Source organism: Pelobates fuscus, chromosome 5 (assembly GCF_036172605.1).
Source record: "Pelobates fuscus isolate aPelFus1 chromosome 5, aPelFus1.pri, whole genome shotgun sequence".
In the NCBI taxonomy this organism is placed as follows: Eukaryota; Metazoa; Chordata; class Amphibia; order Anura; family Pelobatidae; genus Pelobates; species Pelobates fuscus.
Window position 1 is genome coordinate 295,386,183 of NC_086321.1, and position 541,197 is coordinate 295,927,379.

At 43.0% G+C, this 541,197-nt stretch overlaps 5 protein-coding genes across 6 annotated transcripts; 1 reads left to right on the forward strand and 4 right to left on the reverse strand.

Moving 5' to 3' along the window:
- The first annotated feature begins 8,787 nt into the window (after positions 1 to 8,787).
- On the forward strand, positions 8,788 to 257,696 carry LOC134612874 (N-acetyllactosaminide beta-1,3-N-acetylglucosaminyltransferase 3-like). Its single transcript, XM_063457328.1, has 2 exons — positions 8,788 to 8,855; positions 256,440 to 257,696. Exon 2 carries the CDS (start codon positions 256,447 to 256,449, stop codon positions 257,569 to 257,571), a length of 1,125 nt encoding a protein of 374 aa, XP_063313398.1. The 5' UTR covers positions 8,788 to 8,855; positions 256,440 to 256,446; the 3' UTR covers positions 257,572 to 257,696.
- A 76,982-nt stretch (positions 257,697 to 334,678) lies between these two features.
- Positions 334,679 to 361,989, reverse strand: MAP1S (microtubule associated protein 1S). Its single transcript, XM_063455464.1, has 7 exons — positions 361,857 to 361,989; positions 360,139 to 360,240; positions 347,364 to 347,446; positions 342,340 to 342,483; positions 339,185 to 342,239; positions 338,316 to 338,554; positions 334,679 to 336,952 (listed from the first exon to the last, which is right to left on the reverse strand). The coding sequence occupies exons 1-7, from the start codon at positions 361,969 to 361,971 to the stop codon at positions 336,797 to 336,799; spliced, it is 3,894 nt and encodes a 1,297-aa protein (XP_063311534.1). The 5' UTR covers positions 361,972 to 361,989; the 3' UTR covers positions 334,679 to 336,796.
- A 41,029-nt stretch (positions 361,990 to 403,018) lies between these two features.
- Positions 403,019 to 409,227, reverse strand: LOC134611522 (cocaine- and amphetamine-regulated transcript protein-like). The gene is made up of 3 exons (XM_063455468.1): positions 409,087 to 409,227; positions 407,663 to 407,746; positions 403,019 to 403,407 (listed from the first exon to the last, which is right to left on the reverse strand). The coding sequence occupies exons 1-3, from the start codon at positions 409,216 to 409,218 to the stop codon at positions 403,300 to 403,302; spliced, it is 324 nt and encodes a 107-aa protein (XP_063311538.1). The 5' UTR covers positions 409,219 to 409,227; the 3' UTR covers positions 403,019 to 403,299.
- A 32,848-nt stretch (positions 409,228 to 442,075) lies between these two features.
- On the reverse strand, positions 442,076 to 509,809 carry LOC134612875 (survival motor neuron protein-like). 2 transcript variants are annotated; one of them, XM_063457329.1, is made up of 9 exons: positions 509,660 to 509,809; positions 453,015 to 453,086; positions 452,725 to 452,934; positions 450,981 to 451,175; positions 450,529 to 450,723; positions 449,907 to 450,089; positions 449,156 to 449,224; positions 448,920 to 449,069; positions 442,076 to 442,390 (listed from the first exon to the last, which is right to left on the reverse strand). In XM_063457329.1, exons 1-9 carry the CDS (start codon positions 509,705 to 509,707, stop codon positions 442,325 to 442,327), a joined length of 1,188 nt encoding a protein of 395 aa, XP_063313399.1. In that variant the 5' UTR covers positions 509,708 to 509,809; the 3' UTR covers positions 442,076 to 442,324. The 2 variants fall into 2 exon arrangements, with proteins under 2 accessions (XP_063313399.1, XP_063313400.1); XM_063457330.1 differs by lacking the exon at positions 450,529 to 450,723 and adding an exon at positions 454,670 to 454,785 and having other exon boundaries at positions 509,660 to 509,766.
- A 338-nt stretch (positions 509,810 to 510,147) lies between these two features.
- On the reverse strand, positions 510,148 to 530,268 carry MICOS13 (mitochondrial contact site and cristae organizing system subunit 13). The gene is made up of 4 exons (XM_063457331.1): positions 530,169 to 530,268; positions 529,639 to 529,795; positions 522,212 to 522,263; positions 510,148 to 510,291 (listed from the first exon to the last, which is right to left on the reverse strand). The coding sequence occupies exons 1-4, from the start codon at positions 530,195 to 530,197 to the stop codon at positions 510,194 to 510,196; spliced, it is 336 nt and encodes a 111-aa protein (XP_063313401.1). The 5' UTR covers positions 530,198 to 530,268; the 3' UTR covers positions 510,148 to 510,193.
- Between the last annotated feature and the right edge of the window lie 10,929 nt (positions 530,269 to 541,197).

Here is a 541,197-nt window from a genome sequence, read left to right on the forward strand (position 1 = left end):
TTAAAAACTGCTACCATCTACACTAAGCTTGACCTTCGCGGGGCATATAACCTCATCAGAATAAAGGCTAACGATGAATGGAAAACTGCTTTCCGAACAAGATATGGCCTCTACGAGTATCTGGTGATGCCTTTTGGCCTCTGCAACGCCCCTGCAACTTTTCAACATTTTATAAATGACATCTTTAGAGATCTATTGGACGTCTGTGTTATCATTTATTTAGATGACATTCTCATATACTCCAACACTCCTGATGAACACAGAAAACATGTCAGATGGGTGTTATCCAGACTCAGAACTCACAAACTATTCGCTAAACCCGAAAAATGTATTTTTCACGTCAATTAAATAACCTTTTTAGGTTACGTTATTTCCCCTCATTCAATAAGCATGGATAATTCAAAAATCGACTGTATCATCAATTGGCCTGTTCCCTCTACAGTAAAAGAATTGCAGCGGTTTCTAGGGTTCGCCAACTTCTACAGAAAATGTATTAAAAACTACTCAGAGGTAGCTCACCCACTCAATCAACTTAACAGTAAAAAACATCCCTTCAATTGGAACGAGAAGGTTCAATCTGCCTTCAATGACTTAAAGAGAAAGTTTACAACAGCTCCTGTTCTTCAACTTCCAAACCCCTCATATCTTTATGTCCTTGAAACGGATGCTTCGGAAACTGCAATTGGAGCTGTCCTCTCTCAACATAAAACTCCTCAAGAACCTCTTCATCCAGTCGCCTTCTTCTCACGCTCATTATCTCCTGCCGAAAAGAATTATCCTATAGGGGAAAAATAATTATTAAGTATCAAAGTAGCTTTAGAAACTTGGAGACACCTTCTTGAGGGTGCTCAAACCCCTTTAATTGTGTATACTGACCATAAAAACCTTGAATATCTTCACTCCAACAAGACTCTTTCTGCTCGACAAGTAAGATGGAATCTCTTCTTTTCCCGGTTCAATTTCCAAATCGTCTTTAGACCTGGGTCTAGAAACAAAAAGGCAGATGCCCTTTCCAGGATCCATAAAGACATTGAATTGGAACCTCCTCCACATACAGTCGTTGGAATCTTATCTTCCCTTATGGACGACATTAAAGACCTCAGTGAAGATACTCTTGAACTTCCTAAATCAGTTAAATTATCTAAGAAAGACGGTCTCTACTATTTTAATGACCGGATTTACGTACCTCCCTCTTTCAGAACTAAAATACTCGAATTTATTCATGATTCTCCTCTGGCCGGTCATCCAGGTATAAAAAAGACCCTTGAATTGTCTAAGAGATACTATTGGTGGCCTCGCCAAGACAAAACCATTGAATCTTATGTCAAATCTTGTTCTACCTGCCAAAGATCCAAACATGAACATCATCACCCATTCGGTCAATTATTGAATCTACCGATTCCTGAAAGGCCTTGGCAATCCATTTCTATGGACTTCTTGGTGGAACTACCCCTTTCTCAACATCATACCACCATTTTAGTGGTAGTGGACCGCTTCACGAAAATGTCTCATTATATTCCTTTAAAGAAGTTACCCTCATCCTCTGAACTCTCAAAAATATTCCTCGACAATATAGTGAAACTTCATGGACTGCCAGACGAAATTATTTCAGACCGAGGAACTCAGTTTACCTCCAAATTTTGGAACGCATTACAGGGAGTGCAGAATTATTAGGCAAGTTGTATTTTTGAGGATTAATTTTATTATTGAACAACAACCATGTTCTCAATGAACCCAAAAAACTCATTAATATCAAAGCTGAATATTTTTGGAAGTAGTTTTTAGTTTGTTTTTAGTTATAGCTATTTTAGGGGGATATCTGTGTGTGCAGGTGACTATTACTGTGCATAATTATTAGGCAACTTAACAAAAAACAAATATATACCCATTTCAATTATTTATTTTTACCAGTGAAACCAATATAACATCTCAACATTCACAAATATACATTTCTGACATTCAAAAACATAACAAAAACAAATCAGTGACCAATATAGCCACCTTTCTTTGCAAGGACACTCAAAAGCCTGCCATCCATGGATTCTGTCAGTGTTTTGATCTGTTCACCATCAACATTGCGTGCAGCAGCAACCACAGCCTCCCAGACACTGTTCAGAGAGGTGTACTGTTTTCCCTCCTTGTAAATCTCACATTTGATGATGGACCACAGGTTCTCAATGGGGTTCAGATCAGGTGAACAAGGAGGCCATGTCATTATATTTTCTTCTTTTATACCCTTTCTTGCCAGCCACGCTGTGGAGTACTTGGACGCGTGTGATGGAGCATTGTCCTGCATGAAAATCATGTTTTTCTTGAAGGATGCAGACTTCTTCCTGTACCACTGCTTGAAGAAGGTGTCTTCCAGAAACTGGGAGTTGAGCTTGACTCCATCCTCAACCCGAAAAGGCCCCACAAGCTCATCTTTGATGATACCAGCCCAAACCAGTACTCCACCTCCACCTTGCTGGCGCCTGAGTCGGACTTGAGCTCTCTGCCCTTTACCAATCCATCCATCTGGCCCATCAAGACTCACTCTCATTTCATCAGTCCATAAAACCTTAGAAAAATCAGTCTTGAGATATTTCTTGGCCCAGTCTTGACGTTTCAGCTTGTGTGTCTTGTTCAGTGGTGGTCGTCTTTCAGCCTTTCTTACCTTGGCCATGTCTCTGAGTATTGCACACCTTGTGCTTTCGGGCACTCCAGTGATGTTGCAGCTCTGAAATATGGCCAAACTGGTGGCAAATGGCATCTTGGCAGCTGCACGCTTGACTTTTCTCAGTTCATGGGCAGTTATTTTGCGCCTTGGTTTCTCCACACGCTTCTTGCGACCCTGTTGACTATTTTGAATGAAACGCTTGATTGTTCGATGATCACGCTTCAGAAGCTTTGCAATTTTAAGAGTGCTGCATCCCTCTGCAAGATATCTCACTATTTTTAACTTTTCTGAGCCTGTCAAGTCCTTCTTTTGACCCATTTTGCCAAAGGAAAGGAGGTTGCCTAATAATTATGCACACCTGATATAGGGTGTTGATGTCATTAGACCACACCCCTTCTCATTACAGAGATGCACATCACCTAATATGCTTAATTGGTAGTAGGCTTTCAAGCCTATACAGCTTGGAGTAAGACAACATGCATAAAGAGGATGATGTGGTCAAAATACTCATTTGCCTAATAATTCTGCACGCAGTGTATGTGTTTCTCTTCATATCCAACGTAAACTGTCATCCGCATACCATCCTCAAACTGATGGACAAACTGAAAGAGTTAACCAATGCTTAGAGCAATATCTACGATGTTATTGTTCTCACTTACAAGATGATTGGATAACATGGTTACCCATGGCAGAATTTGCATACAACAACTCTTTTCATACCAGTAGCAAAATGACTCAATTTTTTTCCAATTATGGATTTCATCCCTCCTCATTTCCTGCTCAGACAGTTTCTTCATCTAACCCCTCCGTTTCGAATCAAATCTCTCACATGTCCTCTTTATTCAAGAAATTACATGAAAATCTAGAATTGGCGTCATCCAAGCAAAAGAAGTTTTTTGATACAAAAAGACAACTTCCTCCCGCTTATGTAATTGGTGATCTTGTCTGGCTTTCCTCAAAAAACATTTCCACAACCCGTCCATCAAAGAAGTTAAGCTCCCTTTTTCTTGGTCCTTTTCCAATAATATCGATTATCAACCGTAATGTTGTAAAATTGAAGCTTCCACCTACTTTGAAACTTCATCCTGTTTTCCATGTGTCCTTGCTTAAACCTCATCATTCTGACCCTTTCCATAGAGATGTCACTACTTCTCCTGATCCTGTATTAGTCCAGGGTGAAGAAGAATACGAAATTCAAAAAATTCTGGATTCAAGGATTCATCGTGGCTCTTTACAATACCTCATTAGATGGAAAGGATATGGAATTGATGAAGATACTTGGGAAAACTCCTCTGTCATTCATGCTTACAAATTAATTTCCGCTTTCCACAAACGATACCCTTCTAAACCATGTTAATAGCACCCAGAGGTTGCTCATTACGGAGAGGGTACTGTCATGCCTTAATTCTGGTATCCTCTTACTTCCGGGTTCCACAGAGCTTAGCCACACCCCCTTATGACACGGTCTCCTTACTTAATGCGACCGCACCAGCTGATAGACGCTGGATTATTGAACTACATACCGCACTCACGAACCGGCTACAGACTTCTCTGTGAAAGCCATCTGTTACCGGACCGGACTGGAAGACTACTCACGTCCCCTTCACCTCTCCTCATCCTCGACTAAAGCCTGAACTCTCTACACACATATCATTGGATATAACCGCCTCTGAGGAGAACTTGGGAACCTGTTTTCTCTTTACCGGAAGCTAAGTAACATTAAACCTCTGTGATAAGAGTTACATATCTAAAGCCTTTATTGCCTGTTACCAAAGTCTTATTATCAACCAAACCAGCTACAGCTATCTTCAACCTATCCACTATTCAAGTTAGCTGCACCTGTCTTGCTTCAGATAAATGCTAATGGAACAAACTATTGTAATTGCTTATCACCTAACTTGTTAACTCAACTAACAGACTCTAAATGATTCAGAACCTGCTAATTGCAACCGTTTATTATTTAAAGCTACAGTGCCTGTAATTCTGGACTTAAGCAACCGTTTATTATTTAAAGCTACAGTGCCTGTAATTCTGGACTTAAGCAACCGTTTATTATTTAAAGCTACAGTGCCTGTAATTCTGGACTTAAAGTCACAATATCTTCTAATTGTTCTAATAAATATTCAAGCTCTAAGAAATCTGCAGTTGTGTTCCTTCATAACAAATGTTAAACGTGACAACTACATCCTTACATAAACACACACTCTGGCGTCACTACACAAACACACACACTCTACAGTTGCTACACACACTACATCCTTACACAAAGACGCACTCTTCAGTCACTACACACACTACTTCCTAACACAAACACACATTCTGCAGTACCTACACAAACACACACACACATACACTTTGCAGTCACTACACACACTACATCTACTACACACACACAGTCTGCAGTCATTATACACATATTAAATACGTACACAAACACACACTATGTAGTCACTATACACACACACTACATCGACTACACAAAGACACACTCTGCATCCACACACTGTATTCACTAAACACTACATCCACTACACACACACTATATCCACTACACAAACACACACTCTGCATTCACTATACACATCGCATTTAATACACACACACACTACATCCACTACACAAACACACATACACACTCTGCATTCACTATAAACACACATTTCATCCACTACACAAACACACACTCTGCATCTAATATACACCTCAAACATTACACAAATGTACAATCTGCATCCACTATACACACTGCATCCGTTAATCCGTTAAACACACATCGCATCCACTTAACACACAAACTCTGCATCCACTACACACATTCTACATCCACTATACACACACCAAAATCAGTACAGACACTGCATCCCTGTGGGCGGACTCGGGGGGGCAGCACTTTGGGCGGACCCGGGTGCAGGCACCGGGGGGCCCAGACCTTGAGCTGTGTCAGGGGCCCCAAAATTTCTGATGGCAGCCCTGGGTTCTACTATTGGGTTAACTTTAGCAGTAAGGGGGCAAAATGAAAGATCTATTTACTAAATCTAAGGCTGTCAAGTTGTCAATATCTTCAAATCCTCATCTTCTGCTCCCCTCCCCCAAAAAGTAAAGTGCGAAAAGACTAAAAAAAATAAATAAACTTGCACTTTATACTTTCTAAAAGAAAGGACACCACTAAATGACTTAGAAATCACTGTATCCCTGATTGTGTATCCCTGTATCCCTGATAGTGATGTTTCATGGCTGGAACTTGGCTTGAAGAGCAAGCTAATTAGAAGACACTTATTATAGAGTACCAGAAACTTCAACTAAATGTTTTTTTTTTATCTGTTTATTAATTTGGTTCGTCAACTTTGAGACACTTTTCACATTTCACTTTATAGTTCTCCTTCATGTGTTTGCTGATACTTCTGTGCTCTCTTCCTTTTTTTTTTTTTTTTTTTTTACAGGTAATGCCGGTAAACTCGAAAAACTGTTATTTCTCCCGTTTCACTTGTAATAATTTCTAGTCATGTTCTGACAGTTTTTAGCTGATCATATCTATTTTGTTATGTAAATAGGGTTATTTTTTATATAAGATCATCTATTATCTGGACAAGTAGTACCAATTAGTTTAATCAATAGGTATATAAGTCTTTGTTCAATGCTCAGAGCTTAATCTTCCATACTAATGTCTGGTATTACTTTGTTTATTGCAATATTAATAAACAGAACAGCCCTTAAAAGGTTAACCGTTGTTTTCAATACTTGGTCTGGGTTCTTTTTTATTGTCCTCCTGAAACAAACCTACTGTAGTTGGATTGACACCACACAATTATTGGGTTTCAGAAATAATTTGCATGCTTCATGACCTAAATTCGATTAAGTTGTGTCATTATCACCTCATGCGAAAAACAAACATTATATTGTTAGCCCTTAGAACTTTAATTTTTATTTTTAATCAGGAAATAATTCACATTGCAGACTCCAGTGGTTTGTATTTGTTTAACAAAGAAGTGCCATATCAATCCTGCATTTGATGTTCACCTCATTCATTGAGTTTAAGTGGCTATGTATCCCCCCCAAATGAGTAGTCATGAAGATAAAATCTTCATGAAATGCTCATAAAGTCTGTGTTGGAATAACACTGAAATTCCAACCCATTCAAAAGATATCATAAAACAAATTAGGGTGTACTTTTCCTACACTTGACAAACTCGACAAAATCTATTACTGTCAAGCTTTTTCAAGTCCTCAGCTGTCACAATGATGTGTCTATGAAGACCCTTTCAGTCCCGCAGGATCTTCCTTAGACATCAGGGTTATACTCTTGTACATGCATGAGAGTACAGCGCTTATGTCGGCTCTGGGCAGATGAAGCTCCAGAAGTTGAAGAGGATCCCGTGGATGAAGATAGCTGCAGACGAGAGGGACAGGTTCTGTTCACTAAAACGTACCTTTCCCTGCAAGCGACAAGATCACCATCTGGAGTCTTTGCAATATATGCAAAGAACCCAGAATATGACAATGACACTTTAAATCAGCCCATAAGAGTGATGATTTTCATAGATATTTGTATATTTATTTTAACAAAATACTTAATTTAATAAGCTTTCCAAATGATTCGATACTTTAGACAAAGTAAATAATTTTAAAAGTTCCAACAGTATTTAATCATTTGGAAAGCTTATTAAATTGAGAGCAAATACACAAATCAATCAATTTAGGTTTAAAGGGATCCTATAGTGCCAGGAAAACAAACCCGTTTTCCTGGCACTATAGGTTTAAAAGATGCCCCCTGCCTCGCGCCCCCCCTTAAAACCCCTTCAGTCACTTACTTGAATCTAGCGCTGATGTCCCTTGGCACTGGGTCAGCCTGATTAAGTGGTTTTATCAGAGTCTATACAGATGTTCACTGGGAATGGGACACTGCACCCAGACCACTTCAATGAGCTGAAGTGGTCTGGGTGCCTATAGTGCCCCAGACACATGCTGGCAGATACACACTGACAGTCACACACACACACACACACAATGACAAACACAGACGTCACTGACAGACGCTGACTTGACACACACATATTCCCCAATAGACGCACACTGGCAGATATGCACCGACAGTCACACAGTCAATGACAAACACACATATGTCACTGACAGACAGACTCACTGATCTGACACACACTCATTCTTTAACAGACACATACATGCACACTGGCAGACACACACTGACAGACACACAAACACTGACAGTCACACACAGACTCAATGACAAACAGACTCTCGCTGCTTTGACAGACACTCACAAACACACACACACACACCCATACACTCACAGTTCACACACACACAAGTCACATACACTCTCACACACACACACACACGCACATACACTCATACTCATACTCATATACACTCATACACTCACATGCACACACACACTCAGAGACACACACACAGTCACACACACTCACACACTCACACTCATATATACTCATACACTCACATGCACAATCATTCACAGACACACTCCTACACACATACACTCACAAACACACACTAATTATTAATAGTATATATGAATGAGTGGAGACTGCGTGAGCATCTAACGGAGGAGGAAAGTGAGTTTTACAGGAACGGTGCAGTCCTCGAGAAGTCTTGAAGTGTACTTCCAAAATACGTTTCAACCGTATCTGAAGATTGTGAAAAGTACAAATTTAAAATGAGAACAATTGACTAAAAAATATTAGTAACAAAAATTAACAAAAAATATACATATTGTCACGTTTTAGTAGATAGAGCCCAATATCCAGTTAGAGACTTTGGTTGTTCAAAATTAAAAACAGACAAGGATAAGGCAGACCTGAAGTCAGACAGGCGAAAGGTCGGTTCAGGCAGCGCAGGATCATAAACATAGAACAAGTCAGATGTCAGATATCAGATAAGCAGACAGGAGCAGGGAACAACTTTTAAGAGTCTGGAGCACAGACTACTGAGCATACATGGAAGGTCTTTATAGGAGAGTGGGTGGAGCACATTTCACAGGTGTCCTACGACGTCCTTTGATCTCCTTTGGGAAAACACCTACTTCCCCTTTAAGAAGCTTCTGTTCTTGCGCATGCGTGCCTAGAACATCCAGTCAGAGAGCTGACCCGGCTTATACAGCTCGGAAGCTGCGGTCTCCATCGGTGCAGCATGTTCCTGTGCAGCATGGAGAGGAGTGGAGGAGGTAAATGTCTGATCGGGTGGGGGTTCCGTGGTCTGGCCAGTCTGGGGGCTGATAGTACCTCAGCTGAAGACGCCGCCACAAGAGGCAAAAACGACAAGGCTCGACAGGATGCATGAGATAAAATCTACGAAGGAGGCGAGAGGCATGAACATTACCAGCAGATTCCCAAGATCTGTCTTCAGGACCATAACCTTTCCAATGTATGAAATACTCAAGGGTGCCTCTCTGACGACGGAAATCAAGGATGCTGTGTACCTTATATTCAGTACAAATATCTTGCCATGTGACCAGGGGAATACATCGGGAGAAACAGAAGAAGCTGCTTTTTGAATATCTTGTAGCTAACTGGCTGTAATTCCCACAAAATTATGGTCTTGTAAAATGGTCATGGATTAAATGTAACATGGAAAGCAAACCGGGAGAAGAACAAGGCCAATCTTGCTTGCCAAGGGTTTAATCGTTTGGCTGTGTGGATGTATTCCAGGTTTTGTGATCCGTGTACCCTCCAAGAGATATCTCCATTCATCAAATGCTCTCTTGATGGCCAAGAGTTCTCTATCCCCTATGTTGTAATTCAATTCAGTTTTAGTTGACTTATGGGAATAGAAGGCTACAGGGTGAAGTATTCCTGTACTATCGTTGCGATAGTTTGGCTCCAGTAGCGATATCAGATGCATCAACCTCAAGGAAAAAACTTTTCTTTGAGTTATCTGATTTAAGCCTCTGTAGTCGACAAATGGATGTAGGCTGCCATCCTTTTTCTCCACAAAAAAAGATGCTAGCTCCAGCAGGAGTAGTCAAAGGTCGAATAAAACCTTTATTCATATTCTCCTGGATATATTCTTTTAGGATACAAAGCTCTTTTTCTGCCAGGGGGTATATTCTTCCATAAGGAATAGGTGTAACTGGTAGTAGATCAATAGGACAATTGTATTCCCTTCTAGGAGGCAGAACGTCTACTCCTCTTTTATCAAAAAATTCATTGTATTCTGTATTGGTTTCAGGAAGGAGAATAGCTTTGCCTTTTGTCATGTTCTCTTCCAATATGAAGCAAGCGATACCTTGAGCCATGGTTTTCTTTAGAAATCGCGAGTTGCAGAGAGTGGATGAGAAAAAATAATTCACACAAAGTAATAAAATTATAAAAGCTTCTTGGTATATGTTTTAGGTTGTTTACAAAAAGATATGTATGGTAAGAAATTAGTATGTTTATTAGTACTATTAGTTCTGTTGTTTTCCTCCATTTAAACACTACATTTGAATGATATGCCTATATACAAAGACTTTTAATTATGCAGTTACTAGGAGACTCAGGACTAATAGACTTTCATTTCACAAAGTTCACGCCCAGAGAGGCCGGCATAAAAACTAACAGGACAGCATGATCCAGTACGTGATCTGAGGAAGCCCATTTGGCGAAATGCGTCATCACGCACGACGTCACCACGTGATTGCTCCAAAACCCGGAAGTATCTACTTGCGGTGGCTTAATCCATTAGCCGGCGGATTTCAACTTTACTCATTGCAACCGCTTTGTATGGAGAATCTTCTGGACGGGTGACAAGAAGCTTTTATCATTTTATCACTTTGTGTGAATTCTTTTATATTACTTACAAATAAAGTGCTTCAGAAGGATCTAGCTGCTGTCCTGATTCTAAAAGGTCTCTAAGTCCTGAGACAAGAGGACTTCTGCTATTACAGTTAGAGCAGACTTTTACTGCTCTACCTTTGTGAGTGAGATTTATTCCCCTTATTTTAATCTTATGCAATTTTAAAGTCATATTATCCTATGATCTTTTTCTTGTGTTTGTTTTACATATTAATGTTACTTAAAATTGTGAGTGTGGATTTCTCCCTTTTTTGGATTTTTCACGTGTTGCACATTGCACATGCACTTTATAATATATTATTGAGAATAGTATTCTATATTTGACACTTATTAGTTATTTAAAGTTATAGCGCACCTTATTTCTTTGAACTGTATACTTAGTGGTGGTTTGAGCTATTTTACACTCTAAGGTGCAGCTTTCATATTACTTCACTTGTAAATAGAAAAAAGTTTTGTGTTCATTGTCACTGAGTATATAGCGCCTTCTGTTTGCTTGTAGATATTTCTTTTATATTGTAAAAAAGAACCATCAACTACTTGAATGTTCAACGGTTTCTCTTTATTGATTATAGGAACAGTGAGAGCATAAGCAACTTTAGGATCCATAAAGCAGGCACTGGGACCAGTGTCTCTCAGTTCTTGGCATTCATAAACATTCCTGTTCCACTGTAACAGAAGAGAAACAGATAAAAGAGGTGTCATATTGACTGTGACTGATATTCATATCGTATGTGAGGTCCACCTACCCCATTGATTTTTTTTTGCCTTTTCAGCACAGGTCTTTACAGTATGATTAGCTTTACCACAATACAGAAATAGGTTTTCTCTGCATCTCCTTTGCAACTCAGCAGGAGGTAGATGTGCCTGAATGAGACCTATCTGCATGGGTTCTTCTCCAGTAGGATTAATAGTGATGGTTTGAGGAATGGTAGCAGGAAACTGAGTAGCCACCATGTAGGAATTGGCTGTTTCTATACGTCAGATGGCGATCCAATTGAATGGCTTGTTGCATAAAAGTCTTTAAAATATCGGGAACTCCGAAGTGAGCAAAATCATCTTTTAAAGAATCAAACAGACCAATACGGAACTAGTTTATTAGGCTGATTTCATTACAAGAGGTGTCTGTAGCATACCGTTTGAAGTCTGTAATGTATTCTTCCACGGTTCTGTGGCCTTGTTTTAAGGCCTGGGTAGCAATATGCGCGGTGTATTGCCTGTTGGGATCATCATACATGGCGGACATCATGCTGATGAATGCTTCCCAGGACTGAATGGCTGGATCATTTGTGCGTAATAGATCATGAGCCCATTCTTGGGGTGAGCCAGATAGGAGAGAAACAATAGAACAGATTCTGATAGACTCTGAAGGATAAGTACGAGATTTCAGATCAAATATGAGCTCACATGACATGATGAAGGTTCTGTACTTGGTATGATCCCCAGAAAGTCTTTTGGGTAATAATACCTGTGGTTCATGAGAGGCGACTGCAGCATCAAGAAGTGGAAAAAGATGAGCAGCAGTTTGGACTTGTTGTGTGGACATTTGGGGTGCAGATGCCTGGGCCTGAAGTTCTTGGACCGCTTGCGTGAGCTGGGTTACCTGTCTTGTTGGAGCAGATAACAATGTGGTCAGATCTGTGGGCTCTATATTTGGGCTCAGTATTTCTGTCACAGTTTAGTAGATAGAGCCCAATATGCAGTTACAGACTTTGGCTGTTCAAAACAAAGTACAGACAAGTATAAGGCAGAGACGAAGTGAGACAGTCAAAAGGTCAGTACAGGCAGTGCAGGATAATAAACATAGAACAAGCCAGAGGTATGAGGATATCAGATAAGCAGACAGGAACAGGGCTTGGTAGATTGAAGGTGACTATGTCCTAGTAGTTCTCTAAGAGTCTTCGGCCTTCGTGCTGTGAGTGATGGACGCAAAGAATCTTTTGATTTAGGACTCTGAAGCTAAATCTGCCAATATTTTTTAAATATCTCAGACATTTTGGTCCAACCTGCGTCTCAGTTTAGGAAATTCCTTTGAGGGCTTGCTTTGTTGTAGATTAAACGCCTTATTGATTTTGATTGCTCTTTGAAAGGCCTTTTTTAGGATTCAATTTGGATAGCCCAAAGCTTTAAAACTGAATCTCAAAGTTTGACATTCTTGGAGAAATGTAGACTCTTGTGAGCAGTTCCTCCTGGCCTGTAAATACAGGCCATAAAATATGGATGCTTTTAGATGGATGCATTAGAAACTTGTTTGGCAGATTGAAGGTGACTATGTACTAGTAGTTCTCTAAGATTCTTCGGCTTTCATGCTGTGAGTGATGGACGCAAAGGTAAAGAATCTTTCAATTTAGGACTCTGAAGCTAAACCGGCCAATATTTTGTAAATATCTCAGACATTTTGGTCCAACCTGCGTCTCAGTTTAGGAAATTCCTTTGAGGGCTTGTTTTGTGGTTGATTAAACACCTTATTGATTTTGCTTGCTCTTTGAAAGGCCTTTTTTAGGACTCAATTTGGATAGCCCAAAGCTTTAAAACTGAATCTCAAAGTTTGACATTCTTGGAGAAATGTAGACTCTTGTGAGCAGTTCCTCCTGGCCTGTAAATACTGCCCATAAAGGATGGATGCTTTTAGTCTGTGCGGATGATGGCTGTCCCAATAGACAAGTCTGTTAGTGGTGGTGGATATCCAAAAAAGTTGGGTCTGTACAGATCCATCCTCAGATAATAAGTTCTTACGATCAATAAAGACCAACTCTCGTTCATCAATAACGTGAGTTCCTTTTAAATTTATGTCATTATTATTTAAGGTGGTGACAAACTGTTCAAAACTAGATCTATGACCTGCCCACAGGAGCAGTATATCATCTATGTACCGATACCATTTTTGAATATATTTTTGGTATTCACTATAAGTAGGAGATTTGATGACACACTTCTCCCAATGTCCCAAAAATAGGTTTGCATAGCTAGGGGCAAAAGCCCTGCCCATTGCTGTACCAGTGACTTGTAAGAATTATGTGTCATCAAAGATAAAGTTATTGTAGGTAAGCTCAAACCTCAAGATGGATACAGCAAAATCCCTTTGAGGTTGATCAAAAGTTGACTTTTTAAGAAAGTAATTTCAAGCTGATATGCCCTTATCATGAGGTATGTTCGAATAAAGATTCACAACATCTAAACTGACCAGGAAGGTATAAGGGGGAACTTCCAATTCTTACAATTTTTCTTAAACCAGTAAGCCAGTAAGGTGTCTTAAGTGTCTTGTAGATGTGGGAACAAGTCCTTAACCATAGGGTTCAATGTTATATCTATTAAACTACTGGCTCTTTCTGTTAAACACCTATTGTCTGATATTATTGGCCTACCAGGAGGCTCATGAATGTTCTTATAAACCTTCGGTAGGCAATAAAAGGTTGCGATAGTTGTATTTTGATGTGGCAACAGGTATTTATATTTATTTTGGTTGATGATTCCTTTTTGGAGAGCTGTAGATAGTAAATTGTCCAGTTCCGCTTAAAAAAACGTGTAACCCAACTTGGAGGTCTAAGATTAGTTAGAGGTTTGTTTGATTCTTATTCAGAAAGAAGATCCACTAGAATTTGAGTGTGTCTTTACTCTTGTAAGGATAAACCTAAGTCATTAGAAATTTTTCAATCTTGGTAAGAGTGTATAACAACAAGAGTGAGTTTGCGTCCAAATAAATGTATATCTTTAGACCAGTTGACTTTATTTATTTATTTATGGGGGGTGAAATAAAGGATAAACATTTTTCCCACAAGGTCACATGTCAAGATATTTAGAGAACAAACTCAATGAGTTGCCTGCACTGTAACTTTAAAGAAGGGTCTCAAATAAGATGTCTTGAAGTTCCTACAGGGCACATTTCATGGGCTGTCATCAAATTATATATCCCTAGGAAAACATTCAGAGTAATTTAGTAAAGCGAGAATACAAGCTTGAATTTAAAATTTCAGGTTAAAATAGCCAAACTGGAAAAAAGTTTGCCATAGTTTGAGTTCAGGTACTGTGACCCTTACATTTTAAATTTACTTAGAATTCTTACGTTAGTAAATAAAATCCTGGTTGTGTATCTAATTTTTTTTCTTACTCAGAAACAGAAACAGATAACAAAAGTGAACCATTCATCTTACATTTAACCCCTTAACACCGTTACGGCGTTCTATGCCGTCCCCATTATAATGGGCTTTAAAGCCGTTGCGGCGGCATAGAACGCTGTAACGGCTGAAGCCCCCAGGAGGTGAGATTTACTTACTTCCACCGCAATCCTCTTCGGCAAGACTGCCTAACAGCCCAGGCAGCCCTTCCCGGCAAATGAGGCCCCCGAGGGCCATGTGATCGCTCTCAAAGAGCGATCACATGGCTCCCTATAGCTGGCTGTGGATCTGCCAGCAGGGGGACTGTCCCCCTGCTGGTGGGAAGTGTTAAAAAAAAAATATTAAACATGTTTTAAAATAAATTAAATGTATTTCTATATATATATATATATATATATATATATATATATATAATATATATGTATATATATATATATATATATATTATATATATAATATATATATATGTTATATATATGTAACGTCATAGTGTAGTTTAGTATTAAAATACACTTAGAATGACGTTACATATATATAAGATATATATATATATATATTATATATTATATATATATAATACATATATGTATTTTATATTTATATGTACATGTATAATTACAATAATAAATAAATAAAATAATAAAATAAATAAATAAAATATTTTAAAAAATTAAAATAAATTATATATACATATGTAATTTCATTCTAACTGTATTTTGTTATTAATATATATATATATATTGGTAACAAAATACACTTAGAATGACATTCTATATATCTATATATAAAATACAAATAACCGCAAATATATATATATACAGATAAATATATATAATTACATAAATAACTACATAAGTGTACGCGTAGACTTTAAATACATATATATGTATATATATTAAAATTCTACGTGTATATTTAAGTCATATTTTAACATAATTATGTGATTTAATTAGTTAAAATTTGATTGACATGCCTGACAACCCAGGCAAAAAGTGCAGAGAATTTGAAATCCAAGCACTATATTTAACCCTGTAACTTTCCGCGACACCATAAAACCTGTACATGGGGGGTACCGTTTTACTCGGGAGATTTCGCTGAACACAAATATTAGTGTTTCAAAATGGTAACTTGTATTACAACAATGATATGGTTAGTAAAAGTGAAGTTTTTTGCATTTTTCACACACGAACTGCACTTTTACTGACGATATTATTGTTGTAATATGTTTTACTGTTTTAAAACACTTATTTTTGTGTTCAGTTAAGTCTCCCAAGTATAACAGTACCCCCCATGTACAGTTTTTATGGTGTTTTGGAAAGTTAGAGAGTCAAATATAAGGCTTGCATTTCATTTTTTTCACATTGAAATTTGCCAGATTGGTTATGTTGCCTTTGAGACCGTATGGTAGGCTAGGAATAAGAATTACCCCCATGATGGCATACCATTTGCAAAAGTAGACAACCCAAGGTATTGCAAATGGGGTATGTCCAGGCATTTTTAGTAGCCACTTAGTCACAAACACTGGCCAAATATTAGTTTTTTGCTTTTTTCACACAAAAACAAATATGAATGCTAACTTTGGCCAGTGTTTGTGACTAAGTGGCTACTACAAAAGACTGAACATACCCCACTTGCAATACCTTGGGTAGTCTACTTTTGCAAATGGTATGCCATCTCATTCCTGGGCTACCACACGGTCTCAAAGGTAACATTACGAATCTGGAAAATTAAAATGTGAAAAAACTGAAAAATGGAATGGGCTATATTTGACCCTTTAAATTTCCAAAACACCGTACAAATTGTTAATGGGGGCTACTGTTGTACTCATGAGACTTTGCTAAATCCAAATATATGCTTTTTTGCAGTAAAAGCTAGCAGTATTATGACATTTACAGCTAAAATGTGAAGCGGAAGTTCAGATTTGTTTAAAAAAAAAAATTCTCACAGTTTTTTTTATTTTATTCATAATACATTATCTTTCGTATACAAATATTTGATATTAAATGAAAGCCCTGTTTCTCCTGAACAAACTGATATCTAATACGTGTGGGTGCATATAATATGAAAGAGGTGAACTATGGGTGAAGAGACATATAGCGCAAATTCCAGTTTTTGTTTACATTTTGTTTTGATCAGAACGTGTACTATTGACTCCGTCCTGAAGGAGTTAAAGGCTTTGAAAAGGGATTTGAGATTGTAGGTTAACAACTTACATGTCATGCCTGGCTTAATACTTCCAAAGTTCTTGGCTTGTGTAAAAAGTCCCAACGTATGTCAACATAATTAAATTCAGAATTATATGTATTTAAGCAGCTGTTAAACTAAATGCAGTAGGCAGATGCCATTTTTTATAAACAATAAAATTAGATAAGAGCTTTCTTGCACATTTGTATTCATTACTTTGCATTTGATCCTGTTCTGGTCTAAACAGAACAGGATATGTTCTGGTCTAAACAGAATTATGGAGTGGCGACTGTTGGTGAGCTAGATGATATCTGTGTATACCAATATCGGATAGTGATTATTGAGGACAAAAATATTTTTTAACCTCCTTCATTACACATGCTAGGAATATCATGATCTCATAAGATTAGTCTATTTTATAATAAAAATATTAACTTGATGTTTCCTTTATTCTGATGTCTCTACCATGTCACAGGTAGACAGAACCATATTTCTACTTTAATTACACCAATATCTCTCAAGGAACATCCACTGGTGCTTTGGGGTACACTCAAATGTGAGTTTTCACAGCTATACCCTTGGCTTTAGTGGGGTTCAGTTAGGAAATCCAAAGCCTCCTAAGTAAATGTGGCATTTCCCCTAGGGGGACAGACTGGTAGGCCTCTTATCCAAATATTGCAGTGCCAGTTCTGGTCTTCCTTATAAGCTAATTTTATCTCATAAAAGTAGTGTTACTGTTGTAATTGGGCTAAAGCATTAGCCATATCTTGCTGTCTGTGGACAATGCTTTAATGTCATAGAGAAGAACTATAAGCTACCTTACTGGTTGGCAGGCTTTTGTCCTCTGACCATGCCCCCGGTCTAGCATCCATCGAGGCCTGGAAATCATCCCTACACAGACCCAGATAGTATAGAGGGACAATAGCCTCGGTAGAGCTCAATTAGGGATGTAAAAATCGATTTTTAAAAATATTCTGTTTGGTTGTTAGTTCTGCCCCCAAAATATAGTTTAGAACAAGAACAATGTATCTTATTTGCAGACTGACTGATTTCTAAACACATGTATTCTAGTTTAACCCCTTCCCGACCTCTGACGTACCTGGTATGTCTGCGCCAAATGATTCACTTACCTGATTGCTGCTGACCTCCCACTAGCAATCACGATCCTGGGGTCTGCTTGGGAGCCCTGGCAGATCCCCATTAACCGATCCGCCCCTTCTGGGCCATGTGATCACGTCCGCGGCAAATAGGAGCCCTGGACTTACCTGGACTGGTGATCCATGGCGATCCTGGTTGGTGGGGACTGCCCGAGACTCCAGCAGTCCCCCTGCAGCAGCTCCAGCCACCCCGGCCCTTCAGGGCCATGTGGACGCAATAGAAGTCTATGGAACTGCCAGCAGGGGGACTCTCTGAGCTGTCAGGCAGTCCCCCAGGCTGCTAAAAATAAAATAAAATTAATATATAATATATATGATTTCATTATAAGTGTCTTTTGAGATATAGACACATATATCTCAAAATACACTTATAAAATGAAATCATATACATGCATTTTATATGTATATTATAAAATGCTTTAATTATTTTCTAATCTATTATACATATATAGTATATAAAAGTGTGTTTGTGTGTGTGTGTATATTATATATATATATATATATATATATGTATATACATACACATATATATATATATATATATATATATATATATATATATATATATATTTGTAGTCGGGGCAATATAGCCGTATACAGAAATCTAGCATATAATAACCATAACATCAATGAGTTGGAACCAGTCGGTTGTGGTGTGCCGGAACCGACAAAGCAGTAGGCCTGTAATAAAAGTGGGCCTACCTTAGAGGGTGTTTATGAATAGAGGGAGTGGTGGGTGGGGTGACTCGCCAGACCAGTAACAGTAAGGTGGGAGTGGATTGGCAGCCATTTTAAAGGGAATTCAAGCCCCTCCCACAACTACAGGCCAAGCCTTCAAATTTGTAGTCGGGGCAATATAGCCGTATACAGAAATCTAGCATATAATAACCATAACATCAATGAGTTGGAACCAGTCGGTTGTGGTGTGCCGGAACCGACAAAGCAGTAGGCCTGTAATAAAAGTGGGCAAAAATTAAAATACCATAAGACGTAATACGGTAACCAACTTCCTCTTTAGTTAGATAAGTCACAGAAAGCTTGTCTTAATTCTTTAACGGGATTAGGTATGTAGAGTGTGTAAGCTGAGAATTCCCAGCGTCCGACTATCTTGATAATGTGCGGCGGTATGTGATTAGCAGATGCTGTAGATGCTGCCCCGATTCGTAAAGAATGACCTGAGAAATTATTGAGGTTTAGGCCAAGCCTAGTTAATAGTAGACGTACATAAAGCATAAACTTTGTTGTAGTCAGAATGTTACCATGCAGTTCGAGCAAAGGTTGTAAAGGTTGTTGTGGAGTGCTGGTTTTTGATTGTTTTAAAATTAGTGGTAACGGTCGTTATGTTTGCAAGACCATAGTTCTTAGGTAGTCGGGGGTTGTAATGATCTTAGCCGTGAATTCGTTGGGTCGGAGGAACCCATGAAGGCTAAATATATAGCCGTCTACTTACCATATTAGTTATGGGCTTAAAAGGAGAAGAATCTAATAAATGATTAGTGAATGGAATATGTTGTTGTCTATGGGTAGTCTTTGTGAGGGGACATGTGCGTCCCATTTTAATGTCTTTAAGTATTGATATGAGGACAGGAAACCTGTAGCGTTGGGTTGTTGGATAAGCATGTGATGTTGAATACCAGTAAGGTACAGTTTTATCGTGTTAAATGATAGTTTAAGGTTAATGTGCCAAAAATAAGTGAAACTCAATATGGATTCTAACGTGAACATGTCGCGGATGTGGAATTCAGTGATGAATTCTTGAATAATGGTATGAACAATGATGGCATACTGTCATGAAAACTCCTCGGAGGGTATGAGGGAGTTTGAGACTTGGGGTAGCCGAGACGTGAGGTGCAGAGAAGTCTATGATTAGTTACAGTGTGAGGGAAGATTCCCTGTGACAATCCCCAATGGGATTGCGCCATTCTGTAAATGGTGTAGATCGGAGAGGCTCCGGCCGGTAGAAATCTTTCTGCCATTTCTTGGGCCATGAGTGTAATGCCCGCAGTTGGATGCTGCTGTGATGACTGCAAGTTATGGCATTCTAGATTCCCCCAAAAGTATATGGCAATACCTGTACGGAAGGCCTTTAAAATCGGAGGTTAGGAAAATGACTAAATGTCTGGAAGGGTGATGAGTTAGACAGTACTGGAAATGCATTATGTTTACATACGTGAAATAAGGTTCCGGGTACATTTATTGGGACACATGGTTTGCATGTGCCCTGACATATTGAGAACATATCTGCAACAGTCTGCATGCACTGAAACTACATGTGCCAACATGGAAATTGTTGCAAATCTGGGATGTTGTCATGAGACAACCCAATTTGTTTCTGGTAGTTCTCTACGTACTACCAGAGGTGTTAGAGCCTGAAACGTGATCGTCCGCTGTGTTGGGACAAAATTGTCGTGTGGGACTAGCAACATCTTCTCCAAGTGAAAGTGTGTTGACTCTAGCTGGAGTGTTAGGTAGAGAGAAATCCTTACCACCTGCTTGATACATACTAAAACATGAAGATAGCCATTATTATATGAGCACACAGTGTGCTAGTACTGGCTTGCTAGCTAAAGCCGTATGGCGAAAGAATTAATCCTTTGTTTGGTGACAGGTGAGGCCCTGCTAGTTGCCAAGTGGCATGAGAGGCTCTATCTATGCAGTGGTGCGAGGGGATTTTTTTTTTTTCAATGTTTCGTTTTTATTGAAATTTTGTTGCATTCAAATGTAAGGGGGTACAGAATGAAGAAAGGGGATGGGGACATGAATATGCAAAGTCGTATTATCTCATTTCACAGTACATATTAAACATTGATCTGAATTAAACAAAGGAGACGACAGGTGTTGATTCATTCAGGTGGTACATGCAAAATACATACAGAATGCATACATATTACACATCGTCTATTAAGTACCATTCTCCAAGTTGTTTTCCTTCTGTAATTTTTGTGCCTATACTTGCATATAGTGCTGACTAATGTCCGCCCTGTGGACTGTGTGTGTTCGCCAGATTATATGCATATTCATAGGGTGGGGTATAGGGGGGGGAGTGGTGTTAGATAAAGTAAACAAGGGGGTAACTTAGTAACCAGTGTTTATACATTACGATACGAGAGTCTTGTACTAGTTCCATGTAGTGTTCAATTTGTGTTACTTGTCTGAGCTATGCGGTATACCTTAAATGCGTAAATTTGTAAATTTGTAAATTTGTAAATTCCCAGGTGCTAGCCTGTGGGGCGTTGGCTTTGAAGTCATGAAGTGTGTTAAATGATAGTGGTGTGAGTTTTCACTATTGCAATATTTCCTTGCGTGCCGTGTGCCAATTTTCCCAGTGTGTGGAGTAGGATTCGGCACGACCCTGCAGTTTGTATGCCATGCGTTCGTACATAGCGATATTGTCTAGTCTACCCCATACCTCTAGCGGTGTTGGGGCGCTCCTTTTCTTCCAGTGACATGCTATGCTGGTTTTAGCTGCGGTTAAAATGTGCAGGAGGACATGTTTAGTTTTGTCATTTAACAATTCTGGAGACAGGTGGAGGAGGAAGCATTCTGGTGTGAATGGGAGTCTGCGAGGTGTAATCAGTTTGATGGCTTTCCCTATTTGTTTCCAAAAGTCGGTCACTGCAGGGCATGTCCAAAAAATGTGTAACATATCTCCCCTGGGGGCATCGCATCTCCAGCAGTTAGGTGGTGTGGTCTTATATATGAGAGCCAGCCTGACTGGTACCATATACCACCTCATAAGTATTTTACAGTAAGCCTCCCAGTGCGCTAGGCTGTTAAACGTTTTTCTAGTTGTCTGAATGGCTTGTAGCCATAGTGGCATCGGGATGTTTACTTCGAGCTCGCGTTCCCACAGGCGCATGTAGGTGTGCTTGTGGAGCGGATCTCTATCGTTGAGAGCTGTATAGCACATGGATAATGATTTTGATTGCGTGGGTCGTTTTATGCAGTGTCGGCCGAAGTGTGTTAGTTGTGTTTCCTCACAGTAATGTGCGTTTAAATTTTGTAAGATGTGTTTTATCCTGATGTATTTGAAAATGTCCCTGGGGGGAAGGTTGAACTCCAGTTGGAGCACTGGAAACGGTTTCAGGCCTGCTTCTGTGTACAGTTGGGCTATCGAGTGTATGCCACTCGTAGTCCATGTTATCATAGTGATATTTTCAGCTAAGTCTGAGATTGTTTGTATAGGTGCGAAGTATAGGAGATTAGTCGCACCTGTGAGTGTGCCTGCCCACTTCTTCCAGCTTTTTAGTAGATGGTTTGTGCTCTGTAAGGGGTTGTTCGCGGGCGTCTTCCCGAGTACACCTGCCCGCAGTGCGGCTTGCACGGTGAGTGGCTTAATGCAGGCGTTTTCTAGGGAAACCCAAATGGGAGTGTGTTGGCGTGTGAGTATTTCCAGGCCTTGTGCCAGGATTGCTGCTCTATAGTACATCCTGATATTGGGGATGCCCAGCCCCCCTTTATTCGGGGAAAGCCAGGTTAGGCGCCTAGCTAGTCTTGGTGGCTTTTTTTTCCAAATGTAGGCATTGAAGATACTTTGGAATTTGTGTAGTAGTTTGTCATTAAGTGGTATGGGAATAGTGCGGAATAGGTATAGGATATGTGGCAGTGCCATCATTTTGATGGTGTTCACCCTACCCAACCATGATATTTCCAGATCTTGCCAGCCATCTAGTAGCGATTGCAGTTTATGGGCCACCTTGGTGTGATTCTCTTTAGGAAGATGTTGGGCTGATTTGGTCAGATTAATACCTAAGTATTTTATGGATACCTTCCTCCAGTCAAATGGATGTGAGTCCATGAGGGACTGCACGGTGCGCTGGGGGAGGTTTATGGGCAGGGCTTGTGTCTTTTTGAGGTTATTCCTATAGTATGAAACTCTTCCATACTCTTGGAGAAGAGTCATTAAATTTGGGATGGATCGTTCTGGTTCGGAAACGTATACCAACACGTCATCTGCGAATAAGGCTAGTTTTTGGGTCCCTGCTGGAGTGTCTAAGCCTGTTATCAGGGGGTCATGTTTGATGCGTTGTATAAGTGGTTCTAAACATAAGATGAAAAGTAGCGGGGACAACGGGCATCCTTGGCGTGTGCCGTTGCTTATGTGGAATGTGTTTGACAGGAAGCCGGAGTTGAAGATCTTGGCTGATGGCATTTGGTACAATGCCTTAATACCTCTCAGGGATTGGCTAGTGAAGCCCATTTTGGATAGGGTGGCCTCCATGTATAGCCAGTTCAGGCGGTCGAACGCTTTTTCAGCGTCAAGCGCCAGAACTGCTCCTGATTTCTTATATTTGTTAGCCCAGTTGATCATATTGATGAAGTGTCTAGTATTATCACCCGCTTGTCTACATGGGACAAATCCCGCTTGTTCGGCCGAGACTAGGTCGGGGAGGTTACGTTTCAATCTTGTTGCCCAAAGTTTTGCATACAGTTTAATGTCTGCGTTCAGTAAGGAGATAGGTCGAAGATTTTCGCTTTGAGTGGGTGGCTTGCCTGGTTTGGGCAGGGTAACAATGTGTGCCTCCAGCATCTCCGCCGGGAGAGTGCCTGTTTGTTTAATGGTGTTGAATAGGTCTGTGAGGTGGGGTGTCAATGTCTGTGCTAATTTGTGGTAATAATAATTAGAGAGCCCGTCGGGGCCAGGTGCCTTGTGTTTGGGCAGGGACTTAATAGTGTTGAGCACCTCTTCTTCCGTGAATGGTTCGTCCAATTGCCTACAGGCTATTGGGGAGAGTCGCGGTAGTGATGTTTTGTTTAGAAAGGCCTCTATTGTCTCAAGTGTGGGTTGGGGTGTCGATGGGTCTTTTTCCAAGTTGTAAAGCGTGTCGTAGTAATGTGCCAGTTCGTTTACGATATCTAAGGGGTTATATAATCTGCCTCTTGTGGGGGAGTCAATGTAAGGGATTTTGGTTTGTAGTTGTTTGTGTTTGAGTTTCCTGGCCAGTATTTTCCCTGCTTTGTTCCCTTGCGTGTAATAGTTGAGTTTGAGAGACCTCATCCATCTTTCGGTGGATAAGAGGTCTAGTTCGTGTAGTTCCCTTTGTATTTCGGAGATTTGTTTTGTTATGGCTTTTGTTGGATTAGCTTTGTTTTTTGTCTCAAGGGGTGTCAGTTCTAGTCGCAGGAGGGCACGTTTGTCTTTAGTTATCTTTTTAAGTTTGGACCCTTCCCTTATGAGTACTCCCCGTAAAACTGCCTTGTGAGCAACCCAGATGGTTGGGGCTTGGATGTCATCTGATGAGTTGATATGGAAGTATTCCGTTGCTTCTTTGACTACTGTGTCAAGTATGTGTGGGTTATCTAGTAAGCTCTCGTTGAGTCTCCACTTTCCCCTACCTCTCGCCGAGTGTAGAGATCTAAAAGTGATTGATAGCGGGGCGTGGTCTGACCACGTCCTCAGTCCTATGTGTATGTCCTCTATATTATTTAAGGTCACCTTGTCTACCAGACAGTAGTCTATCCTTGAATACGTTCTGTGTACCTGTGAAAAGAACGTATAGTCTCTTTTGGTAGGGTATATAGAGCGCCATGTGTCATAAAGCTCATTGTGGGAAATTGTTTTGCTTAAGTCAGCGCTTATCGCTCTTGACTGAGCGGTGGGGTTTTTTTGGCCTTCTCGCTGTATATCAAGATCAGGGTTCAGGGTACAATTAAGGTCACCACATATTATCGTGTGGCCTTGTTTGATTTTAGCGAGGTGCAGCAAAGACTTACGAATAAACTTATTCTGGGCTTCATTTGGGGCGTATAGTGTTGCTATAGTCATCATCATGCCATTTAGGTTACCCACCAGAACCAGCAGTCGCCCTTCTTTGTCAGTATATCTGTTTGTTTCTTGAAAGACCCAATCCTTGTGAAAGAGAATAGCGACCCCTTTGGATTTGGTAGGTGAGAGCGCGTGGAACACCTGGGGGTAGTGAGGGGAGTGAATGCGTGGGGTTTTGCGGACACAGAGATGTGTCTCCTGGAGGCATATAACTGCCGCTTTAGATTTCTGCATTTCTTGCACCAGGAGGCGCCTCTTATGCGGGCTATTCAGGCCTTTGACATTTAGCGAATAGATTTTAAACGTAGGCAGCGTCATGGTTGTGTGTGGGGATGCAGAGCTTTAGCGCCTGGGACCAGTAGGGCCTGGCGGCCAACCTGGGGAGTGTTGCGTGCGGTCAAGGGTAGGCAAACGCACAGACATTGCGTATTTAGGTCAGTTACACACATTATGAGTGGTGGAATACTGGTACCTTGCATAGCATCTAGGAACATTTTTATACATGTTAACAAATATCGTACAAACACATTTAAACCTTGGGATGGGGTGTAGGGGGGAGAACAAGGGGATACCTGTGTCCAGCACAGGGATGTAGATCGCCTCAGGTGAGAGTTTGGCATCTCTCGAGTGTGGGCGATGGGGGGTGTGGACAGACGGCTCCACCGAAGCCGAGCCTATTAAAATTCTGCCTTGAGGAGCCAAATGGAATGAGATAGGTACCCATTAGAATATGGTGTTGGGGGCCCGAATCTAAAGCATACTAAAACATAACTGTCGGTAGCCCAATTTAGGCGATATATGTCCTAATGGTGTCGGATCTGGGGTGTACACCATACCGGCTCCCCCAACATGTACCGACCACGCCTGTTAGGTAGGCTAAGGGTTTTACTTGTGGCGTTGAGAGACATTACTTCGCTATGGGGATCCGCCTCATGGGCCAGTTGGGAGGTCAACAGTTATTACTTTGCGTGGTTTCCTATAGGCAAGAGTCACCCTGTTGGTTTATGTAAACCTTATGCTGGATTGCAATAGTTTCGTTTACAGGGTGCTGGGTAGGCAAGTTGCTAAACTACTATATTATAAACATAACACAAAACAGCTACGATCAGTTGCAATTAAAAACCGAACATTAAACAAAACCGTTATGTCCACTGATGTGGCTTAACCGGAAACCCTGAATACATGTATATAAGTAATTTAGTAAATCAAAAGCATATTGCAGAAAGTGATACTTAAGTGAGTGAGCCGGCAAGGCCTAGGCCCTGGATGTTCTGCTTCAAAGTTCTTAAGGTGCTGCCGCTTTCGAAGTCGATCCCGCCATCATCCAGTCAGCTGTCAGCTTCCTTGGTTGCGTGTGCGTGGGAGAGTTGCGGCCCATGTTATGGTGTAGGCCCCAGTCTTTAAGTTTCGCCATTCCGGCCTCCGGATCTAATACTACTTCAGTTTTGCCTTTGTGCCAAATTAGCAGTTTAGTAGGGTAACCCCATCTGTACGGGATCTGTCGATTGCGTAGGGTTTTCGTAATATTAATAAACTCACGTCGTCTTGCCATGGTAGCTGCTGAGAGATCGGCAAAAATGCTGAGTCCTTGGTACGGTTCAGGTAGCGTTTCCAGTTTCCTCGACGCAGACAAGACTGCTTCTTTTGAGCTGTAGTAGTGGAAGCGTGCTATAACATCTCTCGGCGTGTCTGCCGTTAGCCTGGCCGGTCTCGGCAACCTGTGCGCTCTGTCCAGCGTCCAGGCCTCAGCCCCGAGCTGTGGTACTATTGCTGAGCATAGGGTTTGTAGAAATTTTGGGAGGGCCTCATTCGGGATTGTATCAGCTATGCCCCTGAAGCGTAGATTATTTCTACGGACCCTGTCCTCCATATCGGCCATTTTAAGCTTTAGAGTTGCTTGATCTTCCTCCAAGCGGTGTATGTGGTCCACCAACTCGTTGTGGGCTGTGCACATATCATCCGTTTTAGTTTCCAGGCGGTCAGTGCGGTCTCCTAGCTCTTGAATATCGTCGCGCAGTTCTTTGGTAATCTGCTTGAAATCGGTCCTAAGAGACTCTTTTAGGTCCTGCAGCATTAAACGAAGGCTGTGGTTAGTTACCAGGGAGTCCCCGTGGGGGGTCTGATCTGCATCTTCGATGGATAATGCAGCGGCATCTGCAAAATCAGAGGCTTCTGGAGTTCCGCCGTCGCCATCTTGTTTTTGCCGCGGGCGGTCTTTTTTGGCATTCCGGACCGGGTCCGTCAATTTCAGCTGTCTTGATGGTGCCATGCTGTATTAGGATGTTGGGGCGACTGGATGGGTGAGTTTTGCGGTATGTCTGGCTCGTTTTAGACGGCTTTTAGGCTCGGTGGCTGCGGAGCTCCGTTACAGTGCGACTACTCCATGCGGTCGCAGGACACGCCCCCCGCGAGGGGATTTTTTGTGGCCACCAAACGTAGTGGCAGGATGTTGGCCTCTCGGTGACTGTAACCAGAAAAAGGGTGAAGGGAGTGACAGGTGAGGCCCTCTCTATATATCATGCGAGGCGGCTATCTCACGAGTGGCCAGATGGGTGTTTGCCTCCGAGCGTTGATGCGGGGTGTTGGCCTCGCGGGACCACTATACGACAGGCGTAGATGCCAAGAAAGGAGAATACCTATTGGAAACCTATAGTCCCTAATTGCCAGTACGCTAAGGATATACCCAGGGGGAAATAGAAAATGTATGTATATACCACATGAGCAGGTGTATGTACCTGGTAGTATGATTAACGTAAGGGTTATTAATACCTGTATTCCGGACGGGTAAAACAATGTATGAAAATTTAATATAGACATTTAAAAGTCTATACCCATATGAGTGTTATGCAAGTTTAATAGAGCAAAGTGCTCTGTCCCAATGTTTATTGTATGCTTGTAATGCCCCTGTTTGAAGGCAATTAACTTGTCGGGAGTGTTATATCAGGTGTGATATGGAATACCAACTGTACCCCGAAACATGAGTGTAGTGAACCATGACTGGCAGCTGAATAACCTAATATGTGAAAATACGTAATTGGAAGGACTTATATTTAAGCGTGCAACCATGCAAATATTCCGTATTAGACTCTGGAATCCTGCATAGTGCTTTAAATAGTATGTGCATTCTTGGGTAAATGTATGCGTATTGTCAGTAAATGTAACTAAATGCCTATGTAGGCAGGTATTCCGGAATGATTATATCATAGCAAGCATGAGTTGTAAGGAAGTGTTTTTGTGTAATTATAATTATAGTGGGACTGTTATGAGGGGAATAACCATATGTCTGAAAAACCTGTAGTATACCGTTTGACAGATAGGAGTCAGTATAAAAGTGAAAATGCTGTAGTTAGTTTGTTTGCTTATGAGATGAAATAAAGCCTGAGAAGCCTGTAGTATGCCTATTGACCAGTAGGGGTCAGCATGTGGGCAAAAATGCTGTGGTTCGTTGGTTTGTACATGAATTGCAATAATGTCTGAGAAACCTGTAGTACACCGAATGACCGGTAGGGGTCAGCATGTAGGCGAAAATGCAGTGGTTCGTTGGTTTGTACATGAATTGCAATAATGTCTGAGAAGCCTGTAGTACACCGAATGACCGGTAGGGGTCAGTGTGTAGGCGCAAATGCAGTGGTTCGTTGGTTTATACATGAAATGCAATAATGTCTGAGATGCCTGTAGTACACTGAATGACCGGTAGGGGTCACTGTGTAGGTGATAATGCAGTGGTTTATTGGTTTGTACATGAAAAGCAAAACGTCTAAGAAGCCTGTAGTACACCGAATGACCGGTAGGGGTCAGTGTGTAGGCGCAAATGCAGTGGTTCGTTGGTTTATACATGAAATGCAATAATGTCTGAGATGCCTGTAGTACACTGAATGACCGGTAGAGGTCACTGTGTAGGTGAAAATGCAGTGGTTTATTGGTTTGTACATGAAAAGCAAAACGTCTAAGAAGCCTGTAGTATACCGAATGATCGATAGGGGTCAGTGTTTAGGTGAAAAATGCTGTGGTTTGTTGGTTTGTACATGAAATGAAATAGGTGGGTACTGGTGGGCTAGCTAAATACCAAGTGGTGAAACAATTATGCTTTTGAGTGTGACAGATGAGTCCCTGCTAGTTGCCAAGCGGCTTGAGAGGCGCTATCTATGCGTGGGCCCGAGGGGAAGTTTGAGGCCACCGAACGTTGTGGCGGGGTGTTGGCCTGTCGGTGTCAATTAAAGCATAAGAAAGAATGGGAGTGACAGGTTCCCTCTCTTTGCATTGTTGCAAGGCGGCTATCTATGATTTGGCCCGAGGGGCGTAGTACCTCCGAGTATGAGGATGAGGATGTTGGCCTTGCGGGACCACTAGCCTATGGATTAAGACCAGAAGAATGTACTTAATTGGGACACATAACCTAGGACCAGTACCCCTTAAAACATAGAAAGTAATGGGTTCTGGCGTAGTACCTGATATGTGAGTCAGGCCGAGTTGTTTCAGTAGAGGTAACCAGTGACTGAAAAAGTATTAGGATGTTTACCTCTGAATATGAGATTGATATGTAGACGTCTGACTGTAATGTAGTAGTTTTGGCCAGATCGTGGGCCCTAAAACAAGAACCTACCCGATACTCTGCAGAGGGTAGTTTTTAATGAGAAAGAAGATGACGGCTTCAGTGCTTGTAAAAGCTGCCGTCCTGCGTATAATAAGCTAAAAGAGTAAATTTACACATTTACCTATTTTTAATGTGTATTGTTTAGTTTTTAAAATTGAAACCTAATAAATTCCAACCAACCTATAAGGTGAATATAATTAACACAGGTGTGAGAAATCACTATTCCTAGTACGAACCCCTGGTAAGAACCTGTGAAAAAAGGTCAGGAAAATCAGGACATATCATCCATGTATAACCATTTATATTAGTAGAAATTTATAAGTGACTGTAATAATGTTTGTAACCAGTAGGGGCAAAATCCCTTGGAGTACCGTTTGAAATTCGTGCTTATTCGTGAGTTGTATGTCATCCCTGAAAGGACTAGATAAGAGTATTGAAACATATGAATGGATACATCCTAAGTGTAAATCGTAAACCGAATTGGCAATTTCATATATATATATAACCGAATAATATCGTTCGTTAGATTTAAGAAGTGTGAATCATGCGAGTAAATACAAGATTTTAGCCGAACTGTATATTTATGAGAAAACGAAAAAGAACCGAGCGTTGGTTTAAACGAACGGGGCTCCGCCGTGTAAAGCTAAGAAGTTTTGTGGCGGTTGCTTTACGGCAGGCCTGACTTACGGTTTTCCCGCGGTTGTGATTAACGAAACAGGCTGTGCAGACGCCGGTGACGGGGGGAGACCCATGAAAGCGCCGGACCAGGAGACCTCGAGGAAACAGGTTAGGAAAATCCAAGATGGCGGTCTGAACCAGAAGTAAAACGTTTCAGACTCGCCAGACCAGTAACAGTAAGGTGGGAGTGGATTGGCAGCCCTTTTAAAGGGAATTCAAGCCCCTCCCACAACTACAGGCCAAGCCTTCAAATATATATATATATATATATATATACTGCATAAAGATAGCACTCTCAGGACTTGAAATATTTAAAGTAAAACAACTATGTCCATAGTGTACTGCCTGGGTTTGCGTATAGGTCTACGGTGTATCTATTGCAAATCTAGGGATGTCGTTCCTTCCACTCAGTGATGTTAAAAACCTCTTGGACATTGTACTTTCTCAAAATTATTTTAGATTCAAGACATCTTGGTATCATCAAATTTCAGGTACATCTATGGGTGCAGCGATGGCACCCATGTACGCCAATGGGTACATGTACCAATTTGAGAAAATGCATATTCTGGAACCATACAAAGACAAGATTTTGGCGTATACATGTTACATTGACAATATTTTTATGGTGATTAACGGTACTACCATGGATGTAGAACAAATGATCATAAACATAAATAGGGCCACCAAGAATATTGAACTCACAATGACCATGGATCCCCAACAAGTCGACTTCTTGGACGTACGAGTCTACAAAGAAGGCTGTACATTAGCTCACACTCTCTTTTCCAAGCCCACTGATAGGAACACCTTATTGCATGCAACCAGTTTCCATCCAAGGGAACTTAGGGAGTCCCTTCCCTACTCACAGTTTTTACGTGTGTTTAGGAACAATTCTAATCAAGATAACGCACTGGCACAAATCGACAAGATGTGGGATAAATTCATACAAAGGGGGTATAAGGAAAACATACTCCTTAAATCCCTACAGAGATGTCAAAATGAATCAGCAGATAAAGTACCCGTCCAACCACATGGGCTTAATGAGAAATATTCGCTGTCTATATTTCTATGACTTAATTGACATTTTGTTTGAGTCGTCCCTTGGTGTTCCAATTTTGTAACATGGTTTTAGGTGAGAGTTGGCAAACCGTAAGGGATGAACATCTCTTGCTATTAATTCTGTGGACTGATTGGATAGGGACAATTACTCATTTATTTCCGACTTATGGTTTATGTATGGATATATGACACCCTGGTCACCCTTTGAGAGTGCTCACCTTGGGGGATAGGCATCTCTGTCTTGGGCTCTATGTTGCTAACAGCTGTTGTTGGCGGTTTATTTTTGATCCTTTATATTGCTATTTGCCTCCACCACATTGGATGGTTATGTCTGTTTTGGTTGCAGTATAATGTGCGATCTAGTGTTGCCGGAGACATATGTGATTATCTTGGTGATTTGAGTCTATCTAGCCTCCTGTGGTATGTGATTCTCCCTATACCACAATTATTCCAGGTACGTTGGTCTTTTATTACAGAATATTGAATTTTACATTGGCTGGCTCAGTCCAATGTATAGTCACAGTAATTGTCTATGGTGCCACTCTGAAGTACACACAGGCACACTCCAGACTCTTATCTGGGTAGCTAGGACTGTAGCTAGGAATTGCACAGTATGCATCATCTGTGATCATAACAGTCAGTTTTGCATCTAGCCTCTTGGGTGAGGGTATTGCAGTTTTTGGATATGAGTCTGTTTTCACGGCAATGCAACAATCCCCCACATGGAGATATGCCATTCTGGACCGTTAACCCCTTAAGGACCAAACTTCTGGAATAAAAGGGAATCATGACGTGTCAGACATGTCATGTGTCCTTAAGGGGTTAATTAGTTTCTGTAAGTCGAACCCCAACTTAAGATTGTTAGCGTGCTGTGCAGGGTTTGTCAGTATGGCAATTCACGTTGTGATATTGGGACTAGTGAACTATACAATGCACGACAGGGTCAGTATTTACATTTATTTTTCATACTAGGTAATTCAAACTCCTCACTCTGGTTGGTTACTACCCTATTAAGCATTGACAGTGTTTTGATCGAGGTCAGGTGATACTTGAAGATACTTATTACGAATTCAGCAACTGGAGCAGGACTCTGCACTTACAGTACTTAGCTGCACTCTATGGGTCTTTCTATTCTCCTTGCATGCCCTCCCCGTGTTTTCTATGTTAATAGCTCTAGATATCACTTTCCTAAATGTGTGGAAGTAGTGGTATTTGGCTGCTCGGCTAGACAATTATGTAGAGTAAATCTTTTTGGTTTCCTAGTAGCCCCTGAGAGGACTGGATACTTAATGTATTTTTGGGAATGACATGCAACTCCTTGTCAATACAGTTTGCAGCATTCAGCAGATTTTCCCCACTGTCTATGATTTATTAAGGATGGTTTAGCCCCCAGCTTTTTGTATGTTTTTATTGGTTTTATCATTATATTTTAGCTTTTGGTGCCTCTGTGATAGCAAGCCGCTTAGATTTCAGCTTATGAGTAAAGAGACGATTATTTCGTTATACAGCTCGTTACTTTGTAGCTTTGTGATGTAATTCCAGTAAAATACAAGTTTAGCAGGCTAAGATTGCCACAAGGCATATGTATGTATATGTGTTTGTAGTATCAGTTAGTTAATAACACGTAGCTAAGATACTGTCATCACTGTACTGACCAGGTGCAGGAATGTAAGAACTGGAATTACGCGTCCCTCTCCTTTGTATCAGATGAGCCACGTGGTTAGACCGGATGGATGAGTTTAGACTCTATTCATTAAATAGGTTAAGGGTATGTGTGGGTGTAGTTAATTGTGGGAGGAGCTACAGTGCTATATAAGGAATGTACTCTATGTATTCAGTACTCAGACTTTGCTGTATTTTGGTGACGCTAGTCCCTCTGAGTCCCGATCGGTGATCCAATAAAGAATCTCTTCCTTCCTGAAGAAACCTGTGTCCATCTCTCTGTGCTTGGCTTCCGTCAGTTTCTCCGGTATCATTTGGTGCATTGGCCGGGAAGCTCATCGTTCAACGGTAGCTGAGAGGCAGAGGCGTGAGACGGTCTATCTTTGCCCACGTTCTCTACGGCTGCACCCCTGAACTTCTGCGTGGACCTCCCTTCGTCTCGGCGCCACTGGTCTGTTGTCCAGGAGATCATCGGCCTCTACGTGAGAAGTGCTGGGGTGTCCCCGTCGATGAGTGTGAACTCAGGTTCAGGAACGAGGAGGTAAGACAACTGCTGTTTTAGACGGCAGGACCCACTAGGGGTATACCGATTGTGCGGTAGGCCCAAAGGGGTTTTGAATCTGTGTATCTGCCCCCTCTGTCGGAGGGAAGGAGCGAAGGCGCACCGCTCGATCGAACGCTCTTTAGTCAGACCGTTTGATTTGGTTAGTCAGGCGGGGTCCAGGTGTAAGATAGCCCTAGCCGGACACCGGTGTCTTGTCTAGACTAGCGTTCTAGGGTGTATATTACGTTCGCTAGGTCGGAGGGACCGGGAGACTAAGCGGCGCCTGTGTAAATTCGGTTCGCTAGTTCTCATCCTATCTGGGCTAAGTGGGAAGGCGTGTAAATTTGGAACCCACTAGACTTTTGATAGTACGACTAAGAGGCGCCTGTGTAAATTCGGATCTCTAGCTCGTTGTATAGTGCGACTAAGAGGCGCCTGTGTAAATTCGGTTCTCTAGCTCGCTATGTATATGTGGTGATTGGGCAGTGTGGCTAACCAAAACGGGTGTATATAGTTTTAGGTAGTCCATTCAAGGTACTGGCCAATAGTTTAGTTGGGAATTGTAAATGTGTTAACGATTGTTTTAGTAAAGTGTATATCTTGTTAGATAGCGCGAGCTCAGCCGTCTAGCGAGAGTGTTAATAGTGTGTTGCTGTATTATAGTGCACGGTACCATAACCCTGTATATTTACTGACATTATATAATAAGTACTAATCATTGTCGTCCATTGCATGTTTAACACCATAACCACTAATAATTGTATTGTGACCTTAACTTGTGCTTTGACCTATGCTAACCGTACTGTAACCGCTATTTGTAAAAGACGATGTTACTGGGGTGTGTTATAGACGGGTAATTCGTATATAGAGAATTATAGCGTGGGTGACTGTGTAGTTACGCCAAAGGGCATAATATTGATTATATAGTGACTGGTGTAGCAGCTGTGTGTGTACGGGAATTCCCTGAGTGTTTATTGTTATTGTGTACGTTTCACTTGGTAACCGTACCACGTGGTGCTGTTGCCAGAGGAAACGGGTGTGACTGTTGAATAGTACGCGTGTATAGTATTCGTTGTCGACGACGTTCCATTGTTAAGTATGGGTGCGTCGCAGTCAACGATTCCGGATCCCTTAGGATGTATGGTTAAGAATTTTAAAAAGGGATTCAAAGTTTGTGATTTTGGGGTAAAGATGTCTCCTGTACGTTTGGTCACTTTGTGTACTAGGGAGTGGCCTACTTTGGTTGCGGCATGGCCGCCACGTGGCAGTTTGGATCCAACTCTGGTACAGCGCTTACACGTGGCTGTATCAGGTAGGCCTGAACTTTACGGCCAGTTTCCTTATATTGACTGTTGGAGACAGGCCGTAAATGACTCGCCAAAATGGCTCCAGACATGCCACGAGGAACAGTGTCGCCTCATGGTAGCTAGGACTTGTTCGTCCACTAGGGCTGGTGTTAGGCCCATTTTGGACACGCCCCCTGAGTCCGAGATCCCTTTGCCGCCCCCTTACTTTCCGTTAAGAAGAAGTGACGCAAACGCAGGAAGTCCTGCACCCCTCCCCTCATTACCCTCATCCACTTCCGCTTCCTCCTCCAGTACAGGATCCACCCCCCCTCGTACTAAATCTCCCCTTCCGGAACCAGAATCCACCCCCATTAGAAACGAATATCCTGATTTGGCGCCACTTCAGACTTCCGGTCAAGCTTCATCTAGCTCGGCTCGAAGTGTTTTATTTACGACCTTTTCCCAAAACCGACCTCCCACATCCCCATACCCTATCTCTCCCCGACCGGAACCCATGACTGACGCCTCTCTACGTAGCCCCATCCAAACCCGACAGTTGACTGGTGCCCAACAATTAAAGCACTATCAGATGCCTCTTCGTCTGAATCCCGGGTCAGCTTATATCGATGCCGCAGGTCAAATGGCACACGCTGACCCAGTCTTCGTATATGTCCCATTTACCACAACCGATCTTTTAAACTGGAAGACCCATAATTCCTCGTATACTGAGAAACCACAAGCTATGACTGATCTGTTCACCTCAATAGTACAGACGCATAATCCGACATGGGCTGATTGCCAGCAGTTACTAATGACTTTATTTAACAATGAGGAAAGGACAAGAATAAATCAAGCAGCCATTAAAGCATTAGAGGATAGAGCCCGTGCTTTGAACCAAGCCAATCCAGCAGCATGGGCCGCGACACACTATCCCAACACCGATCCCGATTGGAACGTAAATGGTGCTGATATGGTTCAACTCAGAGCCTATAGAGACGCTATAATTGCTGGCATGAAAGCCGGAGGAAAGAAAGCCATTAACATGTCGAAGACAGTTGAGGTGATCCAGAAAAGCGATGAAGCGCCCAGTGTCTTTTATGACCGATTATTGGAGGCATACCGCTTGTATACCCCCTTTAATCCGGAAGACGCAGACAATTCCCGAATGGTTAACTCCGCCTTTGTCAGCCAAGCATACGGAGATATTAAGCGCAAGCTACAAAAGTTAGAAGGGTTTGCAGGTATGTCCATCACCCAACTAATGGAGGTAGCAAATAAGGTCTATATGAACAGGGATACAGAAAGTAAGAAAGAGGAAGAGCGCAAGATGCGTAAAAAGGCTGATATGCTAGCGGTAGCGATCGCAGGCGTAGATAAACGGGGCCCAGATAGAGGCAATAATAGATGGAGTAGGGAGCCTTTGAGTAGGGATCAGTGTGCGTATTGCAAGGAAGAAGGGCATTGGAGGAACGAATGTCCGCAAAGAGAGCAGTACGAGAGAGACCAACCCAGGGCAGGCTACGGAAACTTTAGAGGTAGAGCGAGAGGTAGAGGAGGCCCCGGAGGGAGTAATGGTTATAGAGGGAGTAATGGGAACAGAGGAAGTGTTAGGGAAGATAGGTATATTCCAGCAGCGCAAAGGTCCCGCGATAGAGAAGGTAGGGACTTCGTAGGATTGGCTGACACGGTCATGGAGGACTATTGATACCGACCGGGCTCCATCCCCCTTGGTCGAGCGGAGCCTATGGTCGATGTATCAATAGGGGGAAAGAGGAGTGCGTTCATGATCGACACTGGTGCTGAACATTCAGTGGTGACTAATCTAGTTGCTCCTCCATCTGGAAGGACTATTACTGTGATAGGAGCAACTGGAAGAAGTGCTGAAAAACCGGTTCTTAAAAGTCGACTCTGTACATTGGGAGGCCACGTAGTAAAACACCAATTCCTTTATATGCCTGAATGTCCAGTCCAATTGCTGGGACGTGATATGCTATCAAAATTACAAGCGCAGATTACGTTCCTACCAAATGGAACAACATCCTTAAAGTTTAATGGACCTTCAGGTATTATGACTTTATCCGTACCAAAGGAAGAAGAGTGGCGACTTTATACAGTGTTGACTAGCCAAAACCCTAGGAGTGATGAGACATTGTTTAACATACCAGGAGTTTGGGCAGAGAACAACCCACCAGGACTGGCCCGCAATATTCCACCAATAAAAATTGAACTGAAACATGGGGTTTATCCAGTGAGCCTAAGACAATATCACATTCCGCAGAAGGCTAAGAAGAACATCCAATCCTATCTGGATAAGTTCATACGGTATGGTATCCTAAAATTCTATACTTCCCCCTGGAACACCCCATTGCTGCCTGTTCAAAAGCCCGGTACAGATGAGTATCGACCTGTGCAGGACTTAAGAGCAGTCAATGATGCGGTTGTTAGTATACATCCAGTTGTACCCAATCCATATAACCTGCTTGCTTTAATTCCGGGCGGGGCTACTTACTTCACAGTCTTAGATCTCAAAGATGCCTTCTTTTGCCTCCGAATTGCCGCAGAAAGTCAATGTATTTTCGCTTTCCAGTGGGAGAACGCTGTAACGGGCTCAAAACGCCAAATGACTTGGACAAGACTGCCCCAAGGGTTTAAAAATTCACCTACCCTATTTGGTTCAGCCCTAAGTCAAGATCTATTGGATTTCGAGTCCATCCCAGGAGAGTGTGTATTGTTACAGTATGTAGATGACTTGTTGATAGCAGCAGTTACAAAAGAAATCTGTCAGCAAGCAACGCACGATCTACTACACATTCTCTGGAAGGCAGGATACAAGGTGTCTAGAAAGAAGGCTCAGTTGTGTTTGCCAACTGTCAAGTATCTAGGATTCCATATCTCTGAAGGTCAAAGAATTATGGGGCCAGAGAGAAAAGAAGCTGTCTGCCAAATACCAATACCCAAGAATAGAAGACAAGTGCGAGAATTCTTGGGGGCAGCAGGCTTCTGTAGGATATGGATTCCCAGTTATGCGATACTAGCAAAACCTCTGTACGCAGCTATCAAAGGTACAGAGCACGACCCCTTCTTATGGACCCAAGAACAGCAAACGGCATTTGAAGATGTGAAGAAGGCTTTGATGAGTGCCCCAGCATTAGGTCTACCTGATCACACACGACCATTCTACCTGTATGTACACGAGCAAAGAAGAATGGCTGTGGGAGTATTGACACAGTACTTGGGATCATGGCAAAGACCTGTTGCCTACATGTCTAAGCAACTGGATGCAGTGGCCAGCGGACTTCCACCTTGTCTAAGAGCCGTAGCTGCAGCCGCCCTGCTAGTAGCTGAAGCCGATAAACTCACTCTGGGTCAAGAACTTTATGTACGAGTCCCACATGCAGTACAGACGTTGTTGGATTACAAAGGAAATCATTGGTTTAGTAACAGCCGTATGACCAAGTATCAAGCAATGTTGTGTGAAAACCCAAGAGTGCATTTAGAGACTGTAAACACCTTAAATCCAGCTACCCTTTTGCCGCAACCTACTGAAAGTCAACATGATTGTTTGGAAGTAATGGATGAAGTATTTTCAAGTAGACCAGATCTTCGTGATTTTCCCATCCAGAACCCCGATGTTCAATATTACACCGACGGCAGTAGTTATGTGAAAGAAGGGATCCGCTATGCAGGATATGCAGTGACAACAATAGACAAGGTGATAGAAGCTCGGCCACTGGCGAAAGGAACATCAGCACAAAAGGCAGAATTAATAGCACTAACACGAGCGTTACAATTGGCTGAAGGTTTAAGAGTAAATATCTATACGGACTCTAAGTATGCGTTTTTAACCACTCATGCCCACGGAGCTTTGTATAAAGAAAGAGGACTACTGAATTCAGAAGGCAAAGAAATCAAGTACGCAGCCGAAATCCTACAACTATTGGAAGCAGTGTGGGAGCCGAAAGAAGTCGGTATCATACATTGTCGAGCGCATCTGAGAGGAGATGGTGATGTAACCAAAGGAAATCGGATGGCAGATAGTGCAGCTAAGCGTGCTGCTGAATCAGGAAGACAGGAGTATGTAGGGCATATAGCTGCTCTTATACCAACTCCACTGTCCCAATGGACTCCAGTTTATACAGCTCAAGAAGAGGAGTGGTTAAAGACTGAACCGGGAAAGTATCTGGAGAACAAGTGGTATCAGCTAGAAGATGGAAGAATAGTTATACCAGCATCACTAGCAGTAGAAATTGTCCAAAACTATCACAACGGGACACATTCTGGGAGAGACAGTACTGAAGAATCTCTCAGGAAACATTTCTACATACCAAGATTGTCCAACTTGACTCAGGCCATTGTACGCAGATGTGTAACGTGTGCTAAGAATAATGCAAGACAAGGACCAGTAAAGCCACCAGGAGTCCAGTTTATGGGGGGACTCCCCATGTCCGATCTACAAATAGACTTTACAGTGATGCCTAAATCGGGTGGACATCGTTACCTGCTGGTAATTGTGTGCACCTATTCAGGCTGGGTAGAAGCATGTCCTACTCGTACAGAGAAAGCAGGAGAAGTTGTGAGATTCCTGCTACGAGAAATAATACCCCGATATGGACTACCCTGTTCTATAGGATCGGACAATGGTCCAGCTTTTGTTCACCAGTGCCTACAACAACTGACTCATATGCTTGGTATAAAGTGGAGGCTTCATACTGCATATAGACCCCAGAGTTCTGGTAAGGTAGAGAGAATGAATAGAACTATAAAGAACCAGTTGGCTAAAATGTGTCAGGAAACCCAACTTAAGTGGAACGTTCTCTTACCCATAGCTTTATTGCGAATCCGCAGTACCCCTACCAGAAGGATGGGCCTCTCTCCTTTTGAAATCATGTATGGGCGACCACCTCCCGTACTTGGTAACTTAAGGGGGGACTTGAGTCAGTTGGGAGAAGGAATTACTCGGCAGCAGGTTGTAGAGTTGGGTAAGACTATGGAGGAGGTACAGAAATGGGTACAAGATAGATTACCGGTGAATATTTATCCCCCTGTTCATAGTTATCATCCAGGAGATCAAGTGTGGATTAAAGAGTGGAATAATGTACCGTTAGGGCCCAAGTGGAGAGGTCCTTATGTTGTTCTTTTGTCTACCCCTACAGCGATAAAAGTAGCAGAAGTGACTCCGTGGATACATCACTCCAGGGTTAAACCAGCAGCAGTCGATTCTTGGCAAGTTACAGCAGATCCAGAGAATCCCTGCAAGATCCGGTTAAAACGCACTACTCAGTCGGAGTAACGAGGAATTATTGTGGATTACAAATTTTATTGTTACAGGTGTGAGTGAGAAGGCCATAATAAAGCCTGTCCGCTTACCATCACATAGTGTATAAGCCAGGAAAGTCTCGAAGGGACACCTGTGAAGATGAGCAGAACTCCATTCCCTGCAGCCCTCACATCCTGGAAGCTGAGGTTCCATCGCACGGACGAAGACTGAGGATGACGGCGAAAGATGTGCTTTTGATTGTGTTTATTTATATGTGTTTTTATATTCAGGAAGGTAGAGGTACCGACACTCCTAGCTGTGAGGTATGCATTAAGACTACGAGAACAGGTAACCATATTTCCCAAACCCTAATTTGGCATTCACAATACGAATGTAAAGGAGATGTATCGAGATGTAGATACTTAAATATAGATTATAGTGTGTGCCATTTAAGAGTAGGAGAACCTAAGTGCTTCAGTCCAGAGTATCAACCTCGTACAATTTGGTTGACTCTCAGGAATGGAGATCCTCAGGGGACCCTAATTAATAAGACGGTGTTAGAATCCGTACATTCTTCGGGTGTTCTGCTATTTGATGCATGTAAGGCGATATCAAGTGGTAGAAAACCGTGGAATGTATGTGGGGATCTTAGATGGGAGAGGACGTATGGGTCTAATGATAAATATATTTGTCCCAGTAGTAAAAATAAATATGTGAGTCCTAGATGCCCAAATAAAGACTATAACTTTTGTCCATATTGGTCTTGTGTGGGGTGGGCGACTTGGGGACAGACAGTAGATAAAGACATGATAGTGACTAAGTTGCCGACTAGCCCTTATTGTAAGTCTATGGAATGCAACCCAGTCCATATACTCATTAATAACCCCGACAAGTTCTTAGATAAGTATGGAAATTTATTTGGGTTTCAAATATACGGGACGGGTTTAGATCCTGGGACATTATTGTTTATAGGAATAGAGACTGATACGGTATCCTCCCAGACTCATCAAGTATACCATTCCTTTTACGAAGAGATGAGTATAGATAATAAGATCCCCCATAATGCTAAAAACCTGTTCATCGATTTAGCTGAAAGTATTGCCGGTAGTCTTAATGTTACCAACTGCTATGTGTGTGGAGGTACTAACATGGGAGACCAATGGCCTTGGGAAGCAAAGGAGGTAATGTCCGGTTCTGAGGCAGTTGACCAACTAATATCTACACAAGCCGATTATCATTTGAGTGTTAGAGGTAAATCTGAGTGGAGATTAAAGACCTCCATCATAGGTTATGTTTGCATAGCAAGGAAAGGAATAATGTATAATACTTCTGTAGGAGAATTAACTTGTCTAGGGCAAAAAGCTTATGATGATGATACTAAAAATACAACTTGGTGGTCGGCTTCAAATGTCTCAGAACCATCTAACCCGTTTGCTAGATATGCCAGTTTAAAGGATGTGTGGTTTGATTTATCCATCACATCTACCTGGAGAGCCCCAGCAAATTTGTACTGGATCTGTGGTAAGAAAGCCTATTCGGAGTTGCCACAGGACTGGGAAGGGGCATGTGTGTTGGGTATGCTCAAACCATCCTTCTTCTTGTTACCGATTGAAACAGGTGAGACTTTAGGTGTTAAAGTGTATGATGTGAATCATAGGAAGAAAAGGGGACCCATAGAGATAGGCGCCTGGGAAGATGATGAATGGCCTCCCCAGCGTATTATAGATTACTATGGGCCAGCCACGTGGGCTGAGGATGGTACCTTTGGTTATAGAACCCCTATTTATATGCTCAACCGTATTATAAGATTACAGGCGGTGGTTGAGATTATCACAAATGAGACATCACAAGCGCTCAATCTTCTAGCGAAGCATAACACCAGGATGAGGACAGCAGTCTACCAAAATAGATTAGCCTTGGATTACCTTTTGGCAGTAGAGGGAGGTGTATGTGGGAAGTTTAACCTAAGTAATTGCTGTCTTCAAATAGATGACGAAGGGCAAGCAATAGCTGAGCTTACTAGCCATATGGTTAAACTAGCGCATGTGCCTACTCAGGTATGGAAAGGGTACAATCCAAGTAGTTGGTTTGGTAGCTGGTATGAGTGGTTTGGAGGGCTTAAGGCAGTGGTAGGTGGAGTCCTACTGATTTTACTGTTGTGTCTACTCCTACCGTGTCTTATACCCTTAGTAGTTAGGTCTGTGCAAAGCCTGATAGGAAGTATAGCAGAGAGGAAGGCTGCTGCACAGATAATGGCGATATATAAGTATAAGGCTCTAGATCAGGGAGAACCAATGCAAGAAGATGAATGTTGAAGATTCACATCATAAGATAAGTCTGGTCTGGTTCATGGTAACCTGAGGTATATGCAAACCAAGGTTAAGTGATGCCTCAAGTAATTGTGAAATATCAGAGGCATCAAAGGGGGGAATGTGATGTAATTCCAGTAAAATACAAGTTTAGCAGGCTAAGATTGCCACAAGGCATATGTATGTATATGTGTTTGTAGTATCAGTTAGTTAATAACACGTAGCTAAGATACTGTCATCACTGTACTGACCAGGTGCAGGAATGTAAGAACTGGAATTACGCGTCCCTCTCCTTTGTATCAGATGAGCCACGTGGTTAGACCGGATGGATGAGTTTAGACTCTATTCATTAAATAGGTTAAGGGTATGTGTGGGTGTAGTTAATTGTGGGAGGAGCTACAGTGCTATATAAGGAATGTACTCTATGTATTCAGTACTCAGACTTTGCTGTATTTTGGTGACGCTAGTCCCTCTGAGTCCCGATCGGTGATCCAATAAAGAATCTCTTCCTTCCTGAAGAAACCTGTGTCCATCTCTCTGTGCTTGGCTTCCGTCAGTTTCTCCGGTATCAGCTTGAGCTCTCTGTGCTGGGGTAATACCAGCACGGACACGGCGTCTGGTTACTATGGTGATGACCCGAGTGATGTCATGACACTGCACGTGGTGACGTCATCAGGGTCATACAGTAACCCGTGCAGGCTCCAGGAATGGCGGTCACAACGAGCACCTTCTGTGTTATTGGGTAAGTGTAAAGTGGTGATGGGTATATAAGATTGTTTTGTAAGATGCTATGTTATCCTGATGAAAGTTTGGGTTACAAACTGATCTCTTAACTATGGACATTAAAAGTTAAGTTTTACTTTAAATATTTCGAGTCCTGAGAGTGCTATCTTTACGATGTTTGTACATTTTTTGCAGATAAGCATCGGGCAACGACACTAGTGAGTTGGAGTGCACTTCTATTTTTTCTATATTTTCTCTCTCTCTCTATATATATATATATATGCACAGACACACACACACGCGTATTATATACACACGTATTATATGTATATGTGTGTGTATATAAATATATATATACACACACACGTATTATATATATATATATATATATATATATATATATATATATATATATATATATATATAAAAGAAAAAAGCCTTGCACTCCAACTCACATATTTGTAGACCCGGTGCTCGATTGCACTAATAGACATAGGAAAGAAAAAATCAGCACTCCCAGGATTTATCCAAAAAAGAATACTTATTAGTAATAGAATTATTTGTTGTTTGCATTTTTTTTTAAACAAAAGCTGCACTTCTACTGGGGATATAAAACACTCATATTTGTGTTCAGCAAAGTCTCCCGAGTATAACAATAACCCCCATGTAAAGGTTTTATGGTGTTTTGGAAAGTTATGAGGTTAAATATAGGGTTTGGAAATTTAAATCTTTGGACTGTCTGACTGGGTTGTCAGACAGGCCTCTTAAATTATAAAAAATAAATCAAATAATTATGTAGTTAATTGTTTTTTTTTATTTATTATATATATATATATATATATATATATATATATATATATATATATATATATATATATATATATATATATATATATATATATATATATATATGAAAGGAAAAATCAGCACTCCCAGGATTTATCCAAAAAAGAATACTAGGTCTTTATTCCAACAGCCAACGTTTCAGTTCTACTAGGGAACTTTCATCAGGACAGAATACAGATACACATACAAACAATCTGGTTAAATAAGAATAGCAATCATATTAACTCACAGTTCAGATGTGCAGGAGATCAATCAACCTATCCACCGAGCGTCTGGGCAGGTGCAGGATGCTTCCGTCTTTCTAAACGCGCGCTCTGTTTACTTCCTGATTGCCCGCGTCCTCCATTGCTATGGAGACGTCGGGCGCATGCGCGGTTGCTTATGGAGTCATTTCTGCATCAGCCCCTCGCTCGGCGGCAGGGTTTAACTAAAAAAAAATCGGAATCTTCACGGAAATATATTATATACATCAGAAAAGAACAAATTACAGTTCCTCTAAAGTGAATTTATAGCTGACTATTTTAAATAAAAAATATATAATAAAGTATAAGTAGCCATGCAAGGAAAATTGGTTAATATGCTAAATGTGAAAACACCATATTGAACTCTGTGAACCTCTAATCATTCTCATATTGTTAAGTGACCTTAATGAAATGTTCATCATATGAATAATATAATTTGAAAAGGGTGATCTGCAACCCCTAATGGGAGAGTCACTGTAAATTTTTAATATAGTGTATAACATTAATAAAATGCTATGTCAATCCTAGTGTTGTTTGCTCTATTGGCCCTGTGTAAGGTAGTCAAGTGTGAAAAAAAATCCAAAAATTTATATATAGTGTGAAGAAAAAATACAAAATGTGAGAAAAGTGCAAATGCGTCCTCATATAAAGTGCTACTGCATCCTATCTTGAAGTGGTATACAATATTCAAAACTACTAATATATGTGTTCTCATGCAACACTACTATAAACTCCTATATATAGGCAAAAATTGTGAATAATGCCAACCCTATTTAAAAGAAGAAAAAAAACTAAACTTATTTAAAAAAATATAAATTCTCATCAATTGCCTTCTCTAAATGCCCTTCATCCATACTTTGGGGAGCAAAAATAGAGGAGATTCTCAATTTCTCCTACATATTAACCGGAGCCCTAAAGATTGCTATAATGATGTATAATTGATATAAACAATATACCAAAAATTAAAAAAAATTTGGGAAATAATCCAAAAAAAAACTTACGTTAAATTTTTTTTTTTAGAAACGGTAGCCTGGTTATTCAAAGATATCCTATCATATAGTGACACTAGTGATATTGTGAACCTCACTGTTCCTTAATCCAACATGTTACTATACCTATCATGCCTCAATTAGGGCCTCATTGGCAAGTAATCTATCAAAGAAAGGAAGTGTAAGAAAGTTTCTCATTTAGGCCATTTGGAGCCAATGTCCCCAGTCTCTGGATCCACCATGTCTCTTTTTGTAATAATTGTTCCTGTCTGTTGCCGTCTCTTCTTGAGATTGGAAGGTGATCGATCGCTATACATTTCAAAGAAGATAAAGGATGATTTTTCTCCAAAAAGTGTCGTGCAACTGGTTTGTCCGATTTCTTGTCCCTATAGGCCAATCTGATGCTAGATCTGTGTCCTCTTATTCTTTCGCACAAAGCCGTTTCCGTCTTACCGACGTAATTTAGTCCGCAGGGACATGATAATTTATAGATCACATGATCTGTACGGCAACTTATCCTATGTTGTATTCTGAACAGTTGACCTGTGTGCGGATGGTTAAAGCTTTTGCAAGATATGAGGTATCCACAGGTCACGCAGCCTAGGCATCTTACACATCCATAGTTTGCCACATTTTTTGTTGTTAACGTATAGCTTTTAATCGGATCTGTGTGGACCAGTAGATCCCTTAGGTTCTTGTTATTTCTATAAGAGAACATCGGTCTATTGTGTAAGCTATTTGGAAGACTCCTATCATTTTCCATAATGTGCCAGTTCTTCAAAACTACAATAATAGGTCGCGCTGGATACAAATGGATGTGAAATAACAATGTAAAATAAATAAATAAAAATATAAAATATAATCAGATCAGAAAGACAAAATGAATAGTAATAAAATTATTAATATTAATATCACTTGCATACACTCTTACAGTAAGGAACGGAACAGTTATAATGAATAGTCCCAATACTTAATAGTCTGCTTGTATATTCCAATAAATAAGTGGAAGGCTTGGTATGTAGGAATTTCCAATGAAGAGAATGAGTCTTCTAATTCATGGGGTGTCTTGACTCCGTGGTATACATGGAAAGACAAAATAAAGAAAATCCAATAGTGCAAACTGAGGACCAATAAGAGCAGGGTGAATATAGGAGAGTTATATTACTCACCTATTATTGAGCATAAACTAGCTCAAGTATAATAAGCATTCAGTGGCGTCTGCCCCCCACTGGCGGGATAAGGTGAAGGTAATTCCTCGGTATAAAAAGAGGGGAAAAAAAAAACAACCAAATATAGTGCTCACTGTAGATATGATAAAAATGAGTATAAATAGTAGAAATGCAGGTACTCACATTTGGATGAGCAGGATATACTGCTCAATCTATTCGTTTGGGTGGTATAGTCCCCACCTAGGATTCTTTAGCAGGTATCAGCTTCACAGTAGTATATGACCAGGTAAAATAAATAAATAAATAAATAAAGGATATATGGCAAAGTAATTCTAGGTAAAACCAATATTCCTTTAATAAGATAATAAATATATAAAAACAGCCAAAACGCGTTTCGCCACACAGGGCTTTATCAACTGGCAATAAATATGCCAGTTATATGTTTTATTGCCAGTTGATAAAGCCCTGTGTGGCGAAACGCGTTTTGGCTGTTTTTATATATTTATTATCTTATTAAAGGAATATTGGTTTTACCTAGAATTACTTTGCCATATATCCTTTATTTATTTATTTATTTATTTTACCTGGTCATATACTACTGTGAAGCTGATACCTGCTAAAGAATCCTAGGTGGGGACTATACCACCCAAACGAATAGATTGAGCAGTATATCCTGCTCATCCAAATGTGAGTACCTGCATTTCTACTATTTATACTCATTTTTATCATATCTACAGTGAGCACTATATTTGGTTGTTTTTTTTTTCCCCTCTTTTTATACCGAGGAATTACCTTCACCTTATCCCGCCAGTGGGGGGCAGACGCCACTGAATGCTTATTATACTTGAGCTAGTTTATGCTCAATAATAGGTGAGTAATATAACTCTCCTATATTCACCCTGCTCTTATTGGTCCTCAGTTTGCACTATTGGATTTTCTTTATTTTGTCTTTCCATGTATACCACGGAGTCAAGACACCCCATGAATTAGAAGACTCATTCTCTTCATTGGAAATTCCTACATACCAAGCCTTCCACTTATTTATTGGAATATACAAGCAGACTATTAAGTATTGGGACTATTCATTATAACTGTTCCGTTCCTTACTGTAAGAGTGTATGCAAGTGATATTAATATTAATAATTTTATTACTATTCATTTTGTCTTTCTGATCTGATTATATTTTATATTTTTATTTATTTATTTTACATTGTTATTTCACATCCATTTGTATCCAGCGCGACCTATTATTGTGTTTTTGCCATTTTTCCTTTGAGGCTATTAGAGGGAACCTCATACCCATAGGTTGCAGCTTTCGATTTGTTCACAGTCCTATTAGATCACTCAGCGCTGATCCAATACCTATCTTCAGTTCTTCAAAACTGTCTGGCAAACTTTAGTTGTTGCTGTGTTGTAGGTCATTGGAAATGGAATCCTGTAGCTCTTCTCATGAGATTTCTTTTCCGTCTCTCCTCTTCAATCTCTTGCTTTGATTAGAGCCCTGTCCAACACCTTCTTAGAATAACCTCTTTGTGAGAATTTGTTATACATTTCCTGTAATTGTTTCTCACACTGAGATTCCCTGGAGTTGTTTCTTATGACTCTCAAAAATTGCGAAAGAGGCAAAGAGTTCTTCACATGGTTGGGATGTGCACTCTCATAATGAAGTAAAGTATTCCGATCTGTGGGTTTTGTATAGAGTTGATACTCTATGTTTCCTTGATCATAGAATATTTCTAAATCCAGAAATTGAATAGTATGGTTGCTGATGTTTGAAGTCACTCTTATTGGGGTAGGGGATTTGTTTAAATCTTCAATAAATTCCATTGCTTGTTGGGTGCTCCCTTTCCACAAGATCAGAATATCATCGATGTATCGAAAATATTTAATTATATTATCGTGATATTTGCTGAGAATTTACAGTGACTCTCCCATTAGGGGTTGCAGATCACCCTTTTCAAATTATATTATTCATATGATGAACATTTCATTAAGGTCACTTAACAATATGAGAATGATTAGAGGTTCACAGAGTTCAATATGGTGTTTTCACATTTAGCATATTAACCAATTTTCCTCGCATGGCTACTTATACTTTATTATATATTTTTTATTTAAAATAGTCAGCTATAAATTCACTTTAGAGGAACTGTAATTTGTTCTTTTCTGATGTATATAATATATTTCCGTGAAGATTCCGATTTTTTTTCGTTAAACCCTGCCGCCGAGTGAGGGGCTGATGCAGAAATGACTCCATAAGCAACCGCGCATGTGCCCGACGTCTCCATAGCAATGGAGGACGCGGGCAATCAGGAAGTAAACAGAGCGCGCGTTTAGAAAGACGGAAGCATCCTGCACCCGCCCAGACGCTCGGTGGATAGGTTGATTGATCTCCTGCACATCTGAACTGTGAGTTAATATGATTGCTATTCTTATTTAACCAGATTGTTTGTATGTGTATCTGTATTCTGTCCTGATGAAAGTTCCCTAGTAGAACTGAAACGTTGGCTGTTGGAATAAAGACCTAGTATTCTTTTTTGGATAAATCCTGGGAGTGCTGATTTTTCCTTTCATATATATATATATATATATATATATATATATATATATATATATATATATATATATAATAAATAAAAAAAAACAATTAACTACATAATTATTTGATTTATTTTTTATAATTTAAGAGGCCTGTCTGACAACCCAGTCAGACAGTCCAAAGATTTAAATTTCCAAACCCTATATTTAACCTCATAACTTTCCAAAACACCATAAAACCTTTACATGGGGGTTATTGTTATACTCGGGAGACTTTGCTGAACACAAATATGAGTGTTTTATATCCCCAGTAGAAGTGCAGCTTTTGTTTAAAAAAAAATGCAAACAACAAATAAAAAAGCTAACTTTGGCCACCGTTTGTGACTAAGTGGCTACTACAAAAGGCTGCAAATACCCCATTTTGAATACCCTGGGCTGTCTACATTTGAAAATGGTATGCCATGATGAGGTTAATTCACAATCCTGGGCTACCATATGGTTTCAAAAAACAACATAGACCCAGCAAACCAATCTGGCCAACTGAGTTTAGCAAGCCCTATATTACATAGTTACATAGTTACATAGTTAGATAGCTGAAAAGAGACTTGCGTCCATCAAGTTCAGCCTTCCTCACACCTGTTTTTTGCTGTTGATCCAAAAGGCAAAAAAATAAAAAAAACCCAGTTTGAAGCACAATTTTGCAACAAGCTAGGACAAAAAAATCCTTCTTGACCCCAGAATGGCAGTCAGATTTATCCTTGAATCAAGCAGTTATTACCCTACATTGAAAGATTATATCCTTGAATATTCTGTCTTTGCAAGTATGCATCTAGTAGCTGTTTGAACATCTGTATGGACTCTGATAAAACCACTTCTTCAGGCAGAGAATTCCACATCCTGATTATTCTTACAGTAAAAAAACCTTTCCTTTGCCTTAGACAAAATCTTCTTTCTTCCAGTCTAAACGCATGGCCTCGTGTCCTATGTAAAGTCCGGTTTGTGAATAGATTTCCACACAATGGTTTGTATTGGCCCCGAATATATTTGTATAATGTTATCATATCCCCTCTCAGGCGATGTTTTTCTAAACTAAATAGGTTTAAATTTGTTAACCTTTGACCCTGTAACTTTCCAAAACACCATAAAACCTGTACATGGGGGGTATTGTTATACTTGGGAGACTTCACTGAACACAAATATGAGTGTTTACCAGTAAAACGTATCAGGATGATGAAATCCCCAGTAAAATCCACAGAAGGGTTAATGCTGAGCAGCAATTATGCAAATGGGAACCTGGTAACTGTCTTTGGGGTCAAATGCTGGTTACAGCCTATTAGGCCCAGTTCTCATACTGCTCAGTGCCCTGTCATGGTTTCCCTTGTGGTTGTCCGAGACCGCGTTCCTGATTCAAGTTTCTTCTGGTTTTTGACTTTGGCTTTGAGTTTGACTTCCCTGTATTCTGTATCCCTGACTTCTGGCTTTCTCTGATCGTTGTGTCTCTTTCTGTCTCCCCTGACCTCGGCAAGTATCCTGACTATTCTTTGGTACCTTAGTCCGGCCTTTCTAAGGCCCGGTAATACGTTACCTATTAGTCATCTGTGTGACACGGTTCTACGTGCTGGATCAACTAGTAATCCTGACAAAATGGCAGTTTATGTGTGAAAAATGCAAAAAAACTGATATAAACGCTAAGTGGCTACTAAAAAAGACTGGACATACCCCATTTTGAATACCGTGGGTTGTCTACTTTTACAAATGGTATGCCATGATGAGGTTAATTTTAATGCATGGGCTTCCATACGGACTCAAAGGCAACATAGGCCAAGCAAACCAATCTGGCAAATTTCAATGTGCAAACATGGAAAAGTGATAAGCCCTACATTTGAACCCTGTAAGTTTGCAAAAACCCATAAAACCTGTACATTGGGGATACTTTTGTACCCAGGAGATGTTGCTGATCAACATATTGGGGTGTTCTTTGTCAGTAACACATAACAGGAACTGAGAATGTGAGAGAAAAAAATTTTCCTTAAAAAAATGACTACCCAAAAGTTTGACAAAGACTGGTGGTAGAATTAGTGTATGGAAAGTGTTAAAATACCACCATTTGAAATACCCTAGGGTGCCTACTTTTCAAAAATATATGGTTATATGGGGTAAATTACACTGGCCAGCTACTTGTATGTATTGCCCTATAACTTGCACAAAAAAGAAGCTAAGAACATGTTAACATTGGGTATTTATTTAGAACTATTTAGCACGGGTGTTTTTTGGCAGTTGTAGATGCGTAACAGATTTTGGGGTCAAAGTTAAAAAAAAGTGTGATTTTTTACATGTTTTCATCAAATGTTATCATTTTTTTATAGTAAATTATATGATATGATGAAAATAATGGTATCTTTAGGAAGACCATTTAATGGCAAGAAAAACGGTATATAATATGGGTGGGTACAGTAAATGAGTAAGAGGAAAATTACAGCTAAACACAAACACCGCAGAAATGTAAAAACAGCCTTTGTCCTTAACGGTAAGAAAATTGAAAAACAGTCTGGTCACTAAGGGGTTGAAGCAGTGTTAATTTGATGGCAAATTTCAATTAGTTTTAGTCATAGTCTTTTGACTAAAAAGCCATTTTAGTTTTAGCCGTATTTTAGTCATCTGAATTGTTTTAGTTTTAGTCTAGTTTTAGTCGACTAAATCTCAAAAATTGTTAGTCTGCAAAATTAACACTGGTTTAAAGACTATGAGTTCTATTACTGTTATTCACTTAGACACAGCAACAATGTGGAGCTCTGAAAAAAAAGAGAGACAGTAGCATAAAAAACAGGAACAGAGGGATTTGGGTTTAAATAGGGAATACCCTTCCTAATTAGGGACATTTGGGGGGTATGATAACATGGAAAAAATGGAATCTGAATCTTAAGAATATTTTACTAATGTTAGTCTTTGTCTTTTGACCAGGGATGGTCAGGGTTTGTCAGACTGCCATGTTTTTGCAAGACACATATACTTTAAGGTGGTGCAAGATTAACACTCCTAGCATGTATATAGCATGTATATGATGCATTTTAATTTGTGAATTTTGCTGTGACTTTTATTACTATAATTTCTGTGCATATGAATGTTGCATGTTGATAGCAGTAAGTTTTATCCGTGGTACAAAGCATTTACGTATAGCAAAAAAAATGAGGAGGATTGCTAGCTAATTCAAACGTTTATGACTTAGGTAGTTATGATAAAAAACAAAATGAACTGAATGGTCACCTTGGCTTGTTAAAAAAAGGTTATATCTGTTTTACAGAAAAGTTGTAAAACATAAAATGCATGCTTAACTGTTTTAAATCACGTAGTATGTAAGGCTTGATATAATTCATTTTTACACATTTTGCCTCCATCTAAGTTCATGTGCCCTGGTTAAAATCACCAAACAGATTTCAATATTATTACTAATTTTATGGTACCTAGATGCAAATTTTACATTACTTTTTAAATATTTGCTAAAGATGGCATAATGTATTTCCTGTAATGCTTCTATGTAAACTTCTGTAGTTTAGTGCCCAACAAAACCAGCTTTGAAGGTGTTAAATTGTTGGAAGCTAGATGCTAGACATGTGCATTCTGATCCAATCACAATTCGGCCAAATTTGGGGTGATCAGTGCTACATTAGACATTTCAAAAGCAGGAACACAACACAGACATATCACAATCAAACAAAACAGCAATAGACAAGCCATTTCATTTGTTTGGAGTTCTATCGCTGGTTACAAAAGAAGTGAGAGGGAATAGAGAAGAAGATGATTTTTGGGCGAGGCGGCAAATAAATAACTTATATTGCCATGGTTACATAGCTGAAAAGAGACTTGCGTCCATCAAGTTCAGCCTTTCTCATTTTTGCTGTTGATCCTAAAGAAGGCGAAAAACCCAGTCTGAAGCGCATCCAATTTTGCAACAAACAAGGAAAAAATTCCTTCTTGACTCCAAAATGGCAGTCAGATATCTCCTTGGATCAAGCAGCTATTACCCCACTAATTAGAAATTATATCCCTGTATGTTATGTTTTTGCAAGTATTACCCAATTGCTATATACATAAAAACATACATACGCGGCGGGAATCTCAAACCAGCTGTTCGAACAGCTGGGAACAGTCAGGAATCAAGTCTTCAAGTATATAAGAAGCCTTCGTGAAGGAACGATTTATCCCTGATGAAGTCTAACAAGACGAAACAGATTTACGGACTTCTATATTTATTGATTTTATTTTATTTTGTATATTTTATTTGCATTTGTTGCTGCTATAATCTTCCCCCACTGTTGCACCTTCGGCTTTTTGGATATTTTTTGGAGATCCTTGGGCCCACAGAGAGTGGTGATATGCAATTATTGTTTGGAAATCTTGTAAGTGCAATCTACTATTAAATTATTGAAGATATACTGTGGTGCACTATTTTCTCTTATTTTGTTTATAGACAACTAGACATCTACTGAACCAAGGACATCTTTTCTACAGTTATTCCCCTTCTGGAGAGATGAGCCTTAATCTAAGTCCCCCCCCCCCCCCCCCCCTCCTTTATTAAAACCACATAGTTACATAGTTACATAGTTACATAGCTGAAAAGAGACTTGCGTCCATCAAGTTCAGCCTTCCTCACAAATGTTTTTTTGCTGTTGATCCAAAAGAAGGCAAAAAAAAACCAGTTTGAAGCGCTTCCAATTTTGCAACAAGCTAGGAAAAAAATTCCTTCTTGACCCCAGAATGGCAGTCAGATTTATCCTTGGATTAAGCAGTTATTACCCTACATTGAAAGATTATATCCTTGAATATTCTGTTTTTGCAAGTATGCATCTAGTAGCTGTTTGAACATCTGTATGGACTCTGATAAAACCACTTATTCAGGCAGAGAATTCCACATCCTGATTGTTCTTACAGTAAAAAAACCTTTCCTTTGCCTTAGACGAAATCTTCTTTCTTCTAGTCTAAACGCATGACCTCGTGTTCTATGTAAAGTCCGGTTTGTGAATAGATTTCTACTCAAGGGCTTGTATTGGCCTCGAATGTATTTGTATAATGTTATCATATCCCCTCTCAGGCGATGTTTTTCTAAACTAAAAACTAAAAGGTGCTGGTCACCAAGGTGTTGCTAGATACACCCCCAATAAAAAGTACAGATTTACACCCTACTGGATTTTTAAGCAAACAAAAGGTGCTGTTACTTCCTGGCTTGGTTAACTCATTGGAGCTAAATTTAAGAGGTAGCAATTGCTCAAGGCACCTTCCTTGCAAAGACTTCTCATTAAGCTGCATTAGGGAGTCTGTGATTGGACAACCACAGAAAGTCTGGGCTGGGTTTGAAGAGGAGGGCTTGCACAGGCAGCAGACAAGAGAACTTTAAGTTTTGCAAGCTGGTTTATATATATATATATCTATCCCCAATGAAAAATTGTGTAATTTCATTTGGGGTATATCTACTAAAGAGCAATTTTTATTTCTTTTGCATTTGGGAAGTGGAGTGTGCCTTTAAATGCATGCATGTTTTCATTGGGAATATATATTTTAAACAGTTATTTAAATTTTATTTTGTTTTGTAGTAGGTCAGTGGAGTGTCCCTTCAAAGTGTCCTTCTGTGACCATTTGCAATATTGTGAGGAATGCTTACACATATGTCAAAAACTTTTTTGATTGATATGAGCAAACCATAATAAACACTTACGCATATTACATAGTTACATAGTTACATAGCTGAAAAGAGACTTGCGTCCATCAAGTTCAGCCTTCCTCACATATGTTGTTGCTGTTGATCCACAGTTGAAGGCATATGAGCCCAAAAGAACATTGTACATGTCCAATATACCCTCACTGTGGGGTATCACAATGTATAGACTTCTAACATCAAAAAGTGTTTCCACTAACTCATCTTCATATATAATAAAAATGTTGTGAAAGGAACACTATAGGGTCAGGAACACAAACATGTATTCCTAACTCTAAAGTGTTAAAACCACCATTTAGCCCTTCTGGCTCCCCCTTGCCTCCCTAATTATATTAAGAAATGTACTTGCATTTAAGTTTGCAGGTGCTGCCTCTGCCCATGATCTGCCTGCTTCTGCTGACATTATCAGAAGTGTTGTTCTAAGCCAATCGCAATGCTTTTCTATAGGATTGTCTGAGACTGTCAAGGAGGCAGATTGGGGCTGAGCCAGCACAAGCCAAACACAACCCTGGCCAATCAGCATCTCATCATATAGATACATTGAATCAATGCACTCTATGAGGAACATTCAGTGTCTGCATGCAGAGGGTGGAGAAACTGAATTACAGTTCTTCACAGTGTGCAGCACTGCCAAAGGATGCGCCTCTGGTAGCCATCTGAGGTGTGGCCAGTGGAGTTATCACTTGGCTGTATTTTGTTCTCTGAAAATACAGTGTTTAATGCAAAAAGGCTGAAGGGAATGATTCTACTCACCAGAACAAATACAATAAGCTGTAGTTGATTTGTTGACTATAGTGTCCCTTTAATGAATATTAGTCATATTTTATCTGAATGAGATGTTTGTAAATTAATTTCATTTGTGCAAAGCTCAAAAACTTATATTGCTAATTGTGGTAAACTTTGTTGCGATGTGTTCCACGATTTTTAAAGCATCAAATGCGCTCAAACACATAAACTATATAGGGATTTGCTATCTCAATATATTTAACCTGTATACATTGCACCTCAGCCTCTATAGCAGGGCTGCCCAACAGGTAAATCCCCAGATGTTGTAGAACTACAACTCCCATGATGCTTGGCATGCCTTTAGAATGCATTTAGAATGACAAAGCATCATAAGAGTTGTTGTTCTACAACATCTGGGGATCTACCTGTTGGGCATTGTTTAGTATACATTCCCCTATAAATGAGGTTATACATGTGATGTGAATAGTAAAATTGTGTTAAAAAACATATATATGTTTTAATTGTATGGTTTCTGAGGGTAAATATAACATTGATTCAAAAATGATACCTAGCCTGTCATGTGGACTTGATTAGTTAACATTAGTCTACGTAGTTTTTATATTTTTTTTTTCTCAAGATATCAAGTCAGAAAAATATGAAAAATAAAATTCCTCTCTATCTTCCATAAAAATCAGACACGATGTTGAAGAAAATGTTAATGTTGTAAGGCACTTCCACACCCAAAATAAAGTAAAAGGTAGGTGAGGTGCAGTGAAAGGAATAAGTGCAGGCAAGCCTCTGTGAGGAGGTCACTCCAACCCCAAATATGTACCAAAAAACAAAGAAGCACAGGGCGCCACAGTCACTGTATAAATAATGGATAAGGGGTTAAAGAAGGAAGAAATTCGATCAAAAGAAAAAATAAAGTAGACAAGAATTTATTACATAAAAACTCCACAGTATGCAGCACAAAACATGTGCAATTAAAATATATATATAAAGGCCACAATGGGCCAGAGACCCATAGGTATAGCAGCTTAACACAATAAATACTGGACTAAATACATAAAGTGCAAATGCAAAAGTGCAAATAGAGATAAAGTGCACAAATTGAACCACTTGAAAATGCACTTGCAAATGTAAGAGCCTACTAGGAGACCCTGCGATTTGGTATCAGCAGTTTTATTTTCATATGTGCTGGCTTTATTTTTTTGTGCAATACTGTGTCTGTATGTGGACCATTAAGTGCTAATCTTATCATCTGAGCTTTCTTTCAATTGTGCAATATTGTATGTGTACTTGGATTACCAAATTTGTGCACTTTATCTCTATTTGCACTTTTGCATTTGCACTTTATGTATTTAGTCCAGTATTTATTGTGTTAAGCTGCTATACCTATGGGTCTCTGGCCCATTGTGGGCTTTATATATATGTTTTAATTGCACATGTTTTGTGCTGTATACTGTGGAGTTTTTATGTAATAAATTCTTGTCTACTTTATTTTTTCTTTTGATCTAATTTCTTCCTTCTTTAACCCCTTATCCATTATTTATATAGTGACTGTGGCGCCCTGTGCTTCTTTGTTTTTTGGTACTTCCACACCCAAACCTCTGTAACATTTAAAAAAAACACTGTACTTTAGTTTATATGGCCATATAAAAAAGGTTGTAGTTAGGATTGAAAAAATAAAAAGTGTATTCAAAAACACATCATACAATTTTAATAGGATGGTTTCCCAGGGAGATCATAACATTCCCACATAAACTATTCATATGCCTTGCTTATCAAAATAAATAGTTTAGTTGCACTGCTGATTAAAAAGAAGTATTTTTTTGTGATAGTAATTGCTTTACTAAATAAACACCTGTTAATACCTAACTTGCGTGCAATACTCATGCAATCCTACATATAACTTTTAATTGGAAAACAAGTGTTCATATTAATTCACATCCGTGATCCGGCAAGATTATCAATGAAAAAGCCTGTGTAAATAGCAGATAAAATGTAATTATGCTTACTTGCAATTTAGGTAAAAAAAACAACAACTCTTAATATTGATCTCATTGGATATTTTATAATAAAGTCTGCCTTTGCAAAATTAAATAAACCATGGTGGTATTTAGGAACCTTCAACTTATTTCATATGATATGAAATATGATATGATATAAAAAAAAAATAAGATAGGAAGACAGTCACAGAAAGTATTTTTGAGGGTCAAATTAAATTAATACTCAACAGGGTGTGGCCTGATTGCGGCTGATCAGTAGACGTCGTCTGTTGTTGTATGTTGACACTTTATCTCTACAATATTTGTTTCAAATTTTAAAAAGTGTCTTTCACTATAAAATACTATATAATGGGGGCATGGCCTGACTGCTGAAGGGAATGGATGCTTGAGTGCCTGGCTCTTCACGAGGATATAATAAATAAGCATTTACTGTAGCAGAGCCCGAAAAAACACAACGCAAATCAACATAAATAATCATCCAGAGAGATGACACAGCGAGCAGTAAAGAAACCGAAGCTTAAACAAACCTCACTGCAGATTGCGGCCTTATCCCCTTCACAGTGCAGCAGTCAAGATGGCGCCAATAGGCCCGTATCATCGGCCTCCATTACAGAGAGCAGCGACATCACCTCTGTCTCCACCAAACCATCACCTACAGCGACGGATGCATCCATCCATGCTAAAGGAGATGCAATCCTCCATACAACAGGATTTTGCCACCTGGCAAAGAAAACACGCTCCGACATTCAAGAACTGGGTGAGTGCACAGCCCACCTAGAAAATAAAACAGAGGAGGTCACATTGGCCCATAACACCCTGGAGGAGGCCTATGAATCCATAGAATTAAAATTAACAGCTATTACCAATAAACTCGCGGATCATGAAGACAGAGATCGGCGAACAACGTACCCATACGCGGCTTCCCTGAAGAAGTAAAAATGCAAGAACTGCAGGATTATGCCACAGACCTGTTTACAGCCCTAATACTGGGCCTTTCACCCTCAGCTCTACACCTCGACAGGATCAACAGATTACCACAACCTAAGCACCTGCCTACCACCATCCCACGTGATGTAATCACCAGGGTTCATCACTTAACCACTAAGGATCTCATCATGAGAGCTTCAAGAACAGCTTCAAGAACAGCTACAACACTCCCAGAGCGATTTAAAGATATACAAATCTACACTGATCTATCGGCAACCACACTTGCTAAAAGGAAGGCATTCGCCCAAGTCACCAGATCCCTGCACAACGCTGGCATCATTTACAAATGGGGCTACCCAGCCAAGCTCATCGTCCGACAAAATGGCGCAGACTGCTTCCTACTTACACCTGACGATGGAGAGAAGACACTGAAGGAATGGAGAGCAGTAGCGAACACACAAACAAAGTCGCCCAACAGATGGGATCCAGCAACTTCGCTGAAAAAAACTAAATCCAGATTGTAAGACTACAGCGACAGCCAAGTGACTCTAACCTAGAAACACCTATTACGAGCCAGAGGTCTTTGCAATTTTCTTTACTTTATCACACTGTTCCATAGTCCCAGATCTATATGGACATTACATGTATTTGCTTGTTCTAGTTTATATATTACGTTAACTACAAGTAGGTCTCCATTAGACATACTCCTCTTAAAGGAAAACCATGACCACTCGTTATAGATATAAGGGCAGCCGTCCGACAGGGCACATACCCTGACGGAAGCGACTGCTTCTTGCTTACATCATGTAAAATGATTGATAATTATACATCAGGTTTAGCAGGCTCTAAAACAATGTAAACCCAAACCCTACCCCCCAAGGGCTGCTAAGCCTAGTACCACCTCATACTGACCAGGTATATTATAGCTACATATATATATTATTATTATTATTATTTCATTCTAAGTGTATTTTGATATAAATATATATATATATATATATTAATATCAAAATACAGTTGGAATAAAATTTTATATATATATATATATATAATTTTTTTTATTTTTTTTATTTTTACGTTTTTTATTTATTTTAATTTACTTAATATTTGTATTTTATAATATATATATATATATATATATATATACAATATATACAATTATATATATATATATTATATATATATATACATGTGTAATTTAATTATAAGTGTATTTTTATATTAATATATGTATATATAAATATAAAAATACACTTAGTATGACATTATATATATATATATATATATATATATATACACGATATATAGACATATATTATATAAATATAATATATGTCTATATATCATATATTTATATATACACATATATAATTATATTTTACTAACTTTTTTTTAATTAAAGGGACACTATAGTCACCTGAACAACTACAGCTTAATGTAGTTGTTCAGGTATGATCTATAGCTCCCTGCAGGCAATCTAATGTAAACACTGTATTTTCAGAGAAAATACAGTGTTTACATTGATTGATAGGAATACCTCCAGTGGCCGTCCAGAGGGACTTCCTATCATGCAGGGCCCTAAAGACGTGCGCGCCTTCTCTCTCCAGCCTGTCAGCAGAGGAGGGGGATGGGCAAAGACCACGAGCTGAGCTGTCAGTCAGCTCAGCTCGCGGCTGCGAACATCGCGCGCATGCGCGGTAGTGCGCTCAGGACTTCAGAGGGCGGTATGTTACACCACCTTTATGTTAGGGCCCTGCATGATAGGAAGTCCCTCTGGACGGCCACTGGAGGTATTCCTATCAATCAATGTAAACACTGTATTTTCTCTGAAAATACAGTGTTTACATTAGATTGCCTGCAGGGAGCTATAGATCATACCTGAACAACTACATTAAGCTGTAGTTGTTCAGGTGACTATAGTGTCCCTTTAATTAAAAAAAAGTTCGTAAAATATAATTATATATGTGTATATATAAATATATGATATATAGACATATATTATATTTATATAATATATGTCTATATATCGTATATATATATATATATATATATATATATATAATGTCATACTAAGTGTATTTTTATATACATATATTAATATAAAAATACACTTATAATTAAATTACACATGTATATATATATATAATATATATATATATATAATAACTGTATATATTGTATATATATATATATATATATATATATATATATATATATTATAAAATACAAATATTAAGTAAATTAAAATAAATAAAAAACGTAAAAATAAAAAAAATTATATATATATATATATATATATATATATAAAATTTTATTCCAACTGTATTTTGATATTAATATATATATATTTATATCAAAATACACTTAGAATGAAATAATAATAATAATAATATATATATATATATATATATATATATATATATATATAAAGCAAAATAACACAATATATATATGTATTAAGGCCGTTTGGCCTGTATTTGTGGGAGGGGCTTAAATTAATTCACTCCCCTATACCTGACTCATATAACTTGAGGTCAGCATCAGAATGACCCTCCCACCCACTCCTCATTTCAACACTTTCTCTTTTCTTTCCATTTACTTTACTTTCTTACTCCTTGGTGGGCCCTCTTTATTTACAGGCCTACCGTATCGTCGGTCTCGGCACACCACAACCGACTTGCTCCCTTTATACTATCCTAAGCTTATGCTGGATCCTTACTCCATATATTTGCCCCTTACACAAATATATATATATACCCATATACAAAATTACATAAATAATTTCATAAATATACACGTAGACTTCAAATATATAAATATGCATATATATTTAAATTCTATGTACGTATTTATGTAATATTTTTACATAATTAAGTAATTTTTTTATTGCAATTTGACGGATATTGATATTGTCAGGGAAAGTGATTTTTTTTGCATTTTTAACACACAAACGGCACTTTCACTGATATAATTGTTGATACGTTTTACTGTTTTGAAACACTAATATTTGTGTTCAGCAAAGTCTCCAGAGTATAACAGTACCTCCCATGTACAGGTTTTATAGCGTTTTTGGAAGTTACAGGGTCAAATATAAGAGTCAAACATTTTTACATTGAAAATTGCAAGGTTGGTTATGTTGCCTTTGAGAACGTATGGTAGCCCAGGAATGAGAATTACCCCCATGATGGCATACCATTTGCAAAAGAACACAACCCAAGGTATTGCAAATGGGGTATGTCCAGTCTTTTTTAGTAGCAAACACTGGCCAAAATTAACGTTCAATTTAGTTTTTTACTTTTTTCACACACAAACAAATATGTATGGTAACTTTGACCAGTGTTTGTGAATAAGTGGCTACTAAAAAGACTGGGCATAACCTATATTGAAGGGGTTGTTTACTTTAAAAACTATGTACATGTGGGGTGTGATTCAGAGATTTATGACAGATAACAGTGTTACAATGTCACAATTGATACATTTTAAAAATATATATTTTGAAACAGCAATTTCCTATTTGTACTTATAGCCCTATAACTTAAGCACATAAACACTGGGTGTTTTTAAACTCAGGACAACATTTTGAATCTATTTAGCAGTTTTTTTCATTAGCTTTCGTAGGTAAGTAAAAAAAAATTCAAGCAACAGTCAAAAAACTTTTTTTTCAATTTTTCACCATATTTTAATTTTTTTTTTTAAGTAAATTATATGACATGATACAAATAATGGGTGTTTTGGGTCATTGTCATGCTGAAATACCCATCCACGACCCATTTTCCATGCCCTGGCTGAGGGATGAGGTTTTCACCCAAGATTTGAGGGTGCATGGTTCCGTCCATCGTCCATTTGATGCGGTCAGTTGTCCTGTGCCCTTAGCAGCAAAACACCACCAAAACATAAGGTTTCCACCTCCATGTTTTACGGTGGGGATGGTGTTCTTGGGGCCATAGGACGCATTCCTCCTCATTCAAACACGGCGAGTTGAGTTGATGCCAAAGAGCTTGATTTTGGTCTTATCTGACCAGGGCCGGATTAAGAGCACACTGGGCCTGGTGCTGACAATTATGATGGGCCTAATTACGGAATCTTATTGACCAAAAACACTAAAACAGTCATACCTCCCAAGCGTCATGTATCTGGTAGAGATGGTGCTGGAGGGAAACTCATAGGATGCGGCTATAAGAAAACACATACTCTATTCGAATCTCTCTCTAATTTTTGCTTTCATCTGCCAGGCTGCCCGCCAATCCTGCAGGCTGTCCAACTAAGGGCATACTATGCAGGCAGCACCCTAAGCTTGACATAAATGCGTCTAATGTTGCGCTCACTCCATGCTTTCTAAGGACTGTCCCCTAGCACTCACATGTCCACTTTTCTCATTATTGTCTTATTAGCAGGCAGAAGTCCCTGGTATATAGTCTGAGACAGAGAAAAGGTGTATGTAGTGAGTGTAGAAGAAAGGGGACATGCCACAGTGTTAGAGAGACCAACGTCTGCATTACCTAAACTAATTTTATTGTCAGCCAGTCCACACAAGTTTTGTTCCCATACATCCCTCTTAAGCTTTCAAACTTAAAGGAACACTATAGTCACCATAACAACTACAGCTTATTGTATTTGTTCTGGTAAGTAGAATCATTCCATTCAGGCCTTTTGCAGTAAACACTGTCTTTTCAGAGAAAATAACTCCACTGGCCACTCCTTAGATGGCTGCTAGAGGTGCTTCCTGGGGCAGTACTGCCTAGTGTGCAGCACTGCCATGCAGTGTCTCCACCCTCTGCATGCAGACACTGAACTTTCCTCATACAGATGCATTGATTCAATTTATCTTTATGCGGAGACGCTGATTGGAATTGTGCTGGCTCTGCCCCTGATCTGCCTAGTTGACAGTCTCAGCCAATCCTATGTGGAAGTATTGTAATTTACTCAGACCACCACTTCTGATGATGTCAGCAGACAGTCAGTTCAGAGGCAGAGCCAGCAGCTGCAGACTTGAATACAAGTTATATTTTACTATACTTAAGGAGGCAAGAAGGGGCCAACGTGGTGGTTTTAACATAATAGGGTCAGAAATACATGATTGTGTTCCTGACCCTATAGTGCTCCTTTAAGCAAGAGTATGTGAAGAGTAGTTAGGGTTGCCACCTTTCTTGGAAAAAAATACCAGTCTTAATCATTTGTTTAATCACAAGGAGTGACATCAGAGAAAATTCTGTAAAATCACCAACAAACTACTCACCGTTTGATTCTGCTGTATAGATGGATTGCTCCCAGTGTCTCAGTCTCGCAAGTCACCCAGTGTCTCAGTGTCCCTATGTATAACAGTGTCAGTGTCCCCATGTCGCCCAGTCCCCTAGTCTCTCAGTGTCCCCATTTCTCCTAGTCTCCCAATGTCTCAGTGTGTCCCCATGTCACTAGGATACTGGGGACACTCAGAGACATGGGGACACTGAGAGACATGGGGACACTGAGAGACCAGGGGACACAGAGACATGGGGACACTGAAACATTTAGGGAAACTGGGAGAAATGGGGACACTGAGACACTAGGGACACAGACACTGAGACATTGGGACACTGAAACATTTGGGGACACTAAGACACTAGGGACACAGAGACATGGGAACACAGACACTGGGAGACTAGGGGACACTGGGAGACTAGGGGACACTGGGGACACTGGGACATATAGGGACACTGGGAGACATGGGGACACTAGGCACACTGAGACACTAGGAACACAGACACTGGGAGACATGGGGACACTGAAACATTTAGGGACACTAAGACACTAGGGACAAAGTGACATAGGGACACTGGGAGACTATGGGACACTGGGAGACTAGGGGGACACTGGCTGGGAGACAGACACTTGGGGACACTGGGAGACATGGGGACAGTTGTGGACATAGACATGGGGACACTGGGACATAAAGGGACACTGGGACACATGGGGACACTAGGTACACTGAGAGACATGGGACACTGGATCGGGGACATGGGGACACTGGGAGAAATGGGGACATAGTGTCTCCGTGTCCCAATGTCTCAGTGTCTCCCAATGTCCCTATGTTTCACAGCATCCCCATGTGTCCCCTAGTGTCTCAGTGTCCCCATGTTTTCCAGTGTCCCCAAGTGTCTCAGTGTGTGCCGGTCTGTGTCCCCATGTGTCCTAGTGTCAGTGTCCCCTAGTGTCTGTGTCCCTATTTGTCCCCTAGTGTCTGTGTCCCCTAGTGTCTCAGTGTCCATATATGTCCCCTAGTGTCTCAGTGTCCCATAGTGTATCAGTGTCCCCATGTGTCCCTGCTGCCTTTCCCCCATCCCTCTCTTACCTGAGCTGTAGAGCTGCTGTCTGGACTCTGCTGTGTTGCTGCTCCCTCACGGATCAGTAAGTAGTAGAGAGAGGCAGGGATATGCTGTAACTTCCTATCCCTGCCTCTCTCCACACACAGTGACCCCTACTTGCCGGTGCTGGTATTGCAGAGTAATCTCTCATTTATTCTGAGAAAAATACCTGCATTTGTATTGCCGGTATTACTGCAATACTGGCACAGCCAGGCAGCCTCATATACCAGTCAGGTGGCAAACCAGTAAAATACCAGTCAGGTGGCAAACCTAAGAGTAGTGTGTGTAAAAAAAAAAAAAAAAAAAAAGTTTTTTAAAATGGGCCTATTCCATGGGCCTGGAGCTGCAGCTCCATCAGCCCCTATGTTAATCCGGCCCTGCATCTGACCACAACACTTTCATCCAGTTCTCCTCTGAATCATTCAGATGTTCATTGGCAAACTTTAGACGGGCCTGTACATGTGCTTTCTTGAGCAGTGAGACCTTGTGGGAGCTGCAGAATTTCAGTCCTTCATGGTGTAGTGTGACTATGGTCCCAGCTGTTTTGAGATCATTAACAAGATCCTCCCGTGTAGTTCTGTGCTTATTCCTCACCGTTCTCATGATCATTGAAACTCCTTGAGGTGAGATCTTGCATGCAGCACCAGACCAGGGAGACTGACAGTCATTTTGTGTTTATTCCATTTGGGAATTATCGCACCAACTGTTGTCACCTTCTCACCAAGCTGCTTGGCGATGGTTTTGTAGCCCATTCCATCCTTGTGTAGGTCTACAATCTTGTCCCTGACATCTACACAACAATGGCACTGTTCAGTGGAATCGCTTGTCTGTATAAGGGGAACAAGCTCCAGGGTAAGACCATTGACTACGTTTGGTAGTTTGTTTGGTTTTTAAACTACCGAACTACACCGACCACAAGCCCTTATTCTCTGGAACTGTTTTGCACAGGAGTCTCATGTGCGGTCGGTCAAATTATGACTTCCACGGAAATCCTGAACCCCTGATCCGATCTGGGTGATTCTTCGATATGTTGGTCCCCCAGATCAGGGCTATCAGGGTATACGACTTTTGGGTTTTCCATGTGTTTTGGGGGTAATTTGGGGGTATTGAAAAATTTATGTCTTCGGTGCTTGGAGACAATTGAGTTTAGTATAGTTCCTGACTTAATTATTTCCCAGGCACAGGGGAGGGATTATCTTATTTTGTGTGGGAGTGTCCTCTACCTGAGAGCCAATGTAATCATGTGTATGTTTTTGCTGTAGTCTACTCTCTCAGGTCCAGTGGGGAATGCCCCTGGAATATGTAACCCCTTGCATGGGGACTTGCATATAAGGCCAGTTGTTGCTTCCATTAAAGGAGTTCAACTTCACCCTCAACACAGAGCCTCATCTTGTCTATACCAGTTATATCACTCGCTCTTGTGAGAGCTATCCTGCTATACTCTCTGGAGGAGGAGATGTCTACCCATTGGAAGCTGGATCCCTGACTTGGGTCCAGGGTGAGTGGAGGACACGTGCGGCGGTTAAAGGTCTACAGTGCTGATGGTGTTGGGTGCGGTGCTTATGGTACTCAAGGCTTACTAGGAAGCAGTGATTGGCGGAGGCACCCAGTCAGGGTGCCAGGCAGTCCATCACAATAGATATATAAGATGTCAAAATACCAGCGTATTGCAGTATGCAATGTGTAAGAAGTGCCCTTCGCCACTTGTGCCTGGAGAGGACTAATTGCCAGCCTCCTGCCATGTGACTATGGCCTCTGGGATAAATTGCCTGTTAAAAACAATTTTAGCAGATTGGATTTTAAAAGACTCTTTTTGCCCCTTTAAATTGTATTGGAGCAGTTCTGCAACTTTAAATTGGCACTTCGGATACAGCCGAAGTGCCGAAGTAGTCAAAGTGGCCGGCATTCGACAAACGAACACGTGGCGGTGGCCATTTTAATTCAGCCGAACGTGGTGAGCTGTGATTTGCCGTCGAGCTCATGGAACTAAAATCGGCTACTCGACGGCATGAACACCGCTGAATTTTACCTTCTTTTGGAACTTGCACATTCGAATGGAGTCGAACAGTGCTTGACTATTCAAACGACACATTGACATTGCTATTTGCACGAATGGCAGCCGTTCGTGCATTCGAATGACATTTGAACTGTGCTGAATAGACCGGCTGCACAGCCCAAATCTATGGAACTGTTTTGGGCATGAAAATGTGCGTGCGGTCGGTCAAAAAGTGACTTCCAGCTAACTCCCGAACAGCTGGACGGATTCAAATGATTTTTGTATATGTGTGTCCCCTAAGTATGCTGGTTCAGAAAATTTTACTTTTATTAATATTGGAGGTATAGTTTTAAAGTTATAAGAATTGTGTAAAAAACTTATATTTTCCTGCCTTTGATAATTACGTTAGCCCATTGTGTTCAGTAAGTATATCACAGGCAGGGAGGCTGATTTTGCTGTAATGAATGGGGGTGTTTAACTGTGTGTCTGTTTATGACTAGTGATGTCGCGAACACAAAATTTTCGGTTTGCGAACGGCGGATGCGAACTTCTGCAAACGTTCGCGAACCGGCGAACTGGGCGAACCACCATTGACTTCAATGGGCAGGCAAATTTTAAAACCCACAGGGACTCTTTCTGGCCACAATAGTGATGGAAAAGTTGTTTCAAGGGGACTAACACCTGGACTGTGGCATGCCGGAGGGGTATCCACGGCAAAACTCCCATGGAAAATTACACAGTTGAGGCAGAGTCTTGTTTTAATCCATAAAGGGCATAAATCACCTAACATTCCTATATCACAATGGATATGGATTGACACCTGACATATGACATATTGACACCTTGACATATGGATAGACACCTGTCCTCAGAGACCCTGATACACACTGACACAGAGCAGAATAGGGACTGTTCCCCCTACATACGGTCACTTGGCAGATATGGATTGACACTTATCCGAAGGATCCCTGATACACACTGAGACAGAGCAGAATAGGGACTGTAGGGTGTACATGGTTGGATACCAAGCTAGCCATGTCCGTTCCTTGTCCTCACTGATGTCATTGAAGGTCTCTTCCTCCACCCAGCCACATACAACACCAAGGGTCCTCGAAAGTATGCTAATAAACTGAAAAAAGAAAAAATCTCCCAAGAAGGAGATCTAAAACTGGCATAGGAAAAGGTTAGACAATTATAATAAAGTGATACCTACAAATCCTAGTGAGCAACAACCTTTTGCAGCCCTCTAGCCCTTTCCAGGAGTTTTTTAGAGCCATTTTGTGCCCAAAAGTTCGGGTCCCCATTTACTTCAATGGGGTTCGGGCTCGAACATGACCCCGAACCCCATTGAAGTAAATGGAGACCCGAACTTTTGGGCACAAAAATGGCTCTAAACTCCTGGAAAGGTCTAGAGGGCTGCAGCAAAAGGTTGTTGTACCCATCCTAAAAAAACATCCATAGACCCGTCTTCCCCTTCCAACTATCGTCCCATATCCCTGCTTCCTTTTTCTTCAAAACTTCTAGAAAGACTTTGTGGCGGAACCAACCTCGCCACTGTGAATTGGAGAAGCCTGGTTGCTAGCCTCCTGCCCTGCGACCATGGCCCCTGGGAGATATTGCCCTTTAAGGGACTGAGTTGGGACTCATGGACTACTATTATACTGTGCTGACCCTTTAAGAACTGCATTTGGGCTTATGGACTTTTATTGTACAGTGCTGTCCCTTTTAAAAAAACAGTGTACGGACACATGGAAACTTTTTGGACATCTTTTCTTCCCCTTTGAATCCCTGGGAAGGTGAGGCTCTTCCCCTCCCCCAGCTCCATTGTTCTCCAGCAGGGCGTTGTCCCAGGGACACTGCCAGACCAGGTAAAGCCATGCTGGCAAGGGACAATAAAGGGACCTCACCTAACTTTTTAACCCCTGGACGGATTCATGTGATTTTTACATATGTTGCTCCCCAAGTTATGCTGATCACAGAAATATAATATTTATCCGTATGTGATGTAAGATCAGGGAGTTATTAAAATTTATAAAAAGTGTAACTTTTCAGCTTGGAGATAATTGAGTAGATACAGTAATTGACTCAATTATCTCCTAAGCAGAGGGGAGGAATATGCTGGGTGTGTTTCTATTGTCCCATTGTGTCTGATTGGCCGCTGTACTTGCATTGTATGAGTTGTAATGTGTTTATTGGTTGTTCTGCAAAACCCTGTGGGCTGTAATGTGTTTGGGGATTGGGAATAAAATAGGCTGTATGGGCCAGTACAGGGAGTTCCTGTTTAACCCTCAAAGTGAAGTGTCGTCTCATTATTGGGGGAGGATTTATTGCATGCTGTTCCAGTTTGACTGCTAGGAGTGCAAACCTATTCGTATGGTTCCTATTCCACTGTCTACAGCATTCAGAAGCTTAAAAGGATTCATATGCTTCTCCGATACCGTGATTGTGGTGTCTGCCAGAGTGCTTGGAGTCCTCAGGAAACGCTAGGAGCATCCTTTAACGGAGGTACCCAGTCGGGGTGCCAAGCTATCCGTTACAGACTTGTCTTTACTCGTTTGACTCACTTCCTAAATTCCAACTCACTTCTCGATCCTGTTCAATCTGGCTTTCGCCTGCTCCACTCTACTGAGACTGCTCTTATTAAAGTTACAAATGACCTAATCACAGCTAAATTCAAAAGCCACTACTCCATACTAATTCTTCTTGACTTCTCTGCTGCCTTTGACACTGTTGATCATGTCCTCCTTCTCCAAACTCCTCAGTACCACGGTCTCTGTGGCACTGTCCTCTTGTGGTTCTCCTTCTATTTCTCCCAACATTCGTTCAGTGTCTCCTTTTGCAAAGACACCTCCTCCTCTCGCCTTGTCTTGGTTGAAGTCCCCCAAGGATCTGTTCTTGGTCCCCTTTTGTTCTCTCTTTATACTGCCTCTCTTGTCAAACTCATTAACTCCTTTGGATTCTGCTACCATCTGTATACCGACAACACCCAGATATATCTCTCCTCCCCTAATCTTTCCCCTGTGGTCCTGCAACGTGTCACTGCTTGCCTTTCTTCAATCTCTGATTGGATGTCCTCATGCTTTCTGAAACTCAATCTCTCTAAAACTGAGCTTCTTATTTTTCCCTCTCATAATGCTGATCCTCCTCGTTTGCTTTCCCTGCAAGTCGATGGTACTTGTATCAGTCCATCCTTGCAAGCTCATTGTCTTGGTGTTATCTTTGATCCTAGTCTCATCTTCCAGTATGTTTCTAAAACCTGTCGATTCCACCTTAAAAACATTGCGCGCAAGATGCTGCCAAAGCCAAATAACAATAATAATATTTAAAGCACTGCCAATCAGCGTCTCCACCCTCTGCATGCAGACACTGAACTTTCCTCATAGAGATCCATTGATTGGCCAGGGCTGTATTTGGCATGTGCTGCATCTCCCGCTCTCTTCACGGAGGTGACGCGCCAATGTGGGCCATACCTGTTCAGCGCAGCAGGTATCCTGCCTTCAAGTAGCGCTGCATCCCATTCATGGCCCGGAGGCTGTGTGAGTCAGATGCTGGGGAGTTGTTGCAAGTGAATGGATAGAGTAGAGGATATCAGATCAATGGAGGCTATGGCTGCTTCTCTGTATGAGGGGCATAGCAAGTCAGCATGTGGGCTAATCGGAATGGTATGGCTTGCTGTTGCATATCCATTTCCAATCACTTACCTTACCTTGCGCCCCCCCAGGTCTCTCTAAATTTAACACTGCAGCTGAAAACATAGCAGAGAGAGAGAGAGAGAGAGATAGTCTAGAGATAGTCTAACTAGACCAATTCTCTGGAACTGTTTTGGGCATGGGACCATGCGTGCGGCCGGTCAAATTATGACTTCCAGGAAATTCCAGAACCCCTGAACTGATCTGGATGATTTTTTGATTTGTTGGTCACCCAGATCAGGGCTATCAGGGTAACTTTTGCGGGGTTTTATGTATTTTTAAGGTACTTTTGGGGTGTTTGGGAAATGTGCGCTTTATTGTGCTTAGAGATAATTGAGTTTAATACAGTGCTTAACTCAATTATCTCCCAGGCACAGGGGAGGGATTGTCTTGCTTTGTATGGGAGTGTACTGGACCTGAGAGCCAATTGTGTGTATGTTTTTACTGTATTCTACTCTCAGGTCCGGGGGGGGGGGTGCCCCTTGTATGGGGACCTGCATATAAGGCCAGTTGTGGCTGCCAATAAACGTATTCCAGCTTGTGCTCCCAGAACTATGTGTCGTCTGGTTACTGGGAGGGGAAAGGGCTATTCTTTAATCACTGTTTCAGTGTGGAGGATTCAACGGGGAAAGTCCTTATAAGGACTAGAGCTCCCAGGACTGAGTGTCGTCCAGTGCCTGGGGGTGTCTAGAGCGAATTCCCTATTCGGCTCCAGGAGGGAGCGGTTCAAGGACCCCAGCCAAACCACGACGACTGAGGGCTAGAGTGCTGAGGTTTGTCCCCTGTTCCAGCTAGGAGTGGTCCTTGGTGGAAATAACCAGCCAGGGGTACAGGGAGCTCCGTTACAATCTCTAGCGAATGGTGAATGGTGAAATTTCTCCAAGAAGGAATCGACAACAATGTGTTAAATAAAAACGAATATTCTTTCCTGAAAGTAGAACACCCACGAATTCCGGTAATCTATGTTCTACCCAAAATTCACAAAAGCCTGGAAAACCCACCTGGAAGACCCATAGTCTCAGGGATAGACTCGGTTCTAACCCAATTATCCCAATACATAGATTATTTTTTGCAACCATTGGTTAAGTCTTGTCCAGCTTATTTAAAGGACTCTATGAGTCTTTTGGGAATTCTAAACGATTTTGAGTGGAAAGAGGAATACTTTTTAGTCACATGCGACGTAACAAGCTTATATACGATCATTGAGCACCAAAAAGGACTGGAAGCGGTAGAATTTTATCTTAGAAAATCAAAAGAATTCTCAGAAACACAAATTGCCTTTTTAACTCAGGGGATATTTATGATTTTAACCAATAACTACTTCTGGTTTCAAAATGATTTTTTTCTTCAAACACGTGGCACAGCTATGGGGACCAAGTTTGCCCCAAGTTACGCCAATTTATTCATGTCCTTTTGGGAGAATACGTTTGTGTACCAGGGACATGAATTTGGGGCAAACTTGGTCCTCTACAAGAGATATATAGATGATGTTTTTATGATATGGAAGGGTACAGAGAGGGATTTTACTATTTTTTTTGACTACCTCAATCTAAACAATTGGGGGATCAGACTAACTAAGAATATTAGCTCGACTTCTATAGACTTTTTAGACCTTAATATTTTTATTCTGAACAACCAAGTTAAAACCAAAACTTTTTTTAAACAGGTCGATATTAACAGTTTTATTGATATTAAGAGTTGCCATTATGACCCCTGGCTACAGAACATACCAAAAGGACAATTTTTACGCCTGAAACGCAATTGTACGGAACAAAAGGATTTTAATGAACAATCTCAATTTTTAAAAAAACAGTTCCTGCAAAAGGGTTATAAGGAAGAGATACTTGAGAAAAACCTTAGAAGTATAGATACTGTTGATAGGACTGACTTGTTGAAATATAAAGAAAAGAAAGAGGTGATAAAATCAAATCAAATTCCCTTCATTTTTAATTATTCCAGCAATATTGGCCTTTTAAAAAAGACTATTGGCAAAAACTGGCACATTCTTAATCAAGAGCACGATATTAAGGAATTTTTAGGAGAGAAACCAAAATTCATTTTCAGAGGTGCCAGAAATTTAAAGCAAATTTTAACATCTAGTTTTATCAAAAGTGAAGAAAAGCAAACATTTATAGAGGACTGGTCTAAAAAACAAAAAGGCTTTTTCCATTGTGGAAACTGCAACGCCTGTAAAAATACTAAAGTCAGCAAAAGAAAAAAAGAGACGTTTTTATCAAACATAACAAAAAAACAATATTCTGTACGTTCCTTCATCTCCTGTGAATCCAAAAATGTTATTTATTTATTACAATGTCCCTGTGGTTTGCAATATATAGGGAAAACCTCCAGATTATTAAAAATTCGTATAAACGAACATATCAGAAATATAAAAAAAGGCTTTCCCAACCACAGCGTGTCAAAACATTTTTTAGAAGCCCATCAATCAAATCCAAAAGATCTAGAATTTATGGCTATTCAAAAAGTTTTAACAAATTGGAGAGGGGGTAATGTTGCTTTAAATCTTAGCAGAAAAGAAAGCTCCTGGATTTTTGATATGCAAACCTTACACCCAAGAGGTTTGAATTTAGATTTTGATATAGGTCCGATTTTATAAAACTGTTGCCTGTTTTAGTAAGAAGTAATTTTAAAGGTTTTTTAGATATTATATCTTTTTATGTATATTTTATTTTGAATATATGTAATAACATCTTAATTCCTTTATTTCTCTTTCTCCCACCTTTTATTGAGCTAAAACTGATACTTTGTACTGGACTTTGGACTTTCTTGAAATATCTCCTGTATGTTGCACATTTCCCTACCCTTGTACGTTTTTTTGCCCACACGAAAATGACGTTTTGAATACACTATATTAAATACCCGAAAACGGAAGTGACGTATCGGCATGAGCCGGCGGATGTGACGTATCGGCAATAAGACTGGTAATCACGTGAGCGGATACGAGCCTGTGGAACGCACGGCCATGATGAGAAGGTCGATTCTCATTGACTGAAGCCGGATGTAACGCCATATTGGATGGGAACAAGCACCGGATTCTCCTTATATGGACATGGAGGGTGGGAATTTTATTGTATACACATATGTTCGCAATATTTTAATTAGGTATGTATCATATAAGCAGAAACTGTTGATGCAACAGTATTGCACCTGAGGAAGACCAAGAGAGTGGTCGAAACGCGTTGTGCTTATTTATTTATTGTTTTAACTGTTAATAAACATTTGATTACCAACTTTTCCTGGTTCCTGATTATATCCAGACGAAATTTGCTGTCCGTTTCTGGTGGGACCTACCTGCACAAATCACTTTACAGATCACCTGATGTGCCTTTAAAGTAGAGAGCCGACTGATATGGCTCTCTAAAGTGTGAGTGCTTCTATTTATTTTCTCTAAGAAATATTGGGATTTTATATATTGCCCTATGTAAGCTGTTTATCTTGCAGAGTACATCAAACATCCGAATATCCAAAGTGTGCGCAAAAACCCCTTTTCTATTGCCAGGGAGCTACCGTTCGGTTCTATTCACTTGAAGGGAAAGTTCTGAACCAGGGGCACCCAGGGAAAGCTACTTATAGCAGCTGGGTAGGGTACCTCCCGAACAGGGCAGGAGGTCAGCTTGCACACTCCTCCAGGAGTTTGTGGCAAACGTCCGAGGAAAAGAGCGTTTGTCACAAGAATCCCCCCACTCATACAAATAATACAAAGAGCCCACAGACAAACACAACACACAGTCACCACAAATACAACACCACTGACAATCCACATAGACACACACAACCCCACAAGCAGCCTCTTACATGCAATACCATAAGCAGAGATGTTTCCTGGTGGGCTGCCTGTCCCTGTCTGGGGCTGCAGCGCTGGACGAGACACCCCCAACGTCGGGTCAATCCTCAAGGTGCCTAAAGGTGGGGGCATAGAGAAGATCTCTGTAACAGGGGGATAGGAGGTGACCATCTGGCCACCCCAGGGCACCCCCGATGCAGTGCTAGGTAAGGAAGATCAGGCACCTGTTCACCTTGATGGCAGGTGCTTGCTCTGCCAACAAATGCCAGTGACCTGAGGAGAGGGGGACGGAGAAGGCAGGCAGCGAGGGTGCTGTTCTTGCAGCCTCTCACTCCTCCCTCGAGCACTCTCTATGATGCCGGGAGCCGGAATAGGACGTCATTCCAACCCCAGCATACTAAACAGTGCACTGGAGGAGTAAGGAGCTGGCCCACACTGGACCCAAGAGAATTGTGTGAGTCTGTGTGTCAGTGAGTGTGTGAGTGTCTGTCTGTGAGTGAGTGTATGTATGTCAGTAAGTGTCTGTGTGTGTGTGTGTGTGTGTGTTTGTATGTCAGTGTGTGTATGTCTGTCAGTGAGTGAGTGTATGTCTGTTAGCGAGTTTCTGTGTGTGTGTGTGTCAGTGAGTGAGTGTATGTCTGTCAGTGAGTCGGTGTGTGTGTGTGTGTGTGTCAGTGTGTGTGTGTCAGTGAGTGAGTGTATGTCTGTCAGTGAGTCTCTGTGTGTGTGTGTGTCAGTGAGTGAGTGTATGTCTGTCAGTGAGTCTCTGTGTGTGTGTGTATGTGTGTGTGTGTATCTGTCTGTCATTAAGTGTATGTCTGTCAGTGAGTGTCTGTCTGTGTGTGTCTCTGTCTGTCAGTGAGTGTATGTCTGTCAGTGAGTGTCTGTGTGTGTGCGTGGGTCTGTGTCTGTCAGTGAGTGAATATATGTCTGACAGTGAGTGTTTGTTTGTGTGTCTGACAGTGTGTGTTTGTGTGTCTGATAGTGAGTGTGTGTTTGTGTGTCTGTCAGTGAGTTTCTGTGTGTGTGTGTCAGTCAGTGAGTGTATGTCTGTCAGTGTGTGTGTGTGTGTGTGTGTGTGTGTATCTGTGTGTCTGTCAGTGAGTGTGTGTATCTGCCGGTGTGTAAGTGAGTGAGTGACATGAGGGGGCGGATCTTCGGGTCTCGGTTTCGGTTCATTGTCCTGCTGGAAGGTGAAACTCTGTTCTAGCCTCAAATCACGCTCAGAATGGTACAGGTTTTGCTCAAGAATATCCCTGTATTTAGCACCATCCATCTTTCCCTCAACTCTGACCAGTTTCCCAATCATGGCTGCCGAGAGACATCCCTACAGCATGATGCTGCCACCACCATTGTGGGGATGGTGTTCTTTGGGTGATGTGATGTGTTGGGTTTGCGCCAGACGTGTTTTCTTTGATGGCCGAAAAGTTCAATTTTAGTCTCATCAGACCAGAGCACCTTCCTCCATACATTTTACGAGTCTCCCACATGCCTTTTCGCAAACTCAAAACGTGCCATTTTGTTTTTTGTTAAAAGTAATGGCTTTCTTCTGGCCACTCTGCCATAAAGCCCAACTCTATGGAGCGTGCGGCTTATTGTCATCCTATGTACAGATACTCCAATCTCTGCTGTGGAACACTTCAGCTCCTCCAGGGTTACCTTAGGTCTCTGTGCTGCCTCTCTGATTAATGCCCTCCTTGACCGGACCGTGAGTTTTGGCGGGCGGCCGTCTCTTGGCAGGTTTTTTAACCCTCAAAGTGAAGTGTCGTCTCATTATTGGGGGAGGATTTATTGCATGCTGTTCCAGTTTGACTGCTAGGAGTGCAAACCTATTCGTATGGTTCCTATTCCACTGTCTACAGCATTCAGAAGCTTAAAAGGATTCATATGCTTCTCCGATACCGTGATTGTGGTGTCTGCCAGAGTGCTTGGAGTCCTCAGGAAACGCTAGGAGCATCCTTTAACGGAGGTACCCAGTCGGGGTGCCAAGCTATCCGTTACAGACTTGTCTTTACTCGTTTGACTCACTTCCTAAATTCCAACTCACTTCTCGATCCTGTTCAATCTGGCTTTCGCCTGCTCCACTCTACTGAGACTGCTCTTATTAAAGTTACAAATGACCTAATCACAGCTAAATTCAAAAGCCACTACTCCATACTAATTCTTCTTGACTTCTCTGCTGCCTTTGACACTGTTGATCATGTCCTCCTTCTCCAAACTCCTCAGTACCACGGTCTCTGTGGCACTGTCCTCTTGTGGTTCTCCTTCTATTTCTCCCAACATTCGTTCAGTGTCTCCTTTTGCAAAGACACCTCCTCCTCTCGCCTTGTCTTGGTTGAAGTCCCCCAAGGATCTGTTCTTGGTCCCCTTTTGTTCTCTCTTTATACTGCCTCTCTTGTCAAACTCATTAACTCCTTTGGATTCTGCTACCATCTGTATACCGACAACACCCAGATATATCTCTCCTCCCCTAATCTTTCCCCTGTGGTCCTGCAACGTGTCACTGCTTGCCTTTCTTCAATCTCTGATTGGATGTCCTCATGCTTTCTGAAACTCAATCTCTCTAAAACTGAGCTTCTTATTTTTCCCTCTCATAATGCTGATCCTCCTCGTTTGCTTTCCCTGCAAGTCGATGGTACTTGTATCAGTCCATCCTTGCAAGCTCATTGTCTTGGTGTTATCTTTGATCCTAGTCTCATCTTCCAGTATGTTTCTAAAACCTGTCGATTCCACCTTAAAAACATTGCGCGCAAGATGCTGCCAAAGCCAAATAACAATAATAATATTTAAAGCACTGCCAATCAGCGTCTCCACCCTCTGCATGCAGACACTGAACTTTCCTCATAGAGATCCATTGATTGGCCAGGGCTGTATTTGGCATGTGCTGCATCTCCCGCTCTCTTCACGGAGGTGACGCGCCAATGTGGGCCATACCTGTTCAGCGCAGCAGGTATCCTGCCTTCAAGTAGCGCTGCATCCCATTCATGGCCCGGAGGCTGTGTGAGTCAGATGCTGGGGAGTTGTTGCAAGTGAATGGATAGAGTAGAGGATATCAGATCAATGGAGGCTATGGCTGCTTCTCTGTATGAGGGGCATAGCAAGTCAGCATGTGGGCTAATCGGAATGGTATGGCTTGCTGTTGCATATCCATTTCCAATCACTTACCTTACCTTGCGCCCCCCCAGGTCTCTCTAAATTTAACACTGCAGCTGAAAACATAGCAGAGAGAGAGAGAGAGAGAGATAGTCTAGAGATAGTCTAACTAGACCAATTCTCTGGAACTGTTTTGGGCATGGGACCATGCGTGCGGCCGGTCAAATTATGACTTCCAGGAAATTCCAGAACCCCTGAACTGATCTGGATGATTTTTTGATTTGTTGGTCACCCAGATCAGGGCTATCAGGGTAACTTTTGCGGGGTTTTATGTATTTTTAAGGTACTTTTGGGGTGTTTGGGAAATGTGCGCTTTATTGTGCTTAGAGATAATTGAGTTTAATACAGTGCTTAACTCAATTATCTCCCAGGCACAGGGGAGGGATTGTCTTGCTTTGTATGGGAGTGTACTGGACCTGAGAGCCAATTGTGTGTATGTTTTTACTGTATTCTACTCTCAGGTCCGGGGGGGGGGGTGCCCCTTGTATGGGGACCTGCATATAAGGCCAGTTGTGGCTGCCAATAAACGTATTCCAGCTTGTGCTCCCAGAACTATGTGTCGTCTGGTTACTGGGAGGGGAAAGGGCTATTCTTTAATCACTGTTTCAGTGTGGAGGATTCAACGGGGAAAGTCCTTATAAGGACTAGAGCTCCCAGGACTGAGTGTCGTCCAGTGCCTGGGGGTGTCTAGAGCGAATTCCCTATTCGGCTCCAGGAGGGAGCGGTTCAAGGACCCCAGCCAAACCACGACGACTGAGGGCTAGAGTGCTGAGGTTTGTCCCCTGTTCCAGCTAGGAGTGGTCCTTGGTGGAAATAACCAGCCAGGGGTACAGGGAGCTCCGTTACAATCTCTAGCGAATGGTGAATGGCCGCCAGGGAGCTACCGTTCGGTTCTATTCACTTGAAGGGAAAGTTCTGAACCAGGGGCACCCAGGGAAAGCTACTTATAGCAGCTGGGTAGGGTACCTCCCGAACAGGGCAGGAGGTCAGCTTGCACACTCCTCCAGGAGTTTGTGGCAAACGTCCGAGGAAAAGAGCGTTTGTCACAAGAATCCCCCCACTCATACAAATAATACAAAGAGCCCACAGACAAACACAACACACAGTCACCACAAATACAACACCACTGACAATCCACATAGACACACACAACCCCACAAGCAGCCTCTTACATGCAATACCATAAGCAGAGATGTTTCCTGGTGGGCTGCCTGTCCCTGTCTGGGGCTGCAGCGCTGGACGAGACACCCCCAACGTCGGGTCAATCCTCAAGGTGCCTAAAGGTGGGGGCATAGAGAAGATCTCTGTAACAGGGGGATAGGAGGTGACCATCTGGCCACCCCAGGGCACCCCCGATGCAGTGCTAGGTAAGGAAGATCAGGCACCTGTTCACCTTGATGGCAGGTGCTTGCTCTGCCAACAAATGCCAGTGACCTGAGGAGAGGGGGACGGAGAAGGCAGGCAGCGAGGGTGCTGTTCTTGCAGCCTCTCACTCCTCCCTCGAGCACTCTCTATGATGCCGGGAGCCGGAATAGGACGTCATTCCAACCCCAGCATACTAAACAGTGCACTGGAGGAGTAAGGAGCTGGCCCACACTGGACCCAAGAGAATTGTGTGAGTCTGTGTGTCAGTGAGTGTGTGAGTGTCTGTCTGTGAGTGAGTGTATGTATGTCAGTAAGTGTCTGTGTGTGTGTGTGTTTGTATGTCAGTGTGTGTATGTCTGTCAGTGAGTGAGTGTATGTCTGTTAGCGAGTTTCTGTGTGTGTGTGTGTCAGTGAGTGAGTGTATGTCTGTCAGTGAGTCGGTGTGTGTGTGTGTGTGTGTCAGTGTGTGTGTGTCAGTGAGTGAGTGTATGTCTGTCAGTGAGTCTCTGTGTGTGTGTGTGTCAGTGAGTGAGTGTATGTCTGTCAGTGAGTCTCTGTGTGTGTGTGTATGTGTGTGTGTGTATCTGTCTGTCATTAAGTGTATGTCTGTCAGTGAGTGTCTGTCTGTGTGTGTCTCTGTCTGTCAGTGAGTGTATGTCTGTCAGTGAGTGTCTGTGTGTGTGCGTGGGTCTGTGTCTGTCAGTGAGTGAATATATGTCTGACAGTGAGTGTTTGTTTGTGTGTCTGACAGTGTGTGTTTGTGTGTCTGATAGTGAGTGTGTGTTTGTGTGTCTGTCAGTGAGTTTCTGTGTGTGTGTGTCAGTCAGTGAGTGTATGTCTGTCAGTGTGTGTGTGTGTGTGTGTGTGTATCTGTGTGTCTGTCAGTGAGTGTGTGTATCTGCCGGTGTGTAAGTGAGTGAGTGACATGAGGGGGCGGATCTTCGGGTCTCGGTTTCGGTTCATTGTCCTGCTGGAAGGTGAAACTCTGTTCTAGCCTCAAATCACGCTCAGAATGGTACAGGTTTTGCTCAAGAATATCCCTGTATTTAGCACCATCCATCTTTCCCTCAACTCTGACCAGTTTCCCAATCATGGCTGCCGAGAGACATCCCTACAGCATGATGCTGCCACCACCATTGTGGGGATGGTGTTCTTTGGGTGATGTGATGTGTTGGGTTTGCGCCAGACGTGTTTTCTTTGATGGCCGAAAAGTTCAATTTTAGTCTCATCAGACCAGAGCACCTTCCTCCATACATTTTACGAGTCTCCCACATGCCTTTTCGCAAACTCAAAACGTGCCATTTTGTTTTTTGTTAAAAGTAATGGCTTTCTTCTGGCCACTCTGCCATAAAGCCCAACTCTATGGAGCGTGCGGCTTATTGTCATCCTATGTACAGATACTCCAATCTCTGCTGTGGAACACTTCAGCTCCTCCAGGGTTACCTTAGGTCTCTGTGCTGCCTCTCTGATTAATGCCCTCCTTGACCGGACCGTGAGTTTTGGCGGGCGGCCGTCTCTTGGCAGGTTTGCTGTTGTGCCATGTTCTTTCCATTTGGTTATGATAGATTTGATGGTGCTCCTGGGGATCATCAAAGATTTGGATAATTTTTATAACCTAATCCTGACTTGTACTTCTCAACAACATTGTCCCTTACTTGTTTGGAGAGTTCCTTTTGCTTATGTGTTGCAGCCTCTGGGGCCTTTCAAAAAAGGTGTGTATATGTAATGACAGACCATGTGACACTTAGATTGCACACTGGTGGACATAATTTCACTAAGTATGTGACTTCTGAAGGTAATTGGTTGCACCTGAGTTTTTTATGGGCTTCATACCAAAGGGGGTGAATACATACACACATGCCAATTTTCTGTTTTCTATTTCTAAAAAATAGTTTTATGTATATATTTTTCTAATTTCACTTCACCAACTTAGACTATTGTGGTCTGATCCATCACATAAAATTCAGAATAATAAAACATTGAATTTAAGGCTGTAATGTAACAAAATAGGTAACAAGTCAAGGCAGGTGAATACTTTTGCAAGGCACTGTATTCATAAATGACTGACTGTAAAATGTGAAGGACATGGTCAGAATTTATTGCTATAATTATTTCTCTTTTCCTCAATAAAAGTGTTTGAATCTAAATCTAAAGATAAGATATCTGATCTGAACATCTTTAAAATCTTGTAAACAGCTAAAGGTTAATAGGTAATGTGTTAGATGAATATAGTAGTATATTTTGAGTTAAAATGCCCCAAACCAAATTTGTAATAGATATATGCAAAATGAGGATACAGCTGTAGATCTACAAAGAATAAAATAAAACAATAGTGCAACACTGTATGATAAAATATGAGTGCGCAAAGTAGAATAGAACTCACAAGATTGATGAATGGTTTGTGCCCAAGGGTGCCTCCCCTGATATCATTGGGGGGCGTGAACACTGCTCCTGCTCCAAGGAAGGTGAAGTACGACTCAGGAACTGGAGTAAAAAAGTATTTCTTCTTTATTTAAAAAGATTAAAAGTGGTGAGGCGGGGCCTGACCGCCGAGCTGACTGGTCGCAGCAAACCAGAGCTCCGTGCGAGAACCGGCAAACAAACAACATATCCATAAAACTACCACACCGAACTTACCAAGACGACATAGCGGAGTAGCGGTGTGACCCCTGAGGCTCAATTAGCCGGATCGCCAGACTCGGAGAGGCGACCTGAAGCAGACACAGGGTTGCGGCCTACCAACGGGTGCAGGTGCGGGAGAGGCGGCCGACCTCCCCGACGGCGGCTCAGCGGGAAAACGCTGCAATCCTTAAGACCCCATTCACCCCCCACCCGGCCGGTGAGGGATATCCCGGCACAAACAAGCGACTGATGCAATCAACACCTATCTGATCCAAGCCCACTAAAACTGTGAGCGACCTGTCCCGACCACACAACTCGCAATCACACGAAGCACTTGAGGCCCAGCCAAAATGGCCGCCCAGCAAGGACCAAGGAAAATGACAGAGGTCAGCCATACCCCATCCCATCCCCTGAAGGCCCTAGACCAGCTGTGCCTGAACTTCTGCACAACACTGTTGGACAGGGGGGTGACTTACCAGCGAGCAACACAACTAGTGGCCTTGTGGATTAGGCCAACCACCCGCCGACGCCACTATGAGCATTCATCTCTGGCCTTCCAGGCGGCCACGCAGACATCAAATGCCGGCAGGGCAGGCCACGCGAACTGGGCGCACACACCCGCCTCCGCCCACATTGGAGCGAGACAACCAGGCAGGCCGCCCTGAGACCCAGCATAAATCCCCACACCAGCAAGACCCCAAGCGCCACAACGACAAGCCACATCGATACCCAGAAAATGTTCCCACAGAACTGGGCCGGGGCTGGATCGGGGCCCAGAAACCCACGACACTCGGGCATAAGTGAAGGCCCACATACACACAAGAGAGCACTTACCAAACCAAGGCCACACGCAAACAATCCACCTGAACCGTACATCCGAGCCCAATGCAGCCCAGAGCCACACCATCGAGTAGCAGCGGTCAGCCAGGGGGCCACACGGGTGCAAGCACCGGAAAAAGTCTGCAGAACAGAACCCCGGCCCACAAGCCCAGCATACAGAGCCGGCATCGGCTGATTAAAACGAAATGCACCAAAGACCTGCCACTCTCCTGAACACCCATGGGCAGACAGGACATTACTCTAACCTGGCTAAATAAAAGCAGGGCCGGACTGGGAATTAAAAGCAGCCCTGGAAAAAAAATATTTACCAGCCCCATAATGCGTTGCGCCAGCATAGTGTGCAGATACAGAGTTAGAAAAGATAACTTAAAATTAAAAATTATTACTCCAACGTGGAAAAAAGCACATATAGGCTTAAAAAAAAAAAAAAACAAGAGTGCAGACTTATTTTAAGCAGACGTGCCTTTGCATGTAATCAATGTTTCAGTCCAACTACCATGACATATTAAGGGAAGCTTGGTAATGGGACTGAAATGGTGAATGTATGTAGGGCACAACTGTGAAAAATTGACGTTCTCTTGTTTATTTTGAAGTCCTGTGGGTGCGCTCTTCACTTTAACCCCTTAAGGACACATGACATGTGTGACATGTCATGATTCCCTTTTATTCCAGAAGTTTGGTCCTTAAGGGGTTAAATATGTTATTGTGCTGGAGTATGCACCTAGCAACAAGACTCGGCCAATATCTGCTCATTACATATGGTACATATTAATGACATTTCTCTGTGTATTATGCATATATAAATGTACATTAATATATGTGTAAATATTAAAGGCATAATTATTTATATATATATATATATATATATATATATATATATATCTTTCTCTCTCTCTCTCTCTCGTGTCTCTTTCTCTCTCTCTCGTGTCTCTTTCTCTCTCTCTCTCGTGTCTCTCTCTCTCTCTCGTGTCTATTTATCTTTCTCTTGTGTCTCTCTCTCTCGTGTCTCTCTCTCGCGTCTTTCTCTCTTTCTGTGTCTCTTTCTCTCTCTCTTTCTGTGTCTCTCTCTTTCTGTGTCTCTTTCTCTCTCTCTTTCTGTGTCTCTTTCTCTCTTTCTGTGTCTCTCTCTTTCTGTGTCTCTCTCTTTCTGTGTCTCTCTCTTTCTGTGTGTCTCTCTTTCTGTGTGTCTTTCTCTCTCTCTTTCTGTGTGTCTTTCTCTCTCTCTCTGTGTCTCTTTCTCTCTCTCTCTGTGTCTCTTTCTCTGTCTCTGTCTCTGTCTCTTTCTGTGTCTCTTTCTGTGTCTCTTTCTCTCTCTTTCTGACCTTTCTCCTACCTCCCCCACCCCCCCACCCCCCAATTTACCTGAGAGGAGTCAGGGGACCGGCCGTGTTCCACGCTGGAGCTGCCAGGCTGCAGCCTCGCCGGTCCGGCGGCACTCTTAATGCTGAGGACTGAAGGAGGAGGGAGCATGTCTCGCTACCATGCTCCCTCGCGGTTCCCACAATTCACAGCAGCTGCTGTGAATTGTGGGAACCGCGAGGGAGCATGGTAGCGAGACATGCTCCCTCCTCCTTCAGTCCTCAGCATTAGGAGTGCTGGCGAGGCTGCGGCCAGGCTGCTCCAGCGTGGAACACAGCCGGCGGCCGGCCCCCTCTAAGTGTGCCACCGGACCGGCCACCCGGTGGCACATACCTGCGCAGCCCCCAGATGCTGCAGCCCACCGGGAAATTTCCCGGTATCCCGGTGGGCCAGTCCGGCCCTGAATAAAAGTAATTTGCGTGCTACCTTTCCTTTTATGGTTTCTCTTATTGTTTCTTTTAACATACTGCTGCTTGGAATGTATTGTGTACTTAATACCCCACAATATACGCAACCTTTAGCGATGTTTTCTACTACCCAACGTAATCTAACCTTTACACACGCAGTATGACCCGTTTATGCACCACATACTAACTAGTTACTACTGGTAAGCTAAACATGTCACTACATAAGTACACACCAGTCACTCTACTGCTATTACCGACACTTTGCTCCAACATGTGTACCTCTTTTTATAGTTGATTTAACTACCGTTAGCCTGTTATATCTCATAATTATAAAATGTGAAACTGTTTAAGCAGAGCATAATCTGTTAACACAGTGCTTAAACCTATCAGCGTATTATATCGTCTAACATATATATAGGCTTGCTTTTACTTATTTAACTCTTTGTGTACTTGGATAGACATGTAATTTTCTGAAAGATTGGTGTTATCTGTTTATATATTCTCTCATGTGGGATATGTTTTTTAGCTTACCAGGGGGCCCCCTGGGGGCTCTATCACACTTACAGTCACTGAATGAGCCAGCGACTTTTCATTTACAGTATACACCCTGCTTGACAACCTATAGTGATTAACCTTAAGCATTGCTAGCGAAGGCTCTGGTCTTACATGGGCACATAGGATAGATGTCAACTTGATAGTTAATATAAAACGTGGACCACCCAAAACTAGGATGCCCTCTATAACAATAAGTTACAATTACTACTTGTTTTAAAAAAAAAAACAGAGGCTCCAGGGTAATTCAGACGCACATGACCACGGTTCAATGGCGTGACCTACCAAAGCGGCTCGTGCGACCCTCACTAGACATCCCACCCGGGGGAAGCCTGTCTATCCCTCTCTCCCTCACTGACTTAAGCATGAGTCCCCCCTCAGCTAAGGTCCTTATACTAAGATTTATGAGGCTATATACATCGGTGGTCATATTAACATATACAATGGCATTACTTTAGCATCTTAAGTTAATTATACATACGCTAGTTGCACCCATTTACTTTCACATTTACCTAAAGCAAGTCTATTAACATAATATACCATTTTGAGAAAAAGCCTTGCTCTCCTGACGTACACCCACGCGATTATATTGCTTTAATCTCTTATCAAACAGGTATACTTTCAGTACATTTGCAACGAATTGCACACCGTCTGACAGCCTGGATATAAAATGAATGCTTGTGTTGATGCTTACCAATGTTACCTTTTACCTATATATTTAAAATGTGCAGTAATATCTAATGCCACTGTTATACTAAATGTGTTTATGCTCTTGCTCCTGCTGTTATGGCAGCGTAAGACTGATTGTTATTTAAGCACAACAAAAATAAAGAATTAAAAAAAAAAGATTAAAAGTATAAGTATACAAAATAAGCTGTTATAGTACCAGGTCCTATGCGTTTCGTCCAAATGGACTTCCTCAGGGACCTCCTGTTATATAGATAGGTAACAGCAATAAAACAAATACAAATGAACAATAAAACCCTCCCCCCTGAGTCCTTTCTTTTATACTGAAGGTTATTCCTCTTCATTGGTGCTTCACTGGGCGTCTGTGCTCTGATGCCGCTGTCTGTAGTTGAATTTCCTGGCTTTCATTAATTGTGTGATGTCACTTCCGGTTTTCGGCAGTTGCACAACGTCACTTCCGGTTTTCGGCAAGGGCGCGACATCACTTCCAGTTCGGCAATCTTTTTCTTATGATCAAAGTAGAGGTATGTGTTTCACTACAGGGTAACATGTGTACCACCTGTAGCTTCCTGTGTTGGAAAGATTAAGGATGGGAGCCCTTAGGGCTCAAAAAGTAAAAGAAATAAAAAATGCAAGAAAATGAAAAAATTAAACAATTATTTACAAAATGCAGGGTCTTTCTGCAGACCAAAAGAAACATATGTAGAGATCTACTTGTTGAGGTCTATAAGTATACATGGAAGGTTGAATGTTTTGCCTGTATGGCTAATTTATCCGTAGTTGTAATTTTTTAGGCACCTAAATAATTGGTGGCAATATTGCTGTGTGTTGGGTGCTATGTGTTGGGTGGAGGGATTATTGCTGGGATATCCCTGGAGGAAGCTGTCACCTCTGTCTACTAAGATAAGTGTTGTATATTCATCTTTTTGTTTTAAGGGCAAAAAGTGATTGTTCTTTTGTATTATATACATACTTTTGTATCCCAGACTCACAATTTGGGTGATTAGTTATTTTAATTGCTACTCATTTTGTTATATAGGTTTGTGTACATTACAGACATCTCTAACATAGTAGTATAATACAAACATGGCACACTATCTACCTAACATCCATAAAGAAAGACAAAAAAAATTTGAAGCCTTCTTTAGTGTATTAGAAAAACAAGAACCCATTAAAGGGCTAGATGAGTTTTTTTGTTTAAAAGAAAAATTACTAAATGCAGAGACCAAAAAATGGTGGGAGGTCTCATTCCTAGAAAGCTATTTAAAAGAAGGTCTTATTCCCAGAGGTTTGAGGATAGAAAAAATCCCAGCTTTTGGATGTGATAACGATTCCTTTATGAACAAATGGGATGAGATTCTCTATAATTGCTCCCTACAATTAATTAAATTAATTATTCAACATGCAAAAGAGACCAAAGGGGGGGTGGAGCTTGCAACTCAACATGAACGGACGCCATATCTAACAGCTCCCAGACCACACAAACAAAATCCACAAAAATCCCCACTTTCCTGTAATCATCCAGCCACAAAATACACCTAGACGGCTACAGCACAAAACACTGCACCTCTCAATGCCGTTCTTTCAACCGCAGAAGCTACAGAAGCGGAAACACAAGATCGGGGCCTACCACGCACCATCAAGCCTAGGCCTCGAGGAAATCCTACGCGGACATCTGGTGAAACACACAGACCAGACGAACCTGCTGGACATCCCAGACATACCGGACCACACCCCGGCCATTGGACGCCGCTCCCAAAGGCACCAAGGTACCAGAGACGGGGATATAGGGGCCATGTTCCAAAAGTCCCGCCCAAACCCGGCCGGTACCTACGGCCGCACTGCCGGAGCATATCCAGGCGCCCGCCCACACCCTGCAGTGCCCAGACCGACCGGGGAGCCCCCACATGAACCAACCAGGTATGGCACCCATGGCAGCAGGGCAGGGACACAACCTCCAGGGGCACTCCTCAATGCAGCAGTATGAACAGCCACGCACTATGGCACCACAGAGCCAAGACACACTGGGGTACCCTCATGCAACACAGCAGGATAGGGCACAATCCCTAACACAGCCCAGACCTGCCTCACCCAGAAACCTACAAACAATGCAGTCACCATTAGTGGAGACGGAGGATGATTCAGCCCCAACTACTAAAAGGGACCTGAAAATCCTGTTGGCAGACATCCACAAACTCCTGGCAGCAGATTCAGCTGTCCTCAAGACAGAATTAAACAAGGTCACGGAAAGGGTGAGCTCCACAGAGAAAGAGGTGGTGTCGGTCCACACTCACATGAACAAGATGGGAGAAGCTATTAAACAACTACAACAACAGCAAACTTACCTATCAATCAAAACGTCCACCGTGGAAGACCGACAACGCCGCTCACACATCAAAATACGGGGCATCCCCCATGACAATATCAACCGAAGAACTGCCGCAATATATCAGGCGCCTGCTTAACACGGTGCTCCCACACACAGTGGTAAAGAAAATAAACATAGATGGTATATACCGCTTGCCGGGACCCCCCCCACCTGAAGAACAAAGCAGCCAGAGACGTCATCCTTAGATGCGTCACAGTGCAAGATAAGCTTCACATAATGGCAAGCCTGAAAGACAAGACACCACTGAAGTTTGAAGACTCTTCACTAACGTTTTTTCAGGACCTCTCGAAAGCCCACCCTCTTATGGTGCAAAACCTACGGGCCACTTACCACACGACTCCGATCAGCTGGTATCGCCTACAGATGGGGCGCCAACGGGACTCTAGAAGTACCCCATGAGGGAACTACCCATGTATTGACCTCAATGGAGGAAGCATCTCGCCTTACATTCATTTGATTCATTCATTTGATTTACCTTTAAATTTATGCATTTTTTGGGGAAGGGTCATGAGTAGTGTCATCTATTAGTGAAAAAGTTTTGTGGTTGGAAATTTTAGTAAGTGTCTTTTAATTGTTAATTTTCTAATAAACTTTTGTAGGATCGATGTATAACTCAAAATCATTAGATTTACAATTGGCTGCGAATTTTAAACCTGGTTGTAATATATTCACCTCTGAATCTGTTAATTCGATATCTGTTAGGTTGAAAATACCCTTTTCAATCAGTTTTTGAGATAAATATTGTTTTTTCTTACAATGTTCTAATCTGTCTCTGTTCTCATTCTTTTCTGTGGTGAATCCACCTGTAGTGGCAGGGCCGGACTGGCCCACCGGGATACCGGGAAATTTCCCGGTGGGCCGCGGCACCTGGGGGGCTGGAGGGAGAGATGGAGCCCTGCTGCACAAGAATATCGCGGCCGCCGGCCGCATGTCAGTGCCGCCGGGTGGCCGGTCCGGCTGCACACTCTGAGGTGATTACTCACCTTGCGGCCGGCGGCCCCATCTCCTGTGCTGACTGCTATGATGCTATCAGTATCAGCGAGTGTGCCGGGCGGCCGCCTAAGCGATGCAGCAGCACACTCACTGATACTGACAGCATCATAGCTGTCAGCACAGGAGGACTGAGGAAGGGGGCGGAGCTAACTACCAAGCTCCCTTGCGGTTCCCATAATTCCCAGCATCTACACATCATAGAGTAGGGATTACTCTATGATGTGTAGATGCTGGGAATTATGGGAACCGCGAGGGAGCTTGGTAGTTAGCTCCGCCCCCTCCCTCAGTCCTCCTGTAAAAAGGTCAGAAGGGGAAGGGGGGGGGGACACAAATAGAGAGGAGGGGGGGCAAATAGAGAGGAGGGGGGCAAATAGAGGGGAATGGGGGGGACAAAGAGGGGAAAGGGGGAGGCAAATAGAGGGGAGGGGGAGGCAAATAGAGGGGAGGGGGGAGGCAAATAGAGAGGAAGGGGGGAGGCAAATAGAGGGGAAGGGGGGGCAAATAGAGGAGAGGGGGGCAGATAGGGGGGGGAAGTCAAATAGAGGGGAAGGGGGAGAGGCAAATAGAGGGGAAGGGGGGCAAATAGAGGGGAAGGGGGGGCAAATAGAGAGGAGGGGGACAAATAGAGAGGAGGGGGACAAATAGAGAGGAGGGGGACAAATAGAGAGGAGGTGGACAAATAGAGAGGAGGGGGGGCAAATAGAGGGGAATGGGGGGACAAAGAGGGGAAGGGGGGAGGCAAATAGAGGGGAAGGGGGGGCAAATAGAGGGGAAGGAGGGGGACAAATAGAGGGGAAGGAGGGGGACAAATAGAGGGGAAGGGGGGAGAGAAATAGAGGGGAAGGAGGGGGACAAATAGAGGGGAAGGAGGGGGACAAATAGAGGGGAAGGAGGGGGACAAATAGAGGGGAAGGGGGGGCAAATAGAGGGCAAGGGGGAGGCAAATAGAGGGGATGGGGGATACAAATAGAGGGGTAGGGGGGGCAAATAGAGGGGAAGGGGGGGATAAATAGAGGGGAAGGGGGATAAATAGAGGGAAAACAACTAGAGGGGAAGGGGAGAGACAAATAGAGGGGTAATAGAAACACAGGGGAAGGGGGCAAATAGAGGGGAGGGGGGGCAAATAGAGGGGCGGGGGGAGACAAATAGAGGGGAAGGGGGAGAGACAAATAGAGGGGAAGGGGGGCAAATAGAGGGGAAGGGGGGCAAATAGAGGGGAAGGGGGAGGCAAATAGAGGGGAAGGGGGAGGCGAATAGAGGGGAAGGGGGAGGCGAATAGAGGGGGAAGGGGGAGGAAAATAGAGGGGAATGGGGAGGCAAATAGAGGGGAAGGGGGAGGCAAATAGAGGGGAAGGGGGGGAGACAAATAGAGGGGATGGGGGAGACAAATAGAGGGGAAGGGGGAGAGAAATAGAGGGGAAGGGGGGAGAGAAATAGAGGGGAGGGGGGGCAAATAGCGGGGAAGGGGAGAGACAAATAGAGGGGTAATAGAAACACAGGGGAAGGGGGGACACAGAGACTGAGGGGTAATAGAAAGACATCAGGTTGGGGGACGACGACAAAGAGACAGAGGGGTAATAGAGAGACAGGGGATGGGGGGACAAAGAGGGGTAATAGAGACAGAGGGGTAATAGAGAGACATAGGGGTTGGGGGGACAAAGAGAGGGGTATTAGAGAGACACAGGAGAAGGGGGGACACAGAGACATATGGGGTAATAGAGAGACACAGGGAGGAGATGGGGAAGAGAGACACAGGGAGGAGATGGGGAAGAGAGACACACTGAAGGTTTGTTGGGGGGACAAAGAGACATACAGTAGGGAAGGGGAACAAAGTGACACAAGATTTGTGGGAGGCAACGCTGGGCTGGGGAAAAAGAGACAGAGAGTGGCTGGGAGAAGAGAAAGAGGCACACAGAGTCTGGCGTTAGAAAGAGACACACAGATGAGATTTGGAAGGGGAGAAAGAGACAAAGTGGCTGGGGCTAAGAACAACACAAAAGGGGCTGGGGGAAAGAGAAATACAGAGGCTGGAGAAGGGTAAAAAGAAACAAACAGGGACTGGGATGAAGTAAAAGATGCACAAGGGTTGCTGTAAGAGGAAAAAAAAGGAGACAATTGGAGACAAGATACACTAAACAAGGTAAAGGTAATAGACGTAAATTGATGTGATCCTGACAGTAATACACACACACATATATATATATATATATATATATATATGCATGTATATTGATGTGTGTATTAGTAACATATAATTAAGCCTATAATATTTACACATATAGTAATATACATTTATATATGCATAATACACACATAAATGTCATATATGTGTGTATGTGTATAATGAGCACGTATTGGCCCTGTCTTGTTGCTAGATGCATACTCATGCACAATAACATATTCAAAGTGAAGAACGCACCCATAGAACTTCAAAATTAACCAGATCACTTCTTTTTTTTTAGTTGTGCAACTGCAGACATTCAGCATTTCAGTATCATTACTAAAATGTCCTTAATAGGCCAAAGTAGTTGTACTGAAACATTGATTACATGCAAATGTACGTCTACTTAAAATAAAGGCGCTCTTTTGTTTATTTTGAAGCCCTATATGCGTTCCTTCGTTGGAGTAAGAGTTTTCAATTTTAAGTTATTTTTTCACCCTCTATATCAGCACACTATGCTGGCGCGACGCATTATTGGGCTGGTATAGAATTTTTTTCCAGGGCTGATTTTAGTTCCCAGTCCGGCCCTGTGTAGTGGTGCAAACCGATTGGTATGTTCCCAATCGTTTCTCCGAGGTTGAAAGTAACTTGTTATAGGTTTGTTTTTTTGTCTGTGTTCTTGTTCAAAAAAATGAGTGTGATCCGGTGATTTATTGGATCTCTGGTTAAATTGATTAATTTGCTGGTCTTTTGGACAACAATCCCCGTTTCTATCTGGAGAATATTCCGAAGAATTGTATCTTGTATTTTTCCTTTGAGGTGAATCCCTATTTCTATATGAATTGGGAAGATGGTTTCTTTCAGTGGAAGTATGGTTTATATGGGACTTTGTTTTTCTTGCTCCCCCCTCTAAAGGTTTAGTAGAACCCATATCATAATTTTTTCTCCTTGTGTTCGTATATATTTTCGGAGTGTTTTTAATATACATTGTTCCACTGTAATTTGTCCTATCTGGGTTGTCGAATTTACCTCTAGGGATATATGTCTTTTCTCCACTGTAGTTTTTTCGTAAAGTTATACGTTGTAATCTATTTTTTTAATTTTGTCGTCTTTATCTCTTTTATACTTTTTATTTTTAGTATCAGAATTTTTTTGGTCTAGGATTTGTAATCTCTGGCACATCTCTTCATTTTTAACTTTATATTCTTTATTATTACTGTCTATGGGGAGTTCTTCATCCAATTTTATAATATATTTTTCTAATTGTTCTTTGGTCTCTTTTGCATGTTGAATAATTAATTTAATTAAGTGTAGGGAGCAATTATAGAGAATCTCATCCCATTTGTTCATAAAGGAATCGTTATCACATCCAAAAGCTGGGATTTTTTCTATCCTCAAACCTCTGGGAATAAGACCTTCTTTTAAATAGCTTTCTAGGAATGAGACCTCCCACCATTTTTTGGTCTCTGCATTTAGTAATTTTTCTTTTAAACAAAAAAACTCATCTAGCCCTTTAATGGGTTCTTGTTTTTCTAATACACTAAAGAAGGCTTCAAATTTTTTTTGTCTTTCTTTATGGATGTTAGGTAGATAGTGTGCCATGTTTGTATTATACTACTATGTTAGAGATGTCTGTAATGTACACAAACCTATATAACAAAATGAGTAGCAATTAAAATAACTAATCACCCAAATTGTGAGTCTGGGATACAAAAGTATGTATATAATACAAAAGAACAATCACTTTTTGCCCTTAAAACAAAAAGATGAATATACAACACTTATCTTAGTAGACAGAGGTGACAGCTTCCTCCAGGGATATCCCAGCAATAATCCCTCCACCCAACACATAGCACCCAACACACAGCAATATTGCCACTAATTATTTAGGTGCCTAAAAAATTACAACTACGGATAAATTAGCCATACAGGCAAAACATTCAACCTTCCATGTATACTTATAGACCTCAACAAGTAGATCTCTACATATGTTTTTTTTGGTCTGCAGAAAGACCCTGCATTTTGTAAATAATTGTTTAATTTTTTCATTTTCTTGCATTTTTTATTTCTTTTACTTTTTGAGCCCTAAGGGCTCCCATCCTTAATCTTTCCAACACAGGAAGCTACAGGTGGTACACATGTTACCCTGTAGTGAAACACATACCTCTACTTTGATCATAAGAAAAAGATTGCCGAACTGGAAGTGATGTCGCGCCCTTGCCGAAAACCGGAAGTGACGTTGTGCAACTGCCGAAAACCGGAAGTGACATCACACAATTAATGAAACCCGGGAAATTCAACTACAGACAGCGGCATCAGAGCACAGACGCCCAGTGAAGCACCAATGAAGAGGAATAACCTTCAGTATAAAAGAAAGGACTCAGGGGGGAGGGTTTTATTGTTCATTTGTATTTGTTTTATTGCTGTTACCTATCTATATACCAGGAGGTCCCTGAGGAAGTCCATTTGGACGAAACGCATAGGACCTGGTACTATAACAGCTTATTTTGTATACTTGTACTTTTAACCTTTTTAAATAAAGAAGAAATACTATTAATACTCCACTTCCTGAGTCATACTTCACCTTCCTTGGAGCAGGAGCAGTGTTCACGCCCCCCAATGATATCAGGGGAGGCACCCTTGGGCGCAAACCATTCATCAATCTTGTGAGTTCTGTTCTACTTAGCGCACTCATATTTTATCACACAGTGTTGCACTATTGTTTTATTTTATTCTTTGTAGATCTACAGCTGTATCCTCATTTTGCAGATATCTATTCTATATTAGAGGGATTATTGCTGGGATATCCCTGGAGGAAGCTGTCACCTCTGTCTACTAAGATAAGTGTTGTATATTCATCTTTTAGTTTTAAGGGCAAAAAGTGATTGTTCTTTTGTGTTATATACAAATTTAAAATAGGCATGTGCATGGGGAAAATTTTCGGTTCGGTTTGGTTCGTTATTCCGAAATTCGGGATTTTCGCAATTCGGCACTTCAAGACTTTCGGAACTTTGGCAACTTCGGAACTTCTGCACTTCGGAAATTCGGCAGTTTCGGGAACTTCGGAACTTTGGTACTTCAGCACTTCGGAACTTCGGCACTTCGGAAATTCGGCAACTTCGGCACTTCTGCATTTTGGAATTTCGGGACTTCGGCACCTCGGGACTTCTCTTGCAGCCGCTTGGTAGATAACTCACTAATTCCTATTGTAGCGGAGAGCCGATCTTGCACAGCTATTCTCCACTAGAGATTCCAGTGAGGCTCAGGAACAAGGTGATGTTAAGTCCATAGGCAAGGTTTCCAGCAGGTAAAGTAATACAGCAGTATCCCCATCGCAATCCCAATAACTGGACGACACACAGTTTCAGGAGTAGACTGACTAGCTTTATTCCACAGTTCCTTATAAAGCCCTCTCCCATGCAAGGGAGGAGGTTCTAACACTTAAGACATTATCCAATCTCTAAGTAGTAACCTCCCACAGATCTCCTCCCCTCCTCTAGCATCATAACCCCCTTATTGTGTACACAGTTTTCCCCGAGTTTTGGATGTACCCTAAATACTTGGGGTACATCCACAAATCCAACATCCCCAGATAGCCCTATTCTGGGGGACCAACATACTTAAAAATTAGCCCATTCGGATGAATGGTTCGTGAGATATGGGGTTCCAAAGATTTGACCGACCGCATGGGTAAAGTATCCGAAAACAGTTCCATGCATTTTGGCCCTGCGGTCGGTCACAAACAAGGGAATGAAAACAGGCGAATTGCCTGTGTTATAGAGCCTGGAGAGGGTTTGAATGAATTCCCTTGTTTATGGGGCTCTTTCTACCGAACGGCGGGTCATTCGGTAGTTTCCATACGAATTTCTGGAAGTATGGAGGTCTCAGCGGTGTTTGCCTAGTCAAGTGTCCGATTTTAGTTCCAGACACTCGACGGCAAAACACCGCTGTTCGGTAGTTTAAGATGGCCGCCGCCACGTGTTTGTTTCCCGAATGGCGGCCACCCAGAGGACAAAGACCACACTGCACTGATTGCCAATTACCTGTTTGCAACATTGTTGCAAACGGTAATTGGAGGCACACTCATTCCTGGGTGGTCTGGTTGTTCGGTAGTTTCATTCCCTTGTTTTATTTGAATGATTCTACCGAACAACTAGAGGAATACAATTCTTTACATACATTTAACTGTCATTATACCCGGATACCATGCTTTCTATACATGTACATACACATTAAACCAGCCATATGACCAAATACACTTATTCTCATACATGTCGTGGGACAGCCCGGTACCAATCCGCTACACTGCTCCCCCTTGCCCACAAGCCGGCATACACAGTCTGATCCAACACGGATCGGCTTGGGGATGTCCGGGGGCTCACGGATCATTTCTCTAAGTCAGTTTGTCTTGACAACCCGTCAGCATTTCCATTCTGCTTACCCGGCCGGTACTGGATATTAAAGTCAAAAGGCTGTAGCGCCAAACTCCAGCGCAGCAGTCTGGCGTTGTCTCCAGCCACCCGGTTCAGCCAGACTAACGGGTTGTGATCCGTGAGCAAGGAAAAGGGCTGTCCATATAAATAGGGTTGTAGCTTCTTTAGGGCCCACACCACAGCCAGGCATTCCTTTTCGATGGCGGCGTAGCTTACTTCTCGAGGTAACAGTTTGCGACTGATGTAAGCCACTGGATGTTCCCCGCCATCGGCCCCGACTTGACTCAGTACTGCCCCCAATCCAAACATAGAAGCGTCTGTGTGAACAAGAAAACGTTTAGTTGGATTGGGAGCTGCCAAGACAGGGGCATTTATCAGTGCATTTTTCAATTGTTGGAATGCCTGCTCACACTCCGGGGTCCAGTTTACTTGGCGGGGAAGGTTCTTACGGGTCAGGTCAGTGAGGGGTTTGGCCAGGGCGCTATAATTGGGAACAAACTTCCGGTAATACCCTGCTGTCCCTAGAAACGCTAAAACCTGGGTCTTAGTCCTAGGGGTGGGCCACTGGGCTACAGCCTCTACTTTGGCGGGTTCGGGTTTTTGTTTACCGCACCCTACTCTATGTCCCAGGTATTGTACCTCAGCCATGCCGATACTACACTTGGCCGGCTTCAAGGTCAGACCTGCTTCCCTTATCCTATCTAGTACAGCTCCGATGTGAGCTAAGTGTTCCTGCCACGTATTGCTAAAAATAGCAATATCGTCCAGGTAGGCACATGTATAGTCCTGGAATCCATCTAGGAGTCGATCCACCATCCTTTGGAAGGTGGCTGGGGCGTTTTTCATCCCAAATGGCATGACCTTAAACTGGTACAAGCCAAATGGGGTGACAAAGGCCGACTTCGGGATGGCGTCTGGGGCCAGGGGGATTTGCCAATACCCTTTACACAAGTCAATAGTGGTGAGGTATTGGCCCCTGGCCATTCTGTCCAGTAACTCGTCTATCCGGGGCATCGGATAGGCGTCAGATACAGTCTTCTCGTTCAATCTCCTATAGTCCACGCAGAAGCGGGTCGTACCATCTCGCTTTGGTACGAGGACTACAGGAGATGCCCAAGGACTGTCTGAGGGTTCAATCACCCCCAGTTGGAGCATTTCGTCGATCTCCTTACGCATGTTTGCCCGTACCGCTTCTGGAATGCGGTATGGCGTCTGGCGCATGGGTAGTTGCCCTGGGGTCTCGACCCGGTGAGTTGCCAGAGGCGTGTATCCAGGTACATTAGAGAACGTGTCGCGTTTCTCTTCCAATAGTTGCTGTACCTCGATCCGCTCCTGTGGGCTCAGCCGATCTCCCAGCGTAACCTCCCCTAAATCTCCGGACAGCTGCCCATCCCCCAGCAAATCGGGGAGGGGTAAGCTGTCAAACTCTTCCGTGTTAGGGGCACAGATGGCGGTTACCTCCTCAGTACGCTCGTGGTAGGGCTTCAGCATGTTCACATGGAGCATGCGTCGCCCCCCAGTCCCTGTGCAGGGGCCGATAATATAGGTGGTATCGCATCTTTGCTCCACCACCTTATATGGGCCCTGCCAGGCGGCCTGTAACTTATCATGTCGGACAGGTTTTAAAATTAGTACCTTCTGCCCGACCTGAAAGCTACGGTCCCTGGCTCCCCGATCATACCATGTACGCTGGCGGGTCTGGGCCTCCTGAAGGTTTTCCCGTACCGTCTTGGTCAACGCTTCTAGGCGGTCCCGAAAGGCCAACACATATGGTAGGATGGGAGTGCCATCTGTGCTCCGGTCTCCCTCCCAATGCTCTCTAATAAGATCCAATGGGCCTCGGACCCTCCTTCCAAACAAAAATTCAAACGGGGAGAACCCTGTGGATTCCTGCGGCACCTCCCGGTATGCAAATAGGAGGTGCGGCAGGAATCGTTCCCAGTCCTTGTGGGTCTCTGCGAAGGTTCGGAGCATCTGCTTCAAGGTACCATTGAATCGTTCGCAGAGCCCGTTCGTCTGGGGGTGGTAAGGGCCGCTGATAATAGGCTTAATGCCACAGATCCTCCAGAGGTGTTGGGTGAATTCTGCGGTAAACTGGGTACCCTGATCCGAGATAATCTCCCTGGGTAATCCCATCCGGGAGAATATCCGCATGAGGGCATCCGCGACCGTCTCAGCGTGGATGTTGGTCAGAGCCACTGCTTCTGGATACCTGGTGGCATAATCTACGACCGTTAAAATATACCGTTTTCCTGACGGGCTAACTTTATTGAGGGGGCCTATCAGATCCACCGCTATTCGGCTAAAAGGTTCCTCTATTATGGGTAAGGGGTGAAGTTTAGCCTTCCTGCGATCCCCCCTTTTTCCCACTCTCTGGCAGGTATCGCAAGTCGTGCAATATCTGCGTACTTCCTGGCTAATCCCTGGCCAGAAGAAACTCTGGGTTAGTCTGTACCTGGTGCGACTAACCCCTAGATGTCCGGATAGCGGAATATCATGCGCTATCCGGAGTAATTCAGCCCGGTACCGCTGTGGTACCACTAATTGTCTCCTCGCTATCGGGTCTAACCCCGTAATCTGTTTGGTTGTTTCCCTGTATAAAAGTTGTTTATCCCAGTTAAACTTCTCTCCCTCCGCCCCGGGGGAACCCGTGCCAACCTTGTCCCTATACACCTGAAGCGTGGGGTCTGTTGCGACTTCAGCTACAAATTCATTAGGTGGAGCCCAGGGGACACATTCTAGAGGGGGGGTAGGGTTGCTTACCTGGACCTCCGGCAGTGTGTTGTGGTCCTGGCTGCGGGCCTGTTGTCGGGTGACTACAGGGTTGACCTCTCCTGTGGTGGGTGACTGGGGCTCAAAAGCAGAAGTGAGCCTCCCCAGATCGTTCCCCAATAAAACCTCCACCGGTAAATGTGGCATCAACCCCACCTCCACTTCCCCTGCCCCCGCTCCCCAATGTAAATGTACCCTTGCTGTAGGTAGCCGGTACACTGCTCCCCCAGCTACCCGGACGGCAACAGTTTTGTTCAGTTTTGCCTGATCTGAAATCAGGTGGCTCTGTACCAAAGTGATGGTGGCTCCCGAATCTCGTAATCCCCGGACTGCTGTACCATTCAGATATACCGTCTGTCGATGGTGCCGTAGATTATCCACATTGGCCTGGACCGGATCTGCCTCGTGCAGTACCTCCCATTGTTCCACAGTAGTAATGGGGACTGCGGAACCATATGGGGTGGTGACTAGGTCCTGGTAGTGGTGGGCTGCGGCCGCCCTGGGTGGAGGTGGGCCTGGACGAATCCAGGTGGAACGGTCCCGTAGCTGTGGGCATTCCCTTTTATAATGTCCCCACTTCTGGCAGTGATGACAGGGGCCAGCGGTGGGTTGTCGGAACCGGGGCTGTGCAGCGGGTGGTGGAGGTGGTGGTAGCAGTCTCGGTGGAGCTGGGGTGTAGTTGTTTCCCCCGAATGTTTTAAAGGTTGCTTTTGGAGCTGCAGGTTTTTGTGACCTGCGTGCATCCAGGTAGTCATCCGCTTTCCCAGCCGCCTCGGTAAGGGAAGTAGGGTTTCTGTCCCTTACCCATTCCTGGACCTCATTGTTTACTCCCTCATAGAGCTGCTCCATCAGCAACATTTGTATTACATCCTCCATAGAACGTGCCTTGCTAGCTTGCACCCACCCGAGCGCTGCCCCCTGTAATCGGCATGCCCACTCTGCGTGCGAGTCCTTCTCTGTTTTCTTTAGATCCCGGAACCTCCGCCGGTATGCCTCGGGTGTTATAGCATACCTGGCGAGTATAATTTCTTTCACTTTACTGTAATTCCTTATTTCGTCATTAGGTACAGTCCGATATGCCTCTGCTGCCCTCCCGGTTAACCTTCCGGCCAAAATAGGTACCCAGTCCTCTGCGTTAATTTTATGCAGTGCACACAGTCTTTCAAAGTCTTGCAGGAAAGCGTCTATATCTTCCTCTGCCTCCACATATGTTTTAAAAGCCTGGTATGGTATTTTAGGCTTACCTTCCTGTGGCACATTAATTGCAGAGCTTTGTTCTGGTGCCTGTGTCCTTAGGATGAATTCTTGTACCTCGGCCATTGTCCTGGTAACAATTTCTGTTGGGGGGTTTTCCCCATAAAAGGATAGCCTGAACTGAACCTGCCTCTGGAATTCCGATCCTTGTGGTGTTCCTCCCGGCTCCCTCTGTGCCGGAACTGAATCGCCCTCCATTCTGTACTCTGCCATGAGTTCTGTAACAAGTACTGCTTTCTTCTTATTGCTGGTTTGTATACCCCTTGCCTCTAGGAGGTCCTTTAGCGTGGAGCGTTTTAGCGCAGAAAAATCAATCTCCATCCGTACTCCATTTACGCTTGTTCCTCTGTGAGTTTGGATCCCAGCGCTGCCAACCAATGTAGCGGAGAGCCGATCTTGCACAGCTATTCTCCACTAGAGATTCCAGTGAGGCTCAGGAATAAGGTGATGTTAAGTCCATAGGCAAGGTTTCCAGCAGGTAAAGTAATACAGCAGTATCCCCATCGCAATCCCAATAACTGGACGACACACAGTTTCAGGAGTAGACTGACTAGCTTTATTCCACAGTTCCTTATAAAGCCCTCTCCCATGCAAGGGAGGAGGTTCTAACACTTAAGACATTATCCAATCTCTAAGTAGTAACCTCCCACAGATCTCCTCCCCTCCTCTAGCATCATAATCCCCTTATTGTGTACACAGTTTTCCCCGAGTTTTGGATGTACCCTAAATACTTGGGGTACATCCACAAATCCAACATCCCCAGATAGCTCTATTCTGGGGGACCAACATACTTAAAAATTAGCCCATTCGGATGAATGGTTCGTGAGATATGGGGTTCCAAAGATTTGACCGACCGCATGGGTAAAGTATCCGAAAACAGTTCCATGCATTTTGGCCCTGCGGTCGGTCACAAACAAGGGAATGAAAACAGGCGAATTGCCTGTGTTATAGAGCCTGGAGAGGGTTTGAATGAATTCCCTTGTTTATGGGGCTCTTTCTACCGAACGGCGGGTCATTCGGTAGTTTCCATACGAATTTCTGGAAGTATGGAGGTCACAGCGGTGTTTGCCTAGTCAAGTGTCCGATTTTAGTTCCAGACACTCGACGGCAAAACACCGCTGTTCGGTAGTTTAAGATGGCCGCCGCCACGTGTTTGTTTCCCGAATGGCGGCCACCCAGAGGACAAAGACCACACTGCACTGATTGCCAATTACCTGTTTGCAACATTGTTGCAAACGGTAATTGGAGGCACACTCATTCCTGGGTGGTCTGGTTGTTCGGTAGTTTCATTCCCTTGTTTTATTTGAATGATTCTACCGAACAACTAGAGGAATACAATTCTTTACATACATTTAACTGTCATTATACCCGGAAACCATGCTTTCTATACATGTACATACACATTAAACCAGCCATATGACCAAATACACTTATTCTCATACATGTCGTGGGACAGCCCGGTACCAATCCGCTACACCTATGGTATTAGGGAGTTAACTACCAAAAGGCTGAAAGACCTAAATTGGTCTTTCAGACAAATTTACTAATACTAAGTAAAAATTACTTAGTATTAGTAAATTTTGCCCCTACTTGCCATGCTGCGAGAAGGGGCATGTCTAGTAAACAGTGAGCAGTCTGTGACTGCTAGGTCCCCACCCCTGAGCGGCGGGTGGGGGCCCTAAAGTAAAATGATCCTCCCCCTGGCCCTTACTCCTGAGCAGCGGATGGGGGCCCTAAATACTAATAAGGGGGGGACCTAATGTCCTCCTCCCTGGCCACCACCCCTGAGTGGTGGGTGGGGGCCCTAAACAAGAATAAGGGGGGAGACCTAATGTCCTCCCCCTGGCCCCCTACCCTGAGAGGTGGGTGGGGGCCCTAAACTAGAATAAGGGGGGACCTTTTGTCCTTCCCCCTGGCCCCCACCCCTGAGCGGTGGGTGGGGGCCATAAACAAGAGTAAGGGGGGGGGGACCTAGTGTCCTCCCCCCTGGCCCCACCCCTCAGTGGTGGGTGGGGGCCATAAATACTAATAAAGGGGGGACCTAAGGTCCCCCCTGGCCCCCACCCCTGGGCGGCGGGTGGGGGCCCTAAATACTAATAAGGGGGTGCCTAAATTGTAATAAGGGGGTGGACCTACTGTCCTCCCCCTGGCCCCCACCCCTCAGCGGCAGGTGGGGGCCCTAAATACTAAAAAGAGGTGGACCTAAGGTCCTACCCCCTGGCCCCCACCCCTGAGCGGCAGGTGGGGGCCCTAAAAGGTGACTAGGGGTCCCCAAACCCTTAGTCACCCCCTCCCCACAATAAAAAGTATCCCCCTACCTACCATTCAATGTTTTCTTTCTTCTAAAATCTTATTTTTTCTTCCCCAAAAAAGGGCAAATAAAAAACCATAATAACCGACGCAATTATAAAAAAAAAAAAAAAAACGAGCGCTAAAAAATAATAATCCTTTTTCACCCATGGAGGGCTCCGCGCAGACTGAGCTCTGCAGGGCGGGGGAAGGCTTATAAAGCCTTGCCCCGTTCTTGAATTAGGCTCAGAGCACTCTGATTGGTGGGTTTAAGCCATCCAATCAGAGTGCTCTGACAGGTAAATTAAAAGACTGACAGGTAAGTCTCTACATTTACCTGTCACAGCACTCTGATTGGTTGGTTTGAAATCCACCAATAAGAGTGCTCTGTGTCATTGTACATAGCGTGGGAAAGTTCTTTGGAATTTTCCCACACTGTGTAATTTGACTCATAACTCTCTGGTGGATTAAGTAACCAATCAGAGAGTTATGAGTCAAATTACACAGCATGGGAAAATGACACAGAGCACTCTGATTGGTGGATTTCAAACCAACCAATCAGAGTGCTGTGACAGGTAAATGTAGAGACTTGCCTGTCAGTCTCTTCATTTACCTGTCAGAGCACTCTGATTGGATGGCTTAAACCCACCAATCAGAGGGCTCTGAACCTAATTGCAGGGCAGGGCAAGGCTTTATAAGCCTTCCCCCGCCCTGCAGAGCTCAGTCTGCGCGGAGCCCTCCATGCGCTCTTTTTTTTTTTTTATAATTGCGTCGGTTCTTATGGTTTTTTATTTGTCCTTTTTTGGGGGCTTAAAAAAAGAATATTTTAGAAGAAAGAAAACATTGAATGGTAAGTTTTTTTTTTTTTTTTACAGGTACTTAGTTTAAGGTCCCCCCTCATTATTTTTAGGGTGATGGGGGTAGGTAGGGGGATCATTTTTATTGGGGGGGAGATGTGACTAGGGGTTTGGGGACCCCTAGTCACCTGGGGGGGCATTGTTTTTAGGGCCCCCACCTGCCGCTCAGGGGTGGGGGCCAGGGGGGAGGACCTAAGTCCCCCCCTTATTAGTATTTAGGGCCCCCACCGGTCACTGAGGGGTGGGGGCCAGGGGGGAGGACACTAGGTCCCCCCTTATTCCAATTTAGGGCACCCACCTGCCGCTCAGGGGTGAGGGCCAGGGGGGAGGACATTAGGTGTCCCCCCTTATTCCAATATAGGGCCCCCACCTGCCGCTCAGTGGTGGGGGCCAAGGGGGGAGTACATTAGGTCCCCCACCCTTATTTTACTGTAGGGCCACCACCCACTGCTCAGGGGTGGGGGCCAGGGGGAAGGACATTAGGTCCCCCCCTTATTAGTATTTAAGGCCCCCACCCACCGCTCAGGGGTGGGGGGCCAGGGGGGAGGACATTTGGTCCTCCTCATTACTTTACATTAGGGCCCTCACCCGCCGCTCAGGGGTGGGGGCCAGGGCGAGGACATTAGGTCCCCCCCCTTATTCTGATTTAGGGCCCCCACCCGCCACTCAGGGGTGGGGGCCCGGGGGGAGGACAATAGGTCCCCCCCCCCCATTATTTTACATTAGCTTTTTTTTTTTATATAGTGATACAAAAACAGGCACAAAGCATAAATAATAAACAATAATAGTTTACCAAAATTCTCACAAGCCTAACAGGGCAGAAACAGGAATCAAAATAACCCCCCAATGTTTCATAAACGCCCTTGATAAAGGCAACCAGGAGGTGCTGAAACGTTGGGGGGTTATTTTGATTCCTGTTTCTTCCCTGTTAAGCTTGTGAGAATTTTGGTAAACTATTATTGTTTATTATTTATGCTTTGTGCCTGTTTTTGTATCACTTTATATATTACTGTTATTTTGTGCTTCAACCTAGTATTGGTTTATTAAACCAGGTTGATTTTTTTTCTGTGATTTCTGGTGTGCAGTCTCTTTCTTGTTTGTGTATGTATATATATATATATATATATACATATGTGTGTGTGTGTGTGTGTGTGTGTGTGTATATATATATATATATATATATACATAAATGTGTGTGTATGTGTGTGTTTTTGTTTGGGGGGGAGTGGTTGGAGGGCATGATTGCATGCCATGTGGGGGGTAGAATCCACTGGGCCCAAGCAAACGCTTGCCCAGGGACCAATCACTACTAAAGACGGCCCTGCTGTCATTGAGTGGGTGTTTGTTAGTGTGTGTCAAATCAGCAAGTGTGTGTGCCTGTCAGTGAGTGTGTCTGTTTAGGTATCTGCCCCCCCTTTCAATCACATGGGAAAGGTGTTTTTACTCTCCTTTTTTTTCCGCGCCATTCCGGGCTCACTGTGGCTGTTCCCACCTCCATGGCTGAAATCATTAGTCTTGATCTCAGCCAATCCAATGCTTGCCCTTAGGAAAGCAATTGAAGACTATTACGCATGTGCGGCAATACAAAATGCTGCACCAATCAGCATCTCCTCATGAAGATGCAAAATATAAATGCATCTCTATGGGTAGAATTAAGAGTCATGTTGAATGTAGCTGGTGTACACTGTCCCAGGAACCACCTTTAGAGGCCATCTGAGTGACTGTCACTAGAGGTGTTACTAGGCAGCAATGTATATACTGCCTTTTCTCTGAAAAGTCAGTGTTAACATTGAAAAGGGTGCAGGGAATATAGTGTCCCTTTAGAAAAGTATTTTTACTTTTTTAGCTGGCTTCTAGATTCCAATTAAATTTGTCAAGCCCTGGTGACAGTGTATGGGATGGTAATGCCATCGATGTATACAAAACGTGCTCGATACATGGACCACACCTATATCCGTTATAAAACCAGGAAAAGGTGGGCATGGATGGTGAGCTGATTCGGTGGTGCAATTGGCCACTTGACTGGATTTACCCCCCAGGCCTAAGGCTGCCAGCCCTCCCCTGGAGCGAACCCAATCTACTTGTATACTTAACTATATTGCAGTACAACTTCATTAACGTTAAGGTTGTATAGAGCCTGTCTAGCAAGTTTAATAAGTCTATTGTTACACGTTTATGTATATTACACAAACATACATTAACCACGGCAGGGGTATACTCGGATACCCCAGCCCCACCAGGTTCTGAGCCACCGACAGGACTCGAAATCTACCAACCACAATTTTCCATTTTCCATAACGTTCCTCAAGGGGAGCCTATTTCCTCTCCTTCCGCTCCTTATCCCGCCGCTGGGACAAATGGGATAACCCCACTGAACCAGAACCCCAGGGAGGGTGGGTGGGACAAACTCAGCCAGATAGGAGATTCAAAGTAACTCATTCCAAGATGGCTACCTATTTAAATAGCCAAACCCTTTACCCACAAAACTCCAATCCCTGCTTGTTTCCTCCTATGCCCGCCTCCTAACCCCTGTCAAGGCCCTTTTCCGCTAAGCTGCGCTTTGACTACATAGGGCTACAATATAATTAGCACACCTCTGACACTGAAAGGGTTAACGCAAAAAAGTGTAGAGTTGCACCGTTAAATTACACTATTTAAATTATGCTAATATGAACTTATTAACATTGTCAGCATAGACAAATCCAATATTTAAAATAGTAGACAAGGATACAAGACATGACAGCAATGGAACTGTATTTGAAAACATGTGATTGTTTGGCAGCATGTGAGACACACAGTACTGTTATTGGGAAACACATTTTCAGCAGACAGCAGACACTGGGCATCGGCTGAAGGCGCCTTCATAGAACAAACCATGGACAGCCTTCATCCATCTCCAAGCCGGGGCATGGGCTGATGCTGGACTTTCTAATCAAAACCAACCTCCACATGCCTGATAATGCGGTTTCATTCTTTGTGTTTTCCTTCCTTTTTTTAAGTCCTCTCTTTCTTTTCATGTGGACTCTAACGATATTGCCGCTAGGGGTAAGGTACCATACAGCTTAGACTCAGGGAGTGTGGACTTAGAGGTGAACTGCAATAATCATGCAGCCTAGTTAGCTAATCTACTTAATCAATAATCTTCATGTCTGCTGCTTCCTAAAACCGACGCACCTGCCTGGTTTCCCCAGCGGGCCTGTAAGTCCTACCACGCAATCCCCTGCAGCAGTATATAGCAGAGCAAACCCGATCTACTTGTAAACTATATTGCAGTACAACTTCGTTAACGTTAAGCTTGTATAGAGCCTGTCTAGCAAGTTTAAACTATAAGTCTATTGTTACACGTTTATGTATATTACACAAGCACAACGAGCCTAGCATTTGTTGTACACTCATGCACATACATCCAACCCTACAATCCGTTAAAGCTATTATACAAGAAGCTACTTGGACACCACAGATAGACTCCACGTGTTACAAGCCTGATCCACTTAACTTGCATTACTTACAACATTTCGCTAGTACACCATACACAGGTCTCACTAATCCAACTACATAGGCTACTCAAGCATCAGACATATCAGACATATCAGACAAGATAAATATGTGTTTATAAAAATAAAATGTGCAATTTTACCGTGCCACTGTTTAATGTACCAATGTTTATATATACCTGTACGCTGTTGTGGTGTTTGTATTTACTTATACCCACCTGCACAAAAAAAAAAAAAAACATTTGTTTACAATTTTGAGTGTCAGAGGTATGATCGGCACATGGTAAAAAATGACCAGTGTATAGTCGCCATATGGGCAGTCGGAACCTTGGACAACCACCCCACATATCTATCCCAATAAAACACTGACACTAGGGTATATGGGTCAAATTGTCCACAGCTTTTATTAAACAAGGTTTATATATACCTGTACGCTGTTGTGGCGTTTGTATTTACTTGTACCCACCTGCACAACAAAAAAAACAAAAACATTTGTTTAAAATTTTGAGTGTCAGAGGTATGATCGGCACATGGTAAAAAATGACCAGTGTATAGTCGCCATATGGGCAGTTGGAACCTTGGACAACCACCCCACATACCTATCCCAATAAAAGACTGACACTAGGGTATATGGGTCAAATTGTCCACAGCTTTTATTAAACAATCTTAATATAATACTACTAATAATAATAACTTAACATAGAAAAACATGGGTCATTGCCCCCATACTCCGCCCTCACATGCGTATCCTTCTATTAATATAAAAGGCAATGACCCCAGTATAAATAACACACACACATATATATATATATATATATATATATATACACATACCGTATATACTCGAGTATAAGCCAACCTGAATATAAGCCGAGGCCCCTAATTTTACCCCAAAAAACTGGGAAAACGTATTGACTCGAGTATAGTATATAGCATGAACAGATTTCCACACTGAATATATTTGTATAATGCTATCATAACCCCTCTGAGGTGCAGTTCTTCCAAACTAAAGAGATTTAAAAGTGTTAACCTTTCTTCATAACTAAAATGCTCCTTTTATCATATATTTTGTAGCCCGTCTCTGTACTTTTTATTGTGCCATAATATCCTTCCATAGAACAGGTGCCCAAACTTGCACAGCAAATTTATGGTGTGATCTTACCATTGATTTTTTAATAGAGTTGAGTGAACCCGGACTATAATGAACGTTTTTTGGACCGCGGACCTGAACACGGACACATCACTGTATGTTCTGGTTGGAGTTTGGTGTTCGGAGATTTAATGGCGCGTTTTGAAAGGCTGCAGGCAGCCAATCAACAAGCATTTGACTTGTGTGCCCTTAGAAGCCATCACAGCCATGCCTACTAATGGCATGGCTATGATTGGCCAGTGCAGCATGTGACCCAGCCTCTATATATAAGCTGGAGTCGCGTAGCGCCGCACGCACAAGAGGTCTTACTAGTGTAGGGAGAGGATGCTGCCGCTGTGAGGGACAGCTTAGGAAAGAATTCTGCAAACTAGTACATTAGTGGGGTGCACTTCATATCTGAGAGTCAAATAGAAGCGTCAAATACTGCGGTTATATCAGAGTTTTAAAATGTAATTTTTTTTGGTGCTAAATAGTACATTAGTGGGGTGCACTTCACATCTGAGAGTCAAATAGAAGCGTCAAATACTGCTGTCACATTGCAGTTTTAAAACTTGACATTTTTGGGGTGCTAAAAAGTACATTAGTAGGGTGCACTTCATATCTGAGAGTCAAACAGAAGTGTCAAATACTGCTGTCACATTGCAGTTTTAAAACATACACATTTTTGGGTGCTAAAAAGTACATTAGTGGGGAGCACTTCATATCTGAGAGTCAAATAGAAGCGTCAAATAGTGCGCTTACTGCGCAGTTGTAAAAATTCTAATTGTTTTGCTGCTTATCTGCTAAATAGTACATTTTGGGGGTGCATTTCATATCTGAGAGTCAAATAGAATCGTCAAATAGCGTGCTGACTGTGCAGTTGTAAAAATGCTAATGGTTTTGCTGCTGAACTGCTAAATGGTACATTTTGGGCATGCTCTTCATCTCTGAGAGTCAAATAGAAACGTCAAATAGTGCGCTTACAGCGCAGTAGTAAAAATTCTTATGTTCCGGGTGCTAATTTGCTAAATAGTACATTTTGGGGCCTGCTCTTCATATCTGAGAGTCAAATAGAAGCGTCTAATAGTGTGCTTACAGCGCAGTTGTAAAAAAAATTATTTTATGGGTGCTAATCTGCTAAATAGTACATTTTGGGCATGCTCTTCATATCTGAGAGTCAAATAGAAGCGTCAAATAGTGCGCTTACTGCGCAGTTGTAAAAATTGGAATTGTTTTGCTGCTAATCTGCTAAATAGTACTTTTTGGTGGTGCACTTTATATCTGAGAGTCATATAGAAGCGTCTAATAGTGCGCTTACTGCGCAGTTGTAAAAATTCTAATTTTTCTGCTGCTAAAGTGTTAAATAGTACATTTTCGACCTGCACTTCATATCTGAAAGTCAAATAGAAGCGTCTAATAGTGCGCTTACAGCGCAGTTGTAAACATTCTGATTGTTTTGTTGCTAAACTGCTAAATAGTACATTTTGGGGCCGGCTCTTCATATCTGAGAGTCAAATAGAAGCGTCTAATAGTGCGCTTACTGCGCAGTTGTAAACATTCTAATTGTTTTGCTGCTAAAGTGCTAAATAGTACATTTTCAGCATGCACTTCATATTTGAGAGTCAAATAGAAGCGTCTAATAGTGCGCTTACAGCACAGTTGTAAAAATTCTTATTTTCTGGGTGCTAATCTACTAAATAGTAAATTTTGGGAGAGGACTTCATATCTGAGAGTCAAATAGAAGCGTCAAATAGTGCACTTACTGCGCAGTTGTAAACATTCTAATTGTTTTGCTGCTAAAGTGCTAAATCGTACATTTTCGGCATGCACTTCATATTTGAGAGTCAAATAGGAGCATCAATTAGTGCGCTTTCAGCGCAGTTGTAAACATTCTGATTGTTTTGGTGCTAATCTGCTAAATATTACATTTTGGGTGTGCTCTTCATATCTGAGAGTCATATAGAAGCGTCAAATAGTGCGCTTACTGCGCAGTTGTAAGAATTCTAATTGTTTTGCTGCTAAAGTGCTAAATAGTACATTTTCGGCCTGCACTTCATATATGAGAGTCAAATAGAAGCGTCTAATAGTGCGCTTACAGCGCAGTTGTATATTTTCTGATTGTTTTGGTGCTAAACTGCTAAATAGTACATTTTGGGGCCTGCTCTTCATATCTGAGAGTCAAACAGAAGCATCTAATAGTGCGCTTACAGCGCAGTTGTAAAAATTCTTATTTTCTGGGTGCTAATCTGCTAAATAGTACATTTTGGGGGTGCACTTCATATCTGAGAGTCAAATAGAAGTGTCAAATAGTGCGCTTACTGCGCAGTTGTAAACATTCTAGTTGTTTTGCTGATAATCTGCTAAATAGTACATTTTGAGGGGTGGACTTCATATCTGAGAGTTAAATAGAATCGTCAAGTAGTTTGCTTACTGCACAGTTGTAAAAATTCTAATTGTTTTGCTGCTAAACTGCTAAATAGTACATTTTGGGCGTGCTCTTCATATCTGAAAGTCAAACAGAAGCGTCAAATAGTGCATTTACAGCACAGTTGTAAACATTCTTATTTTCTGGGTGCTATTCTGCTAAATAGTACATTATGGGGCCTGCTCTTCATATCTGAGAGTTGAATAGAAGCGTCTCATAGTGCGCTTACTGCGCAGTTGTAAAAATTCTTCTTTTCTGGGTGCTAATCTGCTAAATAGTACATTTTGGGCGTGCTCTTCATATCTGAGAGTAAAATAGAAGCGTCAAATAGTGCGCTTACTGCGCAGTTATAAACATTCTAATTGTTTTGCTGCTTAAGTGCTAAATAGTACATTTTCGGCCTGCACTTCATATCTGAGAGTCAAATAGAATCGTCAAATGGTGCGCTTACTGAACAGTTGTAAAAATTCTAATTGTTTTGCTGCTAATCTGCTAAATAGTACATTTTGGGGGTGCATTTCATATCTGAGAGTCAAATAGAATCGTCACATGGTGCGCTTACTGAACAGTTGTAAAATGTATAATTGTTTTGCTGCTAAACTGCCAAATAGTATATTTTCGGCCTGCATTTCATATCTGAGAGTTAAATAGAAGCGTTTAATAGTGCGCTTACAGCGCAGTTGTAAATATTCTGATTGTTTTGGTGCTAAACTGCTAAATAGTACATTTTGGGGCCTGCTCTTCATATCTGAAAGTAAAATAGAAGTGTCAAATAGTGCGCTTACTGCGCAGTTATAAACGTTCTAATTGTTTTGCTGCTTAATTGCTAAATAGTACATTTTCGGCCTGCACTTCATATCTGAGAGTCAAATAGAATCGTCAAATAGTGCGCTTACTTAACAGTTGTAAAATGTATAATTGTTTTGCTGCTAAACTGCCAAATAGTACATTTTCGGCCTGCATTTCATATCTGAGAGTTAAATAGAAGCGTCAAATAGTGCGCTTACTGCGCAGTTGTAAAAATTCTAATTGTTTGCTGCTAAACTGCTAAATAGTACATTTTGGGCGTGCTCTTCATATCTGACAGTAAAATAGAAGTTTCAAATAGTGCGCTTACTGCGCAGTTATAAACGTTCTAATTGTTTTGCTGCTAAAGTGCTAAATAGGACATTTTGGGCATGCTCTTCATATCTGAGAGTCAAACACAAGCTTCAAATATTGCGCTTACTGCGCAGTTGTAAAAATTCTAATTGATTTCCTGCTAAACTGCTAAATAGTACATTTTGGGGGTGCACTTCATTTCTGAGAGTCAAATAGAAGTGTCTAATAGTGCGCTTACAGCGCAGTTGTAAATATTCTGATTGTTTTGGTGCTAAACTACTAAATAGTACATTTTGGTGCCTGCTCTTCATATCTGAGAGTCAAATAGAAGCGTCAAATAGTGCGCTTACTGCGCAGTTGTAAAAATTCTAATTGTTTGCTGCTAAAGTGCTAAATAGTACATTTTCGACCTGCATTTCATATCTGAGAGTTAAATAGAAGCGTCTAATAGTGCGCTTACAGCGCAGTTGTAAATATTCTGATTGTTTTGGTACTAAACTGCTAAATAGTAAATTTTGGGGCCTGCTCTTCATATCTGAGAGTCAAATAGAAGCGTCTAATAGTGCGCTTACTGCGCAGTTGTAAACATTCTTATTGTCTGGGTGCTAATCTGCTAAATAGTACATTTTCGGCCTGCACTTCATATCTGAGAGTCAAATAGAAGCGTCAAATAGTGCGCTTACTGCGCAGTTGTAAACATTCTAGTTGTTTTGCTGATAATCTGCTAAATAGTAAATTTTGAGGGGTGGACTTCATATCTGAGAGTTAAATAGAATCGTCAAGTAGTTTGCTTACTGCACAGTTGTAAATATTCTAATAGTTTTGCTGCTAAACTGCTAAATAGTAAATTTTGGGCATGCTCTTCATATCTGAAAGTCAAACAGAAGCGTCAAATAGTGCACTTACAGCACAGTTGTAAACATTCTCATTTTCTGGGTGCTATTCTGCTAAATAGTACATTATGGGGCCCACTCTTCATATCTGAGAGTTGAATGGAAGCGTCTCATAGTGCGCTTACTGCGCAGTTGTAAAAATTCTTATTTTCTGGTTGCTAATCTACTAAATAGTAAATTTTAAGGGTGCTCTTCATATCTGAGAGTCAAATAAAAGCATTGAATAGTGCGCTTACTGCACAGTTGTAAATATTCTAATTGTTTCGCTGCTAAAGTGCTAAATAGTATATTTTCGGCATACACTTGATATCTGAGAGTCACATATAAGCGTCAAATAGTGCGCTTACTGCGCAGTTGTAAAAATTCTAATTGTTTTGCTGCTAATCTGCTAAATAGTACATTTTGGGGGTGCACTTCATTTCTGAGAGTCAAATAGAAGTGTCTAATAGTGCGCTTACAGCGCAGTTATAAAAATTCTTATTTTCTGGGTGCTAATCTGCTAAATAGTACATTTTGGGCGTGCTCTTCATATCTGAGAGTAAAATAGCAGCGTCAAATAGTGTGCTTACTGCGCAGTTATAAACATTCTAAATGTTTTGCTGCTTAAGTGCTAAATAGTACATTTTCGTCCTGCACTTCATATCTGAGAGTCAAATAGAAGTGTCAAATAGTGCGCTTACTGCGCAGTTGTAAAAATTCTAATTGTTTTGCTGCTAATCTGCTAAATAGTACATTTTGGGGGTGCATTTCATATCTGAGAGTCAAATAGAATCGTCAAATAGTGCGCTTACTGAACAGTTGTAAAATGTATAATTGTTTTGCTGCTAAACTGCCAAATAGTACATTTTCGGCCTGCATTTCATATCTGAGAGTTAAATAGAAGCGTTTAATAGTGCGCTTACAGCGCAGTTGTAAATATTCTGATTGTTTTGGGGCTAAACTGCTAAATAGTACATTTTGGGGCCTGCTCTTCATATCTGAGAGTCAAATAGAAGCGTCTAATAGTGCGTTTACAGCGCAGTTGTAAAATCTCTTATTTTCTGGGTGCTAATCTGCTAAATAGTACATTTTGGGGGTGCACTTCATAACTGAGAGTCAAATAGAAGCGTCAAATAGTGCGCTTACTGCGCAGTTGTAAACATTCTAATTATTTTGCTGATAATCTGCTAAATAGTAGCGTTTGGGGTGGACTTCATATCTGAGAGTTAAATAGAATCGTCAAATAGTTTGCTTACTGCGCAGTTGTAAAAATTCTAATTGTTTTGCTGCTAAACTGCTAAATAGTACATTTTGGGCGTGCTCTTCATATCTGAAAGTCAAATAGAAGCGTCAAATAGTGCGCTTACTGCACAGTTGTAAACATTCTAATTGTTTCGCTGCTAAAGTGCTAAATAGTACATTTTGGGGCCTGCTCTTCATAACTGAGAGTCGCAGAGAAGCGTCTCATAGTGCGCTTACAGCACAGTTGTAAAAATTCTTATTTTCTGGGTGCTAATCTGCAAAATAGTACATTTGGGGTGTGCACTTCATATCTGAGAGTCAAACAGAAGCATCAAATAGTGAGCTTACTACGCAGTTGTAAAAATTCTTATTTTCTGGTTGGTAATCTGCTAAATAGTACATTTTGGGCGTGCTCTTCATATCTGAAAGTCAAATAGAAGCGTTGAATAGTGCGCTTACTGAACAGTTGTAAACATTCTAATTGTTTCGCTGCTAAAGTGCTAAATAGTACATTTTGGGGCCTGCTCTTCATAACTGAGAGTCGCAGAGAAGCGTCTCATAGTGCGCTTACAGCACAGTTGTAAAAATTCTTATTTTCTGGCTGCTAATCTGCAAAATAGTACATTTGGGGTGTGCACTTCATATCTGAGAGTCAAACAGAAGCATCAAATAGTGAGCTTACTACGCAGTTGTAAAAATTCTTATTTTCTGGTTGGTAATCTGCTAAATAGTACATTTTTTGGTGTGCTCTTCATATCAGAGAGTCAAATAGAATCGTCAAATATTGCGCTTACTGCGCAGTTGTAAAAATTCTAATAGTTTTTGCTGCTAATCTGCTAAATAGTACATTTTGGGCGTGCACTTCATATGTGAGAGTCAAACAAAAGTGTCAAATATTGAGCTTACTGCGCAGTTGTAAAAATTCTAATTGTCTGGGTGCTAATCTGCTAAATAGTACATTTTGGGGGTGCACTTCATATCTGAGAGTCAAATAGAATCGTCAAATATCGGCTTACTGCGCAGTTGTAAAAATTCTAATTGATTTCCTGCTAAACTGCTAAATAGTAAATTTTGGGCATGCTCTTCATATCTGACAGTAAAATAGAAGCGTCAAATAGTGCGCTTACTGCGCAGTTGTAAAAATTCCAATTGTTTGCTGCTAAACTGCTAAATAGTACATTTTGGGCGTGATCTTCATATCTGACAGTAAAATAGAAGCGGCAAATAGTGCGCTTACTGCGCAGTTGCAAACATTCTGATTGTTTTGCTGCTAAAGTGCTAAATAGTAAATTTTCGGCCTGCACTTCATATCTGAGAGTCAAATAGAAGCGTCTAATAGTGTGCTTACAGCGCAGTTGTAAATATTCTGATTGTTTTGGTGCTAAACTGCTAAATAGTACATTTTGGGGCCTGCTCTTCATATCTGAGAGTCAAATAGAACCGTCTAATAGTGCGCTTACTGCGCAGTTGTAAAGATTCTTATTCTCTGGGTGCTAATCTGCTAAATAGTAAATTTTGGGGGTGCACTTCATATCTGAGAGTCGAATAGAAGCATCAAATAGTGTGCTTACTGTGCAGTTGTAAACATTCTAATTGTTTTGCTGCTAAAGTGCTAAATAGTACATTTTGGGCGTGCTCTTCATATCTGACAGTAAAATAGAAGCGTCAAATAGTGCGCTTACTGCGCAGTTGTAAACATTCTAATTGTTTTGCTGCTAAAGTGCTAAATAGTACATTTTCGGCATGCACTTTATATTTCACAGTCAAAAAGAAGCATCAAATAGTGCGCTTACTGTGCAGTTGTAAAAATTATAATTGTTTTGCTGCTAAACTGCTAAATAGTACATTTTGGGCATCCTCTTCATATCGGAGAGTCAACTAGAAGCATCAAATAGTGCACTTACTGAACAGTTGTAAACATTCTAATTGTTTGGCTGCTAAAGTGATAAATAGTACATTTTCGGCCTGCACTTCATATCTGAGATTCAAACAGATGCGTCAAATAGTGCGCTTACTGCTCAGTTATAAAAATTCTAATTGTTTTGCTGATAATCTGCTAAATAGTACATTTTGGGGGTGGATTTCATATCTGAGAGTCAAATAGAATCGTCAAATAGTTTTCTTACTACACAGTTGTAAAAATTCTAATTGTTTTGCTGCTAAACTGCTAAATAGTACATTTTGGGCATGCTCTTCATATCTGAAAGTCAAATAGAAGCGTCAAATAGTGCGCTTACTGCACAGTTGTAAACATTCTAATTGTTTTGCTGCTAAAGTGCTAAATAGTATATTTTCGGCATACACTTGATATCTGAGAGTCACATAGAAGCGTCAAATAGTGCGCTTACTGCGCAGTTGTAAAAATTCTAATTGTTTTGCTGCTAATCTGCTAAATAGTACATTTTCGGGGCGCACTTTATTTCTGAGAGTCAAATAGAAGTGTCTAATTGTGCGCTTACAGCGCAGTTGTAAAAAAATCCTATTTTCTGGGTGCTAATCTGCTAAATAGTACATTTTGGGTGTGCTCTTCATATCTGAGAGTCAAATAGAAGCGTCAAATAGTGCGCTTACTGCGCAGTTGTAAAAATTTGAATAGTTTTTGCTGCTAATCTGCTAAATTGTACATTTTGAGCGTGCTCTTCATATCTGACAGTAAAATAGAAGCGTCAAATAGTGCGCTTACTGCGCAGTTATAAACGTTCTAATTGTTTTGCTGCTTAATTGCTAAATAGTACATTTTCGGTCTGCACTTCATATCTGAGAGTCAAATAGAAGTGTCAAATAGTGCCCTTACTGCGCAGTTGTAAAAATTCTAATTGTTTTGCTGATAATTTGCTAAATAGTACATTTTGGGGGTGCACTTCATATCTGAGAGTCAAATAGAATCGTCAAATAGTGCGCTTACTGAACAGTTGTAAAATTTCTAATTGTTTTGCTGCTAAACTGCTAAATAGTAAATTTTGGGCATGCTCTTCATTTCTGAGAGTCAAATAGAAGCGTCAAATAGTGCGCTTACAGCACACTTGAAAATATTCTTATTTTCTGGTTGGTAATCTGCTAAATAGTACATTTTGGGTGTGCTCTTCATATCTGAGAGTCAAATAGAATCGTCAAATATTGCGCTTACTGCGCAGTTGTAAAAATTTGAATAGTTTTTGCTGCTAATCTGCTAAATAGTACATTTTGGGCGTGCACTTCATATGTGAGAGTCAAACAAAAGCGTCAAATAGTGAGCTTACTGCGCAGTTGTAAAAATTCTAATTGTTTTGCTGCTAAAGTGCTAAATAGTACATTTTGGGCATGCTCTTCATATCTGAGAGTCAAATAGAAGCGTCAAATAGTGCGATTACAGCGCAGTTGTAAAAATTCTTATTTTCTGGCTGCTAATCTGCTAAATAGTACATTTTGGGTGTGCTCTTCATATCTGACTGTAAAATAGAAGCGTCAAATAGTGTGCTTACTGCGCAGTTGTAAAAATTCCAATAGTTTGCTGCTAAAGTGCTAAATAGTATATTTTCGGCATACACTTGATATCTGAGAGTCACATAGAAGCGTCAAATAGTGCGCTTACTGCGCAGTTGTAAAAATTCTAATTGTTTTGCTGCTAATCTGCTAAATAGTAAATTTTGGGGGCGCACTTTATTTCTGAGAGTCAAATAGAAGTGTCTAATTGTGCGCTTACAGCGCAGTTGTAAAAAAATCCTATTTTCTGGGTGTTAATCTGCTAAATAGTACATTTTGGGTGTGCTCTTCATATCTGAGAGTCAAATAGAAGCGTCAAATAGTGCGCTTACTGCGCAGTTGTAAAAATTTGAATAGTTTTTGCTGCTAATCTGCTAAATTGTACATTTTGAGCGTGCTCTTCATATCTGACAGTAAAATAGAAGCGTCAAATAGTGCGCTTACTGCGCAGTTATAAACGTTCTAATTGTTTTGCTGCTTAATTGCTAAATAGTACATTTTCGGTCTGCACTTCATATCTGAGAGTCAAATAGAAGTGTCAAATAGTGCCCTTACTGCGCAGTTGTAAAAATTCTAATTGTTTTGCTGATAATTTGCTAAATAGTACATTTTGGGGGTGCACTTCATATCTGAGAGTCAAATAGAATCGTCAAATAGTGCGCTTACTGAACAGTTGTAAAATTTCTAATTGTTTTGCTGCTAAACTGCTAAATAGTAAATTTTGGGCATGCTCTTCATTTCTGAGAGTCAAATAGAAGCGTCAAATAGTGCGCTTACAGCACACTTGAAAATATTCTTATTTTCTGGTTGGTAATCTGCTAAATAGTACATTTTGGGTGTGCTCTTCATATCTGAGAGTCAAATAGAATCGTCAAATATTGCGCTTACTGCGCAGTTGTAAAAATTTGAATAGTTTTTGCTGCTAATCTGCTAAATAGTACATTTTGGGCGTGCACTTCATATGTGAGAGTCAAACAAAAGCGTCAAATAGTGAGCTTACTGCGCAGTTGTAAAAATTCTAATTGTTTTGCTGCTAAAGTGCTAAATAGTACATTTTGGGCATGCTCTTCATATCTGAGAGTCAAATAGAAGCGTCAAATAGTGCGATTACAGCGCAGTTGTAAAAATTCTTATTTTCTGGCTGCTAATCTGCTAAATAGTACATTTTGGGTGTGCTCTTCATATCTGACTGTAAAATAGAAGCGTCAAATAGTGTGCTTACTGCGCAGTTGTAAAAATTCCAATAGTTTGCTGCTAAAGTGCTAAATAGTATATTTTCGGCATACACTTGATATCTGAGAGTCACATAGAAGCGTCAAATAGTGCGCTTACTGCGCAGTTGTAAAAATTCTAATTGTTTTGCTGCTAATCTGCTAAATAGTAAATTTTGGGGGCGCACTTTATTTCTGAGAGTCAAATAGAAGTGTCTAATTGTGCGCTTACAGCGCAGTTGTAAAAAAATCCTATTTTCTGGGTGTTAATCTGCTAAATAGTACATTTTGGGTGTGCTCTTCATATCTGAGAGTCAAATAGAAGCGTCAAATAGTGCGCTTACTGCGCAGTTGTAAAAATTTGAATAGTTTTTGCTGCTAATCTGCTAAATTGTACATTTTGAGCGTGCTCTTCATATCTGACAGTAAAATAGAAGCGTCAAATAGTGCGCTTACTGCGCAGTTATAAACGTTCTAATTGTTTTGCTGCTTAATTGCTAAATAGTACATTTTCGGTCTGCACTTCATATCTGAGAGTCAAATAGAAGTGTCAAATAGTGCCCTTACTGCGCAGTTGTAAAAATTCTAATTGTTTTGCTGATAATTTGCTAAATAGTACATTTTGGGGGTGCACTTCATATCTGAGAGTCAAATAGAATCGTCAAATAGTGCGCTTACTGAACAGTTGTAAAATTTCTAATTGTTTTGCTGCTAAACTGCTAAATAGTAAATTTTGGGCATGCTCTTCATTTCTGAGAGTCAAATAGAAGCGTCAAATAGTGCGCTTACAGCACACTTGAAAATATTCTTATTTTCTGGTTGGTAATCTGCTAAATAGTACATTTTGGGTGTGCTCTTCATATCTGAGAGTCAAATAGAATCGTCAAATATTGCGCTTACTGCGCAGTTGTAAAAATTTGAATAGTTTTTGCTGCTAATCTGCTAAATAGTACATTTTGGGCGTGCACTTCATATGTGAGAGTCAAACAAAAGCGTCAAATAGTGAGCTTACTGCGCAGTTGTAAAAATTCTAATTGTTTTGCTGCTAAAGTGCTAAATAGTACATTTTGGGCATGCTCTTCATATCTGAGAGTCAAATAGAAGCGTCAAATAGTGCGATTACAGCGCAGTTGTAAAAATTCTTATTTTCTGGCTGTTAATCTGCTAAATAGTACATTTTGGGTGTGCTCTTCATATCTGACTGTAAAATAGAAGCGTCAAATAGTGTGCTTACTGCGCAGTTGTAAAAATTCCAATAGTTTGCTGCTAAACTGCTAAATAGTACATTTTGGGCGTGATCTTCATATCTGACAGTAAAATAGAAGCGTCAAATAGTGCGCTTACTGCGCAGTGGCAAACATTCTAATTGTTTTGCTGCTAAAGTGCTAAATAGTACATTTTGGCCGCCTGCACTTCATATCTGAGAGTCAAATAGAAGCGTCTAATAGTGTGCTTACAGCGCAGTTGTAAATATTCTGATTGTTTTGGTGCTAAACTGCTAAATAGTACATTTTGGGGCCTGCTCTTCAGATCTGAGAGTCAAATAGAAGTGTCAAATAGTGCCCTTACTGCGCAGTTGTAAAAATTCTAATTGTTTTGCTGATAATTTGCTAAATAGTACATTTTGGGGGTGCACTTCATATCTGAGAGTCAAATAGAATCGTCAAATAGTGCGCTTACTGAACAGTTGTAAAATTTCTAATTGTTTTGCTGCTAAACTGCTAAATAGTAAATTTTGGGCATGCTCTTCATTTCTGAGAGTCAAATAGAAGGGTCAAATAGTGCGCTTACAGCACACTTGAAAATATTCGTATTTTCTGGTTGGTAATCTGCTAAATAGTACATTTTGGGTGTGCTCTTCATATCTGAGAGTCAAATAGAATCGTCAAATATTGCGCTTACTGCGCAGTTGTAAAAATTTGAATAGTTTTTGCTGCTAATCTGCTAAATAGTACATTTTGGGCGTGCACTTCATATGTGAGAGTCAAACAAAAGCGTCAAATAGTGAGCTTACTGCGCAGTTGTAAAAATTCTAATTGTTTTGCTGCTAAAGTGCTAAATAGTACATTTTGGGCATGCTCTTCATATCTGAGAGTCAAATAGAAGCGTCAAATAGTGCGATTACAGCGCAGTTGTAAAAATTCTTATTTTCTGGCTGCTAATCTGCTAAATAGTACATTTTGGGTGTGCTCTTCATATCTGACTGTAAAATAGAAGCGTCAAATAGTGTGCTTACTGCGCAGTTGTAAAAATTCCAATAGTTTGCTGCTAAACTGCTAAATAGTACATTTTGGGCGTGATCTTCATATCTGACAGTAAAATAGAAGCGTCAAATAGTGCGCTTACTGCGCAGTGGCAAACATTCTAATTGTTTTGCTGCTAAAGTGCTAAATAGTACATTTTGGCCGCCTGCACTTCATATCTGAGAGTCAAATAGAAGCGTCTAATAGTGTGCTTACAGCGCAGTTGTAAATATTCTGATTGTTTTGGTGCTAAACTGCTAAATAGTACATTTTGGGGCCTGCTCTTCATATCTGAGAGTCAAATAGAACCGTCTAATAGTGCGCTTACTGCACAGTTGTAAAGATTCTTATTCTCTGGGTGCTAATCTGCTAAATAGTAAATTTTGGGGGTGCACTTCATATCTGAGAGTCGAATAGAAGCATCAAATAGTGTGCTTACTGCGCAGTTGTAAACATTCTAATTGCTTTGCTGCTAAAGTGCTAAATAGTACATTTTGGGCGTGCTCTTCATATCTGACAGTAAAATAGAAGCGTCAAATAGTGCGCTTACTGCGCAGTTGTAAACATTCTAATTGTTTTGCTGCTAAAGTGCTAAATAGTACATTTTCGGCATGCACTTTATATTTCACAGTCAAAAAGAAGCATCAAATAGTGCGCTTACTGCGCAGTTGTAAAAATTATAATTGTTTTGCTGCTAAACTGATAAATAGTACATTTTGGGCATCCTCTTCATATCGTAGAGTCAACTAGAAGCATCAAATAGTGCACTTACTGAACAGTTGTAAACATTCTAATTGTTTGGCTGCTAAAGTGATAAATAGTACATTTTCGGCCTGCACTTCATATCTGAGATTCAAACAGATGCGTCAAATAGTGCGCTTACTGCTCAGTTATAAAAATTCTAATTGTTTTGCTGATAATCTGCTAAATAGTACATTTTGGGGGTGGATTTCATATCTGAGAGTCAAATAGAATCGTCCAATAGTTTTCTTACTACACAGTTGTAAAAATTCTAATTGTTTTGCTGCTAAACTGCTAAATAGTAAATTTTGGGCATGCTCTTCATATCTGAAAGTCAAATAGAAGCGTCAAATAGTGCGCTTACTGCACAGTTGTAAACATTCTAATTGTTTTGCTGCTAAAGTGCTAAATAGTATATTTTCGGCATACACTTGATATCTGAGAGTCACATAGAAGCGTCAAATAGTGCGCTTACTGCGCAGTTGTAAAAATTCTAATTGTTTTGCTGCTAATCTGCTAAATAGTACATTTTGGGGGCGCACTTTATTTCTGAGAGTCAAATAGAAGTGTCTAATTGTGCGCTTACAGCGCAGTTGTAAAAAATCCTATTTTCTGGGTGCTAATCTGCTAAATAGTACATTTTGGGTGTGCTCTTCATATCTGAGAGTCAAATAGAATCGTCAAATATTGCGCTTACTGCGCAGTTGTAAAAATTTGAATAGTTTTTGCTGCTAATCTGCTAAATAGTACATTTTGAGCGTGCTCTTCATATCTGACAGTAAAATAGAAGCGTCAAATAGTGCGCTTACTGCGCAGTTATAAACGTTCTAATTGTTTTGCAGCTTAATTGCTAAATAGTACATTTTTGGTCTGCACTTCATATCTGAGAGTCAAATAGAAGTGTCAAATAGTGCCCTTACTGCGCAGTTGTAAAAATTCTAATTGTTTTGCTGATAATTTGCTAAATAGTACATTTTGGGGGTGCACTTCATATCTGAGAGTCAAATAGAATCGTCAAATAGTGCGCTTACTGAACAGTTGTAAAATGTATAATTGTTTTGCTGCTAAACTGCTAAATAGTAAATTTTGGGCATGCTCTTCATTTCTGAGAGTCAAATAGAAGCGTCAAATAGTGCGCTTACAGCACACTTGAAAATATTCTTATTTTCTGGTTGGTAATCTGCTAAATAGTACATTTTGGGTGTGCTCTTCATATCTGAGAGTCAAATAGAATCGTCAAATATTGCGCTTACTGCGCAGTTGTAAAAATTTGAATAGTTTTTGCTGCTAATCTGCTAAATAGTACATTTTGGGCGTGCACTTCATATGTGAGAGTCAAACAAAAGCGTCAAATAGTGAGCTTACTGCGCAGTTGTAAAAATTCTAATTGTTTTGCTGCTAAAGTGCTAAATAGTACATTTTGGGCATGCTCTTCATATCTGAGAGTCAAATAGAAGCGTCAAATAGTGCGATTACAGCGCAGTTGTAAAAATTCTTATTTTCTGGCTGCTAATCTGCTAAATAGTACATTTTGGGTGTGCTCTTCATATCTGACTGTAAAATAGAAGCGTCAAATAGTGTGCTTACTGCGCAGTTGTAAAAATTCCAATAGTTTGCTGCTAAACTGCTAAATAGTAAATTTTGGGCGTGATCTTCATATCTGACAGTAAAATAGAAGCGTCAAATAGTGCGCTTACTGCGCAGTTGCAAACATTCTAATTGTTTTGCTGCTAAAGTGCTAAATAGTACATTTTGGCCGCCTGCACTTCATATCTGAGAGTCAAATAGAAGCGTCTAATAGTGTGCTTACAGCGCAGTTGTAAATATTCTGATTGTTTTGGTGCTAAACTGCTAAATAGTACATTTTGGGGCCTGCTCTTCATATCTGAGAGTCAAATAGAACCGTCTAATAGTGCGCTTACTGCGCAGTTGTAAAAATTCTTATTTTCTGGGTGCTAATCTGCTAAATAGTAAATTTTGGGGGTGCACTTCATATCTGAGAGTCAAATAGAAGCGTCAAATAGTGCGCTTACTGCGCAGTTGTAAAAATTCTAATTGTTTTGCTGCTAATCTGCTAAATAGTACATTTTGGGCGTGCACTTCATATCTGAGAGTCAAACAAAAGCGTCAAATAGTGAGCTTACTGCGCAGTTGTAAACCTTCTAATTGTTTTGCTGCTAAAGTGCTATATATTACATTTTGGGCATGCTCTTCATATCTGAGAGTCAAATAGAAGCGTCAAATAGTGCGATTACAGCGCAGTTGTAAAAATTCGTATTTTCTGGCTGCTAATCTGCTAAATAGTACATTTTGGGGCCTGCTCTTCATATCTTAGAGTCAAATAGAAGCGTCTAATAGTGCGCTTACAGCGCAGTTTTAAAAAAAAAATTTTATTAGGTGCTAATCTGCTAAATAGTACATTTTGGGCATGCTCTTCATATCTGAGAGTCATACAGAAGCGTCAAATATTGCGCTTACTGCGCAGTTGTAAAAATTCTAATTGTTTTGCTTCTAATCTGCTAAATAGTACATTTTGGGGGTGCACTTTATATCTGAGATTCAAATAGAATCTTCAAATAGTGCGCTTACTGCGCAGTTGTAAAAATTCTAATTGATTTCCTGCTAAACTGCTAAATAGTAAATTTTGGGCATGCTCTTCATATCTGACAGTAAAATAGAAGCGTCAAATAGTGCGCTTACTGCGCAGTTGTAAAAATTCCAATTGTTTGCTCCTAAACTGCTAAATAGTACATTTTGGGCGTGATCTTCATATCTGACAGTAAAATAGAAGCGGCAAATAGTGTGCTTACTGCGCAGTTGCAAACATTCTGATTGTTTTGCTGCTAAAGTGCTAAATAGTACATTTTCGGGCCTGCACTTCATATCTGAGAGTCAAATAGAAGCGTCTAATAGTGTGCTTACAGCGCAGTTGTAAATATTCTGATTGTTTTGGTGCTAAACTGCTAACTAGTACGTTTTGGGGCCTGCTCTTCATATCTGAGAGTCAAATAGAATCGTCAAATATTGCGCTTACTGCGCAGTTGTAAAAATTTGAATAGTTTTTGCTGCTAATCTGCTAAATAGTACATTTTGAGCGTGCTCTTCATATCTGACAGTAAAATAGAAGCGTCAAATAGTGCGCTTACTGCGCAGTTATAAACGTTCTAATTGTTTTGCAGCTTAATTGCTAAATAGTACATTTTCGGTCTGCACTTCATATCTGAGAGTCAAATAGAAGTGTCAAATAGTGCCCTTACTGCGCAGTTGTAAAAATTTGAATAGTTTTTGCTGCTAATCTGCTAAATAGTACATTTTGGGCGTGCACTTCATATGTGAGAGTCAAACAAAAGCGTCAAATAGTGCGCTTACTGAACAGTTGTAAAATTTCTAATTGTTTTGCTGCTAAACTGCTAAATAGTAAATTTTGGGCATGCTCTTCATTTCTGAGAGTCAAATAGAAGCGTCAAATAGTGCGCTTACAGCACACTTGAAAATATTCTTATTTTCTGGTTGGTAATCTGCTAAATAGTACATTTTGGGTGTGCTCTTCATATCTGAGAGTCAAATAGAATCGTCAAATATTGCGCTTACTGCGCAGTTGTAAAAATTTGAATAGTTTTTGCTGCTAATCTGCTAAATAGTACATTTTGGGCGTGCACTTCATATGTGAGAGTCAAACAAAAGCGTCAAATAGTGAGCTTACTGCGCAGTTGTAAAAATTCTAATTGTTTTGCTGCTAAAGTGCTAAATAGTACATTTTGGGCATGCTCTTCATATCTGAGAGTCAAATAGAAGCGTCAAATAGTGCGCTTACTGCGCAGTTGTAAAAATTCCAATTGTTTGCTGCTAAACTGCTAAATAGTACATTTTGGGCGTGATCTTCATATCTGACAGTAAAATAGAAGCGGCAAATAGTGTGCTTACTGCGCAGTTGCAAACATTCTGATTGTTTTGCTGCTAAAGTGCTAAATAGTACATTTTCGGCCTGCACTTCATATCTGAGAGTCAAATAGAAGCGTCTAATAGTGTGCTTACAGCGCAGTTGTAAATATTCTGATTGTTTTGGTGCTAAACTGCTAACTAGTACGTTTTGGGGCCTGCTCTTCATATCTGAGAGTCAAATAGAACCGTCTAATAGTGCGCTTACTGCGCAGTTGTAAAAATTCTTATTGTCTGGGTGCTAATCTGCTAAATAGTAAATTTTGGGGGTGCACTTCATATCTGAGAGTCGAATAGAAGCATCAAATAGTGCGCTTACTGCGCAGTTGTAAAAATTCTAATTGTTTTGCTGCTAATCTGCTAAATAGTACATTTTGGGGGTGCACTTCATTTCTGAGAGTCAAATAGAAGTGTCTAATAGTGCGCTTACAGCGCAGTTGTAAAAATTCTTATTGTCTGGGTGCTAATCTGCTAAATAGTAAATTTTGGGGGTGCACTTCATATCTGAGAGTCGAATAGAACCGTCAAATAGTGCGCTTACTGCGCAGTTGTAAAAATTCTAATTGTTTTGCTGCTAATCTGCTAAATAGTAAATTTTGGGGGTGCACTTCATTTCTGAGAGTCAAATAGAAGTGTCTAATAGTGCGCTTACAGCGCAGTTGTAAAAATTCTTATTTTCTGGGTGCTAATCTGCTAAATAGTACATTTTGGGCGTGCTCTTCATATCTGAGAGTAAAATAGAAGCGTCAAATAGTGCGCTTACTGCGCAGTTATAAACATTCTAATTGTTTTGCTGCTTAAGTGCTAAATAGTACATTTTCGTCCTGCACTTCATATCTGAGAGTCAAATAGAAGTGTCAAATAGTGCGCTTACTGCGCAGTTGTAAAAATTCTAATTGTTTTGCTGCTAATCTGCTAAATAGTACATTTTGGGGGTGCATTTCATATCTGAGAGTCAAATAGAATCGTCAAATAGTGCGCTTACTGAACAGTTGTAAAATGTATAATTGTTTTGCTGCTAAACTGCCAAATAGTACATTTTCGGCCTGCATTTCATATCTGAGAGTTAAATAGAAGCGTTTAATAGTGCGCTTACAGCGCAGTTGTAAATATTCTGATTGTTTTGGGGCTAAACTGCTAAATAGTACATTTTGGGGCCTGCTCTTCATATCTGAGAGTCAAATAGAAGCGTCTAATAGTGCGTTTACAGCGCAGTTGTAAACATTCTAATTGTTTTGCTGATAATCTGCTAAATAGTAGAGTTTGGGGGTGGACTTCATATATGAGAGTTAAATAGAATCGTCAAATAGTTTGCTTACTGCGCAGTTGTAAAAATTCTAATTGTTTTGCTGCTAAACTGCTAAATAGTACATTTTGGGCGTGCTCTTCATATCTGAAAGTCAAATAGAAGCGTCAAATAGTGCGCTTACAGCGCAGTTGTAATAATTCTTATTTTCTGGGTGCTAATCTGCTAAATAGTACATTTTGGGCGTGCTCTTCATATCTGAGAGTCAAATAGAAGCGTCAAATAGTGCGATTACAGCGCAGTTGTAAAAATTCTTATTTTCTGGCTGCTAATCTGCTAAATTGTACATTTTGGGTGTGCTCTTCATATCTGACTGTAAAATAGAAGCGTCAAATAGTGTGCTTACTGCGCAGTTGTAAAAATTCCAATAGTTTGCTGCTAAACTGCTAAATAGTACATTTTGGGCGTGATCTTCATATCTGACAGTAAAATAGAAGCGTCAAATAGTGCGCTTACTGCGCAGTTTCAAACATTCTAATTGTTTTGCTGCTAAAGTGCTAAATAGTACATTTTGGCCGCCTGCACTTCATATCTGAGAGTCAAATAGAAGCGTCTAATAGTGTGCTTACAGCGCAGTTGTAAATATTCTGATTGTTTTGGTGCTAAACTGCTAAATAGTACATTTTGGGGCCTGCTCTTCATATCTGAGAGTCAAATAGAACCGTCTAATAGTGCGCTTACTGCGCAGTTGTAAAAATTCTTATTTTCTGGGTGCTAATCTGCTAAATAGTAAATTTTGGGGGTGCACTTCATATCTGAGAGTCAAACAAAAGCGTCAAATAGTGAGCTTACTGCGCAGTTGTAAACATTCTAATTGTTTTGCTGCTAAAGTGCTAAATATTACATTTTGGGCATGCTCTTCATATCTGAGAGTCAAATAGAAGCGTCAAATAGTGCGATTACAGCGCAGTTGTAAAAATTCGTATTTTCTGGCTGCTAATCTGCTAAATAGTACATTTTGGGGCCTGCTCTTCATATCTTAGAGTCAAATAGAAGCGTCTAATAGTGCGCTTACAGCGCAGTTGTAAAAAATATTTTTTACTAGGTGCTAATCTGCTAAATAGTACATTTTGGGCGTGCCCTTCATATCTGAGAGTCAAATAGAAGCGTCAAATAGTGCGATTACAGCGCAGTTGTAAAAATTCTTATTTTCTGGCTGCTAATCTGCTAAATTGTACATTTTGGGTGTGCTCTTCATATCTGACTGTAAAATAGAAGCGTCAAATAGTGTGCTTACTGCGCAGTTGTAAAAATTCCAATAGTTTGCTGCTAAACTGCTAAATAGTACATTTTGGGCGTGATCTTCATATCTGACAGTAAAATAGAAGCGTCAAATAGTGCGCTTACTGCGCAGTTGCAAACATTCTAATTGTTTTGCTGCTAAAGTGCTAAATAGTACATTTTGGCCGCCTGCACTTCATATCTGAGAGTCAAATAGAAGCGTCTAATAGTGTGCTTACAGCGCAGTTGTAAATATTCTGATTGTTTTGGTGCTAAACTGCTAAATAGTACATTTTGGGGCCTGCTCTTCATATCTGAGAGTCAAATAGAACCGTCTAATAGTGCACTTACTGCGCAGTTGTAAAAATTCTTATTTTCTGGGTGCTAATCTGCTAAATAGTACATTTTGGGCGTGCACTTCATATCTGAGAGTCAAACAAAAGCGTCAAATAGTGAGCTTACTGCGCAGTTGTAAACATTCTAATTGTTTTGCTGCTAAAGTGCTAAATATTACATTTTGGGCATGCTCTTCATATCTGAGAGTCAAATAGAAGCGTCAAATAGTGCGATTACAGCGCAGTTGTAAAAATTCGTATTTTCTGGCTGCTAATCTGCTAAATAGTACATTTTGGGGCCTGCTCTTCATATCTTAGAGTCAAATAGAAGCGTCTAATAGTGCGCTTACAGCGCAGTTGTAAAAAATATTTTTTAATAGGTGCTAATCTGCTAAATAGTACATTTTGGGCATGCTCTTCATACCTGAGAGTCATACAGAAGCGTCAAATATTGCGCTTACTGCGCAGTTGTAAAAATTCTAATTGTTTTGCTTCTAATCTGCTAAATAGTACATTTTGGGGGTGCACTTTATATCTGAGATTCAAATAGAATCTTCAAATAGTGCGCTTACTGCGCAGTTGTAAAAATTCTAATTGATTTCCTGCTAAACTGCTAAATAGTAAATTTTGGGCATGCTTTTCATATCTGACAGTAAAATAGAAGCGTCAAATAGTGCGCTTACTGCGCAGTTGTAAAAATTCCAATTGTTTGCTGCTAAACTGCTAAATAGTACATTTTGGGCGTGATCTTCATATCTGACAGTAAAACAGAAGCGGCAAATAGTGCGCTTACTGCGCAGTTGCAAACATTCTGATTGTTTTGCTGCTAAAGTGCTAAATAGTACATTTTCGGCCTGCACTTCATATCTGAGAGTCAAATAGAAGCGTCTAATAGTGTGCTTACAGCGCAGTTGTAAATATTCTGATTGTTTTGGTGCTAAACTGCTAAATAGTATGTTTTGGGGCCTGCTCTTCATATCTGAGAGTCAAATAGAACCGTCTAATAGTGTGCTTACTGCGCAGTTGTAAAAATTCTTATTGTCTGGGTGCTAATCTGCTAAATATTAAATTTTGGGGGTGCACTTCATATCTGAGAGTCGAATAGAAGCGTCAAATAGTGCGCTTACTGCGCAGTTGTAAACATTCTAATTGTTTTGCTGCTAAAGTGCTAAATAGTACATTTTGGGCGTGCTCTTCATATCTGACAGTAAAATAGAAGCGTCAAATAGTGCGCTTACTGCGCAGTTGTAAACATTCTAATTGTTTTGCTGCTAAAGTGCTAAATAGTACATTTTCGGCATGCACTTTATATTTCACAGTCAAAAAGAAGCATCAAATAGTGCGCTTACTGCGCAGTTGTAAAAATTCTAATTGTTTTGCTGCTAAACTGCTAAATAGTACATTTTGGGCATCCTCTTCATATCGGAGAGTCAACTAGAAGCATCAAATAGTGCACTTACTGAACAGTTGTAAACATTCTAATTGTTTGGCTGCTAAACTGATAAATAGTAAATTTTTGGCCTGCACTTCATATCTGAGATTCAAACAGATGCGTCAAATAGTGCGCTTACTGCTCAGTTATAAAAATTCTAATTGTTTTGCTGATAATCTGCTAAATAGTACATTTTGGGGGTGGATTTCATATCTGAGAGTCAAATAGAATCGTCAAATAGTTAGCTTACTGCGCAGTTGTAAAAATTCTTATTGTCTGGGTGCTAATCTGCTAAATAGTAAATTTTGGGGGTGCACTTCATATCTGAGAGTCGAATAGAAGTGTCAAATAGTGCGCTTACTGCGCAGTTGTAAAAATTCTAATTGTTTTGCTGCTAATCTGCTAAATAGTAAATTTTGGGGGTGCACTTCATTTCTGAGAGTCAAATAGAAGTGTCTAATAGTGCGCTTACAGCGCAGTTGTAAAAATTCTTATTTTCTGGGTGCTAATCTGCTAAATAGTACATTTTGGGCGTGCTCTTCATATCTGAGAGTAAAATAGAAGCGTCAAATAGTGCGCTTACTGCGCAGTTATAAACATTCTAATTGTTTTGCTGCTTAAGTGCTAAATAGTACATTTTCGTCCTGCACTTCATATCTGAGAGTCAAATAGAAGTGTCAAATAGTGCGCTTACTGCGCAGTTGTAAAAATTCTAATTGTTTTGCTGCTAATCTGCTAAATAGTACATTTTGGGGGTGCATTTCATATCTGAGAGTCAAATAGAATCGTCAAATAGTGCGCTTACTGAACAGTTGTAAAATGTATAATTGTTTTGCTGCTAAACTGCCAAATAGTACATTTTCGGCCTGCATTTCATATCTGAGAGTTAAATAGAAGCGTTTAATAGTGCGCTTACAGCGCAGTTGTAAATATTCTGATTGTTTTGGGGCTAAACTGCTAAATAGTCCATTTTGGGGCCTGCTCTTCATATCTGAGAGTCAAATAGAAGCGTCTAATAGTGCGTTTACAGCGCAGTTGTAAAATCTCTTATTTTCTGGGTGCTAATCTGCTAAATAGTACATTTTGGGGGTGCACTTCATATCTGAGAGTCAAATAGAAGCGTCAAATAGTGCGCTTACTGCGCAGTTGTAAACATTCTTATTGTTTTGCTGATAATCTGCTAAATAGTAGAGTTTGGGGGTGGACTTCATATATGAGAGTTAAATAGAATCGTCAAATAGTTTGCTTACTGTGCAGTTGTAAAAATTCTAATTGTTTTGCTGCTAAACTGCTAAATAGTACATTTTGGGCGTGCTCTTCATATCTGACTGTAAAATAGAAGCGTCAAATAGTGTGCTTACTGCGCAGTTGTAAAAATTCCAATAGTTTGCTGCTAAACTGCTAAATAGTACATTTTGGGCGTGATCTTCATATCTGACAGTAAAATAGAAGCGTCAAATAGTGCGCTTACTGCGCAGTTTCAAACATTCTAATTGTTTTGCTGCTAAAGTGCTAAATAGTACATTTTGGCCGCCTGCACTTCATATCTGAGAGTCAAATAGAAGCGTCTAATAGTGTGCTTACAGCGCAGTTGTAAATATTCTGATTGTTTTGGTGCTAAACTGCTAAATAGTACATTTTGGGGCCTGCTCTTCATATCTGAGAGTCAAATAGAACCGTCTAATAGTGCGCTTACTGCGCAGTTGTAAAAATTCTTATTTTCTGGGTGCTAATCTGCTAAATAGTAAATTTTGGGGGTGCACTTCATATCTGAGAGTCAAACAAAAGCGTCAAATAGTGAGCTTACTGCGCAGTTGTAAACATTCTAATTGTTTTGCTGCTAAAGTGCTAAATATTACATTTTGGGCATGCTCTTCATATCTGAGAGTCAAATAGAAGCGTCAAATAGTGCGATTACAGCGCAGTTGTAAAAATTCGTATTTTCTGGCTGCTAATCTGCTAAATAGTACATTTTGGGGCCTGCTCTTCATATCTTAGAGTCAAATAGAAGCGTCTAATAGTGCGCTTACAGCGCAGTTGTAAAAAATATTTTTTACTAGGTGCTAATCTGCTAAATAGTACATTTTGGGCGTGCCCTTCATATCTGAGAGTCAAATAGAAGCGTCAAATAGTGCGATTACAGCGCAGTTGTAAAAATTCTTATTTTCTGGCTGCTAATCTGCTAAATTGTACATTTTGGGTGTGCTCTTCATATCTGACTGTAAAATAGAAGCGTCAAATAGTGTGCTTACTGCGCAGTTGTAAAAATTCCAATAGTTTGCTGCTAAACTGCTAAATAGTACATTTTGGGCGTGATCTTCATATCTGACAGTAAAATAGAAGCGTCAAATAGTGCGCTTACTGCGCAGTTGCAAACATTCTAATTGTTTTGCTGCTAAAGTGCTAAATAGTACATTTTGGCCGCCTGCACTTCATATCTGAGAGTCAAATACAAGCGTCTAATAGTGTGCTTACAGCGCAGTTGTAAATATTCTGATTGTTTTGGTGCTAAACTGCTAAATAGTACATTTTGGGGCCTACTCTTCATATCTGAGAGTCAAATAGAACCGTCTAATAGTGCACTTACTGCGCAGTTGTAAAAATTCTTATTTTCTGGGTGCTAATCTGCTAAATAGTACATTTTGGGCGTGCACTTCATATCTGAGAGTCAAACAAAAGCGTCAAATAGTGAGCTTACTGCGCAGTTGTAAACATTCTAATTGTTTTGCTGCTAAAGTGCTAAATATTACATTTTGGGCATGCTCTTCATATCTGAGAGTCAAATAGGAGCGTCAAATAGTGCGATTACAGCGCAGTTGTAAAAATTCGTATTTTCTGGCTGCTAATCTGCTAAATAGTACATTTTGGGGCCTGCTCTTCATATCTTAGAGTCAAATAGAAGCGTCTAATAGTGCGCTTACAGCGCAGTTGTAAAAAATATTTTTTACTAGGTGCTAATCTGCTAAATAGTACATTTTGGGCATGCTCTTCATACCTGAGAGTCATACAGAAGCGTCAAATATTGCGCTTACTGCGCAGTTGTAAAAATTCTAATTGTTTTGCTTCTAATCTGCTAAATAGTACATTTTGGGGGTGCACTTTATATCTGAGATTCAAATAGAATCTTCAAATAGTGCGCTTACTGCGCAGTTGTAAAAATTCTAATTGATTTCCTGCTAAACTGCTAAATAGTAAATTTTGGGCATGCTTTTCATATCTGACAGTAAAATAGAAGCGTCAAATAGTGCGCTTACTGCGCAGTTGTAAAAATTCCAATTGTTTGCTGCTAAACTGCTAAATAGTACATTTTGGGCGTGATCTTCATATCTGACAGTAAAACAGAAGCGGCAAATAGTGCGCTTACTGCGCAGTTGCAAACATTCTGATTGTTTTGCTGCTAAAGTGCTAAATAGTACATTTTCGGCCTGCACTTCATATCTGAGAGTCAAATAGAAGCGTCTAATAGTGTGCTTACAGCGCAGTTGTAAATATTCTGATTGTTTTGGTGCTAAACTGCTAAATAGTATGTTTTGGGGCCTGCTCTTCATATCTGAGAGTCAAATAGAACCGTCTAATAGTGTGCTTACTGCGCAGTTGTAAAAATTCTTATTGTCTGGGTGCTAATCTGCTAAATATTAAATTTTGGGGGTGCACTTCATATCTGAGAGTCGAATAGAAGCGTCAAATAGTGCGCTTACTGCGCAGTTGTAAACATTCTAATTGTTTTGCTGCTAAAGTGCTAAATAGTACATTTTCGGCGTGCTCTTCATATCTGACAGTAAAATAGAAGCGTCAAATAGTGCGCTTACTGCGCAGTTGTAAACATTCTAATTGTTTTGCTGCTAAAGTGCTAAATAGTACATTTTCGGCATGCACTTTATATTTCACAGTCAAAAAGAAGCATCAAATAGTGCGCTTACTGCGCAGTTGTAAAAATTCTAATTGTTTTGCTGCTAAACTGCTAAATAGTACATTTTGGGCATCCTCTTCATATCGGAGAGTCAACTAGAAGCATCAAATAGTGCACTTACTGAACAGTTGTAAACATTCTAATTGTTTGGCTGCTAAACTGATAAATAGTAAATTTTTGGCCTGCACTTCATATCTGAGATTCAAACAGATGCGTCAAATAGTGCGCTTACTGCTCAGTTATAAAAATTCTAATTGTTTTGCTGATAATCTGCTAAATAGTACATTTTGGGGGTGGATTTCATATCTGAGAGTCAAATAGAATCGTCAAATAGTTAGCTTACTGCGCAGTTGTAAAAATTCTTATTGTCTGGGTGCTAATCTGCTAAATAGTAAATTTTGGGGGTGCACTTCATATCTGAGAGTCGAATAGAAGTGTCAAATAGTGCGCTTACTGCGCAGTTGTAAAAATTCTAATTGTTTTGCTGCTAATCTGCTAAATAGTAAATTTTGGGGGTGCACTTCATTTCTGAGAGTCAAATAGAAGTGTCTAATAGTGCGCTTACAGCGCAGTTGTAAAAATTCTTATTTTCTGGGTGCTAATCTGCTAAATAGTACATTTTGGGCGTGCTCTTCATATCTGAGAGTAAAATAGAAGCGTCAAATAGTGCGCTTACTGCGCAGTTATAAACATTCTAATTGTTTTGCTGCTTAAGTGCTAAATAGTACATTTTCGTCCTGCACTTCATATCTGAGAGTCAAATAGAAGTGTCAAATAGTGCGCTTACTGCGCAGTTGTAAAAATTCTAATTGTTTTGCTGCTAATCTGCTAAATAGTACATTTTGGGGGTGCATTTCATATCTGAGAGTCAAATAGAATCGTCAAATAGTGCGCTTACTGAACAGTTGTAAAATGTATAATTGTTTTGCTGCTAAACTGCCAAATAGTACATTTTCGGCCTGCATTTCATATCTGAGAGTTAAATAGAAGCGTTTAATAGTGCGCTTACAGCGCAGTTGTAAATATTCTGATTGTTTTGGGGCTAAACTGCTAAATAGTACATTTTGGGGCCTGCTCTTCATATCTGAGAGTCAAATAGAAGCGTCTAATAGTGCGTTTACAGCGCAGTTGTAAAATCTCTTATTTTCTGGGTGCTAATCTGCTAAATAGTACATTTTGGGGGTGCACTTCATATCTGAGAGTCAAATAGAAGCGTCAAATAGTGCGCTTACTGCGCAGTTGTAAACATTCTTATTGTTTTGCTGATAATCTGCTAAATAGTAGAGTTTGGGGGTGGACTTCATATATGAGAGTTAAATAGAATCGTCAAATAGTTTGCTTACTGTGCAGTTGTAAAAATTCTAATTGTTTTGCTGCTAAACTGCTAAATAGTACATTTTGGGCGTGCTCTTCATATCTGACTGTAAAATAGAAGCGTCAAATAGTGTGCTTACTGCGCAGTTGTAAAAATTCCAATAGTTTGCTGCTAAACTGCTAAATAGTACATTTTGGGCGTGATCTTCATATCTGACAGTAAAATAGAAGCGTCAAATAGTGCGCTTACTGCGCAGTTTCAAACATTCTAATTGTTTTGCTGCTAAAGTGCTAAATAGTACATTTTGGCCGCCTGCACTTCATATCTGAGAGTCAAATAGAAGCGTCTAATAGTGTGCTTACAGCGCAGTTGTAAATATTCTGATTGTTTTGGTGCTAAACTGCTAAATAGTACATTTTGGGGCCTGCTCTTCATATCTGAGAGTCAAATAGAACCGTCTAATAGTGCGCTTACTGCGCAGTTGTAAAAATTCTTATTTTCTGGGTGCTAATCTGCTAAATAGTAAATTTTGGGGGTGCACTTCATATCTGAGAGTCAAACAAAAGCGTCAAATAGTGAGCTTACTGCGCAGTTGTAAACATTCTAATTGTTTTGCTGCTAAAGTGCTAAATATTACATTTTGGGCATGCTCTTCATATCTGAGAGTCAAATAGAAGCGTCAAATAGTGCGATTACAGCGCAGTTGTAAAAATTCGTATTTTCTGGCTGCTAATCTGCTAAATAGTACATTTTGGGGCCTGCTCTTCATAACTTAGAGTCAAATAGAAGCGTCTAATAGTGCGCTTACAGCGCAGTTGTAAAAAATATTTTTTACTAGGTGCTAATCTGCTAAATAGTACATTTTGGGCGTGCCCTTCATATCTGAGAGTCAAATAGAAGCGTCAAATAGTGCGATTACAGCGCAGTTGTAAAAATTCTTATTTTCTGGCTGCTAATCTGCTAAATTGTACATTTTGGGTGTGCTCTTCATATCTGACTGTAAAATAGAAGCGTCAAATAGTGTGCTTACTGCGCAGTTGTAAAAATTCCAATAGTTTGCTGCTAAACTGCTAAATAGTACATTTTGGGCGTGATCTTCATATCTGACAGTAAAATAGAAGCGTCAAATAGTGCGCTTACTGCGCAGTTGCAAACATTCTAATTGTTTTGCTGCTAAAGTGCTAAATAGTACATTTTGGCCGCCTGCACTTCATATCTGAGAGTCAAATACAAGCGTCTAATAGTGTGCTTACAGCGCAGTTGTAAATATTCTGATTGTTTTGGTGCTAAACTGCTAAATAGTACATTTTGGGGCCTACTCTTCATATCTGAGAGTCAAATAGAACCGTCTAATAGTGCACTTACTGCGCAGTTGTAAAAATTCTTATTTTCTGGGTGCTAATCTGCTAAATAGTACATTTTGGGCGTGCACTTCATATCTGAGAGTCAAACAAAAGCGTCAAATAGTGAGCTTACTGCGCAGTTGTAAACATTCTAATTGTTTTGCTGCTAAAGTGCTAAATATTACATTTTGGGCATGCTCTTCATATCTGAGAGTCAAATAGGAGCGTCAAATAGTGCGATTACAGCGCAGTTGTAAAAATTCGTATTTTCTGGCTGCTAATCTGCTAAATAGTACATTTTGGGGCCTGCTCTTCATATCTTAGAGTCAAATAGAAGCGTCTAATAGTGCGCTTACAGCGCAGTTGTAAAAAATATTTTTTACTAGGTGCTAATCTGCTAAATAGTACATTTTGGGCATGCTCTTCATACCTGAGAGTCATACAGAAGCGTCAAATATTGCGCTTACTGCGCAGTTGTAAAAATTCTAATTGTTTTGCTTCTAATCTGCTAAATAGTACATTTTGGGGGTGCACTTTATATCTGAGATTCAAATAGAATCTTCAAATAGTGCGCTTACTGCGCAGTTGTAAAAATTCTAATTGATTTCCTGCTAAACTGCTAAATAGTAAATTTTGGGCATGCTTTTCATATCTGACAGTAAAATAGAAGCGTCAAATAGTGCGCTTACTGCGCAGTTGTAAAAATTCCAATTGTTTGCTGCTAAACTGCTAAATAGTACATTTTGGGCGTGATCTTCATATCTGACAGTAAAACAGAAGCGGCAAATAGTGCGCTTACTGCGCAGTTGCAAACATTCTGATTGTTTTGCTGCTAAAGTGCTAAATAGTACATTTTCGGCCTGCACTTCATATCTGAGAGTCAAATAGAAGCGTCTAATAGTGTGCTTACAGCGCAGTTGTAAATATTCTGATTGTTTTGGTGCTAAACTGCTAAATAGTATGTTTTGGGGCCTGCTCTTCATATCTGAGAGTCAAATAGAACCGTCTAATAGTGTGCTTACTGCGCAGTTGTAAAAATTCTTATTGTCTGGGTGCTAATCTGCTAAATATTAAATTTTGGGGGTGCTCTTCATATCTGACAGTAAAATAGAAGCGTCAAATAGTGCGCTTACTGCGCAGTTGTAAACATTCTAATTGTTTTGCTGCTAAAGTGCTAAATAGTACATTTTCGGCATGCACTTTATATTTCACAGTCAAAAAGAAGCATCAAATAGTGCGCTTACTGCGCAGTTGTAAAAATTCTAATTGTTTTGCTGCTAAACTGCTAAATAGTACATTTTGGGCATCCTCTTCATATCGGAGAGTCAACTAGAAGCATCAAATAGTGCACTTACTGAACAGTTGTAAACATTCTAATTGTTTGGCTGCTAAACTGATAAATAGTAAATTTTTGGCCTGCACTTCATATCTGAGATTCAAACAGATGCGTCAAATAGTGCGCTTACTGCTCAGTTATAAAAATTCTAATTGTTTTGCTGATAATCTGCTAAATAGTACATTTTGGGGGTGGATTTCATATCTGAGAGTCAAATAGAATCGTCAAATAGTTAGCTTACTGCGCAGTTGTAAAAATTCTTATTGTCTGGGTGCTAATCTGCTAAATAGTAAATTTTGGGGGTGCACTTCATATCTGAGAGTCGAATAGAAGCGTCAAATAGTGCGCTTACTGCGCAGTTGTAAAAATTCTAATTGTTTTGCTGCTAATCTGCTAAATAGTAAATTTTGGGGGTGCACTTCATTTCTGAGAGTCAAATAGAAGTGTCTAATAGTGCGCTTACAGCGCAGTTGTAAAAATTCTTATTTTCTGGGTGCTAATCTGCTAAATAGTACATTTTGGGCGTGCTCTTCATATCTGAGAGTAAAATAGAAGCGTCAAATAGTGCGCTTACTGCGCAGTTATAAACATTCTAATTGTTTTGCTGCTTAAGTGCTAAATAGTACATTTTCGTCCTGCACTTCATATCTGAGAGTCAAATAGAAGTGTCAAATAGTGCGCTTACTGCGCAGTTGTAAAAATTCTAATTGTTTTGCTGCTAATCTGCTAAATAGTACATTTTGGGGGTGCATTTCATATCTGAGAGTCAAATAGAATCGTCAAATAGTGCGCTTACTGAACAGTTGTAAAATGTATAATTGTTTTGCTGCTAAACTGCCAAATAGTACATTTTCGGCCTGCATTTCATATCTGAGAGTTAAATAGAAGCGTTTAATAGTGCGCTTACAGCGCAGTTGTAAATATTCTGATTGTTTTGGGGCTAAACTGCTAAATAGTACATTTTGGGGCCTGCTCTTCATATCTGAGAGTCAAATAGAAGCGTCTAATAGTGCGTTTACAGCGCAGTTGTAAAATCTCTTATTTTCTGGGTGCTAATCTGCTAAATAGTACATTTTGGGGGTGCACTTCATATCTGAGAGTCAAATAGAAGCGTCAAATAGTGCGCTTACTGCGCAGTTGTAAACATTCTTATTGTTTTGCTGATAATCTGCTAAATAGTAGAGTTTGGGGGTGGACTTCATATATGAGAGTTAAATAGAATCGTCAAATAGTTTGCTTACTGTGCAGTTGTAAAAATTCTAATTGTTTTGCTGCTAAACTGCTAAATAGTACATTTTGGCCGTGCTCTTCATATCTGAGAGTCAAATAGAAGCGTCAAATAGTGCGATTACAGTGCAGTTGTAAAAATTCTTATTTTCTGGCTGCTAATCTGCTAAATTGTACATTTTGGGTGTGCTCTTCATATCTGACTGTAAAATAGAAGCATCAAATAGTGTGCTTACTGCGCAGTTGTAAAAATTCCAATAGTTTGCTGCTAAACTGCTAAATAGTAAATTTTGGGCGTGATCTTCATATCTGACAGTAAAATAGAAGCGTCAAATAGTGCGCTTACTGCGCAGTTGCAAACATTCTAATTGTTTTGCTGCTAAAGTGCTAAATAGTACATTTTGGCCGCCTGCACTTCATATCTGAGAGTCAAATAGAAGCGTCTAATAGTGTGCTTACAGCGCAGTTGTAAATATTCTGATTGTTTTGGTGCTAAACTGCTAAATAGTACATTTTGTGGCCTGCTCTTCATATCTGAGAGTCAAATAGAACCGTCTAATAGTGCGCTTACTGCGCAGTTGTAAAAATTCTTATTTTCTGGTTGCTAATCTGCTAAATAGTACATTTTGGGTGTGCTCTTCATATCTGAGAGTCAAATAGAAGCGTCAAATATTGCGCTTACTGCGCAGTTGTAAAAATTCTAATTGTTTTGCTGCTAATCTGCTGAATTGTACATTTTGGGCGTGCACTTCATATCTGAGAGTCAAACAAAAGCGTCAAATAGTGAGCTTACTGCGCAGTTGTAAACATTCTAATTGTTTTGCTGCTAAAGTGCTAAATAGTACATTTTGGGCATGCTCTTCATATCTGAGAGTCAAATAGAAGTGTCAAATAGTGCGATTACAGCGCAGTTGTAAAAATTCGTATTTTCTGGGTGCTAATCTGCTAAATAGTACATTTTGGGGCCTGCTCTTCATATCTTAGAGTCAAATAGAATCGTCTAATAGTGCGCTTACAGCGCAGTTGTAAAAAATATTTTTTTCTAGGTGCTAATCTGCTAAATAGTACATTTTGGGCATGCTCTTCATATCTGAGAGTCAATCAGAAGCGTCAAATATTGCGCTTACTGCGCAGTTGTAAAAATTCTAATTGTTTTGCTTCTAATCTTCTAAATAGTACATTTTGGGGGTGCACTTTATGTCTGAGAGTCAAATAGAATCGTCAAATAGTGCGCTTACTGCGCAGTTGTAAAAATTCTAATTGATTTCCTGCTAAACTGCTAAATAGTAAATTTTGGGCATGCTCTTCATATCCGACAGTAAAATAGAAGCGTCAAATAGTGCGCTTACTGCGCAGTTGTAAAAATTCCAATTGTTTGCTGCTAAACTGCTAAATAGTACATTTTGGGCGTGCTCTTCATATCTGACAGTAAAATAGAAGCGTCAAATAGTGCGCTTACTGCGCAGTTATAAACGTTCTAATTGTTTTGCTGCTTAATTGCTAAATAGTACATTTTCGGCCTGCACTTCATATCTGAGAGTCAAATAGAAGTGTCAAATAGTGCCCTTACTGCGCAGTTGTAAAAATTCTAATTGTTTTGCTGATAATCGGCTAAATAGTACATTTTGGGGATGCACTTCATATCTGAGAGTCAAATAGAACCGTCTAATAGTGCGCTTACTGCGCAGTTGTAAAAATTCTTATTGTCTGGGTGCTAATCTGCTAAATAGTAAATTTTGGGGGTGCACTTCATATCTGAGAGTCGAATAGAAGCGTCAAATAGTGCGCTTACTGCGCAGTTGTAAACATTCTAATTGTTTTGCTGCTAAAGTGCTAAATAGTACATTTTCGGCATGCACTTTATATTTCACAGTCAAAAAGAAGCATCAAATAGTGCGCTTACTGCGCAGTTGTAAAAATTCTAATTGTTTTGCTGCTAATCTGCTAAATAGTACATTTTTGGCATCCTCTTCATATCGGAGAGTCAACTAGAAGCATCAAATAGTGCACTTACTGAACAGTTGTAAACATTCTAATTGTTTGGCTGCTAAAGTGATAAATAGTAAATTTTCGGCCTGCACTTCATATCTGAGATTCAAACAGATGCGTCAAATAGTGCGCTTACTGCTCAGTTATAAAAATTCTAATTGTTTTGCTAATAATCTGCTAAATAGTACATTTTGGGGGTGGATTTCATATCTGAGAGTCAAATAGAATCGTCAAATAGTTCGCTTACTACACAGTTGTAAAAATTCTAATTGTTTTGCTGCTAAACTGCTAAATAGTACATTTTGGGCGTGCTCTTCATATCTGAAAGACAAATAGAAGCGTCAAAGAGTGCGCTTACAGCGCAGTTGTAAAAATTCTTATTTTCTGATTGCTAATCTGCTAAATAGTACATTTTAAGCGTGCTCTTCATATCTGAGAGTCAAATAGAAGTGTCGAATAGTGCGCTTACTGCACAGTTGTAAACATTCTAATTGTTTTGCTGCTAAAGTGCTAAATAGTATATTTTCGGCATACACTTGATATCTGAGAGTCACATAGAAGCGTCAAATAGTGCGCTTACTGCGCAGTTGTAAAAATTCTAATTGTTTTGCTGCTAATCTGCTAAATAGTACATTTTGGGGGCGCACTTCATTTCTGAGAGTCAAATAGAAGTGTCTAATTTGTGCGCTTGCAGCGCAGTTGTAAAAATTCCTATTTTCTGGGTGCTAATCTGCTAAATAATACATTTTGGGGGTGCACTTTAGATCTTAGAGTCAAATAGAAGCGTCAAATAGTGCGCTTACTGCGCATTTGTAAAAATTCTAATTGTTTGCTGCTAAACTGCTAAATAGTACATTTTGGGCGTGCTCTTCATATCTGACAGTAAAATAGAAGCGTCAAATAGTGCGCTTACTGCACAGTTGTAAAAATTCTAATTGTTTTGCTGCTAAAGTGCTAAATAGTACATTTTGGCGGCCTGCACTTCATATCTGAGAGTCAAATAGAAGCGTCTAATAGTGCGCTTACTGCGCAGTAGTAAAAATTCTTATTTTCTGGGTGCTAATCTGCTAAATAGTACATTTTGGGGGTGCACTTCATATCTGAGAGTCAAACAGATGCGTCAAATAGTGCGCTTACTGCTCAGTTATAAAAATTCTAATTGTTTTGCTGATAATCTGCTAAATAGTACATTTTGGGGGTGGATTTCATATCTTAGAGTCAAATAGAATCGTCAAATAGTTCGCTTACTACACAGTTGTAAAAATTCTAATTGTTTTGCTGCTAAACTGCTAAATAGTACATTTTGGGCGTGCTCTTCATATCTGAAAGACAAATAGAAGCGTCAAAGAGTGCGCTTACAGCGCAGTTGTAAAAATTCTTATTTTCTGATTGCTAATCTGCTAAATAGTACATTTTAAGCGTGCTCTTCATATCTGAGAGTCAAATAGAAGTGTCGAATAGTGCGCTTACTGCACAGTTGTAAACATTCTAATTGTTTTGCTGCTAAAGTGCTAAATAGTATATTTTCGGCATACACTTGATATCTGAGAGTCACATAGAAGCATCAAATAGTGCGCTTACTGCGCAGTTGTAAAAATTCTAATTGTTTTGCTGCTAATCTGCTAAATAGTACATTTTGGGGGCGCACTTCATTTCTGAGAGTCAAATAGAAGTGTCTAATTTGTGCGCTTACAGCGCAGTTGTAAAAATTCCTATTTTCTGGGTGCTAATCTGCTAAATAGTACATTTTGGGGGTGCACTTTAGATCTTAGAGTCAAATAGAAGCGTCAAATAGTGCGCTTACTGCGCAGTTGTAAAAATTCTAATTGTTTGCTGCTAAACTGCTAAATAGTACATTTTGGGCGTGCTCTTCATATCTGACAGTAAAATAGAAGCGTCAAATAGTGCGCTTACTGCACAGTTGTAAAAATTCTAATTGTTTTGCTGCTAAAGTGCTAAATAGTACATTTTGGCGGCCTGCACTTCATAACTGAGAGTCAAATAGAAGCGTCAAATAGTGCGCTTACTGCGCAGTTATAAACGTTCTAATTGTTTTTTGCTGCTTAATTGCTAAATAGTACATTTTCGGCCTGCACTTCATATCTGAGAGTCAAATAGAAGTGTCAAATAGTGCCCTTACTGCGCAGTTGTAAAAATTCTAATTGTTTTGCTGATAATCTGCTAAATAGTAAATTTTGGGGGTGCTCTTCATTTCTGAGAGTCAAATAGAAGCGTCAAATAGTGCGCTTACAGCGCACTTGTAAAAATTCTTATTTTCTGGTTGCTAATCTGCTAAATAGTACATTTTTGGTGTGCCCTTCATATATGAGAGTCAAATAGAAGTGTCAAATATTGCGCTTACTGCGCAGTTGTAAAAAATTCTAATTGTTTTGCTGCTAATCTGCTAAATAGTAAATTTTGGGCGTGCACTTCATATCTGAGAGTCAAACAAAAGCGTCAAATAGTGAGCTTACTGCGCAGTTGTAAACATTCTAATTGTTTTGCTACTAAAGTGCTAAATATTACATTTTGGGCATGCTCTTCATATCTGAGAGTCAAATAGAAGCGTCAAATAGTGCGATTACAGCGCAGTTGTAAAAATTCGTATTTTCTGGCTGCTAATCTGCTAAATAGTACATTTTGGGGCCTGCTCTTCATATCTTAGAGTCAAATAGAAGCGTCTAATAGTGCGCTTACAGCGCAGTTGTAAAAAATATTTTTTACTAGGTGCTAATCTGCTAAATAGTACATTTTGGGCATGCTCTTCATACCTGAGAGTCATACAGAAGCGTCAAATATTGCGCTTACTGCGCAGTTGTAAAAATTCTAATTGTTTTGCTTCTAATCTGCTAAATAGTACATTTTGGGGGTGCACTTTATATCTGAGATTCAAATAGAATCTTCAAATAGTGCGCTTACTGCGCAGTTGTAAAAATTCTAATTGATTTCCTGCTAAACTGCTAAATAGTAAATTTTGGGCATGCTTTTCATATCTGACAGTAAAATAGAAGCGTCAAATAGTGCGCTTACTGCGCAGTTGTAAAAATTCCAATTGTTTGCTGCTAAACTGCTAAATAGTACATTTTGGGCGTGATCTTCATATCTGACAGTAAAACAGAAGCGGCAAATAGTGCGCTTACTGCGCAGTTGCAAACATTCTGATTGTTTTGCTGCTAAAGTGCTAAATAGTACATTTTCGGCCTGCACTTCATATCTGAGAGTCAAATAGAAGCGTCTAATAGTGTGCTTACAGCGCAGTTGTAAATATTCCTATTGTTTTGGTGCTAAACTGCTAAATAGTATGTTTTGGGGCCTGCTCTTCATATCTGAGAGTCAAATAGAACCGTCTAATAGTGTGCTTACTGCGCAGTTGTAAAAATTCTTATTGTCTGGGTGCTAATCTGCTAAATATTAAATTTTGGGGGTGCACTTCATATCTGAGAGTCGAATAGAAGCGTCAAATAGTGCGCTTACTGCGCAGTTGTAAACATTCTAATTGTTTTGCTGCTAAAGTGCTAAATAGTACATTTTGGGCGTGCTCTTCATATCTGACAGTAAAATAGAAGCGTCAAATAGTGCGCTTACTGCGCAGTTGTAAACATTCTAATTGTTTTGCTGCTAAAGTGCTAAATAGTACATTTTCGGCATGCACTTTATATTTCACAGTCAAAAAGAAGCATCAAATAGTGCGCTTACTGCGCAGTTGTAAAAATTCTAATTGTTTTGCTGCTAAACTGCTAAATAGTACACTTTGGGCATCCTCTTCATATCGGAGAGTCAACTAGAAGCATCAAATAGTGCACTTACTGAACAGTTGTAAACATTCTAATTGTTTGGCTGCTAAACTGATAAATAGTAAATTTTTGGCCTGCACTTCATATCTGAGATTCAAACAGATGCGTCAAATAGTGCGCTTACTGCTCAGTTATAAAAATTCTAATTGTTTTGCTGATAATCTGCTAAATAGTACATTTTGGGGGTGGATTTCATATCTGAGAGTCAAATAGAATCGTCAAATAGTTAGCTTACTGCGCAGTTGTAAAAATTCTTATTGTCTGGGTGCTAATCTGCTAAATAGTAAATTTTGGGGGTGCACTTCATATCTGAGAGTCGAATAGAAGCGTCAAATAGTGCGCTTACTGCGCAGTTGTAAAAATTCTAATTGTTTTGCTGCTAATCTGCTAAATAGTAAATTTTGGGGGTGCACTTCATTTCTGAGAGTCAAATAGAAGTGTCTAATAGTGCGCTTACAGCGCAGTTGTAAAAATTCTTATTTTCTGGGTGCTAATCTGCTAAATAGTACATTTTGGGCGTGCTCTTCATATCTGAGAGTAAAATAGAAGCGTCAAATAGTGCGCTTACTGCGCAGTTATAAACATTCTAATTGTTTTGCTGCTTAAGTGCTAAATAGTACATTTTCGTCCTGCACTTCATATCTGAGAGTCAAATAGAAGTGTCAAATAGTGCGCTTACTGCGCAGTTGTAAAAATTCTAATTGTTTTGCTGCTAATCTGCTAAATAGTACATTTTGGGGGTGCATTTCATATCTGAGAGTCAAATAGAATCGTCAAATAGTGCGCTTACTGAACAGTTGTAAAATGTATAATTGTTTTGCTGCTAAACTGCCAAATAGTACATTTTCGGCCTGCATTTCATATCTGAGAGTTAAATAGAAGCGTTTAATAGTGCGCTTACAGCGCAGTTGTAAATATTCTGATTGTTTTGGGGCTAAACTGCTAAATAGTACATTTTGGGGCCTGCTCTTCATATCTGAGAGTCAAATAGAAGCGTCTAATAGGGCGTTTACAGCGCAGTTGTAAAATCTCTTATTTTCTGGGTGCTAATCTGCTAAATAGTACATTTTGGGGGTGCACTTCATATCTGAGAGTCAAATAGAAGCGTCAAATAGTGCGCTTACTGCGCAGTTGTAAACATTCTTATTGTTTTGCTGATAATCTGCTAAATAGTAGAGTTTGGGGGTGGACTTCATATATGAGAGTTAAATAGAATCGTCAAATAGTTTGCTTACTGTGCAGTTGTAAAAATTCTAATTGTTTTGCTGCTAAACTGCTAAATAGTACATTTTGGGCGTGCTCTTCATATCTGACTGTAAAATAGAAGCGTCAAATAGTGTGCTTACTGCGCAGTTGTAAAAATTCCAATAGTTTGCTGCTAAACTGCTAAATAGTACATTTTGGGCGTGATCTTCATATCTGACAGTAAAATAGAAGCGTCAAATAGTGCGCTTACTGCGCAGTTTCAAACATTCTAATTGTTTTGCTGCTAAAGTGCTAAATAGTACATTTTGGCCGCCTGCACTTCATATCTGAGAGTCAAATAGAAGCGTCTAATAGTGTGCTTACAGCGCAGTTGTAAATATTCTGATTGTTTTGGTGCTAAACTGCTAAATAGTACATTTTGGGGCCTGCTCTTCATATCTGAGAGTCAAATAGAACCGTCTAATAGTGCGCTTACTGCGCAGTTGTAAAAATTCTTATTTTCTGGGTGCTAATCTGCTAAATAGTAAATTTTGGGGGTGCACTTCATATCTGAGAGTCAAACAAAAGCGTCAAATAGTGAGCTTACTGCGCAGTTGTAAACATTCTAATTGTTTTGCTGCTAAAGTGCTAAATATTACATTTTGGGCATGCTCTTCATATCTGAGAGTCAAATAGAAGCGTCAAATAGTGCGATTACAGCGCAGTTGTAAAAATTCGTATTTTCTGGCTGCTAATCTGCTAAATAGTACATTTTGGGGCCTGCTCTTCATATCTTAGAGTCAAATAGAAGCGTCTAATAGTGCGCTTACAGCGCAGTTGTAAAAAATATTTTTTACTAGGTGCTAATCTGCTAAATAGTACATTTTGGGCGTGCCCTTCATATCTGAGAGTCAAATAGAAGCGTCAAATAGTGCGATTACAGCGCAGTTGTAAAAATTCTTATTTTCTGGCTGCTAATCTGCTAAATTGTACATTTTGGGTGTGCTCTTCATATCTGACTGTAAAATAGAAGCGTCAAATAGTGTGCTTACTGCGCAGTTGTAAAAATTCCAATAGTTTGCTGCTAAACTGCTAAATAGTACATTTTGGGCGTGATCTTCATATCTGACAGTAAAATAGAAGCGTCAAATAGTGCGCTTACTGCGCAGTTGCAAACATTCTAATTGTTTTGCTGCTAAAGTGCTAAATAGTACATTTTGGCCGCCTGCACTTCATATCTGAGAGTCAAATACAAGCGTCTAATAGTGTGCTTACAGCGCAGTTGTAAATATTCTGATTGTTTTGGTGCTAAACTGCTAAATAGTACATTTTGGGGCCTACTCTTCATATCTGAGAGTCAAATAGAACCGTCTAATAGTGCACTTACTGCGCAGTTGTAAAAATTCTTATTTTCTGGGTGCTAATCTGCTAAATAGTACATTTTGGGCGTGCACTTCATATCTGAGAGTCAAACAAAAGCGTCAAATAGTGAGCTTACTGCGCAGTTGTAAACATTCTAATTGTTTTGCTGCTAAAGTGCTAAATATTACATTTTGGGCATGCTCTTCATATCTGAGAGTCAAATAGGAGCGTCAAATAGTGCGATTACAGCGCAGTTGTAAAAATTCGTATTTTCTGGCTGCTAATCTGCTAAATAGTACATTTTGGGGCCTGCTCTTCATATCTTAGAGTCAAATAGAAGCGTCTAATAGTGCGCTTACAGCGCAGTTGTAAAAAATATTTTTTACTAGGTGCTAATCTGCTAAATAGTACATTTTGGGCATGCTCTTCATACCTGAGAGTCATACAGAAGCGTCAAATATTGCGCTTACTGCGCAGTTGTAAAAATTCTAATTGTTTTGCTTCTAATCTGCTAAATAGTACATTTTGGGGGTGCACTTTATATCTGAGATTCAAATAGAATCTTCAAATAGTGCGCTTACTGCGCAGTTGTAAAAATTCTAATTGATTTCCTGCTAAACTGCTAAATAGTAAATTTTGGGCATGCTTTTCATATCTGACAGTAAAATAGAAGCGTCAAATAGTGCGCTTACTGCGCAGTTGTAAAAATTCCAATTGTTTGCTGCTAAACTGCTAAATAGTACATTTTGGGCGTGATCTTCATATCTGACAGTAAAACAGAAGCGGCAAATAGTGCGCTTACTGCGCAGTTGCAAACATTCTGATTGTTTTGCTGCTAAAGTGCTAAATAGTACATTTTCGGCCTGCACTTCATATCTGAGAGTCAAATAGAAGCGTCTAATAGTGTGCTTACAGCGCAGTTGTAAATATTCTGATTGTTTTGGTGCTAAACTGCTAAATAGTATGTTTTGGGGCCTGCTCTTCATATCTGAGAGTCAAATAGAACCGTCTAATAGTGTGCTTACTGCGCAGTTGTAAAAATTCTTATTGTCTGGGTGCTAATCTGCTAAATATTAAATTTTGGGGGTGCACTTCATATCTGAGAGTCGAATAGAAGCGTCAAATAGTGCGCTTACTGCGCAGTTGTAAACATTCTAATTGTTTTGCTGCTAAAGTGCTAAATAGTACATTTTGGGCGTGCTCTTCATATCTGACAGTAAAATAGAAGCGTCAAATAGTGCGCTTACTGCGCAGTTGTAAACATTCTAATTGTTTTGCTGCTAAAGTGCTAAATAGTACATTTTCGGCATGCACTTTATATTTCACAGTCAAAAAGAAGCATCAAATAGTGCGCTTACTGCGCAGTTGTAAAAATTCTAATTGTTTTGCTGCTAAACTGCTAAATAGTACATTTTGGGCATCCTCTTCATATCGGAGAGTCAACTAGAAGCATCAAATAGTGCACTTACTGAACAGTTGTAAACATTCTAATTGTTTGGCTGCTAAACTGATAAATAGTAAATTTTTGGCCTGCACTTCATATCTGAGATTCAAACAGATGCGTCAAATAGTGCGCTTACTGCTCAGTTATAAAAATTCTAATTGTTTTGCTGATAATCTGCTAAATAGTACATTTTGGGGGTGGATTTCATATCTGAGAGTCAAATAGAATCGTCAAATAGTTAGCTTACTGCGCAGTTGTAAAAATTCTTATTGTCTGGGTGCTAATCTGCTAAATAGTAAATTTTGGGGGTGCACTTCATATCTGAGAGTCGAATAGAAGCGTCAAATAGTGCGCTTACTGCGCAGTTGTAAAAATTCTAATTGTTTTGCGGCTAATCTGCTAAATAGTAAATTTTGGGGGTGCACTTCATTTCTGAGAGTCAAATAGAAGTGTCTAATAGTGCGCTTACAGCGCAGTTGTAAAAATTCTTATTTTCTGGGTGCTAATCTGCTAAATAGTACATTTTGGGCGTGCTCTTCATATCTGAGAGTAAAATAGAAGCGTCAAATAGTGCGCTTACTGCGCAGTTATAAACATTCTAATTGTTTTGCTGCTTAAGTGCTAAATAGTACATTTTCGTCCTGCACTTCATATCTGAGAGTCAAATAGAAGTGTCAAATAGTGCGCTTACTGCGCAGTTGTAAAAATTCTAATTGTTTTGCTGCTAATCTGCTAAATAGTACATTTTGGGGGTGCATTTCATATCTGAGAGTCAAATAGAATCGTCAAATAGTGCGCTTACTGAACAGTTGTAAAATGTATAATTGTTTTGCTGCTAAACTGCCAAATAGTACATTTTCGGCCTGCATTTCATATCTGAGAGTTAAATAGAAGCGTTTAATAGTGCGCTTACAGCGCAGTTGTAAATATTCTGATTGTTTTGGGGCTAAACTGCTAAATAGTACATTTTGGGGCCTGCTCTTCATATCTGAGAGTCAAATAGAAGCGTCTAATAGTGCGTTTACAGCGCAGTTGTAAAATCTCTTATTTTCTGGGTGCTAATCTGCTAAATAGTACATTTTGGGGGTGCACTTCATATCTGAGAGTCAAATAGAAGCGTCAAATAGTGCGCTTACTGCGCAGTTGTAAACATTCTTATTGTTTTGCTGATAATCTGCTAAATAGTAGAGTTTGGGGGTGGACTTCATATATGAGAGTTAAATAGAATCGTCAAATAGTTTGCTTACTGTGCAGTTGTAAAAATTCTAATTGTTTTGCTGCTAAACTGCTAAATAGTACATTTTGGGCGTGCTCTTCATATCTGACTGTAAAATAGAAGCGTCAAATAGTGTGCTTACTGCGCAGTTGTAAAAATTCCAATAGTTTGCTGCTAAACTGCTAAATAGTACATTTTGGGCGTGATCTTCATATCTGACAGTAAAATAGAAGCGTCAAATAGTGCGCTTACTGCGCAGTTGTAAAAATTCTTATTGTCTGGGTGCTAATCTGCTAAATATTAAATTTTGGGGGTGCACTTCATATCTGAGAGTCGAATAGAAGCGTCAAATAGTGCGCTTACTGCGCAGTTGTAAACATTCTAATTGTTTTGCTGCTAAAGTGCTAAATAGTACATTTTGGGCGTGCTCTTCATATCTGACAGTAAAATAGAAGCGTCAAATAGTGCGCTTACTGCGCAGTTGTAAACATTCTAATTGTTTTGCTGCTAAAGTGCTAAATAGTACATTTTCGGCATGCACTTTATATTTCACAGTCAAAAAGAAGCATCAAATAGTGCGCTTACTGCGCAGTTGTAAAAATTCTAATTGTTTTGCTGCTAAACTGCTAAATAGTACATTTTGGGCATCCTCTTCATATCGGAGAGTCAACTAGAAGCATCAAATAGTGCACTTACTGAACAGTTGTAAACATTCTAATTGTTTGGCTGCTAAACTGATAAATAGTAAATTTTTGGCCTGCACTTCATATCTGAGATTCAAACAGATGCGTCAAATAGTGCGCTTACTGCTCAGTTATAAAAATTCTAATTGTTTTGCTGATAATCTGCTAAATAGTACATTTTGGGGGTGGATTTCATATCTGAGAGTCAAATAGAATCGTCAAATAGTTAGCTTACTGCGCAGTTGTAAAAATTCTTATTGTCTGGGTGCTAATCTGCTAAATAGTAAATTTTGGGGGTGCACTTCATATCTGAGAGTCGAATAGAAGCGTCAAATAGTGCGCTTACTGCGCAGTTGTAAAAATTCTAATTGTTTTGCGGCTAATCTGCTAAATAGTAAATTTTGGGGGTGCACTTCATTTCTGAGAGTCAAATAGAAGTGTCTAATAGTGCGCTTACAGCGCAGTTGTAAAAATTCTTATTTTCTGGGTGCTAATCTGCTAAATAGTACATTTTGGGCGTGCTCTTCATATCTGAGAGTAAAATAGAAGCGTCAAATAGTGCGCTTACTGCGCAGTTATAAACATTCTAATTGTTTTGCTGCTTAAGTGCTAAATAGTACATTTTCGTCCTGCACTTCATATCTGAGAGTCAAATAGAAGTGTCAAATAGTGCGCTTACTGCGCAGTTGTAAAAATTCTAATTGTTTTGCTGCTAATCTGCTAAATAGTACATTTTGGGGGTGCATTTCATATCTGAGAGTCAAATAGAATCGTCAAATAGTGCGCTTACTGAACAGTTGTAAAATGTATAATTGTTTTGCTGCTAAACTGCCAAATAGTACATTTTCGGCCTGCATTTCATATCTGAGAGTTAAATAGAAGCGTTTAATAGTGCGCTTACAGCGCAGTTGTAAATATTCTGATTGTTTTGGGGCTAAACTGCTAAATAGTACATTTTGGGGCCTGCTCTTCATATCTGAGAGTCAAATAGAAGCGTCTAATAGTGCGTTTACAGCGCAGTTGTAAAATCTCTTATTTTCTGGGTGCTAATCTGCTAAATAGTACATTTTGGGGGTGCACTTCATATCTGAGAGTCAAATAGAAGCGTCAAATAGTGCGCTTACTGCGCAGTTGTAAACATTCTTATTGTTTTGCTGATAATCTGCTAAATAGTAGAGTTTGGGGGTGGACTTCATATATGAGAGTTAAATAGAATCGTCAAATAGTTTGCTTACTGTGCAGTTGTAAAAATTCTAATTGTTTTGCTGCTAAACTGCTAAATAGTACATTTTGGGCGTGCTCTTCATATCTGACTGTAAAATAGAAGCGTCAAATAGTGTGCTTACTGCGCAGTTGTAAAAATTCCAATAGTTTGCTGCTAAACTGCTAAATAGTACATTTTGGGCGTGATCTTCATATCTGACAGTAAAATAGAAGCGTCAAATAGTGCGCTTACTGCGCAGTTTCAAACATTCTAATTGTTTTGCTGCTAAAGTGCTAAATAGTACATTTTGGCCGCCTGCACTTCATATCTGAGAGTCAAATAGAAGCGTCTAATAGTGTGCTTACAGCGCAGTTGTAAATATTCTGATTGTTTTGGTGCTAAACTGCTAAATATTACATTTTGGGCATGCTCTTCATATCTGAGAGTCAAATAGAAGCGTCAAATAGTGCGATTACAGCGCAGTTGTAAAAATTCGTATTTTCTGGCTGCTAATCTGCTAAATAGTACATTTTGGGGCCTGCTCTTCATATCTTAGAGTCAAATAGAAGCGTCTAATAGTGCGCTTACAGCGCAGTTGTAAAAAATATTTTTTACTAGGTGCTAATCTGCTAAATAGTACATTTTGGGCGTGCCCTTCATATCTGAGAGTCAAATAGAAGCGTCAAATAGTGCGATTACAGCGCAGTTGTAAAAATTCTTATTTTCTGGCTGCTAATCTGCTAAATTGTACATTTTGGGTGTGCTCTTCATATCTGACTGTAAAATAGAAGCGTCAAATAGTGTGCTTACTGCGCAGTTGTAAAAATTCCAATAGTTTGCTGCTAAACTGCTAAATAGTACATTTTGGGCGTGATCTTCATATCTGACAGTAAAATAGAAGCGTCAAATAGTGCGCTTACTGCGCAGTTGCAAACATTCTAATTGTTTTGCTGCTAAAGTGCTAAATAGTACATTTTGGCCGCCTGCACTTCATATCTGAGAGTCAAATACAAGCGTCTAATAGTGTGCTTACAGCGCAGTTGTAAATATTCTGATTGTTTTGGTGCTAAACTGCTAAATAGTACATTTTGGGGCCTACTCTTCATATCTGAGAGTCAAATAGAACCGTCTAATAGTGCACTTACTGCGCAGTTGTAAAAATTCTTATTTTCTGGGTGCTAATCTGCTAAATAGTACATTTTGGGCGTGCACTTCATATCTGAGAGTCAAACAAAAGCGTCAAATAGTGAGCTTACTGCGCAGTTGTAAACATTCTAATTGTTTTGCTGCTAAAGTGCTAAATATTACATTTTGGGCATGCTCTTCATATCTGAGAGTCAAATAGGAGCGTCAAATAGTGCGATTACAGCGCAGTTGTAAAAATTCGTATTTTCTGGCTGCTAATCTGCTAAATAGTACATTTTGGGGCCTGCTCTTCATATCTTAGAGTCAAATAGAAGCGTCTAATAGTGCGCTTACAGCGCAGTTGTAAAAAATATTTTTTACTAGGTGCTAATCTGCTAAATAGTACATTTTGGGCATGCTCTTCATACCTGAGAGTCATACAGAAGCGTCAAATATTGCGCTTACTGCGCAGTTGTAAAAATTCTAATTGTTTTGCTTCTAATCTGCTAAATAGTACATTTTGGGGGTGCACTTTATATCTGAGATTCAAATAGAATCTTCAAATAGTGCGCTTACTGCGCAGTTGTAAAAATTCTAATTGATTTCCTGCTAAACTGCTAAATAGTAAATTTTGGGCATGCTTTTCATATCTGACAGTAAAATAGAAGCGTCAAATAGTGCGCTTACTGCGCAGTTGTAAAAATTCCAATTGTTTGCTGCTAAACTGCTAAATAGTACATTTTGGGCGTGATCTTCATATCTGACAGTAAAACAGAAGCGGCAAATAGTGCGCTTACTGCGCAGTTGCAAACATTCTGATTGTTTTGCTGCTAAAGTGCTAAATAGTACATTTTCGGCCTGCACTTCATATCTGAGAGTCAAATAGAAGCGTCTAATAGTGTGCTTACAGCGCAGTTGTAAATATTCTGATTGTTTTGGTGCTAAACTGCTAAATAGTATGTTTTGGGGCCTGCTCTTCATATCTGAGAGTCAAATAGAACCGTCTAATAGTGTGCTTACTGCGCAGTTGTAAAAATTCTTATTGTCTGGGTGCTAATCTGCTAAATATTAAATTTTGGGGGTGCACTTCATATCTGAGAGTCGAATAGAAGCGTCAAATAGTGCGCTTACTGCGCAGTTGTAAAAATTCTAATTGTTTTGCTTCTAATCTGCTAAATAGTACATTTTGGGGGTGCACTTTATATCTGAGATTCAAATAGAATCTTCAAATAGTGCGCTTACTGCGCAGTTGTAAAAATTCTAATTGATTTCCTGCTAAACTGCTAAATAGTAAATTTTGGGCATGCTTTTCATATCTGACAGTAAAATAGAAGCGTCAAATAGTGCGCTTACTGCGCAGTTGTAAAAATTCCAATTGTTTGCTGCTAAACTGCTAAATAGTACATTTTGGGCGTGATCTTCATATCTGACAGTAAAACAGAAGCGGCAAATAGTGCGCTTACTGCGCAGTTGCAAACATTCTGATTGTTTTGCTGCTAAAGTGCTAAATAGTACATTTTCGGCCTGCACTTCATATCTGAGAGTCAAATAGAAGCGTCTAATAGTGTGCTTACAGCGCAGTTGTAAATATTCTGATTGTTTTGGTGCTAAACTGCTAAATAGTATGTTTTGGGGCCTGCTCTTCATATCTGAGAGTCAAATAGAACCGTCTAATAGTGTGCTTACTGCGCAGTTGTAAAAATTCTTATTGTCTGGGTGCTAATCTGCTAAATATTAAATTTTGGGGGTGCACTTCATATCTGAGAGTCGAATAGAAGCGTCAAATAGTGCGCTTACTGCGCAGTTGTAAACATTCTAATTGTTTTGCTGCTAAAGTGCTAAATAGTACATTTTGGGCGTGCTCTTCATATCTGACAGTAAAATAGAAGCGTCAAATAGTGCGCTTACTGCGCAGTTGTAAACATTCTAATTGTTTTGCTGCTAAAGTGCTAAATAGTACATTTTCGGCATGCACTTTATATTTCACAGTCAAAAAGAAGCATCAAATAGTGCGCTTACTGCGCAGTTGTAAAAATTCTAATTGTTTTGCTGCTAAACTGCTAAATAGTACATTTTGGGCATCCTCTTCATATCGGAGAGTCAACTAGAAGCATCAAATAGTGCACTTACTGAACAGTTGTAAACATTCTAATTGTTTGGCTGCTAAACTGATAAATAGTAAATTTTTGGCCTGCACTTCATATCTGAGATTCAAACAGATGCGTCAAATAGTGCGCTTACTGCTCAGTTATAAAAATTCTAATTGTTTTGCTGATAATCTGCTAAATAGTACATTTTGGGGGTGGATTTCATATCTGAGAGTCAAATAGAATCGTCAAATAGTTAGCTTACTGCGCAGTTGTAAAAATTCTTATTGTCTGGGTGCTAATCTGCTAAATAGTAAATTTTGGGGGTGCACTTCATATCTGAGAGTCGAATAGAAGCGTCAAATAGTGCGCTTACTGCGCAGTTGTAAAAATTCTAATTGTTTTGCGGCTAATCTGCTAAATAGTAAATTTTGGGGGTGCACTTCATTTCTGAGAGTCAAATAGAAGTGTCTAATAGTGCGCTTACAGCGCAGTTGTAAAAATTCTTATTTTCTGGGTGCTAATCTGCTAAATAGTACATTTTGGGCGTGCTCTTCATATCTGAGAGTAAAATAGAAGCGTCAAATAGTGCGCTTACTGCGCAGTTATAAACATTCTAATTGTTTTGCTGCTTAAGTGCTAAATAGTACATTTTCGTCCTGCACTTCATATCTGAGAGTCAAATAGAAGTGTCAAATAGTGCGCTTACTGCGCAGTTGTAAAAATTCTAATTGTTTTGCTGCTAATCTGCTAAATAGTACATTTTGGGGGTGCATTTCATATCTGAGAGTCAAATAGAATCGTCAAATAGTGCGCTTACTGAACAGTTGTAAAATGTATAATTGTTTTGCTGCTAAACTGCCAAATAGTACATTTTCGGCCTGCATTTCATATCTGAGAGTTAAATAGAAGCGTTTAATAGTGCGCTTACAGCGCAGTTGTAAATATTCTGATTGTTTTGGGGCTAAACTGCTAAATAGTACATTTTGGGGCCTGCTCTTCATATCTGAGAGTCAAATAGAAGCGTCTAATAGTGCGTTTACAGCGCAGTTGTAAAATCTCTTATTTTCTGGGTGCTAATCTGCTAAATAGTACATTTTGGGGGTGCACTTCATATCTGAGAGTCAAATAGAAGCGTCAAATAGTGCGCTTACTGCGCAGTTGTAAACATTCTTATTGTTTTGCTGATAATCTGCTAAATAGTAGAGTTTGGGGGTGGACTTCATATATGAGAGTTAAATAGAATCGTCAAATAGTTTGCTTACTGTGCAGTTGTAAAAATTCTAATTGTTTTGCTGCTAAACTGCTAAATAGTACATTTTGGGCGTGCTCTTCATATCTGACTGTAAAATAGAAGCGTCAAATAGTGTGCTTACTGCGCAGTTGTAAAAATTCCAATAGTTTGCTGCTAAACTGCTAAATAGTACATTTTGGGCGTGATCTTCATATCTGACAGTAAAATAGAAGCGTCAAATAGTGCGCTTACTGCGCAGTTTCAAACATTCTAATTGTTTTGCTGCTAAAGTGCTAAATAGTACATTTTGGCCGCCTGCACTTCATATCTGAGAGTCAAATAGAAGCGTCTAATAGTGTGCTTACAGCGCAGTTGTAAATATTCTGATTGTTTTGGTGCTAAACTGCTAAATATTAAATTTTGGGCATGCTCTTCATATCTGAGAGTCAAATAGAAGCGTCAAATAGTGCGATTACAGCGCAGTTGTAAAAATTCGTATTTTCTGGCTGCTAATCTGCTAAATAGTACATTTTGGGGCCTGCTCTTCATATCTTAGAGTCAAATAGAAGCGTCTAATAGTGCGCTTACAGCGCAGTTGTAAAAAATATTTTTTACTAGGTGCTAATCTGCTAAATAGTACATTTTGGGCGTGCCCTTCATATCTGAGAGTCAAATAGAAGCGTCAAATAGTGCGATTACAGCGCAGTTGTAAAAATTCTTATTTTCTGGCTGCTAATCTGCTAAATTGTACATTTTGGGTGTGCTCTTCATATCTGACTGTAAAATAGAAGCGTCAAATAGTGTGCTTACTGCGCAGTTGTAAAAATTCCAATAGTTTGCTGCTAAACTGCTAAATAGTACATTTTGGGCGTGATCTTCATATCTGACAGTAAAATAGAAGCGTCAAATAGTGCGCTTACTGCGCAGTTGCAAACATTCTAATTGTTTTGCTGCTAAAGTGCTAAATAGTACATTTTGGCCGCCTGCACTTCATATCTGAGAGTCAAATACAAGCGTCTAATAGTGTGCTTACAGCGCAGTTGTAAATATTCTGATTGTTTTGGTGCTAAACTGCTAAATAGTACATTTTGGGGCCTACTCTTCATATCTGAGAGTCAAATAGAAGCGTCTAATAGTGCGCTTACTGCGCAGTTGTAAACATTCTTATTGTTTTGCTGCTAAACTGCCAAATAGTACATTTTCGGCCTGCATTTCATATCTGAGAGTTAAATAGAAGCGTTTAATAGTGCGCTTACAGCGCAGTTGTAAATATTCTGATTGTTTTGGGGCTAAACTGCTAAATAGTACATTTTGGGGCCTGCTCTTCATATCTGAGAGTCAAATAGAAGCGTCTAATAGTGCGTTTACAGCGCAGTTGTAAAATCTCTTATTTTCTGGGTGCTAATCTGCTAAATAGTACATTTTGGGGGTGCACTTCATATCTGAGAGTCAAATAGAAGCGTCAAATAGTGCGCTTACTGCGCAGTTGTAAACATTCTTATTGTTTTGCTGATAATCTGCTAAATAGTAGAGTTTGGGGGTGGACTTCATATATGAGAGTTAAATAGAATCGTCAAATAGTTTGCTTACTGTGCAGTTGTAAAAATTCTAATTGTTTTGCTGCTAAACTGCTAAATAGTACATTTTGGGCGTGCTCTTCATATCTGACTGTAAAATAGAAGCGTCAAATAGTGTGCTTACTGCGCAGTTGTAAAAATTCCAATAGTTTGCTGCTAAACTGCTAAATAGTACATTTTGGGCGTGATCTTCATATCTGACAGTAAAATAGAAGCGTCAAATAGTGCGCTTACTGCGCAGTTTCAAACATTCTAATTGTTTTGCTGCTAAAGTGCTAAATAGTACATTTTGGCCGCCTGCACTTCATATCTGAGAGTCAAATAGAAGCGTCTAATAGTGTGCTTACAGCGCAGTTGTAAATATTCTGATTGTTTTGGTGCTAAACTGCTAAATATTAAATTTTGGGCATGCTCTTCATATCTGAGAGTCAAATAGAAGCGTCAAATAGTGCGATTACAGCGCAGTTGTAAAAATTCGTATTTTCTGGCTGCTAATCTGCTAAATAGTACATTTTGGGGCCTGCTCTTCATATCTTAGAGTCAAATAGAAGCGTCTAATAGTGCGCTTACAGCGCAGTTGTAAAAAATATTTTTTACTAGGTGCTAATCTGCTAAATAGTACATTTTGGGCGTGCCCTTCATATCTGAGAGTCAAATAGAAGCGTCAAATAGTGCGATTACAGCGCAGTTGTAAAAATTCTTATTTTCTGGCTGCTAATCTGCTAAATTGTACATTTTGGGTGTGCTCTTCATATCTGACTGTAAAATAGAAGCGTCAAATAGTGTGCTTACTGCGCAGTTGTAAAAATTCCAATAGTTTGCTGCTAAACTGCTAAATAGTACATTTTGGGCGTGATCTTCATATCTGACAGTAAAATAGAAGCGTCAAATAGTGCGCTTACTGCGCAGTTGCAAACATTCTAATTGTTTTGCTGCTAAAGTGCTAAATAGTACATTTTGGCCGCCTGCACTTCATATCTGAGAGTCAAATACAAGCGTCTAATAGTGTGCTTACAGCGCAGTTGTAAATATTCTGATTGTTTTGGTGCTAAACTGCTAAATAGTACATTTTGGGGCCTACTCTTCATATCTGAGAGTCAAATAGAACCGTCTAATAGTGCACTTACTGCGCAGTTGTAAAAATTCTTATTTTCTGGGTGCTAATCTGCTAAATAGTACATTTTGGGCGTGCACTTCATATCTGAGAGTCAAACAAAAGCGTCAAATAGTGAGCTTACTGCGCAGTTGTAAACATTCTAATTGTTTTGCTGCTAAAGTGCTAAATATTACATTTTGGGCATGCTCTTCATATCTGAGAGTCAAATAGGAGCGTCAAATAGTGCGATTACAGCGCAGTTGTAAAAATTCGTATTTTCTGGCTGCTAATCTGCTAAATAGTACATTTTGGGGCCTGCTCTTCATATCTTAGAGTCAAATAGAAGCGTCTAATAGTGCGCTTACAGCGCAGTTGTAAAAAATATTTTTTACTAGGTGCTAATCTGCTAAATAGTACATTTTGGGCATGCTCTTCATACCTGAGAGTCATACAGAAGCGTCAAATATTGCGCTTACTGCGCAGTTGTAAAAATTCTAATTGTTTTGCTTCTAATCTGCTAAATAGTACATTTTGGGGGTGCACTTTATATCTGAGATTCAAATAGAATCTTCAAATAGTGCGCTTACTGCGCAGTTGTAAAAATTCTAATTGATTTCCTGCTAAACTGCTAAATAGTAAATTTTGGGCATGCTTTTCATATCTGACAGTAAAATAGAAGCGTCAAATAGTGCGCTTACTGCGCAGTTGTAAAAATTCCAATTGTTTGCTGCTAAACTGCTAAATAGTACATTTTGGGCGTGATCTTCATATCTGACAGTAAAACAGAAGCGGCAAATAGTGCGCTTACTGCGCAGTTGCAAACATTCTGATTGTTTTGCTGCTAAAGTGCTAAATAGTACATTTTCGGCCTGCACTTCATATCTGAGAGTCAAATAGAAGCGTCTAATAGTGTGCTTACAGCGCAGTTGTAAATATTCTGATTGTTTTGGTGCTAAACTGCTAAATAGTATGTTTTGGGGCCTGCTCTTCATATCTGAGAGTCAAATAGAACCGTCTAATAGTGTGCTTACTGCGCAGTTGTAAAAATTCTTATTGTCTGGGTGCTAATCTGCTAAATATTAAATTTTGGGGGTGCACTTCATATCTGAGAGTCGAATAGAAGCGTCAAATAGTGCGCTTACTGCGCAGTTGTAAACATTCTAATTGTTTTGCTGCTAAAGTGCTAAATAGTACATTTTGGGCGTGCTCTTCATATCTGACAGTAAAATAGAAGCGTCAAATAGTGCGCTTACTGCGCAGTTGTAAACATTCTAATTGTTTTGCTGCTAAAGTGCTAAATAGTACATTTTCGGCATGCACTTTATATTTCACAGTCAAAAAGAAGCATCAAATAGTGCGCTTACTGCGCAGTTGTAAAAATTCTAATTGTTTTGCTGCTAAACTGCTAAATAGTACATTTTGGGCATCCTCTTCATATCGGAGAGTCAACTAGAAGCATCAAATAGTGCACTTACTGAACAGTTGTAAACATTCTAATTGTTTGGCTGCTAAACTGATAAATAGTAAATTTTTGGCCTGCACTTCATATCTGAGATTCAAACAGATGCGTCAAATAGTGCGCTTACTGCTCAGTTATAAAAATTCTAATTGTTTTGCTGATAATCTGCTAAATAGTACATTTTGGGGGTGGATTTCATATCTGAGAGTCAAATAGAATCGTCAAATAGTTAGCTTACTGCGCAGTTGTAAAAATTCTTATTGTCTGGGTGCTAATCTGCTAAATAGTAAATTTTGGGGGTGCACTTCATATCTGAGAGTCGAATAGAAGCGTCAAATAGTGCGCTTACTGCGCAGTTGTAAAAATTCTAATTGTTTTGCTGCTAATCTGCTAAATAGTAAATTTTGGGGGTGCACTTCATTTCTGAGAGTCAAATAGAAGTGTCTAATAGTGCGCTTACAGCGCAGTTGTAAAAATTCTTATTTTCTGGGTGCTAATCTGCTAAATAGTACATTTTGGGCGTGCTCTTCATATCTGAGAGTAAAATAGAAGCGTCAAATAGTGCGCTTACTGCGCAGTTATAAACATTCTAATTGTTTTGCTGCTTAAGTGCTAAATAGTACATTTTCGTCCTGCACTTCATATCTGAGAGTCAAATAGAAGTGTCAAATAGTGCGCTTACTGCGCAGTTGTAAAAATTCTAATTGTTTTGCTGCTAATCTGCTAAATAGTACATTTTGGGGGTGCATTTCATATCTGAGAGTCAAATAGAATCGTCAAATAGTGCGCTTACTGAACAGTTGTAAAATGTATAATTGTTTTGCTGCTAAACTGCCAAATAGTACATTTTCGGCCTGCATTTCATATCTGAGAGTTAAATAGAAGCGTTTAATAGTGCGCTTACAGCGCAGTTGTAAATATTCTGATTGTTTTGGGGCTAAACTGCTAAATAGTACATTTTGGGGCCTGCTCTTCATATCTGAGAGTCAAATAGAAGCGTCTAATAGTGCGTTTACAGCGCAGTTGTAAAATCTCTTATTTTCTGGGTGCTAATCTGCTAAATAGTACATTTTGGGGGTGCACTTCATATCTGAGAGTCAAATAGAAGCGTCAAATAGTGCGCTTACTGCGCAGTTGTAAACATTCTTATTGTTTTGCTGATAATCTGCTAAATAGTAGAGTTTGGGGGTGGACTTCATATATGAGAGTTAAATAGAATCGTCAAATAGTTTGCTTACTGTGCAGTTGTAAAAATTCTAATTGTTTTGCTGCTAAACTGCTAAATAGTACATTTTGGGCGTGCTCTTCATATCTGAAAGTCAAATAGAAGCGTCAAATAGTGGGCTTACAGCGCAGTTGTAAAAATTCTTATTTTCTGGGTGCTAATCTGCTAAATAGTACATTTTGGGCGTGTTCTTCATATCTGAGAGTCAAATAGAAGCGTCAAATAGTGCGATTACAGTGCAGTTGTAAAAATTCTTATTTTCTGGCTGCTAATCTGCTAAATTGTACATTTTGGGTGTGCTCTTCATATCTGACTGTAAAATAGAAGCATCAAATAGTGTGCTTACTGCGCAGTTGTAAAAATTCCAATAGTTTGCTGCTAAACTGCTAAATAGTAAATTTTGGGCGTGATCTTCATATCTGACAGTAAAATAGAAGCGTCAAATAGTGCGCTTACTGCGCAGTTGCAAACATTCTAATTGTTTTGCTGCTAAAGTGCTAAATAGTACATTTTGGCCGCCTGCACTTCATATCTGAGAGTCAAATAGAAGCGTCTAATAGTGTGCTTACAGCGCAGTTGTAAATATTCTGATTGTTTTGGTGCTAAACTGCTAAATAGTACATTTTGTGGCCTGCTCTTCATATCTGAGAGTCAAATAGAACCGTCTAATAGTGCGCTTACTGCGCAGTTGTAAAAATTCTTATTTTCTGGTTGCTAATCTGCTAAATAGTACATTTTGGGTGTGCTCTTCATATCTGAGAGTCAAATAGAAGCGTCAAATATTGCGCTTACTGCGCAGTTGTAAAAATTCTAATTGTTTTGCTGCTAATCTGCTGAATTGTACATTTTGGGCGTGCACTTCATATCTGAGAGTCAAACAAAAGCGTCAAATAGTGAGCTTACTGCGCAGTTGTAAACATTCTAATTGTTTTGCTGCTAAAGTGCTAAATATTACATTTTGGGCATGCTCTTCATATCTGAGAGTCAAATAGAAGTGTCAAATAGTGCGATTACAGCGCAGTTGTAAAAATTCGTATTTTCTGGGTGCTAATCTGCTAAATAGTACATTTTGGGGCCTGCTCTTCATATCTTAGAGTCAAATAGAATCGTCTAATAGTGCGCTTACAGCGCAGTTGTAAAAAATATTTTTTTCTAGGTGCTAATCTGCTAAATAGTACATTTTGGGCATGCTCTTCATATCTGAGAGTCAATCAGAAGCGTCAAATATTGCGCTTACTGCGCAGTTGTAAAAATTCTAATTGTTTTGCTTCTAATCTTCTAAATAGTACATTTTGGGGGTGCACTTTATGTCTGAGAGTCAAATAGAATCGTCAAATAGTGCGCTTACTGCGCAGTTGTAAAAATTCTAATTGATTTCCTGCTAAACTGCTAAATAGTAAATTTTGGGCATGCTCTTCATATCCGACAGTAAAATAGAAGCGTCAAATAGTGCGCTTACTGCGCAGTTGTAAAAATTCCAATTGTTTGCTGCAAAACTGCTAAATAGTACATTTTGGGCGTGCTCTTCATATCTGACAGTAAAATAGAAGCGTCAAATAGTGCGCTTACTGCGCAGTTATAAACGTTCTAATTGTTTTGCTGCTTAATTGCTAAATAGTACATTTTCGGCCTGCACTTCATATCTGAGAGTCAAATAGAAGTGTCAAATAGTGCCCTTACTGCGCAGTTGTAAAAATTCTAATTGTTTTGCTGATAATCTGCTAAATAGTACATTTTGGGGATGCACTTCATATCTGAGAGTCAAATAGAACCGTCTAATAGTGCGCTTACTGCGCAGTTGTAAAAATTCTTATTGTCTGGGTGCTAATCTGCTAAATAGTAAATTTTGGGGGTGCACTTCATATCTGAGAGTCGAATAGAAGCGTCAAATAGTGCGCTTACTGCGCAGTTGTAAACATTCTAATTGTTTTGCTGCTAAAGTGCTAAATAGTACATTTTCGGCATGCACTTTATATTTCACAGTAAAAGAAGCATCAAATAGTGCGCTTACTGCGCAGTTGTAAAAATTCTAATTGTTTTGCTGCTAATCTGCTAAATAGTACATTTTTGGCATCCTCTTCATATCGGAGAGTCAACTAGAAGCATCAAATAGTGCACTTACTGAACAGTTGTAAACATTCTAATTGTTTGGCTGCTAAAGTGATAAATAGTAAATTTTCGGCCTGCACTTCATATCTGAGATTCAAACAGATGCGTCAAATAGTGCGCTTACTGCTCAGTTATAAAAATTCTAATTGTTTTGCTAATAATCTGCTAAATAGTACATTTTGGGGGTGGATTTCATATCTGAGAGTCAAATAGAATCGTCAAATAGTTCGCTTACTACACAGTTGTAAAAATTCTAATTGTTTTGCTGCTAAACTGCTAAATAGTACATTTTGGGCGTGCTCTTCATATCTGAAAGACAAATAGAAGCGTCAAAGAGTGCGCTTACAGCGCAGTTGTAAAAATTCTTATTTTCTGATTGCTAATCTGCTAAATAGTACATTTTAAGCGTGCTCTTCATATCTGAGAGTCAAATAGAAGTGTCGAATAGTGCGCTTACTGCACAGTTGTAAACATTCTAATTGTTTTGCTGCTAATCTGCTAAATAGTACATTTTGGGGGCGCACTTCATTTCTGAGAGTCAAATAGAAGTGTCTAATTTGTGCGCTTGCAGCGCAGTTGTAAAAATTCCTATTTTCTGGGTGCTAATCTGCTAAATAATACATTTTGGGGGTGCACTTTAGATCTTAGAGTCAAATAGAAGCGTCAAATAGTGCGCTTACTGCGCATTTGTAAAAATTCTAATTGTTTGCTGCTAAACTGCTAAATAGTACATTTTGGGCGTGCTCTTCATATCTGACAGTAAAATAGAAGCGTCAAATAGTGCGCTTACTGCACAGTTGTAAAAATTCTAATTGTTTTGCTGCTAAAGTGCTAAATAGTACATTTTGGCGGCCTGCACTTCATATCTGAGAGTCAAATAGAAGCGTCTAATAGTGCGCTTACTGCGCAGTAGTAAAAATTCTTATTTTCTGGGTGCTAATCTGCTAAATAGTACATTTTGGGGGTGCACTTCATATCTGAGAGTCAAACAGATGCGTCAAATAGTGCGCTTACTGCTCAGTTATAAAAATTCTAATTGTTTTGCTGATAATCTGCTAAATAGTACATTTTGGGGGTGGATTTCATATCTGAGAGTCAAATAGAATCGTCAAATAGTTCGCTTACTACACAGTTGTAAAAATTCTAATTGTTTTGCTGCTAAACTGCTAAATAGTACATTTTGGGCGTGCTCTTCATATCTGAAAGACAAATAGAAGCGTCAAAGAGTGCGCTTACAGCGCAGTTGTAAAAATTCTTATTTTCTGATTGCTAATCTGCTAAATAGTACATTTTAAGCGTGCTCTTCATATCTGAGAGTCAAATAGAAGTGTCGAATAGTGCGCTTACTGCACAGTTGTAAACATTCTAATTGTTTTGCTGCTAAAGTGCTAAATAGTATATTTTCGGCATACACTTGATATCTGAGAGTCACATAGAAGCATCAAATAGTGCGCTTACTGCGCAGTTGTAAAAATTCTAATTGTTTTGCTGCTAATCTGCTAAATAGTACATTTTGGGGGCGCACTTCATTTCTGAGAGTCAAATAGAAGTGTCTAATTTGTGCGCTTACAGCGCAGTTGTAAAAATTCCTATTTTCTGGGTGCTAATCTGCTAAATAGTACATTTTGGGGGTGCACTTTAGATCTTAGAGTCAAATAGAAGCGTCAAATAGTGCGCTTACTGCGCAGTTGTAAAAATTCTAATTGTTTGCTGCTAAACTGCTAAATAGTACATTTTGGGCGTGCTCTTCATATCTGACAGTAAAATAGAAGCGTCAAATAGTGCGCTTACTGCACAGTTGTAAAAATTCTAATTGTTTTGCTGCTAAAGTGCTAAATAGTACATTTTGGCGGCCTGCACTTCATAACTGAGAGTCAAATAGAAGCGTCAAATAGTGCGCTTACTGCGCAGTTATAAACGTTCTAATTGTTTTTTGCTGCTTAATTGCTAAATAGTACATTTTCGGCCTGCACTTCATATCTGAGAGTCAAATAGAAGTGTCAAATAGTGCCCTTACTGCGCAGTTGTAAAAATTCTAATTGTTTTGCTGATAATCTGCTAAATAGTAAATTTTGGGGGTGCTCTTCATTTCTGAGAGTCAAATAGAAGCGTCAAATAGTGCGCTTACAGCGCACTTGTAAAAATTCTTATTTTCTGGTTGCTAATCTGCTAAATAGTACATTTTTGGTGTGCCCTTCATATATGAGAGTCAAATAGAAGTGTCAAATATTGCGCTTACTGCGCAGTTGTAAAAAATTCTAATTGTTTTGCTGCTAATCTGCTAAATAGTACATTTTGGGCGTGCACTTCATATCTGAGAGTCAAACAAAAGCGTCAAATAGTGAGCTTACTGCGCAGTTGTAAACATTCTAATTGTTTTGCTACTAAAGTGCTAAATATTACATTTTGGGCATGCTCTTCATATCTGAGAGTCAAATAGAAGCGTCAAATAGTGCGATTACAGCGCAGTTGTAAAAATTCGTATTTTCTGGCTGCTAATCTGCTAAATAGTACATTTTGGGGCCTGCTCTTCATATCTTAGAGTCAAATAGAAGCGTCTAATAGTGCGCTTACAGCGCAGTTGTAAAAAATATTTTTTACTAGGTGCTAATCTGCTAAATAGTACATTTTGGGCATGCTCTTCATACCTGAGAGTCATACAGAAGCGTCAAATATTGCGCTTACTGCGCAGTTGTAAAAATTCTAATTGTTTTGCTTCTAATCTGCTAAATAGTACATTTTGGGGGTGCACTTTATATCTGAGATTCAAATAGAATCTTCAAATAGTGCGCTTACTGCGCAGTTGTAAAAATTCTAATTGATTTCCTGCTAAACTGCTAAATAGTAAATTTTGGGCATGCTTTTCATATCTGACAGTAAAATAGAAGCGTCAAATAGTGCGCTTACTGCGCAGTTGTAAAAATTCCAATTGTTTGCTGCTAAACTGCTAAATAGTACATTTTGGGCGTGATCTTCATATCTGACAGTAAAACAGAAGCGGCAAATAGTGCGCTTACTGCGCAGTTGCAAACATTCTGATTGTTTTGCTGCTAAAGTGCTAAATAGTACATTTTCGGCCTGCACTTCATATCTGAGAGTCAAATAGAAGCGTCTAATAGTGTGCTTACAGCGCAGTTGTAAATATTCTGATTGTTTTGGTGCTAAACTGCTAAATAGTATGTTTTGGGGCCTGCTCTTCATATCTGAGAGTCAAATAGAACCGTCTAATAGTGTGCTTACTGCGCAGTTGTAAAAATTCTTATTGTCTGGGTGCTAATCTGCTAAATATTAAATTTTGGGGGTGCACTTCATATCTGAGAGTCGAATAGAAGCGTCAAATAGTGCGCTTACTGCGCAGTTGTAAACATTCTAATTGTTTTGCTGCTAAAGTGCTAAATAGTACATTTTGGGCGTGCTCTTCATATCTGACAGTAAAATAGAAGCGTCAAATAGTGCGCTTACTGCGCAGTTGTAAACATTCTAATTGTTTTGCTGCTAAAGTGCTAAATAGTACATTTTGGGCGTGCTCTTCATATCTGACAGTAAAATAGAAGCGTCAAATAGTGCGCTTACTGCGCAGTTGTAAACATTCTAATTGTTTTGCTGCTAAACTGCTAAATAGTACATTTTGGGCATCCTCTTCATATCGGAGAGTCAACTAGAAGCATCAAATAGTGCACTTACTGAACAGTTGTAAACATTCTAATTGTTTGGCTGCTAAACTGATAAATAGTAAATTTTTGGCCTGCACTTCATATCTGAGATTCAAACAGATGCGTCAAATAGTGCGCTTACTGCTCAGTTATAAAAATTCTAATTGTTTTGCTGATAATCTGCTAAATAGTACATTTTGGGGGTGGATTTCATATCTGAGAGTCAAATAGAATCGTCAAATAGTTAGCTTACTGCGCAGTTGTAAAAATTCTTATTGTCTGGGTGCTAATCTGCTAAATAGTAAATTTTGGGGGTGCACTTCATATCTGAGAGTCGAATAGAAGCGTCAAATAGTGCGCTTACTGCGCAGTTGTAAAAATTCTAATTGTTTTGCTGCTAATCTGCTAAATAGTAAATTTTGGGGGTGCACTTCATTTCTGAGAGTCAAATAGAAGTGTCTAATAGTGCGCTTACAGCGCAGTTGTAAAAATTCTTATTTTCTGGGTGCTAATCTGCTAAATAGTACATTTTGGGCGTGCTCTTCATATCTGAGAGTAAAATAGAAGCGTCAAATAGTGCGCTTACTGCGCAGTTATAAACATTCTAATTGTTTTGCTGCTTAAGTGCTAAATAGTACATTTTCGTCCTGCACTTCATATCTGAGAGTCAAATAGAAGTGTCAAATAGTGCGCTAATAAACACAATGCCTGAATATAACTCCAGACTACAGGGCGCCACAACCACTAGAGTATATATAAATGCCAAACAATGAAGAAATGACCATGGGTGGAAATCCAAACAATCCACTTTATTTTGGAACAATAAATAAAATAGTAAAATATGCGCAAAATATGCAGGAAAAAACAATATAAAATATTAACAGCCAAATTGGCTAAGAACCCCTAAGGACAGCAGCTATGAACTCACAGAAGCCTTTAAGTATAATAAGGTGCCAAGTGCTAAAGTGCAAACAATGCAAAGTGCTTGATGTAACTTTGAAGAATGGACACCAATACTGGACAATAAAGTGCTTACAGGAGACAGAAAAGACTGCTGTGCCGAAAGTGCAGGGATCTTGTGGGTGCTCAACGCGTTTCGTCGTTCTCGACTTCCTCAGGAGCTTGCTGGGTGTGCACTGGTCCTCTTCTTCTTTTAAATCTGCCGGTCCGACCGCCATTCCCCGGTCGCGCATGCGCAGATCGCGCCGTACGTGCCATCATACGTAATGACGCACGGCCGGTCGATGTGCGCATGCGCAAACCAAGCTGGAACGCAAGAATAACTTTATGTATACTTTACACAGCCGCATGACGAGCAGCCCGAATTAATCGAGCGCTCAATGTGGATGCGGTCTGAATTTACAGACCTGCCTATCATGCAATCCTTCAAAGATACATAAGATTGGTAAATTAGAGCATGCAAATAGGACCATGGGCACTGGGATTTGGCTAATGGGGCAAAGATAAATTAAATTGATATGCAGGCACTCTGCAAATATATATAAAACTTAAAAAAGAAAGATAGTGAGTACTAAAAAAGGGACATATAAAAAGGACAATCAGGTTCATTTGCATTGCTAGAAACGCAATATACAGATTACATATGTATATGAATAAGGCTAACAGAGGAATCTAATATTAACCAGATGTAACTGACATTGAGATACTTCAATATGTCAGTATGGTGTGAAAAAGATACTGAGAATTTCAAAAGAAATACAAACTGTTCTAGACAAAGTTTTTTGGCATAATGCATACATACATAAAACGGTAAAAGATGAACACTGGGGCATCTCTTAAAAAATAGTAATGATAATGTGAGTATTTGGAGACAACATGTTTAATATTCCAAACTTTGAACCATAAAATTTAAGGATTCTAAAGCATTTCAAAAATTCCAAAAAGGAGGGAGAGATATAAATAAGGTGCACAATACATAGAGAAATAATAAAAAATAAAAATTAATAAAAATTAATAAAAAATGATGAAAATTGATAAAAAGACCCATATATGCTGGAAAGAGAGAACAGATAGACGATGATCTTATAGGGTCCCAAAGGTTTCCCAAACTTGATTAACATCTCGTCCTTCACTTCGACAACCGGGACCAAGTGGAAAAACAGAACACAGTGGGTTAATATAAACATAAACAACATGCCAATTTAATCAATAAAGACAAGTATATCGAGATCAGTGTTAAGGCCAGAGGGAACTGATGACTTCATTTTATAAATCCACTCAGTTTCCCTCATGGCTAGCATCTTCTCAGTATTTCCCCCTCTCCAATGTGGTATAACCAAATCGATCCCGATACAAATAAAATCTTCCCAATTAAAAACATCACAAGTGGTACAGTGTTTCGGGACACTATGTTTCATATTCTTATTGTTAATTCCATAAAAATGTTCCCGTATTCTGACATGTAGTGCCCTGATGGTCCGTCCTATGTACTGAATACCACATTTGCATTGCAATAAATATACAACATTCTTGCTTTGGCAATTGATAAAATGTTTGATCTTAAAAACCTCTTTTGTTACTGAGCTTCTAAATTCCGTGGTTTTACTTGTCTGAAATTTACAGGTGCTACACCTTCCACATTTAAAAAAGCCTTTAGGTTTTTTGGATAAAAAATGGTCGTTCCCTTTCCCCTCTTTAGGTAATATGCTAGGTGCTAAAATGTTTTTCAAACTATTATTTTTCTTGTACAGCACTTTTGGTCTTGATGGTAAAACCTTTCTTAAAAACTGATCTTGTAATAGGATGGGCCAATTTTTCCTGATGGAACGTTCTATTAAATTTGCCCTACCGTTATATTTAGTAAGGAAGGCGAATTCGAAATCATTCTTGTGACCTCTACTAGTCATATTACTTTTCCCATTTCTATTTTCATTTCTATCCTTATCTCGCAGGAGGTTATTTCTTTGGAGTCCTTCTACTTCCTGTTGTGTTCTAGATAAAAGGTCATCAGGATAATTTCTATCGTAAAATTTCTTATTTAAAATCTGTACTTGTTGTTTAAAATCATTTTGATCAGTACAGTTTTTAAAAATCCTCATATGTTGTCCTTTTGGAATGTTCGTTAACCAGTTACGGTTGTGACAACTAGAGAATTCAATGAACCCGTTCCCATCAGTGGGTTTAAAATAAGTCTTACTTTTGATTTTCCCATCTTTCACAAATAGAGTAAGATCTAAAAAATTAATATGAGTATCATGGATCTCTTCAGTGAATTTCAACCCATACTCATTAGAATTGATAAAAGATAAAAATTCATCTAAAACACCTCTCTCTCCTTTCCAAATAATTAAAACATCGTCTATATATCGTCTCCAATGTACCAGGTTCGCACCGAATGGATTGTTCTGCCAAATATTCTGGAGTTCCCAGTCTGCCACAAAAATATTGGCATAACTCGGTGCGAACCTGGTACCCATCGCTGTTCCACACGTTTGAAGGTAATAAGTCCCTTCAAACCAGAAAAAGTTGTGGAACAGGATGAATCGTATAAGGTCTAGAATAAAAACAGTTTGATCAGTGTTCATCTCGGGGTCTTTCATTAAAATTCTATGAATGGCATCTATACCCTTTTCATGATCTATAACTGTGTATAAAGATGCTACATCCACAGTCACCCAGAGATATTCATCATGCCACTTAAAATCCTCAAATTCTCTTATGATCTGTGTGGAATCTTTAACGTACGATTTTGTCTGTGTCACATATTTTTGGAGGAAAAAATCAATGTATTGAGAGACATTACTTGTCATTGAACCAATCCCACTGATGATGGGCCTCCCTGGTGGGGATATTTGGCATTTATGTACCTTTGGTAGGTAATAAAAAACGGCTGTTTTGGGGGATGTGATGTACAGGTAATCAAATTCACCCTTGTCAATAATCCCTTTATCATGACCCTTATATAAAATGTCATGCAGTTTCTTTTTAAAAGCACTTGTAGGGTTACTCTTCAGGACTTTATAGGTATTGGTATCTCCCAATATTCTCTGGGACTCCTTCATGTAATCGTCCCTGTTTAAAACTACAATACTCCCCCCTTTGTCCGCCTGTCTAATGACTAACTCTCGATTCTCTTTTAGTTGTTTCAGTGCCGATTTCTCCTTTCTTGTTAGATTCTCTTTTTTCTTTTTCGCCGGGATTTTCTCAAAATCTCGCATGATCATCTCGCTAAACACTGGGATATGATCCCCCTTCTCCCAAGTTGGAAAAAACTTTGATTTATGTTTAAGACCTGAATGAATGGTTTCTGGTATTATGTGTTCCGTGTCTGCCAATGTTAAATCCGTATAGGAATTATCTACAGTGATCCCAGGAATTGGTTCAGTTCCCTTCTTTTTTTCAAAAAATCTCTTAATTGTTAATTTCCTCAAAAATTTTTGAGTATCAATGAACAATTCAAAAAGGTTTGGTTCAACTTGTGGGGCAAATTTCAACCCTTTGTTTAAGACACTTAATTGTTCTGAACTTAGGGTCATTTTTGATAGGTTCAGGATGCCCTCGCCACTAGGTATTTGGATTAATCGGTCATTTCCCCCTCCTCTACATCCCCTAATCCTCCTGTGGCCCCCAATAGTTTCCTTTTCTTTGGGGGTGTCTGGATGGTCTGAAGGGGGGAAAACCTGTTTCTGTGGGACCAGGCATTCTGATTCCTTAAATAATGGTCTCTTGGTCGGTTTTCTAAAAAAACATCCTGTTGACTAGATCTGTCCCTTATTTTTTTATTGGTGGTATTCTCATGTGTTACTTTCCTTCTTACTACCCTCTCTGGATCCTCAAAGTTCCTACCTATCTTTGGTTTCATAGACATATTGTGTGTGTCATACCCTTTTCGGGCCACTGTGGGTTTTCCAGGGGTAATATTTGTTTCATACCTTCTCTTAACTCCCTGATTGAACTGCTGGGATCTATTTTCCCTTAGATTCCTACCATTGGAACCCATATACCTGTTATTTTTTCTCCACGTCCTTTGTATGCCTTTCTTGTAATCCTCCTTATCTCGACTCAATTTATTTTCTTTAGTATTTAAAATCCTCTCCTCTAGTTTCTCTACATTTTTATTTAGCAATTTGCTGTTATCTCTAATAGTCTCCTCATCAAATGCTTTATTGATCTCGGATTCCACCAAATGGATTTCCTCCTCAATCGTTTTCAAACAATCCTCCTGGTATTCCACCAGTATTCCCATTAGTTGATTTGAACATTTATCTAAGGCATTATTCCATTTTTCCATAAAACTTGGGCTATCATGACCAAAGGCCGGTTCTTTTTCAATTCTCAGTCCTCTTGGTATAATCCCCAGTTTTAGATATTGCTGGAGATATTTAATCTCCCACCATTTTTTAACCTCTTTCTCTGCCAGTCTCTCTAATTTCTGAAATGAAAAATTATTCACAGCCTTGCTCATAGTAGTTTCCTTTCTTGAGAAAAGGCTTTCAACACGCTTGTTCCTAGCATCCCTTATAGTGGTGGTCATAAGCCTACAATAGGCCATAGCCACTAGTCTAGGGCAAGCTTGACTGGATCAGAATAAAGTGCACAAACACCTCCTACACACCCTAAAAGAGTGAATTCAATACCTAAGAAGGTATAGTAAACAAGTACAATAAATGGGTGGGTGGTGGAGGTGATGATAAGTCACAAAGCTAGTGTAGGCAGGCCACTGTCACGAGGTCACTCTCCACCTCTAAACATAATAAACACAATGCCTGAATATAACTCCAGACTACAGGGCGCCACAACCACTAGAGTATATATAAATGCCAAACAATGAAGAAATGACCATGGGTGGAAATCCAAACAATCCACTTTATTTTGGAACAATAAATAAAATAGTAAAATATGCGCAAAATATGCAGGAAAAAACAATATAAAATATTAACAGCCAAATTGGCTAAGAACCCCTAAGGACAGCAGCTATGAACTCACAGAAGCCTTTAAGTATAATAAGGTGCCAAGTGCTAAAGTGCAAACAATGCAAAGTGCTTGATGTAACTTTGAAGAATGGACACCAATACTGGACAATAAAGTGCTTACAGGAGACAGAAAAGACTGCTGTGCCGAAAGTGCAGGGATCTTGTGGGTGCTCAACGCGTTTCGTCGTTCTCGACTTCCTCAGGAGCTTGCTGGGTGTGCACTGGTCCTCTTCTTCTTTTAAATCTGCCGGTCCGACCGCCATTCCCCGGTCGCGCATGCGCAGATCGCGCCGTACGTGCCATCATACGTAATGACGCACGGCCGCTTACTGCGCAGTTGTAAAAATTCTAATTGTTTTGCTGCTAATCTGCTAAATAAAATTGAAAAATAGGTTGGCCCATAACGTTGTCAAATGTGACCGGACAGGGAGGGGGTAACCCTCAAAATGTGAGGTGCAAAAAGAGAAAGAGAAACTGTCCTTATCGGGGGACCTGATAGAGGGAAGTTGGTATCAAAAGAAATTAGATAAAAAAAAAATTATAGAGCAAGTCAATTGTCTTGTCCCAAAGGTATAACAAGATCAAACTTTAATAAGGTAAATGGACGCCAGTTCTGAATGATAGTAGGTACTAGTTAACTCGTGGCTGGTAGTAAGACCTACTAGCCTACGACAGAGCCAGGCGTAGGGGTAAGGGGGTTGGTACTATGCAAGGTAACAATACTGCAGTCACATAATATCCAACACATATAGATTTACAAAGAGAGTAGACATATAGTAATAAAAATCACCCTGTCCTTGCCCATAGTATGACCCACAGTATTGGTCAGTGGCAGTAGGAGGGGGAGGGCGAGTAAGAAGTGGGGGGAGGGGGAGAGAGGGTGGATAAAACTAGGTAAAGCAGAAAATACAATGCCTAGAAGAGCAAACTTATTCTCATGTACTGATAGTGATTGCCCACTGGGGGTCGCTCCAGGGTCAGTAACTGGTTAACCCGCCAGGGTAACCCAAATTATATATTGGCTATGGAAATACATATATCGGTAGCGGCTCCGATCAGTGTCCGGCAAGCACAAGTGGAGTGCAACAAGTCTGTCACTCCGCTGTAGAGCCCTATGCTGTCTTAATTTCCAGTGCGTAATTAGTTACCACTGAGGGTGACCCCTAAGTGAGTATCAAGTCTAATGAGCCTACCTAATTGACTCAGTCGTATCCAGTATGAATGGATATATGGGTAACAGTTTAGACCAGTGTCGGACCGACCCAAGTGGAGCGTAACCCGTTTGGCACCGTGGCGTTAAGCCTTAAGCGGACTTAACATCCAACATGGGTAGCGAAAACATTCTGTGGTATACGCTTTTGGTAATGATTCGTATATCCTGTGAGTCCTGTGCAGCATCTAATAGTGCTAGTGATATAACAGGATATTTAGCAATAATGCTGTTCACAGGATTACTTAGTTGACACAGTGGTGTCCAAAATTGGTAAGTGTGCAGGTATGAGCATGAACTAATACCCAGCAGATTGCGGTGAAATGTAACAGATCTTACGCTTTTGAGTTCACTGTCAAGTTTAACATCCAACTATGCTTACACTTTGTCAAGATCCTAGCAATAGTTAGAGTAAGAAATCTAGTTAACATACTAAACAGTCTCTATTTGGAGAAACCCAAGAAAGGAATAGTGCCTTCAAGGGCACTGGTAATAGTAAAGACAGTGCCAGGGAGACGGCACGATAGTTGGTAGACAAAGAGAGTTATGTACATTGGTGAGAAAGTTTGCGTGAATATATACCCCAATCGGTATATGGTTTGCTTTCCGATTGATTAATATCAAAGTGTCAGATCCCCAGAGCTAGTGTGTCAATCGTGTCCTCTTGTTACCGAGCACGGTCAGTTCAGCTGTGTGTGCTGCCGTGCAATAGTAGAACCTGTTTGTAGTGTAACGGGTTCTTGGGACCGATCGTGCGGTCCTGCAGGTATCTGGAGGAGTGAAGACTTAGCTAGAGGGTGACGGAAAGCTAGTATCGGTCTGAGAGTTATGTCGGTATGAACCCGACGCGCGTTTCGCCGTGTTTAGCGGCTCGTCAGGGGGAGGGAGGGTTACGCTCCACTTGGGTCGGTCCGACACTGGTCTAAACTGTTACCCATATATCCATTCATACTGGATACGACTGAGTCAATTAGGTAGGCTCATTAGACTTGATACTCACTTAGGGGTCACCCTCAGTGGTAACTAATTACGCACTGGAAATTAAGACAGCATAGGGCTCTACAGCGGAGTGACAGACTTGTTGCACTCCACTTGTGCTTGCCGGACACTGATCGGAGCCGCTACCGATATATGTATTTCCATAGCCAATATATAATTTGGGTTACCCTGGCGGGTTAACCAGTTACTGACCCTGGAGCGACCCCCAGTGGGCAATCACTATCAGTACATGAGAATAAGTTTGCTCTTCTAGGCATTGTATTTTCTGCTTTACCTAGTTTTATCCACCCTCTCTCCCCCTCCCCCCACTTCTTACTCGCCCTCCCCCTCCTACTGCCACTGACCAATACTGTGGGTCATACTATGGGCAAGGACAGGGTGATTTTTATTACTATATGTCTACTCTCTTTGTAAATCTATATGTGTTGGATATTATGTGACTGCAGTATTGTTACCTTGCATAGTACCAACCCCCTTACCCCTACGCCTGGCTCTGTCGTAGGCTAGTAGGTCTTACTACCAGCCACGAGTTAACTAGTACCTACTATCATTCAGAACTGGCGTCCATTTACCTTATTAAAGTTTGATCTTGTTATACCTTTGGGACAAGACAATTGACTTGCTCTATAATTTTTTTTTTATCTAATTTCTTTTGATACCAACTTCCCTCTATCAGGTCCCCCGATAAGGACAGTTTCTCTTTCTCTTTTTAATCTGCTAAATAGTACATTTTGGGGGTGCATTTCATATCTGAGAGTCAAATAGAATTGTCAAATAGTGCGCTTACTGAACAGTTGTAAAATGTATAATTGTTTTGCTGCTAAACTGCCAAATAGTACATTTTCGGCCTGCATTTCATATCTGAGAGTTAAATAGAAGCGTTTAATAGTGCGCTTACAGCGCAGTTGTAAATATTCTGATTGTTTTGGGGCTAAACTGCTAAATAGTACATTTTGGGGCCTGCTCTTCATATCTGAGAGTCAAATAGAAGCGTCTAATAGTGCGTTTACAGCGCAGTTGTAAAATCTCTTATTTTCTGGGTGCTAATCTGCTAAATAGTACATTTTGGGGGTGCACTTCATATCTGAGAGTCAAATAGAAGCGTCAAATAGTGCGCTTACTGCGCAGTTGTAAACATTCTTATTGTTTTGCTGATAATCTGCTAAATAGTAGAGTTTGGGGGTGGACTTCATATATGAGAGTTAAATAGAATCGTCAAATAGTTTGCTTACTGTGCAGTTGTAAAAATTCTAATTGTTTTGCTGCTAAACTGCTAAATAGTACATTTTGGGCGTGCTCTTCATATCTGAAAGTCAAATAGAAGCGTCAAATAGTGGGCTTACAGCGCAGTTGTAAAAATTCTTATTTTCTGGGTGCTAATCTGCTAAATAGTACATTTTGGGCGTGCTCTTCATATCTGAGAGTCAAATAGAAGCGTCAAATAGTGCGATTACAGTGCAGTTGTAAAAATTCTTATTTTCTGGCTGCTAATCTGCTAAATTGTAAATTTTGGGTGTGCTCTTCATATCTGACTGTAAAATAGAAGCATCAAATAGTGTGCTTACTGCGCAGTTGTAAAAATTCCAATAGTTTGCTGCTAAACTGCTAAATAGTAAATTTTGGGCGTGATCTTCATATCTGACAGTAAAATAGAAGCGTCAAATAGTGCGCTTACTGCGCAGTTGCAAACATTCTAATTGTTTTGCTGCTAAAGTGCTAAATAGTACATTTTGGCCGCCTGCACTTCATATCTGAGAGTCAAATAGAAGCGTCTAATAGTGTGCTTACAGCGCAGTTGTAAATATTCTGATTGTTTTGGTGCTAAACTGCTAAATAGTACATTTTGTGGCCTGCTCTTCATATCTGAGAGTCAAATAGAACCGTCTAATAGTGCGCTTACTGCGCAGTTGTAAAAATTCTTATTTTCTGGTTGCTAATCTGCTAAATAGTACATTTTGGGTGTGCTCTTCATATCTGAGAGTCAAATAGAAGCGTCAAATATTGCGCTTACTGCGCAGTTGTAAAAATTCTAATTGTTTTGCTGCTAATCTGCTGAATTGTACATTTTGGGCGTGCACTTCATATCTGAGAGTCAAACAAAAGCGTCAAATAGTGAGCTTACTGCGCAGTTGTAAACATTCTAATTGTTTTGCTGCTAAAGTGCTAAATAGTACATTTTGGGCATGCTCTTCATATCTGAGAGTCAAATAGAAGTGTCAAATAGTGCGATTACAGCGCAGTTGTAAAAATTCGTATTTTCTGGCTGCTAATCTGCTAAATAGTACATTTTGGGGCCTGCTCTTCATATCTTAGAGTCAAATAGAATCGTCTAATAGTGCGCTTACAGCGCAGTTGTAAAAAATATTTTTTTCTAGGTGCTAATCTGCTAAATAGTACATTTTGGGCATGCTCTTCATATCTGAGAGTCAATCAGAAGCGTCAAATATTGCGCTTACTGCGCAGTTGTAAAAATTCTAATTGTTTTGCTTCTAATCTTCTAAATAGTACATTTTGGGGGTGCACTTTATGTCTGAGAGTCAAATAGAATCGTCAAATAGTGCGCTTACTGCGCAGTTGTAAAAATTCTAATTGATTTCCTGCTAAACTGCTAAATAGTAAATTTTGGGCATGCTCTTCATATCCGACAGTAAAATAGAAGCGTCAAATAGTGCGCTTACTGCGCAGTTGTAAAAATTCCAATTGTTTGCTGCTAAACTGCTAAATAGTACATTTTGGGCGTGCTCTTCATATCTGACAGTAAAATAGAAGCGTCAAATAGTGCGCTTACTGCGCAGTTATAAACGTTCTAATTGTTTTGCTGCTTAATTGCTAAATAGTACATTTTCGGCCTGCACTTCATATCTGAGAGTCAAATAGAAGTGTCAAATAGTGCCCTTACTGCGCAGTTGTAAAAATTCTAATTGTTTTGCTGATAATCTGCTAAATAGTACATTTTGGGGATGCACTTCATATCTGAGAGTCAAATAGAACCGTCTAATAGTGCGCTTACTGCGCAGTTGTAAAAATTCTTATTGTCTGGGTGCTAATCTGCTAAATAGTAAATTTTGGGGGTGCACTTCATATCTGAGAGTCGAATAGAAGCGTCAAATAGTGCGCTTACTGCGCAGTTGTAAACATTCTAATTGTTTTGCTGCTAAAGTGCTAAATAGTACATTTTCGGCATGCACTTTATATTTCACAGTCAAAAAGAAGCATCAAATAGTGCGCTTACTGCGCAGTTGTAAAAATTCTAATTGTTTTGCTGCTAATCTGCTAAATAGTACATTTTTGGCATCCTCTTCATATCGGAGAGTCAACTAGAAGCATCAAATAGTGCACTTACTGAACAGTTGTAAACATTCTAATTGTTTGGCTGCTAAAGTGATAAATAGTAAATTTTCGGCCTGCACTTCATATCTGAGATTCAAACAGATGCGTCAAATAGTGCGCTTACTGCTCAGTTATAAAAATTCTAATTGTTTTGCTAATAATCTGCTAAATAGTACATTTTGGGGGTGGATTTCATATCTGAGAGTCAAATAGAATCGTCAAATAGTTCGCTTACTACACAGTTGTAAAAATTCTAATTGTTTTGCTGCTAAACTGCTAAATAGTACATTTTGGGCGTGCTCTTCATATCTGAAAGACAAATAGAAGCGTCAAAGAGTGCGCTTACAGCGCAGTTGTAAAAATTCTTATTTTCTGATTGCTAATCTGCTAAATAGTACATTTTAAGCGTGCTCTTCATATCTGAGAGTCAAATAGAAGTGTCGAATAGTGCGCTTACTGCACAGTTGTAAACATTCTAATTGTTTTGCTGCTAAAGTGCTAAATAGTATATTTTCGGCATACACTTGATATCTGAGAGTCACATAGAAGCGTCAAATAGTGCGCTTACTGCGCAGTTGTAAAAATTCTAATTGTTTTGCTGCTAATCTGCTAAATAGTACATTTTGGGGGCGCACTTCATTTCTGAGAGTCAAATAGAAGTGTCTAATTTGTGCGCTTGCAGCGCAGTTGTAAAAATTCCTATTTTCTGGGTGCTAATCTGCTAAATAGTACATTTTGGGGGTGCACTTTAGATCTTAGAGTCAAATAGAAGCGTCAAATAGTGCGCTTACTGCGCATTTGTAAAAATTCTAATTGTTTGCTGCTAAACTGCTAAATAGTACATTTTGGGCGTGCTCTTCATATCTGACAGTAAAATAGAAGCGTCAAATAGTGCGCTTACTGCACAGTTGTAAAAATTCTAATTGTTTTGCTGCTAAAGTGCTAAATAGTACATTTTGGCGGCCTGCACTTCATATCTGAGAGTCAAATAGAAGTGTCTAATAGTGCGCTTACTGCGCAGTAGTAAAAATTCTTATTTTCTGGGTGCTAATCTGCTAAATAGTACATTTTGGGGGTGCACTTCATATCTGAGAGTCAAACAGATGCGTCAAATAGTGCGCTTACTGCTCAGTTATAAAAATTCTAATTGTTTTGCTGATAATCTGCTAAATAGTACATTTTGGGGGTGGATTTCATATCTGAGAGTCAAATAGAATCGTCAAATAGTTCGCTTACTACACAGTTGTAAAAATTCTAATTGTTTTGCTGCTAAACTGCTAAATAGTACATTTTGGGCGTGCTCTTCATATCTGAAAGACAAATAGAAGCGTCAAAGAGTGCGCTTACAGCGCAGTTGTAAAAATTCTTATTTTCTGATTGCTAATCTGCTAAATAGTACATTTTAAGCGTGCTCTTCATATCTGAGAGTCAAATAGAAGTGTCGAATAGTGCGCTTACTGCACAGTTGTAAACATTCTAATTGTTTTGCTGCTAAAGTGCTAAATAGTATATTTTCGGCATACACTTGATATCTGAGAGTCACATAGAAGCATCAAATAGTGCGCTTACTGCGCAGTTGTAAAAATTCTAATTGTTTTGCTGCTAATCTGCTAAATAGTACATTTTGGGGGCGCACTTCATTTCTGAGAGTCAAATAGAAGTGTCTAATTTGTGCGCTTACAGCGCAGTTGTAAAAATTCCTATTTTCTGGGTGCTAATCTGCTAAATAGTACATTTTGGGGGTGCACTTTAGATCTTAGAGTCAAATAGAAGCGTCAAATAGTGCGCTTACTGCGCAGTTGTAAAAATTCTAATTGTTTGCTGCTAAACTGCTAAATAGTACATTTTGGGCGTGCTCTTCATATCTGACAGTAAAATAGAAGCGTCAAATAGTGCGCTTACTGCACAGTTGTAAAAATTCTAATTGTTTTGCTGCTAAAGTGCTAAATAGTACATTTTGGCGGCCTGCACTTCATAACTGAGAGTCAAATAGAAGCGTCAAATAGTGCGCTTACTGCGCAGTTATAAACGTTCTAATTGTTTTTTGCTGCTTAATTGCTAAATAGTACATTTTCGGCCTGCACTTCATATCTGAGAGTCAAATAGAAGTGTCAAATAGTGCCCTTACTGCGCAGTTGTAAAAATTCTAATTGTTTTGCTGATAATCTGCTAAATAGTAAATTTTGGGGGTGCTCTTCATTTCTGAGAGTCAAATAGAAGCGTCAAATAGTGCGCTTACAGCGCACTTGTAAAAATTCTTATTTTCTGGTTGCTAATCTGCTAAATAGTACATTTTTGGTGTGCCCTTCATATATGAGAGTCAAATAGAAGTGTCAAATATTGCGCTTACTGCGCAGTTGTAAAAAATTCTAATTGTTTTGCTGCTAATCTGCTAAATAGTACATTTTGGGCGTGCACTTCATATCTGAGAGTCAAACAAAAGCGTCAAATAGTGAGCTTACTGCGCAGTTGTAAACATTCTAATTGTTTTGCTACTAAAGTGCTAAATATTACATTTTGGGCATGCTCTTCATATCTGAGAGTCAAATAGAAGCGTCAAATAGTGCGATTACAGCGCAGTTGTAAAAATTCGTATTTTCTGGCTGCTAATCTGCTAAATAGTACATTTTGGGGCCTGCTCTTCATATCTTAGAGTCAAATAGAAGCGTCTAATAGTGCGCTTACAGCGCAGTTGTAAAAAATATTTTTTACTAGGTGCTAATCTGCTAAATAGTACATTTTGGGCATGCTCTTCATACCTGAGAGTCATACAGAAGCGTCAAATATTGCGCTTACTGCGCAGTTGTAAAAATTCTAATTGTTTTGCTTCTAATCTGCTAAATAGTACATTTTGGGGGTGCACTTTATATCTGAGATTCAAATAGAATCTTCAAATAGTGCGCTTACTGCGCAGTTGTAAAAATTCCAATTGTTTGCTGCTAAACTGCTAAATAGTACATTTTGGGCGTGATCTTCATATCTGACAGTAAGACAGAAGCGGCAAATAGTGCGCTTACTGCGCAGTTGCAAACATTCTGATTGTTTTGCTGCTAAAGTGCTAAATAGTACATTTTCGGCCTGCACTTCATATCTGAGAGTCAAATAGAAGCGTCTAATAGTGTGCTTAAAGCGCAGTTGTAAATATTCTGATTGTTTTGGTGCTAAACTGCTAAATAGTACGTTTTGGGGCCTGCTCTTCATATCTGAGAGTCAAATAGAACCGTCTAATAGTGCGCTTACTGCGCAGTTGTAAAAATTCTTATTGTCTGGGTGCTAATCTGCTAAATATTAAATTTTGGGGGTGTACTTCATATCTGAGAGTTGAATAGAAGCGTCAAATAGTGCGCTTACTGCGCAGTTGTAAACATTCTAATTGTTTTGCTGCTAAAGTGCTAAATAGTACATTTTGGGCGTGCTCTTCATATCTGACAGTAAAATAGAAGCGTCAAATAGTGCGCTTACTGCGCAGTTGTAAACATTCTAATTGTTTTGCTGCTAAAGTGCTAAATAGTACATTTTCGGCATGCACTTTATATTTCACAGTCAAAAAGAAGCATCAAATAGTGCGCTTACTGCGCAGTTGTAAAAATTATAATTGTTTTGCTGCTAAACTGCTAAATAGTACATTTTGGGCATCCTCTTCATATCGGAGAGTCAACTAGAAGCATCAAATAGTGCACTTACTGAACAGTTGTAAACATTCTAATTGTTTGGCTGCTAAAGTGATAAATAGTAAATTTTTGGCCTGCACTTCATATCTGAGATTCAAACAGATGCGTCAAATAGTGCGCTTACTGCTCAGTTATAAAAATTCTAATTGTTTTGCTGATAATCTGCTAAATAGTACATTTTGGGGGTGAATTTCATATCTGAGAGTCAAATAGAATCGTCAAATAGTTCGCTTACTGCGCAGTTGTAAAAATTCTTATTGTCTGGGTGCTAATCTGCTAAATAGTAAATTTTGGGGGTGCACTTCATATCTGAGAGTCGAATAGAAGCGTCAAATAGTGCGCTTACTGCGCAGTTGCAAAAATTCTAATTGTTTTGCTGCTAATCTGCTAAATAGTACATTTTGGGGGTGCACTTCATTTCTGAGAGTCAAATAGAAGTGTCTAATAGTGCGCTTACAGCGCAGTTGTAAAAATTCTTATTTTCTGGGTGCTAATCTGCTAAATAGTACATTTTGGGCGTGCTCTTCATATCTGAGAGTAAAATAGAAGCGTCAAATAGTGCGCTTACTGCGCAGTTATAAACATTCTAATTATTTTGCTGCTTAAGTGCTAAATAGTACATTTTCGTCCTGCACTTCATATCTGAGAGTCAAATAGAAGTGTCAAATAGTGCGCTTACTGCGCAGTTGTAAAAATTCTAATTGTTTTGCTGCTAATCTGCTAAATAGTAAATTTTGGGGGTGCATTTCATATCTGAGAGTCAAATAGAATCGTCAAATAGTGCGCTTACTGAACAGTTGTAAAATGTATAATTGTTTTGCTGCTAAACTGCCAAATAGTACATTTTCGGCCTGCATTTCATATCTGAGAGTTAAATAGAAGCGTTTAATAGTGCGCTTACAGCGCAGTTGTAAATATTCTGATTGTTTTGGGGCTAAACTGCTAAATAGTACATTTTGGGGCCTGCTCTTCATATCTGAGAGTCAAATAGAAGCGTCTAATAGTGCGCTTACTGCGCAGTTGCAAACATTCTAATTGTTTTGCTGCTAAAGTGCTAAATAGTACATTTTGGGTGTGATCTTCATATCTGAGAGTCAAATAGAAGCGTCAAATATTGCGCTTACTGCGCAGTTGTAAAAATTCTTATTTTCTGCTTGCTAATCTGCTAAATAGTACATTTTGGGTGTGCTCTTCATATCTGAGAGTCAAATAGAAGCGTCAAATATTGCGCTTACTGCGCAGTTGTAAAAATTCTAATTGTTTTGCTGCTAATCTGCTGAATAATACATTTTGGGCGTGCACTTCATATCTGAGAGTCAAACAAAAGCGTCAAATAGTGAGCTTACTGCGCAGTTGTAAACATTCTAATTGTTTTGCTGCTAAAGTGCTAAATAGTACATTTTGGGCATGCTCTTCATATCTGAGAGTCAAATAGAAGTGTCAAATAGTGCGATTACAGCGCAGTTGTAAAAATTCGTATTTTCTGCCTGCTAATCTGCTAAATAGTACATTTTGGGGCCTGCTCTTCATATCTTAGAGTCAAATAGAAGCGTCTAATAGTGCGCTTACAGCGCAGTTGTAAAAAATATTTTTTTCTAGGTGCTAATCTGCTAAATAGTATATTTTGGGCATGCTCTTCATATCTGAGAGTCAAACAGAAGCGTCAAATATTGCGCTTACTGCGCAGTTGTAAAAATTCTAATTGTTTTGCTTCTAATCTGCTAAATAGTACATTTTAAGCGTGCTCTTTATATCTGAGAGTCAAATCGAATCGTCAAATAGTGCGCTTACTGCGCAGTTGTAAAAATTCTAATTGATTTCCTGCTAAACTGCTAAATAGTAAATTTTGGGCATGTTCTTCATATCCGACAGTAAAATAGAAGCGTCAAATAGTGCGCTTACTGCGCAGTTGTAAAAATTCTAATTGTTTTGCTGCTATTATGCTAAATAGTACATTTTGGGCGTGCTCTTCATATCTGACAGTAAAATAGAAGCGTCAAATAGTGCGCTTACTGCGCAGTTATAAACGTTCTAATTGTTTTTTGCTGCTTAATTGCTAAATAGTACATTTTCGGCCTGCACTTCATATCTGAGAGTCAAATAGAAGTGTCAAGTAGTGCCCTTACTGCGCAGTTGTAAAAATTCTAATTGTTTTGCTGATAATCTGCTAAATAGTACATTTTGGGGGTGCACTTAATATCTGAGAGTCAAATAGAATCGTCAAATAGTGCGCTTACTGAACAGTTGTAAAATTTCTAATTGTTTTGCTGCTAAACTGCTAAATAGTAAATTTGGGGGCGTGCTCTTCATTTCTGAGAGTCAAATAGAAGCGTCAAATAGTGCGCTTACAGCGCACTTGTAAAAATTCTTATTTTCTGGTTGCTAATCTGCTAAATAGTACATTTTGGGTGTGCTCTTCATATCTGAGAGTAAAATAGAAGCGTCAAATATTGCACTTACTGCGCAGTTGTAAAAATTCAAATTGTTTGCTGCTAATCTGCTAAATAGTACATTTTGGGCGTGCACTTCATATCTGAGAGTCAAACAAAAGCGTCAAATAGTGAGCTTACTGCGCAGTTGTAAACATTCTAATTGTTTTGCTGCTAAAGTGCTAAATAGTACATTTTGGGGCCTGCGCTTCATATCTGAGAGTCAAATAGAACCGTCTAATAGTGCGCTTACAGCGCAGTTGTAAAAATTCTTATTTTCTGGGTGCTAATCTGCTAAATAGTACATTTTAGGGGTGCACTTCATATCTGAGAGTCAAATAGAAGCGTCAAATAGTGCGCTTACTGCGCAGATGTAAAAATTCTAATTGTTTTGCTGCTAAACTGCTAAATAGTATATTTTCGGCCTGCACTTCATATCTGAGAGTCAAACAGATGCGTCAAATAGTGCGCTTACTGCTCAGTTATAAAAATTTGAATTGTTTTGCTGATAATCTGCTAAATAGTACATTTTGGGCACCCTCTTCATATCTGAGAGTCAACTAGAAGCATCAAATAGTGCACTTACTGAACAGTTGTAAACATTCTAATTGTTTGGCTGCTAAAGTGATAAATAGTAAATTTTCGACCTGCACTTCATATCTGAGAGTCAAACAGATGCGTCAAATAGTGTGCTTACTGCTCAGTTATAAAAATTCTAATTGTTTTGCTGATAATCTGCTAAATAGTACATTTTGGGGGCGGACTTCTTATCTGAGAGTCAAATAGAAGCGTCAAATAGTGCGCTTACTACACAGTTGTAAAAATTCTAATTGTTTTGCTGCTAAAGTGCTAAATAGTATATTTTCGGCATACACTTGATATCTGAGAGTCACATAGAAGCGTCAAATAGTGCGCTTACTGCGCAGTTGTAAAAATTCTAATTGTTTTGCTGCTAATCTGCAAAATAGTACATTTTGGGGGCGCACTTCATTTCTGAGAGTCAAATAGAAGTGTCTATTTGTGCGCTTACAGCGCAGTTGTAAAAATTCTTATTTTCTGGGTGCTAATCTGCCAAATAGTACATTTTGGGGGTGCACTTTATATCTTAGAGTCAAATAGAAGCGTCAAATAGTGCGCTTACTGCGCAGTTGTAAAAATTCTAATGGTTTGCTGCTAAACTGCTAAATAGTACATTTTGGGCGTGCTCTTCATATCTGACAGTAAAATAGAAGCGTCAAATAGTGCGCTTACAGCACAGTTATAAACGTTCTAATTATTTTGCTGCTTAATTGCTAAATAGTACATTTTCGGCCTGCACTTCATATCTGAGAGTCAAATAGAAGTGTCAAATAGTGCCCCTACTGCGCAGTTGTAAAAATTCTAATTGTTTTGCTGCTAAACTGCTAAATAGTAAATTTTGGGCATGCTCTTCATTTCTGAGAGTCAAATAGAAGCGTCAAATAGTGCGCTTACAGCGCACTTGTAAAAATTCTTATTTTCTGGTTGCTAATCTGCTAAATAGTAAATTTTTGGTGTGCCCTTCATATATGAGAGTCAAATAGAAGTGTCAAATATTGCGCTTACTGCGCAGTTGTAAAAAATTCTAATTGTTTTGCTGCTAGTCTGCTAAATAGTACATTTTGGGCGTGCACTTCATATCTGAGAGTCAAACAAAAGCGTCAAATAGTGAGCTTACTGCGCAGTTGTAAACATTCTAATTGTTTTGCTGCTAAAGTGCTAAATAGTACATTTTGGGCATGCTCTTCATATCTGAGTCAAATAGAAGCGTCAAATAGTGCAATTACAGCGCAGTTGTAAAAATTCTTATTTTCTGGCTGCTAATCTGCTAAATAGTACATTTTGGGGCCTGCTCTTCATATCTTAGAGTCAAATAGAAGCGTCTAATAGTGCGCTTACAGCGCAGTTGTAAAAAATATTTTTTTCTGGGTGCTAATCTACTAAATAGTACATTTTGGGCATGCTCTTCATATCTGAGAGTCAAACAGAAGCGTCAAATATTGCGCTTACTGCTCAGTTGTAAAAATTCTAATTGTTTTGCTGCTAAAGTGCTAAATAGTACATTTTGGGGGCGCACTTCATTTCTGAGAGTCAAAGAGAAGTGTCTATTTGTGCGCTTACAGCGCAGTTGTAAAAATTCTTATTTTCTGGGTGCTAATCTGCCAAATAGTACATTTTGGGGGTGCACTTTATATCTTAGAGTCAAATAGAAGCGTCAAATAGTTTGCTTACTGCGCAGTTGTAAAAATTCTTATTGTTTGCTGCTAAACTGCTAAATAGTACATTTTGGGCGTGCTCTTCATATCTGACAGTAAAATAGAAGCGTCAAATAGTGCGCTTACTGCACAGTTATAAACGTTCTAATTGTTTTGCTGCTTAATTGCTAAATAGTACATTTTCGGCCTGCACTTCATATCTGAGAGTCAAATAGAAGTGTCAAATAGTGCCCCTACTGCGCAGTTGTAAAAATTCTAATTGTTTTGCTGATAATCTGCTAAATAGTAAATTTTGGGGATGCACTTCATATCTGAGAGTCAAATAGAATCGTCAAATAGTGCGCTTACTGAACAGTTGTAAAATGTCTAATTGTTTTGCTGCTAAACTGCTAAATAGTAAATTTTGGGCATGCTCTTCATTTCTGAGAGTCAAATAGAAGCGTCAAATAGTGCGCTTACAGCGCACTTGTAAAAATTCTTATTTTCTGGTTGCTAATCTGCTAAATAGTACATTTTGGGTGTGCTCTTCATATATGAGAGTCAAATAGAAGCGTCAAATATTGCGCTTACTGCGCAGTTGTAAAAATTCTAATTGTTTTGCTGCTAATCTGCTAAATAGTACATTTTGGGTGTGCACTTTATATCTGAGAGTCAAATAGAATCGTCAAATAGTGCGCTTACTGCGCAGTTGTAAACATTCTAATTGATTTCCTGCTAAACTGCTAAATAGTAAATTTTGGGCATGCTCTTCATATCTGAGAGTCAAATAGAAGCGTCAAATAGTGCGATTACAGCGCAGTTGTAAAAATTCTTATTTCCTGGCTGCTAATCTGCTAAATAGTACATTTTGGGACCTGCTCTTCATATCTTAGAGTCAAATAGAAGCGTCTAATAGTGCGCTTATAGCGCAGTTGTAAAAAATATTTTTTTCTGGGTGCTAATGTGCTGAATAGTAAATTTTGGGCATGCTCTTCATATCCGAGAGTCAAACAGAAGCGTCAAATAGTGCGCTTATTGTGCAGTTGTAAAAATTCTAATTGTTTTGCTGCTAATCTGCTAAATAGTACATTTTGGGGGTGCACTTCATATCTGAGAGTCAAATAGAAGCGTCAAATAGTGCACTTACTCTGCAGTTGTAAAAATTCTAATTGTTTTGCTTCTAATCTGCTAAATAGTACATTTTGGGGGTGCACTTCAAATCTGAGAGTCAAATAGAATCATCAAATAGTGCGCTTACTGCGCAGTTGTAAAAATTCTAATTGATTTCCTGCTAGACTGCTAAATAGTAAATTTTGGGCATGCTCTTCTTATATGAACGTCAAATAGAAGCGTCAAATAGTGCGCTTACAGCGCAGTTGTAAAAATTCTTATTTTCTGGGTGCTAATCTGCTAAATAGTAAATTTTGGGCATGCTCTTCATTTCTGAGAGTCAAATAGAAGCGTCAAATAGTGCGCTTACAGCGCACTTGTAAAATATCTTATTGTTTTGCTGCTAATCTGCTAAATAGTACATTTTGGGCATGCTCTTCATATCTGAGAGTTAAACAAAAGCGTCAAATAGTGAGCTTACTGCGCAGTTGTAAACATTCTAATTGTTTTGCTGCTAAAGTGCTAAATAGTACATTTTGGGCATGCTCTTCATATCTGAGAGTCAAATAGAAGCGTCAAATAGTGCGATTACAGCGCAGTTGTAAAAATTCGTATTTTCTGGCTGCTAATCTGCTAAATAGTACATTTTGGGGCCTGCTCTTCATATCTTAGAGTCAAATAGAAGCGTCTAATAGTGCGCTTACAGCGCAGTTGTAAAAAAAAAAAAATTCTGGGTGCTAATCTGCTAAATAGTACATTTTGGGCATGCTCTTCATATCTGAGAGTCAAACAGAAGCGTCAAATATTGCGCTTACTGCACAGTTGTAAAAATTCTAATTGTTTGCTGCTAAACTGCTAAATAGTACATTTTGGGCGTGCTCTTCATATCTGACAGTAAAATAGAAGCGTCAAATAGTGCGCTTACTGCGCAGTTATAAACGTTCTAATTGTTTTGCTGCTTAATTGCTAAATAGTACATTTTCGGCCTGCACTTCATATCTGAGAGTCAAATAGAAGTGTCAAATAGTGCCCTTACTACGCAGTTGTAAAAATTCTAATTGTTTTGCTGATAATCTGCTAAATAGTAAATTTTGGGGGTGCACTTCATATCTGAGAGTAAAAAAGAATCATCAAATAGTGCGCTTACTGAACAGTTGTAAAATTTCTAATTGTTTTGCTGCTAAACTGCTAAATAGTAAATTTTGGGCATGCTCTTCATTTCTCAGAGTCAAATAGAAGCGTCAAATAGTGCGCTTATAGCGCACTTGTAAAAATTCTTATTTTCTGGGTGCTAATCTGCTAAATAGTACATTTTGGGTGTGCTATTCATATCTGAGAGTCAAATAGAAGCGTCAAATATTGTGCTTACTGCGCAGTTGTAAAAATTCTAATTGTTTTGCTTCTAATCTGCTAAATAGTACATTTTGGGGGTGCACTTCATTTCTGAGAGTCAAATAGAATCGTCAAATAGTGCGCTTACTGCGCAGTTGTAAAAATTCTAATTGATTTCCTGCTAAACTGCTAAATAGTAAATTTTGGACATGCTCTTCATATATGAAAGTCAAATAGAAGCGTCAAATAGTGCGCTTACAGCGCAGTTGTAAAAATTCTTATTTTCTGGGTGCTAATCTGCTAAATAGTACATTTTGGACATGCTCTTCATATCTTAGAGTGAAATAGAAGCGTCTAATAGTGCGCTTACAGCGCAGTTGTAAATATTCTGATTGTTTTGCTGCTAATCTGCTAAATAGTACATTTTGGGCATGCACTTCATATCTGAGAGTCAAATAGAAGCGTCAAATAGTGCGATTACAGCGCAGTTGTAAAAATTCTTATTTTCTGGCTGCTAATCTGCTAAATAGTACATTTTGGGCCTCCTCTTCATATCTTAGAGTCAAATAGAAGCGTCTAATAGTGCGCTTACAGCGCAGTTGTAAAAAATATTTTTTTCTGGGTGCTAATCTGCTAAATAGTACATTTTGGGCATGCTCTTCATATCTGAGAGTCAAACAGAAGCGTCAAATAGTGCGCTTATTGTGCAGTTGTAAAAATTCTAATTGTTTTGCTGCTAATCTGCTAAATAGTACATTTTGGGGGTGGACTTCATATCTGAGAGTCAAATAGAAGCGTCAAATAGTGCACTTACTCTGCAGTTGTAAAAATTCGAATTGTTTTGCTTCTAATCTGCTAAATAGTACATTTTGGGGGTGCACTTCATATCTGAGAGTCAAATAGAATCGTCAAATAGTGCGCTTACTGCGCAGTTGTAAAAATTCTAATTGATTTCCTGCTAAACTGCTAAATAGTAAATTTTGGACATGCTCTTCATATATGAAAGTCAAATAGAAGCGTCAAATAGTGCGCTTACAGCGCAGTTGTAAAAATTCTTTTTTTCTGGGTGCTAATCTGCTAAATAGTACATTTTGGACATGCTCTTCATATATGAAAGTCAAATAGAAGCGTCAAATAGTGCGCTTACAGCGCAGTTGTAAATATTCTGATTGTTTTGCTGCTAATCTGCTAAATAGTACATTTTGGGGGTGCACTTCATATCTGAGAGTCAAATAGAAGCGTCAAATAGTGCACTTACTGCGCAGTTGTAAAAATTCTAATTGTCTTGCTGCTAATCTTCTAAATCTTATTTTCTGGGTGCTAATCTGCTAAATAGTACATTTTGAGCATGCTCTTACATAGTTATATAGCTGAAAAGAGACTTGCGTCCATCAAGTTCAGCCTTCCTCACATTTGTTTTTTCACTGTTGATCCAAAAGAAGGCAAAAAAACCCAGTTTGAAGCACAATTTTGCACAATTTTGCAACAAGCTAGGAAAAAAAATCCTTCTTGACCGCAGAATGGCAGTCAGATTTATCCTTGGATCAAGCAGTTATTACCTTACATTGAAAGATTAAATCCTAATATTCTGTTTTTGCAAGTATGCATCTAGTAGATGTTTGAACATCTGTATGGACTCTGATAAAACCACTTCTTCAGGCAGAGAATCCCACATCCTGATTGTTCTTACAGTAAAAAAAACCTTTCCTTTGCCTTAGACGAAATGTTCTTTCTTCCAGTCTAAACGCATGGCCTCGTGTCCTATGTAAAGTCCGTTTTGTGTATAGATTTCCACACAATGGTTTGTATTGGCCCCGAATATATTTGTATAATGTTATCATATCCCCTCTCAGGCGACGTTTTTCTAAACTAAATAGGTTTAAATTTGTTAACCTTTCTTCATAGCTGATATGTTCCATTCCTTTTATTAATTTTGTAGCCCGCCTCTGCACTTTTTCTAGTGCCATAATATCGTTCTTTAGAACAGGTGCCCCAAATTGCACAGCATATTCAATATGTGGTCTTACCAGTGATTTATAAAGAGGCAAAATTATATTCTCGTCCCGAGAATGAATGCCCTTTTTAATGCATGAAAATACCTTACTGGCCTTGGCCACTGCTGATTGACATTGCAAATTGTTGCATAGTTTGTTGTCTATAACAATTCCCAAGTGTCAGGGTACCTGTGGTCTCTACCTCCGAAAGAGGTAGAGACTTAGCTGTTCCTCCATCCAGACGGTCTGATGGCTCCCTTCCCCGCGGTCTATCCGGTCATGCTAGGCCGGCCGCGAGGGAGTGACTGCCTTTTACAGCATCTAGGCAGGAAGTAGTCATCAGGACACTCCCCCGGAACGACCTGTCAGTCAATTCCTGCAGGACCAATCAGGACGCCTCGGAGGCGTGGTTACTGCTCTGAACAGGGTATTTAACAGAGCTTCTTTCATTAGCTCATTGCCCTGTCGTGGTTCTAGCTTGTTCTAGTCACTCAGTGCTTGTGTATTCTATTATCCCTTTTGGTTTTGACCCGGCTTGTTTACCTTACTCTGCTTATCTCTGTTACCCTTGATTCGGCTTGTCTCTCGCTTACCTGTCTTCTGTTACCCTCGACCTCGGCTTGTCTTTGACCATTCTATACTGTACTACTTACGTTAGTCCGGCCATTCTAAGGTCCGGTATACGTATCTGGCTACTGTTTGTACTCTGCGTGTTGGATCCCTGTCCCGATCCTGACATTACGACAGGGCCAATGGATCCTGCAAGTACAAACAGTAGCCTGGCTGCTCCTGATCCTAGGTTTGAAGCCATGGATCACAGAATGGATCAGATGGCGCTTGCGCTACAGGCTCTATTAGCTTGTGCCAATAACCCACCAGAGGAGATACGTAATACCCCTGTTTCTCCTGTCGGTTCAGGTCTAGAGGTAGCCACAGTGGGTGCTTCTTCTCACATTACCCCCCCGGTACGCTATGGTGGGGCTCCTGAGAAGTGTTGTGGTTTTAAACCAAATTAGTATCCACTTTGAATTGCAACCTCGCTCTTATCCTACAGATAGGGCAAAAGTAGGATTTATTATCACCCTACTCATTGAGAAAGCTCTGAGATGGGCCAACCCACTATGGGAGAACGATAACCCATTAGTTTATAACTATAACGCATTTGTAGCTGCTTTTAGAAGAACATTTGACCCTCCAGGTAGAAAGGTTAATGCAGCCAGATTACTGTTGCGCCTGAGACAGGAGAACCGAACACTGGTGGATTATGCACTAGAGTTCAGGTCTCTGGCGGCAGAAATCAAGTGGAATAAGCAGGCGTATATGGATGTATTTTTGAATGGCCTATCTGATGTAATCCTTGATGAGGTTGCTACCAGAGAACTCCCTGAGAATTTAGAGGATTTAATTTCGTTCATCTCTCGTATAGATGAACGTCTAAGAGAGAGACAGAACACTCGAGAGAGGAACCAGAGACCTTCTTTTAGGTTAGCTCCCGCTTTTCCAAGTCCTGACTCCACGATATCTTTGTTTACTGAACCTATGCAGATAGGGTATACCCGCCTCTCTGAGGAGGAAAGACAGCACAGGAGAAGAGAGGGTTTGTGTATGTATTGTGGAGCCAAGGGTCATTTACTCTCGAACTGTTCTAACCGCCCGGGAAACGCTCGCACCTAAGTCTCTCTAGAGGACAGGCCTTGGGTGTTTCTATTTTGTCCTCTACTCCTAATTATAAAGATCACAGGCTTCTGCTACCAGTTTCCTTAACTTGGGGGAAGGAAGTAGTAAGGGCTATGGCATTGATAGATTCCGGTGCTGCTGAGAATTTTATCGACCAAGCCTTTGCTAGTAAGAACAATTTCCCATCCCAGCTAACGGAGACACCTTTGGCCGTTGAGGCCATAGATGGTAGACCACTACTAGACCCTGTTATCTTTCGTGAGACCATACCCATTGATTTAAATGTTGATATCCTACACGTGGAGAAATTATCTCTTATGCTCATTTCGTCTCCTTCCGTTCCCATAGTTCTGGGGTACCCATGGTTGAAAAGACATAACCCTATTATCGATTGGGAGTTAGGAGAGATACTCTCGTGGGGCCAGGGCTGCCAGGATCGGTGTTTGTGTAAGGTTTCTCCATTAGCTAATATTAACATACCGGAGAATCCTACTCAGTCCACAGAAAGACAAATACCAGACCTTTACCTAGACTTAAGGGCAGTGTTTGACAAGAAGAATGCCGATTCTTTGCCTCCACACAGGTCATTTGACTGTAAGATTAAGCTTCTACCCGGCACTATGCCTCCGAGGGGTCATGTATATCCTTTGTCTGTTCAGGAAAACTCGGTTCTAGAAGAGTATATTCGGGAGAATTTAGAAAAGGGATTCATCAGGAGGTCTTCTTCTCCGGCCGGGGCTGGGTTCTTTTTCATTAAGAAGAAGGATGGCACGCTGAGACCTTGTATCGATTACCGAGGCTTGAATAAAATAACTGTCAGAAATGCCTATCCTATCCCACTAATTACCGAGTTATTTGATCGTCTTAAGGGCTCCAAAATCTTCACCAAGTTAGATCTCAGAGGGGCTTATAATTTGGTGCGAATCCAGCAAGGTCACGAGTGGATGACGGCATTCAATACCCGGTATGGCCATTACGAATACACTGTTATGCCATTTGGACTATGCAATGCTCCTGCAGTATTTCAAGATTTGATTAATGAGGTACTTAGGGAGTTTCAGCATGATTGTGTTATTGTTTACCTGGACGACATACTAATACACTCTAAGGAGATTGAGACTCACCATAGACAGGTCAGAAAGGTATTACACAAGCTGCTGCAACATGGTCTATATTGCAAATTGGAGAAGTGCAGTTTTGATCAGTCTCAGGTAGACTTTCTTGGATACGTGATTTCTGGGGAAGGTTTTAAAATGGATCCTGTCAAACTCCAATCCATTTTAGACTGGCCCTTGCCCAAAGGACTCAAGGCTATCCAAAGGTTTATTGGTTTTTCCAACTACTATAGGCGCTTCATTAAAGGATACTCCTCTATCATTGCGCCTATTACCAATATGACCAAACAAGGGGCTGATACTAAGTTCTGGTCTAAGGAAGCTCTTGGTGCTTTCAAGACTCTCAAGGAACTTTTTGCCTCGGCTCCCATTCTAGTCCATCCTGATACGACTCTGCCTTTCTTGCTTGAGGTCGATGCCTCTGAGACAGCAGTTGGGGCTGTTCTGTCTCAAAGGTTAGGGGTGGATAAACCGTCACACCCTTGTGGTTTCTTCTCTAAGAAATTTTCTGGGCCTGAGAGCAGATATGACATCGCGGAAAGGGAACTGTTAGCAGTCATTAAAGCCTTAAAGGAGTGGAGACATTTGTTGGAGGGGACCCTACACCCTATTACGATTTTGACGGACCACAAAAACTTGTCCTATATTGGGGAGGCTAAGCGCTTATCCTCTAGACAAGCTCGTTGGTCCTTATTCCTGACTCACTTCAATTATGTACTGACTTACAGACCTGGTTCTAAAAACTCTAAAGCCGATGCATTATCTCGCCAATATGAACCGTCTACTGTACCTGAACCAGTTCTTTCTTCTATAGTTCCGAAATGCAATATCATTGCTAATACGAATCTCAGGATTCATTCTCCATTACTGGCCGAGATCATTAAGTTGCAACATCTAGCACCTAAACAGACTCCTGCGGGCCGTCATTTCGTTCCTCCTGCTCTTCAACTGGAACTTTTACAGTGTTTACATAATAGCAAGATGGCGGGACATCCTGGTATTCGCAAAACTTACGCGTTGATCTCTAAGGACTTCTGGTGGCCTGCTTTACGGAGGGATATTGAGGAGTTCATCGCTGCATGTGAAGTTTGTACTAAAACCAAACAACCCCATACGCTTCCATGTGGATTCCTGCACCCCTTGGAGGTTCCAGAAAAACCATGGTCCTGTTTGGCCATGGACTTTATTGTCGATCTACCTATCTCTAAAAGACAGACTGTTATCCTCACCGTGGTTGACAGGTTTACTAAGATGGCACACTTCATTCCCCTGCCTAAACTCCCGTCTTCTCCCGAATTGGCAGAGATATTCGCTAAGGAGATTTTTCGCCTACATGGGATACCCTCTCAAATTGTATCAGACAGAGGCTCCCAATTTGTTTCCCGCTTTTGGAGGTCCTTCTGCTCTCAACTTGGTATTAAATTAAACTTTTCTTCTGCCTATCATCCTCAGTCTAACGGAGCTGCTGAACGTACCAACCAGAAAATTGAACAATATTTACGATGCTTTGTTTCTGAACACCAGGATGATTGGGTCGGTTTGATTCCTTGGGCGGAGTTTGCACACAACAATCTCGTTTGCGATTCTACTCATTCAAGCCCCTTCTTCATGAATTATGGTTTTCATCCGTCTATTCTTCCTTCGGATTCTCCTTCCCAGGGGGTGCCGTCGGTTGATGTTCATGTTGCCAATTTGAGGAAGTTGTGGGATCAAACTCGACAAATCCTTGTGCACAACTCTATGTTGGTCAAGAAACACGCTGATAAACGTAGAAGGGCGGCTCCGGTCTTTGTTCCAGGTGATAGGGTATGGCTGAGCACGAGGAACATCCATTTAAAAGTGCCCTCCATGAAGTTCGCTCCTCGTTATATTGGACCCTACAGGGTGCTGACCCGTATCAATCCAGTTGCGTATCGTTTAGCTCTTCCTAATACCTTACGCATCCCGAACTCGTTTCACGTTTCATTGCTGAAACCACTCATATGTAACAGATTTTCCTCCACAATAGCCCCTCCTCGCTCCGTTCAGGTGGAGGGTCAGGAGGAGTATGAGGTTAACTCTATTATTGATTCTCGAATCTCCCGGGGGAGAGTACAATATCTGGTTGATTGGAAGGGATATGGTCCTGAGGAGAGGAGTTGGGTACCTCAGGAGGATGTTCATGCTCCCCGTCTCCGCAGGGCGTATCACTCTCGCTTCCCATCTCGTCCCGGTTCATTCCGCCCGGTGGGCGTATCTGAGAGGGGGGGTACTGTCAGGGTACCTGTGGTCTCTACCTCCGAAAGAGGTAGAGACTTAGCTGTTACTCCATCCAGACGGTCTGATGGCTCCCTTCCCCGCGGTCTATCCGGTCATGCTAGGCCGGCCGCGAGGGAGTGACTGCCTTTTACAGCATCTAGGCAGGAAGTAGTCATCAGGACACTCCCCCGGAACGACCTGTCAGTCAATTCCTGCAGGACCAATCAGGACGCCTCGGAGGCGTGGTTACTGGTCTGAACAGGGTATTTAACAGAGCTTCTTTCATTAGCTCATTGCCCTGTCGTGGTTCTAGCTTGTTCTAGTCACTCAGTGCTTGTGTATTCTATTATCCCTTTTGGTTTTGACCCGGCTTGTTTACCTTACTCTGCTTATCTCTGTTACCCTTGATTCGGCTTGTCTCTCGCTTACCTGTCTTCTGTTACCCTCGACCTCGGCTTGTCTTTGACCATTCTATACTGTACTACTTACGTTAGTCCGGCCATTCTAAGGTCCGGTATATGTATCTGGCTACTGTTTGTACTCTGCGTGTTGGATCCCTGTCCCGATCCTGACACCAAGTCCTTTTCGTGTGTTGTTATCCCTAATTCGCTTCCATTAAGGGTATACGTTGCTTGTGTATTCTTTATGCCAAAGTGCATAACTTTGCATTTTTCATCATTAAATTTCATCTGCCATTTGAGTGCCCAGTCCTCCAGTCTATCTAAATCCCTCTGCAGCAAAGTAATATCTTGCTCACATTGTATTATTTTACAAAGTTTTGTGTCATCTACAAACACTGAAACATGACTTTCAATGCTGTCTTCAAGATCATTTATAAACATGTTAAATACAAGGGGTCCCAGAACAGACCCCTGAGGGACACCACTTGCCACCTCTGTCCAGCTTGAAAATTTACCATTAACGACAACTCTTTGTACTCTGTTTTTAAGCCAATGTTCTACCCAAGAACAAGCATTTTCATCTAGACCGATTTCCTTGAGTTTGAACACTAATCTATTGTGTGGAACTGTATCAAATGCCTTGGCAAAATCCAAATAGATCACATCCACTGCAACACCCTGATCTATACTTCTACTTACTTCTTTGTAGAACGCAATCAAGTTAGTTTGACATGACCTGTGCTTCATAAAACCGTGCTGATTTTTGCTGATCACCATGTTCTTCTCAAGGAATTCTTGAATATTATCCCTTAATAACCTTTCAAATATTTTACCAGCCACAGAAGTTAAGCTCACAGGTCTATAATGTCCAGGCAAGGATTTTGAACCCTTTTTGAATATAGGAACCACATCTGCCTTCCTCCAATCCTCCGGAACACTTCCTGAAAGAAAAGAATCTTGAAAGATTAAAAACAGAGGTTCACTTATTTCTACACTTAGTTCCTTAAGTACACGTGGATGGATACCGTCAGGCCCTGGAGATTTGTTTATATTAACTTTCTTTAGTTGCTGCAGCACCTTGTCTTGAGTTAACCAATTACAATTATTATGCTTAAGTTTTTAGTAGCAATCATTTGCACATCTATTGCCATGGGTTCTTCCTTAATATATATGGAGGAGAAATAGTTATTTCAAATTCCTGCCTTTTCCTGGTCTTCATTAACTAACACCCCTGTTTCAGTTTTTAGTGTACCTACACTTTCATTTTTGTTTTTTTTAGAATTTATTTACTTAAAAAATGCTTTGGGGTTGGTTTTGCCCTCTTCACCTATCATTTTTTCATTTTGAAGTTTAGCAAGTCTAATTGCCTTTTTGCATGCATTATTTGCTTCCTTATATCTTTTATAAGATGCATCTGATTTCTCAGATTTAAATGCTTTAAATGCCCTTTTCTTATTTTTAATCTCTTGTTTTACTTCTCTACTAAGCCACATTGGTTTTAATTTGTTTCTTTCATATTTATTTCCTAATGGTACATACTGAGAAATGTACCTTTCTAATATTTGTTGGAAGATGATCCATTTATCCTCAGTGTTTAGTGTTTAGTTTCACTAAAGAGTTTATGCCAGTCAATATATTGTAAAGCTTCCCTTAACTTATTGAAATTGGCCTTTTTAAAATTATATGTTTTAGTATACCCCATGTGCTTTTGTTTTTTTGAGTTTATTTCAAAGGACACTATATTGTGATCACTATTTCCCAAGTGCTCACCTACTTGAATGTTGGTAAAAAGATCAACGTTGCTTGTTAAAACCAGGTCCAGACAAGCGTCGATTCTAGTTGGTGCTTGTACAAGTTGTGACATGAAGGTGTCATTTAACAAGTTTAAAAACCTAATTCCCTTTGCTGAGCTACTAGTCCCTCTGTCCCAATTTATGTCCGGGTAATTAAAATCTCCAATAAGTAAAGTGTTACCCAGATTTGCAGCTTTCTCAATTTGCTCAAACAGCTGTTGTTCCTCGTCAATATTAACATTAGGTGGTTTATAACATATCCCAACCAATAGTTGGTTTCCCTTCTTTTCCCCCCTCTTCATTTCTGAGAGTCAAATAGAAGCGTCTAATAGTGCGCTTACAGCGCAGTAGTAAACATTCTTATTGTTTTGCAACTAAAGTGCTAAATAGTACATTTTCGGGGTGCACTTCATATCTGAGAGTCAAATAGAAGCATCAAATAGTGCGCTTACTGCGCAGTTGTAAAAATTCTAATTGTTTTGCTGCTAATCTGCTAAATAGTACTTTTGGTTGTGCACTTCATATCTGAGAGTCAAAAAAAAGCATCAATACCAATATAACAATATTGTAATTCGGGGGCAAGACCCTCACAAGTCAAACTGAGAGGTCAGTTTATAGGGAAAACTGTTGCCTGGATACAAGTCTAAAACAATTCCCATATTTCCTTTGCAGAGTTTACATGCTGTAAAAAGACAGGTGCCAACTGCTGTGGCTTTCTGCAGTGTGCAAACCGGCAAGGAGGGTGTGGTGACATTCTGTCATCAAACTAGCATGGTGACCAGGGGTCATGTGATCAAGTTCATGTAGATCTTTCTTACAGGGGGATAAGCTTTACTATTGATATGGTAATTTACAAGTCAGGAAAGAGATAACCACTCCCCCCACTATCCTCATTCCTCTCTGTTCCTTCTTGGCTGTGCTACTGAGCAGATGTGCAGACGCCATGTGCTATCTTGGTGAACTATGTTACACTCTGTTGCTTCCTTTTCTTCCTTGGTGGATGTGATGTTGGACTTGCAGCAGTGAGCCATTACTAGATGTGAAGGCCTAACCGTGGGTGAGATCAAACGTGTGGGGAAGGGGATTACTATATAGATAGATAGATTTAAAAGGGTTGTTGCTCCGTGGGTCTGGGCTGTGTATTTGTGATACATTTATAGTATTGTGTTGTTGCCTTCTAAATAAATACCTTTTAATGTAGACGAACCTTGTGTAAAATATATATATTAATTTGGTGATACACCACAGAGGGCAGGGTTGAGGAGTGGGTGGAAGATGATGTGGACAATGTTGAGGTCCTAGACCCCACATGGAATCAAGGTCATGCGAGTGACGTGTGCAGTTTGGATGAAGAGACGCTGGTCGAACAGAGGCACCAGCACAGCATAAGAGGGAGCAGGGTGCAAAAGCCGTCCCCTAGCGCTCATCAGCATGTATTAGCTCGAGAATTACCAGTTATCCAAGTAATAGATGTAGTGATCAAAGGATCCATAATAGAGTTGAGCAAACCCAAACTGCAAAGTTCGGGTTCGTACCAGATTTAACGATCCATTTGTAGTTTCACAGTCAGGTGGGCAGTCTGGTGACCGGGACCCAGACACTGTCTGGGCAGTGGTCAGACGACTGGGACCCAGTATGCCTGATGTTGAAGTTAGGAGTCACAGTGTGGAATGGTTTAGCAGGGTCTGGTGCAGGGTAACAACACGCCCCCTGGTGTTGAGCACCAGCGTTTGTGCGGCCACATACCAGAAGCCATCATCAGACTGATCCGCAACTTGGAACAGGGTGTGACATTCACTGTAGCGGCTGTGCGCACTTTTGGCGTTCTCACCCTGCTGCTGCTCGCCTGTCTGCGCTGCAGCGTAACTTTGGCCTTCCCATTCCCTGCCTCATATGCGACATGCCCACAAAGTGGAACTCCACATTGCACATGCTGGAGAGACTGTGCGAGCAGCAGCAGGTGATAGTGGGGTTTCAGCTGCAGCATGCACGGGTCAGTCGCTCTGCACCAGACTTGACCTACAATTGATCAGAGTTAAAGGATTTCAAGTGGACTCATTACAATTACAGGACCTCGAAAGAGTTCTGTATTGTTATTTGACATCACTACCTTCCTGCGTCGGGAGTGGGTCATTTGCGCGCCTGCTGCCTTCCTTGCATGTGGTAGCCGTTTCTCAGATTCCCTCTCCATAATCCAACCCTGATTCCCTGTTACCCGTGGTCACCATGGTAGGCGCAGAAACTGACATTGAAAGTTGATATGGATGACATCCGAATGCAAAGTCGCCGTCATGGGGATGTGCAATTGACCTGAGGTTCTCTAGAGTCAACAAAGTGCCTGCGCAACTATAATGTCAACAGCTACTCTGTGGAACAGAGTTGTCTTTTTTTTATATGTCCCAATATTTTGGGGGCTACCGCAATTAAAATATATATATATATATATATATATATATATATATATATATATATATATATATATATATATATAAAACAGTGTTTGCTACCTCCTCCTCCTCCACCGCTGCTTCTGTAGGAAATTGGCATTCCGTGAGATCTTTGTTTGTCACATACCAGTTTTCTTAACAAATCGAATCAAGTATCTTGCAGTTTAACGTATGTTTATTCAAACATACACATCATCCATCCGGTAATAACATGTCATTAACAGTCTTTGTCCAATACATAGCAGTGTTCCAGGTGTTATCCATTTTTGATGTTAAAGGTATTGGCCACGAATTCTAAACTACAATCAGTTTTATGGGTTTAAAATTCAGTTACAGAGGGGAGTATACATAAGATTGCCTTACTTTAAAATAAGTGGCTATCTTAGAAAAAGGGGTGTGACTTAGCATCATTTGAAATCTATGATTAAAGCCATACGTTATATTTTTGGCGGTAAGCTACACAAAGGAGTTATATATGCATGGTAAATGAATATATGCCTTTAGAAATATGAGCCATGGTAATACAGAGGGAGACTGGCTAGCAAAGCTTAGGTCAAAGGTTATTATAAACAGGCCCTTCAACATCACTCTTAAAGTGAACCAGATGTGGTCTCCATTCCTATACAATGAAAGTCTGTAATACTATATGCCTAGGTATGGCTTCTCAATTTCAGTGTTCTGGAAGCAATCTGAATAAAACTTATAATATTTATATCAACACATTAAATACATTTAAAGTACATAAAAATATATTTCAGCTTCCACCTACACCGCCACGGTTACCGCCTCCTCAACCTATGGGTCACTTAGTATAAACTATGTACACAATAGCAGAGGCTTGTGAAGGCCTTTTCTCCATGCATCAGGAGTTGAGCATTTCTCCATACATCAGGACTGCAAGAAAAATGTTTCTTTTTTTATATGTCCCAATATTTTGGGGCTGCCCCAATTAAAAAATATATATATATAAAAAACAATGTTGGCTACCTCCTCCTCCTCCACCGCCGCTTCCACCTACACCGCCACGGTCACCGCCTCTTCAACCTTATACAGTAGAGTAACAGGAAAAACGATGAAGCAGGACACAAAACCAGCCAGAGAATGTGGTAACTTGCTTTTGCTTCCCCGTAATTATTGTGTGAAGTAGAGGGTAAAGAGGAGACTACTGGACTTCAGGTCTAACAAAATTTAGTCAGCCAATGCCTACTGAGTCCAGCAACACATTGAGGTACACCTGGCCTCTGGCCATCCTGCTAAGTCGGAGTTCCCAGGATCTTTGTGGGGTCAGATCAGGGAAGCTTCCTGTGATCACCCCCGATGGTCCAAAGGGAGGGGGGGGACCTGCAGTCGATGTGCAGCTCCGGAGTTGGAGATCGGCCGCCTTTACCACCCGTTGCACACACGGCTGCATGCCTCTGTAAGTATAGCGATTGGGCTCCCAGCAAGTAACCAACCTCGGCAACATGTCCCAGCGAGGTCAGGAGTCTGATGAGCTGCCGGTCATTGCCCAGATAGTGCTGAATGGGGCTGTGAAATGCTTTTTTATTCCAAGATTGGTGAGGAGCTTAAGTGAAACACTTCTGATCTATACTTTTAATTATTTCTTCGTAGAATTAAATTACCGGTAGGTTAGACTGACATGGCCTTTGTTTCATAAAACCACCATGCTGACTTGCTGATGTTCTTCTCAATGAATTCCTAAAAAATATCCCATAACAACCCTTCAAATACTTTCCCTGCCACAAAGTTTGCTGGTCTATAATTTCCAAACAAAGATTCTTTTTTTTTTTTTTGTCAATCTTTGTTTTTATTGAGGCAAAAGTTGGATCGTTACAGAAAGTAAAACAAGGGGTTAATGCATGAAAAATACGAGTTATGCACAATTGGTGTATACAAAGATAGCATGTACTCCCGAGAGTAACGGCCTCTTTTTTTTTTTTTTTCTTGTTAATTAAGAGTTTCAACAATAGTGTTATATAGGTTAAACAAGCTTAGGCTGGCGAAACAACACATGAGTGATCATCAGTGTAGATCTCAATTATATAATATGTATTAGAAACAAGCTGGATCATATAATGCAGTATAATATCGACTTCAAGTGTATCATTAAGCTGCAAACAAGCTAGATCTATTCGTCGGTCTGGTAATAACAGGAGATAAACAGGCTTACATAGCTAGGCACCTACACAGGTTAGTGCGGTGCGGTAAATATATAGTAGCGACATGTGCAGGGTTCAGAGGCAAACTTCCGAGGGGAGCCAAACACCCATCACCAAACACATAAAAATTCAACATATATCTTAACGGATACCTACAGAGGTATCTAGCTTGAGTGTGAGAGGAGACATACGTTAAGTCGCCGAGGTATAAGACAGTGTGCATGGTAACTGCTTGGATTAACAATGTCCTGACTATTATTACATGTTGTCCAGTGGAATATGCCTGCTGTGCTCCGGTGTGTACAGGCTCTGCTCGCTGAACCATGAATCGTGTGTGGCCAGGCAGTCAGGCAGTCCAAAGCAGCCCACAGACTTGTATCCGCAGGCGGCATCAAGGTTGTGTGGCCCAAGACGTGGGTAAGCTTTTGGGAAGTCCATTGGTGGTGGTCGGTGTGTCTGGTCATATTGTCATTGCTCGTTCACATCTCCCGCCGTGTGTGCCGTAATGGCTCAGCTGCTTGGTCTTAGGAATTCCCGGCGTTGTGGCAGTGCCAGCACCATGGGTCACCAGCCTTCGGCCTGAGGCCTTCGCAGGCGCTCGCGCCCTTGCGCCATTGATCCCATCAACAGGATCGTGGGCCCCGGGTTCCGCCGGATTGCGGTCTGTCCCCAGGGAATATGGCAGGCTGTAGAGGGGGTCCTCTTGGTGAGCGCCCAGCCCAGAAGAGGGGTGTGTGTTCCCACGGGTAGCTCCGTCTACGGGAGTAGAGTGGTGTGTTTCGGTGTGTTACCAGATTGAGGTATTGCTGTACGGCATGGGTCACCACGTGTTTGCAGCCTTGTATTCCACGCCGGGTCCTGCCTGCAGTCTGCCTCGGGGTCTGCGGACTTTCCCCGTACACGTGGCCGCCGCCATCTTGACTGCGGGTCTCAGGCCTTCTTGATGGTCGAGTAGTGCCTCCGGGTGTAGTCGTGAGGCTTGGACCGGGATCACCCCCCGGTCCGGTGGGGGGGGAGCAGGACCGGGCCAGCCGATGTGCCATGCGCATGTTCGGCTCCGTCGGGCAGGATAGTGAGGTGGCGGCCGTCCACCTCACTCACCGCCAGGTCGGGTCCCGCTTGGTGCTGCAGGGATCCCGCCTCCGGGGGACTGGAACTCCAGGAGCGAGCCTCTCCCTGGCTTCGGTAGCCCGCATACGTTGCGGGTCAGGGTTGTTGGTCGCTGGGTGCCTTGTAAATCGCGGGTTATAGCGTACATGGAGCTTATTCTGCGGGAGCTGTTCTTCCCTGCGACCGCTCGGCTCGGCGGCCCGGCCCCGCCCCCCAAACAAAGATTCTGAACCCTTTTTGAAAATAGGAACATATTACATCGTTAGTTACATAGTTACATAGGCTGAAAAAAGACATGTATCCATCAAGCTCAGTCTTCCTCACATTTATATTTTTGCTGTTGATCCAAGACAAGTAAAAAATAACAGTTTGAAGCACTTCCAATTTTGCAACAAACTAGGAAACAAATTCCTTCTTGGCCCTAAAATAGCAGTCAGATGTCTCCTTGGTTTAAGCAGCTATTACCCCACTAATTAGAAATTATATCCCTGTATGTTATGTTTTTGCAAGTATTTATACAATTGCAGTTTAAACATCTGTAATGACTCTGGCAAAATCACCCCTTCAGGCAGATAATTCCATATCCTTAAAAAAAAAACTTTTCTTTGCCTTAGATGAAATCTCCTTTCTTCCAGCCTAAATGTGTGACCTTATGTATAGCCCTGTTTATGAATAGATTTCCAGATAAAGGTTTGTACTGGCCCCAAATATATTTGTATAATGTTATCATATCTCGTCTCATGTGCCGTTTTTCCAAACTAAACAGATTTAATTTTTTTTAACATTACTTCATAACTAAAATGCTCCATTCCTTTTATCAATTTTGTAGCTTGTCTCTGGACTTTTTCTAGTCCCACGATATATTTCTTTAGAACAGGCACCCAAAATTGCACAGCATATTCAAGGTGTGGTCTTACCGGCGATTTATAAAGAGGCAAAATTATATTTTCATCCCGAGAATTTACGCCCCTATTTATACATGACAAAACCTTACTGGCCTTAGCAACTGCAGATTGACGTTGCATATTGCTGCCTAATTTGTTGTCTATAACAATTCCCAAATCCTTCTCGTGTGTGGTTATCCCTAGTTCACTACCATTTAGGGTGTAAATTGCTTGTGCATTCTTAACCCCGAAGTGCATAACTTTAGATCAAGAAGCTATTACCCTACATTAAAAAATTATATCCTTGAATATTCTGTTTTTGCAAGTATGCATCTAGTTGCTGTTTAAAGATCTGTACGGACTCTGATAAAACCACTTCTTCAGGCGGAGAATTCCATATCCTTGTTGTTCTTACAGTTAAAAAAAAAACTTTCCTTTGCCTTACACTAAATCTTCTTTCTTCCAATCTAAACGCATGACCTCATGTCCTATGTAAAGTCCTGTTTGTGAATAGATTTAAACACAATGGTGTGTATTGGCCCCGGACATATATGTATAATGTTATCATATCCCCTCTGGGGCAAAGTTTTTCTAAACTAAAGAGGATTACATTTTTTAACCTTTCTTTATAGCTAAAATATTCCATTAGTTTTATTAATTCTGTGTGCTCAAAATTTCACAGCATATGTGGTCTTACCAGCGATTTATAAAGAGAAAAAATTAAATATGCTTTTCTCCAATTCTCTGGTACCAGAGGCAGCTCTAGACTTTATGAGGCCTTAGGCGAAACTCAAACATGATGCCCCACTAACAAAAAAGTGAAAAAAACCAGAGTTGCAAAAATGCAAACTGACACATATACACATTGATGCACATTTTACCTGTGTATGTGCCTGAGAGTGAGTCTGACAGAGAGTATACTTGTGTGTGTGAATGTATGTCTCTGTGAGCATGTTTGCATTTTTGTCTGGGACCGTATGTGTATGGGGTAGCTGCTTGAAATGTGTTGTCTGTATGGAGGTCTGCTTTTGTGCATTGTGTTTATGGCAAAGCTATGTTTCCTGACTCTGTGTGTATGATTAATGTCTTCAGCTGGTGACTGTGACAAAGGGGGTAAATGGACAGGGTGGGGGGGGTGGATTGTGAGAGAGAATGAGGGACAGGAAGTATAACATGGTTTATAGAGGTAGTGTGAGAGGGCGAGTGGAGGTGAGTGTGTCAGGGCAATTGTGGCATGGTAGGAGGGACGAATGTGACAGGATTAAGGGGGTTCATGTGACAGGGTGAGTGTGGCAGAGTGAGGGCAGGTGAGTTTGGAGGGGGTGAGATTAACAGAATTAGGAGTGGTTAATGTAAGTGTGGATGCATGAAGAGGCTGACACTGTGTGGGGGGGTGATGACAGTGTAGGGAGGGGTGACAATGTGTGGGGAGGTGACAGTGTGAGGGGATGCTAACAGTGTGTCTGGGGAGGCTGTGTGTGTGAGAGGATGATGTGATGGTGAGACGGAGGGAGAGGGGTAATAGTGAGAGGGAGAGGGGGTGATGGTGTGGGGGGTGATAGTGAGAGTGAGGGGGTGATGGTGAGAGGGAGGGGGTGATGGTGAGAGGGAGAGGGGGTGATGTAAGAGGGAAAGAGGGTGATGTGAGAGGGAGGGGATGATGTGAGAGGGAGAGGGGGTTGATGTGAGAGGAAGGGGTGATGTAGTGAGGGAGGAGGGTGATGAGAGGGAGAGTGGGGTGATGGTGAGAGGGATAGGGGGTGATGAGAGGGAGAGTGGGGTGATGGTGAAGGGGAGTGATATGAGAGGGAAAGGGGGTTGATGTGAGAGGGAAAGGGGGGTGATGTGAGAGGGAGGGGGTGATGTGAGAGGGAGGGGGGGTGATGGTGAGAGGGGGGGTGATGGTGTAAAGGAGAGGGGGTGATGGGGAGAGAGGGATACTAAATACCTTTTTTATTCCCCGGTGGTCAGTGTTTGCTGCCTGGTGGTCCAATGTGGGCATCCTGGTGGTCCGGTTGGCTCCCTGGTGGTTCGGTGGCCATTATATCCGGTCTGCAGCTTGACAGAGCTGCAGACAGGGCTGGACTGGCCCACCAGGATACCGGGAAATTTCCCGGTGGGCCGTCGGCACCTGGAGCCAAGCAGATGCCTGGGTCTGCTGGCGGCCGCTGAGGAGGTCTGCTGGCGGCCGCTGGGGAGGTCTGCTGGCGGCTGCTAGGGGAGCTGTTCTGTCTCTGCTCCCCAGCGCGCAGCTTAATGAGACCGGGGCCGGAATATGGCGTCATATTCCATCCCCGGTCTCATTTAGCGGCGCGCTGGGGAGCAGAGACAGAACAGCTCCCCCAGCGGCCGCCAGCAGACCTCCCCCAGCGGCCGCCAGCACTCCTCCCCCAGCGGCCGCCAGCAGACATCCCCCAGCAGACCTCCTCAGTGGCCGCCAGCAGACCTCCCTATGCAGCCATCAGAGCTCCCCCTGTGGCCACTAGCACACCCAGCCGGTCACTCACAGGTAATATGTGTCATTCTGTCAGTGTGAGTGTCTGTGTGTGTGTGTGTCTGTGTCATGGTGTGTGTGTCTGTGTCATGGTGTGTGTGTGTGTGTCTGTGTCATGGTATGTTTGTGTGTCTGTGTCATGGTGTGTGTGTCTGTGTTATGGTGTGTGTGCGAGTGAGTGTGTGTGTGTCTGTGTCATGGTATGTGTGTGTGTGTATGTGTCATGGTGTGTGTGTCATGGGGTGTGTGTGTGTATGTGTGTCTGTCATGGTGTATATGTGTGTCTGTGTCTGTCATGATGTATGTGTGTGTCTGTGTGTACTTAAAAAGTGTTTTTACTCACCTTTTTTTTCTCCCCACTCCGTGCTGGTATCCCCTCGACTGGCCCTGCCTCTCTGGCTGAGATCATCAAGCTTGATGATCTCAGCCAATCCAATGCTCTGCCACAGGATTGGCTGCAAAGGCCCTGAATGTAGGTGCTGCACATTGTGCAGCACTGACACAGGAAGCACCTCTAGTGACTGTCTGAGTGACTGTCACTAGAGGTGTCACTAGGAAGCAATGTAAACACTGCCATTTTTTCGGAAAAGTCAGTGTTTACATTGAAAAGCCTGCAGGGACAGGCTATAGACACCAGAACCACTACATTAAGCTGTGTATGTGTGTGTGTGTGCGCCTGCTAGTGAGTGAGCTTGTTTGCGTGTGTGCCTGCTAGTGAGTGAGTGAGTGAGTTTTTATGCCAATAAGCTTGTGTGTCAGTGAGATTGTCTGTGTCTGCATGTGAGTATGCTTACTGTATAATTACACGTTTTACTCTGAAAGGACCAATATTATATATTAGAAAATGCAATATATATTCGAGATATATATATATATATATAATTACTCAACCATCTAGGGGGGCAAGATATTGCCTTACATATTACATACGGCAATATATGGCACAATGACTTATGGGGCTGGCATAGATTTTTTTTCCAGGGCTGCTTTGTATCCCCAGTCCGGCCCTGGCTGCAGACCATGCATCTCACATGACCCGTCAGAGCGTTTGTGTGGTAACACACAGTAACGCTCTGATTGCCCAGTTCTCGCTAGACACATGGTCTGCAGCTCTGCACACTGCGGAGCTGCAGACCGGTGTCTGAAATTGCTGGCTGGGTAGACAGGAGGGGTCTTGCACCCGGCAGCATACTGAGCAAGTCACTGACCGAGGACCCAACACAGTCTGCCCTAAGGTGGTTTAGGCGGCCGCGAGGCCCCCGCCAGCGCGAGGCCTCAGGCGGCCGCCTAAACCACCTAATTAGAAAGCCGCCTCTGTCTGGTACTATTCATGAAAGAAAAGATCCTTATGCACTCATGGATAAAAACCATAAGGCCTTAACCTTCTTTAGCTGCTGTAGCACCTTGTCTTGAGTCATCCAATTACAATTCTTTTGAATGCTTTTTTTTTTTTTGCAGGAATCATTTGCAAATCATTTCCATAATTTCCTCCATAATATGTTTAAGGAAATTGTTATTTAAAATGTCTGCCTTTTCCTGGTCTTCATTTACTTAAAGTAACACTATAGTCCCAAAATAACTTTAGCTTAACAAAGCAGTTTTTGTGTATATCATGCCCCTGCAGTATCACTTTTCAATTCACTGCCATTGAGGAGTCAAATAACACCACCGCTTGCTATGACTGCATAAAAAAGAAATAGTTTCATTTTCAATCAGATGTCACTTCGATTTTATCTCCTGCTCTGTAAATTGAACTGTAATTACATACAAGAGATCCTTCAGGGTCTAGCATGCTATTAACAGAGCAGGAGATAAGAAATTCTACGTTGGACAGAATATGCAATAAAGGAACTGTAAACATTAGATGACTACTTATAGGAAGTATTTAGGAAGGCTGTGTGAGTCACATGTAGAGAGGTATGGCTAGGGCTGCATAAAAAAATTACTTAACTCCTAAATAGGAGAGAATTGAACAATGAGACTGCTGGGGCACAATCTATACACCAAAACTACTTAATTAAGCTAAAGTTGTTTTGTTGACTATAGTGTTCCTTTAATTTAATTAATTTTCTGTCTGTTGTTGTTTTATAGAATTTCTGTACTTAAACCTATACCTAAAACATGTGTTGGAGTTGGTTTTGCTCCTTTTGGCCATTATTTTCTCATTTTCTAGTTTAACCTATCTAATTGTCTTTTTGCATGCATTATTCCTTCCTTATATCTTGTGTAGGATGTCTCTGACTTGTCTAATTTAAATGCCCCTTTCTTATTTTTTAATTTCTTGGTTTACCTTCTCATAAAGCCATATTGATTTCAATTCCATTTTACATAGTTACATAGTTACAAGTGCCAACTAAAATAGATGCTTGTCTGGATCTTGTAATAACTAGTAATGTTGACTTATTTTCAAACATTCAAGTTAGGAAGCACTTGGGAAAAAGTGGCCATAATATAGTATTATTTGAATTAACAAAAAAAAATATATGGGCTGTACAAAAAAACACTTAATTTTAAAAGGGCTAAATTCAATAGGATAAGGGCATCTTTAAAACTAATTCGCTTCCAGGAAATTCAGTGCCAGAAGCACAGGGGATAAATGGGGAGGCAAGGTGGGACATGTTTTTTTTTTCTCATAACATGGTAACACGTTTATCCTGAGGAAAGTTCTGTGTCACACTACCTTTTGTTGCTCAGGCTGTTAAACAGCCTGGGGACGTCCAGATAGTGGAGAGGGACACTTCCCACAGTTCCTCTCCTCTCCTCAGAGGTCCCATTGCTGGCTGCTGAGGCCTTTTTATGATGCAGCACGCATATACGTCATCCTGAAAATGATGTCACAGCCTGTCAAAACTTTGAATTTGACTGTTTTCGGGTCGTGGCAATAGAATTAAAGCTATAAACTATAAAAATACACCATAGAGCAGGGGTAGGCAACCTACGGCACTAGTGCCATGCACGGCACTCGAGGTGTCTTTGCACGGCACTCGAGGCTGCTAGAACAAAACAGGCTCTGGCCTATCAGGAGTCCCAGTAAAACTTCAGATATCTGCTAATACGAAGAGGTGGTTAAGGACAATCCTCAATTTATGCATTGCAGCACATAGAGATCACTTCACAGCACATCTGAGATCACTTTCTCCCAGCACTTGTGAATGGGAATCCACACTGTAGTAGAGCAGCCCACAGCTGGTGTTGCAGCTCCTGTCTTTGACCTGTACCTGGCCAGCCTAGTCCCCACTGGAACCCAGGGAAGCCACCCACACTGCTAGATATACACAGAAATGCAGAATAACAGCCCACACACAAACATACACACAATCCCCACAAACACAACACCACAAACAATCCACACACATGCACAAAACTCCACATGCAGGCTCTCACATGCAATACCCCAAACAGCCCCCAGACACTACCAAACACACAATGTGACATATCCATCCACACACAATTCCACAAGCAGCCCTCATACACAGCCCACATTCATATGTATCATACACGATACCATAAACTACTAATGAACATATACAATATAATAGCTCACATATGCACAAATACCACGATACAAAGCAATTACAATAAAAATAACAAGCAGAATACGGCAGCATACACACCTCAATTTAAAAAAATAGGATCGGCACACTACAGGACATCACAATCCTATATCGGCACAGTGCTGCTAAAAGGTTGCCTACCCCTGCCATAGAGTATAAATCATTGCCCTGTTGTGGTTCTAGTTTATGGCTCCCAATAGTGCTTTACTGTCTGTGTATTTTTGGTATTTTCTCGGCTTTTCTGACTATTCTCCACTCTGTAATCCTGTGACTCGACTGTTGGTTTTCGCTTCCCTGATTTCTGGTTTCCCTGACTCGTCTTGTCTCTGACTATATTATATATAACAACATTTAGGCCCAGCCATTCTAAGGACTGGTATACGTTGTCATATCCATTATCATATACACACTGCATGTTGGGTCACTAGGTATCGTGACATTATGAATAGGAACAGAAAAGTCAACCAATGGCATTTTGATACAATAAAGATTTTTTTGGGGGGAATCCGAGAGTTCTGGTCTGATATTCATTTATGTATGCAAGTGTTACTAAGCACCGTATAGTAAGTGTTACATACTGTGACAGATTCCCTGTCCCTGGATTAAAAAGCTTTCTGTTTCATTCGCCTGTCTGTTCGGTAGATTGCATTCCCCTCCTTTTCTAACATTATCCCGTTCGACTATCGAACAACGTCACAAACCATAGACCACTGTTACGACACTCACCGCCTGGAGAGTGAAGCCGCCGTTTAGTCGATAATCCCCTTTCTCCAGAAATGCAATTCCAGTATAACCGATCATAAAACTCCCGAACGGAGCATACGAATGCGGTAACTCCCGATCAGCAATCCATCTGAAATCCTTCCACAGCTAGAAATAAACGAAAACGCTGTCCCAATAGTCAATCCCTCCACAAACGAGACAAAGCTCCGTTTTGAAGGTCAAGCAGAATGTGTTTAATGGGGGCTACCTGCCCAGTATTTATGCAGGTCTCCACCAGGTAGACACTCCCCTAGGGGACCTGGTGGAAGACTGAAAAATATATTAAACAGTAGCCAATCACAGTGGCTATAACACAAGCCCTTCCCATTTTACCCATAATACATCTCTTCCTATCCTGGAGATAATTAGGGAGAAACCTAATTAACTCCGAGGATAGGAACCATCGCCATTTTAAACCCAAACACAAAAAATGCAATAAAATACATAAAATCAGAAGTACCGAATATATAGTGTTCGTGCAACGTATCCCCAGATAGCCTGGATCTGAGGGCATATTCCTACCGAATAGCGCTCAGGTCCGATGTACACAGTCCAATCGCCATGGAGTCAAAGTCTCTCATAAGTCCTTCAGTATACGAATGACTCCATGGGACGGCTATCTGGGTAAGTTCATACGGATGAAAGAAACTCCCGAACGGAACAGTGTTCGTATTCCTCCAAGGGAATAGAAGGGGAGACGGCCGTCTCCAGCGGTGTTCGGTAGATAAAGAGTCCGTTTTTAGATCCATGGGTTTTGCACCGAACACCGCTGATTCGCCTCGTGTCCAAAATGGCCGCCGCCTTGTGTTCGGCATACGAACGACGACCACCCGTACGAAATGGAATGGAGAGGTGTTTGCGGTTAACCACAACGTTCTAATTTGTGGTCAAGGTGTTAATGAGCCGCACACTCCTCTCCTGGGTGGCCGATGTTCGGTCGTTTCAATCGGTACTTTAGAAAACGTACGAACAACAGCGTACGGACAGGAAATCCACGAATCCAATGAAAACAGACGAACCAGCAATACAGGTCTTATGCAGCAGGGTTCGTCACATGGCTCCCCCCTTGTGGAACACTCCGGCAGACCCGGCTTGGCCCTTTAGCGGGTCAACTTGGGGATGACCGGACTAGGAAGTAGCAAGGACGTCGGTTTGCCGTGATAACCCATCTGCATTCCCATTCTGCTTACCGGGTCGGTAGCTGATGGTGAAGTTATATGGTTGTAATGCTAAACTCCACCGCAGCAGTCTACCATTGTCTCCTGAGACCCGGTTAAGCCAAACAAGGGGATTGTGGTCCGTGATAAGGGAAAATTCCTGTCCATACAAATAGGGACTCAATTTTTTCAATGCCCAGACCAGGGCCAAACATTCTTTCTCCACTGCCGCATAACTCACTTCCCGGGGTAACAGCTTTCGACTGAGATATGCGACAGGGTGTTCTCCTCCATCCTCCCCGACCTGGCTTAGCACAGCCCCCAGTCCATACATGGAAGCATCTGTATGAACGAGAAAACGTTTGTTAGGAAGTGGGGCAGCCAGGACAGGGGCATTCACGAGAGCCTGCTTAAGTGCTTGAAACGCAGCTTCACAAGCTGGAGACCACAGGACCTGCTTAGGGAGGTTCTTCTTAGTCAGGTCTGTCAGGGGTTTAGCTATAGAGCTGTAGTCGGGGACAAAGCGTCTGTAATACCCTGCTGTCCCTAGGAAGGCCAATACCTGGGTCTTAGTGATAGGCGTGGGCCAGTTCGCTACTGCCTCTATCTTGGCCGTCTCTGGTCTCTGGCTCCCACACCCCACCCTGTGACCCAAGTATTGTACCTCAGCCATGCCTAGATGACACTTTTCTGGCTTCAACGTCAGGCCAGCGGCCCGAATTTTATCCAGTACTACCCCTACGTGCACCAGGTGTTCCTCCCAGGACTCACTGTAGATCGCAATATCATCCAGGTATGCACAAGCAAATTCCTGGAAGCCATCAAGGAGCCTGTCCACCATCCGTTGGAAGGTAGCTGGGGCATTCTTCATCCCAAATGGCATAACCTTAAATTGGTATAAGCCAAAGGGGGTGACGAAGGCCGACTTGGGGATAGCGTCCTTGGCCAGGGGAATCTGCCAGTAGCCCTTACACAGGTCTATGGTGGTCAGATAGCGTCCCCTGGCAATGCGGTCTAATAATTCGTCTACCCGTGGCATCGGGTAGGCGTCAGTGGTGGTCCGCTCGTTGAGCCTCCTGTAGTCCACACAGAACCGGGTGGTCCCATCTTTCTTAGGCACCAGGACTACAGGGGAGGCCCAAGGGCTATCGGAGTGCTCGATGACCCCAAGCTGGGTCATCTCCTCTATCTCCTTCCGCATTCCTTCTCGGACTGCTTCAGGGATACGGTAAGGGGGCTGTCTTAAGGGGTTCTGTCCAGGGGTCTCTACCTTATGTACAGCTAGGGTAGTGTAGCCGGGTTCTTGGGAGAACGTCGCCTGCTTCTCCCACAGAAGCTGTTTCGCCTGTTCCTTCTCTGCGGGGCTTAACCTGTCCCCTAGCTGTACGAGATCAGTCAGATCCGTCTGGGCACCCCTTGCTAATAGGTCGGGTAAGGGTAAGCTTTCGGTATCGTCTGCAGCGGGGGCACATACTGCAGCTACATCCTCAGGTCGTTCCTGATACTCCTTTAGCATGTTCACATGAAAGGATCGCTGGATCCTGTCATCTGAACAGCTGGCTATAAGGTAAGTAGTATCACACACCTGAGCTAATACTTTATACGGGCCCTGCCAAGATGCTTGCATCTTGTTCGCCTTCACAGGTTTGAGCACTAGTACCTTCTGCCCAACCTGGAATACTCGCTGTCGGGCACCCCGATCGTACCATTCCTTCTGTCTTCCCTGGGCCACCTGGAGGTTCTCTCTTGCCATCAGAGACAGTTTCTCCATGCGGTCCCGAAGTTCCAGAACATATGGCACTATGGGGGTCCCTTCCTGCTCTGTCTCCCCCTCCCAGTGGCCTCTAATGAGATCCAGAGGTCCGCGGACCCTTCTCCCATAAAGCAGCTCAAAGGGGGAGAACCCAGTAGATTCCTGGGGCACCTCTCTGTAGGCAAACAACAGATGAGGCAGGAATCGCTCCCAGTCCCGGCAAGTGTCAGAAAAGGTCCTCAGCATCTGTTTGAGGGTGCCATTAAATCGCTCGCAGAGACCGTTAGTCTGTGGATGGTATGGGGAACTAAGTATCGGTTTAATGCCGCATACCCTCCACAGCTGCTGGGTGAGCACAGCGGTAAATTGGGTTCCCTGGTCAGAGAGAATCTCTTGAGGGAACCCGACCCTGGTAAAAATCCTAACCAGGGCATCAGCAACTGTCTCTGCCTCTATATTAGACAGCGCTACTGCCTCTGGATAGCGAGTGGCATAGTCCACCACGGTGAGAATGTATTTCTTACCAGATGGACTAGCCCTGGCCAGTGGACCCACAATATCAACGGCTATGCGGGCAAAGGGCTCCCCAATAATAGGCATCGACATAAGCCTACCTTTTGGGTGGTCCCCCCGCTTCCCTACCCGTTGACAAGTGTCACACGTGCTACAATATATCCGCACAGCCTGGTTAATTCCTGGCCAAAAAAAATTCTGCATAATCCTATGGCCTGTGCGGCGGGACCCTAGATGTCCGGCTAGCGGGACATCATGCCCTATCCGCAGAATCTCCCGCCGGTATTTCGCGGGCACTACCAGCTGTCAATTCGGCGGAGGGGCAACACTTTTCTGGGACGGCTTAGGGATCCGATATAACCTGTCCCCCACCCACTCATACCGCTCCCCCTCTGCTCCTTCTTCTCCAGTGTCTGCTCTGCCCCTATACCTCTGGAGAGATGGGTCTGTCTGGGTTTCCCTCCCGAACTCCTCTGGGGAATCCCAACTAGCTAACGTCTGCCCTGGGGTGTCAGTCGGGGAATCGGTTCTTACCTGGGTCTCAGCAGCAGGTGGGCCGGTTCCAGCAGCACGGGTCTGAGCACGGGTAGTCACTGGATTGGCTTCACCAGGTCCCATAGTAGCATAGGCAGAAATCAGAGGGGCCAAATCATTTCCCAGCAAAACATCGGCAGGCAAGTCCTTCATAACCCTCACATTCACATGTCCAGCTCCCACTCCCCAGTCCAAATGAACCCGGGCAACAGGCAGGCGGAACACGGCGCCTCCTGCCACCCTTACTGCCACAGTATTCCCGGTGTGTTGGTGTTCCGAAACCAGGTTCTTTTGGAGCAAGGTCATAGTAGCTCCGGTGTCTCTTAGACCAGTGACCTCTTTCCCATTCAACTTAACGGTCTGCCTGTGGTGTTGGCGGTTGTCCTGCTGAGCTGCTTGGACTGGGTCTGCTTCGTGAAGGAAACCCCAAAACTCCTCCTGCTCAAGGCAGTGAGCAGACGGCTGAGGTGGCTGCTGGGCTCCGCCGGCTGGGTTTCTCCAGGACGGTGCTTGGTTGGCATGGTTTAAAGGGCATTCTGGTCTTTTATGTCCCATCTGCTTGCATCCATAGCACTGGACCTGGTTGGAGTAACCCCGTTTGTTGAATCGGGCTGACTGCCCATGGTTGGTTGCTGGCGGCATAGCGGGGGTACGTTGTGCTGGGGGGTGATATAGGTTGGTGGTTGGAGGTGCTGCCGGTTTGTATTCCACTCGGGCAGGGACCTTGGCTGCTGTCTGATCGAGCTTACGGGCATCAGTGTATTCGTCAGCCAGACGAGCAGCTTCATGGAAGGTAGCGGGTTTACGGTCCCTGACCCACTCACGAACTCCTGCAGGTAACTTGTCAAAGCAGTGTTCTAGCAGGAACACTTGCAGCACCTCTTCCCCAGTTACCGCTCGACACCCTGTCATCCAGTGGGCTGCCGTGCGGTGTACCCGGCCTGCCCATTCCACATAGGAATCACCAGCCTGTTTATTATTGTCTCGGAATCGCCTCCGGTACGCCTCAGGGGTAACAGCGTACCGGGTCAAAAGGGCATCTTTTACTGCCCGGTAGCTAGTGAGTTCCTCCTCTGGGATGGCCCGAAAAGCTTCACTGGCCCGGCCGGATAATTTCCCAGAGAGGATAGGAACCCATTCTTCTGCGGGCACCTGGTGTAAAGCACACTGTCGTTCAAAGTCCGCCAGGAACCCGTCTATCTCTCCTTCAGTCTCAATAAAATTTTTAAAAGCAGCAAATGGTACCTTTTTCTTCCCATTGTTATTATGGGGTACCTCTGCTGCTGCAGCTCCGCTTCTCTGGAGCGCCTGTTGTGCTGCCACTGCGGCTTGTACTTGCACCACAATATCCGCTGCAGGGTTGGGGCCAAAGTGTGCCAGCCTTATCTGAACTGCCCGGTTAAACGCTATCTCCTCGGGTGTTAAATCCAGCAGGCCAGGCACATTAGCTATCTCCCTTCCCTGTGCTGTATCCATCTATACCAATATAGCAATAATCTCTCTTTTCTTGAGATTGCTCGCTGATCGTCCTCTGCGCTCCAAAATGTCTTTAAGGGTAGCACACCTTAATTCCTCATATTGCATTTCCAATCCGGGGTGTGTAGCTGGCCTTCAGGGCGGTGGGATTCATCCCGTCGCTTGCCACCAATTGTTACGACACTCACCGCCTGGAGAGTGAAGCCGCCGTTTAGTCGATAATCCCCTTTCTCCAGAAATGCAATTCCAGTATAACCGATCATAAAACTCCCGAACGGAGCATACGAATGCGGTAACTCCCGATCAGCAATCCATCCGAAATCCTTCCACAGCTAGAAATAAACGAAAACGCTGTCCCAATAGTCAATCCCTCCACAAACGAGACAAAGCTCCGTTTTGAAGGTCAAGCAGAATGTGTTTAATGGGGGCTACCTGCCCAGTATTTATGCAGGTCTCCACCAGGTAGACACTCCCCTAGGGGACCTGGTGGAAGACTGAAAAATATATTAAACAGTAGCCAATCACAGTGGCTATAACACAAGCCCTTCCCATTTTACCCATAATACATCTCTTCCTATCCTGGAGATAATTAGGGAGAAACCTAATTAACTCCGAGGATAGGAACCATCGCCATTTTAAACCCAAACACAAAAAATGCAATAAAATACATAAAATTAGAAGTACCGAATATATAGTGTTCGTGCAACGTATCCCCAGATAGCCTGGATCTGAGGGCATATTCCTACCGAATAGCGCTCAGGTCCGATGTACACAGTCCAATCGCCTTGGAGTCAAAGTCTCTCATAAGTCCTTCGGTATACGAATGACTCCATGGGACGGCTATCTGGGTAAGTTCATACGGATGAAAGAAACTCCCGAACGGAACAGTGTTCGTATGCCTCCAAGGGAATAGAAGGGGAGACGGCCGTCTCCAGCGGTGTTCGGTAGATAAAGAGTCCGTTTTTAGATCCATGGGTTTTGCACCGAACACCGCTGATTCGCCTCGTGTCCAAAATGGCCGCCGCCTCGTGTTCGGCATACGAACGACGACCACCCGTACGAAATGGAATGGAGAGGTGTTTGCGGTTAACCACAACGTTCTAATTTGTGGTCAAGGTGTTAATGAGCCGCACACTCCTCTCCTGGGTGGCCGATGTTCGGTCGTTTCAATCGGTACTTTAGAAAACGTACGAACAACAGCGTACGGACAGGAAATCCACGAATCCAATGAAAACAGACGAACCAGCAATACAGGTCTTATGCAGCAGGGTTCGTCACAACCACCTGGGAGCTTGTTAACACCTATTAACACCTTGGAACGGTTCTCACTGCAGTGTTCTAATTGTTCGTGTGGGTGGCTGCAATTCCTATAGACAACCACGAGGTGGCGGTCATCTTGTTCGCATGAACACAGGCAGCGGTGTTTAGGAACAAATCACATGGAACTGAAATCGGATAAAGAAACACCCGAACACCGCCGGACTTCCATCATCGCCTGGTTCTACACAAAATACTGACACACACAGCCCGCGGACCAGGTATCCGAACAACCGGAAATACACATTCTTTTCCCAGGTACATCAAATATACTCAAGGATAGACTTTATATTACTAGCAAACAATTTTCTTACCCTGATAATAGACTGCCACATAGGAGACATACTGTGGACAAACCATGCCCCAGTAACCCTACATCTCCGAGACATATTTCTACACTGGGGCAGGGCTCCATGGTGCCTTGGTGACTACCTACTGAATGACCCAGAATTCCAAACCACACTGGGGGAGGAAATCCCCTCTTACTTTAAGACAAACACCACACCAGATGTCTCCCCCACTGCGGTATGGCAAGCCCATAACGCAGTCATGCGAGGCCAGGCCATTAGCCGAGCAGCGTACTTGAAACACGCCTCACAGCAGATATATATGACATTATTGAAAACGCTAAGAGACCAAACCAATTCACAGCTCATTAAACCTACACTGGCGGGCCAACTTGAGTTAGACCAAACCAACAAAAAAACAAAACTACACTGGTGCAACAGAAATTAAGAATCAAAACGTATAGCCAGGGAAACAGAGCAGGGAAAGCCCTAGCCTCACTCTTACTCTTACATAAACAAAGTCAGTCCAAAATCCCATATCTGATCTTATCAGATGGCTCTAAAGTGTTTAACCCACAGGCAATAAATGACACAATGGCAAAATTCTATGAATCACTATATAATCTGCACAAAGATAAAGGTGCACACCAGCCAACGGAACAGGGCATACAAGAATTACTCACACGGGCTCTGCTTACCTCACTTACCCCAACACAACACGAATCACTACAAGCACCAATTTCCCTGATGGAACTCACACACACCATCAAAACCCTTCCCCTGGGGAAATCCCCTGGCCCGACGGCTTCACAAACCAATATTATAAGACCTTCTCAGGTCTCCTAGCCCCTCACCTCTTAAAAACACTCAATCATATCGTGAGCATAGGGAAAATGCCACTGGAGATGCTTGTAGCCCCCATTGCTACCCTTCCAAAACTGGGGAAACCCCCGACAATACCCCAAAACCTGCAGCCCATATCACTACTGAACTCGAAAACAAAATCCTAGCTAAAATCTTTGCAAACAGGCTTTCACCCATACTACCAGCCGGGAAGAGGAAGTTCCTTGACCTTCTATATGGTGCTCGCAGCAGGAGTGAGCCCAGTGCATTCCTGACGTTGGACGCTGAGAAAGCCTTTGACCGGGTGCACTATTGCTTCTTCACAACTGTACTGGAGAGGTTCCACTTTTCCTTTAGTGTCAGCCAAAGTCATTTATAGTGGGTTCTTGTCCTCTGAATTCCACATCACGAATGGAACAAGGCAGGGCTGCCCCCTGTCACCTCTGCTTTACATCTTAACTTTAGAACCCCTGGCAAACCTCATACGGGCAGACCCTCACATACACGGAATCAAGGTGGACGACACCGAATATAAACTTACTTGCTGTCCTTTACAAACCCTGCTATATCCGTACCACACTTTAACGCCATCTTACAGACATACAGCGACTACTCATATTACAAATTAAACGTAACAAAAAGGCATGCACCTGCACCTGGGAGCAGCATCACTGAATAGGTTAAAAGCAGAATATGCGTATCAGTGGGGCAACAACAGGCTCACGTTCCTAGGCATTGAATTCCCCACCAAAACCCAGGCCCTATTCCAAGCAAATTATGTCTGTAGCAAACTCGCCCCTTTAAGGGAGTTTGCCATGAATTTTTGGAGGGGGCTGCTTGCCCGCCTCCTGCCCTGTGACTATGGTCCCTGGGATGTATTGCCTTTAAGAAGCTTATTTGGGCATAATGGATTTTTATTGTGCTGCTGCTAGGCCTTTAACTCCTAGGAAAAGGATCTGAACTTTTAAACTGCCACTTCAGATGCAGCCGAAGTGCCGAAGTAGTCGAAGTGGCCGCCATTCCAAAACCGAACACGTGGTCAGCTGTGTTTTGCCGTTGAGTTCATGAAACTAAAATCGGCTACTCGACGGCACAAACATCGCTGAAAGTTTACATCCCAACTCAGCGCACTGATCATGGCCCACCATCACCAAACGCAACAGGCCTGGCTTTAAATAGAAGCCACATATACCAAAGGGCAGGATCTTACCACGTTGGCATGGATCCCGAGACATCTTAGACAACAATACCAGCACATACTACCTACGACCGCGTTGACCCTTTCCATATGGAACAAACACCGACATACTTTACATGCCTCCCACACAGCCTCTCAGGCGATGCCACTGAAAGCACTTGCGATACTCATACCTAACGTTCAAGTATCGTTATGGTTTTCTTGCGGAATCACACACCTCCACCAAATGACACAGGCACAAGGCTTACACGTTTGCACTTCTCCAAACCCTTTATGATCTACCAGATTCAGCTAGAATCGCATATCTACAAATCAGATCCTGGTTTCACAAACATGTCACTCTCAAAAGTGAACCTGCGAATGGGCAACAGCTGTCGGGCTTAGAAAATCTTTGAATCCAACAGAACACCCCTACCATGGGCGTCCGCAGGAATTTTTCCGGGGGGGGGGGGGGGGGGAGCATAATTGTAATGACATCCATGCTTAGTCCCTTTTTGACAGTGTGATGAAGGGCAGGAGCATAGTCATTATCACATAAAGCCAGGGTGAACAGCATTTTCACAACTATGGTGTCAGGAATACATGTTTGTATTCCTGACACTATAGTGTTCCTTTAAGCAAATTAAAAGAACATTCTGGTCACCATAACAACTTCATCTAAATGAAAATGCTATGATGCCACGAAGCCCAAAGGCTTCCTCCAGCTCCAGATTTCCAGGTCGCTCAGTGGAGTGTCAGAAAGTGCAGATTGACGTCAGGCATGGGTGCTACAGATTGGCTAGAGTGGTCAGTTGACGCTCCAAGCCAATCGCTAGTTCCCGGTTCATAAAAATGTTTAACTTTTTTATGAATGGGGAGCTACTGATTGGCTTAGAGTGCCAGCTGACCGCTCTAGCCAATCAGCGACACCCCTCCCCAGCGGCCCTCTGTGCTTCCTGACACTCAGTAAATAAAAGTGAACACATTAAAACTGATATTTTTTTACCTGGGGAGATGAGAAGGTCCAAAGTTTCCCTGCCAGCCCCAGGTACCAAAGCCTTATGATGTGGTGTCCAGAATAAAGTCGAGGGTTCACTTCACTTGTCCTTCCTGCCCCAATCTCCTTTTCTTCTCCTTCATTTGACACAGTCTTCTTTTTCTTCTGACAATGTCTTCTCTCCTCCTTGGCTCCTTCTGCTGCTTTACCTTTCTGCTACTTTCTGCTTATTGTGCTCCCCCTTCTGTCTCCTCTCTCTCTCTGATCTTTCTGCTCCTTGCAGACCCTTTCTGCTCCTTCTCCTACTTTACCTCTGTGCTCCTTGCTGTCCATTTCTGCACCTTGCTACCCTTTTCTGCTCCTTCTCCTACTTTACCTTTGTGCTCCTTCTGATTCTTTCTGCTCCTTTACCTTTGTGCTCCTTCTGTCCCTTTCTGCTCTTTGCAGACCCTTCCTTCTCCTTGCAGACCCTTCCTACTCCTTGCTGCCCCTTGCAGACCCTTTCTTCTCCTGGCAGACCCTTCCTGCTCATTTCTGTTCCTTCGCCTACTTCACCTTTGTGCTCCTTCTGTCCCTTCCTCCTCCTTCTACTTTACCTTTGTGCTTCTTTACCTTCCAGTTCCTTGCTGACCCTTCCTGTTCATTGCTGACCCTTCCTGCTCCTTGCAGACCCTTCCTTCTCCTTGTTGACCCTTTGTGCTCCTTGCTGTCCCTTCCAGATACTTGCTGCCCCTTTCTTCTCATTTCTATTCCTTCTCCTTTCTGCTCCTTCCTTCTCCTTCTCTTACTTTACCTCCCCAATCCCTTACTTACCTGATTTATGGGCTGTCTCCCCCCCATCCCTCACTTACCTGATCTATGGGCTGCCCCCCCCCCCCATCCCTCACTTACCTGATCTATAGGCTGTCTCCCCCCATCCCTCACTTACCTGATCTATAGGCTATCTCTGCCCCCCCATCCCTCGCTTACCTGATCTATATGCTATCTCTGCCCCCCATATGCCTCACTTCACTGATCTCTATGCTATCTCTGCCCCTACCCATATGCCTAACTTCACTGATCTCTAGGCTATCTCTGCCCCCCCCGCCCCATATGCCTAACTTCACTGATTTTTTTAGGCTATCTCTGCCCCCCCCCATATGCCTCACTTCACTGATCTCTAGGCTATCTCTGCCCCCCCCCCCATATGTCTCACTTCACTGATCTCTAGGCTATCTCTGCCCCCCCATATGCCTCACGTCACTGATCTCTAGGCTATCTCTGCCCCCCCATATGCCTCACGTCACTGATCTCTAGGCTATCTCTGCCCCCCATATGCCTCACTTCACTGATCTGTAGGCTATCTCTGCCCCCCATGCCTCATTTCACTGATCTATAGGCTCTCTATGCCCCTTATGTCTCACTTACCTGATCTGTAGGCTATCGCTTCCCCCCTCCCCCCATATGCCTTACTTACCTGATCTGTAGGCTGTCTCTGCTGGCTGCATGTGTTCATCCCCTGCAGATTCAGTCAGAGAGAAGCAGGGATAAGATGCAGCTTTCTATCCCTGTTTCTCTCCATACACCTACTGTCCGGCGCCAGTATTGCACACAAATTAGCAGAACAAGCTGAAAAAGGCAGGGAGGGGGGAAGGGGGGGCACTTGTGGACGCCCATGACCCCTACCGAACTCATTTCCCTCCTCTACACAGCAGAAACCCAGAGACAAGGGAGTGGAAACCCCCCTTTGCTAAAGCCTGGGAGACAGATTTTAATAAAACCATAGACAAGGCACAATGGTCAAAAATCTTTCAGGCTAATAAAACGCTCACTCTTTGCACAGCGCACCTTGAACTGACCAGAAAGATACTTTACCCTTGGTACCTGGTACCTACAAAACTGAAACACACGAATCCAGGATCTTCAGGTCTCTGTTGGAGGTGCCGGCTAGAGCCTGGAAACATGCACCACAAATGATGGTCGTGCCATAAGCTCACACCATTTTGGGACAAGGTGACAAAGCTTGTTTTGACTATAGCACACATAGCCCTGCCAAAAAACCCAGAGGTATATTTACTACTGCTTCTCCCAGCAGATATCCCAAAACATAAACGAAACCTGATTTACCACATTCTCGTAGCAGCCTTGTTCACTATAAGCAAAGCCTGGTTGTCCACAGACACGCCTAGCATTAAAATATGCTCCCAAACAATCAACAAAACCAAACACTATGAAATCATGGCCACCAAAACCAGCCCTCCCCCCCCCCCCCCCCCCCCCCCCCCAACCGCTTCTGGGAGGAGGCTTGGGAGCTCTGGGAATCACACCACAATACATCTCTCACTGAATGCCCACATCCTGCCCAATGAGACAGGGCCGACACGCCCGTCATTTCCACAAAACCTATGGTCTGGGTCCGGCAGCTGTGCCCATGCCTAATTGCTCATGTGCCTAACAATTTCCATGTAAGTTTATCACGTATGTTTTGATATATGGATCTATGCCACAAGGGAATCTAAATACCTGCGTAGAGAAACAGTGGATACAGCGAGAACCGTGCAGGACTTCAAACACTAAGATACCATATTATTATTATGATCATTATTATTACCATATTAGATTTTCCTATAAGGTATGACACTTCACTATACTGCACTGACCAGGGACGCTCTCCCCCCTCTCCACCACCTCCTCTACCAACCCCCAGTTAACCCAGTTCCGTTATCCCCTATTTGGAAAACAGATGTAAACATACTGATATTTCAAAACGCACTCACAATGCTGTACTGAGTGATGTAACAATGTATTGTAATACTAACACATGCCAGCTAAGTATGTCATAACCTACATTGTACTGGATTTCTCACTGACGCCTAATTATCCTGTGAAGCATCACTGCTTGTGTGCTGAACATCTGAAAATTGTCAATAAAAAAAAAAAAAAGCCTGCAGTCACAGGTTATAGACACCAGAACCACTGCATTAAGCTGTTGTGCTTCTGGTGACTTTAATGTGAGGTTAATTTAGAGATTAGTGCCACTAATAATATATTGGATTGCCTACTTACCACTAGATGAGGACAAGAGGATGATGATGGGGTTAAGCTGCAGTCTGGCTTCACAGGTCTGGTGTAGAAGAGGCTCTCTAGAGACTGTTTGTAACAGCGCTCACAGCAATTAATGAACAGGAAGCAGCTCCATTTTTGGGACCCCTTACACAGCTCATGGTCTGGGCCCCCAGGGCCTGACAGTGAGTATGCCTACAAGACCCACCCATAAGTCCACCTACATGGCCCACCCATGAGTTCTCTCACAGGGATTGGAGTATATGTGTGTAGCGGATGTGTTATGCGTTATTGTAGAGGATGTAATGTCTGTGTTCTCATGGAATATAGTGTATAGGTATACCAATTTGTGTAAGGGATGTAGTGTGTGTATAGGGGATTCAGTGTCTGTGTGTAAGGAATGCATTGTAAGAGATGCAAGGTGTGTTTCTTTGTATGTATTTTAATGTAGTGTTTGTCTGTAAGGGGTGCATTGAGTTTGTGTAAGAGATGCATTTTGTTTCTCTGTGTATGTGTGTGTGTGTGCGTGTAAGGGATGCATTTTGTGTTTCGTGTGTCTGTATGTGAGTAGGGATGCATTGTATGTTTCTGTGTGTGTGTGTGTGTATAAGGGATGCAAGGTGTGTTCCTGTGTATGTATTTTAATGCAGTGTATGTCTGTAAGCATTTTGTTTCTGTGTGTGTAAGAGAAACAGTGTGTGTGTGTGTGTGTGAGTAGGAATGCATTGTATGTTTCTGTGTGTGTGTGTGTGTGTGTGTGTGTGTGCAGGGATGCATTGTATGTTTCTGTGTATGTGTAAGGATGCATTGTGTATGTGTGTAGTGTAAAAGAGAGGGTCCCTCAGTGTTCTCTCCTCCTGTCCCTTAGTGCTCTCTCCTCACCTCCTGTCAATTAGTGATCTCCCCTTCCCTCCTGTCCCTCAGTGTTCTCCCCTCCTATCCCTTAGTGCTCTCCCTTGGTCCTCTGTCCCTCTCCAGTCCCCCCTTGGTGGTCCTCTCACTCCCCCCATCTTCACCCTTAGTGGTCCTCCCTTCCCCCCCTTAGTGGTCCTCTCTCTTCCCCTCTCTTAGTGGTCCTCCTCCCCCAACCCCTTAGTGGTCCTCCCGTCCCCCCCTACACACACACTAGTGGTCCTCTCCAGTCTCCTCTCCCCCCTTAGGGGTTCTCCCCCCCTTTAGTGGTCCTCCCTCTCTCCACTCTCTTAGTGGTCCTCCCTCTCCCCTCTCTCCCCAACCCCTTAGTGGTCCTCTCACAACTACCTTTGGTGTCCTTTCCCCCCCTTAGTTGTCCTTCCCCTCCTCCCTCTCCCCACTTAGTGGTCCTTTCCCTTCACCCCCCCCCCTCCCCCCCACTTGGTGGTCCTCCCTCCCTGTTTAGCCTCCTACCTGTGTAGCATGGCAGGGCAGCACAGACCACGGTAAAGGAACTTCTGTTTCCTGTACCCACCCACTGGCGGACTTCAGGGAAGCGCTCACTCAGTGAGCACTTCCTGTCAGTCTGCCGGTGGCCGGATACAGGAAACAGAAGCTCCTTACTGCGGTCCACACCGCCCAGCCACGCTACATTGAGTGACCGGCCGGAGGGAGCGCTGTGCTTTTCCCTCCTGCCGGTCACTCAAATCTGGCGCCCCACCCGGGTCGCCTATAGTCAGCATGTAGTGCAGTGTGCAGTTTTGCCTGTACAAAACCATGTGACTTCTTGTATGTGTTCTATATCAGTAAAGGTAGGTTTAGATTTTGTTGCTAGATTTCTATCCCCTCCAAATTATTAGGAATAGCATTTTGTACCCACACCAATACTAGGTACATCTATATCTATAGCTGTGCATTAAGAGCATTAGCTTTATTAAACTGTGCTAAGGAAACAGTGACATCTTGTGGCTGAGAATTACAAAGCAGGTATGAAAACTATTTCAATTTAAAATATTGTTCCAGCATGCAATTGACAAACTGGCTGAATTTGTGTATATGTTACAGTTAAAGTGAGAAATCAGTTAATGTGCACATTACCTAGTTAATCTGCAGATTAGCTGATTTGCTCAGTTAAAGTGCAGAATCAAGAGTTTTCCGCACTTTACCTAGGTAATGTGCACATTAACTACTTCCGTCTAGTTAAAGTGCAAAATGTTTGTTTGTTCCCCTCGGTAAAAGAGGAATTATTTATTACAAAAAACAACGTCTTTGCAGAACCTGTTTCACCCTTTCAGTGCAAAATGTTTGTTTCTTTCCCTTGGTAAAAGAGGAAATTATTTATTACAAAAATGTCCACGCAGAACCTGTTTCACCATTTCAGTGCAGTCTCTGCAGAGTCGTTCACTTCTCGTCTGAAGGCAGAAAGATTCTTTGTGAACCTGTATCGATTTCTTTTTGTGAGCAAGTTCCTTTCAATGCCCTCCACCATCAAATTCTCAAAGCATAGACGCATGGCTTGTTGCTTCTCAGAGGGGGCTGGCTACTAACAATGCTGCTCCGTAAGTCCGAGAAATACTTCTCTCCTTGAGGAGAATGAGACCAAGGAGAGGTCTGTTCATGGACCACTGATTCCGACAGTCTTCAAATATATGATGATATTGAGAACAGTGGAGAGCATATGCTGGGATAATTTCAGGGTGTTGCTACATAATGTGCAGGAAGCACTCGCTCTCTTGTGGTGGTGGTGGCTCCTCGTTTCTTACCAGTTTGGGATAACTGTTTGAAGAGGTATGTGACTATGTGGTCTAGACAAGAACAGAACAGCAGCCTGTGCACACCATGGTGTCCTCCAGAGCTGTGAGCCCCTCAGAGAGATGGAGGACAGAATGTTTGTTTGCACTTTAACGAGTGCCTAGTAGGTAATGTGCAGTATATCTAGGTTTAACTGTATACACTGATCACCCACAACATTAAAAACCACTGACAGGTGAAGTGAATAACAATGATTTTATCACACGACAGGAGGCTTCATATTTTGCATAACATTCTTTACTTTATGCCTCCAGCAGCACAAGTCAATCAATAAGCTTTAAACCAATCAGTGACAGGTATCACATCCATATATAAAGCCCTGACAGACACATGACTTGCTCTTTCTTTGCTGCTTCCAGCCAAGGCACAGGTCAGAGTAATTTGCTCCAAGTTTTTTCATTGTTTAAGCTATTGATGTTGATTGCTTTTTCATATACTGGATACTTGTTTTTTTCCCTTGTTTACCCCTTATCACTTATTCTCTGTCACCTCAAAAGTGTTTATTTTCTACAATGGTGGTTCTTTCTCCCCTTATTGCTTATTTTTCTATAATGGTTATTCTCTCTCCCCTTATTACTTATACTCTGTCACTTTACTACTGTTTATTTATTTTCTAAAATGGTTGTTCTGACTCCCTTTATTACTTATACTTTGTTACTTTACAAGTGCTTATTTTTCCACAATGGTGGTTCTTTCTCCCCTTATTACTATTAATCTGTCACTTTAAAAGTGCTTAATTTTGTTTTATTATTGTGGTTCTTCCACCCCTTTCTCCCCTTGTTATTTATAATACTGTCACTTTGCAAGTGCTTATTTGCCATAATTATGGCTTCTTCCACCCCTTGCTCCCCTTGTTATTTATAATTCTGACACTTTGCAAGTGTTTTTTACTTGTATATTTTTTTGTGGGACATACTAAAAGGAATGACAGATTGGAATGCCCATAGACTTTAACAAGGCAGTGGAATGCCCATATACAATAATGGAAGTAAAAGGAATGCCCATAGAGAAAAATGGAGACAAAATATTTCAATGAGAGGCAAAACTATTAGACATATGAAATAAATCTTTTGCTAAAATACTCTCCAGATTCAGTGTAAATTTTTGAAATTGAGATTAGGTGGGATTATTAATTTCTTCTATGGAATGACAAGGGTGAATGACTAAAAACAATGCCCATAGAGTATACTGGGAAGTGAAATATAAACTCATTTGCCGGCAAATCTGTGTTATGTAGCAAATTAAGCTTTACCACAGCTGTAGATTATAACATTAAACATAACTGGGATTATAGCTCTTTTCTATGGAATGCTGCTAAATTATACAATGGAATGCCCATAGAGTATAATGGGAAGCAATATGTGACTTGGAATCTGAACCGTGAAACATATCAAGTAAATATTTTGCAGGCATACTCTCCATGTTCAGTGTAAACTTTTGAAATTGCCCGGGCCCCACGTGTATCGACGGAACTGCACGCTGATGGGGCCCATTGGGTGGCCCACTGAAGGGGGAGAGCCACACTGACTCCCATCCTCCTGCAAAGAAAAGGTAAGAAACATGAGGGTGGCTGAAAAATGAGCTGTGTTTGTCAGTATGTATATATGTATGTATGCCAGTATCAATGTATGTCTGTATGCATGTATGTATGTATGTATAAATGTAAGTATACCAGTATCAATGTATGTCTGTATGTCATTATGAATGTATGTCTGTGTGTATGTATGTATGTGTGTATGGATGTCAGTGTCATATCAATGTCTGTCTGTATGCATGTGTGTCTGTCAGTATGTATGTATGTATGCCAGTGACGGCACATAAGAACCATTCGGCCCATCTAGTCTGCCCAATATTTCAAAATACTTTTAATTAGTCCCTGGCCTTATCTTATAGTTAGGATAGCCTTATGCCTATTCCACACATGCTTAAACTCCCTCACTGTGTTAACCTCTACCACTTCAAGTGGAAGGCTATTCCTTGCATGCACTACCCTTTCAGTAAAGTAATACTTCCTGATATTATTTTTAAACCTTTGCCCCTCTAATTTAAGATGATGTCCTCTTGTTGTGGTAGTTTTTCTTCTTTTAAATATAGTCTCCTCCATTACTGTGTTGATTCCCTTTATGTATTTAAATGTTTCTATCTTTTGTGGAAACTATGCCAACTCTTTGGGCTCCCCAACTTCACCAGGTAGCATGTTACCCACTTACTACAGTGCCAGCTTTTCCACCAAAAAGCTTATCAGTGCTGGTTCCCAGTGCCATCTCTGTCCCCATACAACTACTCAGTGTCATCTGTGTCCCAAAATAGCTAATCAGTGCCATCTATGTGCTCAAATGGCTTATTAGTGCCAGCGGCATGCTCAAATAGCCTATTAGTGCTGGGGCAGATCCAGAACCTAATCTTGGAAGAGGCACTGCTAGTGGGCTGTAGTAGGGTGATAGGGGCTGTAGTGGGGGACAGGTGCTATAGTGGGGAGGTAGGAACTGTAGTAGGATGGTTAGAGGCTATAATGGGAAGGAAGGGGCTGTTATGGGCTGTTGTGGAAGATATGGGTTGTAATTGGGTGGGGTAGGATATCTATTGGGAAGATATAGACTGTGGTATGGGGTTAGGGGCTGAATTGAATTGGTGAATGGTTGGTGTGGGGGATATGAGCTGCAACTGGATAAGAGTGGCTTTAGTGGGGGGTATAGACTGTGGTAAGAGAATAGGGGTTGTAGTTGGAGGGATAGAGGCTGTAGTAGGGGAGTTATAGGCTGTAGTGGGGGATCTGGGCTACATTTGGGGGTAGGTACTGTAGTGTGGGATTGGTGCTGCAGTGGGGGTGGGGGTATGGGACTGTAGTAGGGTACTTAGGGCTGTAGTGGGGGATATGAGCTACTTTTGGGGATAGGGGTTGCAGTGGGAATAAGGAGCTGTAGGAGAGGGGTTTGGTGCTGTAGTTGGGTTAGGGGCTGCTGTTGGATTAAAAGGGCTTTAGTAGGGGGTTTGGGGCTGTAGTAGGGTATGGAGGCTGCAATTTTACAGTAAGGGGCTGTAGTTGGGGGTTAGGGGTTAAAGTAGAGTATAGGGGCTATAGTGGGGACTAAAGGGCTGTAGTAGGGTGTAGGGGCTATAGTAGGGGGTTAGGGGCTGTAGTAGGGTGTAGGAGCTGTAGTAGGGTGTAGGGGCTGCAATTGAGTGTTAGGGTCTGTAGTGTTATGGATGTAAATTAGTGATAGTAAAATGTATTTTTACTGTGTATACCTGTATTCAATATCTACTCAAAATGGCTGCTAGAGCACCTCCTCCCACCGACTAACTAGCTTGTGTAACAAAATGGCACCTACATCCAGAGTAAAATCCCAGGATGATGGTGACACCACGCCTCGTAGGATGTGCATTAGATAGACACTTAACACCTAACCAATTAAAGATATATTCTTTCTGTTATCTACATTTTTTGCAATTGAGGTATTTTGCCTTCATAAGGGGCTTGCCGCCCCCTGAGTAAACATTTAAAAGTTTTTCATTAACCTGATACCTGTGTCTCAGTGTGATTTACTTCAGAGCGTGCACGCATTTATTTGAACAATTTGGATGGAAGCAGATACTCAGATAAACAAACACTTGGTTTGATCCACAACAGTAGTAGTAGGCTAAGTGCTTTAGTCTAAGTTGTCTAAGGAGGGATGCCTGTTTAACTTGCTATGTGTTTCAGATTTCCTTACAAAAGAGTTGATATACACCAGGGGTAGGCAACCTTTTAGCAGCACTGTGCTGATATAGGATTTTGATGTCCCGTAGCATGCCGGTCCAATTTTTTTAAATTTAGGTGTGTATGCTGCCGTATTCTGCTTGTGTTATTTATACTGTAATTGCTTTGTATCGTTGTATTTGTGCGTATATGAGCTATTATATTGCATATGTTCATGAGTAGTTTGTGGTATCCTGTATGATACATATGACTGTGTCTGGGGGCTGCTTGTGGAATTGTGTGTGTGGATGGATATGTCACATTGTGTGTTTGGTAGTGTGGGATTTTAGGGCTGTTTGGGGTATTGTATGTGAGAGGCTGCACGTGGGGTTGTGTGCTTGTATGTGGATTGTTAGCGGGTTACGTTTGTGCGGATTGTATGTATGTTTGTTTGTGGGCTGTTCGTATTATTTGTATGATCTATAATCCCAGTTACGTTTAATTTTATAATCTACTGCTGTACTTGGGGAACATGTGTAGTAAAGCTTAATTTGCTACATAACACAGATTTGCCAGCAAATTAGTTTATATTTTACTTCCCATTATACTCTATGGGCATTGTCTTTAGTCATTCACCCTTGTCATTCCATAGAAAACATTGATAATCCCACCTAATCTTAATTTCAAAAATTGACACTGAATCTGGAGAGTATTTTAGCAAAAGATTTATTTCATATGTCTAATAGTTTTGTCTATAATTGAAATATTTTGTCTTCATTATTCTCTATGGCCATTCATTTTACTTCCATTATTGTCTATTGGCATTCCACTGCCTTGTTAAAGTCTATGGGCATTCCAAGCTGTCATTCCTTTTAGTATGTCCCGTTTTTTGTTTCCCCTTCCAGTCTCTTGCGCAAATAGCGGCTTTTTACCGCGATCGCGTTCGTTCTGGTCGGGTTCTGGGTTGGCTCACAAGGGTGCTGGGGTGTTGGGGGTGCAAGGGGGCACCTGCCTGTACCGGCGGGCCGCGATCATGGATCGCGATCACGGACCGCGTGGTATTTTTTGCACGCTAACGGCGGCCATCTTGGATCTCGCAATACCGGCGCCCATCTTGTTTTAACCAGTTCGTGATTCACATGAACTGTCTCTCTCTATAGTGCTTCTTTTTAATAACTTGTTTGATTACTACAGTAAGTCAGAGGGATTGCACACCAAAGAGTTTGCATTATGTATTTATAGACTTACTGCTTCACATATGTCATTGTCGCTGAAATGAGCAAATAGGCACTATATGTGTAAACGGGTTAATAACCCAATCACGAGAAAGAGTAATAGGGAATGGATATTACAATTTTCATTGGAATACCATATCAATATATATTTAACATGAAATGCAAAGGAAAGTACCAATTACCTGGGATAATGTATTTGTTCCCTTGCAGTGATATAACATGTGGACACAAGCTTTTTCTGTGCCATTTTCCTCTATGGATGTTCTTTCTCCACTCTTTATACAGTTTAACTCCCTCTCTGCCCAGACTTTACTGATTAAAGATAAAGGGCCTTAAAGGGCCGACATTGGTAATTACACCTAGGGGAATACCTCTAATGGTTATTATTACAGGGGTGACCCCCCTCCGCTATTATTACAGGGGTGACCCCCATACGTGTCTGGCACCAATCAGAGTGACAAACTGATATAGGGCCGACCCCCTACGCTGGGTAACCCCATGGAGTCTGCCCCAGTCCTAAGTGGCATACGTAATCAGGGGTGACCCCCTACACTTTATGCCCCGATCAGCCAAAGACCCACGGAAGGGCTTAGGAAACGGGCTTAAAGCGGTACAAGACTAACTACTGGATATGATTGACCCTGGCAGAAATACTCTAATTTGCAGACCTAGCCCTCGCCCAAGGCACACAGTTAAAGGCTCATGATGTGAGGGAATGGGTGCAACGGGCAATATGCATGTTGAGCAACACAAATGTGTCCAGGTGCGTGGAATGACGCAAAGCGGCCCAATTATAAAAAGGGTTCCCAGGATGCCTGGGTCCTCCAAACGATAAAGGGGTATGCGATAGGATTCACCAGTACTCCGGTGCAGGTTGAACGGTTACCCCACAGCGGGCACCGAAAGCCCACATATAATTCCAAGACAAGGAGATTCGACCACTGTTCACCAAGGGAGCTGTAGAGTTCGCTCCAGATGATCATGGTCAGACAGAAGAAAGGGGACTATCGTCCATTCATCTACTTACACCAACTCAATGGCTTTACGGTGTACCGATATTTCAAGATGGAAGGTACTCATCTCCTACGGGATCCAATCCTCGACCACCACTGGTTCACACGGTTGGATTTGACGAACCAGTCAGGACACAGCTTGAGAGCATGGGGTATCTGCGGTCTCATACCTGTACGACTTGTGGTTTTCTTGCGAGTCCAGTTCCAGACTAGTCACAAACGAGGTTTATATAATAAGATTATTGAAATGGTTGGGTTTTCGTAGTGAACAGAGAGAAGTAGGCTCTGTCCCTGTCTCGAGTGATTCAATTCCTCGGATTCGAAATGTACTCCAACACATGAGTCTTACGCCTCCCCGCAAAGATAGCAGTGATTCGGACGGAAATCCGACAGGTACTCCGGGAAGACACCCGAGGGTAGTCGGACTGTTCTCGTCTTCCATCTCAGTGACTTTTTCCGGGACCGCTTCATTACCATGCAAGGCTGAAGCCAATTACCAAAGAACAGGACACACGTACGACCATTGAGTAACAGTCTCCATATCATCTATCTGGTACTGATCGCAGGATCCTTTTGCAATCCGCAGTCTAGCCAAGAGCATGTCCAATTGCTGTATATCTCCGCGGTTCAATACATTAACAGCTTGGGCGGAGCCCGGTCACGCGTACTGACAGAGACAACAAGGGACACTTACCGGTTTGCCTTCCCGCAGCGTTACGATCAAGGCGGAATATCTACCGGGGATCAACAATCTCACGGTAGAACTGTTCTCCCATCACTGACGGGACGGCAGCGACTGGCGCCTGGTCACATTAGTATTCTCTTTGGTGAGAGCACACAGTACCGTTGGGGAGGAGCCCAGCATGGTTCCCGGACTTGTGACCCTCGCTCAGGATCACCCTCTGTTCCTCCCATCATTTCCCTGTCTTCTGACAGACCCGAAAGGGGAACCGCAGCCACTGATCCTACAGGAGCGTCTGGAGTTAGTGGCCTGGAGTCTTTCAGGGGCGCCTGGACCGTCGAGGGACTATCACAGCCATCTAGAGACCTATTATGGGACTCATGGGCACCAGGTACTCAACAGAGTCACATATCAGCATGGAATATTTGGAGCCGCTGGTGTATGAGAAGGGATTTTGATCCCTTTACAGTACCTATTACCACAGTGATGAATTTCTTATCTCACCTTTTCACGATGGCCGATCATTACGGTCCATTAACGTTACATGTTCTGCGATTTTCGTCCAAACTCACATTGCTTTTATGTCTAGTATCCTTTTCGACGAGTTTCGGACGTTCCGCGTTCAACGAGGACGGTTTCTCAATTCCACGGGAGGAGCGACCTTCATGGTGTCCCATAGAACTAAAACGGATTCTAAATCCGTGTTTTAGCCCTTTTTTTCCTACGGTACCCGTCTGTGCATAGTGATCGCGCTTACTCGATATGGGGAGGTCACTACAACCCTTAGTTTTTCACGATTCGGACAACTTATGGTCTCCTATTCATAACCTTGCATACCAGTTGCCACTACCACTCTGGCTAGATGGGTTTTGTTGATTTTTATCTCTAGTGGGGATGGAGACATGTTTCGGGACTCAGTTCGAAGAGACGCCGCTTTTCGGGCGCACTCGGATGGAGTTTTTTCTATCCGATATTATACGTTTGGCAGATAGGACATGCATCTTTTCGTTATTACCACAGCTTTAAAAATGCAAAATCTGAAGCCTTCTGTCATGTGATAAAATTGTAGATTATGCTAACGTAGTGTACCTATAATCTTAATTTTAATAATGACAGGAGGCGAGTATTTTCCCTCCCTCCCTTTTTCTATGGGAAGTTTTGTTCACTGTTCTCCAATTGCTCAGTTATATATTTTGTTTAGTTCATCTAATCTTGTGTATTCATGGGATGTTTTATGTGGTAATATTCGTCTATCATCAGTGTGTATATGTCATGATGTTAGAACTTTAGAAAGATGCGTATGTTATAATTTTATCACATGACAGGAGGCTTCGTATTTTGCATAATCTTTCTTTACTATCTCCATAGCAGCAAAGAAAAGAGTGACAAAACTTTGAACCAATCACAATGTAGTATAGGGTATAAGAGGTGTGACATATGACATAATTTTCTCTTTCTTTGCTGCTCCATCACAAGCTAAGTACAAATTTTGACTTCTTAATATTCAGCATATATTTTGTCAATATCCTAATTTAGTTCTATAACTGTGTCTTTGTATACTTACCCTAGTATTTCTCTTACCCCTATACCCTGGGACCTTGCCTCTGGCTGCCCAGGTGTCTTTCACGGCTCCCCCGCCGTCTGTACTCTCTCTCCATACCTCTGTCTTCTGTCAACGGCTTTTTCTGTGCGCTCGCGCACAACCGTTTTTCATTTTTTTCTACCGAACGCTTTCGTTCGGCAGTTTGTCGCGATCGCCTTTTTTAGGCGTTTGCAACCATTTTACTATATGCACCTTAGGCAGTTTTTAATTACACGAACGGCAGGCATCTAGTTTTGACGCCCAAACTGGGGGAGGTACTATCCTCCCCATACTAACGGCTGTCAGTCCGGCGGCCATCTTAAAGAGATAGACACTGTCTGTTTTCTGCTCCAGCTATTCCACTGCAAGCAACTGGAAATCCTCTTGCATCCTGCCTTTTTTCACTCAGTAGGACCAAGTCAGGTTAGTGCCTTGCACTTGGGGTTGGTTTTAGCCAGTTGGTCTGTACCTTATTCTGGCCGGGGTGAGCCCCCATTTTGTGCTGCTAAGCGGACCTGTTCATGCAGGATTCCGATTACCTGGGTGAGCCCCAGTGACACAGCCCTCTTCATCCTACTACGACCTACCGGTCTCTAGTCTCAGGTTATTCATTCCTGATACCATACTACCCCTGGTCCCCAGGCCTCTCCTCTAATTGTGCCTAAGTGCAATCACGCAATTTATTGGGTGAGCCCCGAATACCCATTCCATATCATGGAGGAATCACAAACCTCAGACCTCCAGGCCATGATAACAGCAGCTGTGGCTGCAGCTATGGAAAAGGCAGCTTCTAAGTCACTCCCAAAAGATTCTGAGGCCCCCAAGCCCATCTCTAAACGGGTTCACTATAGAGCGGACTCCGAAGACTCCGACTCCTCCAGAGAGTGCTCCCATCGGCCTAAACGCCATTGGAAGGGTGAAGCCACTGCGCCACGCAAATCTAAAGGGAAAGCCCCTGCTAAGCGCAGAAAAGCCACGGTTCGTGCTACCCACGACCTCGCACAACTTTCCTCAGGTGAGGAAGACGCAGAACCCACTCATGCACTAGCTGTGCTGGATGAATGGCAGGCGGCAGTCTCCGACCAGGAGGACTCCGACAGGGATTCCGCGGCCAACTCCGACCCTTACTTCATAAGGGAGCAGAGTCTGGGTGAGCCCCAGGACTCCATGGCTACATCCATGGATAACCCACAGGAGGGCACAGAGATTTTCTTTGACAATTCGGGCCTCCAAATGTTTGAACCGAGAATCATCTGTCATCCCCATTCGGAAGAATGGTCACCACCCGAGCATTTGGCAAGGTTTATGCACTTCTGGCTCAGGAAATCTCTGGACAAAGAAGTGAGGAAATGGATGAGATCCGAATGCCCTCGGCCTAGCCTACCAGACAAAGTGACGCACACCCCCAAATTTGACCTGCTCATGACTACGTTCATGTCCCAAGGGGGTCGGGACCCGCGCAAAGGCATAGAGCGCAGTTTTAAAGGAGCGCAGGACAAACTGCTAGACGCCATTGGGCCGCTAGCTAGAATCATGGATATGGCGGATGACGCCTATGAAAGGGCTGACACTTTTACCCCAGTGAGTGGGCACGAGATACCCGGGAATGGGCACAGAGGTGTTTCTGTTTCCTAGGGAACACCAACGTAGCCTTTCCCTTCGGAGAGGCGACGAGCAGCACTTTACCGTATCGATGAAAAACTGGTCGAACTGGGGGATAAAAAATTAGGACCCTTGGCACAGGGTAAATTGTTTGGAGAGGCCTTCCTTAAGGAATTAAACAAAAGGGTCAATATATTCACGTCCCTTAATAAGGCACAAACTTCGATGCAGAAAGACTTCCGCGGTTCTCACACCCGTGGTGTTTTTGTAAGGGCTGGATGGCAGAGGGGCAGTGCCGCCAGCCGTTTTTGGCCATCCGGCCCCCGTACAGCAAGGACTCAACCGTTCTACCCAGACTCATCTACCCGGCATAGATTCCACCAATTCAGGGGATCTGATCGTGGCCGAGGCAGCCGAGGACGCTCACGGGCAAGATTCTCCAATGGTAAGTCGAAATCATACTCTGCCTCTAACCTCCTGTCATATCGTAGGGCGTGTTTCTCTTTTTTTCCAGAACTGGGCAGAACTATCTTCAGACGCGTGGATACTCCAAACGGTTCCGCCCCCGCCGCAAATGTCATTTTTTTTTTTTTAATCCCGGCCGGCTGTGCGGCCTCACGTCGCCCCCTGCTCCATGGCGCCCTGTGCGGCCGCACAGCTCGCACACCCCTAAGGCCGGCCCTGGGTGGGGGCCCTAAAAAAAAACAAAAAAGGGGGGACCTACTGTCCTCCCCCCTGGCCCCCACCCCTGCGTGGTGGGTGGGGGCCATAAATCACAATGGGGGGGACCTACTCTCCTCCCCCCCACTCCACCCGTGAGCATTGGGTGGGGGCCATAAAAATAATGAGGGGGGACTTACTGTCCTTCCCCCCACCCCTGCACGGTGGGTGGGGGCCATCAAAATAATGAGGGGGGGACCTACTGTCCCCCCCTGGCCCCCACCCCTGAGCGGTGGGTGGGTTCCCTGAAAAAAACAATAAGGGGGGACCTACTGTCGTCCCACCGGCCCCCACCCCTGAGCGGTGGGTGGGGGCCCTAAAAAAAAACAATAAGGTGGGACCTATTGTGTCCCCCCTGGCTCCCACCCCTGAGCAGTGGGTAGGGGCCCTTAAAAAAACAATAAGGGGGGGACCTACCGGCCCCCCCGGTCCCCACCCCTGAGCAATGGGTGGGGGCCATAAAAATAATAAGGGTGGGGACCTACTGTCCCCCCCCCCCCCCGGTCCCCACCCCTGGGAAAACAATAAGGGGGGACCTACTGTCACGCTGTGTAAAATGACAAAGAGCACTGTGATTGGATGGATTTCAAGCCATCCAATCACTGTGCTCTGTGTCATTTTACACAGCGTGGGAAAGTTCTTTAGAATTTTCCCACACTGTGTAAAATGACAAAGAGCACTCTGATTGGCTTAAACCAGCCAATCAGAGTGTTCTTAGCCTAATTGCAGGGCGTGGCAAGGCTTTATAAGCCTTCCCCCGCCCTGCAGAGCTCAGTCTGCGCGGAACCCTCCATGGGTGAAGATGGATTATTATTTTTTTGCGCTCGTTTTTTTGTTTGTTTGTTTTTTTAATTGCGTCGGTTATTATGGTTTTTTATTTGGCCTTTTTTGGGGCTGAAAAAAGAAGATTTTAGAAGAAAGAAAACATCGAATGGTAAGTTGATTTTTTCAAAAAATTTTTTACAGGTTCTTAGTTAAAGTTCCCCCCCTCATTATTTTTAGGGTGAGGGGGGTAGGTAGGGGGACAATTTTTGTGGGGGGGGGAGGGGGTGACTAGGGTCCCCCCCATTTGTATTTAGGGCCCCCACCCACCACTCAGGGGTGGGGGACAGGGGGGAGGACATTAGGTCCCCCCCTTATTAGTATTTAGGGCCCCCACCCACCGCTCAGGGGTGGGGGCCGGGCGGGGACAGTAGGTCCCCCCCTTATTGTTTTTTTTAGGGCACCCACCCGCCGCACAGGGGTGGGGGCCGGAGAGGGGGAGGACAGTAGGTGAAGTGGAAATCAATCAATAAATTGATTATTTTGTGTATCTGCCCCTGGCCAAATTAAAGAAACAGTGCGTGCACGCTCCCTGAAGTAATTCACACCAGACACAAGTTTCAGGTTAATGAAGAACTTGAGGAATGTTTATTCAGAGGGGCAGGCGACCCCTTATAAAGCACAATTACATCATAAGCATTGTCAGAGAATTATAAATCAGTAATTGGTTAAGTGTTAAGTGGTTCATTCAAAGCAGGTCCTACTGGGTGTGCCATCTTATGGCATTACTGTCGTCATGAAGTTCTCCCCCGGATTCCAGCGCCATCTTGAAAATGAGAGTGTTTAGTCGATGGGTGGGGTACTCCTGAGTGACATCTAGTGGTAATTTTAGTAATTTATTGAATAATACTGATTATAACTAAATGGAGTAAATAGGCATTTTACTAACTAAAATTCGGGTAATATTTAATGTCCACAACAGTCCCCCCTTAAAATGACTATTTACTAAAAAGACAACTACAGTAAGCATTCACAAATCTAAAACAAGCCATAAAACAGACAAGGAGAGCAAGGAAAATGAACAATTAGAAGAGAGCCACGCCTATCTGGGTAAGAACCTTTTGCTAGCCATTCATGCATCAAACCATCTACCCCATGAATTAATGGTTCCTGAAATCCTTTTAATTCTTCAGAGGGACACCCTAGCTTCTCTATTGTCAAGGTTACGTTACCATATGAACCTGTGGTATCTGGAATGTAGGTACATGTCATGTCATAGTATCTGGGAGTATGTTACATACTGTCAGGGCTCCACGGGCAGCGGTGAGGGGAGGCTGCAATCCTCTCGCAGCACTCACCCTCGGTCCGTCGCTGCCCGCGGTCCCCCCTCCTCTTACCGGTCGGCGAGCGGCGTCCTCTCCTCCTCCTCCCCCCAGCGGCAGCATGTCTAACGCTGCACGCTGGGAGCCGGCACCTGTATCAGTATGCCGGGGTCGCTCACGTGACCCGGCATTAAAGCAACAGTGCAACAATCACAGTGGGGGGTATAGATACCCCCCACGTGTGTTTGTTAATTCTGATTGGAAGTTATCCAATCAGAATTAAGGCAAGGATATTTATACTTACCTTTCCTGTCTCTCAGTGCCCTGTTGTGGTCTTTGCTTTAGAGTATTGATACTGAACGTGTGCTTTCTGGTTACGTACTCCCTGGCTTGTTATACTGACTTTGTGACTTTCTCCTACCCTTTGACCTCAGCTTGTTTCTCGTTATTCTGTTTTCTGGTTCCCCTTACTCGGCTTGTCTCCTGACTATTCTGTGTGTGCTTAGCCCGGCCACTCTAAGGTCCGGTACTGCACACTTTCTGTGTGCGTGTCTGTGTGTGTGTTAGCGTGTTGGGGTCCCCGAATCGTGACACATACTCCTCCTTTCTTCGCCAAAATCGTGTCTAGGGCCATCTGGGATGTGTCTTGTAAGAGTTAAACCAGCTCTTGTAAGGCATCTCCAGTATAATTAACAAAGCGCTGTTGGATGTAATAAATATAGTAAATGCAAATCAAAATATAATTAGCAGTGATGGTTGGGGAAATGGACTCAAACCTCGTCTTTTACTGTGAAATCATCTGGTACCCCCCTTGGCACACCTATGGCATCAATATATATGTGTGGGTCAAACTTCCCTTTACAGGGGTGCTCCTTTTTGTCCTGAAGCCTGAATGTGGTATGTCAAGAGTACCTTGTTATGTATTATGTGTATGGACATAATAACCTTGGCTAGGGCACATTTACTTATTCATCATAGTATGAAACCTGTCCCATGCTATGTCAGTTTCTTTCTTCAGAAAGAGTAGGGCATCCACCAACTTCTTAATAGCCGTGCTATGCTTAACTGGCGTGCCAGTCGCTGTGTGAAATCTTCTTGTCTTCCAGATTGATCCAAAATCATGTGCCACACCCAGGGCATATCTTGAGTCAGTGTAGATATTAGCACGTCTTCCTTCAGACATTTTGCATGCCACTGAGAAGGCTGTCAATTCAGCGTCTTGAGCAGATGTGGGTGAGGAAAGTGAAGATGCTTGACGTACCTGATCTTCTGTAGCAACAGCAAATCCAGTATGGTACTTTCCCTTTTCATCCGCAAATCTAGAGCCATCCACAAACAGAGTGGAGTCAGGATCTGGCAAAGCTACTGCATGCACTGTTGAGATGTGTCTTGTTTCCTCTTTCATCTGTTCAAAGCAACCATGAGGAGCAGTAGGAGAGGTATCCTCACCTATTTCTGTGTGATAATGAGGGTATCTGTCTTTCCATTCACAGTTCTCTTGCTGACCCCCCTCTGTAGAGAGCTGATAATGATTTTTAGTGTTCCATGTTTTTTTTTCTAATGAGCCAAGTTCCTTTCATGAGATTTCTGGGGACTTAGTGAAGAAAACATGAGGAACAGCCACCTCCCAGTGATGATACATGTGTCTTACTTCCATGGGTATCTGGATCAGGACCGCACTATTTCCTTGAGAGTCCCCAAAACTGGTCTGTCATGATGAGGCGTACCTCCACCAGTCTGAATAATTATTTTTCGTAGTGTGGATCTGGACCTGAATTATTTTTCGTAGTGTGGATCTGGTCCTGGACATCAGGGTCTATGTCAAGACTGTACCAATAGTGTGGTATTCCCCCCTGGGAAGTGGCAGAAGAGTGGCCGGAGTAACATTTCTTTGAAATATGACGTTGTCAGGTAGAGGCAGAGTTGTCTGTGGGCGGAAATATGTTAGAGAGGTAAGGTGCTTTGGCTGGATACAATAGAGAATAGAATTAATATCATGAGGAGCAAGAATCATAAGCTTGTGTCCAAACATAAAGTTGTATTATTCAGGAGTTTGCATGCTGTAAAGATTATCTAATATAGCAGTCTTTATGGTCCCACTCACATGGGTTGGAGCCTGTTAATGGATAAACTGGCTTAGGGAGGAATTTCCACTGGAGTCCACAAAGCTGGAGCTTTATCCTCAGAATATGAGAGGAATAGAACAGGCAAAACACCAATTTAGAAATATAACAAGAGTATCATTTATTTAAAAAGCATATAAAATCTTACAGTCCAAATTCTGTAATGCCAGCATCGAGCACAACGCGTTTCGACGTCACAATACGTCTTCCTCCGGTGCAATATTATATCCAAGCTCCATATACATTTAAATAAGCAATTTGGCGCGGAAAACGGGTACATGGAACCCGCCCCCTTTGCCCATCAACCAATCACGTCAGTCTGTTTTCTCTGTAACTCCGGGCTCTGACGTTATTATTATCACTTCTGCGTTTTTGCGTTCCACCGCTGGTACTTCCGGGTTCGTATGCGTTCCACTTACGGCATTCATGCGTTCCATCTGTTATCAAGTCCGTTTTTCCTTGTTATCATTAGGATTAGTTATCAGCAAAGTTCAAGACATAATTCTAACATACAGAAGATAAAAATAGCTCAAGGAAAAAGGAAGAAAGGGAAAGCATACGAAATATAATCAGTATGAAATAACCCAATCAAGGGAACAATATATAAAAAGAAAACATATCTATGTAAACAATTACATATTCAATTACTAGAAGAAGGAAATATAAAAAATATAATAACGTCAGAGCCTGGAGTTACAGAGAAAACAGACTGACGTGATTGGTTGATGGGCAAAGGGGGCGGGTTCCATGTACCCGTTTTCCGCGCCAAATTGCTTATTTAAATGTATATGGAGCTTGGATATAATATTGCACCTGCGGAAGACGTATTGTGACGTTGAAACGCGTTGTGCTCGATGCTGGCATTACAGAATTTGGAATGTAAGATTTTATATGCTTTTTTTTTTTTTTTAATTCTTTATTTATGTCAAGGAAGAACATTACAATAATTGCATATCATGACAAGATGATACAGGATATTGTTACATTATATATGCATGGTTCACATCGTATTTGGAATGACCTTAAACTATCCCTCCTAGTAAACCTTCACTTCACCAACGTATCCTGGAATGCGACTATCTTGCAGTGCAATGCTTCTAACCAGTCCCTCCCAGTTTTTTATTTTTAAATTTTTTAAACTTATAACTTAGAAGAGAGAGAAGCAAAAGCAGTAATAAGACAAAAACCCAATAAAGCAGGTCAAACAGCACCATATATATCATACTAGTATGTTCGCATGTTAAGTATGTTTAGGACATGCCCTATTTTCCATCCTGTGCTTCTATGATAATCTAACAACTCGTTTGCTGTTTTATATTTTTGTCAATCTCTTTCAAAGTTCTATCCAATTGCTCCAATAAGCCCATGTCCTTATCCTTTCATGGTGCTAGTCATTTACAGTCTGCCTGGCTTTTGTGAAATAATTAAGAAGATCTCACAAGAAAGAAGGAAAGGAACAGAGAGATGAAAGTAGTTATCAGAGTTTGAAAGAAGGGAAAACTGGGGGAAAAAAAGGGGGGGGGGGTGACGTCAGGAGGATCCGGCCATCTCATGTCGTGTGAGCGAAACTTACGTATTGGCTGCGCTGGCCTCCCAAGGGCCCCACATTTTTTCAAACTTTTTCGTCGTACCCCTAACTCGAGCTGTGAGGTCATCCATGAGGTAATTATCTTTAATTTTCCTGATCACCATATCAATCCCTGGGGCCTCCTGTTTCAACCATCCCTGTGCCAGAGCTCTCCTAGCTGCCAGAGTCACCTTATTCAATAGGGTTAGTTGCGCTTTGGTCCAGTTATCTATAGATCTGGCTAATAAGAACACCCATGGGTCTAGTTTAACCTCCCTCTCAAATATGTCTCGTAGCAATTGCGCAATTTGTCGCCAAAACACTTGTGCTATTGGGCATTCCCACCACATGTGGACATATGTGCCCTTGAGACCACATCCTCGCCAGCATAGGTCTGTAGTAATTTGATTCATACGGCTCAACTTTACCGGTGTGGTATACCATCTAAATAGCGTCTTATAGGACTGTTCCTGCAGGGAGACACACATAGAAGCCTGCGCGGCCGCCTCCCACATCTCTTGCCACTCCACTCCCTCTAGTGTCTCTCCTAATTCCGCTTCCCATCGGGCTATGTATGTTAGTCCTCCCCATTCTGAAGTGTTGTGGCATAAATGTAAGTAGATAAGTGAAATCATTTTTCCTGGGAATCGTTCTTTTGCGCATATTCTTTCAAAGAACGTCATCTGTGCCTCTGCGGCTTGTTTAACCTGGATGCTACGGGCATAATCCCTGATCTGAAGGTACCTGAAAAAGTCAAAGGGTCGCAGAGATGTTTTATTTTGCAGATTGTCAAAAGTCACGATCGAGCCCCCCTCGTAGAGCTGAAATAACCTTTGCAGTCCTGCCCTTTCCATGCCTCTAAACTCCCGGGCCGACATCCCTGGTAAAAATGCTTTGTTCCTCAATAGAGGGGTCATCGGTGAAGGGGAGGACGCCAAGCCATACTTAGGTGCAGCTGTGTCCCATATTTTCAGCGAATTAGAGATCGCTGGACAAGTCACAATTATGTTCGGTCTGTGCTCCTTTGGGGTCCACATATAGAACTGAGGCATATCCATCCCCATAAGGGATGCTTCCAGGTCAACCCATCTCCTTTCCTCGGGCGGGGAGTGCCACAGCGCCACCTGTGCCAGTTGGGCTGCAATGTAATAAAAGTGCAAATGTGGAAGGCCAAGTCCTCCTCTGCCCTTAGCTCGATAAAGAATGTTGCGTGATACCCTGTGTTTCTTGTTTTGCCATATAAATTAGCCTATGGCTTGCTGTAGCGGTCCTAGGTCCGATCTGGATACCCTTATCGGAAGTGCCTGCAACAAAAACAATATTCTGGGTAGCACATTCATCTTTACGGAGTGAATCCTGCCGATCCAAGAAATTGCCTTTTCCATCCATTTCTCCATATCCGTCATCAAGGTCTTAATCAGCGGAATGTAATTCTGTTGGAATAATTTAGATGGATCCGCTGTCAATCGTAGGCCTAGATATTTTATGTGATCTCTCGATATTCTTAACTTGTAGGTTCTCCCTATATAGTCGGTGTCCAGCTCTGGCATCCCTATGGGTAACATACTGGATTTATCCATATTCACCTTGTATCCGGCCAATTCTCCAAATTCTCCCAAAACGTCTGACAGTGCCGCCATAGATCCCCTTGGTTCAGTTAGCGTCAGTAACACGTCGTCGGCAAATGCTGACACCACGTATCGCTTCCCTCCGACATCTACCCCTTTGATATCCGGGGCTGCGTGTATTGCCTGAAGGAGCGGCTCTAAGGACAGAGCGAATAATAAGGGCGACAATGGGCATCCTTGTCTCGTGCCGTTGCCAAGACCAAACGGTTTTATCTTTGCACCCGAAATGCGGATTTGGGCTCTGATGTTGGTATACATTGCTTGAACCGCAGTCGTGAACTGAACCGGGAATCCAAGGTGATCCAGCATTGTAAATAAGTAAGGCCATTTAACCCTGTCGAAAGCCTTTTCGGCATCCAACGATAGTAATATCGTCGGTATCTTCCTCGTGGTTTGTCTCCATATGAGGTCCACATTACGTCGAGTATTCTCGAATAGTTGTCTAGTCGGTATAAACCCCACCTGGTCAGGGTGAATAAGCCGAGGTAGGATCAGATTCATCCTGGTAGCCAGGATCTTCGCTAGTATTTTTGAGTCGTGATTGATAAGGGAAATCGGGCGAAAGTTTTCTGGGGTCGACAAATCTCTGCCTGGTTTCGGCAGTAAGACGATATCTGCTAGTGACATATCCCTATCAGGCGTTACTCCATCTAATAATTCATTGAGCCAATCAACCAGGTGTGGAACCAGTTCTTCCCTAAAGGTTTTATAATAAGAGCCATCGAATCCATCCGGTCCCGGAGCCTTATTACTTTTCAGTGTATAGATTGCCGCTTCTACTTCCCCCTCTGTAATCGGTTTCCCCAAGGACTCCACTTCCGTTCCATTTAGTTTTGGTAAATCCAGCCCGGCAAGGAAGACTCGTACCTTGTCTCTTTCGTCGCTAATTCCGGCGGGGTCTGTTGTGGAGTGGTTGTATAGTTTAGCGAAGAATTCCGTAAATACTGTAGCTATATCTGTGGGGTCTGTGCGGTATTGACCTAAGGCATCTTTGATTTTAGTAATGCGGGGTCGATGCTGCCGTGGCCGTAACGTTCTCGCCAGTAGGGTATCCATCTTGTTGCCCTTTTCAAAATAGGTCCGTTTAGATCTTACGATAGCCCGTGCTGTTTCGTCTATCATCGTTCCTTTAATCGAGGCTCTCAGTTCCCGCACCACCTGTAAGTTAGCAGGTGTAGCGTCGATCTTATGTTTCAGTTCGGCCTCACGCAAGGACTCCAACAGTTGGGTTTTGCGTTTTTTCTTCATTGTTGCTGCGCGAATCAAAACGCCCCCGATCACCGATTTATGAGCCGACCACACCGTCACCTTCGATAAATCCGTGTCAGTTTCTCTAGCGAAGTAGTCAAGCAATTCCTTCCTAACCTCCTCAACGATTGCCGGATCACGCAGCAAAGAAGTGTTCAATTTCCATGACCATGGGGACATCGCACTTAGTTTATCCAATGTTATGGAAATGTCAGCGTGATCAGACCAGGTTATGGATTCTACAGTCGATATCGATACTTTGGGCACTGAGTGAGTATTAACCAAAAACAAGTCAATTCTCGAGTAAGTATCATGGGGCGCAGAGTAGAATGTAAAATCGTTGTCGTCCGGGTGTTGCGCCCTCCAGATATCTACCAAGCCTGTGTCCTGCATGAAGACATGTAATAATTTGTCCTGTCCGCCCCTATTATGCGATCTAGGGATACCTTTACCTGATCCCCTATCTCTCGCCGGGCATGGCGCTGCATTGAAATCGCCTCCTACTATTATCATGCCATGTGGTAGAGTGTTAATCATCTGTGTCAATTCCGCCCAAAACTCCTTAGAGGGGTCATTGGGGCCATAAAGATTAATAATATGTATGCTATGGGAGTACAACGTTCCTGACAGGAGCACAAAGCGGCCCCCCGAGTCCGTATGTACCCTAGAAATATTAAGTGGGCATCTGTGGTGTACCAGGATTGCAACGCCATTCCTCTTATTAAGCACTCTCGACTCATACGTGGTTCGGTACGTACGGTCTCTAAGTGCGAATTTCGCCGAGGCCTGAATGTGTGTCTCCTGCAGGAAAGCTATATCGGGGTTCAAACGGTTGAGATCCCTAAACATGAGGCGCCTTTTTTTGGGTGCATTAAGACCTTTAACATTCATGGACAATATCTTCACCGGCATGGGTCTATCCCGTGTGAATCGCTATGATAAAACCCATTGTGAAGCCTGCGCACTAAATGTATTTCGTCTAACTTTCTCTCGGTAGGAATAGATAATCTTCGCCGGCGCAATCTAGCTTGCATAGTAAGCGCGGCTCCTGTCATTGTAGTCTTACCAGTTATGTTCCGGCCGTTCCTGAGGTGTATTCCCCCAACGTCACCCTCCAGGGTTGGGTAAGGGAAGGTATAAGAAGGGATAGAAAGGGGACGAAATAAAGAGGAAAAAAGAATAATAAGTAGAAAACATATTATGTACAGTAAATACCTGGTCTTATCTAAAGCCAGGCTCTTGTGGGGTATGAGTCCCTGTCCCTCCAGTGATCCTAAAAGGCTCCACAGGGCCAGGGACTCAGACCAACCTAAAAATAATTAAAACCGCAGCCGAATAGAAACGATTGGAGGCGATCATTACAAATACATTCGCCAAGGTAGGACGCCCCACCCCAGGCTCCCCTTGGGTATCGTACCCGTACTCCTTCTCGGGTATCCCTTGCAACTCAACTCTACTCTCGCCCTGTGATCCCCTCACTGCTCCCCGCATCCTAGGGGTGGAAAGAGCTTGCCTTGTGTGTTATTTAGATCAAATGGGAAGACATTTATATAGGCCCGACCGGAGTATCCAGGGTTTGTGCGACTAAATATGGGCTATAGCCCTAGGGATATCCCACAGCTAATGGAGCGTGAGCCGGAGGCGGGAAGAAATAAGGCCTAAACCGACGTCCCCCTCCCCCGTAAAGAACGAGGAGTATGCCCTTTGCATCAATTGTTGGGGGCCCCCCACATCCCTAGCTCCCCGAGTCAGCCGGAGTGGGGCATACAGGCGCCAAAAATCAATCTTGGTGGATTTCAACTATCCACCTCTATGCAGCCCAACATGTGGCCGCATCTAATACCTGGTTGTGGGTACTCGAGAGTTAAAGAGGAAGCATAAGTACATATAGGGGGGTACGAAGAAAAAAGAAACTTAAAACTGTTTAAACATGCCTATAACCGAACAATAGGTGTGCATAATACAAATACAAATAACCCCTCCGTCGGTGCCCACCCTACCGTCCACCCCGCTCCCGCCGGTCATAGTAAAAATCAGAGTCCAGACCCCATAACAATAGCTAAAACGTTAACCCATAAGCTGGCAACCACACCGTGCCTCGATTGTATGCTGGGCGCCGCCTTGCAAATGCGTCAGAATCATGTCCCCAATATGAGTATATAATCCCACACCTTTCCAAAAGGAGATATAAGCCCTGACCCTCCCCAAAACACAATGGAGCCCCCCCGGATATCAACCCCAGGCCGAGCAAAAATCACTCGCTCTTGACGGGTACAAAAACCTTTAAATCGAAATAGAAATAAGTGCCCGCAGTAAAAAGAAAAAAGACCCCCTCCCAAAAAAAACCAGGATGCAAAATACCCCCCACAAGCCATCCCCAAATGGGGAACTTCTTCAAGGGGCTGGCACCAGAAAAGGAACGTAAGGGAGCCCCCCGCGGACCTCACTCACCCGCTGTGTACCATTCTCGAGGGAGGGGATGTACCGTCGCTGTCGCAACTCCAGGTACCGCTATGTCGCCTGTGTCCCGTACCCCTAGGTCGTGCAGGAATGCCGCCGGATCGCCCCCAGGGTGTAGGATCTTAGAGCGCCCATCCTTAAAGGCCATCAGCCGGAACGGATGGCCCCACGCGTATTTAATAGAGTGCTGTTGGAGCAATTCAGTTATAGGCCTCCATTCCCTCCTCTGCCTCAGGGTGTCTGGTGTCAGGTCCTGAAATAGGGCCAATTCAGCTCCTCTGTACTTGATTTGGTTTTCCCTTCCATATCTCATCAAAGCTTCCTTTGTTTGGAAAAACTGAAATTTGATGATGATATCCCTGGGTCTGGTATCATTTGGCCGTCTGATTCTGAGAGCCCTATGAGCCCTCTCAATGTGCCAGAGGTTTTCCGGTATGTTTGGTAGCAGCGGTTTAAATATGGCGAGTACCACCTCAATCAGGGAGCCTTCCCCCTCTCGCTCTGGTAAACCCCGCAGTCTGATGTTGTTCCTACGCGAGCGGTTGCCCAAATCTTCTAGCGCATATTCAGCCACCGCTAACCTGGATGTTAACAGGTTAATTTGTGCAGCGGCTGCATTGTGAGCTTCCACTGTGGACTCCACTCTTTGCTCTAGCACTGTTGTTCTATTACCGAGTGCTTGTATCTCCGCCTTAACTTCGGCGGTATTTCTAGCTATCTCTGTCGCTAGGTAGGATCTTACCTCCGCCAAGGTAGCCAATATCTGTTTGGCGTCAGGCTCTTGGGATCCTGAAGTCCCGCTGGATGCCGGGCTGGAAGGAGATCGCGGCCCTCCAAGGCTTTCCCGTCCGCCATCTTAGGTGTTCCTCATGGCGCGGGAGGCCGCAAAGAGATCTGTCACCGTCGCTCCCTGTTCAGCCTGTTTTTTGGTCGGCTTCTTAGGGGCCCGCTTGTCCATCTCGGGTCTACCTTCAGTTTAATCCGCAATCGGTCACGGAATGCCGCTTTTATTAGCCGTTGATCCAGTGGTCCCGGCGGAGCTCACACGAACACGTCCAGCTCGCTCCCGCCTCAGATCACGCCCCCTTTATATGCTTTTTAAATAAATTATACTCTTGTTATATTTCTAAATTGGTGTTTTGCCTGTTCTATTCCTCTCATATTCTGAGGATCAAGCTCCAGCTATGTGGACTTCAGTGGAAATTCCTCCCTAAGCGATTATACCTGAGCCAGTTTATCCATTAACAGGCTCCAACCCATGTGAGTGGGGCCATAAAGACTGCTATATTAGATTGACTTTATATTGCAGTATTATGCTATGACTTTTTCTGTTTATTATGTATAGGATCTATGTTTATAGACACTTATTACATTAAGGTATTTATCCTCATTTCATACATATATCTTGGGATATACCACTAACATTTAATTTTGTGTATCTATCACAAGCGCTGCACACTTTCTTGTATTGCTGTGCTATGTTTATTGTGGGACTTTGGTGATTAAATCCCACTAGTGTGTTTCAGCAGCTGTTTCCTAGCGCCACAAACTACACCTTTTGTTTGTTAATTTATGCTGTAAAGATTGCCCACAGGCAGCAGGGGCCTCCTTGTGCCACAGGGTGCAGCTGGCAGGAGTAGAGTTATGCCAGAGGCATGATTCAGTCTGTCAGAGGCAAAAAGTTTAAAAGGTGTCTGGTAATTGAGGAGGCCCAGAGTAGGGGCTGTGGAGTTAACAAGTTGCAAAGCACAGTAGCCGTAATAGGCTTCATGGGACAAGGAAAAAGTTCAGTCTTTTGAATAAAGGTACAGTCTTTGGGATATTATACAGATAAAGTCCTTAGGTAACCAGGCACTTCAGTAGGAGATGAAGAGCACAAAGGCATGGAGGGCTTGTATAAAACTGTATAAATGATTGTGAATTCCCTCGCTCAGCTCTATGTGAGGTGAGGGTGCCATGGGAAAAACAACGTCCTAAGAAGACCACTAAGGGCCGGCACCATGGTAGTATCCTTATTCAACGAGGTTGTAGAGTGAGACAGGAGCATGTGGGCTTAAGTACAATAGAAATGTCCAGGACAGTAGCTTTATTAACAGTCTCATAATTTTATGAGTCATCTTTGCAGAATTCCGAATGACAGGGAACAGCTAGGTATAGCAGGGAGAAACACAGGGGCTCAGTGCACCAGTTGACACCAGAACAGGGCCTGTAGGTCTCAAAGCAATGCATATGCTTTTCCATGTGGAGCAGAGGGCTGAAGTATCAGCAACAGAGAGTGGTGCGGACTTTTCAATCTGGCCATTTGGCATAACGGTGATAGAGGCATGCAACCGGTTGAAAGGCATCTGCACCTAGTAAATTGGTTAAACAGGGAGAGGGGACCACAAAGCAAGGCTTAGTTAGCAGGTCACTCCAAAGAGTGTCATCTACAGGAGATAACAATATTAGGTAGAAATGAGGAGTCAGGTAGGATTCACTTCCGCTATGGAAACACAGAAACATAGAATGTGACGGCAGATAAGAACCATTCGGCCCATCTAGTCTGCCCAATTTTCTAAATACTTTCATTAGTCCCTGGCCTTATCTCAGAGCTAGGATAGCCTTATGCCTATCCCACGAATGCTTGAACTCCTTTACGGTGTTAACCTCTACCACTTCAGTAGCAAGGCTATTCCATGCATCCACTACCCTCTCAGTAAAGTAATACTTCCGGATATTATTTTTAAACTTTGTCCATCAAATTTAAGACTATGTCCTCTTGTTGTGGTAGTTTTTCTTCTTTTAAATATAGTCTCCTCCTTTACTGTGTTGATTCCCTTTATGTATTTAAATGTTTCTATCATATCCCCCCTGTCTCGTCTTCCCTCCAAGCTATACATGTTAAGATCCTTTAACCTTTACTGGTAAGTTTTGTCCTGCATTCCATGAACCAGTTTAGTAGCCCTTCTCTGAACTCTCTCTAAAGTATCAATATACTTCTGAAGATACGGTCTCCAGTACTGCGTACAATACTCCAAGTGAGGTCTCACCAGTGTTCTGTACAATGGCATGAGCACTTCCCTCTTTCTACTGCTAATACCTTTCCCTATACAACCAAGCATTCTGCTAGCATTTCCTGCTGCTCTATTACATTGTCTGCCTACCTTTAAGTCATCAGAAATAATCACCCCTAAATCCCTTTCCTCAGATTTTGAGGTTAGGACTCTAATATTCTGTACTCTGCCCTTGGGTTTTTACGTCCAAGGTGCATTATCTTGCACTTATCCACATTAAATGTCAGTTGTCACAACTCTGACCATTTTCCTAGTTTACCTAAATCATTAGCCATTTGGCTTATCCCTCCTGGAACATCAACCCTGTTAAATATCTTAGTATCATCAGCAAAAAGATATACCTTACCATCAAGACCTTCTGCAATATCACTAATAAAAAAATTAAAGAGAATGGGTCCAAGTACAGATCCCTGAGGTACCCCACTGGTGACAAGCCCAAGGTAATTTACGACAACTACTAACTGACCCTATGCTTTCCCTATAGAAAAATAATAAAAGGCTAACAAGCACATCTGTCTGAACAGGCCTCGAACGTTTCACTCCATGGGTATCCCGCAGTGGCTAACCCACTACATCTCCCACGACAGACTTTTGCCCGTAAGGACAGACGCTATCCCTGACTCTCTCCCTTTCTATCTTACTGACCTTAGCTTTTTTTGCACCCTGAACATGTCTATCATTATAAATAAAGTTTAATAGTAAGTGAAGTAAAGTTCCTGTATGTATTTGAATAAATCATTAACTATTGAGGTACTATCACTTATATGAATTAGACTATAACAATTATACCACCCTGTAACTTAATTGAATAACCAGTAGTGTCTGGGTTAATAAAACATGTCACAAATCCTTCTAAAGCTAAAACATTATTTAACATTAAGGATGTTACTGTAAACATACGATCTTTAACCAGCAAATGAAGATACAATGTTAAAATAAGATAAACTGGCCACTGCATAGATGTAATCTATGTGGTTGGAGTGAAAGAACTTGCATTATTTGGCTATTTCCCTTGTTGCAAGACACAGGGCTTAATGCATATTCATCTGGATAATCAGCTGTTATACTCTTATATTCATGTCCAACAGATATCATTTGTAGGTCACACCGCAGCTGTAAATGACATTTTAGTAATTTTTTCTATTTATTTTTTGTCACAGACACATTTCTGATACAGGGAAACAAATAGCATGATTGTTTTAGTAATTATAACTTTTCTGTTCATAATATGTAGAGTTTAAGGAAAACAGCATGTCTCAAAATAGGACGAGCATGATAGGGGTAGGCCTCATGATGGAGGCAGCCATGACAGGGGCGGGGAAGGAAATGATGGCAAGGGAGGAAGTGAGGGGGGTGATGACCATGATTTGTGTGGGAAAGGAAGAGACAGGAGGTGGGGGGGCATGGTAAGGGCGGAAGTGACCTTACTTTAGGAGCAAACGTGACTGTAGATAATGGTAATTGGGTGGAGGTCACGGGACTGGCAGGGCCAACCTCCTTCTGTACTAGGCACTATTCTTTAGGGAGGTGGTTGACATACTTTCAACATTACACTATATTATAACTAATAAAATAAGTCAGGTAAGCAACATTCTTTGCAAAATGAAATACTAAACTATAAATAAACCTGGCAGGTTAAATAAGACAGTCGAGAATATTATGCATTTAACAGCCCATAAAGCTGTCCATAGAAACATGTACTTTAAAATAACATGATGCAAAATAAACTCACGGAATTCAACCAATTTCTCTTATCATCCAACAACCATTAATCTCCTTCCTCTTCATATACTAACCTAGCTATTCTGTATATTCCCTCTATCCACATTGCTTAGTATTGCAACAAATCACACTTGCCTTTTACACTTAACATGTCCAAATATTCCTCTATTATTGTATCAGCGTCACCTTCCTAAACTCCGTAATCAACCCCTCTCTGCCTTATACACCAATCTCGGAGGAGATACTTTGCACCGCGAAAGAAAATACAGCGCCTCAGAAAGGTGGAATGCATTCTTGTGAGCGAGTCTCCCCCACAATCTTCACTGCCTTATCACAAAACACAATATGGAATAGCTGAGCAACCGTGATATTTCACTGAACACAGACTTGCCACATTCCTCACTGAAGGGGGGTAAAAGGAGGGGGATTGAGAGAGAGAAACGAGAAAAACTGCAGGCATGAAGTTTAACCATGTCAGCGCCGTAAAGTAACAAGACAGAAGGACAGTTACGTTACAATTATTGCGAGCAAAGAGACACAAAAACACAATATTTAGACAATACACCACACACAATATAACTACATCACATTTGAAAACCAGAAATCTAAGTTCTTCATTTTCAGCATAGCTTCTTCTCCTGCCCTCTCTTTAACAATATCACAAGCCAAATAACCTTTGAAGGTCTAGCATGTTCTTGGCCTATTTTAACCAAACAAAGAGCTCCACGTGATAGGGACAGAGGGAGAGAGAAGAAGAGTCTACAGTGCTCGACTGCCACGAGGACCTGAGTCCCGTGCGTCTTCCCTAAACGTAGACTAGTCACGGGGGTCCGCCCACCCGAGGTGATGGTCACGGACCGGAGCGGCTGAGCGTGGGTGACTAACACAGCTCTGGGCAGCAAGTACAGGAGAGGTAGGGAACAAGTGAAAAGATGAACGTGGAGAGGCTAATCAAACCATTTACAGAAATCACAGATATAGAGATGTGCACAGATTCCAGAATCAAGGACGAGCCACACAACGCACACACACACACCTAGGGTACCCACACAATAGCAACAATTGAACAGGATCCACAAAATAGCAGAAAGTAATATGGTCATGTACATATTAGAGCAATGTGCATAAAACAGTGAAACACAGCAAATAACCCCTGATCCAGTCAGGACAGTAGACGAACAATCCCAGCCTTTCTCTAGGCTGTAATCCAACCCTTCACCGGGTCGTCAATAATAACACAGTAATAATACAATAACCCCACCCTTTACCAGGTGGTCCCCAGCCTTCACCGGCTGTCACAAATACCCCAACCCTCTCACTAGGGTGGTCCCCAGCCTTTACCGGCTGTCGTGTTCCCTGCCCGCTAGGCAGTCAAGCTAAAATTATTAAAAAAGCAAAACACATACACCGGCGGTCACACACATGCATACAAGCACTCAAGAGGCAGATAGACAATCAACAGGTTCGTTTAAAGAGGCACCGGATAAGAGTTTACCTGTCTTGTAGCCTTCTGGAAGCTGGAAGTGGACACGGAGACAGACCGACACAAAACAGGAGAATACAGACAACAGCTGTATTTTGGAGGTGATCAGGCTCCGGTTGTCCCACTTTCTGGGGGTCTTCTCCGGTTCTTGGTTTCCGGCCGTCCAAACCGGCAAATCCGGTGCCTCACGTTGAGGCGCCAAATTAAGTGGAAATCAATCAATAAATTGATTATTTTGTGTATCTGCCCCTGGCCAAATTAAAGAACAGTGCGTGCACGCTCCCTGAAGTAGTTCACACCAGACACAAGTTTCAGGTTAATGAAGAACTTGAGGAATGTTTATTCAGAGGGGCCAGCGACCCCTTATAAAGCACAATTACATCATAAGCATTGTCAGAGATAACATAGAATTATAAATCAGTAATTGGTTAAGTGTTAAGTGGTTCATTCAAAGCACGTCCTACTGGGTGTCATTACTGTCGTCATGAAGTTCTCCCCCGGATTCCAGCGCCATCTTGAAAATGAGAGTGTTTAGTCGATAGGTGGGGTACTCCTGAGTGACATCTAGTGGTAATTGTAGTAATTTATTGAATAATACTGATTATAACTAAATGGCGTAAATAGGCATTTTACTAACTAAAATTAGGGTAATATTTCATGTCCACAACAGTAGGTTCCCCCCCCCATTATCTTTATGGCCCCCACCCGCCGCCCAGGGGTGGGGGCCGGGGGGGAGGACAGTAGGTCCCCCCCCTCATTATCATTATGGCCCCCACCCGCCGCCCAGGGGTGGGGGCCGGAGACAGTAGGTCCCCCCTCATTATCTTTATGGCCCCCACCCGCTGCCCAGGGGTGAAGGCCGGAGAGGGGGAGGACATTAGGTCCCCCCATTATCTTTATGGACCCCACCCGCCACCCAGGGGTGGGGGCCGGGGGGGAAGGAGAGTCGGTCTCTCCCCCCCCCTTCAATCACTATTGTGGCCAGAAAGAGTCCCTGTGGGTTTTAAAATTCGCCTGCCTATTGAAGTCTATGGCGGTTCGCCCGGTTCGCAAACATTTGCGGAAATTCGCGTTTGCGGTTCACGAACCGAAAATTTTATGTTCGCAACATCACTACACATGGTGCATTGCGGTTCCCTGCTTATAGGGATGCGTGACTGGTGAATGTACCCATGATGACCTCTGTCCACCACCAAAAGTGCCTTCAATCGGACATGAAACCATGGAGCAATAGAAGAAGTTTGCCTGGTCTGATGAAAGGTTAGGGTTGGGTTACGAGTAGGGTTAGGGTTAGGAGTAGAGTTAGGGCACGAGTAGAGTTAGGGCACGAGTAGAGTTAGGTTTAGTGTTGGGTTAGGAGTAGGGTTAGGAGTAGGGTTAAGGTTGGGTTAGGAGTAGGCTTAGGGTTGGGTTAGGAGTAGGGTTAGGGTTGAGTTAGGTGTAAGGTTAGGGTTAGGAGTAGGGTTAGGGCTATAGTTAGGGTAGGGTTAGGTTTAGGAGTAGGGTTAGGGTAAGGTTAGGAGTAGGGTTAGGGGTAGAGGTACTTACCTAACCATACCCTAACTCTAACCCTACTCCTAAGCCTACCATAACCCTTCTCCTAAGCCTACCTAACCCTACTCCTAACCCTATCCAACCCTAACCCTACTCCTAACCAAACCCTAAGCCTACTCCTAACCCTACTCCTAACCCAACCTTAAGCCTACTCCTAACCCTAAACCTACCCTACCCGTTTTGCCACTTTTCAGAAGTCTGAAGCACTTCGGCACTTCAGCAATCGGTTCAGGCACTTCGGAAATTTGGCACTTTGGAAATTCGGCACTTCAGCGGTTCAGTTCGGCACTTCCGAAATTCGGCCCTTCGGCACTTCCGAAATTCGGCACTTCGGACATTCTGAAGATTCGAATGTCCGAAATTTGTCCGAATTTCCATTCGGACCGAACTGAATTGCACATGTCTAGTAAATCTATGCATGTAGATTATAGAAATGAGCACTACAGAATTAGTCCAAATCCGACTTAATCAGCTTGATAATTTTCCTCACAAATTAAAATAGGAGCAGATTATAAATAGTACACACAGTCATGTATATGCATCGTACAGCAAGAGCGTAAAAGTGCGCCCTTTTAATTAGCTATTTTTCATTGTGCAACTGCAGTGACTGCTTTCCATATGGTTAGTTTGCATGTTAACAAATAAAAATTTTATTTTAACATTATATTCTAACAACTTATTTTATTTTTAGGGTCAGCATGAAGAGAAATTTCCACAAGTTTGTATTTGCAGTTTTGACTGGTACTGTCATTCTTCGCTTTGCCATCTTAAAATTTTCCAAGGATCCTATCTCTCCCAGTGAAAGAGAGAATGTATTAATGCAACCAGATGATTTGTTGACTACCACTGCACAGATGCCAATTATCTGCAAAGAAAATACTTCCATCAATACATTTCCAAAGTTTAGTGAACAACCTCAACACATGAAGGACTTTCTTACTTATCGTCATTGTAAGAGCTTCCCACAACTTCTTGACTCCCCTATGAAGTGTGGTGGCCCTGATAAGTCCAGTGAGATCTTCCTATTGCTAGCTATTAAGTCCTCACCAGTCAATTATGAACGTCGCGAGGCCATTAGGAAGACATGGGGGGGAGAAGATATTTATAAAAAATTTCAAGTTCGGAGATTATTTCTAATTGGAATTCCAAAGCCACAAAAGGAGGAGAAGAGAATCCACGAATTGCTGAAAATAGAGAGCCAGACATACAAAGACATCTTGCAATGGAACTTTTTTGATACCTTCTACAATCTAACACTCAAGCAGGTCTTGTTTCTCCAGTGGCTAGAAAATAGATGTCCTGGAGCAGAATTTGTTTTCAATGGAGATGATGATGTTTTTCTCAACACTATTAATACCTTTACATATTTGCATGGCTTAGGTAAGAGTGGACGGGACCATCACCTCTTTGTTGGGGCACTGAATATAGGGATGCCCCCTGTACGGGAGCCATATAGCAAGTACTATGTCTCAGAAGAACTGTTTGCTGGAGATTCATTTTTACCCTACTGTGGAGGTGGCGGAATTCTCATGTCTGGTTTCACATGCCGATCTATATTTAATGAATCTAAGCAAATCTCATTATTTCCTATTGATGATGCCTACTTTGGAATGTGCTTGGATCGAGCTGGACTAAAACCAGAAAATCATGAAGGAATCAGGACATTTGGGATTAATTTACCAGCTGCTGAGGACTCCTTTGACCCATGTTATTATCGTGACATGCTAGTGGTGCATCGGTTTGTGCCTTATGAAATGCTTGTTATGTGGAAAGCTCTACAGGTTACAAAGCTTAACTGTAGAAGAAATAAATTTGTCAAATAAGACAATTCAGAGAAAAAGTGAACCACGAAAGGGAAGGAGGGTAAATAAACAGTGGTTTCTGGTTTAGCAAACAGAAATGTTTTTTTTTATTCTATATCATAACATATTACAATGATTTTAACACTTTTGATTGATTTTTGGGGATGCCACCAGGAGTTGTAAGAGGTTATACTTTTTGTACTACAGGAAGCTTTGATAGATATGACCACATGCTGCAACTGACAGCATGCAACGCTATTGTGCAAGGTTCAGGACAGAAAGCCAAAAAGGGTTTGTGTATGTATGCATTTTTTAATATTATTTATAGGGAAATGTGCTGAATATATATCCTCAGTGGACACTTTTTATTTCAAACTTGCAGCTGCTCAGTGATTGAGGTTATTCATTCAACCAGGAATTGTAATTACATGACAAGGGAATTTTATTATTTAAGTCACACAAGCCAAGAGATTGAAAAAGAGCAGAGTTTGTTTAAAAGTTACAGTCCTGTAAATTATCAACATTTCACAGTTAGGAAAATAGCCCTTTAGTGATATATGTGGCTGCAACTTGCATGGAGACATGGTTAGGAGGTTGAGCCGCAACCATTAGAAAGGGGAGAAACAAAACCAAAGCAAACTTGACCATGGTATGATTCTTTGTGCCAGAAGGATAAATCAACATCTCAGAGTCAAATGAAGTGTAATTTTCAAGGCCGTGAAGTGTGAATAGTATATATATCAGGGGTGGGGAACCTTTGGCCCTCCAGATGTTTATGGACTACATCTCCCATAATGCTCTTACAGCCATAATGCTAGCAAAGCATCAAGGGAGATGTAGTCCACAACATTTGGAGGGCTGAAGGTTCCCAATCCCTGGTATAGATAGTCTTATAAGAATAGCTTGTTAATGAGAAATGTAAGTGTTGGCTTTAAAAAGTCTTGTTATTTTCCAAAGACCACAACAACTGCAGGTGATACCATAATCCCTTAAGGACTGTTGTGTCCATGACTTAAATATGAATATTAATCTTTTAATATATAATAATTAAGCAATAAGTAACAACATTAATATTTTTTATAGTTTGTGGTATTATGGTTGAATATGTGGATAGAAAATACACAAACATTGCAATATTAAATGTATATTTAATATAACTATAATACGTAAACAGATGCTAGCAGAATGTCAATTTACTACAATAATATTACAATACAAAACTACAACATATTACTTACAAAATGCTATGACAGTTGCTAAATGTTACAATGGATTCATGTTCCTTACAAGGACCCAGTCCTTTGGCTCGGGTTCAGTCAGGTAAAGCCATAGAGGCAGATTCCTTCTTCATCTGGTTTTTATTCAGTATATTCCTAAGTAGGCTGGCATGTGATGTCACTGCCAGAAGCACATGTCTTCCTACACACTGCCCCTAGTGGTGTCTCCAAAGCATTAAACTCACTATGCTTTCTTTATGATGTAAAGTCATTAATTAATAAATACAATTACAAGGACTGAGTCAAATGTACCCGTTTTGATCAAAATAAAACTTGGAATATGACTATATGTCTGTTCAACCATAATTCACCTCTTTAAATATTAAGTGTACCCACACTTATTATATATAATTGTATTCAGGAGAAATAGGGCTTTAATTTAACATGAAATATTTAGCTATGAAACATAATTTAAAATGAATAAAATATGAACAAAATTTGTATTCAGCGATGTCTCACGTGTAAAACAGTACCACCTATGTACAGGTTTGTTACGAAATCGCTACGGACAGTTTCAACATTGCTCTTTCCTATGTTTCACCCAGAACCTTGCTTCGGTACTATAATTTTGTACCCAACTCCCGAACTGATTGCCTGCTACTCATTCGTTATACGAACAACGGACCACCCGGCCCTTGGCGTGTGCCGCCACTTAACCCCGGTCACCTTTCTAGTAACCGAACGGCCGACCACCCTATGAGCGGAACGTGTCCCTAATTAATCACCCAGAGAGTTGCGGTCTGCGGATAACTGCAACCTAATTGACGGCCTATGGGCATTTACGTTCGTGCCCCATCTCCCGATACTCAAACTACCAAAAGGTTCACGAATAGTGATGTTGCGAACACGAAATTTCCGGTTCGCGAACGGTGAGCGGGAACTTCCGCAAATGTTCGCGAACCGGTGAACCGGGCGAACCGCCATTGACTTCAATGGGCAGGCGAATTTTAAAACCCACAGGGACTCAGGGGTGGGGGCCAGGGGGGAGGACAGTAGGTCCCCCCCTCATTATTTTTATGGCCCCCACCCACCGCGCAGGGATGGGGGCCGGGGGGAGCACAGTAGGTCCCCCCCTCATTATTTTTATGGCCCCCACCCACCGCGCAGGGGTGGGGGCCTGGGGGGAGGAGAGTAGGTCCCCCCCTCATTATTTTTATGGCCCCCACCCACCGCGCAGGGGTAGGGGCCAGGGGGAGGACAGTAGGCCCCCCTCATTATTTTTATGGCCCCCACCCACCACGCAGGGGAGGGGGCAGGGGGAGGACAGTAGGTCCTCCCCCCATTGTGAGTTATGGCCCCTACCCACCGCACAGGGGTGGGGGCCGGGGGGAGGACAGTAGGTCACCCCCTCATTATTTTTATGGCCCCCACCCACCGCGCAGGGATGGGGGCCGGGGGAAGCACAGTAGGTCCCCCCCTCATTATTTTTATGGCCCCCACCCACCGCGCAGGGGTGGGGGCCTGGGGGGAGGAGAGTAGGTCCCCCCCTCATTATTTTTATGGCCCCCACCCACCGCGCAGGGGTTGGGGCCAGGGGGAGGACAGTAGGTCCCCCTCATTATTTTTATGGCCCCCACCCACCACGCAGGGCAGGGGGCAGGGGGAGGACAGTAGGTCCTCCCCCCATTGTGAGTTATGGCCCCTACCCACCGCACAGGGGTGGGGGCCGGGGGGAGGACAGAAGGTCACCCCCTCATTATTTTTACGGCCCCCACTCACCACGCAGGGGTGGGGGCCGGGGGAGGACAGTAGGTCCCCCCCAGTGTGTATCAGGGTCCCTGAGGACAGGTGTCAATCCATATCTGCCAAGTGACCCTATGTAGGGGGAACAGTCCCTATTCTGCTCTGTGTCAGTGTGTATCAGGGATCCTTAGGATAGGTGCCAATCCATATCTGCCAAGTGACCCTATGTAGGGGGGAAAGTCCCTATTCTGCTCTGTGCCAGTGTGTATCAGGGATCCTTAGGATAGGTGTCAATCCATATCTGCCAAGTGACCCTATGTAGGGGGAACAGTCCCTATTCTGCTCTGTGTCAGTGTGTATCAGGGATCCTTAGGATAGGTGTCAATCCATATCTGCCAAGTGACCCTATGTAGGGGGAACAGTCCCTATTATGCTCTGTGTCACTGTCTGGGCGGAGTATCTGCAGTAATACAGAGTGTCTGGAGGGAGTATCTACAGTAACACAGGGTGTCTGGAGGGAGTATCTGCAGTAACACAGGGTGTCTGGAGGGAGTATCTGCAGTAACAGAGGGTGTCTGGAGGGAGTATCTGCAGTAAGACAGAGTGTCTGGAGGGAGTATCTGCAGTAATACAGAGTGTCTGGAGGGAGTATCTGCAGTAATACAGAGTGTCTGGAGGGAGTATGTGCAGTAACACAGAGTGTCTGGAGGGAGTATGTGCAGTAACACAGAGTGTCTGGAGGGAGTATCTGCAGTAATACAGAGTGTCTGGGGGGAGTATCTGCGTGTAACATTTATATGCACTGAAAAAAAAATAATAATAATAAATTGAAAAAATTAAATAAAATGGTTGCAGTTTCCGAATGAATCTAAAATGGATGCTGTCCAGTAGGTGGGAGGGTCTGCTAGGGAGGGTGCGCTGCTGATTGGCTGGAATGTGTCTGCTGACTGTGAGGTACAGGGTCAAAGTTTAGTCAATGATAAAGAATAGGGGGCGGACCGAACATCGCATGTGTTCACCCGCGGTGGCGGACGCGAACATGCTATGTTCACCAGGAACTATTCGCCGGCGAACCGTTCAGGACATCACTATTCACGAGCAAGGACCACCTACGGACTGGCGTTTGGCCTCAATTAGGACGTTGGTTTTTGCAGTTAACCGCAGGTTAAATACCCCTTCCCGGTGGTCTCCGTTCGTCTCCCGCACAGCTGGGACAACCAGCAACAGAGCGGGGATTCGTGCAAACCCCTAGCCGTTACTCGTTCCACAAGTTTGAGGTCGAGGTCCCGCTGCCTATTAACACACTTAAAAACATGGCCACCATCTCAAGCCTGGAACAAAAGACACGAACAGACTTTATAACGAGGAAACTAAGCGTACAGTTCGTGGGTTCTGAGCGCTCTTCGGTTAAATATTTCGCTCAGACCGGGGCTACATAATGAATGGTAGAATGCACAAATTGTAGATGAAACTGTTAAAATTATGTATTTTTATCCTGTTTTGTATGTTGCAAGAAAACGTGGTATTTTGGGCGCTTGGAGATAATTGTATTGTCATAACCGTTGGATTCATTATCTCCAAGCTGGGCGGTAACGATTTCAAAAGATACATTGTGTTCTTATTGGTTAACCACTAGTGTTGTCGCGAACCCAGAATTTTCGGTTCGCGAACGGCGAACGCGAACTTCCGCAAATGTTTGCGAACCGGCGAACCGCGCGAACCGCCATTGACTTCAATGGGCAGGCGAATTTTAAAAACAACAGGGACTCTTTCTAGCCACAATAGTGATGGAAAAGTTGTTTCAAGGGGACTAACACCTGGACTGTGGCATGCCAGAGGGGGATCCATGGCAAAATTCCCATGGAAAATTGCACAGTTGATGCAGAGTCTGCTTTTAATCCATAAAGGGCAGACATCACCTAACATTGACACGTGTCCTCAAAGCCCAGCCCTGATACACACTGACACAGAGCAGAATAGAGACTGTTCCCCCTACATAGGGTCACTTGGATGATATGGATTGACACCTGTCCTCAAAACCCCTGATACACACTGACACAGAGCAGAATAGAGACTGTTCCTTGTCCACAGAGGCCATGATACACACTGAGACAGAGCAGAATAGGGACTGTTCCCCCTACATAGGGTCACTTGGCAGATATGGATTGACACCTATCCTAATGATCCCTGATACACACTGACACAGAGCAGAATAGAGACTGTTCCCCCTACATAGGGTCACTTGGCAGATATGGATTGACACCTATCCTAATGATCCCTGATACACACTGACACAGAGCAGAATAGGGACTGTTCCTCCTACATAGGCTCACTTGGCAGATATGGATTGAAACCTATCCTAATGATCCCTGATACACACTGACACAGAGCAGAATAGAGACTGTTCCCCCTACATAGGGTCACTTGGCAGATATGGATTGACACCTATCCTAATGATCCCTGATACACACTGACACAGAGCAGAATAGGGACTGTTCCTCCTACATAGGGTCACTTGGCAGATATGGATTGACACCTGTCCTAATGATCCCTGATACACACTGACACAGAGCAGAATAGGTACTGTTCCTCCTACATAGGGTCACTTGGCAGATATGGATTGACACCTATCCTAATGATCCCTGATACACACTGACACAGAGCAGAATAGGGACTGTTCCTCCTACATAGGGTCACTTGGCAGATATGGATTGACACCTGTCCTAATGATCCATGATACACACTGACAAAGAGCAGAGTAGAGACTGTTCCCCCTACATAGGGTCACTTGGCAGATATGGATTGACACCTATCCTAATGATCCCTGATACACACTGACACAGAGCAGAATAGGGACTGTTCCTCCTACATAGGGTCACTTGGCAGATATGGATTGACACCTATCCTAATGATCCCTGATACACACTGACACAGAGCAGAATAGGGACTGTTCCTCCTACATAGGGTCACTTGGCAGATATGGATTGACACCTGTCCTAATGATCCCTGATACACACTGACACAGAGCAGAATAGGGACTGTTCCTCCTACATAGGGTCACTTGGCAGATATGGATTGACACCTATCCTAATGATCCCTGATACACACTGACACAGAGCAGAATAGAGACTGTTCCTCCTACATAGGGTCACTTGGCAGATATGGATTGACACCTGTCCTAATGATCCCTGATACACACTGACAAAGAGCAGAATAGGGACTGTTCCCCCTACATAGGGTCACTTGGCAGTTATGGATTGACACCTGTCCTCAGGGACCCTGATACACACTGACACAGAGCAGAATAGGGACTGTTCCTCCTACATAGGGTCACTTGGCAGATATGGATTGACACCTATCCTAATGATCCCTGATACACACTGACACAGAGCAGAATAGAGACTGTTCCCCCTACATAGGGTCACTTGGCAGATATGGATTGACACCTATCCTAATGATCCCTGATACACACTGACACAGAGCAGAATAGGGACTGTTCCTCCTACATAGGGTCACTTGGCAGATATGGATTGACACCTGTCCTAATGATCCCTGATACACACTGACACAGAGCAGAATAGAGACTGTTACCCCTACATAGGGTCACTTGGCAGATATGGATTGACACCTATCCTAATGATCCCTGATACACACTGACACAGAGCAGAATAGAGACTGTTCCCCCTACATAGGGTCACTTGGCAGATATGGATTGACACCTATCCTAATGATCCCTGATACACACTGACACAGAGCAGAATAGGGACTGTTCCTCCTACATAGGGTCACTTGGAAGATATGGATTGGCACCTATCCTAATGATCCCTGATACACACTGACACAGAGCAGAATAGAGACTGTTCCCCCTACATAGGGTCACTTGGCAGATATGGATTGACACCTATCCTAATGATCCCTGATACACACTGACACAGAGCAGAATAGGGACTGTTCCTCCTACATAGGGTCACTTGGCAGATATGGATTGACACCTGTCCTAATGATCCCTGATACACACTGACACAGAGCAGAATAGGGACTGTTCCTCCTACATAGGGTCACTTGGCAGATATGGATTGACACCTATCCTAATGATCCCTGATACACACTGACACAGAGCAGAATAGAGACTGTTCCTCCTACATAGGGTCACTTGGCAGATATGGATTGACACCTGTCCTAATGATCCCTGATACACACTGACACAGAGCAGAATAGAGACTGTTCCCCCTACATAGGGTCACTTGGCAGATATGGATTGACACCTGTCCTCAAAACCCCTGATACACACTGACACAGAGCAGAATAGAGACTGTTCCTTGTCCACAGAGACCATGATACACACTGACACAGAGCAGAATAGGGACTGTTCCCCCTACATAGGGTCACTTGGCAGATATGGATTGACAAATCCCTGACAAACAGCTACCACATGCAAGGAAGGCAGCAGGGGCGCAAATGACCCACTCCCGACGCGGGAAGGTAGTGACGACAAATAACAATACAGGACTCTTTAGAGGCCCTGTGATTGTAATCAGTCCACTTGAAATCCTTTAACTTTGATCAATTGGAGGAAAGTCTGGTGCAGAGCCACTGACCCATGCACAGGGCCAGCCTTAGGCCTTTGGGCGCCCTGTGCAAGAAATCTTCCCGACGCGGGAAGGTAGTGACGACAAATAACAATACAATACTCTTTAGAGGCCCTGTGATTGTAATCAGGCCACTTGAAATCCTTTAACTTTGATCAATTGGCGGGAAGTCTGGTGCAGAGCCACTGACCCATGCACAGGGCCAGCCTTAGGCCTTTGGGCGGCCTGTGCAAGAAATCTTCCCGACGCGGGAAGGTAGTGACGACAAATAACAATACAGGACTCTTTAGAGGCCCTGTGATTGTAATCAGTCCACTTGAAATCCTTTAACTTTGATCAATTGGAGGGAAGTCTGGTGCAGAGCCACTGACCCATGCACAGGGCCAGCCTTAGGCCTTTGGGCGCCCTGTGCAAGAAATCTTCCCGACGCGGGAAGGTAGTGACGACAAATAACAATACAGTACTCTTTAGAGGCCCTGTGATTGTAATCAGTCCACTTGAAATCCTTTAACTTTGATCAATTGGAGGGAAGTCTGGTGCAGAGCCACTGACCCATGCGCAGGGCCAGCCTTAGGCCTTTGGGCGCCCTGTGCAAGAAATCTTCCCGACGCGGGAAGGTAGTGACGACAAATAACAATACAGGACTCTTTAGAGGCCCTGTGATTGTAATCAGTCCACTTGAAATCCTTTAACTTTGATCAATTGGAGGGAAGTCTGGTGCAGAGCCACTGACCCATGCACAGGGCCTGCCTTAGGCCTTTGGGCGCCCTGTGCAAGAAATCTTCCCGACGCGGGAAGGTAGTGACGACAAATAACAATACAGGACTCTTTAGATTTTCCAGACCCTGGGGTTGACATTAGTCCAGATATACATCTTGTGATCCATGAGGATGTTCCAGGCACTACTTGTGAAATAAAGACAGATAATTAAGTGAATGATCCTTCTCCTTGGGACTTGCACCCTGTCGTTGAAGGTGGAGTAGGCAATGGCAAGAGCATGCTGTGGGTAGTCAGTGCAAACACTCTCTTCCCGGTGAATAATGAGGAGACTAACTATGATGACGTTATTTGCGTTGAAAGTAATGATGCCAGAGATCTTTTGAAACCATATGGAAGGAACGAATTGGTTAAAAGAAAGGCAAGAGACCACCTGCATATAGACAAGAATACGCATAAGAGAAAGAAGAGAACAGGTGAAAAAGAGAAGCTGCAGACTGCCTATCTGCAAATAGTTGAGTTATGTCCTGAAGATGTCCGTGTTACCACAGTGCAAACTCTGTTTGATACACTACTGAGGAGAGTCAGAGAAACAGCAGATCTTCACGTATTGGATGATCGGTGCGTGGAGTTGCAGAGAACGTATAACAAGAAATATTTAAACTTTTCCTGTGTACTGACAGCAGATATACATAGGGTCACTTGGCAGATATGGATTGACACCTGTCCTCAAAACCCCTGATACACACTGACACAGAGCAGAATAGAGACTGTTCCTTGTCCACAGAGACCATGATACACACTGACACAGAGCAGAATAGGGACTGTTACCCCTACATAGGGTCACTTGGCAGATATGGATTGACAAATCCCTGACAAACAGCTACCACATGCAAGGAAGGCAGCAGGGGCGCAAATGACCCACTCCCGACGCGGGAAGGTAGTGACGACAAATAACAATACAGGACTCTTTAGAGGCCCTGTAATTGTAATCAGTCCACTTGCACCAGTGGGCCTAAAAATTAGGCATGTACACATGCCTGAAAAATTTGGTATTGTTGCAGCCGCTGTTGTAGCAGCGTCCAGAAAAATTGATGTTTGTTTCACAGGCAGAAAGTGCCCTAAAACATGGCGGCTTGAACCCTAGTTGGTGGCGGATAAGTCACGCAAGTCAAACGTCATTCAGAGCTAAAATACAGCAGCGTGTGGACAATTTTTAGCCCAAGGCAGCTCATCTCATCAGGCCTTTTTTAATCGAATGTATCGTCCAGTGTCAGTCCCTTCGGGATCCATCCCTCATTCATCTTAATAAATGTGAGGTAATCTAGACTTTTTTGACCTAGGCGACTTCTCTTCTCAGTGACAATACCTCCTGCTGCACTGAAGGTCCTTTCTGACAGGACACTTGAAGCGGGGCAGGCCAGAAGTTCTATCGCAAATTGGAATAGCTCAGGCCACAGGTCAAGCCTGCACACCCAGTAGTCAAGGGGTTCATCGCTCCTCAGAGTGTCGATATCTGCAGTTAAGGCGAGGTAGTCTGCTACCTGTCGGTCGAGTTGCTCTCTGAGGGTGGATCCCGAAGGGCTGTGGCGATGCATAGGACTTAAAAAGGTCCGCATGTCCTCCATCAACAACACGTCTTTAAAGCGTCCTGTCCTTGCCGGCGTGGTCGTGGGAGGAGGAGGAGGAGGATGACTTCCACCTCTCCCCCTGTTAGATTCCCGTTGTGCTGTGACATCACCCTTATACGCTGTGTAAAGCATACTTTTTAATTTATTTTGCAAATGCTGCATCCTTTCCGACTTGTTGTAATTGGGTAACATTTCCGCCACTTTCTGCTTATACCGGGGGTCTAGTAGCGTGGACACCCAGTACAGGTCGTTCTCCTTCAGCCTTTTTATACGAGGGTCCCTCAACAGACACAACAACATGAAAGACCCCATTTGCACAAGGTTGGATGCCGAGCTACTCATTTCCCGTTCCTCCTCCTCACTGATGTCATTGAAGGTATGTTCTTCCCCCCAGCCACGTACAACACCACGGGTACCAGATAGGTGACAACGAGCACCCTGGGATGCCTGTTGTGTTTGGTCTTGCTCCTCCTCCTCCTCCTCAAAGCTACAATCCTCCTCTGACTCCTCTTCCTCACAATCCTCTTCCAGCGTTGCCGCAGGTCCAGCAAGCGATGCTGATAAGGCTGTTTCTGGTGGTGATGGTGACCACAACTCTTCCTCTTCCTCTTCACGCTCATCTACAGCCTGATCCAGCACTCTTCGCAGGGCACGCTCCATGAAGAAAACAAATGGTATGATGTCGCTGATGGTGCCTTCGGTGCGACTGACTAGGTTTGTCACCTCCTCAAAAGGACGCATGAGCCTACAGGCATTGCGCATGAGCGTCCAGTAACGTGGCAAAAAAATTCCCAGCTCCCCAGAGGCTGTCCTAGCACCCCGGTCATACAAATATTCATTAACAGCTTTTTCTTGTTGGAGCAGGCGGTCGAACATTAGGAGTGTTGAATTCCAACGTGTAGGGCTGTCGCAAATCAAGCGCCTCACTGGCATGCTGTTTCGCCGCTGGATATCGGCAAAGTGAGCCATGGCCGTGTAGGAACGCCTGAAATGGCCACACACCTTCCTGGCCTGCTTCAGGACGTCCTGTAAGCCTGTGTACTTATGCACAAAGCGTTGTACGATCAGATTACACACATGTGCCATGCACGGCACATGTGTCAACTTGCCCAACTTCAATGCCGCTATCAAATTTTTTCCATTGTCACACACCACTTTGCCGATATCCAGTTGCTGCGGAGTCAGACACTTTTCCACCTGTGCGTTCAGGGCGGACAGGAGTGCTCCGGTGTGACTCTCTGCTTTCAAGCAAGTCAAACCCAAGACGGCGTGACACTGCCGTATCCGGGATGTGGAATAGTACCTGGGGAGCTGGGGGGTGCCGTTGATGTGGAGCAAGAAGCAGCGGCACAAGAGGACTCAGCCGAGGAGGTTATGGAAGAGGATGGAGTAGGAGGAGTAGAGGAGGTGGCAGCAGGACTGCCTGCAATTCGTGGCGGTGTCACCAACTCCTCTGCAATGCCACGCATTCCTTGCTTGTCAGCCGTCAGCAGGTTTACCCAATGCGCAGTGTAGGTGATATACCTGCCCTGACCATGCTTTGCAGACCAGGTATCAGTGGTCAGATGGACCCTTGCCCCAACACTGTGTGCCAGACATGCCATGACTTCCTTTTGCACAATCGAGTACAAGTTGGGGATTGCCTTTTGTGAAAAGAAATTCCGGCCGGGTACCTTCCACTGCGGTGTCCCAATAGCTACAAATTTTTTGAACGCCTCAGACTCAACCAGATTGTATGGTAAAAGCTGGCGGGCTAATAGTTCAGATAGTTACGCTCAAACATGTCCTTGACAGACACATGACTGTGGGCAGATGAGCGGGAACTGCTCAAGGCGGGAGACGGAGTGGCGGATGGTTGAGAGGGGGCAAGAAGGACAGCAGTGGTTGACGTGGCTGAAGATGCTGGACCAGGAGGAGGATGGCGGCTTAGAGTAGGCGTGCTGCTTGTACTCATGTGTTGATCCCATAGGCGTTTGTGATGTGAGATCATGTGCCTACGCAAAGCAGTTCTACCTAGGTGGGTGTTGGACCTCCCACGACTCAGTTTCCTTTGGCACAGGTTGCAAATGGCATCGCTGTTGTCAGAGGCAGACACACAAAAAAAATGCCACACTGCTGAGCTCTGCAATGACGGCATTCTGGTGGTGGACACAGCATGCGTTGATTGGCGTGCTGTCGGGCTGACCCCGGGTGCCGATGCATGCTGTCTGACTGTGCCACTAGCTCCTTGCGACGACCCCCCCCTGCTTCCAACTGGTCTCCTCCTCCTCCTCTCTGTCTCCCCATCTGAACTTTCGCCCTGTTCTTCTTCTCTTCTAGCGGGTACCCACGTGACATCCATGGACGCATCGTCATCATCAACCGCTTCGCTTGTATCTGACAATTCAGAAAAGGAAGCAGCAGCGGGTACAACATCATCATCATCACACCGTACCTCCATGTGTTTAATGCTGCCTGCCTGAGACATATCCCTGTTATCTACATCCTCTAGCAATAATGGTTGCGCATCACTCATTTCTTCAAACGGGTGTGTGAATAACTCCTCTGACATACCAAGTAAAGCGGCTGTGGTGCTAGTTTTGGTGGTGGCGGCAGGCGGGTGAGTGCTATCTTGAGAGGTGCCTGAAGCTAAGCTGGAGGAGGATGGTGCGTCAAGGTTCCGAGCGGAGGCTGTACAAGATTGGGTGTCCTGTGTTAGCCAGTCAACTATGTCCTCAGAACTTTTCAAGTTCAGGGTACGTGGCTTCTGAAAACTGGGCATTATTCTAGGGCAAAAGGGAATCACAGCACCACGACCACGACGGCCCCTGCGGGGTGGCCTGCCTCTGCCTGTCATTTTTTGGGGGATTAGTTGTACTATGCGTGCAAGCTACTGTGAGACAGATATGATTGGCAATGTGAACTGTAACAGTTCTGCAGAGCACACACTGTAGGCCTGAGACACCCGCTTGAAGACAAGTAACTGCTATTCAATCTATAACAGTGAAAAACAAATGTTGGTTGTAAAAGCACGCTATAGAGACACAAGATATGAGTGGCAACTGTCAAAGCACACTGGCACAGGTCTGCAGAGCACACGCTGAAGTAGGCCTGAGACACCCGCTTGAAGACAAGTAACTGCTATTCAATCTATAACAGTGAAAAACAAATTTTGTTTTTAAAAGCACGCTATAGAGACACCAGATATGATTGGCAATGTGCACTGGAACAGTGCTGCAGAGCACACGCTGAAGTAGGCCTGAGACACCCGCTTGAAGACAAGTAACTGCTATTCAATCTATAACAGTGAAAAACAAATTTTGGTTGTAAAAGCACGCTATAGAGACACAAGATATGAGTGGCAACTGTCAAAGCACACTGGCACAGGTCTGCAGAGCACACGCTGAAGTAGGCCTGAGACACCCGCTTGAAGACAAGTAACTGCTATTCAATCTATAACAGTGAAAAACAAATTTTGTTTTTAAAAGCACGCTATAGAGACACCAGATATGATTGGCAATGTGCACTGGAACAGTGCTGCAGAGCACACGCTGAAGTAAGCCTGAGACACCCGCATGAAGACAAGTAACTGCTATTCAATCTATAACAGTGAAAAACAAATTTTGGTTGTAAAAGCACGCTATAGAGACACAAGATATGAGTGGCAACTGTCAAAGCACACTGGCACAGGTCTGCAGAGCACACGCTGAAGTAGGCCTGACACCCAGACGCTTGCAGACAACTAACTGCTCTTCTATTACAGTGAAAAAAATTATTTATTTTAAATCTAAAGCTTAAGCTATTGTAAAAACAGATATGAGTGGTGGCACTGGGCAAGAGGGCACAGTATCCACTGTGAAACTCACACAGAAGCTGGCAGGCAGGCAACTGCTCTTCTATTACAGTGGAAACAAAGTTTTGGTTTTAAAAGCACGCTATAGAGACACCAGATATGAGTGGCAACTGTCAAAGTACGCTGGCAGGGTTGTGCAGGGCACACGCTGAAGGAAGGCCTGACAGAGCCGCTTGAAGGACACTGACTGGCTGCTATTAGCTTACACTGGAAACCTTTTTTCTTTGTAAAAGCACGCTAAAGAGACACCAGATATGATTGGCAACTGTCAAAGCACGCTGGCAGGGTTGTGCAGGGCACACGCTGAAGGAAGGCCTGACAGAGCCGCTTGAAGGACACTGACTGGCTGCTATTAGCTTACACTGGAAACCTTTTTTCTTTGTAAAAGCACGCTAAAGAGACACCAGATATGATTGGCAACTGTCAAAGCACGCTGGCAGGGTTGTGCAGGGCACACGCTGAAGGAAGGCCTGACAGAGCCGCTTGAAGGACACTGACTGGCTGCTATTAGCTTACACTGGAAACCTTTTTTCTTTGTAAAAGCACGCTAAAGAGACACCAGATATGATTGGCAACTGTCAAAGCACGCTGGCAGGGTTGTGCAGGGCACACGCTGATGGAAGGCCTGACAGAGCCGCTTGAAGGACACTGACTGGCTGCTATTAGCTTACACTGGAAACCTTTTTTCTTTGTAAAAGCACGCTAAAGAGACACCAGATATGATTGGCAACTGTCAAAGCACGCTGGCAGGGTTGTGCAGGGCACACGCTGAAGGAAGGCCTGACAGAGCCGCTTGAAGGACACTGACTGGCTGCTATTAGCTTACACTGGAAACCTTTTTTCTTTGTAAAAGCACGCTAAAGAGACACCAGATATGATTGGCAACTGTCAAAGCACGCTGGCAGGGTTGTGCAGGGCACACGCTGAAGGAAGGCCTGACAGAGCCGCTTGAAGGACACTGACTGGCTGCTATTAGCTTACACTGGAAACCTTTTTTCTTTGTAAAAGCACGCTAAAGAGACACCAGATATGATTGGCAACTGTCAAAGCACGCTGGCAGGGTTGTGCAGGGCACACGCTGATGGAAGGCCTGACAGAGCCGCTTGAAGGACACTGACTGGCTGCTATTAGCTTACACTGGAAACCTTTTTTCTTTGTAAAAGCACGCTAAAGAGACACCAGATATGATTGGCAACTGTCAAAGCACGCTGGCAGGGTTGTGCAGGGCACACGCTGAAGGAAGGCCTGACAGAGCCGCTTGAAGGACACTGACTGGCTGCTATTAGCTAACACTGGAAACCTTTTTTCTTTGTAAAAGCACGCTAAAGAGACACCAGATATGATTGGCAACTGTCAAAGCACGCTGGCAGGGTTGTGCAGGGCACACGCTGAAGGAAGGCCTGACAGAGCCGCTTGAAGGACACTGACTGGCTGCTATTAGCTTACACTGGAAACCTTTTTTCTTTGTAAAAGCACGCTAAAGAGACACCAGATATGATTGGCAACTGTCAAAGCACGCTGGCAGGGTTGTGCAGGGCACACGCTGATGGAAGGCCTGACAGAGCCGCTTGAAGGACACTGACTGGCTGCTATTAGCTTACACTGGTAACCTTTTTTCTTTGTAAAAGCACGCTAAAGAGACAGCAGATATGATTGGCAACTGTCAAAGCACGCTGGCAGGGTTGTGCAGGGCACACGCTGACAGAGCCGCTTGAAGGACACTGACTGGCTGCTATTAGCTTACACTGGAAACCTTTTTTCTTTGCAAAAGCACGCTAAAGAGACACCAGATATGATTGGCAACTGTCAAAGCACGCTGGCAGGGTTGTGCAGGGCACCCGCTGATGGAAGGCCTGACAGAGCCGCTTGAAGGACACTGATTGGCTGCTATTAGCTTACACTGGAAACCTTTTTTCTTTGTAAAAGCACGCTAAAGAGACACCAGATATGATTGGCAACTGTCAAAGCACGCTGGCAGGGTTGTGCAGGGCACACGCTGATGGAAGGCCTGGCAGAGCCGCTTGAAGGACACTGACTGGCTGCTATTAGCTTACACTGGAAACCTTTTTTCTTTGTAAAAGCACGCTAAAGAGACACCAGATATGATTGGCAACTGTCAAAGCACGCTGGCAGTGTTGTGCAGGGCACACGCTGAAGGAAGGCCTGACAGAGCCGCTTGAAGGACACTGACTGGCTGCTGTTAGCTTACACTGGAAACCTTTTTTCTTTGTAAAAGCACGCTAAAGAGAGAGCAGATATGATTGGCAACTGTCAAAGTACGCTGGCAGGGTTGTGCAGGGCACACGCTGAAGGAAGGCCTGACAGAGCCGCTTGAAGGACACTGACTGGCTGCTATTAGCTTACACTGGAAACCTTTTTTCTTTGTAAAAGCACGCTAAAGAGACACCAGATATGATTGGCAACTGCCAAAGCACGCTGGCAGGGTTGTGCAGGGCACACGCTGAAGGAAGGCCTGACAGAGCCGCTTGAAGGACACTGACTGGCTGCTATTAGCTTACACTGGAAACCTTTTTTCTTTGTAAAAGCACGCTAAAGAGACACCAGATATGATTGGCAACTGTCAAAGCACGCTGGCAGGGTTGTGCAGGGCACACGCTGAAGGAAGGCCTGACAGAGCCGCTTGAAGGACACTGACTGGCTGCTGTTAGCTTACACTGGAAACCTTTTTTCTTTGTAAAAGCACGCTAAAGAGACAGCAGATATGATTGGCAACTGTCAAAGCACGCTGGCAGGGTTGTGCAGGGCACACGCTGATGGAAGGCCTGACAGAGCCGCTTGAAGGACACTGACTGGCTGCTATTAGCTTACACTGGAAACCTTTTTTCTTTGTAAAAGCACGCTATAGAGACACTAGATATGATTGGCAACTGTCAAAGTACGCTGGCAGGGTTGTGCAGGGCACACGCTGAAGGAAGGCCTGACAGAGCCGCTTGAAGGACACTGACTGGCTGCTATTAGCTTACACTGGAAACCTTTTTTCTTTGTAAAAGCACGCTAAAGAGACACCAGATATGATTGGCAACTGTCAAAGCACGCTGGCAGGGTTGTGCAGGGCACACGCTGATGGAAGGCCTGACAGAGCCGCTTGAAGGACACTGACTGGCTGCTATTAGCTTACACTGGAAACCTTTTTTCTTTGTAAAAGCACGCTAAAGAGACAGCAGATATGATTGGCAACTGTCAAAGCACGCTGGCAGGGTTGTGCAGGGCACACGCTGAAGGAAGGCCTGACAGAGCCGCTTGAAGGACACTGACTGGCTGCTATTAGCTTACACTGGAAACCTTTTTTCTTTGCAAAAGCACGCTAAAGAGACACCAGATATGATTGGCACCTGTCAAAGCACGCTGGCAGGGTTGTGCAGGGCACACGCTGATGGAAGGCCTGACAGAGCCGCTTGAAGGACACTGACTGGCTGCTATTAGCTTACACTGGAAACCTTTTTTCTTTGTAAAAGCACGCTAAAGAGACACCAGATATGATTGGCAACTGTCAAAGCACGCTGGCAGGGTTGTGCAGGGCACACGCTGATGGAAGGCCTGACAGAGCCGCTTGAAGGACACTGACTGGCTGCTATTAGCTTACACTGGAAACCTTTTTTCTTTGTAAAAGCACGCTAAAGAGACACCAGATATGATTGGCAACTGTCAAAGCACGCTGGCAGTGTTGTGCAGGGCACACGCTGAAGGAAGGCCTGACAGAGCCGCTTGAAGGACACTGACTGGCTGCTGTTAGCTTACACTGGAAACCTTTTTTCTTTGTAAAAGCACGCTAAAGAGACAGCAGATATGATTGGCAACTGTCAAAGCACGCTGGCAGGGTTGTGCAGGGCACACGCTGAAGGAAGGCCTGACAGAGCCGCTTGAAGGACACTGACTGGCTGCTATTAGCTTACACTGGAAACCTTTTTTCTTTGTAAAAGCACGCTAAAGAGACAGCAGATATGATTGGCAACTGTCAAAGCACGCTGGCAGGGTTGTGCAGGGCACACGCTGAAGGAAGGCCTGACAGAGCCGCTTGAAGGACACTGACTGGCTGCTATTAGCTTACACTGGAAACCTTTTTTCTTTGTAAAAGCACGCTAAAGAGACACCAGATATGATTGGCAACTGTCAAAGCACGCTGGCAGGGTTGTGCAGGGCACACGCTGAAGGAAGGCCTGACAGAGCCGCTTGAAGGACACTGACTGGCTGCTATTAGCTTACACTGGAAACCTTTTTTCTTTGTAAAAGCACGCTAAAGAGACACCAGATATGATTGGCAACTGTCAAAGCACGCTGGCAGGGTTGTGCAGGGCACACGCTGATGGAAGGCCTGACAGAGCCGCTTGAAGGACACTGACTGGCTGCTATTAGCTTACACTGGAAACCTTTTTTCTTTGTAAAAGCACGCTAAAGAGACACCAGATATGATTGGCAACTGTCAAAGCACGCTGGCAGGGTTGTGCAGGGCACACGCTGAAGGAAGGCCTGACAGAGCCGCTTGAAGGACACTGACTGGCTGCTATTAGCTAACACTGGAAACCTTTTTTCTTTGTAAAAGCACGCTAAAGAGACACCAGATATGATTGGCAACTGTCAAAGCACGCTGGCAGGGTTGTGCAGGGCACACGCTGAAGGAAGGCCTGACAGAGCCGCTTGAAGGACACTGACTGGCTGCTATTAGCTTACACTGGAAACCTTTTTTCTTTGTAAAAGCACGCTAAAGAGACACCAGATATGATTGGCAACTGTCAAAGCACGCTGGCAGGGTTGTGCAGGGCACACGCTGATGGAAGGCCTGACAGAGCCGCTTGAAGGACACTGACTGGCTGCTATTAGCTTACACTGGTAACCTTTTTTCTTTGTAAAAGCACGCTAAAGAGACAGCAGATATGATTGGCAACTGTCAAAGCACGCTGGCAGGGTTGTGCAGGGCACACGCTGACAGAGCCGCTTGAAGGACACTGACTGGCTGCTATTAGCTTACACTGGAAACCTTTTTTCTTTGCAAAAGCACGCTAAAGAGACACCAGATATGATTGGCAACTGTCAAAGCACGCTGGCAGGGTTGTGCAGGGCACCCGCTGATGGAAGGCCTGACAGAGCCGCTTGAAGGACACTGATTGGCTGCTATTAGCTTACACTGGAAACCTTTTTTCTTTGTAAAAGCACGCTAAAGAGACACCAGATATGATTGGCAACTGTCAAAGCACGCTGGCAGGGTTGTGCAGGGCACACGCTGATGGAAGGCCTGGCAGAGCCGCTTGAAGGACACTGACTGGCTGCTATTAGCTTACACTGGAAACCTTTTTTCTTTGTAAAAGCACGCTAAAGAGACACCAGATATGATTGGCAACTGTCAAAGCACGCTGGCAGTGTTGTGCAGGGCACACGCTGAAGGAAGGCCTGACAGAGCCGCTTGAAGGACACTGACTGGCTGCTGTTAGCTTACACTGGAAACCTTTTTTCTTTGTAAAAGCACGCTAAAGAGAGAGCAGATATGATTGGCAACTGTCAAAGTACGCTGGCAGGGTTGTGCAGGGCACACGCTGAAGGAAGGCCTGACAGAGCCGCTTGAAGGACACTGACTGGCTGCTATTAGCTTACACTGGAAACCTTTTTTCTTTGTAAAAGCACGCTAAAGAGACACCAGATATGATTGGCAACTGCCAAAGCACGCTGGCAGGGTTGTGCAGGGCACACGCTGAAGGAAGGCCTGACAGAGCCGCTTGAAGGACACTGACTGGCTGCTATTAGCTTACACTGGAAACCTTTTTTCTTTGTAAAAGCACGCTAAAGAGACACCAGATATGATTGGCAACTGTCAAAGCACGCTGGCAGGGTTGTGCAGGGCACACGCTGAAGGAAGGCCTGACAGAGCCGCTTGAAGGACACTGACTGGCTGCTGTTAGCTTACACTGGAAACCTTTTTTCTTTGTAAAAGCACGCTAAAGAGACAGCAGATATGATTGGCAACTGTCAAAGCACGCTGGCAGGGTTGTGCAGGGCACACGCTGATGGAAGGCCTGACAGAGCCGCTTGAAGGACACTGACTGGCTGCTATTAGCTTACACTGGAAACCTTTTTTCTTTGTAAAAGCACGCTATAGAGACACCAGATATGATTGGCAACTGCCAAAGCACGCTGGCAGGGTTGTGCAGGGCACACGCTGAAGGAAGGCCTGACAGAGCCGCTTGAAGGACACTGACTGGCTGCTATTAGCTTACACTGGAAACCTTTTTTCTTTGTAAAAGCACGCTAAAGAGACACCAGATATGATTGGCAACTGTCAAAGCACGCTGGCAGTGTTGTGCAGGGCACACGCTGAAGGAAGGCCTGACAGAGCCGCTTGAAGGACACTGACTGGCTGCTGTTAGCTTACACTGGAAACCTTTTTTCTTTGTAAAAGCACGCTAAAGAGACAGCAGATATGATTGGCAACTGTCAAAGCACGCTGGCAGGGTTGTGCAGGGCACACGCTGATGGAAGGCCTGACAGAGCCGCTTGAAGGACACTGACTGGCTGCTATTAGCTTACACTGGAAACCTTTTTTCTTTGTAAAAGCACGCTATAGAGACACTAGATATGATTGGCAACTGTCAAAGTACGCTGGCAGGGTTGTGCAGGGCACACGCTGAAGGAAGGCCTGACAGAGCCGCTTGAAGGACACTGACTGGCTGCTATTAGCTTACACTGGAAACCTTTTTTCTTTGCAAAAGCACGCTAAAGAGACACAGATATGATTGGCACCTGTCAAAGCACGCTGGCAGGGTTGTGCAGGGCACACGCTGATGGAAGGCCTGACAGAGCCGCTTGAAGGACACTGACTGGCTGCTATTAGCTTACACTGGAAACCTTTTTTCTTTGTAAAAGCACGCTAAAGAGACACCAGATATGATTGGCAACTGTCAAAGCACGCTGGCAGGGTTGTGCAGGGCACACGCTGATGGAAGGCCTGACAGAGCCGCTTGAAGGACACTGACTGGCTGCTATTAGCTTACACTGGAAACCTTTTTTCTTTGTAAAAGCACGCTAAAGAGACACCAGATATGATTGGCAACTGTCAAAGCACGCTGGCAGGGTTGTGCAGGGCACACGCTGAAGGAAGGCCTGACAGAGCCGCTTGAAGGACACTGACTGGCTGCTGTTAGCTTACACTGGAAACCTTTTTTCTTTGTAAAAGCACGCTAAAGAGACAGCAGATATGATTGGCAACTGTCAAAGCACGCTGGCAGGGTTGTGCAGGGCACACGCTGATGGAAGGCCTGACAGAGCCGCTTGAAGGACACTGACTGGCTGCTATTAGCTTACACTGGAAACCTTTTTTCTTTGTAAAAGCACGCTATAGAGACACCAGATATGATTGGCAACTGCCAAAGCACGCTGGCAGGGTTGTGCAGGGCACACGCTGAAGGAAGGCCTGACAGAGCCGCTTGAAGGACACTGACTGGCTGCTATTAGCTTACACTGGAAACCTTTTTTCTTTGTAAAAGCACGCTAAAGAGACACCAGATATGATTGGCAACTGTCAAAGCACGCTGGCAGGGTTGTGCAGGGCACACGCTGATGGAAGGCCTGACAGAGCCGCTTGAAGGACACTGACTGGCTGCTATTAGCTTACACTGGAAACCTTTTTTCCTTGTAAAAGCACGCTATAGAGACACTAGATATGATTGGCAACTGTCAAAGTACGCTGGCAGGGTTGTGCAGGGCACACGCTGAAGGAAGGCCTGACAGAGCCGCTTGAAGGACACTGACTGGCTGCTATTAGCTTACACTGGAAACCTTTTTTCTTTGTAAAAGCACGCTAAAGAGACACCAGATATGATTGGCAACTGTCAAAGCACGCTGGCAGGGTTGTGCAGGGCACACGCTGATGGAAGGCCTGACAGAGCCGCTTGAAGGACACTGACTGGCTGCTATTAGCTTACACTGGAAACCTTTTTTCTTTGTAAAAGCACGCTAAAGAGACAGCAGATATGATTGGCAACTGTCAAAGCACGCTGGCAGGGTTGTGCAGGGCACACGCTGAAGGAAGGCCTGACAGAGCCGCTTGAAGGACACTGACTGGCTGCTATTAGCTTACACTGGAAACCTTTTTTCTTTGCAAAAGCACGCTAAAGAGACACCAGATATGATTGGCAACTGTCAAAGCACGCTGGCAGGGTTGTGCAGGGCACACGCTGATGGAAGGCCTGACAGAGCCGCTTGAAGGACACTGACTGGCTGCTATTAGCTTACACTGGAAACCTTTTTTCTTTGTAAAAGCACGCTAAAGAGACACCAGATATGATTGGCAACTGTCAAAGCACGCTGGCAGGGTTGTGCAGGGCACACGCTGATGGAAGGCCTGACAGAGCCGCTTGAAGGACACTGACTGGCTGCTATTAGCTTACACTGGAAACCTTTTTTCTTTGTAAAAGCACGCTAAAGAGACACCAGATATGATTGGCAACTGTCAAAGCACGCTGGCAGTGTTGTGCAGGGCACACGCTGAAGGAAGGCCTGACAGAGCCGCTTGAAGGACACTGACTGGCTGCTGTTAGCTTACACTGGAAACCTTTTTTCTTTGTAAAAGCACGCTAAAGAGACAGCAGATATGATTGGCAACTGTCAAAGCACGCTGGCAGGGTTGTGCAGGGCACACGCTGAAGGAAGGCCTGACAGAGCCGCTTGAAGGACACTGACTGGCTGCTATTAGCTTACACTGGAAACCTTTTTTCTTTGTAAAAGCACGCTAAAGAGACACCAGATATGATTGTCAACTGTCAAAGCACGCTGGCAGGGTTGTGCAGGGCACACGCTGAAGGAAGGCCTGACAGAGCCGCTTGAAGGACACTGACTGGCTGCTATTAGCTTACACTGGAAACCTTTTTTCTTTGTAAAAGCACGCTAAAGAGACACCAGATATGATTGGCAACTGTCAAAGCACGCTGGCAGTGTTGTGCAGGGCACACGCTGAAGGAAGGCCTGACAGAGCCGCTTGAAGGACACTGACTGGCTGCTGTTATCTTACACTGGAAACCTTTTTTCTTTGTAAAAGCACGCTAAAGAGACAGCAGATATGATTGGCAACTGTCAAAGCACGCTGGCAGGGTTGTGCAGGGCACACGCTGAAGGAAGGCCTGACAGAGCCGCTTGAAGGACACTGACTGGCTGCTATTAGCTTACACTGGAAACCTTTTTTCTTTGTAAAAGCACGCTAAAGAGACACCAGATATGATTGGCAACTGTCAAAGCACGCTGGCAGGGTTGTGCAGGGCACACGCTGAAGGAAGGCCTGACAGAGCCGCTTGAAGGACACTGACTGGCTGCTATTAGCTTACACTGGAAACCTTTTTTCTTTGTAAAAGCACGCTAAAGAGACACCAGATATGATTGTCAACTGTCAAAGCACGCTGGCAGTGTTGTGCAGGGCACACGCTGAAGGAAGGCCTGACAGAGCCGCTTGAAGGACACTGACTGGCTGCTATTAGCTGACACTGGAAACCTTTTTTCTTTGTAAAAGCACGCTAAAGAGACACCAGATATGATTGGCAACTGTCAAAGCACACTGGCAGGGTTGTGCAGGGCACACGCTGAAGGAAGGCCTGACAGAGCCGCTTGAAGGACACTGACTGGCTGTTATTAGCTTACACTGGAAACCTTTTTTCTTTGTAAAAGCACGCTAAAGAGACACCAGATATGATTGGCAACTGTCAAAGCACGCTGGCAGGGTTGTGCAGGGCACACGCTGAAGGAAGGCCTGACAGAGCCGCTTGAAGGACACTGACTGGCTGCTATTAGCTTACACTGGAAACCTTTTTTATTTGTAAAAGCACGCTAAAGAGACACCAGATATGATTGGCAACTGTCAAAGCACGCTGGCAGTGTTGTGCAGGGCACACGCTGAAGGAAGGCCTGACAGAGCCGCTTGAAGGACACTGACTGGCTGCTATTAGCTTACACTGGAAACCTTTTTTCTTTGTAAAAGCACGCTATAGAGACACCAGATATGATTGGCAACTGTCAAAGTACGCTGGCAGGGTTGTGCAGGGCACACGCTGAAGGAAGGCCTGACAGAGCCGCTTGAAGGACACTGACTGGCTGCTATTAGCTTACACTGGAAACCTTTTTTCTTTGTAAAAGCACGCTAAAGAGAGAGCAGATATGATTGGCAACTGTCAAAGCACGCTGGCAGGGTTGTGCAGGGCACACGCTGAAGTAGGCCTGACACCCAGATGCTTGCAGACAACTAACTGCTCTTCTATTACAGTGAAAAATAATTATTTATTTTAAATCTAAAGCTTAACCGATTGTTAAAACAGATATGAGTGGTGGCACTGACTGTGCAAATGGGCAAGGCATCCAACCTCACACAGAAGCTGGCAGGCAGGCAACTGCTCTTCTATTACAGTGAAAAAAATTTTTTATTTTAAATGTAAAGCTTAACCCATTGTTAAAACAGATATGAGTGGTGGCACTGGGCAAGTGGGCACAGTATATGCTGTGAGCCTGACACACAGGCTGGCAGGCAGGCACCTGCAATTACATTACACAGGGAAAAAAAAAAAAAGCAGCCTGATGTTCTAGCCCTAAAAATGGCTTTTTGGGGTGCTGTCCTTACAGCAGAGATCAGATGAGTCCTTCAGGATTGTAGTGGACACTGAATACCCTAGCCTAGCTATCAATTTCCCTATGTAATCAGCAGCAGCTAAACTTTCCCTCCTCTCACTAAGCATGCATCTTCCGAATGAATCGAAAATGGATGCTGGGAGGGAGGTTGGAGGGTGTGGAAGGGAGGGAGTGCTGCTGGTTGGCTGTAATGTGTCTGCTGACCGAGAGGCACAGGGTCAAAGTTTGCCCAATGATGACGAATAGGGGGCGGATCGAACTGCGCATGTGTCCGCCCGCCGCGGCGAACGCGAACAAGCTAATTTCGCCGGGAACTGTCCGCCGGCGGACAGTTCGGTACATCACTATTAACCACTTGTATTGTCCCTGTATCCCATCAGGTCCAGAGGGGGCTGTCCCTGGACCTGAGATTTTGCATAAATACTGATACCTGTGTGCCATTAAAGCCAGTTCTTGCTTGACCATCAAATCGCAGCCTCAACTCGTTTTGTGGGCAAAAGGGTATCCTAGCTGTACCATAGCTAGTGGGATTGTTCTACACTTACAGGATTCTTATGGTATACTAGCTGAAGCGGCTCTTCTCTCTCTCTATAACGGGATCCAGACTATCCAAGCGGTCCAGCTTCCAGCTAGCCTGGGAGTAACCGTAACAAGGTTTTATGGTGTTTTGGGAAGTTACAGATTTAAATATAGCATGTTACATTTTTCATTTTTTTCACATTGAAATTCACCAGATTGATTATGTTGCCTTTGAGATCATATGGTAGCCCAGGAATGAGAATTACCCCCATAATGGCATACCATTTGCAATATTTTACAGAATAAATACAAGAAGCTGTAGTTGTTCTGGTGACTATCGTGTCCCTTTGACCTTGAAGTGAATGTGTGAAGACCCATACCAGATGCCACTCCACTTAGTTATGTATAAAGTAATAGAAAAGTGCACAACTGGAGAATCATAACACATTGCGTGGTAGATTACATGCAAGGTTACACATGTGTCACCAACAACATAAATACATAATCAAAATAGTTTTTATATATCTCTGTTAAATATATTCACTAAACTTGGGCTTAATGATGAAAATGTCCTACCTTGGGCAAAATTAGTCATATTGGTGGGGGGAAAAAATCAAACTCTAATTTCCCTGCTTGATCTTAAGTTTACAGTTTCCTGTTTAATTCAGTGAAATTTTGTCAATTTAAAATTAAGCCTGTTGTTGAGAAAAAACAGGATCCTAGCAGGGGCGGACTGACACCTCACAGGGCCCTCGGGCAGTGGGTGATCAAGGGCCCGCCCTCCTGGTCCTGGTACAAGGTTTTCTGGTTCCCTGCTATTCTTCTACCCCTTCTTTCTGGTGCTTTTACACATATATTATGTGTAGGCTGCCCAGCACACAGAATGGATGTGTGAGAGCCACACATCCCTGACTCCCACAACCCCGAGTGCCCCCCAAAATGGCCAGATTTACTTTTAAGGGGTTAATCCAACCTTAACCAGTGTTTTAATAAACACTGTTTTTAGATGGAGTAACCCTTGCTGGCGTGCCTCCCCAGCAATTAAAATAAAGCAAATTTAATTACACACTTCCACTAATTTTGCTTTGGACATCACAAGCAGCATCCCCCACATGTACAACCTTAAAACAAGCCACATGTGTTTGGAGTCTACTTGTGGGGTTGCGTATGTGGGGATGTGGTTAGTGATGTGTTCCTGTATGTCAAAGTGTTGTGTTAGATTAATCCTTTCTTTTGTTTTACCTATTGTACAGCGCTGCAGAATATGTTGGCGCTTTATAAGAGATTGTAAAAGTTGTGTGTGTGAAGGCTGTGTGCAGTATTGCAATGGTGGGTATGCTGTTTGTGATGTGTATGTGAAGGGAGGCTGCATGTCATTTTGTATGTGTGTGTATGTGTCATTTTGTATGCTGCTTGTGGTGTGTCTATACAGTAAGGCTCCTTGTGGGTTTTTGCGTGTGTGAATGGGGCTATTTGCAGTGCATTATGTGAGTAGAGAGGGCTGTAGTGTGTGTGCGTGTTTGTATAATAGAGGTTCTACTGTGTATAAGTTGGATAGTGGCTGTAGTGTGTGTGTAGGGGGATAAATGCTGAAATAGGTGCAGGGAGGCACAGGGGCTGTGGTGGGCACTGTGAGGCGCGGGGACTGAGGTGGGCTCAGGGAGGCACGGGGACTGAAGTGGGGGTGGGGCTGGACAGAGTATGAGGTGGGACATAGATGTTGTGGTGAGCTCAGGAAGGGACATAGGGGCTGTGGTGGGTACTGAAAGGGATAGGAGCTATGGTAGTTGGAGGTGGCATAAGGGATGTGGTGGGAGCATAGGGGCTTGGGTGGAAACATGGATAGGTAGATCCTGGGGTGAGTGTTGGGAGGAATGGTGGCTGAGGTGAGTGCAGGGGGGGTGAGGTGGGTGCAGGAGCAGCTGTGGTGGATGCAGACGGGGCTGAGGTGGGTGCAGGGGAAGCTGTGGTTGGTGTAGGGACACAGGAGGCTAAGGTGGGTAAAGGGAGAGCTGAGGTGGGTGCAGGGGGAGATGTGGTGTGTGCAGAAGGAGCTGTGGTGGGTGCGGATAGACAAGGAGCTGTTGTGGGCACAGGATGGGACATAGAGGCTGTAGTGGGCACAGGGAGGGACATAGTGGCTGTGGTGGGTACTGGAAGGCATAGGAGCTATGGTAGGTGGAGGTGGCATAGGGGCTGTGGTTGGTGCATAGGGGATTAGGTGGGTACAGGGATAGGTAGATCCTGGGGTAAGTGCAAGGAGGAATGGTGGCTGAGGTAGGTGCACGGGAACTGAGGCAAGTGCAGGGGGAGCTGTGGTTAGTACAGGGGGGCTGAGGTGGGTGCAGGTGGAGCTGTGGTTAGTACAAGGGGGCCGAGGTGGGTACAGGGAGAAAGGGGGCTGAGGTGGGTGCAAGGGGAGATGTGGTGTGTGGAGGAGGAGCTTAGGTGGGTATTGGGGGCTTAGGTGGGTACAGGGGGCTGAGGTGGGAGCAGAGGTGGGTACTGGTGGCTGAGGTGGGAGCAGAGGTGGGTACTGGGGGCTAAGGTGGGTAAAGGAGGTTGAGGTGGGTAATGAGGGGTAGAGGTGGGAGCAGAGATGGGTACTGGGGGCCTGAGGTGGGAGCAGAGGAGGGTACTGGGGGCTGAGGTGGGAGCAGAAGTGGGTACTGGGGGCTGAGGTGGGTAAAGTAGGTTGGGGTGGGTAATGAGGGGTAGAGGTGGGAGCAGAGATGGGTAATGGGGCTGAGGTGGGTACAGGGGGCTGAGCTAGGAGCAGGGGGGCTGAGGTGGGTACTGGGGGCTGAGGTGGGTACAGGGGGGCTGAGGTGGGAGCAGAGGTTGGTACAGGGGGGCTGATGTGAGTACAGGGGGGCTGATGTGGGTACTGGGAGCTGAGGTGGGTACTGGGGCTGAGGTGGGTACAGGGGGGCTGATGTGGGCACTGAGGTGGGTACAGGGGGGCAGAAGTGGGTACAGGGGGCTGATGTGGGCCCTGAGGTGGGAGCAGAGGTGGGTACAGGGGGGCTTAGGTGGTAGCCGAAGTGGGTACAGGGGGGCCGAGGTGGGTACTGGGGGGCTGAGGTGGGAGCAGAGGTGGATATTGGGGGCTGAGGTGGGTACAGGGGGGCTAAGGTGGAAGCAGAGGTGGGTACAGGGGGGCAGAGGTGGGTACTGGGGGCTGAGGTGGGTACAGGGGGGCTGAGGTGGGTGCAGAGGTGGGTACTGGGGGCTAAGGTGGGTACAGCGGAGCTGAGGTGGGTACAGCGGTGCTGAGGTGGGTACAGCGGTGCTGAGGTGGGTAGAGGGGTGCTGAGGTGGGTAGAGGGGTGCAGAGGTGGGTAGAGGGGTGCAGAGGTGGGTAGAGGGGGGCTGAGGTGGGTAGAGGGGGGCTGAGGAGGGGAGAGGGGGGCTGAGGTGGGTACAGGGGGGCTGAGGTGGGAGCAGAGGTGGGTACTGGAGGCTAAGGTGGGTAGAGGGGTGCTGAGGTGGGTAGAGGGGTGCTGATGTGGGTACTGGGGGTTGATGTGGGTACTGGGGGGCTGAGGTGGGTGCAGAGGTGGGTACCGGGGGGCTTGTGTGGGTACCGGGGGGCTGAGGTGGGTGCAGGGGGGCTGAGGTGGGTGCAGGGGGGCTGAGGTGGGAGCAGAGGTGGATACTGGTGGGCTGAGGTGGGAGCAGAGGTGTGTACTGGGGGCTGAGGTGTGTACTGGGGGCTGAGGTGGGTACAGGGGGGCTGAGGTGGGTACAGGGGGGCTGATGTGGATACTGGGGGCTGAGGTGGGAGCAGAGGTGGGCAAAGGGGTGCTGAGGTGGGTACTGGGAGGGGGGCTGAGGTGGGTACTGGGAGGGGGCTGATGTGGGTACTGGGGGGGCTGATGTGGGTACTGGGGGGGGCTGATGTGGGTACTGGGGGGGCTGATGTGGGTACTGGGGGGGCTGATGTTGGTAGGGGGGGCTGATTTGGGTACTGGGGGGCTGATGTGGGTACTGGGGGGGCTGAGGTGGGTACAGGGGGCTGAGGTGGGAGCAGAGGTGGGTACTGGGGGCTGAGGTGGGTACTGGGGGCTGAGGTGGGTACAGGGGGCTGAGGTGGGTACTGGGGGGGCTGAGGTGGGTACTGGGGGGGCTGATGTGGGTACAGGGGGACTGATGTGGGTACTGGGGGGGCTGATTTGGGTACTGGGGGGGCTTAGGTGGGTACTGGCGGGGCTGATTTTGGGTACTGGGGGGGCTGATTTGGGTACAGGGGGGGCTGATTTGGGTACAGGGGGGGCTGATTTGGGTACAGGGGGGCTGATTTGAGTACTGGGGGGCTGATTTGGGTACTGGGAGGGGCTGATTTGGGTACTGGGGGGCTGATTTGGGTACAGGGGGGCTGATTTGGGTACTGGGGGGGGGCTGATATGGGTACTGGGGGGGGGGCTGATGTGGGTACAGGGAGACAGGGGGGGTGAATTAAAATTATAAGAAGCTTACCTGTGCTGTATGCCAGGCTGCTCCAGCTCCTTATCGTCCAGTGCTCTTCAGGCAGGGTAGGACGTGATGTCACTTCCTGGCCCCGCCTCTTCCTCCTCACACACAGCACCGCACGGCTGGAGACCTGGCAGCAAGAACTGAATACTCACTGCCAGGTCTCCCTGAGAGAGGGGAAACGGGTGAGGGGGGGAGGGGGTTAACTACAGAGTGATATGCTGCAGTGGTCCTGCAGCATATCACTAGAATAACGGAGAAATCATGTTTTCTGGCTGAGGAGATCTCTGATCTCCTCAGCCAGAGCATGACTGTGCTGCCGGGCCCCTGACTGCCTCGGGCCCTCGGTCCATGACCGATCTGCCCGACCTGTCAGTCCGCCCCTGGATCCTAGTCAGCGACAGGCATACGTGATACGGAGGCAATTGTACAAGAGCTGACGAAAGCAAAATTTGGAATTTGAGCTGCATGTCTGTTCAACCATAATTAACCTCTTCCATATTAAGTGCACCCAAACTTATTATATATTTTGTTCAGGACAAATAGGGCTTCCATTTCCCATCAGTTCTGCATGGCACTTTTCATTGAGTCTCAAAATACTGTTAGCTTTTACTGGAATTAAAAACACATATTTGTATTCAGTGATCTCTCATATGTACAACAGCATCCCCCATGCACAGGCTTTATGGGGTTTTAGAAAGTTGCATGGTCAAATAAAGCCTTGCAAATTAAATATTCTGGACTTTCTTCCTGGTTTGTCAGGCAGGTCCCGTTGTTATGGTACTTTTTAGCAGTAAACCAAAATGTTTAAATGTCTATCTGTTCCTGTCCAAATTAATAAAATAAATTGCGTATATACGCTGAAGTAATTAAGTCTGACACACAAGGTTCAGGTTAAAATAACTTAGAGAAAATTTATTGGCAAGTGATTAAAAAGCGGACGCGCAGGTCCTTTTAAGAGACATTTTACGTCATCATTGATTATTAGAATATCAGCAAATAAACATCATTAATTGGATTAATTGTTAAGTGTCGGGATTAGTGTCCTCCTATCAATATTATTAATTGGTTCGAAAACTTAAGTGATTAGTCCCGTGTCCACCCACCAAGAGGTGGGATTGTTCTGGACACGGGTGGGGGACAAGGGGTCTTGAGCGTCATTTTACACGGTCGGTGATCTCAGGCCTCGTGGCCAGGTGCAAGGTCTCTTATGAATAGAACATTTCATTACTACTGTGTTCTCATGGCCTTCAAATTATACTATGTTGCAAATCTAAGGAAAAGTCAGCAATTCCTGTGTTAATCATGTCTTTATAGAAAATACAGTCTTTGTTCTATTGTATTAGATGTGCTGGGAAATTCTGTCATGTAAGGTAGTTTTAAAATGAACAAGTTAGGTTATGAGGACAAAATGGAGTATTGAAGAAGTCAGGTTAGGAGGACAAAATGGAGGATTGTCACAGTATAAGGTTAAAATGGAGTTAGTGCAATAATTCAATACAAGTACAATAAAGATTTTTAATAATCCCACATCAGTCCCCCCTATGAAATGTTAGATTCTAAGAGATAAAACTTTATTAAGTTAGTACCAGGAAGACGTGTTAACCCAAAGGCACAGAAACCCCGTGGCCGCTAGCTAGGTGTTAATGCAAAGTGCAAGACTGTCCCTAGATCTGACCCTAATAGGCTAACTCATCCGTCAGTATGGCTCTCGAACACTTCACACCCATGGGTATCCCATGGCAGCTAATCCACCACTTCTCCAACACGGGGTCTTTACCATTCACTGACAGATGCTGTCCCTGAGCTAGTCCCTTCCTAGAATTCCTGCACTTTATCAACAAAAGGGATCGTTTGTAGCGGCAGACAGGGTGAGTTGATGTCTTGGAGCTCTTGGTCATCAACTTCGAGATGGGTGAAAGTGGGTGCCGCTTGGTCAACAGTCTTCAGGAGGGATTTTCTCAGACATGGGAGGATACAGCAAAAGAGAAGAGCAAAGATAAAAAGAAAAATTAGTATAGCCATACCAATATGCATTAAAGCCTTTTGCCATCCTGTCATCCAACCAAACCATCTTTCCCAGGGATCTTGTATCCCAGAATTCCTTTTTAACTCTATAGACAGGTCATTTAATTTTTCTATGGCTAATGTAACTTTACCATTAGGGCCTGTGTTTTCTGGGATGTAGGTACAACAGGTCAAGGTGTCGGGCAAAATTTTACAAACCCCTCCTTTTTCGGCTAAGATCATATCTAGGGCCATTCTATTCTGGAAAGCCATTTGGGATGTGGCCTGCAATTGTTCAGCCAATCCCTGGAGGGCGTCTCTGGTATAATTAACAAAACGCTGTTGATTATAATAAATGTAGTTTATCCAATTTAAATTTTTGTTTGTGGTAACTATGGCAAAAAGTGATTCAAATCCCGCAGCAACTTCATCTCTTGCTTTAAATTCATTGGGCACCCCCCTAGGCACCCCAATAGCATCAATATAAACATGGGGATCAAAACTTCCTTTCACTGGGGCGTCACGCTTAACCTTAGTGTGCCTGGACTCATGGGTGACGAGGTGTGTGTCAGAGATGATATGTATAGGCATAATAGCTTTAGCCAAAGTACACTCCCCCCACCATTCCTTGTCCATTCTGGATCTCAGCTGTAAATCCCCACACAACCAGTAGATATCTCCTAATGACCTGGTGTGAAACTGCAACAAGTTCATAGAGACACTCCTGTAGGTAGCACAATACCCCTTAGAGAAGTTACCCAAGAATTTACCAATTCCATCATAATTAGCATAACAAGTGTAATTACCTTTATACACGGTAATACCATCTGGGGGTTTGACATCCTTGGTTAGGAGAGGATACTCCTGTGTCCATGCAATACATATGGACCTGTTAAAATCATAGTGATAGGCAAAAAGGCTTAAAACACATTCCTCTATATCTACTGGCAGGATTAGAGGTACGGTACCCAGGTGAGGCCGGGCACCACCACACACATAGCATGCAGTCTTATTATGCTTATTAGCATTATATTTCATCCATTCTAACCATAAATTTACATCATTAAAACCTGTTTCAGCGGCCATGGTATCTTCAAAGGTGGGGTTAGCAATGGCCATCATGTCTTGAAAGGTCTGGATATGAGGTTTTAATGGGTTAGGGACCATATGGGTGGCCCCTTGCCACTCAGAAGAGTTGCACATATCTTTTAGGAAGAAATGCCCTAATTTACGGTAGGAACCCTTTTTCCAATACATTCCCATCACATACTGGTCTGCATCCGTTGGGCTTGGATGTTCAATGTTAAGGATTAATTTCATTGGTGTACCTCCCCCAGGCTTTCTCAAAGTCATTCTCTGGAGAAGGGATCTACCTTGATCATCTACTTTAGATAAGGCACTTTTTGGTTTGTAACCCCAGGCAGGCCCGGCATTCCATCCCGCCGCCCCCCAATGATTACAATTGTGCCCCCATTGCTTGTCAACTACACAAACATATGGGTCTTTTGAATGAGGGATATCTCTGTAAATACTCTGGATTTGTGATGTGGGGAACGGGCATTCTACAATATCACAATAGTCAAAGGTGTAAGTAGCCACATGGGTGCATGATGAATTGTACCAGAAGGTATACCCACTAATATCTTTGGTGATGGCTACTTGTTGGGCCTTTATAAGGCTGATTAAGGAGAAGGTGTACCAGAGGTACATGCTTGTGCGGTATCTGCTTCCTCAGGGGCTGGAGATTTCTTGCAGTGGGAAGCGTGGATCCAATTTGGCCTACCGGCCAGTTTGACGGAGGTTGCGGTAATCAGGAGAACTTGGAATGGACCGTCAAATCTTGGTTCCAGGGTATTTTTCCGCACAAACTTCTTGACCAGAACCCAATCTCCGGGAAGCAGGTTATGGGTACCTGTATCCAATTCGGGATCTGGAATTGAAGAGAAAACTTGGGCATGGATTTTGTTTAAGGCACTTGCAAGTTCAGTTACATAATCTACTAAAACATCTGATTGGAGCTGTAACTGCTGTGGATAATAACAACCTAGTCTGGGTGCTGTCCCAAATAGAATTTCATATGGGGACAGTGAATGCTTCCCTCTAGGTGTGTGCCTAACACTAAATAAAGCTATTGACAGGCTTTCTGGACAGGGCATCTTTGTTTCTTGCGACATTTTTAACATTCTGGCTTTCAGAGTGCCATTCATGCGCTCTACTTTACCACTACTTTGTGGGTGGTAAGGGGTGTGGAAGGCTAGGGTCACCCCTAGAGCAGTCCAAATTTCTTTAGTCACTGTTGCTGTGAAGGCTGGGCCTTGATCACTTTCAATGACTTCTGGGAGTCCAAACCTACATACTATCTCGGTAAGTAGGCGTCTTGCGGTTGTTTTTGCAGTGATATTGGCCACTGGGTAGGCCTCTGGCCATCCTGAGAACATGTCCACTATGACTAGTGCGTATTCATGGGGCCCACTCTTGGGCATTTGGATGTGGTCAATTTGAATTCGCTGGAAGGGGTACATGGGCTTTGCCAGGTGTTTTACAGGCACCTTGATTGGTCTTCCTGGATTGCATTTTGCACAAATAACACAGGCCTTACAGAAGCTGCTGATCAATGTTGTGATTCCGGGTGCTTCATAATACTTCTGTATGAGGGCGGCCATCAATTCCTTTGACAGGTGTGCAGGCCCATGTGCCCATTGGACAACCGCTGGATATAAATTTTTTGGAAGACAAAATTTGAAGTTGTTGTAATATACTCCGTCCTTTTGGACAGCTCCTTTAATTTTCCATTTTTGGGTTTCTTCAGGAGTGACTGCAGCTTGCTGTTCTCGCAAAATTCGCAAATCAGTAGGAAGAGTTTGCAGAGCAAAAATAGGGACTTCTTCTTCTTCTTGTCCGGACACTTCTTCATCCACTTCCTGCAGATCCCTGGCTGCTAGCTTAGCAGCCTGATCAGCCAAATGGTTGCCCTTTGCTTCATCTGTATCCAATTTCCCATGGGCCTTTACCTTCAAAACGGCCACTTCTTCAGGGAGTAGGAGGGCATCCATTAGCTCCTTAATTGCAGTACTATGTTTGACTGGTGTACCGGCGGTGGTAAGAAATCCTCTTGTCTTCCAAATTAGGCCGAAGTCATGTGCCACACCCAGAGCATATCTTGAATCTGTATAGATGTTGGCACGTTTTCCTTCGGAAATTTTGCATGCTGAAGTCAGAGCCTGTAATTCAGCTTCTTGCGCAGACATTGCTGGCGGTAAGGATGATGATTTGATAACTTCGTCTGTTGTGGTTACGGCATATCCTGTATGATATCTTCCTTCTTCATCAGCATATCTTGAGCCGTCCACAAACAGGGTAAAATCTGGATCTTGTAATGGATTCTCATGCACAGTTGGTAGGTGTACTGTCTCCATTTTCATCTGTTCAAAACAGTCATGAGGTGTTTCGGGGTCATAATCATTCACTATGACCAGATCTTGAAATTCCTTTTCTAGGAAGTGGCGTGGCCATGCTTCCAGAAGGTCAGTTGTTGGGTATTTGACAATACCATTTTCCTGTAGCTGTTCTTCATCCATGGTGGCCCATAGCTTTGCCATGGGCCCGAGATCATTCCATGACCTTGTCTTCAATTTGGTAACAGGAATATGTGGGATAGCAGTATCCCAATGGCGGTAGAGGTAGTTAAGTTGTTGAGGTAGTTGGATCAGGACCATGCTATTGCCTTCAGAGTCACAATAGAAATCTTGAGCAGTGAGCTTCACATCAGTCCAGTGGTAAAGCTCATCTTCATAGCAAGGTTCGGGAGTAATGTCTGATTTGTACCACATGGTACAGAAGGCGTAATCTGGGCCTTCACAGAGAGGCTTCTCATCGTCATGAAATGTCAAATGTGGATGCATGACTTGCTTGATACATCCACAAAGCAGGTAAATGTAGGTTTCATCTGTGATAAATCCATAATAGATACCCCCCTCAGGGATTGGAAGAAGAGTGGATGGATTTAGAACTTGACATCTTTGGATGGAAATGTTGTCAGGTAGAAGAAGATGACACTGTAGGCGTAGGTGTCTGGCTGGAGACACGTGCTTGAGCTGGACTTGGTTGATGATGGCAGAAATGTCATGAGGGGCCAAGACAACCAGAGGGTGGCCAAGGACCAGGTCTGAGGTTCTTTCTATGAGCTCTCTTGCAGCAAAGACAGCCCTGAGACAGGAAGGAGTCCCTCTGGCCACAATGTCCAGTTGACATGAGAAATATCCAATAGGCCTCTGGCGGCCTCTTAAGTCATTAGTTTGGGTGAGAACTCCTGTTGCGTGGCCTTGTCTTTCAGAGACAAATAACTTGAAAGGTTTTGAGTAGTCAGGTAGGCCCAAGGCAGGAGCAGAAGCAATGGCACGTTTGAGAGCATTGAAATTGTCCAGAGCTTCATTAGGCAAACAGAAAGGGTCAGACTTAAGTGCGTCATAGAGAGGCTGCATGAGCAGGGAGGCTTCTGGGATCCATGCTCTGCAGTAGGAAATGAGGCCTAGGAAGGCATGGAGAGACTTTGAAGTCCTTGGGGTTGGAATATCCAGTACAGCTCTCACCCGGTCCCGGGTAAGATGTCTGGTACCTTGAGATAGGCAATGTCCAAGGAAAATTACTGAGGGTTGGCAGAACTGTAGCTTGATGAGCGAAGCTTTGCATCCCTGTTCTGCCAAATAACAAAGCAGACTAATTGAGCACTTCTCAGTAGTGGGTATATCATCTCCACAGAGCAGCAGATCATCCACATACTGGAGCAGAACAACTTCTGGGTGCTCAGCTTGCCATGGGTCAAGGATGGTAGCCATGGCTTTTGCAAATTGACTTGGTAAATTTTGTGCCCCTTGGGGCATGACAGTCCAGGTATACTGTTGCATCTCATGAGTGAAAGCAAACAGGTATTGGCAGGATGGGTCCAGTGGGACACTGAAGAAAGCATTTGCTAGGTCGATGACTGTGAAAAATTTTGCAGATGGCGGGACTCCAGAGAGCAGAGTATGGGGGTTTGGTACAAGAGGGGTGTCCAGGACGGTAGCTTCATTGACAGCACGGAGATCCTGAACCATCCTGTACTTCTCTGGCTCCCCTTTTGGAGTTTTCTTTTTCACAGGGAATAATGGGGTGTTGCATTCAGATTTACATTTTACCAGGGCCCCCTTCTCCAAGAGTGCCTTGATGTGGGTAGAAATGGCAGCAGCCTGTGCTGGTTTTAATGGATATTGTGGTTTTCTTGGTAATTTAGCACCTGGAATCAGCTTTACCACCACAGGGGGAACGTTTAGGTGACCTATGTCCTCTGGGCCTGAGGACCATAACTTGGCGGGCACCTGCGTTTTTAATGCCTCTGGGAAATTGGACCTTAATTCTGCTGCTTTCTCCCGGGGCTGTTCTAAATGCAGCATTAGAGGCAAGGAGCACAAGGCTGAGGTGTCTGATTCAGATAGAGGTGTGGACATTTCTACCTGCCCATCCGGGGTAAAGGTGATGGATGCTTGCAGGCGTGAGAGAACATCAGCACCTAACAGGTTAATTGGGCATGTGGAGGATACCACAAAACGAGCAAGCAGGCTGGAGCCAACTCGTAATGGAGTTGTTAAAGGGCTATGTCTTGGCTGGCCATCTACTCCAACACAAGAAACATCAATATTTGACAGAAATGATGGGTCTGGCAGGTCTCGTTCTCGCAGAACACTACGGGCTGCACCTGTGTCAACTAGAAAGGTGGTAGGGTGGCCTTCAATGGGCAAAGTCACTGTGGCAAGTGGCCCCCCCTTATCCCCTGTAGACACTGCCATTACAGGGGTTACAGACACAGGCTTGCCAATTTCCTAATCATCCGGTTCCTCAATTATCGGAACCTGTTTAGTGGCTTTGGGAGCCGGGGCAGGTTTGGAGGGCTTTCTGGGCTCCCTTGGCTCCTTTTTAGGTTCTGGACAGTCACTTCTAAAGTGCCCTTTGGCTCCACAATTAAAACAATGTCCCCCCTCCTCCGGTCTAGTACCTCTTGGGACTGGGGTGGAGCGGGATACCATGAGAGGAGCTGAAGTGGGTCTTCTTGGGGTCTGAGCGGATTCCAAACCTCTAGCAACTAAAAGTAGGGTATCCAGGGGAACAACCTTATATTCAGGGCGTGCAGCAATGATTCCCTTGCGTATAGAGTCTTTAACACCTTGGACAAACGCACCTGACAGCATTTGTGAATGAATCTTGTCAGTAAGATCAAACCCCAAATCTGTAAACATTTGATACAGTCTTGCATGAAACCTTTCCACTGATTCTCCTTTATCTTGAATAACATCCGTAAGGCCAGCAGCCTGATCTGCAAGTTTGTCCTTAGCCCATTCTCTCAATTGGGTGCAAAAAGTTACTCCAGAGGGGTAATCAACATCGCTGCTGAGCAAATCTGTACTGAGGTGTCGGGCCATGCTTGGCCAATATGCATCCCCTGCTTTAATAGCACAAATGCTCAGTAAATCACGCCATGCGGCTGAATAAGTCTTTTGAATTTGAACTATCCCTCGGTAGAAGGGCATAGGCTGTTTTTCTGGGTCAGGGAGTGATTTCATTAGAGCACTAGCTTGAGTGGGATTGAAAGCAACATATTTAGGAGGGGCCCGTTCTCCCCGACCCTTGTGGCCGAAGGGATCATCGATAGAACGATGAGTTGGGGCTCCTGCAGCAAGCTCCGATGAGACATGGGACACCCTGTCCATCTCGTCATCATCGAATTCTATGATATTGGCTCTCCTGCGCGGTGCAGGGCCCGCATGAGGTGAAAGGATCGGTGGTTGGGATGGAGCCCCAGATGCAGGGGTGGCTAGCGAGTCATAACCTGGGGACAGGTAGTCACCGGGGATTACCGGCATCAGGGCTGAACTGGGGGCCGCCATATTGGGGGCGGGGAAAGGAGTTGCTTCAGGATTAAGGGAAGAAGCGGCGGCCATGTTTGATATGGGCACTTCCGGGGCAGACTGAGCCGGACTGGGCATGACCGGAACTTGGGGAGTGGCTTGGGGAAAGGGAGGGTAACCAGGGTAGGGCAGGGCCATGGGATATGGGAAGGGGTAGGGCCAGGCAGGGGAGGGCAAAAGAGTAGGGTGGGCAGGTACGGTTAAGGAGGTAGGATATTGGACTGGGGCGGAGCTGGTTATGGGAGGAGTTAGGACGGGATTAGTGGGGATGGATGCAGAAAGAGGAGTAGCAGCAAGGGAAGGAGGGGTAGTTAGTTGGGCGGGTGCTGATGGAAGGGGATTAACCATGGAGAGGGATTGCAGGGAGGAGGTGGCAGATGAGATGTTAGGAATAGGCATAGAAGGGAGCGTGGGGATGGCTGAGGATGATGGGACCGTTAGAGAAGGGGAAGGGGTAAAGAAAGATCCGTCAGAATTCAGGACCGGGCAGACAGGGGAGGTGATGGGATGGGATTCGGGAGGATTGGGAGTGGGGAACATGGTCAGCTGGCTATCACCTATGGCTGACTGAACCTTGGGGATAGACATCCCCTGGGCGCCATTTTGGGGCGCTGGCTGAGGGTAAACCCCAGCAACACAATTTTTATGATACACAAACAATTTCACACCTTTGTGATTTATCTCTTCCTCAACCCAACCTTCTAACTGAATAGCCTTCGCCACTCTGTACCATGCTTCAGCAGTCTTTAATAAATCATTATCTGTAAGCTTGCCTTTCATTTCTGCTAGTAACTTGCGCCAACTTTCTGGTTGCAATCTTCCACATGTCGGTACAGCAATTTTACATACTTTTGCAATCTTTTCAACACCTTTAACCATCTCTTCACCCTCTCTGTTCTCTACTAAATCACATGCTAACCAGCCCTTGCTGGGCTTATCTAAATCCTGTCCCATAGTCCCTTTACCCCTATACCAGCGTCCTAGATATAGAGAGAGAGAAGGAAAATTGAACAGGAACGTCTACAATGCTCGACTGCCACCTGAGAATCGTGGGACTTTCTCAGGTGCGTCTTCCCAAAACGTAGACCAGTCACTGAATCCGCCTACCCGGGGTGGTAGACACGGATTGGAGCGAGGTGAGAAGTGTGTGACCAATCACTTCTCTTTCAAGAGGAATGGGAGTGGATAGTATAATAATATAGAAAGTGTAGAAAAGATGAAAGGCAAGGAAAAATCCTTAGAGACAGACACAGGAGTTCATGAGACTCCTCATTAAACAAACGAGACAACAATACAGTTGAAATACAGTGCATGCATCACAGTTCAAATGAAATCAACAGTAATTCCTTTCCTTTACTCGTGTGCTTACTCCAAAGTCACCTCCCTCAACCCCGTAGTGTCTCCGCTCGGAGAATGACTTTCATAAGTCTCACTACCAGCGGCCACGGAAAACAACTGACACCGGTCCGAGTTCCGTCAGCCTCCCTCTGCACAGCAGTCCACAAGAATGTGGCCACCTCTATCCTCACTCCCGTAGTGCCCCTATAAAACCCACTTATAAGTCTCACTACCACGTGATGCGGAAAACAAGCAATGCCTGCCTGAATCCCCCCAGGAAACAGAGTCCCCTGCCACAAGACTAAGTCCCCTACCACAAATAAACAGAAAAACTGGAATTCCACCAGCCCCAGCGCTCAGGGCTGCGGTTACCAAAAGAAAACTGGAATCCCCCCAGCCGAAGCTGAGGTTTACCAAAACTGGAATCCCCCCAGCCTCAGCACTCGGGGCAGTGGTTACCAAACTTGGAATTCCACTAACCCCAGTACTCGAAACTGTGGGTTACCACGTGCACAATGGGGCTAGCTAAGCTCTCAGAGTGTCACCAGAAGGATCACAGGAAATTATGAGTCTACACAAAATCCACAGTTCCAACAATCCCCTTTTTCCTTACAGCCACAGCCACGAGGCTCCTAAAAGAGGTAAACAGGCAAAGAAGACCCCCAGGAACGCATCCACAGGTCAACCCCCCTTTTTCCCTACAACCACAGCACCGTGGTTCCTAAAAGGAGTAAAACAGGCAACAGAAGACCCCCAGGAACGCATCCACAGGTCCACCCCCCTTTATCCCAAAAGGGGTAAAATACAAACAGATAGACAGACAAACTGAAGACCCAGGCAAGTCCCCTCAGGTCCACCCCCCTTTATCCCAAAAAGGGGAAAACAAGCAAGACAGAACCCCAGGCAAATCCCCTGCAGGTCCACCCCCCCTTTATCTCAAAATGGGGAAACAGGCAAAACAATTCAAACACAATTCAAACACACCCAGGCAACAGATAGACTAAAATGCAGGTAAACAAATGAGTAACGAGACACCGGGCAAGATATTACCTGTCTTTGATGTCCTCCCGGGAAGCAGTCACAGACACGTGGACGGGTCAATCAAAGGGGCCGGAACATACCGGTGGCTCTGCAGAAGTCTCTACCGTGTACCTGGAGGTGATCAGTCTCCTTTCCTTCCCCCTGGATTCCTCCGTCCAACAGCGTCTTCCTTAGGACGGCTCACCGGCCAGACATAGCCCGGTGCCCCACGTTGGGCGCCAAGTTGTTATGGTACTTTTTAGCAGTAAACCAAAATGTTTAAATGTCTATCTGTTCCTGTCCAAATTAATAAAATAAATTGCGTATATACGCTGAAGTAATTAAGTCTGACACACAAGGTTCAGGTTAAAATAACTTAGAGAAAATTTATTGGCAAGTGATTAAAAAGCGGACGCGCAGGTCCTTTTAAGAGACATTTTACGTCATCATTGATTATTAGAATATCAGCAAATAAACATCATTAATTGGATTAATTGTTAAGTGTCGGGATTAGTGTCCTCCTATCAATATTATTAATTGGTTCGAAAACTTAAGTGATTAGTCCCGTGTCCACCCACCAAGAGGTGGGATTGTTCTGGACACGGGTGGGGGACAAGGGGTCTTGAGCGTCATTTTACACGGTCGGTGATCTCAGGCCTCGTGGCCAGGTGCAAGGTCTCTTATGAATAGAACATTTCATTACTACTGTGTTCTCATGGCCTTCAAATTATACTATGTTGCAAATCTAAGGAAAAGTCAGCAATTCCTGTGTTAATCATGTCTTTATAGAAAATACAGTCTTTGTTCTATTGTATTAGATGTGCTGGGAAATTCTGTCATGTAAGGTAGTTTTAAAATGAACAAGTTAGGTTATGAGGACAAAATGGAGTATTGAAGAAGTCAGGTTAGGAGGACAAAATGGAGGATTGTCACAGTATAAGGTTAAAATGGAGTTAGTGCAATAATTCAATACAAGTACAATAAAGATTTTTAATAATCCCACATCACCTTAATATATAATTAATCAAAAATAATGGGAAAAAGTCACATAACTATGTAAAAATAATATATATATATATATATATATATATATATATATATATATATATATATATATATTTGTGTTCGGGGCTACATGGAATATGATATGAAATAAGATTGTAGTTAGCAAACCTGAGATAGGAAAAAGTCGGTTGAGGTGTGCCGAAACCGACGTATGCTGTAGGCCGGTAAATAAAGTGGGCAAAAAGGAATACATATCATGCTCAAAATAAATTTATTGAGTTAAAAACATAATACCATATAATTACATTAAGATGACATTTCCACGTATGCCCTTCGTGTTACCTGTACTGGTTGGGGTATGTATGTTGTATATGGATATCTTCCAGTGACCTAGAGTGTAATGACATGGACTGGAACGTGCTGGCTTGATGCCGTAGATGCGGCCCCTGTCCAACACTAGTGTCATGCAAAAGTCTAGGGTTCATTCCGAGCCATGTTAAATGATAACCGTACTTATAACATGCCTTGGAGGCAGTGAGAATAATCCTGTGAAGTGACAGTAGCAGAAGAGATGCGATATATGTTAAGGTGAGGAGGTAGGGATCGAAAACCTTCTCCTGCACCATAGCTTATTCATGGGATAGTATGTAATGTGGATGGGTTGACCCAGTTGACTCATTTTGGTAGCGGGTAATCAGTTTGTAATGATCTTGATGTTTAATTAGGTAGGAGCTTTGAAAGTAACATGGTGCCCTGTGTTGGCCACTGACTGTGAATTCCAGTGGCCTCAGGAAGCCGTAAAAGGTCAGATAATAGCGTTTCCAGAGTTAGTGAGGGATTTGAAAGTGACTGAATCTAGCAAAATTTAGACAGGTTTGGATACCCTTAAGTATAGCCTGATTGGATAGGATAAGAGGAAAATTGCTTTGTTGGAAAGTAGAGAACCATGTGATGTTGGATGACAGTCATGCGTAACTTGATGGTATAGTGAGATAGTCTAAATTAACGGTGGTAAAATAAGATAGCGAACATAACCAGAGACATAATAACCAACATTATGTAATGAAGGACCACTTACCTGTGACATGAATAGTAAAGGAAAGACTTAGTGACAGCAATTGCTGGGAGACCACTAGGGCACAATTTGAAATACCTTAGAATCTGAAGGAGTAATACCGTGTCCAATGAAATATCGGGGTCGGCCAGACACGTGAGCCCTATGAGGGCTTAAGGAGATAGTTGTAAATTTGTAAGTGACAACCAATATATACTTTGCGAACACTTGAAGAGTAACGAGAGTGACATTAGACTAAACCAGGTGGCCTGAATATGAAAATACCAGCCTGTGATGTCAAACTTAAACTGACTAGTATTAAAGCATATGGCAAATTATAATAATGTAGAAACTCTAGAAAGTAAGTGAATCGTGAACCTGACACATGAAAAGTATCACTACAGTAGAAAACCTCCTTAGCGTAGGTCCCTAGTATCAGTATCATCAGGAATATACAATTAAAAGTATCTACAATGACCATAATGGTGGAGAAGTCAAGCTAACAAGTGTATGAGGAGCCAACCAACAACCCGTAATTCGTGTAACTAAACCAAAGTAGAATTAACCCCTTTAGTTATAATTGTGAAGTTGGGCTTGACATGACTGATCCAGTCAAAAGCGATACTTAACCATGTAGGGGGCCAAGATCTAAAATATAAGTCGATATGATCCCGTAAGGGGCATTATACCGGAAGCTGAAGTAGGCCTCACCGTGAAGCTACGTATTACTGAAATACTGACTATGATAGTAGTTCACCCTGAAAGAACAAATATACCGTTAGTAGCAACCGATTACCTCAGACATGGCAGGCCATGGTGACTTCTATGAGTATGAGGTAGGGCCAGCTCAACTTAAAGATGACATGTATCAAATATAAAGATGTCATAATGTGTCTGATAGGTGTGGCATCACACCTTCTTAATACACCTATTAGTGTAACCACTTTCAGACCAAAAGTCGGATAGCATGACAGAAAGTCAATATCCCGTTGGATATATGAACATATATGTGTTCAATATTGAATTGCGTTATGATCGTATGTTTACGGAGGACCTTCTGAGGGTCAGCGTGTTGTTGATGGCGTCTCTCATCTATTTACCCTTAGCGAACACGAGGCCTGAGAACGTTGCACGGAGGTTGTTGTTGCTTGAGCAACTCGTGCCTACCATAGCATCAGCATTCCGTATTGGTACGTGTGAGCCTTAACAGTTCCGCTTTCTCGGCCGTTACTGGGAAAGGAACGTTGCGTCTGCGTAGTTCTGCCTAAATACGAGGCATGGTCCATGACCTGATGGAACCCGATAGGTGTCACCTTTCCATGTAGGTGTAGTGAACCACTAGGGATTGACAAGTCATAACCATTTTCAGGAATCTGAAACATACTGTAATATATTAATACTTCACTTGAATCAGGATTGTCTTACTGGATGGCTAGCTAGTGCCAAGTGGCGAAGCAATTTACTAGGTAGCTGACAGGTGAGGCCCTACTAGTTGCCAAGTGGCTTGAGAGGCTCTATCTATGCTTTGGCGCGAGTGGATTCGTGGCCACCGAACGTCGTGGCAGGGTGTTGGCCTCTCGGTGACATTAAAATCCTGAGATAGATTGGGTGTGACAAGTGATTCCCTCTCTATGCCACTGTGCGAGGTGGCTAACTATGTTTTGGCATGGGGATGGGTGTTGGCCCGCGGGACCACTAACTCCGAGGCAGAGATGCCAGAAACTTAACATCTATTGATCACCTAGATCCCTACAAGTCACCAAACCTACTCGCTAAATGATCTATTGCGGGGAGCAGTCATGGCTAAAACATACCTGACTTCGTATCAGAGTTGGTGTAGTTCAGAATGGTATGGTTGTAACTGAAATCTTCAGTATCCCTTACCGGAGGTAGAGAGGGGAAGGAAAGGTCTATAAGCCAAGAAAAGAACCGTTACGGACAAATGGGTGAAAGGTCTGAAAAGCCATCAGGTGCTATGAATTGGTAACCTGCAAAATAGGATTTGACAAGACATAAGGAAATGCATGTTAGCAAGACATTGTGAGAACCACCGTACCTCCTATGTACCAGCCCCATGGTGTCCTGGAAAGCCACAGGACCAAATATCTGTAGACAGGAACTGTAGTGCTAAACCATGCAAGCATATTCAGGGAATCTCAGAATATGGTTAGACATGACCCATAACATGTGTACGTAACCGTATACTGCACAGAAATGCCTATGTAAATATAGACAGTGTGGCTCAAGATGTATCGTCTAATATGCCATATTGAATGACCCCTGTTTGTGGCAATATGATATATAGATTGAGGAAATATTACTGCTACATAACAGTAACATAATGTTATCCGTATACCAGGTGCCTATAAGTGTACTCCCCAGAGTTTAAATATTACATTTATATTCTTAATCAAAATCAATAAATGTTTTAAATGAAATGCCCCAGATGAGGTGCCGAATTAACCTGTGGCAGGTTGCCCATTTCCGGGCATATGAAATACATGTTGTAAAGGCATAGTGATGCGAGGATTAGGACATATCTGCGTATCCTGATTTGTATCCCTGGGTTTCAGGGTGGCTTTGCGGGCTGTGTTGGGATTGACATGGTGAAGGTAGGATGTTAATCGGAGACTGGTTGTGGAACTTTCGTGCATAGCCAAGACCTGTTGGTGATGAAATGGTAGGTAACCCGATATGTAGGACTAATCTAATTTTAAGAACGGTGAAATGAACAAGACCTGTATATACCACTCATAAAACGTCATATGATACATACTCACTAAGCCTCAACAGGACGAGGTGGTGGAAGTCAGAATCAAACAGGAACAGAGGCCTTAAGAATGCCACAGTGGTTGCAGAGGCTAGCGACCGTGACAGCCGTACATAAAACATAGGAAAAGACAGGACATATAAAACATATTTAACAAGACCTACACCTGGAATGCTTAGGAGGATGATAATTACTTATGCATACACAGCTGGTCATGTAAGATTTAGGCTTGAAAGCAATCAGAAATGCTAGAGGAGAACTAGAATATCACCGTAATATTAGCATCAGATATAACCTTCCTTGTTTAAACTGAACATAACTGATTGATGTTCCTAATGCATGTAGACCGTACAAAGAATGTCTGAGTGGTGTTTAGAAAATGAGGGAATGCCAAAAGCAGCAGACAAGAGAACTGCAGGTCTAGCTAGTTTTTTAAGATTATACTCCAACAATTACATGATTACCTGCATGGGAGCTGTCCCTTGGGGCATGTCTATTAACCAGTGAATTACCGGACGATGTTAGCCCAAGTACCTGAATACCCCGAGGGCGGACCAACATTTAAAATGTAGGGTGATTAACTGTAATGCATATGATACAGTGTATCTAAAACTGAGGAAACCTATTAAAGCTTGGTAATGAAACAACATGAAAAATGCCAACTGAGAAAAATGGCGACCGCACGAAATAGAAGGACTCCTGCGAATAGTATTGCACGCCTGTTTAGGTAAGGTAGTTGAACTGTTGACAAAACTCGTATGGTTAAAAGAAAGCCGATACGCGGCAAGTTTAAAAAGGAATACATGTCTTCAAAGCGGGTAGGTTAACATCTGATAACTTAATCCAGATATTGTATTGCAATATATGAACACTGACGTACTGTGAGTACTGCCAGGATTTATATGTCCAAATGCCCCTGTATGCTACCAGATTATTGTTATTTAGACTGAGAGTATCCTGCACTTAATGAGAAAGCATGTTAGAATCAGGTGCCAACACAAGAAGAATATACATGTATACATATATTTTTGAAAGCAGCAGTATTAGCTCCTCTCTACTATTCCCGTTGCCCCCTATTTAGAGACCTCTTACCCATATGAGCTGAGCTGTCGGGCTCTATGACTGGTGCGACTGAGCAGTGTGGTGTGCTCTGAATGGCACGGTGGATGAGCAGTGATGCGCTCTGGGGCCATGCGTTGTGAGCAGTGTGGTGGCTCCATGATCGGTGTGGAGTGGCTGTGAGCTGTGGGGTGGGCTCCCTCTTTACTTATCCTTGGACCATAAGGGGTACCTGTAGCCAAAATAACTGCAGAGCCAGATACCAGCGTTCTGGCGGAAATGGCGGTCTGTGACACAGAACTCGGTGCTCACTTTGTTCTCCTATTATACCACGTACTTTAGGTGCCCATATCAATTTAGTAGCAAACTTACTGGAGAAACCAAGAACAGCAGTGTTCCTCCAGCAATCTTGTTTCAGTTTTTTTAACTTCTTACATTTATATTTTTCGTTTAATCTGTATATCAAGGCCTTACTCTCTGCCTTTTATGTTTACACAGTGTGCTTATTTAGGGACTTGTCTCATTGTATATTAGGCCTCACTCTGTCATTTACGCTTACACATGTGCTTATTTAGGCATTGCATCGGACCCACGTTAGGTCCTCTATACGTTTACGTTCATACAGTGACTTCTGTAGTACTATCTGCTTTCCAGCTTTTACAATTACTCCATTAGGCCGCGGTAATTCATTAATTAGGTTTTCTAGTCATACTTGTGGGATTACAGTACATGTTGATTCTATTTATACCATGCGGTGATTAATACCATCTCTTAAATATCGTATCTTCCATGTATAATCCGTCCTGTACTCTTTCATTAATTTCATTACCAATTCAGATTACAGTACTGATCATCCTCCTGGTACAGTAATACTACGTTTCAAACATCAGGTGATGTTAAACTTACATAAAGTACATTTAAAATACATGGGCTCCCAATCAAACACGTCTACGTCAATCACTACAAATGCGATTCAGGTTAAAGCTATTAGCATGTCTACTAACGGAGTTTCCCACATGTTTCATACCAAATGTCGAGGCCTCACTCTGCCTTTGTTACAACCACAGAATTCAATTCAAACTCTTAACATTTACTCATTCTAGGATCCTATTTAGCCCTCTTGGTTTCATATATTTCTGCATTGTCTCTGCACGCCTGACCCTTGCAAGGTCCTCCATACACATTTAATCATAGGTTACACAATTTAATATTGCATACGTTTTACTATGTTACCTTACGTTTCAAGATATCCATCGGGATATTGCTTTTCTGTCATGCTATCTGTTTTTTGGCTAATAGTTTTTCACCTATAGGCATCTTAGGAAACTGACTATTTTCGATCTCAATCAGGTAAATGATTATTATGTATTTATCATACCGACACATATCATCTTTAAGTTTAAGCCACAATCAGACTCTCCTCTTCATGTTCCACTCATAAGAGCACATTTTTCCCTTCTGTTAGTCACTGTATTTCCCTTCTATTTTTCAGTTTACATCACAACCGGTAGTTTCATCAGGTGCCTTTTTTCCAGTTATACTCTCTCTGATTCTATCCAGTTTGTTCACGCACGTACATTTACGTACTCGCTCATTCACAAAAGAGACAAGCCCGCCAAAGGTTAAAGAACTGGCTTTTAGGGATAGGAGCTGGCCTTATTCTAAAAAATTTCACAAAACGGTTCCACGAGACAAACTCCCCACCTCAAAACGGAGGTTTCGCCCAACGGCCGAACTCATAGTTAGTGCCTCGCATACTTTTCTGCAGGGTCATAGCCAGGGCCTCACATGTCACAGCCCCTCTTTTACCGTCACCGAGAGGCCAACACCCGCTACAATGCATCATAGCTACGAGCCCACACAGCCCAAATCATAGGTAGAGCCTCTCACAGCCACTTGGCAACTAGCAGGGCCTCACTGGTCACTGGGTAGTTAAGCACTAGTTAACAAGCCAGTTCTACATAAGGGATATTATCAATTTGCATCAAAGTTGTGCTTGGTTAACTCATTATTATTTTCCTTACAGGATGCTGCAAGAAATAGCTCCAGGCGACTTTCTATCTCTAGAAGGCACTCCAACCCAGTAATCCCAGGTCATCCCAGTCACTACCAATAGTGATGTACCGAACTGTTTGCCGGCGAATAGTTCCTGGCGAACATAGCGTGTTCGCATTCGCCACGGCAGGCAAACATATGCGTGGTTCAATCCACCCCTATTCGTCATCATTGAGTAAACTTTGACCCTGTGCCTAACAGTCAGCAGACACATTCCAGCCAATCAGCAGCAGACCCGTCCTTCCAGACCCTCCCACCTCCTGTACAGCATCCATTTTAGATTCATTCTGAAGCTGCATTCTTAGATAGAGGAGGGAAAGTGTAGCTGCTGCTCATTTGATAGGGAAATGGATAGCTAGGCTAGTGTATTCAGTGTCCACTACAGTCCTGAAGGACTCATCTGATCTCTGCTGTAAGGACAGCACCCCAAAAAGCCCTTTTTAGGGCTAGAACATCAGTCTGCTTTTTTTTCCTGTGTAATCTAATTGCAGTTGCCTGCCTGCCAGCTTCTGTGTCAGGCTCACAGTGGATACTGTGCCCACTTGCCCAGTGCCACCACTCACATCTGGTGTCACAATAGCTTAAGCTTGACATTTAAAAAGAAAACATTTTTGTTCACTGTAATAGATTGAATAGCAGTTAGTTCTCTGCAAGCGTCTGGGTGTCAGGCCTTCAGCGTGTGCTCTGCCAACCTCTGCAAGTGTACTTTGCCACTCATATCTGGTGTCTCTATAGCGTGCCTTTACAAAGAAAAAAAGTTTTTCACTGTAAGCTAATAGCAGTCAGTGTCCTTCAAGCGGGTGTGTCAGGCCTTCAGCGTGTACTCTGCCAACCTCTGCCACTGCACAGTGCCACTCATATCTGGTCTATGTCTCAGGCAGGCAGCATTACACACATGGATGTATGGTGTGATGATGATGATGTTGTACCCGCTGCTGCTTCCTTTGCTGAGTTGTCAGATACAAGTGAAGCAGTTGATGATGACGATGCGTCCATGGATGTCACGTGGGTGCCCGCTCGGCAAGAAGAAGAACAGGACGAAAGTTCAGATGGGGAGACAGAGAGGAGGAGGAGGAGACGAGTCGGAAGCAGGGGGAGGTTGTCGTAAGGAGCTAGTGGCACAGTCAAACAGCATGCATCGGCACCCGTGGTCAACCCGACAGCATGCCAATCAACGCATGCTGTGTCCACCACCAGAATGCCGTCATTGCTCAGCAGTGTGGCAGTGTGCCGTCAATGCTCAGCAGTGTGGCATTTTTTTGGTGTGTCTGCCTCTGACAACAGCGATGCCATTTGCAACCTGTGCCAAAAGAAACTGAGTCGTGGGAAGTCCAACACCCACCTAGGTACAACTGTTTTGCATAGGCACATGATCGCACATCACAAACGCCTCTGGGATCAGCACATGAGTACAAGCAGCACACAAACTCAAAGCCGCCATCCTCCTCCTGGTCCAGCATCTTCAGCCACGTCAACCACTGCTGTCCTCCTTGCTCCCTCTCAACCATCTGCCGCTCCGTCTCTCGCCTTGAGCAGTTCCCGCTCATCTGCCCACAGTCAGGTGTCTGTCAAGGACATGTTTGAGCGTAAGAAGCCAATGTCAGAAAGTCACCCCCTTGCCCAGCGTCTGACAGCTGGCTTGTCCGAACTATTAACCCGCCAGCTTTTTTTTTAATTCTTTATTTTTGCAGTGCAAAAAATCATAACAGCAGGTGTGTGGTGCCCCAATAGCATTCCTCACGCTGATCATCAACATTTTTAACAATGGGGTTTTCATAAATCCGTGCACATTTTTTAGTTATTTATGTTGAGATTGTCCACGTTTACACATTACACTGAGTATACAATTAAAATGTGGTCCTAGTTTAGCTGAGCAGGTCTAACGAAACCTTGGCGGCACAATGCATTATAAACTTTATGGAGCATTCAATCTAGGCACTGGCTTATCTAACTGATCTAGGACACTTGAATACAAATGTAACATCGCTAACTATAGTATAAAATATTCAAAGATCTTGTTACCCTGACTAGGCACAGGAAAAGCATTGAAAAGTAGTTAACAGCTGACTGATGATTAGCATAGTAGTACCTAGTTGGAATAATACTTATAAAAGTTAAACGATGTGTACACAGCTAGGGGGCGTCATACAGCAGTTAGCATTGCTAATTGTGCATAGGGAAATCACAGCTGGCTTTCAATACCATAACAGCTAGGGAAAGCATTTTTCGTTGATATGGATTTTTTTATTTTATTTATTTATTTATTTATTATTCTTTATTTTTGAGTGCAGAGTAAATTACAGGCATAAACACTAACTTGTTCAACACTTGAAATCATCTTAAACAGTTGGTATGGGTAGTCAAGAGATGCTGCACTTTTTTTTTTTTAAACAAGTTTGAGATATGAGGAAGACAAGAAAATGATACAGTGATGGTTTACATAACTGATTAAGCTAAGCATACATATCTATTCACTTTACCAAGATTAAGTTTATGCACATAATACTTGCTAGATATGGGAGCTTGACCTCTGAGCCGGCAAGACGTGGACAGCCAGAGCTCCTGAAACAAAGCTGGATTTTTGTGGTATTTTACCTAATATTGGGGCTTCCACAGACAGCCACCCACGCAACGAAGGTCAGGAGACCCGGGCTTGCAAAATCCGAACGCAAGCCAGCACTCACTCACCCACAGAGCCCGGGAACTCTGTTGTGGCCTACCTGGGATGAGGCAGTGGGGGAGGCGGCCGATCCACCCGCGCTACTACCCGGAGTCAGGTACCGCAGCACTCCAACCCCCCCCCCCCCTGGACTGGTGGGGGATAACCCAGTCCACTGAAAGCTTCCTAGAACGAATAAGCTAACGCGTACCACACAGAGACAAGCGGGCAAACGGCAGCAACAAGCGAGCAGGCATACATACGCAGAAGAGGCGCGAAACAGTCAGAGTGTGTCCAAGATGGCCGCTCACCACAGACTGCAGAGTGGAGCCGGGAGCAACCGCGCAGAGCCTTCCTCCTTAGAGGCCCTCGACCGGCTCTGCTTAGCCTTCTACAAGCTGCTGCACAGCAGGGGTTTCCACAGCCTCTCAGCGGCCCGGGCGATAGCCTCGTGGATCCGCCCGACGACCCGCAGACGCCACTATGCTAACCCACTGCAGGCATTCCAGATGCCCGCTCGAGTGAGCATCGGCAAGCGTACAGGCGGGAGCCGGAACGCGCCAAACCGGGTACACGCATCCACAAAAGCAGAAAAGAAAACGCAGGTCAGCCCCAGGGCCTCAGCAGCATACCAGGGACCGACAGGGACACCACCAGCGACGAAATTCACCGACAGCCAACCGGGGAGTGGGCACCGAAGGGGCAATGGCCCCACAGCATCAGCACGAACACCACCATCCCACCAAACGAGCATGCCACTCCCGGACAGGATAAAAACAGATGGTGCTACGGACCAAGCTTCAAGGTTTGGGGCCTTGCTGGGGACTTTGGGGCTCTCACTTATTCTCTGCCGCGATGGTGTGGGTTAAACTGAACTCGAACTACACAGCATTGAAAGCGACAGGATAACTCAGCTTGCATATATTAGTTTTTTCTTGTTGTTTTGAGAGACCCCAGCAGTCTCTAATCTCACTTAACCCTACATAGCTCTTGCTAAATAAATCTGTTACAGCCAAGTTATCATAAGTTAAGTTACATGCCAGAAATTTTTATGTAATCTAATTTCAATATTGTCATTATGTAGACAAACAGGAACTTAAAAGGCTTAGATGCCCTATATGCTATGCTAAGTTTAAGTCTTTGTTTCTCTGTCAGGCATTTGTTTACATATGCTGATAAATAATGATGCCCATCATATTATATTTTTTCTTGTTTTTACACACTACCTATGGTTTACTACCCTTCAATCACCTAGGATGTTAACAATTTAAGCATGTACTACACTGTATTTCTGATGTATGAACCCCATAACTAGGCCAAGCTTGTTTCCTGTAAATCACTAGCATCTACACTTGTAGCCATCCCTGACGCATACGATTAAAGCTCAGAAAAGCATAATACAGCATACAAGATACTTATAAGCAATGGTTTAGCTTATGTTTAACGTAAAAAATTTAAAAAATGAGGCATCACTACTCTGAAACTGTACTGTTCTGCCAATACCGATGTAACTACCCTTTGATGTAACTTCCCGGTACGTTTCCCATATTTTTTCTTCTGTACCCCATCATATATGCCTTAAATAAAAGAAAGATTGACAAAGAAAAAAAAAAAAAATACTTGCTAGATATGAAAAGTTGCTTGATACATGTTAGGACCTGCAGAGGAGATGTTACTGCAGTCCCTTGTTCCTTTTCCAGCTGCTGAGTATAAGTGACCATAGCTCCAGCAGGGGGTAGAGATGAATACAGCTTCACGACAATCCTTCCCAGTAGTTAGAGTATCCTTTCCCCAAACATGAGCCAAGACTTCATGAAGGGTGTAACAGAACTAAAGCTTTATTGAAACAGGCTGGCTTTTATGGGGGTCCTCATGCAAGAGGACCTCCCAAAACAAACAAACATATTACCAATCACTGTACAGTATTTTCTTACTACACGCCCCTTCCTCTACCTGGAAGATAGTGAGATAAGTTAAAGGTTAAATCAATTATCTCCAGGCAGAGGGCACACATTTTACCCCAACATTGGAACACCCCTTTCCCCACAAGGTATCCCCACAAAATACATATCCCCGGATAGCCCCGATCTGGGAGGCAAACATATCCAAATTTCGCCCAGATCGGTTCAGGGGTTTTTAAAAAGTGTGGAAGTCTTAGTTTACCGACCACACACGAGGCTCCTGCCCAAAATAGTTCCACGAATTCCGTGTGTGGGGTCGGTCGCTTGGGAAAAAGGGCGCAAATTGTCAAAAGTCCCGAAAATACTCTCCTGGCTCATAGGAGCGATTGTTCTCCTGGTCCATACGGGGATAACTACCGAATGCCGCTCTTCTGGGTGTTCGGCAAGTTGGAGAACCGGCCGTCCGGTAGTTTTCAGCGGTACTTCGCACGGTCGAGTGTCCGATTTTAGTTCCGGACACTCGACGACCAAGTCCCGCTGACTCGCCTCGTGCGGACAAGATGGCCGCCGTCCTCTTTTCCTCGTGGCGTGCGGCTATACAAACAACGGCCACCCAGGGAACACTTAATTGTCGGTGATGCAAACTGCCGAACGGAGAAGCTATTGTTGGCCGAAAAAGGGAATAAAACACAAAACATAGAAGAAAAAGGTAGCTGGGGTCTCTTTTCTTCACATTAGTTGTTAGGACCTGCAGAGGAGATGTTACTGCAGTCCCTTGTTCCTTTTCCAGCTGCTGAGTATAAGTGACCATAGCTCCAGCAGGGGGTAGAGATGAATACAGCTTCACGACAATCCTTCCCAGTAGTTAGAGTATCCTTTCCCCAAACATGAGCCAAGACTTCATGAAGGGTGTAACAGAACTAAAGCTTTATTGAAACAGGCTGGCTTTTATGGGGGTCCTCATGCAAGAGGACCTCCCAAAACAAACAAACATATTACCAATCACTGTACAGTATTTTCTTACTACACGCCCCTTCCTCTACCTGGAAGATAGTGAGATAAGTTAAAGGTTAAATCAATTATCTCCAGGCAGAGGGCACACATTTTACCCCAACATTGGAACACCCCTTTCCCCACAAGGTATCCCCACAAAATACATATCCCCGGATAGCCCCGATCTGGGAGGCAAACATATCCAAATTTCGCCCAGATCGGTTCAGGGGTTTTTAAAAAGTGTGGAAGTCTTAGTTTACCGACCACACACGAGGCTCCTGCCCAAAATAGTTCCACGAATTCCGTGTGTGGGGTCGGTCGCTTGGGAAAAAGGGCGCAAATTGTCAAAAGTCCCGAAAATACTCTCCTGGCTCATAGGAGCGATTGTTCTCCTGGTCCATACGGGGATAACTACCGAATGCCGCTCTTCTGGGTGTTCGGCAAGTTGGAGAACCGGCCGTCCGGTAGTTTTCAGCGGTACTTCGCACGGTCGAGTGTCCGATTTTAGTTCCGGACACTCGACGACCAAGTCCCGCTGACTCGCCTCGTGCGGACAAGATGGCCGCCGTCCTCTTTTCCTCGTGGCGTGCGGCTATACAAACAACGGCCACCCAGGGAACACTTAATTGTCGGTGATGCAAACTGCCGAACGGAGAAGCTATTGTTGGCCGAAAAAGGGAATAAAACACAAAACATAGAAGAAAAAGGTAGCTGGGGTCTCTTTTCTTCACATTACTCCCCCTTAGTTCCATGGATCGGCATACCCGCCTAGACCCTGCCGGGTTGGCTAGGGGATGTCCGGGTGGTAGCATTAAGAGTCCGAGTCTGTCTGACGGGAAAGTCCATCCGCATTACCGTTCTGTTTGCCCGGACGGTACTGCAGTGTAAAATTGTATGGTTGCAACGCTAAACTCCAGCGTAACAACCGGGGATTGTCTCCCGAGACTCGGTTGAGCCAAATAAGAGGGTTGTGATCAGTTAGTAGCGTAAAAGCTCGGCCGTAGAGGTAGGGTTGAAGCTTCTTTAAGGCCCATACCAACGCCAAGCATTCCTTTTCTACGGTGGCATAGCTAACCTCCCGAGGGAGTAACTTCCGACTGAGGTATGCCACCGGGTGTTCCATGCCATCTTCCCCCACCTGGCTCAGCACGGCTCCCAGCCCAAACATGGAGGCATCTGTGTGAACGAGAAAGGTCTTATTAGGGTCTGGGGCCGCCAATACTGGAGCTTTGCTCAGAGCTGCTTTGAGACTTTGAAACGCTGCTGCACACTCCGGGGACCACGATACCTGCTTGGGTAGGGCTTTTTTGGTTAGATCGGTGAGGGGCTTGGCTAGGGTGCTATACTCGGGGACAAACTTGCGATAGTACCCTGCTGTGCCTAAGAAAGCTAGGACCTGAGTCTTAGTGCGGGGTTGGGGCCAATTTGCTATGGCCTCTATTTTGGCGGGCTCGGGCCTCTGTTTACCCGAACCTACCCGATGCCCCAAATACTGGACTTCTGCCATGCCCACATGGCACTTCTCGGGTTTCAGGGTAAGGCCGGCTTCCTGTAATTTGTGGAATACCAAAGCCAAGTGCCCCAGGTGAGCTTCCCATGTGCCGCTGTAGATGGCGATGTCATCCAAGTAAGCACATGCGAAGTCCTGCATTCCTTCCAGAAGTCGGTCCGCCATCCGCTGAAATGTAGCCGGGGCATTCTTCATCCCAAACGGCATAACCTTAAATTGGTATAGCCCGAATGGGGTGACGAAGGCTGACTTAGGGATGGCAGCCGGGTCTAGGGGAATTTGCCAATAGCCTTTACATAGATCTAAAGTAGTCAGGAAGTGTCCACTAGCCATGCGATCGAGCAATTCGTCGATCCGCGGCATAGGGTAGGCATCTGTGATTGTCCTGTCATTTAGTTTCCGATAGTCAATACAGAAGCGAGTGGTGCCGTCTCGCTTCGGTACTAACACTACCGGAGACGCCCAGGGACTCTGGGAAGCCTCAATAACCCCTAGTTCGAGCATTTCCTGGAGTTCCTTCCACATGCTCGTGCGTACTGCTGCTGGTATACGATAGGGCTGTTGTCTCAAGGGGTTTTCCCCCTGGGTCTCTACTCGGTGTACTGCGGCGGACGTGTATCCGGGTAGAGAGGAGAACAGCCCACCGTATTCCTGGAGCAGGTGCTTAGCGTCGGCCTGTTGAGGGGGGTCGAGCTTGTCTCCTAATCCCACTTGTTCTACCGTCCCGGGGTTAGCCGCTAGTAGGTCTGGTAAGGGGAGTCCCTCACTATCGTCTGTAGATGGGGCGCATATGGCAGCCACATCTTCCGAGCGTCCGTGATAGGGCTTCAACATGTTGACATGAAAGGCCCGTCTTACTCTTTCATCTGAACATTTGGCCACGATATACGTGGTGTCACTAATCCGCTCGACTATTTTAAATAGCCCTTGCCAGGCTGCCTGGAGCTTGTTCTTTTTGGATGGTCTGAGGGCTAACACCCTTTGCCCTATGTCCAGGTTTCTATCTCTGGCCCCGTGGTCATACCATTGTTTCTGGCGCTTCTGGGCCGCCCGCAAGTTCTCCCGAACGGACTCGGTGAGAGCTTGTAGGCGGTCCCGAAACTCCAGCACGTATGGCAGGACTGGGACTCCCTCCTCTCCTGTGTTGCCCTCCCAGTGCTCTCGTATGAGGTTCAGGGGTCCCCGGACTTTTCTCCCGTAGAGGAGTTCGAAGGGGGAGAACCCAGTGGACGCCTGAGGCACTTCCCGGTAGGCAAACAGGAGGTGAGGTAGAAACTTCTCCCATTGACCGTAGGACTCTGTGAACGCCGTGAGCATTTGCTTAAGCGTGCCGTTAAATCGTTCACAGAGGCCATTGGTCTGTGGGTGATAGGGGGAGCTGAACAGAGGTTTAACCCCGCAGCTCTGCCACAACTGTTGCGTTACAGTTGCCGTGAACTGGGTCCCTTGGTCGGAAAGTATTTCCCGGGGAAACCCTACTCGGGAAAAGATCTTAACTAGGGCCTCTGCCACCGTCTCCGCCTCAATGTTGGAGAGCGCCACCGCCTCAGGGTATCTGGTGGCATAGTCCACCACCGTGAGTATGTAGCGTTTTCCGGAGGAGCTGGGTTTGTTGAGAGGCCCCACCAGGTCTACTGCTACCCGGTAGAATGGCTCGTCAATGATAGGTAGGGGTCTTAATTTGGCCCTAGGGTGATCCCCCCTTTTTCCCACTCGTTGACAGGTATCACAGGTTCTACAGTAAGACTGCACATCGGTGGATATTCCTGGCCAGAAGAACGTCTGGGTAAGGCGGTCCTTAGTTTTCTTGATACCCAGATGTCCGGCTAGCGGGATATCATGGCTGAGCCTTAGAAGCTCCGCCCTGTATTTCCGGGGTACTACCAGCTGCCTCTTTATCACTTGTGCTGCCCCCCTCCCCACTCCCCCGGTAACCCTGTACAGCAACCCCTTATCCCATTGGAATCCCTCGTGGTTATTCCCTTCTCTGGGTGTCCCTACTGCCTTCCTGTAACCGGCTAAGGTGGGGTCTGTTTGTTGGGTTTGGCCAAAATCTTGGGGGGTACCCCAGAAGGGGGTAGGGTTAGGGGCGACTAGGGGGTTTTCAGTTCCTACCTGTGGTTCCTCGGAGTGTGTTGGTCCAGCTCGGCGGGCTTGCGCCCTAGTGGTCACTGCGCAGGCTCCGGCAGGTTCGGATTGTATCAGCTTTGAAGTTAGGCACCCTAAATCATTCCCCAACAAAACGTCGGCTGGTAGTCCCGCCATAATGCCTACTTCCATCGGCCTGTCACCATGGCCCCAATTCAGCTGTACCCGAGCAGTGGGTATCTTGTGGATGGCACCCCCGGCCACCCGTACTGCTACAGTCTTGTTGGTGCGAGCCTTGGCAGCTACGGTATGCGGCTGTACCAGCGTAAGGGTGGCGCCCGTGTCTCGGAGCCCCTCGGCTTCTTGACCGTCTACGGTGACCAACTGTCGGTGGTGGACTCGATTGTCTATTTCAGCTTGGGCTAGGTCTACCTCATGTAGGACAGCCCACTGTTCGGAGTCGGGTGTTGGCTCGCCCACCGGGGTGTGCTGATAGTGGTGAGCTGCCGCCCTCGGAGTTTGTGGGGGCCGTTCCCAGCTGGTTCGGCTCCGCTGAGGACAGTGGATCTTGAAGTGCCCGGGCTGATTGCACTGGTGACATACCGGTGGAGGTTTCCGTACAAAACCAGGTTGGGGTGTGGGTGGTCTGGGGTTGGTCACAGGTCCTGGTGGTGGAGCACTGGACTTTACCAGAGGACGGTTCCCACTAGCTTCCCCCTTTCGGCCTTCGTGATGCTCGTCCGCCAGCTTGGCTGCGGCTTCGATGGTAGCCGGCTTTCGGTCTCTGACCCAATCCCTGGTGTCTGCCGGGGTGTGCTCAAAAAAATGTTCAAGTAAGAAGAGCTGTAGTACCTCTTCCAATGTGGTGGCTAGGCAGCCTTGTATCCAGTTTTGGGCCGCTCGATATAGCCTAAAAGCCCACTCAGTGTAGGAGTCTCGGCCACCTTTCCGTAAGGCCCGAAATTTCTTTCTGTAAGTCTCTGGGGTCACAGCATATCTAGCAAGCAGAATTTCCTTTACCTTGGCATAGTCATGTATGGCTGTGTCAGGAACTGCTCTGTAGGCCTCGGCTGCACGGCCCGTGAGCTTGCTGCTTAGGATCGATGCCCATTGCTCTGATTCCAGACCCTCCAAAGCGCATTGACGTTCGAAATCCTGCAGATATGCGTCAATCTCTGTTTCTCCGTCCGCAAAGCTTTTAAATGCAGCATAGTTAATTTTCTTTCGCTGTCCTCCATTTATAGATCCTGTTAGTGATGCGTTGTCTGCTTGGATCAAGCTGGCCTGTAGGGCACTGCGTTCTGCATTCACCTGTGCCAGGATTTGCGTTATCGCCTCCGGTGGTGGGTTCGGCCCATATAAATTTAGCCTCCACATCACCTTCCGCTGGAACTCCGCTTCCTCTCGGCTGACGTCTGTCACGCTGCTGGTTTGGTCGCCCTCCATTAGTTCGGCTATGAGGGTAGCTTTTCTTTTGTTGCTTGCCACCTGGCCTCGGGCTTCCAGTAGATCTTGTAGCGTCGTCTTTTTTAGTTTCTCGTACTGCTGGGCCATTCATCAGTTGTCTTTCTGCGTTCCATTCAATCCCGTCGCTTGCCACCAGTTGTTAGGACCTGCAGAGGAGATGTTACTGCAGTCCCTTGTTCCTTTTCCAGCTGCTGAGTATAAGTGACCATAGCTCCAGCAGGGGGTAGAGATGAATACAGCTTCACGACAATCCTTCCCAGTAGTTAGAGTATCCTTTCCCCAAACATGAGCCAAGACTTCATGAAGGGTGTAACAGAACTAAAGCTTTATTGAAACAGGCTGGCTTTTATGGGGGTCCTCATGCAAGAGGACCTCCCAAAACAAACAAACATATTACCAATCACTGTACAGTATTTTCTTACTACACGCCCCTTCCTCTACCTGGAAGATAGTGAGATAAGTTAAAGGTTAAATCAATTATCTCCAGGCAGAGGGCACACATTTTACCCCAACATTGGAACACCCCTTTCCCCACAAGGTATCCCCACAAAATACATATCCCCGGATAGCCCCGATCTGGGAGGCAAACATATCCAAATTTCGCCCAGATCGGTTCAGGGGTTTTTAAAAAGTGTGGAAGTCTTAGTTTACCGACCACACACGAGGCTCCTGCCCAAAATAGTTCCACGAATTCCGTGTGTGGGGTCGGTCGCTTGGGAAAAAGGGCGCAAATTGTCAAAAGTCCCGAAAATACTCTCCTGGCTCATAGGAGCGATTGTTCTCCTGGTCCATACGGGGATAACTACCGAATGCCGCTCTTCTGGGTGTTCGGCAAGTTGGAGAACCGGCCGTCCGGTAGTTTTCAGCGGTACTTCGCACGGTCGAGTGTCCGATTTTAGTTCCGGACACTCGACGACCAAGTCCCGCTGACTCGCCTCGTGCGGACAAGATGGCCGCCGTCCTCTTTTCCTCGTGGCGTGCGGCTATACAAACAACGGCCACCCAGGGAACACTTAATTGTCGGTGATGCAAACTGCCGAACGGAGAAGCTATTGTTGGCCGAAAAAGGGAATAAAACACAAAACATAGAAGAAAAAGGTAGCTGGGGTCTCTTTTCTTCACAATACATATATATAGCAGTGGCTTTACAAACAGGCTAGTGTAGTTTGATTATAAGTGGTATTCAGGCTAGGTCTTGTGATGTCGCTTTAATGCCGTTTTCATCCCGGCCGTTAGAAGCTACCAGTGCTGCCTCAGTGAGGAGCCGTTGTTGTGGTGTCGCTGGGACCTCAAATACAGGGGGGATTCCGCTGTTATCCGGTACCTGCTCTGTCCGTTTTATGCAGCAGTGGGTGAGTGTCCACCAGAGCAGGCAGCATAACACAGTCCAGCCCTGCCACTCTCTGGGCCGTTCGCCGGCTTCCATGGGGTTGCAGCTGTGGTACGGAGTGCTCGTCCCGCTTGGTCCCCTGGGGGCCGGTGTCAGCCGCGATGGGAGTCTGGCGTTATCCACACACGGCTGCCTCTGCAGGGATCGTGCCGCTGCCGGCCCAGTGGGAGGTGAGTAGGAGGTCTGTCTCACCGCTGAGGTGACACGCTTGGTGGTAGACTCAGTCCCTCTGTACGGCAACGACCGGTTTGTTATGTAGCCCCATCCCCCAAGGGCAGCCGCTGACATCGCTGACTTGAGTGGCTGCGTTAGTGGGTAAAGATAATCCTGCTTCCCTGTATGGCAGGGTCTGAAGGCAGGGGTTGTAGTGTCGGCTGTGAGCGCGGGGAGTGAGCTGTTTCTCGCCATGTCTCCTGTGCACATGGCGTCCGCCATCTTGGGCATAGCTGTTAGGCCCCCCAGCTTCAGCTGCCATGTCTTCGTCAGGGCCTTGGGGTGAGGACCGGGATCACCCCCACCGGTCCAGACGGGGGGAACAGGGCCTTGTCCACACTCGTTTGGGCCCCAGGCTGGGTTCTGTTAGGCAGGATAGTGGGGCAGCGGCCATCTGCCCCCCTCACCGCCAGATTAGGCCTCGATTAGGGCATCGGTGCCTTCTCCTCCAGGGGACTGCAGCTCAGTAAGCCAGCCTCACCCTGGATCCAGTGTCCCCTTAGCTCTGTGGACCGCCGCTGGTGGTTGGTTCTGGTGCGGGGAATCATAGTTTTAAAGCTTAGAGTTTGATGGCTTGCAGGAGCTCTGCGTGCATGCTGCCATCCAGCTTGGCGGTCTGGCCCCGCCCCCGATATGCATTTTTTATTTCTTCTTAGATAACAAAAAAATTCTGAGACGACATTGGCAGGGCTATTCACTTGTGTGATCTGTCATGAATTGTAATTTGAATGTTAATTTGAACTGTGGGGCAAGAACTTGAATAGAAAACATCTTTAAGCCAACTATGTTTTCACTAAGCTTAGTGAATAACTAACATTAACGAGTCGGATTAAACGCACTCTGCACTCGAGGTATGATCTGTTTAAATGACCCCACTCTGGGCCCTAAATGGTAAAACGTTTCACATGGGCATACGAAAGGTACACATGGCAATTAAAATCAGAAAATATGTAAAACATTTTTAGATATACTGGAAATTAGTACACCAATACGATTAAGCACGTTGATTAATAAAATAAAGAAATGTTAATCTATCAAAGTGGCTTGAGAAAATATATGTTTAAAAAGATACAAAAATATCAAAATCTGCTTATAAAAAAGAAATACTGCCTTAAAATTCAAAATGCAAGTATGAATATTAGCACACACAAGCTATCTACCAAATGTGAAAACTATTATTTAGCTTTTCTGGCAACTAAAAGTAACATACTACAGAGTTTACTATATTCAGTGCAATATCTAAAGGAAGTACTGGCTAAAAATTCAATGCAAAACTAGCAAAGTTGTAAAAAACTGTATTAAGTCGGTTGTTTTCTTTTTATCTGGTGAATAAAATGTTTCTACATTATATCACACAGCTATTTGTGGTCTTCAAAAAATTCTTCTTGTGGTTTTGACTTTCTGTACTTTCCGGATTCATGTTTGCACGTTTTTTTTCAGAATTTGCCAGGAACCTATTTTTGAAGTTGTTCCCCTCCTCTTGACACGATCAATGACCTGAGAGTCTCCGTAAGCAGGGTTGACCTGTTAGTCCAGTTTTCCATTCAGGTTGCGCATGATGTCCCGGCTAGGATTCTAGGGACAAATGTTGGAGCCTCGGCGTTGCCCCAATATGGAGGGAGCGTGGAGTTTGTTGGAGGCTTCGATGTGAGAAGCGAGTCCGGGGGGAGACCCAGTTGCCCCAGGATTCCCTCTGCATGTTGCGTACGGTATGCCTGGCGTACGCATGGTGACTTCTCGCTTCAGTAGTTAGGACACGCGCCCCTAGCCCGCCAGCTTTTACCATACAAGCTGGTGGAGTCTGAGGCGTTCAAAAAATTTGTAGCTATTGGGAGACCGCAGTGGAAGGTACCCGGACGAAATTTCTTTTGACAAAAGGCAATCCCCAATCTGTACTCGATTGTGCAAAAGGAAGTAATGGCATGTCTGGCACACAGTGTTGGGGCAAGGGTCCATCTGACCACTGATACCTGGTCTGCAAAGCATGGTCAGGGCAGGTATATCACCTACACTGCGCATTGGGTAAACCTGCAGACGGCTGCCAAGCATGGAATGCGTGGCTCTGCAGAGGAGTTGGTGACACCGCCATGACTTGCAGGCAGGCCTGCTGCCACCTCCTCTACTCCTCCTACTCTATCCTCTTCCATAACCTCCTCGGCTGAGTCCTCTTCTGCTGCTGCGTCTTGCTCCACATCAACGGGACCCCCCCAGCTCCCCAGGTACTATTCCACATCCCTATTCTGCTCTGTGTCAGTGTGTATCAGGGGCTCTGAGGACAGGTGTTAATCCATATCTGCCAAGTGACCCTATGTAGGGGAACAGTCTCTATTCTGCTCTGTGTCAGTGTGTATCATGGTCTCTGAGGACAGGTGTTAATCCATATCTGCCAAGTGACCCTATGTAGGGGAACAGTCTCTATTCTGCTCTGTGTCAGTGTGTATCATGGTCTCTGAGGACAGGTGTCAATCCATATCTGCCAAGTGACCCTATGTAGGGGGATCAGTCTCTATTCTGCTCTGTGTCAGTGTGTATCAGGGATCCTTAGGATAGGTGTCAATCCATATCTGCCAAGTGACCCTATGTAGGGGGAACATTCTCTCTCCTGCTCTGTTTCAGTGTGTATCAGGGTCCCCGAGGACAGGTGTCAATCCATATCTGCCAAGTGACCCTATGTAGGGGGAACAGTCTCTATTCTGCTCTGTGTCAATGTGTATCATGGTCTCTGAGGACAGGTGTCAATCCATATCTGCCAAGTGACCCTATGTAGGGGGAACAATCTATATCCTGCTCTGTTTCAGTGTGTATCATGGTCTCTGAGGACAGGTGTCAATCCATATCTGCCAAGTGACCCTATGTAGGGGTAACAGTCTCTATTCTGCTCTGTGTCAGTGTGTATCATGGTCTCTGAGGACAGGTGTCAATCCATATCTGCCAAGTAACCCTATGTAGGGGGAACAGTCTCTGTTCTGCTCTGTGTCAGTGTGTATCAGGGATCCTTAGAATAGGTGTCAATCCATATCTGCCAAGTGACCCTATGTAGGGGGAACAGTCCCTATTCTGCTCTGTGTCAGTGTGTATCAGGGATCCTTAGAATAGGTGTCAATCCATATCTGCCAAGTGACCCTATCTAGGGGTAACAGTCTCTATTCTGCTCTGTGTCAATGTGTATCATGGTCTCTGAGGACAGGTGTCAATCCATATCTGACAAGTGACCCTATGTAGGGGGAACAGTCCCTATTCTGCTCTCTGTGAGGAGGAGGAACGGGAAATGAGTAGCTCGGCATCCAACCTTTTGCAAATGGGGTCTTTCATGCTGTCGTGCCTGTTGAGGGACCCTCGTATAAAAAGACTGAAGGAGAACGACCTGTACTGGGTGTCCATGTTACTAGACCCCCGGTATAAGCAGACAGTGGCGGAAATGTTACCGAATTACAAGTCGGAAAGGATGTAGCATTTGCTAAATAAATTAAAAAGTATGCTGTACACAGCGTATAAGGGTGATGTCACAGCACAACGGGAATCTAACAGGGGAAGAGGTGAAAGTCATCCTCCTCCTCCCGCGACCACGCCATATCTGCCAAGTGACCCTATGTAGGGGGAACAGTCTCTATTCTGCTCTGTGTCAGTGTGTTTCAGGGATCCTTAGGATAGGTGTCAATCCATATCTGCCAAGTGACCCTATGTAGGGGGAACAGTCTCTATTCTGCTCTGTGTCAGTATGTATCATGGTCTCTGAGGACAGGTATCAATCCATATGTCAAGGTGTCAATATGTCATATGTCAGGTGTCAATCCATATCCATTGTGATTTAGGAATGTTAGGTGATTTCTGCCCTTTATGGATTAAAACCAGACTCTGCATCAACTGTGTAATTTTCCATGGGAGTTTTGCCATGGATCCCACTCCGGCATGCCACAGTCCAGGTGTTAGTCCCCTTGAAACAACTTTTCCATCACTTTTGTGGCCAGAAAGAGTCCCTGTGGGTTTTAAAATTAGCCTGCCCATTGAAGTCAAGGGCGGAAGTTCCCGTTCGCGAACCGAAAAATTTGTGTTCGCGACATCACTACTCCTAATTGCCCCCCAAATAAATCAAACAGACTCTTCTCTATTCACCACCTTTTATTTTTGGTGACAGTAATGGCACTCAGAACAAAGAAATGAACATTGCCAGGCTCACATGAATCGGTTTCCTGAAGCTTCTGCCTTGTGATGATTCGAAAATCTGCAATTTTTTCCCCAGTCAGCTGATCCAAATTCTGCTGATTTACATTTTCGGCTGAAACAAGTCTCCAAATCTCTAGTAATTATAATTATTGTTCTCTTGCAAAAAGCAACTGAAAATATGCAAATGTGCATCCTGATTGATTCTTTTTTTCAGTCCTTATTTGCTTTCTATAGAATTTGAATGCAAGAAGCGCTGATTTCCGCAGGAGCACAAACAAAGTAGGAGGAGCAGAAATTAGCAGGAAAGGTGTGCAAAGAGCAGAAAGAATCAGAAGGAGCACAAAGGTAAAGGAGGAGAAGGAGCAGAAAGGGTCTGTAAGGAGCAGAAATAGAAAGGAGCAGAAAGAGAAAGGAACAGAAGAGCGCAAAATAAGCAGAGAGTAGCAGAAAGGTAAAGGAGCAGAAGGAGCCAAGGAGGAGAGAAGACAGAGTCAGAAGAAAAAGAAGACTGTGTCAAATGAAGGAGAAGGCCAACTTTTTTTTCCTTAAAGTGCCAACACGGCAATTGCGTGTGTGTGTGTGTGTGTGGGGGGGGGGTGCGTGTGTGTGTGGGGTTGCGTGTGTGGGGGGGGTGTGCGTGTGTGTGGGGGGTAGGGGTGCTGTGTGTGGGTAGGGGTACTGTGTGTGGGGGGTAGGGGTACTGCTGGGGGGTTGGGGTGGTGTGATGGTGGGTAGGGTGCTGGGGGGGTAGGGTGCTGCTGGGGGGGTGGGGTGGTGCTGTGGGGGGGTGGGGTGGTGCTGTGGGGGGTAGGGGTGGTGCTGTGGTGGGTAGGGGTGGTGCTGGGGGGTAGGGTGCTGCTGTGGGGGTGGGGTGGTGCTGTAGGGGTGGTGCTGTGGTGGGTAGGGTGCTGTGGGGGGTAGGGGTGGTGCTGTGGTGGGTAGGGTGCTGCTGTGGGGGGGTGCTGCTGGGGGGTAGGGGTGGTGTGTTAGTATCCCACCCCCCTCCTTCTTACCTTCAATGAAGTGTGGGGGGGGGACACAGCCATCCCTGGTGGTGGTAAGTACTGCAGGGGGAGGGATCTGTGTAGCAGCTCCCCATGTCCTCCCGCGCGATGCTGTGTGGAGCGTTGCCATGGTAACGCTCGGCAACGCTCCACACAGCATCGCGCGGGAGGACAGGGGAGCTGCTACACAGATCCCTCCCCCTGCCTCCCGACCCGGAAGCAGAATAGGCGCCTGCCGTTTCGGGCAGGCAGGCGCCTATTCTGCAGTGATGGCGGACCTGTGGCCGCGTGCCCACAGAGAGGGCTCGGCGTGCCACCTGTGGCACGCATGCCATAGGTTCGCCATCACTGCTCTATATCCTCTTACATAAATTGGAAAAAAAAACTAATTATACCTAAAAGTATAAAATAGAGAAAGCACTCATAGGGTTGTAACGTAATATTGAATAACCCCCAGAGTTAAAGGTTGCACTCACAGAATGACTGAAAATTCAGGCTCATCAATAGACTGTTGGTTCTACCAGGTTCAGTTAGATATTCAGGAATCCAGCAGTTTATGTGGAGAGAAATTGAGAAACCATAGTGCAATACTATTGAGTAAAAAATACGAGAGGGGATCTGGAGACACTATATCAATAATAATTCACTCCAAAATTGAGTGGAAAAAAAAGTGAAAATATAAATATGAAGAAAAATATAAAAGTAATTAAAAGGAGGAGGTATTTGAACAAAATTATTATATGAAAAAATAATATGAGGAAATTATATTAATGATGAAAATAATAATAATCCTGATAATAATGTGAATAAATTAGTAAAAAATAATAAAAATAAAAGTGAGAAATAAAATAAAAATAATTATAAATGTAAAAATAAAATAAAAATAATAATGATAATAATAAATAATCATAAAAATAAAATAAATAAATACTCTTCCTGATAAATCTTAATAATCATAAGAAACAAACAATCAAAATCCACATTCAGCCCTAAAAGCTGAAGTGTTTTTAACTTGTGTATCTAAAAACCCTCTCGCGGTCTCATCCTGAGATTCCCACCTCTTGCATCTAAGGTGACCTGTTCAATTACTATCCATGAGAAATTCTCCACCTTGAAACTGAGACAGAACTTATAATGTGTAGGGATTGAATGATTTTGTACACCTCTCCTAATGTTATTCAGGTGTTCAAGGAAACAGTTTTTTGCCTTTCTACCCGTCCTTCCCACATATTGTGCCCCGCATCCACACGCGAGGAGGTACACAACATGTGTGGAAGAGCAGGTAGTCCCCCCTTGAATTTTAAAAGTTTCCACAGTAGTTATATTGGAGAAAGAGAGACTATGGGATGGAATAAAGCGGCATGCTTTGCAGTGTCTGCAGGTGTAAAAACCTTTTCTAGTATGGCCCACTTTTCTCTTTTTGGAAAACTGACTAGGGGTTAAATTGGTAGCAAAGTTTCTTCCCTTCCTATATATGACTTGTGGTCTGTCTGGCAGTTCTTGTCCCAGGTACTGATCCTGTTGAAGGATGGACCAATATGTTTTTTTAAACTATGCTAAAATTGGAACAGCAATAACCTGTATAACAACAGGATATGTTTTGTTATACAGGTTATTGCTGTTATCAATTTTAATGTTGTTTTGGTTCCTGAGGAAGTTCCATTTGGAACGAAACGCGTAGGACCGATGGTTCCTTTATTTTATCCATGCTGATGGTGATTGTTCACCTTTTAACAAAATACAACTGCTGATTTTTTTTACTCTCATCTATTGGAGTCCTGTGTTACATCTGCTTCCTGTGGGAAAAATAGCCTCCCAACAGCCTCTGGGGAGGCACCTTGTGAGTGCTTTATTTATCACAATCTTGTGAGTGCACTTATGTGTGGCGCATAATCTATTGTATTTACTGTATTACACTATATTTTGTTCATGTTCCTTTTTAGATCTGTCTAGCCGTATCCCACATATTTGTTTTGGTTTTCTATATATTGTTAAAAGGTCGTCCTTTGGTAAGCGATCTTGGGAGGCTGTTTTTGACTTTGAGCTAAGTATTATTTATACTTAATATTCACTACACTTACTGACACTGTGGTGATATACTGTTTTTGCATTTACTATGTTTATAGCCCTGGACACCCTTTTCATCAGCAGATTATATCCCTTTCCCCAAACACCAGACTGCACTTGGTGAGGGATTAAACAGCATCTAACTTTAATAGACATAGCTTACATATATAAACCCCCAACAACCTAATTTACATACAATAGGGTGCCTAGAGCACTATAGTACAAGGAAGGGTGGGCTGATGGGAGATTGAGGAGGGACAGGGCAGCTAGTTTAAAATGGTCTGACAGTGTCCCTGCAACAATGTCCTGCTGGGATAACAATCGGACCGGAAAAAGGGGGAGGAAGAAAGGCGCAGACAATACATTCAGCAAACCCTGTGCCAATACTGGTCACAGAGTGACCAAAACACAAGAGGAATCTGGGGACCTACATATAGTGTCTGTCTTGCATCCCCAGTGATGGTGACTGTGATGAATTGCACTTTGCCACTGGGTTTTGGAGAGCGCTGCTTGCCAGCCTCTTGCCCTGTGACTATGGACCCTGTGTATTGCCTTGTAAAAACTCTATTTGTGATATTGGATTTTAAAGCACTGTTTCTGCCCCTTGGACTTTTAACTGGAACAGATTCAAACATGTAGTGGCGGCCATCTTAAATTGTCCAGCAGTGTTTTGTCATCGAGTGTATGGAACTGTTTTGGGCATGGGACCATGTGCACGGTGGGGCAAAAATAAGACTTCCAGGAAATTCCTGAACCGCTGAACCGATCTGGGTGATTTCTGGATATGATGTTCACCCAGATTGGGGCTATCAAGGGATGTGACTGTATTTTGGGGTACTTTTGGGGTTTGTAAAAATTTATGTTTTTTCTGCTAAAGTTAATTGTATCACAGGCAGAGGGGAGGGCTTGCTGACTGTATGTGGGAGTGTTACTGTGATAATTATTGTTCCTATTGGTTTCGTGACTTTGTGTCCTGTGCTCCACAAGGTCAAAATGGGTGATAACATAGTGGGGAAAATGTGTATAACAGAAATGCCTTTGTGCTCATTAAACAGACCTTCTTACCCTCAACTTGCAGCCTCGTCTCGTGTTGTAGGGAACAGCTATACCTGCTATATCACTGCTAGCTCTTGTAAGAGCTTTCTTCAGCTATACAGCTATACTCTCCTGGAGAAGAGGTCCTTCCAACAGCTATACCCTCCTGGAGGAGAGGTCCTTCCCACACGGTCCTGGATCCAGAGGTTGTACCAGGGTGGGAAGGAGACGGCGAGACCCCAACCAAGCTACGGTGGTTCGTGGAGTCTGCGGTGGCTATGGTGTCTGGTGCAGTGCTGATGGTCCTTGGTAAGCGCTAGGAGCATTGATTGGTGTACAGTCCATCACAGTAAATACCATCACAATCGGGACTTGGCCATTTCTTTCCCACTGCTGTTTTTGCTGTTGATCTCAAAGAAAAAACCTTGAGGCAGCTTTCAGCTATACCACCATACCATGTCAATGGGTGATCTCTTACCATTAATACAATCCTATTAACAAACAGGTTACCAGAGCGCTATTTGTACTTGTCCTCTTTGTATTTAGATAATATTATAATTTCTTCTAGAAAATGCCTTTTTTATTAATACGTTTCATGTTTTTGAACCTCTCTTCGCAACAAAAATCTTCCATTACCCTTATTAATTTTGTAGTCCACTAGCATAATATCCCCACAGGCTCATATTTTAATCTTTGGCTTATAACAAATATACACACACACACAATAGTTTTTTTTTGTATGTATATTTTTAACGTATATTTTTTTTTATGTGTATTTCTTATGTGCACATTTTTACTGTGCACATGTTTCTGTTTCCTTATAGGACCACTATAGTGCCAGGAAAACACACTCGTTTTCCTGGCTCTATAGGGTCCGCCTCACCCTCTGGGCCCCCCTCCCGCCAGGCTCTAGGGTGAGGAAGGGGTTAATCCCTTACCTTTTCCCCCCAGCGCCGGGGACTCTCCTCCTTCTTTCCCAGTCACCAGCTGAATGCGCGGCATGAGCCGCGCGCATTCAGCCAGTCTCATAGGAAAGCATTCTCAATGCTTTCCTATGGACACTGGCGTCTTCTCACTGTGAAAATCACAGTGCGAAGCGCCTCTAGCGGCTGTCAATGAGACAGCCACTAGAGGCTGGATTAACCCATTTGTAAACATAGCAGTTTCTCTGAAACTGCTATGTTTACAGCAGAAAGGGTTAATCCTAGAGGGACCTGACACCCAGACCACTTCATTACGTTGAAGTGGTTTGGGTGCCTATAGTGGTCCTTTAATATTGTGATTTGCTATTATGCACTTTCTATTCATATTCCACTTGGTATTTTTAATTATTCTTATTTGAAATTATGTAATTTATACCCAGTTTTTACTAGATTCTTATTTTAGATATTTTATGCAGCAAGCAAAAGCATACAATAATTTGAACTACAACCAACGTAGGACCTTTTTAATATTGTAATATAAGTGGGTTATCTATTGACCTGCTCTATTTTTTTTTTGTTTTGTGCATACTTAAAGTATATTAACTCTATCAGACTGATTTAATAATTCCCTCTATATTTGTCCGTTTTGTCTGAAATGTGTATATGGGAATGATTCAGCCGCAATGGGACAGTGTGAATAAAGTTGAAACAGTAATTGGAACGCAGAAGTGCGTTCCAAGACCGGCACGACTGCATTACACGAGTGTCAGCCGCGATGGATGACGTGATCATAAAGCGAAGGAAATGAAAATCAAGACCAGAAGTCTGCAATTTCCAACAGCATATAAAGAAACTAACGATCCTCAAAGGAGATAAGCAACTGAGGAAACCTCTGTAGTAGGCGAAACGCGTATTGCTATGCATGTGGACTCTACTGTAAGAGAATTGAAATTTTATTTTATTGTATTTTCATTAAATGTTTGTTTTAACTCTCACACTGCCTCGGTGAATCGTTTGAAACAGTCAGAGGACAGATTAACAACTAACTCATTAGAAGGGAGTGGGAACCCCTACAATTATCCCATAGGCGTTAATATTAAGCCATATTCATCTGGCTCTCTCCTTGTTAGTTACCTTATCACACAACTGCTATTCAGCTACCTATGCACTTTACGATGCTGCACTAGGTGCTTGTCAATACTTTGTTTTCAGTGTAAATAACTGCATTCCTGTACACCCCTTTACATCCTTTACCCAAGAACCAACGATATTTCACCTACTGTGTATGTATATGTTTATGTGCCTTCCTTCACCATCAGACGTCTGGTCATGGCTTTGGAAGGCCAGCAGATCTCTTCCTCAGCCACCACTATTTATAGTAGTTGTCAACCTGATAATTAGGGAAAATTTATTCATACTTACCGTAATTTTCTTTTCCTGGCTATTATTCATGGCAGCATTTAATATATGGGTTAGCTCCTCCCTCCAGCCAATAGGATAGGAAAACCAATTAAAGAATTAATTTATCCCTGAGGTATAAGAGATCCCAGAAGACTAGGTTCCTCAGTCTAGTAGCAAGCTGATCCGACATAATAAAAATGGGTGGGAAACCCAAATGCTACCATGAATAATAGCCAGGAAAAGAAAATTACGGTATGAAATAAATTTTCCCTATCCCTGGCTAATCTTGGCAGCATTTAACATATGGGGAATGCCCAAGCAGTAAATACCACAGGGAGGGAATAGATGCTCAGAAATATTTATTTGCCTTGAGAAGAACAAGAATTTAGGACCGAAAGGCCAAATTGCAGATTAGAATCTGAAGAAACATCCAGTTTGTAATGACTAATAAACGTCCCTACAGAAGACCATTTAGCAGCTTTGCAAATGCTCTCTGGTAATACTCCAGACTCTGCAGCCCATGAAGTGGCAATCGATCTGGTAGAGTGTGCCCTTATATTCATTGGAACGGGAACTCATCGGACCTTATAAGCTCTCGAAATAATGGAGACAGTCCAGGAACGGAGAGTAGAAACAGAGGCCGCTTCACCCTTACGGGAGTCCCAAGGGACGACAAAGAGTTGAGGAGACTTCCTCCATGCCTTAGTCCGTTGAATGTAAATCAAAAGACACCTCTTAAGGTCCAGCATGTGACACTTTTCTTCCATCTCGTTCGACGGATTCTGAAAGTAGACTGGAAGAACAATTTCTTGGTTCAGGTGAAAAGGAGAGACCACCTTAGGCAGAAATTCTGGTCTGGGACGGAGAATGACCTTGTCATGATAGAAAGTGGTATAAGGTTCTTCTACCGAAAGACCTCTTATGTCCGCCATTCTTCTAGCTGAAACCAATGTCAATAGAAGCAGGGTCTTTTGAGTCAGGGATAACATAGGGATTTCGCCCAATGGTTCGAAAAGTTGTTCCATCAAGGCCTGTAAGACCAAAAGGTAAATCCCAGGGACACTTGAATGCCCGGATCAGTGGTCTAATCCTAAGAACTGCTTTCATAAAGCGTATTACCATACAGGGTTTACAGCCCATCTGACATGGCAGAGATAGCAGAACAATAAACCTTGAGTGTGTTCAGACTTAGACCTCTATCCAACCCAGCCTGTAAGAATCCCAAAACCTGGGAAATAGAAGGTGACTTTAAATCCTTCACATCTTCATGAAGCCATCCCGCGAAGGCCCCCCATATCTTATAGTACGTAGAGGAGGTAGAAAATTTCCTGGAACGTAACAAGGTGGAAACAACATCTTCAGGAAAACCCTGTTCGCTTAGGGATTTCCTTTCAAGAGCCATGCATGAAGACGCAGCTTGTGTGGCTCCGGGTGTATTAGAGGTCCTTGAGACAGAAGATTCCAGAAGACTGGAATTTGCCATGGTTTGTCTATCAACAGACTCAAGAGAGGAAACCATGGACGACGGGGCCAGAACGGAATGATAGCTATTATCTTGCATCGTTCTTTGGAGATTTTCTTCAGGAGGGCGGGAATGAGCTGGATCGGAGGGAATACATATGCCAGCTGAAACGGCCATCTTGATGAAAGGGCGCCTTTTTGAGCATATGCCAGGAGGGAGAAATCTCCTTGTCATGAAGCATTAAAGATGAGTATTCTGAGCAGTAGCCATTAAATCCACCTGTGGGAGCCCCCACTCCATTACCAGTTGTTGGAAGGCCAAATCGGATAGCTTCCATTCTGTCTCCTTCACTTGATGTCTGCTCAGGAAGTCTGCAATCGTATTCTCCTTTTCAGGAAGGTATAGGGCAGAGAGACCAGCTAGAGTTTTCTGTGCCCAACTCATGATTGGCTTGATCTCCTTCATCAGTGCATAACTCCTGGTACCTCCCTGATGGTTGATGTATGCAACAGCTGCCCTTTTGTCTATCCTCAGCTTCACCCATTGATTTTGAATGATAGGCTTGAAGTGTAGAAGAGTCAGGAAGGTTGCTCTCAATTCCCTTATATTGGAAGGAAGATGATGGGTGCGCAGGGGCCATAGAGCCTGAACAAAACGGCCTTTCAGATGAGCACCCCAACCATCCTGACTGGCATCCGTGGGGATTATCATCCAGCCCACCTCCCTCAGAGGGAAACCCTTGGATAGGTTTTCCCAAGAAAGCCACCAGTTGAGGGATAACTTTATATGATCTGTAATGGATATCTTCATCTCCCATTCCTGGGATTCTGAATCGAATTTTTGAAAGAAGTATTCTTGTAGAGGGCGGAGGTTCCACTGAGCCCATCTCACTAGGCCAATCGTGGAGGAAAGGGAACCTATGATCCTCATATTTTCTTGCTGTAGTCTTTTCGATTTGAAATTCTCGAATGCGTGACAGTATACTCAGTTTTCTGTCGTGGGCCAGAGACACTACTGCTGACATTGTGTCGAATTCTGCTCCTAAAAACACCAGCCTTCTGGCAGGCAGAAGTTGACTCCTCTGGTAGTTGATTAACCAGCCAAAGCGTTCTAGTGTCTGGAGTACCATCAGTCGATGTCTTAGCAAAACCTTGCATGTTGGAGCGACTATCAGGATATCGTTGAGGTAATGGAATACTGTTATTCCCTTCTTTCTGAGTAATGCGATAACCATCACCAGGATCTTCGAAAAGGTCCTTAGGGCTGTGCTGATTCCAAACGGTAGAGCCTGGAACTGGAAATGTAGATTGTTTACGCAGAATCTGACGAACCTCTGGTGATGAAGAGCTATTGGAACATGGAAGTAAGCGTCCTTCAGAAATTAGCCAATCTCCTTGACGTACCACCGGCATGATAGAGCGAAGAGATTCCATCCTGAATTTTTTCACCCTCAAGTGAATATTGAGTTGATGCAAGGGTCTCCACTTTCCTCCAGGTTTCTTCACTAGGAAGAGAAGGGAATAGAAGCCCTGAAATATTTGTCTGTCTGGAACAGGAACAATCACCCTTTGATGTAGAAGATCTCCAGTGTAATGAATTAACACTTTTCTTTTTAGTGAATTCAGGGGCAAACTGGTCCTTATGAATCTTGATCGGGGAATGTCCATAAACGCCAGAGAATAGCCTTCTGTAATTATGGACTTCACCCATTTGTCTGGAATCTCTGCCCAAATTCTTTGGAAATGCACAAGTCTTCCTCCTACCAAAGGTGCTTGGGCGTAGTAACCTTCAGAATTGATTGGAAGGACAAAAGGAAGAGGAGTTAAGCTTTCCTCTGGTGGACTTGTTGGTTTGACCACTTCTCCAGGAGTTAGGTCTGTAGTAGTCACGTCCTGGTCTATAAGCCTTACTGTCTCTAAAAAAAGAGTGTTCCCTATATGAACAACGAAGGTCTTCTTTGAAGTCTATCTTGCGGAAGCAGAACTTGCTTGACATCGAGTGCTCTCTTGATGGCTTCTTCAAGGGGTTTCCCAAACAATACTTCACCCGAAAAAGGAAGGGAACATAAGTTATGTTTTGAGGCCATATCAGCCCCCCATGATCTGAGCCATAGTGCACGTCTGGCTGCAACCGAGAAAGCCATAACCTTTGACATAACCTTAATCATATCTGTAGATGGCTAGTCTGACGTCTCTTAAGGAATCTGCAATATGTTGTCTTCTAAACACCTTTGTCCAAATCCTCTTCTATGTCCAGGATCCACACTCTCATTGCTCTGGACATAGCAGAAATAGAAACCGCAGGGTGATATCCAGTACCAGCAGCTAAAAAACATTTTGAAATGTCAACATCTATTCTTTTCTCCATAGGGTCTCTCAGCGAAGCATTGGAATCTATCGGGAGAATAGAACGTTTAGCCACCTTGATAACTGAGGCATCAATCTTTGGCTTAGAATTCCAAAGTCTGGAATCCTCCTCATGTATGGGGTATAATTTTGGCAGACAGTTTTGCAGAGAAAGTCTCTTTTCTGGAGTCTTCCATTCATTACTTATAAGATCCTTAATGGACCTGTGTACCGGAAATGAAGGTTTCCTTTTACGGAGATCCTCGAAGTGTTTGTCCAGTGCTGAGGTTTCTAGCACCTCATCAGGTAATTCCAGTGTTCTTCTCAACAGAGAGATCAAAGGCTCTATTGCTTTAGAGTCTAGGGGGCAGGAGTATTCCTCATCACTGGAAGACTTCTGTTCAAGGTTCAGGGAACCTGAATCCTGTCCAAAATCTTTGTCTGAAGAATCGTGATTTTCCTGGGGATATTCACATCTAGGACGTTTGCCTTTGTGTGATTCAGCAATGCCTTCTGCCACTGCTTGTTTTATCCGTGAGGCTATATCCTGGGCAGAGGTGGATGCTGCTGGAATTCAGATTCTCCTGCAACTCGAGTCAAACATCTTTTACATAGCCTGCAGTTATCCAAGGGTCTGGAGCCACATCCAATGCAGGCTGCCGGTTTATCCCTTCTCCTGGAAAGAGATCTAGGGCCTGTCCGGTCTTGAGGGCTGAAATTACATAAGCCAAGAGACTGTACCCTCTATTGCACTCTTTTTATTATGAGAAGAGAGAACAAAAATAAAAAAATACATAAATTAATGCTCACCTATGACCTAGAGTCGCTGATTTAGCTGAAGTGGGAGAGTGATCCATTATAAGAAACACAAGTTCAGACAGAGAGAAAAAAAAAAAAAAATATTTCTATAAAGAAAGGATATCCCATTTTATACCAAAGGTATCCTAAAAAGGGAAAAAATAAATTAAATAAATACCTGCAGAGTGAGGGAGCTTGATTCCCAGAGAGCAGTATACTTTTCTTGAGGGATTTGAATTTCGCGGCAAAATTTAAACCGCACTTTTTCCCTTTAAATAAAAAAGATGCGCTGTGTCTTTAATCGCGCATGCACGATACACCGCGAGCACCCGGAACCGCCATTTGTGTTACTGGCGAACAAAGGGCTACTCGCGTCCACTTACCATTGCGCATGTGCGGGCGTCCTGATCCTCCGAACCTGAAATCTGGCGCCAGAATATGAAGTTTCACCTGCTCCCAGGAGGATGCCAGAGGAACACTAACTCCTCTGGCTACCAGGGGTCCCCAGCTACCAAGAGGTGGGTTGCATGTACCTGGTCTTCCTATAGAGGGAGGCTGACCTCTGAGGGAATAAAGGCTGAAGGACATAGCCAGGTGAGCATAAAATAAAGTATCCTTGTAATAAATACAAGCTGTCCTGTCTGGCTAGGAAAAAAAAGGGAAAAAAAGACTGAGGAACCTAGTCTTCTGGGATCTCTTATACCTCAGGGATAATTGAATTCTTTAATTGGTTTTCCTGTCCTATTGGCTGGAGGGAGGAGCTAACCCATATGTTAAATGCCGCCATGATTAGCCAGGAAAGTGAGATTAGCAGCATGTCCTTTTTGTCCAATTTAATAGCAGGAAGCAATTGATTTGTTTTCTATACTTTGCAACAAACTAATGCTGATGCTACCACTGCAGCTCCTACCACAGAAACAAATAATTCAATTACATTAAATAAAAAAAAACTAAATAAAAAAAAAAAAACTGTCAGATATAGTCTATAAGCATAGAATAGGAATCCTCAGGGACACACTTTAAACGGTCATTTCAAAGGTTGCTTAAAGTTACATTTCAGTCACTCATTTACCCAGTATCATACCAGCCTATCCTCTCTTCAGTCAATATACCATTCACCTCGTCCATTAAGAGTTATTTAAAAATGCATCCACCTCCACAATTTACGAATCTATTAACCCATTTGAAAAAAAGACAACATTTTTATGTTTACATCATATTTTGTTTATTTGCTCATCTACTGCAAGCTACGTGAATTCACAATATGGATCCAATTTGAAAACAGCTTGGAGAGAGAGATTCTATGATCCATATGGAGTCTGTTAAACTCTAGTCCTGTGACCAAACAAGTTGTTTAGCGGTACTGCTGTGCACGCTGCCCATTAATTAAATTCTTGAATCTCTGGCAAGATTACAGCCTTTGAGGGGAGAATAATAGCAGCCATGGTTGATCTGATCAACTATGTTCTACTAGAAAATAACTAACACCTAGTCCTCTGTGGCACTAAAAAGGTTATGCACCCCTTGTTCCTTAGGAGTCAAGAAGTTTTAACATACACTCCATGCTAAAAAGTGCCACTAGCCAAGTTCTTTCCAATATGGAGAGGGTGAGGTGTAATAATCCTTCATATACCGTCAAAACGTAAAAACAGATTTATAGAGAGATATAGCTTAAGTACACAAGGACAAGATGCAAACGTTGTAGTGTTTAAACATGACACTGTGGTCATATCAATGCTAAACTGGCATGAACCTACGCCTGTTTAGTACCTTTTTCTACTGCATTTCTGTCAAGAAGAGGAGTGTTAAAATGAACAAAAAAATTAAATAAATAAACCTGATTTATATTATTTTTGGGGGAGGTGCGGGAGGAGTGTGTATAGAGTAAGGGGCTCTCAGATTATTTCTATGAAAATTGCATGTGTATACTTAATGCGCTTTACAGATAAATTTAAAATATTGATGTATTGATATCAGAGGATGGGACTATGGATTAATTAACTGCTGTACAAAGCTTGGGTTATGAAAAAAAAAATGTGCTTACAAATTTCCTCATATTAAAGTGTCAAATTATCCATGCTGGTCATGTACTTTGTGAAAAACACATTTACTACTGTGCGTCTCCTCCTTAAAAATAGTATGTGTTAAACAGTTTACAAGAAAACAGTGGGGGGAAATCTATAAAACGGTCACTCATAGAACAGCAAGCAGAGTTCTGAATGGTGAGCAACAACCATGAAAACAAAAGTCAAGTGGTTTCTGTTGATTCCATTGGTTTAATGGCTAGTACCACTTACTGAGACAGATTTATAAACCTCCCCTATAGTTGCAATTTTTTTCAAAAAAATAAATAAATTTAAAAAAAAAACACAACACCATGCATGTATACAAATTGTCAAAGATCTACACCACCCTTTAGAAGGGTGAAAGCAGCTCAGAAAGGGCATGTAACCTCCATAACGGTTAAAGTTGAACACTTTGTGCATTACCCAGTTTTACGCAGTAGTAGAACAAGTCTACCATCAACAATAACCCCAAAACGTAACATTTCTGTTCCAAACCACTGCAATAGACCATGTAATGTCAAGCAGTGAGTGCAGAATAATGTGAGTTAATGGTGCAAAAAAAAAAAAAAAAAAAATTCACATTTTGCTAATTTACTTTAGGAATTTTCTTGTTTACATTGAAACCTACTAATATTTAAATTCACAATGTCACGACTGAATAGTTCATTGAAGTGGATGGGCTGCTATTCACACTTCTTTTTAAAGTAAATTTTAGCGTCTGACCAAAAAGGTGTGGAAAAATACAAAAAAATAAACACCCGCACACAACACAAGTGGGAAAGGGCTATAGGGCCATAGGTGGAGCATCACATGTAAACCTTGCGTGCAAGTATCTTCTATCAGAGGGCTGGAGGGCCAACTGAGAAAATGGAAGATAGCAACAAGTCCATGTCATGAAATGGAACAGGACATTCTCAAGTGAAGGTGCAAATAGTAATGGTAAAGAATTTTTTTTTATATATATATATTTGTCTTTTGCTTTGCTTAACAGCACCGAGTGCAGACAGATTAGCAATGTGCCTTCCCAAACACAATGTGACTGCTGGCAATTACCAAGCAGGTGGAAGGGAGATGGCACAAGGAGTGTCTTCAAAGCCTAGCTGACCCAATATGACTTCAGTATGGAAACAAAATATTGCAGACCAAAACATGAAATTAAGAGGTTAGTAGGAATGAAGATTAAAATTCCCATTTGCAGGCAGGGAAAGTCTCTCCCTGCATGGAAACACTGTTGGTACTGCCGCAAACTCTAACTCCCAATGATTGCTGAAGTACATGCGTCTCCTGATACCACTCATGGACTGCTGTGGATTCAAACGTTGGAATGAGGGTCACCTAGAAATCAAAACATAATTCAATATTATAAGGATGACTTGGTATAATGGTTCACTTGCATGAAATGTTTTAATACATTTTATTCATCAATTTTTTTATTTTATTAAGTTTGCCATGCAATTAAAAAACAAGAAACTCCCTTGGTTCCTACTAGCTTTATGCCGTTCACAGGCAAGAAGAAAACGGTGGGCTCGAGTGAGCGTTCCTCAACGGTCAGATTAGTATAGGTTTGAATCATAGAACAGGGATGTCTAAATGGTATATTCTCAGAAGTTGCAGAACTAAGACTACCAATATGCTTTGTCATTCTTTAGAATGGCAAAGTATCATGGAAGTTGTAGTTCTATAACATTTGGGGATCTATCTTTTGAGCATCCTGCCATAGAAGTCGTGTTTAGGGAAATGTTACATATTCGCCCATCAAAGCAAAGACCCGGCCAATGAATCTTAGCATCACAAGTTGGAGGGAAGAGAGAAGAGAAAAGAGAGACTACCCATTTAGTCCTTAACCTTTTGCGTAGGTTCTAAATCACCAATCTGTAAAAATGTTTTCCTTTTCATATAACACGAAGATTTAAGCAAGACTGTCAACCTGGCCTGCAAGTGGTGCAGATATCTTAGAGCGGTCTATGTCAAATAATGTAACACGCAATAATACAGTGCACCTTATTTGTGGGATAGTAATGTGATGCATTTCATATTCATTAACCCCTTCTAAACCTGATGTATACGCATTTTGCGTTCATCATTGTGGATTATAAAATATATAAAATCATTTGAAAGGTGTGTGAATATTTACATGATTTTCTTTGAACACTTTGATATGATTAATTATAACTAGTTATTGGAAAAGACTGATCACTCACATGTAACAGAGCCTACAATTAATTGCTCCGTGAGATCAATATATGATTTATAGGCTCCGTTACATGTGACTTACCAATAACTAGTTGTGTTTTTCAGTACCATCTGCACTACATTGTCGTATACCATTTCATATATACTTCGTATTTGCGGGTTAAGTGAAACCCTTCACAGGTTGTATTTATATAGCTCTCCACTAAAAGTTATAGGTGTGCCATAAGTTTGTTTGAACTTTCCATCAGCGTTGAAGAAACACCAAGTAATTTTATTTATAATACTGGCACACTAATGCTTATAAAATGGTCTCTTAACAGAATGCAAGCAACATTGTTGTTAATTATATGCTTAAACATTTCCTTGGCTAGATTCTTATTTCGTGCTGTGATAAGAAAGTGCTGTCTGCCTACCTGAAAACAACCGTGTAAGCTTTGACAGATTCACCTCTAAACGGATTTCTTAGAGAAAATGTAAAGAAAATAAATAAATTAGGAAGACAGACCTGCATGTCTTGTGGCCAGTTTTTTTTTCCAGCAAGTAGAGAGTCCAAAATCTGGCGAGTGACTTTTTCCTTTGCAGGGTCATCCCCACTGATGATGTAGCAAGAAGAGCGTACACGCTTAAAAAATTCTTCCTCTATTGTAAATGCCCCATATCCACCAGGCAAATAAGCAAGATCAACATAAACTGGTAGAGGTGGAGGGGAGGGAGAGCTGGATTGGGGTGGTTTCATAGGAGTGACTAAGAGATAAGAGACATAGATTAGGTAGGTTCGTGTGTATGTAACACACACACACACACACACCACCACCCCCCCCCCCCCCCCCCCCCACACCAGAATAAATTCATACAGGTTGGAAGTAAAAAATAATTATAGATAGATAGATATATAGATATAGATATATAGAACATGGGGGGTGGTTGCACTCACCTGAACATGCTTAAATGGGGTGCTGCTGGGGGCCATATTATACAATAAACAATACACAAGATCCAGCGCACTCTCCTATCTACTAAACAGCAACTTCAATGTTGACAGATTTTATTAGTTTTTAAAAGGTTTTGTTTAAAAACACCTTATCTAGGCAAAAAAATTATGGTGATTTAGTTACATTATATGATCATACATTGCAACTAAATCCCCATTATTTTTTTGCCTAGATAAGGTGTTTTTAAACAAAACCTTTTAAAAACTAATAAAATCTGTCAACATTGAAGTTGCTGTTTAGTAGATAGGAGAGTGCGCTGGATCTTGTGTATTGTTTATTTAATATATATATATATATATATAGACATTTGAACGAACAGATTTTACACCCAACAGATATAAAGCATACAACAGGCTTGATATTACATTAAAAGGTTGCCTACCTGAAGTTCTGCTTACTCCAGGGGCAGCTTTAGCGACATTTCCAATGCTGCGCCTGCCTATAACTTGTTTGGCATCCACTCCTGGGCGTGGGTTGGGGAGAGCCTTTTCTGCTCTATCTGAACCAACCCTGGTCTTAATTCCAGGTGTCTTTAAACGGTCATTCTTAGGGTTGGAGGCAGAGGGAGGACGGGGTGATGGCTTCTTCTCCCCATGGTTAGTATGCATGGCTTCTGGGTCAACCATGCATGTGCTTGGCTGCGGTGGCATGGGTTGGGGATCACGCAGAGGGGCAGGAATGGGATCTAAAGGTCTGGAAGAATTGTCTACATCAGACTCAGACTCTGCATCAACAGCAATAGAAGGACATTCATCTGGGCCAGAGTCAGAAATGGTTGGCAGTGATTCACTGACTGAAGTAGGGGGTGTTTCTAATCCATTAGGCAAGTTTTTGTCTGTAGAGCACAGTGGTTTTGCTAGCTCCTGAGAAAGGTCACTATCGCTATCCCTGGGACTTGGCACAGCATCAGATTTAGGGTGCTCAAATTCACAGGGGGATACCAAGCATAGATCAACATCATGGGGAGATGCAGATCTCTCAGACGGTCTTTCATGCTCTACATGTTGAGGGGAGCACACTGGCAAAGATAAAGTTCCTTTGTTTGGAGTGTGCAATTCTGGAGATACATCTCTAGGTGACTCACTAACTGGAGGAAGGGTCTGCTCAAAGGAAGAGATAGACAGGGATTCATCAACCTCTGTTGAGTGTGGAGAGCCCACCTCAGCAGGAAGAGATGGGGTTGTTATTGTTGGAGAAACATCAGGGAGGTCTTCACGGAATGGACTTAAAGATAAACAACTGGTGTGTCTTCCCTGTGAGGAATTTGAATTTTCTTGAGATGATTTGGGTGGAGCTCGCCAAGAGGACGAGTTCATACTCCTTCCATCTGTAGAGGGAATAGATTGGCAACAATTCTGACCCAGCAGTGCTGGAGAGCAATGGTCTGAACTTGCTGGAGAAGCCATCTCTAGAGTCCTTTCATCTGAACTACCACAGAGATCAGCCAGTTCATCTCTCACTTTGTCTTGCACTTCTAAGGTGGTGGGTGTCAGATCAAAATTTACACTCTGTTCACTTCTAGGAGTATTAGCCAGTGGTGACACTGGAGCCAGCCCCTTAAGAGGACTGGTCTCCAAGTAACGAAATCCACTGGGACTTTCCGGCTCCTCTGGACACAAACCATTATCTGCAAAAGCAGCTAAATGCACATTTGTTAGTTTTGAAGGCTCATCGCAGGCACCTTTTTCACAATCTTCACTAGGCTCCTGTGTCCCATGAGCAGTGTTGCCTGAATTTTGAATGGTACCATCAATCACAACTTTCTCTGCAGAGTGCTTAGTCAGCTCCCCACTGACTGGCTTCTGTGTAGGCTTTCCTTTTCCAACTACTTTGCCAGACGTATCCTTTTTTACAGAACTAACCTTAGAGAGAGATCTACGGGTGTCTGTAGGTGTTTTAATACTTTTCCTAACGTCTTTAGTGGCAGTTTTTACGTTTTTGCCTTCATCTCCCTTGAAGTCTTTCCGATGATCATCTTTAAGATCTCTTCGTGGATTCTCCACTCTACCATCAATACTGGGTCGCATATCCTTCTTGCCATCTTGTTTTGTTACTTCCTTCTTATCAGTTTGACCTTCATCTCTTTTTATTGGTTTCTTTTCCTGTTCTTTCCTAACAAACACTTTATCTTTAGTGGCCTTCAACCTTGAATCTTGCTTAGGTTTATCAGCTGATACTTCCATTTTGACCTTGGCCTCTTTCAGCTTTGCTCCCTCAGTTCCAGTATCTTTGGTAGGTACTGTTTTGCTTTGGTCTTTCCCTTCAGATTTGGCCTCTTTCCTTTCAAATTTAATTGGTTTCTCTTTGCTTATAACCTTGTGTTCAACACTAAGCCGGCCAGACCCAGATCTTATGCTCTCCTTGCTGTCTGTCCGTCTAGGTATTGCTCCACTTCTATTACTACTTTCAATCAATTCCAGATCCTTACGAGTTGTGACTGGATCCTTCAAAAAATCCAAGTGTTTTAGTTTCTCCAAGCCTTCCAAAATTTTATTTTGAGGAGTACAACCTGGGAACAATACCCTCACAATCTTCTCAGTGGGGGAAGCGGGATGCCAGACCAATAAGGCACAAACAGAGGTTAGGCAGGAAATTGGCAAGTTGGAGACCTTGTGCTTGTCACTTTCAGTCCATTGCTTGGAAAGGGATTCAAACTCTTTGCTGCCTTTAACTGGGTTCAATATGTACATTTCTAGTCTTCCCACACCCATCTTTTGAAACAGGATAGTTGGTTCCACCCTTGGTACATTAAATCTGTACAATGGTTCTGGCTGAATATTCAGCTTCTCCAAATAATTCAGAGTAAGTATAGCCTCCTCTCTGACCCTAACCATGTTCAGTTCTTTTTCTGGGGCTATCTGCACATCTACAGTGTTAAGAAATACTACACCTATCTCTGGAGACACTAAGTTCTTTAGCCACTCTTCACTTGGTGGTGGAGCTTGGGAAGGGTCCTCTTCCACCTCTGCAATCTTCCTTTGAAGTAAACTGTTTATCCCAGGTAAGCTGTCAATGCCCAGGTGAGTAAGAAGGATTGAATCTACTCTATCTAAATGTCGTACCAGCTTCCAGAATGGAGACCTAGCATCTGAACCTCCATTTACCAGCATATTAAACCCATTTACAGAGAAAAAAGCAGAGTCACCTCTGCCTCCAGGAAAGACATAGCAGCATGGTTTAAACAATTTTAAAAAGCCCACAGTTGAGGGTGGCTCAAGCAGCTCAAAGGGAGAAGGTGCCTCAAGTGATTCTGAAAGATACTCTGCTAATTCTTGCAATCCTTCTGTCTCTGCAAAGGCCTGGTCCATATTAAATCTTAACTCTATGAAATCTTGGAGGCTACATTTATCCAGTTGGGAAATATCCCAATCCAAGGGGCAAACAACAGTCAATATGACACGTGCAGAGGGGTCCGACAAACTCAGTGTTTCTCCAATCTACAAAAAAAAAAAATGTTATGTATTTTTTTTTAATTACAACCATCACCACGTTTGTGACATATATTGTATATAGGTGGGACACGGAAAGTGGGCTCACCTCTTTGTCAGTAAAGATCTGGATAAAATCTTTAATGGAGAACCCTCCACCTCCTTGTAGAAGCACCTCCCCAGTTTCCTCTAAGAAAGGGCCAGTGAAAACTAGCAGCTTCTGTTGAGACTGATGACAGACCAGATTCCGAATCTAAAAAAATAAAAAATAATTTGTTTAAAAAAAAAAAAAAAAAAAAAAAATGGATCTCTATAGGTTCAGGAACACATATGTATGAAAAGACAATTTGTGTGTACACAAACCACAGTGCAATAAGTGCTTAGTGAAATGTAAGCAGAAAAGAACCTCCCTGAACAGGGTAGAGCTTCCCCCGAAGACTTCCTCTTGTCTTCAATGAAATATTTAGAAAAAATAGGGGATGATACTTTCACTGAAGTTAGAAAGCCTTTAGGATAAATTCCTTTTTTCAGCATAAATGCCTTTTCAGAATCAATTCTTCCATCTATATTCAATGTCTCATGAATCAGCTGAGATGTATGTGCTCAGGAGAAAAGATGCAATAAAGTTGTAGTGCACATTCAAAAGTATAATAAAAATAAATGTAATAACTTACATCACAGTATAAAACAATGTCGCTGGCAACGGAGAGATTACACCCATTGTTTTATACTGTGATGCAAGTTATTAAATTTATTTTTATTATACTTTTGAATGTGCACTACAACTTTATTGCATCTTTTCTCCTGAGCACATACATCTCAGCTGATTCATGAGACATTAAATATAGATGGAAGAATTGATTCTGAAAAGGCATTTATGCTGAAAAAAGGAATTTATGCTAAAGGCTTTCTAACTTCAGTGAAAGTATCATCCCCTATTTTTTGTACACAAATATGTATTCCTGACCCTATAGCACTAAACCCACCAATTAGGTGGCTTGCCGCCCCTGGCCCCTTCTGTCCCCCTATAAAAGTTTAAAACTCAATTTCCAGCGCCGCACGGGTCTGCGGTGTTGGCTCCACCCCCTTTGTGGCAATTAAATGGAAGATTTTTAGCTAATCCAATGCTTTCTAATAGGGAAAGCATTGGATTGGCTAAAATCAGCACAGGGCGGGGCCAAATGTTTTGGCCAATCAGGACCTCCTCATAGAGATGCATTAAATCAATGCATCTCTATGAGGAAAATTCAGCATCTCCATGAAGAGCGTGGGGGAAGCTGAACGGCAGGGATGCCTACTGTCCAGCCCTGAGCCAGGAAGCCCCTCCAGTGGCCATCTGAAGGATTCCCTGGGGCAATAACTTCTGATGAAACACCAAGGTAAAACGTGTTAAGTGTGTATCTAGCACCTATGTGGATTGCTTTATAAGTATATACTTCCATTTATTTGTTTATATTAAATAAAGTTAATCCTTTTAACCCCTTAAGACCGCAGCCAAATGTACAAGTTGTGATCCAAAAAAAACGTAAACAAAACCTGGCATTTGCGCTATATGTCTGTCCAACCGTAATTCACCTCTTTCATATTAAATGCACCCACACTTATTATAGATCATTTTATTCAGGGGACACAGGGCTTTCATTTAACATCAAATATTTAGGTATGGAACATAACTTAATATGAATACAATATAAAAAAAAAAAATGAGAGAAAATAAGATTTTTTAAAATTTTCTTAGTTCTATGTGACATTCTAACTGTGAATGTCATAATACTGTTTGCTTTTACTGCAATAAAATACACATATTTGTATTCAGCGATGTCTCACGTGTAAAACAGTACCCCCTATGTACAGGTTTTATGGTGTTTTGGGAAGTTACAGGGTCAAATAAAGCATGTTACACTTTTCAGTTTTTTCACATTGAAATTTGCCAGTTTGGTTACGTTGCCTTTGAGACTGTATGGTAGCCCAGGAATGAGAATTACCCCCATGATGGCATATCATTTGCAAAAGTAGACAACCCAAGGTATTGCAAATGGGGTATGTCCAGTCTTTTTTAGTAGCCACTTGGTCACAAACACTAGCCAAAGTTAGCGTTCATATTTGTTTGTGTGTGAAAAATGCAAAAAACGAATTTGAAAGCCAATTTTGGCCAGTGTTTGTGACTAAGTGGCTACTAAAAAAGACTGAACATACCCCATTTCCAATACCTTGGGTTGTCTACTTTTGCAAATGGTATGCCATTATGGAGGTAATTCTTATTTCTGGGCTACTAAACGGTCTCAAAGCCAACGTAACCAATCTGGCGAATTTCATTGTGAAAAAACTGAAACGCAAGCCTTATGTTTGACTCTGTAACTTTTGAAAACACCCTAAAACCTGTACATGAGGGGTAATGTTATACTCAGGAGACTTTGCTGAACACAAATATTTGTGTTTCAAAACAGTAAAAAGTATTACAGCAAAAATATTGTCAGTGTAAGTGCCGTTTGTGTGCGAAAAATGCAATAAATTTCACTTTCCCTGACGATATCATTGTTGTAATACATTTTACGGGTTTGAAACACAAATATTTGTGTTCAGCGATGTCTCCCGAGTAAAACAGTACCCCCCATGTACAGGTTTTATAGTGTCTTGGAAAGTTATAGGGTTAAATATAGTGCTAGCAAATTAAATTCCCTATACTTTCGTCATGGGTTGTTAGGCAGGTCCCGCTAATTGTAATTAATTAGGATACCTAATTATGTAAAATTATTACATAAATATATATATATGTAAAATTATTATATATCCACGTGTGTGGATATGTGGATATATATATATATATATGTATATAATTTTTTTACAATTATTTTTATTTATATATAGGTATACATATAGTGATGTATACGTATATACTTAGGTATATACATATAATTTCGTTCTACGTGTATTTTGATATCTATATATATATATATATATATAAATATCAAAATACAGTTAGAACGAAATTTCACACATATATTTTTAATTATTTTTTAATTTTTTTTTAACGTATTTATATTTTTATTATAATATATATATATATATATATATATATATATATATATATATATAATTATGTATATATTTAATCAATATCCTCCTACGTGTATTTTGATATTAATATATATATAAATATAAAAATACACTTAGTGTGTGTGTGTGTATATATATATATATATATATATATATATATATATATATATATATATATAAATAAATGATCTAAGTATATTTGATGTGTAACTGTAATTTATTTATTTTTTTAACTAATATTTTATTTTTATTACAGGAGAGGGGCAGAGACAGTGTCAGCCAGTGATTTTACATCACTGGCTGACACACAGGATCAGTGATCACAGTGACTGCCTGTCACTGTGATCACCTCCTGCAGATCACGGTAATTGGCCACAGGGGGAGTGCCTGGGTGGCCAGGCATGCCCCCCACCGTGATCTGCAGGGGGATCCTGCCTGGAGTTACTATGGGTCAGCCAATAGGCTGACACATAGTAACTCTGATCGCAGTGACAGGCTGTCACTGCGATCAGATCGCAGGGAGAGGCTGTCTCTGCATTCAGATCAGAGACAGCTTCTCACTGCGATCATACTCTGCAGATCGCGGTCACTGACCGCAGGGGGACTGCCTGGGGGGCCAGGCATGTCCCCCGACCGCGATCTGCACAGTGAAAATGCCGCGGCTCCATGTGTCAGCCGATTTTAAAATCGGCTGACACATGGTAAATACCGATCGCAGTGACAGCCTGTCACTGCGATCGGAAGCTGCAGACCGCGGTCCCCAGGCACAGGGGGGCTGCCTGGGGGGCCAGGCATGCCCCCCGACCGCGATCTGCGGCGGCCATGTGCCGTCGGCCACGTGGGGGGTAAGACCGCCCAGGACGTACTATGCCGTCCTGCTGCGTTTAGAGCCGCCCAAATAAGGACGGCATAGTACGTCCTGCGGTCTTAAGGGGTTAAATGTAATTTATTTGGGATTTTCTTTGGATTATACTCTATTTCTCTTCTTGGCTTCCTATCTACATATATCCCAGGTGGGGGTTATATCACCAAGGCATTACAACACCAGAGCAGGTCCATGCTTTATCTAGTAGGTTATTTATACCTTTTTTTCCCACAGTCTGCCCTTTACTGGCTGCACCATTGAATATTCTCCTGTTTATCTTTTTATACATGTGACATATTGGAAAGATTTACCACCACTTCTGCCGACAATATATCCTGAGACAGGGATTGTACCGTCAACGCTTAATACAGCAGAGCTCTTTGAAGCTCTAGAAAGTGAGTGTGCTTTTGGCGTGATATTACATCTCACTCCCCTCTTGACATATTGCACCATCATTTTTATTTGTCTGTTTCTTTGAGATACTCAATTACTGTGTAAATCCAAACAAAGGATTCTATCAACATATGTATGTATATGTACCTGTACTATATGATTTCACAGAAAATTTATTTTTTTTGTTTTTTTCAGTTTTTATTCTTATTTGTTCACAAGGTTTTGGGGAATCCTTGTTAAGTTTGTCTGCTGCTTGTTTATTGAAGTATATAGCGAGCACCTTGCTTCTTGTATCCATACTTATTAACCCCTTAAGGACACATGACATGTGTGACATGTCATGATGCCCATTTATTCCAGAAGTTTGGTCCTTAAGGGGTTAAAAAGACACAGTCACCGGAACAACTATAGCTTATGTATTTGTTCTGGTGAGTAGAAACATTCTCTTCAGGCTTTTTGCGGTCAACACTCTTTTCAGAGAAAATGCAATGTTCACAGAACAGCTTAGTGATAACACCACTGCCCACTCCTCAGATGGTTACTAAAGCCGCTTCCTTGAGCAGTGCTGCAGAGTTAGCAGCACTGCCATTTAGAGTCTCCACCCTCTGCATGGAGACACTGAACATTAATCAGAGATGCACTGATTCAATTCACCTCTATGAGGAGATGCTGATTGGCCAGGGCTGTGTTTGACTTGTGATGACTCTGCCGCGATCTGCCTCCTTGAAAGTCTCAGCCAATCCTATAGGGAAGCATTTTTTTTTAAATCTAGTTTTTGTAGTTCCTATTGAAACACCCCCCCAAAAAATGAAATATACCTCATTGGACGCCGACTTCTTATCCGGGTTAATTAAAACAAGAGTCTCTAAGGTGTCTCCAGTATGATGCAAGCTTCGTTGTCCTGTAACAAAGGTAATGCAGTATAAAATTCCACAGTAAACATTGAGATGAGTATATACGGTATTAATATTAACTTGAGTATAAGCCGACCCAAATATAAGCCAAGGTACCTAATTTTACCACAAAAAGCTGGGAAAACGTATTGACTCTATTATAAGCCTAGGGTGGGAAATGCAGCAGCTACTGGTAAATTTAAAAATAGATCCCCATAAAATTACATTAATTTAGGCATAAGTAGGTTAAATGTTTTTGAATATTTTTTACTTATAGTATGTGTATATAATGAGCGCGCGCGCATGCCTATAATGAGCGCGCGCGTGCCTATAATGAGGACGTCCAGCGACGCTATAGCACAGAAAAACCTGTGCTATGAATCAGGAAGTGCACTCTAGTAGACAGCCACTAGAGGAGGAGTTAACCCTGCAAGGTAATTATTGCAGTTTATAAAAACTGCAATAATTACAGTTGCAGAGTTAAGGGTAGTGGGAGTTGGCACCCAGACCACTCCAACAGGCAGAAGTGGTCTGGGTGCCTGGATTGTCCCTTTAATCCCTGGTGGTCCAGTGGTATCGGCTGAGCAGTGGGAGGGCCCAGCAGCAAGCTGTGACTTACCTTCTGTGGCAAACCTAGCCACTTCTGGACTATAATATAGAAAGGTTGTCTGTAGGCTGTACTGTGTGCTATGTATATTTTGCTGTGTGTGTATTGTGCTATGGTGATTCGCATGCTGGCAGCCGTAAGCTACCAGCATACAAGTACTTCGTTCGACGAACAGCGGCTATCTGGGCTGTTCGTCAAACGACTTAGAGTCATGTGGCGCTTGTTAATTAGAGGCTACCGACCATGCGGCGGTCGGCCATCTTGGATCGTCTATTCTTCAGCGGTGTTTGGTCGTCGAGCGCCTGGAACTGAAAACGGCTACTCGACGATACGAACACTGCTGCACTTCCAGGCTGTTCGGGAGCCCGGTTTACTCCCCTTTTCCCCCCCCACGCTGTGCAGGTCCTGCCTCCATGACCGCGATCAATCTTGATGACCTCAGCCTATCCAAGACTTTCCCATAAGAAAGCATTGGAATGCTATTGCGCATGTGCGGCAAAACACCATGCTGCACCTATCTGCATCTCTTCGTATAGATGAACTGAATGAATGCATCTCTATGGTGAACATTCTGGTGTTCTGTTTTTTCCCCCTCTTTTGTGCTGCTGCTGCTTGATTGATTGGGGGGAGTGTTCATTAATTGCACCTGTGTGGGATTTGTATCCCTATAAAGGCACACCCCTAACTCACTGAGCTTGCTCACATTATTTGGAAGCAGACTCTATTAAGTGGACTCTTTCAAGTAGGAGTTAGAAAACCAGGAGTTGAACTAACTAGGGGTTTAAACTATCAAGGTAATTTTTAAAAAAAAAATTATATATCTCTCTATCTATCTATCTCTCTATCTATATAATTTATTTATTTTTTTTTTTTTTTACTTATTTATTTTTTTTATCTGTATCTGGGGAAATGAGTGTTAGCAAGATTGTTAGTTTAACTCAATGCGCATCTTGTTGCATGTATGGATGCCTGGATGTACCCGTCCATGGTCCATACCTCTGATGGTTGTGTGCGAGTGGCTTCTCTGGAAGCTCAGATTGGAGATCTCGAGAAGAAAATCGCAACTTTGAGGGAGATCGACAATCTTGAGAGGAGTTTGCTGCTGAATGAGCAGAGTTTAGTGGGGACAGGTAGTGGAGAGGGAGGAGATATGACAGATGGGGAACAGGCATGTAGCTGGGTGACAGTGGGGCGAGGAAGCAGGGGGGGAGGGAAGAGGAAAGGGCTAGCTAGTCCTGATTTGGTGCAACCTAGCAGATTTGCCCGTTTGAGGGAAGATGTTGGGAGCATCAGCTCAGGAGTAGCTGTATTAGAGGAAGCGGTTACTTCTAACAGCCGAGGTGACAGCCCCTCTAGTACGGGTGGGGATCAAAATGTAAGGAAGGCAAGACAGGTTGTGGTGGTAGGGGACTCTATCATTAGGAGAGCAGATAGGGCAATCTGCCACTCTGATCGGCTCAACCGAACAGTTTGCTGTCTCCCGGGTGCTCGGGTCCGGCATGTTGCTGACAGAGTGGATGGATTATTGGGAGGGGCTGGGGATGACCCAGCGGTCATGGTCCATGTTGGTACCAATGACAAAGTAAGAGGAAGATGGAAGGTACTAAAGAATGATTTCAGGGAATTAGGTAGCAAACTCAAGAAAAGGACCTCCAAGGTGGTATTCTCTGAGATATTACCTGTGCCACGTGCTACAGTGGAAAGGCACCGGGAGATTAGAGAGGTTAATGCGTGGCTGAAGTCTTGGTGCAGGAAGGAGGGTTTGGGGTTTTTAGAGCACTGGGCCGACTATATACAACCTATATAGTAGTGATGGATTGCACCTAAACGGAAAGGGGTCTGCAGTGCTGGGGGATAGGATGGCTAGAAGGTTGGAGGAGATTTTAAACTAGTAGTAGGGGGGGAGGGTCATAGCAATCTACAAAATGGAGATAGGACAGAAAGGAGATGGGCTTTAGAACAGTATAAGGAGGGTGGAGACGGGGGGAGGGGCAAGCTCAGAACAGAGAAGCTATGTAATGTTGGTAATTCACAAAATAAACAAGAGACGCATGATATTAAATGTATGCTTACTAATGCAAGGAGCCTAAATAACAAAATGGGGGAACTAGAGGCATTAGCATACACTAAACAATATGATATAATAGGCATAACTGAAACATGGTGGGATGAGACACATGACTGGGCAGTTAACTTAAATGGGTACACATTATTTAGGAAGGATAGGAAAAACAAGAAGGGTGGTGGGGTATGTTTGTATGTCAACCATGATTTAAAGCCAAATCTTAAGCAAATTGAATGCGATGAGGAAAATGTGGAAGCTTTATGGGTAAATATCTGCTTGGGGGAAAAGAAGGGAAACCAACTATTGGTTGGGATATGTTATAAACCACCTAATGTTAATATTGACGAGGAAAAACAGCTGTTTGAGCAAATTGAGAAAGCTGCAAATCTTGGTAACACTTTAATTATTGGAGATTTTAATTACCCAGACATAAATTGGGACATAGGGACTAGTAGCTCAGCAAAGGGAATTAGGTTTTTAAACTTGTTAAATGACAACTTCATGTCACAACTTGTACAAGCACCAACTAGAATGGACGCTTGTCTGGACATGGTTTTAACAAACAACGTTGATCTTTTGACCAACATTCAAGTAGGTGAGCACTTGGGAAATAGTGATCACAATATAGTGTCCTTTGAAATAAACTCAAAAAAACAAAAGCACATGGGGTATACTAAAACATATAATTTTAAAAAGGCCAATTTCAATAAGATAAGGGAAGCTTTACAATATATTGACTGGCATAACCAGAACACGGAGGATAAATGGATCATCTTCCAACAAATATTAGAAAGGTACATTTCTCAGTATGTACCATTGGGAAATAAGTATAAAAGAAACAAATTAAAACCAATGTGGCTTAGTAGAGAAGTAAAACAAGAGATTAAAAATAAGCAAAGGGCATTTAAATCAGACAAATCAGATGCATCTTATAAAAGATATAAGAAAGCAAATAATGCGTGCAAAAAGGCAATTAAACTTGCTAAACTTCAAAATGAAAAAATGATAGCTAAAGAGAGCAAAACCAACCCCAAAGCATTTTTTAAGTACATAAATTCCAAAAAGCCCAAAAATGAAAGTATAGGTACACTTAAAACTGAAACGGGGGTGTTAGTTAATGAAGACCAAGAAAAGGCAGGAATTCTAAATAACTATTTCTCCTCCGTATATATTAAAGAAGAACCCATGGCAATAGATGTGCAAATGATTGCTACTAAAAACTTGCAGAATAATTGTAATTGGTTAACTCAAGACAATGTGCTGCAGCAACTAAAGAAAGTTAATATAAACAAAGCTCCAGGGCCTGACGGTATCCATCCACGTGTACTTAAGGAACTAAGTGTAGAAATAAGTGAACCTCTGTTTTTAATCTTTCAAGATTCTTTTCTTTCAGGAAGTGTTCCGGAGGATTGGAGGAAGGCAGATGTGGTTCCTATATTCAAAAAGGGTTCAAAATCCTTGCCTGGAAATTATAGACATGTGAGCTTAACTTCTGTGGCTGGTAAAATATTTGAAAGGTTATTAAGGGATTATATTCAAGAATTCCTTGAGAAGAACATGGTTATCAGCAAAAATCAGCACGGTTTTATGAAGCACAGGTCATGTCAAACTAACCTAATTGCGTTCTACGAAGAAGTAAGTAGAAGTATAGATCAGGGTGTTGCAGTGGATGTGATCTATTTGGATTTTGCCAAGGCATTTGATACAGTTCCACACAAAAGATTAGTGTTCAAACTCAAGGAAATCGGTCTCGATGAAAATGCTTGTTCTTGGGTAGAACATTGGCTTAAAAACAGAATACAAAGAGTTGTCGTTAATGGTAAATTTTCAAGCTGGACAGAGGTGGCAAGTGGTGTCCCTCAGGGGTCTGTTCTGGGACCCCTTCTATTTAACATTTTTATAAATGATCTTGAAGACCGCATTGAAAGTCATGTTTCAGTGTTTGCAGATGACACAAAACTTTGTAAAATAATACAATGTGAGCAAGATATTACTTTGCTGCAGAAGGATTTAGATAGACTGGAGGACTGGGCACTCAAATGGCAGATGAAATTTAATGTTGAGAAATGCAAAGTTATGCACTTCGGCGTAAAGAATACACAAGCAACGTATACCCTTAATGGAAGCGAATTAGGGATAACAACACACGAAAAGGACATGGGAATTGTTATAGACAACAAACTATGCAACAATGTGCAATGTCAATCAGCAGTGGCCAAGGCCAGTAAGGTATTGTCATGCATGAAAAAGGGCATTCATTCTCGGGACGAGAATATCATTTTGCCTCTCTATAAATCACTGGTAAGACCACATATTGAATATGCTGTGCAATTTTGGGCACCTGTTCTAAAGAAGGATATCATGGCACTAGAAAAAGTGCAGAGGCGGGCTACAAAATTAATAAAAGGAATGGAACATATCAGCTATGAAGAAAGGTTAACAAATTTAAACCTATTTAGTTTAGAAAAACGTCGCCTGAGAGGGGATATGATAACATTATACAAATATATTCGGGGCCAATACAAACCATTGTGTGGAAATCTATTCACAAACCGGACTTTACATAGGACACGAGGCCATGCGTTTAGACTGGAAGAAAGAAGATTTCGTCTAAGGCAAAAGAAAGGTTTTTTTACTGTAAGAACAATCAGGATGTGGAATTCTCTGCCTGAAGAAGTGGTTTTATCAGAGTCCATACAGATGTTCAAACAGCTACTAGATGCATACTTGCAAAGACAGAATATTCAAGGATATAATCTTTCAATGTAGGGTAATATGTGCTTGATTCAAGGATAAATCTGACTGCCATTCTGGGGTCAAGAAGGAATTTTTTGTCCTAGCTTGTTGCAAAATTGTGCTTCAAACTGGGTTGTTTTTTTTTTGTTTTTTTTTGCCTTTTGGATCAACAGCAAAAAACAGGTGTGAGGAAGGCTGAACTTGATGGACGCAAGTCTCTTTTCAGCTATGTAACTATGTAACATCAGCGCCTCCATGCAGAGCATGGGGACTCTAAATGTAGGTGCTGCGTACTGTGCAGCACTGACCCAGGATGCACTCTAGAAGCAGTCTGAGTGACTTTCACTAGAAGTGTTACTAGGCAATAATGTAAATACTGCCTTTTCTCTGAAAAGGCAGGGTTTACATTGAAAAATGTGGAGAGACAGGTTATAGACACGAGAACAACTACATTAAGCTGTAGTGGTTCTGGTGACTATTTTGTCTCAAGAATTGTTTGACATTGAGAAACTTGGCTCCTAACTTTTTTTTGCTGGCTACTAGATTCAAACCAAATTTGTCAAGCCCTGCCTTAATTAATTAAAAAAGAAGGTTTGAAAGGTTTTCATTGCGGGGAGAGGGGCTACACCACCACAAAATTAAGCATAAATCGGGGCGGAGCCTAACCAGCGACCAGAGAAGACGTGCACTCCACGAGCTCCGGCAGAACAGGCACAAAAACGGCATATAAAATGAGCAAAAATGCCACTAACCTCCTGCAAGGGGGCCCATCGGTCGGGGAAGACCGTCCCGAATCGACTGATACCGAACCCGACACCCGGGACTACCGGACACAGCAAAGGCAGCGTGGGGCCTACCACGGGAGGCGGCAGAGAAAGGCGGCCACCTTCCAGCAAGATGCACACAGTCGCCTGCGAGCATGGAACACTCCCTCCCCCCCCTATGGACCGGTGGGGGACATCCCGGTCCCTGCCAACAGTGGAGCCCTACGCCCAGCACCCTCCGACTACACCCGCGACCAATCCAAGCAAGGCGGGCGGTGGGGCCTCCAAAATGGCAGAAGCATATGGCGCAGCACCACAAGACACCTGCAAGCCTGCTAGGCAAACGACTCCAGTTGCCCAACCAGCAGAGGCACGAGCCTGCAGGGGCTCATCCACGACGACCGCTCAGCAAGAACCACAGAGAAGGAACACTGGCACCCATCTCCAATCACACTCCCTGGAAGCCCTTGACCTACTCTGCTCGAGCTTCCACACGGCACTACGTGACAGGGGAATGTCCTACCTCCAAGCGGCCCAAATGGTGGCATCATGGCTCCGGCCGGTGACCCGCCGACGCCTCTACGGATCCCCACTGCAGACCTTCAGGGCGGTAATCCGAGAGATTGTTAGCTTTCCACATCTCCTGCCATTCTATACCCGCTACTCCTCTCCAAGATCTTTTTCCCCCCATGGTTCTTTATTAGGACAGCTGTACCCAATCTCTCATCTCCGAGCAAAGGTGCATAGATTCGTTCAGACATACCTGCTCAAAAACTGTCCATATACATACATACATACTAATAAAAAAAATTAAAAAAAAAAAAAAAAAAACACACACACCACCACAAGTCTCCCCCCCCCCCTTAAGCCATTTTGTGAATGGGAAACTATGAAATGGCTTAGAGTGTCAGCTGACACTCTTCGACAATTTACGTTGCCCCTGGCTGAGGCTACCGCTCAAGATTTAGGCTTAGTACATACAACTCCAATGACAACATGCATGAGCTTTTACACATATCTAAAACCGCTTGCAAAATATGCAGATCTCATGTGTGAACCCATTGCAAGAGCTCCTCTTCAACGAGCCTCCCCCAAATAACACGTTTTTATTCAGGTTTTTAAGATAAACTTTCAACCGTGACAAGTGGACATATATGAAAGAAGGAGCTACTGAACACATTCACATTACAATGCAGAGAACACTTTAGCATTGAGTTCGACAACCGGTATACGTGTTTTAACCCTTGTTTGCATGCCCATTGCGATTCAATGTATAACCATTAGGGGGGTTGCTCGACTGAGTTGGACACCGCTATAGCCGCCAGCAGCGCTGCTCTATGGTATATTGACACGTTGGGTAGACCCTGTCCCCCGTCTCTTATTGGTCGTTGTAGGAATCTGAGCCACCCGTACTTTGCGGTTTGCCCATATAAAGCGAACAAACATCCTCTGGATTGTGGCTAAGTAGGATCCGGGCAGTCTCATGGGGATTGTGCGTAGTAGGTACTGATTTTGATCGCTGCTAGCCTACCCAGCCATGAGAGATATTTGCCCTCCCATGTCTGAAGCGTGTCAGTGAATGACTTGATTTGTTTAATTTAAACAGAAGGGGCAGGTGGGAGGGTGAAGCAGAAATGTAATGTGGTCTCACCTCCAGTCAAATGAAAATGTTTCACTGAGGTGTTTCAAGTGATCTCTTCGGACTTGTATGCCCATTGTTTGGGATTTGGGGACATTCAATTTGTAGTAAGAGTTATGGTCGTATTCGTTAATGATATCCATAAGGTTCGGCATTGAGACTTGGGGTTGAGTCAGTGTTAATAGGACATTGTCCGTGAATAAATTTAGTTGGAATTCCCTGTCTCCAATAACTACTCCATTTATGGACTTATGTTGCCGGATAAGTTCTGCGAGCGGCTCTAGAGCAATTACATATAGCAGGGGGGATAACGGGCAACCCTGACATGTCCCATCAGTTGAAGGGCTCCAAAGTGAAGCCCGCCGTCACCACTTGTGCGGATGGTTTGCAGTACAAGTCCCTGACCGCCGAGCAGAAGGTGTCCAGCATCCCATATTTGTGGAGAACTGCCTCCAGAAACTTCCAGCTCAGACGGTCAAAGGCCTTCTCCGCATCTAGTGAGAGTGTCACACTATATGGTGCCTGTGAACGTGGTGTATGATGTCCAGAACCTTTATTGTGTTGTCCCCCTCCCTGGCGCCCCTTCACAAACACAACTTGGTCATTTTTAATTATGTGTGGAAGTATTTCCCCCATTCTGGTGGGGTAGATTTTCGCAAAAAGTTTTGTATCAGTGTTTAGTAACGATAAGGGGCGAAAATTTTGGGGATAAGTGGGTGGTTAACCTGGCTTGGGTAGCGCGATTATATGCACCTTCAGCACTTCTAGGGGTAGTTGTTGCCTTAAAACTGCTTTGTTGAAGGTATTTGTGGGGTGCAGGGTAAGGGCCTGTTGTAGGTGCTTATAGTAACAATTAGCAAAGCCATCCGGTCCCGGAGCCTTCTCTGCGGGCAGGGAGGCAATAGCCTTCAACACCACCGCCGTGATTAGGGCTGAGAGGTATGCCTGTTGTGCGTGGGTGAGTTTGGGCAAGTGGACCTTGTCTAGGAAGGCGGCTTTTTTGGATTCTTGTGGTTGGAGTACGCTTGAGTCGTCCCGGAGGTTATAGAGTGACTCGTATTTTGCAAATGCGTTGCTAATGTCCTTGGGTGCTACTACTATCTTGTTCCCTGTGGGGGGACAACATATACGCTATTTTTTGGACGGCCTGTTGAGTTCTAAATCTTTAGACTAACAATTTGCCTGCTTTATTACCTTGTGGGTAGTTCTGTGCTTTAAGCTTTTTCAAGTGGAAGCCTACCTTGTCTAGGTTACACAATGCAAGTCTGTTTGATATTTTAACAGTTGTGATTGGGATCTTTTTTTTTTTTTTATAGAAGGATGCTCGTCGTATTAACAGTCCCCGTATCACGGGTTTGTGGGCCTGCCATAGAGTATTTCAGATAACATTTGTGCGGTCATTATCTTTGAAATATTGTAATATTTCTGCCTCCGTGTCTCTAAACACAGTGCTCATGAGAGACAGCTGCTTTACTAGTTGCCACGTGCGCCTGTGGGTAGGGTCGTATAGATCTTTAAGCATCAGTTCAACTGGGGCATAGTCGAACCAAGTGATCGGTCCTATCTCGCATTGGTTTGTTTGGTTCATGCTCAGGCCAGAGACAAGAAAACCCATCAATACGAGAGTAGGTATTACGTACAGAGGAGAAGGTATACCCCCTTTCCCCCACATGGGTGGCCCTCCACACGTCGTATAAGTGGTATTCGTGGATGAGCTCTCTCATTGCCTTACCTTGTTTTTTTTAAGTGGAGCAATGAGGGCTCTGGCTGAGGCCAGAGTTGTGTCTAGTGCGGGGTCAAACACATGAGTAAAGTCTCCACATATAATTGTGGTGCCCTTTTGGACCAATTGCAGTTTTAATATGATTGTGGAGAAAAAAAATTTTGTTTGCGTTCGGGGCGTATATATTTGCTATAGTATTGTGCATATTGTTAAGCGTGCCCACTATAATGGCGTACCTGCCATCTGAGTCTATAAGTTGGGAGTGTAGGAGAAAAGCCACGTTCTTGCTGATCAATATCGAGGTACCCCTAGTTTTGTTGGGGGAGGTTGCGTGGAATTGGAACGGATAGTCTTGTTGCAGAATGGCTGAGTGAGTCCCTTTCATAAAGGGAGTCTCTTGCAGGCACATCACATCAATTCCCTTGTTTTTGATTTCCCTAGGTGGTGTTGTTTCACTGGGATGTTGAGTCCTCCAACGTTGTGTGAGGATATCCTCACTGTGGCTGGTGATCATGAAACTGTGTATCAATGTGTAGGAAAACAGTGGTCGGGGGGTCCCCCCTGTCCCAGTTCGGTCGAACTAAGGGGATGTCCCCATGTTACCGGAGGGTGGTCTAGCGCATTGTCTGGCTTCAAAGGTGTATGCTTTGGTACCCTTACCGATTTACCCATGGAAGATGTATGTCAGAGCATAATCTGATAACAATAAACAAATAGAGTACCAAAAAAAATAAAAAAAAAGCGTTTGTTTTACAATTTCCTCAAAACAACATGCCGAGCTAAGAACAAAACACTGAGAGAATGTAAAATGAAGCAGAACAGCTAGCAGCAAGAGGAGAAAGAAACAAAAAGAGGTAAAGAAAAAGAAGAAACTAAACCGGTCGTCCCCTACTGCTGATCCCCAGATTACGCAATACATCACAAAATTCCTCCCAGAGTACTCAACTCTTATCCTATCCTTGCATGGTTTCTGCAGCAAAGTGTGCCATCTGTTCCCATACATAATTGTGGATCAAAATAGCAAGAACGGTCGCTGCAGTGGGGATTTCTGCAGCTCTCCAGCACCTGATGAGAGCCTGTTTACCCGCCTGAAAAGCAAGCAATTTCTGCACCCTAGAAAAGATGCAATAGGGCCATACCTGGGGACGGTTATGTATAGATGTTAAGTATAATTGATAGATCCTTTTCAGCTCTCCCAAAGGAAGGGAGGCTGGCTAAACTTTAACTAAAAGTATTTAGAAAATTATAATTTGAGTGTGTGTTCCTCTGATCGCATTGGGAAAGGCAATTTTACTTCCCTTTTTTCCCCACGCCGTGCCAATCAATCTTGATCTCAGAAAAGGCCTAAGCTTTCCCTTAGGAAATTGCAGTTCTGCCTTAGGAAAGCACTGGGAGGCTATTGCGCAACCGCTAATCAGCATCACCCCATAGAGATAAGTCTCTATGGGGAAACATTCAGCGCCTCCATGCTAGGAATCACCTCTAGTGGCCTCCGGCGTTACTGTCGCTAGAGGTGTTACTAGGCAGCAATGTGAACACTGTCTTTTCTTTTGACAAGCCTGCAGGGACAGGCTATAGACACCAGAACAAGTACTGGTTCTAGTGACTCGTGTTCCTTTAAGAATTGTATTTTTGCAGCTGAAATTTAAGCTCCTAGATTCCAAGCATATTTATCAAGTCCTGATATAAAAGTAGGACTTAAAGCAGGGCACCAGGTCACCATGGTGACTATAAATTTTGCCCTGGTGCCTGAGTTTGTTAGCCCTAGCTCAACGGAACAATGGAGCCAGCCAGGGCCGCACTGAAGGCGGATGGCTGAGGCAGCACGAGAGGGAATAGTGACCTTCCTGCAGCTTCTCTCTGCTTCCTTGCACGGTTTAGTGATGGGGGCTGGAATATTATGTAACTCCGGCCGGGCATCAATACAGAGTGCGCAGGGAAGCTGAGAGGAGCTGCAGGAAGATCACTGCTCCCTCGTGAGTGTGTATGTTCAGGTATCTGCCCCCTCCGATCACATGAAAAAGGTGATTTTACTCACCTATTCCCCATGCCTCATCGGTTTTGCTGTAGCTGGTCCTGCCTCCATGACTCAGATCATCAATCTTTATGATCTCAGCTAAGCCAATGCTTTCCCATAGGAAATGCAAACTGCCTTTGAAAAGTTAGTGTTTATATTGAAGAGTCTACAGGGACAGGCTATAGACACCCGAACAACTAAATTAATCTGTTGTGGTTCTGGTGACTAGTGTCCCTTTAAGAATTGCATGTTTCTCATTGAAGTTTAAACTTAGTTAAAAAGGCTCCTAACTTTTTTTAGCTGGCTCCTGGATTCCAAACTAATTTATTAAGCCCTGACTTAAAGAAGGAAATGTGTTGTGAAAAAAAGGCTTTAAAAATGTGACCAGAAGGGACTATGCCCTAACACTTCCCAAGCAAATTAATCTTAGAACAGCAGGCACATATAAATAATTGTAGCAGCATACAAAGATTAGAGATAAAAATAACTCAGAAAAAACAGCATTGCCTCAAGGAGATTCCAGAAAAAGTTGACAGGTCTCTAGTATGAGTGTCTAATACCTAAAATATGACAACAGTTCCCGTGTGAATTTTTATCATGCCCACAAGCCAAGAGGAAGGGCCATTGGCAGGCATCAAGCTTATCAGACTTCTCAGCTGAGAAGCAGCTGGGAATAGCAGTGACAAAAGAAGCTTTGAATTCAGAGAGCATAGGAATTAATCCCTGTGACCATAAGGACATATGTTAATAGAATGATTAACTACACAAAGTTAAAGGAGTTAACCATTACATTTTGAATATCAGTATTGGCACAAAAGGATATATAACCTTTTCCTAATTGACGTGTAATTTACTCTTAAGGTGAACTAGGAGGGTATGGATGCTTAGGCTACTAGCATTAGTCACTGGGCTATGTTATCAGTCAGTCCTCACTCACTACATCAGGCATATTACATTTGTCAAGCCCAAGGAAACTACAGACAACCTGACCAAGTGCAAAGTATCCCCCCTAGAGATATCAGCAAGAGTCAAAAAAATGTGTTGTGCAGAAGTGATTTAAGCACATGGTACATGACAAATAGTGGATCTCTAACTGAATATCAAGGAGAAAATTTATTTTTAAATATTTTATAATTTCAAGCTCCTTACCTTTAACTTCTGTGGAGAATGTGGCAGAATGACGGGACACAAACAATTTTAGCTGATCATCCAAGTTACAAGAGGAAGGATCGATATCCCATGTGCAAAAGCCTACATGAAACAAAAAAAATAAAAGAAATTATTATTATTATTATTATTATTATTATTATGCCAACAAATTCCGTAGCGCTGTACAATGGGTGGACTAACAGACACATAATTGAGATCAGACCACTGGACGTACAGGAACAGAGGGGGTTGAGGGCCCTGCTCGATGAGCTTATATATTTCTTATTAGATTTTGATGGAAGCATAATACATTACATTGTGAAAAATAACAAAGTTTACAAAACAAAGATATTCTTCAATTTTATCCATTTGCTGCAAATCAAGCCCTGACTGTACAGTGACAAGTTATTTGTATTAAAAGTTATCAATTCACTGTACCTTAGGGATTAAAAGGAACACTCCGTGTACCATAAACCATATTGTGTTTTAGTGGTTAAGGCCAGGAGTGCATTAGCACCCAACCAGGGTACATAGTCAAATCATACAGCTCATTGGCTGAAAAAAATAAATTAAAAAATTTCACAGTAGAAGACTAGATGATCCCTGCAAAATTATCAAACCATTTGTATGGTTTGGATACTTAATTTGGGAGGTGCCAGAAGAGTCCTGGCCCCATTAGCACTACAATGTGTTTAAAATGCTACTTAATCACTTTGTTTATGCAGCCCTAGCCACACCTCTCCTGGCTGTGTCTCCCGAAAAAGGTTGACTTTTTAAGTAGATCATACAGTACAGTTTGTTTGCCTGAGAAGTTCTTATCTCTTGCTGCTAATTGAATCACACACAAATAATGTTGCTGGAAGCTCAAATGGCAAATAAAACAAGAGAAATTCTAGGTTAAACACATTGTGTAATATGGGAAGTTTAAAAAATTAGACATCTTTTTATGAAGGAAGGTTGTGTGAATCACTGTCAGTGGAAGTGTGGCTAGGGCTGCATAAATCCTAAACAGAAGAGAACTGAAAATACTTCTAGTGGACGATCAACAAACAAAAACTAAAATGGTTTAGATGCTTAGGGTGTCCCTTTAAATGTTTTTATTTATTTTTTTAGCAGATCCAAGTATTTTGCTTACCCAGTGATAGAATCTTGGTCCAGCAATACTTGTGTAGTGAAGAATTATTGCACATATGCACATTTGTGTACACTCTAACTTTTAATTTATGCAAATGAGAAAAGGCAAGTATATGCATAAATGTTTCTCAAGACCTGGCATTAAATAAGCTTTATTGTTGAGAAATATATATATATATATATATATATATATATATATATATATATATATATATACACACACACACACACACACACACACACACACACATACATACATACATAAAGATCTGCACACCAGTCAAAGAATTCACTAAATTGCAGTAATGTTAGTAGTATCACTGCAAATTATGTACAGTATTATAGATCTTTGCAAGACGTCTATTACAGGGGAGCTCTAGACTTTTTGTAAAGAGCAGGTAATGCAGCATTGATCTGTGTGTTCAGCCCGGACAGCCATATAGAGTATATTATACACCGTATGCACACGGTATTGATGTAGCAATGCCTGTATGTACATCCTGAGTCCCATACATACAGTTACATACAAAGTACATGCACTGCGAAACTCAGCCAGCCCCCCACACATCATCCCAGTCTCTTACCTCTTTTCAGCTCGCTAACGGCTCTATTGATAAGCTCGGGCCCCGGACGGATCTCGCCACACAGTACCAAAGCGGAGCACCGAGGATGCCCAGGACCCGCCCGAGTCGCCGCCATTTTCCCAGTGACATGGGCACGCAAAGTAGCACGGGAATGAAGTCAGCGTCGGCCATTCACATGCGGACAGAGGCTGGACACGCCCACAGTGGCAGCCACGCCCATTAGGGGTTTAAAGGGTCCTGTGCCTGACAGGCGGTGTGAAGAAGTGTGGAAGGTGTCAATCAATGTACACGTGGGATCCTCATCATCTCTTCATCTATCATGTGTCATCTTAATAACGGGCACGGGTTTCCTTCTCTTTGGATAGAGCGTGCAGAAACGACTGCTTCATGCAATTAAAACAAAACAATGTAATACAATGAAGGTGCTGAAAATAATAATATTAAAACGTTATTTCAGCTTGTTATGATGTGTTGAGACAGATGCAATGCAGAAAACAGCTAACTGTACATTGACAAAGGACAGCTGCTATGCTTCATTTTAAATCTGTCACTGAGAGGACATTGAAACAAGCTTGAAGGGCAATGTTTTATGTGCTGGAGGAATGAAGAAAAACAAACCACCACCATAATGAACTGTATTAAAGTATTAAAAGGTTTTGTGGAAAAGCTGAAAAGTTTTCTAAAGTGTTTCATTCAAATTTAAAGGACCACTACAGAAACCATAAGAATTTAATTCGAATTAAGTTGTTATGGTGCAAAGAGGTCTCTCTCAACTTACCTGCTGGGACTAAACCCTTAAATTGCTCTACCCCTGAACTTCTGCTCCATGTCCAAGATACCAAGACCATTATCATTTTCTTTTCTCAGCAGAATTCAGTCCAAGCAGAAGTTCAGAGGCAGAGCGATCAGGCCATTCCTAGTTCTGTTAAAGTTGTTACTGTGCCCAGAGTGTCCCTTTAAGGTCATAATAGCCCCTGATCTACCTCTTTGTCAGTCTTAGCCAATCCTATGGGGAAGCACTGTGATTGGATCAGGCTACCACATGTCAGCAGACTGCTTGTTTTTCTGAGTCTAACAGCATGCAGATTTACAGCTTCAGGCTTGAATACAGTACGATTTTTACTATATTTATGAAGGCATGAGGGGCCCAGGGGGGCTAGATGGTGGTGTCAACACTATAGTGTCAGGAATACATGTTTGTGTTCCTGATCCTATAGTGATCCTTTAAACTTTGGTTCGCTGGCCTTTAAGGGACACTATAGTCAGCAGAACAAATACATTAATGTAGCTGTTCTGGTGACTATAGTATGCCCCTGCAAGCGTTTTAATGTAAACACTGCCTTTTCAGAGAAAAGGCAGCGTTTAGATTGCTGCATACACGGTCACTACAGGTGCTTCCTGGGTCAGTGCTGGGCTTCAGCCTCTCCACGCTCTGCCTGGAGACACTGAACTTTCCTCATTGATTAAATGCATCTCTATGAGGAGATGCTAATTGGCCAGCACACCCTCCTTGGCTGTGATCATCAGAATTGACAGATAACATTGCGTTCCTCCAGATCAGTGGTTCTCAAACCAGTCCTCATGGCCCACCAACAGTCCATGATTTATGTGTTTGCCTGTTTTATTCCAATGGGGATATTACCAAAACCTGGACTGTTGGTGGGTCTTGAAGACTGGTTTGAGAACCACTGTTCTAGATGGTTTTTAAAGCGCCTGTTTCACTCATTACTGTGTATGTCCATAGTTCCTTTAATAGTTTGCTTTACTACTCGATTAAAGTGGCTCTGTCAGATCTTGGGGTCCATGCGTATTGTGAACCCAGATGGTGATGGTGACTGCTTTACTTGCATTCTGGTGGTCATAGCGTGCAGTGGAAGTTAGTTTTACATACCTAAACCTGTCCATAGCAGGCATCTCAATCTACTACCACAATGTCATCTTCAGCCAATGTCAGAACTGGAGTCTTTCAAATGTGAAAGTACAACAACTGGAGGAGGTTGGAGGAGATTTTAAACTAGTAGTAGGGGGGAGGGTCATAGCAATCTACAAAATGGAGATAGGACAGAAAGGAGATGGGCTTTAGAACAGTATAAGGAGGGTGGAGACGGGGGGAGGGGCAAGCTCAGAACAGAGAAACTATGTAATGTTGGTAATTCACAAAATAAACAAGAGACGCATGATATTAAATGTATGCTTACTAATGCAAGGAGCCTGAATAACAAAATGGGGGAACTAGAGGCATTAGCATACACTAAACAATATGATATAATAGGCATAACTGAAACATGGTGGGATGAGACACATGACTGGGCAGTTAACTTAAATGGGTACACATTATTTAGGAAGGATAGGAAAAACAAGAAGGGTGGTGGGGTATGTTTGTATGTCAACCATGATTTAAAGCCAAATCTTAAGCAAATTGAATGCGATGAGGAAAATGTGGAAGCTTTATGGGTAAATATCTGCTTGGGGGAAAAGAAGGGAAACCAACTATTGGTTGGGATATGTTATAAACCACCTAATGTTAATATTGACGAGGAACAACAGCTGTTTGAGCAAATTGAGAAAGCTGCAAATCTTGGTAACACTTTAATTATTGGAGATTTTAATTACCCAGACATAAATTGGGACATAGGGACTAGTAGCTCAGCAAAGGGAATTAGGTTTTTAAACTTGTTAAATGACAACTTCATGTCACAACTTGTACAAGCACCAACTAGAATGGACGCTTGTCTGGACATGGTTTTAACAAACAACGTTGATCTTTTGACCAACATTCAAGTAGGTGAGCACTTGGGAAATAGTGATCACAATATAGTGTCCTTTGAAATAAACTCAAAAAAACAAAAGCACATGGGGTATACTAAAACATATAATTTTAAAAAGGCCAATTTCAATAAGATAAGGGAAGCTTTACAATATATTGACTGGCATAACCTCTTTAGTGAAAAGAACACTGAGGATAAATGGATCATCTTCCAACAAATATTAGAAAGGTACATTTCTCAGTATGTACCATTGGGAAATAAGTATAAAAGAAACAAATTAAAACCAATGTGGCTTAGTAGAGAAGTAAAACAAGAGATTAAAAATAAGAAAAGGGCATTTAAATCAGACAAATCAGATGCATCTTATAAAAGATATAAGAAAGCAAATAATGCGTGCAAAAAGGCAATTAAACTTGCTAAACTTCAAAATGAAAAAATGATAGCTAAAGAGAGCAAAACCAACCCCAAAGCATTTTTTAAGTACATAAATTCCAAAAAGCCCAAAAATGAAAGTATAGGTACACTTAAAACTGAAACGGGGGTGTTAGTTAATGAAGACCAAGAAAAGGCAGGAATTCTAAATAACTATTTCTCCTCCGTATATATTAAAGAAGAACCCATGGCAATAGATGTGCAAATGATTGCTACTAAAAACTTGCAGAATAATTGTAATTGGTTAACTCAAGACAATGTGCTGCAGCAACTAAAGAAAGTTAATATAAACAAAGCTCCAGGGCCTGACGGTATCCATCCACGTGTACTTAAGGAACTAAGTGTAGAAATAAGTGAACCTCTGTTTTTAATCTTTCAAGATTCTTTTCTTTCAGGAAGTGTTCCGGAGGATTGGAGGAAGGCAGATGTGGTTCCTATATTCAAAAAGGGTTCAAAATCCTTGCCTGGAAATTATAGACCTGTGAGCTTAACTTCTGTGGCTGGTAAAATATTTGAAAGGTTATTAAGGGATAATATTCAAGAATTCCTTGAGAAGAATATGGTTATCAGCAAAAATCAGCACGGTTTTATGAAGCACAGGTCATGTCAAACTAACTTGATTGCGTTCTACGAAGAAGTAAGTAGAAGTATAGATCAGGGTGTTGCAGTAGATGTGATCTATTTGGATTTTGCCAAGGCATTTGATACAGTTCCACACAAAAGATTAGTGTTCAAACTCAAGGAAATCGGTCTCGATGAAAATGCTTGTTCTTGGGTAGAACATTGGCTTAAAAACAGAATACAAAGAGTTGTCGTTAATGGTAAATTTTCAAGCTGGACAGAGGTGGCAAGTGGTGTCCCTCAGGGGTCTGTTCTGGGACCCCTTCTATTTAACATTTTTATAAATGATCTTGAAGACCGCATTGAAAGTCATGTTTCAGTGTTTGCAGATGACACAAAACTTTGTAAAATAATACAATGTGAGCAAGATATTACTTTGCTGCAGAAGGATTTAGATAGACTGGAGGACTGGGCACTCAAATGGCAGATGAAATTTAATGTTGAAAAATGCAAAGTTATGCACTTCGGCGTAAAGAATACACAAGCAACGTATACCCTTAATGGAAGTGAATTAGGGATAACAACACACGAAAAGGACTTGGGAATTGTTATAGACAACAAACTATGCAACAATGTGCAATGTCAATCAGCAGTGGCCAAGGCCAGTAAGGTATTGTCATGCATGAAAAAGGGCATTCATTCTCGGGACGAGAATATCATTTTGCCTCTCTATAAATCACTGGTAAGACCACATATTGAATATGCTGTGCAATTTTGGGCACCTGTTCTAAAGAAGGATATCATGGCACTAGAAAAAGTGCAGAGGCGGGCTACAAAATTAATAAAAGGAATGGAACATATCAGCTATGAAGAAAGGTTAACAAATTTAAACCTATTTAGTTTAGAAAAACGTCGCCTGAGAGGGGATATGATAACATTATACAAATATATTCGGGGCCAATACAAACCATTGTGTGGAAATCTATTCACAAACCGGACTTTACATAGGACACGAGGCCATGCGTTTAGACTGGAAGAAAGAAGATTTCGTCTAAGGCAAAGGAAAGGTTTTTTTACTGTAAGAACAATCAGGATGTGAAATTCTCTGCCTGAAGAAGTGGTTTTATCAGAGTCCATACAGATGTTCAAACAGCTACTAGATGCATACTTGCAAAGACAGAATATTCAAGGATATAATCTTTCAATGTAGGGTAATATGTGCTTGATTCAAGGATAAATCTGACTGCCATTCTGGGGTCAAGAAGGAATTTTTTGTCCTAGCTTGTTGCAAAATTGTGCTTCAAACTGGGTTGTTTTTTTTTTTTTTTTTTTGCCTTTTGGATCAACAGCAAAAAACAGGTGTGAGGAAGGCTGAACTTGATGGACGCAAGTCTCTTTTCAGCTATGTAACTATGTAACTATGTAACAACTCTTATGTCTATGGAGGATCCCACAAGACTACGGTATCCTCCATAGAAAGCCTTTTTTACTAGTGATAGTTGAGGGCTTGACAAAAGGTAGCCTTGCCTTTTGTCAAGCTTTGTCAAGTGTAGGAAAAATACATAACACATTGTACCTATTTTACCTTTTGATATATTTTGGCTGAGTTGGATTTTCTGAGCATTGGCTTTCATGAGCATTTCATAAAGATTTTATCTTTTTGAAATACTCATTTTTGTTTTGGCAAAGGAGGAGGCGGGGGCTGCAGAGCTGCTTTAACAGACATCTTTCTGTTTCTGAAATAGTATTCTTCAGCTTAGGTTTCATGTATAGAAGGCTAGTAATAGAGCAGGAAATACAAGATTCTAAATTAAACAGAATGTGCAATAAAGTAAGTTTAAACATTAGATATCTCTTTACAGGAAGTGTTTAAGTTACATGCATGAAGGTGGGGCTAAGGATGCCTAAACAAAGTGATTTAACACCTAAATGACAGAGAACTGAGAAGTGAGAATGCCATGATCTATAAACCCCAACTTATTAATTAAACTAAAGCTGTTTTGGTGCCTATAGTGTCCTTTTCCCTTTATCAGTGATGCACATGACATATATTAAATCTTCTTTTGCATATGGTTGTGTAGGATCTGCTAAGTCAGTATGTACTTGTTCTAGTGCTTCTGTGGTTCTGGCATTCAGCTCTTTGCTTCAAATCTGAACAAAATTTTCCTTGAGTGCAAAATTTACAGTTCACGTCAGACCAGATTTTTACCCCAAATATTTATTCCTTTCACAACATTGTGTATTTTCTCAATGTCATGGTAAGTACACTGACCTAGAATTTTGTGCCAACGTTGAATATCGCAAGATTCATGACAGCTATCTTCATTTCAGCAAAAGTATTTAGATAGAAAAGTTTATAGTATTTTTGGATTATAAATTTGGTGTTGTTTAATGTTAACTAATGTGTCAGTGCTTACTGCTGCCTCTACAGAGAAGATGACTTGAGGAAATGAAGGTATTTTTTTTAGGGTTGCTAACACTCAGTTGTGGTCGTATACAATAAGCCAAGTTATAGTAATGGTGGTGTAAGTCGGTTGTGGTGCACCATAACCGACGTTCGGGTAGGCCTGTAAAAGAGGGCAGAAAGTTTAACACCAAATACGTGTTGACATTACATAACCAATACTTAAATGCATATGTCAATTCCCTCTCGGGTTGAGGGATATATATGGCATATGCAGATCACTCTACTGTCCGAGCCATTAGATAATATGTACTGGGATATTACCAGAGGTAATAGGAGCAGCGCGTATTCTTTTAAAATGACCTGAAAATGTTAAAGGTTGTATTTGATCAACTTTAAGGTGTTGTGAGCTAGTTAAAGGTTGAGGTGGCAAAAAAATTGTGAACGTCGGCATGGAACCGAATGAGTATGGTTTGATGATATGATATGCAGAAGTGAGTTTATTGAGAATGGCCAGAGCCCAGCACATGAACAGCAATTAAATCCTGAAATATAGGGGTTTGGCAGTTCGTTTGGCCACCATGAGGAGAGTTCGGAAGAATACAAGAAATTGTGATCCAGTTACTTCTTCGGTTTTGTGACTGCCTGGTATAGGTATGTTGACAAACTAGAGTGATGCTGCCAACCAGATCTCTTCCTAATCAACCTTATTGTAAGTGAAGGGGACTGATCGGTAATAATTCCTAATGCTGTTGATTTACTAAAAGAGGGTAGGTTCCGTGTCAGTATGGGAAATGTGTCACAGACCCAGTTAACTATAAAATTGGCTGAAATCCAGTATTAGCTGTATTAGTCCAGCAATGAGAGGCAATGGTGGAGTAAATATGATTTCCCTGTTCTGGTGGAATAGAAAGTTTAGCGACATAAGCTGGTCTGCTCAAGCATGTGTCAAATGTAACAGCGCCAAAAAAAAAGTAAACCTGGGAGCAGGGTGAGTGTATGGGAAATGATTGAGCTCCCTTGTGTAAAGTGGATGGTAAAGTTCAGCAGACCAAGGAGAGACTGGAGTTTCATATGGAAAACAGGCACCATTGCCCAGAAAGTATTTTCCCTTTCCCTGATACGCTGGTCTTAGTCTGCGGGGAGACTGAACTGCAACGAAATCAAATCTAATATATTTTCACTAAGTTAAATTGGTGTGGGAACCAAAGGTTGATCGAGACAGCTGAGTTCCAAAGGATGTAGCAGAAACAAAAGAAACATCTGCTTCTGGGTATGGAATTTGGTTCCATAATCGTTAGTCTCATGTAGGTAATGTATTACTAACGGACAATACTAACATACAAGAGGAGCCTACAGAGAGATTATGCAACTATATTGAATAGTTTGGGCATCTCTCTGCTCCAAACCTAAGGTGGGTGGCAAACTAAAATGCTTAGTTCGCTAAATATTGTGCAAATGCCACCGGGACCAATGCACTGGGAGCAATTCGAAGATGAGGAATATGGAATTTTTCTAGTCAAGCTGCTTCTGTGGCCCTTAAGATTGTTCAAATACCATGGCCTAATACTGGGAACTTTAAAGAATGCGGAGCCGATAATAAAATTGAGCAGATATTATTTGGATTACCATTGATCAGGCTAATATGGTAGATGCTCCCACACCTAAAGGGATTGTCAGAAGGGTCCCATCATGAAACCAATATTTGTTTCTGCCACTAATAGTGATTAAGTTGAATGAGTCTTAACTAATAGATTGGAGGTTAGGACAAACCCTAATACCTGATATAAGTGAAATGATGCCTGTGCAGAAACCTACTGTGAAACCTGTAATTAGAAACTCAACTAGAGGAGGGAAAGTGTGAGTATTGAGTGAGATGCCTCTTAGTGACAAAAGACAAGTACGAATATGGAACTGTCAGATTGTAGCGTCTGTGTTCCCTAGCTTTGAACTACTGGCAAGTCTCATAGCTATGGCCTTCCCAAAGACAGGAGAACTTACTGTACAGACAATAACATTAGACCATGAATTACCAATTAATTTTTCCCGTGGCCCCCCACCATCACCCGCCCTCCACCCCCCCCCTAAAAAAAATTGTGCCGTTTTTTGAATGTGCTAGTGTGTGTCTGTGTGTCAAGGTGTGTGTATCTGTGTTTGTATGTGTCTGTGTATAAAGGTGGCACATAGTGGCACACAGATACACACACCTTGACACACAGGGTGTTTATCTATGTGTCAAAGTGTGTATATACAGTTGCAAGAAAAAGTATGTGAACCCTTTGGAATGATATGGATTTCTGCACAAATTGGTCATAAAATGTGATCTGATCATCATCTAAGTCACAACAATAGACAATCACAGTCTGCTTAAACTAATAACACAAAAAGAATGAAATGTTAACAATAAAAACAGTATCAGCGCTTAGTTGATATACCCCTATTGTACACTTAGGGGTCAACAAAAAAGATATATTATAAAGAGTCCCGATTTTAATCTTTATGTGGGTGCTTTCAAGTGTCCGCAGGGATTTGATAGTTGTAACAGTAGTGAATAAACTTTGTCTTTATATGTATCCGACCTTTAATAAAAAAAGATACTGACATAGTGTGATACAGTTACAAAGTTTTATTTCCCATACGAAAAAACCCCCATAAGAGGAACTCTTACAGTGTAAAATGGTGAAACGTATTTCTAAGATTCACTATGAAAGCATGGTAATACAGAGTATTGGTTAGTGGGTAGATGGTTACCGCTCCGTTGATCTTTAGTTCCAGACCGATCCTGTGCACTCGGTTCGGTCCTTACAGAGACGCCAAATTACCGTTACTGCTGCAATTACTTCAAATTCAAAAGTCCCGCCAGAAACACGATCTACGCGTTTCGCTCGTTCCAACGAGCTTTCTCAAGATACAGTGTACTGGGGGACTGTGCTTACATATATACATCAATCAATTATAAAATCATTCAATTGAAAAATCATTCAATTAAAAAATCATCTCATACATATAAATCTTCTATGTGTCTCCACATTCCATGAACCTCATAATCTTTTTAATCTTATGACCAGATATAATTATTTCGTTAAAACATGAAGTATAAGTCATGAATTTATGATTAATAGACAATTTAAATCGATATAATCTTATGTTACTGACGGAACAATTAGTTCCACTCTTACATGCAGTAAAAATTAGTTTAAGCAAACGACTTCTATTCCGTTTCTTTATAGGTAAAAACTTAATTAAAACTTCAACCTTTACTTAATGTAACATCAATCCATTTTCAAGCCTGGTATATGGTGTAACTTTATGCGTGATTTAACCCCTTAACCCCTTAAGGACACATGACATGTGTGGCATGTCATGATTCCCTTTTATTCCAGAAGTTTGGTCCTTAAGGGGTTAAATCAGCTCGATCTTATGTATCTGATAACAACACGCAATTATTTAATATTGGTTAATATAAATATGCCTAATTAAGATACAGATTATAAATCATAGATCAATATACAGTTTAGATCGCCATAGTCTTACTTAGCTGACGGAACTATTAAGTTCCGATTTTTTCGCAATAAAAGTTACATTTATTAAACAAATTATATCTTACTGTTGCTCTATTTGTTCAGGACTTGATTAAAACACAAACCTTAAATTAATGTATAATAGATCAGTTTCTAAACCTAGTTCAAACCAGGTAAAACATAGCAGACACTTTAAATCAGTACACTCTTCTGTCCCTAATGAAAGCCAAGAAGTCCCAATCTTTTGTGCAGTAAAAAAAATAATGAACAATATATTATTTTCCATTTTATCATGTTTCCGATCTTATTGTCCTTTCTTCCTGTATGCTGTTTACAGCCTTAAAAATAACAATCAAAATATTACGATCTTAGTGATCAGTTTCTAAACCTAATAAAATCTGGGAAAACATAGCAGACACTTTCAATCAGTACACTCTTCTATACCTAATGAAAGCCAGCAAGTCCCAATCTTTTGTGCAATAAAAATTTTTTTGTAACAAACAATATATTATTCTCCATTTCATCATATGTTTCCGATCTTATTGTTCTTTCCTCTTATATGCTGTTCACAGCCTTAAAAATAACTATCAAAATATTACAATCTTAGTGAAAATTTCCTTTTGTCTTTATATACTTACACTCCTAGATGTGTGCAGACATCCCTATATTCGTGCTTAAAAGGAACAAACCTCGTTCCTATACGGGATGTCTCACTTATTCCAATGTCATATGGAGATAAATATATAGAGATAGAGTGATGAAAATTAAAGAAGTCTAATAAAATAATATATATAGTAAAATAATATATATGCACACTGTGGATCCTGTTCAAAAACATTATTTTCTTGAATCATAAAATATGTGCTATTTCCACTTCAGCATTCAGTCCAAATGGGGCTAAGGTTTTTAAAGTGTAGATCCAGTAAGTTTCTCTATGTATTAAACTTTTTACCAGATCTCCCCCCTCCAAGGGACTTTAATGTTCTGAATTCCACAATAGGATAAAGATGCTGGATTACTATTATGATGTGTAGTAAAATGTTCTGACAGTGAATGTTTATCAAATTTTCTATTGATATTATATACATGTTCTCCCAATCTTGTCTTTAGCATTCGTTTCGTTTGTCCTACATATTGTAGACCACAAGTACAACTCAATAAATAAATAATCTGTTTGGAGTTGCAGGTTATGCATTCCTTTATTTTATATTTTCTCTTAGTGGTTACTGATGAAAATTCAAAAATGGCCCCAAAAGGTGGACCTACTAATTTGCATATTCTGCAAGACCCACATTTAAAAAAGCCTACATGGGAATTTAAAAAAATGTTTCTCAGGAGACGGTCTAAGATGGCTATGTACTAACTTATCTTTCAAAGTTGGTGCTCCCCTAAATATAATTTTGGGTTTTGATGGTAAAAATGGTGCCAATAATTGGTCTTGTTTCAACAAGTTCCAATTTTTGTGTATAGCCCTCTTTATGTAATTTGTCTGGGCATTAAAGTTAAAGACAAGGGGACAAAAAAACTTTTCTTTATTTTCATTCGTCTTTTTCTCCTTTGGTGCCAAGATTTCCATTCTAGTGACATTGAAGACTTTTTCTGATGCCCTATCTAGTAACTCCCGATCATACTTTTTTTCTAAAAACTGGCTTTTTACTTTCCTTATTTGGTCTTCACATACTACTTCTTCTGTACAGTTCTTTTTAATCCTTAAAAATTGACTGTAGGGAACACTTTGTAGCCAAGATGGAAAGTGACAACTGGATGTCAAAATAAAACTGTTCACATCAACAGCTTAAAAAAAAGTTTTAGATTTTAAAATCCGCTGTTCCACATATAAAACTAGATCTAAAAATTCCACATGTTCTTCACTGTAAGAGTATGTAAAACTTAAATTAAAATTATTGTGATTAATATATGTTAAAAATTCCATTAACTCCACTTCTGTGCCATCCCAGATAAAAAAAATCATCTATGCACCGTTTACCTTGCCAAATAAAAAGCTCTTCCCAATATGACATATAAATATGACATATAAATATTGGCATAGCTGGGTGCAAACCTAGTCCCCATGGCAGTCCCGTTTATCTGTAGGAAAATATCATCCTTATACCAGAAGAAATTATGTTTTAATATAAAATCTATACATTCCAATAGAAATTCTACCTGTTCCATGTTGAAACTCTGATTCCCATATAAAATACGTCTCATGGCTTGTATTCCTAAATCATGTTGAATTATGGTGTACAATGAGGTTACATCAAAGGTGACCAACCATAGAACTTTTTTTCTAGGTGATCTCCTGAACTATACACAGGAGATCACCACTGTCTTTCAAAAAGGATTTCGAGAGTTTAACAACTGGTTGTAGCAGCACGTCAATGTATTGTGAGAGATTCGATGTTAACAAATCTATTCCCGAAATAATGGGTCTCCCAGGATGCTGTTTAATGTTCTTATGTATTTTGGGGAGGTAATAAAATACGGGTTTTTTACTATGTATGACCGTGACAAAATCCAATTATTTTTTAGTCAGAATTCCCATGTAACTTCCCTTTTCTAATAGTGTATCTGCCAAGTGACCCTATGTAAGGGGAACAGTCCCTATTCTGCTCTGTGTCAGTGTGTATCAGGGATCCTTAGGATAGGTTTCAATCCATATCTGCCAAGTGACCCTATGTAGGGGGAACAGTCCCTATTCTGCTCTGTGTCAGTGTGTATCAGGGATCCTTAGGATAGGTGTCAATCCATATCTGCCAAGTGACCCTATGTAGGGGGAACAGTCCCTATTCTGCTCTGTGTCAGTGTGTATCAGGGATCCTTAGGATAGGTGTCAATACACATCTGCCAAGTTACCCTATGTAGGGGGAACAGTCCCTATTCTGCTCTTTGTCAGTGTGTATCAGGGTCTCTGAGGACAGGTGTCAATCCATATGTCAAGGTGTCAATATGTCATATGTCAGGTGTCAATCCATATCCATTGTGATTTAGGAATGTTAGGTGATTTATGCCCTTTATGGATTAAAACCAGACTCTGCATCAACTGTGTAATTTTCCATGGGAGTTTTGCCATGGATCCCCCTCCGGCATGCCACAGTCCAGGTGTTAGTCCCCTTGAAACAACTTTTCCATCACTATTGTGGCCAGAAAGAGTCCCTGTGGGTTTTAAAATTTGCCTGCCCATTGAAGTCTATGGCGGTTCGCCCGGTTCGCCAGTTCGCGAACATTTGCAGAAGTTTGCGTTCGCCGTTCGTGAACTGAAAATTTTATGTTCGCAACATCACTAGTCAGGAGGCTTCATATTTGCTGTTTTAATGTTCAGTCAACAAAGCAATGCTTGTTCCGTTGGTAATTATCCCAGGAGGCCAATGGATTCGTCCTGAATGGATCTTTTGACAGCGAGATGTAACGGTAATGCGATCGACAGAGATGCCAGTCATTGATGTTCCTTCAATCCCGGGAAAAAGTCAATCCGCCGCAGGATTCACTGTACCAGGTAACATGTGATCGGGATCCGCCAAGGCGGTCGATGTAATGCAATGCCAATATGGTGTCCATTCTCAGGAAGATGTAACAGTCTGATAAATTATCGGTGTAACTTGTGAAAGAAAAACCTACGATCAGTTTTGGACCAAAGAGGTGGAAGTCAGCTTTCGAGCGTCCAAGGACCATCAGGCGATGTGGTCGCGCAAGCAGTTCCCCAATCTCAAGATTTTTGTTTAGAACCATGACCAAGTCTGGGGCAGAAAATAATAAAAGTCTTACTGTTCCCCATTGACCTCTGAGGTGAGTGGTATCATCTGAAAATAGGTCTACTCCGCAGGCTAGCGTGCGGAGGGGAATCTGGTCGCACCATAGAATTCTCTGGCTAACCATGCAAATTGTGGAATATTTACGACTGTAGCCGACGAAGCACTCCCAAGGGCGCATCTATCCTGAACCCCGGAACTGCACCACCTCGGATGGAGTGCGGGTCGACTTTCCTTGGTAGACTGCGAAGCCCAGGTATACGAACAAGGGGATCGTAAAGTGAGGTCAAGATCAGTCCAGGGAATCCTTGCGGAAGAGTAATAAGGAGTCCGGCTATGAGTTAATGGAAACCTTTGTAAATGAAGAAGAGCTGTCACTGGTCTTAACAGTTGGTGAATGACCAAGAGCCCACACTCAGATTGGAGAGTAGATAGGTTGACCTGGCAAAACGGCAAACGGTGGTACATGGAATAGAAAACTACTGATTCTGGAGGTTAAATACAGTGTGTAAACTTGCCCGACTTCTTATGAATAGGAAGGCTGGATCCGTAGAAACCCCCGGAGTTAGATGGGAAGCTGACACGCTCTTTAGTCGACCGGGGTCTGGAATTTAATGTCTACAAGTGCCTGGCGGTCTGCCGTCCAGACCTGGTTCGGTGGGAATGGTGTCCGTATAGTGATGGAATGGAATAGTTCAAAATGACTGTTGTAATGACCCTGCTGTCGTTCAGCCCTGCTGGAAAAATGGAGATGAGGGCTGATGAAATGCTCGTCACACTGAAGAGTGGGGTGTATTGAGTGTGGTGTGCAAGTACATGTGTTCGTGAATTCTTTAATAATGTTTCTTCAAAGCCTAGGTCCTAGGCCAAGGGATCTCGTTCTTAATTCAGGGTCTGCAATCTCGGTATCTATATGAAGGAATGCCACCGATCTTCGTTCAGTGCATATTGATACCTAGCGTTGTCTAGTAGGCCCATAGGAGGGAAAGCTCAGTCTTAATAAAGACGGTTCCAGAGGGCAGGCTTGCGTACGGGCTTCAACCGCTAGGAGTGGGAAATTCGTCAGGGTTTCGAGAACGTCTAATAACTTGATTTGAACCAGTCTCAGGCTGTGATCATTACCCCTTCGAGGGTCAGGTCCCTGTAACGGATCACCTGGCACCCCGACTTGGTACCTCCGTTAATGGATGCTCCTAGTGCTTCCTGAGGACTCCAAGCACTCTGGCAGACACCACAATCACCGAATCCGAGAAACCTTTTAAATTCTCCCAAGCATATGAATGCTGTAGACCATTGAATAGGAACCATACGAATAGGCTTGTACTCCTAGCAGTCAACTGGAACAGCATGCAATAAATCCTTCCCCCCAATAATGAGACGACACATCACTTTGAGGGTAAAACAGGAACTCCGGACTGTCTCATCCAGCCTGGCTTTTATTACAATAATACACATACAGTCCACACCCAGGGGGAGGCATAAAATAACCAATCACATACATGGTTCAGCCCACACATCCCCTCCCCTCAGATAACATTAAACCCAATTATCCGGTACACTTTTCCAGCCAAGTTCTGGATGTACCCCAAAACCAGGGGGTACACCTTTAAATCCAGCATTGCTGGATAGCCCTTATTCAGGGGGGAAACATATCCAAAATTCAAGTCATTCGGATGAATGGTTCGGGAGATATGGGGTTCCAAAGATTTGACCGACCGCATGGGTAAAGTATCCGAAAACAGTTCCATGCGTTTTGGCCCTGCGGTCGGTCACAAACAAGGGAAGTTTCTATACGAGTTTCTATACGAATTTCTGGAAGTATGGAGGTCTCAGCGGTGTTTGCATAGTCAAGTGTCCGATTTTAGTTCCAGACACTCGACGGCAAAACACCGCTGTTCGGTAGTTTAAGATGGCCGTCGCCACGTGTTTGTTTCCCGAATGGCGGCCACCCAGAGGACAAACAATACATTACACTGATTGCCAATTACCTGTTTGCAACATTGTTGCAAACGGTAATTGGAGGCACACTTATTCCTGGGTGGTCTGGTTGTTCGGTAGTTTCACTCAATATAATGAATGGAGTGATTCTACCGAACAATCAGATGAATGCTGCATACATATCCCAGGTTAAACTCAACACATAAATACATATGTAATATTAAAGGCAGTATACTGGAATATGCTCCACAGTCTTAAAGGGACAGTAGTCCCAAAAGTCCCAATATGTCCATCGCTGATTTTAAAGGGCCAGTAGCAGCAATATAAAGTACAATATGCCCCAAATAACCCAGGGGCCATAGTCAGCAGGTAGGAGGCTAGCAAACAGGCTTCTCCAGGGCCCAGTGGCGAGGTTGGTTTCGCCACATTTCTCCCCTTTTCCAAACAGACTAACAGGGTACCTGACCTTGTTAGTCCAGCAGCCCACCCACAAAACAGAAACAGCAGTACAGCCCACCCACAATAAATGGTTACTACACCTGAGTAAGAGAAAAACTTGTCCAGGTCCAGGTGCCTCACCATGGCTGTGTGGGGGACTGGTAGGCTGTTTTGGTGGGTTGCTGAGTGGGCAGAGCCCAGCGGTACTCTGCCCTGGTGCCAGCACTACCCCGGGAGTAGTCTGGTTGGAGCCTTGCTGGAGACCGACTGTCTCCCCTTTAGATGCACAGCTCTGCTGCTGGAGACCGACTGTCTCCCCTTTAGATGCACCGCTCTGCTGCCAGAGGGGGAGACCGACTGTCTCCCCTTTGGATACATAGCTCCGCTGTTGGAGGGGGAGACCGACTGTCTCCCCTTTGGCTAAGCAGCCTTGTTGCTGGGGGACAGGACTGACTGTCCTTACACCCTGTGCTGTAGGTGCAGAGACCACGGTCCCATCTGCACAGTTGTGGGGCTTACAGTCTCCCCCTGGTACATTAAGCTGCCGCTGGGGAGAGGTGGTAACCAGCTCCTCTCCCATTAGAACACTCTGCCGCTGGGGAGAGGAGGTAACAATCTCCTCTCCCATGCCTACTTTCAGTCTTTGTGGAGGGAGATCGACTGCCTCTCCACCCAATTCAGTGTCCTGTTGCTGGGGAATAGAGACTGGGCTCTCTATTCCCAAAAAATCACGCTGCTGCTGGGGGGTAGGACCATCTACCTCTGCCCCCTGTAACTCAGCCTTCCGCTGGGGAGGGAGGACGCTGCTCTCCTCTCCCTGCACTTCACACTGCCTTCCCGGCATACCACTCTGCTGCTGGGGGGTAGGACCAACTACCTCTGCCCCCTGTAACTCAGCCTGCCGCTGGGGAATGGGGACTGGGCTCCCAATTCCCTGCAATTCACACTGCCGCTGGGGAATGGAGACTGGGCTCCCAATTCCCAACAAATCACACTGCCGCTGGGGAGTGGAGACTGGGCTCCCAATTCCCAATAAATCACGCTGCTGCTGGGGGGTTGGACCCACTACCTCTGCCCCCTGTAACTCGGGCGCAGAGACCACGGTCCCATCTGCACTGGTGTGGGGCTTACTGTCTCCCCTTGGTGTGCTAAGCTGCCGCTGGGGAGAGGGGGTAACAAACTCCTCTCCCTTACACACTTTCAGCAGCTGGGGAGCAGGGCTGTCCCTCTGTACTCCCTGTAGGCAGGGCGCAGAGACCACGGTCCCATCTGCGCTGGTGAGGGGTTTACTGTCTCCCCTTGGTGGGTTAGGTTGTCGGTGGGGAGAGGGGGTAACAAACTCCTCTCCCTTACACACCTTCAGCCGCTGGGGAGAGGGGATAACAGGTTCCTCTCCCTGAACCGTAGACTGCCGCTGGGGAGGAAGGACGACCCCTTCAGCTCCCTGTAACTTGGGCGCAGAGACCACGGTCCCATCTGCGCTGGTGTGGGGCTTACTGTCTCCCCTTGGTGCGCTAAGCTGCCGCTGGGGAGAGGGGGTAACAAACTCCTCTCCCTTACACACTTTCAGCAGCTGGGGAGCAGGGCTGACCCTCTGTACTCCCTGTAGGCAGGGCGCAGAGACCACGGTCCCATCTGCGCTGGTGAGGGGTTTACTGTCTCCCCTTGGTGGGTTAGGTTGTCGGTGGGGAGAGGGGGTAACAAACTCCTCTCCCTTACACACCTTCAGCCGCTGGGGAGAGGGGATAACAGGTTCCTCTCCCTGAACCGTAGACTGCCGCTGGGGAGGAAGGACGACCCCTTCAGCTCTCTTTTTGTCTAAATCTGCTAGGCGCTGCAGGAAATCTGCCGTTGATTCCCTTATGAACTGCACAATTTTCTCAGAGGGGTTGGGTCCAAAGAAAGCCAGCCGTATGGCAATCTCTCTGTCCAACCGCTCCTGAGTGTAGCCAGGCGCCATGCTTGCTCTGCTGCAGTTACTTCTTTTGTGGATAGGGACGCTGTACGGGTACTAGCGTTGTCCTCCCTTTGTAATCCAAACGACCTGTGTCTCCGAGCTGCTTTACCTCACACTAGGACGCCATCCCACCGCTTGCCACCAATGTAACGGATCACCTGGCACCCCGACTTGGTACCTCCGTTAATGGATGCTCCTAGTGCTTCCTGAGGACTCCAAGCACTCTGGCAGACACCACAATCACCGAATCCGAGAAACCTTTTAAATTCTCCCAAGCATATGAATGCTGTAGACCATTGAATAGGAACCATACGAATAGGCTTGTACTCCTAGCAGTCAACTGGAACAGCATGCAATAAATCCTTCCCCCCAATAATGAGACGACACATCACTTTGAGGGTAAAACAGGAACTCCGGACTGTCTCATCCAGCCTGGCTTTTATTACAATAATACACATACAGTCCACACCCAGGGGGAGGCATAAAATAACCAATCACATACATGGTTCAGCCCACACATCCCCTCCCCTCAGATAACATTAAACCCAATTATCCGGTACACTTTTCCAGCCAAGTTCTGGATGTACCCCAAAACCAGGGGGTACACCTTTAAATCCAGCATTGCTGGATAGCCCTTATTCAGGGGGGAAACATATCCAAAATTCAAGTCATTCGGATGAATGGTTCGGGAGATATGGGGTTCCAAAGATTTGACCGACCGCATGGGTAAAGTATCTGAAAACAGTTCCATGCGTTTTGGCCCTGCGGTCGGTCACAAACAAGGGAATGAAAACAGACGAATTGCCTTTGTTATAGAGCCTGGAGAGGGTTTGAATTAATTCCCTTGTTTGTGGGGTTCTTTCTACCGAACGGCGGGTCATTCGGTAGTTTCTATACGAATTTCTGGAAGTATGGAGGTCTCAGCGGTGTTTGCATAGTCAAGTGTCCGATTTTAGTTCCAGACACTCGACGGCAAAACACCGCTGTTCGGTAGTTTAAGATGGCCGTCGCCACGTGTTTGTTTCCCGAATGGCGGCCACCCAGAGGACAAAGAATACATTACACTGATTGCCAATTACCTGTTTGCAACATTGTTGCAAACGGTAATTGGAGGCACACTTATTCCTGGGTGGTCTGGTTGTTCGGTAGTTTCACTCAATATAATGAATGGAGTGATTCTACCGAACAATCAGATGAATGCTGCATACATATCCCAGGTTAAACTCAACACATAAATACATATGTAATATTAAAGGCAGTATACTGGAATATGCTCCACAGTCTTAAAGGGACAGTAGTCCCAAAAGTCCCAATATGTCCATCGCTGATTTTAAAGGGCCAGTAGCAGCAATATAAAGTACAATATGCCCCAAATAAGTCAGGGGCCATAGTCAGCAGGTAGGAGGCTAGCAAACAGGCTTCTCCAGGGCCCAGTGGCGAGGTTGGTTTCGCCACAGTCCCGATCTTGCGAAGTATGTGTAGGTCCCTATGTCGCACTTTGGGGTCATTGTGGCCTTATCAGGAAGAGATGGTCTGGGCATTCTGCCCGAATCTTGTATGCACTTCCCGGTCTAGGGATCTATGAGTCCAGTAATGTACAAACTGGGCCAAATGGTCGGGAGCCAGCTTTCGGGTGACTTAGGGTGACAAATTGAATGTGGGTCGAAGAGAGGTTTCCCCCATCGAATCCAAGTAGATGTCGCCGTTTGGACCTGACGTAGGTGCTTGCGCAGGAGAAATCAAGGGAAGCTTTTGTGAATGGGAAAGGACAGCGCTGGCTAGAAATGGAACAAGTCCATCCACCAGAGATGTAGTGGTTGATAGATACTATGGGGCTTAACCCCTAAATAAATAGAGAAAAAAATGGACTAATAGGTGGCAGATGTAGAAACAAACTGCCTACCCAAAAAGGCCTATATATAAAAAGCTCCTCTGTGGGTGTCTAATATAGAACTAGTGCACAGAGGGCTTAAAAACAAAAAACTCTTTAATGAACCCTCATAAGGGAGAAACTCAAAACAAAACAAACATAAATAAATAAATAAAATAGGATTTGATCGATGGTTGTAACAGATCTAAGATAGTGAGTCACTGCAATGGATACAAGGTTAAATGCAGAATTGCTAAATATTGTTACAATAACAGTGATCAGACAAATTAGATACCGTAGTAATAGGGTACTAAGTAGTCCTTAGATACACAATCTCTAAATAAAAGGACAAATACCCCAAATACAGAGAGAGTAGAAAAAAAGCCTGGAGAACTATACAGTAAACCAAAAGATGCAGTAGTAAAAATCAGTGCACCTAATCAAACCTATGATTCTATAGGAGATTTGGGGGAAGGAGTCCCTAGTATAGTAATAATCATAGGCTAATATCTAATCCTCTATCTAGTAAAAACGCCAAAGAAATCCTAAATAAAATTATCCACAGAAGATAAACGCTCAACGCGCGTTTCGGCGAAACAGGTCGCCTTTCTCAAGAGCAGTTTGCACCGTGGATGGGCGCCTCTTTTTAAATGTGCTGAAGCTCCGCCCCCAGCCGTGACATAGGTAAGTCTCGGCGAATCATCAGGCTCCATGAGATAAGTGGGTGGGGGAGCCAATACAGCTCCGTAAATGTTAAGGGAATTTAACCCTCACACGCCCGGAATTTAGCAGAATATTTCACTCGCATGTAGGCTGAATGAGGCTGTGACCAAACAAAAATAGGTCACACACATAGAGATATCAGCTGAAGGTCTAGCGAGAAATATATCTCGCACATATAAACTGGATGTGTTGGAACTGTGACCAAGAGAAAATCGGTCACACATATATTGGTATCGGCACAAGAGTACCCAAATAAAATACAAAATAAATAATAGATTCAAAATGAATGTTAGCATGTCTTGATCAGTATCATATAGTGAAACACATACTGTTAACCAACATCACAGATTGCCGAATTGCAGCCAAATAAGGGTAAAATTAACCTTAAACATGCCAGTCTATGATCTGAATAGTGTATTGAGCACATCTTAAAGAGGCAGCATATAATGTAGAGAAATAAAAATGAGTGTAAACGAATAGATGGAACATATATAAGTATGCCCCATCCTACTACTCCAAACAAGGAGGGAAAATAGTTATTAATTCTTAGAGAATTTTTGTAGAGAATTGTGACGACATAACCAGAAAATGGAGGAGTACTCCATTAAACATATCAAGGCATAAAGATAATAATGAGGTGACAATAGGCAATAAATAATATTGCCATATTATGAGGACTATAAAGGTAAATATAGATATTAAGAGTAGACTTGCTACGTGATAGTGAACAAGCAACAAAAGAGGAAGGCTACTGGTGCAAAATTGCTGATAAACATAATAGGAGACAATTTAAATAAAGGGAGCAAAGGAGAAGCCTTCATTTAGGCCTTTAGGTTGGAGCGTTTTAAGTTGATAGATCCATGAGCTTTCCCTTTGTCTCAGGAATCTGTCATAATTGTCCCTACGTTTGTCCCTTCTCACCAATTCCAGTCCACAGAATCGAAGAATTGTGGATTACCCGCATGGCATTCTTTTAGATGGCGGCCAATGGGGGTATCAATGGGCAGTTTAGGAGATCTTACATGCTCCTTGATGCGCTCCTTAAAAGGTCTAAAGGTTTTCCCTACATACAGTAGTTTGCAGGCGCATGTAAGGAGGTAAACTATGCCAGCGGTGTTACAGTTAAAGAAGGATTTTATCCTAAAGGTCTTTTTTCCTTCACTGTCCATGATGATCTTGGAGTCACGTCTGATAAATTTACATGCAACACAGTGGCCACATTGATACGAACCCACCGTAGGGGTATGAAGCCAGGTACGTACAGGTGGGAGATGAAAATGGCTGGGAACTAATAGGTTCCTAAGATTTTTGCCTCTGCGTGCGGTCATATCCACTCGTGGACCTAAAACCTTTTTAAGGTGAATGTCTTCCAACAAAAAAGGCCAACATTTTTGAATCTCAGACTTAACAGCCTCCCATCCTGAGTCGTATGTGGCAATCATACGTGGAGTCTGAGTTTTGGTAGGGGTATCTAGTTGTTTTGAGGATAAAAGAGTACCCCTATCTACCTCAAGGGCTCTCCTATAAGCTTTTTTCAAACATTTATTAGGATAACCCTTTGATTTAAACTGTTGTCGAAGTATATCAGCTTGAAATTTAAAATCTTCAATGTCACTGCAGTTCCTCCGGGCTCTAAGGTATTGCCCAGTTGGAATGCCACGTTTCAGGGGTGGAGGGTGGAAACTATCCCAACGGAGGAGACTGTTGGAGGAAGTGGGCTTTTTATACAGAGTGGTGGTAATGGTATTGTCGTGAACCGTGATAGTGAGGTCCAGAAAATTGAGTTTATTTCCCCCAAACTCTGAAGTGAAATGTAAATTGCACTCATTGACATTGAGTGCAGATACAAAATTCTCAAACAGTTCCCTGGTGCCTGTCCACAGGATCAAAATGTCATCTATATAGTGAGCCCAATGGTGAATAAATGGCCTATATAGTGACAGGGCATCGGACGCAACAACTACCTCCTCCCACCAACCCAAATGGAGGTTGGCATACGATGGGGCACAAGCCGTCCCCATCGCAGTGCCTTGTACCTGATGATAGAATTTCTCGTGGAAGAGGAAGTAGTTGTGGTGGAGAATGAACTCTAGCAGCTCTAAAACGAAAGTAGAGTGGTCATTGAAGTCAGGGCTCCTTTTATCAAGATAAAATTTAGTATGTTGGATCCCCACCTCATGTGGTATGGAAGAATATAGTGCCTCCACGTCAAGGCTACACAATACCACTGATTCAGGCACTTTTAAGCCTGATAGCCGGACTAAGCGGTGGGTGGGGGCCCTAAATTAGAATGAGGGTTGGAGGACCTAATGTCCCCCCCTAATTAGGGGGGGCCTAATGTCCACACCCTTGGCCCCCACCCTGAATGGTGGGTGGGTGGGTGCCTTAAATACTAATTGGGGGGGGACCTAATGTCCTCTCCCCGGCCCCCACCCATGAGCGGTGGGTGGGGGCCCTATATTAGAATGAGGGGGGAGGACCTAAAGTCCTCCGCCCTGGCCCCCACCCCTGAGCGGTAGGTGGGGGCCTAAATACTAATTAGGGGTGGAACCTAATGTTCTCCCCCATGGCTCTCACCGCTGAGTGGTGGGTGGGGGCCCTAAATACTAATTGGGGGGGACCTAATATCCTCCCTCTGGCCCCCACCCCTGAGCAGGGCCCGACTGGGGATATAAAGCAGCCCTGGAAAAAAATTATGCCAGCCCCATACACAATCAATATATATATATATACACACACATACACACATATATACATACATACCTACATACACACAAAAAAAATCACTATAGGGCTATTCATCAGGGCAATAAAAAGATAAATACTATATATATATATATATATATATATATATTGATATATATATATATATATATATATATATATATATTTGGTATGTCCCTTTTTCAAATTCAAAATATTTGGTTGTTCAGGGTAAAAAGTTTAATTATACAGTAAGCATACTCACATGCAGACACAGACAGACAGACAGACAGACAGTCTCATTGATACACATAAGCTCACTGACATAAAAACATAAGCTCTCTGATATACACGCAGACAAACTTACTGGTACACACACAAACTTAGTACAAACTCAAACACTCACACATGCTTACTACTGAGAAACTCATTCAAATACACACACACACACACACACACAACCACTGTCAAGGGCTGAAGCAGAGAGTGTAGACTTTGTTTAATGTGTATATGTATTATAATAATAATAACAATAATATATCACTATTTATTTTATTACATTTATGTATTTATTCATTTTTTGGCTTTTTGAAAAATCCTACCCCCCAGCCTTTGGAATATTATGGCGATAAAATTGTTTATTGAGTTGGTTTAACTATATATATATGCAATGACTACAGTACACATCAGCCCCAATATATAGTAAAAACCAAAGAAAAACAAGTTACCAGCGCTCTCTCCTTAATCCCTATCTATTTTTACACAAATTGAGTTTTTTTAGTTACCTCCAATGGCCATGAGAGGATGAGCCCACCTCATCCTCTCATAGTAATAACCGAATTATAACATTTAGGCTAAGACAGCAAACAGGGTTATGTATGAAAGTGAGAATTAAAAGTGAACTTCGAATTTAAGGCCAGTCCAGTAGTCGACCTAGAAGCATAGCTGAATTTTTTTCAGTTCGGCAATTTTAATCTTAAGTTTGAAGTTCACTTTAAATTCTCACTTTAGTAAATAGCTTTGTATGACTGCAACTGAGACATTTGTAAACTGAACACTTTTCCCCCCAAATCTTTGCAGTTTGTTTTTCATTTTGAATGAATTCGTTGTATAGTGGTTACACCCCAATTTTTTTTTTTTATATTTTTGCTGTGCATTAAGATATTACATACAGGCATGAGGTACCCCAACGGCATTCCTCAGCCTTTCATAACACGTTTGACATTGGGTGAATTTAGGAGCTTATGCACAATTTTATATTATAGGTAGAGTACAACAATAGAGATAATGCAAGAAACACTTTGTTATGTATAGAAGTATCGCTTAACAAATAGGAAGTATGAAAGTGAGATATGCAAGTCTCAGGCTAAGCTTATTACGACATCTTGTGGCAGAAAAGACAGCACAATTTATTTTTTGGTAAAACCTGAGTAACATGTTGTGAGACATTTGTGTTCTGTGTGATAACATGCTATACTAAACACGCTTGTATCAACACAATTTACGCTTATAGTTCCAGGTGTGTAGTGTTGTAGGTAGAGCAACATGTAAGCAAGAAAAGCAAAGTAGGTGGTGTGACATGTTGTTAAACTAGTGTAGGTGGCAATGTACTGTGTAAAGCAGACTACGTGTTAGGTGGTATATCCATGTAGTGCATTGAGAGTGTCAGACGATGTGCTTTTTTAAGAAGGTCAGTGTGTAAGCGCGTTTGTTTTGGCTATATTCTGTAAGAGTTATATCACCCTGGGCGTGCTATAGTTCGTAAGCTGACTTGTGCTCTAGAAACTGTTGGTATGGCAGGTCCGAGGCCTTGCATGCTGATGTGGGTTTGCACTGACCCATTGCCCGGTCTGCCGTTTCGGTGCGCGTCGCTCCATGCTTCTCGTTGGTATTTTTTGCAGAGGCGAGAGACCTTCAGGATGGGTGCTTGGGCGCTGGATGTTAGGGCTGGCTGCCTGGTGGGTCCGGTAGCTTCCTCACGGGGCCGCTGTGTTTCATGGCGTGCTTGGGGAGTGCTCGAGGTCAGCCCCGTTGTGGGAGCACCTGGCTCGGCTGCTAGGTCGGTGGTCGTTGGCGAGGATAAGCGTTGTGTGGTGTGGAAGGCTGCATAAGCATCTGTTCGTGGGGCCACAGTGCAGGACAGGCAGGTCCTGGGTCCTTTTAGCCCTCTGGATCTATGCGTGGGGGTCTTGTTGGTTTCTCTGACCTGTGAGGGAGAGCTTCCGCTGATTTCAGCGCACATGTCCTCCGCTATTTTGGGCGCCGTGGATAGTGGCAGCCTTGGGCTCGGGTTGTAAAGCCTCCGGGTGAGTACCGGGATCACCCCCACCGGTCCAAAGGGGGGGAACGGGGCCAGGTCCACCTGGGTCTCGGCTTCCATCTGGGCACCATGTGGCAGGATAGTGGGGCGGCAGGCCGTCCGCCCCTCTCACCGCCGGCGTCGGCCCCAACTTGGCCGTCGAGAGCTGCACCTCCTGGGGACTGTAGCTCGTAGAGCCAGCCTCTCCCTGGAACCGGTATCTCCGTGGTGCCGAAGACCCACTCTGCCGGTTAGTAATTTGATGATTTTCCTTATTTATTACATTTTTTTTTCGAACTGGATTGCAGGAGCTGCTTTCGTGTGCGACTAGCCAGCTCGGCGGTCCGGCCCCGCCCCGGTTACACCCCAATTTTAAAAACTTACTTTCAGTCACTGTTTAGTGAACGGATTCTTGTATCCCAGTTAAGTTAGGATTGATTTATTCTATAGACCAGTGCAATATTATAATGAACTGTGTGAATGCACAGTCTTTTTTTTTATTTTTTTCTTATTTATGAAATACCTAGATTAGGTTTATAGGCAGTGATATATTTAGGATTTGTGCTGCCCTAGGAAACGGGGCTTGGGCACCCCCCCCCCCCATTTTAATTTTCCCCACCCCTTCCTGTCAAGGCCGCACTTTGACTGACAGACGCTCACTCACTGACAGACGCACACACTCATTGACAGACACACACACTCATTGACAGACACACACTCCCATATACACTGAAACAATGACATGCACACACACTCACTGATTTGACACACCGATAGACAGACACACACTATTACTTGGACACACACTGACAGACACACTCACTGACCGACACACTCTTACTGACAGACGCATGCACTCACATTCACTGACAGACACACACACTTACATTCACTCACTCACAGACACACACATTGACTTAGACACACACACATTTCCACCAACACTCACAAATTATTATTTTTAAACTTTTATTTTAAATCCACCCAGCCTCCCTGGGAGAGCTGGAGTGGATTACTTACCTGTCCAGTGGGGCTGCTGGTCGGGCAGGCAGGGGGTGGACAGGCAGAGTAGGCGGCGAGGGAACTTTAATCTTCCTACTCAGCTCCCTCGTGAGCCGCTTAGTGATGCCGGGAGCTGGAGTACGTCATATTCCGGCTCCCAGCTTTATTAAGCAGCGCGGAGGTAGCTGAGCAGGAAGAGCTCAGGTGAGTATGCTCCCTTGCAGCCTGCCGCCAACCTCAGGGGGGGGGGGCTCAAAAGTGGCCAGCCGGCCAGCTGTTGAGCCCCCCAGGACACGAGGCAAACAAGGGATCTGCCTGGGTGTTTGGTGCGGCTTTTTTTGCCGTCCCATGCAAAGTGCAGCCCAAGCCAGATGCCTTGTTTGCCTCGTGTAAGACACGTCCCTGTTTATAGGTTTGAGAAACAAAAGATCTTGCTCATGACAACAGATCATTTAATATAACCTTTCTAAATCACTGAGCTTCAGGTCTCTGTAAATAATTCCTGGATTATATATTTAATGTTAATAAAAGGTGCATGGTAAAAAAAATTAAAACAATTTTTTTATATATTTATTAAAAATCTGCTTTAGAAATTAGTGGAATCTGAAACTAATTTCAGAAAACTTATTTTGTTTTATTAAGAAAAATAAAACTCAAAGCATATATATATATTATTTTTAAAATGCCACCAAAATGATTTATTTTGCTTTGTGACCAAATTAATTTGTACATTTAAAAGACATATAATTTAGGCAAAATCAATATAACCAGGCAAATTTGTTTAAATCAGAGAAACTAAAAGATAAGGATACATAGTGTCTGGAGGGAGTATCTGCAGTAACACAGGGTGTCTGGAGGGAGTATCTGCAGTAACACAGAGTGTCTGGAGGGAGTATCTGCAGTAACACAGAGTGTATGGGGGGAGTATCTGCAGTAAAACAGAGTGTCTGGGGGGAGTATCTGCTTGTAACATTTATATGCACTAAAAAAAAAAAATTGAAAAAATAAAATAAAATGGTTGCAGCTTCCGAATGAATCTAAAATGGATGCTGTCCAGTAGGTCTGCTAGGGAGGGTGTGCTGCTGATTGGCTGGATTGTGTCTGCTGACTGTGAGGTACAGGGTAAAAGTTTACTCAATGATAAAGAATAGGGGGCGGACCGAACATTGCATGTGTTCGCCCGCGGTGGCGAACGCGAACATGCTATGTTCGCCAGGAACTATTCACCAGCAAACCGTTCGGGACATCACTAATTGCCATATAGTGCAGAAATGCCCAGTATCAGTTCCGAAAACAATATTTGATTAGGGCTGTCGACATGTAGGCTCAATTAAGCCTATCAATGGCCTTTTCAGCATCTAAGGCCAGGAAAAGGCTTTCTGAACCGTGTCTCTCTATATGGGATAATATGTTTAGTATTTTCCTAGTGTTGTCACAGCCTTGCCTGCCTTTAACAAATCCTGACTGGTCGTTATGTACAATATGCGGTATTATCTTTGCTAACATATTTGCTATAAGTTTGGCATATAACTTGGTATCGCAATTCAGTAGGGATATGGGTCGAAAATTAGGGCAATGTGTGGGGGGTTTACCCGGCTTCGGTAGTGTGGAAATATGGGCTTTCAACATGTCATTGGGCATGTTGCCTGTACTGAAGCAGTGATTAAATAGGTCCATCATATAAGGAGCCAGTATGTGTCGAAACGTGTAGTAATAGAGGTTGGTGAACCCGTCGGGTCCAGGCAATTTATGTTTTGGTAACTGTGTTATGGTTTGTAGGACTTCTTGAATCGTGAAAGGTTTGGTCAGTTTTTGTCCTTCTTCTGATGTAAGGGATGGTAGCTAACCATCTCATAGAAAGTCATCAATGTCACTTTGCTGGGGTGTGGGGAGATCTCGGGCATCAGCTAGGTTGTATAATTTGCTAGAATACTTGCTGAATTCTTCCACTATATCTTGTGGGTTGGTAATCTTATGTCCTGCTTCTGAGTGGAGGAAAGCTATTTTTGACGATAAAACTTTGACAGCTCTGTTACTGTGGCGGAACCAGCCCCGCCACTTGTGCCTGGAGAGGACTGCTTGCCAGCCTCTTGCCCTGTGATTATGGTCCCTGGGAGGTTTGGCCCTTGAAATAACTGATTTGGGCATGTTGTTGTCAGGGTACCTGAAGTCTCTGCCTCCGAGAGAGGTAGAGACTTAAACGTTTATCCGTCCGGACGCCAGGTTTCTCCTGTTCCTCGCGGTCGACCCGGTCACATAAACGCCGGCCGCGAGGGAGTCACTTCCTTATGTAGCATGGCGCCCGGAGACCGACGTCATGACGCCAATCCGGAACGAACTGTCACTCAATCCATTGGAGACTAATCAGGACTCGTCGGAGGCGTGTCTATCCCCTCTAGCCAGGGTATTTAAACATACTTCGCCCTGTTGCTCATTGCCCTGTCGTGGTTCTAGCCTGTCTAGTCACACAGTGCTCTGGTGTTTTTCAGTTATCCTTTTGGTTCCGACCCGGCTCGTTTGTCTTACTCTGTTTACCTCTGTTATCCTTGACCCGGCTTGTTCCTCGCTTACCTGTCCTCTCGTTCCCTCGACCTCGGCTTGTCTCTGACCATTCTCTATACTCTCCGTACGTTAGTCCGGCCATTCTAAGGTCCGGTATACGTACCCTGTACCTGTTTGTACTTTGCGTGTTGGATCCCTGTCCCGATCCTGACAGTTGTATGCTGCTACTGGCCCTTTAAGAACCATCTGGGGACATACTGTGGAGTTACTGGGTGGCCACCATTTCATGTATCAGAAGCACATGGTGAGAACAATGGATGGCGGCCATTTTAACTCACAGACACTGTTGTGACTTTTCTACACGGTGCCATCTCGCCGGTATTTGGTGCACAAAGACATCGTGCAGTAGTTTTAAACTATACAACAGGGGACACATTATACAGTAATTATTTTTTATATAATCTGTATATGTTCTGCGGAATCTGCATTAAACTGTATTTTCCAAACTACTCAACAGATCTGGGTGAATTTTGGATATGTGGTTCACCCAGATCCCCCGGTTCTGAGGATATACTTTATGGGGTTATTGCATGTTTTGGGGTCCCTGTGATATGTTTTAGTAAACTGTATTCCTCTGACTGTGATAATGAGATTACCCATTGTGTTCAGTAATCATATCACAGGTAGAGGGGAGGATTTTGTGTGGGAGTGTCTGTGTGTATTGTACGGATTGATTGGTTGTTCTGTAAAACCCTGTGGGCTGTACTATGTGTGTGGATTGGGAATAAAAGAGGCTGTATGTGCCAGTACAGTCAGATCCTGCTTAACCCTCAAAGTGAAGTGTCGTCTCATTCTTGGGGGGAATTTGATTGTATGCTGATTGCCAGGAGTGTAAGCTGTTCATAGGGCTTTTCCTGTTCGGCTGCTTCCAGTGTTCATGTGTTTCCTGTTCGGGAGTTGGTGAATTCGTGCAGTTTGCAGTTCGGGAGATGGGTGATTGCAGTAGCTGCTTGTCTATCTGGAAGGGGATTATCTCCTAAATGGTTTTTATCCTCTTGTGAGCGAAACGGTCCGTTACAGTTACCATCTTTAAAAAATGTATGTTTCATTTTGGTGAGGAGATATGTAGTCTTAGCTAGGTCCATGTCTTTCAAACGGACTTGGAGTTTGTGGATTTTTGTCGTGGTGTCATAGGAGGGAGACCTCTTGTTTGTGTGTGTGAGTGTGGCTAATTCGGTTAGAATTTTGGTATATGTGAGAAGGCGTTGTTTTTTATTATAACTAGCGTGCTTGATAAGTTGGCCTCTAAGGACTGCTTTGTGCGCTTGCCATAGGGTTTCCACCCTCACCTCTCCTGTGTTATTGAGAGAGAAATACGTTTCTAATTCTGCTGTGAGTTGTGTGATCAGAGTATGGTCTGTCAAGAGAGTATCATTGAGTCTCCAATTTCGTTTGCCAACTACAGGGTGTTGCATTGTGGTTGTCAGTAAGATGGGGGCATGATCAGACCACTGATAATAATGTCTCCTATGCATACCTTCATCATTTGTGGTGGGTGTGATTTGGGAATTAAGAATCGGTCTATACGGGAGTATGTTGTGTGGCTAAGAGAGTGGTACGTATAATCCCTGTCCAGGGGATTGAATGCTCTCCATATATCCAAGAACTCATGATCTAGGAGTGTATCACCTATAATTTTTGCAGAGCGTATCCGTTGTTTAGATGTAGTTTCTTTGACCTTGTCGGTAGAGGTGGTATCCAGATTTGGGTCGAGGAGAAAGTTTGTGTCCCCTCCTATTATGATATCGCCAAACTTGTGTGCAACTGATAGAGTGAGAACTTTATCCAAAAAGGCCTGTTGGTCTGTGTGTGGGCCATATACATTAACCAGAGTGAATTGGGCATTATTAATTACACATTGTAAAATGAGATCGCCTATTCTTTTTATCAATTGGAAAGATAAATCCTTGCTTATCAAGATTGTCACCCCTCTCTTCTTTGATTTGTAAGTACTGTGAAAACCCAGTGGAAAGTGTTTAGATGAGAACTTGGGTTGGTTATTTTTTTTGGAAATGGGTTTCTTGATAAAATGCTATATGTGCGTTATGTTTTTTTGCTTCCGTGAGTGCCATTCTACGCTTGTGGGGTGAGTTTAAGCCTTTGGTGTTCAAGGAAAAGATGTTAAGAGACATTACATTTGCGCACAAGATTCGTAATATGACGCTTACAGAACTGGAAATTGTCTAGGGCTATAGAGTAGAGATAGTGTCTACTAATGTGGTGGCAGATCGCCAGGCACTCATCCGGTCGCCTATGTGTTTTGTGGGATGTAGCTCGTGTGGTTAGTATTACAGGGAGGCTATCACAGATAGTCGTCATTAGACTAGTTATTGAGTGAGAGTATACATTCTCGTTACGTTCCCTCAAACTTACAAGGGAAAAATTATAGAAAAGGTGGAAACAAAAAACAAAAAAACAACTATATACAAGAAAAGTGTCTCCAGATTGAGACTTAGCCATAATGTGGTCAATAGGCCAAAAAAGAGCCCATGTGGGAGGGGGTGGGTGGGGGGGGGAGCACATACTTTGCCTCTGAAGGAGGGTATTTAAAGTGTAAATGGGGTGTACTTCGATCTCAGGTAGAACACAGTTTGCGCTCTCATACATATGTGACTCGTGTCTTGGTGGTGGGATCCAGGAATAGGAGCCCCCGCATCAAGCCAGCATGCCTGTACAATTCAAGCTGATCAACTTTGTCATCAAAAACATTTAAGTATTAGTTTGAAAATTGGCAAATCTTGGGTTGTATATATACCCTGACTATGGCAGGGTTAAAGGAAACCTGTAAGCGTTAAGCATAGTGCAGTCATGGGTAGTGACACGGGTAAACTCCATTCCGTCAAAAGCTTGTCTCCGTCCTCTGGTGAGATTAGATGGTGTTCTGTGCCATTCCATCGTATTATGAGCCTCGTGGGGAAGCCTCACTTATAAGGGATGTCTGCCGCACGTAGTGCCTTAGTGATTGGGATAAAGGACCTCCGCATCGCCAGTGTTGCTGCCGAAAAGTCAGTGAATAGTTGAAGTTTGCTATAAATCCCTGGAAGCGACTGCACTTTCTTTGCTGCTTGCATGATAGCCTCTTTTGTTGTGTAGTAATGTAGTCTTGTAATAGCATCTCGCGGGACGGTTGTTGGGAGATGTTTAGGCCTGGGGAGTCTATGGCCCCAGTCTAGCAGGAGCTCAGATGCTGGGCCCTCCGGAGCAGTTCCTGAAAAAGTGCTTTCACATACTTCCCTAGCTCCGCGGGGTTAACGTCTTCAGGTATGCCACGGATTCGGATGTTATTCCGTCTATCTCTGTCTTCGTGGTCTGCCAGTTTTGTAAGCACAGAGGTTAGTTTAGCATCCATTGCTTCACAAGCAGAGACCACATTGTTGTGTGCAGCAATTATCTCTTCCGTCTTCGATTCCAGATAATACGTGCGGTCGCCTAGGGCTTTCACATCCGTTCTAATCTCTTTAGCCAGTTTGGCAAAATCTGATTGCAGGGAGGCTTGTAATTCAGTAAGCATTTTCTTAATCGAGGAGTCAGTAGCTGGTGCTGCTGTAATCAGGCCCGGACTGGCCATCGGGCACACTGATCAACTGCACGGTGGGCCGCTGTGGCCATCGGCCGAGGCCGGCAGGGGAAGGTCCCAGGAACTCCCCTGCCAGTCTTTGCAGGGCCGGCACTTTCCTAGAGCCGGCCCCGCTGTATTCCATGGAGGGTCGGTGGGGAGATCAAAGATCTCCCTCACCGGCCCACATGCTGTCAAAAGCGGCCGCCGGCGGGGAGAGAGAGGGAGGGAGCCAGCCTGCCAGCAGAGGAACCCGGCGGAGCTCTATCCTGGTTCAGTATTTACAGATTAAAATGAAGGAAAGGGGCCTCAGTTAGGAAAAAGGACAAATGAGTCATTTGTTACATGTGAATTTACAGAGGAAGAGGTTCTATTTCAACTGTCAAAAGTAAAGACAAATAAGTCAATAGGACCTGATGGAATACACCCAAAGTTATTAAAAGAGCTTAGTGGTGTACTAGCAAAACCATTAACAGATTTATTTAACAGGAGTAGTCCCAGAAAATTGGAAGTTAGCGAATGTTGTGCCCATTCACAAGAAAGGTAGTAGGGAGGAGTCGGGCAACTATAGGCCAATAAGCCTTACTTCAGTAGTGGGGAAAGTAATGGAAACCATGTTGAACCATTGTTGAACATCTAAAAACACATGGATTTCAAGATCAGAGACAACATGGGTTTACTTCAGGGAGATCATGCCAAACTAATCTTATTGTTTTTTTTTTTATTGGGTAACTAAAATAATAGATCAGGGTGGTGCAGTAGACATTGCTTACCTAGATTTCAGCAAGGCTTTGCACATAGAAGGCTTATCAATAAACTGCAATCTTTAAGTTTGGATTCCAATATTGTTGAATGGGTAAGGCAGTGTCTGAGTGACAGACAACAGAGGGTTGTAGTCAATGGAGTATATTCGAAGCATGGGCTTTTCACCAGTGGGGTACCTCAGGGATCTGTACTTGGACCCATTATCTTTAATGTTTTTATTAGTGATATTGCAGAAGGTCTTGATGGTAAGGTATGTCTTTTTGCTGATGATACTAAGATATGTAACAGGGTTGATGTTCCAGGAGAGATAAGCCAAATGGCAAATGATTTAGGTATACTAGAAAAATGGTCAGAGTTGTGGCAACTGACATTTAATGTGGATAAGTGCAAGATAATGCATCTTGGACATAAAAACCCAAGGGCAGAGTACAGAATATTTGATAGAGTCCTAACCTCAACATCTGAGGAAAGGGATTTAGGGGTGATTATTTCTGATGACTAAAAAAGTAGGAAGACAATGTAACAGAGCAGCAGGAAATGCTAGCAGTTGTATAGGGAGAGTTTAGCAGTAGAAAGAGGGAAGTGCTCATGCCATTGTACAAAACGCTGGTGAAACCTCACTTGGAGTATTGTACGCAGTACTGGAGATCATATGTCCAGAAGAATATTGATACTTTAAAGAGAGTTCAGAGAAGGGCTACTAAACTGGTTCATGGATTGCAGGATAAAACTTACAAGGAAAGGTTAAAGGAACTTAACATGTATAGCTTGGAGGAAAGACGAGACAGGGGGGATATGATAGAAACATTTAAATACATAAAGGGAATCAACACAGTAAAGAAGGAGACTATATTTAAAAGAAGAAAAACTACCACAACACGAGGACATAGTCTTAAATTAGAGGGACAAAGGTTTAAAAATAATATCTGGAAGTATTACTTTACTGAGAGGGTAGTGGATGCATGGAATAGCCTCCCAGCTGAAGTGGTAGAGGTTAACACAGTAAAGGAGTTTAAACATGCGTGGGATATGCATAAGGCTATCCTAACTATAAGATAAGGCCAGGGACAAATGCAAGTATTTTTTAAAAATTGGGCAGACTAGATTGGCCGAATGGTTCTTATCTGCCGTCACTTTCTGTGTTACTTGTGTTTGAGATTATGTGGTTTCTAACTCCCATGACTGCCATAAAATGTCAAATTAAAAAATAATTTTGTTGGTGCAGGGCTGGCTTAAAATATTCTGTTGCCTGGGTCCAGGTGTACCAATATTTTTGTGATATTTGTGGTCGTCTAGTCTAGAACATTATTCACCTATGCAAAGCATTCTATATTTCAAAGTATTTACTCTTATTTTCACAGTTTCTAAGTAATACCTATAATTGTTAGAGAAATGTTGCACTACAACCCTTATTTGTTCTTTTAGCAACATAAACTATGAAGGCATGACTTTCTGTATTTAGCCATGTCAATTCATTCCTTTCAAGAAGTGAAAACATTCTTGAACTTTTAAATTGTTAATTCAAAAATATTCAATTCACCTTACTTTTTGGAATATAAAAGGCTGTGAAATATAAGATACACTGATATATTTTAACTAGAAATTTATGGGAACAATACAATTCATGTACCATAATTACAGTAACTTTAGCTTGTGTGTATGGGAGATGTAGTGAGTGTGTGTATAGGAGATGTGTCATGCATGTAGGGAATGTAGTATGTGTGTATAATGGATGCCGTATGTGTCTGACTTTGTGGGATAGGATATGGGGTCATAGGAGCAGCTTTATGGTTTGTTTGTTTTTTGAAATCATTTTTTGTATTCAGCTTTATTTACTGTCCCCGCCTCTTCCTTCCGGCCAGGGAGGGGGACAGTACATTCTCCAGTTTGCACTTCTGCCTTGTGGTAATGCACTGATAGGCTGAGTTCGAGCTCGTGAGAAAACATGGCAGAAGAGCAGAGAGTGGAGGAACTAATGTAGAGAGGGCCCTGGTGCAAGAAATTGTTTTGGGCCCCCCTCTAGTCAGCACTGTATCTAGCGCAAGACTGACAAGGCATTTGCCTTGGGCGGCACTTTCAGGGGTGCGGCAAAAGAAATCGTCCCAATCACCCTGGCAGATGCCTTGTGAGCCTCTTACCCTGGGGGGCCCAAGAGCTGGCCGGCTGGCAACCTTAGGGCCCCCCTGAGGCTGGCATATACAAATGAGTCAGGCGGCGAGGGAGAACTCTTCCCTGAGCTCTTCCTCCTCAGCTCCTTGCGTGCCCTGCAGTGATGCCGGAGCCAGAATATGACGTCACTCTAGCCCTGCCATTGCTAAGAGGCTGGCGAGAGAGTTGAGCAGGAAGATCAGAGTTCCCTCACCGTCTCCAATACGAGCCTGCCTTCCCAACCGCTTGCCTGCCCGTGCCTGCCAGCCCAGCCAGCTGCAGCCCCACTGGACTGTAGGGAAGAATCCACTCCAGCACTCCCAAAGGCTGGGTGGATTTAACTTTTAATTTAAAAAAAAAAATTGTGTGTCTGTTAGTGAGTGTGTAAGCAGGGCCGGCGCTACCATAAGGCGGCCCAGGCGGCCGCCTTAGGGCGCACCGGCCCTGGGGCGCAAAACCAGACGGACCGGAAGGAGGGAAGCGCACTGCGCTCCCCTTTATCCGGCTACTACTTGTAGCGTGGCCGAGCGCAGCCCTTACCGTTCCGCCTGCAGATCCCAGCCTCCGCCCGCCCACCTCCTACCCTGCTGTCTGCCGCACGCTGTGTGGAAGGGGCGGGGATATGACATCATATCCCTGCTCCCTGTGGATCACACAGCGTGGCTGGCGCACAGTGATGAGGCTGCGCTGCAGGACAGGACTCCAAGGAGCCGGACAGCATGCACCCCAGGGACACGCTTTAACAGATGTAAGTATGTAATTTTGTATGTATGCATGCATGTATGTTTGTTTGTATGTAACTAATACAGAGTAATGGGGAAGAAAACTAGGGCTTAAATGGCTAAATGTATTTTTACATTGCTTTGTAATAAAAAAAGGAAATGAAGACTGTGTAAACATGGTGTTGAAATAAAAGAGGTTTACATTTTCGGAATGAGAAATTATGGATACATTTTAAACATGTGTTGAATACTACTGAAGGAAAGTAAAAAAAAAGTACATTACTGTACAATATACATTTGTGAATAAAGCTAAACTATTACCTTTATAATAAACACAATATATACCATTGAAACACATAGGAAAGTGCTTCAAGTTAGGTTTAGAAGTATAGTATAATGTGGAAAAAAATGATTAAGATTTTTTGTTGCTTAAAAAATCATAATATTCCAGTCCTAAACCACATCTATTTTGATTGTATGTTTGTCTCTGAATGTCTATATATATGTCTCTGTATTCATGTATGTAACTGTATGCCTTTATGTTTCTGTATGTATGTATGTATGTATGTGTCTGTATGTATGTGCCTGAATGTCTTTGTATGTATGTTTCTGTATGTCTGTCTGTATGTATGTATGTGTCTGCATGCCTGTATGTCTTGTACGTATGTTTCTGTATGTCTCTGTATGCATGTATGTAACTGGATGTATGTTTGTCTCTGAATGTCTGTATATATGTCTCTGTATGCATGCATGTAACTGTATGCCTTTATGTCTCTGTATGTGTGTGTCTGTGTGTCTCTGTATGCCTGTATGTCTTTGTATGCATTTTTCTGTATGTATGTATGTGTCTGTATGATGGTATGCCTCTGTATGCATGTATGTCTTTATATGCCTGCATGTCTCTGTATGCATGTATGTCTCAGCTTGTATGTCTCTGACTGTATGTCTCTGTATGATTATTTCTGTCTTTGTATGCCAGTGTACCTGTATGACTTTGACTGTGTGACTGAAAAATTATGCCTGTGTGCCTGTGGCTTGGGAGGAAAGACACACAGGTGAAGATGCATTTTTTTATTTTTTAATGAGGGTTGGGGGCGCCAAAATGCATCTTCGCCTGTGTAACTAAAAATCCTAGCACCGGCCCTGTGTGTAAGTGTGTGTGTGTGTTAGTGAGTCTTAGTGTGTGTCTGTTGGTGTGTGTGTGTGTATGTGTCTGTTATTGAGAGTGTGTGTTAGTGTGTGTGTGCCTGCCACTGAGAGTGTATATGTGTTTGTCAGTGAGTGTGTACGTGTTTGTCAGTGAGTGTGTATGTGTGTCTTTCAGTGTGTGTCTGTCAGTGTGTATGTGTGTCTGTCAGTGTGTGCTTTGTGTGCTTATCTGTCACTAAGAGTGTATACGTGTGTATGAGTGTGTCAGTGTGTGTATGTGTGTCTGTCAGTGTATTTATGCGTGTTTTAGCATGTCAGTGTGTTTATTCGTGTCTGTCAGTGTGTGTATGGGTGTCTGTCACTGAGAGTGCGTGTCTGTCAGTGAATGTCTATGTCTGTTAGTGTGTGTCTGTCAGCTAGTGTATGTTTGTCTGTCAGACACTGAGTGTATATATAGAATTTGACAGCAGATAAGAACCATTCGGCCCATATAGTCTGCTTAATTTTTTTAAATACTTTCATTAATCCCTGGCCTTATCTTATATCTAGGATAGCCTTATGTCTATCCCACGCATGCTCAAACTCCCTCACTGTGATAACCTCTACCACTTCAGCTGGAAGGCTATTCCACGAATCCACTACCAACTCAGTGAAGTAATACTTCCTGTTATTATTTTTAAACCTTTTGCCCCTCAAATTTAAGACTATGTCCTCTTGTTGTGGTAGTTTATCTTCTTTTAAATATACTCTCCTCCATTAAATAAAAAAATAGCACCAGTTAAAAAAAAGCTATAAAAAATGGCACTTACTAGTGTCTGTATGTAATCCAGTGGCGTACCTAACATGGTCGCAGGGGTCACAGCTGCGACTAGGCCTGTCACTGCAGAGACCCGGCTGCAGCTGTGACCCCTGTGATGGTGGACCACCACAACTTCATTGCAAGGGCAACTGCCTGTCTCTGTGTGTAGCGTTGGCCAAGTGGATCGCAATCTGACAGAAAGTGCTCAGTGAGAGATCACTTTCTATCAGACCAGGTACCGCTCAGCCAGAAGGTAAAGGGGAGGGAGAAGGAGCCCTTCTCCTTGGGAATGAGACAAATGGAAGGGCTGAGGGGGGTGTTGAAGGAATGAGACAAATGGAGGGGTTGGGGGGGGTGAGAGAGGGAATGAGACAAATGGAGGGGTTGGGGGGGTGGAGAGGGAATGAGACAGATGGAGGGGCTGGGGATGAGAGGTAATGAGACAAATGAGGGGCTGGGGGATAAAAGAGGGAATGGGAAAATAGAGGGCCTAGTGGGAGCAAGGGGAATTAGACAAATGGAGGGGCTGGGTGGAGGAATGGAACAATTGAAAGGCTGAGGGGCAGGGAATGAGACAAGTGGAGGGGCTAGGGGAGAGTGAATGAGACAAAAGGAGGGGCGATGAGAAAGGGAATGAGACACATGAATAGCTGGGGAGGGAATGAGTCAAATGGAAGGACTGGGGGGAATGAGACACATGGGGGCATGGGTGGGAGGGAAGAGGGAATGCGACCAATAGAGGGGCTGTGGGGGCAAGAGAGAATGAGACACATGAGGGGCTAAAGGGGGATGGAATGAGACACATGAAGGGGCTGGGGAGAATGAAACACATGGGGGGACTGGGGGAAATGAGACACAAGGAAAAGATGGGGAAGGGAATGAGACACATGGAGACGCTGGGGGGAGGCAATGAGACACACAAGGGGTTAATGAAACAGTGGATTCTAGTTACACCTCTGATCTAATAAGTTATTCTGGAGTAGAACATTTTCTGAGCAATTTGAAAAACTACCATAGAAATAGCAATGAGAATGGTATTTCTTAGATAGGCTAAGCAACTTACACTCAGGAAATGGTTATATTTATGCTGGTGTATCTCCATAGTTGTCACTACTTTTTACTGGCCAAAGTACCTGTCAATGCTCTAAGAAAGCAGCCTCTACAAAAAAGCCAGTTGCTAACAGCTATAATTATTATTATTATTATTCTCTATGGGAAGAACTTTTGCTTTTACCGGCTGCCACTAAGCTTCCTAATTCACTAATTGATAATGCGTGTGTAATTTTGATGTTTGTAGAAAATGGACGACAGACTGTTAGTTCCGCTTTTATGAATACAGGGATGGCCTACTATATCTAATATCTTTACTACTTTGATGGCTTCACACATGAAAATGTATTACGCTGGGGCAGCACATTTATGTTGCTTTCCTATATGATAAGTCAGACTTGTTAATATCACAGATCTTGTTAATAGAAATAGAAGCTTAAACCCTTTACTTGCTTATGCTGGTTTTTGCTTGCACTAACAATTCATATATAGATTGCTCTTCAGCAATAGCAAAAAAAAATATTTATATTTGTTTAGTTTTCATTTTTTTATGCTTCAAAGAAATATCTAGGACAGGGGTGGGCAACCTTTTAGCAGCACTGTGCCGAAATAGGATTGTGATGTCCCGTAGCATGCCGGTCCTTTTAAAAAAAAATTGAGGTGTGTATGTGGCCGTATTCTGCTTGTGTTATTTATTCTACAGTTACATCGTTACATAGTTACATAGCTGAAAAGAGACTTGCGTCCATTAAATTCAGCCTTACTCACAGTTCCTCACAGTTGCTTTTGTATCGTTGTATTTGTGCGTATATGAGCTATTGTATTGTATATGTTCATTAGTAGTTTTTGGTATCGTGTATGATACTTATGAATGTGGGCTGTGTATGGGGGCTGCTTGTGGAATTGTGTGTGGATGGATATGTCACATTGTGTGTTTGGTAGTGTGTGTATGTGTGGTGCTGTTTGGGGTATTGCATGTGAGAGGCTGCATGTGGGGTTGTGTGCATGTATGTGGAATGTTAGTGGGGTTACGTTTGTGCGGATTGTGCTTGTGTTTGTGTGTGGGCTGTTTGTATTATTTGTATGAGGGGGAGGCTTATTCTGCAGCTCTGTGTATATTTAGCAGTGTGGAAGACGTCCGTGGAGTCCAGTGGGGACCGGGCTGGCCAGGTACAGGTCAAGGACAGGAGCTGCAACAGCAGCTGCGGGCTGCTCTACTCAAGTGCTGTGAGTAAGTAAACTGAGATCACTTCCTCCACGTGCTGCAATGCATAAATTTAGGATTGTCCTTCACCACCTTTTCATTTAGCAGATATATGAAGTTTCACTGGGACTCCTGATAGGCCAGAGCCTATTTGGCTCTAGCAGCCTTTAGTGCCTCGAGGGCCGTGCATGGCACACATGCCATAGGTTGCCTACCCCTGATCTAGGACATAGCTTTAGAGTTTCTATGGAATCCTTTATCTTGCAATGTTTTAGACATGTTTTGATGTTGCATAGAAACAGAAATACTTTTTTTTATCATATATTTATATGTAATTGGTGTGAAAAAGATTGTGTGAAGATTGGTGTGAATTCTATTGTAATTTTATCTATTGTTGATTCAAAACTAGCTTTACGCTAAGCCAAATGCAATAATGCAAATGTCTACTTCAGAGAATGGAACATACAGGGATTGAGTGGAAACACCCTGCCAATATTAGCCATTTTTAACATGATTGGCTTGTTTAGAAATTAGAGCTGTCTGGCCCAATAAACTACATGACCTGCTAAAAGAGTTCAGCTTAGAAGCCAGACCTGATCATACTTGCACAAATGAAGATTACAAATTGATGAGCATATGTAACCAATAACCATGTTAATGATAAATATAATACATACACAATTTATATATTTAAAAAAAGGATCCAACAATATACTATACAGCCTTTTTTGCATTTATTTAAAAAGGCACAAGAGCAACACAGGACATCATGTCTACATTTCCTGTAATTACTCCCCCCCCCCCCCCCCCCCAGCCCCTCCCATTCCCCCAAATGTCTTGGGACCAATGCACAGTACAGATACAGACATAGGTGTGTGCAATTAAACAGTATATAGGAACTCAATGGTGAGCAAAGAAACAATTTTATTTCAAGTCTGTTCTGTTTACCCTTTGTGAATTAGATGTAAATTGGCCCAATGGGTTTAGAAGATTCCTTTATTTTTAACAGAATAAAGAAGGATTTTAGGGGAGATTGAATGATGGAAAATGTGAGAGAAATCAGGGAATGATCCCTCAACTACTACATTCTTGCTCTTCTTCTCTGTCTCTTGTTTTCATTCTTTCACAAACATTTCAGGATGTAGAAATTGCAAGCGGTCCCTCTTGGACAATTGCAGAGTTTTCCAATCCTTGCCCCTTTACGCACTGCACATTGCTCGCCAGCATCACACTGGGGGGAGAAAGAACGTATTAGAAATTACAAATACACACAGATAAGTATCAATCTCTTGTATCATTAACAGTTTCTAGGATAGAATTTCAAATTTTTTCTTTCACACTCTGTTAGAGAAACTTTGCAAATGATTTATTTACGAAAGTTCACACTTTTAGTCAATTGTCAATTCTGTAGATACATCGTTGGAAATGTTTTTCTAACAGACTGTGATCATTTGGAAAGCTTATCCAAAAATATGAAATCAATGCCATAGTGACATTAAGATATCAGGAGCAGCTTCTGTTTACGGAACTAAGGGGCTGTGATACCCATTAGTGCACTGTTTCTCAAACCAGTCCTCATGGACGACTAAAGGATTTACAGATTACCCAGATCAACTCTAATGAAAATGTTGATTAAACATGGACTGCTAGTGGCCTTCGTGGACTCATTATATTGCTCCTTTACTAAACTGATCTAAGAATTTGTATGGGAAGAAAATATGTATATTCCCACAGTGTACTGCTTTATAATGTTTATGCTTATTTTTTTATATTCATGTTTTCACATGAATATCAAACATTGCATCTCTATTTACATACATGTTTTAAAATACAGAAAAATATATTTGGGAGCAAAAAGTGAGCCTGTTAACCAGACAAGTTTTCCTATTTAAAAGCATAGGATTTATTCTTTATGTTAATTTCTTCTCAGACTGGAAGTTAATTTAGCCCCCTACATACGGGGAACATCTATACCATGTGTGCTAATAAGCTACTCCATTCATCTACAAGTACACTGTGAACAAAGTATTTCCTTTCACCAGTGTCACATGCTTCCCAATATATGGTGGTGTTAAATTGGGAGGGTGACTCCAGAAAGCAGGTATGCCACTAATATGTGTAACACTGTTTATTAGATACCAGGGTTGCTCAATGTGCAGAGTATTATGGGAATACTCTTACTTAGACAGAAATGCCATGCAATGGCTCTTGCAAGTAATTCTAATGATATGCTTGTTTTTGTCCAATTTTCTGCAGTGTCTTCAGATGCCTAAGCTCAGAGGAAACAGATGTACTGTGGGAAAGGGATGCCTAATCAAGTCTGTCCTGCCCCGATCCAGAATTCTTTGAGAGGCTGTACATCAGCTTCAGCTTATATCCTTTTGTTTTAGATACATTATGTATGGGTTTATATACACTGCAATAGGGGTTTCCAAATTAGTAATCTATAGATTTACTCATGAGCACGTTTATGTAAGATTACTATAGAACTATAAGGGGGTAAGGAATCTTTTGTATCGAGGGTGGTGTAGTCCACAACATCTGCAGTGCCGAAGGTTGCCTACCCCTTCTATAAGCAATAGTGTTACTTCTGAGGAGCACACTTTATTTTTTTTGCAATGGCAAACTTGGGAACTATATGTAGGTCATCAACCGTCTGCCAGTGAAACTCAGAGGGATATTATAAAGGTCTAGCAGATCTAGGGAGAGCAACTTTCTGAATATGATCTGAAGAGGCAAATAGTAATGCAGAAATTCTATCTTTTTCACCTTTATATCATACGGGGGTGTTAACTAAATTGTCAAGGAAATATAATTTTTTTTAAAAAAAATAACTGAAGTTGATACATTGTCCACCACAGATTCCACCTCAACTGTTTGATATTAAATTTGATATTGCCTGGCTCTCACCATAGAATTCACATCTTAATGAATAGCCCAGTGAAGACTTGAAGGATATACACCCAGCATGCAAATGTAAATATGTACATACACACCCATACAAATATAATGACTGACAAAATAAGGTGTGTAGCTATTTCCTCTGACGTCTGGCACATTTGCAAATTGCTGCTGTTATAACAAAATGTGTGTATGGAAGCAGGGACTGGGGAACTCATAACCCATGCAAGGCTCGTGGTGATTAGAGTGGTCCTTTAATCTGATTACTTGACACCCAATACTTGCTATGCTGAGAGCATTATTTAGTCTATAATATATATATATATATATATATATATATATATATATATATATATAGTGTAGATTGGATTAGCCATATTAGTCCTGTAGACAAGATGCCAAAATACCAGAGTATTGCAGGATGCAATGATACCTTTTTATTGGACTAACATAATATTTAAAAGACAAGCTTTCGAGAGATACCTTTCTTCTTCAGGTCTAAAGCAATACTGATCAATCTGATAGAGTTTAACACTTAAAACAACTGATGTAAGGAGGGGGGTGAGAGGGGTGTCATAAATAGCAGAAGATGTGCCTGAAAGTGAAAGGTACATATTGGATGAGAATAGCCAGAAAAAGTAAACAAACTGAGGAGAGTCAATAAGCAGGTTGAAAAGAAAACAAAAAGAAAAACACAAGAAAACAGCAGAGCAGGGCATGCGAGTATATAGCTGCATATATGTATCTCTATAAATTGATCCAATAAAGGTGAAACGCGATTATTAAAAAAGGACTATATAAGACATTAAGATGTGTGTTTATATAAAGTTTTGGTAGTGTGTGAGAAAGCCAGAATCTACATTAAGTCCTTCATTTCTGGTGTTGAAATGTGTGAACATTATTAAAGAGTTACAACCATTAATTTCAGAGGACCCTACACTAAAAGAAATATTTCCTGAACCCGCCATCCCAGCATTCAACAAAGCCCCCAACCTGAGACAGAGATTGGTCCGCAGCAAATTGACCACAGAACAGGAGCTCACACAGAATGGCACTGTACGACGCAACAAATCACTGCTCTGCAAACTGTGTCAACATATATGTGGCATTAACACAGCCAGACACAATAACAAATCATACAACAATAAGGGGTCATATTCGTGCACATCTGCACACGTGGTGTACATGATACAGTGTACAGTGTGTGACAAAGGCTGCTACATTGAAGAAACTGGACTTTAGCTGCATCTCAGAAGGAATCTACACAGATACCCAATCAAGAATCAAGGAAATAGATATTGAACCCCTGTTGGCCATCACTTCACCCAGACTGGTCACTCCATCCAAAACCTCAGGATTAAAGTTCTTATATGGAATTTCAAAGACTCTCATGAACAAAAGACAATTGAGATGAAAATGATCACACATTTCAACACCAGAAATGAAGGACATAATGTAGACTCTGGCTTTCTCACACACTACCAAAACTTTATATAAACACACATCTCAATGTCTTATATAGTTTTTTTTCAATAATCTCGCTTCACCTTTATTGGATCAATTTATAGAGATACATATATGCAGCTGTTTACATGTCCTGCTCTACTGTTTTCTTGTGTTTTTTGTTTTTTTTTCTTTTCAACTAGCTATGGATTCTCCTCAGTTTATTTACTTTTTTCTGACTATTCTCAGCCAACCTGCACTCTTCACTTCCAGGAACATCTTCTGCTATTTATTGCAATTTATTGGTAACTAAAATAATAGATCAGGGTGGTGCAGTAGACATTGCTTACCTAGATTTCAGTAAGGCTTTTGACACTGTTGTACATAGAAGGCTTATCAATTAACTGCAATCTTTAAGTTTGGATTCCAATGTTGTTGAATGGGTAAGGCAGTGGCTGTGTGACAGGCAAGAGAGGGCTGTAGTCAATGGAGTATATTTGAAGCATGAGTTTGTCACCAGTGGGGTACCTCAGGGATCTGTACTTGGATCCATTCTCTTTAATATTTTTATTAGTGATAAATTAGAGGGGCAAAGGTTTAAAAATAATATCCGGAAGTATTACTTTACTCAGAGGGTAGTGGATGCATGGAATAGCCTTCCAGCTGAAGTGGTAGAGGTTAACACAGTAAAGGAGTTTAAGCATGCGTGGGATATGCATAAGGCTATCCTAACTGTAACATAAGGCCAGGGAATAATGAAAGTATTTAAAAAGTATTGGGCAGACTAGATGGGCCGAATGGTTTTTATCTGCCGTCACATTCTATGTTTCTATGCCACAACACGGGGCAGGCATTAGGCTGCTAGAGTAGGACCTGCCAAGAATGGAGTACATTGACGTTGTGGCAGGTTTATGCTATGTATGATCATATCATGTAACTAAACCCCCATTATGTTTTGAATAGGTGAGTTTTTTTTTTTTTTTAATTAAAACTATTACAATCATTGAGATTTGAAATCATTGTTTAATGAATAAGCAAGTGCGCTAGATTGTGTATTTTGTATGTTGTATGTATATATATATATATATATATATATATATATATATATATAGTCTACAGAGGTGGAGGAGGTTATCTCTTACCGATGGTACCCAGCCCAGTTTTTTGTCCAGAGGAAGGATCCGTTTGCTCTTCAGTTTCTCCAGGACTTCTTGTAAAGCATCTATCTGTGTAGAGATGTAGCAGAGATCACTATAATGCAAATTCTAAGATTTACTCACATTAACATTCCTGTTTCTTTGATAGATCATTTTCATAGATCATTAGTGCATGCACATTCAAGGTTTTATTTCCTGCTTATCTTGTGTTTATATATACATATATTATAAAAGTTCCAAAATGTATCTACAGTAAGCTAAGTTTCTCATAAAAAAAATTAATAGTAGGAAGGATATCGGCATGATGTGAGGTAGGTAAGTATTGGGGTAGACAAGGAAACAAGGGGGCATGAATGAGTAGAGGAAGCAGCATACAAAAAATGGGCATGGAAGGGGAAAGCGATGTGCATGGATGAGGAGAGGTGTCAAGTGAATTGATATGGGGTGCATGTACACCTCAGTATTCACACACACACATTCTGCAAAGATATACCCTGTATTCACACACTGTTGCTTCTCACAAATGTACCTATACATTTATACACAGATAGTTCACACAAATACAACCCTTCATTCACATACAGACATTCCACAAATATACCCCTGCATTCACCCACATAAATTCTTCTTTGAGTTCTATGAGTTCACATATGTATCCCACCAATGATTTATAAACACACTTACACTTCACATATATATCCCTGCAGTCATAAACACACCAAATGTGAATGCCCTGTTGAATAAGGATAACCATCAATTAGGTTCACAGCTTTTGTGTAACCATAACTCAAGTTACTCCCAGTCATCATGAAATGTGCCAATCTAAGAATTGTAGTTCCTGAAAAACTGGAGAGCATTTACCCTTTATTTAAACATATGCAGTACTCTGAACACTGAAAAACTCTGAATAGTTGTTGCCTCTTGTTTCTTTTACCTTCCTTTAGAGATTTTACAGAAATAAAAGAAAAAAAATGCTTTCGTAACATTTTATTTCTGTATTAAACTATTTCTTCACCTTAAGCCATCTTTCATAAAATGTTGCTACTTTATTGCTCTGTGACCATTGGTTACATTCATAAAATACGGTAAATAAGTAATATTACTTGGAATAAAACTGCAAATAGAATGATTTACGCCTTAAATAAAATTGTAAAAAAAATTATGCTAAAAATAATGCTATTATTAATACTAATAAATGTGAAAGCAGCTTACCTGCCTTAGAAAACTCTTCTTGTCAGAAATAAAACAGGCGCACATTTGCACGTTGTTTTAATAAATTGGAAGCAAAATAATTGAGAGCCAAAAACAAGAACCAACATGGAACAGGAAAATAAATGACAGAAAATGTGCAGTAAGGAATATTTTGGTGCAAATAAGGGAATATTCAAAATCATTTTCATTATGCTTACCAATTCCTTTTCCTCTTGACTACTGTTGTCTGAGATCTCGGTGGATCTGACTACCACTGACTCCTCACTGTAAACAAGAAGCAGGAGTAGAGATAGAGAGGCACAGATTAAGGGTAGACGTCTGTTCACCATGATGCTGAATTTGGGTTATTTTCTACATTGCTCTGTCCATTGTACTGAACCACCTTTTATAGCTTCTCAGATAACCACTGACTATTGTGTCTTAAGATACACTCATCTCACACACCCCTTCCTCGGAAGCATCAATGTTTCTTGTTTGTTGACATATTACCTCTCCTCCAGACAATCACATTTTCCTATTAACCCATTGACTTTTGCAGTCAACATGTGAAATATATCTTAATATTTATTTAATGTGGAACACCACTGCCAGACCCATGGGACCAACAATAGATTAGTCAGTGGGAGGTTTTATATACCAAGTATAATTTAAATTCATTGCCTATTGCAGTAGAAATTTAACCTCTATAGGTTTTGAATATTTTTTTTTTGTTTGTACATTAATGTAGTTTAAGGAAATTTAGATGTACAATATGGTTGACTTGGGCATTTGTTTTCAGACCAACCACGAGTGAACTACCAGTAATTGCAATTTGATTGAAAAGAGCGAAAAACGTAGTGAAAGTGGACAAAAATTTGGCCATGCACTTCGTTCATTTGTCATTCATTTAATTACAAGGAGGGAGCAACTGGCTTCCATCTGTAATAAGATCAGCTTCCTTCCCCCAGTAGGTTAAATGCACACTTAGTTCAGGAGAAGTATCTCCTAAACTAAGCGTGATATAAAAGCCTATGTAGGTCAATAAGAACCCCATATTAGCATAAGGGAAGTTAAAACCTCCCTCATGCCACCATGCCACAGGTAGAGGCATGTCTACTAAATATAAAATCATAAAAGACTAGTGAATAAGCAGCTATTTCTGTCCGGCCACTAATACTCAGGTTCCCTATACCCACACATTAGGGCTACCAATAAAAAATAATGTATAATGTGTAATGTGTAAATAAGTAATAAAACTGGGAGTAAATAGTGTCCCCCGTGTGCTCCCACTCGTGGCCAGCGGATGTGGCTAATAAATAAAATGAATGGGGGAAACCTAATGTACACCCCAGCCCCCACCCATAAGTGGCCGGTGGGGGCTAATAATATAATAAGCAAAAGGGTCTCCAAGCTGTAACCCCCATCCTCCAGTAAAAATGTCTACCTACTACCCTCACCCTAATAATAGTGTGGGGTTATAAACAAAGTTCATTTTATGCAAAATATTTATCTATTATATCTATTTATTCTTAAAGCTTTTTTTATTCAGCTTTAAAAAAAAAACACACAAAAAAACCCATTAAAGTTCTATCACAACTATCAAAATAAAAATAAAAAAATACTGGAAAAAACAATACACAAGGGCTTACCCACACAATGCAATTTCAGTCAGATCATCTTAATTGGTCCTCTCCATTGTATATTATATTATAAGACCCTACCCGCCACCTACCAGCAGGTCACAAGTGGGGGCATGGAGTTGACACTATTCCTCTTCCCCTTTCCCCCCCACGTTAAAATTTATTTAGAGCCCTATTAGAACCCTAATAGGCACATGTATTAGGTCCCCCTTTATTGTATTTCTGGCAGGACAGCAAAAGCTACTGGCTGCTTGATGTTTAGTAGGCACCTGGGAGCCAGAAATCTTTCTGATTGATGGGGGATCAAATAATTATTTCACTCATTAACATGCAAATCAATTTATAACTTTTTTCCATGCGTTTTCTGGATTTTTTGGGGGGGGTTATTCTGTCTCTCACTGTTAAAATACATCTACCATTAAAATTATAGACTGATCATTTCTTTGTCAGTTGGCAAACGTTCAAAATCAGCAGGTGATCAAATACTCTTTTCCCTCACTGTAGTGACACACACACTGCCAAAGCTGTCCGTCATTGATCTAGAGGTTGTACTAAAACACCTGCTTTCAGGAGTAAAAATCCCTGACCTTTTTGCATTCAAAGCATTTCAGAGACTGCCTTGCCCTAAGAGCCAAAGGGTACTCAATTTACTCATCATCCCAACCTATGTCTGCTGTATTCTCTTTTTGCCATTGTCATTTCTTCAGTTTTATATTTTTTTTTGTACTAGAATTCTATGATGTATGTTTACAGATAGAAAATATCACCCCTTGTTTCTAGTATCACCCTTAGAACTAGTGTCTTTGTCACCAGGCCTACATCTGTTCCTTGTCAACTCTATGGACCATTAATTCCCAGTTCTTGCCCCTTCCCAAATTGCACCTATTTCATCCTTTAATATCTTCTCTTTTACAGCCTGTTACGATTTAGTTGTAATTGGCTGAGAGTGTCCACTGCAAGGTACAGATAAGGATACGGCAGAAGCCTAGTCAGGCACGCAACAGGTCAGGTCAGGCAGCACAGGTTCATAAACAACCAAAGACAACCAAAGGTCAGATAACAGGTACAGGTACAATGCAGCGACTGAGGGTAGCAGGAAGCACGAAATACTAAGCACAGGTATCAGGTATGAGCAGGTTTAAATAGGAGAAAATTGACACACACCCTTAGTTTTCCCACATGCTTTCTGTTTTTTTTCCCCCTTTAAGAATCTATATGATCGGAAGGCACGCCTCTAGTCTGATGATTGGGCAGGGTTGTTAGGTCGGGTCTGAATTATTAGGTATGGATTCTGCTTCCTTTGGTGCAGCATGGTCTGACGTTTTCGTAGCAAGAAGCGGTGGAGGCAAATACTGGGACGTGTGAGGGCATGACAGTACCCCAAAGTAGGATGCCGCCTCCGCAGGCATAAAGGAGAAGGCCTGTCAGGATGCAGTAAATACAATCTTCTTAGGGAGATGGGGGGCATGCACATTTGCAGCTGGTTCCCAATATTCCAAGATGCCCCTTCATCGGCGAGAATCAAGGATGCTTTGCACCTCATATTCAGGTGCACCTGATACAACAAAAGGACTTGATGGAAGAGGATTTTTGTCAGGAAAGAGATCATCAGAAACAGGTTTCAGGATAGACACATGTATACTGGATGTATATGGTAGTGGTTTGTAATATCAAGTTGGATAGCCACAGGCGATATGATTTTGGTGATACAAAATGGACCGATAAATTTAGACCCAATTTCTTGGACGGACAAGATAATTTGAAGCTTTTATGCAGGGTGGAGTGTTGACGTGACGCACCGCGCCACGCTTCGCAGGCTTGCTTCCATGGTCGCGTTTAAACAGGAGAGCGATGTACTGTGAACACCCTGACAATTAAACTCTAAGTTTCAAATATCCTGGCAGAGAAGAGCAGGAGAAATAAACTACAAGGACATCAAAGCATTCCTCACGCAAGAACATAACAAATATAACAATATAGTGCTGAGTGGTGGGGATTTGAACATACACGACGGATTAAGGAGACAGGGTGTATGCAAAATCTGAAGCCCATGTGGATACTGGGAGCAATTGGAGCAAGTTACACTCTTCAAATGTTTCTAACTACTCCTTCTTATTGCTATAAGTCAATCTGTAATAGTCATATTCAAGCAGTTCAACTCAGTATGGGTGAAAATTGTATTGCAGACACACTGCAAATACAACTGAGTCAAGCAAAAAAAAAAAAAGTGGTAGGTGTTAAGGAAACCTGCTGTAATTATATCAGCATAAATCTTTACCTAACTCTTCAAAGAAAAAGTATAAAAGAGAGAAAGAAAAGGACATAAAAGTATTTACAGTTTGTAAATCCTCCTTCTAATTTGTATTAAATGAGAAGGGGAAGAGAGGGAAAAAGAGAGAAAATCCAATAAGAAGATAATCCCCTTTACTAGACAATTACATCCCCACCCTGAGCTAATAAATTGTGAAAGGAGAGAAAAGAAAGAGAAAAAGAAAAAGGAAAAAAAGGAGTAAAAGTAAGTGAATAGAACAGGATTGAACTTGGAATTGGCGAATATTTGATAAATATACAAGACTATATACTACTGTATTGTATACTGAAAGCCACAGGGTTAATTGGATATATGTATAACTAACAATCGCTCATTTAAAGTACTGAAACAATTAGAACAAGGAGGAGAGAAAGGGGAAAACATAATAGACAACATAAAAAGAAGAAGGAAAATGAGAAAATAGTTTTTTTTGTCTTTAGTTTGTTTTTTTCCTGTTTTTTTTTCTCTTTTTTTTGTGTGTGTTCTTTGATGTTGTGTTTGTTTAAATTACAATGACATCTAAAAGAAATGAGACCAAAACTCCTGCGAAAAAAGATAAAAAATAATGATGTTAAAGAAGAAAAAAAGATTATCACGTCAGCCAGATAAGAAAGATAAATTAAGTAAGGCCCAAGAAAGACACACCAACTTTCATACAGAATTATCCCAAGAAGAACTGGAAGTAGACTCCCTAGAAAAATCAGAAAAGAAAATGTAATCCCTATCAAAATAAAAAAATGGAAGATAAGATCCATATACTGGAAAAAGAGATGGAGAACTTAAAAATGACACTAAGCGATTATGAAGACAGATCGCGCAGGAGAAATCTACGAATAAGAGGAGTACAATAAAAAAATACGCACACATGAAATGGAAAAATATCTTGTAGAATTATAATTTTTTGGAGTCTTGCAACCAGCTACAAATAACAATTTCATGGAAAGACTACACAGGGTAAACAAGCCATCAAATATTGATGTGTCTCTTCCAAGAGACATAATAACGTGTTTTCATTAATTTAAATTTAAAGACCAAATAATGAAGTCAAATAACGTTCAGGATAAAAAAAGGTACAAAGTATGAGAAAATCTGTCTGTTTCCAGACTTATCCAATTACACAAGATTCCAGAGTAAAATATATGCTCCAATGACAGCTATATTAAGAATATATGTGTGTGTGTGTGTGTGTGTGTGTGTGTGTGGTTATATCCAGGGGGTATTGCAATGATAATAGATGGGAAAAGAATATCCTTCACAAATATAGAAGATTTAAAGAAATGGATGGGCAGAAAAAAAATATTGGAGAAGAAATAAGAAGACAAATATGGACTTAATTTTTTTTTTCGAATCTTTCTCCCTCTAAGAGCTAAATTTATAAAAATAGATGTGATAATAGATAGTAAATGAAATTGATACACTATAACAGGAATAAGGAGGAACCCACAGACACTAGTATTAATTACAATTACTTAGTAGACCCCGATCCACATGATATGAACGATAATTTGCATAAGGACACAAGACATAAAGACACAAGAGTTTAAATACAATTATTCAAAAGAAAGGGATACCAATGACAAAGTAAGAGGAAGATGGAAGGTCCTAAAGAATGATTTCAGGGAATTAGGTAGCAAACTCAAGAAAAGGACCTCCAAGGTGGTATTCTCTGAGATATTACCTGTGCCACGTGCTACAGTGGAAAGGCAGCGGGAGATTAGAGAGGTTAATGCGTGGCTGAAGTCTTGGTGCAGGAAGGAGGGTTTTGGGTTTTTAGAGCACTGGGCCGACTTTGCGATTGGGTACAACCTATATAGTAGTGATGGATTGCACCTAAACGGAAGGGGGTCTGCAGTGCTGGGGGATAGGATGGCTAGAAGGTTGGAGGAGATTTTAAACTAGTAGTAGGGGGGGAGGGTCATAGCAATCTACAAAATGGAGATAGGACAGAAAGGAGATGGGCTTTAGAACAGTATAAGGAGGGTGGAGACGGGGGGAGGGGCAAGCTCAGAACAGAGAAGCTATGTAATGTTGGTAATTCACAAAATAAACAAGAGACGCATGATATTAAATGTATGCTTACTAATGCAAGGAGCCTAAATAACAAAATGGGGGAACTAGAGGCATTAGCATACACTAAACAATATGATATAATAGGCATAACTGAAACATGGTGGGATGAGACACATGACTGGGCAGTTAACTTAAATGGGTACACATTATTTAGGAAGGATAGGAAAAACAAGAAGGGTGGTGGGGTATGTTTGTATGTCAACCATGATTTAAAGCCAAATCTTAAGCAAATTAAATGCGATGAGGAAAATGTGGAAGCTTTATGGGTAAATATCTGCTTGGGGGAAAAGAAGGGAAACCAACTATTGGTTGGGATATGTTATAAACCACCTAATGTTAATCTTGACGAGGAACAACAGCTGTTTGAGCAAATTGAGAAAGCTGCAAATCTTGGTAACACTTTAATTATTGGAGATTTTAATTACCCAGACATAAATTGGGACATAGGGACTAGTAGCTCAGCAAAGGGAATTAGGTTTTTAAACTTGTTAAATGACAACTTCATGTCACAACTTGTACAAGCACCAACTAGAATGGACGCTTGTCTGGACCTGGTTTTAACAAACAACGTTGATCTTTTGACCAACATTCAAGTAGGTGAGCACTTGGGAAATAGTGATCACAATATAGTGTCCTTTGAAATAAACTCAAAAAAACAAATGCACATGGGGTATACTAAAACATATAACTTTAAAAAGGCCAATTTCAATAAGATAAGGGAAGCTTTACAATATATTGACTGGCATAAACTCTTTAGTGAAAAGAACACTGAGGATAAATGGATCATCTTCCAACAAATATTAGAAAGGTACATTTCTCAGTATGTACCATTGGGAAATAAGTATAAAAGAAACAAATTAAAACCAATGTGGCTTAGTAGAGAAGTAAAACAGGAGATTAAAAATAAGAAAAGGGCATTTAAAGCATTTAAATCAGACAAATCAGATGCATCTTATAAAAGATATAAGAAAGCAAATAATGCGTGCAAAAGGGCAATTAAACTTGCTAAACTTCAAAATGAAAAAATGATAGCTAAAGAGAGCAAAACCAACCCCAAAGCATTTTTTAAGTACATAAATTCCAAAAAACCCAAAAATGAAAGTATAGGTACACTTAAAACTGAAACGGGGGTGTTAGTTAATGAAGACCAAGAAAAGGCAGGAATTCTAAATAACTATTTCTCCTCCGTATATATTAAAGAAGAACCCATGGCAATAGATGTGCAAATGATTGCTACTAAAAACTTGCAGAATAATTGTAATTGGTTAACTCAAGACAATGTGCTGCAGCAACTAAAGAAAGTTAATATAAACAAAGCTCCAGGGCCTGACGGCATCCATCCACGTGTACTTAAGGAACTAAGTGTAGAAATAAGTGAACCTCTGTTTTTAATCTTTCAAGATTCTTTTCTTTCAGGAAGTGTTCCGGAGGATTGGAGGAAGGCAGATGTGGTTCCTATATTCAAAAAGGGTTCAAAATTCTTGCCTGGAAATTATAGACCTGTGAGCTTAACTTCTGTGGCTGGTAAAATATTTGAAAGGTTATTAAGGGATACCGTATATACTCGAGTATAAGCCGACCCGAATATAAGCCGAGGCCCCTAATTTTACCCCAAAAAACTGGGAAAACTTATTGACTCGAGTATAAGACTAGGGTGGGAAATGCAGCAGCTACTGGTAAATTTCTAAATAAAATTAGATCCTAAAAAAATTATATTAACTGAATATTTATTTACAGTGTGTGTATATAATTAATGCAGTGTGTGTGTGTGAGTGCTGTGTGTGTGTATGCAGTGTGTGTGTATGCAGTGTGTGTGTATGCAGTGTGTGTGTATGCAGTGTGTATGAGTGCAGTGTGTATATAATGAATGGAGTGCAGTGTGTGTGTGTATGAGTGCAGTGTGTGTATAATGAATGCAGTGCAGTGTGTATGCATGAGTGCAGTGTGTGTGCATGAGTGCAGTGTGTGTGCATGAGTGCAGTGTGTGTGCATGAGTGCAGTGTGTGTGTGTATGAGTGCAGTGTGTATGAATGCAGTGTGTGTGTGTATGAATGCAGTGTGTGTGTGTATGAATGCAGTGTGTGTGTGTATGAGTGCAGTGTGTGTATGAGTGCAGTGTGTGTATAATGAATGCAGTGCAGTGTGTATATGAGTGCAGTGTGTATGTATGAGTGCAGTGTGTATGCAGTGTGTGTATAATGAATGCAGTGCAGTGTGTGTATATGAGTGCAGTGTGTATATGAGTGCAGTGTGTGTGTGTATGAATGCAGTGTGTATATAATGAATGCAGTGCAGTGTGTGTATGAGTGCAGTGTGTGTGTATGAGTGCAGTGTGTATGCAGTGTGTGTATAATGAATGCAGTGCAGTGTGTGTATATGAGTGCAGTGTGTGTGAGTGCAGTGTGTATGAATGCAGTGTGTTTATAATGAATGCAGTGCAGTGTGTGTATGTGCAGTGTGTGTGTGTATGAGTGCAGAGCATTGGTGGGGGTGGGCATTTTATTAATTATTATTTAATTATTATTTTAATATTTTTTTTAAATGTTATTTTTTTTTAGGTAACTATTTTTTTTTATTTTATTATTATTTGTATTATTATTTTTATGTTATTATTTTAATTATTTTTTGTTTTATTATTAATATTTGTATTTTTTCGTCCCCCCTCCCTGCTTGTTAGCTGGCCAGGGAGGGGGGCTCTCACTCCCTGGTGGTCCAGTGGATGGGCTGTAGGAGGGGGCTGTCAGGAAGCTGTTACTTACCTTCACCGCAGCTCCTGTCAGCTCCCTTCTCTCTTCTCCGGTGCGTGCAGCTCCCAGGTCAGCTCCCTCTGCAACTCTCGCGGCCGCGCGGAGCGTTGCCACGGTAACCCGTGGCAACGCTCTGACCCCGCGGCTCTCGCGAGAGTTGCAGAGGGAGCTGACCTGGGAGCTGCACGCACCGGAGAAGAGAGAAGGGAGCTGACAGGAGCTGCGGTGAAGGTAAGTAACAGCTTCCTGACAGCCCCCGGTCCATGTCTGTATTATGGCAATGTAAATTGCCATAATACAGACAACTGACTCGAGTATAAGACGAGTTAGTGTTTTTCAGCACAAAAAATGTGCTGAAAAACTCGTCTTATACTCGAGTATATACGGTAATATTCAAGAATTCCTTGAGAAGAATATGGTTATCAGCAAAAATCAGCACGGTTTTATGAAGCACAGGTCATGTCAAACTAACTTGATTGCGTTCTACGAAGAAGTAAGTAGAAGTATAGATCAGGGTGTTGCAGTGGATGTGATCTATTTGGATTTTGCCAAGGCATTTGATACAGTTCCACACAAAAGATTAGTGTTCAAACTCAAGGAAATCGGTCTCGATGAAAATGCTTGTTCTTGGGTAGAACATTGGCTTAAAAACAGAATACAAAGAGTTGTCGTTAATGGTAAATTTTCAAGCTGGACAGAGGTGGCAAGTGGTGTCCCTCAGGGGTCTGTTCTGGGACCCCTTCTATTTAACATTTTTATAAATGATCTTGAAGACAGCATTGAAAGTCATGTTTCAGTGTTTGCAGATGACACAAAACTTTGTAAAATAATACAATGTGAGCAAGATATTACTTTGCTGCAGAAGGATTTAGATAGACTGGAGGACTGGGCACTCAAATGGCAGATGAAATTTAATGTTTAAAAATGCAAAGTTATGCACTTCGGCGTAAAGAATACACAAGCAACGTATACCCTTAATGGAAGCGAATTAGGGATAACAACACACGAAAAGGACTTGGGAATTGTTATAGACAACAAACTATGCAACAATGTGCAATGTCAATCAGCAGTGGCCAAGGCCAGTAAGGTATTGTCATGCATGAAAAAGGGCATTCATTCTCGGGACGAGAATATCATTTTGCCTCTCTATAAATCACTGGTAAGACCACATATTGAATATGCTGTGCAATTTTGGGCACCCGTTCTAAAGAAGGATATCATGGCACTAGAAAAAGTGCAGAGGCGGGCTACAAAATTAATAAAAGGAATGGAACATATCAGCTATGAAGAAAGGTTAACAAATTTAAACCTATTTAGTTTAGAAAAACGTCGCCTGAGAGGGGATATGATAACATTATACAAATATATTCGGGGCCAATACAAACCATTGTGTGGAAATCTATTCACAAACCGGACTTTACATAGGACACGAGGCCATGCGTTTAGTCTGGAAGAAAGAAGATTTCGTCTAAGGCAAAGGAAAGGTTTTTTTACTGTAAGAACAATCAGGATGTGGAATTCTCTGCCTGAAGAAGTGGTTTTATCAGAGTCCATACAGATGTTCAAACAGCTACTAGATGCATACTTGCAAAGACAGAATATTCAAGGATATAATCTTTCAATGTAGGGTAATAACTGCTTGATTCAAGGATAAATCTGACTGCCATTCTGGGGTCAAGAAGGAATTTTTTGTCCTAGCTTGTTGCAAAATTGTGCTTCAAACTGGGGTTTTTTTTTTTTTCCTTTTGGATCAACAGCAAAAAACAGGTGTGAGGAAGGCTGAACTTGATGGACGCAAGCTCTTTTCAGCTATCTAACTATGTAACTATGTAACTATGTAACAAGAGTTGTTTGATACATTGTACAATGAAAAAAGGGGTATGATTAAATTGAGGATTAAAATGTTAGTGAGTAAGAGACACACTGTCAAATTAACAGTTACGATAAGAGAGTTGATTAAAAGGATAATTTATTAAATTAATAATGCACAACACAAGAATGTAAGAGGGTACAATACCTAAGATGTAATAGATTACACTATAGTCCCCAGAACCACTTCAGCTTAGTGTAGTGGTTCTGGTGTCTATAGCCTGTCCCTGCAGGCCTTTTAATATAAACACAGCGGCACTGCAGCACTGGCATTAGTTAACATGGCAGATCATATGGGTGGGGCATTGTGATGTCACATGGGGGGGCGGCAAACTTTACTTTTGCCTAGGGCGGCAAAAATCCTTGCACCGGTCCTGATTTTAATATAAGAATCTGATTATTCATTGTCTCCTTTGAGTCTATGACAAGTCCCCCGTCAACAGCAATCCCACCCTCCCAATATCTGCACAAAACAAAGAAGTGAAACCTAATTGAAAAAACACCTAAAAAAATAACCCCCCATTCTCCTCGGGGAGTAACTGTGGTCACAAAAATCAATGTTCTGGGAGAACGGGAAGCAGCTCCATTTTTTGGGGGCCCTTTACACAGCTCAAGGTCTGGGTCCCAGGTCCACCTTCATGTTTCACCAATGAGTTTGTTCACAGGGGGTGGAGTGAGGGGGGCCGGCGCTCCTGGTGGCGCCCCTTCCCAAGGGGGAACCAAGGGGCACCCTAGGTGGCTGCCTAGTCCGCCTAACAGGTAGCACCGGCCCTGATTAAAATATTTACAATAAATGCTTGTGGCATCAACTCGCCCTCAAAAAGTGGTATTTTTTTAGAATTCCTGATAAAGGAACAAATTCATATATGTGCAATACAAGAAACTAATTGGAAGGAAGGGGATGTAATGCACCATTCTCCTATTAAGTTTATATAAACGCAGCCTCACCCTGTGAACGTTAACAAGTCTTTGATCCTGATCCTGTTGTAATTCCTACACCGTTCACCTGATTTGGATGTAAATACCCTCAAATTAAAGCTGAAAGTCTGCAGTTAAAGCACATCGTACAGGGTTGATCTTCAACACATAATATCTGGCATCTGATAGATATAATAGATGTGGCACAGGGACAAGGGACTCCATTTCTGGGCCTGTCAATGCTGAGAGAGAATTTGACATGGTCAGATGGAGTTACTTACAAACCTCATTAACATCATTTGGACTAGATGGACCTTTTTTTAGATGCTATTATGGCATTGTACACAAATCTGACAGCAAGGGAGGTGGGCGATGGGTTCAGCTCTGGGTGGTTTCCATTGGAAAATGGCACTAGACAGGGCTGCCCATTGTCCCCATTATTATATAATGACCGTAGAACTACTTGCAATAGCTATAAGGGAAAATAAAGACATAAAAGGTTTTGAATTCCATCAGACACACTCCAAGTTAAAGGACCACTATAGGCACCCAGACCACTTCAGCTCAATGAACTGGTCTGTGTGCCAGGTCCCCCTAGTTTAACCCGGCAGCTGAAAACATAGCAGAAACTGCTATGTTTACACTGCAGGGTTAATCCAGCCTCTAGTGGCTGTCTCCCTAAGGTGCTTCCGCATCAAAAAAGATCCCCATATGAAAGCATTGAGAAATGTTTTCCTATGGGCGGGTTTGAATGCGGGCGCACCTCTGGCCGCTCATGCGCATTTGGCTCAACTCAGGAGATGACGTTGATGGAGGAGGAGAGGTCACCAGCGCCGAGGGAGCCCGGCGCTGGATTAAGGTAAGCAAATAAATTGTTAATTAACCATTTATTAGCCGCGGAACGGGGCTTTAGTTACCGTTTAGGTTTAGGTTTAGGTTACTTGTATTCCTAACACTATAGTGTTCCTTTAAGCTTATATGCAGATTATGTGATTTTAACTCCAATACATTTTATGAAAGCTTTAATGTTTATCATCAATTATTATTACACCTTGTTCCAAATTATTATGCAAATTATATTTTTCTCATTTACCTATATAATTGATGTAAATAACAGTCAGCATAATTCTCATGTTATTAACTATTAAGAGTACAATTCAAATTTTATTGAACAAACCTCCTAATGATAACAGTATTTTTTTAAACATAAAAAACTTACAATGCACTGTTCCAAATTATTACGCACAGTAAGTTTCCAAACACTTTATAGGTTGCAAAGAACTGAAAATTGTCATTTGTTGTGTTTGCAGCATATTTACTGAAATCAAAAGCTATTTCAATCAAACTTATAACAACATTTTAACTTTTTAAACATTTTAACAGGTCACGTTACATTTTAACATAGGACCCCTTATTTAATAGCAGCTTCACAAGTCTTGCATCCATTGCACTTGTGAGTTTTTGGACAGTTTCTGCTTGAATTTGTTTGCAAGATATCAGAATAGTCTCCCAGAGCTGCTGTTTGGATGTAAACTGCCTCCCACCCTCATAGATATTTTGCTTAAGGATGCTCCAAAGGTTCTCAATAGGATTGAGGTCAGGGGAGGATGGAGGCCACACCATGACTTTCTCTCCTTTTATTCACATAGCAGCCATTGATGCAGAGGTATTCTTTGCAGCATGAGATGGTGCATTGTCATACATGAAGATGATTTTATTACGGAAAGCATAGTTCTTCCTTCTGTACCAGGGAAGAAAGTGGTCAGTCAGAAACTCCACATACTTTGCAGAGGTCATCTTTACACCTTCAGGGACCCTAAAGGGGCCAACCAGCTCTCTTCCCATGATTCCGGCCCAAAACATGACTCCACCACCACCTTGCTGACATCGCAGCCTTGTTGGAACACGGTGACTGTCCACCAACCATCCATTACTCCATCCATCTGGACCATCCAGGGTTGCACAGCATTAATCAGTGAACAGGACTGTTTGAAAATTAGTCTTCATGTATTTTTCTGCCCAATGCAGCCGTTTCTGCTTGTGAGCATTGGTTAGTGGTGGCCGAATAGAAGGTTTATGCACAGTTGCAAGACTCTGGAGGACTCTACACCTTGATGTCCGTGGGACTCCAGAGGCACCAGCAGCTTCAAATATTTGTTTGCTGCTATGTAATGGTATTTTAGCAGCTGCTCTCTTGATCCGCTGAATGGATCTGGCAGAAATCTTCCTCAATGTGCCTTTATCTGCATAAACCCGTCTGTGCTCTGAATCAGCCACAAATCTCTTAATAGTGCGATGAGCACGCTTAAGTTTTCGTGAAATATCTAATGTTTTCATACCTCGTCCAAGGCATTGAACTATTTCACTCTTTTCGGCAGCAATCTAATTATCACAGGTGTCCGAGATTGTTTTCAGTGATCAAAATAGCCCTGAGACACAATGCCATCCATGAGTTAAACTGAAAAACAAAATATTTAATCTTTGTAACACTTAAATAGAATTTGCATAATAATTTGGAACAGGGTGTATTATTATTAATTTATTATTTATATAGTGCCATCACATTCCGTAGCGCTGTACAATGGGTGGACTAACAGACGTAATTTTAATCCTACAATTGGACGTACAGGAACAGAGAGGTGGAGGGCCTTGCTCAATGAGCTTACATTCTAGAGGGAGTGGGGTATAGTGACACAAAGGGTAAAAGTAGGGATACAAAGTAGGTTGTTAATAAAGTATTCATTGAGGGCTTAGTAGGTAATTTTTGACAGTTGCAGGAGAGGAGTCGTGGGGGATGGGCGATAAAAACCTGCTAACAGTTTAATTCATATGCTTTCTTGAAGAAGTGAGTTTTCAAAGATTTTTTGAATGAGTGGAGACTGGGTGAAAGTCTTATGGAGAAGGGAAGGAAGTTCCACAGAAGAGGTGCAGCCCTGGAGAAATCGTGGAGGTGAGCATTAGAGGTGGGCGTATAGACAGAGGATATACATAGGTCTTTGGCAGAGCATAGGGGCCTCGACGGGACATTCTTGTGTATTAGGGAGGATAGGTAGGTTGAGCAGCATTATGTAGGGACTTGTAAGCAAGCACCAGAATTTTAAATTGAGCCCTATATCTAACTGGAAGCCAATGCAGGGACTGACAGAGCGGGGAGGCATGGGAGGTGCGAGCGGACAGGAAAATAAGCAGTGCCACCGCATTTATTATAGATTGCAGCCTGACAATCTGGGAACATGTAAGACCACTGAGAAGGGTATTGCAGTAGTCAAGGTGAGAGAGAACAAGAGCATGGACAAGCACCTTAGCCGCATCTGGGATTAGATAGGGGTGAAGGCGCGCTATGTTTTTGAGATGGAAGCGACAGGATTTGGCGATTGATTGGACATGAGGGGTAAGGAGAGGTTGGAGTCAAAAAGAACACCTAGGCAGCGAGCCTTCGAGGTAGAGGTGATGGTAGCGCCGTTGGCTTGGAGGGAGACAGACACGGGAGTAGTAACACTTGAGGGAGGAAAGACCAGAAGTTCTGTTTTGGACAGGTTGAGTTTAAGGAAGTGAGCAGCCATCCGGTTGGAAATTGAAGAGAGGCAGTCAGAGATACAAGTCCAGATGGGTGGAGAGAGATCAGGAGAGGACAGGTAAATTTGTGTGTCATCTGCATAGAAATGATAATGGAAGCCAAAGGAGCTGATGAGTTTACCAAGGGAGGCAGTATAGATTGAGAACAGTAGGGGACCGAGGACAGAACCTTGGAGGACGCCGACAGAGAGTGGTTGGGGGGAAGAGGCAGAGTCAGAGAAAGAAACACTGAAAGAGCGGTGGGAGAGGTAGGAGGAGCACCAGGAGAGAGCAGTATCCCGTAGACCAAAATTACGGAGAATGCGAAGAAGCTGTTGATGATCAACAGTGTCAAAGGCAGCAGAAAGATTGTAGCGGAGAGCTGATATTCCACAGCTATTCTCCACTTAAGATCCCAGTGAGGAACAAGTATTATAGATCCATAGAGTAGTAATTCCAACAGGCAAAATAATCCAACAATATCCCAACAGCACTCCCAATAACTGGATGACACACAGCATCAGGAGCAGAACTGAACTTTTATTCCCACAGTCTCCTTTTAAGAGTTTCTCCCATGCAAGGGAGGGATTTACACACATTAGGACATCAGCCAATACAGTAATAGTTAACTCCCACACATCTCCTCCCCTCAATGTGACTCATAATCCTATTATTTGTACCATACAATTCCCCAAAACCTGGATGTACCCCTAAACCAATAGATAGCATAATTCTTAGGGTACCACCAGGTAGCCCTGATCTGGGTGAATAATATATCCAAAATTCACCCAGATCGGACCAGGGGTTCGGGAGTTAGGTTGAGGGTGAAGTTTGACCGACCGCACACGAGGTAGTATCCGAAAAGGGTTCCATGTGTTTGGGCCCTGCGGTCGGTCTCCGTTTGGCAGTAAAAACATATAACAATCCTTGCCATCCACACTTAATATTACCTGCATTGTAGTTCCCTTGTTCGGTACTCTGTTTCTACCGAACGGGGGGGTAGTCTGGTCCCTCCGTTCGGGAGTTACGGAACTCTGGAGGTCTCAGCGGTGTTCGGTTGTCTGAGTGTCCGATTTGAGTTCCAGACACTCGACCATCAAACACCGCTGAGATTTTTATGCGTAAGATGGCCGCCGCGCGTGGTTCGTATACCGAACAGCGGCCACCCAGGCATTTACTAATTACCCATTAAGCTGCGGTTTGGGAGAAGTGTGAACGCTCCTATGAGACTACCGAACCCTCATACGAAAATACACATCTATTACATATATACACGGATACAATAAAACGAATGCAGTCTTATCTGAATATTACAGGACAGGCTTGATACAATCCGCTACACTGCTCCCCCTTGCCCACAAGCCGGCATACAGAGTCTGATCCAACACGGATCGGCTTGGGGATGTCCGGGGTGCTCACGGATCATTTCTCCAAATCAGTTTGTCTCGACAACCCGTCAGCATTTCCATTTTGTTTGCCCGGGCGGTACTGAATGTTAAAGTCAAAAGGCTGCAGCGCCAAACTCCAGCGCAGCAGCCTGGCGTTGTCCCCAGCCACCCGGTTCAGCCAGACTAACGGGTTGTGATCCGTGAGCAGGGAAAAAGCATGTCCATATAAATACGGCTGCAACTTCTTTAGGGCCCACACCACAGCCAGGCATTCCTTCTCGATGGCGGCGTAGCTTACTTCCCTGGGTAACAGCTTGCGACTGATGTAAGCCACGGGATGTTCTCCGCCATCGGCCCCGACTTGGCTCAGTACTGCCCCCAATCCAAACATAGAAGCGTCTGTGTGTACAAGAAAATGTTTAGTTGGATTGGGAGCTGCCAAGACAGGGGCATTAACAAGTGCATTTTTCAGGTGTTGGAATGCCTGCTCACACTCCGGGGTCCAGGTTACTTGGCGGGGAAGGTTCTTACGGGTCAGGTCAGTGAGGGGTTTAACCAGGGCACTATAATTGGGGACAAACTTCCTATAGTACCCGAGTCTTAATCTTAGGGGTAGGCCACTGGGCTACCGCTTCTATTTTCGCTGGTTCTGGCTTCTGCTTGCCACAGCCCACTCGATGACCTAGGTACTGTACCTCAGCCATCCCAATACTACATTTAGCCGGTTTCAATGTCAGACCGGCTTTCCTGATTCTGTCTAGAACGCTCCTATATGGGCCAAGTGCTCCTGCCAGGTATTGCTGAATATGGCAATATCGTCGAGATATGCACAGGTGTAGTCTTGGAACCCATCTAGGAGCCGGTCCACCATCCGCTGGAAGGTAGCCGGAGCATTTTTCATCCCAAACGGCATGACTTTGAAGTGGTACAAGCCGAATGGGGTGACAAAGGCTGACTTAGGGATGGCGTCCGGAGCCAATGGAATCTGCCAATATCCCTTACACAGATCAATAGTAGTAAGGTATTGGCCTCTGGCCATCCGGTCTAGCAGTTCATCTATCCTAGGCATAGGGTATGCGTCGGATATAGTTTTTTCGTTCAATCTCCTGTAGTCCACGCAAAAGCGTGTCGTACCGTCTCGCTTTGGTACGAGGACCACGGGAGAAGCCCAGGGACTATCTGAGGGTTCAATCACCCCCAGTTGGAGCATCTCATCGATCTCCTTGCGCATATTCCTCCGCACCGCTTCAGGGATACGGTATGGGGTCTGGCGCATGGGGAGTTGCCCTGGGGTTTCCACTCGGTGGGTAGCCAGAGGGGTGTATCCAGGCACATTAGAGAAGGTCTCCTGCTTCTCTTGCAGTAGTTGTTGTACCTCGATAAGCTCCTGTGGGCTCAACCGGTCCCCCAGTACAACCTCTCCTAAATCTCCAGACAGCTGTCCGTCTCCCAGCAGATCGGGGAGGGGCAGGCTGTCACACTTGTCAGAGGTGGGTGCACAAATAGCCGTCACCTCCTCTGAGCGTTCCTGGTAGGGTTTCATCATGTTCACATGGATCATGCGTCTCCCTCCAGTCCCTGCGCAGGGGCCAATTATATAAGTGGTGTCACATCTGTGTTCCACCACTCTATAAGGACCTTGCCAGGCGGCCTGTAGCTTATCATGTCGGACAGGTTTTAAAACTTTCTGCCCAACCTGGAAGCTACGGTCCCTGGCGCCCCGATCGTACCATGTGTGCTGGCGCGTCTGAGCCGCCTGCAGGTTCTCCTTTACCGTCTTAGTTAGCGCTTCCAGGCGGACTCGGAGGGCCAACACGTATGGTACAATAGGGGTGCCGTCTGCGCTCCGGTCTCCCTCCCAATGTTCCCTAATTAAGCCTAGGGGTTCCCTTACTCTCCTCCCGAACAACAGTTCAAATGGGGAAAATCCTGTGGATTCCTGCGGCACCTCCCGGTAAGCAAATAGGAGGTGGGGCAGGAATCGCTCCCAGTCTCGGTGGGTCTCAGCAAAGGTTCGGAGCATTTGTTTTAAGGTGCCATTGAACCGTTCGCAGAGCCCATTGGTCTGGGGATGGTAGGGGGCACTAATTATGGGTCTGACCTTACAAAACTTCCAGAGATGTTGGGTGACCTCTGCCGTGGACTGAGTACCCTGATCCGAGATGATCTCCCTGGGTAACCCCATCCGGGAGAAAATCTGCATCAGGGCCTCGGCCACGCTTTCTGCGTGAATGTTTGTCAAGGCCACTGCCTCTGGGTAGCGGGTGGCGAAATCTACCACTGTTAAAATGTACTTTTTGCCCGATGGGCTAGGTTTCCGGAGGGGGCCTATGATGTCTACGGCTATTCTATGGAAGGGTTCCTCAATTATGGGTAGCGGGTGTAACTTTGCTTTACGCCGATCCCCCCTCTTCCCTACCCTCTGGCATGTATCGCAGGTGCTGCAATATTTGCGCACTTCCTGGCTAATTCCTGGCCAAAATAATTTTGGGTCAGCCGATATCTGGTACGACTGACCCCCAAATGCCCGGATAGCGGAATATCGTGGGCTATCCGGAGTAATTCGGTTTGGTACCTCTGTGGTACGACGAGCTGTCTTAAAATAATCGGGTCTGACCCAGCTACCTGCTTGTCTGACTCCCTGTACAATAACTGCCTATCCCATACAAATCTTTCCCCCTCCGCCCCAGGTTGGTCAGAGGTGACTTTGTCTCTATATACCTGTAAGGTAGGGTCAGTGATCACCTCTGCCGCAAATTCGTCAGGAGGGGCCCAAGGGACACAGTCTAGGGAAGGGGAAGGATCTCTTACCTGGACCTCCGGCAGTGTGTTGTAGTCTGGGTGCGGGTCTGTTGCCTGGTGACCACTGGGTGTGCTTCCTCAGTGGTTTGTGGCTCAAATGCAGACGTAAGTTTGCCCAGGTCATTTCCCAGTATCACCTCAGCGGGCAATTGCGGCATTAGCCCCACTTCCACATTCCCTGACCCCAAACCCCAATGCAAATGAACCGTTGCTGTATTTAGCCGATACACGGCTCCCCCAGCAACCCTGACAGCCACAGTCTTATTGGTTTTGGCCTTGTCAGAGACCAAGTGACTTTGGACCAAGGTGATAGTGGCTCCCGAATCTCAGAGCCCCTGCATAGGCTTCCCTTCCAGGTAAACGGTTTGCCTGTGGTGTTGTCGATTATCTGCCTGTGCCTGCAGTGGGTTGGCTTCATGCAACACCTCCCACTGTTCCACAGAAGTAACTGGAACTGCCGAGCCATATTTGATGGGTGTCTCGTCCTGGTAATGGTGTGCTGCTGCTCTCGGTGGTGGTGGTGGTGACCCTGGTCGGATCCAGGTGGGGCGGTCTCTAGACTGCGGGCATCCGGGAAAAAAAATCCGGAAAAAAAATCCGGAAAAACAAAATCCGGAAAAAAAAAAATCGGGAAAAAAAATCCGGTCCCCACTTCTGGCACCGGTGGCATTGCACGGAAGCAGTTGGGCGATATCTCGGTTGAGCTGCTGCAGGTGCTGGTGAAGGTAGTTGTCTCGGTGGGGGGTGAGTGTTAGTGGAGAAAGAATTTCCTCCTAGCGGTCGCATAGCGGGTTTAACACTCACTACCTTGTGCTGCCGGCGGGCATCCATAAAGTAATCTGCCTTTTTAGCTGCTTCTGTGATAGACATGGGGCTACGGTCTCTCACCCATTCCTGCTGCTCTGCGGGGATCCCCTCATAAAATTGTTCTAATAGTAGCATTTGTAATAGGTCCTCCATGGACCGTGCCTGGTTCGCCTGTACCCATCCGAGGGCTGCCCTTTGTAAACGGCAAGTCCATTCTGCATGTGAGTCCTTTTCCGCTTTTTTCAATTCCCTGAAGCGCCTCCGGTATGCTTCTGGTGTCATAGCATACCGGGCTAGGATAACCTCTTTCACACGGCTGTAATCCCTGATTTCTGTATCCGGTATTGTACGGTAGGCTTCAGCTGCTCTCCCCGTTAACCGTCCTGCTAAGATGGGTACCCAATCCTCCCTATGGATTTTATGTAATGTGCACAGTCTTTCAAAGTCTTGGAGGAAGGCATCTATATCCTCCTCCGCTTCTACATACATTTTAAACGCCTGGTATGGGATTTTTGGCTTACCCTCTTGCACCATAGATACTGCTGGACTTCTTTCTCGTGTTTGTGGCCTCCTTTGTTGCATTACAAATTCTTGCACCTCTGTCATTGTTTTGGAGATGATTTCCGTTGGTGAGTTCTCCCCATAAAATGACAGTCTGAATTGGAGTTGTCTTTGGAACTCCTCTTGCTCTGTACTGTCTGTCTCATTCCTTTGTTCAGCAACCGAACCATCCTCTGTTCGGTATTCTGCCATTACTTCAGCGATAAGTGTTGCCTTTGTTTTGTTGCTGGCTGGAATACCTCTTGCTTCAAGAAGATCTTTCAGTGTGGATCACTTTAATGTAGAGTAATCAATCTCCATTAATCCTTGTTCCTCTGTGAGTCTGGATCCTAGCGCTGCCAACCAATGTAGCGGAGAGCTGATATTCCACAGCTATTCTCCACTTAAGATCCCAGTGAGGCTCAGGAACAAGTATTATATATCCATAGAGTAGTAATTCCAACAGGCAAAATAATCCAACAATATCCCAACAGCACTCCCAATAACTGAACGACACACAGCATCAGGAGCAGAACTGAACTTTTATTCCCACAGTCTCCTTTTAAGAGTTTCTCCCATGCAAGGGAGGGATTTACACACATTAGGACATCAGCCAATACAGTAATAGTTAACTCCCACACATCTCCTCCCCTCAATGTGACTCATAATCCTATTATTTGTACCATACAATTCCCCAAAACCTGGATGTACCCCTAAACCAATAGATAGCATAATTCTTAGGGTACCGCAAGGTAGCCCTGATCTGGGTGAATAATATATCCAAAATTCACCCAGATCGGACCAGGGGTTCGGGAGTTAGGTGGAGGGTGAAGTTTGACTGACCGCACACGAGGTAGTATCCGAAAAGGGTTCCATGTGTTTGGGCCCTGCGGTAGTAAAAACATATAACAATCCTTGCCATCCACACTTAATATTACCTGCATTGTAGTTCCCTTGTTCGGTACTCAGTTTTTACCGAACGGGGGGTATTCTGGTCCCTCGGGAGTTACGGAACTCTGGAGGTCTCAGCGGTGTTCGGTTGTCTGAGTGTCCGATTTGAGTTCCAGACACTCGACCACCAAACACCGCTGAGATTTTTATGCGTAAGATGGCCGCCGCGCGTGGTTCGTATACCGAACAGCGGCCACCCAGGCATTTACCAATTACCCATTAAGCTGCGGTTTGGGAGAAGTGTGAACGCTTAACGAGGCGCACACTTCTCACTGGGGTGGTCCGATGGTTCGGTAGTTTCATTCCTATGAGACTACCGAACCCTCATACGAAAATACACATCTATTACATACATACACGGATACAATAAAACAAATGCAATCTTATCTGAATATTACAGGACAGGCTTGATACAATCCGCTACAAAGATCAAGGAGAATTAGGATAGAGTAATGGGCGCGAGATTTAGCAGCAATTAAATTGTTGGATACTTTGGTCACAGCCGTTTCAATAGAATGACCAGCACGCAATCCAGACTGAAGGGCGTCAAGCAGAGAGTTTTCTCAGTGATTTCAGGATATAAACTGAATCTTGAGAAATCAGTTGCTCATGAGAGATAGATACCAGAGGATGAAAAAAATAAATACCTTGATAGACAATATGGTTTTAAGTGGGCCACAAATTCCTTAAATTACCTTGCTATGCAATTGAGTACAGATATTTAAAAAATTATTGAACTAAACTTTTTGAACTTGGAATGGAAAAACAATGCAATTTCTTGGGTAACCATGTTGAAATCCTATTACTGCCTAGATGGATTTATCTTTTTAGACTAATCCCCCTTGATATACCAATAAGCTGGTTAAAAATGATAGAGGCAGAATTTAGGAAGTTTGTATGGCAAGGTAAACCGCAAAGAATAAATATTAAAACTATGATGTTAAAACCAACACAAGAAGGGATGGTGATGCCAAATATTGAACAAATCTCTCATGCGATCCAAACCCAAATGGAAACCTCTATCAACCTCTATCAAAAATTGGTATAAAATTGAACAGTTTTTATCAAATGGCCATAACCCTAGCTCGCTGTTTTGGAAAGCTGACCTGATAGATGAGAAGAAAGAGAAAAACAAAAAACAGGGAAAACTAGTATCATCAAAAGTTATCCTCAACCTAATTCAAAATTGGTTCAAAAGTTCAACTCAATATTAAAACTATACAGTTAGATAGTTGGAAAGAACTGGGTATGCATAGAATAGACTATATTGTTACCCATAATGATATCATGTCGTTTCATCAAATACAACATAAATACAACCTACCAGACAGAGAAATCTTTAATTTCTTAAGAGTGAAAGGATATATAAATAAAAATTTATATAAAGGAGAAAATGATTAAACAGATTAATGAATCTGCTTAAGAAAAAAGATGATAGAAAATTACTTACCCATTGTATAAAATTAGTAGAAGAAATAGAGGGGTTGGGTACTATAAAATCTATAGAAAAATGGCAACAAGGTACCAATAGAAAAGAAAGATTGGCTTTATTCTTTAAATTATGTTAAATGACCACTATAGGCACCCAGACCACTTCAGCTTAATGAAGTGGTCTGGGTGCCAGGTCCAGCTAGGATTAACCCTTTTTTCTATAAACATAGCAGTTTCAGAGAAACTGCTATGTTTATAGTAGGGTTAATCCAGCCTCTAGTGGCTGTCTCATTGACAGCCACTAGAGGCGCTTCCGCGTTTCTCACTGTGACTTTCACAGTGAGAAGACACCAGCGTCCATAGGAAAGCATTGAGAATGCTTTCCTATGGACTGGCTGAATGCACGTGCGGCTCTTGCCACGCATGCACATTCAGCCGAGGAGGAGCAGAGTCTCCCGCCCGGTGCTGGAGAAAGAGGTAAGTTTAACCCCTTCCTCACCCTAGAGCCCGGCGGTATGTTTTCCTGGCACTATAGTGGTCCTTTAATCAAATATTACATTGTTTAAATATAACAGAAACACACTTCAAGGTCATGAATAGGTGGTATAGAGTGCCCTCGATAATGGCTAAAATATATTTAACAGTATCAGGTATATGCTGGAGATATGGGCTATATAGAGGAGACTTTCTTCATATGTGGTGGACTTGTCCACCCTTACACCTTTGTTGGGAGATGATAAGGAAAAAAATATTAACTTATTGTGATGTAAATCTTACCTTTAGTCCAGAAATCTTCCTATTACATATGGAATTGGATAAATTGACAAAATATAAGCGAGATTTTATAATCCATATAATAATGGTGGCAAAATGTACTATTACTAGACATTGGAACACACCAAATATTCTCCATTGGTCTGAAGTAGAAGTACAGTTACTCTACCAAATAAAAAGGAGAGAGGAAGGTGTATTTAGGAAGGTGTATTTAGACAAGTTGAAGCCAGAGTAGAACAATACAGTATAAATAATGAAAATTAAGGTTAAGGTAAACAGAGCAACAACTCCCCTATCGACAGCAACTGGTGGGGGATGGAGGGGTTATTATACATTATGTAATTTAATATTGACTTCACTGGATGTTTTATTTCTGTAAGCCTTTATATATAACTACAAAAAGAGAAGTCCTGCGCTTAAGCAGCAAGGACTACAACACACATCAGCCCCAATATATAGTAAAAACCAAAGAAAAGAAAAACGTTACCTGCGCTTTCTCCTTAATCCCTATGTATATTTAGACAAATGGAGGTCATTTAGTTGCTCCAATGTCCATTGGAGGGAATGCCCGCCTGCCAACGTCAAGGCAGACCCCCCTAAGCGGGTCCTAACACTGACCCTTCAGCCTGCTTCCTTGAGCTTCTGGCAAAGATATCTCTAATGAGACAGAAAGGGGTATTTTTTATATACACCCCTATACTTATTAACCCTTAATAGGGAACACATGGGATGGGTAGCAGCATTGTAACCAGGCTGTGTGATACAAAGTAAATACAAATACAAAAAGAGAAGTCCTGCGCTTAAGCAGCAAGGACTACAACACACATCAGCCCCAATATATAGTAAAAACCAAAGAAAAGAAAAACGTTACCTGCGCTTTCTCCTTAATCCCTATGTATATTTAGACAAATGGAGGTCATTTAGTTGCTCCAATGGCCATTGGAGGGAATGCCCGCCTGCCAACGTCAAGGCAGACCCCCCTAAGCGGGTCCTAACACTGACCCTTCAGCCTGCTTCCTTGAGCTTCTGGCAAAGATATCTCTAATGAGACAGAAAGGGGTATTTTTTATATACACCCCTATACTTATTAACCCTTAATAGGGAACACATGGGATGGGTAGCAGCATTGTAACCAGGCTGTGTGATACAAAGTAAATACAAATACAAAAAGAGAAGTCCTGCGCTTAAGCAGCAAGGACTACAACACACATCAGCCCCAATATATAGTAAAAACCAAAGAAAAGAAAATGTTACCTGTGCTTTATATATAACTACTTTACACTAAAGTTTGTTGACAATTATATATGTATAAATACTTATTTCACTCATTGACATGCAAATCAATTTATAACTTTTTTGACATGCGTTTTTCTGGATTTTTTTTGTTGTTGTTATTCTGTCTCTCACTGTTAAAATTCACCTACCATTAAAATTATAGACTGATCATTTCTTTGTCAGTGGACAAACGTTAAAAATCAGTAGGGGATCAAATACTTTTTTCCCTCACTGCATTTCTGCCCTCTCCATTTCCAAGCAGGAGTATTTTACCTCACTCATATCCACATGGTATTGTGATACCATAAACCAGCATCAGTCATGGGCGCTAAAGGCTCATTAATGCATGTAGGGAGCAAAGTCTAGCCCATCTAGTCCGATCACATAGAAGAGCTACTGTAGCTCAATTTGCTGAAAATCGTAATGCCGGTCATGATAGAAAAGTGTCAGAGCGCACAGTACATCACAGTTTGCTGTTTTTGGTGCTGCATAGCCACAGACCAGTCAGAGTGCCCATGATTACCCCTGTGTCTTCACTGGGGAAGTGAGCATCAGAACTGGACCATGAAGCAAATAAAGAAGGTTGCCTAGTCTGATGAATCATGTTTTCTATTAGGTCATATGGATGACTGGGCATGTGTGAGATGAGTACCTGGGGAAGAGATGGCAGCAGCAACAAGGGGAAGCAGTGTTATGCTCTGGACAATGTTCTGCTGGGAAACCTTGGGCCCTGGCATTCATGGTACTTTGACACTTACAATCTACCTAGAGATTTTTGCAGACCACATACACCCTTCATGGCAATGGTGTTCTCTGATGAAAGTGGTCTCTTTCAGCAGGATGATGCACCCTGCCACACAGCAAAAATTGTTTACTAAAGGTTTAAGAAACATGTCAAAGAGCTCAAGTTGTTGCTTTGACCTACAAATTCACAGATCTCAATCCAATTCAGCATCTGTAGGATGTGCTGAACAACAAATCTCATCCATGAAGGCCCCATCTCGTTGCTTGCAGGACTTAAAGGATCTGCTGTTAATGTCTTTGTGCCAGATACCCAGGGACGTATTAGCCGCAAGGCACACAAGGCATTTGCTTTGGGCGGCACTTTCCAGCGGGCGGCAAAAAAAGCCGCCCCCAAATGCCCAGGGCAAATGTCTTATGAGCCTGGCGGCTAACTAAAACTCTGGGTGGACGGCGCTGGCGAGGGAGCACTTTCCCCTGTGCTCTCTGCTCAGCTCCCTCGCGCCATCCTGACGTCATATTTCGGCTCCCGGCATCACTCTGCGGCGCGCGAGGGAACTGAGCAGAGAGCTCACTAATCAGTGCTCCCTCGCCAGCGCCACCTGCCCTCCAGCCTGCCCAGCAGCCCCACTGGACCCCTGGGAAAGGGGAACCCCCCCCCCCCCCAGCATTTCTAATAGTAAGGAGGCTGGGGGGATTGAAATTTTTTTAAAAAAGCGAATGTGTTAATGTGACTGTGTGCATCTGTTGGTGTTTGTGTGTCTGTTAGTGAGTGTGTGTGTCTGTTAGTGAGTGTGTGCATCTGTTAGTGTGTGTGTTTGTCTGTTAGTGAGTGTGTGTGTCTGTTAGTGTGTGTGTGAGTGTGTGTGAGTGTGTCTGTGTGTGTGTGTGTGTGCGTGTGTCTGTTAGTGAGTGTGTGTGTGTCTGTTAGTGTGTATGTGTGTGTGTGTGTCTGTTAGTGAGTGTGTGTATGTCAGGGAGTGTGTCTCTTAGGGAGTGTATTACTATGTGTGTGTCTGTTAGTGAGAGTGTATGTGTGTCTGCTAGTGACTGTATGTGTCTGTTAGTGAGTGTATATGTCTGTTAGCTAGTGTATGCGTTTCTGTCAGTGAATGTGTGTGTGTGTGTGTGTATTTAGAAGGCGGGGTGGGGGGGGGGGGGGGGGCGCCTGAGTTTTGTCATGCCTAGGACAGCACAAAACCAGGATACACCACTGCAGATAACACAGGACACATTCAAAGGTCTTGTGGATTCCATGCCTTGATGTATAAGAGCTGATTTGGTAGCACGAGTGGGACCTAAATAATATTAGGCAGGTGGTTTTAATGTTGTGGCTGATAAATGTATGTACAAAGGGAACATTTAAGCCCCTTTGAGGGTGCTTCAACTCAACTACTAATACACATGAAACTATCAGAAACCAAAATTAAAGGGACACTATAGTCACCAGAACAACTACATCTTATTAAATTTGTTCTGGTGAGTAGAATCATTACCTTCAGGCTTTTTGCTGTAAACACTGTCTTTTCAGAGAAAATGCAGTGTCTACATTACAGCCTAGTGATAACTTCACCGACCACTCCTCAGATAGCTGTTAGAGATCCTTCCTGGCTCATGGCTGCCTAAAATGCATCCAAACATTCAGTGTCTCCTCCCTCTGCATGCAGACACTGAACTTTCCTCATAGAGATTCATTGATTCAATTCATCTCTATGAGGAGATGCTGATTGGCCAGGGCTGTGTTTGAATCATACTGGCTCTGCCCCTGATCTGCCTCTTTGTCAATCTCAGCCAATCCTATGGGGAAGCATTGTGATTGGATCAGGCCACCACTTCTGATGATGTCAGCAGACTGCTTGTTTTTTTCTGAGTAAAACAGCATGCAGAGTTACAGCTTCAGGCTTGAATACAGTAAGATGTCTATATTTAGGGAGGCATGAGGGGCCCAGGGGGGCTAGATGGTGGTTTTTAACACTATAGGGTCAGGAATACATTTGTGTTCCTGACCCTATAGTGATCATTTAAAGCCAACATTAAACATCATAACCAAAAAATTAATTATATAAATGACAAAAGTAGGAGCTATGAAAATATTAAATAAATAATTTAGTATTTTAACTGTATATTTGGAGATGAGGTAGATAATACAAAATAAAAAACAAGGGGAGCATGGCTTGGCTGCTTATGGACCAAGACATGTAAGAGCTGTGCTCTGCAACGCTGACCCTTTCAGCCCAAAATATGAAGCCGTAGACTGAAGCTATGATTCGGAACAAGAAGCTGCAGTGCAGACCCCTGCTCTCGCCAGGCTCATTCTCTGAGGGTGTTAACAGGACCAAAAAATGATTTTATCGATTTATGATTTGGGATATTAAGTGATCTGACATCCCTCAATGCAAGAGTTGAAATCATGGAAAACAAGACCCATCTGTCTGCCCAGCAACACAGAGCAGCAGAGATAGCGGCCACAAGACAGAGCAACATGCTTCTTGAAGAAAACAAGAGTAAGATCTTGATAGTCAAAGGCCATTCTAACAACTTGAGGGTTCGAGGCCTACCCAAAACAGATGGAGAACTTGTAACGGAGATGTTTGAAGCACTATTTAAACAGATCTTAAGACCGGACACACCAGACTCCATATCACTAGGCATGAAGCACTAAGGCCCCCCCAAGCGGCCAGCCAGCCATAGGATGTATTTTTTATGGTGGTGGGGGGGGGGGGGGGGGGGGGGGGAGTTTCTCCTTTCTCATTGCACCTAGGGACTAATATTGTCTGGGGATTAATCTTCCTGAACTCCACTCCAAACTTTTGCAAACACTTTGGGACCAAAAAGTTTTAGTGCCTTTCTTACAAGAAACACACTTTAGCTAAGGATCAGCTCCTGCACTGAGGAGGTTCCCCACTGGGTTTCTTGCTAATAACTGATATGCCAAAAAAGCCAGAGTCACTATATTGTTTTCACAAATGACCGCATTCAACTGCACAGCAATGTTAGAAGAGCCACTGGATAATTTTCTCTTTATAAAAGGCACTATAGCAGACTGTCCTTACACTTTTGCTTGGTTATACACACCTAACAAAGGGCAACATGCCTTTATGTCCCGAACACTCTAACTCTTAGAGAAGCTCCAGGAAGGCTTACTGATAATAGCAGGAGTCGCCTGACTGACGCTGGACATCCTCACTCTCTGCATGAGGACACCCAGCATCATTTAAACCCCACAGGAAAGCATTGCATCAATGCTTTCCTCTGGGGAGGACCCAATGCCTCCTACACATCTTCGTGGTTGGCAAGCTTGTCTCTAGTGGGGACAAGGATACCCCCTATCCCCACTGGTCCACTGAAATTGGCTGTATTCTCCACCAGGACTGGCCAGTAGGTCCCAGCTGAACAGTGTCCAAAGACTTGTAGATATTCCTGGGTTGTGCAGCGTGGTTAGAGATTAGAGTGTCCTTGGGTGGTAGAAACAAGTTTGGGGCAAAAATAATCTCCAAAACTCAAAATATACGTTGAACTTAGCAGTTTTGCTGAGGAGTTTGTCCGGCCTGCAACCTACTCCGTTGACCTCCAGTTAGTAGAATGTTAAGGGGCCCAGTCATGCTCTGGGTGGGAGGGCTGAGGACCGGATCTGTGACTGCACCCACCCCCTCCCCCGCATGAGTGCAGCCTCCCCCATGCACAGCTGCACTGGAAGGAAGTGATGTCCCTTCAATTCCTACCAGTCTTTAAAATAAGCCGGACCCCAGGGAAGCCACCAACCTGGCAAAGAGAAGAGTTGCTATAAGTACTTTAATTTTAATATCTTAGTTTGTGTGTGCTTCTGTCAATGTTCTTGTGTATTTGTGTCTGTCATTGTGTGTGTCTTTACCTATGCATGGCTGTCAATATGTATAGTGCATCTGTCTGGCAGTGTATTGGTATATGTGTATCTGTCTGCCATTAATTATTCCTCTGTCTGGCAGTGTGTATTGGTACCTGTGTGTGTGAGTCTCACACTGATTATCTGTGTGTGTGTTTGTGTGCATCTATCTGGCAATGTGTATTGGCATCTGTGTATGTGTGTCTGGCGTTGAGCATCCATGTGTCGAATGTATACGTGTGTGTGACTTTGCATTTTGGGGTATGTATGCAAGTATTTGTGGGGGGGCCTGGGTCTGTAAGAGTTATCAAAGGTTATGAAGGCAGTCATAATTATAAGCACTATTTGCCAGTATAATATTTTTAACCATTTTGTCAATCTTTCTTTTATTGAGGCAGGAGTTAAATGGGGTACAGAATAAAGAAGAGGGGATGCACAGTGTTTGTACAGAGTGGGGTCGCTTTAACACAGTAGTACATCTCCTTCGAATGACAGCCTCATTTTATATTTTATATTAAACAAGCTTTTCAATAGGTTAATAGCACGCATAAAGTAACAGTTATAAGGGTAGTTTTCATTAAGCGATTGAATCATCAGGAGATAAATGAATTAAACAAGTGTAAAACAAATGAAAAACCATCTGCGCTTGTCGTTGTTAGACTAGTTATGATAAGTAGTTAAATCTAAGCATGTAGGTACATTCCAGCTGGCTCGTTGCTGTAGTCGCTTTAGTAGCTGTATTATGTGTACTCAGTAAGCCTGTCCTTATAACAAGGCATATAACAGTCGCCTATAATAATTGCTTATACCGAGAGATATTTGATGCTTAACAGTGTTGTCAGCTGTATATTTAAAGTAATAAGATCGATATTTCGACAGCTTATGTTCTCGTTGGTTTAAATGAGTTAACAGGACGTACAGATCATGTAGGAGTATGCAGAAGAGTGACAAAGAAGGACACCCTGAGATGTAAATTTCAAATATAAGCCAGGCTATGCCGTGCATGGTATACTATATGTGTGTCCAGAGTGTGACAGGGGAACAGCGCACATGTTATACTGTAAAATAATGCATAATACGGCAAATTTTTTAACCCCTGGCTAAACAAAAAGGTAAACGTTACGTAAAGAGCAAGGGCGTTTGATGTAAGAAAAGTAAGAAGAAAATAAAACTACAGAAAAATTGTGGAATCAGGCTGAAAACATTCTGTCACCAACAGTCTCTAGTGGAGTCAGCAATAGCAATATGGTTAGTTACTCATCGCTAGTGGCAAGTGTCCCGTTTAACCCACGCCAGCCTGTGGAATTTCACCGTCCCGTTGAGGCACCCATGTGTTATTCCTGTGCGTTGGGTTGTTAGTTGGAGGTAGCCGTCTTGATGCCTCTGATCCCGTTTGTTGAGGCTGGCTGTGATGTTTAGCTGCCCCCCTTGTTGCAGCCCTCTGCTCAGTCCCAGCTCTGGGTCGTCTCACGGAAACCTGCCGGTCTGATGAGCTTTGCTTGGGTACGCTGCCGGGGTTGTGGGGTGGCAGTTTCCCGCCTCCTCTCGTATCGGGCCTGGACCGCCGCCCTGAGGGCCTGGAGTGGGGCTCCATAGTGGCGACGGCGGGTCTCCGGGCGAATCCATGAGGCTACCGCTCGAGCCGCTTGAGGGTAGGGCATTCCCCTGATGTGCAGCATCTCACAGAAGGCCGAGTAGAGCCTGTCCAGGGCCACCAGGGGATGGGGGGTACCTGAGCTCTTCCTCAGTCTCGTTTTTCGGCAGACGTCGGGCGGCCATCTTAGCCACTGCTGGCTTGCTTTCTGTCCGCTGGGTAGGTTGTCTCACTAGCTTTCGGTTCTGGTCCGCTGGTCTAGTGGGGACGGGATGTCCCCCCCGGTCCAGAGGGGGGGGTAGGAGGTCTGTAGTGCTTTCTGGGGTGTCCGGTGTCGAGGAGAGCGGCCGCCTCTCCCCGGCTCCAACTCCCGCCGGCCTCAGTAAGCGTTGCGGTCTGGGAGCCCCCGATTTGTTCGAGAAGGGTATCCCCCGGTTCTCCGGTGCACCCCCGTCGTGGGTGTCGCACTCTGGAGGGGTCCTGGGCGATATAATCGCTGAAATCACCTCGTTTATTGCTCGCCCGGCGGGAGCTCTTTCCCCACGCTTCCAGTCAGTTCGGCGGTCAGACTCCGCCCCCCCTTTTTAACCATTTTACAATGTGGTTTATTATTCAGAAAGTACATTTAAACACTGAAAGTGTGTATCATTTGGTCGCACAGCAAGATATAGTGTGTGTGTGTGTGCGCGCGTATGTTTGCGCGCGTGTGCGGATGCACATGCACCACTTACATTATTTTAAACCATGGTTACTGGGTTTAAAGGAACATTTTGGGCATCAAAACAACTTTAGCTTAATGAATCAATGTATGCAGCTCTAGCCACATATTCCTTTGCAGTGCCTGACACAGCTGCATGAAAAAAATATATATATTTGTTTTTAATCAGATGTTAACTCCTGCTCTGTAAGTTGAACTTTAATTACACACAGGAGGCTCCTGCAGACTGTAGCTGATTATTCAAAAAGCAGGAGGTATGAAATTGTAAATAAAAAATTTGCAATATAGGAAGTGTAAAGATCAGATGTCTTTTTACAGGAAGTTTTTAAGAAGGCTGTGCAAATCATATGCACAGAGGCGTGACTACCGCTGTATAAACAAAGTTATTTAACTCCTAAATTGCAGATAATTGAGCAGTGAGCAGTGAGACTGCAGAAGCATGATGTGTACACCAAAACTGCTTAATTAAGCTAAACCTGTTTTGGTACCTATAGGTTCCTTTAAGTTATACTGCAGTTATGATTCAAAATTATTTTGCCAACTATAACAGCTAGTCAAGCCACTGTAGCACCCTACAAGGCAGTACATCTCTGTTGCATCTCAGTGCGCTGATTTCACATTAATACAAAATGGATTAAGTGAAGGGGGAGATATTTGCAGGTCAAGGGAAAAAAAGTCATAATGTCACTATTCGTGCGTCAGTGTGTGCTAATCCCCTGTTTCCCATCATGAAAGACTGTTCTCTTCCTTCAATGCCATAACACAGGTCTTGACTTCAATTCATTTTTTTTTTAATTCCAGGAATCAGTTGGTTTTAGATTAAAAGACACTGTTCAGTGCATTTAACTATTTTGATACAAGTACAGTAGTGATGGCTTTTCCATTTTGATCACCAAGCATTTGGTCCACTGATTTTTTTTTTGTTTCTTCAATATTTAACATTTTTAGAAGCTCTAAGAACACTAAATTAAAAGTAAATAAAAAAAAATAAAGAAAACCAAAATTTAAAAAAGTGTCTCTTAAAAAACTATAAACAGAAAAAAAAATTATCTTCATTATTTCACTGTCAATGAGAAGCTCTCAGAAAATGTTTTTTTTTTATCTCATTAGGGAAGAGATTGAAATGGAAAGTCAACATAAAAGCTTTAGATGTTTCAAACACAAACAAATGGATAAACAAGCTTATTTTTTATTATTAGAATACATCACAGATAATTTTTATCTTGGAATTTAAGCATCAGCGAGCATATACATTAAACTAGGAGAAAAGAGGGGAGGTCTGTCCAAGGTGCAATGAGGGACCTGCAGAGTTTGCACACGTCCTGCCTTCTCCATGGGAGAGATAATCCTTTAATCCTGAGGAGAGAAGAATGGGCTTGAGGACATATTGTCACTACACTCTTGGACGGTCTGTAGATGCCATTCTCTGGCAGTTGAGAGATTACACACCTGATTGTGCTGTTCTACTTTCTTCTGGGCCCTTTTCTCAGATTTGGTCTCAGTGCCTCAGCTCTACCCTGTTTCAAGCCCTGAGAAATATAACACAGAGATGAGTGGGATTGAGCAAAGTAAAAAAGACACAATCTAACAAGGGAGATGGAGATGGATTCGCATTCAGTCAACTGTAGGGAAAGAAAGAGGAAAAAAAGAGGAATAGAATTATAGGAAGAAGAGAACCAGAAATGGGTTCAGGGAGGGCAATACACCATATGTAGTTAACTAAAGACCAAATTATTTATTTATTATAGTTTTCATACTATAACTTTTAGTTCACATTGTTAATAATATGATGACTATACTGCGACAACCAAAATTACTATGATCCCATAATGCATAAGAGTGCATTATGTAAAAAGATTGTAATAAGAAATTAATAACATATATATAGAGGCAAGGGTTACCATGGTACCTATAGAAAAATGCAATTAAAGCTTAAGAAGTGCAACTGTCCCCCACATACTGCAGTTACAGACCAAGAAAAATACAGTAAAAAAGAGAGAAGCCCAACTATAGTAGTGCACAAAGTGCTACTTACAATGTATTTGAAAAACAAGCAAGAATTCAGATGTTTCGGGCAGAGCACTTTCCTAGAACAAGAAGCATTGAGAAAGGGCTCTATCCGAAATGTCTGTATTCATCCTTGTTCTTTAAATAAATTTGAGGTAACACTTTGTGCTCTACTATAGTTGTGTTTCCCTCCTTTTATTCTGTATTTTGCTAAGAACAAAAATGACTGAGAATAGAAAAACTTTTATAAGCAAATTAGTTTAGAAGAGTTAAGTACGTTGTCTACATTTTCTCCTTTTTGTGTATTATGGTTAAAATAGAACATACATTGCATCTATGGCCATAATTAGCTTAGCTCATTTCAGTCAATCAGGTTTTTATTGAACAGAAAGGAAAAAAGACAAGTCAAGTATCACTGCAAATGTCCTCAATAATAAATAACATAAAAGGACATGGTGCAGTTATCCAAAACACACTTCATGCAAATATGAATACCAATCAAAGGTTGCCTCTTTTTACAGAGGAGTGTGTATAACAAAAGTGCTCAAAAAAGTCAGAAAGTGATTTACAGGCAGCTCAATACACTAGTGTGGAAATATCCTCTATTCCACTGAATAAATTTAGTAGATATTGGTGCGGTTTAAGTGACAAGGACCTACACCTATAAGTGGAGCGCTCAAACACAGATAAATCTTACCAAAACGTAGTGTCATTCAATGGTAAAATATGGGGTACATGTCAAAGTAAAATACAGAAAATACAATATAGTGTAGATGGTACTGAAAAATGGCTTCACAGTGATTATAATGATATCGTGCTGAATATTACACTCACATTTCAAGGAGCCTGTATATAGAAAACACTGTCTCCGTATAAAGGCTTGTGTGCTGTTATGGTAGCACCACCCTCCTACTTCGGCTTGAAGAATTTCTCAGGAACACGAAAAAAGGGAAGAAAGCAGACCAATGTGTAGACTTATGGTGATAAATGACACAGGTATGTGTTCAATAAATGGGGTGCTCACCTGGTCCTGAGCCTACGAATCCCGGCTCTAGGTGTGTAGGTTTTGTGCCAATTTGAATGGGGATGGCACTTCCCCTGTGAGGATTCCTTGGAGGCTCCAAAAAGGACTTGGATGAGGTTTTGAATGAAAATGGTGAATTTATTGGTTTAAAATAAACATAAAAACAAAGATGATAAAAGTCCTCAAATAAAAGTCCTTTAAAAATGGCCAATACGCGTTTCAGACTGAAGAAGCTCTATTTGAGAGTGAAACGCGTATTGGCCATTTTTAAAGGACTTTTATTTGAGGACTTTTATCAGTCAAATAGAGACTGAAGAAGCTCTATTTGAGAGTGAAACGCGTATTGGCCATTTTTAAAGGACTTTTATTTGAGGACTTTTATCATCTTTGTTTTTATGTTTATTTTAAACCAATAAATTCACCATTTTCATTCAAAACCTCATCCAAGTCCTTTTTGGAGCCTCCAAGGAATCCTCACAGGGGAAGTGCCATCCCCATTCAAATTGGCACAAAACCTACACACCTAGAGCCGGGATTCGTAGGCTCAGGACCAGGTGAGAACCCCATTTATTGAACACATACCTGTGTCATTTATCACCATAAGTCTACACATTGGTCTGCTTTCTTCCCTTTTTTTCGTGTTCCTGAGAAATTCTTCAAGCCGAAGTAGGAGGGTGGTGCTACCATAACAGCACACAAGCCTTTATACGGAGCCAGTGTTTTCTATATACAGGCTCCTTGAAATGTGAGTGTAATATTCAGCACGATATCATTATAATCACTGTGAAGCCATTTTTCAGTACCATCTACACTATATTGTATTTTCTGTATTTTACTTTGACATGTACCCCATATTTTACCATTGAATGAGACTACGTTTTGGTAAGATTTATCTGTGTTTGAGCACTCCACTTATAGGTGTAGGTCCTTGTCACTTACACCGCACCAATATCTACTTCATGCAAATAGTCTGTGTGCTCACAATAAGATTTATTGTATTGGTCAATGTGTTGCAGTTTGTGTTCTGTATGTATGATGACTTATTAAACCAGCGTTTCCCAATTGGTGGTCCGCGGAACACCAATTGGGGTTCCGCCAAAACTTAAAAAAATAAAATGGGCGCACAGCATTGATGATGGAGCCGGAATATGACGCTCCGGCATCACTAAGAGGCGCATGAGGGAGCTGAGCAGGGAGATCACTGCTCCCCCACCACCCACACACCAGCCGCTCAGCAGCCCCACTGGACCCCAGGGACTCCATGCCAGCACTCCTAAAGGTAGGGGGGCTGGGTGGAGTAAAAGGTAAAAAAAAAAAAAGAAAAATTTGTATGTGTGTCTGTTAGGGAGTTTGCATATTTTGTGTGTCTGTCAAAGAGTATATGTGTGTTTGTCAGTGAGAGTGAAAGTGTGCTTCTCAGTGAGTGTGTGAGAGTGTATGTGTTTGTCAGTGAGAATGTATCTGTTCTTGTCAAAGAGTATGTGTGTCTGAGTGTGTCAGTGTGTGTATCTGTGTGTCAAGGTTTGTGTATGTGTCACTGTGTGTATATAAGTGTGTGAATGTGCCAGTGTGTATCAGTGTGTTTGTATGTGCCTGTATATGTGTCAGTGTGTGTATGTGCCAGTGTGTATATGTCACTGTGTGTCAGATACATATACACACACACAGATTCACACTTACACAGAGATACACACACTGGCGCATACAAACACAGCATACTCCCCACACATACACACACACACATACAAAGACACATACATACACACACACACACACACACAGCAACATACAGACAGACATACACACACACACAGACACATACAGACACAGACACACACAAGATACACATTTATACAAAGATACATACAAACAGACAAGCACGCATACGCACAGACACACACATACACATACATACAGACACAGACACACACACACACACAAAGACACAAACATACAAAGAAACAGACAGACCTTCCTCCCGCATGGGCTCTGTGTGATTGCTGGGAGGAGCGACCGGAGCAGTCACTTCCTCCCAGCAGTGATGTCATCACAGGGGGCACGGTCGCGCTGCTAAGTGCCCAGCGCTGACCGGGCCCCCTGAAAATCCATCTCCATTGGGTGGCCCTGATAGCATGGGCCACCCGATGGCCCCTTGAACGGCGGCCCCGGCGGATGGTACCCGGTTGCAGGGGTCCCCAGGGCGGCCAGGCCCCCTGGAGAGAAGAGCTAAGTCGCTGCTGCGACCCCGGAGACCCGTATATGTACGCTAGTCTAGTGTACAAACACAGATACACACACCTTGATACAAAGACACACACCTTGACAAACAGATACGTACATACACACACACAGATACACACTGTGTGTCAAGGTGTGTGTATCTGTGTGCCACTATGTGCCAGTGTGTGTGTGTGTGTGTGTGTATCTGTGTGTCAGATATATACACACACACATAGATACACACACATGGCACATACAAGCACAGATATACACACCTTGACACACACCGGCACATACAAAAAATGGCGGGGGTAGGGGGGGTTCCACGATGTTAATACACTATGTCAAAGGGCTCCACAGTAAAAAATAATTGGGTACCCCTGTATTAGACTGTTAAAGGATTTTTTTTTTCTGTTAATTAAGGAGAGATTGTATTTCTTAGGTACTAAAGGTACTATGGTATTAAGTAAGGACTGCTACAGTTTCCACTCAGAGTACATCTTTTAAATAGTATTTGTATCAATCGCAACTGTATTTCATTCTCCTTGTATGTACATTGTACAGTGATAATAAAGTTGAATCTGAATCTGAATAAATTTAACCGCATTCAGGAATCTTAGAACTAGTGGTTTCTTATTTTGTAAACCTGAAGTTGGATTGGGTGTATGTTTAAATAAGAATTGTAACTTCTCTGCAAATTGCACCTTTGAATAAAACATTAACATCAACTATAGCTTGTGTTAACCTTTTATTCCAAGTGATGCTTTATTTCCTCATAAGGATGGAGACAAATTTTCAAGTCCTGAACCAAAACAAAACCTAGAATTTAAACTACAGTTGTGCTCAAAAGTTTGCATATCTTGGGAGAATTGGTACTATATGTGCTATTTTCAAAGAAAACGTGAGTGAGTGAGCAAGCAAACCACATTTCTTTTATTTCTTATGGAATTCATATTAAATTGTAGGTTATAACAGAATGGCACAATCAGGAACAAAACATGGCAACAAAGAAAAAAATGAGATGACCCCTGTTCAAAAGTCTGCATACCATTGGTTCTTAATACTGTACATTGCCCCCTTTAGCATCAATGACAGCGGGCAGCCTTTTGTAATAGTTGTCTATAAGGTCCCTAATTCTTCCAGGTGGTATAGCTGCCCATTATTCTTGTCAAAATGCCTCCAGGTCATGCAAAGTCTTTGGTTGTCTTGCATGAGCTGCACATTTGAGATTTCCCCAGAGTGGCTCGATGATATTAAGGTTAGGAGACTCTGATGGCCACTCCAGAACCTTCACCTTTTTCTGCTGTAACCACTGGAGGGTCAACTTGGCCTTGTGCTCAGGGTTATTGTCATGCTGAAAAGTCCAAGAGCGTCCCATGTGCAAGCCTGGGAGATAATTGCGTTAAAGACAGGTAAGCTAATTATCTCCCAGGAACAGAGAGGCAAAAACAAAAACATAAAAATACCCCCAAACATCATAAAAATATACAATAACCCCACAAATAATACATTACCAAATAGCCCCCATCTGAGCGACCAAGTTCTCCAAATAGTGCTTAGATCCATATAGTGTGTAGGTGAAACACCACAGTGTGAAAGTTCTGACCGGCTGCACACATGGTCCTATGCCCAAAATAGTTCCAGGGCATTTGGTGCGTTTGCCGGTCAACTTTCGGGTTAGATCCCACACTTGTGGAATTTTATTTTAGGACGACTACTGGATGCCTCTCTCCTTTTATTTTTTATTTCATATGGGCTGTGGGAGTCTCTTCACATTTAGGTAGACGTTTACCATTCTAGTCAGACTAGGGGCTGCCTTGAAGTAGCTATTAGGTAGCTTTTTAAGAACCAGCTATTTTCGTTGTAGCCAGACTAGGGGCTGCCTCAAAGCAGCTACTAGACAGCTTGCTAAAAGATAGCTTTCCGGATTAAAAACTCTTATTAGACCAGTAACAACTTCTAGTTGCTATTAGCAGATTATCAGGTTTTGGTTTGGCTATATTTCTCCACATAACTAACGATACTTACATTTTATATGAATGTATGTTACTTGATTGTTGTAACTGCTTTGTTTTGTTTTGGGGGTGGGGTGGGGTGGGGGGGGGGGGTGGGGGGGGTTTGCATGATCAGTCATATTTTCAAAATCAATGCCAAAACTTTTCAATTTCTGCCAGGGTATGCAAACTTTTCATCACAACTGTATAAGTCTGTTGAACCATAATTTAATCACACTTATATAATTTTGTTCAGAAGAAATATGACTTTCATTTCACATCAAATTTGCAGAGGGTATAGGGAAGAGAGAGGGCTGCAATCAGTGTATAAGGGAGGGGAGACATGAGCTTCCCCTTGCAGGCTCTGTCTGCAAGGGAGAAGAAGATAATACTTGTCGTCAGCATGCAGTGCACACTGACGACAGACGTAAAATATGCATAGAAATGATATTAGGCAGTCCGGCACACAAGAGAAAATAACTCTGGATGTACAGTGTTTCCAGCTGAAAAAACTGCACTTCCAGCCACCATGACCACAGCAAAAAGCAGAAGTAGTCATGGTGGTTGGAGTAACTCTTTAAACATCCTGGGAAATGATAATTCTCTTGTAACATGTAAGGCCGATGGGGTAAAGGGAAACAGGTTGAGTGATAGCTCAGGTCATTTAAAATGTAGAGAACATGTAGGTGTATTTTCATATATTGCATGTGCTAATCCAGTGCTTACTTTTTAAAACTGAAAATGTCTTTATTAGTGGGAATTAGATTCTATGTGCTCACAGCGACATGTTTTCAAGTCTTATAATGATAGTACCTTGTAGAAGCCAGTGTGATATCCAGTCATATACCAAGCCATCAGCATACAAGCCAATACATCTTCATCCTCCTGTTCCTCCTCATCATAGTCCTCCCATTCTGCGCTGAAGAATGGTGGTGGGGGAGGAGGGGGTGGCAAAGGGGCAGACTAAGAGCATAGTGGGAGAGTAAGACAAATGACTATATGAATAAGAAACTGATGTGCTGAATTACAAGGTAATTTCATACACTTACCTGGGGCCAATTGTGCCAGGTCGGCAGATGAGCCCTTACTGGGGGAGGTGGTGGGGGCCAGAAACAACCCTTGAAAAAAATATTGACGGATAATTACTATAGTGAGATGCAAAGCACCCCCATTTTTATTTACAGTGAAGCAAAGGCTTTTTTGGGGGTCAATCACACCAGATAACCATAACGTCAAATGGCATATCACCAATGCTATTCACCCTCCTGCTTTTACCCTCCCCCTCTCCCGTCTCCCCATCCCCTCCCCCCCATACATGGTTACATCAACCACAATCTACTATATTAATGATAAATATGTCTGAATGTTCTTACTGACTAGAGTTGCTGCTTTTACTACATCCATGGAACAGACTAGGTTTACTATACCCTACTGTTTTTCTTTCCAAGCCTTAAACAGATTCCACTTAACATGAACACCTAGATGTTACTTGCAGGATATGAGTGCTATTTAAAAATTGCTAACTTCCAGATAAACTTCTACGTATGCCCTGGCTGCAACCATATGCATCTTTGGCATTTCCATTCCATGATACTGTGTGTGTACATGGATTAAAGCAAGGAACTATTGCAATTACTTCAAACCTTGAAAAAACATTATTTGAAAATAGAGCACACGTTATCACAAATTTTTAGTTAACTATTATAATGTGTTACAGAGAGTGATGCTTACTCTTTAAATTTGAAACATGAGTTACTGTTCAGATATATATAAAAATGTTTTAAACTGCACATGACTTACCTTTGGTGGTGGAGGGGGTGGTAACGATGGAGGGGGAGGTGGAGGGGGTGGTGGAGGTGGGGGTGGTGGCGGAAAGGCATACATCCAATCAGATTTCTTCCCCTGCTTCCTCCAATTGCGAGACAAGTCTGGTGAAGAGGTGGAACTTCTCCTTGTGTAAAGCCAATCTGTGTCCTCCTCATCCTGCCAATAAAAGTCACATATCTAATGGACAATCAACCTATGTGGTGCCATACTCTGTCTCCCTGTCTAAAACCCTGGGTCTAACTTCCTTGTATCCCTGCCTTAAAGACACCAGGCAATACTTATTTTAGCCAATGCTTGATGTGCAAAGCTCTGTCTAGGCTAGTACATTCCTTAGACATGCCAAGCTCCATCTCCCTTTTAATCGAGTTAATTAGCAGTCTTTAAAAGTCTGTTATTTTTATCCCATGTACTAGTGCCAGACATACTAGGTTCACATCTTAAAAGTCTCTCTTTCTTTACTAGCTGAATGGTATCAACACTGCACCTCTCCTTTTGCCAGTCCTAAAAAAGGTCTAGGCATCATACCACTGCTCTGCCAAAGACATGTCAGGCTGTGTACCCCTGGGCTGACCAGTCCTAGAAGTGCAGGACTCGCCTGCTTCTTGCCGCGAGAGTGTGAGGGGGAATTGGTTGGAGGCATCAAGTCAGCCAAGTTGTGCTCTTCCTCATTCTTATATCCCTCATACACCACCACACAGGTGCCCAACACCTCATCCAAAGAGCGAATAATCGCACTGTATAGCTGTCCATCCTCCGACCACTGCACTGAACAACGGTCGCCAACTTTCCACTGTAGGAAATAATGAGTGATAAGAAGAAATGAGAGAAATGGCAGAGTGATTGGTGGTTATCAATGATTAAGTAGAATGAGAAGGTAAGGTGGAGGATGTAAAACAGGAGAGGAAAAGATAAGTGGAAATAAGCAGAGGATGAGTGTCTGGCACTAGTAATCAAGGCAATATGTAGTGTAAGGGACATTAACTAATCTTGTAGAGAGGTTTGATTTTGTCACCAGTCTATTACCAGTTAGTAGAAACAAGTTGTTACCTGTCTGGCAGGAGGAGTGCTATCTCCACTGCTCCCTACAGACACTATCTCATCCAGCTGGTGTCTCTCTGTATTCCCATAGCCATCATACTGGACCACACATGTCCCAGCCTCCCGATCAATAGATTTTACAGTAGCTGGGTAAACGCATCCATCTTCTGACCACACAGCACTACAGGCGTCCCCTACTTTCCACTGGCAAAAATAAAAAATAACACATTTTTTTGTGGACAGCAATACACCATAATACTTTCATTTTTGCAAGCAATGTCCTGACTCTTCAAAGCTGATGAATGAAATTAGACAGAATAAAATGGACAATTAAAACAATTACTCTCATAGAGTCAACCCTGAAACTATCTGCTTATAAGTATGTTATACCCTTCACTGGTACAATATCTAGAGGTGCATTGGATCATAGGTACTTTCTTAGTGAAAGTCCAAAGATCAAAAATAAAAACAGTACTTTAATAGTTGTAATAGTTGTACTTTAATAGTTGTAATCCATGACTCAAACCACCCCAATGCTTTCTATATATTTAATTTACTGTATTTACTCGAGTATAAGCCGAGTTTTTCAGCACATTTTTTGTGCTTATACTCGAGTCATAGTCTGTATTATGGCAATTTGCATTGCCATAATACAGACTGGGGGGAGAGGGGTGCTGGCAGAGCTGTACTTACCTTTCCTGCAGCTCCTGTCAGCTCTCTCCTCCTCCACGCCGTCCGTTCAGCACCTCGGTCAGCTCCCAGTGTAAGCGCGAGACTTACACTGGGAGCTGAGAGAGGGAGCTGCACAGACCGCGCGGAGGAGGAGAGAGCTGACAGGAGCTGCAGGAAAGGTAAGTACAGCTCTGCCAGCACCCTCCCCCCCCACTGAACTGCCAATGACACTGGACCACCAGGGAAGGAGCCCCCCTCCCTGCCATGTATCAAGCAGGGAGGGGGGACGAAAAAAATATATAATTAAAAAAAAATTATGAATAATTAAATAATAAATAATAAATAATTATACAAAAAAAAATAATAATATAAAAAAAAATAAAAAATAATAATAATATATTAAATGCCCACCCCCACCAACACATACACACACTGCATCACACACACTCACACTTCATTCATATACACACACTGCACTCACACACACTGCATTCATACACACACTGCACTCACACACACTGCATTCATACACACTGCATTCATACACACTGCACTCATACACACACACACTGCATTCATTATATACACACACTGGAAATAAATATTCAATTAATATATACGCACACACACTGCACTCACACTGCACTCATACACACACACACACTGCACTCATACACGCACTGCACTCATACGCACACTCTGCATTCATTATATACACACACTCTAAATAAATATTCAATTAATATAATTTTTTTAGGATCTAATTTTATTTCGAAATTTACCAGTAGCTGCTGCATTTCCCACCCTAGTCTTATACTCGAGTCAATAAGTTTTCCCAGTTTTTTGGGGTAAAATTAGGGGCCTCGGCTTATATTCGGGTCGGCTTATACTCGAGTATATACGGTAATAAAGATTTAAACACCTTCAGAGATGTTTTTATGATCCACACATCTAGCATCCCAAATTATATTTATGTTAATTTATGTTCTATGTAGAAATAAAAATAGCTATAAGGAAACAACAAAGGGAACAAATGTGCCTATTCCTATAAGTATTAAGAAGGTTCTGATCATTCACTCACTTTGGAAGCCAGGGGGCGGGTGAGAGGTGGAGGGGGCTGCGCCTTCTTCTTTTTGTTCCATTTTTCAACCTCATCTTTCATGTGATCTCGGTGACCTTCTCTCTCCCAATCTGTTTCACGAGGCCCCTCTCGCTTGCTTTCTTTCTGGGGGTCTCCTGGTGCAGAGGAACCCTCTGGCCTCCTGTTTTTATCACTGCATCTTAGCATGTCCTAGGCATTAGGGTGGAATCTGTTAATATTAAATGAGTTTATTGCTGCCAAGGTGGTAAGTGTAGCAGATTGCTGATTACCTGGAAAGACTGGACAGCCTTCTCATAGGACTTAATAAGTGCCGCATCATCCCACTCATCAATATCTTCACTCTATAAGAAGATCACAGTTATGTAAGTAACAATTCATATATGACATACACGTGTTAACATCATACCCACTCCTCATTTTTGTTACCACAACCTCTAGGACAAGGGTGCTCAAAAGGTAGATCTCAACATGTTGTAGAACATCAACTCCCTTGATGCTTTTCATGCCTTTAGGATGTCTTTACAATGATAAACTATCATGGAAGCTGTAGTTTTAAAACATCTGGGAATGTCAATCTACCATTTGGGCACCCCTGCTCTAGGACAAATGCCATAGCATCTTAACACACAGAACACAGGGCCGGTGTCTCTTAAATGGCAGAAAGGGTATTCCTGGAATCAGTGGAGCTTTTTATGATGACCTTAATAACTCATTACCCAACTAATCAACTAAGCATATGGCTATTCAAATGCCATCTCACCAGAGCTTCTCGCCAGAGTATTATGTTTCAGTTGCTTAGTTCACTTTTGGCCTCCAGTCATGTTTCCCATCACATGTGCTGGTTCAAATTCTGATTGGTCATTGGAGACACCACACCATTGTCCACTCTGTGTATGTGTGTCTGTCAGTGAGTGTGTATGTCTGTTATCTAGTGCATGTGTGTCTGTCAGTGAATGTGTGTGTCTGACACTGAGTGTATATGTGTTTGTCAGTGAGGGTGTATGTGTATTTAGAAGGCAGGGTGGTGGTGGTGGGGGGGGGGCTGAGTTTTGTCATGCCTAGGGGCAGCACAAAACACAATTATAAATGTATAACTAATGCAATCCCTATGACGTCTGTGTTCCTCACTCATCCACTACAGGGCTCTGTCTATACCTTCACACCTTGTTCAACAGGATAAGATGCAAAATCAAAGAAAGAGGAGCGGTATACCTCCATTTCCCTGTCATTTTAACCCTGCAACTAAATACATTGCCGTTTTGACGAAACTGCAGGGTTCCATTGCAGGGTTGTCAGGAAGTCAGCCACTAGAGGCTTTTCCACAGCTATAACTGAGTAAAAATCGGTTATAGCTCAAATAACTCTCAATGAGAGCATTTGATTGGTACAGCACATTATGCTGTGCATATGCACTTGCCTCCTAATGCTTCCTTTTGCAGAAGCATTGGATTGACTGAGATCATCAACATTGATGATCTCAGCCAATAAAGAGGAGCAGGGTGTTGCAGGATGTAAGGTAAGTAAAACTTACCTTTTAAACCCCTGCAAGTGGGTGATGGACACGTTACATAGGTAGGGGAACTACACAGTGTTAGGAATAAATGTTTGTATTCCAAACACTATAGTGTTCCTTCAACTATGCAATAAAATAAAAATCCTGAAAAAAAATACACATAAATTAAATTTGTATTTTGATTGGTAAATTCTTTTTAAAAAGTTAATGAAACCAAAGCTAAATGTATTCGTGACAGCAGACACTGAAGTATAAACTAAGTCTTCCACAATTGTATGGAAAGGAACATAATAGAAAAGAGTGCCATCCATCCATGGTCCAAACACTATTCAGCTATAAAGTACTGATGGCACTCAAATAAATGTCCAACAAATAAAAAAAAAAGGATTATATATACATTGAAGTACTCACTGAAGAAAAATCCAGGAATCCCAGTATATAAAACTTCAATGGTTTACTGGTTCCGTTAAAATACATAGAGCAGGAACTACATCAGATACACTGTCTCACGTGTTTCGCCGATTAGGCTTATTCATGAATAATGAAAAAGAAAAAAAAAATGAAAAAAAAAATAAACAAAAACAAACAAACCATAAATTGGGGTTCACTGTTCCTTTAATGCATAAACCTCACAACGACTCTCCTGCTTCCTCAGCCCATAATGAGACACATGGTTTTAATTTCCTACTAATATACAAAAAACATTCCAATGTTCTACCCTTTAAAATAATACAATAATGCTTTACTGATATGACTAAGAGGCACAAATATTGGCAATACTTGGGCGCTTCGAATATCTAGATTCGTGTTCGTATACATTATTGAACAAAATTGTTTCATGACTCATCTCATTGTGAATTTAAGGGATATGGCATTGTTTACTGGCTGTGCAACAAACCATGTTGAAGGCATTTTAGCCCTATTATCTAAGCAGATTAGAGTTATAAAAATCACAAAATAAATTTTAAATAGATAGCATGACTACAGTTAGTAAACAGATTGCTCAATGTAGCCATCATTTGCCTCTCTTCAAAGCTCACCTCAATTTTATTACACAGACCCCTAGGGAATGGATTTATTTATTTATTTTTACTCAGAAAAAGCTTCCTACAACAGAAACATCTGTACATTACACGTGTATATGCAGTGGTCCAGGAGATTTTCAGTGGGAGTACAGAAAGCAACTAGTAGCAGATTTTTAAGAGGGTTTAAGAGAGGCTAATTTTGTCTCTGTTGCTAAGCAACCAATCTAGCTGCAGCACTAACCTTCTACGACATAGGCCAGAACCATATAATTTCAAGGAACCCTGACTCCCCCATGCATTTTATAATTATGTAAGACTAATTAATCCTGTAAATGTGAAAGAGGTCAGAGAATATTTAACTGTATTCTCCCCTCCTTACAATAATACTTGATGGCTAAGCTACCGAACTGTTCACTGCTATTATCTTTTCCTTCTCTCTTATTAATTCTACCCAATAAGCTCTCTTTACTAATTTAACCCCTTCACTGCTGTAGGTGTATCTCCACCTACGTCAGCGTAGTTAGCTAGCTTGGAACAAACGGTATGGGCTGGCTAATGTCAATTCTGTGCATATTGGATGTCCCACGTCAGCAATAAGCATCCAATGAGAGAATGCTACCCATCTTCGTCCTTCAGCCTATCCTTCCTTCATATCCCTTCCCATCAAGAGGGGGGAGTAATATCAGTGGTGGAGGATCGGTATTATGGGAGAATTTTACCTCAGCGCCGGAGGTAAGTTTTAGCTTTACTTTTGGATAAGTTGTGGTGGTTGAGGGGATAAGATGGGATAATCTTTTTTTTTTTTTTGTAATTCTTTATTGAAATAAAGATGTCAATTAGGTACAGCTGGTAGTGATACAATTACAGTTATAGACTCAAATTTACCATGAGCAGACAGACAATGTATCTGAACCATGAATGCGTGAATAACCACATTTACAACTTAATTTTCAACTTGTGCGCTTGGTTTTTTTTTTTTTTTTTTTCCTTTCACCCCGTGTTTTCTCATTTATACATACATGAAGAAGAATTTGTGGGTGATTGTATCGCAATGAATGGCATTGCCAAGTGTTTAAAGGTAAGGGTGTGGCACATGGTCGGCAGTGAATATTAAACTGATCGTACCTGCTAGTGCAATTAAGAATAATTCCATAATGCAAATGTAGGACATAGCATAGGGGGGTCCACTAGGTGTTCTATAGTCAACAATTGGAGTGGACCAGGTATCTGTGACAATTAGCCAGGTATTACTCACTAGGGTCGAGCTATAGTAATTGAGTTCATGAGACTGGCCTTATCCTGGGTCTCGCATATCTCAGCCAAACCGCCCTCCATAGGAGCAGCAGTTATCGTTACCCCTAACCTAACGGAGGGAAGCGGGGATATCCCTTCTGTCTGAAGTCAGTAACCGGGCCTGGTCCGCATGCTTGTGCCCTCACCAGAAGTGTTTCTGTCTTGGGTCTGTCGGTGCTCGAATGTGGAGGGTCATGGGTTGTGGATGCAATCAGTCGTATTGTGAGATATAAATTCGTCGGAGTATCATTCCACTGTGCCCTAGTCCCCCTAGCCTGAGGTCCTGTATGGAATAATGGGGTATAGAATGTGTTAATGAAGTGAACAATACCTTCCCATTTACTGCTTAATTGTGTCATGAGTAATATGAAGGTCGTGATGGAGAAAGCCATGTAAATGTCGCCATGGTGCAGGTAGTTCAAGAGTATAAGCTGTAGTGCATGCGCTTGGGTCATTTGGTGGGGGAGGGGGGGGGGAAGGGGAGGGGGTGGGGCGGGGTTAAAGGGGTGTAGGGGCCGTGGCCAGACAAGGTAGTACTATAAGTCACTGTATGTAGTGTAGCGGTCAGTGTGCATCTTAAGTTTTTAGAGATGAGGTGTTGGAGGTGATTAATAGTGGCCCAAGGCCTCGTGTGCTGTGAGGTAGGAATTGGTAGTGTATAACGTCGTGCAGGTGTTCCACCACCGTCCCTTCTGCTCCTGTCCACCCCAAGGCTGGCACCTCGCAGGTGAGTCATGCAAAGTAGGGGTTGGAAGAAGGGTAAAACGAGAAGGCAGGATAGGAGGGGGGGGGGGGGTATGGTTGGTCACGGTCCATTATGTGGGACCCATCTCCGTAGACATGCCCTCCGATGCCCCGGCACTACCAGTGTCTCGGCGGCAACGCGATATATATTGGAACCACGGGAACCACATCTCTGCGTGTTTAGTACCACGGTCCATCAGGGAGGCGTGTGCCGCTTCAGCTGCCTGTATGTCCTCAACTCGTTGTATCCAGTCCTCCTTAGTGGGTATCCTGGTTGTTTTCCAGTGAACCGGTATGGAAGCTTTAGCTGCGTTCAGGAGGTGCCTGAGTATCGACTTCCTATATGCCGGGATTGGCTGCGTCGAGATATGGAGTAGTGCTAGGCCTGCGTTCCAGTCTGTGATGTCTCCCAGGATAGATGTTATCTCATCTTTTATCATTACCTAATATGTGGAGATGTCTCTGCACGACCACCAAATGTGGGCCATAGTGCCCCTGTCCGAATTGCATCGCCAGCAATTAGGAGAGATGGATGGGAAGATCTGGTGTAGTCTTGCCGGTGTTCTGTACCATGATGAGATCAACTTATAATTTACCTCTTGGTAATGCGAGCTCATAGAGCTCTTCTGTTGCCAGATGAGTGCCTTATCCCATTGAGAGGTTGAGAAGGTCATTCCCAGTTGTTCTTCCCATTGTCGTTGGAATGTTCCGGTGGCAGGTATGTCGGCTGTTATGGGAGTCTGGTAAAGTACCGAGATTGCATGGTCCAGGGGTTCACCTCCGTAGCAAAGATTCTCGAACCAAGATAGATTCCGGTGTAGGCGATCTTTGTGAGGCATGGTGTTATAGTAGTGTGTCAGTTGTATATATCTCAAGACGGCGATGGGGGTCTTAGGTGCACCTTCCAGCAGAGAGTCCAGAGTGCGGAGTTTCCCAGCCCCTAGTGCTCTGTATATCGGGATATATGTCCCATAGGTTGTGATAGGCCATGCGCTGGGTGGGAGCCCACCACCCACCGATTTGTTATACGTCAAGGGGGTCATCGGGCTAGGAGCGGGAGAGATGTGAGTTTGGCCTCTCATGGTCCTCCATCCCTGGATCGTCTGCAGGACTGTCCCTTCTTCTCGGAGTTGTGAGACCGTGTGCCCATCGCCTCCCCAGATCTTAGCCTCAATCGTAGGGCCTATAAGGCCTCTGTCCAGCTCCACCCATTGTTTCCAAGTAGCCGTCACGTGCCAGTCCTGGATACGTTGTAGCACTGTGGCTTGGTAGTACTTCTTGAAGTCCGGCAGTGCTAGGCCTCCTCGCTGTCTGGGGCGAGTTAGTATATCATATCGCAGCCTGGATCTTTCGCCTCGCCACACATATCTGATAACTGCCGATTTCAGGGGGGAGAAGAAGGTTGTTGGTAGAGCAACTGGGATGGTCTGCATTAGGTAGAGGAGTCTCGGGAGTATGTTCATTTTCAGAACTGCAATACGACCATGCCAGGAGATGTGTGGATGTGACCATTTGGTGAGGTCAGCGACTATCTTTTGTGACATGGGTTGAAAGTTGAACCTGTATATGTCCGACGGGTCTGTGGGTATCCAGATGCCGAGGTACTTCATTTTGTCATGACACCATCGGAACGTGAAGTGAGGTTTCAGCGAGTTGTAGTCTGAGGAGGGTAATGTGAGATTCAAGGCTTCGCATTTCGCAAGATTGAGCTTGAACCCTGATAGTTTCCCGTATTTTTCAATTTCAGAGAGGAGACAAGGTATGGTGGTTCTGGGGTTGCGTATAAAGAAAAGCAGGTCATCCGCGTACGCCGCTACTTTATGACATTTCTCCTTCCAGTCGTATCCCTGGATGTCGGGGTTCAAGCGGATCGACTGAAGTAGCGGTTCCAGCGTTATTGCGAACAGCAGGGGTGACAACGGGCATCCCTGACGGGTGCCGTTATTGATTGCGAAGTCGGTCGTCGTGGCTCCGTTAACTCTGATCGTGGCCCTGGGTTTGCTATACAGTGCTGCTATCCAGGTGAGTAACCGTTGCCCGTATCCCATCTGTTGAAGCGTTGCTATCATATAGTTCCAATTAACGCGATCAAACGCTTTTTCAGCGTCCGTCGATAACAGCATTAGGGGGGTTTTTGTCCGCCTGACGTGGTGCTGAATGGAGAAGAGTCGGAGAGTGCTATCTCTAGCCTCCCTGCCCGGGATGAAACCGGTTTGGTCAACGTGTATCAATTCTGGAAGGAGTTGTTTCAATCTAGTAGCCAGAACTTTGGTAAATAGTTTAGCGTCCACATTGAGCAGGGAGATCGGGCGGTAACTGGCACAGGCCAGCGGGTCTTTCCCTGGTTTTAATAGTACCGTGATGGTGGCCGCCAGAGATTCCAGTCCGAAGTTTCCCCCTTCCCCAACCTCGTTAATTGCCTTTGTCAGCCAGGGAATCAGGGTATTGGAGAACTTTTTGTAATACCCGACCGAAAAGCCATCCGGTCCCGGGGCCTTGCCGGATTTGGAGGATTTAAGAGCTGCCGTGAGTTCTTCAGTGCTAATCGGGGAGTCCAGTATCAGGGCCTCGTCCCGGGTAATTGTGTTCGCGATGGTGTCACGTAGGTATTCCTGGATCCGCGTAGATTGTCGCGTCAGAGACTCTCTGTCTACTGGTGAGGGCAGGTTGTACAGGTTTTGGTAATATATCCTAAACTCCTCCGCGATTTTTTGCGGAATGGGCGACACTTCTCCTGTCGCGAGCCGTATTTTGTGTATCTGTCTGTGGGGCGAGGGGCCCTTGAGAATTCTCGCCAGGTATTTGCCCCCTTTATTCGCGTGGGCGTAGTAGAAGCTTTTTGAGCGCCGCACCGTCCTGAGGTGTCTTTTCAGGATGAGGTCTCTAAGGTTCCTTCTTTTTTCCATCAATTCGCCGTATACTGCGTTAAGATGTGTTCTTTTATGCTGGCGTTCTAGGTGCGCTATAGATTGGTAGAGGTCGGTCATTTCCCGCATCGCTTCTCGTCTCTTGATCGTGGCAGTGCGTATGAGTACACCTCGGATGACACTTTTATGGGCCTCCCAGATTGTGATGGGGGACATCCCGGGAGTGTCATTGTCCCTGAAAAATTGTTCCAGCTCTTGAGTGATTAGTGTTCTGGTTCCCGGGTCCGATAGGAGAGTTTCGTTAAGTCGCCACGTCCACCTAGACGGTCGGAATAGAGGGGATTCTAGTTCCATTATAACTGAGCTATGGTCTGACCATGCAGCAGGCTCAATGTCGGCCCTACGTAACCTAGATAAGCCTTCCTGTGTAATAAAGAGGAAATCAATGCGGGAGTATCGGTCGTGTAAGGCTGAGTAATACGTATAGTCCTTAGCCGTGGGGTTTAGGGTTCTCCAACAGTCGACTAGTCTCATAGAGCTCAGAGAGTCTCGGATGCTTTTGATGTGGCGTTGTGACAGGCAGCTATGCCCCGATGAGGAGTCTAGTGTTGGATCTAAAGGAGCGTTGAAATCGCCTCCCACCAGAAGGATCCCGTCCGTAAAATCTTCCAGTTTGTGTAAGACATTACGTAAAAAGGGAGCCTGTTTCTTATTGGGGGCGTATATCGTAGCCAACGTGTAAATTTTGTCGGTTATAACGCCCTTTAAAAAAAGGTATCGCCCTTGTGGGTCAGTTTCTCGTTCTAGTTCCCTGAACGACAACTCGGCCGCCACGATAATAGCCACTCCTGCCCTGTGGGCCGATGGGTGGTTGCAGAAGTAGGTGTCAGGATAATGCCTATTGTGCAGTCTGGGCGCTGAGCCTTCCTTGAAGTGGGTTTCCTGGAGCATGGCAATCGAAACCTGTTGTTTCTGCAGTGCTCTGAGTAAATGCGACCTGCGTTCCGGGGCATTTAAGCCTCTGCAGTTTTGTGTGAGTACCCTCAGGGGTGTGCAGCGGTACGCCATGGCCAAATCGCGATCTATGCAGTGTGAGCGTCAATCCGGACCAGGGCCCACTAGACAGATCCGTGACAGGAAATGGAAGAATGGGAAGGGAAATAGGGAAGAGATGGGTTAGCCTGCGAGGCACCAGAGGGGGGGGGGGCACCTCAGGAGTTCGAGCCGGCTGGGAAAGAGTCAGTCACTATGTGCAACGGGCGTGATCGGGAAAGTACCAGTTACTAACAGTGATCGTCTTCAGTGTTCGGTGCTTTCTGGGCCTAGGTGAAGTAGCGGGAAGTAGGTCCCTACCCTGGGGAAGGGGGGGGGGGAGGAGGTGTGGGGGGGGGGGAGGGAGGGGGGGAGGGATGTGAGGTGGGGGGGGGGGGAGGGACAAGTGCTGCAACCAGCGCCGATAAGCACCGGACCGGGGGCCTGCCCAGCGGCCGGGGAAGCCTACGGCCTGGCTGTGAAGCCTGAGCACTAGTATAGGTGTGGGTAGCGTGATAAAGGGTCCGCACCAGGAATAGTGTCAGAGGAGATAACAGAGGGTGTTAGAGATGTATGGAATTTGAGATCACCCGTCTCCTCCCTCCTATCTATTTTGAGGGTTGGGCTTACTTATGCGTCGCGTGCAAATGGTCACATGTGTCAAACGTGTACATACATTATATGCAATATTATATTAACTTTCAACAACACAGTTTTGTGTCATAACCAGACATGTCAACTCTATACGTAAAATATGAAATACAGGACAGGAAACATTAAGTATCAAACATGGGATAGTATAGATGAAAAGACTACCCCTGTGGCTTGGATCAGATCCCCATATACCATGCGTTACCCACTGAATTCCTGCGTCACTTCTCCCCGTGTCCCTGTGCCCCTCTGATCCATGTCAGCCTCGCAGTGTATATATGGCCCTCGCTCCCTAGGTATGAGGCCGTCTTCCCCCCCTGAGGGTGTGGGTACGTGTAGACCTCGGGATCAGGGTCATCATCTCCCCCACCCACCCGACTGTGAGAGTGCCCGTGAGTAGTCGTATACATCGAGGTCAAGAAGTGGGCAGAGTGTACATGGGGTTTCCCTGTAGGTATGAGTGGACATCAGTCCCCGGGGAGGCTCATAGAGGTCTGAGGTGTATATGTCTTGCCGTGTACCATTAAAGCTCAGTTACAACTAGCTACCGTTCAGTGCAGCGTGTGGAATGTATGGCAAGAGCGGAATTCTGGAAACCCCGTTCCTAATACCCAACAGCAATGTAACGGTGACAGAATCGGGTAGCATGTAAATGGGAAACATTGCGTTCATACATGTCAATCAATATAAGGTCTATACAATTAACTGTTAGATTGCATATTCACGTGTTCTGCTGCAACGCATTCTGAGCTGGAGTCCAAAGTCTTGTAACGGCATGCAACTCGGAGACTGGCCCCAAAGCCCCAAGGTCCCCAACCCGATATCCCCCACCCCAAAGATAATTCCAGAGCCCTGGTAGTAACTGAGTCAGGTGGCGGGGGGGGGTAATGCCGGGGGGGAGCGGCACCGGATCAGACATAGTGCCATGAGTCCACAGTCCCAGAGGGGGCCCCGCTTAGAAAAAGATAACCCCAATGTACCTGAAGATGTCAGCCGTGGGTGTTCCGTCTCTTTTGTCAGGGTATGGAGCTCAGGCAACAATCAGCTCAAGGCAGGGCAACGAAGTACCTTCAGGGCGGGCTGGAACTGCAACGGTGTTGAGGTGACAATAATCGAGGAGCAGGCCGGGACAAACGAGGATATCCAGGATGGTCCAGGGTAGCCATCATCGGGTAGAGTATTTATTCTTCAGGGGAAGTAGGGTTTCTGCGCCGCCTGGCAAACTCACTTGGTGGGGATCTTGCTTCTCTGCGCCTGCTCCCTCTTTGAGGTCTCGGAGGGAGGTTTGGTGGGCCCAATATCCAATTCGGTATTGGCAGCAGGGGAAGGCCGAGCTCTTCCAGGAATCCCGGCACGTCGTCTGGCCCCCTGAGGGACACCCAGTGGTTACCTTGTCGTGCCATGAGGGCGAACGGGAATCCCCATTTATATGTAATGTGGCGGTCTCTGAGGGCATTTGTGACCGGGCGGAGTGCGCGGCGTGCCTCCAGGGTGAACGGGGACAAATCATTAAATAGCGACACTTGCGTCCCCCTATAGGGCCATGACTGTCGGTCCCGTGCCTTTTGCATGATGGCATCTTTCGTCGGGAAGGAATGTAGGCAGCAAAGGATGTCTCTCGGGCCGTCTTCCACAGTACGTGGTCGTAGTGTTCTATGAGCTCGTTCGAATTCGATCACTTGCGGTGTGGGTGTCTGGAGTATAGAGTTGAATAGCTCCGTTAGTACCTCCACCACGTTCTCAGAGCTCTCTGATTCAGGCACGCCACGGACTCGGATATTACGCCTTCTGCCCCTGTTATCTACATCCTCCAGGTGTCTCCTCATGGACAGGAGCATCCCTCCCTGGCGTGCCACCGCCGTGTCCGTAGTTTGGAGGCGTGTAGTGAAGGCCGCAGCAGACTCCTCCATAGCGGTAATGCGGCCTGTATGCGCGGTCACTTCTGCGCGGAGCCCCGCCAGTTCTGCTCGGACCGCCTCTTGGATGGATGTGGTAAGGGTTTGCAGGTCGGTTTTAGTGACCATTGCTGCTGTTAGGCTCTGCAGCTTCTCCTCGATCCTCTCGAAGGGAGCAGTGCCAGGATCCGCCGTGGACGGCGACGCCATTTTGGGGCTGCTCGGCTCCCCGCTCGCGGTAGAATGCGGGTGCAGAAAACTGTCCAGGGGTCTTTGAGTTTGTTTCCTGGGAGTCTGGGGGTTGTCTGGTCGCTTCGTGCGACCCATTTAGCCTTAGTAAGCGCTTTGTAAGAGCTGTTATGAGGGATAGTGGAGCGGAGCTCTTCTCTCACGCGTCCATCTTGGTCGGCACCCAAACCACGCCCAAGATGGGATAATCTAACAAACAAAATTATCAAAAGCTTTTAAAATGTATTTAAAGGTAGTTATTAAAGGGTAACGTATGCCGAGCGCTGGGGGAGAAGGGGGAAGAGACTGTAACTTGATGATGTCTATACCAAAAACAAATTTAATCATAATGCTAATAGCTGTTCATAGACTCATAATGCCCTAGGGCAATTTTAAATGTTTAACCCCTTAAGGACCAAACTTCTGGAATAAAAGGGAATCATGACATGTCATGTGTCCTTAAGGGGTTAAAGGAACACTATAGGGTCAGGAACACAAACATGTATTCCTGACCCTATAGGGTTAAAACCACCATCTAGCCACCCTGTCCCCCTCATGCCTACCTAAAAATACTGTATTCAAGCCTGAAGCTGTAGATCTGCATGCTGTTTGCCTCAGAAAAACAAGCTGTCTGCTGACATCATCAGAAGTGGTGGCCAATGCTTCTCCATAGGATTGGCTGAGACTGACAAAGAGGCAGATCAGGGGCAGATCCAGCATGATTCAAACATAGCCCTGGCCAATCAGCATCTCCTCATAGATAAGAATTGAATCAATGAATCTCTATGAGGATGTTCAGTGTCTGCATGCAAACTGAATGTTTGGATGCATTTTAGGCAGCCATGACCCAGGAAGGATCTTTAAAGGACCACTCTAGTGCCAGGAAAGCATACTCGTTTTCCTGGCACTAGAGTGCCCTGAGGGTGCCCCCACCCTCAGGGACCCCCTCCGCCCGGCTCTGGAAAGGGGAAAAGGGGTAAAACTTACCTTTTTCCAGCGCTGGGCGGGGAGCTCTCCTCCTCCTCTCCGCCTCCGTTCCTCCCCGTCGGCTGAATGCGCACGCGCGGCAAGAGCTGCGCGCGCATTCAGCCGGTCACATAGGAAAGCATTCATAATGCTTTCCTATGGACGCTTGCGTGCTCTCACTGTGATTTTCACAGTGAGAATCACGCAAGCGCCTCTAGCGGCTGTCAGTGAGACAGCCACTAGAGGAAATAGGGGAAGGCTTAACTAATTGATAAACATAGCAGTTTCTCTGAAACTGCTATGTTTATAAAACAATTAGTTAACCCTAGCTGGACCTGGCACCCAGACCACTTCATTAAGCTGAAGTGGTCTGGGTGCCTAGAGTGGTCCTTTAACAGACATTTAAGGAGTGGACAGTGAAGTTATCACTAGGCTGTAATGTAAACACTGCATTTTCTCTGAAAAGACAGTGTTTACAGCAAAAAGCATGAAGGTAATGAATCTACTCACCAGAACAAATTCAATAAGCTGTAGTTGTTCTGGTGACTATAGTGTCCTTTTAAAGCAGAACTGTCACTTCTCCAGAAATTGCACCATTGAATAAAACATTGAAAATCACATTGTGTTAATCTTTTATCACACAAAATAACATTTTCTTTTACATTTACATTACAAATTCAGCATTTGATACAACAATCAGGGCATACACCTCTTTCTGTATATGTTCTCTATGCTGAATGTAAAGTGCAAAGGACAGAGCTTATAACAATAAATGACATGGAGGAATGTTGGAGGCGCCCAGTTGCAGGATGTATTTCTGTTTTTAAAGAAACACTATAGTGCCAGGAATACAAATGTGTAATCCTGACACTAAAGGTGTAAAACACCATTTAGGTTCCTGTCTCCCTTGTCCCCCATGAAAAAGGACGTTTGCTTATCTTTCTCCAGCACAGCGTGGGTCTAGTCATGGTTGGCTCGGTCTGAGCTCCATTTCCTTGGCTGAGATTATCAATTCTGATGATCTCAGCCAATCCAATGCTTTCCCATAAGAAAGCATTGGGAGGTTAATGCTTCTTAAATAGATGCATTGAATCATGCATCTCTATAAGGAACGTTCAGTGCCTCCATGCAGAGCTTAGTATACTCAGCACTGACCCAGAAAGCACCTCTAGTGCCCGTCTGAGTGACGGCCAATAGAGATGACTCTAGGCAGCAATGTAAACACTGCCTTTTCACAGAAGGGACAGGCAGTAAACATGAGAACCACTATATTAAGCTGTAGTTGTTCTGCTGACTATAGTTTCCCTTAATTTTATTTTTCTCGTCTCACAAATACATACGGTATTCATTAAACAAAAGTGATAAGTAAACACAATATTAAAATCCTGGGATTTGGCTGTTGATCTTCAAGCTTGTATTTCAAATCAACAGAATTAAAGGAGTCTAGTTGAATTTTTGTTCATCATTCTATCATTTGCCACCTAATCCCTTTTGTGTTATTTCATTGCTGTCTATCTCCATTAAAGTTCATATTTATCTCCATTTTGTGTTTTTCTCCTTTTCTGCTTGAATCTCAGTCCTCTTTCAACATTAGTTACTTGTTTACTCCAGATAAAGCTCTACTATACAATTTCCCGTGCACATGGGATAGAGAAAGAATTGGCAAATTGCTAAACCCTTCTGACTAAGCTTGAGATCTTTGAACTCCAACAGCCTTTGATTTAATAACATACGTCTAGTGCAACATATGAGGATGAGAGAGCAACTTGATTCTACCCGGATTAATAGTGGGGTATCATGGTCTCCATACTGATTTTTTAAATTTTTTTTTTATTGTAAGTTGTTAAGCAACAATGCACATTAGGCCCTTCCTACAGGTAAGCATTGCTGGAATGCTTTCCTATGGGGATTTGACTAATGCTGGATGCAGAATGTGAAGATGTCCAGCGTCAGGCGACCAAAAGTCACCTAACCAAGTGCCTTTAGTGGCTGTTCCTTTAACAACACAGAGAAGTCATGTGATCCTGGGATCTTCAATAGCTTCACCCCAATGACTTTGTGAAGGACAAAGATTGAGAAGTGTGAAGAATTATATTATTATCAGCCATCCTATTGTACAACATCATGTAGATTAAATGCAACTCGTTATTAGTACAGACAATTACTCTACCTGAGGGGAAAGAGGTTAGCCATCTAGACCAATGTGGTCTAGATATAATGTATACTAATGTGTTGTTTGCTTCATCTATATGTTTATCGTGAGGTATGGCAGATCAACTGCATGTGGAATTGGGACATCCCCCAGAATGTTATTACAGTATGTTGTGCAGATTAAAGGGACACTCAGGCACCCAGACCACTTCTGCCCATTGGAGTTGTCTGGGTGGCAACTCCTACCACCCTTAACCCTGCAAGTTTAATTATTGCAGTTTTTTATAAACTGCAAAATTTACCATGCAGGGTTAAGTCCTCCTCTAGTGGCTGTCTTTCATTCTTAGAACACGAAAAGTGTTTTAAACGACACTGGACATCCTCACGCTATGCATGAGGATCTCCAGCGTCGCCAGAATCCCCATAGGAAAGCAATGAATAGCAATGAATAATGCTGTCCTATGGGGAGGTCAATGAATAATGCTTTCCTTTGGGGAGGTCAATGCGCGCGCGGGGCCATTTCCGCGCATGTGCATTAGGGCTCCCCCGCCGGTGGGGGAGGAGCGTGGGCGGAGCCTGACCCAGCGCCGAGGGACATCAGCGCTGGATTCAGGTAAGTTACTGAAGGGGTTTTAACCCCTTCAGCAACATGGGATGGGAGGTGGTAGGGAGGGGGGCACTGAAGGATTCTGCAGTGCCAGGAAAATGGATATGTTTTCCTGGCACTGGAAAGTCCCTTTAAAGATGAGATAAAGTACACATGGAAGAACTGGCATGTGGGCAGAAGAATTTATAAGGACTGTGTTGAAGCCAGATGGAAAATGGGGAATGGTTCAGCTACTGTTACATTATGCCAGATGGAACATAAGCAACAAATATGTGCCCAATTTATTATACATAGTTCCTACTCTTGAATATCTACTTCAAATTCAGTGAAATTCAGTCAAATTCTAAGTGGTCCATTGCATTCATGAGCAAACCATGATGCACAAGTAAATAACTCTTTTTTTTATAATGGTGTTATTAACTAAAGACTCAAATGAGCTACTAATTATTTAGTTAATATGTTGGCATATCTCCCAACTCTCCCTGTTTAGAACGTATAGTCCCTATTTTTTGGCCCAAATCCCTCTGTCCCTGTTTTCTGTCTTTAAGTCCCTCTTTTCTATGAGCTCCATATTGTTGGTGTGTCTGAGTCTGTAACAGACCGCAATAGTCTCAGTCTGTAACAGACCGCAATACTACAATAAGGTGTCTTTAAACTACAATCAATGTGCTTAGAAATTAGTCTGTGAAATAAGATATATTGTTCTTGTCCTAAATTATATTTTGGTTGCATAAATTATCAGTCACCCAACATTTCTCAGAATTGCCCTGTCCCTGACCACATCCACAAAATTAAAATGTCCCTTTATGTCTATCCAAACTGCTGGGAGTTATGAATTATAGTTGTAATTTGATGCAATGTCATTTTATGCCAGAATTACATTATGTATTTCTTTTTTAGTGTTAAGATTAAGAGGCATTACCTTGTTCTGTAAAGAAGCAACTAAGCAGAAAATCAAGCACTCCTCTCGCATTCAGTAACAGAATGCAATCTATATCCTGTACTGCTACTGAACGAGACTCAACTGTAGGTGAGGTAGTTATAAGCTCTCAGTGTGCAAAAGTAAAAGGAATAATCCGACCTGGTTATTATATTATATTAACATATTAAATCAAAATTTTAAAATGTAGGTGACTTTCAAAAATGGTGGAAGTTTCAGATTAGCTATTTACTGACCTAGCAAAATCAGAAGCAGGTACACAGGTTTAAAAAATGTATGTTCCAATTTTGATCTGTTCTGTATCATAGAAAATTGCACTTTGCATTGTGATTTTAAATTAATACACACACTTCCAGTGATTTGAAATTCGAAAGGCATTAAAATAAATTTAAATCTAAGATTAAATCTGAATCTAAAACATAACATATCCATTATCTATCCATAGATCAATTTATATATAACTTTATAATTTATTGATTGAATAAAATATAAAAGTAATGGGACATCCATATTTTTCCTATCTTCCATCGGCATTTAATTCATGTCCTGGTGTGGTGGAATCTCGGTAAAAATAAATTTAGTAGGCCGAGATTACCACGTGGCATGTGTACGTGCATATGCTGACGTATCGATCAGTTGGTTGCACGAGGCAAGATACGATCAGTAGTGTACGGAGCATGTGCAAGAATACAGGATATAGTATTCCCCCTCCTCCATTGTGCTGGACAAGCCATGCGGTCAAACAGGAAGTTAATTCTTATTTGTGTTGATTGGTCAAGGGAATGTGCGGGTGGAGCTTAATATGGGAGGAGTTATATGCCTATATAAGGAGCCTGCACTATTGTCCGGGGCTCAGAATTTGCTGTATTTTGGTGACGCTAGTCCCTCTGAGTCCCGATCGGTGATCCAATAAAGAATCTCTTCCTTCCTGAAGAAACCTGTGTCCATCTCTCTGTGCTTGGCTTCCGTCAGTTTCTCCGCTATCATTTGGTGCATTGGCCGGGAAGCTCATCGTTCAACGGTAGCTGAGAGGCAGAGGCGTGAGACGGTCTATCTTTGCCCACGTTCTCTACGGCTGCACCCCTGAACTTCTGCGTGGACCTCCCTTCGTCTCGGCGCCACTGGTCTGTTGTCCAGGAGATCATCGGCCTCTACGTGAGAAGTGCTGGGGTGTCCCCGTCGATGAGTGTGAACTCAGGTTCAGGAACGAGGAGGTAAGACAACTGCTGTTTTAGACGGCAGGACCCGCTAGGGGTATACCGATTGTGCGGTAGGCCCAAAGGGGTTTTTGAATCTGTATCTGCCCCCTCTGTCGGAGGGAAGGAGCGAAGGCGCACCGCTCGATCGAACGCTCTTTAGTCAGACCGTTTGATTTGGTTAGTCAGGCGGGGTCCTGGTGTAAATAGCCCTAGCCGGACACCGGTGTCTTGTCTAGACTAGCGTTCTAGGGTGTATATTACGTTCGCTAGGTCGGAGGGACCGGGAGACTAAGCGGCGCCTGTGTAAATTCGGTTCGCTAGTTCTCATCCTATCTGGGCTAAGTGGGAAGGCGTGTAAATTTGGAACCCACTAGACTTTTGATAGTACGACTAAGAGGCGCCTGTGTAAATTCGGTTCTCTAGCTCGTTGTATAGTGCGACTAAGAGGCGCCTGTGTAAATTCGGTTCTCTAGCTCGCTATATATGTGGTGATTGGGCAGTGTGGCTAACCAAAACGGGTGTATATAGTTTTAGGTAGTCCATTCAAGGTACTGGCCAATAGTTTAGTTGGGAATTGTAAATGTGTTAACGATTGTTTTAGTAAAGTGTATATCTTGTTAGATAGCGCGAGCTCAGCCGTCTAGCGAGAGTGTTAATAGTGTGTTGCTGTATTATAGTGCACGGTACCATAACCCTGTATATTTACTGACATTGTATAATAAGTACTAATCATTGTCGTCAATTGCATGTTTTAACACCATAACCACTAATAATTGTATTGTGACCTTAACTTGTACTTTGACCTATGCTAAACGTACTGTAACCGCTATTTGTAAAAGACGATGTTACTGGGGTGTGTTATAGACGGGTAATTCGTATATAGAGAATTATAGCGTGGGTGACTGTATAGTTACGCCAAAGGGCATAATATTGATTATATAGTGACTGGTGTAGCAGCTGTGTGTGTACGGGAATTCCCTGAGTGTTTATTGTGTTATTGTGTACGTTTCACTTGGTAACCGTACCACGTGGTGCTGTTGCCAGAGGAAACGGGTGTGACTGTTGAATAGTACGCGTGTATAGTAATCGTTGTCGACGACGTTCCATTGTTAAATATGGGTGCGTCGCAGTCAACGATTCCGGATCCCTTAGGATGTATGGTTAAGAATTTTAAAAAGGGATTCAAGGTTTGTGATTTTGGGGTTAAGATGTCTTCTGTGCGTTTAGTTACTTTGTGCACTAGGGAGTGGCCTACTTTGGTTGCGGCATGGCCGCCACGTGGCAGTTTGGATCCAACTCTGGTACAGCGCTTACACGTGGCTGTATCAGGTAGGCCTGAACTTTACGGCCAGTTTCCTTATATTGACTGTTGGAGACAGGCCGTAAATGACTCGCCAAAATGGCTCCAGACATGCCACGAGGAGCAGTGTCGCCTCATGGTAGCTAGGACTTGTTCGTCCACTAGGATTGGTGTTAGGCCCATTTTGGACACGCCCCCTGAGTCCGAGATCCCTTTGCCGCCCCCTTACTTTCCGTTAAGAGGAAGTGACGCAAACGCAGGAAGCCCTGCACCCCTCCCCTCATTACCCTCATCCACTTCCGCTTCCTCCTCCAGTACAGGATCCACCCCCCCTCGTACTAAATCTCCCCTTCCGGAACCAGAACCCACCCCCATTAAAAATGAATATCCTGATTTGGCGCCACTTCAGACTTCCGGTCAAGCTTCATCTAGCTCGGCCCGAAGTGTTTTATTTACGACCTTTTCCCAAAACCAACCTCCCACATCCCCATACCCTATCTCTCCCCGACCGGAACCCATGACTGACGCCTCCCTACGTAGCCCCATCCAAACCCGACAGTTGACTGGTGCCCAACAATTAAAGCACTATCAGATGCCTCTTCGTCTGAATCCCGGGTCAGCTTATATCGATGCCGCAGGTCAAATGGCACACGCTGACCCAGTCTTCGTATATGTCCCATTTACCACTACCGACCTTTTAAACTGGAAGACCCATAATTCCTCGTATACTGAGAAACCACAAGCCATGACTGATCTGTTCACCTCAATAGTACAGACGCATAATCCGACATGGGCTGATTGCCAGCAGTTACTAATGACTTTATTTAACAATGAGGAAAGGACAAGGATTAATCAAGCAGCCATTAAAGCACTAGAGGATAGAGCCCGTGCTTTGAACCAAGCTAATCCAGCAGCATGGGCCGCAACACACTATCCCAATACCGATCCCGATTGGAACGTAAATGGTGCTGATATGGTTCAACTCAGAGCCTATAGAGACGCTATAATTGCTGGCATGAAAGCCGGAGGAAAGAAAGCCATTAACATGTCGAAGACAGTTGAGGTGATTCAGAAAAGCGATGAAGCACCCAGTGTCTTTTATGACCGATTATTGGAGGCATACCGCCTGTACACCCCCTTTAATCCGGAAGACGCAGACAATTCCCGAATGGTTAACTCCGCCTTTGTCAGCCAAGCTTACGGAGATATTAAGCGCAAGCTACAAAAGTTAGAAGGGTTTGCAGGTATGTCCATCACCCAACTAATGGAGGTAGCAAATAAGGTCTATATGAACAGGGATACAGAAAATAAGAAAGAGGAGGAGCGCAAGATGCGTAAAAAGGCTGATATGCTAGCGGTAGCAATCGCAGGCGTAGATAAACGGGGCCCAGATAGAGGCAATAATAGATGGAGTAGGGAGCCTTTGAGTAGGGATCAGTGCGCGTATTGCAAGGAAGAAGGGCATTGGAGGAACGAATGTCCGCAAAGAGAGCAGTACGAGAGAGACCAACCCAGGGCAGGCTACGGAAACTTTAGAGGCAGAGCGAGAGGTAGGGGAGGCCCCGGAGGGAGTAATGGTTATAGAGGGAGTAATGGGAACAGAGGAAGTGTTAGGGAAGACAGGTATATTCCAGCAGCGCAAAGGTCCCGCGATAGAGAAAGTAGGGACTTCGTAGGATTGGCTGACACGGTCATGGAGGACTATTGATACCGACCGGGCTCCATCCCCCTTGGTCGAGCGGAGCCTATGGTCGATGTATCAATAGGGGGGAAAAGGAGTGCATTCATGATCGACACTGGTGCTGAACATTCAGTGGTGACTAATCTAGTTGCTCCTCCATCTGGAAGGACTATTACTGTGATAGGAGCAACTGGAAGAAGTGCTGAAAGACCGGTTCTTAAAAGTCGACTCTGTACATTGGGAGGCCACGTAGTAAAACACCAATTCCTTTATATGCCTGAATGTCCAGTCCAACTGCTGGGACGTGATATGCTATCAAAATTACAAGCGCAGATTACGTTCCTACCAAATGGAACAACATCTTTGAAGTTTAATGGACCTTCAGGTATTATGACTTTATCCGTACCAAAGGAAGAAGAGTGGCGACTTTATACAGTGTTGACTAGCCAAAACCCTAGGAGTGATGAGACATTGTTTAACATACCAGGAGTTTGGGCAGAGAACAACCCACCAGGACTGGCCCGCAATATTCCACCAATAAAAATTGAACTGAAACATGGGGTTTATCCAGTGAGCCTAAGACAATATCACATTCCGCAGAAGGCTAAGAAGAACATCCAATCCTATCTGGATAAGTTCATACGGTATGGTATCCTAAAATTCTGTACTTCCCCCTGGAACACCCCATTGCTGCCTGTTCAAAAGCCCGGTACAGATGAGTATCGACCTGTGCAGGACTTAAGAGCAGTCAATGATGCGGTTGTTAGTATACATCCAGTCGTACCCAATCCATATAACCTGCTTGCTTTAATTCCGGGCGGGGCTACTTACTTCACAGTCTTAGATCTCAAAGATGCCTTCTTTTGCCTCCGAATTGCCGCAGAAAGTCAATGTATTTTCGCTTTCCAATGGGAGAACGCTGTAACGGGCTCAAAACGCCAAATGACTTGGACAAGACTGCCCCAAGGGTTTAAAAATTCACCTACCCTATTTGGCTCAGCCCTAAGTCAAGATCTACTGGATTTCGAGTCCATCCCAGGAGAGTGTGTCTTGTTACAATATGTAGATGACTTGTTGATAGCAGCAGTTACAAAAGAAAAATGTCAGCAAGCAACGCACGATCTACTACATATTCTCTGGAAGGCAGGATACAAGGTGTCTAGAAAGAAGGCTCAGTTGTGTTTGCCAACTGTCAAGTATCTGGGATTCCATATCTCTGAAGGTCAAAGAATTATGGGGCCAGAGAGAAAAGAAGCTGTCTGCCAAATACCAATACCCAAGAATAGAAGACAAGTGCGAGAATTCTTGGGGGCAGCAGGCTTCTGTAGGATATGGATTCCCAGCTATGCGATACTAGCAAAACCTCTGTACGCAGCCATCAAAGGTACAGAGCACGACCCCTTCTTATGGACCCAAGAACAGCAAACGGCATTTGAAGATGTGAAGAAGGCTTTGATGAGTGCCCCAGCATTAGGTCTACCTGATCACACACGACCATTCTACTTATATGTACACGAGCAAAGAAGAATGGCTGTGGGAGTATTGACACAGTACTTGGGATCATGGCAAAGACCTGTTGCCTACATGTCTAAGCAACTGGATGCAGTGGCCAGCGGACTTCCACCTTGTCTAAGAGCCGTAGCTGCAGCCGCCCTGCTAGTAGCTGAAGCCGATAAACTCACTCTGGGTCAAGAACTTTATGTACGAGTCCCACATGCAGTACAGACGTTGTTGGATTACAAAGGAAATCATTGGTTTAGTAACAGCCGTATGACCAAGTATCAAGCAATGTTGTGTGAAAACCCAAGAGTGCATTTAGAGACTGTAAACATCTTAAATCCAGCTACCCTTTTGCCACAACCTACTGAAAGTCAACATGATTGTTTGGAAGTAATGGATGAAGTATTCTCAAGTAGACCAGATCTTCGTGATTTTCCCATCCAGAACCCCGATGTTCAATATTATACCGATGGCAGTAGTTATGTGAAAGAAGGGATCCGCTATGCAGGATATGCAGTAACAACAATAGACAAGGTGATAGAAGCTCGGCCACTGGTGAAAGGAACATCCGCACAAAAGGCAGAATTAATAGCACTAACACGAGCGTTACAATTGGCTGAAGGTTTAAGAGTAAATATCTATACGGACTCTAAGTATGCGTTTTTAACCACTCATGCCCACGGAGCTCTGTATAAAGAAAGAGGACTACTGAATTCAGAAGGCAAAGAAATCAAGTACGCAGCTGAAATCCTACAACTATTGGAAGCAGTGTGGGAGCCGAAAGAAGTCGGTATTATACATTGTCGAGCGCATCTGAGAGGAGATGGTGATGTAACCAAGGGAAATCGGATGGCAGATAGTGCAGCTAAGCGTGCTGCTGAATCAGGAAGACAGGAGTATGTGGGGCATATAGCTGCTCTAATACCAACCCCACTGTCTCAATGGACTCCAGTTTATACAGCTCAAGAAGAGGAGTGGTTAAAGACTGAACCGGGAAAGTATTTGGAGAACAAGTGGTATCAGCTAGAAGATGGAAGAATAGTTATACCAGCATCGCTAGCGGTAGAAATTGTCCAAAATTATCACAATGGGACACATTCTGGGAGAGACAGTACTGAAGAATCTCTCAGGAAACATTTCTACATACCGAGATTGTCCAACTTGACTCAGGCCATTGTACGCAGATGTGTAACGTGTGCTAAAAATAATGCAAGACAAGGACCAGTAAAGCCACCAGGAGTCCAGTTTATGGGGGGACTCCCCATGTCCGATCTACAAATAGACTTTACAGTGATGCCTAAATCGGGTGGACATCGTTACCTGCTGGTAATTGTGTGTACCTATTCAGGCTGGGTAGAAGCATGTCCTACTCGTACCGAGAAAGCAGGAGAAGTTGTGAGATTCCTGCTACGAGAAATAATACCCCGATATGGACTACCCTGTTCTATAGGATCGGACAATGGTCCAGCTTTTGTTCACCAGTGCCTACAACAACTGACTCATATGCTTGGTATAAAGTGGAGGCTTCATACTGCATATAGACCCCAGAGTTCTGGTAAGGTAGAGAGAATGAATAGAACTATAAAGAACCAGTTGGCTAAAATGTGTCAGGAAACCCAACTTAAGTGGAACGTTCTCTTACCTATAGCTCTATTGCGAATCCGCAGTACCCCTACCAGAAGGATGGGCCTCTCTCCTTTTGAAATTATGTATGGGCGACCACCTCCCGTACTTGGTAACTTAAGGGGGGACTTGAGTCAGTTGGGAGAAGGAATTACCCGGCAGCAGGTTGTAGAGTTGGGTAAGACTATGGAGGAGGTACAGAAATGGGTACAAGATAGATTACCTGTGAATATTTATCCCCCTGTTCATAATTATCATCCAGGAGACCAAGTGTGGATTAAAGAGTGGAATAATGTACCGTTAGGGCCCAAGTGGAGAGGTCCTTATGTTGTTCTTTTGTCTACCCCTACAGCGATAAAAGTAGCAGAAGTGACTCCGTGGATACATCACTCCAGGGTTAAACCAGCAGCAGTCGATTCTTGGCAAGTTACAGCAGATCCAGAGAATCCCTGCAAGATCCGGTTGAAACGCACTACTCAGTCGGAGTAACGAGGAATTATTGTGGATTACAAATTTTATTGTTACAGGTGTAAGTGAGAAGGCCATAATAAAGCCTGTCCTCTTACCATCACATAGTGTATAAGCCAGGAAAGTCTCGAAGGGACACCTGTGAAGACGAGCAGAACTCCATTCCCTGCAGCCCTCACATCCTGGAAGCTGAGGTTCCATCGCACGGACGAAGACTGAGGATGACGGCGAAAGATGTGCTTTTGATTGTGTCTATTTACATGTGTTTTTATATTCAGGAAGGTAGAGGTACCGACACTCCTAGCTGTGAGGTATGCATTAAGACTACGAGAACAGGTAACCATATTTCCCAAACCCTAATTTGGCATTCACAATACGAGTGTAAAGGAGATGTATCAAGATGTAGATACTTAAATATAGACTATAGTGTGTGCCATTTAGGAGTAGGAGAACCTAAGTGCTTCAGTCCGGAGTATCAGCCTCGTACAATTTGGTTGACTCTCAGGAATGGAGATCCTCAGGGGACCCTAATTAATAAGACGGTGTTAGAATCCGTACATTCTTCGGGTGTTCTGCTATTTGATGCGTGTAAAGCGATATCGAGTGGTAGAAAGCCGTGGAATGTATGTGGGGATCTTAGATGGGAGAGGACGTATGGATCTAATGATAAATATATTTGTCCCAGTAGTAAAAATAAGTATGTAAGTCCTAGATGCCCAAATAAAGACTATAACTTTTGCCCATATTGGTCTTGTGTGGGGTGGGCGACTTGGGGACAGACAGTAGATAAAGACATGATAGTGACTAAGTTGCCGACTAGCCCATATTGTAAGTCTATGGAATGTAACCCAGTCCATATACTTATTAATAACCCCGACAAGTTCTTAGATAAGTATGGCAATTTATTTGGGTTTCAGATATACGGGACGGGTTTAGATCCTGGGACATTACTGTTTATAGGGATAGAGACTGATACGGTATCCTCCCAGACTCATCAAGTATACCATTCCTTTTACGAAGAGATGAGTATAGATAATAAGATCCCCCATAACGCTAAGAACCTGTTCATCGACCTAGCTGAAAGTATTGCCGGTAGTCTTAATGTTACCAACTGCTATGTGTGTGGAGGTACTAACATGGGAGACCAATGGCCTTGGGAAGCAAAGGAGGTAATGTCCGGTTCTGAGGCAGTTGACCAACTAATATCTACACAAGCCGATTATCATATGAGTGTTAGAGGTAAATCTGAGTGGAGATTAAAGACCTCCATCATAGGTTATGTTTGCATAGCAAGGAAAGGAATAATGTATAATACTTCTGTAGGAGAATTAACTTGTCTAGGGCAAAAAGCTTATGATGATGATACAAAGAATACAACTTGGTGGTCGGCTTCAAATGTCTCAGAACCATCTAACCCGTTTGCTAGATATGCCAATTTAAAGGATGTGTGGTTTGATCTATCCACCACATCTACCTGGAGAGCCCCAGCAAATTTGTACTGGATCTGTGGTAAGAAAGCCTATTCGGAGTTGCCACAGGACTGGGAAGGGGCATGTGTGTTGGGTATGCTCAAACCATCCTTCTTCTTGTTACCGATTGAAACAGGTGAGACTTTAGGTGTTAAAGTGTATGATGTGAATCATAGGAAGAAAAGGGGACCCATAGAGATAGGCACCTGGGAAGATAATGAATGGCCTCCCCAGCGTATCATAGACTATTATGGGCCAGCCACGTGGGCTGAGGATGGTACCTTTGGTTATAGAACCCCTATTTATATGCTCAACCGTATTATAAGATTACAGGCGGTGGTTGAGATTATCACTAATGAGACATCACAAGCGCTCAATCTTCTAGCGAAGCATAACACCAGGATGAGGACAGCAGTCTACCAAAATAGATTAGCCTTGGATTACCTTTTGGCAGTAGAGGGAGGTGTATGTGGGAAGTTTAACCTAAGCAATTGCTGTCTTCAAATAGACGACGAAGGGCAAGCAATAGCTGAGCTTACTAGCCATATGGTTAAACTAGCGCATGTGCCTACTCAGGTATGGAAAGGGTACAATCCAAGTAGTTGGTTTGGTAGCTGGTATGAATGGTTTGGAGGGCTTAAGGCAGTGGTAGGTGGAGTCCTACTGATTTTACTGTTGTGTCTACTCCTACCGTGTCTTATACCCCTAGTAGTTAGGTCTGTGCAAAGCCTGATAGGAAGTATAGCAGAGAGGAAGGCTGCTGCACAGATAATGGCGATATATAAATATAAGGCTCTAGATCAGGGAGAACCAATGCAAGAAGATGAATGTTGAAGATTCACATCATAAGATAAGTCTGGTCTGGTTCAAGGTAACTTGCGGTGTAAGCAAAACTAAGGTTATGTGATGCCTCAAGTAATTGTAAAATATCAAGAGGCATCAAAGGGGGGAATGTGGTGGAATCTCGGTAAAAATAAATTTAGTAGGCCGAGATTACCACGTGGCATGTGTACGTGCATATGCTGACGTATCGATCAGTTGGTTGCACGAGGCAAGATACGATCAGTAGTGTACGGAGCATGTGCAAGAATACAGGATATAGTATTCCCCCTCCTCCATTGTGCTGGACAAGCCATGCGGTCAAACAGGAAGTTAATTCTTATTTGTGTTGATTGGTCAAGGGAATGTGCGGGTGGAGCTTAATATGGGAGGAGTTATATGCCTATATAAGGAGCCTGCACTATTGTCCGGGGCTCAGAATTTGCTGTATTTTGGTGACGCTAGTCCCTCTGAGTCCCGATCGGTGATCCAATAAAGAATCTCTTCCTTCCTGAAGAAACCTGTGTCCATCTCTCTGTGCTTGGCTTCCGTCAGTTTCTCCGGTATCACTGGACCATATAAATCCTTCCCCTTCTCTACAGCCACAAATTCCATGGCCATTACTCAGCCACCCAGTCCATGCTGTTTGCTTTTTGAAAGCAAGGTAAATTTTGACACTTTGTCAGATGCTTATAGTAAAGGAGTAACAAATGTCAACCTGCTCCCACACCACTACTCTGGTAATGAAGTCAGCATTTTGGCATGATAGGGCCCCTTTCATCTAGAGGTGGGAGGAGGTAAGGGAGAACAGGGGTTGGTGTTACAGCCTTGAACCTGGTATTGTGGGTGATAAGTATTTATTGAAGTACATACCGGTACTGTTAAAGCAATTAAATATATCACGTATCTTTTACAGCACTCTGTATCCTCCAACATCATCCGACAGGAGGGGTGGTGGTAATGCGCATGCGCAGTGAGTACATTAGGACCGCCCCATAGGAAAGAAGTAAATAAATACTTTCCTATGGGATTTTAAATGACACTGGATTTTCTCATGCAGAGCGTGAGGACGTCCAGCGTCAGTTGAATGACTAAGAGTCCGGTAAAATCCAATGTCCTGGAAGCACCTATCTAAAAGCTGTCTTAGTCCTGCAATGTAAATATTGCAGTTTCTCTAAAAACATTGCACGACTAAGGGCAACACTGCACCCAGACCACTCAGTTTCCCAGAAACTGCACTTAACATTGCATGGTAAAGGGGACACCAACCTTGCACGGAGCTGAAGTGGTCTGGATGCCTATTGTGTCCCTTTAAGCTGCATGTGTGTACATGTCAGGAAGGCATTTTGAGAAAAAAAATGAGTTGTTACTAAGGGGTTTAATCTGAAAGCAGAAGTGTGTTACATGTCATTAAGGTGTTTGATTAAAACTTAATTTGAGCCAAAATCACTCCAACACAGGCCCGGACTGGCCATCGGGCACACCGGGCAAATGCCCGGTGGGCCGCGATGGCCGTGGGGCCGAGGCCGGCAGGGGAGATCACAGGATCTCCCCTGCCAGCCCCAGCAGGGCCAGCGCTACCCGAGCGCCGGCCCTGCTGTGTGTCTCCATGGGCCGGTGGGGAGATCAAAGATCTCCCTCACCGGCCCAGAGACACTGTAACATGCGGCCGCCGGCTGTGGGGTGTGAGGGAGGCAGCAGAGAGGACCGGCGGAGCTCTATCCAGCAGCTCCGCCGGGTCCTCTCGCGAGGTCTGAGCTTTGCCGCGGTTACCGCGGCAATGCTCAGATCTCGCGAGAGTGATCTCTAGCCGGCAGGTTAGAGTTCACTCTCACCACTGGACCACCAGGGAAGGAAGCTGCAGAAAGGATCCCCCCCAGGCAGAACGGCTCCCCCCCTCCCATGCTAAAGGTAAGAAGGGAGGGGGGGAATATAACTTTTTTTTTTTTTTTATTATTAATAAAAAAAAATGTAATTAAAAAAAAAATCACACTAACAGCCCCCTCACACACACACACATCACCCCCAGACACACACAGCCCCCCCAGACACACACGGCCCCCCCCGACACACACGGCCCCCCCGACACACACAGCCCCCCCCGACACACACAGCCCCCCCGACACACACAGCCCCCCCGACACACACAGCACCCCCAGACACACACAGCCCCCCCAGACATACACAGCCCCCCCAGACACACACAGCCCCCCCAGACACACACGGCCCCCCCCGACACACACGCCCCCCGACACACACAGCCCCCCCGACACACACGGCCCCCCCGACACACACAGCCCCCTCCCCCGACACACACAGCCCCCCCCAATCACACAGCCCCCCCAGACACACACAGCACCCCCAGACACACACAGCCCCCCCAGACACACACAGCACCCCCAGACACACACAGCCCCCCCAGACACACACAGCACCCCCAGACACACACAGCACCCCCAGACACACACAGCACGCTGACACACAGCGCACGCAGACACACAGCGCACCCAGACACACAGCGCACCCAGACACACAGCGCACCCAGACACACAGCACATTCAGACACACAGCACCCTCAGACACACAGCACCCTCAGACACACAGCACACATCACCTTCAGACACACACATCACCTTCAGACACACACATCACCTTCAGACACACACAGCACCCTCAGAGAGACAGCACCCTCAGACAGACAGCACCCTCGCTCACACACATACACATATATAAAATAACCTTCAGTGAGTTAACGGACAAAGAAAATTAGAAACCTAGAATGTGACGGCAGAGAAAAACACCCTCACACACAGCACCCCCAGACACACACAGCCCCCCCAGACATACACAGCCCCCCCAGACACACACAGCCCCCCCAGACACACACGGCCCCCTCCCGACACACACAGCCCCCCCGACACACACGGCCCCCCCGACACACACAGCCCCCTCCCCCGACACACACAGCCCCCCCAGACACACATAGCCCCCCCCCAATCACACAGCCCCCCCAGACACACACAGCACCCCCAGACACACACAGCCCCCCCAGACACACACAGCACCCCCAGACACACACAGCACCCCCAGACACACACAGCCCCCCCAGACACACACAGCACCCCCAGACACACACAGCACGCTGACACACAGCGCACGCAGACACACAGCGCACGCAGACACACAGCGCACCCAGACACACAGCGCACCCAGACACACAGCACCTTCAGACACACAGCACCCTCAGACACACAGCACCCTCAGACACACAGCACCCAGAGACACACAGCACACATCACCTTCAGACACACACATCACCTTCAGACACACACATCACCTTCAGACACACACAGCACCCTCCGAGAGACAGCACCCTCAGACAGACAGCACCCTCGCTCACACACATACACATATATAAAATAACCTTCAGTGAGTTAACAGACAAAGAAAATTAGAAACCTAGAATGTGACGGCAGATAAAAACACCCTCACACACAGCATCCCCCTTAAATACACACACACTGCGCCCCTCACACATACAATACGTCCAAATATATATATATATATATATAAACAAAAAAGAAAGAAAGCCTTGCACTCCTACTTACGGTTGTAGTGACCCGGTGCTCGATTGCACTATTCAATATAAGTAAATGATAATCAGCACTCCCAGGTATTTGTAGAAAAACCTCTATTTATTCCAAGTAAATGTCAACGTTTCAGTTCCTCTAGGGAACTTTCATCAGGACAGCAAGCAACCACCACCACAATATATATATATATACACACACACACACACTACAGCACCCCTCACACTGCACCACCACACACATTACGCTCCAGATACACGCTAGATCCCTTACCCTATATGCACTCTTAATCCTCTATATTTATACACACACACACACACACACACACAATCTCCTATACACACCCTGGGTCCTTTACACACTAGATCTCCTACACACCCTCTCTACAACCCCTACACACACTACGTCACCTATACACACACACACACTACAGCCTGTATGCACACACTCGCTACATCCCCTATAACACTATGCCCCCTATACACACACTATCTACAGCCCCTAGCCACACATATTACACCACAAACACAAATTAAATTGACCTATTTACACAATACCACACCACACTCTACACACACGCAATTTCACAAGCAGGCTCCAAACACATGCACCATACACTTTCCTGGCCCAATTGTCCTCTGGTATCCCACTTGTGGAGACACCGGAGACAATTTAAAAGCAAACACAGCGCAAGCCTTTTTCTAATGCCAGAGCTCTTCAGCAGGGCTCTGCGCATTGAACCAACTTGCTCACTTTGAGAGGGGGTGTGCTTGTCATTAGTGATGACAAAACACACCCTCTCTGGCCCCGCCCCCTTCTTAGGGGGCCGCTCTGATTGAAAAATGCCCGGGCCTAATTTTTTTCCCAGTCCGGCCCTGCTCCAACATGTATTTAGGCAGTTACAAATAATTACATAAGCATTTTACTTTATCCTTTTCTTTTTTTAGTGTTCATTAATTGTTTTTTTTTTATGTTAAACACAGAAAAAAAAAATAAGCTGGTACATAATTTATTTTGAATACTGGACGATTAGCACCAGAAATAAAGACAATAAATAAATGATGCACAAATGTATTTATATCTCCTCTATCAGTTGCAAAACAAATTTCTCTGCCTCAGCTGAATTTCTCTGCATTTGACAGATGGACAGTAAGCTGCTTTCTGCCTACCCTCTCCTTCACCATGTTGGAGCGTGAGAATTTCAATAAGGTACAGGGTGGCATTCTAGACTACATGGATAGGGCTGCAGTATACGCTGTAAGGCTTATTAGTAACCTGCGATTCTATTACTACAGATGGTTTTAGAGACTAATGTTAGGTATTTATTTATCACTAGCTATAAAAAAAAATTCAATTGTATTAAGATTATGTGCAAATTATTCATCCGTGGTTTTAAACAATCATTATGTTAAAAGACAAAGTATACTCTAACTTTATTAAAAAAACAAACATGTTTTTATAACATTAGACTGTTTCTCTGTTAGTTTAGACTGTTGGGCCCCAGGATCAACAAAAACAAACAACAAAAAAGCAATACTCACCTTTTATAACGTGCTGCAGAAGCTTTTCCTCTTCGGAGACCATCCTGATGTATGATCTCTATTCATTACAATGCTTCTTCTAGACAAGCTTTAGGGACCTACTGCCATGTGCGAAATTTCTAATGAATCACCCATCAATTGCTTGTTTATGAACAAATGAAACAGTAATGTTTTTCACAAGTGCAAATTTTATATTGTTGCACCAAAACCACAACATTAAGATGTAGTTGTTTTGTTGCTTTTTTTTTTATTCAAATTTTCCTTTATTTTGTTACGCATAAAAGATTACAACTTTGCTTGTATAGCCACAACAGCTCTAACAAGCGCGATGGATGGTCACAGAGTGTTAAACATATTTGTGGTCGGCTAATATCGTATAGTGAAATACCTTGTGATTGGAATTAAGTCGGTGTGGTGTGCCGGAACCGACGTAGGGGGTAGCCCTGTAAAAGAGGGCCTCCCCAAATGAATTGTATAAGAGGGAGAGGTGGGTGGGGTGAACAGCATGCGTATGGCAAGGTAGGAAGGGGGGAGTAGCGTTTATATAGGAACGCTTAACTCCTCCCACAAATACAGGCCTTAGGGGGTAGGCCTGTAAAAGAGGGCAAAAGGAAATGCAAGAAAACACACTTATAGCACTATAATTATCATATAAAATCTGTTCGCCTTACTTCTTAATCATTAGGAATGTTCCTGTATAATGTAGCTGCCTTCTAGTGACTCTAATATGTGTACCGGCTTACTGCTACTGGATGCCGTGCTTATTGAAAGGACGTGCTAAATAGGAGCCGGTGGCCCCAACCTACTCTAATGCCAGGACTATGAACGTAGAACTGTATTTAGAAGTGGTTAGGGAATGATTAGTATGTCAAGTGTCTTGATTTCCTGGTTTGAATGTCGGCGTGACATGATGTAGTGTTTGTACCTTCTTAAATCTTCCTTGAGGAGACATGATTTGCCAGTCTGATTAGTTGTGATTGCGGAGTTGTAGGGTTCCGGAACCCTTGCACGGTTGCAGGCACATAGATTTAAGACCTGGTTGTGTGGTGAACGGAACCTTTGGAAGGTTGAAGGCCCAGAGGTTTAAAACTAGGTTTGTGTGTTACGGATGCTGTTAGGGAGTCTGATACTGCCTGGAATGCTCATCTGCGGATGTATGTTATTCCTTGATATTTATAAGGAGCATTTAAGAACACAGGGTGTGGTTTGAAAGGCTTGTCATGAGGAGTTATTGTAGGTCAGATTGGTAAAGTGCGATAGTGTTGTATGAAGGGCTGAATGAAAGGTGGCAAAATGGTAGAATAGACTACAATTGAACGGTATATGCCTGTGACTATTGTGTCGCCACTGAGACATAGAAGAATGTCATGTTCCTGTTGTACGTATATTTTAAGTGCACTCGAATAATGCTATCGGTGATAATTGTTGTCGAGTCCCAATAGCTGGGCGACTGAATGAGGATGTTGAAATGCAGACTATGAAGTGTGTAAAGTAACCGGTGAATCGGTTGTTGTCAAATGGGAGAGGTACAAGGCCAAGTGACTCTTGGTCAGTAATCCCTAATAGTTATTTGGATGCGCCACTCAGGATAGTGGTTCTACTGCACAATTTTGGGAGTAGGTCGGAACCAGGCGGGATGACCTCGTAACCCAATACGGAGCTCAAATTACTCCCCCTACCAGAACAGGAATGTTATGCCGAAGGACCTTCTAACACTGTCTCCGTCAAACGGTCTGTGAACCATCTACCCCAAAAAACACAAAGAGGATGAACGATTGTATAGAATATGTAGCAGACCGCTATGCTGGCCTGCTACGCAACTGGCCTGCTTGACCAGGGTTCTGTCCATAAACGTTGCTGCCCCTATAGGTAAGTTTGACCAGGCTGGTGTTGCAATAGGTGGGAAGACTGAGCGTCACCTAATCAGCAACCTCAACCAATAGATGCAGGGATGAGTGGTAACATGGAGGAGTTGGAGAAGTCCGTCCTGCTAGGCCAAGTGGTTACACCTGCTCGCAATATAGCTACAATCCTTAGTGAAATAGTATCGAGAGAAATTGGGTAATGATATTTAAGGCAGAGGATGCGACTGAAAGTGGAGCAGACAGAACAATGCTGAGACAGTGTTTATTAGTATGCCGGTGGACCACCTTGGACAATACGTGATTAGTTTAGGGGATGGGAACATCTAGAGCGCATTCTGAGAGTGACCCCCACCTAGTGTAGCACCCGTGTAATGAATACCACCAAGTGCGGACAGACTTGACAGCCAAAGAACTTTAAAGCTCTGATCTCATGATCTTTGATACAACATATACGGGCAGACGGTCTTACCATGAGCCCCGAGGCATAAGGCACATACGTGAAGTAACCCACAGTTGGCAGAACCACATGTGCCAGAGTTAAAATCGTTGCAAATAAGCGGGTGAGTACCCAGACCGTGAGGAGGTGTGAAAGGTGATGCGGCGGGCCACCTCTGCAGGGTGGATGGAGTGAGCGTGTGTGGAGTGCCAGTATGAGCCGGGCTGGTGGTCTCTAAGGCGGATAGTCTATCATTTCAGGACTGAAGAGTGGTCCAAATGGCGTTCAGACTTCCTATTACGGCAGAGAGTTCTCCTTGTGAGCTGGTCCCTGACCCGGAATCTTCCAGGTTTGGTTCAGTGGTTGTACTAGGCAGGAACGGTTCGTCTCCCATATTACCTTCTTGGGACGTACTGAAAAAGAACATCACAACAACAAAGCAATGATTAATAACTTAAATAGTAGAATAAGCATAGAACTGGCTGGCTAACTAGTGCCGAAGCGAAAAGCTCTCTACCCCATGACAGGTGAGGCCCTGCTAGTTGCCAAGCGGCTGGTGAGAGGCTCTACCTATGATTTGGGCGTGGGGCTCGAGCCACTAGCGTGGTGGCAGGGTGGCGGCCTCTCGGTGACAGTAAAAAGATCCCAAAACGTGTGGTCGTGTCAGGTGAGGCCCTAACTATAAACCCGATAGGTGGGTGAATGCGAGGCTCTAACTATGATTTGGGCCGAGGGGCGAAATCTCCGTGTTGAGATTGGGGGGTTGGCCTCGCGGGACCAGCTACGTTGAAACCACTAAGGCCAGCTCCTAACCCTAGATAGCCAGTTCTCTGACCCTAGACGGGGGCTTGATAAGGGGATAATGCAACGAGTTTGGAGAACCCAAGTTGTGGTTTGTGATAGGTACCTGGAGATTCCCAGTCGGAAAAAGAGGAAAAACAAAAAAAGGGGGGGGGGGGGGGGAAGGAGGAAGAAAGAAGAGGAAAGGAACAGTGGTCGAGGGAGAGGGTAGAAAGAATATTGAATGCGGTATAGTGCAGTTCTTGGAGATATAGCTGATAGCACAGTATACTTAGACCCTATTCCTGAAGGGAGATGTATGAAGGCGTAGTGCCAAGAAAACGTGGTAGAACCTGACGGAGAGAGGAGGTAGAAATTAGCAAGGTAGTGAGTAACAAAACGATTGTTACGGATAGCGAGCATGAATGAACGTATGACGAGTTATCGAGTGTAGCCGTGGCCTGACGAGGCAAGGCAGGAATCAAGCCCCCGTACCCCAATACCCCGTCGTGTAACAACGTGACCATGTCAAGGTAGTTGTTTGAAATAAGAACAAAACTTGTTTGTACCTGATAGAAACAGACGACAATAGCGAAGTAGTGATTGTCTAGTGATAACAAATGACCATATGCAACATTAACAGTAATTAGCGAGACTAATGTATAACGGTAATAGAGATAGATTAATTGCAAAGTCTAAACCGATTAGTTTGAATCGTCCGACAACAAATGTGTCAACGCATTGGCGATTCATGTTAGGCTTAATAGTAGGGAATACCTTCACAAAAGGAAAGAATTAGAACTTAACTGATATGCCCTGTCATGTTTAGGCTGTAAGCCTTTAAACACAAATATCATAACCGTCATGTACACCGCTTGGGTTGTGGTATGTGGTGGCTTCGTCTAGGTGAGGGAGGGGGTCATGTGTGTCGGGTATTCAGAGAGGCTCTCTTTCTTGGAGTAGTCGCTCTGGTGGGGGGTTACGAGCGGTCAGGGGTAGTAGGGAGGGTGGAGTAGTGATGGTGGGGAGTGGAAGAGGGTTGGTGTGGGTGGACTGGGGTGTGAGAGGTGAGGTGTGGGCTTCAGGGGCCCGCGTCTGGGTCCGCGTCCCAGCTCCCCCCGTCCCCGGGACCGGCAGTTGCATGTTCGTCCGAGCCTGTCTTCGGTGCTCCGTTGTTCTGGCTTGGTCCTGCCAGAGGGGGGGGGCCCTTCGGTCGTTCCGGGAAGCTGTGTGTTGTCTCCGGTACCGTCGGGGGAGGCGAGCCATCGGAGCCAGTGGTACCATGTGTCGAGGTAGCGCTGCATGCGTCCCGCCGCTGAGAGGATCAGCTCCTCAATCTGCCTAATGTCCTCCACCCTGGTCAGCCATTCTCTCAGTGTCGGAGCCGTGGGTTTTTCCCAATGCTTCGGGATGAGACTACGTGCCACATTTAGGAGATGTGGTATCACTGATCTTTTGAATCCGGTTATGGGGAGCGAGGTTAGTTGGAACAAGTAGGTTTCCGGTACGAGTTGTATGTTCGCATCCGTTATGGTCACTATTACCGCATGGATCGCCGTCCAAAAGGGTTTGATGAGTGGACAAGTCCACCAGATGTGGAAGAGGGATCCCAGTTCCCTTCCGCACCTCCAGCATTCGGGTTCGCAGGTGGCTGTCATTATGGATAGCTTCTCAGGTGTCCTGTACCAGTGCGATAGCATTTTATACCCAGTTTCCTGGAATTTGGTGGCTATGGATGCTTTGTGTACGAGCGCAAACACTGTGGTCCATTGTTCCGCTGGTAATGTGTATCCTAGATCCCGTTCCCAGTATTTAGTGAAGTAGGGGAGAGGTGTGTCGGTGGTTGGCGTAATCTGCATGCGGTAGAGGAACGATATGGCGTGCGGTGGGCTTGGAGGGTTCGTGCACACCGTCTCAAAGGTAGTGAGCGCACGGGCTGCTGAGTCCAGTCCAGGCGTGGTCTTCAGAAACCTCGTCAGTTGGTGGTATTTGAAGTGGAGTGGCCAGGTGTGCGGGTCATTCGGGACCAGGTCTCCCAGAGGCGTGATTGTGCCCTGTTTGCACACGTCCTTCAACCTGCAGGGGGTTGGTAGTTCCAGTGCCGTAGTGTAGCGGGGGTCCTCCGCCAGGGGGAATCTTGGGTTGTGCGATACGGGACAGAGGGGTGAGAGCTCCGGAGCCATGTCCTTTTGCAGTGCCAGTCTCCTCCAGATGGTCATTGTGACATTCAGTGTTGGGTGTTGTTTTGGCAGATCACCTGGCATTGCTTTCGGTAGCCACGGAAGGAGGGAGAGGGGTGTCCGCGAGAAGCTCGCCTCTATCGGGATCCACAGTTTGTCTTTCGGGTTATGTGTCCATTCTATCAGCCGTTGGAGGTGGATCGCCTGCCGGTATTTTGCCAGGTCCAGCAACCCTAGGCCCTGTGTAATTTGGGTTTGGTGAGAGTGGCAAAGTTCAGTCTCGCTCGTCTACGGTGCCACACGTATTCTGCCATTGTCCTACGGACTTGTGCAAGAAAGGGTTTGGGGATATGTACTGGTAGGGTCTGTAAGAGGTACAGGAGACGAGGGAGAATATTCATCTTGAGTACGCTGATCCTTCCCAGCCATGTGATGTGGGGGAGTTGCCAGGAGTCCAGGTCTTTCGTGATCCGGTCAAGGAGGGGTGGAAAGTTGATGCGGAAGGTGTCCGCAAGGTCCGCCGATAGCCATGTCCCCAGGTATTTGATCGCCTCTGTGCACCATCGGAAGGGGAAGTCAGTCTGTAGGCTGGTCACCAGCGTTTGAGAGCATCCCACATTGAGGATCTCAGATTTAGTGAAGTTGATTTTTAAGTTTGACAAAGTGCCGTATGTGTCGAATTGCTGCATCAGTTCTCTTAGGGAGCGCCTTGGGTCGGTGACAGTGAACAGGAGGTCATCCGCATATGCGGAGACTTTGCTGACTCCCCAGCTGCCTCCGATTCCAGAGATGCCGGGTTGGGCTCTCACGGCATTGAGGAACGGTTCCAGGCTGATAACAAAGAGCTGAGGTGACAATGGGCAGCCCTGTCTCGTGCCGTTTTTGATCTCAAACGGATCGGAAAGGAGTCCGTTTACTTGTACCCGGGCAGTCAGGTTGGTGTACAGGGCCGATATCCAGGCCATCATGTGCGGGCCCAATCCGAGGTGTTCCAGTGTGGACTGTAGGAAGGACCATTGTCCTGGTATTGTCCCTGGCCTCCCGACCCTCCACGAATCCCACCTGGTATGGGTGGATTAGGTCTGGTAGTAGTGGTTGGATGCGGAGGGCCAGGATCTTGGCGAACAATTTGAGGTCAGTGTTCAGCAAGGAAATTGGCCGGGAGCTAGCACATGAGGACGGGTCCTTCCCTTCCTTTGGTATTATCACAACATGGGCTCGAAGCGAGGCGGGGTCCAGCGAGCCTCCGTTTTGTATGGAGTTGTAGAGGGCGAGCAAGTGTGGGGTAAGAACGTCTGCGAGCATCTTGTAATATTTTGCCGTGTATCCGTCCGGTCCCGGGATCTTTCCCTTTTTAGCCTTTTTAATGGCCAAGCAGACTTCTTCGCTCGTGATATCTTCTTCTAGGGCGGATATGGTTCCGAGTGGGAGCTTAGTTGTCATGTGTTGTGTAATATATGCTTTTTGGCGCGCTGCAAAGGTCTCTTCTGATGTGGTGTTGCGTATGGGGTTTGCGGGCAAGTTATACAGTGAGGAGTAATACTGTCTGAATCCCTCCGCTATGGCTTTTGGTGTGAGCAGGGATTGTCCCCTCAGTGAGATCCGTTGGACATGGCTCTTTAGTCTCCGTGTTCTCAGCGCTCTTGCGAGTAGTTTGCCGCTCTTGTTCCCGAATTCATAGAACGTTTTATTCGCGAGTTGGAATTGGAATTGAATCTTCGATGTGAGGCGTGTGTTGAGATCCGCTTTGGCGTCTAGTAGTTGTTTGTAGGTAGCGTCGTCGAGGGTGCGTTTGTGTCGCGTTTCTAGTTGGGTCACTCGGTCGATGAGGTGTGAGATTTCTTGCGCGTGCTGTCTTTTCAGGCGGGTACCGTGCTTGATGAGAATCCCTCTGATCACGCATTTGTGCGCTTCCCAGATGGTGGGCAGTGTGCTGTCAGGTGGCTTGTTGGTGAGGAAGTAGTGCTCCAGAGCGGTGCGTACTTCCGTTTGTATTATTGGGTCATCCAAGAGGGATTTGTTACGTTTCCACGTCCATTGCGATTTGTAGGGCCTGGGGTTGTCGATGGTAAGGAGTATTGGTGCGTGGTCCGACCAGGTCATGGGCACTATGCGATCATATCTCAGTGTGTCTAGGTCTCTGTGTTGAACGAAGAAGTAGTCTATTCTCGAGTAGGAGCTGTGTGGTGTCGAGTAGTATGTGTAGTCCCTTTCTGTATCGTGGAGAATGCGCCAGCAGTCCGCGAGTTGATGGTCGGAGAGGAGGGACCTTCTGCCCCGGAGGACATGGTCCGGTATCGTGGAGGTGCCTTTCGACGTGTCGATTCTGGGGTCCAGAGGGGCGTTGAAGTCCCCTCCAACTATGACGGTGCCTTCTCCAAACGTTTCTAGTGTTCTTAGGGCAGAGATCAGGAACTGCTTCTGTCCCTTATTCGGGAGGTATAGGTTCGCCAGGGTGATTTTGGATTCGCCGATTTTCCCTTTGATGAAAAGGTATCTGCCTTCCGCGTCCTTTATCTCCGCCTCCAGTTGGAACTGAGTGTCCGCCGAGAGCAGAATGGCCACTCCCTTGGATTTGTTCAAGGGGTTGTGGGCGAAGTGTCCGGTGGGATAGTATCTGTTGGAGAACCTAGGGGCCTGGGGTGCGTGGAAGTGGGTTTCCTGGAAGAAGGCAACCGATACCCCTAGCGCCTTGATCTCCCGTAGGGCTCTGGCCCGTTTGTGTGGAGAGTTGAGGCCCCTTGCGTTGATCTGTAGAGGTTGATGGTGTTGCTGTCCCTTCTGCCTGCGCCGGGGGCGTGGGGAGCGGGGGGGGCGAACCCATGCCGCTGGGTCTCCCTCGGGCCCGGGTTGGGTGGCGTTGAGGGAGAGGAAGGGAGGGGGCAGTGGAGTGGCGACAGTAAATACGGGTAATGTGCCGCTGGGAGGCAGAGGTCCAGGGATGTTGTCCCGTGTGTCCGCCTCACAGGTTGTTGGCAGTGGGTTGGTGGTGTCGGGGGAGGGATGGTCGCCCACTAGTGACTTCCCGGTGAGTGGTGAGTCACAGTCGGCCCTCATCCGTCTCCTGCTGCCCAGTAGCTCTGTGGTGTAAATTGATGTGGCACCCATGAAGGGTAGGATCATAGGAGGGAACGGAAGTGGTCTATGTAGTGTGTGAGCGGGCGTCCGCTTCAGCCCCTTGGTGGTTCGCATCGTGCCTTGAGCGGCGTGAAAATGGTGTGGGGCGAGGGGGGGGACTTTCGGTTACATCAGTATAACATATATCATTAGACAGTAGCATTCACAGGAAGAATTTAAGTAACATTTTAAAACAATTCAAACATTTCAGGTGGCTTAAATAAGGTGAACAGATTGAACAAATTAAGCAAGTTAAGCACATCAAGCATGCCCATGTAGAGTGATGTGAGGTGGTGAGATGGCCCTCCGCCGTCGGTCGGTAGGGGTGTGCGTCGTGGGGAGCGTGTCCAGTCAGAGGGTAACCATTCGGGTATGAGGGGGAGGGGGGGAGGGGGAGGGGGAAATGTGTGCCTATTCGCCTTTGCCCTGTACGTTTTCGTCTCGACACTATGTTAGCTTAGGCTGTCTCGTGTTGGTAGAGTTGTGACTTACGTCGGTGTGCCTATCTCTCGTGTGTGTCTTGTGGGCGTCTTCGCGTCTCTAGTGTGGTCGTCGTGGGCCCGCTGCTATGTGCGTACAGTGTCGGCGGTGCGTGTCCGTATGCTCCTGTGTGGCCTGTCTGCCCACCCTGGTGTCAGCTTAGTCGTCCGTTTTCACTGTGTGGTGCTGTTCCGGGCCTCTCGTCAGGCAGGGTCAGTTGTCTCGTATCGGTGAACAAACCTAGAGCTGTTGTTTGGGCAAATGTTACATTTTCAAGAAAGTACATGGATTAAGACAGAGATACATAACATTGGCATTAGCGGTGTAACATTGTAACCATTGTGAAGCAAGGTGTCTGTGTCCTGTCCCCCTGGTGTCAGCGCCTTAAAGTGTGTGAAAGTGTGGGGAGTGGATATGTGTCATGCTATTGTAGGCCTATGTAGCAAAGGGTGAGTAGGTTGTTGTTTCTGTGTGTGATGTCTCATGGGGTGTGTGCGATTGGTGGTGTGTTTGTAGTGTCCATGATCCCCTGTAATATACTTGCACCGTTGGTCACATTCTCCCATCGCATTCTACGAGAGGGTGTTCAGAGCAGCAGTCCACGGAGGTTCAGGAATGCTCCAGCGTGAAAATGGGGCTCAGTATCTGGGTGATTGCGCCCCAGCCCGCCATGGGGGGCGTGAGAAGAGCCAGTAAAGTCAATGGTAGGGCAGTGGGCCGTCTAGAGGTGCTCGGTGCGGTGAGTCAGATGCCCATGTTGCAGGGCCCATTTGGGCAGTGGTGAGATCATCGGGGCAGTCCAGGTGGGGTGGGGGAGCAGGGTGAAGTCCAGCGGTGCGAGGCTGTGGGGTGCCGGTGCATTCAGTCTCCGGGTGGATGAGCAGTGTCCAGAGGGTCATGCAGAGGATGCGGGAGAGGGGTCAGTCAGAATGAAAAAGTCTTGGAAGGGGGGGGGGCACCTTGATGTCTTCCGAAGGCAGGGAGGTCGGGCCCTTTGATGCGTAGCTCAAACATTGGTCTTGAGTGGTAGGGAGTAGGTAGTGCCCCCTTTATTCCTCAGGAGCTGCTTGCTGGGGGGGGGGGGTGAAGTCGGTGTCAGGGCCTTGTGGTATGATGCGGCGAACCGGTCTTCCTGCAGAGCGTTCATTGACCGGGCAATTAGTCCAGTCCGGGATGGGGATTTGTGGGAGGCCAAGCACCTCCTGAACGGCCTGGGTGTCTTGCGGTGTGCGGATCGTGGCTTCAGTGTTGCCCCGGCGGGCCGTAAGGGCAAAGGGAAATTGCCAACGATATCTGATTTGGGCCTCTTGCAGCGTGGCGTGCAGGGTGAGGTGGGAGAGGTCGTTGTATAGCTCGACCACCTGTCCCTCGTGCCTCCAGGAGCGTTCTGCGCGGGCTTTCCTCATGATATCTTCCTTTAGTTGGAAGTCAGGTATATGGCAAATTATGTCCCTGGGGGGGCGCCCGGGGGCGGTTTGGGCCTCAATGCCCTGTGAGCCCTGTCTATAGGAATGCGGGCTTCCCTGGGCCGGCCTAGGATGTGGTTGAAAAGTGGCACTAGGAGGGCCCTGGTATCCTCTGAGGCCTCTGATTCTCTGCAGCCTCTTACCCTGATGTTGTGCCGTCTGCCGCGGTTATCCAGGTCCTCCACGTGGAGACGCAGGTCCTGTAGTTGCTTGGCTTGTGCTGTAGTGGCAGATAGTGCAGGACAGTGCAGGTCTGGGCCCTGGGTTTCGAGGGTCTGCACCCTAGCTTTCAGTGCCATGAGGGAGGTGCCGAGGGCCGAAATTTCGGTGCGCAGAGTGGATCTAACCTCCTCAAGGAGGGTCTGGAAATCCTCTTTTTTCGGCAGGGATTTAAAGAGGGCATACCAGTCCGGTGTTTGTGGAGCCGGTATGCTTCCTCGCATGCTGGGGCTGTCTTCCGATATCGTGGAGCCTGGCGAGGAGGGCGCCATGTTGGAGTCCTCCTCCTGTGGGAGCAGGTCGCTCGGCGTGTGGAGGTAACTCCTGATCGAGGGGTGGGAGCTGTTCCCCTGGGTTCTCGGGGTGGAGGGGGTCATTTGGGACCGTCTGGTGCGTCCCATGGGTGCCAGTTTGCGCGGATAAACGGTGCTTTTGGGCAGGCAGGAGCGGAGCGCGAGGATTAGGCGGCCATTCTCGTCCGGCGCCAAGCCACGCCTAGAGTGTGCATTTAAAGCGGTTCTGACATGTTTTTTATTGCCACTTGCCTTTTTTATATTTATCATCTTTTTCTCCCTTGCGTGGGATCTCAATAACCGGATGCAGCCATCTAGTTTTTCTCTGTCCATGAAATCTGCAGTTTGCATTTCTGTGGTATACCTTTAACTAATGGATTGTGGGTAAATTAGCTTTGTAAGTGAAATGGATAAAGATTATGCTCCACATGACAAAATGTAGACCCTACCACAAAATAAAAAAAGAATTCTCAGCCTATCTTACTATGAAGGGCCAAAAAGAAGTGTGGCCTGGATGATGCAGAGACAACTCAGAGATAGATTTTCACTCCACCACTTTTACTTCTTACTCTGTTGTGTATTGAGTAAAATCAACATGTCACATCACCTTATCCGGTTGCTATGACTAAATCCAAGTTGAACATTAAAGGGAGCAACAAAAGCTGCGTATTGCCAATTGGATACACAGGAAATCACCCTTCTTTGCCAGAAAGACAATCAATTGGGCAAAGAAAGAGGAAAGATAAGGTAGCAAACCGGTCACAAAAGAGTAGGCAGAAGTAATGAGAGGGAGAGAGGAACGGGATGGAAGTAGCCAATTAGACTGACAGAATAAACAATTGATAATCTCAGTCTTAGAGGCGGAACGGGGTTGGAGCCAGACACAACAAAACACGGGCGTCGGGTGGCGCAGAAAAAAGGTAAGTTTAAAGCATTTTACCTTTCTAACAGAGGGGCAAGGACCTAAACTTTTGTATTTCTGACAATATAGTGGTCCTTTAACCCTAAATACCCCCAAAATGTAGCCTTACATTAACTGCATTCTTTTTGTAGCAGGTAAATCCATCTACAATTTGGCTGCAATTCAGTTGAGCTATATTTATTAAATGAATCCCACTACTGCAATGAAAACCATTTGGAAGCAGAAGGAGAAGTGAGGCAACTGAAATCAGCCAAATTTGTAAAAGAAAATTTGCATTTGGTGAAAAGAATCTTAGGCTTCCTTCTTTGCGCGCTTTCCCCTATAAGCTCTCCTGGGTTCTGTCTATTTTGGAATAAACCCACGTTATTTTTGCTCATAATTGTTTGAGGCTTCTTTCTTAGCATTTTTGTGACAGATCAAGTGTTTGTTGATTTTTTGTTTGTCTTGCAAGAGGAGGTACTGTGTTAAGCCTCTTGGAAATGCAGCTGTCTCCATGAAAAAAATTAAAAATTCAGCTTCTTAAAGAAACACTCTGGGTACCAGTATAAAGTCATTTTAGTTGACCTTATACTAGTGTTGTGTTTTCTCTCCCTATTGATATATCTACATAAATAAATATGTTTTGCAGCATTCTGTAGAGACTTAACTCCAATCACTGTCCTGTGACTTTTCACAACTACATAGGTAATGTAGTAGTGAAAGTCACATTAAGCAGAAAGGGGACAGAAAATATGAGGACAGTAATTGGATGTGGCGTGGAGTAATGTGCTCAAAGTAGTTCTAATAAGGAAGTTACTTTGTAAGAAGAAGTTATATACTGTATGCATAGGGGTGAGGTAATGCTATAGAAATCTGCAAAACTTTTTTTTTTAACTAGAGATTTGAATGTGGAGAAAAATAGAACATATTTATGGGGCCACAACAAATCCACTTCAGTTGTTGTAGGATGCAAAGTGTGCCTGGAGTGTACATTTAAAAGGAGCAGTCTAATCAAAAGCAATATATAAAGAGCAGGATTTCCCTTAAGGCCACCAAAGCCACAGCTTAGGCATGGCCAGTGATCTCCGTCACTGGGGAGCCCGTTGTTATTCTTTAGGGACACCCCTGGAGAGTAGACTATCTGAGATAAAAGCACCGCCAAAACTACAACTCTTAGCAAGCCAAGCAACGTATCAATCAAACCTGAGAGCAGGGGTGGTTCTGCACATCCGATGTGCAGCACGGAGCAGTTGCCCTAGTGATAATGGGGGGGAGGGGAGTGAGAGAACCAACAGGACGGTGTCTTTTGGGGTAGATAAGAAAACAGGATGCAGGTGCTTTGAGGAGACACGGTGAGAGGGATCATAGTTTAAATACACTAAATTCCATGAGCGCTGAGGAGAGAACTGTCAGGAGTCTTGGCCAGTGTCCTCTCTGTAGGCCAGTCAGTCTCCTATGCTGAAACGTTCCCTGATGATAACATTGCTCCTAGGTGGCCTGTGAATGCAGGGGAAGGTGAGTTATACTTTCCTAAACCTGTTCTTTGCGAGTGCCGCCATGTTCTTCCATCCAGTCCTCTTCATTTCCTGACGTTTTAGCTACCATGAGCCGACGCCAGTGCTGTACGCTCGCGCATGTGCAAGAATACAACACTAAGGTCTATGGAGGATCCTGCACCATCACGTTATGCTCATAACAGGGCTTACAATTTCAAGTCCTATTCTACTAGCCAGGCCTTAAAAGTTACTTGCCACTGCAAGACTTGACAGTCTATGGCACATTCACCAGGGTTGAGTTTCTACTCGGCTAGGCTGCTTTTCTACATGCCAGTGGCTAGTAGCGAGTGAAAATTTTGAGCCCTGCTCCATAGACAGAGCCTTTTCCCTTCAGCTGTCACTAGTAACAGCTGTGGGTTTGACAAGCTTCAACAAAGCTTGTCTCTTTTTTTATCAAACGGAGAAAAAGTCCAACACAGTGAAATTCCAACACAGTCAGTGTGAGAATTTCAAAAATATTTTATCTATATGAAATATTTATTTTGAAGGTGGGGTGGGGGATGACAGAGTCACTCTGACTATAGATTACGCCTATATAATATCCGTGACCCTATATGCATTTACATATTGCATACATTTACTATACTCACAGTTTCAAACACAATGCATTACAACGTACTGCAGCCTACAGTTAACAAATGAATTAACCAGCACTGTCCACCTTATCATTCAGCCACCCACCTAGTCACATTAACCAATCCAATCATATATTAATGGGATACTATAGTCACCAAAACAACTTTAGCTTAATGAAGCAGTTTTAGTGTATGGATTGTGCCCCTGAAGTTTCACTGCTCAATTCCTTGCCATTTGAGAGTTAAATTTTGTTTCTGTTAATGTAGCCCTAGTCACACCTCCCCTGGCTGTGATGGACATGGCCTGTATGAAAACAAAATTGTTTCATTTTCAATCAGATGTAACTTACGTTAAAGTTTTTATCTCCTGCTCTATAAATTAAACTTTAATCACACACAGGATGCTCCTGCAGGGTCTACATATGATCAAAGTGGGCCATATAAAAGACATAACACAGAACCCCAGTCTTCATGCTCAAAAGAAGACCCTGATATGTTGGAAATCTCAGACGACTATGAGGAGGAAGTATACACCTCCCCTGGCTGTGATGGACATGGCCTGTATGAAAACAAAATTGTTTCATTTTCAATCAGATGTAACTTACGTTAAAGTTTTTATCTCCTGCTCTATAAATTAAACTTTAATCACACACAGGATGCTCCTGCAGGGTCTACATATGATCAAAGTGGGCCATATAAAAGACATAACACAGAACCCCAGTCTTCATGCTCAAAAGAAGACCCTGATATGTTGGAAATCTCAGACGACTATGAGGAGGAAGTATAGTATACTTTCAGGTCCTTTGATTCTAAGTCTATTGCTGGGCTAATATCCTAATGAGGGACACTTTTTGCCTCACAGAAGAGAAATCAGATTTGAGAGAAGCAGACAGATACTTTGAGGATCTAAAGCCAAACAGACCTACATTTCCAGTTCACTCTACAATCAAGGAAACCATTAGTCAAGAATGGAACTAGCCAGAAAGAAAATCTACCTTAAAGAATAAATTTATGATAATATATCCTTATTCCATCAATAACAGCAAAGTTTGGAATTCCATTCCTAAAATAGACGCTACTGTAATTCGAATGGCTAAAAGAACAACACTCTCTATTGACTCTATGGCTTATCTTAGAGAGCCAATGGAAAAATGGATGGATGCGGACCTCATAAAATCTTATTTGACCCTAGGTTCCGCCCTCCACCCTGCGGTTGCCTTTGTCAGGGTACCTGTAGTCTCTACCTCTGAGAGGGGTAGAGACTTAGACGTTTCTCCTTCCAGAAGGTCCGTTTCTCCAGTTCCTTGCGGTTCCCTCGGTCGTTTACACGCCGGCCGCGAGGGAGCTACTTCCTTTTATGACGCGACGCTCAATAGCCGACGTCATGACGCTAATCCAGTCCGACCTGCCACTCAAGCCCGGAACACGAATCAGGACTCGTCGGAGGCGTGATTACTCTCTAGAGCCAGGGTATTTAATGGAGCTTTCCGCATTTTCTCATTGCCCTGTCGTGGTTCTAGCCAGTCTAGTCACACAGTGCTCTTGTATCCTGATTGTCTTTTGGTTCTGACCCGGCTTTGTTATTTCTCTCCTGCTTCTCTGTTATCCTTTGACCTTGGCTTGTCTCTCGCTTACCTGTTTTCTCGTTCCCTCGACCTCGGCTTGTCTCTGACCATTCTATACGTAGTTCTTACGTTAAGTCCGGCCATTCTAAGGTCCGGTATACGTATCTCTCTACTCTTTGTACTCTGCGTCTTGGATCCCTGTCCCGATCCTGACAGCCTTGACTACAATATCAAGAGCCTTAAAAGTATGGATTGAAAATTTGGAGGACGACATTGACATGGCGTCCGAAGAGAACATCTCTTGGAAAAGTCTCAAGGACTTTAGACTGGCTACAGAGTTCTGCTCGGGAGCCTCTTTAGACATTACTCGTATGATAACTAAAGGTATGGCCATATCTGTCGCCTCAAGAAGGGTGCCGACTATGCCTCCAAGGCATCCCTGTATGGTCTTCCATTTCACAGAGTTTTATTGTTTGGGAAAATCCTAGATGAAGCCATACAGAAAGCAGCAGATGATAAAAAAGCATTTTACCACAAGAGAGAAGAAAACCTTTTAACTCTTCATGGAGAAATAAAAGATTCAAAGATCATGTCACGATTCGGGGAACCAAACACGCTAACACACACACAGAAAAGGCGCTGTACCGGACCTTAGAGTGGCCGGGCTGAGCACACAAAGAATAGTCAGGAGACAAGCCAAGTAAGGGGAACCAGAAGACAGAATGACGAGAAACAAGCCGAGGTCAAAGGGTAGGAGAAAGTCACAAAGTCAGATAAACAAGCCAGAGAGTACGTAACCAGAAGCACAAGTTTCAGTAGCAATACTAGCAAGCAAAGACCACAACAGGGCACTGAGAGACAGGAAAGGTAAGTATATAAATCCTGTGTTTAATTCTGATTGGATAATTTCCAATCAGAATTAACAATCACACGTGGGAGATATCTATACCTCCCACTGTGATTGTAGCGCTGTGACTTTAACGCCGGGTCACGTGAATGCGCGGTCTCCCAGCGTGCAGCGTTATACATGCTGCCGCTGGGAGATGAGAAGGAGGATGCGAGCGCCGTCTGGGGCTGTGAGGACGCCGCTCGCCAACAGGTAGGGGAAGGGGAGACCGTGAAGAACTGAGGGTGAGTGCTGCAAGCGGATTGCAGCCTCCCCTTACAGCCGCCCGCGGGATCCTGACATTACCCCCCCCTCGAAGACCGCCCGGAGGGCGGGAAGCAGAAGGCTTCAAAGGAAACCGGGCATGAAAGGAGCGGACCAAAGAGGGAGCGTGCAGATCAGAGCTTGAAACCCAAGAACGCTCCTCAGGGCTGTACCCCTTCCAATCCACCAGATATTGCAGCCGACCCCTAGAAACACGAGAGTCGAGGAGGGCAGCCACTTCGTACACGTGGGACAGCACGAGGGGAAACGGGCCGCCCGAGGGGACGAGAGAACCGGTTACACAACAAGGGCTTCAAAAGCGAGACGTGAAACGTGTTCGGAATACGCATGGAAGGAGGCAAGTCTAGGGAGTAGAAAACGGGGTTAACCCTACGTAACACCTTGTAGGGACCAAGAAATCTGGGAGCAAGCTTCATCGAGGGAACCTTGAGACGAAGGTTCCTGGAGGACAACCATACCCTATCACCCGGAGATTAAGAATGGGCCGCAACCCTATGGCGATCAGCAAACTTCTTCTGAGCAGCTGCTGAACGAGACAGCGCAATATGGACCTGATCCCACATCTTCCGTAAAGAGGCGAGGTGCTGGTCCAAAGCGGGCATTCCCTTGTCGGAGAACGCACCGGGAAGGACAGAAGGCCGAAACCCATAAGCAACCTCAAAATGACTTAAGCCAGTAGACGAATGAGACACCGTATTCCTGGCAAATTCTGCCCACGGAAGGAGGTGGGACCAGTCGTCCTGGTGCGCATTAGTGAAGCAGCGCAAATACAATTCCACAGACTGATTAGCACGTTCGGCTGCACCATTAGATTGCGGGTGATAGGAGGAAGTGAACGACAAGGAGACCCCCATTTCAGCACAAAAGCCCCTCCAAAACCAAGAGACAAATTGAGGGCCCCTGTCAGATACTATATCCTGAGGCACCCCATGCAAGCGGAACACTTCCTTGGCAAACACCTGAGCAAGCTGTATTGCAGAAGGCAGTTTCTTAAGCGGAATAAAGTGCGCCATTTTAGAGAACCTATCCGTCACAGTCAATATCACTGTCTGACCATCAGAAGGAGGAAGGTCTACAATAAAATCCATGGATAAGTGGGTCCATGGTTTCTTGGGTACAGAGAGAGGCATCAGGAGACCCTGGGGTCTCACATTAGGAGACTTACACTGCGTACAGACCCGACAAGCCTGTACAAAATCCACTACGTCTCGCTTAAGTGAAGGCCACCAGAACTGTTGAAGGAGGCCTTTATAAGTCTTGGCAACCCCCGGATGACCAGCAGTTTTGGCGGTGTGAAATAAAGTTAACAACTTCTTTCTGTCATTTACTTTAACGTATAGTTTACCAACAGGCGTCTCAGGGGGTGCTTGGGTTTGGTATGTCTTAATATTATCAAGAAACGGGGATGAAACAACCAAACGGGTAGCAGCTATTATCTAAGACGCAGGTACAATAGGTTCAGGAGTCGGGTTAACAAATTCCAAAGGTTCATACTGTCGAGAGATAGCGTCAGCTTTGGCATTACGGCAACCAGGTCTATAGGTAATAACGTATTGGAAGCGCAAGAGAAATAGAGACCATCTAGCCTGCCGGGCGGACAACCTTCTAGCATCAGCTATATAGGAGAGGTTTTTATGATCTGTTATAACCATAATTTTGTGTCTAGAACCCTCTAATAAGTACCTCCATTCCTTAATAGCTAACACAATAGCTAATAGTTCCCTGTTCCCAACATCGTAATTCTTTTCTGGATCAGACAACCTCTTTGAAAAGTAACAACAGGGATGGAGGGGTTCGTCATACGATAACCTCTGTGACAGTACTGCTCCCACACTTGATTCAGAAGCGTCTACTTCCATAACAAAGGGAAGAGAAGGATTAGGGTGGTGTAGCACTGGAGCAGAGGCAAATGCCTTCTTGAGAGTTTCGAAGGCCTTAAGGGCTTCAGGAGTCCAAACCCTAGGGTGTAGACCTTTTTTAGTCAGCTTCGTTATAAGAGAGATAAGTGGTGAAAAGTTTTTTATAAATTTCCTGTAATAGTTGGCAAATCCTATAAAACGCTGGATGGCCTTAAGTCCTTGGGGAAGTGGCCAGGACAGTATGGCTTCCAATTTAGCAGGATCCATGCTGAAACCCTGTACAGTAATAATATATCCTAGGAATTGCACATAAGTCTGATCGAACAAACATTTTTCTAACTTACAATAAAGTCCGTTCTGTAATAACTTTTTAAGCACCATCCTAACATGTTTATGGTGTGACTTCAAATCAGGAGAATACACAAGTATGTCGTCAAGGTACACCACGGCACAGACATGCAATAGATCCCTAAGGACATCATTTATGAGATCCTGAAACACAGCAGGAGCATTACACAGTCCAAAAGGCATGACCAGGTATTCGTAATGCCCACTACGCGTATTGAACGCTGTCTTCCACTCGTCATTCTACTTTATACGGACAAGGTTATAAGCCCCCCTGAGGTCTAATTTAGTGAAGTACTTAGAACCTTTAACACGATCAAACAACTCAGTGATGAGGGGGATAGGGTAGGCGTTTTTAATCGTTATATTGTTCAGAGCCCTGTAGTCTACACATGGCCTCAAATTGCCCTCCTTCTTAGCCACAAAAAAGAAACCAGCACCAGCAGGAGAGGAGGACCTTCTAATAAAACCTTTACTTAAGGATTCCCATATGTACTCCTCCATGATCTGGTTCTCTTTCTCAGAAAGAGGGTAGACCTTACCCCTGGGAGGCATAGTACCCGGTAACAGATTTATGGCACAGTCATACTCACGGTGTGGAGGTAGCTTATCTGCCTCCCTTTTTTCAAACACCAATGCAAGGTCTGCATATACAGAAGGGACAGAAACAGAAAGTGGTTTAGCCATGGGCACATTAAGTAAACAAACAGGACGTACATGAGCCATACAGCCTCGTTGACAGGTTTTCCCCCAGGAGAGTCTATCTAAACAACCCCAATCAAGTACAGGGTTGTGTTTCACTAACCAGGGAAAACCCAGAATGATGGAGGCAGTAGGGGAGTCAATTATTTGGAAGGTTAACCTTTCCTTGTGCAAAGCATCCACAGACATAACTATTTCTTGGGTTTCATGGGTCACCAGAGGTTTCTCAAGTGGTCTACCATCTATGGCCTCAACGGCCAAGGGTGTGGCCTTTTGGATCAAAGTCAAGGCTGTGGTTTTGGCAAAATTCTCATCCATAAGGTTGTCTGCCGCATCTGAATCGATCAAGGCTTTGGTTGTTATAGTGGTTTTGACCAAGAGAGAAACCGTAACGAACGGTCTAAAGATGGACACATGAGGGGACAAAGTCATAACACCCGAGGCCGACCCCTCTCTAGGCCTTAGGTGCTGTAGTATCCCTGTACTTTAGGGCAGCTATTACAGTGGTGCCCCCTCTTTCCACAATAAAGGCATAACCCCTCCCTTCTACGATACGCTCTTTCAGCCTCATTTAACCCCGTAGCACCCAATTGCATGGGTTCAGGGGATGGTTGCCTAGGAGCGGGTAATGCTAGTAATGCAGTACTGGGTAGAGCAGGTAACACCCGTGTATCCATCCGTCTTTGACTACGCCTCTCTCTAATACGGTTATCAATAAGAATCATATAATCTATAACATCATCCAGAAGAACAGGCAATTCTCTGGATGCTATTTCATCCAGTATGTAAGCGGCCAAACCCTCCTGAAAGGCTGTTACGAGGGCGTCATTATTCCAAATCACTTCAGCTGCTAGAGTGCGGAATTCGATAGTATAATCCGCTACAGATATGTTACCCTGTCGGACCCTAAGCAGAGCTTTGCCAACAGAAGCAACCCTACCGGGTTGATCAAACGTGCGTTTGAAAGCTGTCAAAAAATCTGCATAGACATAGGAGACGTATTCTCCCACATGGGGTTGGCCCATGCTAAAGCCCTCCAGGACAAGTGGTTTATCAAAAAGGCAATTTTGGATCTGTCAGTGGGATAGGAACGTGGATTCATCACCAAATGGATATCAATTTGGTTGAGGAAACCACGACACAATGCTGGGTCACCACTGTAGCGCTGTGGCAGCGTCATATGAACTACATGAGCAGGAACGGGTACCGGAGTGGGAATGGGTTCTGGCACAGCAGCAGCAGCCTCCTGAACGGCAGGCTGCAAGTATGCAGTACGAGCCAGTATGGTTTGTAAAGCTTGAGCAAACTGATCCATACGGTGGTCTAAACCATCCATTCTAGCCTCCTGATTAACTAGGAGCTGTGGAATGTCAGCAGGTTCCATTATGGCCTCTTGTAATGTCACGATTCGGGGAACCAAACACGCTAACACACACACAGAAAAGGCGCTGTACCGGACCTTAGAGTGGCAAGGCTAAGCACACAAAGAATAGTCAGGAGACAAGCCGAGTAAGGGGAACCAGAAGACAGAATAACGAAAAACAAGCCGAGGTCAAAGGGTAGGAGGAAGTCACAAAGTCAGATAAACAAGCCAGAGAGTACGTAACCAGAAGCACAAGTTTCAGTAGCAATACTAGCAAGCAAAGACCACAACAGTGCACTGAGAGACAGGAAAGGTAAGTATTTAAATCCTGTGTTTAATTCTGATTGGATAATTTCCAATCAGAATTAACTATCACACGTGGGAGATATCTATACTCCCTCCCACTGCGATTGTAGCGCTGTGACTTTAATGCCGGGTCACGTGGCTGACCCCGGCGTTTATATGAATGCGCGGTCTCCCAGCGTGCAGCGTTATACATGCTGCCGCTGGGAGACGAGAAGGAGGATGCGAGCGCTGTCCGGGGCTGTGAGGACGCCGCTCGCCAACAGGTAGGGGAAGGGGAGACCGCAGCCTCCCCTTACAGCCGCCCGCGGGATCCTGACAGATGATTCCTTTCGTGATAACAGGAGCTACAAACCAGGGAAAGAATATTCCAGATTTTCATTATGAAGAAACTTCCCCTAGTCTTCTGCAAACAAAGCTTCAAGAGAGAAAGGATCTAGAACTTCAGGGAAGAACTTCTGAAGGTCTTCCGGCTCATTCCGGGATAATAGGAGGAAGACTACAGTTTTTTTTACCCTGTTTGGGCCAAAAATATCACAGACGGATGGGTCGATTCCATCAGAAAAGAAGGATACAGAATAGAGTTTTCCCCTTACCGAAGAACAGCTATTTTCAAAACACTTAAAATAGAATCCTTACAAACAATCATATAGAATATCAAAAAAGGGGAATGGATGATGTCTATAGATCTGAGGGACGCTTACTACCAAAACCCTTTCCACAATGATCAAGTGAAGTTTCTTAGATTCTGGATTCTAGGGTAACACTTTCAATTCCGTCGACTTTCTCGAAGGTTCTTGTTATTTTAACAGCCTTTATCAGAGAAAGCGGAGTAGAAATGTTTCATTACTGGGACAATATCTTCATCATAGGCCCATCTCGTTAGACAGTGTCTCATCATACTCTAGTGGTGATGAAGAGCCTTCAAAATCATGGCTGGCTGATAAACATAGAGAAAAACTCTCTGGATCCTTCTCAAAAGATAGTCTTTCTTGGAGCGGTCATAGACACAATCTCAGCTCATGTGTAGCTATCATCAGAAAGGGCCCTGAGAATCCAGTAGAAAATCTGAAAAATGCAAACTTTCAAGAATACTGCAGCAAGAGAGGTTATGAGTCTTCTAGGTTCTCTAACATCCACAATTGGACTGGTAAAATGGGCTCAATGGAAGACTCGCCCTATGCAGAATTGCTTTTTCCTACAATTCGACAGAATGAAAGCAGATTAGGATCAGAGAATAACAATTCCTTATTCTATAAAATAGGGTTTAACTGGTGGAAGGACAACAATAATCTAACAAAGGGATTTCCATTGGAGAAACCCTCTTGGAACATAATAACCACAGATGCAAGTTCGTCCACTTAAATTTGACATGGAAACAAGTGAAGTGGACCTACAGAGAAAGTCATCTGCACTCTATTTTGAGGGAACTAAGGGTCATATACAAAGCCATAATGGAATTCCTTCCGATTATCAAGGAATCTTGGGTCCTGATCAAGACGGACAATCGAGTGGTATCTTCGTATGTGAACAACCAAGGAGGCACAAAGAGCAAATTGCTTTTGATAGAATTGGCACTGTTGATGGAAGTGACCCTAACCAGTGTTCAAGGTTTAACCCCTTAAGGACACATGACATGTGTGACATGTCATGATTCCCTTTTATTCCAGAAGTTTGGTCCTTAAGGGGTTAAAGGCAATATATCTTCCAGGGTCAGAGAACATTACAACAGACTTCCTGAGCAGAACGGAAATACTTTCAGGAGAATGGATGCTTCATCTAGCCGCTTTTTCACTGATTGTCAATCGGTGGCGTGTACCCCAGATCGATCTGATGCCGACCTCAAAGAACTGTAAAGTAAAGAGAGTCTACTCTCTCCTTCCAGACAAACTGGCGAAGGGGCCAGGATGCTCTCTCTCTTCCTTGGTCGTTCGATCTTGGGTATGCATTCCCTCTCCTACCTATGATACCAAGATTTCTGAGAAAAGTTTGGACAGAAGGCAAAAAGGTGATCGTCATAATTCCTATATGGCCGAGGAGGCTGTGGTTTCCTCTCTTGATCAAAATGAGTCAGGAACTGCCTTTGTACCAAAACTCGCCTGTGTAGCTAAAAATCCTTGCACCGGCCCTGTCAGTGTTTTACATTGTTTGAGAAAAGGAATAGCATCTGTGCATCAAAATCACTACATTAAAGGACCACTCTAGTGCCAGGAAAACATACTCGTTTTCCTGGCACTAGAGTGCCCTGAGGGTGCCCCCACCCTCAGGGACCCACTCCCGCCGGGCTCTGGGGGGAGGAAGGGGTTAAACTTACCTCTTTCTCCAGCGCCGGGCGGGGAGCTTTCCTCCTCCTCCTCTTCTTCCTCGCGACGTCATCGGCTGAATGCGCATGCGCGGCAGGAGCCGCGCTCGCATTCAGCCGGTCGCATAGGAAAGCATTCATAATGCTTTCCTATGGACGCTTGCGTGCTCTTACTGTGATTTTCACAGTGAGAAGCACGCAAGCGCCTCTAGCGGCTGTCAATGAGACAGCCACTAGAGGCTCTGGAGGCTGGCTTAACCCTCAGTATAAACATAGCAGTTTCTCTGAAACTGCTATGTTTATAAAAAAAAAAAGGGGGTTAATCCTAGAGGGACCTGGCACCCAGACCACTTCATTAAGCTGAAGTGGTCTGGGTGCCTAGAGTGGTCCTTTAAGATGTAATGTTTTTTGGTGCTTACAGTGACCCTTCAATGCAGGCCTCCCCAAACTCCAGCCCTCCAGATGTTGCTGAACTACAACTCCCATGATTCTATTAATGAAATAGATTTGCTGAGAATCATGGGAGTTGTAGTTCAGCAACATCTGGAGGGCCGGAGTTTGGGAAAACCTGTGTTTAATGTATATTGTCCCAGTCATTCTGTTGTAATAACATAGATAATACATTCATAATTAGAACAAAATTATACTCATGTCCAAAGACCTTGTATTTGACACACACCTGAAGATTATGTCAGTGATCTCTCCCCAGACATAAGTGGCTGAATCCTCATAGTTAATCGTGGCCCTTCAAGAAAAAAAACGTATTCTTACCTAGAATCCAGCCCTGGGTGAGGTTGCCATTGCTGTATTCCACACCCCATCTGACATCACAGCCTTCCTCACCATGGTCCAATCAAATGCTCATAGAGATGCATTTATTGGACCGTGGAAGCATACACTCTGAGCCAGATAGGGAAGGTAGTGAGGTGAATTATTATTTTTTTTTAATTAAATAACGTTTAAGTACTTAGTAATGGATTAAAGGGACACAGAAGCTTCACCATGCAGGCATGCTACTTCAAAAGGAGAAGCTCATCTAAAAATTTCAAGAATTAAATTGATTACTGAGTCAGTTTTTAGTGACTAGCTCCAATTAGAATAACACTTCAAGATGCAGGGCTTAGTTATCAGGGAATTTGTGCTCAAAGAAGATGTGACTTTATTTTGGAGAGATTGCATTGCAAATTGGTTTACTGTCTGGTGGAGGAGGGAATGTATTACGCCAAGCCTGGCTAAGATGGATGTGACTTGCAGTACGTGTCTGCACTGTCAACATCAGGTTAGGGCACCGTTATTACCTTTATTTGTAGGCAGGGGTAGGCAACCTTTGGCACTCCAGATATTGTAGACTCCAATCTCCCCTGATGCTTTGCTGGCATTATAGCTGTAAGAACATAATGGTAGTCCACAACATGTCAAAGATTGCCTACCCTCTGCTCTAAGGAGTACCTGGAGTTTAATGTCCTGTGCAACTACGACCAGTAATGATAATGTACAGACTTAATGCAGCATTATTTCTATATTGTAATCGAGTGCACCAGTGTCAACTATATATCTACATTTTTAATAATAATAAAAATGGCACAGTGTAGGAATGCAATAAAATGAATGCTTCTCTGGAATGTTTTATTTTAATGCCCTCTGTATGTGAATTCTGACCACCTTTCATAAATAAATTAAACATACACATGCAAACTAGAAAACAGAATTATTTATATTTCAATTCAACACAGTAATGAAAACTATGGAGTCCCCAAAACAGTGCAACAAAAAAGATTTCATTATCTGATGTAGCAAAAGCAGTAAATAAACAAGTTCCCATTTAAACCCTATACTGGTCCAGCCATTCTGAAATGGAATTTGGAACCAATGGTCTAGTCTAGTGACTCAACCATGGGGCCTGAAAACACTTGTTGCTAGGCAGATGAAACCGATAATGCTTTTTCACATGCATGTGTAAATTGCTTTATTAACCTCATGCTGGCCAGGCTGCATGTTCCCTATACCACAGATACAATGTACTGTAATATGTTCATAATAAAAAATGTGCTGAAGCATTGGATGATGGTAGAGCCCATTCTGGCATAACGGAGAAGGTACTGGCATTTCTAGGTGTAGGTATTGTACTAAAATCGGTCGCATAAACATTAATGCGGCATATTATAAACATTTATATTGCAATTGCATTGTTTTATTGGGTCCTCCAATTATATAAAGCTATACAAACACACACATCAATCCGGCTCATACAGAAAAATACACACGATTAATGAAATGCATGTACAATCCGATTCAACCGGTATCATACATGTAAAGACACAAACACACGATCACCTGGGAGCTATCCTTGTGATAGACTATCTCCCTGTCACACGCTGCCATCCTCCGGTGAAAGCCTCAGACCAGTCCCAGCCATCGGCACCTCATCCTCAATCTATAGGCAATTTTCACCCCCGTGCGCACTGCACACTAGGAATTGTAGTTCTCCTTCCATTTACATATGCGCAGAAATAGCCTTCAGAAAACTCCACCTCCCATAGTGCTTTTCGTCAAGCTGTAGAACCGCAAGGTAGACAAAGGCGTTTGACATCACTGCTACACCTGCTGCTACTACATCGGTATTGCAGCCTCAACTGCTGATGGAAATTTTCTTCTATTTTCGCTCCTTTTATTGTAAATATTCGTATTAACATAAAAAATGTACAAACTTATCAGTAAGTACAGTTGAGTATGTACAAAAGCAATACTTGAGTGTAACAAAAAGGATGTTCATATATAATACTAAGATACAATAAACTGAATGTGAAACAACATGTGACAAGTGGTATATAAATAAAGATTTTTATTTAGCACCAATACAATGACCATTTACTTTGCCAAGTCCTTCATATATTTCCAGCCTTCTGCTGTGTATTCACAAGCCTTGCCTGGAGCAGATGAGAGAGCTGATACAGACTTCTGGACTCCTGCAAGTAAACAAATAAAAGAGGAATCATTTGACAGACAGACCTGACTCAGTAATGGAGCAATGTGTTATGTAAGACACTCAAAGGTTTCTTTCCTAACGACAATTGTAGTGAACTAAAAAATGAAGTACTACATTTAAGAACCAAAATCGCTGACTTTTTTCCCTCCAAATTATTAATAGTCACGGCTTAGCGGTTTTATTTTAAATAATGCAATGTTGAGGTCTGGAAGCCTAAATAATTTTTTTTTTTTTTAAATGAATATTTTGTTTTAAGATGTTCACAAATAACTAAACGTTTATCCAAAAATATTAAATCATTTGAAATGCTTAGCTAGCAATATTAACCAAAGACGTTTATTTCAGCATTTAGTGGGGTGAATAACAGACGAGGCAAAACTATGCATGATGCCATACACAAGCTTAGCTTTTTTTTTCATCAGTACCTAACGTGCATGTGCCATGCGTGCAGCACTATTTGAGTTAAAGGAACACTATAGAGTCAGGAATACAAATGTGTATTCTTGACCCTATAGTGTTAAAAATGCAGTTTAGGCCCCTGACCCCACCTTAAAAACTCACCTTTATTTCAGCACTGCTCGGATACCCCAGTTTTGGCCTCGCCACTAATCCGCTTCCTTGGCTGAAATCATCATGATTGATAATCTCAGCCAAACCAATGTTTTTCCAATTCTGATTACCTCAACCAAGGAGGCAGGCGCCAGAGCCAAACACAGCGCTTGCCAATCGGCATCTCCTCATAGAGATGCATTGACTCAATGCATCTCTATCGGGTAGGTTCAGCGTCTCCTTGCAAATCACTGATCCAGGAAGCAGCTCTAGTGGCCGACAATGACTCCCACTGGAAGTGTCCCTAGACAACATGTAACATGTAACAACATGTAATCACTGCTTTTTTTCTCTGAAAAGGCAGTTTTTACAGCAAAAAGCCTGCAGGGACAGGCTATAGCCATCAGAACAATTACATTAAGCGCTGTAGTTGTTCTGGTGACTAATGTCCCTTTAACTATGAATAATTTTAATATAATTTTAGCATAACCTTTAGCTTTTAGTTGGCTATTAGGATTTGCTAATATCAAAAACATGACAGCTAACTACAATTCATTGTTTTGAGGATAAAATTAGAATCAACTGACACGCTCAGCCAAATGTACAAAGTTTGTATACTAATACAGAAGTATAAAATTCTGTTTAGCATATTATTGTAGAAGGAGAGAATCCAGACACACGCAGATAATATTCAAGCTTTTTGTGAACTCTGCAGTGGTCCGAATGTCCCTTTAACCCCTTAAGGACTGAGCCAATTGCACAAGTTGTGATCAAAACAAAACCTGGAATTTGCGCTATATGTGGTTCAACCATAATTCACCTCTTTCATATTAAGTGCACCCACATGTATTATATTGTCATTATCATCTTGTTCAGGAGAAAGAGGGCTTTCATTTCATATCAAATATTTATATATGAAGCAATTTAATATGAATAGAATCTTTTAAAAAAGTGTGATAAATTAAGAAATTTTTATTTTTCCAAGATCTGCATGACGTTTTACCTGTAAATGTCATAACACTGTTGGATTTTACTGAAATAAAATACAAATTTTTTTCAGAAATTTCTCACGAGTACAACAGTACCCCCAATGTACAGGTTGTATGGTTTTTTTAAAAAAATTAAAGGGGTCAAATGTAGAGCTTTCCCCTTTTCCATGTTTGCACATTAAAATTTGCCAGATTGGTGTGCTGGGCCTATGTTGCCTTTGAGACAGTATGGCAGTCCAGGAATGAAAATTAACCCCAATCATGGCATACCATTTGTAAAAGTAGACAACGCAGGGTATGTCCAGTCTTTTGTAGTAGCCACAAACGCTTGCCAAAGTTAGCATTCAGATTTGTTTTTTTGCATATATTTTTTTTTACCACAAAAACTGCATTTTTACTGGTGATATCATTGTCGTGATAGGTTTTACGGTTTTAAAAAACTCATTTGTGTTCAGCGAAGTCTCCAGAGTATAACAATAACCCCCATGTACAGGTTTTATGGTGTTTTTGAAAGTTAGAGGGTCAATATAGGGTTTGCCCAATTTAGTTTGCCATATTGGTTTGCTGGGTCTATGTTGCCTTTTGAGACCATATGGTAGCCCAGGAATGTGAATTAAACTCATCATGGCATATCATTTTCAAATGAAGACAACCCAGGGTATTAAAAATTGGGTATTTCCAGTCTTTTGTAGTAGCCACTTAGTCACAAAGGCTGGCCATAGTTAGCTTTTTTCTTTGTTTTACAGGGTTAAATATAGGGCTTGCCAATTAAATTATCTGGACTGTCTGTGCCTGGGTTGTCAGACAGGTCCCTCAAATTATAATTATTAGTATCAAATAATTATGTAAAATTAATAGTGTGTGTGTATATATATATATATATATATATATATATATATATATATATATATATATATATATATATATATTTGGGAGTCTAGCCAACTCCTTGGTTTTGCACCCCTCGCCTTGTACTGCAGAGAGCCTCAGATGGAATGTTTTCCCCAAGTAAGTGAGTTATTCACATAACAGTAGACAGACTGTGAGAGTAGGACCTGCCAAAGATGGGGTACATTGACGTTGTGGCAGGCTTATGCAATGTATGATCATATAATGTAACTAAATCCCCATTATTCTTTGCCTAGATTAGGTGTTTAAAAAATAAATAAACCTTTAGAGAAAAAACAAACTTAAAAAAAAAAAAAACTAATAAAATCTGTCAACATTGAAGTTGCTGTTTAGTAGATAGGAGAGTGCGCTGGATCTTGTGTAATATATATTTATATATATTTCAATGTTAAACAAAAATCTGCACAACAGTCAAGCCATTAGACTTGCTTTTCTCACAGAAATCACAAATCTGCAGAGATGTTACTACTGCAAAGGATTCTGGGATGACTTGCATATGCAAAATAATTTAACAAAGAATTACCAGATTTTACTATTAACATGACGTAAATTCATGATTTTATTAATGACACGGAGGCAAGTATTATGCATTCTCTTACTTTATTTTACTCCCAGCAGCAAGAAAAGGAAGTATGAGAGAATCATAGAAAAAAACATAATAGCCTGGTAACACTGGCACCAATCAGCATCCAATATTGTCTATATGGGTGTGGTGCTCCTTGACTCCTCCTCTTTCTGTGTAGATCCCGAAGACCATTATTGTAGGTTCCAAAGTATTCCAACAAAAAACACGAATTCCCGAAACAAACCCATAACCGGAAATTCAACAAGGAACAGCTTCAACCGCCAATTCTCGAAGGTCTATTCAAGCTAAAAAAAGAAGAAAATATATGGTAATATCGAAAGTTTGCAACTGCTAGGTCACAACTATCAAACTCGACAACCATGTTATTCAATCGATATAAGTATCATATAAGTTACATTCATCGGATACCTTACCTGCGTGCCGTGTATGACATTTGAACCTACCGTTTCGTGTCATCCAAAAGGCCCCATGACTGACCTGTAACATAACCACCAACATGGGTAGGGTGGGTGGGAATAATACTCGCCTCCGTGTCATTAATAAAATCATGACTTTACGTCATGTTAATAGTAAAATCTGGTAATTTTATTAAAGACACGGAGGCTCCTATTATGCTATTTTAAAGCTGAGCAACCACCAAATATGTTGCACCGGGCGAAAGTAGAAATTACGAAACGTAGATTCATTCGACCAATCAGCTGCTCGTAGAATGTCTTCCAATCTACAACCTTTCATGGAAGCCTTAGAAGCCATAGCCCCACGAATGGAGTGTAAGGAAATAAAATTAAAGTGTCTATGCCTGCCACGGACAATAACCACTTGATCCAACGAGCTAAAGTAGGAGTAGATACTGGTAGATGTGGTACTCGAAATGAGATGAATAATGGATGGAGTTGATTTGAACGGAGCGAGATCGTACGGCGCTCGTACTCCTTGGGTTGTCTGGAAACGCCGGGTAGAAAACCTCTTTAGTCGAGGATTTTGTCCTACAGGAAATATTTAAGGAAACTCCGTTCGGAACAAAAACGCGTGCTTGCCATTCCAACGCTCTGACATCAGCAACACGTTTACATGAAAGTAAACAAAACAGCATCAACAGCTTGGCTGATAATTGTTTAAGAAAAAAGTTTGTGATTCAAAGGCCAAGACTCGAAAAATGAAAAATCAAATTTACATCCCAAAAGGAAGAATACCAAGCCTGAGGGGGTCGAGCAAACCGGATGCCTTTGAGCAAACGACAGATGAGGGCATGTTTACCTATTGGAGTACCATCCAAACCCATATGTCTCGCTGATATAGCTGATCTGTACAGGTTTATAGTACGAAAGGCTTTTCCTTCATCAAAGAGCAGAGTCAGAAATTGCAAGATTGATTTCACAGGAGCTGATAATGGGATCCACCGATTGTCCCACGCACCAATCAGTCCACTTTCTCCAAGCCGACCCGTAGGAACGTCTAGGATCTGGTGCCCAAGACTCTGCCAAGTGTCGTCTGCGAAACATCCTCGAGATTCCATGATCTCCTGAAATGAGCCATGCCATCAGATGAAGTAGACCCTGGTCGATCAACTCCTGACTCACTCCCTCTGGATTGGTCAGAAGATAGGGTATGTCCGGTAACAGCCGTGGAAAATCTATCAACATTTCCAATAATTGTGGAAACGAAGTTTGTGACCTCCATATCGGGGTTATCAGAATCCGAGTCCCTTTGGAATATCGAAGGAATGCAAGGGTCCGAGAGATTAGGTTGAAAGGTGGAAAAGCGTAATTCCTGCCTTTGGGCCAGTCTTGTAAGAATGCATCTGTCGCCAGATCATCTGGGTCTGGTCTCCAACTGAAGAACTGAGGAAGTTGGGTATTCAATCGAGACGCTAAGAGATCTATGTTGAAAGGCCCCCAAAGTCGAGAGAGAGTTGGAAGATCATTGGGTGGAGATGCCAATCCCCTGCGTCTCGAAGGTATCGAGAATTCCAATCCGCCAGTGCATTGTCTCGTCCTGGGATATATTCTGCTATTACCGAAATGCTGTGTTTCAGACAATAATGCCAAAAATCTCGAGCCATCACTGCTAGAACCTTCGATTTCGTTCCTCCTAGGTGGTTGATATAACGCACTGCTGAGACGTTGTCCATCTTGATTAGGATAGAGCATGAGATGCCGGTGAGGATAATGCTGCAAATGGCAAAGGATGCCAATAACAGTTCTAGGCAGTTGATGTGTAGCAACGTTTCTTCGTTGGACCATCTGCCACCGGTGGAAACTGACCCGCAATGCGCGCCCCAGCCGTGTAAGCTGGCGTCCGACTCTATGATCAGATCTGGCGTAGACCCAAATATTGCCTGTCCGTTCCACGCTTCCATGTGGGCTAGCCACCATGTCAACTCCTCTCTGGAGTCTTCATCCAGTGTAACACAGATTTCGTACGAGTGTACATGCGCAGATATGAGGCTTTGAGCCTTTGTAGGGCACGATAATATAACGGGCCCGGGAAGATAGCTTGTATGGACGATGCCAATAGCCCTATGATCCTCGCAAGTTGTCTGAGGGAAATGGTCGTACAATGCATAAGTTGTCTGATCTCTTTCTTGATCGAAATCATTTTGTCTTTGGACACAACCTCTGTTGTACACAGAGTCCACTTGAAATCCCATGCATTTGGAGGGTAGAAGAACTGATTTCTCCCAATTCACCAAGAATCCTAAGTTTTGTAGAAGGTGGGTCGTCCAAGACAGGTGAACACGTAGTTGGGATTGAGACTGAGACAGGAGAAGGATATCGTCCAGGTAAATTATTAATCTGACCCCTCGTGTGCGCAGGAAAGCAATCACCGGCTTCAGTACCTTTGTGAAGCACCATGGAGCAGAGGACAGGCCAAATGGTAGACATACAAACCTCCACTTTGTTCTTTGCCACTGAAACTGCAGTAGGTTTTGATGCACTTCCGCGACAGGGATTGTCAGATAAGCATCCCGTAAATCTATTTTGACCATCCAATCTGATAGTAGTAGGATGTCCCGAAAGCAATGAATACCCTCCATTTTGAAGTGGTGGTATTGGACAAACATTTAGGGGTCGGAGATTGATTACTGGGCGTACCCCATCCCCTTTCTTAGGGACCAGAAACAGGTTGCTCAGGATTTGTTAAAATGCGTGTTTTGAAGCCAAATCTGCGATCTCTGCCGAGATCATCGTGTGGTGTTCGTCGGTCATGTTCAGCTCTCGAGAGAACTGCACCTGAGTAGGGGGAGAGACTTGCTCCAACAGATACCCCTGTATTGTATTCAATACCCAAACATCTGAGGTTAGGAGTTTCTAAGCATGGTAAAACAGTGCCAATCTGCCCCCCACTTTTACATGGGAAAAACGGAGATACTCGGTACTCACCATAAGGTTGTCTGCCTGAGACAGACCCCCGCAGTCCGCGGGAGTTCCAGGGGCGTCCACGAGATGGGAAGAACTGGGTATAATTTCACTCCTGTACCATTCTCTGGGTATTAAAGGAGCCACTGCCAGCTCTAAATGAGCCTCGAAATCCACGTCCGGATAGACGGCTCCTACCTCTACCGGCCCCTCCAAAAACCAGAGTTGCAAATACTCTCTTAAGAGAAGTCTGAGCCTTATCAATTGCTGTAAATGTTTTTACATACAGCCCAAGATTCTTAATGAAGGATTCACCAAAGAGTAAGCCTTTAGCGGCTGGCCCCGGCTCGTTGGTCGCCATACTGACCAGTTTGGGCTCTATTTTCAGGAGAATCGCCTTGCGGCGTTTAGTTGCCATGGCCATATTGGCATTACCCACCAGGCAGACCAACCTCTGCAACCAACCTTTCACTACTTCGAAATCGAAGTCGCTCTCACCCGATTGGGCACATTCCACTAATTCATATAACTTAGAGATGGGCCCCAATGTGTCCAGGAACTTGTCCAGGCAGTTCCGAAGAGAAAAGTCTAAGCCTTTCCTCAGTTTCCAACCTGACATTCAAAAATTGGACCAACTGAGGATCCACGTCAGGGTTTTTTCCCCACTGAGTCTGGTAGGATGGGCCCAAGGGCATTCCGCCCGTAGTTTGTTACGCCCCTCCTTGGATAAAGGTTTCGCACTCTTAGCGCAAGATATCTTGTGATGTGCTCAGGGGGTTCCCATTCCGCTGATCGAGGGTGACGGAGATCATCTGGGTCAAACAACTGGTCGCCCTCACCCGATCCGGCAGGCTCAGCGCCCTGAGCCGTAACCTTCTGGGTCGCAGTGATTGCTTTCACATCAGACCCAGAATCGGAATTGTCCGCACCATACTGATCCATATATGAATCATCATACTCCTCCTCCAAACTCTGGTCCTCATGGGCACGTGCCCCCTTCCATGATCTGGCCGATTTTGCCCGGCCAGGGGCTCTATTGTGCAGTGTTATCGCGCCATACTTGACAGCCTGAGGCGTGTCATTCATTGCAGGCTGAACCTGCAGTTCTGGGAGGGGAAACAATAGGTTTGCTTTTAACCAAAGCTTTGTGTCCCAGTTGTGCCACATTAGTCGTACCCGGGTTTCGTGTGCCCTGAGGGCCACTACCCCGAGTCTGCAGGAATGCTTGGGTTATAGAGAGTGTGCTAGGGGATGACATGACCCCCACCGTGGAGGCCAGAGCCTTGTTGATGGATTGCGCCATGGTAGAATCAAGGAGGGATTGAAATTCCTCCGATGCCATGAGGCTGGCGTCATCCTTACATTCCCTGCCTAAGGGGGAAACCCCTGGTGTGGGACACACCTACCCTGCAGGTCTCTCAGTCTGATCCTGCATCCAAGCGTTAGGAATACTATTTGCCCACAGGGAAATATACTTCCAATCACACTCAGGGTCAAAATTACTGGGCCCAATAAATCAATGCTACTAGCAGTAGCTCAATGGTTAAGAAAACAGTACCTCAAGTGACCTGCAGGGAACAAAATAACACTAGCTAAGGCTAAGAACAAAAGGTGTCAGGATAGAGTAATCCTCCACACCAACACTTACAGTTTGAACAGCAATAACGGTCAGTATGGGTCTGGGAGTGCGCCAGGAGGGTAGGAGAGACCGTTATCCACCTAAAACATCGATCCGCAGCAAATTCCCGCCAAACCGCATTTAAAATGGCCGCCGCGACGGAAACCAAAAAGATGGCCGCCGCGGCGCAAACTGCACGGCAGCTAGAATTGTGGAAAGCGGGTATTAGAGCGATCACGCATGTGCGGACCGCACAAAACCGCGGACACAAACGGTAAGCAGCTAGGGAGCCCAGCTGCACCACCAATGAAGCTGACAATGCAGGGAAGGAGATAAGTGGGAAAACAATTACCCAGAAGTATGGGCAGGAGGGAAAACAAGGATCCCAGAGACCCTAAGAGGCAGCACTCCCAGACACCAGCAGGACTCATGAACCAGCAATAATAGTGAGCAATAAACATACACTAATACATAGATCTGCACAAAAAAAGCATACATATATGTTTAACATTAAAGGAGTAGCAAGAGATGAAGTACTTAACTGGTCTGAGTGAGCAGCAAGAAAGAGGATTTCTGTGGGAAAAGCAAGTCTTATGGCTTGACTGGTGTGTTTAGCAATGTTTATATATATATATATATATATATATATATATATATATATATATATATATATATATATATATATATATATATATATATATATACACACACACACACACACACACACACACACACATATGACAAAATCATATATATGTATAATATATTATAAAATATTTTACATATATAATATATGTATAATATATTTAACGTTTGGTTTTTATTTTTACATCGCATTTTTACATCGCAGCCATGTGATCATGGTGATCACGGGGGTAATTCTCATTCCTGGGCTACCATACGGTCTCAAAGGCAACGTAACCAATCTGGCGAATTTCAATGTGAAAAAAACTGAAAAATGTAACGTGCACATAGGGGGTACAGTTTTACACGTGAGACATTGCTGAATACAAACCTGTGTATTTTATGGCAGTAAAAGCAAACAGTATTATGACATTCACAGTTAGAATGTTACGTAGAACTAAACATTTTTTTTTTTTTAATTCTTATTTTCTCCAATTTTTTTATATTTTATTCATATTAAATTATGTTTCGTACCTAAATATTTGATGTTAAATGAAAGCCCAGTTTCCCCTGAATAAATGATATATAATAAGTGTGGGTGCACCTAATATGAAAGAGGCAAATTACGCCTGAACATAGCGCAAATTCAAGTTTTGCTTACGTTTTGTTTTGATCAAAACGTGTACATTTGGCTCAGTACTTAAGGGGTTAATAAAACATGTATTTATGAGTTATGAAAAATAAATACTGTAAACACCTCTTTATCCTGCAACTTGGTTCCAATCAAGTTTTTTGAAGAGTTATCATGCAGAAGGCTGTATGACAAAAAGAAAACCACCTCATCTGCCAGGAGTCCATGTCAGTGCTGTAGTCTCGCACATGCACCAGCTATATAAAAATTCCAACTCAGACTTTAAGTGCATTTCATAAAGATTTTAAAGATGACAGAGTACCTTTAAACACTCATATGCATGGAATAGCCTTCCAGCTGAAGTGGTAGAGGTTAACATAGTAAAGGAGTTTAAGCATGCGTGGGATATGCATAAGGCTATCCTAACTATGGGATAAGACCCGGGACTAATAAAAGTATTTAGAAAATTGGGCAGACTAGATGGGCTGAATGGTTCTTATCTGCCGTCACATTCTATGTTTCATATCACTGCTATTTCTGGGTGCCTACAGTTTCCCTTTAAAAATAACATAAGTTGGCATTGTTTTTTGTCACGTATTAAAAAAATAAATAAAAACAAATAAGTTACCATACAAAATGGAAACAAAAATACACTTTTCCAGTGTACTTGGTAAACCGTAGTATGGTAATAATTTAAACAGGAATTTAAATAGATTTCTGCCAAATAAGAAATCTCATGCACGTTAATAGATTTTGTTTTGTGAAGAGTGAAGGGTGGAAAACAGGAAGCTACTCCATCCCCCATGATTTTGTTACATATGTCTATGGTGTTATCAAGTGATCACATATGCTATTGTGGTCACTGCATAACCACCAATGCAAGTGATAATTCACATGCAAGGGGGTGTGAGGGAGAGCGGCAGCCCTTTAGCGTTTGTAAAGGGTTTTTGTTTGTTTTTTAAAGCCACTTATAAGGCAAGGCCCGGCACTAGGTATCCCTTGCTATCTGAAGAGGTATTACACCCCTATTTAGCTACACATAACGAACCTCTGAGGAAAAGTTAGAAATGGCTAATTGCACCCCCAGCACACGTGACCTGGTCATCCAGAACTTTGCTCCGGGCTGCTTAATGTTAATTATGTCTGCTGTCACTGTGCCCTGCAGGTTGGCATCACACGGAAAGAGATGCTCGTGGCTCACCCCTCTCTATGCCATCCTCTTTTTCCTCCCTCCCTCTCTGGTTCAGAGTGTACACGTGCTCTGAGTCGGTTAAATGGGCCAATCAAAGGCTTTTGTGACATCAAGAGGGGTCTTCGCCCATTATTGAATTTAGGCAAGTAAAACTAATTTCTAATAAGTGGGGGGCTGGGAGGATAATCTAAAGAATAATGCCCAACAGGACATTATTCAACAACAACAAAAAATTGTTGGCAAATTCCTTTAATAAAAATTTTAGACACCAAAATCTTTGCAATTATTACGGCTGTGCAGAAAAGAAAAATCCCAGTTGGAGGATTGATTCAAACTAAAAGGGAAAAAAAAATATATATATTTATAGCCAAGGATGGGAGGGATCCTTTTTGACACAAGTGACAATCAGATTTCTTATTGGGTCAATTACTGGTAGGGTTTCTGTTCACCACAATTCACGGTTTAGTAAATAACTCCTTAAAAGTTAGATTTCACACAGGAAAGAGCATGAAAACTGCTTTATCAATGAGAAGTGTATTTGAAATTATATTTAAAGGGACACTATAGCGTTAGGAATACAATTATGTATTCCTAACGCTATAGAGCCCTAGTCACCGTTTAGTTGATTAGGGCCCCGTTCCGCGGCAAATAAATGGTTAACCATTTATTTGCTTACCTTAATCCAGCGCCGGGCTCCCTGGTGACCTCTCCTCCTCAAATCGACGTCAGCTTCCGAGTGGAGCCGAATGTGCATGTGCGGCCAGAGGCGTGCACATTCAAACCCGACCATAGGAAAGCATTACTCAATGATCTTTTTTGACACTGGACTCCGTGAGGACGTCCAGCGTCACATAAGTAAATCACGGAAGCAGCCTCTAGTGGCTGCAAAGTGGCTGTAAAACCTGCAAAGTGGTGGTGAGTCCTTCCAAGCAATCCATCACACTCGAGGTGTTGATCCTCCCTGAGTGTAATAATTATGAGTGGTATTTTATCCACTGTTTTTCTGAGTGCTATTAGGATTTCAGTTTAACATTATTGATACATTACACAGTTTTGCACTATACCTTTTTTGTTTGTTATTTTTAGGTTTTTATGTTCAAGATATAGGAGCAAGCATATTTGAATAGGTTTTATATGCAATATGTATTTTTATATTTAGATACTATTGTTTATTTTATTTAATATTATCATATATACACACACACACACACACGTCTGTATGGTTACTGCACTGATGTAATATTTGTGCTTACTTCCCAAGAAAAGAGTTGTTGCAAAACATGTGTAGTGAAGTAGAATTTGCACAACATATAGTACTTTGCGCCACTGTTTCACCTTAATTGGTCATTTGTGAGCATTGCAAAATATTACAGAAAAAAAAACAGTTTTAGATAAGAATGTGTAATTTGGTTGGTAAACTGGAGCAAAATTTGTTTCCATTACCCCAATTCCAGGACTCGCAAATAGAGAAGTCAAGTTTTGGTGGAGAGGGCAGCTGTAAGAGATGTTTGAATAAATATTAATACATGCAGATAATACTTCTTCCTTTGTGCATGCATACACATATCATGAGTAATAATCATTCAAAAACATGGGATGCATAAGTTGCATATAAAATTAATCTCGAATTTATTGTCTTTAGATTGTTCTTTACAGATAACACACAAAAGATAAATAAATGGAGAAAAAAAAATAATGTTGCTAAAATTAGTTCTTTCACTTTTCCATCATCACACGTGAGTGGTAAGATCATCACGTGTGATGATGGAAAAGTTTTTAAGAAGACAGGACGAGACAGCCTAAATATATTTTAAAGGCATTTATAACTTTCAAAACAATTATATTTCAGGAAGAGGAAAACATACTGTCACTTTTTAGAATAAAATATAATAGATTTTAATTTTAATGAGACCAAGTAGCTTAAATATGCCAATATCTATAGCATATTCAACAATATTGTATAATTTTGCCAATAGAAAAGTACATTGTTTAATCCTTATCAAAGCCTGTCCTTCATAATTTTTCAGTTACCGTAATACACTAGCATCCCTTTCCATGCAATATTTTATCCTGGTTGCAACATATCAGTGTAGAAGCACGAGTTAATCATTATAAAGTACAGTAAGTGCGGCAAGAAATAAAAATGCTTACTAAAAAAAGTACAATTTTTTTTGGCAATTTAGAGTTTACAATTACTAACAGAGAAAGCAATATCAATGTAAGTAGACATATGTCTGCACACACATTGGCTTTGTTAAAACCAAAAGGTTTTCAAAGGGCTATTGTGGCACGCACATACATCCCAGTAAATGCCCACTACCCTAACTTTCACCTATGTCCCTCTGGTCTACCTGCACTAAAACTTCCAGCGCTTTACCTTTCTTTTGCTATTTTTGTGATTACACATTTTGACAGGAATACTAGATTGCTATAGGAGGTAAGGTATAAATACACAATAGGAAGGGCAGCGTGGGGAGATCAATAAAGTCACAGGGTGGGAAAATCTCTCTCCAGGTGCGGTAAAAAAAAAAAAAAAAGTAATAAACTCCATAATCATTCTATAATAAAACCAATGTTTCTGTGGCTAGCTGGACAGGAGTTAACGACCTATAACCAATTAAAATTTACAGAATTCCCATCATTGACCTGTAGAACATTTAATCAAACATGGACAACAGTAATTGGCTGAAAGCATGTACATGTTAGCCAAATGTTCTCACCCTATGTCATCTAGGCTGACACTGACTTTAGATGCTAAAGGATACCTGTATGCCTTTACTTATTTTCTTTGAATGCATTCCTCACCTATACAATGTATAGATTGTGAATATCATTCTTTATTTGTTATCTATATCTTTGTTAAAAGAACCCTACAATTGTTGCAAATAAATACATTAAATTGTAAAGTTCCTTTGTAAGTTTAGATTTATCAATCCCCACTATTTCCCTAAATAGATACGTTACTTTCCTCTAACCCAGAGGTGAAATCATCCTCTTAAATGAACACGATAGGGCCAGGAACACAAACATGCATTCCTAACCCTATGGTTTTAAAACAACCATCTAGCCCCTGCTCCCCCTCCTAAATATAGCAAAATCTAACTTTTACTCCAGACTGCTGCTGCTGGTTCTGCCCCTGATCTGCCTGATTGGCTGACATAATAAGAAGTGTTGCTCAATACCAAATCACAATGCTTTCACATAGAAAAGCATTGGACTGGCTAAGATAGCCAAGGAGGCAGATCAGGGTCAGAGCCATCACAAGACAAACACAGCCCTGGATAATCAGCATTTCCTCGTAGAAATGCATTGAATCAATTCATATCTATGAGGAAAGTTCAGTATCTCCATGCAGAGAGTGGAGCATCTCTAGCAGTCATCTGAGGAGTGGCCGGACGAGGTATCCCTAGGCTGTAATGTAAAGACTGCCTTTTCTCTGAATAAACCGTGTTTACTTCAAAAAGCCTCAAGTGAATAATTATACTCACCAGAACAAAACACAATAAGCTGTAGTTTTTCTGGTGACTATAGTGTCCCTTTAACCCCTTAAAACCGGAGGGCGTACTATTACGCCCTATTCTAAGCGGCTCTAAACGCGGCAGGGCGTAATAGTACGCCCTCCGTTTTTTTGTTTTTTTTTTACTTACCCGGTCGCCGGCGATCGCGGTTGGGGGGACTCCCAGGGAGCCCCCAGCGGCACGTCCGTCCTCCTGCAGCCCTCCCGGCCATGTAAGAGTGAGGTCCTTGCGAGGACCTCACAATCACATGGCCGGGTTAGCTGCCTGCTGTATTGCCAGCAGGGGGACTGCCTGTAATGACAGGTAGTCCCCCTGCTGGCTGGAAATCAAATAAAAGATTTAAAAAAAAGTTTAATAAAGAGTAAAAAAAAAAATATATACACACACACACACACCGTATTTTTCTGCTCCATAAGACGCACCACACCATAAGACGCACCTAGTTTTTAGAGGAGGAAACCCAGAAAAAAAAAATATTTTGAACAAACTATCCCAGTGTTTTTTACTATGGGAAAGTTTGTTCAGAATATTTTTTTTTCTCCCCTGTCCAATAGTGTTCCTTACCACCCACTCCCCTCTCCTGTCCCATAATGATCTTTAACCCCTCCTCCCCTGTCCCATAGTGTTCTTTAACCCCCTCCTCCCCTTGTCCAATAGTGTTCTCATCCCACAGTGTCCCCCCCCCACCCCTCCTCCCACAGTGTCCCCCCCTCCCCTCCTCCCACAGTGTTCCTCCCCCCTCCCCTCCTCCCACAGTGTTCCTCCCCCCCTCCCACAGTGTTCCTCCCCCCCTCCCCTCCTCCCACAGTGTTCCTCCCCCCCTCCCCTCCTACCACAGTGTTCCTCCCCCCCTACCACAGTGTTCCTCCCCCCCTCCCCTCAGTGTTCCTCCCCCCCTCCCCTCAGTGTTCCTCCCCCCCTCCCCTCAGTGTTCCTCCCCCCCTCCCCTCAGTGTTCCTCCCCCCCTCCCCTCGTGTTCCTCCCCCCCTCCCCTCGTGTTCCTCCCCCCTCCCCTCGTGTTCCTCCCCCCCTCCCCTCGTGTTCCTCCCCCCCTCCCCTCGTGTTCCTCCCCCCTCCCCTCGTGTTCCTCCCCCCTCCCCTCGTGTTCCTCCCCCCTCCCCTCGTGTTCCTCCCCCCTCCCCTCCTCCCACAGTGTTCCTCCCCCCTCCCCTCGTGTTCCTCCCCCCTCCCCTCGTGTTCCTCCCCCCTCCCCTCGTGTTCCTCCCCCCTCCCCTCGTGTTCCTCCCCCCTCCCCTCCTCTTCCTCCCCTCCTCTTCCTCCCCCCCTCCCCTCCTCTTCCTCCCCCCCTCCCCTCCTCTTCCTCCCCCCTCCCCTCCTCTTCCTCCCCCCTCCCCTCCTCTTCCTCCCCCCTCCCCTCCTCTTCCTCCCCCCTCCCCTCCTCTTCCTCCCCCCTCCCCTCCTCTTCCTCCCCCCTCCCCTCCTCCCACAGTGTTCCTCCCCCCTCCCACAGTGTTCCTCCCACAGTGTTCCTCCCCCCTCCCACAGTGTTCCTCCCCCCTCCCCTCCTCCCACAGTGTTCCTCCCCCCCTCCCCTCCTCCCACAGTGTTCCTCCCCCCTCCCCTCCTCCCACAGTGTTCCTCCCCCCTCCCCTCCTCCCACAGTGTTCCTCCCCCCTCCCCTCCTCCCACAGTGTTCCTCCCCCCTCCCCTCCTCCCACAGTGTTCCTCCCCCCTCCACCCCCTCCCACAGTGTTCCTCCCCCCTCCACCCCCTCCCACAGTGTTCCTCCCCCCTCCACCCCCTCCCCTCGTCCACCCCCTCTCCCCTCTCCTCGTCCACCCCCTCTCCCCTCTCCTCGTCCACCCCCTCTCCCCTCTCCTCGTCCACCCCCTCTCCCCTCTCCTCGTCCACCCCCTCTCCTCCCCCCTCCCCTCGTCCACCCCCTCTCCTCCCCCCTCCCCTCGTCCACCCCCTCTCCCCTCCCCTCGTCCACCCCCTCTCCCCTCTCCCCTCCCCTCCCCTCTCCCCTCTCCCCTCCCCTCCCCTCTCCCCTCCCCTCGTCCACCCCCTCTCCCCTCTCCCCTCCCCTCGTCCACCCCCTCTCCCCTCTCCCCTCCCCTCGTCCACCCCCTCTCCCCTCCCCTCGTCCACCCCCTCTCCCCTCCCCTCGTCCACCCCCTCTCCCCTCCCCTCGTCCACCCCCTCTCCCCTCCCCTCGTCCACCCCCTCTCCCCTCCCCCCTCCCCTCTCCCCTCTCCCCTCCCCTCGTCCACCCCCTCTCCCCTCCCCTCGTCCACCCCCTCTCCCCTCCCCTCGTCCACCCCCTCTCCCCTCCCCTCGTCCACCCCCTCTCCCCTCCCCTCGTCCACCCCCTCTCCCCTCCCCTCGTCCACCCCCTCTCCCCTCCCCTCGTCCACCCCCTCTCCCCTCCCCTCGTCCACCCCCTCTCCCCTCCCCTCGTCCACCCCCTCTCCCCTCCCCTCGTCCACCCCCTCTCCCCTCCCCTCGTCCACCCCCTCTCCCCTCCCCTCGTCCACCCCCTCTCCCCTCCCCTCGTCCACCCCCTCTCCCCTCCCCTCGTCCACCCCCTCTCCCCTCCCCTCGTCCACCCCCTCTCCCCTCCCCTCGTCCACCCCCTCTCCCCTCCCCTCGTCCACCCCCTCTCCCCTCCCCTCGTCCACCCCCTCTCCCCTCCCCTCGTCCACCCCCTCTCCCCTCCCCTCGTCCACCCCCTCTCCCCTCCCCTCGTCCACCCCCTCTCCCCTCCCCTCGTCCACCCCCTCTCCCCTCCCCTCGTCCACCCCCTCTCCCCTCCCCTCGTCCACCCCCTCTCCCCTCCCCTCGTCCACCCCCTCTCCCCTCCCCTCGTCCCATAATTACTTACCTGTCTTGTAGCGTGGGCCGGCTTAACAGCGCGCACCGCGGTACTGGAACTTCAATTTCAGGTTCCGGTTTCCGGCGGGACTGAAAGGAAGTGTGCACACTGAGTGCGCACTTCCTTTCAGTCCCGCCGGAAACCGGAACCTGAAATTGAAGTTCCTGTACCGCAGCGCGCGCTGTTAAGCCGGCCCACGCTACAAGACAGGTAAGTAAAGCTTCATATTCGCTCCATAAGACGCACAGACATTTCCCCTCACTTTTCAGGGGGAAAAAAGTGCATCTTATGGAGCGAAAAATACGGTAATTATTGTTTATATATATATATATATATATATATATATATATATATATATATACATATACATACATATATATATATATATACACACATACACACACTAAAAAAAATATGTAAATACGTTAAAAAAATAAAATTAAAAAAATAAATAATTAAAAAATATATAGATGTGTGTTATTTCGTTCTAACTGTATTGTGATATTAATATATATTTATATCAAAATACACGAAGAACGAAATAATATATATCTATATACATAAATCTATACGTATATATCACTATATATACACACCTATATATAAATAAAAATATTTTACACATATATATATATATATATATATATATATATATATACACACACACACATACACACGAATATATATATTATAAATATATTAATTCTACATATATATTTATGTCATATTTTTGCATAATTAGGTATCTTAATTAATTACAATTAGCGGGACCTGCCTGACAACCCATGACGAAAGTATAGGGAATTTAATTTGCTAGCACTATATTTAACCCTATAACTTTCCAAGACACTATAAAACGTGTACATGGGGGGTACTGTTGTACTCGGGAGACTTCGCTGAACACAAATATTAGTGTTTCAAAACAGTAAAATGTATTACAACGATGATATCGCCAGTAAAAGTGAAGTTTTTTGCATTTTTCACGCACAAACAGCACTTACACAGACGATATTATTGCTGTGATACTTTTTACGGTTTTGAAACACAAATATTTGTGTTCAGCGAAGTCTCCCGAGTACAACAGTACCCCTCATGTACAGGTTTTATGGTGTTTTCAAAAGTTACAGCGTCAAATATAAGGCTTGTGTTTCATTTTTTTCACATTACAATTCGCCAGATTGGTTACATTGCCTTTGAGACCCTATGGTAGCCCAAGAATGAAAATTACCCCTATGATGGCATACCATTTGCAATAGAAGACAACCCAATGTATTGCAAATGGGGTATGTCCAGTCTTTTTTAGTAGCCACTTGGTCACAAACACTGGCCAAAATTGGCGGGTTTTTTTGCATTTTTCACACACAAACAAATCCTAACGCTAACTTTGGCCAGTGTTTGTGACCAAATGGCTACTAAAAAAGACTGGACATACCCCATTTGAAATACCTTGGGTTGTCTACTATTGCAAATGGTATGCCATTATGGGTGTAAATTTAATTCCTGGGCTACTATACAGTCTCAAAGGCAACATAACAAATCTGGCGAATTTCAATTTCAAATGTAACGTGCTATATTTGACCCTGTAACTTCCCAAAACACCATAAAACCTGTACATAGGGGGTACTGTTTTACACGTGAGACTTTGCTGAATACAAATATGTGTATTTTATTGCAGTAAAAGCAAACAGTATTATGACATTGACAGTTAAAATGTCATGTAGAACTAAAAAAACAACATTTCTTATTTTCTCCCATTTTTTTCATATTAAATTATGTTTCATAGCTAAATATTTGATATTAAATGAAAGCCCTGTTTCCCCTGAATAAAATGGTATATAATAAGGGTGGGTGCATTTAATATGAAAGAGGTGAATTACGGTTGGACAGACATATAGCGCAAATGCCAGGTTTTGTTTACGTTTTGTTCACAACGTGTACATTTGGCTCAGTCCTTAAGGGGTTAACAAAGGTCTGGTGCCCTACCGGAAGATCTTCACTAGCGATTATCCCCCAGCCAATAACACGATTCTTAAAGAGAAGTGGGACACATGGAGCATGCACAGCAATTTGCCATCAATGCTTCTCTATGAGCAACCCTCACTTTTACTTTGAACAAACAAGAAGGGAAGAGAGAGGTTACTAAGGATAGTTTACAAATGTGCTGATTTCCCTTGAAATAATCAATTTTCTAAAATAAGATAAAGGGACATGTTCTTAACCACTAAAGCACTTCAGTAAGCGGAGGTGCTTTAAAGGTTTGTAGAGTACTTCAAAGAACACATATTGGCAAAGAAACCTCAGCTGTTTCCTGGTACATGCATAAACTGCAGGTATTCAGCAAAGAAGAGAAATATAAACTGCATCCAGAAGGGGGAAATCAGCTTCAGAATGAACTGTTCCCTTCAACCCAACTTGTTCTAACTGTTGAGGTCTTCTCACGGAGGCTAATTTGCTAAGTATAAAAAATGTGCAGTAAGTACATTGACTCTCATCTGCTTTAATAAACCCATCCATACCTGCCAGCCAAAGTAGTCTGCCCATTCATTTAAAGCAGGGGGCACAGCAGCAACCATCTTCTTTAAGACTTCCTCTCCCTGTGTGCCACTGCCCAGCAGCCCCTGGTCATAGGCCACATATACTGCTCCTCCTGCTATACATGTTTTTGTAGTAAATCTGCACACACAGAGAAAAAAAAAAAAAAAAACAATACGATACGATATAAGGACCATGTAAATAACGCATCGACACTAAAATAACTTACAACCCTATAAGGGGCATCATATGACAATAGTAATAGTTCAGCAGAGTGGACTAGGACAGTGTATAATAGTGCTATGGTTAACCCTAAAAACTCTATTTACTGCAGAATAATAAGGTCGAACATACCACGCAGCAACTGTTATATTATAGAGGGGGGATGTACAACCAAAGTTGTGATGGCATTCACATATACTATTGACATAATGGCATGAACACATTGCAGTCATGCAGACAATTGTTTATTCTCTCTGCCGAGTGTTACAATAGAGATCTCTTCCTCACTCACTTCAGCAACCTCAGTACGGCAGGAGCCATCTTTCTCTTCACCAAGGGCACACACTCAGGCTACACCACAGTTATACTTCCGGTCTCATAAGGAGCGCAAAGTATCATGGAACTTGTAGTCTGTTCCTCTGGCTTCGGAAGGCTAATGTTTCATGGAGAAGGAAGTTAAAGCTCTAAGTTATAGCTGTATGATTCGCTTCATTTACTCGTTGTTGTTTTTTGTTGTTTTGTTTTTTTAATGGCAAAATGTTTATGTTTTGCCTGAGATCTGTTACAAGATCTGTACACAATATTGTTATTTTTCTCAATCTGTTTTAGGAATTTGCATTCACTGGTTGGTTGGTATAAGGAATGCCTGTGGTGTGGCTCCACTTTAAATATAAAACACGACAAGGTACAAACCATTAAAATAAATTTTAAAACATAAATACATGTAAAATGCAAATCAGCTAAGCATCATCTTATATGACTAGTGTTGGAGGCAGGTGTTTGTAGTGTGTACTGTTTGTGGTGTAGTTTCATAGTGAGTGTGGTGTGGGAGTGCACGGTTTATTTGTGGTGTAAGCATTTGGGAAGGCGGAATAAAAATAACCTTTTATTGAAGGGTCGGAGCTTGAGCCATTCTTGCATGCTCCTCTGCAAATGCCATAATCTACAGAATATCTCTAAATTCCATGCCCATGCAGCTCCAAAAAGTTACCAGCAAGGCTCCTCACCTCATCCTGAATCGATAGATGGCATTTGAAAACCGGGGCCTACCCTACGCTAACACTCCCAGGCCTGGAGGCATACTAAAAGGAATGACAGATTGGAATGCCCATAGACTTAAACAAGGCAGTGGAATGCCCATAGAGAATAATGGACATAAAAGGAATGCCCATAGAGAATAATGTAAACAAAAGATTTCAATTAGAGACAAAACTATTACACATATGAAATAAATCTTTTGCCACAATACTCTCCAGATTCAGTGTCAATTTTTGAAATTGAGATTAAGTGGGATTATCATTGTTTTCTATAGAATGACAATGGTGAATGACTAAAGAGAATGCCCATAGACTATAATGGGAGGCAACACAAACTCATTTGCAGGTAAATCTGTGTTCTGTAGCAAATTCATCTTTAGCACAGGTGTTCCCCAAGTACAGCAGTATATTGTAAAATGAAAAGTAACTGGGATTATAGCTCTTTTCTATGGAATGACAGGTAAATCATACAATGGAATGCCCATAGACTATAATGGGAAGCAATATGTGACTTGGAATCTGAACCGTGAAACATATCAAGTAAATATTTTGCAGGCATACTCTGCGAGTTCAGTGTCAATTTTTGAAATTGAGATTAAGTGGGATTATCATTGTTTTCTATGGCATGACAATGGTGAATGACTAAAGAGAATGCCCATAAACTATAATGGGAGGCAACACATAAACTCATTTGCAGGTAAATCTGTGTAATGTAGCAAATTCATCTTTAGCACAGGTGTTCCCCAAGTACAGCAGTAGATTGTAAAATTAAAAGTAACTGGGATTATAGCTCTTTTCTATGCAATGACAGGTAAATGATACAATGGAATGCCCATAGAGTATAATGGGAAGCAATATGTGACTTGGAATCTGAACCGTGAAAAATATCAAGTAAATCTTTTGCTGGCATACTCTGCGAGTTCAGTGGCAATTTTTGAAATTGAGATTAAGTGGGGTTATCATTGTTTTCTATAGAATGACAATGGTGAATGACTAAAGAGAATGCCCATAGACTATAATGGGAGGCAACACATAAACTCATTTGCAGGTAAATCTGTGTTATGTAGCAAATTCATCTTTAGCACAGGTGTTCCCCAAGTACAGCAGTAGATTGTAAAATTAAAAGTAACTGGGATTATAGCTCTTTTCTATGGAATGACAGGTAAATGATACAATGGAATGCCCATTGAGTATAATGGGAAGCAATATGAGACTTGGAATCTGAACCGTAAAACATATCAAGTAAATCTTTTGCAGGAATACTCTGCGAGTTCAGTGGCAATTTTTAAAATTGAGATTAAGTGGGATTATCAGTGTTACCAATTACACTTATACTGGTAACACTCACAATGATATGGAATTAATGTTGCGTCAAGAGTGCCTCCACAGATGGTGTTGGGCGTCTGGTTTCTGTTGCATCCTGGTTCTGACAGAGAGACATCAATAAAGGGAGAGGAGGTACCAACCCACCAACACCATCTATGGAGGCACTCTTGACGCAACATCCCATATCATTGTAATTGTTACCAGTATAAGTGTAATTAGATATTCATTTTGACAATGTATTATTGGTTTTTTTCAATACCTGTATACCTTATTGTTTGGTTTATATATATACATACTTGTATAAAAGTGTTTGAGAAAATTCTATTGATGCATGTTGCTTTCAAGTTTATTACAGGTAAAATTAATTATCAGATTGTACATTTGAAATAACCTGTGACCACAGCTGCTTTCTTGGAAATGACAAGGTAAATATGGAAGAGAGGGAAAGTGCACTGGGGCGCAGCAGCAGAACCCCTTATCCTGAGCACTGTTGACATAGGTAATATATTGGGAGCTTTGATGCTTTTTCTAACAGACAAGATGCATGATACCATTGGCGACAATTGCAACAAAAAACCATGCACTCGGGGGCGGAGCCTGACTACACAAGGGAGCAGTTGCCATTTTCCACAGCTCCGGCAAAATAAAATAGAATCCCGCAAATATCGCGCACATCGCACCCCAAAGACACACGAAAGCGCCAGATAAGGAAGGAGGGCACCGTAAGGAATCCGCCGATGCCGTTCTTTCACACCGCGACAAGAAAAACCCGCAGCCGCGGCCCTAAGGCCTACCACGCGGGAAGCAGCGCACTCGAGTTGGAGTGGACCCCGGAGGTGTGGGGCAGTCTCTACACGCTTGATCCGACCCTCTGCGGAAGGAATGGGGAGGAAGCTGCAGAAACAAACGCCATCAACCCCACAAGCTCACCGGGACATCAGCCAGTTACTACGAACTCCAATGCCGGCCCCAGCCCAGACTCACCAGGCGGAGGAAATAGACACTCGCCGCCACCAAACTCCAGCAGAAAAGGGGACCCCTACCCCAAACAGGGCGGAAGAAGGGGCTCCGGCAACAAAGGGGGACATCCAGGAGATGCTGACTACCCTCCAACGGAACCTCCGCCAAATGTGGGAAGCCGACTTGGCAGCACTCCAAACAGAGGTACAAACGCTGACAGCCGGCACCCACATGACTGAGACAGATGTCCTAGGCCTGAAACAAGACCTGCACACATTACGTGACCAGGTACAACAGATGCAAGCTAATCAGCTCAACATAGTAAACCAAGTCTGCATACTAGATGATAGGGGCAGAAGAAAGAACATTAAGCTCAGGGGGATCTCAGAGGCAGTACCCTTGGAGGAACTACCACACTATATCAGAAGGCTGGCATCAACCCTTCTCCCAACTCGGCAAATAAAACAATTTTCCTTCGACGGGGTCTATAGGATTACCAAATCCCCGCAAGCCCCTACCGCAGCATCACGTGACGTCATCCTACGGTGCCATTCTATGACAGACAAAATGGGCCTAATAGCTGCCCTTAAGGGGAAGACGCCGTACAAATTTGAAGATAGCAACATCTCCGCTTTTCAGGACTTAAGCAGATCTACTCTAATATGGCGCAAGGAGATGCAGCCCATCACTAGACTTCTCCAAAAAGCAGGACTATCATACCGGTGGTCCACCACCCAGATCGCTGCTAGTCACGAAGGAAGGGAAAACATACAAGGCCACTGACCCTGCGAACGGCCCTGCCTTCATAACAGCCCTGGGCCTCACTCCGCAAGAGGCTCCTATCCCAGGCACACCCAATACCCGCCAGAGGGACTCAGAGGACTCCCCCTCTCCCACGCGCAGAGGAGGACGAGAGACGGAAACCTGATCTCGTCCAAAAGAACAGACTTGAAGTTTATAATCTTATTGCTCCTGATTTCCTTTCTTCTCCTTTTTGTTTTTATGTGTTTTTATTTTTAATTATATGTTGAGATCCTACTTTCACCGTACACACGGCTCTCACTATTTCTCATCACACAAAACCTAGGCTCTGCGATGCCACCCGCACGCTCATTTCTAGTCCCCAATAACATGGCGACGCCCCCCCCCCCCCCAACGCCCTGGGTTAAAAGGGCACAATTAACACAAAGCGCTACAGCCCACACCTAGACCTCAACACATAGGGCACACATAACCAAGGTGCACGGACACGATGGGCGTACCCCTATAAACTTACAGAATGGATAAACACGCTTCAAACCACAACACGTCTCCAGATAGACGACACCTACCAGCTAGGTCAAAGGCCATCCTACACTGGCTCAAAACACTCAGGGAACAGACAGACTATAGTACCACATAGTGACTAGACATCGGTGCTAATACACCACTAGCTCCGCCTGACACACTTTCACACGCCTAAACCCCCACCTACAACCCGGCTGCCCTACGACTATATACACCCGACTCTAACGGGGTACACTAGGCACCCTCTACCATACGGGTAGACAGGCAGATGGCAAAATGGCTTGGGTCCACGCGACAAACAACGCCAGGTGGCGATTCAGACGGCCCACAAACACCCAACCCATAGTAGCTAACACCCAGTGGATGAGCCACTCCAGTGCACCTCACAACCTAGCTCACACACATACTACAGTAAGCCAATCGTTATAACCTAACAGTCCTTCATACTAAAAATGTGCATAATATGTTTTAGCCAATTCAAGGTATTGACATGTTTAGCATACAGGTTCACTCATTGCTGTTGTGGCAAGTGAAGAAATGTCTGTACTAATACTATGGCACTGAAAAATAAAGAATAAAAAAAAAAAAAAAACATGCACTCAGTTGTGGTAAATGTTCCAGGGCAAGTATTCTGGGCACACGTAGACCATCCGCTGCTGTCCTTATGTACAAGAGTTAATATGTAGTTAGCTAGTGGCTTCACGATGACATTGGCATTCATGTTCATTTGTAGAAGTGCTTTGTGTTTTTTACTGTATGAACCTTTGTTAAATTTTTTTCTGTTTTGTCGTTTGCAGTTACACTGTTTGTGTTGTGCTACATTAAATGCAATCCATTTACGAACAAGTTGACTAACAATATTACGATACTGATCTCCAGAGATTATAAAATAAGCATTTAATATAGTGTAGACACCACAGTCAAAACTATTGTCTTGTTGCACTGCATCTTCACAAAGGTATACTGTCCATTCCTCTTTGGCAAAAGATATGTTTGCTAACTGATAACATGGTTCTTTATAACTTTGTTGAAACTTTCACTGATATTGTTCGTTGCATTCTTATCATTGACAAAAGCAGCAAATTTGGATGTTAGGAATTTAGCAGAATATTTTGAGATGCAATCCTTTAGTTGTCTTTCAAAATAATCTATAAATTCTTTGCTCCATTTTAGTCTGAACAAATTGTAAAGACGGTCAAACATTGAAAGAGATTCTGCATCAATCATCTGTGTTATGTTGTCCTTTAACACTTTTAAATCATCTTTTTTTCCCCCCATGCTTTCTTATCCAGGCATCTATATCTCTCAAAATATGGTTTGTGCAGTATAAATGAGGTATGTTTGGAAAATATGTCTGGAGAGGTTCTGCAATACCCCTTTGTCAGTAACAAAGGGAATGCATGTAATCTTGCACCCATCCAAACAGTTTAGAATGTCACATAACTCTCTATGGCAAGCTTTAAATTTTCTTTCATGTAGAAGAAAAGCAACAGGAAAAATGGGGTTACCAATTAAAGTAATATTTCTCATCACAAATGTTGAGAGATAAAAGTCACCAACATTAAATGTGGTATCATAGGATAACAGTTGTGGCAATGAAGCATCTTGATTTGATATAGAAATAAGTTTCCGAGCTTTACTTAACATGTCTGGGTGCCCAAATGAAACTGCAAGATTTGGAAAAATTGTTACCTTTTTTATATAATCATCAAGGTGAACTGCCAGTTCAAGCAGACTAAATATTTCATCATTGCAGACTCTTTTCTTCTTCTTTTCCTGATAGGAGAAATTTTGCACCTGTTTTAAGTTTCTGGGCCGGTCAACACTCATGTGCTTGTTAGATCCACGGTATGAATATTGGCTTAGTAAATGTTTGTAAGTGCTCATTGGCTCTCTCTGTTGCACAGACTCCTTTATTTCTGTGATGGCACTTTTCATTGTGGAAACAAAACTTTTGTTGGATAGTTTACTGTTCCCATGGCATACTTCACGATGTAAACTTTCATCACCCAAGTAATGTAGTAGGTAATGTTTTCTTAAATTCTTACATTCTCGTAAGCAGTACACATGTTTGCGAAAACCATGCAAGGAATCTTTCTTTTTCCCATTTGGATCCTTTAAGTAATAGTATCTTTTAAGTGCTTCCGGAAGATACTTGCGCTTACCATGAAAGTTGGATCCTTTGGATATCCATCTGTACTGATCATATCGGAAGTCATGCTCATGACCAGCAATTGTATCTGAGGGGCAATAGAGAAACACCTCACCTCCTCTTGGTAGTACAGGTGGCAGTGATATTAGTTCGCTTTCATAAAATTCTATTTTAGAAAGGATTTTGTAGACTTCGTCTAATGATAGGTCTTCATTACGGCCACACATATATGCCTTGTTACAGGAAGCCATTGCAGCACCAATTTATTTTCAGAGAAGTGCTTTTGGCTTCAGTTGGCAACTGCTGATCAGTCTGATGTTAGACAGCTCTTAAGAAATGCTATGTTTGTTACAATGTATAAATAAAATATAGATTTATTTTAAAGTTTGTTACAATGTAAACATTTTCAATTTTATGACTGTGCTTTAACCAATAGAGTGATCGGATGTGCTTGTACTAGCTGAGCACAGGATAACAGGTGTCATCCTGAGTGCAAGGACAAGCCAGGTTAGGAGCACAGAGAGAAAATGACACTATAGAGTAGACAACCAGACCACTTCATCTGTTTTAAGTGTCTCTTTATTGTAAGCTTGTCTGAGCAAGATCCTCATCAACCTATTGTTCATGTAAGACTTTATAATTGTCTCATTTCATTAAATTTCCTTCTTTTCTAATATTGTAAAGTGCTGTGAAATAAGTTGGAGCTATATAAATACCAATAATAAGTGGTTTGGTTACATTGCTGTTTAGCTATGTGAGCTATGTTTTGTTTCCATTGGCTAATCCAGTTGTTCCCAAACATTTTAGGTTAAAGGTGCCCTTAATATTTCAGTATTTTCCCAGGGCACCCCAAGTCAAAATTTCTAGGTTGTATACAGGGCCGCCATCAGACATTTTAAGGCCCCTAAATTAGCTGCGTGTCTGGGCCCCTGGGAGCCCGCATCCAAGCCCGTCCACAGGAATACACACACACACAGATACAAAAACACGCACTGATACAAAAGGACACAGATACACACAAAGATACATACTAACAGACACGCATACTGAAATAGACATACACGCATATAGGCATACATACTGACACACATATACAGACACACAGGCATACATATTGACAGACAGACACATAATAACATACATACTGTCAGGATCCTGCGGGCGGCTGCGAGGAGAGGCTGCAGTCCGCTCGCGGCACTCACCCTCCAGCCGTCCGCGGGTCCTTTCCCGGCATACGCTCGCTGGGCGGCATCCTCCCAGCCTCGGATGCCGCCCGCGTCCTCCTCTCCGTCCCCCAGCGGCAGCATGCATGACGCTGAACGCTGGGGGACCGCCCACTCTTGTACACACCGCGGTCAGCCACCTGACCCGGCGTTAACCCCTTAAGGACACATGACGTGTCTGACACGTCATGATTCCCTTTTATTCCAGAAGTTTGGTCCTTAAGGGGTTAAAGACACAGTACGACAATCACAGTGGAAGACATAGATATCTCCCACGTGTGATTGTTAATTCTGATTGGAAGTTATCCAATCAGAATTAACCACAGGGTTTAAATACTTACCTTTCCTGTTCCTCCCTGCCCTGTTGTGGTATTTGCTTACTACTATTGCTACTGAACTTGTGTTTCTGGTTACGTACTCTCTGGCTTGTTAAACTGACTTTGTGACTTTCTCCTACCCTTTGACCTCGGCTTGTTTCTCGTTATCCTGTCTTCTGGTTCCCCTTACTCGGCTTGTCTCCTGACTATTCTGTGTGTGCTTAGCCCGGCCACTCTAAGGTCCGGTACGGCACCCTTTCTGTGTGTGTGTTAGCGTGTTAGGTTCCCCGAATCGTGACACATACAGACACACACACGCATAAGGACATACAGACACTGACATACATACATTCATACTGGCATACATTGACACTGGCATGCATACATACTGACAGACATAGATACATGCATACTGACATACATGCATACTGACATACATGCATACAGACACTGATATCCATACACACACACACAGACATACATTCATAATGACATACATTGGTACTGGTATACATACATATATACATACTGACGTGCATGCATACAGACACTGACATCCATACATACACACAAACATATATTCATACAGACATACATACATATATACATACTGACAGACCTACATATATACACATACTGACAGACGTGCATACATACTGATATTGATATATATTGATGATATTTTTATAATTTGGAAGGGATCTGGTGACCTTTTTAGCACTTTTTTTAATTCTCTCAATCAGAATGATTGGGGGATTCGTTTAACAAAAAGTGTGAGTGACAGTAGCATTGACTTTTTAGATCTTAATATTTATGTTTGTGACGGTGTTTTAGCCACTCGCACTTTTTTTAAACAAGTCGATATTAACAGCTATATTGAGGTTGACAGCTGCCACCACAAACCCTGGCTGTCAAATGTCCCCAGGGGACAATTTCTTAGGCTACGCAGGAACTGCACAAAGCAACAAGATTTTGCAAATCAGGCCAGCCTGTTAAAGAAACAATTTATACAAAAAGGATATGATAAGACAGTTCTTGACACTCAGATCCAGGAAATATCTGCATTAAATAGGTCCCCCCTTCTGAAGTACAAGAAAAAATGTGATGTGCCAACTGATAGGAGAGAACAGATCCCTTTTATTTTTGACTACTCCAGCAATGTTGGGATGATTAAAAAGATTATTAACAAAAATTGGAACATCATATGCCAGGATGAGGAAATACATGAGTTTTTAGGTCCAAAACCCAGATTTATTTTTAGAGGAGCGAGGAATTTTAAGCAAATTTTAACCAGAAGCTTTTTAGAACCTACACCTCAAAATGATAGTAATTTTTTAACTAATTGGTCAAAAACGCAACAAGGTTTTTATCACTGTGGGATGTGCAATGCGTGTAAGAGCACAGACAAAAAAGAAAAGCATATAATGGCTTTTAAATCCTTTAGCACTAAAAAAGAATTTAAAATTAAACCTATGATCACATGTCACTCAAAAAATGTAATATATCTACTAAACTGCACATGTGGCCTTCAATATGTGAGTAAAACGTCGAGGCCACTAAAAGTACGGATAAGTGAACATGTTAGGAATATTAAAAAAGGTTTTATAAGCCACAGCGTATCTAAGCACTTTTTAGAGAAACACAGCTCAGACCCCAGTTTTTTAACCTTTTTTGCTATAGACAAAATCAATTCCCATTGGAGAGGAGGGGATCTCCCTAAAAAATTAAGTACCCAAGAAGTAAAGTGGATCTTTGAAATACGCACCTTATCTCCTTTGGGTCTCAACATCGATTTTGAGATCAACAGCATTTTATAATGGGGAATATATGTACACATATATTTTATATACATTTCTTATATATTTCTTGTCTTAAAAATGGCACTTTTAGATGGAGGGGGTAACATCCATGTAGTGGTGACATTTCCTAATATTAAGAATCTTTTTGGGAGATGTTTACTCATTCTTTTATATTTATTTATTTTTCAAAATGCTCCACTAACATAAATACCTTCCCTTCTATTTCCCAACACTAATAAGTTTTTTCCTCTTCCTTCTAAACGTTTGTCCTCCTATTCATGTGCAATATGAACTACTGGCACTTTGCCCTTCTTAATGATGGACATTTGTGCGCCGAAATTGCTTGGAAGATCACGATAGACCGGAAAAACTATAACCGGAAGTGACGTATCGGACCGCATCACGACGTCACTAACGGAAATGACGCGACGAAAAGAAGACCGAAAAGACAGCAAATTGGAGGCACACGGACTGATATAGCTAAATGTAATATCGGACATGTTGGGGGGGTTGGGGATAGAGGTACACAGACGGAAATGTAGCCATATTGAGTGTGGCATAACACTTCCGGCTGTGACCATATTTGGACATGGGTGGGAACATATCCACAGATGTGTAGTATTATGAAGTTAATTAATTGTTTGTTTGGTATATATTAGGGCTTTGGAGCCCATTGTAAAACCAGATGCACTTGAGAAAGACCTATTGAAAGGTTGAAACGCGTTGTGCTGCTCATATATATATATTTTACTGTGTGTATATATATATTTTGTATTTTAAAATAACTCTTGGAATAAAAACACTTTTAACTACACACCTGCCTTGGACTTTTTGGAGCATCACTGCAAGCCACCAGTTCCAGGTTCCTGTGGATGTACACACTTTTCCAATACTGGATATCTCAAGAGTGAGATGAAAAGCGCTATAAGTCTAGAGCCAACTTTAAATGGGCTCTGAAAATTGTGAGTTTGATGATATATATCATTTTTAAAACATTATTTGCTTTTTACAGTTTACACTATGTGTATTTTATTTACCTGTATATAGGTGATACATACTGTCTGTAGTGTGAACATACAAGAATACCCTGTGTAAGAGGTAAAACTCACACTTGTCTTTTCTGTGTGCGCAAATCACTTTATTTTTCAGTGCATACATACTGACAGACATACACACTGACACAGACAGCTCATTTGTCAGCCACCCTCCTGTTTCTTACC

Bases quoted from the DNA above. Each gene is read 5' to 3' on its own strand.
- LOC134612874 (XM_063457328.1), top strand. From the start codon at position 256,447: ATGAAGAGAAATTTCCACAAGTTTGTATTTGCAGTTTTGACTGGTACT.
- MAP1S (XM_063455464.1), bottom strand. From the start codon at position 361,971: ATGGCGGCGACTCGGGCGGGTCCTGGGCATCCTCGGTGCTCCGCTTTG. The intron at 347,447-360,138 runs GTAAGGAGCTTG...CCTTTGTTACAG, and splicing joins ATTCTCCACAGAAGTTAAAG to GACAACGAAGCTTGCATCAT. The intron at 336,953-338,315 runs GTCTGTCTTCCT...TTTGATTTCTAG, and splicing joins ACTGGCCACAAGACATGCAG to GTGACCCTCATTCCAACGTT.
- LOC134611522 (XM_063455468.1), bottom strand. From the start codon at position 409,218: ATGGTGAACAGACGTCTACCCTTAATCTGTGCCTCTCTATCTCTACTC. The intron at 407,747-409,086 runs GTAAGCATAATG...ATCTCTACACAG, and splicing joins GTCAAGAGGAAAAGGAATTG to ATAGATGCTTTACAAGAAGT. The intron at 403,408-407,662 runs GTAAGAGATAAC...TTCTCCCCCCAG, and splicing joins AACTGGGCTGGGTACCATCG to TGTGATGCTGGCGAGCAATG.
- LOC134612875 (XM_063457329.1), bottom strand. From the start codon at position 509,707: ATGGCAGCGTGTGACAGGGAGATAGTCTATCACAAGGATAGCTCCCAG. The intron at 450,724-450,980 runs GTAACAACTTGT...TATTTCCTACAG, and splicing joins GCACTCCTCCTGCCAGACAG to TGGAAAGTTGGCGACCGTTG. The intron at 450,090-450,528 runs GCGAGTCCTGCA...TTTTATTGGCAG, and splicing joins ACTCTCGCGGCAAGAAGCAG to GATGAGGAGGACACAGATTG.
- MICOS13 (XM_063457331.1), bottom strand. From the start codon at position 530,197: ATGGCTCCTGCCGTACTGAGGTTGCTGAA. The intron at 529,796-530,168 runs GTGAGTGAGGAA...CTGTGTGTGCAG, and splicing joins GCCGTACTGAGGTTGCTGAA to ATTTACTACAAAAACATGTA. The intron at 510,292-522,211 runs GTAATGGAAACA...GTTTACTTGCAG, and splicing joins TTGCGAGTCCTGGAATTGGG to GAGTCCAGAAGTCTGTATCA.